General features: G+C 37.6%; 1 protein-coding gene and 1 pseudogene across 1 annotated transcript; one reads left to right on the top strand and one right to left on the bottom strand.

Annotated features, from left to right (window-relative positions):
- The first annotated feature begins 8806 nt into the window (after positions 1-8806).
- On the top strand, positions 8807-10003 carry LOC113923071 (annotated as a pseudogene).
- A 122889-nt stretch (positions 10004-132892) lies between these two features.
- PDZRN4 (PDZ domain containing ring finger 4) lies at positions 132893-487373 on the bottom strand. The gene is given in 11 exon segments (XM_027591611.2): positions 132893-137252; positions 140856-140972; positions 145572-145651; positions 145654-145672; positions 152665-152727; positions 155108-155206; positions 197119-197221; positions 200333-200589; positions 482451-482558; positions 484448-484534; positions 486717-487373. Coding segments are annotated over 11 exon segments (3117 nt in total). The 3' UTR covers positions 132893-135725.
- Between the last annotated feature and the right edge of the window lie 913 nt (positions 487374-488286).

A 488286-nucleotide genomic window follows, 5' to 3' on the forward strand; every position in this document is an offset into this window, starting at 1 on the left:
AGTACACAAACAAAACACCCTCCAAGAAAGAAGGTGAAATAAAGGCATTTTTAGACAAATAAATATGAAGCAATTATTTGACAGTAGATACACACTTCACAAAGTAATAAAAAGTGTTCTTCAGGCAGAATAAAAATAATTTTAGATGGGGGATTGGAGTGGTAGAAGGAATATAAAGCAATGAAAATAGTAAATATGTGAGTCTCTCATTAAATAGTAGAATAGTCAGATGAAAAATTAGCAAGGATTCTAAATATCTGAATAAGATTATGAGAAAAGTTGACCTACATAAAACACTCATCACAAAAAGTGATTTCACATTCTTTTAAAGTAAGTGTATGTAGAACATTTATAAAAATATGCTTATGGCTTGAGCTATAAATCACATTTAAATATACTTAAGGCTTAATATCAAAGAGAATATGTTCTCTGACCATAATGATGTTTTTAAACCCATTTTTTAAAAAAGATTTTATTTATTTATTTGAGAGAATGAGAGAGAGTATGAGAGAGGGGATAGTCAGAGAGAGAGAAGCAGACTCCCCGCTGAGCAGGGAGCCTGATGCAGGACTCCATCCCAGGACTCCATCCCAGGACTCCAGGATCATGACCTGAGCTGAAGGCAGTCACTTAACCAACTGAGCCACCCAGGCACCCCTGACCATAATGATGTTAAACTAGAAACAACCAATAAAAGAAAATGAAAAAAAAAAAATCCCCATTTTTTTGTGAATTAAAAAATACGATTATAAATAACTGAATTAAAGAAGAAATTAGAATGGAAATTTGAAAATATTTTGAACTAAAAAATATACTGCATAATAAAACTTTTTAAAAGAAAACATATAGCCAAAAATGTAGAAAAGAGACTAAAAGTAATGAGATAAGAGTTCAAACAAGAAATTAGGGACAGAATATCCTACTATATCTAAAGAAGGTAGGAGAGATAGAAAAGAAAAGATAAAAGTGGAAATTTTTAGGGGTGCCTGGCTGGCTCAGTTGGAAGAACGTGTGACTCTTGATCTCAAGGTCGTGTGAGTTTGAACCCCATATGGGGTGTAGAAATGACTTAGATAAATAAAACTTAAAAAAGGTAGGAAGTTTTAGAATAGCACATACAACAGAGGAAAAATACAGCTCACAGTTGGCTCTTAAGAAACTAATCAAATTCATAACCCTCTACTACACTGATCAAGTAAAGAACAGCGATGGAATAAATAATCAATAACAGAAATAAAAAATGAAGAGGACATTACTGTAGATACTAAAGAAATTATCAATATTCTAATTAGATATTACAAACAACCTTCTATCAATAAATTAGAAAATTTCAGTAAAATACATTTCTAAAAAATATAACTTAGAAAATTGGTACAAGAAGAAATAGAAGATTAGAAGAGACTTATAATAATTAAAGATTTGATTCTGGCTAGATAGTTTCAATGGCTAATTTTAACAAGCATTAAAGGAGAAATAACACCAACTTTATGCAAACAGTCCCAGAGAATAAAAAGAAGGAACAATCCCCAATCACTTTGTGAGACTAGCATATTCTTGATATCAAAACGCCTCACAAGGACATTATGAGAAAGGAAATTAAAGGCCAATTTTATTCATCAACATAGATGTAAAAATTCTAAGCAACATATAGTCAGATTGAAACTAGATCTACGTAAAAAGTACATCATGACCAAGTTGGGTTTGCTAAAAAAATTCAAGTTCAGTTTAGCATGAAAAAAAATCAATATAATTTACAACATCAGAAAGAATTCAGTATCTAGAAAGAAAGAAGGAAGGAAAGAAACAAATAGAAAGAAAGGACAATTGACAATTTTTCAAGCAGGGAGCCCGATGCAGGGCTCGATCCCAGGACCCTGGGATCACGACCTGAGCCGAAGGCAGCCGCTTAACGACTGAGCCACCCAGGCGCCCCTAGAAAAGTAATTCTTAACATTAGTTTTGCATGTTACAGGACTTAAGAGATAAAAATACAATATGTCCAGGTAAAGTATTCCTTGTTTATCTGAAATTCAAAGTGAACTGGTTATTCTGAATTTTGTCTGGCAAACTAATATGCATTTTAATTACTTTTAATTTGCTTTTAACACAAAGAATATCTTTTGTGTATTAAATTTTTCCAGCCTCTGAACAGTGTCTTTCTTTAAAGAAAAGCCTTGGGGCGCCTGGGTGGCTCACTCGTTAAGCGTCTGCATTCGTCTCAGGTCATGATCCCAGGGTCCTGGGATGGAGCCCTGCATTTGGCTCCCTGCTCTGCCAGAGGCCTGCTTCTCCCTCTCCCACTCCCCCTGCTTGTGTTCCCTCTCTTGCTGTCTCTCTCTCTTTGTCAAATAAATAAATAAAATCTTAAAAAAATAAAGAAAAGCCTTAATGCATCATCGTTCTACCCCCCTCTCTCTCTGCCTTCCCTACCTTACAAATTCCATTTAATTAACGTAGAATCAAAATTCTTGATCCACTAATTTTCTTTATTTATATATTGGTTTTGTGGGAATGATTTTAATTTGAGACTTATTCCAAATAAGAATTCTGACCTTAATATATAGTATTTCCCTATAAGAAGATTGAAATCAGCTATGGTACTAGGACAGTGAGATGTGGTGCAGATTTAATAAAAACACCTGCTACCAAAGAAAACCCATGGAGGAAAGAGGAGGGGAAAACCAAACCTGTCCTCAGGTCTGCCACTTGATATGGAACAGTGTTTCTCAAAATATGATCTCTGGACCACTTTGTTTCAAAATCACATGTGACATTTAGATGGGATTCCTGGGCCTGAATCAGAATCTACATTTTTAACAAACACCCCAATTGAATCTTAATGCACATTAAAAGTTTAAACATCATTAGACTAGAATTTTTCAGTTGTGCAGGTGTCCCCAGTATTGGAAAGTGTTAAATTAAAAAGTAATGGTTTCATTAATTTAATTTAATTTTTATTTTTTTGTATCATTAATTTTAGACTTCATTTGGAAATATGGTTGTTGTTTCTGAAACCATTCTGAATCCATATCCATGAATTACCATTTCTTCTTCATAGCCCATATAAACTCCCCTTTGTACACCATTTATTTTTGTTCATTCATTCATTGATTCATTCAACAAACATTGACAGGTACAAGCCTCTGTGACTACTTTAAATGGAACTGTTATAAATATACACCTTATCATTACCCTCCTGAAGGACAGTGTCTTCACATTTTACATTTCTGTCTTTTTCAACATTGTTGGCAGCCAAAAAAAATACAGCTTTATTTTACTTATTTGTTTTCCTGTCACCTGTGGCAAATATTTAATTTGTTATTAAATGACATTTATGGTCTTGAACTTGCTTGTTTCTGTGTCCTCCACACACACTGGGGTCCCAGTATGCATTGACAATATGTGTGTATGCTTATCAAAGTGCCCTTAGGAAATGAAATAACATGTGAAACCCATTTTTTATTTTCCAGCAAACTTCATAACATTCTCCTTGGTTCTATCCTTTGGATAGATTTCTAGTTTATCTTATATGTGAGAAATGACCTTATAACCTGTGTGTGACAGTTGTTTGGGTTTTATTAAGTGCCCTGCTAGCTGGCGATATAGGGGCATTACTCATAGATATTTGTTTGCTGCCCCAGTAAGCAAAGAAAATTTATTTTTATATATTTAACTACAGTGTCTTTCTTCTCCTGCATGTCATTTAAATGTAGCTCATGGAATAAGGAGAATACTGCCAAGTCTAGCTTTAGAGGTGAGAAGGAGATGGATTGCCGTCATGGGTCCCAGAGGTGAAACTTTGTAACATACACATCTTCTAGGAAAAAGTGAGCTTGATGAAAATTAAATATAAATTCAAACTAAGAGGAGTTTTAATTTTTTTCCTCTATGCAGAGGAACAATCAGCTCACCACCCCTACTTGCACCCCCAAAGCATCAGTGGGAAAGGTCTTGCAGAATGCTTCCATGACGCCATCTGAGGGGCATGCCTACAAGAAAGCAAGCCACTGCTATATAGTGGGGAGGGCTTTTGTTGCTGTTTTTGAAACAATGACATCTTAGTGGCCATTTCAAAGTTCTGTCTAATTTCTGTCATGCATATGTAGTCTATAGGGCCAGGAAATTCATTAGGACTTAAAAAGCAAATTCTTAATTATACACTCTTTTCATATTATGTCCTGAGACTCAAATTAGGTATTTTACTGATGATCTCACACTATCCAATAGGGACAATTTTAATAAAACTGTATTATTTCAACGTAACTCTGCACACTGATCGCAAAGCAAATATGATCTTTATTCATTCTCACTAAAGATTTGTGCATTACACTCCACTTCTCTGGCAGTTAGATATGGGATTTTAGTTAAGCAAATGTGTGGGTGTGTAATGAATGATCTTACGTGTCAGGATGTGACTGGGTAGGAGCAGAGGTTCAGCTGGTTCTGGCTGTAAGTCTCGCCCAGGCCCTCTTTGTGGATCCATTTGGATCCGAGCATGCAAGTGGAGACTTGTTCTTTTTTTATTTGTTCTTGTTCACAAAGATGACTTGGAAACAATAGAGTACGGAAAACGGACAACGAAGGTGGCAATGGGGATGCCTAAGAGGCACTGTACTTAGAAATTGACAGTAAAATTTAGGCTTCAGACCACTCAATAATTTGGGGCAAATGACTCAATTTCTGTGAACCTTGGTTTTATGACCTTAAAGTTGATACAATCATATCCTAGGTGTGTTGTGATATTTGAATTAAAGGCAAAGTGTTTGTAACAACCAAAGATTGGCAACAACACAAATGATATTCACAGAGGTATGAGCACCTAATGGGGCACTCTTAGCCATAACTAAAGCAAGGCTTCAAAGTGAATACAAACTGAAACAAAGGAACCTACTTCTAAGCCAGACTGGAAGCTTAACCACACCCAAAGAAAAGATTGATTTCGAATGACTTTAGAACTCTGCTTACATTTCCTGGTATATATTCTAAGGACAATAAAACCTATAAAAATATTAAAGATCAGTCAGTTTTATTATTAGTATTAATAATATTGGTATTGTTATTTTGAAACTATCTTTGTTGATGTTGTAGGATAAAGCAAGAATAAAATATTAAGGTCAGCAGGAAACAAAATTTTAAGTATAAGTGAAAAGAGGTATATGTAAAGAATCAAAGAAATGAAGTAAAAACTCTGAAATGTTAAATTTGAATGGGAAGGGGCACCTGGGTGGCTCAGTCGTTAAGCGTCTGCCTTCGGCTCAGGTCATGATCCTGGGGTACTGGGATCGAGCCCCGCATTGGGCTCCCAGCTCCGCGGGAAGCCTGCTTCTCCCTCTCCCACTCTCCCTGCTTGTATTACCTCTCTCGCTGTCTCTCTCTGTCAAATAAATAAATAAAATCTTTAAAAAAAATTTGCATGGGAAATACCAATATGAACTCATGATGTTAAAATATATATGTTTTCTAACTCTGTCCACTGAGAAAGCCTGGAATCATCGATAACGCAGGAGTGATGAAACTCTTGGTGTCTTAACAGTGGTTTCTAAACACCTTTTGTACTGAAAAATTCTTGGAAAAATAGCTGTTTCCAGGTTTAAGATATTTTGTGCTGGGAAGTAAGAAAGTAAGCAAAGAAATCATATCAAAAGGATATGGGAACCAATTTGAAAGGACTCCAGCTGATCAAATTTGATCATCGTGAATAATATAATTAACTGAAAGTTATTGAATATATAAAATTTCACGAGTCTATATTGATACTGACAACAACAATAAAACAGAAGACTAAACCCTCACTTGTCCCCATTGGCAAGTATGATTAAATTCACTCCTTACTTTGGAAGTTGGTAATTAAAAGGAAAGTATTAAGCATTTATCTTACCTTTTGGCTACGAACATATTTTAGGATAAACGAATAGCTTCAGGTGAAATTCTCTCAAGAAGTTTACAGTACAATGCCAACTAAAATGGAGACGGAATGATGCAATTTAAAAAAATCATTTTTAATGCCTAATAAAATATTTGATTTGAACAAGCCTTATTACTTGATGCTAAACCACTAGGCAAAAGATTTCATATGATGCCAAAGCATTATACTACAGATAGCTTGCTAATGACAAAGGGAGAAACTTATCTTGGTAATAGATCCAAGTGTCACCACCTTCACCCAGTGATCAAACTTAAAGCACTGCTGGAGAAAAGCAAACATCATGGCCCTTCCAATGTGATGTAGTAGGAAGTACACAGCATCCCTCAGAAAATGCTTTCGTCAAACATAGCTAACTCGAATTCACAACTTACTTACAGAAGATATAGGGGCCAGAGGAACGAATAAATGATATCACAGGAAACACTTGAACATGTATGGACTGTGGGACATTCATCAGACAACTGTCCTGATGTTAACTTTGTGATGGCTAAACAGGTGTGGGGTCAGAGTTTTAGTGACTGGCGTACCACTATGAACACAGTCTCATGTATCTTGGGCATATGTCCTGGGACACATGCATGGTCAGAGAACCTCAAATACTCCAAAATGGACCTAACACTAAGCCTTTCCTTTCTTAAAAATCAGCATATACCGAATCCTACAGCTACATTTTCTTTTTTTTTTTGAATGGTGCTATTTTGGTTAACATAAGGTCAAGAATGCTTAGAGAATAGCAATTATTTTGTCAAAAAATGTTTAAACATAGAAAATATCTGTTGAACTTCTATGCTGGTAAGACATTAGAAATGTAAAACATTTTTTATGTTTTATGTTTCTGATTCTGTGAATGTTGAGTTTTGTTGTCATGATTACAATAGAAGGGGTTTAATAAAGTTAGACTTTGTTTCCAGATTCCTTCTTAAAAATTTACTTTCTTTTATAATAATATGTAATGTAATAAAAGAATATATAATAAGTTTTGTATTTTTTAAAAAGATTTTATTTATTTATTTATTTGAGAGAGTGAGCGAGAGAGAGCGCACAAGCCAGGGAAGAGGCAGAAGGAGAAGCAGACTCCCCGCTGAGCAGGGAGCCTGATGCAGGGCTCGATTCCAGGACCCCGGGACCATGACCTGAGCCGAAGGCAGATGCTTATCGGACTGAGCCACCCAGATGCTCCAAGTTTTGTATTTTTTATCATAAAATTTACACGTGTGCATTATTATCCCCACTATATTTTAGGTCCTACAGCTTCATGCTTTTTCATGTGGGAATATTTCCACTATCCCTTTAAAAACTTAAAATTCAATCTTCTGAGTTGCCCGAGTATCAGTAACCTTTCCTTTGTATGTGTGTGTATGTAAGGCTTATTTTGTTAATTTAAAAATTTGTTCTTGAGGGCAGCAAAATCTCTGAGCACCAAAAATTGAAGTTATAAATAAATTTCTAAGGATGGATGTCTGAACAATCAATGATGGTTTTAAATGAAGCCTAACTAATAGGAACCATTATGATTTCAAATGAGTTGAATATAAAACGAGACAGGACAATAAATGAGATCCCTATTAATAAACATATAGTGATAAGGCTACTATTGCAAACACAAAGTCAACTTCGTTCAGATCAAGCTTGCAGCTAATTTATATTTCATGCCTTTTATTAACTGATATCTAATGAGAATTACTCACATTTTTCAGTCTCACATCAAACTCTCCTAATAAAACTCTGTTCTGTTTTGCGTGTGAGTTGCATCATTTCATAAAATTTTCAGCAGTCTTTGACTTGCTAAATAAAGTTGTCACTCAAACCTCATTTCCCGCCTGAGCACAGGGAAGCTGAATGGACACTGCATTAATCCTGCATATTGTCTCGGCTTGATGAGGTCTCCAAGAGATCTTTGTCCTGTCACCTTTAATGGACTCTGTCTAATGGACTCATTAGTGAATTTCTTATCATTTTTAGGAGAAAGATGCAATCTTACAATGCTGTCCTTCACGCGTTTGGAAATTATTATAATTTATTCCTTAAACACTTATTCAGAAATTAAGAATGAGGAGAATCTACTGTATTTGGGTACCGTAATATTGTAACAATGACATGCTGATTACAATGAGGGGTCTAAGAATACTATTTCATGCTGATTACTCATGTTATATTCAAAACTAGTCGTTAAAGCGGACAACACTCTCCAACTCAGTAGCTTAATATTACACCATACTCAGAAAATTCACAGCTGGGAAATGGAGATTTTCTTGGCTTCATTTATCTATAACTGCAGAAAACTAATAATAAATGACTTCTTGATATCATGCAAATCTCTCTAAGTTCATGCTAGGGGGATTTAAATTTTAATATTATTTTGCATTGCATTCCAATAATGAATACTCATGTTTGTTATCTTACACCAGGCTCTTCCTTCTCCCTCTTTTCCCCTCAGCTTCTCATGTTATTTTGGTTGATAAAATTCATATAGATGGGTGGTGGAGAAGATGGATATTAGGCAAATATTTAATTCTGAATAAAATCAGAGCCATTTCCTATTTTTATTGTGCTTGAGTGTGTTCTTATACCCTCAATTAATTTGTAACAACTTGCCACTCACAAGCCGATCACTTGAGCAAATATGCTAAAGTTTCATTGCCTGGTTTTCTTTGAACTTCAACATCGTAATGGCTATTGCCTTTATATTTAATAAGAAAGAATGTCCAGTGTTAATACTCTTGATAATTCAAACATATTTTCCCTTTGCTTGAAAATATGCTTTGACAGAGGGGCGGGGCGTGCTCGGGACAAAGGGAAACAAGGCCGGAGCTGCGGGCGCTTTTCCTGCCCGCGGTGTGTCAGATTCATTCTTAGGAACTGAGAAGTTAATGTTCCAAAATGTCAAAAAGACCATCTTATGCCCCGCCTCCCACCCCAGCTCCTGCAACACAAATGCCCAGCACACCAGGGTTTGTGGGGTGCAGTCCATACAGTCATCTCACCTACAACAGGCTGGGAGGGAACCCGGGGCGTCCTCTGGTATCACGATTCCCAAACCCGCAAAGCCACCAGATAAGCCGCTGATGTCCTACATGAGGTACAGCAGAAAGGTCTGGGACCAAGTAAAAGCTTCCAACCCTGACCTAAAGTTGTGGGAGATTGGCAAGATTATTGGTGGCATGTGGTGAGATCTCACTGATGAAGAAAAAAACAACAGACTATTTAAACGAATACGAAGCAGAAAAGATAGAGTACAATGAATCTATGAAAGCCTATCATAATTCCCCCGCATACCTTGCTTGCATAAATGCAAAAAGTCGTGCAGAAGCTGCTTTAGAGGAAGAAAGTCGACAGAGACAGTCTCGCATGGAGAAAGGAGAACCGTACATGAGCCTTCAGCCCGCTGAAGATCCAGACGATTATGATGATGGCTTCTCCATGAAGCATACAGCCACCGCCCGTTTCCAGAGAAACCGCCGCCTCATCAGTGAAATCCTTAGCGAGGGTATGCTGCCAGACGTCCGGTCAGTTGTCACAACAGCTAGAATGCAGGTCTTCAAACGACAGGTCCATCCCTTAATGGTTCATCAGCGAAAACTAGAAGCTGAACTTCTTCAAATAGAGGGGCGACACCAGGAAAAGAAGAGGAAATTCCTGGAAAGCACAGAATTCATTGAACAGTGAACTTAAAAAGTTTGTGCGGTTTGAAAGTCGAAGTGGATATGGAAAAAATTGCCGCTGAAATTGCACAGGCAGAGGAACAGGCTCAAAAACGACAGGAGGAAAGAGAGCAAGAAGCAGCAGAGCAAGCTGAACCCATTCCTGAGGAAGAGCAGGCTGCGAGGAAGACGGAGGAGAAGGACGACCAGAGCATCCCGATGGGGACAGAGGAGATGCCTTGAAGACACGACGGGAGGCCAGTAGAATGGTGAAGAAGGCACGTCTACTCCTGAGGACAAGGAGAGCGGGCAGGAGGGGGTGGACAGTATGGCTGAGGAAGGGACCGGTGACAGTAACCCCGGCTCAGAAAGCCGCAGGGCCATGGTGGAGGAGCGGCCCACAGACTCCACGCCGGAAGACGAGAAGAAAGAATAAATGTTGCCTTGTTTTATGTGTTCTAAATACTCTTTTAAATGAAAAAAAAAGTTTTTGAGTATAAAAAAAAATATGCTTTGACTTTTTATTGATAATTGCCCAACTCTGTTCTCTGATGATTGGAGACAGTGGAGGGTCAGAGGGTAGCGGCTACATAACCCCAGGCCAGGTGTGTGTGTGTGTGTGTGTGTGTGTGTGTGTGTGTGTGTGTGTGTGTGTGTGTGTGTGTGTGTCAGGGGTGAAGTGAGGAGAGCATAAAGAACTGGAAGGGATATACCTGAAGTCAAGTTCTGAAGAGAGATCAGCTTCGAGGCCGAGTTACCAGATCAGACAGGTTGTCTACTATACAAAAGGCAGTCTGAAAGAAGGAACTGGTAAATGGCTGGGCTTTCCTGGATCCTGGAACAATTATCTCCACTGGGCAATTAGATCGTGGTTTGGAGAAACTCCAGACACAAAATGCAAATCTTGCAGTATATATATATATATATATTTTAAGATTTTATTTATTTATTTGAGAGAGAGAATGGAAGAGAGAGAGCAAGCACATGAGAGGGGGGAGGGTTAGAGGGAGAAGCAGACTCCCTGCTGAGCAGGGAGCCTGATGCAGGACTCGATCTGGGGACTCCAGGATCATGACCCGAGCCGAAGGCAGTCGCCCAACCAACTGAGCCACCCAGGCGCCCCTTGTTTGTTTGTTTTAATATTTTTAGCACACCATTGACTGAACAAACTTTCTAATAGGGATTTGAGATGACTGTCATTTTTGGGTTAGGTCCTTCACCCACTTTCTCTTATAATCTCTCCACGTGTTACAGAATTTTTGAACTTTTCACTGTTCACAAAAGATACTTAGTCCTTTTTGTTGATTTGTTTTCTGAGTCTTGAATGAAGTGTTTTCTCTGTCTGGAATGTCATTCCCCTTCTTGTTTGTCTGATAAACTCTTATTCTTCCTTCATGATGCAATGCAAGTTATCACCTTTTCCATGGAGCTTTCCTTAAGGAAATCCTACACAACTCCATGCCTAGAGTTACTCACTCGTTAAGTACTCTGTTAAAGTGCTTAACTTCCTTTCTTAAGATGTTATTACTTATTACCCTTGAAGAAGTCATTGGGGTTAACCAAGGCTCAGAATAATCTTATTACATTTCCAACATCCTTGGTTTTTCTACTGATATGAAGGCGAGAGGAGGTCGAGAAAATAAAACATGAAGGAATGTTGCTAACTTTAGCTCTGTTAATTGGTATTTTTATTTTTAATATTTCTTTTATTGCACTGGTACATCTGTGCTGCCTTTCCTAAGTTGAGCTAACTCTGCCATAAATTTTAGAACAATTTTTGAACAGCTGAAATATTTATTGCACTCAGTGTTTATGCAGTGCACAGTGTAGGGAGTGTGAATGCAAAGAAGGAAAGGAACAAACCACCATCTGGTAGGTATAAATGTCTGTGATGAGAGGTTAGTTAGTAGAAGCAGCATCTGAAAATGAGGAGGAATGGAATAGTGTACTTTGGGACTGTTGGGAAGTAGAACTGTGGGTAAATTAATGATTGTGGTTGCTTTCAAGCTGGTAGTAGAAGCAAACATTTCAATTTGGTGAAAATAAGGAAGCCAAGTAGAGAGATCCAAGTAGAAGCCAAATATGCAACTCATATTTCAACTAGATCTCTTTAGTCCTTTGTATAGACACGTCCATTCTTTCCCCAAGATTACTGGAAGTTACTGAAGGAAGAAAAAAGATATTCTCATGATCAATTTGGCCTTGACTATCTGCCTCCATGGAATCCTTGTTTTCTTCTATGCCTTCTGGTTATTTCTTTCTCCCTGTTTTGGTATTATGTCAAATATAGGACTTAGACTTAAATTCATTTCATTAGAAAAACAAACAAAACACTTTACTGAGGGCTGGGAAAACAGCAGATTTACTTTTCATTAATGCAAAGAATTTTAAATATTAGTCATTCTTGACCTTGAAGTCTACTTAAACACTATTATACCCCTAGTTATTCCATCTCTCTTTTTGTCCCCTGTTCTATTCCTTCTCCTTTCAAATCCACCCTGAAATTCCCTGGCCATTTATAACAGAAAGCAGTTTCACTGTTTCTATTATTGTATTGTCTCCTGTTAACTCATGTTGTGAGTCTCATCATTTATCCCCAGTGCTAACAAAGATAGTTTCAACCCTAAGGGGAATATGACCCTGGCATTAACGAATATTCATTTTTGCCCCAGAGCGAATGAAAAGATGATTAGGTAACTGAGCTTTATTCTTTTCTTTTATGATATTTATTTATTTATCTATTTATTTATTTGTTTTTGTGAGTAAAGTGATAGAAGTTTATTAATTGAAGATAGAGAAAAAGCTCTCAAGAGTTAGAGGGGTGCCAACAGGGCTGCCCTTTGATCTTCATTTAAACAAATATTTTAGTCCATATGATTTAGCAATGGTGTTAGGTGATAGAGATACAAAAATGGAAAATGGAAAGGACATATCCCTTGACTTTATGGAACACCCAAAAAAGAGAGAATTCACAATGTCTGGCATCTAATAAAAAGTTATCAAGCTTGTAAAGAAGCAGAAAATAACACATAGTGAGAGGAAAATCAATCAAACTGCTGCAAAAATGAAAGAGATGAGAATCTGTAGATAAGATCATTAAACAGTTCTAACCTCATTTCAACTATTCAGGAAATTAGAGGAAAGTTTGAGCACGAAGATGGAATATGTTCAGTAGAGACATGGGAGATAGAGAACATACTCATGTCAAAATTTTAGAGCTGAAAACAGTATCTGATGTGAAATACATACCAAGTGGGGTGAGTGGCAGATTAGACATTCAAGAAGTAAAGATTAGTGAACTGAGGAAATAGCAATAGAAACTCTCCAAAATGAAACACAAAAAGAGAAAAGAGAAGGAGCAGAATTAACAGAGCATTGGGGCGCCTGGGTGGCTCAGTTGGTTAAGCGAATGCCTTTGGCTCAGGTCATGATCCCAGAATCCTGGGATCGAGTCTTGCATCGTGCTCCCTGCTTGGCAGGGAGTCTGCTTCTCCCTCTGACCCTACCCCCTCTTGTGCTCTCTCTCTCTCTCAAATAAATAAATAACATCTTAAAAAAAAAAGAAAAGAATTAACGGAGCATCAGTGAACAGTGAGAGAACTTCAAGCAGCCACACACCCATGTATTTGGAGAACCCGAAGGATGTGAGTGAGAGGTGTGGACAAAGAGAACATTTGAAGAAATAATGGCCAAAACTTTCCAAATTTGATGAAAAGTATAAACTGACAGATGGAGGAAGCTCACCAAACCTGAAACACAAGAAATATGAAGAAAGCTACACTGACACTTCAGAATCAAAGTGCTTAAAACCAGTGATAGAAAATTGTAGAAGCAGCCTGAGGGGGGAAAAACAAAGACAGAAACAAAGATCAGGATGAGAGCAGATTTTTCATGAGAAAGAAGACAAGCTAGAAGACAGTGGTGCAATATCATTAAATTAATGAAAGCAAAATACCCAACCTGTCAAACTAGAATCTTTACCCGGTAGAAATACCTTTCATAAATTAAGGTAACACTCCTAAGGGAAATAACACATATGTCAACACAAAAACAGGTGCACAAACGCTCATAGAAACATTTTTCATCATCACCCAAAACTGCAAACAACCCAAATGCTCATCAGCTGGTGAATGGAAACGTGAAATGAAGTCGTACATACATATAATGAAATAATACTTAGCAATGAAAAGGCATGACTCCTTATATTTACTACAAATGATGAACCACAAAAACATGCCACATGAAAGTAGGCAGATACAAAAGACTGTATTGTAGCATTCTGTTTATATGAAATATCTAGAAGGGGCAAACTTACAGAAAGCAGATTGGTGGTTGCCTAAGACTGAAGGTTAGAGCAGGGCTTAAAGGGGAGTGATGGAAGTTTTTGGATGATCGAAATGTTCGAAACTGAATTTTAGAACAGTTGTGCAATTTTATAAATGTACTGAATTATAAATTTGTTGAATTGAATACCTATGAGAGGTGAAATTTATGGGATGTAAATTATACTTCAATAATGCTGTTTAAAAAAATGAGTGAAATAAAGACCTCTTCAGACATACAAAAACTGTAAGAATTCCTCGACAGCAGACATGCCTTCAAGAAATGTTAATGGAAGTCCTTTAAACACAAGAAAAATATAACCAGTCAGAAACATGGATCTACACAAAGGAGCTCTTTAAGAGATAGTCTATAGTTTAAAACCCAAATTGCAATAATATACTGTAATATTTATAGCAAGTGTAAAAATAAAATGTATGACAATAATAACACAAAAATCAGGAGATAAAAATGTAAGCATATTGTTTTAGTGTTTTTACACCAAATGTGAAGTAATGTAACATCACCTGATAGTAGACTTTAATAAGTATTGTAAATCCTAAAGCAACCCATTAAAGCAACACAAGAGTTCTAGGTGATAAGTCAATAAAAGAGATAAAATGAAATCATTAAAGTTACTTGATTCAGAAGAAAGGCAAATAAAGAGCAAAAGGAAATGAAGGAAAGATGGGACAAGCAAAAAACAAATATCAAGATGACAGATTTAAACTCAGCTATATCAGTAACAAAATTGAATGTAAATGTGTAAATATTCCAATAAAAAGGCAGAGAATGTTAGGTTGAGTAAAACAGAATCCCCAACTATGTAATGCTTAATAAGAAGTACACTTGAGTACAAAGACACAAGTAGATTAAAGTAAAAGATTGGAAAAAGTTATGCCATGCTAACGTGAAGCAAAAGACAGCCAGTGTGGCCATATTACTATCAGACAAAATGAATTTCAAGACAAAGATATTGTAAGAGATAGAGTCTCTGGAAGATTATAAAAAGACAAGTTCATTGGGGTGCCTGGGTGGCTTGGTCGATTAAGCAGTCAACTCTTGGTTTCAGCTCAGGGCATGGTCTCCAGGTCCTGGAATGGAGCCTTGTGTGGGTTCTGCTCAGTGCGGAGTCGGCTTGAGATTCTCTCTCTCTCTCCCTCTGCCCCACCCCCTACTCTCTCTCAAATAATAAATAAATCTTAAAAAAAAAAGACCAGTTCATTATGAGCATGTAACAATCCTAGATATTATGCAGCTAATAACAGAGCTTCAAAATATATGATGTGAAACCTGCAAGGAGAAATAAGCAAGTTTACATTTATAGTTGGAGATTTCAACACCCAATATCAATAGTTGATCAAACAAGTGGACAGAAAATCAGTAAGAATATTGAAGACTGAAACAACCCTGTCAAGCAACTTGATCTAATTGACATTTAGAGGACACTAAACTTATCAACAATTATTCTGTTATATTCTTTTTAAGCACACTTACAATGTTTACAAGATGGACCAAATTCTGGGCCATAAAACATGTCTCAAAAATTTAGAGGATTCAGATCATAGCGTAAAATTCTCTAGAAACAGGGAATTAAATATAAATCAATAAAATATATTGTATAGTCCACAAATATTTGAAGCATGATTGCATACTTCTAAGTAACCCATGGGTAAAAGAAGACCCCAAGAAGGAAATGAGAAAATATTTAGAATAGAATGAAAACGAAAACACAACATATCAAAATTTGTGAGATGCTACTTGTGTAGATAGCAGCTCCTCAGATGTGTCCGTGTCCTAATGCCCAGAACCTGCAAATATGTTACCACACATGGCAAAAACTTTGTAGATGTGATTAACTTAAAGATCTTGAAGTGAGGAGATTATCTGAGTGAACCCAGATCTTTTCCTGTGTTTCTTTGTCCTCTGTATTTCATCTTTGGCTAAGAGTCTGTTCAAATATTTTGCCTATTTTTTATTGGATTGTATTCTTATTATTGGGTTTTGAAAGTTTTTTTCATATTCTACATGTAAATCCTTCAAATATTAATTTGCAAATATTTTCTATAAGTGGATGTGAAAATATGCCCAGCATCATTAGTCATTAGGAAAATGTGAATAAAACCACAATGATAGGGGCACCTGGGTGGCTCAGTCAGTTAAGCATCCCACCTGTGATTTCAGCTTAGGTCATGATCTCATGAGTCATGAGATCAGGGAGTCTGCTTGAGACTCTTTCCTCCCTCTCCCTCTGCCCTTCCCTCTACTTGTGCATGCTCTTTCTCTTTAAAATAAATAAATAAATCTTAAAAAAAAAACCCTACAATGATAAAACGTTACTCATTTATTGGAATACCTAAAATTGAAAAGATTGATTATACCAAGTGTTGACAAGAATGATGTAACTAGAACTCTAATACCCCATGTGAGAATATGAAATGATGTAGCCATTTTGGAAAACAGTTGAGCAGTTGCTTAAAGAGTTAAACATACACGGACCATATGGCCCAACCATTCCACACCTAGGTATTTACTCCTGCGAAATGAAAGCTTATGTCCATACAAAGTCTTATACATTAATGTTCATAGAAACTTTATTTGTAATAGCTAAAATTGGGGAAAAAAACCCAAATGCTCATCAACAGGTAAGTGGGTGAATTATGGGATCCATGCAATGGAATGCTCTTCAGCAATAAAGAAGATTGAACTGCTGAATGCTCTTCAGCAATAAAGAAAATTTATCTACAATAAAAGATAAATTTCAAAATAATTATGCTGAATGAAATAAGCTAGACAAAAAAAGAGACATTGTATGATTTAATATTTTATATAAAATACTAGAAAATGCAACCAATTCACAGTAACAGAAAGCAGATCAGCATGCTTTTCTGGGCATGTAGTAGGATGGCAATGCAGCAGGGAGGAATTACAAGGAAAGTAAAAACTTGTTAGTGATGGGTGTCTTCATTGTCTTGATTATTTTATGGTTGTATACATATGTCAAAACTTAACTGATTATAAACTTTAAACATGCTCAACTTGTATCTTAATTATATCTCCATAAAGCTACCAATAATACATACACAATGAGATATAACTCTACACCCACTAGCATGACTATAATAAAAAGAATGAAAATACTAAGTGTTGGAGAAAATGTGTAGAAATTGGAGCTCTCATACATTGCTTGTGGTAATGCAAAATGGTTACTTTGGAAAATAGTTTGGCAGTTTCATAAAATGTTAAAAGTATTATTGTCCTATTGTATTAAAAGTATTATTGACCTAGTGATTTCATTCCAGAGAAATAAGAACATATATCCATGAGACTTGTAATGCAACTGTTCATAGGAACTGCATCCCTAAGAGACAAAAAATGAAAACAATTCGATGTTCATCAACTGGCAAAGGGATAAATAAAATGTGCTATATTCATACAAACACTACTCAACAATAAAAACAAAGAAAAACTATTACATGCAAAACCATGGATAAACCTAAAAATCACACTAAGTGAAAAAAAATCCAGACACATAATATGATGTAGTGCGACATTCAATTTAAAATTTCTAGAAAATGCAAAACTGTAAGAATAGAAAGCTGATCGGTGTTTACCTGGGACTAGGAGAGGACATGGAACTGACTACAAATGGACCATGACAGAACTTTTGGGGACGATAGAAATGGTCTAAATCCAGAATACAATCATAGTTGTGTCACTATGTAAATTTACTAAAAATCATTCCATATATTTTAAATGGGCAAATTTTATGATATATCATGTATGCCTCAATAAAACTGTTAAAAATCTCCCCTTAAAAAAGGAGTACCTACCATGTGCCACATACTGGGCAATACAAAGAAAGATAGGGATAATTGAAAAAATAAAAAATTGTGTCAATAGTGAACTAACTCCCTTCCCCTTCTCACTAACTGAAGTCATTGTTAGACATCTGAGGTTTGAAGGCTGTGGTTTTGGCACAAGGCTCCATGCTGTTCCATGTTCTTAGCTCATTCAGGAAATAAGTGTCTTCCTTTTTGTTCTGCCAGAGGTATTTTTTTTTTTCCCTAACTCTAAAAATGATGTGGTGCTGCAGTTATTCCTGACTTGCATTGGCTTTGGATGGATTTAGTAGATGACTGTTGTAAAACACTCAGGTATTCAGAGAAAGGAGCTCGATGCAGTTTAATGACTGGAAAGTTCTGTCTGCTACTTCCCAACTGTTATTCCTTCCCTGTGTTCATTAGCTTTGTCTGCTGTAAATGCAACCAGTCACGTCAATGAGCCGGTGAGTAAACTCACGCATTTCGAGTCTGCCAATTAAACCGATGACAAGTTCAATTTCTTTGGGGAGAAATAATAAAGTTAGCACCACATTCCTGCCTGTTTTTTTTTTTAAATGTAATTAAAGAGGATATGAACATTCTCCCTCCTAAACATACCATTCTCTGAGAAGTTCTGTTTCTTCTAAGCACTTTAAAATGCTTGATTTAGAAAGCTGTGAAACATTCCAAAATTGCGTTTATGCATCATTGTTATATATTGAAAAATACTGGTTTAAAAACTGGTTAATCTTGGGATGACTGGGTGGCTCAGTTGGTTAAGCGTCTGCCTTCAGCTCAGGTCATGATCCCAGGGTCCTAGGATCGAGTCCTGCTTTGGGCTCCTTGCTCAGCGGGGAGGCTGCTTCTCCCTCTCCCTGCTGCTCCCTGTGCTTGTGGGCTCTCTCTCTGACAAATACGTAAATAAATAAATAAAATCTAAAAAAAAACCTGGTTAATCTGATGCATTAGGGTGATTATCAAAATGACTGGAATCATCTCTCTTGGACAAATACCCAGGAAGGGAGTGGCTGAGACATATTGTAGGTGTACATCTAACTTTGTAGGAAACTTCCAAACGGTTTTCCAAAGTGACTCTACCATTTTACATTCCCACCAGCAGTGTATGACAGTTCCGGTTATTACAGCAAATGTCATGAAAGCTCTGAACGGTCAAATGTTGTAACTAGAGGTACACCCCCCCCCCCCCTTATAATAGGGGGAATGACTTAAAATTTCAACTTTTTATATAATGTTATATATTATATACCGGAGTTACTTTAGGCACTGCTGGCTTAGTTAATTGGAGCATGGACTCCAGTGACTAGTTAGGTGACTAGCAGTAACATATGTGGAAGGTAATGAGAATTTGAACTAAGAGAGCTGGGCCAGGAATGATCAAGAAGAAAGAAATAGGAGACTGCATTCATAGCCTGCGGGATGAACTGATTTGATGTGGGGGGTCAAGGAAGGGAAAGAGTGAACAATGATTCTGAGCTTTGGGCTGCAGTACCTAGAAACGGTATTTATAATGCAAGGAGATGTTAAGAGGAGATTATCTGTGGGGAAGAGACATATCACTCAGATATATTATTTTCATAACGATTTCTAGATGGCAGATCTGGAATTCAAAGAAAATGTAGGATGAGAATGCAGATTTAGGGAGCCGCATCTACAGCATTATTCTCGAAGAGGTGGGGAATCGTTGAGAGGGCAGAGGGAAAAAAACATGCATTGCTGAGCTCGAGGACAAAACAGTAAATAGCACTTATATGAATGAAACTGGAGGAAGAGGGATCCCAGCAAGAGTGAAAGAAGATTAGGATTGAGAGAAACCAAATCAGCCTAATGCTGTAGAAACCTGTTTTTAATATGTTTGCTAAGGGATTTGATGGAAAGTCATACAAATCGTGAATTTTATGTTCAGAAAACTTTTTTTTTAGAATTAGATTCAGAGAAACTGATTATCGCAAAGTGATCTGGGAGAAGGGCCACTGGGCTTAGGTGACAAGTTTCTCAGCATTTTGATCTGGAGTTATTTACCAACCAAGGAAGGGTTTCAAATAAACATGGGGTCATGGCTGAGACGGTGTAGCCAGCCTTGGAAAAAACACACACGGAGTGAAGAACAAAGTCTTTTATCAAAGTAAAATAATGATGCCACGAGGTTAAGAGGTGTTTTTTTTTTTTTTTGGTTCCCAGCATTTTGATTAGTAATTATAAATAGAAATAACAATTAAAACCATAGTCTCCAAGGTAGAGGTATCATCTAATGATAAAAATATTTGCTGATTCAGGCCTTACCGCCCCCAGTGTGTGCCAGAGGATTGCCGGCAGCCTACATTTCTCCTCAAGCTGTGTTGTTCTCTCAGAGCAGATACTAATTTAAGATGTTAATGCTTATGTCATCAGATGTTCCTATTTACAGACTGCGACCCTGTTAATTTGCAGTCCGTGATTATAATCATAATTTTTATTGGTTCATTTCATGAACACATAGATTCCTTGCGTTCCTTATTTGCTGGGACCTTCATGAGAGGAATTGACTGGTAGTTTTATCAAAGATTTAGAAAAATCTGTCTTGAAAACAGCTAAAGATGACTGGTGGTAAACATATGGAACATGTCTGAAAATGTTTCCCTTATCAGAAGACTTTTGGATTAAACTTATTTGGATTAAACTTATCCCCTTACCTTATTCACCCCCAAACACTGTTGAACACCACATGCCTGTCATTATGTTCATCAGACATATGCTGATTGCCGGGGGTGTGGGAAGATGAAGAAAGCAGTTTCCAACCTTTGAGATATTCCTAGTGTAGCAGCGTACCAAAGTATCTAATATAATATACATTTCCCCCCAAATTCCACTTGAGGCAGTTGTTCAGAACTGAGAATGTTGTTAGCCATATTAACAGGACCCGAGGCTGTTCATGCAATGAGTCAGCCACAATCCTGTATAACCTGCGACGTCTGCTGTTACTGAATCTAATCCTTATGTGAAATAATATGTATTTAAGGAGAATGCCAAGAAGATCACTTCTCTGCAGTCATAGAAAACTTGCCCTTCTTCCACTCCCTTTATCTTTTGAGAGAGGAAGAGTGAGACCCACAGCTCCAAGAAACTGGTGGGAGTCTGGCTGGGTGAGCACTGGGCTGAGTTAGGGCTCTTGGCAGGAGAATCACAGTAGGGGAGGGCTGTGTACTCCCTGTAGGTCAGTTGTTTAGCTTTTGAAAAGAAAGGGGGTAGTCTGTTTGTTTCTCTTTCCATTGCCTCCAAAAAGAGTCCAATATTTGTATGCCATTCAGCATAGTCCAATTTATACAGTACTTGATCCGTCGAGGAAACGTCCTTTAAGACTGACCCTGCTAAATTTAGACAGAGCCTGTTCTGTTTTCTCAGATTCCAGGAGCTCAAACTACTTATTAAAAACCTCTCAGTTGGAAATAAGACCGTAGATCTGTCGGCCTTTTGCTGAACCATTAAGCCATAGATACTGCTTTTCCTGAGGAGGGTATAACTTCAGTTGTTGAGAAGGAGATTATTTGCAGTGGTACATATCACCATAGTAACTGGATTTTCAAGCAGGGCTGTTGAAATGGAACTTAAAAGTCACACAGAAACAGGTCTACCTTGCACTGGCTTCAAAAGGATCATGTTGGAGAGAGGCAGAGATTCATGGGCTACATGCCGTTTGATCTATGATTACTCAAAGGCACAAAGAAAGAGGTAGGCAATATGCACGTTTGTATCAATATGTTGCAACATTAAGACAAAAACAATATGTATCCCACCACTGACTTGCTGTAAGCAAACAACCCAATGAACAGCCTCTTCTCTCATAACTTTGTGGCTTGAGTTAATGCAGCGTTTGTGAAAACAAAACACAAAACCGACATTAGATTTGATTCTTTCAAAAATTTTAACTAGCATTCTAGAACTAATTCCCCTTAAAACAGCAAATATATATTGTGTCCTACCCCGTACTGTGTAGTCATTGTAGGGGGGGGAGTGTGCTTGATGCTAACCACATAGGAATAGGAATTTAGTGGGAAAATCAGTATCAAATTTTAGAACTAAAAGGAAATGTAGATTATAAAGTTCTTGAGTCATAAATTGAGTGGGGCTTTAAGAGAGATCATTTGCAATATCTCTAATTGTCGAATGAGGAAGCAAAATTCCACAGTGATTGAGCAACTTGATGAAGGTCACAGAGCTTGTTTTGGGTGGAACTGAAGCTAGAAGCCAAATATTATGACTTTCGAGAGAGTATTTTTTTATTTATTATTTTGAGAGAGAGAGAGAGCATGTATGCATGAGCTCATGCAGGAGATGGGGAGGGGCAGAGGGAGGGAAAGAGAGAATCCAAAGCAGACTCTGTGCTGAGCACGGTGTCTTATGTGGGGCTCGATCCCATGACCCTGACATCATGACCTGAACCCAAACCAAGAGTCAGTCGCTTAACTGACTGAGCCAACCAGGCGCCCCAAATATTCTGACTTTTGAATTAGGAGATTAGGAGAAACATGGTAAATTAAAGATTGAGAGATTCTACCCAAGTTACTCACAATTTAAAGAGGAAAACAAAATAAATGTACATGAAACAATAAGAACATAAATATAAGAGTGGCAAGGGTTTAGAATTAAGGGTAAGGATGTTCTCATGGAATTTCTTTTTAAATTCTTATTAATTTTTAAGCACATGGCTTCTAAATATATAGGTTGCAGAAGCGCCTGGGTGGCTCAGTCGGTTAAACATCTGATTCTTGATTTTGGGTCAGGTCATGATCTCAGGGTCATGGGATCGAGTCTCTCATAGGGCTCCATGCTCAGTACAGAGTCTGCTTGTCCCTCTCCCTCTCTCCCCCCCAACTTATGTTCTCTCTCTCTCTCTTTTAAATAAAATCTTTAAAAATAAAACTACTGGTTGCAGTCTGTAATGTTGCAATTTTTAGAAGGATAATACAGAAAAACATATGGAGGGTTATAAAAGACACGCATGGATTTATTAACTGAAACTTGGTAATGTTTTTCATTTTTGCAAGTCTTCTTCCCTCCCTTTTCCCCTTCACCCCCTCTTTCCTTCTACCCCACTCTTTGTTTTGTTCTTTCTAAATAAGAGGAATATTGTATTAGAGATGAAATTGATAACCCTTGTTTCTCCCCATTTAATTTTTCTCCAAGACACAGTCCCAGGTAACCACTACCATGAATTAATTTTTTAATAAGTATCTATTGAGTCCCTGCTGTGTGTCAGGCAGAGTTCTAGATGCTTGAAATACATCAGTTTTTTTAAAAAAAGAAACACTTCTAATCAAGAATATTTTACATTTTAGAGGAAGAATTTGATGTATATCCAATTTTAATTTTTGTGCCTATAAATATGTGTGCACATGAATAACGTTATTTCTACGTGTTTTATTATGTTCAGTTAGCCAGCATATAATACATCATTAGTTTTTGTTGTAGTGTTCAATGATTCATTAGTTGTGTATTTCTGTGTGTATTTATTTATTTATTTATTTATTTATTTATTATTTCATTTATTTATTTTTTAAAGATTTTATTTATTCATTTGAGACAGAGAGATACAGAGAGAGAGAGAGAGCATGAGCAGGGGGAGAGGCAGAGGGAGAGGAGAAGCAGACTCCCCGCTGAGCCAGGAGCTTGATGCAGGATTCGATGTGGGGCTCCATTCCAGGACCTGGAGATCATGACCTGAGCCAAAGGCAGATGCTTAAACATCTGAGCCACCCAGGCGCCCCTTCTGTGTTTTTTTTTTTTAATTTTATTATGTTATGTTAATCACTATATATTACATCATTAGTTTTTAAAAAATTTTTTTTCATTGTTATGTTAATCACCATACATTACATCATTAGTTCTTGATGTAGTGTTCCATGATTCATTGTTTGTGCATAACACCCAGTGCTCCACGCAGAATGTGCCCTCTTTAATACCCATCACCAGGCTAAGCCATCCCCCCACCCTCCTCCCCTCTAGAATCCTCAGTTTGTTTTTCAGAGTCCATCGTCTCTCATGGTTCTTCTCCCCCTCTGACTTACTCCCCTTCATTCTTCCCCTCTTGCTATCTTTTTTCTTTTTTCTTAACATATGTGGCATTATTTGTTTCAGAGGTACAGATCTGTGATTCAACAGTCTTGCACAATTCACAGTGCTCACCATAGCACATACCCTACCCAATGTCTATCACCCAGCCACCCCATCCCTCCCACACCCACCACTCCAGCAACACTGTTTGTTTCCTGAGATTAAGAATTCCTCATATCAGTGAGGTCATATGATACATATCTTTCTCTGATTGACTTATTTCACTCAGCATAACACCCTCCAGTTCCATCCACGTCGTTGCAAATGGCAAGATCTCATTCCTTTTGATGGCTGCATAATATTCCATTGTGTATATATACCACCTCTTCTTTATCCATTCATCTGTCGATGGACTTCTTGGCTCTTTCCACAGTTTGGCTATTGTGGACATTGTTGCTATAAACATTGGGGTGCACGTACCCCTTTGGATCCCTACATTTGTATCTTTGAGGTAAATACCCAGTAGTGCAATGGCTGGATCGTATAGTAGCTCTATTTTCACCTTTTTGAGGAACCTCCATACTGTTTTCCAGAGTGGTTGCACCAGCTTACATTCCCACCAACAGTGAAGGAGGGTTCCCCTTTCTCCGCCTCCCCGCCAACATCTGTCGTTTCCTGACTTGTTCATTTTAGCCATTCTGACTGGTGTGAGGTGGCATCTCATTGAGGTTTTCAATTGGATTTCCCTGATGCCGAGTGATGTTGAGCACCTTTTCATGTGTCTGTTGGCCATTTGGATGTCTTCTTTGGAAAAATGTCTGTTCATGTCTTCTGCCCAGTTCTTGATTGGATTATTTGGTCTTTGGTTGTTGAGTTTGATAAGTTCTTTATAGATTTTGGGTACTAGCCCTTTATCTGATAGGTCATTTGCAAATATTTTCTCCCATTCTGTCAGTTGTCTTTTGGTTTTCTGGACTGTTTCTTTTGCTGTGCAAAAGCTTTTTATCTTGATGAAATCCCATTGGTTCATTTTTGCCCTTGCTTCCCTTGCCTTTGGCTATGTTTCTAGGAAGAAGTTGCTGCGGCTGAGGTCGAAGAGGTTGCTGCCTGTGTTCTCCTTTAGGATTTTGAAGGACTCCTGTCTCACGTTTAGGTCTTTCAACCACTTGGAGTCTATTTTTGTGTGTGGTGTAAGGAAATGGTCCAGTTTCATTCTTCTGCATGTGGCTGTCCAATTTTGCCAACACCATTTGTTGAAGAGACTGTCTTTTTTCCACTGGACATTCCTTCCTGCTTTGTCGAAGATGAGCTGACCATAGAGTTGAGGGTCCATTTCTGGGCTCTCGATTCTGTTCCATTGATCTATGTGTCTGTTTTTGTGCCAGTACCATACTGTCTTGATGATGACAGCTTTGTAATAGAGCTGGAAGTCCGGAATTGTGATGCTGCCAGCTTTGCTTTTCGTTTTCAAGATTCCTCTGGCTATTCGGGGTCTCTTCTGGTTCCATACAAATTTTAGGATTATTTGTTCCATTTCTTTGAAAAAAGTGGGTGGTATTTTGATGGGGATTGCATTGAATGTGTAGATTGCTCTAGGTAGCATTGACATCTTCACAATGTTTGTTCTTCCAATCCATGAGCATGGAATATTTTTCCATTTTTTGTGTCTTCTTCAATTTCTTTCATGAGTATTTTATAGTTTTCTGAGTACAGATCCTTTGCCTCTTTGGTTAAATTTATTCCTAGGTATCTTATGGTTTTGGGTGCAATTGTAAATGGGATCGACTTCTTGATTTGTCTCTCTTCTGTCTTGTTGTTGGTGTATAGAAATGCCACTGATTTTATACCCTGCTACTTGACTGAATTCCTGTATGAGTTCTAGCAATTTTGGGGTGGAGTCTTTTGGGTTTTCCACAACAGTACCATATCATCTGCAAAGAGTGAGAGTTTGACTTCCTCTTTGCCGATTTGGATGCCTTTGATTTCTTTTTGTTGTCTGATTGCTGTGGCTAGGACTTCTAATACTATGTTGAATAGCAGTGGTGATAGTGGACATCCCTGCCGCGTTCCTGACCTTAGGGGGAAAGCTCTCAGCTTTTCCCCATTGAGAATGATATTCGCTGTAGGTTTTTCATAGATGGCTTTTATGATATTGAGGTATGTACCCTCTATCCCTATACTCTGAAGAGTTTTGATCAAGAAAGGATGCTGTACTTTGTCAAATGCTTTTTCTGCATCTATTGAGAGGATCATATGATTCTTGTTCTTTCTTTTGTTAATGTATTGTATCACGTTGATTGATTTGCGGATGTTGAACCAGCCTTGCAGCCCAGGGATAAATCCCAGTTGGTCATGGTGAATAATCCTTTTAATGTACTCTTGGATCCTATTGGCTAGTATTTTGGTGAGAATTTTTGCATCCATGTTCATCAAGGATATTGGTCTGTAATTCTCCTTTTTGATGGGGTCTTTGGTTTTGGGATCAAGGTAATGGTGGCCTCATAAAATGAGTTTGGAAGTTTTCCTTCCATTTCTATTTTTTGGAACAGTTTCAGGAGAATAGGTATTAATTCTTCTTTAAATGTTCGGTAGAATTCCCCTAGGAAGCCATCTGGCCCTGGGCTTTTGTTTGTTGGGAGATTTTTGATGACTGCTTCAATTTCCTTAGTGGCTATAGGTCTGTTCAGGTTTTCTATTTCTTCCTGGTTCAATTTTGGTAGTTGATCCATCTCTAGGAATGCACCCATTTCTTCCAGGTTACCTAATTTGCTGGCATAGAGTTGCTCATAATATGTTCTTATAATTGTTTGTATTTCTTTGGTGTTGGTTGTGATCTCTCCTCTTTCATTCATGATTTTGTTGATTTGGGTCATTTCTCTTTTCTTTTTGAGAAGTCTGGCCGGGGGTTTTTCAATCTTGTTAATTCTTTCAAAGAACCAGCTCCTAGTTTCGTTGATCTGTTCTACTGTTCTTTTGGTTTCTATTTCATTGATTTCTGCTCTGATCTTTATTATTTCTCTTCTCCTGCTGGGTTTAGGCTTTATTTGCTGTTCTTTCTCCAGCTCCTTTAGGGGTAGGTTTAGGTTGTGTATTTGAGACCTTTCTTGTTTCTTGAGAACGGCTTGTATTGCTATATACTTTCCTCTCAGGACTGCCTTTGCTGTATCCCAAAGATTTTGAAGAGTTGTATTTTCATTTTCATTTGTTGCCATGAATTTTTTTAATTCTTTTTAATTTCCTGGTTGAGCCATTTTTCTAGTAGGATGCTCTTTAGCCTCCATGTATTTGAGTTCTTTCCGACTTTCCTCTTGTGACTGAGTTCTAGTTTCAAAGCATTGTGGTCTGAAAATAGGCAGGGAATAATCCCAATCTTTTGGTACCGGTTGAGACCTGATTTGTGACCTAGGATGTGATGTATTCTGGAGAATGTTTCATGGGCACTAGAGAAGAATGTGTATTCCGTTGCTTTGGGATGGAATGTTCTGAAAATGTCTGTGAAGTCCATTTGGTCCAGGGTGTCATTTAAAGTCTTTATTTCCTTGTTGATCTTTTGCTTAGATGATCTGTCCATTTCAGTCAGGGGGGTGTTAAAGTCCCCCAGTATTATTGTATTGTTGTCAATGTGTTTCTTTGCTTTTGTTATTAATTGCCTTATATAATTGGCTGCTCCCATGTTAGGGGCATAGATATTTACAATGGTTAGATCTTGTTGGATAGACCTTTTAAGTATGATATAGTGTCCTCCCTCATCTCTTATTACAGTCTTTGTTTTAAAATCTAATTTGTCTGATATAAGGATTACTACCCCAGCTTTCTTTTGGTGTCCATTAGCATGGTAAATGGTTTTCCACCCCCTCACTTTCAATCTGGGGGTGTCTTTGGATCTAAAATGAGTCTCTTGCAGACAGCATATTGATGGATCTTGTTTTTTAATCCAATCTGATAGCCTGTGTCTTTTGATTGGGGCATTTAACCCATTTACATTCAGGGTAACTATTGAAAGGTATGAATTTAGTGCCATTGTATTGCCTGTAAGGTGACTGTTACTGTATACTGTCTCTGTTCCTTTCTGATCTATGCTGCTTTTAGGCTCTCTCTTTGCTTAGAGGACCCCTTTCAATATTTCTTGGAGTGCTGGTTTTGTGTTTGCAAATTCCTTTAGTTCTTGTTTGTCCTGGAAGCTTTTTATCTCTCCTTCTATTTTCAATGACAGCCTAGCTGGATATAATATTCTTGGCTGCATATTTTTCTCGTTTAGTGCTCTGAAGATATCATGCCAGTCCTTTCTGGCCTGCCAGGTCTCTGTGGATAGGTCTGTTGCCAATGTAATATTTCTACCATTTTAGGTTACATATCTCTTCTACCGAGCTGCTTTCAGGATTTTCTCTTTGTCTCTGAGACTCCTAAGTTTTACTATTATATGTCAGGGTGTTGACCTATTTTTATTGATTTTGAGAGGGGTTCTCTGTGCCTCCTGGATTTTGATGCCTGTTTCCTTCCTCACATTAGGGAAGTTCTCTGCTATTAGTTGCTCCAATGTACCTTCTGCCCCTCTCTCTCTTTCTTCTTCTTCTGGGATCCCAATTATTCTAATGTTGTTTCATCTTATCGTATGGCTTCTCTCTCAAATTCTGCCCTCTTGATCTTGTAGTTGTTTCTCTCTCTTTTTCTCATCCTCTTTATTTTCCATCATTTGGTCTTCTATATTGCTGATTCTCTCTTCTGCCTCATTTATCCTAGCAGTTAGTGCCCCCATTTTTTATTGCACCTCATTAATAGCCTTTATGATTTTGACTTGGTTAGATTTTAGTTCTTTTATTTCTCCAGAAAGGGTTTCTCTAATAACTTCCACACTTTTGTCAAGCCCAGCTAGGATCTTTAAAGTCCTGATTCTGAACTCTAGGTCCGACATTGTACCAAAGTCCGTATTGAGTAGGTCCCTGGTTGATGGTACTATCTCTTGTTCTTTTTGCTGAGGTGATTTTTTTTATCTTGTCCTTTTGTCCAGAGGAGAATAGATGAATAAGAGAACAAAATGCTAACAGGTTAACAATGTCCCCAGCAAATATACTCTATACAAATCAGAAAAGGCCTGAAACCAGGGGAAAAAAAGGGAAAGAAAGAAAAAAGAAAGAGAAAAGAAAGCAAAAAAAAAAAAGAAAAAGAAAAAGATAAAAAAAAAACAGAACAATACAATAAAACCAGAATATGATCAAATATGATCAGGCTAGTGCATAGATCAGTGCCACACATTAGATTTTGGGCGTATTTTGGTCTGTTAGAAAAAAGTGTCTCCTAAAATTTTAAAGGAAGAAAGACTTATATATGTATAAAATAAGGGTTGATACAATGAAGGGATGGAAGATGACTGTAATGATGAAAATTATAAAAGATTTTATAAAAGGAATTGATAAGAAATTTGAAAAAAGAAAGAAGATTTAAAAAAAAAGAAAAAAAAGGGAGACAATGTGATCAGGCAGGAGACTAGAACAAAGCCATACACTAGTGATTTAGGGTATATTTTGATGTGTTTGAAGAAACTGTATCTCAAAATTTTAAAGAGAGAACAACTTATATATATATATATATATATATATATATATATATGCCAAAAATAAGGGTAACTACTATGAAGGGATAAAATATGACTCTAAAAATGAAAAATAAAAAATGTTTTCTTAAAAAAAGGGAGTGATAAGATGTTGGTTGAAAAAGGGAAAAGAAAAATTAAAAAAAGTTAAAAAAATTAACTTTGAAAAACTAATGAATCACGGTAAAAAAAGCCATGAATTCTATACGCAGTACTCCCCTAGTGCTGGAGTTCTCCTGTTCTCCTTGATCGGTAAACTTGGTCTTGGCTTGCTGGCTGTTCGTGCTGATCTTCTGGGGGAGAGTCCTGTTGCCGTGGTTCCCAAATGTCTTTGCCGGAGGTGGAATTGCCCCACCCTTGTGGGTCTTTTCTAAGCAAGCTGCTCGGGTTTGCTCTCAGGAGCTTTTGTTCCCTGCAAGCTCTGGTACAGCTTTGGAGGACCAGGGTGAAAATGGTGGCCTCCCAATCTCCACTCGGAGGAGCTGAGAACTCGGGGCCCTGCTCCTCAGTGCGCCTCCAGAGAAAAGCAGTCACTCCCGTCTCCCTGGTCTCCAGCCGCACTCCGTGCTCACCCGGCCTGTGACCAGGTGTTTCTATCTCTGGCACCCGACCCCGTGTGGAGTCTCCAAACCCAGCAGATCCCTGCGGTGCGCTCCCGTGCCGCTCCTCCCGGGGGAGGAAGGGGAGTCTCCCCGGCTCTGCCGCTTGTTGGGTCCCTGCTGGAGGAGCAGTGTCCCGACTGGGCCGCAAATCACAGTTTATGGCCACCCTGAGCTGAAAGCCCGCGCCTCCGCTCCGTCTCTGCAGCCGGCTTCCCCGCTCTGATACCTGGGAGCTCTGCCGCACTCAGGCACCCCCGGTCTTTCTGTGACCCCAAGGGTCCTGAGACCACACTGTCCCGCGAGGGTTCCATCCCCCGCTTAGCCACTGGAGCGACGTCCCTCAGCAGAGCCGACTTCTAAAAGTTCCGATTTTGTGCTCTGCGGCTCTATCACTTGCCAGAAGCAGCCGACGGAGGCCCCTTCCCCCGCTGTCTATCCTCCCGAATATCGCCTCGGATTCATTTCTCCGCACGTCCTACCTTCCAGTAAGTGGTCGCTTCTCTGTTCAGAGAGTTGTTGCTACTCTCTTCTTCGGTCTCCTGTTGAGTTTGTAGGTGTTCAGAATGGTTTGATCCCTATTCAGCCGAATTTCTGAGACCAGATGAAATTCAGGTCTCCTACTCCTCTGCCATCTTGCTCCGCCCCCACATCATTAGTTTTTGATGTAGTGTTCCATGATTCATTGTTTGTGTATAACACCCAGTGCTCCATTCAGTACGTGCCCTCTTTAATACCCATCACCAGGCTAACCCACCCCCCACCGCCCTCCCCTCTCAAACCCTCAGTTTGTTTCTCAGAGTCCATAGTCTCTCATGTTTGGTCTCCCCCTCTGATCCCCCCCCTTCATTTTACCCTTCCTACTATCTTCTTTTTTTTTAAACATATAATGTACTATTTGTTTCAGAGGTACAGGTCTGTGATTCAACAGTCTTACACACCTTCTGTGTGTTTTTAAACGCATGCAATTTGTATCCCAGTCTGTGTATTAATCTGAAGCTGCATCTTGCTTTCTCCACTAAGCATTATGTTTTTGAAATCTACTAATGTCAGAGAGAGATCAAGTTTATTTTTAACTGCTTTAAAGTATTGATATATTTTATCTATTCATTACTCTATTGAAAGTCATTCAGAATATATCAGGTGTCACCATTGGAATAATGCCACTGTCTTCCTTTTAAGAGTCTCCCATGCACATACGTAAGCCCCTTAAAGGTATTTTACCTCGATATGGTTTTGCTGGGTCTTCAGGTAAACTCATTTTCACTTTTCTAGATGGTTCTGAATTATTTATTCTAGTGGTCATACTATTTGATACTTCCATCGGCAGTGATTTTCATCTATCAATAGTCCATAGTCATTTAATTTCTTTTTTGACATACATCAGAATTACATCTTTGTTTTTTTTTTCTTTTGCAGGGAGGAGAGTATTTGTGTGAAGAGCACTTTGAGAAATGTAAATCTGCAGTTATTGCTGATTTAGTAAGGAATGACCTAAGAGCAACATCCTAGGAAGTGTCTAGGGAAGTAATTTTTATATTTTGGAACAGAAATCTTAACTCCCAGTCTTAATAAGTAGGAAAAACTGGGCTCAGTCCTTCCCTATGTAAGATAGTTGGCTGAAATAAAATAAAGCCAAACCTTTGGAGAAGTAAAAGCATGGGTGATACAAAAATACTAGAAATAAAACAATACCAATGAGGGTGCAAGTTTAATTATGTGAGAAACCTAAAATTGCAAGAAGATTGTCTAAAAATTAGATTCCAGAGAGTATTTTCCAAGCTGTGTTATAAAACTGATTTCTATAATTAAAACCGTCTACCATGAAAAAAAATTTTCTTCTAAATACTGGCAAACAGCTTATGCTGAGAAACAGTTTAAAAACAGACTTCAAAAAGCAATTTTTTAAAAATAAGAATGCACTTCCCCTAATCAAGTAAGCACAATTCATATTTAAGTTGAAATTATTTGTAATTTCAACTTAATTTGTAATTTGAAATTATTTGTAATTTCAACTGAAATTATCAATACAATTGCTGGTTACTAACAGTATCTGAGAGCAAAATTGGTTGAATGCTCAATTATATAAATTATGGTCTTCTATAGTCTTTTTTAAATGATCTAATAAATCCTTGAATCAACTAATGATTTTTGGAATTCTGGTAGAGACAGAAGTTTGACAGAAGACGTTTTTGAGTCTCAATGCCTTTTGTCTTTCCCATCCCCTAATTTTATTGAGGAATAATTAACAAATATAATTTTGTATATTTAAAGTGTACAAAGTGATGATTTGATGTACATATACATTATGCAATGATTACAAGGCCTTTCCTTTTTGATCTCAAAAATCCATGGCCCTGGAGCACTTACGGGCTAAGAATTTTTTCCATAAGCATTGTTTTAAGAGAAGTACATGATGTCAGGCTACATCTCCTACCCTCAAGATGATAGAAATTCTATAGGGAGAAACTATGGGGCAAATTTTGTGCAAGAGGGAGCTTAGATGCTAGTGACTACCTAGGAAGAACTCATTGTTTTCTTAGGTACAAGAAAATGAATCATCCACCTGGATTTGTGCCATGGGAGTCTTGAGTATACAATGAATTTATGGTTATTAGAGAACAGTACCCAGTGCCCTGAGGGCTGATACTTCTCAGTCATCACTCTTAGCCTCCCCACACTAAGGCAGCCTGCTGTGAGCATATTCCTGAACTAGTCTTGGGGGAAGAAGAGTCAATTACCCAGATCTCACAGGGAGTCACATGTAGACTAACCTAAGTCAAAGGGCTAACCCTTCATGTATCTGGTCAAAGAAGGATGGAGATAGCTCAATGTGTTTCTTTTGGACCTGGGTTTTGGAGAGCATCTGAATATTTTCCATGCTACAGAGAGCAATATAGCAGCAGTTAAGAAAGATTTTGTAGACCGAGTAGCATTGCATTTTTTTTAGAATAACGTAGCAGCAAGAATGCCCGCAATTGGTGATTGGAGAGTGAATGAGAAATGAGATGTCCTCCAGATTCCAAAATCTGGAGACTATTCATGTTCAAGGGCAGCTAGAGGAGCTTGCATGAGTAAGACTCAATTGTGTGAGCCTTCTCCAAACTTGTACACCCCCATAGGAGCTGCAAGGGAAAAAAAAGTTGACTGAGAAAAAGTGTAAATTGAGAAAACTGTGAATTATTTTTTTTTAACTCTGAATTGTCTAAAATTAAGTTGCTATCATCGGGTAGAAAGGAGGTTCAATAGAAAGTAAGCGCAACTGTAGAAAATTAAATTGACATTATTTGCACATTTGAGTTCATAACCTGAGAAATCTGTATTCATCTCAGAATTTTAACTCTGAGACCTTAATATTCTTGATAACATATATTTATATGACAGGACTAAGAAAGATAAAAGAGTTGAAAGCACTGGTTAGCTTTAGAAATGGTACTGAACTGAGTCTACCTAAAATTCTAATTTCCTAATTCCTGCAGGTTAAAGGATAACATGAGCTAATACATTATTATATGTTTCTGAAGTCTACTAGCAGAAGACTTTGTAAAAATTCCAAATTGGTTCCAGTGAGTCACATTTTGGAAATGTGAATTTTTTAACGATTTTTGAGAGATTAAAAAAATCTGATTTGCAAACATAAAAAATGCCTTAGTTTAACAGAAATCTCAAAATGCGCAACAACTTGTTTTATAATGAATTTAAAATGGCTATGAGTTCCCTTTTATGCTCATTTATTATTCATTTTCACAATTATAAAACAAGAACAGGAGTATATTTTCTATTAGTTGTATTGTTTTATCAATGTAAGTATAACAAATTGCAATACTTATCTCTTTTTCTGAAACTATGTGTTCTCGATTTTACACAGCTGATAACATATCCATTTGGGAGCCCGGCTTATTATGATCATAATTTGAAAAATGCAATGGAGACTGTCAAAACTTGAAATGCAAAACAATATTTATAGATACCATCAGGAGAAACACTGCTTTTTTTCCCCCCAGTAGTTCTTGTGGTTCAGTTTCTGAGGCAAATACTGTTAGTTGCTTATGCATTTTCATTATTCCCTTCTTTCGTCCTAAGGAACTCCAAGCTTGCATCTCCCGTAAATCCACCAAACACAACACTAAGAAGTGATGTTTTAAGAAAATTTCCCTGAAGACTTGAGGATTCCATAACAGGGTCATGCAACAGAATATGAAAATTCAGAGTTCTATGAGAAAAATCAGCATTCCTAGAGTTCATCTACCCTGGCCCTTCTAATTTTAAGTGTTACTGCAGACCAGCTTCTCAGCCTCAGGCCTGCGGACGTGTGACTGTGGCCTATTTAATTCCTTGGGACCTGGCCTCCTATGGAACACGTCCTCCAATCCTGGACTCCACAGTCCCTTGGCCCCTGGTTCCAGATCTTTTTTCATCATATAGTTGTCATTCATTTTCTTCAAGGGAAACTATCTTGCTCCTTTTACGGGATCTGACCAGTCCTCCAGTCTCACACGAAGTACATCCTTACTGTTTAGGAGTCAGGACATAAAATGTTGTTCTATGAAATGGAAACCAAAATGTTTCTACCTAAATAGATGTGGTATCTTTAAGGTATTTTTAAATATTAGCAGTATTTTCTCCCTAAATAAAAACACATATTTAAAGTATATTCAATTTATATCATTTTTTTAATGTAACCTAAGTTTTAAAATTACGTTATTAGGAAGTTCCGTGCTTGTCAACGTCGGCAAGTAGTTGATAACACTGAGAAAAGAAATTTGAAAAATTAAACTTAGATAGCCTCACTTCAAAGAGGTCTAAGATACTGGGTTCTATAACTTTAAGGAACATTTTTATTAAAACCTTTAGTTTGCAATCTCTCTAGACAAAGAAGATTAACAGTTGAGCTGTTTTATATTTATGTAAATATCATTTTGATATCATAGACTCTTTTTTCAGTGGCTCTAACTAAGCAGCCTTCTGACATGTGATTTGATTTGTGATTTGGTCTTTGAGTGCTTTGTGCAATGATGGGCATCGGTTATCCTTCCACAGAGACCTTCCATTAAAAGTGGTAAACGAGATTTTGGATTTATAAATCAGATTCTCAAGAGTTCAGCTACTGAGAATCCGTTTTCCAGAGTCTGATCACCTCTTGGTCAAGTTATTCAACCTCTTTGAGTTTCAGCACCCTATCTGTGAAATGTCAATTTAAAATACCATCTCTTTTATTTATATCTTGCCTCATTTGAGAAAGAATTGAACAACACTTCTAGAAGAGCATGTATTAAAATAATTAAAAAATATAAATACTGAAAGAAAATATATATTAGGGAATTCAAGAGCACACATAGAAATCAGTTCCTAGGAAAGGAATAATACAGTAGACTCCCCCTTACTGACAGGGGATGCATTCTAAGACCCCCAGTGGATGCCTGAAAGCATGGGTACAGAACCCTATATATATTATGTTTTTCCTATACATACATACCTATGATAAAGTTTAACTTATAAATTAGACACAGTAAAGGTTAATAACAATGACAAATAATAAAATAGAGCAATTACAACAATATGCTATAATAAAAGTTATGTGACTGTGGCCTCTCAAAATATCCTATTGTACTGCACTCACCCTTCTTCTTGTGATGATGGGAGATGATAAAATTCCCCGGTGAGGAGATGAAGTAGGGTGAATGATGTAGGCATTGCAATTCAGTGTTAGGCCACTATTGACCCTCTGATGATTTGTTAGGATGGTTTGCTTCTGGATCATGATTGACCACAGGTAACTGAGACTGCAGAAATTTAAACTATGGATAAGGGGGGGACCACTATAGAGTCAGTCTCTAAGTGTAAAAGGATAAAACTGACTATTGTATCTGTTTAAAGAGGCTAATAACAGTACCTGTTTTGTAGGCTGGATGAGGAAATTGAGGGACATGATCTATGTTGTATCCCTTGCACATGACAGGGTTCATCAAATGTAAATTGCTTTCCTCCTGGGAAATTGAGAAGTGGGTTTGTCACAGAACATTGACCTGTGGTGATGTTAAGACATGGACCTTGGTGGGGGGGGTGGAGAAGGGCAGTTCTGCTACCTCTATAAAGATAAAAGGGAGATAAATTTATAAGAGCACAGTATATAATGTTTGTGTAAACATTTGTTCCATGCATTATCCTGAGAAAGAAAGGAATACAGAACTGAGCAGAACAGACAGTCATTGGGCTGTGTGACCGTAAAAGGGAAGAATGGGCCCAATGAGAAGAAGTTATAAGAGATTTATAAGAGATAAGGAAAACTTCTCTAGCACACAAAGTTCGCCAAATGTGACATATGGTGCTTTAGGTAACAGCGACTATCTCATCCCAGGAAGGTGTTTACATGTAATTCCCATTGGCTGGAATGCTGTTGAAAGAATTTGAGGAGTAGATGGCTGGATGAACTACTTAAAATATCTTACTATCATGGTTCTGTGATTTTTCTGAAGAGGCTCATTGAATAAAGTGAATTTTAAACAAGTTTTAATGTCAGAAATGAACATAGATCAGTAGAGAACGGGAATAGGCATTATTGCTGAACTCTGCGCTAGTCCTAATATTTATCCTAGCCTGTCATTCTTAGCCTGTTAGAAACTCCCTATCCATCCCGTTACTTTAATGTGCAATTTCCCCATTATCTCTGACTCCTTACAATTACAATTACCATTCTCTCCTCAAATGAATCCGGCTGACAAATTCAGATGTTGTTTCTTTATAACATGTCAGAATTGATTTGTAGGATGCTTTTCTGGCTTCTAAGACTCTTTCAGTAATTTTCTCTTTGACACATGCAAAATACAGCTATCCCAATCGAAATTTCACACAGTTTTCCGAAGTGGAGTCTTTACTTTTATCTTTTTTTCTTTCTCAGTTGCTTTCAAGAGTTTCTTTTCCAAATTGTCATAAAAGAAAAAAAAAACAGTTTGCCAAGACGTTTTTCTTAGTCTAGGTTCTATTTTCTGTTCTGTTCTCTAAGCTTCTTGGGTCATCATCTTGCTCCTTTCCCCACTTCATGACATTGAATTCTTTCAATTTTGAAATAAGTAGATTCAATACCTACAAAGCCACCCATTGACTTTTCTTTCAGGTTCCTGCTGAAATCTTATTCTTATGACTATCTTATTTTCTTGAAATTCCCTAAGAAAGAAAGGTCAGTTAAAATAAATACTGGTAGCAAATAGAATAATGAATGAGCTCTCGGGTGAGAGATGTGATGACCATCCTGCTGAAACTGGCTGGTAGCACCTGATATGGTTAGCACTCAAGAGAAGATAGCGTCTCATTAAGTGCCTGGACCACCATTTTCTCTTCACTTGGCAGGCTTTTAAGATGGAGTTGATATTTTATTGTCGATGTCTTATTTATTTATTTATTTATTTTTAAAAAAGATTTTTATTTATTTATTTGTCAGAGAGAGAGAGAGAGAGAGAGAGAGAGCACAAGCACGGGAAGCTGCAGGCAGAGGGAGAAGTACGCTCCCTGCTGAGCTAGGAGCCCCATGTGGGACTCAATCCCAGGACCTGAGCTGAAGGCAGACAGGTAACTGACTGAGCCACCCAGGCATCCCTATTGTTGATGTGTTAGTGTTTGGAAATTATAGAGTTCAGGATTTGGATTTTTAATACCATAAACCTATAGAATATTTTATGTTTTAAACATTTTTCATTTTTTTCTGTTTTTAATGCTTTATAATCTCGTGGTATGTTCACCATGAACCAAGGGAGTGGGTGAAGCCAGTGTTATTATTCCCATTTACCAGATTAGATCACTGATGTTTAAAGAAATGAAGGGGTTTTAATGAAGACTGCAAGACTACATGCTGCCTCCAGAACTCAAATTCAAGTCTCCTGCCCTCTAGCCTAAGGCTCCTTAACATTTCAATATCATTTCATCCCAGTTCAGCAGACCATTTTCCCTGTAATCTTTTAAAATGTGTTCTTAGAAATTATTTCTCTCACCAACAGCTCTGATTAAAAACCCATCATTAATTGTCATTTGTGTAAATCTTAAATGAAAAAAACCTGACCATCTCTAAATCTGGAGACACTTAATTTGATTACAAGCACATTTTTAAGTCACCTGCATCTAGTTGTTTAACTGACTGCCTGCAGCCGACAATCAGTTGATAGAATCTTGGGAGGAGTTCCTTAGGGTGCAGTATTTCACACACACACACTCATGTGCTGAAGTCATTGAGGGAAATGTACATTTTAGCTGACTAGGTATTTAGGAGTGGAAAAGAGTTGCTCCAATCATAATTCTTTTTTCTATTTTAATTTCCACGTGCTGAGGAAGCTTGTCTATTTATCACCTATCTCAGACAAACAACCTTCTACTTAAAGGATGTTTAACTTCTCAGAACCTGATGACTAATAAATCACTGTAAAGTTATTCCAACATGGAAAAGAAACATTCTTTATAACTCTGCAATACTTTTGACTTAACATCAAGGTTCTCCCTTAATGAAATAGCAATTTTTTATAGGAATAAGAGAAGTTGGTAAGCTTGAGTGAAAATCAGAGTTAAAAGTTGACATAGTTTCATGCTGACTATTTGAAATAAAAACTGCAAACACATCTTCACTTTCTTTGTGTGAAATGAATACAGAGCTTTTTTTTTTTTTAAAGAAAACTGAATATTATGGTCCCCATGGAAGAAATAACAGCTTTGCCCTAATATTGTAAGTAAGGAGTTTCTGAAAAATAACAGAATAAAATGGATTAAGAAAAAACACAAAAAGCTTTTACTCCAGGCTATTATAATGAAGAAAAAGTGTTCCAAATGTGAACTAATGAAGTACAAAGTAATGAATATTTAATTTGTATAATTTACCAAAGTGCTTTTAGAAATCAGAGCTACATTCTTCATAAACATAATGTTCATTAGGCCTTAACTGTAGCTCGCACGCAATTACCATATCGCTCCTGTACAACTTCAGCATCATATGGCATTGAGTAAAACCCCTCTGAGACTATCTTGAGCGCAAAGAGAGAAAAACAGCAGGGAAACTGTAGTGGCTGTGAAATTTGAATAGCTTACCTTTGACACGGAAAATTTACAAGATTTTGCATACCTGAAGGGTGGGCAGCCAGCACTTTCTACCTGGGCTCCCTACCCTTCTGGCAAAAGCATTTTCAAGGGTTTACCAAAACACAAAAATAGTTTGATGGCTCAGTAGGACTCATTATCACATTCTTAAAAGTAAGAGGAGTGCTACTTAAAATCTGACTGATAACATTAGTTCAAGCCGAGCAGTTTTCAGTAGAAACAAACCCACGATGTGATATGAATTTTAATGTGACCGCTAATGTAGCTCACATAGACTTTAGAGCCCGCAAACCTGCTCTCCTTGTCTATTATTATAATGGGAGATGACTTGTTTTTCTCTTGAAGCCCATCTAGACTTCCTCTCTATTATTTTATCAATTTCACAATAAAATTGCCCCTGCCATTAAGGGGTGAGGTAAAAATTTTAATTAAAAAATTTTTTTGAAATATCTAAAGAAAATCAGTACAGTGAATGATATTCCAATATTTTTTAAAGTCTGAAAATCACTTGTAATAAAGTAAATTTGACAAAAGAGATTTCATAACTTTGAAACTCTCTTTTCCCACTCCCTTTGCTTTGTAATGTTTCTCTTCGATTATTCTGCCTCTACATAATTCACCGTGCAAGAAATCATTAAAAGTCATTCCATAGTCAGTCTGGTCTATTATTACTAATTTCAGCACAGGCTTTCCAAGGAGAGTCACAGAGCACTTTTAAATGTAACAGAGATATCCTCTTCCTTGGACAATGGTCTACTTATGTGATTTATAATAAAAGAATAATAGCACTACCTTAGAGATGCAGAGAGTTTGGGGATAAAATGGAGGAACCGAGTACTGAATTAATATGGAAATCATTAGTGCATAGGCCTGCCAAGGCTTTCCATTAAAGTGTTTAGAGAAAAATGATTTTGACAAATTATGTATTTTATGAGCAAAAATATGCAACCTGCTGCATTTGGCACTTTGTCCTCCCATTCCTGAAAGAAAGGTAAATTGCCTTTGCTGTGAATCACTGTAATTGGATTCCAATTCCTCCAACAGCACTGTCGATTAGCTGAGATGCCCACCTGGAAACACACACTGACAGTTGGCAGGTATGGCCTTCAGGGAGCTCATGCCTATTGGATTTAGATCCTGTCCGAGTGAAGGGAAAATCTCTCAGGAGAGTATTTTGGCAACTTGAGGTTATCATTTAAGAAATCTATTGGCAAGGAGCTTTCATTTAGCTTGTCATTTAGAGAAGCAGGGAAATTCAAGTTCACTTTAGAGTAGGAATAAGCTCATCATTGAGATGGCCAAAGTGAATGAATTCTGGGACTAAGTCCTGCAGGAAGAATTTCATAGGGTATTCAGCTCTGTGCAGTAGAAGGATTATGGAATTTTTGTGCCAGATATAGAAACAAACAAACCTTTACCTATCTTGACTAGAATAAATGAACTGGAGAGTAAAGACAAACATTTAGATGATTTTATGGACCCACAACATTTTATAGAATTAGAAGGAAACAAAGAATTTGAAGGTGCTAAGTTTAAAGGTTAAGCAAAAAATCTAGTTGAGTACACCCAGTGGTCAAATGACGACATAGGAGGGAGATACAGAAGTGAGACTTGTGTGTTGTTATCTTGTAGGAATGAATGAGATTGCCAGAGAGAGAGGAAAACCCTGAGGGAAGAGAAAAGTAAGAGAGAAGGAGGGGTGATAGACATGGTGGTTGAATTGAGGAGACAATTCATACTGTATGGTCTTTATTTTCTCAAGGAAGAGGCAAGACTCCCATTTGCTGAGAGTGAAGGAGATGCACATGGATTTGGGAACTTGTGAGAGTAGGAAGCCCAGGAAAGTAGTATAAAAAAATTGTATGAAGTTAGAGTCAACTAGACATAAATGATTGCCCAACAGTCTTGATAGGCCAGCAGATGTTGGATAACATGGCTTGGGTTATAATGGCAGCTGGTATGATTGTGTGACTTTTCCTACAATGCTCAGCAGTCAACAGTAAGAGAGGAGTGATCTGATGATTGACATTACTGAAGGCTGGAAATGGCCATGATAGATATTTTCAGGTTTTTTTTTTTAAGATTTTATTTATTTATTTGACACACACACACACACACACACATACACAGAGTGAGAGAGAGAGCACAAGCAGTGGGGAGCAGGAGAGGGAGAAGCAGGCGCCCCGCTGAGCAGGGAGCCCAAGGCAGGACTCGATCCCTGGACCCTGAGATCATGACTTGAGCCAAAGGCAGATGCTTAAATGACTAAGCCACCCAGGTGTCCCAATATTTTCAGGTTTAAAACACCAAATAGCCACCTGGGTGGCTCAGTCTGTTAAACGTCTGCCTTAGGCTCAGGTCATGATCCTGGAGTCCTGGGATCAAGCCCTGCGTATCACATGGGGCTCCCTGCTCAGCAGGGAGTCTCTTTCTCCCTCAGGTCCTCATCCCACTTATGCTCTGTCTCTCAAATAAATAAATAAATAAATAAAATCTTTAAAAAAACAAACAAACAAAAACACCAAATAGCAGGGGTGCCTGGCTGGCTTGGTAGGTGAAGCATGAGACTCTTGATCTTAGGGTTGTGGGTTCGAGCCCCATGTTAGGTATAGAGATTACCTATAAAAAAAAAAAAGAAGAACCCACACCAAATAGCAAGAAATGACATATATGTAGGATGCGCAGGGAAAAATATGCCCTTAGGCAAAATCCAACTGTCCTCATAAGCAGTTCTGACATTCATGTGTCTCATTTCCTTGACTGCACTTGTTTATTTTATGATCTTACACAGTCGAATTACTCTTAACTAATGTTATCTGGGACAGCCATTGGGTGGGTTAGTTGAAAAAAATTCTGTTAAAATGAAGAATCATAAAAAGATTCAAGTATGTAAATAGTTTTTATTGTATCTTAAAACATGTTCATTTATTCTTCAAAATTTTAATGTAGAATACAGATCTTTTTAAAGGAGGTTGTAAATTTAATCATCCTAAAAAATCCTTTATTCTCTCTTTCACATAAGCCACACACGACACATAATGTGTAATTTCCATATCCTGGAATTGAGTTCAGAATTCTTTCAGAATTTTCCAGTTTTTATTTATTTTTTAAAAGATTTTTTAATTTATTTATTCATGAGAGACAGAGGAAGAGAGAGAGAGAGAGAAGCAGAGGGAGAAGCAGGCTCCCGCTGAGCAGGGAGCCCGATGCAGACCTCGATCCTAGGACCCTGGGATCATGACCTGAGCCGAAGGCAGATGCTTAACCATCTGAGCCACCCAGGCGCCCCAGAATTTTCCAGTTTTTAAATAAATGCCATAATGATGCTATAGTGGCTAATTTTATGTGTCAGTTTGACTGGACCATGGAGTATCCAGACATTTGTCCAAATGTTATTGTTGATGCATCTGTGAGGCTTTCTGAGGAGATTAACGTTTGAATTGGTACACTAAGTAAAACAGATTGCCCTTCCTAGTGTGGGTGGGACTCATCCAATTGATTGAAGGCCTAAAAAGAATAAAAAGTGTGAGTAAGAGGGAACTCCATCTGCCTGACTGTTTGAGCTGGAACATTTGGCTTTTGGACCCTAACTGAAACATTCACTCTTCCTGTTTCTTGAGCCTGCTACCTTTCACACTGAAATTTATACCTTTGGCTGTCCAGATTTCTCAGGCCTTTGGATTTGGACTGGAATTAAACATCTGTTCTCTTGGGTCTCCAGCTTGCCAGTTGGAGATCATGGGACTTCTCTTCTTCTGTAATTATGTGAGCCAATTCCTTATAATAACTTTCTCTTTCTATATGTATATATGTATGTGTGTGTGTGTGTGTGTATAAAATTGATTCTGTTTCTCTACTGAACCCTAATACAGATGCCTAATTTGTCAGCAATTATTCTTTATCAATCTGTCTCTCCAAAGCATTCAACTACTCATAAAAGTAATCTATCTTCCCACACTCTCATTACACTAGTGTTCATACATGTTCTTTAATTAAATGATGAAACTTCAGTAGCAACTATACCATCATAATTGATTTGAGAATAAACTCAAGCTGTGGAAACATAAGTGGGTGGAAGATCCAATAGAAGGAGACACTTCTGGATAAAAGTGAAGGGAGGGGGTCTAGTAATTGTGAACCTAATTGTGAACAAGAACACCCACCCCCTCTTGTGTGAGCCTTTGGTCTCATGTCCTGTGATGCATAGGTACACACACATGCTCCATAGTAGCTGCACACTTCACCAGGTATGACCCAGAGGTGCTGACGACAAGAAACCGATACACATTGCCAGTGACCCTCTTCTTCCTGTAAGTTTGGGTTGGAAATGAAGGTAAGGTATTAAACTATGCTCCTGAAGATACTAGATCAAAAGTCTATGGAGTGATGTCTTAGATCCTCCACCTCACCTTTAGAAAACCTGTCTTATTTGTGAAAATGAAGACTGGAGGGCCAGGGCTTTGGGATTTTAATAAAGTCACTGTCTGGCAGTGTAATCTACTGCTAAATATTGATAATCTTCCAGACCAGTTCAATCGTATCCCAATCTCTTATTCCTCTTCAGGGTTTCATTTATTCCTTATTCAGGCTAGCTTACAAGGGCTCAATAGTCTCTCTTTCTCTTCCCCCACCCTCTCTGTCTCTCCTTTCTTAGAGTCTTCAGAAGATATATTTCTTAAGACTGTAGCTTTTTTTTTTTTGAGAGAGAGAGAGAGAGAGAGCATGAGCAAGGGTGGAGGGGCTGAGGGAGAGGGAAAGAGAAAGAACCTCAAGCAGACTCCACGCTGAGTGCGGAGCCCGACGCGGGGTTCAATCTCACAACCCTGGGATCATGACCTGAGCCAAAATCAAGAGTTGGTCGCTTAACTCACTGAACCACCCAAGTCTGTAGCTTTTAAATCTTCTCTTACTGGACACTTTCTCTCCTGGCAAGAGTTTTGTATGTTGTATAGAATGGAGTGTCACCATTCCTGCTGCTACTACCATTAAGACAGCTTGGCCCACAGATTGTCTTAGTCTGTAACCCACATTACACTGCAGTTTTGATGAAAGGAGGGAAAGCATTTGGGGCTGCTACTGAAATTAACCTAGAAAGAAATGTTCATAGGGTCCAAGCTGGGTATTGGGGGTGTATAGTGAACTTAGAGAAAAGGGAAGGGCCAGGGTTTCATAAATAAAAGGAAAAGGTGATGAGAAGTTATGGTCAGAAAAGGATATTTCCCTTTGAGAGAGGAGAATAAGTAATTTTCAGTGATGATGAAGTCTGTAGAAAGGATGCAGAAACAATACTTGGAAAAATATTTGGAACGTATTTGGACATCACAAGGCCAAGGATTTGTGAGGCCAGTGTGTTTAACATTTCCACATGATGAATTGATTGTTGATTAAAAATTTCAGTCACTTTATATGCTAATACTTTCAGTAGCAGAAAATATTTTCATCAAAATGTATCTGAAGGTTTTAAATTTCTGGATAATTACCTCAGATCTCTACTTTATGATGAGTCCATTTAGAAGACAAAACAAAACAAAACAAAACAAACAAACAAACAAAGACAAAAAACCCCAAAAGTGTTAATTCATTGTGAATTGCTAATCTAGGAAGAATATAAAACATGGTGCCTGAATTCACCAGACAGCCCAAGGTTAGAGTACTTAGAAAGACATTCAAGGGAGGACTTTTAAGAGGGAGGAAGAGGAGTTATTTTCCAAGTAGTAATCTTTTAGTTATTCCTACACATCTCCTGTTTGTGAGTCATAAACAAGTGCAATCTATAATGTAAATGTACTAAATGTGGAGTTTGAACCACCTATTGAGGATATCAAGTCCCGAATATCTATTTCCCATTTGTAGAAAATATATTAGTAACTAGTTAATTATGGCTTAGAAATTGTTTTAGATAAGAATGAAGCCATTATTAAAGATTAGTAAATAAAACATCTGCATAATTGCCTTTGGGACCAAGCTTTTTTGTCAGGGGGATCAGTACTAGGAAGGTGGCGGGAAATGTGGGAGGTCAATAGAATCTCCAACCTGGGAATCAGGAGAGCACAGGAGGACCAACCAACCAGTGATTTTAGTTGGTCAAATAGGCTGATTTTGTTTCTGGGACATCAGCACTTTCACCAAGCTAAAAAATGTCCTTCGCAGTCTATTTCACAGGCTTAATATAATGGTCTTTTTGAGAGATACTAAGCCACCAGTACCCATATATGATGTTACTTCCTGAATAAACCTGGTTCTGATAGCTATAGAAAAGTGTAAAATTGCACTCTGATCATAATAAAAATCATTAACTAAAACTGCTGTCCACTTAATTAGCTCTCATCTTGACACTGCAACTCTTAATAGAGTAGACAGTGAGACATGATGAGCTGGAGTCAAAGGTGGTGATAAATAGGTGACACAGGAGAAGCCTAAGGGCACAACATCCTGACTTTGTGGCTTTTAACATCCTGGCTTGAAGCTTCCAAGACCTGCTGGCTGGCAGACCAAGAGCCACAGGTGCAGATCTTGCACTGTCCTCTTTAATCTCTGGCCCAGGGTAACCTAGAGCTTCATTATGATAGATATACCTTGTGGTTTTGACCTTCCCCGCCCCAACCCTCCCCTTAGGGAGGAGTTCTTAGATGATTGGAAACAATCTCAGTCAGAGACCACCCAAGCTATGACCCAAAACCTATGCAAACATAAAAAGAAAAGATACCCTCAACCCTGGTGCAGTTGCCACCTCTGGGCCTGCCTGCTCTCCTACCTTGACAGTGTACTGTTTTTTTTTTTTTTAATGTTATGTTAATCACCATATATTACATCCTTAGTTTTTGATGTAGTGTTCCATGTTTCATTGTTTGTGTGTACCACCCAGTGCTCCATTCAGTACGTGCCCTCTTTAATACCCATCACCAGACTAATCCATCCCTCCACCCCCTTCCCTCAGTCTGTTTCTCAGAGTCCATCGTCTCTCATGGTTCGTGTCCCCTTCCGATTTCCCCCCTTCATTTTTCCCTTCCTGCTATCTTCTTCTTCTTCTTTTTTCAACATATAATGTACTATTTGTTTCAGAGGTACAGATCTGTGATTCAACAGTCTTACATAATTCACAGCTCTCACCATAGCACATACCCTACCCAATGTCTATCACCCAGCCACCCCATCCCTCCCACCCCCCACCACGCCAGCAACACTCAGTTTGTTTCCTGAGATTAAGAATTCCTCATATCAGTGAGGTCATATGATACATGTCTTTCTCTGAATGACTTATTTCACTCAGCATAACACCCTCCAGTTCCATCCACATTGTTGCAAATGGCAAGATCTCATTCCTTTTGATGGCTGCATAATATTCTATTGTATATATATACCACTTCTTCTTTATCCATTCATCTGTCGATGGACATGTTGGCTCTTTCCATAGTTTGGCTATTGTGGACATTGCTGCTATAAACATTGGGGTGCATGTACCCCTTCAGATCCCTACATTTGTATCTTTGGGGTAAATACCCAGTAGTGCAATTGCTGGGTTGTATGGTAGCTCTATTTTCACCTTTTTGAGGAACCTCCATACTGTTTTCCAGAGTGGATGCACCAGCTTGCATTCCCACCAACAGTGTAGGAGGGTTCCCCTTTCTCCGCATCGCCGCCAACATCTGTCGTTTCCTGACTTGTTCATTTTAGCCACTCTGACTGGTGTGAGGTGGTATCTCATCGAGGTTTTGATTTGGATTTCCCTGATGCTGAGCGATGTTGAACACTTTTTCATGTGTCTGTTGGCCATTTGGAAGTCTTCTTTGTAGAAATGTCTGTTTGGGTCTTCTGCCCGTTTCTTGATTGGATCATTTGTTCTTTGGGTGTTGAGTTTGATAAGTTCTTTATAGATTTTGGGTACTAGCCCTTTATCTGTTACGTCATTTGCAAATATCTTCTCCCATTCTGTCGGTTGTCTTTTGGTTTTGTTGACGGTTTCTTTGCTGTGCAAAAGCTTTTTATCTCGATGAAGTCCCAATAGTTCATTTTTGCCCTTGCCTCCCTTGCCTTTGGCGATGTTTCTAGGAAGGAGCTGCTGCAGCTGAGGTCGAAGAGGTTGCTGCCTGTGTTCTCCTCCAGGATTTTGATGGACTCCTGTCTCATATTTAGGTCTTTCAACCATTTTGAGTCTGTTTTTGTGTGTGGTGTAAGGAGATGGTCCAGTTTCATTCCTCTGTATGTGGCTGTCTAATTTTCCCAACACCATTTGTTGAAGAGACTGTCTTTTTTCCATTGGACATTCTTTCCTGCTTTGTCGAAGATTAGTTGACCATAGAGTTGAGGGTCCATTTCTTGGCTCTCTATTCTCTTCCATTGATGTATGTGTCTGCTTTTGTGCCAGTACCATACTGTCTTGATGATGATAGCTTTGTAATGGAGCTGGAATCCGGAATTGTGATGCCACCAGCTTTGCTTTTCTTTTTCAACATTCCTCTGGCTACTTGGGGTCTTTTCTGGTTCCATACAAATTTTAGGATTATTTGCTCCATTTCTTTGAAAAAAATGATGGTATTTTGATAGGGATTGCATTGAATGTGTAGATTTCTCTAGGTAGCATTGACATCTTCACAATATTTGTTCTTCCAATCCATGAGCATGGAATGTTTTTCAATTTCTTTGTGTCTTCCTCAGTTTCTTTCATGAGTATTTTATAATTTTCTGAGTACAGATTCTTTGCCTCTTTGGTTAGATTTATTCCTAGGTATCTTATGGTTTAGGGTACAATTGTAAATGGGATCGACTCCTTGATTTGACTCTCTTCTGTCTTGTTGTTGGTGTATAGGAATGCCACTGATTTCTGTGCATTGATTTTATATCCTGCCACTTGACTGAATTCCTGTATGAGTTCTAGCAGTTTTGGGGTGGAGTCTTTTGGGTTTTCCATATAAAGTATCATATCATCTGCAAAGGGTGAGAGTTTAACTTCTTCTTTGCCGATTTGGATGCCTTTGATTTCTTTTTGTTGTCTGATTGCTGTGGCTAGGACTTCTAATACTATGTTGAATAGCAGTGGTGATAGTGGACATCCCTGCTGCGTTCCTGACCTTAGGGGAAAAGCTCTCAGCCTTTCCCCATTGAGAATGATATTCGCTGTAGGTTTTTCATAGATGGCTTTTATGATATTGAGGTATGTACCCTCTATCCCTATACTCTGAAGAGTTTTGATCAAGAAAGGATGCTGTACTTTGTCAAATGCTTTTTCTGCATCTATTGAGAGGATCATATGGTTCTTGTTCTTTCTTTTATTAATGTATTGTGTCACATTGATTGATTTGCAGATGTTGAACCAACCTGGCAGCCCAGGGATAAATCCCACTTGGTCATGGTGAATAATCCTTTTAATGTACTGTTGGATCCTATTGGCTAGTGTTTTGGTGAGAATTTTTGCATCCATGTTCATCAAGGATATTGGTCTGTAATTCTCTCTTTGTCTGGTTTTGGGATCAAGGTAATGGTGGCCTCATAAAACGAGTTTGGAAGTTTTCCTTCCATTTCTATTTTCTGGAACAGTTTCAGTAAAATAGGTATTAATTCTTCTTCAAATGTTTGGTAGAATTCCCCTGGGAAGCCATCTGGCCCTGGGCTTTTGTTTGTTGGGAGATTTTTGATGACTGCTTCAATTTCCTTAGTGGTTATAAGTCTGTTCAGGTTTTCTATTTCCTCCTGGTTCTGTTTTGGTAGTTGATATGTCTCTAGGAATGCATCCATTTCTTCCAGGTTATCTGCTTTGCTGGCATAGAGTTGCTCATAATATGTTCTTAAAATTGTTTGTATTTCTTTGGTGTTGGTTGTGATCTCTCCTCTTTCATTCATGATTTTGTTGATTTGGGTCATTTCTCTTTTCTTTTTGAGAAGTCTGGCCGGGGGTTTTTCAATCTTGTTAATTCTTTCAAAGAACCAGCTCCTAGTTTCGTTGATCTGTTCTACTGTTCTTTTGGTTTCTAGTTCATTGATTTCTGCTCTGATCTTTATTTCTCTTCTCCTGCTGGGTTTAGGCTTTATTTGCTGTTCTTTCTCCAGCTCCTTTAGGTGTAGGGTTAGGTTGTGTTTTTGAGACCTGTTTTGTTTCTTGAGAAAGGCTTGTATTACTATGTACTTTCCTCTTAGGACCACCTTTGCTACATCCCAAAGATTTTGAAGAGTTGTGTTTTCATTTTCATTTGTTGCCATGAATTTTTTTAATTCTTCTTTAATTTCCTGGTTGACCCATTCATTCTTTAGTAGGATGCTCTTTAGCCTCCTTGTATTTGAGTTCTTTCCAACTTTCCTCTTGTGATTGAGTTCTAGTTTCAAAGCATTGTGGTCTGAAAATAGGCAGGGAATGATCCCAATCTTTTGGCACCGGTTGAGACCTGATTTATCACCTAGGATGTGATCTATTCTGGAGAATGTTCCATGGGCACTAGAGAAGAATGTGTATTCTGTTGCTTTGGGATGGAATGTTCTGAATATATCTGTGAAGTCCATTTGGTCCAGTGTGTCATTTAAAGTCTTTATTTCCTTGTCGATGTTTTGCTTAGATGATCTGTCCATTTCAGTGAGGGGGGTGTTAAATTCCCCTCCTATTATTGTATTGTTGTTTATGTGTTTCTTTGCTTTTGTTATTAATTGGCTTATATAATTGGCTGCTCCCATGTTAGGGGCATAGATATTTATAATTGTTAGATCTTCTTGTTGGATAGACCCTTTAAGTAAGATATAGTGTCCTTCCTCATCTCTTATTATAGTCTTTGGTTTAAAATCTAATTTGTCTGATATAAGGATTGCCACCCCAGCTTTCTTTTGGTGTACCTTAGCATGGTAAATGGACAGCGTATCGATGGGTCCTGTTTTTTAATCCAATCTGATAGCCTGTGTCTTTTGATTGGGGCATTTAGCCATTTACATTCAGGGTAAGTATTGAAAGATATGAATTTAGTGCCATTGTATTGCCTGTAAGGTGACTGTTACTGTATATTGTCTGTGTTCCTTTCTGGTCTATGTTACTTTTAGGCTCTCTCTTTGCTTAGAGGACCCCTTTCAATATTTCTTTTAGGGCTCGTTTTGTGTTTGCAAATTCCTTTAGTTCTTGTTTGTCCTGGAAGCTTTTTATCTCTCCTTCTATTTTCAATGACAGCCTAGCTGGATATAGTATTCTTGGCTGCATATTTTTCTCATTTAGTGCTCTGAATATATCATGCCAGTCCTTTCTGGCCACCCAGGTCTCTGTGGATAGGTCTATTGCCAATCTAATTTTTCTACCTTTATAGTTTACAGATCTCTTCTCCCGAGCTGCTTTCAGGATTTTCTCTTTGTCTCTGAGACTCGTAAGTTTTACTATTAGATGTAATAGGGGTGTTGACCTATTTTTATTGATTTTGAGAGGGGTTCTCTGTGCCTCCTGGATTTTGATGCCTGTTTCCTTCCCCAAATTAGGGAAGTTCTCTGCTATAATTTCCTCCAATACACCTTCTGCCCCTCTCTCTTTCTTCTTCTTCTGGGATCCCAATTATTCTAATGTTGTTTCATCTTATCATATCGCTTATCTCTCGAATTCTGCCCTCGTGATCCAGTAGTTGTTTATCTCTTTTTTTCTCAGCTTCTTGATTTTCTATCATTTGGTCTTCTATATCGCTGATTCTCTCTTCTGCCTCATTTATCCTAGCAGTTACTGTCCCCATTTTTGATTGCATCTCATTAATAGCCTTTTGATTTTGACTTGGTTAGATTTTAGTTCTTTTATTTCTCCAGAAAGGGTGTCTCTAATAACTTCCATGCTTTTGTCAAGCCCAGCTCGGATCTTTAAAATCATGATTATGAACTCTAGGTCCAACATTGCACTAATGTCTGTATTGAGTAGGTCCCTGGCTGACGGTACTACCTCTTGTTCTTTTTGTTGAGGTGATTTTTTTTGTCTTGTCATTTTGTCCAGAGGAGAATAGGTGAATGAGAGAACAAAATGCTAACAGGTTAACAACGTCCCCAGCAAATATACTCTAAACAAATCAAAAAAGACCTGAAACCAGGGGAAAAGAAAGGGAAAGAAAGAAAAAAGAAAGAGGAAAAAAAAAAGAAAAGAAAAAGATAAAAACAAACAAAAACAGAACAAAACAAAAAAAACAGAATATGATCAAATGTGATCAGGCTGGTGCATAGATCAGTGCCACACTCTAGATTTTGGGGGTATTTTGGTCTGTTAGAAGAAAGTGCCTCCCAAAATTTTAAAGAAAGAAAAACTTATATATTTACAAAAATAATGGTAAATACAGTGAAGGAATGGAATATGAATGTAAACATGAAAATTATAAAATATTTTATCCAAGGAATTGAGAAGATAAGAGGTTGGTTGAAAAAAGAAAGAAGAGGATTAAAAAAAAAAAGGGAGAGAATGTGATCAGGCAGGAGACTAGAACGAAGCCATACACTAGAGATTTAGTGTATATTTATGTCTGTTAGAAGAAATTCTATCCCAAAATTTTATAGAGGGAACAACTTATATATATACCAAAAATAGGGTTAACTACTATGAAGTGATAGATTATGAATCTAAAAATGAAAAATAAAAAAGATTTTTTAAAAAAAGGATTGATAAGATGGTTGAAAAAGGGAAAAAGAAAAATTCAAAAAAAAAAAAGAAAAAGAAAGTTAAGAAAATATTAACTTTGAAAGACTAAAGAATTATGGGAAAAAAGCCATGAATTCTATATGCTGTATTCCCCTAGCGCTGGAGTTCTGCTGTTCTCTTGGTCCTGGCTGGCTGTTCTTGCTGATCTTCTGGGGGAAGGGCCTGTTGCCTTGGTTCCCAAATGTCTTTGCCAGAGGCGGAATTGCCCCGCCCTTGCCTGGTCCGGGCTATGTACTCTGCTTGGGTTTGCTCTCAGGAGACAGTGTACTGTTCTTAATAAATTGTTTTGTGCTTGCTACTTTCCTTCTGGCTGTCTCTATTTGTGTGTGGATCCTCATGTAAATCTTTCATGGGGAATCCAATAATAGAGATCTCGTTTCACACAATGCAGGGTCTCCCAGTGGTAATACTCCCACTTGCCTGTTGCCTCTGTTGAGTCTCACATTACACTGTATACCTAAGGTGTATTGAGCATAAGGAGATAATTTGAGGTGCTCTGGCTCCCAAACCAAGGCTTCAATAAAAACAGTGCTCCAAAATACATCCAAAGAAAGAACTTCTTTCTTTTAAAAGACACTTTTGAGAGTCAGGATCTTGCGGCTGGATTTGCCCCAGCTAAATGAAGAGGAAGAAGAAAACCATAAATACACACACTCACAAAGAAACATGTCTGTATAATTGCTTTAAACTCCTACTTTATTGTACCAACATAAATGACAGACCTGGTTTACATTTCCCAATTTATAAAATAGAAGGGATAAAGTATTTATTCCTCTAACTGCTTTAAATCATAGCTAATGATAAGTAATTACATGTAATCTCTCAGGATGAAAAACATCATTTAAGAACATAATTTTTATGACTTAAATTTTTCATTGCTCTAAAGAAGTTGCAAAAATGCACCTTACATCACTGTGGGAAAATCGCCTTCCCTTAAATCTCTCTGGTCAAAATGAATTGTGTCTCAAGCTAGTTTGAGGAAAAATTCCACCATGACTGGAAGCTTTGACTGTCACTGCCTTTGTGTCACTTGGAGAACTGTAGCAGTTGAAGCCCAATAGTACTTGCTCTGTGTCACAAAGGATTCTTGGAACCTTTGTCATTAGTCTACCAACAAAATGAAGCTAGATCATACTTTGGAGAGGTACAATACAGTGGTTAAGAACACAGGCTTTGGAGTCACATAGACTCTACTACCATAAACTACTGCATATTATTCCAAAATACCTGCTCTCTATAGAGTTTTTCCTATGGGCTATCCCTGTGAGGGATATCCAAAACCCATCATCCATGTTACTTTCTTTGTCAATGGGATATGAGCGAAAGTGACAGAGCTTTAAGGTCCATTTTATGGTCAGCTACACATGCTATTTTTCCTCTGCTGTGAGACCAGCAATATAAAGGCTACTCCTTAGCTCAAATCCCTGAATGAAGGGGATGTGGAGCAGCACCACCTCCTCCTGCAGCCAACATTAACAAAGTTGAAATAAACTTAAATAAATTTCAGTAAGTGTAATCCATTGAGATTTTGGGATACACTTACCATCAAACTAGCCTATTCAGAGTGATACAGAAATTGCCCTGAAAGTACAGTTCCCTGCTGTTAAAAACAAAAAACAAAAACAAACCTCTGAAATATGTGAACTGTTTTGGGGGCTGGCCCAAACCTGGGCCACCCAAAGGTGGCAAAGAAACTGTTATTGCAGGCAGGAAGCCATTGAAGGCACTCGTGAAACATTTGGCAATACTGTTGTCCACAGAGCTTGGAAAGCAGGTAAGGTATTTAATTAACTTGTGGCTCTAGGTGAAGCAACTGGAAAATAGAATGTTTATAGCATAAATTGTTCACTGTTAAGTTGTATTTGACAAGTTACTGAGATGAGCTTGGGAAAGAATTGACTGATTTGCAAGAAGATGTAAAAAGGAAGAGAGAGAGTCCAGAAATTCTCGGACCTATCGTGTTAAAATTTTTTAAAAAAATGATAAAACTGAGAAAATCTTTGAGCAACAAAGGCTGATGAAACCCAGATTTCTGGCAAAAACCAATCCAAGGGTATGGCTGCCATGGTCTTTGTTGAAATCTCTGAATCAATTCAGCGGGTGTCCAGGAAATCTTTTCAAATGGAAAACATGGCTCAGGGTAAAGAGACTTCCAGGTTCTCCCACAGGAGCCTGATAGGCTAGAATCATTAGCAATTAAAGAGGGGCATATCTGGAAAAGAACTGGAGGTGTGACTCCTGGCATATGGAACTGGCTGGAATTTGTTTAAAGGGATACAGAGCCAATCTTCTGTGGGCAAGAAGCAGGTTACAATAGCCACGCCACTTCCAAGGAGGGTAGTGCCCAATGTGTATTTTAGATAGAGCCAAGGAGGAAAAGGAAAATACAGGAGACCAGTTAGAATAGAAATAGAAAAGGAAAATACCCTGAGACCAGTTAGAACAGTAGCCTGGGGAGTTACTTCCAGGGCATAGAAGCAGTTAATCAAGGAGCAATCCCCACCTCTGAGGTCGGGGGCTCTTGCAACGACTGCCCAGTGTCATTCCAGAATTCTTATGGGTCCATGACTGCTGTGTGGTTTCCATTTGTCTTCTTTCCAAACAGGAGAATTTATTGCCATTAACCAGCTCCTATGCCACCAACATATGCCAAATGTACAGAAATATGCTGGCAAATGTGTAATAACTCTCTCTCTAGGGAGAAAAAGCCCTGATTTCTAGCATTTGCCCATTTCTGTGGTGTAAATAATTCCAAACTGTGGCCATCTTTAAGCTACTAATGTGACGTTTGCAAAATTCCTGAAAATGTAACAATTGACTCTCCTAAGGAGACACAGGCCAGCCCACACAGCACTGGTCTGTGTGTGAAGCAGACTTACTTAATTTTATGTATGATTGATGGATTGTTCATGGGTCTCGAGCCATACCCAGACCTGATATAGAGACTATCACAAAATCCTAGACTTTCAGTCTGGTCTTATGTTAAGATAAAACTTTGGGATTGACTCCAGTAAAGGAAGAAGCAAATATTTGTAACCCAATTATAGACTTCGGTGAAGTATGATAGTGTCCAAACTATATGCTTCCTCTGTATGGGGAGATGATACATCCCCAATCTACTGATATCAGACTTGCTCAGGTGGCTTGCTGTGAGCTGTGAGTAGAGGCATATGAGTTTCTGAGCAGAACCACTGTCCATTCCAGTCTCTGCCATGAGCCCAGCAATGATTCAGGCAGGGATGCATTGACAGGTTGGATCCTGGAACGAACAGGGTAGGAAGCAGAGCCAGCAAGTAATAAATGCACCCGTGCAGTTAAAAACCACAGAGGGTTTATTGTTTGTTTTTAACCACAGTATTGCCTAGTTACTTAATAACATTGCTAAGATAATTACTTCTTCTGGGGTGCCTGGGTGGCTCAGCCAGTTAAGCGTCTGACTCCTTATTTTGGCTCAGATCATGATCTCAGGTTTGTAAGATGAGCCTTGTGTGGGGCTCCACACTAGGCATCGAGTCTTTCTCCCTCTCCTTCTGCCCCTCCTCTTGCTCATGCTCGTGTGTGCTCCCGCTCTCTCTCTCTCTCTCAAAAAAAAAAAAAATATATATATATATATATATGCATATATATAATTACTTTTCTCAGGCTCTTCTGTAGGAAATGGGATAATGATACTACCTCATTAGGGTTTTTGTGATGACTGAAAAAGTCACTATTTAAAAATGTCTGACACGGAGAAGCCCATCATTGGCACTAATTGGTATTTGTTGTGAGCTGGAGATGAAGGTGATGATGATGTCGTATCGTTAGAATTTCATAGTGTGAGATGTTGTGGCATGAGCAGTTATGTAGGAGAAAGCATTCATCTTCAGGAAATCTCCCAAGAGAGCTTTCTGTTTAATAAAATAATTGTCCATAAAAGCCTTCGGATAATAAACATCTTATCAATATTAAGTATTGATGGAGTCATAAGACCTGAACTGGAGCCAGTTCACAATCCACATAGCCTTGGACAAACAGCTTGACCTTCTTGAGCCTCTGTCTCTTCCATTAAATGAGTGTGATAATATCTGCCCTCACCCAACTCAAGGGATCATTTGCAAAATGCATGAATTTTATCTGAAAGCACTGTATAAACTGTCAAGTGCTATAGTAATGTAAGAGCTTATGAATACTTTATAACTTACTATCTACTTAGTTTTCCCTATTTATGTTCTTTTTTTCTTAAAATACTCCTCTCTGTCTCCTGCTTTCCAAAGGAAAAGACTGAGTCTTTCCTTGACATGCCAGTTTATGCAAAGAAAAATGCAATTTTGCCTCTGTTAGCTGAACATATTACTTTAAATCCCCCAGAACAACTCGGTGGAATATATCATGCCAGATCATTCCCAGGGAGTTGGAGAGTGCATGTCCCCACAGGGAAGAGATGAGGCCAGTTTCCTTGGTGCACATTACATGATTCAGTCCGATTCAGTCCTGGAGTGAATACTCCAACTTTTTGGTGAGAAAATTGCAGCCTTTGAAGCAGGCTAGTCACCAATACTGATGCTTTCCTGCGAGCTTCTAAGAGGCACAGGTTAAGTGGTACAAGTAGGCTGAGGAGTGATAGTGCAACCTCAGGGAAATATTTTCAAATGTGCACAAATGGTGCCAATATATATCTGATGTTTAATTGGTGTGCAGTTTCATTATCAGACGTAATACGATTCTGTATATTTTTTTATTATTATTTAAAAAATTTTTTTTTTCAAAATCAGAGAGGGAGAGAGTGAGCACAAGCAAGGAGAGGGGCGGGCAGAGGGATAGGCAGGCTCTCCTCTGAGAAAGGAGCCCAAAGCCGGACTCCATCCCAGGACCTTAGGGTCATGACCTGAGCTAAAGGCAGCCACTTAACCGGCTGAGCCACCCAGGTATCCCGATTCTGTACATTTTAAGAGGATTTTTTTTATAAAGAAAAAATAGATTTTAAGAAGTGATCTATTTGTATAAAATAAGTCTGGAGTCAGACTGACTTGAGTTTAAATCCTGTCCAGGCCACTTATTAGCTGTGTGATCTTGCGTAAGTTACTTCACTTCTCTGGAACTTCCGCCTCTTCATCTGTAAATTAGGAATAATAATAGGATCTATTTCATTGAATTGTATGAGCATTAATGAGCAAGACAAGTAAAGTATTTAGCACATGGCTGGGCCTACGGTTAGAGTTCAGTACAAATTCTGTTACACCTTACTGAGTTACTTGGTTTTGCTTATGCAAACTCGAGACAAGCATCCCTTTTAGACTTTTAATGCTTATTTGTTTTACTCACTCTTTCTTCAAAAGAGCCATTTTCTTCCTATTTATTATTACTGGTATTCAACACCACTAACTGGTCTAAACTGTTTTGCGAATAGGCAACATTCCAAGCTGTGTCTTTTCTATTCTTAATTGTGTGATGAGACTCAGAAACACACACTACTCACCCACGCCAATGAGAATCTATAGAGAATGCATTAGAAAAATTTTCTTTCATTTTTGTCAATTGCTGCTCCCTGTTTATGTATTCATTTTATAGGTTGATTCATCTTTATTATTAATTAAACCCTTAAATTACCATCCAAATCGGAATTAAAGTAAAATGTCAAAGGCATTTACATTTCAAAACTAGATATTCCACAAGTACAATTAATCTCAGAGCATTAAAAAGAAAGGAAAATCATATTAGTGTTAAAATCCTAGACCCAGCAAGAAAAGTAGCTTGTGAAATAAGCTATTTATGTGGTAGCAAGCATTAGCCTGGGCATGAAGCAAAAAGTTCTACCTATGGAGAGACTGTTGGAGGTCCCCTGCTGAATGAATGGGGCGTGAGAAAATAAATAAGGTTGAAGCAAATAATGAAAATAAAGCATTCCTCCCCACTTCATTTCCAGACCGATTATAAATTGTCTTTAATCATAATCTCAGTATTAGAAATTTCATCAGTTTATTTTTATTATGTGCTAGCATATTCTTGCTCCTTTCTGGGAATGAATGATCTGTTTTGGCCCAAGCCTTTTCGTTTTGCAAAATTACTATTCCTTTTGCATCTCTCCTGCTGCTCCATATGACTACAGAATATTTGTTAAGTACAGGAAAAATTCATGTTTTCCCCGTGCTTGTCAGGTCTAATGTGGAGGAAGGACTAATGAAAACCATTTTTCATGCTTATTCAACAGAAACCATTAAAATGAAATGAATGAAATGCCTTTTGCTTAAATTGAAACCTGCCCAAATGTTTCTGTAGAGAATCTGTTTCTCTCTCTTTCTTAAACTAAATAAGCTGACCTCCTATTTGTTTGGATAACAATTTCTTGCATTTCCCCAGGAGCAAGTTACTCGGGATGGTAAACTCAACATGTTGACAAGGCCTTCACAGCAGTGTTAACCATCTGGACTGTGAAAGAATTGGTCCAATTTGAGGTAAGGAGCACAGACTCCGTGATACAGTCTGGCACCCCATATCACTCACAGTCCAAACTGTCTCTGAACTGGCTTCTGGATGAAGCAGAAAGGCAGATGAGGCTCAGAAAACAGAGGGGTACGTTGGGGTCCTGAAACCCCCAGCTTCTTTCCTCAGTGGGGCTCAGCTCATTCTTATTTTATCAGAGAATAGGTCTCTGTTGTAGAAGTCTTTGCTCAAATCTGTACTCTGAGCTCCCTGAAGGAGAGTATGATCCAGACCTGGGGCTGCAGACAGGGTTTAACATGAGGAGAGTGGCAGAGGCAGAGAAGTGGGAGGCTGGCCTAGAGGCTGCTGAGCTTGCACTTGAGAAAAATTGGACCTATGTCCTTCAGAGGTCAAGTGGAAATATGTCCTTCAGAGGTCAAGTGGAAATAAACAAAGTCTTGGCAAAAGGGATAGGGGCTAAGGAAGAACCTGGTAGAGATAATGGGTTTGGAACCAAAGGAGTGAGAGCAAGTGAATTTAGAGTAGAATGTGGGAGGCAAATATTGAGTGATTCGCAAATCTCAGGAACATCTGTGAGAAAGGTGACAATTAAAATAGTCAAGAATAGTAATGGCAAGATCCTGATCAATGAAAATGTGACTCCTTTAAAACTCAACTTTCTTCCTATTTCACATTTGCCCCTATAGCTCCTCAGCTCATCATGGCATGGGAGAAGCAGTGCAAGTATGTTGACGGGTCTGATTTTAAGCGGTCCCTCAGAGCAGCTTGGAAATCCTATTCGCTCAGCTACAAATCTAGATGAGAAGTCATCACCTTTTCTCTCTTCAAACCTCCTTCATTCTAACTCTAGTTGTTGACTTTGATTCTTATTTCACTGAGAAAGTAGAAGCATTCTGAAGAACGTCCCACATGTTCCCCACCAGCATAACTTCCCGCTGACCTGCATTTGTACCCACACACTTTGACATCTTTCCACTTCCGTAGATGAAACCAATAGGCTCCTGTCAGAGACCAACACCCACCCCAGTGCATCAGACCCTCTTCCTTCTAAGCCGTTTGAGACATTACCCCAGGGATTCCCCCTGCTTCTCCTGTGTATCATCTCATCATCATAAAGCCATGCTGAGTTTCTTCCACAGCCCACTCCAACTACCACCCCATTTTTCTGCTCCTAAAGAACTCCAACTGGAGTCCTTACCATTCCACAAAATGGCTCCTGTCAAAGTTAGTAATGACCTCCATGTTATGTTGCTAAATAAAGGGCCAATTATTAGCCCTTATTTAGCTTGGGCTATTAGTAGGATTTGACAATATTGATAACTTTCTCCTTGCAACACCCTTTTCACATAGTTTCTGGAACATGACACACTACTGATTTTTCTCCTACTCCATAGCTGCTACTTCCCAAGCTCCTTTGTTTGTTGCTCTCATTTACCAAACTTACAATCATTGGAGTGCCCAGAGCTCAGCCCTTGGGCCTTTTCTGTTCTCGATCTATACCCACTCTTTAGGTATCTATCTCTCTTGTGTCAGGTAGCTGTGAATTCTATCACCATGTTGATGATTCCTAAATTTATCTCTCTCCTGAACTACAGACACATAACTGTGTACTCGACATCTCAACTTGGATGTCCCATGAAAAATTTAGTGTTTCAAAACGAAGCTCTTTTCTTTTTCTTCCAAATTTTTATTTCAATTCTAGTCAGTGAACATATAGTGTGATATTGGTTTCAGGAGTAGAATTTCGTGATTCATCACTTGCATGTGACACCCAATGCTCATCATAACAAGTGCCCTACTTAAAACCCATCATCCATGTAGCCCTTCTCCCCATCCACCTCCCTCCACCAACCCTCACTTTGTTCTCAATCATTAAGTCTTTTACAGTTTGTTTCCCTCTCTCATTTTTCTTTCTCTCCCCCTCCCATATGTTCATTTGTTTTGTTTCCTAAATTCCACATATGAGTGAAATCATATAGTATTTGTCTTTCTCTGACTTATTTTGCTTAGCATAATACATTCTAGCTCTATCCACATCGTTGTAAATGGCAAGATTTCATTCCTTTTGATGACTGAGTAATATTCCATTGTGTATGTATACCACATCTTCTTTATCCATTCATCTGTCGATGGACGTCTGGGCTCTTTCCATAGTTTGGTTATTGTTGATAATGCTGCTATTAACATCAGGGTGCATGTACCCCTTTGAATCTGTAGTTTTGTATCCTTTGGGTAAATACTTAGTACTGCAATTGCTGAGTCATAAGGTAGTTCTATTTTTAACTTTTTGAAGAACCTCCATACTCTTTTCCAGAGTAGCTGCATTCCCACCAACAGGGTAAGAGGGTTCCCCTTTCTCTGCATTCTCACCAACATCTGTTGTTTCCTGTGTTGTTAATTTTAGCCATTCTGACTGGTGTGAGGTGGTATCTCATTGTGGTTTTGATTTGTTTTTCCCTGATGATGAGTGATGTTGAACATCTTTTCATGTGTCTCTTAGCCATCTGGATGTCTTCTTTGCAGAAATGTCTATTCATATCTTCTGCCCATTTTTATACTGGGCTATTTGTTTTTTGGGTGTTGAGTTTGATAAATTCTTTATAGATTTTGGATACTAACCTGTTATCAGATATGCAATTTGCAAATATCTTCTCCCATTCTGTAGGCTGCCTTTAAAGTTTTGTTGATTGTTTCCTTCACTGTGCAGAAGCTTTTTATCTCGATGAAGCCCCAATAGTTCACTCTTGCTTTTGTTTCCCTTGACTCCAGAATATGTCTAGTAAGAAGTTGTTATAGCCAAGGTCAAAGAGGTTGCTCCTCTAGGATTTTGATGACTTCCTGTCTCATATTTAGGTCTTTCATCTATTTTTGAATTTATTCTTGTGTATGGTGTAAGAAAGTGGTCTAATTTCATTCTTCTGCATGATGCTGTCCATTTTCCAACACCTTTTGTTGAAGAGACTGTCTTTTTTCCATTCAATATTCTTTCCTGCTTTGTCGAAGATTAATTGACCATACAGTTGTGGGTCCATTTCTGGGTTTTCTATTCTGTTCTGTTGTTCTCTGTTTTTCTGAGAGTACCTACTGTCTTGAGGACTACAGCTTTGTAATATAGCTTGAATCATGGTGACTCCAGCTTTGATTTTTCAGGATTGCTTTGGCTATTTGGAATCTTTTGTGGTTCCACACAAATTTTAGGACTGTTTGCTCTAGTTTTATGAAAAATGCTGGTGGTATTTTGATAGGAATTCCATTAAATGTGTAGTTTGCTTTGGGTATTATAGACATTTTAATAATACTTTTCTTCTAATCCATGAGCATGGGATGTTTTTCCATTTCTTTGTGTCATCTTCAATTCTTTTATCCATGTCTTATAGCTTTCAGAGTACAGATCTTTTACCTCTTTGGTTAGGTTTATTCCTAGGTATCTTATGGGTTTTGGTGCAATTGTAAATGGGATTGATGCCTTGATTTCTCTTTCCACTGCTTCATTATTTGTGTATAGAATTGCAATATATTTCTGTATATTGATTTTCTATCCTGTGACTTTACTGAATTCATGTATTACTTCTAGCAATTTTTTTGGTGGAGTCTTTTGGGTTTTCTATGTAGAGTACCATGTTGTCTGTGAATAGTGAAAGTTTGACTTCTTTCTTGCCAATTTGGATGCCTTTTATTTCTTTTTGTTGTCTGATATGTGAGGCTAGGGCTTCCAGTACTATGTTAAATAACCATGGTGAGAGTGGACATCCCTGTCTTGTTCCCAACTGTAGAGAAAAAGCTCCCAGTTTTTCTCCATTGAGGATGATATTAGCTGTGGGTCTTTTGTGTATAGCCTTTATGATGTTGAGGTATGTTCCCTCCATTCCCTACTTAGTTGAAGGATTTTTTTCTATCAAGAATGGATGCTGTATTTTGTCAAATGCTTTTTCTGCATCTATTGAGAGGATCATATGGTTCTTATCCTTTCTTTTATTAATGTGATTTATCACATTGGTTGATTTGTGAGTATTAAACTACCCCTGCAGCCCAGGAATAAATCCCACTTGATCATAGTGAATAATTCTTTCAACATACTGTTGGATTCAATTTCATATCTTGTTGAGAATTTTTGCATCCGTGTTCATTGAAGATATTGGCCTGTAATTCTCCTTTTTAGTGGGGTGTTTGTTTGGTTTTGGAATCAAAGTAATGCTGGCTTCATAGAATGAATTTGGAAGTGTTCCTTCCATTTCTGTTTTTTGCAACAGTTTGAGAAGAATAGGTATTAACTCTTTAAATGTCTAGTAGAATTTCCTTGGGAAGACATCTGGCCCTGGACTTCTGTTTGTTGGGAGATTTTTGATGACTGCTTCAATTTCCTTAGTGGTTCTAGGTCTGTTCAGGTTTTCTATTTCTTCCTGTCAAAACCAAGCTCTTTCTATTGCCTCTTGAACATGTTACTTCTGAAGTCTTCTTCAACAAGTAAATGGCAACTTCATTCTCCCAATTTACCTCCTCTCTAAAACCCCCCATTCAATCCATCAATATATTTTACTGTTTCTACCTTCAAAATACACCCAGAATCTGACTCCTGCTACCAGCATGGTTCAAGCAGCTGTCATCTCTTTTTCTGGATGTTTGTAATGTTCTCTTACCTGGTTTTTCTGTTTTCACATGTGCCCCCAGTAGTAAACATTACTACTGCTCACTGAAATCTGGTTTCTTTCCCTCCTGGGAGGATTATATTTCCCGGGGCTTCTGACTAGTTCTTGGCAATGGAGTTTGAGTAGAAGCAAAATTCCCCTGTGGACCTTCCAGTTCACTTTCCCCTTGTCAGTGAAGATGTCAGCTGAGTGTTGAAATAATAAAGCCACAAATAGAGGCGGCCTGGATCACTGAATCACCATGCAGAAGACATTTGCCTGGAGCATCACTGGACCTCTATCAAATTTTGAATGAAGGTAAGTCACATCATGTGTTTGTATTTCACTCAGAGTAAAACCAAAAGTCCTTAGAGTAGCCTATAGAGTAGACCCTATATAATTTTCACCATTACCTCTCTGTCTTTAACTCCTATTACTCTTCCCTTTGCTCACTCTACTCCTTCTGGGCTTGCCTTAGGACACCTTGTGCATTTCCGCTTCGGGGTCTTTGTTCTTATCGTTTCCTCTGCCTGTCATGTTCCCGAGTATCTGTGTGGCTACTCCTTCATCTTCCTTGGATCTAGTCAGGAATGATACCACCAACTTATTACCAATTTTAACAGTTTATCCTCCCTTGGAACTCCCCAGCTTTTTCTGTACCTTTGTTTCCTCTTTAGTATGTATCACCATCTGACATATAATATATTTTACTTGTTTATTTATTTATTGTCTGTCTTCCCCAATTAGAATGGATGCCTCATCACAGCAGGGATATTTATCTTTTTTGTTGTTGCTCCCCCACTGCTCTATTGTCAGTGCCTAAAACAATGCCTCGTATGTAGTAGGCAAGCAATAAATGTTTGTGGAATGGTTGAATAAATGAATGAAACCTTCTTTCTCCATTTGCAACACCTGACGATGACAAATGCTTATTAATGTGCTATGAATGGAATGTGTGCCACATAACATCAGAAATTCACATGCTAGCCTACCTAAAAAGGAAAAGTCATGCACAAAGAGTTGCCAGTGGGAATCAGAGCCCTAGATAGCTTAGATCCAAACCAAAGAGTGCAAATTGTAAATTTTTAACTACTTACAATTAAAATAAACAGCAGTAGGCAAGAGCTTGATTTTTTTCCTCTAATTGAATCTATTCATTTTTATAAAATACGTACAGTGAAATCTGGAAAGGATATTACACAGCCCATTAGTATATAATAATCGATGCAGAAAATATATTGTACAATAAATAGAGTAGTGAATGAGGCGGAGATTATGTGTGTGGTGTGTGTGTATGTAAGTGAGAGGTCAATAAGTGATTATGAATGTCCACTTCACGTTAAAGTTGTCACCCACTTGCGGTCGTTTGCTGTTTACATGTAGAGCTATTTTCATATCCACAGTTCAACCAGAAGAGTTCAAGACCTTAATGTAAAAAAAAAAAAAAATCAAAAAAAGAAAAGTTCTCGAGAATACAGCATGCCCCAAATGCAAACTTATATCAAATAGAGATTTTATTAAATAAAAATAAATAAGTGAATAAAATAAAATTTAAGTTGCTATTTTCTTAAAAATACTTAATAAACTTAGAACAATCTGCTAAATGGTTTCTGTGACATATGAACAGGCTGCCATAACTAACCATCGGGAAAGGCTGCTTGAACATTTTTTGGGGTTTTCTTTGGATTCAGAATCTGAGTGGTAAGCATATGCCCTTGAGCTGCATAGAAAATCAAACAGGCAGCATAAGGGTCTTCGGCATAGGAAATGAGACTGGATTTCTGTGGCCCACAACCCCAGAATTTACTTTTGACCAGCACTGCCTTTGTATTCAGAGACCAATTTTCAGCTGAATTTTTTCGGTTGTGTGGACTATGAAATTGAGGTATGCCCTCAGGGCTTTGTAAGTATGAGTTATCTCCCAGTCAAAAAATTAGACAAAAAAAGCCTGTTTTTTAGCGAGTTGGTTATGAGACAGTGTGGTAGCAGTAGGACCCCCAGGTTCTAGAACTCATTCTGCAATAGACAAAAATGACATCACTTTTCTGACACTGTTTCTTTACCAAACAGAATGCAGTGGCTACTCAGAGTAACCCCTGAGGATTTAGTGATCTCCAAATAAAACGAATATCAAGGGCTGTAAACAAATCTCTAGGAAAATCCAAAACCATATTATATGTTATCATATATGGTTGAGGATCTCAGTGATCCAGTTACTTTCCAGAGTAAACTTGCCCTTCCAACCTAGGCAAAGTCTTATCGCATTTACTCCACACATAATATTTTGTTTGATGATTTCAGGATACTGAGAGATTGTTTAAGAACAAAATTAGAATGTAGTATTCATAAGCATCCTTTGAATCAGGACAGATACGATTTCCAAGAACAAATGAAATCTATAACACTTTGTCTATTTATATGAACAAATTTATGATTTGATTTTTTGCCTCATTTCTTGTTGGCTCTAATTATGGCTACTTGCTGAGTAATCATTAAGATCCTTGCTTGGTTGGTCTGATGTGGTCATTCAGATGTGTCTAAATGCCTCAATTGGTTTCATACATGAACATTATCAGGTTTTTACATGTAAAGAAAAGGTAAGATTATAATTAGAAAATAATTGCCCAATGAGGGAGAATATAACCTCCAATATGCCACATAAAAGTATTCAAGAGAAGAGTTGCTGGAGTCTAGAATATATATTATTCCACAGGTTTTGATGTGTAAGGCCAGATAATTAGAGGAAAGTCTCTCTGCAGAGAATTTGCTTCTAGTCTTGGCAATTTATACATTTTCTGAAGTCTTCAGAAGAGGAGTAAATAAAAAATCGCCTCCCTAACAGTAAGAAAGATGATTTAAATTGATCTATCCCCATTTCTCCCATTTGTTCTTTAACCCACCCTAACTCCTCCCTTTACTTTCCACTTTCTTATTTTCTTCCTCGGAAAGCTCTTTGCCTTTTCTAACACACAAAGGCCTGGCTTTTCTGGATTTCTCTCTTTCTCCTCAGATCAATATGACAAAAGTTTCAGAAAGCAGAGTCCGGCTCACACAGCAACATCCTGGATGGTAGGAGAAGTTCCTCCATTCCCTAGACAATGGCCCTTCTGCAATTGGAAGTCTATGAACAAATACAGATTAATTTTTTTATCTCTGTTCTATTTGTAAAAGACACAGAAAACCTGAGGATTTTCACTGTGGCCCTCCCACCTGGCCTATTTACCTGCAACTGTCCTTCATCTGCAAGTTGATCTTGCACATGATCTTAGTCCCTGTTTGTTTCCATCCATCCGGGTAAAGGCCATACTGGGCAAACAATGGCTGCTAATCTGTAGGAGTGATCTTTTCTCTTCGAAGAACCATTTTTGACCAACAATTCCCAAAGCCAAGTGAACTTCAGTCGACCCTTCCTCCGTCAGCCCGATACAAAGTTACACCTTCCTTCCCCAAGTTAGAATATTCCTTTAGAGTCTTTTCAAGCCTGACATTTTTGAATACAGGTTTATGGCAATGGTGCTTTGGTTGATTTCCTTTCATGCATGTACTTATCTAAACACAATGGGAGCCATGAGAAATAATGTACTGTGCCACGATGAGTATGGTAGGCTGAATTATGGCCCCCAGGAACACCGAAGTCCTAATCCCTGGAACCTGTGGATATTACCATACATGGCAAAAGGGAGTTTGCTGATGGATTAGGTTAAGGATCTTGAGATGGGGACTTGGATTATCTGGGTGGATCCAGTGTAATCAGAATTCTTGTAAGAGGGAGAATTTATAGGAAGAGGAGATGGCAACGTGACCCCAGAAGTGGGGCCTGGAGTGATGCAAACAAGACCCAAGGAATGCTGGCAGCCACCGGGAGCTGGTAGAGGCCAGCAACCTGTTCTCCCCTAGAGGGTCCCAAGGGAGTATGGCTCTGTTGACACCTTGAATTTGGCCCAGTAAGACCGATTTTGAACTTCTGACATCCAGAACTGTAAGAGAATAGATGTTGTTGTTTTAAGCCACCAGGTTGGTGGAAATTCATTGCAGCGCCCATAAGAAACTAATTTAGAGAAAACCCTATTAAGTGGCAAACCACAGATTTTGGAGATTGCATATTTATAAAATCAACACAGCTGGGGACATTCTTTAGTATTTAATTACATTGTTCTTTCCTTCCATGTTGGTCCACGTGAAATTGTCATCGAAGAAAATAGCTTTGCATTTCATGTTTTGTAGAACGTAGTCTGAAAAAAATATTCTCACAAATCAAACGGCCAGCTTGTTAGGAAAAGAGAAAGTGGTAGATTGTACTACTAATCTCCAATATCCATCCCCTTGAACTCAGGCAGAGCCATGTGACTTGCTTTGACTAACGAAATGTGATGGGAGGTCCCATTCGTCCTTTCCATGTGGAAGCTTTGAGAGACAATGTGTCCTAAGAGACGCAGTGTGCTTTCCCCTTCTCTTCTGCAGCAGCCAGTTATGAGCAGGGCTGCATGTCCCCAAGGGAGGCTGACGGTGCGGGGCAGAGACCCCTCTGACCACCATGGGCGTTAGTGTGAGAGGGAATAATAAACAACAAGAACGACAAAACAACTTTGATATTTTGAGCATAGGAGACTTGGGGATTTGGTTACTGTAGCACACTTTAGAGGATCTCAACTGATAGGCAGAATAGCCTCCCCAGTTGTTAATTCTAGAATCATCTCAAGCATTCATATATATTAGAAAGCCTGTCCGTGTTTCTTCCACGATAGCTCTCAAAATATCTTTCCCTAGCCATGACCACTGCCGACAGCTGTGCTCAGCAACTTCTCACTGTACTCCTGAGCCACTACGTTTATTCTTGAAGTGTGCCCCTACACCCAGACCCTTCTCTGCCCAGTGTCTCCTGCCAACAGGCACTAGATCACTCTCCAGAAAACGCTGCCCTACGCAAAAACCACAGTGATGCGCTATACTGTTTCCCCCCCTGCCCACCCCTTGCCCAAATTCATATGTTGAAACCCTGCTCCCCCACCCCAACGTGATGATATTAGAAGGTAGAGCCTTTGGAAGGCAACTGTGAGGATGAAGCCCTCATGAATGACACTAGGGCCCCTACAAGAGTCAGGAGAGCGCTTGCCTCCTCTCTCTGCTCTGTGCCGAATGAGGGTACAACAATTAGTTGGCAGTCTGCAATCCACAGGAGGGCTCTCACCAGAATCTAGCCACGCTGGCGTCCTGATCTCAGAGGTCCAGCCTCCAGGACTGTGAGAAATAAATTTCTGTTATTTATAAGCCCCCCGTCTCGGGTACTTCGTTATAGCAGCCCAAACTGACGAAGGCAGCCCCCCACTGTTTATAGATTAGATACTCCATCCTTAGCCCTTCACACTCGGACCACGGCTTTCTGTTGTGATTTTATCAACCTTTTTACCTATCATTTCCTCTCCTCCGCAGCTAGGCAAGTCTCCTCCCTCTCAAGGAAATGTGTTATACATCTTCAGTTTTCAGTTCCATCTTTTGAATAATATTTGTTATCTTGCTGTGTTTCATCCTGGTAATGGCACATCACCTTGCTCTGGTGATACTGTAAAGTTCATTTGGAATATTAGGGAAAGCTTTTCTAGTTAAACAGTTACTGTTGTTGCCTGAATGAGAAAGAGAAGAGAACTGGTCTTCAGAAGCAACCCTTTGTGGACTTGGAGCAATTTATCAGCCTTATGTGTGATGGTCCTCTCATTTCATGTAATCACAGTGCAAATATATATGATTTATCAGAGCTGCCACAAATTATCGCCATGCCTAATCTATTCAGAATCCAGTTATGTATCTAAATGACAAATACTAAACACAGGGAAGGGAAAAAAAATCTGTGTTCGATAAATTGAAACATGATTTGTTATATACCTCATGAAGTTTACTGCCCTTTAGCTAAAGGGTCTATTTTTGATTGAACAAAGGGTTTAATTATTATAACCAACATCATTTCCACATTATCTTCCCTTTGAAATATTGCAGTTAAAATTTTCAGTCCAAGCAAGTACTTATTTGTAAAAAAAAAAAAAATTGGCTACCTTTGAGACTTGAACTAACGATGATAAAATTATCCATCTAAAGCCATTTCAGTTTTATGAAAAAATAAAATGGAGTGCAATGTTTTGGCTTGAGAGCTCAGATGATCTTTAGGGGAAATTAGAGATGTTGCTTAGTGGTGCCAATTTACATGGTAAAGAGGGGAAAACAAGATAAATAATCCTTAAAAATGGAACAATTAAATAAGGATCACTTACGACAAAATCACAAGATAACATTCCCAGACTTTGAAAAGCAATGTCTTTCTTTTTGTTAATTAGAGATAATCTACATGTTGCAACATGTAACTATTTACCAGGCGGCAGTGTGTTTTCTGTTGATATAAAAATGGATGCATTTCCAGATGGACTTCTCTTTAACGGGGAAGGTGGCTAAGGTGATAATTTCTCATTTCTCTAGGTATAACTTTGATAATCTCCAGGCTCTCCATCATTTTCTTCTCCAAAATTAAACTGCGTATATAAACCATGTGTATCAAAACTCAAACTAGTGCAATATGCTTTTTCATTTGGTACAGATATTAAAATACCTGCTTATTTACACATGGAGCTGAGTGTAAATATGAAATGAAAAATGTCACGCGGGGTTCTCTCAGGCAGGTATTCCCCTTTATAATCCTCCTGCCTGCATTTCAAACCTCATGAAATGATATTATACACTGTGAGTTTAACAGATGCTAAATGTGTTGCTGTTACCTCATTTACATACACGGATTAGACTGTTTCGCTTTGTTATGCACTAGCTTGATCTCTTAATTTTGATGATCCCAAACTGTTTTTATTAGGTTTACAAGAAAAAAATAGTCAATTATTTCATAAAGAAATTCATCCACATAATGTGCATCTATTCATACATAGAATAAATTTTAAATGTATATATTACTTTACTCTCTGTCCCATTACAGAGAGTCAGAATGATGATGTTAGAGCTTTCTTGATTCATATTGCTTTAAAATTCATGCAAATGGGCTTTGCACTTTTGTTTAGCATTTTCATGCATATTTATTCCCACATAAGTAAATATTTCTCACTTTCAAATTCCTTTTCTTCTTTCTGAGAAATTAGCAGGCCAGGAAATCAAACTGTAAGCAAAATAAATTTCTCGACTCTGCCACATTGACTTTATTGGGAAATAAAGTACAGCGTTCTGGTACAACCTGCTTTTCCCAGGATGTAACAGCTATGAGAAAAATGATAAAGGCCTCACGCACCACCCTGGGCTCCAGCCGGTCTTGAGTTTGTTCCTAGCACGCCAGCTCTCCTGGAGCCCGCCCCACCCCTGCCCCAGCGATCCCGCCCCACCCCTGCCCCAGCGATCCCTCCCTGGCTGGTCGCATTCGGGGTCTTGAAGATACACACTGTAACTCTCCTCCACTCTTATTCCTCACCGGTAGCCACCAGGTGCTTTGTTTTGCATACACTCCTGAAATCTTGCAAGTAGAAGGAAAATTTTTCTGATTTTACAAGAGCTCTTTCATACATTCTTTGACTGTCTAGCCTTTTCAAAACGCCAGAAGGTACTCTTTCAGCTTTTGACTCTATTTAAAACAATATCTACCAAATCCCCACGAGAAGCAGGCTAAACTGCAGCAAGACTTCATTGTGACACTCTACCCGGCATGAGAGTCTTTGACTTAAAAATCACCAAGGTGTGATTAAGGTGTCTCAACATAAAATTTTCTTCCCTAGAGAGTGCTTCCTGCCCTCTAAGTAGGGGATATTCTTTCCCCTTCTTGGAGGTTCTTTCCTCTACCTTTCTTATTTTGAAAGTCTTCATTCCGGAGAGATCTTTTTCTCTCTTGTACCCCTGGTTGCTGGGAAAATTGTGCTTCTCTCAAAGCTCACATGCACCAGCAGTCTCTTACTACCCTTCACTCCTCAGAATCTTTAGTCACATGCATCTTTAGGTCTCCAAGTTATTTTAGTTTATCATGAAAATCACTGATTGAGTTTCCTCTAGGGAGAAGGCACTGAAGTCAATAATAATCTAAAGGGGAAAGAGGAGATCCATGCTGACAAATACAATAAACAAAGTTAGCATAGTCTATCTTATGTATCAGAGGCTTGATGAAGACAATGTGGCTGCTGTTTAGAGGAAAGAGAGGTCAACAGGGCAGGAATGGTGTTTGATGAGTTCTTAGGAAAGTATGCATTTAACTGCATTTTAAATGATAGGGAACTCTTAACTAGGTTTAGTCAAGGTGGAACATAATTCCAGACCATGAAAATTTTGAGAGAAAATGTGCTGAAGCAGGATGGCACATGTTTGGGAAACAAAGAATAACATGAGTCCTGGAATGGGTGGAGGATTTGTCTGGTAGAAAACAACACTGAAGATATAGATGAGGGGACAGATCATAGAAGACCTCACATTCTAAGCATTTTGACTCTTCAGCCCGACTGTGGCTGTCCATGAGATCTTAAATAATGATCCTCACCAAAAGGTTCTAGAATCAAAAAAGTTTGAAAAGCACTCAATGACTTCTTTGGATAGTCACAGTACAGTTTAGCACAGTAAAAACTACAGCAAAGTGCTGCAGTAAAGAAATCTGTTAAACATTGCTTGACCCAGAATTTCTCCAACTTATTTCCATGGGACCCACTTTTATTTTTTCACAAAATAGTTCTTGCTTTTAGCAAAGCCACCAGCCTAGGGACCAAGGCTGCTTTTGGCACTATACGGATTTTGCAGGAATTGGAGGGAAGAACTATTGCCTTATCCATATGCAGATCAGCAGAGTGGGGTCCCGGCATAATCCTGGGACAATTTGACAGAGCAGCCATTTTTTTTTAAGAAGGATTTTCTTTACAGAAATTCAGAGGCTAAATATTAAGGAATCAAGACATACTTATGAGAAAACTTTTGTGGGCAAAGCAGTGGATCTAAGTGCTATGTGGGATGCACATATAAATAAGAATCTGTCACTACCCATAATATAGTGATTAGCAATCGAGGCGGATAAGACAACTTTGTAAATAATTATTACACAAGGAAGAATATAATGTGGGAGAATAAAGTCAACAAACTGCTATGGGCTGAAGCTGTGGCAGAGGAGATGGACTTTCTCAAGAGAAGCATTTGGAATGAGAATATGACTCAGGGAGGAGCCAGGAGATACACTGGTGGAGAAAGTGTCAGTGAAGAAACAATCTGGTTCTGACCACAAATGTGGCAAACTAGCATCCCAGAACTCACACTCAGAGCTGTTAAGTTTGACCTACACAGTGTTGCCAACATTTAAAAATTCAGAGATTTACAAAAAGTTGGAGTTCTAGCATATATTGCAATTAACAAGACTTGGGAATAATGACCCAGAGCTGGTAGAAACTCCCTCATCAGATAAGGTATGGGGGCTGTTGTTTGCCCCAGTCTCCACCATAATTCAATGTCCTGGGACCTGGGTGTTATTTATCATCTATTTAAGCAGGTGACAGCTGCTTTTCTTACAGTATAGGTAAGAAGATACACACACACACACACACACACACACACACACACACACACACACACACTGGAATATTATGCAGCCATCAAAAGGAATGAGATCTTGCCATTTGCAACGACGTGGATGGAACTGGAGGGTGTTATGCTGAGCGAAATAAGTCAATCAGAGAAAGACATGTATCATATGACCTCACTGATATGAGGAATTCTTAATCTCAGGAAACAAACTGAGGGTTGCTGGAGTGGCGGGGGGTGGGAGGGATGGCGTGGCTGGGTGATAGACATTGGGGAGGGTATGTGCTATGGTGAGCGCTGTGAATTGTGCAAGACTGTTGAATCACAGGTTTGTACCTCTGAAACAAATAATACATTATATATTAAAAAAAAAAAGAAGAAGATAGCAGGAGGGGAAGAATGAAGGGGGGAAATTGGAGGGGGAGACCAACCATGAGAGATGATGGACTCTGAGAAACAAACTGAGGGTTCTGGAGGGGAGGAGGGTGGGGGGATGGGTTAGCCTGGTGATGGGTATTAAGGAGGGCACGTTCTGCGTGGAGCACTGGGTGTTATATGCAAACAATGAATCATGGAACACTACATCCAAAACTAATGATGTAATGTATGGTGATTAACATAACATAATAAAAAAAAAAGAAGAAAATGGAACAAGTCTTATATCCATGTTTCCATCAAAAGTGGGAATACAGAAAAGAGGGCATGTGGGCTACAGGTTTCAAGACCAATGGGCAAGACCATGTTAGTTGTGAAAGACAAGAATATTCTTACATGTTTGATATAGGAACAAAATGTATCTGTGGTGAAGGAATATAACATGAGACCACTAATTTATGTCATGGGCTTGGCCCCTGTAGGCATTTGAGTTTTGACTCATGAGAGAACAAGGAAGTTAAAAAGAGGAGAGGGTTTCTTAGAAAGAAAGAAAGAAAGAAAGAAAGAAAGAAGGAAGAAAGAAAGAAAGAAAGAAAGAAAGAAAGAAAGAAAGAAAGAAAGAAAGAAAGATCACCCAGAAAGAGTGAGTGGATTAAGAACTGAAAAGTGGCCATTGAACTTGAATAGAGGCCATTGGTAAACTTAATGGTAGAAGGTTCAGTGGAATATGAGGGTGGAAGCCAATGATTGAGGAATATGAGAGAGATGGAGGAACTAGACCCCATCTGAATTGCTTAATGTAAGATTGTTTTTGTTTTTATTATTTGTTTTTATTGGTTAATTAATTAATCTTCCTGACATTCCTCTTCCATCTTCCTCCCTGGCATTCCCTGACAAGGGATCTCATGGACAAAAATGTGATCAAATGGTAAAAGAAGTACTGTTTTTTATTAATCTAAGAAAACTTCCCTGCCTTTAATGTTGAGCTCTGATAAAAACTGTATCACAGAATACAATTTAGGTCTAATGCCATATTTGAGCTTGCTACTTATTGCTCCTTGTATCTATGCCTATTGGACATCTCAAACTTGAGGATGAGCTCTTACCATTGCATTGCCAGGAAAAGTGAATGTGAATCTTATCTACTACATCAAGAGTAAAAAAAAAAGAGTGAAAGGGTAAGATAGCAAAAGATTATCAGTTTGCTCTAGCGCCTGGAACTGAGAGGTTCTAGGCTGCTTAGTATATATTTGGTAAATAGCCTGGGCTAGGCTGCTTTTGAGAAATCAAAGAGGAGATAACACATATATTTCCCTTAAAGAAAGAAAACTAGAGTCCTCTTGCCAGTCATTGGAGCTAAAAGTGCACAGAGTAAGCAGGCATAGAATGAGGACCCTCATCTTAAACTTTGGTACTATCACTTCACCTACTAGTAAAACATAGCCCTGTGGATGTTTGGATCTGAGCAGGAGGTTGTCCTCCATAAAAAATGACTCGTAGTTCACATACATGGCATTCCCTGCCCCTCATGACTCTTCAAGAAGATCACCAGTAGGTCCTTATCGAGAGACAATATGCTAAATGAAATAAGCCAGTCACACAAAAACAAACAATGCAGGATCCCCCTTAGAGGAGTTATCTACAATTGTCAAATTCATAGAAGCAAAGAGTAGAATGGTGGTTTCCAGGGGCTGGGAGAACGGAGAAATGGGGAGTCGCTAATCAATAAGCATGAAGTTTCAATTAAGCAAGATAAATAATCTCTAGAGATCTGCTGCACAGCATTGTGCATATAGTCAACAATAATGTACTGCACACTTAAAAATTTGTTAAGAGGGTAGATCTTATGTTAAGTGTTCTTTCCACAATAAAAATAAAATAAAATAAGATAATAAAAGAACGAGACCATGGAAAGACAGAATATTGCAGAGGCATGAGTGAAGCTTCTATAAGCAGCTGATTGCAGTTCTACGCCGCAGGAGCTGTGCAGCTTGGCAAGCTCCATAATGTCTCTGAATCACCTGGCATCTACATTGAAAAACAGTTATGAGGATTAAATTTAACAATATACATAAAGCATTTAATGCAGAGCTTAGCATATAATAGTCAATAAATTACACACATATACATGCATATTTATATATGTTTTTATAAACCTAAAGAGTGGGATTCCCCGAACCCTATTCTATTTAAGCCACTTATGGAAAATGTATCCAAGAAACATTGGGAAAAAGTGTGGGAAAAAGTGTGTTTCACTGGGGGAGGAAACCGACGTTGAGAGAGACTAAACAACTAGATCAAAGCCTGTAATTAATAAATTGCCGTGACGGAATTTGTAATTAGAGCAGGGGTCGGCAAATTACCATCTGCCAGCCAAATCCAGCCAGTGGTCTGTTTTGTAACTTAAGTCTTATCGGAACACACGCCAATTTGTTATTATTGTCTATGGCTGGTTCCATGCTGTAGTGGGATAGTGGAGTAGTTGTTACAGAGACGGTATGGCTTGCAAAGCCTAAAGTATTTACTATCTGATCTTTTAAGGAAAAGTTTGCCTACCTCTAGTCTAGACTAGAGTAGAACAAAGTATAGTGGACATTGGACTGAGCCCTACTGCCACCAATTTTCAGGGAGACTTCGAGTAATTCAACTGTTCTGTATCTCCCCTTCTCATATAAACCAAACAAAAAAACCAAAAACCAAAAAATAAAAAATAAAAAACCCCAACCTTGAGTTTTAACTTGATTAACCACTGTGGTGCATAGTTAGATGCATATGCATATACTCAGTAGGTATCTGAGTATTATGCCCTTAGAAGCAAAACTTTACACCGAATTGGGGTGGTTATAATAATTCATTTTCAGTTACTGCTTTGCTATTCAGTTCTACAAGTATTTTACTGCTGGCTTATATCTTGAAAGTTCTCTTGGGTACCACAATTATGTTGAAGATGCTTCCAAACATTGTCATTCCTCATCCTAAGACCCCTTTAGGACTGAGCCACCAGCCCTCTTTGTTTGTAGCTTTCTCTGAAGACTCCATATCAAGGAGAGCACAGGGTGATCAGAGCGATGCATTATCACAAAGTCAAATCAGATCCGAGGCAAATGAAGAGTGAAAGAGATTAATGGACTCACTACTTAGAGCACATGATAACCCGGTGATTTGCAGTTTCCATTCAAAGGGGAAAAGTCAAGCTTGGAAGACTCCACGTAGCCTTGTGATAATTTTGCTATGGAAAAGATTTACTGTTCTGCATTTTGCCTTTTTTTTCTGGACAAATGGGATTGCGTGTTACATGCTTGACTTAAGACTATTTAAATTTTTCTGAATTTAGGACTATCTACCCTTCCTTCACAATTCCTTATAAATAAATTTGCACAAAATCAAGGGCAGGTGCAAATTGATTTAGATCATTTGTTTCTTTGAAATCAAATACAAATGCTCCTCCCTCCCAGAACTTCAGACAAAAGACACCTGTTTCTGATGGCTTTTGCCCGGCTGCCAAATTAGAAAAGAAAAACTGAGTCCCAGCCCCATCATATGCCAACAATGTGACCTCAGCCGAGTCACTGTGCTTCTCTCGATTTCCTTACAAGCAAGAGGGCGATACAAACAGTAGCTTTCTCGTATGCTTGTTTTAAGTATTAAATGCAACAATGCTTGGGAGACACTTGGCACAATGTCGACCGCAGTGTCGACCACAGAGGAAACACTCAATAACTTTACGCCAAGACGTGCTCTCTCAGTTCTTTAAGATGTGGCATAGTTGAAATGACTGAAGTAATTTTCTTTCCATATGAAATTCAACTGGGAAAAAGTGCTGGACAATATATCCTTGGCTCATACGGGAAGCTTAGGGACTGGAGCATTATTTTTTTTAACCAACAAAATCCAAACTGAAATAACCTTTGTCTTTGCTGCCATTACAGTGATAGATGTTTGTCCTCTCCTTCTTTACTGCAGCAGTACCTGAGAAAGTCCAGGGTACAGTATCAGAAAATTAATTGTTTTGCATAATTTAACAGGAATTTTCAAAATCCTTTACCTCAGAGTTTCTTAACCTGAGCGTCCACAGAATAGCTTTCTGGGGATGCATGAAAGTCCTGGAGTTTCATGTAACATTCTCTGTTTACGTTCATTTTATCGAGAGAAGTTTCACAGCTTTAATAAGATTCTCACTATGGTCTTTGATCTGTAGATCAAAGATAGAATTCTAAGTAGTATCAGAGGGCCAAGAAACCGTTAAGAATTTTGGAATTCTGTGAGTAAAATACCGTATCTAAGAAGGCCACGAGGCTGCCTATGTGTGTGGTAAAGCCAACTATAAATCACGGACACGCCAGCAAAGTGGTGAGGGCTTACAAATCCTGTGGCCTCTCCGTAAGAGCGACAAGGGTTGATTGAGTAGAATATACAATCATTAAAGAATATGAGTCATTGTTTTGTAATATTCGACATTAGCTTCTAAAAGGCTTCTGCTGATTATGTTTTATTACCTGGTTTGTTAAGCATCTATTGTAAAGTGCTGTTAAATTATCATGAATTAGCGTTCGTTCCACAGAAGTGTCACCTGAATGTACTTAGCTGGCTCGTCAACGCCACAAATATGTAATTATTTATTTTATTAAGCAGTTTTGTTGCCTTTTACACATTACAAAGTGCTTTTTCATTAGTTGTACTTGAAAAAAGAAAGTTAAATTATTGTACAATGTGGCGTTCTTAGATACGGTATTTTACTCACAGAATTCCAAAATTCTTAACGGTTTCTTGGCCCTCTGATACTACTTAGAATTTTAAAGTCCATTGTTTTTCAAATGTTTCCAGATCTCAGAAAATAGACCTTTTTGTGACAAAATAAACCGGGGGGTGGGGGGGGGGAAGAAAAAACACTCCTCTATACTATTAGCACAATAATGGTGATATTATTGTTTGGCTAGGGGCAAGGTCAAAGGCATAATCACAGGAATTCTTTCTTCACATAATGAGAAAATAAATAGAAACATGGCAAAATGGACTTGCTTTTTAGGAAAACTAATGAGGCAATCAGCTGCACTGCTTTCCGTTGGGGAGATTGCACTGGAATCCAAGCACCTGCATTTACAGAACTGATACCTTCAACTCCGGTTTGCAGGACACGAGATGGGGCCAAAAGGGAGGAACATCCTCCTGCATGCCACCGCAAAGTTTCCCCAAAAAAGAGGTCAGGTTCACAACTAGGAGACATGAGAGAGGCCAAACAAAGGGACATATGGAATATTCTCCTCTTAGGGGACCTAAGCCGCACACCAACCCCTCCCTTATATGGTTCACAAGGATGAGTAAATTAGATTAGGTTATAACCTCTGTACTCCCCACACACTGTGTTGCTTTCTTGAGGGGGCCAGGGCTTTGTGCCGGTATATGGGAAGTTTGGTGTGGGGGAGACTGCCAGAGAGCAGTTACTCAAAGAGAGGCAGCTGCCCCCCCCACCATCTCTTCAGGACCACTAGACAGTAGACGAGGAGCCAGGAGATCAGTTCCCTGGTTGCCACCCACCCTGGCTTCCCCTCTTCCCCACCCCTCCAGCACCACCCCCCAGGAAGCAGGGAACTTTCTCTAAGGAAATAGTCCATCTGATAAGGATTTCTTTATGAAGACGTACATCACAACAACAATTGTTCTTTTCTATTGAAGAGAAATTGGCGTCCAACAGTAGGTGAGTTAAATAAATTATATGAAGCAATATGATGAAATTTTACAACATACAGTATATTGGTTTGCTAGAGCCACCATAACTAAATACCACAAGCTGGGTGGCTTAACCAACATAAATTTCTCATAGTTTTGGAGGCTGGAAGTCTAAGATCAAGGTGTCAGCAGGTTTGGTTTCTTCTGGGGCCTCTCTCCTTGACTTGTCTATGGTCACCCTCTTGCTGGCTCTTCACATGGTCATCCTTCTGTACATGTGCACCCCTATGTCTCTTTGTGTGTTCAAATGTCTTCTTCTAAAGACACCAATCAGATTGGGTTAGAACCCATTTTATTTGTCTCATTTTAACTGAATTGCTCCCTTAAAGGCCTTACCTCCAAATACAATGACATTTAGAGGTACTGGGGGTTAGAACTTCAGCATATGATTTGGGAGGGGGCACACAATTTAGTCCATGATACACACCATTAAAGGTCATGTTGGGAAGAACACTTAATAGCAGGGAGGAAAGCTTGATGGTATAACATGAAGTGAAAAAAAAAAAACCAAAAGTCATTCATGTAGTACAACTTCAAATATATAAAATGTATATGGAAACAAGCTTACTTTCAGATAACATCTGGGATTCTATCTCAGGATACAGAAACTGTGAAGCTGAATATACAGACCCCTGATGATGATGAAATAAATTAACAGTTGATAGTGACACATATGTTGTCATTTCAAGGAGAGTAAATTTGCTATCCTAAATGATGATAAAGGTGTTACAAAATTAGCACAAAAATGTGTATGTATCATAAGTGTACTGAAAGGGCATGCATCAACTTATTAATGTTAACTATCTCTGATTGGGGGTTTATCATGTGATTTTTATTTTCCTTTTTATGCTTTTTCTGTATTTTCTAAATCTTCGCAGTGACTTTATATTACCTTTATAATCAGAAAAAATAACATTTTAAAAAAAATGAATCATATAACTATAAAGTTCAGGAGAGGCAGATTCAAGTCATGACTATGGCTACCTGCTGATTTTAAAAAATATAATTCAACAATTCAATTTAAGCACTTGTTCAACATGTCCATAAGTTAGGCTATGAGTCACTTTTCCAGAATTTAGAGATAGAGAGATTTTCAAGAGAATATACTCATTCTCTCACACCTCACTATTTAGTTGAAAAAAATTGATGCATAAATTTAAAAAATGTGGGTATGTGGACGCAGGGACAGAGTCAGGAATGACTGATCCTGTCTTGAAGGGCCGTGGAGAGCTAGGTAGACAAGTAGCTGCATGTGGCTTCTCCTCCAAGAATAAGTAGGGGTTTGCTTGATGGAATGAATGAGATTCTGGTGAATGGAGTGATACTGACATTCCAGACAGAGAGACAGCCCCATGAGCAAAGGCACAAGGTGTGTTTGGAGAATGGGAAGGTACCTGGTGCAGCTGCAAAATTTAGTACCTGGAGTGGGGGGTTGTGGTTGGTAAAAGAGAAAGAGAGGCTGGACATTCAGTAGGAAGAGCTGAATCCCGTTCTAAGGAGTTGTACATTATCCAATAGGCATTATACTGTAGGTAGGCAGGTGTGTGGGATATTGTTGAAATAGTGAAATCATGATGTCACGAGCTCTGGGCCTGAGGTACTGAGGGTAGAATGAAAAAGAGGGAACAGAAACCAAGCGGTGTCAGTTTCTGAGGCAAAAGGAGCAGTTGATCCATGGAGTGAGAGGGGAAACAAAAGGGAGGAATCAAGGACGCTTCTGAAACCTTGTCTGGGCAATTGAGTGAATAACTATGCCATAAGCCAAATAGGAAAGGCAGGGAAAAAGTAGAAGTTTGCGTCCCCTGTGAAATTACCTGCCTCTGCTTCTGTCTCTAAATGTGCTGAGGCCCATGGCTCATCTTCAATATATATCTATTGGCCTTGACTCAATGCTGGTCCATGGGCGCCTGGGTGGCTCAGTCGGTTAAACGTCTGCCTTTGGCTCAGGTCATGATCCCGGGGTCCTGGGATCGAGCCCCACGTCGGGCTCCCTGTTCGATGGGAAGCCTGCTTCTCCCTCTCCCACTCCCCCTGCTTGTGTTCCCTCTCTCGCTGTGTCTCTCTCTGTCAAACAAATAAATCTTTAAAAAAAAAAAAAAAGAATGCTGGTCCAGGTCCACTCCACCACTTCCCCGTGAGGCCAGACACACCATATGGTGACATCCACAGCCTGCTTGTCTATTACTTCAATGAACATTTTTTCGGGCATCTTCATCACTCACCTGTACCTACCAGCTTTGTACCATGGAGTCCTAGAATGCTCCGAATGAGCAAGAAGATCAGCCCAATTCAGTGTAATAGAGAAAAACAAAAAACAAAGAGATAGGAGAGATGAACAAAAAATCGGCAGTTATCCTAAACACACGGGGATAAAATCACCACAAAAAGCTAAGACAAACATTTAGTGTAAGCTTAGCATAATCCAATCCAATTAAAACAAACAAGAAACACACTGGCCCTGATTGTGGAAATCTGCTAGTAAAGGCAGGAAACACTTCATAAGGAGAGTTGCAGATAAAGCACCCCAAAATTGAATTTCTTGAGGCCAGATGTCAGCCCATTTTACTGTGTGTAAGTGAGAAGTGACCCATTAGAAAATAGACATAGCAGGATCCCTTCCCCCTGGCCTCCCATAAATACAATTGCACACTAACAGCAACAAAAAACCTACACAAAGTACCTCATGACTTCGACTATCAGGCTATTGCTGCTCTATGAGGTACTAGGCTTTGTCGCAAGACATGATGTCATGTAATCCTCACAGGGATCAAGTGAGCTAAGTGTTGTTAATGTAGCCATTCTAGAGACGGTGGCCGGAAGCTCAAAGCTTAAGCTTTTCCAAAACCACACGCACACCTGTCTACGAGGTCCGTAGCAAGAAGTAGAGACAGTGAGCTCCTCCAGGGGTAGAGACAATGCCTTTCTTTTACTTTTTTTAAGTTTTATTTTATTGTTATGTTAATCACCATGCATTACACCATTAGTTTTGGATATAATGTTCCATGATTCATTGTTTGTGTATAACACCCAGTGCTCCATGCAGAACGTGCCCTCTTTAAAACCCATCACCAGGCTAACCCATTCCCCCACCCCCCTCCCCTCTAGAACCCTCTCTTTGTTTCTCAGAGTCCATAGTCTCTCATGGTTCGTCTCCCCCTCCAATTTCCCCACCTTCATTTTTCCCTTCTTACTAGCTTCTTCTTTTTTTTAACATATGTTGCATTATTTGTTTCAGAAGTACAGATCTGTGATTCAACAGTCTTGCACAATTCACAGCGCTCACCGTAGCACATACCCTCCCCAATGTCTATCACCCAGCCACCCCATCCCTCCCACCCCCCACCACTCCAGCAACCCTCAGTTTGTTTCCTGAGATTAAGAATTCCTCATATCAGTGAGGTCATATGACACATGTCTTTCTCTGATTGACTTATTTCGCTCAGCATAACACCCTCCAGTTCCATCCACGTCGTTGAAATCTTGCCATTTGAGACAATGCCTTTCATCCGCACACTTGGACTCCCGGTACAAAACCTGGGACTCATTCTTGAGAAAAGAACAAGTGGACAAAAGACTTAATTAAGGAAAAAAGAAACTGTCTCCAAATGTGCACATATTCTTACCACATGATGCTACTTCTTAAAAGAGAACGAGATACTTTTAGTCAGGATGCTAAGTTTGGACATTTTATATAGCTGAAAGAAAAAAAAAAGGTTTCTTTTCATCTGTAGATGCCTTCACATTATCCTATCAAGGTCACATTTTCCCTTTCCACATCACTCAGTGCTTTTTTGGTTTTATGTTAGCTTTGTGCTGAAAATTGAAATTGGAATATTAGAACTCAGTCGGGGAGCACACTAATTTAATTAAATATTAAAAGCCAGCTGGTTTTATGTTATGTGGGCAAATTAGAGAATTAATGATTTGGTACACTTTCTTGTTCCTGTCAAGCTACAAGAACATGAAGAATAGCTCATTCTTACCCAGTTACAAAAGGTGAGATTGAAAAATTAGGTCTGCTTTATTAAAGTGTTTCCACCTAGAGTCCTTTGAGAAAAGTGTAACTTACTTATTTATAAAATGCCTCAGAGGGCACGAGCTCTGGGCCAGTGTGAAAGAACCTGACAGACCTTAGTATTAGGCACCTCTAGTAAAGCCTCACCTGGGAAATCTCATCTGCTTGAGAAACTTGAAGTACTATCATTTTGTGCAGTCGGGTTCGGAGTCAACTGGGTGCCTGTTGATGTCAATTGACTCTGTAAGCTGATCCACTCCTGTATGACTTGAAAAGTATTTTCTCAGAAACATGCAGTGTAAAATGAGGTAATGAGAGTAACATGCAGTTGGTGGAAGTGACTTTCGGTCATTAATAGTTATCTACCGTACTACAGATTTCCCAGGTTTCTTAGTCCTATGAGTCTACACACATACACACAGTGTACAACATAATACAACAAGAGCAGAGATTGCTCTGTTTACCCCAAGGCCAGATGCCAGACTACGTGTCAAGTGGGCTTGGTTTTTAAATTAGGATTGCTCACTTATTCCATACTTTTTCCATTTTCTCCTTCCATTCCTTTCCTCTTGTCACTTTTTACACCAGAAAATTGAGAAGAGGGCTTTTTGAGAAGCTACACGTTAAAGGGGAAGATCCTGTAGAACTCAGAACAGGTCACTTACTCTCTTTCTCAGTTTTCTTCCTTGACACAAAAATAATTGGACTAAATAATAATAAAAGTAATTATTATTGGATTAAATAGTAATTATTATTATTGGACATGATGTCATGTGTGCATTCTATGTGTCATAAATTCTATGTCATAAGTTCTATGTCATAAATTCTATGACATATGTCATGTGTGAATTCTCCTCCAAGAATAAGTGGGGGTTTGTTTGATGGAATGAATGAGATTCTGGTGAATGGAGTGATACTGACATTCCAGACAGAGACAGCCCCATGAGCAAAGGCACAAGGTGTGTTTGGAGAATGGGAAGGTACCTGGTACAGCTGCAAAATTTAGTAGCTGGAGTGGGGGGTTGTGGTTGGTAAAAGAGAAAGAGAGGCTGGACATTCAGTAGGAAGAGCCGAATCCCGTTCTAAGGAGTTGTACATTATCCAATAGGCATTATACTGTAGGTAGGCAGGTGTGTAGGATATTGTTGAAATAGTGCAATCATGATGACACAAAGACTGGGCCTTCATCATATATGTGTCATATATATGGCATAAATATGTGCACATTTGGGGACAGTTTCTTTTTTCCCTAAATTAATGATAATTATTATTATTTCTGTTTCTAAAAGGATGACAGTAAGTGCTTCGGTTACATATTGCTGTACAACAAAACTTTGCGGTCTCAAACAACAACCATTTTATCTGCGACAATTCTGCAACCTCTACTGGGCCCAGTTTGGTGGTTCTTCAGATGTTTTTTTCCAATGGTCACTCATGTGGCTGCATTCGGTTGTGGCCCATCTGGGGTTAGGCTTGGCTAGGCTGGTGGAATGGTTGGGATTCTAGTCCCGTAATCTCAGGGACCTTCTCCCCAGGGGCCTCTGCATCATGGTCTCTTCAGTAGAGTAGCTAGACATCTTGTGAGGTGACTCAAGCTTTCAAGATGCAGACACAGGCTGTCAGGTCCAGAACTTACACAGCAACACATTTGCTAAATTCTCTTGGTTAAAGCAAACCATAGTTTCCTTTAAAATTGTAGGGGAGGAGACTATATAAAGGTGTGAACATGGAGGGTGTGGTTCACTGCCAATGTAACTGATTACCTCAGTACATTTAGAAAACATTCTGCTAGTTTAATATCTATACCTTCTACATGTGGTGTTATTTCCAAAATCATGTTTTGAAAAGCTGTATTTTTAAAAAAAATGATCATCACTGACAAATTTAAATTATTGTGCCTAGAGGTTGTGTCATGGTGTTTCCATTCGTGAAGAAAACTCCTTTATAATACTTTCCCACATTACTATAATCGTTTTTGCTTGCTTAAAATGACTGGTAACTTGACTATTTTAGATGGGTAAAGCTTTGGATAATTTTTAATTGACAGCCTTAACTTGATTTAACTGAGGGATAAAGCTCCCTGCATAAGAGCGTGCATTTTGTACATGACTCAGAAAGAACTCCTTGCTAAAGCATAGCCGAACATGACATGATTTCTTGATTTCTCTCAGGAGCCAGTCATCTTTCTAAAATGTACGTCTGATTTTATTACTTCTCGTGGCCCTTTATTTCTTCTGGATAAAGCCTATATCTTTTAAGATGGTTTTTACCATTACCCATGACCTCGCCCATCCTCCCCCATATCCTTCTTTTTTTTTAGAGAGAGAGAGAGGGTGCGTGCACCCCTGTGGAATGGAGCAGGGCGGGGGGGGGGGAGGAGCAGGGGGAGAGAGAGAATCATCAGCAGACTCAAAGATGTGGAACTCGATCTCACAACCCTGAGATCATGACCTGAGCTGAAATCAAGAGTCAGTCGCTTAACTGACTGAGCCACCCAGGAGCCCTGCCCCCAGCCATATCCTTCTTTTTGGCTTGAATATTTCCAAATTACTTGTCAAGTCTTAGCTTATACAATGCTTATCCTAGGAAACTCTCCCTGTCTCAATCATATTACGTTCCTCGCATATGTACCCATAGAATCCTAAACTTCCCCTATACTAGCACTTAACCACACTACACTATAGTTTTCTGTTTATCTTCCGTACCTTTCTCCTCCACTAAACTCTAAGCTCTGTCAGGATAGGTACCATGTTTATTTTGTTCTTGTATTTATAACATTTGATATGAGTATAGGAATACCATAAATACTTGTTGAGTGAGCGATTGAATGAGCACATTTTAGGACTACAGCATCAGTGGCCTGGTGTTTTTAACTCCTCTCACTCAAGTCTGCAATATGGAAATCATATTTGGTTTTCCTGTTGACTTTAACTTCTCACTCTCAAACCTCAAATCTCTTTTCAGTGCCAATGGTGTGAATAGTAATGGATAGAAGCCCTCTGAGGATATTTATTTATTTATTTATTATTTTCTTTTTTTTTTCTTTTTTGAGAGAGAGAGCAGGGGGAGTGGCAGAGGGAGAAGCAGGCTCCCCGCTGAGCAGGGAGCCCAATGCAGGGCTCGATTGCAGGACCCTGGGATCACGACCTGAGCCGAAGGCAGATGCTTAACCAACTGAGCCACCCAGGAGCCCAGGATATTTATTTTTAAAAAGAGAGTGCTTTGAAATCCACACAAATCTCTGATTGGTGGATTTAGACAGTATAATAAAGGATAGTTTAAAAAAAAAATTCAGACAATGCCCAGAGGTTAAGGAGAAAGCAGTTGAAGGGAATCTATTAGGCAGGGAGTCTTCTCACACCATTTAATTTTATCTGGAAGGTGTGTTCTTTATTTGTCTATGTGCTGGTCTGTCCCAAGCTGCATCCTTTTTCTCCTGACATGTACTCTTTGCTATCATGGTATCACTAGGCTGTGGTCACCATGGAAGTCATTTGCATATAGATTCAAGAGATATTTTGTTTCTTGTGGTCTTTCAGATCACTTTCCAGATAGGGAAATCTATGGCATGATAGTGGACATTACTAATGATTGTCCCAGGTGTACTCACGTACTAGGGCTGTTATAACAAAGTCCCACAAACTGAGTTTATTAAACAACAGTAGTCTATTATCTCATTGGCTAGAAGTATCAGATCCAGGTGTCAGCAGGTGTGGTTCCTTCTGAGGACCAGGAGACTGAATTCGTTCCATACCTCTCTCTCCATGCTTTTGGTGGTTTGCTGGCAATCTGTGGTGTTCCTTGGCTTCTAGAAGCATCACCCCAATCTTCACCTTTATCTTCACATGGTGTTCTTGCTGTGTGTGAGATGTCTCCAACTTGTCTCTCTCTCTTTTTTAGATTTTTATTTATTTTTTGACAGATATTTTTTGACAGAGAGAGAGGGAACACAAGCGGGGGGAGTGGGAGAGGGAGAAGCAGGCCTCCCGTGGAGCAAGGAGCCCGATGTGGGGCTCGATCTCAGAACCCTGTGATCACGACCCAAGCCGAAGGCGGACGCCTAACCACTGAGCCACCCAGGCGCCCCGCCCAACCTATCTCTTAATTAGAATACCAATCATTGGGTTAGAGTCCACCCTAATGACCTCATTCTAACTTGATTACCTCTATAAAGACCCTATCTCCAGATACAGTCACAATTTGAGGTGCCGGGGTTTAGGACTCCATCATACAAATTTGGTGGAAATACAGTTCAATCCGTAACACCATGTAGTTTCATTTCACTCTGTCCTAATGATATAGCAATCATATCTACTCCTATGAACTTCTCCCATACAAATCATTAATCTGATTACTCTATAGGCAATCCCATATTCTGAGCCACAGTGGGCTGGAGCCAACCAGAGTTTGGCATTATTTTGGACACAGACTCGTTTAGTTATGACCATGTCGCAAGAGATTTACTGACATTTGTGGGAAAGAAGGTTCCTAGTTCTCAAGATAAGAGCCACAAAAAGAGCCAAAAGGCAAACCTTTTCTACAAAGGGGCAGACAGAAAATATTTCAGGCTTTGTGGGCTATGTATAGTTATTCAACTCTGCTCTTATAGTGCGAAAGCAGTTATAGACAACATGTCAACGAATGAGAGGGTGGTCCAGTATAACTTTCTTTATAAAAGCATGTGACAAACTACATTTGGACTGTGGGTTGTAGTTTGCCACCCCCTGAAAAAGAGTGAGAAGAGGCTCTTCCTTCCCTTCCAAGGTTGAAACTGACACCCAGACGAGGACGGGGATGAAGAAAACAGAGACACTGTGCTCCACTCAAACCAAACCTGATTACAACTCTAACTCTGGACTTTTTCAGTTACTTTAGTCAATAAAGGCCAGTTTGGAATGGATTTTCTTATATTTACAACCCCAAGCATTCTGATAAAGGAATTCAGCAAGTTCAAAATAACATGAAAAATCAAGGGCAAACATGAACACATAAGCTTGTATCCTGGGGCTGCCAGACTCGTCCTAAGAATGAGAATTTTCTGATTGAACCTGAGACAAGCTGAAATATGCACAGAGTCAGATTGTTTCTTGGGGAAAAAAATGTGGCAACACCTGAATCACTGGCATAATCATTTGGGCCCAATTCTTTGAAATAAAGAAAAGAAGTTGGAGTTCCATTTCTTCCACATAATCACAGTGGATAGGCCAGGACCCAAAATAGATTCTCAACGTATACTTGGTGATGATTGATTTCTTTCTTCAAAATCTCTTTTGTTTTTTGAAGTGAGGTTAAAAATATTTTTGCTACATGTGATAAAGAGAGATATTCACTTTTATGTTACTGAATATAAAGAAAGCAAAGCAGACATCCTCACCCAAGGTATATCGTAGGTCAGAGAGAATGTTTTTGCTTTTAAGATTATTGCCAGCATATAGCTGTATTTTAGGAGTTACTGAAAAAGAAACGTGTAAGCAAAATACAAGCTATTTGATGTTTGAAAGACAAAAGAACTTAGAGGAAACATTAAAATACTGTTTTTTAAAAATACATAATTTTAAGGTGCCTCATGGTCTAAAAGCTATGGTGAGGATAATTAGATGAAATCTCCTTAAAATGAAGAGAAATGTAGATGTAAGTCTCCTGGATGAGCATATTCTCAGCACTCAAAATGAAGAAAGCATTTTCTTTAAGATTTTATTTTTATTTATTTATTTGAGAGAGAGAGTGAGCAGGAGCAAGGGGAGGGGCAGAAGGAGAGGGAGAGAGAGAGAATCCTGAGCAGACTGCTCACTGAGTGTGGAGCCTGGACCGGGCTTGATCCCATGACCCCGAGATCATGAGCTGAGCCGAAACCAAGAGTTGGACATGCAACCAACTGAGCCACCCAGCTGCCTCTGAAGAAAGCATTTTAGCTGGAAGTTACTCAAGGCGCACACATCATAAAAAGAGATACCAATCCTGACAACAAAAGAAAGTAGCCCACAAATGAATAAAACCAAATTGTAGCATTTTTACTTTTAGACTTCAGGGTTTATATTGAAGGGTTTAAATAAAATCAGTGCAGAAGGGCTTTGAAAAGTCAGTGATTCTGAAAACAAAACAAAACAAAACAAAACAGAACAAAAACCCACAAACAAACCTGACTTGAGGAAGTGATTGTAATTCAAACAGAAGTTGCCACCGGTTGATGAGTTATTGGTAAAAGCTCCTCTTTCAGGGAGCTGCTTGCCAATCTCAGAGTCTGGCCACCAAGCTAGCCTCAACATCCCCTTTATGTCACGATCTTGGCATGGCTTTTTTCCAAGGGGCTGCCGAGGAACAGCATCCTTTTTTTTTTTTTTTTTTAAGATTTTGCTTATTTATTTGATAGATAGTGAGAGAGGGAACACAAGCAGGGGCAGTGGAAGAGGGAGAAACAGGCTTCCCGCGGACCATGCAGCCTGATGCAGGGCTTGATCCCAGAACTCTGGGATCATGACCTGAGCCGAAGGCAGACACTTAATGACTGAGCCACCCAGGCACCCCGGAATAGCATCCTTTAACCGATGCATTAACAGTAAGTCTTGGAGCAGCTGGTTGTGCACATGCGCATCACAAGACATGGCTTCACAACTGTAGTTTTTAAGACTAAGCAGAATTATTAATCGAAGAAATGAAAGATACTGTAAGATAAAATGTAATTATGCCTGGAGGATTCAGGCTTTAGCTGTAGTGTTTGCTGGAATAAAGCCACTGATGAAAATGTTTGAGTGGCGCACCTGTTGGGCACTGTTTCTCTCCATTTTCTGCTTTCTTGCCAAAAGACAAAACAAAACAAAACAAAAAAACACACAAAAAAACCCAAACTCCCAACAACACCTGAATTCTGCTGTCATTTGGGAAATGCAGGGAAAGTGTCCATGTGCTTAATCGATTTCTATTTTGCACATGTATTAATTGTTGGGCTCTCCGGAGTGTCTGCTCCATTAGAAATCACAGGCGGGGGCGCCTGGGTGGCTCAGTCGTTAAGCATCTGCCTTCAGCTCGGGTCATGATCCCAGGGTCCTGGGATCGAGTCCCACATCGGGCTCCCTGCTCAGTGGGAAGCCTGCTTCTTCCTCTCCCTGCTTGTGTTCCCTCTCTTGCTGTCTCTCTCTCTGTTAAAAAACAAAAAAAACCCCAAAAGTCTAAAAAAGAAGAAATCACAGGTGGAGTTCTACCTTCACATTGTGAAATTGGGCTAGGCTAGCAAATTCTGTAACTAATCTGAAAAAAACTGGGTGCCCATAATGCACTTGTAAAATAACGATTTCTCTCATTATTCTTCCCAGTTCCCCTCCCTTCCCTACTTCCCATTGTTTCACCTTCCTCCCGCTCTCCTTTTCTTCCTAAAACAGCCATGTTACTGAATACTAATGAGGCAATTCTTGGCCTTACCCCATTCATTTATTTTCAGGCAATTAATTCAACTTTCTAACATCTAGCCAGAATGTTATGCAGGTAATTTGTGGGTCTGCTTAATTTCTCAGGACCCTGTGGTTATCAGCCAGTAAAGCTCATTGTGTAGATGAGATAATCCAGCTGGTAGGCAAGTTTGATTTCCACTGGTAATACCATCCCTTCATTAAAGCCACTGAGTCCTTGAGCTTGGCAAGCATCCCTTGTTGCATACTGCACTTTCTGATTACAAATGGTTTGCAGCTTCTGCGTTTGCCTCAAGAGCTCATTTTCTCCCCTGAAGGACACCGGGCCTGATGGCATCATTAGCAGTTTTTCAACATGAAATTTCACAGGGCTGTGATAGTCCTTGCTGGTTCTCAGATGTTGTGTATTTGTGACCAAGGCAAACCAATGCATTCACTCATCCATCCTGAAAGCATATGGAAAGCAGCATAATAGGTTCTTCGGGAGGCTGGGGGAAGGGGAAAAAATAAAAGGGAAAAAAACAATTCCTGCTCTCAAGGAATCTGCTGTGACCTTGAAGCGGTGACCTCTACTGCTCATTGCTAGGCATCTAGGTGCTCATTAAATCTGTGTGATTTTCTCCTATGAATGAATAAGTCAGATTGGGGGGTGGGAGAAAATAAAACATATACATGTGAAATATCTTAGAGAGTAATTATGGAGCAATGTATGATTTGTGGCAAGAGAAAAGATCTTTAAAGCATTTGCTGAGGGCAATTAAATGATGGTGTGGGGCAGTCTTCTTTGGCCTCAGTTTTCTCATTTGTAAAGTGGGTTAAGTCTATGTCACAGGATTGCTGTCATGATGAAGAGACAAGTTAGCACAGTGCCTAAAACATAATAAACAATAAATAATAGCAGGTATTATTTTTATTAGTTTGGAATGAAAGGAGATTTTTAAAACATGAAGATGGAAAAGGAGATGTAGGATAGTTAAAAATTTTGAGGCATTGGGAACAAATGTAATAGAAAAATGGGAAACCACTGAAGATTTTTGATCAGAGGCAAGAAACTGATATTTAAAGACAATATTACAAAAAGACACAAGGCTTACTGTATTTAGGCAGGGAAACTAATTAACAGGATACAGTGATGGGTGAAAAGGAGAAAGCGTGGCAGGTGAATGTGGAAGAAAAACCGGCAGAACTCAGTAATTGATTGCAAATGAGATGGTGATGGTGGAGAATGTAAGAAAAAGATAAGTCAAAGATAGGGAGATAAAGATCATCCAGAATCGGAAGCAAGGTAGTTCCACTGATAGTGATGGATTAATTAGTAAAGAGTTTATTTAGGGGCAAAGTAAGGCAAATTGAAATATAAAATGAAGTATAAGGTAAGGTGAAATTCTTTTATTTTCTTCAGGTTTTCTTTATTTTATTTTATTTTTTACGGTTGTGAAAGTTGTTTTGTCCTTCACACCTTAGATATTGTACATTTCTATGTTTTTATTAATTTTTTTATTGTCATGTTCACTTAGCCAGCATACAGTACATCATTAATTTTTGATGCAGTGTTCAACGATTCAAATAGATGTGTAGTAGTGTCTATTTAATTTTGGTTTTAATTTGTATTTCTCTAATGATGAGTTCTGTTGAGCATCTTTCATGTGCTTAATTATCATCCTTATATCTTAACTGTAACTAAATAGTTGCCTTTGCACACTTGTTAAAAATCAATTGGCCATATTTGTATGGATCCATCTCTAGACTTAATTCTGTTCCATTCATCTATGGGCGTATCCTTTCATCAATACCATGCTACCTTGAATACTGGAGTTTTAAAATAAGTCTTGGGGTGCCTGGGTGGCTCCATTGGTTAAACGTCTGCCTTTGGCTCAGGTCATGATCCTAGAGTCCTGGGATCCAGCCCGCATTGGGCTTCCTGCTCAGCGGGAGTCTGCTTCTCCCTCTGCCCTCCGGCTCCACTCCCCTCCTCCCCTTTGTGCTCTCTCTCTCAAATAAATAAATAAAATCTTTTAAAAAAATAAGTCTTGATATCAGGTGGTGTAAGCCCTCTAACTTTCAAAATAGTTCTGCCTATTTTAAGGTTCTTTGCATTTTGATAAAAATTTTACATTAGTTTATCTGTAATGACAAAACATTCTGATGGAAGTCTGAATGGGATTGCATTGAATTTACAGGATAGTTTTTGAAGAATTGACATCTTAACAATATTAAGTCTTTTAACCCATAAACACAGTACATATAGCTCCCTTTATTTGCTTAATCAACATTTTGTAGTTTTCAGTGGACAAAACCTGAATATATTTTGTTAGATTCGTATCTATGTATTTCATTTTTTGGTGCTATTTTAAAGAATACTATTTTGTAATTTTGGTTTCCAATTCATACCATATACTAGTATATAGAAATACAATTGGTTTTTTATATCCTGCAACCTTGCTATACTCATTAATTCTAGAGGACTTTTTGGAGATTCTTTAGAACTTTCTACATAGACAATCATGCCATCTGCAATTGAGATGGTTTCATTTTTTTCTTTCTCATACCTGTGCTTTTTTATTTCTTTTTATTGCCTTATTGCACTAACTAGCACTTTCAGTACTGTATTGAGTAGAAGTGATAAGAATGGCCATCCTTGCCTTGTCCCAATCTCAGAGGGAAAGCATTTAAGTTTTCACTATCAGATATAATGTTAGATGTAGATTTATATAGAGGCTCTTGATCAGGATGAGGAAGCGTCCTATTATTCTGAGTTTGCTGAGAGCATTTTATTCTTTTGTCATGAATGAATGTTGCATTTTTATCAAATGTTTTTATTGCATATATTGGGATGATCATATGGTTTTTCTTCTTTAAACTGTTAATATCCTGAACTATGTTGATTTCTCAGTGTTGAACTGACTTGCATTCTCAGCATAAAGCCCACTTTGTTGTAATGTATTATCCTTTTTACATATGGTGGACTTAATTTTGATAACATTTTGTTCAAAATTCTTGCCCATTTTCATGAGGAATGTTGATCGGTATTCTTGTAATACATTTGTTTGTCTGACTTTGTGATCAAGGTAATGCTGGCCTCACAAGAAGATTTGGTAAGTATTCCCTCCTCTTCTATTTTCTGGAAAAAATTGTGTATAATTCATATTAACTCTTCTTTAAATGTTCAATAACATTTTCCAGTAAAACATCTGGGCATGGAGTTTTCTTTGTTGGAAGGCTTTTTAACTACAAAATCAATTGGGACCATTCAAGTTACCTATTTCTTCTTGAGTGAGTTTTGATAGTTTGTATCTTTTGAGGGGTTCATCCATTTTATCTAAGTTGTTGAATTACGGGCATAGAGTTATTAATAATATTCCCTTATTATCCTTTTATAGTGTAATATTTGTGAAGATATAGCCTCTTAATTTCTGATATTGGTAATTTATGTATTCACTCTCTTTTTCTTGGCCACTCCAAGCAGAGATTAATAAATTTTACTGCTCTTTTCAAAGGACTACATTTTTGGTTTTATTTCTCTGTTTTCTTGTTTTTAGTTTTCATTTTTTCCCCACTCTTACATTTATTATTTCCTTTCTCCTGCTGGCTTTGGATTTAATTTGTTCTTCTTCTAGTTTGTTAATGTATAAATTTAGGTTATTGATTTGGGAACTTTCTCTCTTTTTTAATATAAGCCTTTCATGCTACATGAAAATACAGCAGAGAATATTTGAGTCATCAGTACTACCCAGTTAAACCTAAGCATATAGATAAATTTAATCCGAATAGAGTCTCCTTCAGTCAAGTGTTTCCCATAGTTTCAATTACACAAAAGCAGCAAAGAATTATGTGAATTCTACCACAAAATTAATTCAAGTGCTTCTTGAATATGAAAATAAGATTATCACTTTGGAAAGAGACAAGAGAAATGAGTCCCAGACACCTCAGTTCTGTCCACTAGACACACAAAAAAAATAGGTTCCTAAGGACATTTTCAGGATCAATGAATCTTGAGGTTAAAAAACTTAAAACTGCAATATATGAAACTTATAAAAAATGATACACTTCATCCAGACTGTAGAATCAACAAGAATTTAATAAAGTTAATCAAATAATTGTAGTTCAATTGCACATAAATTTGAATTGTTTTCCCATTAAAGAGTGCTTGTCTGTAAATTATTGCAGGGAAAGCCATTTTCCAGTTAATGTTTCTACCATTAGAAAATACAAAGGGCATTTTCATTAATTAAACACAGCCCTCTTTCCTCCCAGTTTATCATTACCTTTGCTAGGTGGAATCAGTTTAGTACTCAAATTTATTGACATGTGTGATTCAATGACACTATTTGCTTAGAGTTCATCACATACCTGGTGGAATAAACTCATTAAGAATAAATGAATAGTTATGTAGTCATCATCTAAAATGAGTCAGTGCTGTTCTCCAGAGTCATTATAATGAATGTGAACACAGCTGGAATAAAAGTCTCTGTGAAGGTTACAGGCTTTATTCTGAAATATTTAAGGCTGCTGCTTTCTTCTTATTATTTGAAGGCCCCTTGTTCAGGAAAAAGAACTTGACCTCCCTTTAAAGAGATTATTACATGCATTTACTTGCCATTTTATCAAGGCTACACACATTCTACGTGGTATCTCAGGAAGTATGGGGACATGGAAAAGCTAGGATTAGACTGGCCGTTTTTGTTTGGTCAATTTTCTGTATTCAAGAAAGGATCTGGAGAAGAATGACCTTTGTAGGTTCTGATGGTAACTAAGTAATTGACGTTGTCAGGATGCAAGATTCCTCTGTCTTCCTCTCTCTCCCTGATTTCCCACTGTTCCCTTAAGAAAGAGGAATAGTTCAGTTAGCCAACATACTAAAAAAAAAAAAAAAAAAAGAGGAATGGTGTGCAGCATGAAAGAGTGAATTTCACCTTTTTGTTTTCAAGATTTACAGTCCAGTTTGGAATTTGGTTCTACAATGCTTTTTAGTATCTAAGGGTAGCCGAGGATATGACTGAATACGTAAACAAGGGTGGAGACTATTCTACACTAGTGAATAGAACTAGTGTTCAAAAACTCTGCTTTGGAACTGTGCAAATACAAACACTATTCCAGAACCTTGTTTTTAAACCACCAGTCACCAATATGTTGTTATGACACGCATGCTCCATATCAATTAAAGGAATGTTTAAAATCAGGAAGTAAACTCAATAATAAAAGGAATTGCATTTTATCTGAGCACAAGGCTAATCCACTTTTCCAGAATTTGATAGCAGATTAGCCCATTTCATAGTTAACACCAACGAGGAAAAGTCAGGAGTGAGATAAGGGTTTAACAGCTGATTCAGTATCACTTTGTTATATGTTCTGCAACTTTACCATGGGGGTCAAATCCTGGGTAAGAGAGTGATGAAATGCTGTGTTTTGAAGGATTCCCTGGGATGCAAGATGACTTTTCTTCACCTCCTCCTTCCCCTACCTTTCAAGCCATCTGAAAAATTCACCAGGACATTTTTTAGAATCTAGTGATGATCAGTTTATTAAGTATGATGGAAATAGGGTCAAAGTGTGAAGATTCATTTAAGTAATATTCTTCTTCATGACATTGTATATCAAACAAGTGAATGTTTATGCTTTTTGAACTCCTGTTAATAAACATTAAATATTATTTATTCAAGTGGTAATACTTCATTAGGCATAAAAATTAAACATTGAACCAAATAGAAATTAAATGTAAATAATCACGTCTATTAATGAAAAAATTCAAGGAAAGGACAGAGGTGAGGAATATATTCTGTAACCAATTTTTTTCTTTTATAATAAGATCATGATGCCGTGTTACCTGTATTCACTCTCACTGGTGCCTTTATTCTCTGTGTTCCCTCCTTTCTCCCTCCTTTCTGGTTTTCCCTTCCTCCCAATCCCTGGTGCCTAGTTTCTGTTGTCAAATACAGCTACAGATTAGTGCCTCTCTCCTCTCCTGAGACTTTCCACAATGCTCTTGTCTTCCCTGCAGGGTGAAAACTACACCGATTACCACTCTAAATATTCATGTGTTTGTTAAGTCATGGTTTCAGTGAGCTGAGTACTGAGTCTGTTGCCTAAAAAATCAAACCGAAAATCAAGAGAAGCTTTTCACATTAATAGTCAGGTGGCAATACGCACAGGAGAGAACCATTTATTGTTCCTCATTCATTCATTAACAAGTTCACTCATTCATTCAATAAATGTGTGTGTTGGTGGCACTGTGTGTTTAGCAGATGCAAGGGACTGGGGATATAAAAAGAAATAAGGTTCAATGGAAGATTACAATGAGGTTTATAGCTATTTTTCTTTGAGAAATCAGGAGAAACTTAAGCACAAAACAGATCAAAAATGGAATGAATGAATATCCTGAAGGTAGGTAAGTGTGGTTTTTGAAGTGCAATGTTCATTGTGGTCTCTCCTCTCGAAACAAGACTTATTCAGAAGGTGTGAGGGGAGGAGAGTAGAGCAGGTTAGAGCCCTCAGGCTCCCCAGCCACTGCTGTATCCAAGTCCTGGCTTCCTCAGTTACTGCCCACAAAATGGTAGGATTCCTGCGGGTAGGGAATTTTGTCTGTTTTGGTCACTGATATAGCCTAAGTGCCTGAAACAGTAGGTGCTCAATAAATTTGCAAAGAATATTTGATGAATGAACTGACCTTGTGTTGTAGATTCACTTCTCTTTCTCTGTTTCCTCATCTGTAAAATAAGGCTAATGATAGCAACTACCTAGTAAAGTTTGAGCATTAAACGAGGACGTAAAGCTTAGAAGAGTGTCTGGCACGGGGTCAGAGCTCAACAACTGTGAGCTATATGGCTCTTCAACAACTGTTCGTCATGCACTTGCCAGGCCTTGTGATGGGCAATGAGTACTCATATGAGAGTGACACATGCACAGTCCTTGCCTTCCAGTGGGAGCAAGGGGCACAGACATTAAACAAACACACATGCATAATTATAGTGACAAACTGGGATGAGTGCCAGAAAGGAAAAAAAGAAAAGCACAGGAGATCCTAGCAAGGAGGACTTTACTGGATGATGAGTCAGGGGCGGTGTCGTTAAAGAATGATAACCTGTACTGATACTTGATAGTTGAGAATAAATTAGTTCAGAGTAGGTGGGAGGAGGGCTCCATACACAAAAGGAATAGGGATGCATGGGTGGAGGCCCCCAAGCAATAAAGAGATTGATGCATTCAAGAAGGGGCGCTATGTGCATGGACAACATATCTCCAGATTTTTATATGAGAGAAAGACTCCTTTCTCATTAAGACCAAAGGTAAAAGCAAATTTTGATGTAGAGAAAGTAAATATTGAAATATGTCAATTTAGTATTATGGCATAAACTTCTTAGCTCTTGTAATATATTTGGAGAGAACAAGTTGGCTAAACGTGTTTAATTATTTTTAAAATTTTTGATTCATAACTTATGATTATTTTAAATTTAAATTCAGTTTATTTAAGTATTTGGTATTATGTCATATTTGAGAAAGCTCCCTCACAAGGATCTGTCCATTTAAACTGAAGACTTTCAAGATGGGCTACACTTACTAAAGTGCAATACTCATTATTCAATCCCAGCCAACAGTGAAGGCAACATTTTTGCTTAAAGCTAATTCATAAATTTTCATCTTCCCTTATGTCAATCAGTTGTTTTTTTGGCAAACTAAACAGAAGATGTTGAATTTTTACATTGCTTTAAATTCAATGTAATTCTATTTAGAAGGGGTTTTTTATGTCAGAAATTTGCTTCCAAGCGTTTTAAATATGCAGATATGCAAGTTTTTATAGAAGACAAACTTACATTATTATTGTCAACAAAAACTCAATCTACGGAAACATTTCCAGACATTCATTTTCAACATGCCGGCTTCATAATATAACTCTCTTTTGAAAAGCAGCTATATTTTTCATTTGTTGGCTGCCTTCTTGTCAGATTTGGTGAGCTTGTCATTGTTTTCCCCTTGTAATGTGGCTATGAGCTCTTATCAGATGTTAAGAGAAGGATTAGCTCTGCCATGTTCTTGCTCATCTGGGCTGCATTTTAAATCCTCTATCTGATGTGCATGTGTGTGTGCATGCATGCGTGTGTCCACGTGTATGTGCTCATGAACATACTTGTAGATGTTGCTCAGGAATCACTTAAAACTACTCATCCACTTTGGGAAGATTATTTTAATTAAAATAACATAATCAATGCAGGTGTTTTCTTAAGTAAAGCCTGCCTATATTTCAATATCCAGTGTATGAACACAGCCACTCAAATTGTGGTTTTCCCTGCTACATATCTGAGTTGTAACCTGACAAGCAGACTGAGTGAGAGAGCAGCTGTCTATTTGAGTATTAAATATTAGTAAGTCAAATCCCTTTCTTTTTTTAAACTTTATTATGTTATGTTAGTCACCATTCATTACATCATTAGTTTTTTTTAAATTTTTTTATTATGCTATGTTAATCACCATACATTACATCATTAGTTTTTGATGTCGTGTTCCATGATTCATTGTTTGTGTATAACACCCAGTGCTCCATGCAGTACGTGCCCTCTTTAATACCCATCACCAGGCTAACCCATCCCCCCAGCCCCCTCCCCTCTAGAACCCTCAGTTTGTTTCTCAGAGTCCACAGTCTCTCATGGTTCATCTCCCCTTCCGATCAAATCCCTTTCTTATTTCTAGATAAAAATTAAATGTAAATGAGTTCTAAAGTTTTCTTCCCACATCCAATGGATTGATTGCCTAGCACATCTTTCGAGGTCAAGACACTCTATTTTGGAAACCTTGATTGATTGATTGATTAATAGATCAATTGCTTTTTTAAATATTTTATTTATTTGAGAGAGAGAGAGAGTATGAGTGCGGCAGGGAGGAGCAGAGGGAGAGGGAGAAGCAGACTCCTTGCTGAGCAGGGAGCCCAACATGGGGCTCCATCCCAGGACCCTGGGATCATGACCTGAGCCGAAGGCAGACGCTTAACCGACTGAGCCACCCAGGCGCCCCTGGAAACCCTGATGTATAAGATAAAGTCCTTAGCTTTGAATTTACAGTCTTCCTCAAAGTGCTTCCCACCCATGTCTCTATGTTTATTCTTCATTTCTCTCTTTCACAAACCTCCAGAATTCTTTAATTCATCTTCTTACTCTTACAGGATGCAGTGCCAAATAGCACTGTGCTTCTCCGGGTAATGTGTGCACAAATCACCTGAGAATCTGGTTACAGTGCAGCTGTGGAATCAGTAGATCTGGGGTGGGGCCTGAGGTTGTGAATAAGCTCCTAGGTGATGCTGCTGCTGCTGGTCCATGGATGACTTTGCGTAAAAAGGAAATAGAGGAGAAAACACTGTCAGAAATACATTGTACTCATTCTTTAATTTGGCAAAGCCGCACCTTGTGCCTTAGGTTTTTCATACCTGTTCTACAATGTTCATTCATTCAATAATTCCTTCATTCAGTAATATTTATTGAGCACCTAATATGTACCAGCCATCATGCCAGTTGCTGACAAGTATGGGGTTTCAGGTATCAAGGAGCTCAGCCAAGTGGACTGTGGGTGAATTAAAGGACTTACCATAAATGGGAGTACATGTCAATATATTTGCATGCACATATGCATTTCAGTAGCGTGGATGCACACATACCTGTGTGCATTTTCGTAACACACACACATGTGCATGTGCAGACACACACCTGTGTGCGTGTGTGTGCACACAGGTACTGTCCTATCTGAGGCCTGTGGTTCACATCGTCTCTTCAACCTGCAGTACCCCACAGTAATCTCTCTGCATGTGTAATCCTACTGACTTTTCAGCACCCAGCCCTTCCCTTTCCCTCTACACTGAGCAAATGCTCTTTCTTCTTAGCTTTTATACTTGTTATGACATACATCACTCATCTGGCACACAGACAATACTAAAAAGGCTATTATTTCTTTTTTCAGTAGTAATGTCTGATTCATAATCTCTTTAAGAAGGGAGATCATGTCTCATTCTTTTGAAATATAGTTCATTACATTTAGAAGAAGCTCAGTCAATATTTACCGACAATGCCCATATTTAATGTTACATATTTAAATGTTACATAAAGCGATGTCTAACACTAACTCTTAGGTAGTCTGTGATTTCTTTTATTATTTCTTTTATTATTCACTAGTTTTCAGTTAAGTGATATTTTTGCTCACAAGTTATAGTATGATAAGTTGAATTCATAGAAATGCAAGAGTAGAATGGTGGTTGCCAGGGGCTGGTGGTGGGGAGAGAGGGAGAGGTTGGTAAAAGGGTATAAGCTTTCAGTTATAAGATGAATAAAGTCTGAGGAGCTAATGTAGAACATGGTGACTATGGTTGATGATGGTGTATTGTCCTATTGAAGTTTGCTAAGAGAGTAGGTCTTCAGTGTTCTCGCCAAGGAAAAAACGTAAATATGTGAGGTGATGGATGAGGTGTTTGGTTATTGGATTGTGGGATCCTCTCACAACGTAAATGTACAGCAAGTCATCATGTTAAACACTTTCAATATATTACCACTTTATTTGCCAATTTTACTTCAATAAAACTGAAAAGAAAGCTGAAAAAAACAACTATAGATTACAAACAACAAATATTCTGGAAACTGTAATAAAGAGACTTTAAGGAATTTTTTTAATGGTTATTCATTCAATTCATTGTTCTATCACTGTTCCTTGATGATAAAGACCATATTTTATACTCTGAATAAGTCAGTGTTCATCCTACTCTGCTATGTGGTAATCACACATGCCAATTATTAAAAGGTAAATGTAGAGGCTAACTTTTTAAAATCCATCAAAATAAGGAGTTTTAGGCAATCCACACAGTTGCACCAGTCAGTAAATTAAAATAGTTGAAACTTGTGTTCTTTCTACTTCTTTAATTTGTCGTATGTAAGAATTGTACTGTCACGATGATAGCACGGCCAAAAAAGTCATACAAATTCAATGTGTGCCTCTTCAAAGTGTCTCTCTCCGAATCCTGTGTTTGGCTGAGGTGGGAATGGAAGCCATGGCAGGACTCTTCCCTCATAACACACACCTTTATCACTACAAGATTATCTTCAAGTTCCACATAGAGGCTGGTCTACACCATTTTTCTTCGTTTAGAATCATACCAGATACCTAGTTTTGATCTAGTTGGTTCCTATTTTGAGAATTAGTGACTGCATGGTTCATTTACTCTCTTAAAAATAATGATACTTAAACATTGGTGATACCTGAACTTCATTTAAAAAAGTAGCCTAGAGGGTTCTATAGTAAAATCTTTTTCTCAGTCCATCCTGACCCATACCAACCAAAATTCATACCCCAAGATAATCCTTGATGTTAGTTCTCATATATTCTTCTCTGTCAGCTAGCTATTGGTATATAACAAACCACCCTAAATCCAGTCACTTAAAATAGTAAGTACTTTTGTTTTCTGAGTCAGCTGGGCAGTTTTTCAGTCTTGGCTGGGTTAGTCATCCATCTATTGTTGGGGGTTGGTTAGGCCATGGTTGACTTATGATGATCTGGCTGGGGATGGGTTGGATGCTGAGAACCTCCAACGCAGACTCTCCTCACTCAGCAAGCTAAGCTGGGCTTGTTCTCATGGTGGCCATGGCCAGAGTCTGAGAGAAAGAGAACAGAAGGACTCATGAGGCATGGGTTCTGAACTAGCAAACAGTCACTGCTGCCACCTTCTAATGTTTAACGCCAGCTCAGATTCAAGGGGTGAGGATATAGGTTCCTTGTCCCACTGGAAGGAATGGCAAAATCACCTTGTTAAAGCAGAGATACAGGAAGGGGTGACAGATCCGAGATGATTTTGCTATCAGTCCACTCTACCTTCAAACTCCACATTATGTATATATCAATATACATATTTATGCATGTGGGTATTTTTTCTTTTGTCTTTTTCTCTTTGCTTTAAATATTAACAAGTTAATATTTATTAAGCACACAGTGCCAGGCATTATTTTAGACACTTTTCTTGTCCTAATTCATTTAATCCTTCCCCAAACTCTTGAGATAGGTATTTCATTCTTGTTCCCATTGTACAAGTGAAGATACAGAGATGCTAAGTAACTTGCCAAAGGTCACCCAGCTGGTAGGAGTTGGAGCCAGGATTCATTTAAGCCAACTAACGTGACAACCTGAGTTCTTAGCACTGTGGTTCTCTGCTTTCCGTGAAACCTGGGGCCATTTGATTCCATTTTTTACACATAATTCTGCACCTTGCTCTATTCACTTGGAAATAAATCTTTGAGATTGTTATGTAAAGTTTCCTCATTATTTTCGGTGAGTATACATACTTGGTTGTATTTATGTATATAAATCATGTTAACTAATCCCTTATTTATAGACCTTCACAGTACCTTGGATCTTTTCTATTACAAACTATATCTCACTAAATATCCTAGTAGTGGTTTATTAGATGAGACCAGAGGGTCAGTTTTACTGCTGATGACACAACTACCACGAATACTGAATTCACTCTGAATAACACAGTATTGAAATTTAAAAGCAACAGCTATGGTGATTTTAAGAAAAAGAACAGAAATATGATAACATTAGAAGGTCTTACAGAGTGTTCTTAGTTATTTTCACATAAAATGCTTACAGAATAACTAGGAGGGGCATGGATAATCTGAATGGAAGCTAACTTGTTTAAATTGGTACTCATCAACTTATTCTATACAAACAGCAAATACATTTTATTTCAAGTATCAATACTTGGTCAAATATTAGACAACACTCTGGACTGTATTCTATTAAAACTAAAAATAAATACTGGAAGTATAAACAGAAAAACCTGGGTCATCTGGGAAAACATTATCCTAATAAATTCTTAGGTAAAGGAGGAATTCAAAACTGCTGAAAATACAGAATATCTAGGAAAACAATTATGAGATACAACCAAGGGAGGGAAATTGATGGTATTTAAAGACTAAAAATTAGGAACTGCTATTCAACTCAAGAAATTATAAAAGAAAAATATATCTATGTAGAACAAGTAGAATAATTAGTGAACATAAAAGCAGAAATGAATGAATTAATAAAGAACATGAGCCATGAAAAGCAAATGTAAGAGTTGTCCATCTGAATAATTTTGAAGAACCATAAAAAAGATAAACAAACAAAAAAAACCATAAAGGAGAGGAAACCACGAGTGAAACCAAGCAAGTGAAAACAAGAAAAAGAGACAAAAATAGAATAAAATAAACATTAGAAATTAGAAATAACTGCCGATGTCAGGATTAAATAAATTATATGTTTTTATTATATTTATGGTAATATATTTGGAAAACTAGGATGTAATATCTAAAAAAAATAATAACAAGATTTTAATAATACCATGAAAGAGATTACCAGAGTGATCCCAGAAGATCCTTTTTAAAATGTGCTAGTCCATACATACAGCTCCAAAGTGAAGTTTTTTTAAGTCATGTTCTGTTGGCTCACATATTGAGCTGTTTCAAATTGTATTTCACTTTCTCTTGTCTACTTATCCTGTATTTCTACATTCTTTTTCTGGTTACTCTTTTATTTATTTTTTTATCATGATAAGTGTACTCTTTAATCCCCACCCCCAGTAGTCCCATCCCCCCCCCCCCATCTCTCCTCTGGTAACCATCTGTTTCTTGTTTGTGTGTCTCTCTTTTGTCCTTTGCTCATTTGTTTTCTTTCTTAAAATCTACAGATGAGTGAAATCATACGGGATTTGGTCTTTCTCTGACTGACTTAGTTCTCTTAGCATTTTACTTTCTAGCTCTATCCATGTTGTTGTAAATGGCAAGATTTCATTCTTTTTTATGGCTAAATTATCACTTCTTCTTAGTCCATCCATCAATGGACGCTTGGGCTGCTTCCATAGTTTGGCTATTATAAATAATGCTGCAGTAAACAAAGGGGTGCATGTATTCCTTTGAATTAGTGTTTTTGTATTTTGGGGATAAATACCCAGTAGTGCAATTATTGAGGAACCTTCATACTGTCTTCCACAGTGGCTGTACCAGTTTGCATTCTCACCAACAGTGCAAAAGTGTTCCTTTTTTCTCCCACATCCTCACCAACACTTGTTGTTTCTTGTTTTTTATTTTAGCCATTCTGATAGGTTCTGTCTGAGGTAAGAAGTGATGTCTCATTGTAGGTTGCTTTGCATTCCCTGATGACACAGTGATGTATCCTCTTCTCATGTGTCTGTTGGCCATCTGTATGTCTCCTTTGGAGAAGTGTCTGTTCATGTCTTCTGCCCATTTCTTAATTGGATTATTTTTTTTTTGGTAACTCTTTATCAGATATATCATTTGCAAATATCTTCTCCTGTTCAGTAGGTTGTCTTTTAGTTTTGTTGATGGCTTCTTTTGGTGTGTAGAAGGTTTTTATTTTGATGAGTTCCAATAGTTTATTTTTGCTTTTATTTCTCTTGCCTCAAGAGACATATCTAGAAATATGTTGCTATGGCCAATGTCAGAGAGATTACTGCCTGTGCTCTCTTCAAGGACTTTTATGGTTTCAGGTCTCACATTTAGGTCTTTAATCCATTTTGAGTTTATTTTTGTGTGTGGTGAAGGAAATGGTCCAGTTTTATTCTTTTGCATGTGGCTGTACAGTTTTCCCAACACCATTTGTTGAAGAGACTTTTTCCTATTGTATACTCATTCCTCTTTTGTTGATGATTAGTTGACCATATAATAGTGGGTTTATTTCTGGGTTTTCTGTTTTGTTCCATTGATCTATGCATCTATTTTTATGCTGGTACATTACTGTTTTAATTACTACTGCTTTGTAATATAACTTGAAATCTGGAATTGTGATATCTCCAGTATTGTTTTTCTTTTTCAAGACTGCTTTGGCTATTTGGGGTCTTTTGTGGTTCCATACAAGTTTTAGGATTGTCTGTTCTAGTTCTGTGAAAAATGCTGGTGGTAAAGTGTTGGTGAAATTTTTTTGAACCTCAAGGAACAGATTATTCTTATACTACTGTACATCCTCAACTCTAGGAATCAAGCCTTTCACAGTTCCATAGAACTGAAATCAGGGCACATTGTATAGCATATAATGGCCACGTTTAATGTTGTATTATTTCAATATTTCTATAAAATCATCTGTTAAATTAATAATGCACTGTACAATGAGTAAAATCATAGAAGCTGAATATGCTATTCAAATAGAGATAAATGTCAGCAAATAACCTGCCCCCTTTCCCATCAATATGCACACTTCATATAAACTTACCTGCCCCAAAGAAATTTTAAGAATAGTTGTTTCATAAATGTTTAATTTTTTCCCAGTAGACTGGAAATCTCCTTAGGTGGGTAATTGACCCTTTTGCTCCTATTTTTTACCCACCATAGAACAAAAATAAAATTTGGACAAATACAAGATAATGATACGTACTTTTGAGACAATGAAGGTCAGAGGCAGTATAGCACAGGAATTTTAGTCTAAAACCTCAGTTTGGAATTCTAGTTCTACCACTATATATCTAAGAGTTAGGACAAATTGCTTCATCTCTAAGCCTTAGTTATTCATCTATAAAATGTGTGCAATAATAGTAACTTAGAAGGAAAGTATTTATCGTGATAATTGAAATATGTAATAGGAAAGCATTTGGTACAGTGGTGAGCATACAGTAAGAGCTCAATAAAAGATCATGAAGATGGTGATGGACTTTTTTTTATAATTTCAAGTTTGCATCCCCTTAGATGGAATCTCCATGAGGGCAGGGGAATTTGTCTTGCTTATTGTTTTATCACTTGCACTTAACGTAGTGGTTATCACATGGCAGGGATCAAATACTACCTGTTGAAGAAATTAATAAGTTTCCCATGTTTGCCAAGCATAATTTGCTTAGTGTGTCTTAAAATAACTCAGCAGTGAGTATTTTCATCATTGCAACACTAAATGATTTTATTTCTTCTACTGTTAACAAAGGTTTGGTTTAAGAGGGTTTGATAAGCACACATTTATCTTTTCTATGTGCCATACCTTTAGTTCTTCTGGCAGTTTTTTTTTTCATTTGGTGTCAAAAAGAAAATATGTGTTGGGGAGATTTTTTTTTATCAATATTTTGTAGTAATAAAAGAAGCTGAATGAAATACACTGGAGACTGATAGAAGAAAAAATACAGCCCAGCATCTGGGTAGTATGATTAATATTTTTAACAGAAATTTGTTCATTTTGTGTGTGCCTACATTCATCTTCCATTACTCCATTCTAATAATGAGTTTCAAAGATGAAAATAATTATTTCGCCAAAAATATAATTTAGTGCAGGGGCTATATTAGTTTTAAAAAGGCACGAGCTATCATGTGCTTGAAATTGTCATCAAATTCCTTCAATTTAATGGTCATTTAAAAAACTACCCTCCCTCCATTCGCTCAGGATGGATGTGAATGCGCACATCCAGGGAGAGAACCAATCAATTTAGTAGTTAATGATTATTGTTTCCATTTCAGAGTGTTTACATTTTCCTTCAGCTTCTCCTAATGCGGTATTGTACGATTTATGGGAAAAGGCCCCACTCTCTCAGCACCGTGGCATATGTGAGCATGTCTTTGCTTATTCTTCGTGGAGGCATTTAGTTAGAATTTAACAGAGGAACATCAACAACTGGAAAGATCTTTGCGCACCCCAGTGAACACAAGAAAGTAATCTCAGAGAGTCGGCACTAATGCAGCCCTGTGCACAATGCAAATATGGCATAAAGTTTATCTTTACATTTATTTGCAAATGTGTACAGATATGCTTCATATAAATTAATCCTCCATTTCATTATAAGGAAAGAATTACGTCTGTGGTCAAAAGTGATGGTAGAGGGGGAGAGTTAATCTGATTTAGCGCAGCATGTGAAAAATTAATTGGAAGTCAGAACTCCATAGTGTTTATTATAAAGTAATTTCACACCAGCTCAGGATTAGCATGGTGACGGGTGACAATAGGTCATCACTATGTTAATTGAAAGACAGCATGCTTAGTAAGGAGGGAGGGAGAAAGAGAAGGAGAGAGAAGAGAGACAGAAAGAGAGAGAGACAGATTGATTGATTTAGAGTTTCAGGATGTAATATGAATTGATGGTGGTTTGGGACAAGGGGTATAGAAAGCATGGGACCCCACTGAAAAAGATGACCTTTTGCGAACTCAAGTGGGTAGGCTCAGCAAACATAAGTCTGGTGACATGAAACTCTGACACCCTCTGAGATCCCTGAAGATTGAAATGTTTTCCAGATGCTGCACCTTTTAGACCACTGTCTTGTAACTTAAGACACTGATGTGCTGTCTGGTGCAGATGTGGGAGCCAGCAGAGAAAGGGAAAAGCCAAGGCCCAGGGTCAGGGGCTTTAAATTCTCCTCATCTTTTGTTCTCTGAGGACACAGCCCGGCTCTCAGAGGCCCTGCACTTTCACCTGGAAGGATTAGTGCAGTAGCATTAGTGGTAAAGTGAGGGCATCTTTCATTACCAACTCAGGGTTAATAAAGCTAACACCGGCAGACAAGTAACAGAAAACAACCTGTCGTTTGGACAACATGCTGACTGAGCAGCCACATCAGGCTCGGCCTTCTAGTTGAGTGCAGAATCCACCGAGCATCTACCTGTGCAGTAGTCACCTGTGTACCTCCACACGCTGACCTCCCAACCCTGAGCTGCTGGCTGGAGCGTGCAGCCTGGGCCGGCCACCGGCAATCCAGGGCCTGAAATAGGAAAGTGCTTTTCTTGGGGTATTTGCATACTGGAGGGAGGTGTTAAAGAGGTTTTATAGCTAGCACATCAGGCCACAGGCACAGATCCCAGATGACATCGTGAGTGAGAACTCTGTTATTAACCACAGTCATAGCTAAGGTCTGGGCTAGGGGTTCTCTAAGGTTTTAAATATGCATTTCCATCTACAAAACAAACAAAAATGTAGAACCATGTAACACGTATGTAATTGAGCTAGAAACTAACCCAAGCATATCAAACTCACAGAAATAGAGGGGATAGAAACTAGTGTGGACTGCGCGGGAAGTGGTGTGTATGGAAGTCCTGTGTATGGACAGGAGAGGGTGGTGGCTGAAGCCAGAGGAGTCAGTGACTTTTATGTGTAAAGGGAAGAAATCATCTTTTAGGATTCTGCAAATCTCTGTGGTATGAGCTGATGAGTGTGACCTTTCGGCCTACCCTTTCTTGTGGAAAGTTTGCAACCCAGGCTGACACAAGCTGTTGTAATATGTTAATTTTGACCCAGCTCTGCTACAAATACTAACAGTGATCTCCAAGACATTCTCACTTAAAAATATAGTCCTTTGGACATAACTCTCAATGCTAAGTGTCCCGATGAAGTGCACTAACCTTTCTAATGAAGGTCAAAATTAAAAAAAACAAAAAATAAAACAAGGAAAGAAAAAGTGGTTTAGAGAAATGGGAACTCCACAGAGGTTGTCAACCCTGAGGTTAGTAGTCCAGGCACAATCCTTCATCCCGCATTCTTTTAGGAAGCTTTCTTCCTCGGAAGAGCATGGTGGGAGGTCAGCTGGAAGTTATCTGGAAAAAATTGAGTGGAGATGAATGCAGACAGAATGGTATGAGTCTGGAAACACCTGTCAAGAAGCTAGGTATAATTTTAGAGGCAGAACAGACATGGGCAAGACAGGCTTGCCCAGCAGAGAGTGTTCTGTGACACTGGGTCAACATTCATTTATGCAAGGGCTGACCACAATGCGTCACATGTTCCAGTGCCTACTAAGGCCAGCCCTGTACTAGAAATGCATGAAACAGTGAAGCTGGTGTTTCTGAGGATTGCACCGAACTGGGAAAACACGCAGTGGCTACTCAGCTGCACTGACTGTTGCTACATCAAAGTATGGACCAACTATGTCTTGAATCTTCTGACATAGAAGATTGTCTTCTATGTTTAAGAGGAGACAGATTTTTTTTTTTTTTCGTGAAATTTCCCAATTTCAATGTTTGAAATTACTGTGTGGACCTAACAAGAACTATCTATGAACAAGATATAGCCTTACGCTCATACTCTGCGACTGTAGGTCAGGAGCAAACCCCCTGACCCTCCTATTCTTCTTTGAAAGAAGGTGTTCTTCCTTCAGTGTACGTGCTTGCAAAATTGATGTTTACTATTATTATATATTATTACATTTTAAAATCTAAAGGTTAAGTCAGTTTTCTCCCTCTCTCTGATCAGTGACTCTCAATCGTCAATTCTCTGGTAAAATAAAAGGCAAATATGGAATATTTGTGTTCTGTGACATACATAATTGAAAAGTATTGAATAAGAAAGCACTTAATGAAACTCCAACATTTTATCTTTTTACTCATTCTTAAAGATAAAGAATAAATGTTCTTTGTTCTAGATTCTGAATTCTCTTTTTGTTTTTTTATTTGAAGTATGATTAACATACAATGTTTACTAGTTTGGTATACAACATATTGATTAGATAATTCTATACATTACTCATTGCTAACCAGTGTAAGTGTGGTCACCATCTGTCACCATATAACATTATTATAATATTATTGACTATATTCCCTATGCTGTATTTTCATCTCCTATGACTTACTTATTTTATAACTGGAAGTTTGTACCTCTTAATCCCCTTCATCTATTTTGCCCATTCCTCGCCTCACCTCCCCTCTGGAGCAGGAATTCTTTTTTTTTTTTTTTAAGATTTTATTTATTTGACAGGGAGGGAGAAAGTGAGAGAGGGAACACAAGCAGGGGGAGGAGAGAGGGAGAAGCAGGCTTCCCACAGAGCTGGGACCCCGATGCGGGGCTCGATCCCAGGACCCTGGGATTATGACCTGACCTGAAGGCAGAAGCTTAACGACTGAACTACCCAGGTGCCCTTGGAGCAGGAATTCTGAATACTGGGTTCACTCATGAGCTCCAGCTGGGCGCTAAGCTTTTTAAAATTGTACCCATAATGTTGAATGTAAATATGGGTTGTATACTTCTCTTTTTGGAGGGAGAGTCCATAGCTTTCATTGGTTCCAAAAAAGAGTCCATATCTCCTTCCAAAATATTAGTATCTACTGCTCTAGACCCTATTGATACTCTTCAGCTGCTTACAGTCCAGAAAAAAAAATGTACATTTTTTTCTGTTTCAACTGTATCACTTGGGGTTCCCAGTTAGGAAAATAAAAATGACAAGAAAATCTTCTATCATTCCTTTAGCATAAAATGTAGAGTCACATATTTGATGAATGTGTAAGGTCATCAAGACAATCACTGGTAAGTTATTTCTGAAGAGATCAAATTAGTTTATATACATTTAACTAGACATGTATTTAAGAGTTGGTAGAATGCATACTTTCCTAGACTTTACACTTTTTAGATAATATGCTAGGTGGGCACTTGTCATTCTTTTTAGCTGCCTAGAATCTGAACTGTCTTCAATTTTAAGAATCCATAGAATTAATTAAAGGACTTCATTTAAACTCCTAGTCTATAGAGTGAGAATAAGAAAGGTAAAGGACTCAGCCTTGAATCAGCTAAATCCATAAATATATTAAAGTAATCCTTCCTGGAACTAAGTTTCTTTAAGAAGCTAAAGTAAATGTTCTCTGGAGCCATTATCCAGGACCTCAAGTTCTTTTGTAGTTTTTCACAAAAAATATACAATCCAGAATAAAAAATAAAAAACGTAGAAACTGACTAGAAACCAAGAGAAAAACACACCAACTATAGAAGCAGCTCCACAGAAAATAAAGATTTTTGAGTAATTAGTCTTAAAATGAGTGTGATTAATATAAGTCCCAGAAATTATATAACAAGGTGAAGAATTTCAGAAAAGAGTAGAAATATACCCTCCCCAGAATCAAATGGAAAATACAGAACTGACAAATAAATACTCCCAATTAAGAGATAATGGGTGTGTTTAACTGCAGGTTAGATTCAGCAGGAGAGAGAATTATTCAAGTGAAATACAGGTCAGAAAAAAATATCTTGACTAAAGTGGAGACAGTAGATTGGGAAGTTCAGGAAAGAGCATTAGAAGCATATGGGAGGCCAAGAAAAAGTCTACCATATATGTAATTGAAATAGAAGGAATAGATAGAGAAAATGAGGAAGAGAGAATGAATGGGAGAAAAAAAATTTGAGGGATTAACATGAGAAAATTGTGCAAATGAAAGATATCAAGCAACATATTCAAGAAGTGCCATGATCCCAAAACAGAGTAAATACAAAGAGAGCTATATGGGGACACAGAATAGAGGTGTAAAAAAGAATGAAGAATAACAAAAAGGGTACATGTGTGGATAGATTTAAATGAATAATGATTGATTAAAACTATTAAAAATAAATGAAATAATACATGTGAACCATAACATTAGGATGGAAGATGGGTAAATAGAGTTAAAATGTTCTAAGCTCCTTCCATTGTTTGGGAAGTAATAAGTTATATTATACTCTAATAAGTCAATAATGTGTATTATAACTTCCATTCACTCAGGATGAATGTGAATGCGCACATCCAGGGAGAGCATTAATCAATTTAATAGTTAATGATTATTTTGAGGCCTCAAAATATATGAAACAATAATTGAGCTAAAGATAGAAAAAGTTACAGAGACAATCATAGAGGGAGATTCTAAGACACCTCTCTTTCAGTAATTGATAGAACAAGCAGCAAAATGATTAATGAAAACAAGTGTTAGCAAGAATGTGGACAAAATGTTACTTTTATGCACTGCTGATAGGAATGTAAAATTGTGAAGACACTTTAAAAACAATCTGCCTCCTTCTCCCTCTTCCTCTGCCCCTCCCCCTGCTTGTGCTCTCTTGTTCTCTCTCTCGCTCGCTCTCGCTCACTCTTGCTCTATCTCAAATAAATAAATAAAATCTTAAAAAAAAAATAAAAACAATCTGCAGGGGCTCCTGAGTGGCTCAGTCAGTTAAGTTTTTGAATCTTGGTTTCAGCTCAGGTCACGATCTCATGGGTCATGGGATTGAGCCACAGTGGGGCGCTGCACTCAGCAGGGAGTCTGCTTAAGGGTTCTCTCCATTCACATGCTCGCACTCTCTCTGTGGAATAAATAAATAAATCTTGAAACAACAACAACAGCAATCTGCAGTTCCTCAGAAGTTTATACATAAATTACCATATGTCGCAGCAATTCATTTTTAGGTATATAATCAAGAGACATGAAAATGTAGTCTACAATTGGACTATATGATTGTTCATAGCAGCATTATTCATAATGGTCAAAACTGGAAACTCAAATATCTGTTATCTGATGAATGGTTATATAAAATGTGGTATGCCCATACAATGAGTTGTTATTTGACCATAAAAAGGGATGAAGTTCTAATACATGTTATAACATGGATGAATCTTAAAGAAAATTAAGTGAAAGAAGTCAGACCCCAAAACTGCATATTACATGATTCAATTTATATGAAATGTCCAGAATAGGCAAATCCATAGAGACAGAAAGTAAATTTTTTAAAAAGACAACATAGTTTCCACCTGGTTCTCTTAGGACACTTGCTCTTGGAACCCAACTGTCATGTTGTAAGGAAGCCCAAACCAGCCACAAGGAGAGGCCACATGTAGGTGTGACAGCTAACAGCTGTAGTTGAGGTCCCAAGTGACAGTATGCATCAACTTCCAGACTTGTGACAGCATCACCTTCAAATTTTTTAGCCTCAGCCTTTGAGTCTTCCCAGTGACACTCCAGACTCTGGGTGGCAGAGAAGTCATCCCCGCTGTGCCCTGTCTGAATTCCTGATCCACATAATCAGTGAGCATAATAAAATGGTTCTTGTATGCCACACACAAAGAAAAAAGGAGGGAAAAGAAAACTAATGTATATTGGGATGCCTGGATGGCTCAGTCAGTTAAGCGTCTGCCTTTAGCTGAGGTTATGATCCCAGGGTCGTGGGATCGAGTCCCACACTAGGCTCCTTGCTCAGCTGGAAGTCTGCTTCTCCCTCTGCCTGCTGCTCCCCCTGCTTGTGCTCTCTCTCTCTCTCTCTCTCTCTGACGAATAAATAAATAAATAAATAAATAAACAAATAAAATCTTAAAAAAACCACTAATGTATAATAGAGATGATTAACAATAACAAACTTGGTTTCTCAAAAAGAATAATAAAATTGATAAATTCCTGGCAAGACAGATGAAGAAAAAGATTAAAGAAAGCCCAAATTATCAGTATGAGAAACATGAAAGGGAATATTACAATAGATCTTACAGATATTAAGAAATATAACAAGATGTTTTGATGTTCTTCAAACAAATATATTTGAAAATTTAATTGAGCTAGGCAAATTCCTAGAAAAACAGTTTACACACACTGAAGAAGAAATAATCCTATATTTACTAAATAAATTGAATCTATACATAAAAGCCTTACCACAATGAGAACTCCAAGTCCAAATGTATTCACTGTTGAATTCTAGTAAACATTTTAGAAAGAAATAATGTCAGTTTTAGATAATAATATCCCAGAGAACAGAAAAAAAGTGTCAACACTTCTCAACTCATTTTATGAAGGCAGCATAACTTTCATACCACATCCTGTAAATAATATAAGAAGGGACAATTACAGACTAATCTTTTCAAAGAATATACATGCAAAGCCAGTACAAAGCCAAGTCCAGAGAGGATAATACTCAAGACCATGTTGATATTATTTCAGGAATGCAAGTTTCCTTTGACATTTGAAAGTCACTTGATATAACATGTTAATAAAATGAAAAAAATCATGATTATTTCAATATACGTAGGAAAAGCATTTGATAAAATTAAACATCTATTTATAATTAAAACTATTAGTAAAATAGGAATAGAAAGAATCTTTCCTGTCTGATAAAGATTACCCCAAAAAACAAAAATCTATAGCAAATACATTACTTAATACTGAGATATTTAAAACTTTCCCTGTAGGTTGGGAACAAAGAAAGGATGACCACGGTTATTTCTGTTTAGCATTGTACTGGAGGTTTTATTTGGTGCAAAAAATAAGAAAGGAACAAAGGGTGTAAAAGATAGAAAGTAAGATATAAAACTGGCATTATTTGTAAGCATCATAATTATATACATAGAAAATCCAAAAGAATCTACAATTAAAGTATTATAATTAATAAACAAATTTTGCAAGGTCACTGGATATAAGATCAATACACAAAAATAAATTAGTTTTGCCATTGCAAGCAAAATGCTATCCAAAAAAACATGAAGTTAAAGAATGATACACATGGGGTGCCTGGGTGGCTCAGTCAGTTAAGTGTCTGCCTTCGGCTCAGGTCATGATCCTGGAATCCTGGGATCAAGCCCTGTGTCAGGCTCCCTGCTCAGTGGGGGAGTCTGCTTCTCCCTCTGTCCCTCACCACTCTCTCTCAAATAAATAAATAAAATCTTAAAAAAAAGAATGATACACAAAGGCAGTGAAAATATGAAATACCTAGGATAAGTCCAATTCAAGCTTTTGAAAAAGAACTATAAATACCATGTTCATGAATTGGAAAGTCAGATATTATAAAGAGGTCAAGTCATTACAAAGTGACAGATTCAATACAATCCCAATTAAATCATGACTTTTTTTTTCTTTTGTCAGAAAATAAGCTGAAGGTAACTTTTTTGTGAAAATGCAGATGGACAAGTTAAGCCAAGAGTACCCTGAAGAATGAAAGCCAAGTTATAATACTAGATCTACTAGATATAAACATGTACAAAGCTACATTATCAAGATGGTGTAATCTTGGTACAAGGACAGACAAGTGGGCAGTAGACAGAATAGAGTCCCTCCCCACCCAGTAGAAAGAATAGGGTCCAGAAACTGACCTGCATATAAAGAGTGGTATTTCAGACTAAGAAAAGTATACTCATTTCAACAAATAATGATCAATCTGTCAGATACATTTATGGGAAAAAAAAGAAAAAAACTTGATCCTTACCTCACACTATATAGACAAATAATACCAGGTAGACTGCAGATTTAAATGTAAAAGATAAAAAAAAATAAGATTTTGAAAGATAACATAGAGTATGACTTGATTTCAACAGTACTGGTAAATCACAAAATACAAATAAAAGGATTGATAAATTACATTACATACCACTAGAACTTATGTTTATCAAAAGACACTATGTTTTTGTTGTTGCCTGGCACATTCTAACGAAATGCAAAACAGAGAGGTGTAGATGTACCTGATTTGAAACATTAGACCTGGTCTTGAAATTAAAGTGACCAACCAAGTCACCCAGGCTGAGGGGTTTCTCAGGTGTGGGACTTTAAATGCTGAAACACAAGAAAACATAAGCAAAACTAGTGAACAGGCCCTTCACTAAAGAGGATATTCCAACTGGCTGCTAAACATATAAATAGTGCTCAATTTCATTACTTATTGATAAAATAAAAATTAAATCCATAGTAATACATTTTTATATACCCACCAGAATGGCTAAAATAAAAATAACTGACATTATCAAGTGATATATGGAGTGTTGCCAAAGATATTGACAAGAAGAGTGTATGAAATCCTTATCACTGACAGTGGAAGTGCAAATTGGTTCAACGACTTTGAAAGACTATTTGGCAGTATCCACTAAAGTTGAAGATATGTGTATACTCTATAATAATCTGGTCATTCTACACTTAATTTTTGCAACAGAAATATATATATATATATATATATATATATATATATATATAATATATTTGTGAATCTAAAGATGTGTTCAAGTATGTTCATAGCAACATTATTCTTGATAAACAACATTATTCTTGGATAAACAACCTAAGTGTTCTTCAAGGTAGAATGGATAAATTGTGGCATACTTATATAATAAATATCCCTTAAATATCTAAAAATCCTCCGACTTTTAGGATCTCCTACTCCCTATTCCTGTTTCAAAGTCTTATGTATATTTCTTTGTGTATGAATGGGGTGCCTTTTGGGGGGTAGTCTAAAACTTTCAAGGTGTTCTTTAAAGGCATCCATGCCCCAAATGGGCTAATCTCTTTTTCATGGGATGGTTCAACCAATACTGGCCAATATTTCTCAAAGCGTGCTGATGAGTATTTTAAGATGTTCTATGGAAATAGTTCAATTTGAATATATTTAGGTGACACTGCTAAATATAACAGGTCTTTTGAAGATAAGCATACTTAAGACTTTTATAGCAACTCTGCCGTGAAGAATCATGTGTTATTTTGGTCATTTTAGCATCCACAAACTAGTTTAACAAAGGAATTGAAATCACCTTCCCCCAACTGTTTTTGGTTTTTGTTTGTTTGTTTTTGTTTTTAAAGATATCTGATATACTAAGGGACTGGTCTTTCCTGCAAAGTATTTTAGGAAACATTGATTTATAACAATACTGGGTGAGGAGCCATTAAATGAATGACTATGAAAAATACATAAGAATTGAGAGAATAACTCAATTAAACTACTGAGTGCAAAACCCAGGTATTTGCTGAAATCACCCTGCCTATGTTTACACACAATTGACTCAACACTCTCCTATGTTTTGAAGAAATCCAGTTCCTGCCCTAATATTTCATAAGTTCTGGGTCTGGGCTTCTGCTTCCATTGAATTCTTGATCTTACTCACATTTCACTTCTCTCTGTTGCATATAAAACTAGATGTGGTCCCCTGCTTTAATATCCCCTAGTCAATGTGTGTGATAGACCTTAACTGATGTTGGTTGCAGTTGACTGAGGATCTGAAAGCATAGAAAAGCAAACATCTTAAAACTTGTTGAGATCCTTGTTCTCAAAAGTCCTTCAGCCCTTTGATCACTAAGAATTTTTTCACTGGCTACTTCTCAAAGGTTTCTACTTCCTAGCATAGGGCTCTAATTATTCTCTCCCTCCCTCCCTTCTTGTCAGTACTTCTCTCTCTTCATTCCACATTTCTTGTTTTTATCCCATGGTGAGTGGTTTAGTTATCACCTGTCTGTTTCCATCTATGACCTAGGATCTCACCTTCCACTCTTTAAGGGCTTACTGAGCTCTGCTCTAAACAAATTCCTCCTTTTTGTTTTTATGTTTTCTTTCTACTAGCCAACAAGTACTTATTGAGTGTCTCCCATGTGCCAGGCATATCGGTAACTATGTGACTTTTTATCTGGATAGTAGCTCTCTACAACTGCGACTTTCTCTCATCTCTCCTTCCTATCTCTAATAGCTTTATGTCCACATGCAAAGGCTGTCATTTAAAAATCTTTTTCATAGAACACAACACCTTTTCTTGGAATACAACTAAGAAATGTATCACAAGGTGGAAAAAATATGTCGTCATGACGTTCCCTGTGTACAGTATTAAATCTTTAAGATGCAATAGCTCAAGCATTTCAACTTAACCATTTCATATTTGCTATTGTAGTGATTATTTTCTTGGCCATAAGACTGACGAAAGTGTTTTATATTTATTACTTTATCCGATCTTCAATACCATGTACTCACGTAGAATGAGAAGGAAGACAAATCACTTCTTTCCATCTCTCGTCTTTCTCCTCTCTATACATAAATAATCACCAAGTTATCTTCCTACAACCACTTTCATTTGGTGATGTAGAAATGTGTTCTTCAGAATGTGTGTGATATTCATTCACTGATTTTTTCATTCACTCTTTAACTCACCAAACATACGCTGAGTCCTACCAAGAACTATGCTAGGTAATAGATCATAAAATTAGTCAGTGATGGTTTGTGTTGGGGATTTGTGGCTTCTTCCCTTTCAGGATGGTTCCTTCACTAGTTTGGCTTATCTTTTATCACTGAAACAAATCAAACAATGTATCTAGACATTTGATTGATAATAGCTTTAAGAAAATTTTCACTTAGGGGACTGATGCCTCTACGACCAAAATACTCCTTTCTTCATGACTACCTCTTGTGAGGTTGTTTGTATATTTCAGAATTCTCTAAAAGACCCAACAGAAGTAAAGACCATCATGTTATACTGAGCTTTACTCCATGAGAAGGGAGCATCTCTGAGCTGAATTCTCTCTGCCAGGGTAATGAAATTTCATGTGAGGCATTTGGTGTTCTGGGATTCAAAAAGGTTATCAGCCAAGCATTTATAATAAAAGTCCTCCCTGCTTTTCCCTTGCATGCACTGGGAAGAGGAGAGTGCTATCAGTTTGACATTTCTGTCAGAACTGGTATTTGAACCACTGGATGATTCTGACAAATGCCACTGCTGTCATCGGCTCAGTTTTAATTATACCTGACTGAAGCTTTCAATGGCAGCAGCCGAAAACTTAATTAGTTGGAGTCTAGAGCATGAGCTGACTGGAGGATTCTCGAACAGTATATGGGCTTTCAGTGGAGAAGTGACCGTGTTTAAATCCCCACCCTTGGCAGGGAACAGTCCGGGCCGGACAGTTTTCAAAGCCTCTAAAAATTATTGATCAATTTGAGAACACATGACATTTATATATTTGTTTTTCAAGTAAATCAGTAGTGTATGAGATCAGGGAAAATAAACAAATACAAAAAGGACAAAAAACCCCAGTCTGTTTAGAAAACAATTCTCCGTGAGGACTGGAGGAAAGAGTGTGTGTGTGTGTGTGTGTGGTGTGTGCGCGCGCGCACGTCTATAAGTAAGTGGAGGCTCTGTTCAAGAAGAAACAAAGCAGAATGGGATGAATGCCTCTCTTACATCTTACCTGCTTGATATTTGCTTTTAAGGTATACATGTGATTTCTTACTTTCCATTCCTTTAGAAATGTGTGTTAGTTAGCAAGCCGTGACGTCAAACTGCTAATATGCTGCAATTAGCATAACTCTTGCCGGCTGGTTAGAGAAAGTTTCATTTCATTAGAAGAAGTAGTCTCTCAGAATCATTGTTCTTTTATATGGCATTACTGAGATCCTACTGGAGGCTACTACAACTCACCGAGCAATTCAGGCCCGATTTACTCTACTTTTCATAACAGGTGTGGGTTTGAGACTGCTCGTTTGTCTTCACTCACACAGTCTGAGAGGTGCAGAAGAAATTGTGCTGAATACTGAGTTTTGTCAAACATAAAGGGTGATATTCTGCTTCATTTTATAAATAAAATATGACAATGCTTGACAAGACTGACTGAACTTTTGCCTTGATGACTCAGCCAAGACTCAGGATCTTCCACTCTTGTCAGCTGTCTGGTTTGATTCTGCTGCCACTGTCACTGCTGCCTGTAAATCCAGGGATGCCTCTGGAACAGAACATTATTGGATACTGATTGGCTACTTGGGTAAAATAACAGCCTAAGGGGAATTCTACTTCTGAAGGAAGGCATGGCAGTGTCTGGCTTTGAAATTTTCTCAGAAGGGTTCCTAAGGAATAGCTGTAAATTTCCTACTTTCAGGAATACGAAAATGCTACTACTTGGCCTAAGTCAGTCTTACTGTACACAGGAGTCATTGACCTTCGGACAATATCTGGGCAGTCTTGCCTTGATATTTTTAGCAACTTTGAAGAAAAAAAAATCTTAGGCTTGGTTGTTAAGTCTAGAAACATTCATTTCCAGGGGTAAGATTACTACTGAGTTATGTTTCTTAGTATTTAGCAACATGGGAGCTCATTTTAAGCATCGTGTTTTCTTCATGGGTACATTGGGTTGGAATGCAGCCGTCTTTTTGAAGGCTGATGTAATGAAGTACTTGGTCTTGATCCTTTTATGGAAGTTTTCAAGGAACTAGCTCCTGTACCCCCGCTTTCTGGACTCCGATGAGCCAAAGTGCGATATAAAGCTGATGGTGTCCTTTTTCATCATCCCTTTGAAAATGGAATGGAATTAAAATTGGTACTTAAAGTTAAATGAGGTGAGGTTCCACGTATCAAGTAAATATAAAGTATTTAAAAGAAAATGCTACAGATGACAGAAAAGCACAAAAATTGTTCCTGTCATGAATAATTCACTAATTCTTGGATGGTATAAGTCACCTACTAATGTGCATTACTTGCCATTTAATGGTGGCTGTATCTGAAGAAATATGGAAATTGGAATATTTTAATAACTTTCTATATGAAAGATGAGACTGCCTAAATGATTAAGAGGAAGATATGTTATAATGAACTAAAGCACTCGAGTGTAAGGTAATTTTAATTCAAATCTCCATCTGCTTATGTATAATTAAGACTCATTTAACAAGTTAATGCCTAACAGAGAGAACTGATAAGTTTGGTATTAAAGATCTTAAGAGAAGTAAATTAAACTGTCGGGGTTGAACTGGTCCTTAGTTTTAATTTCTTACACCTGAAACTTGGTATGAATTTCAGGGTCCACTTCTTTATCCTCACTATTCATTTAACCATGGAGTCAAAGACAAAAGGGGAGGGGAAGTGGAATTATCCTTTTTATATTTTAATTTGGGAGATTCCATCCTGTCCAAGTTGTGACAGCATCTTGACTGATATGAATATTTATACACTTCATATTGCTCACTGTATAGCATCTATATGCCATTAAGATGGTGATTTCAAAGCCACAAAAATATTTATGCACAGTTGAGACTGGCAGCAAGGTTAAATAACCTCAGAAAATAAGAGGAATGCTTTTAAAGTGCCAAAAGGGACTGTTTTGATCTCTAGTGAATTTCATGAGCTTGTTGACTGCTCAACTTCCAACTTACATTTTTCCTGCAGTTCCTGCCAAAGAAGGTCCAGCCATCATAAAGACAGTGTCAACCTTTTTGTCTTCCAGCATAAAAATTTAATTCCCAGTGTATGACTCCTCATTTGGGAAGAAGATGAATGGATCTTCTATTTACATGCTTCTTAACATTTTCAGGACTAAATTCAAACGGTAGTCTTGAAGATTCACTCAGCCTTCTTGACAGGATTCTCACTGAGAAGTCAGTTCTCAGCAATGCCTGAGTAATGCTAATGACACGATAGGACCACAGGACTGAACCTCGATCTTCTTGCTGATTGTCAGCCATCACATATGGCTTTTGTCAGGTCACCTAGAAGACAACTTAAGTCGTAAGTTTCATAGATAGCAAATTAAATCATTGGAACTTTTTAAGTCCTCTCAAGAAATTCACAGCTCTAGTCTCCTTTTAATATGCCTGATTCATTTCTTATGACTATATCCTTTGCTTGATTTTTATTTTATTGACCCTTTAAAGGTCAAGTAATTTGCTCAAGTTCACAAAGTTTGCAGAGAGTGGAGTCTAGTATTTTGATTATTAATTCAGTATACTTGCCATCATTTTGCTTTGCCTCTTAGATCTATCAAATGTACACTCTTTCTTTCACACACATATACTATTTATACAAATATTTACTTCTCTTTCTCTGTGTGTCCATGTATATATTTATATATATATAGGTATATATGATATATATTATATATCATCATATATGTATGTATATACTCACATATATATATATATGTGAGTATACATATATACTCACACAATTGAAATATCATTATATTAACAATGCCTTATTTTATCTTCCATTACTTAGAAATATATTTTGGAAGGAAAGTAAACATTTGTTAGAACTTTCAAACTACGTATGAAAGCAAAACCCACATATGAAAGAAACTCTGATTACCCCTCTGGAAGTGTATACTATTTTTGCCAAAAAGTGTGTAGAAAGCAGTGGCTCTAGCAAGTTTTCATCCATCAAATTATTGAAAATTTGGCCAGTCACTTAGCATGTTCATGTTCAATAGACCCATTTGCCTCCAAAGTGCTCCCTCAGTAATAGGCCTCCCTTGGCAAATGTAGTCACTACAACTGGAGATTCTCCTCAGAGATAATGAGATCCTAAGCAAATAATTATTTATTTTCATACAACTGTACACTTTCATGCATTGTTGTAGGGAATGCAATTGTTAATAACTTTCTGGAGGATATTTTAAGAATATAATTCCAAAAGTCTTGTAAGCGACATCATTCTTTAGCAGGCTTACTCCTGGTTATTCATCCAAAGGAAATAATCAAATTAGTATATATAGGTATATGAACAAGTATGTTTATTGAATCATTATTTATTATACCAGCAGCAAACAATAAAAGAAAGGGAAAAAAGGCAACTGTTAAATAAATTATGGTTTATCCATGTAATAGATACTCTAAACACTGAAAATGCTACATATACACACAGATAGATATTTAAAATATATCATTAAATCAATCAGGACATAAACAGTTTGTATCATATGATCTGATTTTATTAAAAAATCATGCATATGCATAGAAAGAGGTTTAGAAGGACATTGTTTTAGGTGGATTCTTCTGGTTGCAGTAAATGGAAACTTTCCTAGGTTGGTATAATAATGGTGATTCATCATGAATCAGTATGAATTCAGTATGAACTGCAATAGTCAAGCATTATGGAGATAGCAACTAGATAGTCACAAGATTTTCCTATTTTGAGAATGCATAAACCCCTACTCTAGTTCCTCACCATTATAAAGACTCTCTTTCTCTATGCATGTCTGTATACATCAGCTAGTAACTGATGATCTCCCCAAAGTTCCAGCTCTAGTTTTTAGCAAATTTGATTGATCCACTTGATCATTATTCTTGTTTGGACAATGCTTATATGCCAAATCAGATCACTTCTTAGTCATATGGCTGGCCTTCAGTTTGGATGCCCTTGGGTTAGATGTCCACCCTCTGGTCCAATTAGCTATGGTTAGGGATATGGGTTTTCACAGTACCAGAAGGTGACCTATGGGGAAAAAATGACTATAATTCAATAGCAAATAACCAAATACTTCAGTTAAAAATAGGCAAATAACTTAAATAGGCATTTTTCCAAAAAAGACATACAGATGGCCAACAAATACATGAAAAAGTGCTCAACATCACTAATAATCAAGGATATGCAAATCAAAACCACAATGAGATACCACTTCACACCTGTTAGAATGGCTACCATCAAAAAGACAAGAGATAAGTATTAGAATGTGGAGAAAAGGGAACGCCTGTGTATTATTACTGGGAATGTGAATTAGTGCACCACTATGGAATAAAGTATGGAGGTTCCACCCCAAACTAAAAATGGAACTGCCACACAATCCAGCAAACCCACTTTGGGGTATACAGTTGATCCTTGAACAACACAGACTTGAAATGCACAGGTTCACTTACATGAGGATTGTTTTCTGATAAAAACAGTACAGTACTGTAAATGTATTTTATCTTTATCATTTTCTTAATACCATTTTCCTTTTTCTAGTTTACTTTATTCTAAGAACACTATGTGTAATACATATAACATACAAAATGTGTATTAATTGACTGTTTATGTTATTGGTAAGGCTTCTGGTCAACAGTAGGCTATTAGTAGTTCAGTTTTGAGGAGTCAAAAGGCTGGTGCCTCTAACCTTCACGTTGTTCAGGGGTCAACTGTATGTGCAAAGACAATGAAATCACTACTATCTTGAAGAGATATTTACACCCTTATGCTCATTGCAGTATTATTCATAACAGCCAAGACCTGGAAACAATGTAAGTATCCACTGATGGATGAATGGATAAAGAAAATGTGGTATATGTACACAATGGAATATTTTTTTAGCCATAAAATGAAGGAAATCCTGCCATTTGTGACAACATGGATAGAACTTGAGGGCATTATGCCAAGTGATATAAGCCAGCCAGAAAAAGACAAATACTGTATGATCTTGCTTATCTGTGGAATTTTAAACAGCCAGACTCTTAGAAATGGAGCAGAATGGTGGTAGCCAGGAGCTCAGGGGTGGGGAAAATGGGGAGATGTTGGTCAAAGTGTACAAACTTCCAGCTGGTAAGATGGATAAGTTCTTCGGATCTAATGTGCAGCATGATGACTATAATTAACAGTACCGTATTGTATACTTGAAAGTTGCAAAAAGAGTAGATTTTAGTGTTCTTACCACAAAAAATGGTAATTATGTGAGGTGTTGGATGTGCTAATTAACCTTATTGTGGTAATCATTTGACAATATATACATGTATCAAATTATCATATTGTATGCCTTAAACTCATACAATGTTGTGTGCCAATTGGCATATTTCAATGAAGCTAAAAATTTTTAAATAGGGAAAGAACAATAAAGGGACATTTTTTAAAAAAATTGTTGGGCACCAAATTGAGTTGTGTACTTACTAAAAATATGTATTTCTTATAATCTTAGGACGCTCTGAACTGGCATGAATAATTAGTACTGTAATGAAATAAATTCTGCCAAAAATTTTTTTAAATATCAAGCATTGGTAATTATGCAGAACATTGAGAATTCTTATACACTGCCAGTGAGAATATAAATTGTTATAATTACTTGTTTCATATCTGTAATGTTGAACACATATATAATCTAAGATCCAGTAATTCAACTTTTAGGTATATACCCAACAGAAATGATTGTGCCATGTATACAAGAATGTTCATAGTATTATTTGTAATATTCAGGAATTGGAAACAACCCAAATGTTCATCAACTATAGAACAGATATATAAAAACTGTGGTAATCTCACAACAGAATATGCACAGTGATGAAAATGAACTACAAATATACCTAACATTATGGATCAACCTCACCAACCAAATGTTGAATAAAAGAAGCCAGACCCAAAGAATATATTACCCTCATTATACAAACTTCAATAATAGGCAAAATTAATCTGTAGTGTTAGAAGCCTAGACAGTGTTTACAGTTGGAAAGGAGGGAGGGGTAATGGATTCTGGAGTACTGGCCATGTTCTATCTGATGATTATACAGGTGGGTCCATTTTGTAATAATTTATAGAGTTTTCTACATGTGTTTTACTTTGGTACAAAAGTTTAAAATATAAGTCATTAGTAAATAATTAAAAAACTACCTGAAAGGGAAATATGGATGCCATAGATATTCTGAAGCTTAGTTTGTTCAGTAAGGGACACGTAAGACTGCCAGTGGTTATTTCTGATGGCCATAGATGGGTCTCTATTAAAAGCAGGCTTTCATTCCAAATATTTTCCCCCTTATAGGTTCCCTAATGCTGTCAAAAGTAGTTACCTTACTCCACATTCTTTGTAATCAACACTCCCTTAGTGGACAAGTGGAGCAACTTAGCAACTATCTGGTTTTTTCAAATAATGATTTGGACAGGTACTTAATCCTAAGCAACTACAGGTGATATACTGCATGACCACATTACTAAGGTCTCATTTTCCATCTTCAAGGAGGGCATGAATATGTTCACATACAAACAGGAAAATAACTTTATTCTAGAATCTTATGTGGGGGCCTGTTTACTGGGACCATTATCTAGTACCAAGAACAACATTGGTTAGAGTCAAAGCAGGAGAATAGCAATTGCTTCAGAAAGGATGAACACCCACCCTTTGCATCTACATGGATGGAACTGGAGGAGATTATGCCAAGTGAAATAAGCCAAGCAGGGAAAGACAATTACCATATGGTTTCACTCATATGTGGAACATAAGGAATAGCGTGGAGGACCACAGGGAAGGGAGGGAAAACTGAACGGGAAGAAATCAGAGAGGGAGACACCATGAGAGACTCTGGACTCCGGGAAACAAACTGAGGGTTACAGAGGGGAGGGGGGTGGGGTGATGGGGTAAGCGGGTGATGGGTATTAAGTAGGGCACGTGTTGTGATGAGCACTGGGTGTTATACACAACTAATGAATCATTGAACACTACATTAAAAACTTACAATGTACTAAAAAATAAAAATAAAATTGAAAAGATAAAAATGTAAGAGAGAGTTTAACACAGGGAAACCATCAAGGGAGATGCAAAAGTCAGGAATGAGATAATCTAGAAATTAGAAATAGTGGGATGCCACAATCATTCCTGGACAGGTGTTATGGGTGTTCACTGGCTGATGTCCCTTGGAATCTAGAGCCGAGTTTGGCTTGTCTGCTGGGAGCTGTAGCCGTGGAAGGTAGAGAGGCAGGAGAGGCCAATGAAGGTTAAGCTTCAGTGTCACTCATCCGTTCTCCAAGACCCTGGGAGAGGCTCAGGGGGTCGGTTCACACGGTCACATGTTTTTGTAAAATTAAGATACGGTAACTGTCGTCAGTTAAGACTACTGCTTTTTATTCACTCAACCTTCTTTCACATTTCCCCTCATTGTCAGGTGATGATAGAAGGGCCGTGGACATTTTGGAGTTCAGACTAAATTGATATTTGAGGCTCAGACCAAAGAGGTGAGTGACATAATTACTTCTGTTATATACGTATTAGGTTATTTCTAGCTGTCCTGGCATAGGAATTGTTTGTAGAAATACCCTCTATTCTAATTCACCATGCGATACTATGCAAAAGAGAAGGGCTAGAGCTCATATTGTGTTGTGAATTTGTCCTACACTTCCTGGCAGGAAAAGTACGGGAGTAATGGAGGAGAAACAAGCTTTAAAATATACAGAGTTAGAAGCAAATCTAGGGTAGAATTTTCAAAGATTTTTAGCTCATGTATGGAAGAAACTTGAAAAAGGATTCCCAAATTTTAGATAATCCTAAAAATTTATTTGACATTACCAATACAGGTTCAAAAGATGAAATGTTTTAAACTATCAGAAATCAAATTTTGATCAACTATGATAAAGAAAAAATTGAATTATCTTTCTATTCTCTCTATACAAATAATCACAAAATAATTGTCATGTAAAGAGGTGATCTAAGGGTAGGTAGCCAAAACACAGAAGGAACAGATATTAAACATATATGTTTGGCAGATAATTAATCAAATCTTAATTTAAAAATTTTGTGATATTTGTAAGCTTTACAAAATTTGTAGTTGCTTGTATTTTCTTTTTACCTTCTAATGAATATTTACTTTTGTGTCTAATTTTGAGCTCATAATTTTTTAAAAGATTTATTTGAGATAGAGCGAGAGAGAGAGAGCACATGCACACGAGCACGAGTCGGGGGAGGGGCAGAAAGAGAGAACTTGATGTAGGGCTCGATCCCATGAAACATGAGATCATGACCTGAGCTGAAACCAAGAATTGGGCATCACTGACTGAGCCACGCAGGTGCCCTTGAACTCATAATTTTAAAATTTATTTTTTAAATTAGAACCTCTGAATGTTGACGCTGCACAAAACCTGGATTTTCCCTGAAGAGGGAAAATGCCATGGCTTTCCCTTCCCTTCCTCCTGTCCTCCTTTCTCCTGTCATTGCTTACATTGACTGAGCCCAGCTGACACAAGAGCTTGGACATACAGTCCAAGGGCATCTGCAGAGTAGGGGAAGGGAAATGCACGGGGAGGCAAACAGACCCAAAACGTCACAGCAGGGAAGGAGGAAAAGTAGGTCCGTTTACATTCTGTTGGTAGGAGTTGAAACTGTACCACTTTTGTGGAGGGTAGTATTTATGATAGTAACCATAAAATCACAAATGTACCTACGCTTTGACCCTGCAACTCCACTTCTAGAAGCTTGTCTGAGATGTACTCACTCGTGCAGGAAATGATATATTTATAAGGTTATTAATTAAGGCATTGATTGCAATAGTTAAAGATTAGAGGCAATCAAAATATACATAAATGGGTGATAAATGAATACATTTATGGTATATCAATACAATGTAATACTCTTCCCTTTAAAAAGGAGGTGAACAAACGAAAGAGGAAATTCTTTATGGATTAATATGGAATTATATTAGTAAAAAGGGTTTGTTCATTTATGCTATCAGTGATGTAAATAAAGATCGTAATCCTTCAAGTGAAAATCTAAAATTCATAAATCTCTGACCACCAAATATTTTTTCCATAAATAATTGGGTTGCAAAATCTGACTTGAAGTTGCTTGGAGTTATTTATAGTTTAAATGGTCATATGTTTCACTGAAGAAATAGTTAAGCATTTGGTTATGGGGTGTTTCCCAGATTCTATTGGGGATGTTTCTAAAATCCATTCTCCAGGCTTGAAAGTGGCTCCAGAGGAGCTGGGAGGACATGTGAGTGGGATGCTCTTGCATTTTACTTTTAATGAATCAGCGATATGACATGTGCAAACCACCCCCCGCTCCCCAGGGCACAGGAGGAAAAAGGCAATGAAAATTTGATATATCTCTCACTTCCTTGACACTTACTAGGTTTCTGTTCATTGCTCCTCTCCTGATAACCAGACCTTTGTGGCCATAGAGGGGTCTAGGTAAAAGAATGAAAACCAGTGGATGGTATGATTGGTGCCCCCAAAACATATTCCTCCAGTCCCTGTCTCCTATTCTAAATTTCATATCTGCTTTTATTTATTTTTAAGAATTTATTTATTTATTTATTTATTTATTTATCTATTTATCAGAGAGAGAGAGAGTGCACAAATTGGGGGGCAGGTAGAGGGAGAAGCAGATTCCTCGCTGAGCAGGGAGCCCCATGTGTGATGGGACTCGATCCCAGGACCCTGAGATCATGACCTGAGCTGAAGGCAGACCCTTAATCGACTGAGCCCCAGGTGTCTCCATATCTGCTTTTTAAATTGCCCATTAGACATTTCTTTTTGGATTGTCTTATTGGCACCTTGAAATCATACCCAAGACTGAATTGTTTACTTTTTCTTCCAGACCATCGTTCTCAGGCTAAGTATGTTCTGCTGAGTGGTACCATCATTCATTCAGTAATATAACCAGAAACCTGGACAATATCCTCAACTTCTTCCTCCCTCTGCTTATCTCCTATTCTATATCCTGTCATTTCCCAAGACCTGGCTATTCTACTTTCCTAATAGGATTGCCAGACAAATTACAGGATGCCTAATTCAATGAAAATTTCAGATGAACTATAATTTTTAATATGTCTCCAATGAATACTTACATTTAAAATATAATTCACCGATTTTCTGAAATTTGAATTTATCTGGGGTTCTGTATTTTACTTGCATCTCTAAACTGCATCTAAATCTACATTTCTAGTTCCCACCATCTGTCAAATCCTCTCATATTGGCCCCTTTTTCAAGCTCTTCTCTCTTCTCTCCCATGTCAGTGGAACAAATAGCCTCCTCACTGGTTGTCCTTCCTCCAAATGTTTCTGCACCCAATACAAGGGCTAAATTGCTAATGGATATTTCTAAAATGTAAATTTGATCACTTTAACTTCTCCCAACTTTTTGCATGAGAAACTCTTCATGACCTGTCTCCTGCCCAATTCTCCCACCCTTCTCGTAACTTAAACTCCAGTCCTCCCACCCTTCTCGTAACTTAAATTCCAGCTATAGCTTGTGTGAGAAACTAGCCAATGTGTCTGCTAGATGACCCGTGGCGGCTTCCCCCCATGTAGCCCCTCTACAAGCTTTCTCATGTCAGCAGGCTGTACCCTCATCTGCAAAGCCAAGATTTATCCAAATGGTACACAAGCCCATCCCCTTCCCATCTTCTCTATAAATATACAAGATTCTTCTGCAGATCTAGGTCTCTCTTTTAAAACGCGACTCCTTGATGTTCTAGAATGTACCACGCATATGTAGTCTTTCAGAGGGCGGCAGCCATCATGAAAATGGCTTAAAAAAATTTTTTTTTGGTGAATAATGGAAGGAGTGTGTAGGCATTATTTTACACCAATGGATTGCTTTTTTATTTTTACTTTTGAAAATGTCCTTATTTGCTTTAGAGGCAGATGATGAAATTTACCTAAGATAGCTCCATAACAAACTGTGGTATGGGTGCAACAAAAGGAAATTTGGAATAAAATATTTTATTATTTATTGCCAATTTTTAGAATGTTAGAATAAATGGGCTTTGGAGATCATTTATTCCAATATTATCATTTCATTGATGAGAAAATGGAGACCCAAAGAAGGAAGATAACTTGCTTAAGATTCATAGAAATGATGAGAACTGTCCCATGGGTGAGTCATCATGCAGGGCTCTGAGGGCAGAGAGGGCTTCCCTAAGGTGATGGGAGCCAAGGAAGAAGCCCCCACTTCTCTTAACCCTCCTGTGTTCCTCACTGGCTCCATGATTCTGTGCTGATTTCTTAATACAGTCAGATTTCAGGTGCTCCTACTTCCTCTCCTCAAGACGAGAAGTTTATTAATGACCCATGTAAAGCACCTAACACACTACACATTGTAGGATCCCAAACACATTTCCTTTCTTTAAGTGTTTTACACCATTTCTATTTTTTGTGTCCTCCATCCAGTTGATTTTCTGATAGTGTCCTCTGTTTCAAAAAAAAGAAGTCAGGCTAAATGAAATGGACACAAATAGCAATCTATGCTATACTCACTGACCCTACCATAATGAGAACATCAGAGTAGGGCCGATGTATGGAAACATTTGAGTAGGCTTTGCTTTCTAGAGTGCCTGACAAATATTCCAAGATATGCTGGGCAGTTGCATCCCATTAAATCTATTCTTATCACCACCACAGAGGTGAAGTGAAATAAATGTCTTGGTTTATTAGATTTCTTATTCAAATGAATTTTAGGTTTGAATAGGTAGAATTGACTATGCTTCCTATTAAAATACCAGGCTGTAAAGACTAGTGACAGTCCCATAAATGGATATCAAGAGGTTCCTTACAACAATGGCACATTTCTGATTGTGGACGTGGCAAGCAGCCCAGTAGAAAGGGGGTGATAATAAATTTGATGCAGAATGTAGTTATATACTGCTTAGCTGAAACAAAACCAAAATTTGCCATCATAATTCCCCACCACAGACAACATGCAATTAAAAAAATAGGCTAACTGGTAAAGTAGAACAAAGAGAAGAAATCACATTTGATGACACAAAGAAAATGGTATCAGGTGTCTGAACTTCCATTTGGAGCAGAACTTATGGAGCTTCATGAACAAGTTGCTATTAACTCTAATGTCCATTCTTATTTAATGGGGAGGCTGGAAACAGTGGAAGGTAGAGAAACTTTGGGGGCAGATTATCATGAGTTTGCGTCCGGAATCTAGGGCTTTGTAGCTGTGGAATTCATGGCATATCAGCCACACGTGATACACATCACCTATAAGTAAAAATAATGGCTACCATCTCTTGAGTGCGCATTCTGTGCCAGTACTTATCTAGCTCCTTTATAGGTATTAACCCATAGAATTCTCAACCTATGAAAAAGGCTATAATGATCTCCACTGTCCAAAGCAGTAGCAAGCTTAACTAACTTGCCTGTGAATATAAACCTAGCAAATGGCAGAGCAGGGAGGCAGAAAGTAAGCAGTGGACATTAATAAGTTAAAAATATGTAGTGGGATACTGAATAGCAAGCAGGGCTCTAGCTTAGAGATGGCCTGTGAACCCAGATGCAACACTTTTTTTGCAATACAACACCATTGACTAGGATGTGTAAAAAAATGCATGGCACCCAAAATCCTGAGCAGCTGCTATTTGGCAAAACAGAAGAAATGCCAGAAGGACATATGTGGCAATGGTGACTAACTGTGCAACACATTATACTCATGACAGACACATTATAGGAAAAAAATTATTTGACATTATTGGGTAGAAAGCCAAGTGAATGTTAAGACTACCAACTATGAGTGTTTAGAAATAAGAGTGGCTGCTTGGCAAGGGTTAGGGCAGGTCTCCTGGAGAGATGGGAAGAGGGAAAAGAAACAGTGCTGGAGGAATGACCGAGGAGAAAAGAGAAGGTTTTGTCTAACACGCAAAACACAACAAGCGAAGAGTGGTGCTGGAAATGAGAATGGTGTGTTTGAGAAACTACAGGGAGGCATGTCTGACTAAAGCAAAAGCATAGTGGGGTGGCCGTGTGAACTGGCTCTGCTTTGGCTGGAAAGGGCCTCCCACTTGAGTGGAAACAGCAAAAAAACAAAAGAACAAAAAAATCTCAAAGTTCTCCTCACTAGGTGACTATCTTGGTCAGTTATTTTTGTCAGCGCCTTCCTGTAGTCAGTACTCACTGAAATTCTGAAACCATATCATGCATATTTATAGGAGGAAATGGTTTGTTCTATCTCAAGTCCAAGTCCTCTAATATACTTCCGAAGACACACATTTTGAAAAAGAACGATAGAAAACTGAAAAAAGAACAAACCTTCCAATAAGTGAGAAATAATTTGTTGGAGGAAACTTTTTTTAACTATTTTTCTTTTTTTAGAAGTGAATTAGTCCATGCCTTCTCGGCCTTTTGGCTAAGATCAAGTGTAGAAGTGAATTAGTCCGTGAACCTGTCGCAGTGTTCTTTATTAATTGAAAATTAATAAAAATTGTTTAATAATAATTATGACGCTATTATTTTAGTTATATTATATCAGTTATATTAATGATTATTAATAGAAATAGAAAATAATGGATATTAAATAAGAGCATAATAAATTAATAGAAAATAAATTTAATTAGAATTTAAAGAATATTAGTTTGAAGGAGCATCAAATTATTCATCTACCCCAGGCATAGGTTTCCTGAAGTCTGAGTTGGAAGTCCCTCCTGGAGAGAAATGGGAGATCAGGTGGAAAACAGGTTGAAGTTAAATTATGGAAGTCCTTAGATAATAGTCTCAGGCACTCAGATTGTATCCCATGCTCAGGAAAAGACTCTGAAGGCACCTAAGCAAGTGAGGAAAGTGACATTTAAGAGGTCAGGTGTTGCCACCATATGTAGGATAGATGGGAAAGGGCGCACAGGGAGACCAGGCAGAGACCTGCGGAAGTTATTAGGCACAAAACAGTGACAGTCCAGCCAAAGGTGCTTTAGGGTACTGAAGATAACTTGACACATTTTAAAGAAAAAATAACACTGCTTTGTGACTGACCAGATATAAGAGAAATTCAAGCAGACTTAGGTGATAAGCATGAAAGAGCAGGTGAACAATGGCACCCATCGCAAAGCAAAGAATTTGAAGCAGAGAGCAGAAGCTCATTGGAGGGATAAAAGGAATGTGTTCAGGTAGAAGATCTTGACACACCAATAAGACATGGATTAAATCAGTAGGTAGTTGCAGAAAGGCTATGTTAGAGGAGTCCTCCCTCAGCCCACGTTATGCCTTCAGAGAAGGATAATCTGCACAAAAGAAGATGGCAACAATAGCCTTCTTCGTGGCATGTAGCAAAGAAATACCCATCAAATATGCATTCCTTTCCACCCCCTTGGTCATTCACATGTGGATCCTAACATCAATTTCTGTCACATCTTGAGTATAAAAAGCAATAAAATATGGAATTTCAAAGGTATGTCCAAGTAAAATATTTTTCTTCTTTACATTCACATATTTCTTCTGAAGTAAAATATCCCACATATAACCAATTATTTTTCTTTTCTGAGCAACAGATTTATTATTCATTTACTAAAAAACCATGTTTAGCACAAAGATAGGTTACGTAGAAAGATAAAAACATAACACTTTCCGATTTTCACTGATTTTTGAAAAACACATTTCTCAACTTGTAGAATGTATAAACACAGACATGAAAAATACCAACATCACAGTTTTTCAAAAAATTGGCAAGAACACTTGGCCTTAATAAAAATAAAATTAAACTGGTAACTTTGGAAACACTGCATTCTGTGAGATGTGTCCATGTTTCTTCCGGAAAAATCTACACGTTGGTTCCAAATCACATTTATCTATAGGAGTAATTTGAATACAGTGAATATTTAAACCCAGTTATGTCAAGAGGATAAATAATAACCACAGGCATTAGGTCAGGAAAGAACTGAGCTTTTAAGTTAGACATTCTTATTTTAAAAACTCCAGGTGCATTCATAGTAGTCTGAGTGATTGTATTAATAATGGCTAAAGTTGGAAGTGATGAAATTTTCAGTTGCCTTAGATTGCTATTACTATCATTTATCCTAAAATTTCTGAGCTTTTCATTGTATGTAATTAAGATTCACTTTTTTTCCATCAATGTGACAGCCTTCAGGAGATAAGAACTTGGAAAGGTAGAAGAGTAAGGAAAACAGTAACAAAAGGACCAAGATGTGGAGGAGAGAGATAAATGAATATAATAATTTAATTCAACTAGCAGTCATTATTATTCAAATGGCATTCTACAGAGGTTTACAGAGACAGAGGGGGGACACAAGGGCCAAACTCCATGAACTCAAAATCCATGCAGGGAGACAATACATTCTATGTGTATGATTCAAATAACAGGATTAAAAAAACGAAGGCAAAACAATACCGCAGGTGCATCACAGTGTATGCCAAAATGCTGAGAAAATCTGGTGTCATCCAAAGAGGCTCCAAAGAGAAAATGTCTATGTGATTACACCCTAAGGGAAGTGTAGAGTTTGGCACAGGAACCCCAGACAGGAGAATAGTATAAGATAACTAGAGTGGAAATGGGAAGCCAGGAATAAACTCAGAGAAGACCTGAAAAGGAGGAGCAGTGGGCAAAGTGGGCAACTGAATGAAGGGCCTGGAATATAAGGCCAAGGCATCAGAGTCTGATTCAAGAGCTAATAAGAAGACACTGTTTTTAAACAGGAAAGTAGCTTCAGAAATATTCAGATGTTGTGTCTCCATTGTGTCTCCAACAATCTCTTGGGTTGAATGAAAATGTGATCAAACTCATGTTTGCACGTACAAGGCCAATTTGGCCTTTACTCTGGAGGCACCGCTATTGACATATATATGGTTTTTATGATGAAAAGCTAGATTTAAAGAATATATCTGATAATCTAGCAATCTCACTTGTTCATAAACTGACATAGAAGGCATTTATAGTTGGCTAGGCTGGAAATTATTAAAAAGAGGATTCCCCCAAATTTATTCCCAAATGATCAACTAAATAAATGCATGTAGTGCTATAGAGTGAATTTGTCACCCTAGAAGTCATATTTTGAACAAGTTCTAACCTCCATTGTCATGGTATTTGGAGATGGGGTCTTTGGGAAATAATTAGGTTTAGATGGAGTCATGAGGGTGGAGCTCTTATGAGGGGTTCAGTGCCCTTATAAGAAGAGACAGCAGACAGCTTCCTTTCTGTATCTGCCATCTGAGGACAGAAGGAGAGGGTGGCCATCTGCAAGACAGGAACAGAGCCCTCACCAATTGCCGAATCTGCCAGCACCTTGATCTTCGACTTCCCAGCCTCCAGAGCCGTAAGAAAGAAATTCCTATTTAGACTACCCAGTCTAGGATATTTTGTTATGGCAGCCCAAGCCAACTAATATACTTAGGGCCATTATAAACATTTTCAGACCCTTCACTGATCCCCTCTCCAGGTCCTTTCCTAAATTTTTCCTGGCTTTACCTTTCATGGGTGGCAGGAAAGGGGAGGCGAACTTATATTTATCGGATGTTTAGGTAACATCTGTTGGATGCTCTACATATATTATCTGATTGAATCCTGGCAAGAATATGTGACACAATGATCTATGGGAAGTATTTCAAGACAATTTTATTGGAAAAAAAGTGATAGAAAATGTACACATTTTATAATCCACAATTAGGAGTCTTCTAAATAGTATACATATATAACTAATTTGAAATCTGGTAACCATAGTGGACAATGAAAATAAAACATTCCTTGATAACTCTTCTTAAGGATAATCAATAATTTATTTTTTATTGTCACAATTACCACAATTATCTAGCTACATGACCAATGTCACTACATACCACAGGGAGATTGTCCACCTACACTTTACTGAGACATAGACAACGGCCATTTAGGTGTTAAATGTACAACGGGATATTAAAAAGAGGTGGTTTTTATGTATAGGACAAGATGTGGCACATGATTTATTAATGGGGTTGACTTAATACTTATTATGCCAAGAAGTAAGCATAGAAATGTTTTGGCATTGAATTGTTTTTAGAGTAGAAAATAAGTAAACTAGAGAAATAAATCCAGATCTTAACTTACAATAGATACATTAAAATAGGAAATTAATTGGCTCCTCAGTATTTTTGTTCAAGTTTTTTGTTTTCTTTCGTTTTGCTTGTTTTTTCAATATATGTAAATGAGTTATATGAATATATCACAAGTTAAAGAAAGATCTCGGCCAAAAAGAAGATACCAGTATATGAAAAACAAATGAAAAATTACCAGGTATTTTTGCTTACAAAAAATTTAAACTATAAAGAGTCACAAAATATATATAAAAACGCCACATTGAACGAGGCAATCATACTCTACCCAAACTGGTAGCACCCTCCTAAAATCAGTTGCATCCCATTCATTCAGTCATACAGTGGTGACTGACAAGAAGGCATTATGAACTCGTGTGCCATCAGGAGACTTGGCCCCGTGGGTCATCAGTTCTTGGATTGTCATCCAGTTGTCCAAAATTTTCTTGTTTCTTTTTTTCATCATCTTTTTGTGACTCAGTTCAATGATGTTGATCTCCTTCTTGCCCTCGCTGCCACTCTGGGGGCTCTCCTTAAGACACTCCAAGCGGCTCCGCATCATAAACTCCCGGCGCCTACGCTGCTCTTTGGCCCGAACCAGGTGCTGCTTTCTCTCCTCTTTGCTCCAGTAGCGGCCCATTTTCATCTCGCTCATGGTGTCATCATCCGTCGTCATGCCACTGCGCTCCTCCTTGATCTTTAAGGCACGTTCCCTCAGAATCCGGTCTCGCACTGGTCTCTTTGTTATGTACCGTGTCCCGTCACTCCTGATTTTCACCTTCCATTCCATCTTGGGTTCTGAACACTTCTGAGACTCCTTGCACATGCTCACTAAACTCACCTGGCTCTGAGCATACTCGACTGCAGATTTCTGTTGAATTAACTGCATGTAGCTTTGATAATGCCGGGCATGCGCTGGGATATTTGCATATCTATATGAGGAGCTGTGGTAAGGAGAGAGGTAAGGGATGTGTTCACTGCTGGTTTTCTCCTGATCAGAAAGCTTGTTGCTTTCTGAAATCTTCTCCTTGCCCTCCACGCTGCAGTCCTGTTCCATGGTTTTGGCTTTGGTGGAGGTTGACTCTTTACTGCTCTGTCCGGAAGAAGACTGATTGGCGGCCATTGTGCTTCTCAGGTTTTTCTTATTGGTGAGGTTGATCACTCTCGGAAGGGAGCTGTCAGGGGAACGGTCCACAGTGAGTGGGGTGCTTCTGCAGCTTTCTGCTGTGTTGTAAGCACTAGAACTGTCCTTGTCCGACTTCTCTGGGTGTTCGATGATGTCATCTAGTTTTCCCCGTGGCATATCCATGCTGGTGTTATAATTCCGGAATCCTCCATCATGCAAAGCCCAGATGTCTCCATACTGGTCTGTCACCTTCTGGAGCCTGTGAGCCTGCATGATATTTTGGCACTCCAGTTCAATGTTTCTTAGTTCTTCATTAAGCAACTGTAGCTCGTGCTCCACACCTTCTTGTTCCCCCTGATGGCATTCTATTGTGCTGCTCGAGTAATACAGGTCATACTCTCCAGGGTTTCGAATCTTGCATTTGAGCTCCAAGAGCTGTCTGAATCTTTCACACTCCTCGTCTGGGTTGCCAATGCAGTCGGAGTCAATGTATTCGCCAGACACGAAGCTCTCATTGCACTGAAGTTCAACGCTTCCTAGAGTGTCTTGGCTCTGCCCCAGCTCTCTCGTGCTCTTCAAAGATGTGCTGTTGGGATCCTCAGCTGCATTCTCCTGCTCTGAGCTCTCATCATTCCGCAAGCTTTCATCCGTGCGCCCCACCCCACTGTCCTTCTCATGGTTGTTGGAGGACGATGTTGCCGTGTCTGTTGTGCCTTCCTCTTCTTCTTGTTTTTTTGGCTGAGAAAATAAATTTGAGAGATCAAAGGAAATCGATTATTTTGGAAAAACACCAGTTGTTGCAAAACTTGCTTGAAAAAAAATGATGCTTCTTGGCAAAGGTGTGGTTCCTAGAAAGCTGCTCGAATTTTAGTATCCTTAACCATTTCAGAAATAAAGGCAATTTGCTCAAGGCAACTTTTCATGAAGTGAAATAAAGAAAACCAAAACTGCTTGGAGACCTGCCTTGGGGATAAATAACACAGGCCTCATTTAAATGAATGATTCTTACCTTAAGGTTCTCTGTTACTTGGGAAACTGGCATGAAGGTGTGTAAATGAGGTGACTTTATGGGTCTCTGAGGTGGTAACACACAACAGGATGAGTGAGACACGTGGTCTAAATGGTCTTCTGCAGTTTGGAGGCCTGGAGTGCTGAAGCCGCATCACCTTATTATGAAGATTTTTTTTTTTCCTGAACTTTAAGTTCAAAAGAAACTTTGCTGATCTAGTAACACACTGGTAATGGTAAGCCAGACAGCACAGGATTTCAGGAATTGGTTAGTACTGGAGCCTCGGTCCTTCTCTCTATTGATGAGGAATTTTAATCCCAGATGGATTCAGCTTATTCATGACCCAGGGGGAGGTAGAAAAGGTCAGTGCCATCCCCCAGAATCAGAATTTCTTCTATGTTCAGGATGCCATAATCCTGTATATGTGTGCCCTGACCTCAGTGCGTCTCCAAATCACGTTGCTCAAAATCAACAAAGTCATCTTAGGACTGCTTTGGGTTACTTAAAAGTATTTTTCTACTCTCGACTGGTCATTTTCTTCAGAGGTGAATTTTATTCCACTCAGAGTAAAGTGACAGTTCTCATGAAAATCGGAGCAGCACTGATTGGGCATAAAATCAAAAAAAATATATTTTTGACGTATTTGTGAACACACACTCATATGTAAACTTTATTCCTTGGTAGTTTATGGCTTTCATGCAGAACAATTAACTGTTGCTGTCCTAAGAGGATGCATATGTTGTTCTTTCTCTGTGAAGAGGGTAATATTATTTTTTCCTCCATCACTTATCGTATACTAGTCTACATGGCAATTTCTACATTGTATTTCCTTTACGTGTAAACTTACTCACCATTTTATGTGTATATTTTCCTCTAGCAGATGTAATTATACAATTAAATATAATTAAGCCTGTTAGTGTTAAATAAGGACAGAATGCATGAGAAAAGGTATTCTAAAACAGGTGTGTAAGAGTCTCTCAAGAAAATGGCTTTATTTTCTTCCACAGAGGCAGAACAAACGTAACATAAACTGCAGAGGAGAGAACATGACAATGTATAACATTATTTAAGGATTCCCAGTCTTTCCCTCAAATAGTTTTCCTCATTTGTTGAAAATATGCTGAGATTTTAAACATCATATTGATAAAAAAATAATGTTCTAAATAAGTAATTGTAACTAACAGTGGAGTGCTTGGTATATCTGTATGTTCCTTGCTATAAGCTGACAACAGGATCCAGTGTGGTGACCTTCACATGTACCATAAACCCCCAGAGGATATTATTGATATTGGACATCTGAGTTGATACACTACATTATTTACATTTATATTTTTCATATCTTTAATGAGCTTAAAAATACAAGAAGACTAGTTGTTTTTTTTTTAATCTTATTTTTACGTGGAGTGCCAAGGACACAGACAAACTATGCTATGGGAGCTGCTCCACAACGTGCCAACAGCAGCCCTAACACCAAGGACAGGGTATGTAAAGTGAAACTTTAATGTGTATATGGATTTTGGTTTTGAAGTACGGATATACGTTTTGTTTTTTTTTTATCGAATTTCCCTTTCTTTAGTCACCAGTTTATGAGCAAGTGTGAAAATAAAAAAGGGTTTTCCATTCCCAAACCTAGAATTCCTAGTGTCTGATGTAATGGCACTCTATCATTTATTATTTCCCTAAGATAATATTATGGTGACAGGCAATGCTTCTACCAAGACATTTCTAATCTAGTATTATTGTTTATAAGGGCAAAGGACTTTTAAAGGTTTCTGTACTTCTTATCATTTTTCAGTCTCATGCTGAAAAAAAATTTCCACACAATGAGAATCTAACCTCAGGGACATCTAGTGTTACCTCAAAAGACCAAGCATTTGTATTACGTCTGATGAGTAGGCAGCATTTGACACCATATCACTTCACCTGGACAGGATTTCTCCCTTCTTTCTTTATTCCAACATCCTCCTGTCAATTCTGTATCAGGTCACATTTTGTATCTAAGAGAGAAAAAGCCTGGAGCAAGGACTTTCTTGCTTGTAACCAGCAGCTGCCACCAAAAAATATCTTTATTTGTGGCCAGCATTGAAGTCGTCCATAAAAATTTCAATCTGTCCCACCTACACTGAAAAGCAATCCCACAGTAGCAGCATCGCTCTTGAGCATGAACTACTATTTGTGAGGTGGCCAGTGAGCATCCGTGCTCAGGACAGAGAATAGCGCACATGGCTTTGACACCGCAGTCTGCAATATAACGATTTATTTAATATATAGGCACGTGCCCATACACACACGCATACGCCTCTGTTATGGAATGCTAGCATGGCAACATATTCCATCATGCAACTTGGTAAAGTGATAGAAGGTTTGTGCTTCATGTCCCTAAGCCTTGCTGTCCAGGATTTTTTTAAAACTATCTTAAAAAAAAAACCCAAAACACCAAAAAAGCTATCTTTTAGAATGTGTTAAGGATTCATGTTGAGACCAGGGTGATAATTAACCAAATCAATAAACTGACAGCAGAAGTGTTCATAAAATTATATCAGGCAGATGACTGACATGAATTCAACATAAAAAAAATCTCGAATATATTGATCTTGTCTTTATCCCACAGGAACAAGAACAATCACAAAAGAATCCCAAGACTCAGTTTGCCACAGGCCCCTGTATAATCTTTCACTAGCAGTGAATTAATTAAGAGCAGAAACTTTTTTCATTTTAATTTGTATGCTCAGGATCAAGTGTGGTACTTGGGATATATGAGGAGCTCAGCATTTTTGGCTGAATGATTATGTGACCCTAAGGCGAGATGATATCAGTGATCTCAAATAAAGTGACTCCTGTTGAAGAGTATATAGGTAGGACCACGATACCAAAAACATAAATAAGATTGATGGCTTACATCATGTCATCATCATCTTATACGTGCCTAAATATTCAAATAGACACATTAATATTTTAAATTATAAAATTAATTTTGGGGAGAGAGGTTATCTCATGAAATATAGTTTGTCTCCAGCTGGTATATTGAAAAGCAATGCACATTTTTGCTGTTAAGTTTCTGAATTAGGTCGAACGGTACCTCGGTCAACATTTGAATCCTACTGTACTCTGGCAACAATGGTCCCAAATCTTTCCAAGCTAGAAAGATCTTAATAGAAAAAAATGTATTTATTCCCTCTGCTTCACTTGAGATGCCCATCTGCTCTAAAAAATTACCATTACAGAGGTGTTTGATCAAACTCTTTTTGTTTTTTCTCCATTTATGGTTATGTATTAAGAAAAAAAAAAACTAGCAACATTTCAAATGATATAGTTCAAATCGTTGGTCCTACCTGCTCCACCTCATTGGCCGTGCACTGCATCGCTTCATTATGCTGTTCTTCCAGCATCTCCAGGTTTAACTCCTCTAAGAATTCATTCCTTTCATCTTCCAACCAGCCTTCATCCAGCTGCAAAAGAATACATTAGTACATTATATTAGGTTAGTGGGAACTCATGCTAAAAGAGGGGAACTTAAATGGCAATGCCTGACCAGTTCCTTTTATCATAATGATTCTCTTCAGAATACCAGCCTCTGATAAGTTCACCTCTCAGAAGGAAGAAAAGGTGATTAAAAAAAAAAAAAAAGGACTAGTATGCCTTTTATCCTTTCCTGAGACAGAGCTACAGATTTTCTCTCATAACCAAGTAGATCTCAAAGCACAGAACATTACCATCTTTCAAAATATATGAAAAGCATATTGCGTAATCCACAGCTGTCATGCTCATTACCTCCAACAGTGCCCGTGTGAAAGCACTGCAATGGTACTAATAGGGCCATGAGACAATTGGGTTTTTTTCCTTAATAACAACCCCCAATGAGACTACATACAAAGTATTCCCCACCCCCAGAACGCACTGATGCTACCCTCATCCTGCTTTTTTATCTTTAGGCAGATGGCTTCCAAGTTAACAAGATGGCTGCTTGCCACAAATACAGACATTTATTTTATCTGGGGGGAAGAAAAGAAAATTCTAAGTTATTCTTCTCAAAAAAAAAAAAAAGGTGATGCTATGCCATGTCTATTTTGATTCATTTTTCAGGTAGGCTGAATTACAAAAAAAATAGATAGATAGATAGATAGATAGATAGATAGATAGATAGATAGATAGATACATCTGTATCTGAAACATTGCATCTAAGGGGAATGGAGCAGTGTGGAGCACGCAGGGTTTTGTTTGTGGGCTCAGGATGCAAGTATTCTGGTGGGATTCTTACCCAAATTAAACTGAATAAATCTTTTTGGCTTCTCAATACAAAGTGAAGTGGGAAACCTTGCTAATATGATGAGTGTTGACAGTCAATACAGATAATTTGCCTCAAAGTGGATTTCTGGAGCTGGATTACATAAATTAGCTGTCTATGCTGATTAAATTACCTGAATTATTGTCCATGCTCTGTTTTACTCTGTGTCAAAAGAAACAGTAGCTTTCTAATGAGCCAAAATTGACAATACAGTTGACCCTTGAACAACAGCGGTTTGAACTGCATGGGTCCACTAACATGCGGATTTTTAAAAAAATAAACACAGTACAGTACTCTAAATCTATTTTCTCTTCCTTATGCTTTTCTTAATAACATTTTCTTTTTTCTAGCTTACTATATTGTATGAATAGTATAGAATTCATGCGACATATAAAATATGTGTTAATAGAGTGTTTATGGTATTAGTAAGGTTTCCAATCAACAGTAGGCTATTAGTAGTTAAATTTGTGGGGAGTCGGAAGTTACACACCAATTTTTGACTGGGTGGGGACTTTGGCTCTCCTAATCCCTGCCTGCATTGCTCAAGGGTCAGCCATAGTTTGAGGTGTTTTCACCACTCAACAATGGCAAAATAAGCTCTTAAAAGTAACCGAAACTGTAAAACTTGAAAACAAAACAAACTCTGAGAGGACATTAAGTTGCGCCAGAAAAGGCATTGGCATATATGCATCATATTCCTTAATAGGAAGGTAGTTGTTAGTTTCTTGATATTTATTAAAGGCTACCTAGAACTTAAGTTATTCAAATTTGACTGAGGCCAAAAGTGTAGACACATTTATTCATCCTCATTTATCTTAATGTAGCCTGAATAACTTGAGCAAGTTCTACCTCATTGACTTTGATATGCAGATGAACTCTGAAAATTAAGCTGACTAAAAATTCAAATTCAATTTATAATTGTCTAAGTTTTACATTCTTTTTTAAAAAAATTTATTTATTTATTTGACAGAGCGAGAGAGAGAGCAAGAATAAGCAGGGGGAGCTGCAGAGTGAGAGGGAGAAGCAGGCTCCCCCTTGAGCAGGGAGCCCAATGCAGGGCTCCATCCCAGGACCCTGGGATTATGACTTGAGCAGAAGGCGGACACTCAACTGACTGAGCCACCCAGGGGCCCCAGTTTTATATTCTTTAATCCCTTGTAAGTGTCATGAAGCTGCAAACTCCAGACTCCAAAAGAAATTACATAGAGATAGAAATGTTTACTTTTTATAAGCACACCAAGGAATTTTTCTTTAACCAGGTCAAAACAAAATATTTGCTTGCACAGATGTAGTGAATGATGGAACAGTCTTCTGAAATTTAAATGAAGGGGTGGGAAGGGTAAGGAAAACAAACAGTAGAAATTAATGATTCCCTATAACTCTTTTCTTATTAGCTAATCCCACAGATCCCTGAGTTGCCATCTGTAGTCAACGTACATCTACTTTGACAAGTCTTTTGGCTGGAGGTGTACACTGCAAGTGAGTAAGGAGAGCTTCCTGCTCACTTCCTTCCCCTGTTGTATTTCCCTTTCCACCTAAACATGCATTCACGGTAGTCTGAGTTTCAGACTCTGCCACAGGCCGACCGTTCCCTGGAGCTGAGCTGCAGGAAAGGAGGACTCTATGAAACTGGGACATGTCTGCACAGCAGTGGAACCTATGTGGCATTTCAGAGAAAGGAACAATCTGCATTGTCTCAGGAGGAGTGTTTACAAGTTCTTATGAGAGCCCTCTCTGCCCCAATGTCCCAAGGGAAAGCAGACAGAATAGCAATATCTTTAATGGTCTGAAGAAGAAAATGGGCAGAAAATGAAAGAAAGTTGACAGGGAATGAAAGAAATGAGTTATTTAAAAATATTGCACTGATGTACAAGACTGCCCCCCAGCAAATCAGTAGATCATTTCCAAGAATGTAGGGAGTATTTGAAATATTAAAAAAAAGGAAAAGTCTAGAAAAAGCACACAAGAAACTTCCACATATTCACTGAATAAAATTCATTTGCAAAAAATGCAATAACAAGATACATTGAAATTGATAGAAAATACAGGTGAAATAAAGGCAAGGTTTTCTTGATCTTTTCTTTTTCTTGCCATTTTATACCACGTACTGCTTAAATTAGATTTTATAATATGGTGTTAAGATTCATTTCCTTTCTTTCTTTTTCTAGAAAGCTGCTTTTCCAAAGGCCGTTAGCTCTCTTCCAGTGTCATGAGGCTTCTTTAGGATTCAAGGGGCTGAAGCAGATCCTGATTTTGACAGGACGGAGAGTATCCTGCAGTCAGACAGCCATCTTTTCTTAACTATGGAAAGGAAGTCTTGTTTGGAAATTCATCCTCCAACACTGATTCTATTAGGTCAGGAGTGTAGTCAGGTATTTGAAAATGCCACCAGTTCTACCAACCATATGTATTCTCTCAACGATTAACAGGATCTAGTCTTATGTCATTAATTTTGATTCTTTCCACAGTCCATTATAGCTGTTTTGTGGCATAGTTTAAGGAAATGCTTTAATTCTAAATTAATGAGGTTCTCTAGCAGTTACATGGAAAGGGCAGGGAAACCACATTACAACATCAAAATATCTTTTCTATGACAGGGACGACCCCTGAGTTCTCTTCAGTTTACCAAGAATTTCACTAACATGTGTTTAGCCCCTTTCTTGTGTTCTTTTTCAAGAAAATGGGGATCAGTGAGACTGACTGGTTTTGCAAAAGTTCCAGCTAATTAGTGAACTTTCATACATATTCTGTATTTTTAAAAATTCACTCCTCAACAGCAGTCCAGCCAGGCATATAGGGCACCCCTCCTCACTCCTGAGACCTCAGGTGTGTAACTTTACTCTGCCTTGGCTATGGCAGGCTTTATGGGAACCATTTAGAGTGGTCAAGGGCATAAAGGGAATATATGCGGAAAGGGTGATCTTTTATAACCACTATATTCAAGTCAGGATTTGGTCTTGACACTGAAAATACACTTACTCAATTTAATTTATAGATAGTATGCAGTTACTGAGTTTGAAAAATATCAGATCAATAACCTGGGAGACAAATGGTGACATAAGCAACTTCACTCAACTATTGACAGATGTATAGAAGATGACAACGTGTTGTCCTTTCTGCATTGTGGTGTGGTGGGGTATGAAAAGAATATAAAAAGGAGGACCAATAGCACTTTTCTTCCACCATTACCTTTCCTTTACTTTCATGACATCTCCCCTCTGTTAAAGATATAAACAACAATTCCTCCAGAAGCTATTCACTTGCTTTTGGACGGATAGATGTTTTTGTCACAACTACACTTAGAAAAAATTCCTTTACTACACATGGAACTGCTCCATGCTACAGAGGCCACTTTATTTGATAACATTCTAAAAAGATTTAAGTTGATAGCTGGATATGCTAAGGTTTCTCTCATTAGAGATTCTTTCAAGATACCTTAATGTGCCAATTAAGTATTTTTAGATAGAAACCTAAAGCAAGGATCCAGACAGAAGTGAGAATCATGTAAAGTCGACCATTTTTCATTTATGAATTCATTCAAATAACTGCAAGTGGAAGGAGAGAATAATGGTTCCGTCCTGTGTGCTTTTTTCCTTCTTTTTTTCAAAAGATAAGGCTTGATAAGGTTGGTAAGTTAGGAAAGATGGCTCTTAATTATGTTTTGCATACTTGGCTTTACCAATAGCCATGGTACTGATTTGGTATAGAATAGCAAATAATGGATGTCAAGTTCAGTCTCAAGATTTCTGATCTCTGCTCTGACCTGAATCTCTGGCCTTGCAACAAGCAGCACGATTCTCTTGCACTCATCACTAGACAGCAACGCCACTGCTTCTTCTCGTTCTGGACATCTTCCCCATTTATCTAGAAAACAAATGAAAGTGGCACATTAGTTTCCATTTCCACAATGCTGCACACAATAAATGGCAAATATCAGCTCATTTATGGTGAATGTATGGACAATGAAGCTCGCACAATGGGGCTCATCTTCAGCCCCTCAGTGGTTAAGTGCCTTCACTCAATTACGCGCTTACTGTAAGAGCCAGATCGATCCCTGAAGGATGGCGGACATCAGAGGAAGCAGTTATGTTCATAAATGTCCAACCTGCACCCTGGCAACATACATCTAGCAACACAATTAACCAGCTCCTGACAGGTGACGTTCATCTTTCTCCGCTCAGAGTAATGGAAGTGTCACTCTGAGATAATAGTGCTGGGGGAAGCAGGACTGGCAATCCCACAACTGAAATCCGTCATCCTGCATGCCTGCTATGAGCCAATTAGAGAGCTACAGTGTTATCTCTCACCAGGCAGTGCTCCCAGGCCACTGCTGATTGCATTTTCATTTAATCATCTCATTTTGTGTGGGTCTGACTCAGTTGCCCTGATCACTCTCGGGATATCTTTCAGTGCTTCACTAATCAAAAGAAAGGACAGTTCCTCAGTAACATCCTTATCAATACTCCAGTTCTTTCTAAGATGTGTCCATTTCCTCAAACAACAAAACTAATGAAGTAATCTTACAGCTCATCTTTTAAAGTGTACTTAATTTAAAAAAATTAACAGGAAAAATGGCTTTTTGCAAGAAACCAAGCTTCAGTAAACTTTTGATTAAAAAGACTCTGGTGGGAATTCAAAATATATCTTTTTTCCTTTTTCTAAATTCTATGGACAGAGCAAATAAGTATTTTAAGCTACATTTTCATGTTCAAATGTATTTAGCTCTGAGTTAACTGAACTTCTTTCTTTGGATATTTTTATTTGTTTTATTTTATTGATTGTTCAAATCCATGGAGACAATGAGGTTTTTGATCATAGTACAGAATCAAAATATGCAGAAAGAAATTTCATTAAAGACATCAAGTAATTATATCTAAAATGAGTATTAATTATTTTGGGGCGCCTGGGTGCTCAGTTGTTAAGCTCTGCCTTCAGCTCAGGTCATGATCCCAGGGTCCTGGGATCGAGCCCCGCATCGGGCTCCCTGCTCCGCAGGAAGCCTGCTTCTTCCTCCCTCCCACTCCCGCTGCTTGTGTTCCCTCTCTCGCTGTCTCTCTGTCAAATAAATAAATAAAATCTTTAAAAAAAATTTAAAAAAATAAATAAGAATTATTTCAATAAATTAAATAGAAAATGTGGCTGTACTGACCAATTTTTCAATAATTAACATCTTTCCCTAAGGATTTCTGCTGAAAAGCATGAAGTGGACTGCTGAGATTTTCTTCCTGTGGATCTTTGGGATTCTGGCTGAGACATGAGGGCCAGATATAAATACTGAAACAAGCCCAGGAATCTCAACTCTGGACCACAATAAATGATCTTTATTCCTAGACTCTTATCACACATATGGAACACAAAGAAAGCAAGACAATGCATAATAGTCAAAGGGAGAAGTCATACAACAATGTGTTGTATTTTCTTACTCTGATCAAACGAATATCACCCTTGTTTTTCACTATATGTGTAGACAGGAAATTCAGCTTTTACAAGTTTTCAAGCGCATTTCTCTTTTGGCAACTCACAATAAAATTCATCAAATTAGAAAACAGAAGCTATGATTCCAAAAACAGGAACTAATGACTGGAAAGGTTATTTTGGTGGTTTTTCATAAATATACATCTGAAAAGCTATTTCTGTGCTGAATCCAAGGCTTTTTTTCTCAAATAAAGATAAATTGGCAGTGGTGGATTCCACTACACCCACCCCCCCCCATCCCCAGTGAAAATAATGACTTGAAAATGTTTACTTTCTGTGAGCTTTGGGGGCTTATGTTCATTTCACAGTAATTCTTAATAGTATACTGCAGTGCATCTATTTGTCTATCCACTATGGACCTAATCGTCCATTCTCCCTCCACTATCAGGCATGCTGAATCCTAGGAAGAGTACGTTGGATGCTCTCAGACGTGATTCACCTTTCTGTGTAAAATCTAATGCTCCCTGCTTTTTTCACTCAAGTATATACATCTAAATTCTTCATCTAAATTTCACTTACCATTAACCTAAATACTCTTCATTCATGTTTATTTAACGTTACTATTATGTTTCCTATATTAAAGTGCAGGTAATAGTGCTTTTCTCAGAGTGTTCGTGTAATGGTTAAAATGAGTTAATAATATGCCTAGGGTTTAAACAAGTGCCTGGTATCCAGGAAGTGCTCTGGGTTGGCACATGGTACTGTTGATATTTTCGTTGTTGTTAGTGTTATTATTACTACTACTACCATCATTATTTATATTTATATTTTAAATCCTCAGTAAAGATTTTTTCTTCTAAATAAAGCAAATATAGTAAAATTCATGCACAATAATTAAATCCATAGTAGCAAACATGGTTTCTACTTTAAAAGACTTCTCTCTCATATGTATTTTTAACTCTTAGAGAAGCATCAAGAAACAACATGGTGTGTTTGATGTGCAGTCCCATTAGATTTGGTATTCGTCTCTCTCCTCTGTGAACTCCACATGACCAGAGCTACGGTCTCCAGTCCCAGCATTAAGTCCTTGTCCTGAAGGACAGATCCCATGTTGTAGAAACACATTTCCATCAGAATCCTATGTGGAAGGAAATGAATTCACCACAGAGGTCTGGTGTTAAAATGTAATTTATTGTTTCTTTTTCAAATAAAGGCCACTTTAGCAAACTGGCTGGTAGATCCTACTGAACTCAAGACATTAGTCTGATACCCAGAGTGATACTGGAGCAAGAAATGCAGCCCTGGGTTTCAGCAAGAGTAAAAGTTTTGAGGAATGGAATCAGATAGAGCTTTCAACCTTCATTTGCTCTTGTTCCTGAAGGATGTCTCGTAGCTACAGGATTGTTTGTGGGAAAAGCAGTTTGCTTGAGCCTGAAAACACCAGGCAGACATAAAGGCGAAGGACCCAGAATCACTCGGAGGAGATAAATGAGTGAGTGCATCACCACGGTTAAATGGAAGACTTTAGTTTTAAGAAAAGAGAAGGAAAGAGAACCAGGAGAAAGGCAACATGTAACTTTTGTCATAAATGAGGGAAAACTGCACTAGAGAATATGTCTTGTCTCATTCTCTGTGCAGGGCTGTATGTAAATATTGATTTCAAAGACAGATACTGCCTTGACTTAGGAGAGATTTGTGGGGTTACAAAGATATATCAGCCAAAATCTCACTTTAGGCCCAACCTCCTGTATGTGCATATGAGTGTGTATGTACGTGTGTATGTGCACATATGCGTGCTGAACCCTAAAAGCCTAGAAATGGTTTAATATAGCTTTTTTTGCATGAATGTGCCAATTTTAGATTTCCTATATTGACGTACCAGAGGTGGGTGGGCAACTGAAATTCTTGGCATCTGACCACCTATGGAGTTTATTTGAAAACCAGGAACCTAAGGCAAAAGAGGCATGATGTATTTTAAGTGTGCTTATATTGTAGTGTGGAAGGAAGGTAAATAATATACAGAGATACAGAGGTGGACAGAACAGAAATGGGAGGAAAACAGTTATCCAAAGGGAAGAAAAGAAAAAGTGTAGGAACAAATGCTGGAGACAAGTTTATGCGTAGGGCGGAGAAAAAGAAAGAAAGCTCAGTAGGAGTCTTGTTGTTCCACTGCTTGAGGTTTTTGCAGGGTTTTGTCAGGGAGGGAGTAATCCTTAGGAACATGACTGACTTTTTTGGCCAACATGAGATTAGGCTGCTGACATGGAATACTGTACGCTTACTATCCCAAGGAGGAAGTGAGAATATAGCCCTCTGATCATGGATGTATGTGGTCTTTAACTTTTCCTCGGGGCCTCAGAAAAGCCCGCCTTCACTCAGCATTGCAATTTTGTGAGAGGACTTCCCCATATGAATTCCTGAGGCACATCTGATACCACAAGCTTGGGGCAATGGCACGGTATATAGAACTGTCAAGCACTTGCAGGGAAAAAAAACACACGAGAATTAGAACGTGTTCTCATGAAATTGGGTCATGGTTTTTCTTCTGTACAGTCTCTACCTTGGGCCAATCTAGTGTGAGTACCTGTGTGCGGGTGGTGTCCCTGGGTGAGGTCACCTAACAGACCCGCGATGTACTACCTTTAGAAAATTTTACCTACACAATTAGGAAAGGACCATAGAAGTACTCTCCTTAGGTCATCATGAACAGGAAATTAAAACCACAATGGCTCTAAAGAGATTCATTTAAATAAAAGCCAGCCAGGAAACTCTAAGGATAAGAAGTAAATCCTCTCTTTCTCCCCTTCTCATCTCCCTGAGACAGGAGTCATTAATTGTTCATTACAGGGTATCCCATAATCTCCTCATCAGCCATATGGGAGCGATTTGTCTATGGGTACGATTTTGTCACAGTTTTATTTAATATAATTTCACCATCACCCTTAAGACTCTTTGTTTCCTATGTGTGCAAATAGACTTGAATTCTAGGCTTTTTAATGTGACATGTATTTGTTCATTAAGTGTGACATATTTGTCACTGAATATAAAGTAATCAGGCAGGACAACAGCATTTTGTCAATCCTGCTGTTGTTTCTTCAATGAACCAGCTCCATTTAGGAATGCCTTATTATCCAGCAAATACTTTATCTGAAAACTTTATCTGCCTCTAATATAGCCAAGAATAAGGAAGTAGCAAAACAGATAGTATGTATATATGAAAATACATATATTTTATTTCTATCTACCTCTACTCGTAGAACTAACAGATGTAATTTTAATGACCGTATTTGTAGATTTAGCTTATGGGAAAGTGGTTAGCTGGAAATTAGGGAGGGAGCCAGTGAGGCTGCAGTAGAAGGTGTCAAATGTAGAGAGGAGATGGTGAGAGAAAGAAGTGACAGCTGGGACACAGCAAGAGAAAATGACAAAAAATACACGCAACACATCGGAAAATGTGGCCAACTAGGGTGATTTCAAATTGGGGCACAGAATCTTCCAGACCTTTTAACCATTTAGTATTTTATTGTATTATAGCATCATGTAATGATTGCTGGGCACAACATGACCTTGAGCATCATAAGAAGGTTACATTCTTTTCAGTTGAGTATATTCAAATGTAGAGGTTAACAGGTGGGCAATACATTTATAATTGTTTCCAAATCAAAATGGTAATAATAATAATAATAATAATAATAATAATAATAATAAAATGTGTTTGAAGCTTTCATTATCTGGATGATACACAAAGATGGTACCCTTGTTTTTTAATGAGGCTAGATCAGTAAAGCTTTATTGCAGATTTTATTCATTTATCCTATCGCTCTCTCCACTGAATACCTCTGTTTCATTCATTCATTTATTCATGTATGATTGAGAAAGGACACTGAAAATATGGTAGCAAACAAGACTATGCCTTGGTTTCCTGATTCACTCTCCTTTCCCCTAATAGAGCCAATGACACAGTCCATTCTGTTTAACTACAGGTCACCACTTAAGGAGCTATAGAAATAGAAGTCATATATTCCTGAAGTTTTCTAAAAATTAGTAGGGCCATGAATGACCACTAATTCAGACTTTTTTATTGTTTCCTAATTGGAGTCTTAGGAGAAGGTCCTTGATGAAAAAGGAGTTCCACAGCATCTAGCTAGAGAAGAGAAGGTATGAAGAAGAGGTGTGAATCAGTGAGTGGAGCCCTGAAGAAAGGCGAGGAGAGCAGAAGGCTGGGCAGGATAACATTGCGGTATGGGCCCAGGCGGTGCTGGCACACCGTGATCATGACAATGCCCCCACTGCCTTGTCATCATCTGCGTGTCCACCTATCTTTCTAATTGCATGGGGAGTGCCCCAAATGCTGGATGGCACCTTGTCTATTTTTGAAGCCCTGGTCCTAGGCAGAGTGTCGAATCTATTCCTGTTGAATGCAAAGCAACATTCGTCAGGCATTCGCATCTAGGAAGGAGAAGTGGGAACTGTGGGTCTGTCACAAAGTCTAAAAGTTATGCAGAATGTTTGAACAGTGGATAACTTCCTCGATTTGTCTTCTGAGTCATCTTCCCAGCTTTGTAGTTGTGCGATCTGCAGTAAACTCAGCCCTGAAGGACCTCGGCTCTTATTTTGGGTTAATCTGGACACACAAGCTGGGGAGCTGTGTGTCTTTCTGCAGCACTCTCTATGGGAAAAGACTCAGAGGAGATAGAAAGGGTCAAGGCAGGTACAGGAGAGAAACTTTGGCATTCAAGGTTAGTCCTCATTTGGCCTGGAATTCTTTCCAGCTCCACATCCCCCTGATGTTCTGCTTATCATCTTGCCCATTAACTTGAAATGTAGTCAGTCTCTACATTTTCACATTTCCATGCGGACAAGAAAGCATTTCCCTGCCCCCCCACCACCTGTCTCCAGCCATTCAACTGTAAATAAATCAAATTTCTTCAGACTTCTAGACTTTCAGGTTGTCATGGAACATAGGAATCCACGTTTACCTAATTTATTCTGGAACAGGCAGCAGTAACATGCTGCTGCCACTGCCAGTACTGCTGGAAGTTAATGTTTGTTACCTACCATGCAGGGTGCTAAGCATATCACACATATAATCACATTTAAGCTCTGCAACAATATGTCTTATTATTGCCATTTTTTAAGATGAGGAAACAGACTTAGGATGAGAGGCAAGTAAGGTGGCCGAATAGGTGGTGGAGCTGAAAGGTGAAGCCGAGTTATCCAAGTCCAGAGATTATGCCTTAATCACTAATCATTAGCCAATAATTCTTGATGAATAATACCATCCTTGCTTAAAAAATTTTTAAACGATAGTTTTTTGTTTTGTGGATGTTATCATCTAGGAAAGACAAATGCTTTCCTCTGACACTTTCTAAAAAACTAAATAAAATTTGAAACTATTGAACAAATGGTAGGAAACTAAAGGAAATGACCATGCCACATACTTGCAAAATCCGATCCCCTTCTCGAATTCGGCCATCTTTGGCAGCGATGCTATTTGGATCTACCTGTAATGGAGAACACATAACATCTTTAACTGGATATGCAATATTCCCCCAGGAACTTAAAAATATGGTTTAAAAAATATTTTTAGTAACCTGGTTCAAAATTCTTTACTGATTTATAGAATGCGTGCCAAGGTTTTCTGTAAAAAAAAGTCACTGATTCAAAAAATATAAGTGGACTATTTTAGAATTAATAATAAAATTAAAGAGAACTAGAGCAGAACTTAACTATTTTTCTCTCTCCTTCTGTCTTTTCTTTCTTTCTTTCTCTTTCTTTCTTTCTTTCTTTCTTTCTTTCTTTCTTTCTTTCTTTCTTTCTTTTTCTTTCTCTCTCTCTCTTTCTTTCTCTTTTCTTCTTCTTCCTTTTTTTTTTTTAACTTCCATTTGCTTTCTACTAGGGTGATCTTTAAATCCTGGTTTAGCTGTTTTAGAAAAGCTGAGAGCTATACTGTAAGTCCATACTTATTAAAGAAATTTCTGTCTCATGAGCACATTAACTTAGAAAGAGATTTATAATCGATGTTGCTTGAAAAATGAAAAAAAAATCCTATCCATGTAGATTATTACTAGGCTCTACATTATAGGGTGAAGTGTATTAACTACAAATTATTTCAGAATAAATAGCTATTTAAGCCTTTATTGGGAGTTTACCAACATTTTAATGGGCCAAACTTGAGTGATGACTTACAGTTCACTGGGGGTAAATCTGTCTATCATATTTTGAATGATGGCTCAAAGCCATTTATTTGAGCTTACTCCATCAAAGCTTTAATTTAAGCAAAGTATTTCAAGTGTAGCATGAGGTTGATCCATCCTCTCCAGATGTTAGGTATTACTTTCTTATTAGGTGGTGCCACCTAATAAGTGAATTTTAAGTGATCAATCAAGAACAAAAGACACTTTAATTATGTGTAAGAAGTATAAGGAAAATATTCCTTTCAAGTACATATGTTCGGTTCCTGTGGCTTATTTATTGTCCCTGGAAAGTTAAGCTCCAAAGCTGGCATATTTAAACGGTAAATAGAGACTTAGTAGAAGGAAGGGAGGTTGATTAATCATTTGTATCCTATTGAGAAGCTGTTCACGATCTAAAAGTTTGCCTACAGAACCGTAATCAAACTAATGCCAAACTTTGACATTTGTACCTCTGTGCCTATTACAAAAGACAATTCTGCGACTATTTCCTCACCATAATTGCAGGGATTACCATAGCTGTCCATTCAAAAGAGGTGTCTAAGTCAAACTTTCTCTGGAGATTTTTCCATTGCAAGATCCAGTCAGTAAAATCTTCGGTAAAGTGATAAAGAATAACGTTTACATTTATAGAGCTGGGTAATTTTTTCTTTTTTTTTTAAATGTAGATCTTTTTTTTTTATGTTATATTAATCACCATATAGAGCTGGGCAATTTTCTAAGTGCATTAATTACATTATTTTTTCCATATTCTAAACACCTCTGTAAAAGCAATGAGATAAACGTTGTTGTACCAAGTTTCTAGTCAAGGAAGCTGAAGCTCAGTGAGTTAGGTAATGATGTTAAAGATCATGGCCAAGAAGAACAGCATGGGACATCAATTAGTATGTAGTTTGTCTAACTTCTTTTCACACATATACATATACATATACATGGTTTCACACACACATATATGTGTGTGTGTAGAGATATATATAGGAGGAGTTAGGCAATAGACATACATCTATGTACATATGTGCTTGCATATATGTATATATACATAATTTTCAGTCATATGTACATATAATTAAAATAAATTATACCTTCCTACTTCTCACAAAATGATTCTTTGGCCAGTCTTAAAAAATCACCTATAATAATAAATTTTGCTTCACATTTTTTTCAAAGTAATTAACACTAAGTAGAGTGTTTCACATTTAGGTACCTAACTTTCTGAGAGTGATTATAGGGGTTGAATAAAACAAACTCATAGATACATTCCTTGGATATTCAAATGTATCAATCCTGCCAGCAGAGTAAAATGTGTAATATTTGTGATATTAGATGTAAAACAATTAGTCAGTGCTCTTGTTAACAGCACTAATAAAAGGAATGGAAGGACAAATGTTTGCTCATCAGAAACTTTGTTTGATTTCTGCATACTTAGGGGAATTTATTCAAATTCAGGCAATGTTCCCATTTTTGCAGTTTTCCTTACTGGGATTCTGTGGTGAAAGCGTCCCCATTAAACAAGCTGATAATAATTACATTACTTGGGCAACATAATTTACTTTCTTAATTGAAAGTGACAAGTACTGGAACATGGCCAATTCTTCACATTCAGGCCTCCCAAGGATTTTCTCCTCTGAGTCATTTGACTCCATTCTTCGCAGTCTCCCTCCCCCTACCTCCCCTCCTTGGCATTTCTTACCTCGCTGACATAAATGCCTGTGTCTTCTTCATCATCCGTTCTGTAACAGACTGTCAGGCCCAGCTTCTCTTGACTACTAACACGACACAGCTCGACCTCCTGAGAGAAAAACACACAGAGAACGACATTTATCTCAGAAAGAAATCCCACAGCAGAACGGAGAACTCACTGATATTCTCGGGGTCGCCCTGGGAGGATTTCATAATTACTGCCCAACATTTGAAATTAACTTACATTACCAAAATCATCCGAATGTACCTTCAATGTATTTCTGTATCCTCAAGCCAATGTTTCCAATTTTCATTGTACAGGTGGAAAAATGCAATTCTTTTGTATCAAAGCATAAACTTAAAGCTTAAAAAATTATACAATAAAGTATAAAATATGCATCAATCAGTAAGATATTTGAGACTGTCAAAGTAAGTAGAAAAATGTTCATAAAAATACTGGGAGTTACTGTGATTTTATTTGTATTTTAATAAAACAAAACAAAGTTCAAATTAAAAAAGACTACACTGGGCCCTGTATCAATCCTTCTTTTGAGTTCTATACAATATGATAATCAGCAAGTGTTTTGTATAGCTCAGGCCAAGCCTTTCTATTATTTTGTAGAAGCTCTCACCCTTGGAATGAAATGGTTCATCCAGGCTGTAGGGAGAGACATCAACAGGCAATGATTCAAAATGAGGCAGTAAATGAACATGGAAACACATTTACTGAAACACATGGCTAAGGGGCTTGAAATGTCAGTCCTTAGATAATGTATATTGAATCTATTTCCTGATTTATGTTCAGTAAAATAATAATAAATTTCAGTGTATTTCATTTTTATATAATGAAATAGACTTGTACTACTCTCAGAAACAGATGACTTAAGGATAAATCGCATAATTCCAAGCGCTAAAAGATAAATTGGTGTTTTCATCATGGAGAGCTTGCTCCGAATGGATGAAGAATATAAGGTCCTTTGGTAAATATCAGATAAGATAAAACAAAGTAAATTTAAATGGGAAGAGAAGTCTGGATTAAGTTTCTGGAACTCGGGCTCTGTAGGAGTTGCAAATTTGTCTGCCTTGCTTAAAGCTCTTTCTCCAGGTCCTAGAACTATAGGCATAGTGCCCACTGGGCACTCAGTAAATCCAGGCTAATGGCTAATTTCAGATCTTTCCTGATGTTCGTAACTTTCTGTAAAAACAATAATTAAGCAGTCTTTCCTCTTTAATGGGAGATAGGTTTTGTGTGTGTGTGTGTGTATGTGTGTGTATGCATGCGTGTATGTGAATGAAAAGAAGATTATAAAGTTTGATTATAATAAGCATCCATTTAATGGTGTATTATCAGAAATAGTTACTGGGACTAAATAAAGAAAAACTCGCTTAACTTCAAACAAGAGGATATTCTCCAGTACACTCTGTTGCATTTGAAGAACGATCCTCCCTTTCAATTTTGTATCTCAGGGCAGGCCTTGTAATTGGAAAATAACCATTTATTTTAACGACATGCTATAAACCATAGGTAAATCCTTAGAAGGGTAGACTATCATAATAAGCTCTAGCAACCAGTAATTTCGTAGCTGATAGCAAATTAAAATTTAGACCCTCTGTCCTGAGATACGTACTTTAAGTTGGTGAACTCCATGAAACTATGAAGAACGACTTTGTAACTGGTTGGCAAAGATACTCTAAATTCCACTACAGTGGTTAAAAAGGGCATGGTGTATGCTAAACAGTAAAGAAAAAAAGGTGGAAAGTCCTTTCACCTTGAGGAAGAATAGGAAACAGTGATGTGATCTGGCACCGGAAGTAAAAAGTACATACCCTGCAAGGGTATTTTCAAAACTAGCAATCATTAATGCCTCCAGAGGGAAAAAAAATACTTGATGGAAGCTGTAACATTAGGAAGAAATTACAGCAACAAAAGAGCTTCAATTACAGCAATGCAGAATACGATTAAGGAGTAGAGAAGCTTGTGATTCCTAAGAGGCCTAAAAGGAAACCTAAACACTCCATAAAGAACTGAGATTGGGACCTTTAAATTAAAACAAATGAGGAGCTGTAGTCAAAGCTGTGCACTGACTTTCAGTGTCCTTCTGATAGCAGGGGAGAAAGTCCCTGTGCTGTGGGAAGACATTTCCAGAGGGAGCCTTGTTTTGTAAGTGTTTTCTCGACATTCTCAAGGCTGCAACATGGTTTTGGTGCTTGTTTAGGAGATGCACACTGAAAATATTCTGCAATAAAATGGAACCAATCTATGAAGATACAGAGGGCATAAAACTTCAATACCACAAATCAAAGCATCAACTCGAGAATCACAACGGAAAGAAGACTAAGATCCTGAGGTCAACATAATTTTTCAATATTGTCATCCTAGCAGACCTAAGCAAAGCGGCAGAATAGGTCTCAAAGTTACCTATAACATCTTTGTTTTTTAATACCCCACGTTTAAGACACTCAACACCCTCCTATTTCCTTCTAACTGTCTGGAGTTGCTAGAGATCTGCCTGTGTAGGCAGCCAGTGGAATTTCAGGTTTGCCATCTTATCTACCTATCCCCTAGAAAAATGGGGCAATTAATGTTACCTTCTACTTTCTCACAAGTAGCTCTTAGTATATAAAGAAAAGTGATAAATATTTCTTAAAGAGATCATCATTAATAATTATTTTTTATTAAGTTTATAATTTTACTTCCAGTATAGTTAACATACAATATTCTATTAGTTTCAGGCGTATAATACAGTGATTCAGTACTTCTATACAGTACTCACTGCTCATGCTGGTAAGTGCCCTCTTAATCCCCATCGCCTATTACACCCATCCCTCCCCCCCCACCTCCCTTTGGGTAGCCATCTGTTCATTCTCTATAGTTAAGAGTATGTTTCTTGGATTAATAATTATTTTAAGTGTTGCCCACTTAGGGTTTGGTTCATATTAATGAAGACTGAAAATACAAAGCCTTAATTCAAAGGACTAAACTTGAGGTGGTAGGATCCCAGGCTCTGAGGGAGACTCAAGTGAGATTTCCTGGATCCCACAAACCATCCAACACCAGTCACAAGTGTGAACTTGCCATTCTTTCTTTGGTTGAGAATGTTTCAGACACTGCATATTTCATATTAGTACACAGAAGCACACATTTTAGAATCAAAGTTCCCTTACTTCTATGATAAAATAACTTCTAAGCATCTACCTGTAGAGCATTTTGTTTGTATGAGGCACAGGTGGCTTTGTAAAGCCTGATTATCTGAAAGAAAGTCTCTAGTACAGGTTTAATTTAGTATTCCTTTCACAAAGCACACAAGCCTCTGACTTCTGAAGAAACAGCCTCCTGGTAATAGAGAATGTTTTCCCTAACAACTTTCATACCTTTCCCTCTGTCACTAGGAAGCTGTTTGATGAAAAACATAAAAGTGAAGTGCTACCTCTGTACATTTTCTCCACAGAGACAATTCACAGGTGTATACGAATCAAAGCCAAGCACGCACGATGGCACTGCTAGCCATCCTTAAGACATTTGTGACTGGAGTGGAAGAATCGCTTCATATACCTGGTAAAACTACATTCGTTTGGCTCAAATGTGCTTTAAGATGCTATGTTCTGGAAACATGTATAAAGTCCCCTTAAAAATAAAATCATAGTGCCTAATCCTGTGAGAAACTAATTGCATGGAGATTGAGGGTGGAGGAGAAGGTTAGTTAGTAAAGCTTGCTGTGAAACATCCTTCCAGTCACAGAAAGAATGGGATCTATACATAAATCAGTTGCCCTACAGTACTGTGAAGTTTTTATATATTTTATGACTGGGTCTAAGGAGGTACAGGGAACTTAAGAAGAAAAGAAAAAACTTTTGCTTTCTAGATAGGACTCTGTTGCTGGAGGAAGAACTGAGGCTTGAAAATGTCTACAATGGCTTTTTAGGGAAATTGTTTCCAAACTCTAGAGAGCTCGGAGGCCCATGCCATGAAAAGAAAATTCAGAGGCAGTCAGTACCACTGGAACAACCCAGGGCCAGACAGGATGGTCACTGATGTCAACTGTCAACTGACAATCATGGGAGATTGGGGGGGGGGGGTCTCTTGTGTCGATATCATCCTTTTCTTTTATTTGTGTTCCTGGTTTATATTTATCAGACAACAAATGTACTACTATACAAGATTAGTATTAATCATATAGCATTGTCTTACATTTTGTAATGTTGATTAGTAACTAGTGGAATGCCATGCTGACATGTTCTAACAAAACATTTATTAAAAAAAAAGAATTAGTGGGAAGTATAAAAATTTTAACTCCCACAGCTAAGGGAAGCTAGAGAGTTTACTATGAAAATATTGCTTCAATATCATTATCTCCTCAATAGTGAAAACCAGGTATAATACTTAGTAAGAAATAAATAACAAAAGCCTGGAATACCCACATCACTAGGACAACATCAGTCTCACACACTCCATTTCCAAACACCCATACGAAGCTGCTGCACCATTTAACTAAATCATGTTTCTGTAGAGACAGTAGGGTAAAAGCGAGAGCAGATGGTCATATCTTTCCACTAACATCCTTAACCTCAGGTCCTTACTCAACTACATTTTCTTTCTCAATGATATTGTTGTGAAATGCAGGCAGCTTTTATTTATTTTTTATTTTTTAAATTTTATTATGTTATGTTAATCACCATACATTACATCATTAGTTTTTGATGTAGTGTTCCATGAATCATTGTTTGCGTGTAACACCCAGTGCTCCATTCAATACGTGCCCTCTTAAATACCCATCACCAGGCTAACCCATTCCCCAACCCCCCTCCCCTCTAGAACCCTCAGTTTATTTCTCAGAGTCCATAGTGTCTCACGGTTCGTCTCCCCCTCCGATTTACCCCTCCTCATTCTTCCCCTTCTGCTATCTTCTTTTTTTTTTTCTTAACATATATTGCATTATTTGTTGCAGAGGTACAGGTCTGTGATTCAACAGTCTTGCACAATTCACAGCGCTCACCATAGCACATACCCTCCCCAATGTCTATCACCCAGCCACCCCCTCCCTCCCACCCCCCAACCACTCCAGCAACCCTCAGTTTGTTTCCTGGGATTAAGAATTCCTTATATCAGCGAGATCATATGATACATGTCTTTCTCTGACTGACTTATTTTGCTCAGCATAATACCCTCTAGGTCCATCCACGTTGTTGCAAATGGCAAGATCTCATTCCTTTTGATGGCTGCATAATATTCCATTGTGTATATACACCACCTCTTCTTTATCCATTCATCTGTCAATGGACATCTTGACTCTTTCCATAGTTTGGCTATTGTGGACATTGCTGCTATAAACATTGGGGTGCATGTACCCCTTCAGATCCCTACATTTGTATCTTTGTGGTAAATACCCAGTAGTGCAACTGCTGGGTTGTATGGTAGCTCTATTTTCAACTTTTTGAGGAAACTCCATACTCTTTTCCAGAGTGGCTGCACCAGCCTGTATTCCCACCAACAGTGTAGGAGGGTTCCCCCTTCTCCACAGCCCCGCCAACATCTGTCGTTTCCTGACTTGTTAATTTTAGCCATTCTGACTGGTGTGAGGTGGTATCTCATTGAGGTTTTGATTTGGATTTCCCTGATGCCGAGCGATGTTGAGCACTTTTTCATGTGTCTGTTGGCCATTTGGATGTCTCTGCAGAAATGTCTGTTCAAGGTCTTCTGCCCATTTCTTGATTGGATCATTTGTTCTTTGGGTGTTGAGTTTGATAAGTTCTTTATAGATTTTGGATACTAGCCCTTTATCTGATATGTCATTTGCAAATATCTTCTCCCACTCTGTCAGTTGTCTTTTGGCTTTGTTGACTGTTTCCTTTGCTGTGCAAAAGCTTTTTATCCCAATGAAGTCCCAATAGTTCATTTTTGCCCTTGTTTCCCTGGCCTTTGGTGCTGTTTCTAGGAAGAAGTTGCTGCGGCTGAGGTCGAAGAGGTTGCTGCCTGTGTTCTCCTTTAGGGTTTTGATGGACTCCTGTCTCACATTTAGGTCTTTCAACCATTTTGAGTCTATTTTTGTGTGTGGTGGAAGGAAATGGTCCAGTTTTATTCTTCTGCATGTGGCTGTCCAATTTTCCCAAAACCATTTGTTGAAGAGACTTTTTTCCATTGGACATTCTTTCCTGCTTTGTCGAAGATTAGTTGACCATAGGGTTGAGGGTCCATTTTTGGGCTCTCCATTCTGTTCCGTTGATCTATGTGTCTGTTTTTGTGCCAGTACCATACTGTCTTGATGATGACAGTTTTATAATAGAGCTTGAAGTCTGGAATTGTGATGCCACCAGCTTTGCTTTCCTTTTTCAACATTCCTTTGGCTATTCAGGGTCTTTTTTGGTTCCATACAAATTTTAGGATTATTTGTTCCATTTCTTTCAAAAAAGTGGATGGTATTTTGATAGGGATTGCATTAAATGTGTAGATTGCTCTAGGTAGCATTGACATCTTCACAGTATTTTTTCTTCAATCCATGAGCATGGAACGTTTTCCATTTCTTTGTGTCTTCCTCAATTTCTTTCATGGGTATTTTATAGTTTTCTGAGTACAGATTCTTTGCCTCTTTGGTTAGATTTATTCCTAGGCATCTATTTATTCCTAGGTTAGATTAAATTCCTAGATTTATTCCTAGGCAATTATAAATGGGATCAACTCCTTAATTTCTCTTTCTTCTGTCTTGTTGTTAGTGTATAGGAATGCCACTGATTTCCGTGCACTGATTTTTTTATCCTGCCACTTTACTGAATCCATGTATGACTTCTAGCAGTTTTGGGGTGGAGTCTTTTCGGTTTTCCACATAAAATATCATATCATCTGCAAAGAGTGAGAGTTTGACTTCTTCTTTGCCGATTTGGATGTGTTTTATCTTTTTGTTGTCTGAATGCTGTGGCTAGGACTTCTAATACTACGTTGAATAGCAGTGGTGATAGTGGACATCCCTGCCGTGTTCCTGACCTTAGGGGGAAAGCTCTCAGTTTTTCCCCATTGAGAATGATATTCGCTGTGGGTTTTTCATAGATGGCTTTTATGATATTGAGGTATGTACCCTCTATCCTATACTCTGAAGAGTTTTGATCAAGAAAGGATGCTGTACTTTGTCAAATGCTTTTTCTGCATCTATTGAGGGGATCATATGGTTCTTGTTCTATCTTTTATGAATGTATTTTATCACATTGATTGATTTGCAGATGTTGAACCAATCTTGCAGGCAGGCACCTTTTAATATCCCGATTTTCTCCTCTTAGGAACTCTCTGGGATTCTTTGGGAAATAAAGAAGTCACATTTTTCTAGGCCCAGGTTGTCTGCTTCTCATTGTGGGCTTTGAGTCATCTTAGGAAGTCATAAATTACTCATTCTGAATGGGTTTTATACCTTAACAAAGAAATATTAATTTTGTGTGTATTGTTAATCAGGGGAGGGTAGATTCATGAAGCCGGTAATTGGTAGTCTATGTCATCAATTCTGGACAACGAATAGAAATGGGAGGCTTAAATTCAAGGTAGATGAGAAGTGATACTCCAACTACATAGTTAGTTCTACCACATCAACTAGAGAATCATGCCAACTGCATGGAAAGCTGTTCTTTGATGGGCTCTCACCCAGTCCTGCTCTGTCTAAAACAAAGACCAATGGCATGTAAAACTAGGGGAAAACTTCCGTTTATATCAGTAATTTTTTTGTTGTATCTTTTGAGAAAACTGCAGTTGCTTTCAGGTATTAGGATCATGTGGTTTACCTTTGTAGAAATCCTGAAATCCAGGATTATTCACAGGTGACTTTTGAGTTTTGAACAGACATGAACATGATCATTTATTAGCTTACTAATGGCATTGCTAAATACCTACCATCATCTTGTGGCTGGATTTTCTGATTTATATGTTAGTTCTTGGTGGGGGGTCTCCCTCAAAATTGTTTAACATGTCATAAACAATGTGTAGAAAAGACTATTCATGAACTGTTATTGCCATAGTTGCTTTTCTTTTAAAATACCATTTTCAGTGCTCTACTGTCTGATCAGCACAGATTACTATTCCTACTCTAGCATGTTTGCTCTTTCACTTTTCACATTCAATAATTCCCTCATGCCCTCCCCTCTCTCCTTGAACAGCTTGGAATCACAGTTACCCATGATAATCTTTAATAAAAATCTACAACTCCCTTGTGGTTCTTTGCTTCCACCGTATCATCCAGCAAAAAGACAATCATGGGTAAAACAAGATATTACTTCCCTATGTTCCCACCTGAGCAGCTGCATGGCCCTGGAGGAAAATGCACAACCATGCTGACCAAACTGACTCTTTCATTGTAAATTCATTACCACAGATGTCAAATGGACCATCAGTGCTGTCCAACAATCACATTATACTTCCCTTGTCAAGTTGCTCCTCTTTATCTCAGATTTCCAATAGGACCTATCCACGTTCATTTGATGACCTTGCCTCAGAGCCCATTGGATGAAGATTATTATCACCTCAACCTTCCACTCTCCCAGACTGGTATTTTATATCTCTTTTCTCCGCAATTCTGCTATAGTGTTTTCTCTCCCTTCACTTTTAGGTAGTATCTTATCTTATGCTTTATGAAGAAAAAAGAAGCCATGAAACAGAAACTGCTGCTTCTTCCTTCTGCTCAGTGTATCAACCTAAATTCACCTGTATCAATCCTGTGGGCTGTCCCTCTATTACAATGAAAGGGAGAGGCCCAACTCTCTCAAAGGCCAATGTCTCCACTCATGCTCTGTAGACCACTCCCCTTTTTAAAAAGGTTTTATTTTTCAAGACCTTTTCTCTTTAAGTTATTCCCTTTCTCTTGTATTACCAGTTTCTCTTTCCTTATTAGATCATTCCCATTGCCATACCACACCCACAAAGCATTACTATCATTTATATGGGGTGAGGCAATTGGAAATCCAATACATATGGTATGGTGGTCTGCTCTAGGTTGGGGCCTGCTGGAAAAAGCTAATAAAAGTGCATTGAAGAGATAATAGAATTGACCCTGGTGTTCACCAAGACCAAATTTCCAAGCTGAGAACACTGACTACACAAGGGTTACAGAGATAGGAAACAGCATGTATGTTACAGGAGTTTTAAATAGTTAATGTGTACGAACCTAAGGGTTTAAGACTAGGGTGGGTGAGGGCTCATGGTGGAAAAAAAAACTGGAGAGGTAGACAAGGGCCATATCATGGAAGGATGGGCACACCATACTAAGTAATGTGGATTTTGCAAAAAGTAAAGAGGAGTCACTGTAAAAGAAGTAACAGTCTGATTTGCAGTGAGGAAAAAATGGCTCTAGCGGTAGCATAATGGGTGAGCTGCAGGGGTTAAGAGTCAGGAAGGCTAGTGGGGAATGTTACCAGTTTTGCAAGAGGAAATGAGAGCTTGGATGAAAGTAGTGTCTTACCAGTCTTTAACACAGTTACTATTATTTTCATTTTACTGATGAAGAAAACGAGGCATAGAGAGGTTAAGTAACTTGCCCAAATTCACACGGCAAGTGAGAGGCAGAGCTGGGATTCAAGTTCTAGCTAAAAGGCCAAGCCTGAATTCTCAACAGCTCCTCCCTCTAGTTCCATGTAAAGTTCTTTCTCCTTTTGAGTTCTCAGCTTAAATGATACTTTCTAGGTGGTATCCCTCCCCATCCCTCTTTCTTATGTAGGGCCCCTAAAATTCTCTATCAGAGAATTTTACTGATGCTTTACTGATGCTTACTAACTTCTTGAAAATTATTATCACTTATTCTTTCTTTTTTTTTTCATTAGGAAATCTGTATTTTACTAAGTTGCTTACTTTTTAAAATTGTCTGGTTTTTTTTTTTCCTATTCTATAAACAGGTCTTTGCTATGTTTATTGTTATATACTACAATCCTTAGGTGTTAAACAAAGAAATACAGCTCTTAAGGATAGTGCCATGCCCTCTTGTTTACATTCCCAGAGCCAGCATAATCCGAAAACTTAAGTGAAGCCCCATATTCACTTGTTGGGTGAATTAACTGCGATAGTGGGTTGGGGTGTAGGCTAAAATTGCCTTTTCTGTATTTGTATGAACTAACTGCTATAATGGGTTGGGATATAGGCTAAAATTCCTTTTTCTATATTTCTATCTGTATTGTATTTGTATTTCTACATTTCTTATATTTGTATGATTGTATTACATTCAGTAGGATACATTCAGAAAGCTGTGAAAACAATAGATGTGACTTAATTTCTTACAGTCTTTGCCAACAAGAGATTGTAACTAACTAGAGTTAACTGAAAATTAGGCAAAATTATCTATAAATTACTCATTCTAAGAATTCCTCTAGCGAATTCAGTTTTTACTTATTTATTTTATTCTCTTGACATTTTCTTAGCACCTGCTATATGCCAAGAACTGTGTTCAGCATTAGAAACTTTTATGTATCGACCATTGTGTTTATGTATCAATGCTATTCATGAGTGTTTTACAAATAATATTTCATTTAATTTTACAAAAATATGAGAGGGTTATACAGTGTATAGGAATTTCTGGCCCACCCAGCATTCACTTTCTGTTTTTGGAAGCATGACCCTAAATTTCTTGTGCAGAATTATATCTTTCTCTTTCCCATTCTATAGGTTTTCAGGCCCAATTCCAGTTCCAGGGGTAGGCATGGAACCTAGATGGTAGCAAATTAGTGTATTTTATTTCTTAACTGTAGGGATTATTGTAGGGATCAGTATTTGATCCAGTTCAAGCCCATCAAAATTAGTCTCAAGACTTGTTGAAACTTTTGGGAAAAGAACACTTGTCTTTCCTGTTGTAATTAAAACGGCAAGAATGTAGATCAAGAGCATCCCAAAGCTTTATCTTACCGCAATATACAGAGCCTGAGGATGGGTTCCAACAAAGAAAAGATAAAAGCCAAAAGATGGAGAAAGACTGAAATTTAGTGGCATCATTTGAGCCCTCAGACCAAGTTATGCCTGAAAGAGCAAACTCTTGGCATTTTCAGTTTGGTATGCCACTCCATCTCCTCTCTTTCTTTAAGCATTTGTTTTGTGTCTTCTGTCTCTTGGATCACAGTTCCAGTTAATTTTAGTAGATATTATAATTTCACTTTATAATAAAGATAAGGAAATTCAGGGCCAGCATTAAGTAATTTACCTAAGGTCACTTAGCAACTATTTTCTAAATCAGAAATTGAACACAGAGTTTGTTTTGTTTTCTTTACTTGAAAGCTTTTTTTTTTTTTAATCAGTAGACTTTTCTAGTACAGTGGTCAGTTAAGAGCTCATTGTCTAGACTGAGGCATAAGCATAAAAGAACTCACGATAGTGTGGTAAGTGCCATGGGTTACAATTTTAAATAGGATGTCAGGGTGAGCTTTATCAAGGAGAAGGTACTGGAACAGAATCAGGAAAGAGATGAGGGATTTAGCCATGCGGTCATGTGGGGTAAGCAACCCAGGCAGAAGGTGCATCCAGTGGAAATGCCAGGAGTGTGCCTGGCAAGTTGGAGGAAGAGTCAGATGGCAACCTCTCTAGAGCTGAGGGAGAGGGGGTTGGGTAGAAGACATGATCACAGAGGTGAAGGGGCTCCACACTACACAGGGCCTGGCAGGCCTTATAAAGACTTTGGCTTTACTCCAAGTGATGTGGGAAGCCTTTGGAAGTGTTTCTGCAGACGAGTGAGTGATCTGGCATCACTATGTATCTTGGCACTCATCAGATGTATGATAACTACTTTTTTCTTAAATTTCGTATATTTTCTGGAACCACACTCCGTTAATTTTTAACCCTGGGAATTACAACAACAATGGCTCACATTTGCTGTGTTGGGTAAATCACCAATCACTGTACATTGATTACCCCCTGCTGACTGTTAACAAGTTTAAGCAGGAGATATTATTGCCTCCTCCACTTTATAAGTAAGGAAACTGAGACAGGGAGGTCAGAATGAAAAATGTGAGGCTTTCTTTCATACATAAACCACACACAGTTATGAAATTAGGACAACTGAGGGAAAGTAAAGACTTGTTTTTCTCATATTCAACTGAGGCAGTAGCATAAATTCCTTCTGCTTAATTTTTAATACTGATTAAATTTTAAGGAAATAATATAATCAATTTATTTCATAGAATTATTTGGAAGGGATTTTAGCCACAGTTTAACTTGCCCTCTGATCCATCAATGTAAATGACTTTCTCATGTTCACAGGGTAATTTGGTGGCAGAGCTGAGTGGAAACCAGGCCTCCTGACTGTCATACAATTGCTTTTTTCCATGATTATCTCCCTGGTTCTTCTATTATTCTTTAAGTCATTGCCTCCCAGGACATGGAGTGGGGGGTGGAGTGTGTAGGGAGGAGAGTGTGTTGAGAGGCCAGAATCATGGCAGGGGATGACAGAGGCTGATTGAAGCTCTGTATGCAGGTGGGATGTGTGTAGGCGGGAACCAGGTTGAGCAGCTGACACGAGCTGCGCCATACACTGACTCAGGGTGATGAATGAAGGACTCTAGGAGAAAAGGGCATGAGTTGAATTTTTTTTAGTATTCTTTCATCCCTTCACGTACAGTAAATTTAAAAAGAGGGAACAGCACACTAACTTTTATAGAAAAGTACTGTGCTTTCCCTGAGAGGCTCAAATATGTGTTCTCATTTAGATAATACAGCTATTCACCCCTGGTCCTGCTGTCCTTCTTGTATCTCCACTCATGGAGTTTGTAAGCTATCTTTTCTCTGAATTACTGAAAAATCAATTTTTCAAAAGAGGGTGTTAACAGCATTTCTTTGATATTAGCCATGTGCTTTCTGCAAAGTAAAGTTTGGAGAAGGACAGGGTGACCCTTTGTGCCTCGGTGGTCCCTCATTCAATGGCTGCACTTCTTGTGATGCTTTTGAGCTGGCCACGTTTTCAGTAAAGGAGATCAGCTAAAGAGATACAATCTACTGTTTAGGATGCTGTTTTAAAGTAAAAAAAAAATCATTTTGAAGAGGCAGACATTTCCTTGAGAAAGGCAAAATGTCTTTTACCTGAATATAAGGGTCTGTACAGATCATTTATAGCTACCTGAAGTGGCAGAGTAAGCACTGGTAAGAAAGAAAAAGCAAAATCTAAACATTCACAAATGATCCTCAGGAGCATCTTCTAGGGAAATTAGTAACCTAGGACTGAAATAGGTTATAAATATCAACTTCAGATGACAAGGTACCGTGGTTATCACTGCTTTATCTTAATGGGAAACAATGTCATTAGCTGTCAACATTTTGGAATATTGTAAGCCCTGTTCAATATTTGGCACAGAGGGTGAGACACTCCCTACCCCTTGAGAGACAGGATACATGGGTAAGGACAAAGTGGTGAAGAAGGCAGAATGAAGAGGTACAGAGCTGTAATCTGACACAAACAATGAATCATGGAACACTACATAAAAAACTAATCACTATGTGATTAACATAACATAAAAAAAAAAGATAAACCCAAGAAGGACCATATTTAGGTTTGGTAGGACTGAAAGCCTCTTCCAAAGGGTGTAGAGTTTAGTAGATATGGTAGATTAACAGTGAACTTGGGCTAAAGGTTAATGAAAGGAAAACATGTAGGACATGATAACAAAAGCTATCTTTTGAACTTGCATGGATTTATCAGCTAATATTCCATTTATCATGTTTCATGTTGTGTCAATATGTTGATATGCAATGACTTTTTTGTGAAAAATAGTGCAAATCCACTGTTTCCTTCGCAGGTGGGGCAGATTAATTGTAAAAGTGGCACAGAAACTACAAAGATCTTATGTGATAAAACATATTATAGAATAAATTTTTCCTGGAAGTGGATGAAAACAAGGACTCTTTTCATATCATCAAATTTTTATACCCAATGTTTAAGATGCCAATTAAAAATATGATCAAATAGTGAATTAAATTTTTTTCTTATTATGAAAATCCAAAATATTGCCTGCCTTACTATGACCACACAAAAATATGGTACTTTAGTCCAGCATTTGATGATCAGTAAGAAATTTGATCCACAAGATCATTTATCAAAAGATGCTTGGAGTTCCACATCTCCAGATTAGTAGCACGTGTGTAATAATATTTTTTTGGTAAATACATACTGATTAATTGTAGGCAACAAATGATCCTGAATTCATGCATTATTTACTATTTGCTAAGTTCTACATTTTGCCGCTGGTCACAACCCCAAAGTGTCCAAAGAACTCATTTGATAGCACCAATTCTAGATTTATCCTTTTCTATCCCTTCTTTTTGGAGCCAGCTCTCCTAAGTTATTTTTTAATGCCAGTCTATTATGATACATGAAATGCACTGGTTGTCTTTATTGTACTGGCAATAGAATTCTAATAAGATGCATTAAAACCAATTAGTAGACCTGAATATCTCCTGATCTGATGAATGAGGAAAGGAGGGTCTACATTTATCTTTTTCAGATATTATACATTGAGTTCCAGACTGGGAGACGCCCGTGTCTATGTTGACACAACAGAAATTTGTCAATCCTTCTCAGAACTTCTTTTTATTTGAAAAGCATTCAGGAACTTTTCCAGTATGTGTTATTAAGGAAACATAAAAGGAAGATTAGCAAAGCAGAAGAAGAATGGGAAATAAATAAACCTGTTGACAAGATGAACTTTATTTCCATCAGCTGGTTACCGAAGCAGGAAATACAGGCTTTTCTAATGAAGCACTGGGCTATTATTGCAAGTCTTTTCTAAGCTATTTTATAGTGGGGCTAGGACCTTTTCCCATGGTCATGATAACAGGAAAAGGTACAAGATTTTTAAACCTGTCAAGATCCCATAAATGTCACAATAATTGTTCCCCAGGTTTTTTTTGTTACTGTTTAGTAAGGTAGCATTTTCTTATAACTAAATGTGTCTACTTATCCCTATAGATACTTCTCACCTAACCAAGGAAATTAAACCCTAAAAATAGATCTATTCCAAAATATAACAAGTCATAAAATGTTGAAGTTAAAGCTTTGTGCTTTTCTCAACATTTTACCTTTTCTCCAAAAAACTCAAGCTATTTGATGAAAAAATTTTTTTAATCAAGAAGCAAGGTATGAATTTTAACACTCATCCTTAGGGACAGAGTTCATTTTGGGGAGGTATGCACATTGTTAAATACTGGAGGAGCGCCCCCAAAACGTATATAACATCATTGAATGGCATAATTTAATATATACATATTTTCGTTTTTGCTTTTTTCTTTCAAATTTTTATTTAAATCCTGTTAGTTAACATACAGTATAATATTGGTTTCAGTAGAATTCAGTGATTCATCACTTACATACAACACCCAGTGCTCATCCTAACAAGTGCCCTCCTTAATCCCCATCTCCCATCTAGCCCATTCCCCACCCACCTCCCTCCAGCAACCCTCAGTTTGTTCTCTTTAGAGTCTCTTATGTTTGCTTCCCTCTCTCCTTTTTTTCTCTTCCCATATGTTCACCTGTTTTGTTTCCCATATATACATGTTTTCTAAATTTATTCACAGTTCCTTATCTGTCCCCATAGGACCTATAATTAATGGTGGATTGTAACAGCACCGATATTATCTTATCATCTATTTTTAAAAATGGAAAATGAATGCTGTTATAGACTTTTGTGAGCTGGTAATTTTCATAAGAATGTATGTATGCTCACACATTTGTATTAGTTTTTATTCTATATTTTCCAAGTGTAATTTTCCAAGTGATGGATGCATAGACATATAATTGTATGTTTGTATAATCAAGATGCCAATTTATATCATTTTAAAGGAATTTGAGAAGTATTTTATGATATTGGATAGACAATCAGGTGAATTTTAAATGTTTTATTTACTTAACATATTTATTAAAATTATTTTATGGTTATTTGCCCAACTGCTTTATGAAACTGCTTTTTCCTTGGGCCTTTGAAGAGTAGGCATATTTCTCTATTTGTTGTTAATGAGATTATTCTGATCATTTTGGCCACTTGAAAATTAACTTCAATCACTGCATCATGTATTCTGCAGTCTGGTTTGGTAACTACATACAAAAACATCATCAAAATTAACCTGAAGTGTATCAGCATCTGTTCACTACTGCATAATTTATAAGAGCAAAATATCATAAATGTTCTCAATGTCCACAATATGGGAGTTCTTAAATAAGGGACCATCTAAACAATGGAATATTGACTCCAAAGAACTATTATAACATGGGAATGATCATGATAAATATTGGCAAGAACAAACTTACATTTACACTTTTCTGGGAGAAACCCAGGCCTCAAAGGGTCCATGGATAAAATTAGAATAAAAATAAGCTTGCAGTCAAATTTCATAAAACACACAAGAAACAAGGCACTAAGAGTGAGGTTCAACAGGAGAAAAAAAAATTAAACAGGTGTCCTATTTAGAAAGACATTGCAAATATGTATAGGGAAATTTAACATGAAAAAATAGAATTGCAAATATGAGTAAAGAATGGGTATAAAAATAACCAATATAAAGCATAAATTATAGAAATAACAACTATAATAACTGAAGTTAAAATTCAATAGATGTGTTTATCAGCAGATTAGACATATCTGAGGAATTACTCAAATTAGAAATTAGTGAGCTAGGAGGTAGACTTGACAAAATTATCTAGAATGCACACACAGAGACAAAGAAATGAAAAACAGGAAATAGAAGAAACACAGAAAAGGCTGAGAATATTCCTGAACTGATGAAAACTGTTAATCCACTGATTAAGGAATCAGTGTCTTTATTGTGAATTGTATCTGTATTGTGTGTGAGTCAAGATACAAAGGGATGGTATCTTTGTTATGCTGAGGCCAAGATCTGCTGTTTTAGAGTTCTATACCCAGGGAAAACATCTCTTTTAGAATAAAAGTAAAATAAAGATATTTTCAGATAAACAAAAACCCAAAATATTTTGCCCAGAGCACACTGTTACTATAGGAAACTTTAAAAGATGTATTTCAAGGTCAGAAGGCAAACTCAGGTGTAAGGTCTGAGATGCAAAAAGAAATGAAAAGAAAAAATAATTTAAACAAATATAAATAAGTTATAGAGTTAAAATAAGGCCAAAAAATTTTAAAATGCTTATAAAGGTAACATATAAATCAGGAGGGACCTGGTTAGAGTTTAAGTGTTCTTGAGTCCCTGTATTCCTATTTAGGAGGAGGGTTAAAATATTGCTTAATTATAAAAATTGATGAATTAAGATTTCTAAGATAAGAACTAAAAGAACAGAAATAGCATATATTCTCATCCAGCAGAAGGGAAAACATGGAATGTGAAAACTAAATGATCAAGCCACATAAAAGATGAAAAGGAAACAGAAGAGAGAAAATAAATGAATTGCAATATAGTAGATAATGGGAGTAAGCCCAAATTTCCAAATAATTATAATAAATATGAATAGACTAAATGATATGGTTAAAAGACATAAAACGACAAAATAGAAACGCAAGCAAAGCACCACCACCACTAGGGCAAAAGGACAACAATCCAGCTATACAAAAATTGTACAAAAAACACTTGTAACAAGAGGTTATAAGAAACACATGTAAAAAATAACAGTTCAGAAAAGCTGAAAGTAAAAGTGGCAAAAGGTATGTCATGAAAGACTAAGAGAAAGCTGATGTAGCTATGTTAGCAATATAATAAAATATATCATAGAACAAAGATCATCAAAGAAGTAGAGTCACTACATAATTTTTTTAAGAAAAGTTAAATTGACCAGGAAGAAATAAATATTCTTTACTTGGATGCACCTCAAATTATGACTTCAAGTTGTAGAAAGCAAAAATGATAGAATTAGAATTTTGACAAATCTACCATTATAATGTTGACTGATAGATAAATTAGGCAATATAAGTTTAAGGATATAGAATATTTGAACAATATGATTACAAGCTTGATCTAATATATAGCTATAGAAAAATATTTCCAATAAATGCAGAGTATATATATTATTTTCAAGTATGAATTCATCACTTATGAAAAGATTCTCCTTAACAGTAATAGCAAACACATTAAATTTAATTTGTGCTTGGCAGTGTTTTAAGCACTTTACAGTATATTTAATTCTCATAATTCTAAAGGTTTGGTATACAAATATCCCCATTTTGCCTATGAGAAAATTGAGACACAAATAGGTTAAGTGATTTTACTCAAGGGAACACAACTAGAAAACAGAAAAACTGGATTAGAGAGTGTGCTCTTATCTACTATGGAACATTGCAGAAAAAAATAGCAATTGTTAGGAATAAAGCTAATGAAAAGATGTGTAGGCACTTTATGGAGAAAATTATAAAATCTATTGGAAGATATTAAAGACCTAGAGAAAAACAGAGCTCATGTTCATGAATTGGCAGAATCAATACCACAAGGAGTTCATTCTTCCCAAATTGATGAACAAATTCAAAATCCCTATAATATCGTTATGGACTTGCACAGCTAATTAAAAAATTTATATGAATTGCAAAAGACAAAGCATAATGAAGACACTTGTGAAGAGTAAGTTCAGAGGATTATCCAGCCAGCTACCAGGACTTCAAATAAATGTGGACTTTCAACTAGTAGTACTAAGAAAACGTGTAATCCATATTGAAAAAAAAAATAAATTTGGGCCCCAAGCTCCAACCATAATAAAAAAGAATCTCTGTGTGCAGGGAGTGGGGGGATGGGTGAAATAGGTGATGGGGATGAAGGAGGGCACTTGTCATGATGAGCACTGGGTGATGTATGGAATTGTTGGATCACTATATTGTATACTGGAAACTAACATAACACTGTATGTTAACTAACTAGAATTAAAAACTTGAAAAGCCAAAAAAAATTAACTTCCCTCCTCTTCATATTTCTCCTCATCCATTCATCTTTTTAAGATTCCTTTATTCATTCATTCATGCCACATCAACAAAAAAAATAACAAAAATATGAAAAAAAATGTCTGTATGAATCAAAGATTAAAGTGAAGAGCAAAATTATTTTTAAAAATTTAGAATACAAAATAAAAGCAGGAAGATTTTTTTAAACTAGATACAAGAAGCATAAACCATAAAGAAGCACATTAACATATTTTATGATATTAAAATTGGGAACTTTTTTTAGCATAAGATACCATGAAAAAGTGAAAAGACAAGTCACAAACTGAGAAATAATATTTATGACACAAATAAAGGATTGATTTCACAATTCATTATATGAAGAATTTTTAAAAAACTGATCAATAAAAAACCAGTATAGAAAGGAGCAAATACCAAAATGGCATTATACAGAAGAAAACTGAACAGGCCAATAAACGTATAAGATGCTCAACCTTATTAATAATCAGGAGAAAGTAGATATTATTTTAATTATTTAGGAGTAAGGAGATTTTAAACAACCACAATATGATACATGGAGAAAACTATCACAATATGATAACTGGAGAAAATTATGTCTGGAGAAAATCATAAGTCTAAAAATGCCAAGTGTTTTTGGGAATGTGGTGCCTAGAAGCACCTTCACACTGTTGGTAGGAGTTAAAATCGGCTCAGGCACTCACTACTTAGTGAATGTGCATATCTTATACCCAGGAATTCCCCTAGAAAGCTCTAATATGCACGAGTCTATACAAGAAAGAATATTCATAGCAACACTGTAATATTATAAAGCTGGAAACAACTGAAATGTCCACCAAGTGAGTATATAAACTATGTCATTTTCATAAATGTTAATCCTATAATAGTAGTGAATATTAGTGAATTACACCTATACATAACAACTTGGATCAACTAGAAACGAGGCTCATAATTCTGAATAAAAATATATAGCTTTAAGAATACATTCAGTATGGCTGCAAAAATGTTTAAAGATGTAAAGTTAAAGAACAGGTTATTTAGAGCTACAAACTTACGTCACAAAATTATACAGATAAGCAAGATAATGAGAAGCATAAAATTCAGGATAGTGCTTACTTCTGAGGGAGAGGGTAAAGAGACAGGATTAGTGTGCACAGGGTTGCAATGTCATGGTAACGTTCTTTTTCTACAGCTGGGTGTTGACTAGACAGGTGTTTATTGCATCTCTGTTTGGAGGCAAGTTCATGTTGTAGCATAGCATTATTGAGACTATTTTTAGATCTGCCATTACAGATTTATGTCATTATCCTAAAAATACAATAGAGAAAGTGAATATAGAAGATATATCTTAGCTCTTTATGACACCAAAAGCATAAAGATAGACAACCATTACTTCTCCTTGAGGTAACTCTTGCAACACAGCTTGGTGTCTATGCAGTGACCTGTGCAACCTGTGTGGGCCAGTCCGAACTGGAGAGAGGGAAAGAGAGTGGGCATCAAGAACATTAGGTCCAGCAGAGGATATGATCATCACAGTTGAAGCCAGAAGGAAAGAAAATGTCAGATTTTATTGGGTAGCAACAAGACAGTTTGAGAGCACACAGAAGACCCATCCTGAGGATTCTCAGAAGCTTCTGGAAGGATTTTGAGAGGTGTCTGGAAGAACCCAAACAACTGGGGGAGAGAGTACAGCCAAAAAAAAAAAAAATACTGTTTTTTTACTGTCCGTGTTTCATCTAAACATAGGCATTCTCTAAGGAAACTGGTAACTATTATCTGTGCACTTAAAGTGAATAATAGATGTTAATTTACTGAGGGCAGAGATTGTATATTTATTTTATATTCATTTCTTTTATATTATCCCATATGATGTAAAAAATAAACATTCCATGAATGAATGCAAAAACCCAGTACCACTCCTATAAAACACTGTTAAGTGTGTCTGATACTAGACATTAGGGATACGGTTTTTACAAACAAATGAAGGCACATGGGCACATCTTACTGTAGCACTAAAGTGCTATTCTGTTAGTCTTTTAATACTACTAGGCATATCCAAATTTACCTCAATATCTAATCTAGGACAAGTAAGTATGTGGGAAAGGGCCTATGCAAGCATGTGTGTCCATGAATTTATTAAGGGGGACAAGAAACATGTGTAATATATAGAGACAGTAATTTAGGTACACATGGAAATTCAGAAATACACAAACACAGTCCTCTGGAGCATACACCAGCCCTAGGGCACTGTCCTTTCAGTGGCAATGCCACTGGTATCTAGCACCCCAGGCAGACACTCCCTCTGTATGTTCTTGGCTAAAATGCAGAAATTCTGCAAATTACTTTTATAATGGGCAATAGAGAGGAAACACTGGATGTAATTCAACATAAGGAAAGCCAATTTGAGTACTATAAAATGTTTTCTAATGACGGAGTCTATTAGGTCTTGGAATAATCTCAGCAGGAGAATGTGAAGACTGTATGATAGGAAGGACTTAAAAAAACTCAATGAAAAATTGAATTTCAACTGTCAATTGGGCAAATATCTGCAACAGAGGAAAGGCAAAATCTTTAAAACACTGCCAGGGTTATAACAATTGTTGAAAACTTGTGTGACAGGGAACACCTTGCAATTCACTGCCGTGTGCTGGAAGGTAAAGATCACTGTAGTTTCAAAGAATCAATTTGTTGCTTTCTAGAGAAAAAAAGATCAGTTTAAGCTTCAAAATACAGTTTCCTAAAGTAAATAACGTGAGGCAGCATGGTCTGGTGATGCGAAGTAGGGGATGCCTGCCATAATTAGAGTTTTCCTAGCTGCTGCAAGCATCTCATTTAAAGAAAATGTCCATGTTAAGAAATTTTGAGTTTCCACCATGAGTGGAAGTTTTGTTAATGAGCATACCATGGGTAGACCAAAGTCCTGCTGTTTCTCTATTCAGATTTCGTCTCTTTCCTTCTTAGATTTTGCAAGCAATGTGTCATGTACATAGAGAACCACAATCCCATCAGTAAAGAGAAAAGAAAGAAAAAGTTTATTGTACAGAACTGTGCTGTGGACTTCTCATCAGCGCGGGGGTGATCCTCTGAGACTCTCATTTCTTTCCTTCACAAAAGCAGATGAGGTTTAAGTGCCTTCCTGGGTATTTAATTTAAAAACACCAGCCACTCTATTGTTCAGACTAAGTCCTTTTAATCAACAAATGGCTCCTTATTCCTTAGATACCTTCCATGCATAAGGTAATGAGAATTTTAGGATTTTAGAAGTACACTGCTCAGTAATCCCTTGGGCTTTTCTATTTCACAGAATTTACTACCTATTTTGCTAAATGCCTACAGAGAATTGGTCAAATTCACGCTTTCCCTTTTAAAGCTATTGAAACTCTTCAGTTGTGAAACAGCCTAATGAAAGTAGCCTCTTTTTCCTCCTCCCACATTTGCAGACCACCCTGGAAGGAATAGCTCACATAGGTAGGCATAGCCTCAACATGTTTGGGGGCTATTTGGGTGGAAATAGAAAAGTCTCGGAGCGAGACAGACCAGTCTAGAGGTAAAAAGGCTGGCTGCGCTGGCTGCTGAGCCCTCACAAATAAGGCAGCCATCCCTGCTGCTGCCTCACTTATCAATTTTGACAGGTGACCGTCTTGACTCCCTGGGACATTTATTAAAGAGGACAGATCGTGCCGGATGTCAAGTTTGCCAGAATGACTCTGGTTAGAGGCTGGCTATAAAGAAAATAGGGCTCCTAACCACTTGTCATGCAGGGGAAAGACAATGGTCCACCTACGTAAGTTTTGCTTATTTAAAAAAGCCAACTATTTATTTAGTGGATTCTATACTCTACCATTGCCACCACCTAAGTTCCAATCTTTTTCATTTCATACCTGGTCCATAGAAATTGACCTCTAATTTGTGTCTCTTCTTTGGGTTTCATTCCTCCAAATTAGTCCTACACACGCCTACAAAGCTGGGTCTATTTGGAACACCAATCTGACTCCATCGATCCTCTCTAACATGAATTGTCTTCCATGGCCTGTAGTATAAAGTCCAAGTTGTTCATTACACTATAAGAGGTGTTTCCAGGCACCTGGGTGGGTCGGTTGGTTAGGTGTCTGACGTTGGCTCAGGTCATGATCTCGGGGTCGGGGATCAAGCCCTGCATTGGGCTCTGCACTCAGAGGGGAGCCTGCTTCTCCCTCTCCCTCTGCCCCTCCCATGGCTTATGCTCTCTCTCTCTCCCTCTGTCTCTCTCTCAAATAAATAAAAAAATAAAATCTTTTTTTAAAAAAAAGGTGTTTCCTTATCTGGCCCTGCCTACTTGTCTAGCCTTATCCTGTATCTTTCTTTACTTCTCAAAACAACTCTCCAGTTGGACTGAACTATTTGCGGTTCCTTGAACCGGCTGTGCTTGTTGATGCCTTCGTGTGTTCGTTCTTGCTCTCCCCTTAAATGTCTGCTTGTTCAAAATTCTTCTCAGGTGCCATTTCCTCTCTGACCACTTCTCAAAGAGTCACTGGCTTCTCTGTACCACTTCTGCATATCATAGTGCGTGTCTCACAGTAGTGTAATTATATATGACTTTCTGTTTCCACATCTGACTGTGAACTCCTTGACGGAAGTCAGTATCTTATTTATTTTTGGCTCTCCAGTGCTCACACAGAATCTGAAATATCATATTGCTCAAAAGTATTTCTGAACTTAACTGGGTCAGTCAGATGAAAGGAAAACATCTTCATTTCACAGTAGAAGTAGAAGTCATTTCAAAATCTTTGCTCTAAAAGCAAAACTGAATGGAATATTAAAAATGAAATGTAAAAATGTAAAAATCCTGCATGTTTAATCATATATTAAGGAGTACCATGATCGGTATTTGCATGCAGAAGGATTGAGAATTTAGAGTGAATTTTATTTTTTTCTTAGCTTTTTTCCAGCTTTATTATCAATCTTTATTATCAATCTCAATAAAGCTGGAAAAAAGCTTACACTTACATATTGTATGTTGATAACATGTATAATAACATACAACATGTACACTTAAAGTGTACATACAATGTGATGATTTGTGTATATTGTGAAATGATTACCACAAAAAGGTTTCTTAACACCTCTGTTCCCTCGCATAATTACCTTCTTTTTTTTTTTGGTAGGGAGAATATTTAAGATCTACTGTTTTAGCAATTTTCAAGTATGTAATACAGTACTGTTAATTATCATCACCGTTAGACCCCCAGAATTTATTCATCTTATGGCTGGAAGTTTGTACCCTTTGACCAACATCTTCTCATCTCCTTCAACCCTCAGTCCCTAGCAGCCGCCATCCTACTCTCTATTTCTTTGAGTTTGGCTCTTTTAGAATCCACATACAAGTGAGCACACACAGTTATTTGTCTTTGACTTATTTCACTGAGCACTAGGTATTTCCCTCTTTTTTTATGACTGAAAATTATTCCATCATATGCATATACCACATTTCCTTTATCCATTTATCTAATGATGGACACTTAGATTGTTTCTAAGATAATCTCTTTGAGACAGTTATTTCATTTCCTTTGGATATATATCCAGAAGTGGGACTGCTGGATCATAGGATAGTTCTAGTTTTAACTTCTTGAGGAACCTCTATATTGTTTTCCAGAGTGGCTGCACCAATGTATACTCTCACCCACCGTTTTTAGGGTACAATTTTAAATCATTGAGTACAACATGCACGAAGTTGTAAAATTAAGGTCTGAAATGAGTTTCTGATGTAAGGTATAGATGAAACTTAAGTTACGATACACTTTTTACTCCACTAGTAAATATTGGCAAACATTTCCTTAATTTGCAGTAATTTATGTTTAATAAGAACATCTAATATTGTTCCAGGCCTTTCCTTAATCCTTCCCATTCCAACAATTATCAAGTCTTCAAACTTGCCTCTGAGATATATGCTTCTGATCTATCCCTGTCTTCCATTTTCTACTGCTGCTACTATTAGTGTTGCCCTTATTCTAGTCTAAAACAAAACTAAGACTTAGTTCATCTTACTTTTTAAAAACAATAACAAAAAAGTCACTCAACAGACAAATACTGAACACATAATTAACATGAGAGACATGCAAAGTTGGAAGAAAGGAGACAAAAGTCGAAAGAGAAACTAGTATACGTAGAAGCTAACATAGACTAATCATTCCCTCTCCTGTTCCCAAACCCAGGAATGTGTAAGAAAAGTATCCATTAAAAAAAATCATGTTTTAAAATAAGAAAAAGAACACTTAGTGGATTGGAAGCTGTGAGAAATCTCTGGAGCAGAAGAGATCACATTAAAGCCTGAAGCTCAAACAAAGAATGAGAACCAAGGAGTTGATTCTAAAGCAACTTGGAACCAGCAAGATTCTGAGCTTGGAGTCTCTGGATACACAAGAGGGTGTTGGTGTCATGCACACGGATGATTCCCCTAGTCCCATTCTCCCCACTAGTTCAGAACACTAATAGCCACAGGTCAGCCTGCTTACCCCTTCTCAGAGCCCTTAGAGATAAGGTTGCAGTAGTCCCAAACTTAGAGATGGGAAACTGAATTAAGTCTGGGGAGAGCTGTCATAGGATTAGAAATTAGAAAGTAAGGCAGGGTGGTATTCTGGAGGCAAAGGAAGAAGAGCATTTCAAAAAGATGCAGATGGCCAATAGCATCAAATGTGGCTGAAAGTTAAGGAAGTAGAAGGTATAGCTAGGTTTGGTCATTCCACTGGTAATTGTCATCCTCAAATTATACATTAATTGTTTGAGAAATTAATGAGATTTTTTAAAAGTGGCAGATGAACTATTTATTTAAGATGTTCAGGAAAAGGAGAAGATAGAAGTCAGAGATCAAAACAGGCTTCATTTGAGTTTTTTTTTTTTTTTTTTTTATAAAGGACACTTGAGTATATTTGGGTCCACTGGGGCACTCAGAGTTTTATTCCTCGTATGTAGCTCACAATTCACCTTTCAAGTGCTCGCCTAGACCCTATCATCCATAAGACATGTCGTTTCTCTTCTGAAGGTTCATTTTCTCCTGTCTCCTTAAATATTCTCCACCCATGGTGAGGAAATTGACACAATGGTTAAATGGTAGAATATCTATCTATTTATATCTATAGTTAATCTCCATCCCAACTGTTGTACTACATGTTTTCATATATTATGTCACTTAATATTAAATACTTATTATGGGGCCACCTGTCTGGCTCAGTTAGTAGAGCATGTGACTCTTGATCTCAGGGTCATGAGTTCAAGCCCCATGCTGGGCGTAGAGCTTACTTAAAACAACAACAACAACAACAACAACATTTTATTAATGTTACCTTCTTTGCACAGGTGAGGAACCTGAGGCTCAGAGAGATCACACAGGTATTGTGCAGTGGAGTCTGACTTGAGCCCACTTCAGGCTGATTCCAAATATACCTAAATATAATTTTCCTCCCAGCAGAGTGATACAACCAGACCTTGATTTGTTGGGAATAAATTTTTTTGAGGGGTTTTCTTGCAAATTAATGGTAGGTTATTTATAGGGGGCAATAAATGAGGTCTTAATGAAAGTAATTTATTTTATGTAGTTGGAATATAAGCAAAATAATTTGGGTACCAGAAAATGTTCTTTTTCAGGTGATTAATCTGATATCCAACAGGTATGGATCAGCCAGCATTATTATATTGCAGAAGCCTACACTTTGTTATATGACTACTATACAGTTATGCATGTGTTCAAGATCATTAAGAAAAATGACAGGAAATGACCCTATAAATAATGTCTCTGTACCTGAGAAAAGCCCTTGAGAGAACGTATGGCTTTCTCTGTTTTTGACACACATAAGGAAAAGAACCAGAATCTGGAATGGCCAGCCTGGTTTTTGAAAAAGGGATATTAGTGCATTTTTTTCCTATGAGAGTCAGATAGTAGAACTAATTGAATATTCACATGTGCTGCCACCTCTATGAATTACTCAAGGTCTTTGAACTTGTTTACCCATCCAACAACAGATTTTATTGCATGAGATTTCATTACTAAAAATATTTAAGGTGGAAAAATTCTAAGTCATAGCATTTGGAAATTTAAACCTTCAAGTCAACACAGAAGAAAGTAAGTAATGGGAACTCTGGGTTATATGAAGGAGAGAAACCAAAGTTTGGAGTCCCTTTCACTTTCATTTTAGAGAAAGAGATTGTATTAATTTCTGTACATAGCAGACAGGAAGCCATTAAATCTTTCCTAACTAGAAACAGTTAGTGATATCTCCAGTCACGGAATCACAGTATTCCTTTAAATTTCCCAACTAAATTGCTCACATGTTCCTAAAGCACATTTAAAACTTTTGTTTAAAAGGATTCCCAACTGTCTTTATTTGGCAGGTATTCATGTATAAGTCAAAGGAAGGAAAAGTTCTTTAAAGATTATGAACTTCCTGGCTGCAAAAAGGCTCAACAGCTGTCCATGGATCCTTCGGTTACTCATAAACATCCTTCGAAAACACGCTATCCTTCCAATGGTTATTTAGGAGTTTTAGACCTCTCTCATAAGATAAATCACAGGTAATCACACTTTATAGCATATGTTAGTTTTAGTTTGTTTATAAAAGAAGGTGAAATATTATATACTCTTGACAATTATATACTCTAGGAAAGAACACACACTCAATTACATGCTGAGAGGGAATTTGAATAAGGAAATAAAATAATGAACATCTATTATTTTTATAGTCATAAAAAGTTTTTTTTCTTTTACAAAAAAGAAGAAATTCTTGTCTAGTATCTGCTACTAACTAGCTATGGTAGGTGAGTCTTTAACTTTCGGTTTCAGTTTTCTTTGTCAAGTAATCAGGTGTGCTTCTAGGTCTTCTTGTGGTTCAAATTCTACCATGTCAAAGTTCTCTTAATCTTAATTCTCTTCTGTCCAAATACCACTTAATTGTTCTTTATCTAAATGTGTTTATCTATTTTTATTTTAAAGTTTTGCCTCTAATATCTTTTATTATGACCTGAATACTAATATCCTTTTACATTTGAAAGGAGAGCTCTTATAATTTTCCTTTTTTAAAGTACACACTTTTTAAAAATAAGCTATTTATAGCAATCCCACTTTTGTTACTGCTTCCTATAGAAGCTTTCACTTCCTACTGGGTGGAATCTGTGACTTTAAAACCTGACCACAGGAAAGTGAAGGAGCAAATGGTTTCAATGTGTTTTACAGAACAAAGAAAAAAATTACATATTTAACTTCCAAGGCTTTGTTACTGAAAAACAAACAGAAATATGAAAAGTGAATATCTACAAGAGGGCAAGGACAATGAAATAAAAACACAGGTAAGAGTATTTGTAGGACTGATCAAATTTTAACTTTGGCTGGTGAATAATTTCTGCTGCAGAACTCCAACTCACAATTAGGCTTGGCTTCTGAAACAGTGGACTCTATAACTTGCATTAACCAAGTACAAACACATATTGCTTTAAATGTCCTGTCCTAAGAGATGAAATCTGGTCATTTAAAATCCAATTATACAGTTAAGTATTATATCTCAGTTCAATCAAAGTCATTACCAACTTTGTGCCAGTCATTTTTGCATTTTTTCAATCTGTTTCATTTATGATGACTATGGGTGTAGATATTTTTTGTTGTATTTAAAAATACTGCCGTCCAGTGCTTCATCTGTAAACATCATTATTATAATGGACATTTTTCTCCTGGTTTAAAACAAGCCAAAAATTTAATTGCTTCATTACCACATTCTAAACACCCTACTAGCCAATGAAGAGACAGCGTGAAAGGCTTTGTGACAATGTGTGTGTGTGTGTGTGTGTGTGAGATATGTTTAGGTATGCTTATTAGAACAGCAAATAATAAGCTCCAATTCTAACTAGAAAAAGCTATATTTTTCTTAATATTTCATTTGAGGAATGAAACAACAATATGAAAAAAGGAGAACATCTAAAGAACCGTAGCTCTAAACCTCCTTAGTCATGTAAGCCTCAGATTTGCTAGCCTGAAAGTATATTTAAAATTTAGTTATTGTTTCAATAAGTCCACTATGTGTTTGGTACTTGGAAGACAAAGATGCATAAGACAAGGTCCTCCACACTGAAGAAGCTCAAAGATTTATGGGGGAGCCCAAAGTGGGAACAAGCAATAATCATACAATAAGGCAAATGGAGGAGGTGCAGAGGCTAGAAACTGAGACCCAGGGCTTATTTATTTCTGTGAATAACTGTAATATCTTATGTTTGTCAAATATTTAACTAAGAAACATTTTTGTCTCTTTGTTCTTATTTTTACCTCCACCACAAAATCAATTCATCAATTCACAAAGGAAGACAGCAAGAAAGGAAGAAGGAATAAGAGAACTATAAAACAGTCAGAATACAATTAATAAAATGACATTACTAAATCCTTACCTATCCATAATTACTCTAAATGTAAATGGATTAAATTTTCCAAACAAAAAGCATAGAGTGGCTGGATAGATTAAAATACAAAAGACCCAACCAAATGCTGCCTATAAGAGACTCACTTCAGCTTTAAGGACACACGTAGGCACAGAGTAAAGGATGGAAAAAGATATTCTATGCAGGTGGAAACTAAAAGAGATCAGGGATAGCTATACTTATATCTCATAAAGTGAACTTTATGTCAAAATCTGTAACAATAGACAAAGAAGGTCATTATATAATAAAGCAGTCAATTCATCAACAGGATATGACAACTGTAAATTTAATATGTACTCAACATTAGAGCATAAATATATTAAGCAAATTCACATCTGAAGGGAGAAACAGACAACAATACAATAATAAGAGAGGACTTCAACACCCCACTTTTGACAATGGGTAGATCATTAATAAGAAACTAGTAAGGAAACACTGAAAATCAGTAAAGAAATATTGAAATTTTGAAAATCAGTAAAGAAACATTGGATTTCAAATGTACTTTAGGGCAAATGGACCTAACACACATACATAGAACATTTGATCCAACAGTAGCAGAATATACTTTCTTCTCAAACATACACAGATCGTTCCCCAGGATAGATTATACGTTAGTTTAAAAACAAGTTTAGCAAACTTAGAAGACTGACATCATATCAAGTATCTTCTTTTTTTTAAGATTTTATTTATTTGACAGAGAGAGAGAGTGAGAGAGCATGGGCAGGGGGAGGGACAAAGGGAGAGGGAGAAGCAGGCTCCCCACCAAGCAGGGAACCCAATGTGGGGCTCGATCCCAGGACCCTGGGATCATGACCCAAGCCGAAGGCAGACGCTTAACCAGCTGAGCCACCCAGATGCCCCTCAGGTATCTTTTCTGACCACAATTGTATGAAACTAAAAATTAATAACAGGAGGAAAGCTGGAAAATTCACACGTATGTGGAAATTTAAACAACACACTGCTGACTAACCAGTGGTCAAAGATGAACTCAAAAGGAAAATAAAAAAAAGTATTGAAAAAAAAAAAAGAAAATGAAGATACAACATGCCAAAACTTATGGGATGCAGCAAAAGGAGTCCTAAGAAGGAAGTTAGGGTGATGTATGCCTACATTAAGAAAAGAAAGAACTCAAATAAACAATCTAATTTTACACCTCAAGGAACTCGAAAAAGAAGAACAAACTAAGACCAAAGTTAGCTTTTTTCTTAGCAGAAATAAAGAGAGATCAGAAAAATAATAGAAATAATAGATGAAAGTAGGAGTTGATTTTTTTAAAAATTTTATTATGTTATGTTAATCACCATACATTACATCATTAGTTTTTGATGTAGTGATCCATGATTCATTGTTTGCGTATAACACCCAGTGCTCCATGCAGTACGTGCCCTCTTTAATACCTATCACCAGGCTAACCCATCCCCCCCACCCCCTCCCCTCTAGAACCCTCAGTTTGTTTCTAAGAGTCCCTAGTCTCTCATGGTTCATCTCCCCTCCTCCCTTTCATTTTTCCCTCCCTACTATCTTCTTCTTTTGTTTAACATAGAATGTATTATTTGTTTCAGAGGTGCAGATCTGTGATTCAACAGTCTTACACAATTCACAGTGCTCACCATAGCACATACCCTCCCCAATGTCTATCACCCAGCCACCCCATCCCTCCCACCCCTGACCACTCCAGCAACCTTCAGTTTGTTTCCTGACATTAAGAATCCCTCATATCAGTGAGATCATATGATACATGTCTTTCTCTGATTGACTTATTTCGCTCAGCATAATACCCTCCAGTTCCATCCATGTCATTGCAAATGGCAAGATTTCATTCCTTTTGATGGCTGCATAATATTCCTGTGTGTGTGTGTGTGTGTGTGTGTGTACACACACACACACACACACACACACATACACCACATCTTCTTTATCCATTCATCTGTCGATGGACATCTTGGCTGCTATAAACATTGGGGTGCACGTACCCCTCTGGATCACTACATTTGTATCTTTGGGGTAAATACCCAGTAGTGTAATTGCTGCATCATATGGTAATAGGAACTGATTTTTTAAGATAAGGAAAATTGATAAACCTTTAACTAGACTAAAAAAAAGATAGAAGACTCAGATAAATAAAATTGCATATGGAAGAGGAAACATAATTGAGAACACAGATATACAAAGGATCATGAGACTGCTATGAACCATTATACACCAACAAAATGGATAACCTAGAAGACACATGAATAATTTCCTAGAAACATATAACCTAACAAGTGTGTTAGTAGGAAGTGGAGAAAAGGAAACCCTAGTGCACTGTTGGTTGGGATGGCAACTGGCACAGCCACTATGAAAAACAGTATGGAGCTTCCTCAAGAAATTTAAGAAAAAGAACTACCATATAATCCAGCAATCCCAGTCTGGGTATATATATCCAAAGGAAATGAATACAAGATATTGAAGAGATATCAGTGCTCCCATGTTCATTGCAGTATTATTCACAATAGCCAAGACACAGAAACAACATAAGCATCCATTGATGGATGAATGGATAAAGAAAATCCATTCAGGTATATACCTGCAATGGAATATTATACAGCCACAAAAAGAAGGAAATCCTAACAAGTGCAACAACATTTGTGGACCTTGAAGACATTATGCTAAGTGAAATAAACCAGAGGAAGAAAGACAAATACTGTGTTCTCATTCATAGGTATAATCTAAAAAAAATTGAACAAAAAAACAGTAGAACCATGGTTGCCAGGGACTAGAGAGTGGGGAAAATGGGGAAATGTTGGTCAAAGGGTAAAAATTTCCAGCTATAAGATGAATAAGTTCTGAGAACCTCACATACAGCATGATGACTTTCTTTCTTTCTTTCTTTCTTTCTTTCTTTCTTTCTTTCTTTCTTTCTTTCTTTCTTTCTTTCTTTCTTTCTTTCTTTCTTTCTTTTCTTTCTTTCTTTCTTTCTTTCTTTCTTTCTTTCTTTCTTTCTTTCTTTCTCTTTCTTTCTTTCTTTCTTTTGTGGAAAACAGTGTATTTTATTTATTTTTCATTAACATATAATGTATTATTTGTTTCAGGGGTATACAGGTCTGTGATTCATCCATCTTACACAATTCACAACGCTCACCATAGCACATAACCTCCTCAATGTCCATCACCCAGCCACCCCATCCTTCCCCCCACCACCCAGCATAATGACTTTAATTAACAACACTGTATTATATGCTTGAAAGTTGCTAAGGGAGTAGATCTTAAATGTTCTCACCATACACACACACAAAAGGTAATTATGTGAGAGTTAGAGGTGTTAACTAATCTTATTGCCATTATAATTTCACAATATATACATATATTAAGTCATCATGTTGTACACCTTAAACTTATACAATGTTATATGTCAACTATATCTCAATAAAGCTAGAAAAAATAAAATGCAGATGAAGTTTCATGCATAACATAGTTCGCTCTAGTTTCCTATAGCTAAGAAACCCTGGGAAAAAAATGTAAGTACCCAACAAAAAGATGAAATTTTAGTTATAGGAAAAACAATGTACACAGATGAGTGAGACACACAAAGTGTTAACTGTGGTTACCTCAAATGGTACAACTGCAGATAATGGTACTTAAAATTTTTATTTTGGACTTCAAATACATGTATTGGATTTATCTTGGCTCATAACACACCAACCATATTGATCATGCAAGAGTCTCTTTTATTTATATTGTTTGATTATTTAATACATAATGAATACCAGTGAACTCACTGTATAATTATGCACCAGAGCATTACTGAGAGCTTAGGCCTGAAAAAGAAAGGGGAGAACTGTCATGCCAATATAAAACACATCCTCTTTAAAGATTCCAAAATTTTTTTTCAAAGACAATTATTTGGTGGAAAAAAAATCTAAACTGGAATTATTTTCTATATTTTTCTAATTAAAAAAATAAATACTGTATTTAAATAAAATAATCTCTAGTGCCTACAGCCTGCATCTGTCATTTCTACTTGGCAAATATTTATGGGTCAGCTTGTTCTAAACACTAAAGCTAAAGTCAGAGATAATATGGAGAGGTGTGCTACTTTCTACCTATTGGTAAAGTATGGTACTAGACATAGACCAATGTGTGGTCTTATGAGTGTGTACGCTCTCTATAGAAACCTGTAAAATGGGGGTTGATAGGACTGAAATGTTAAAATTTTTGTAAAATTTTAAGGATCTGACTATCCATTTGTCTCATTTTGCTCAAGTGAGTTACATGGTAGAACCAGATGAGACAAATCATTCCAACTAATATTGGTATCCCCATGGACCTCACATGTGAGGATGCTATGACTCAGGAGGTAAGTGGTCCCTTTAAGAGACAGAGCTAGAACTGGGACCACATTCCTTGTTTGGGCTTGTTCAACTAGATTATATTGCCTCTGAAATCAACATTGGAATCCTTATCAGGAATTTGCTTTATAGAGAAAAGACAGCTCTCCTTTCTATGCCCCTATGAAAACCATTCTTTGAAAACAGAATAGAAGATATTGGGGAATATGATTTGATAGGCAAATATTCACCTTAAACACAACCTCTAACACCTTTCAGTAATGCAAAGCAATCATCTGAATGTGTATCATGAGTATCTTTGAACAAAAATTGGATGTCAGGATTTTGATAAAATTCATATATATAGTGGAAGGAGTCTTCATTTTATATCTAGATTTCTGGTAAAATAAATGTTCTCTTGGTTACATTGTTTAATAACCAACTCAGAAGGTTAAATTTGCTTTTCATTGTTTTCTTAGGAAATAAAGTTTAGTGTTGTCATAATCAGTGTGGTGAAAGATATGGGCTTCATATTTATTTTATGAAATTACATGAACAAATTAACAATAATACTAATCTCATTTCTTCCAGTAAGAAATCTAAAAGAATTATAACAACTTTAATGGCTATTTCCAACTTTATGACATTTTCTTTCTAGTCACTTCTTAAGGAGAACTTTTTCTTTTTTAAATAGAAAATCACAACTTAGGAAAATTCTTTAATTTCACAAACATGGGTTTTCAAATTAAGAAATTCTGAGTTACCTCTGCTTGGAATATTAGGATTATATAAAATTGATTACAAAGCCTCAGCCTCAACTAAGGTTCAAGTATTGAAACTAGGTCAACCATATAATGTAGTATGTAGCTAGGACATTTTTGAAGATGAAAGAAGGTGCTATTCATAATTAAACTGGAGCCTTAGCCATACATGGGGACAATTTAGGGCACACCAGGATGTATGGTTATCCTAACAGGGGCTGAATTCCAGTCACTCTTTACCTATGTAAATTAGCTGGTCTGTTTAGTAGGGTTCTCCAGCCTCTAAGTGTGAGGTAAACACGCATATCCTTGGGGTGCCTGGATGGCTTAGTCGGTTAAGCGTCTGCCTTCGCTCAGGTCATGATCCCTTGGGGTCCTGGGATTGAGCCCCACGTGGAGCCCCACACTGAGCCCCACATCGGGCTCCCTGCTCAGCAGGAACCTGCTTCTCCCTCTCTCTCTGCCTGCCGCTCCCCCTGCTTGTGCTCTCTTTCTCTCTCTCTGTGTCAAATAAATAAATAATAAAATCTTTTTAAAAAACCATGCATATCCTTGCTAGAATGGCAACAACAACATAAAATCCCAATTTTCTTCTTTTACAATCTGGCACACGTGTATGCTTAAATTCATTTACTCTAATTACTAGACTGTTAATTGAAATATTAAGAGAACATCAAAGACTTTCACACTTTATTTCAAATTTCTATTTTCAATCGGCTCTCTTCTCCCTCCTCCCCACCCTTTCACCTTTTATATTTGTGTTCAGGACACTTACAAAATAACAGTAGCAGCAATGGTCAGTAATTTATTTACTCCTCAAGCAAATGCTGCTGAATGTCCACCATGTGCTAAGGGATGTGCTAGGTAGGCTCTCCTGGTGATATAAAGATAATTAGAAGTGGTCACATCTTTTAAAAAGACAAACAATTTAGAAGAAAAATATAAGTACATAAATAACTATAAGCCAAGGCATAATGCAAAAAAATATTTATAGAATGTGATATAGGAGTTCAGTGGTGGGACAGTATGAGGAAGGCATTGAGGGGCAGAAATTCTCATAAGTAAAGGTGCAGAGGAAGGATTGTCCCAGCTTTCTCTGAGTATTGCTGTGCTGCAGAGTTTGACCACAAGATGCCTGAAAAAGTAGGGGGGTGACAGACGATGAAGGACCTTCAATGCCAGGCAGAGAATATTAGAGTTAATTCAAGGAGTAGAGTCATACAAGATGAAGAATGGGGGAGTGATCCAGTGAGAACTCCATTTGAGAAGGGCTGGTCTGGCAGCGAGTGGTGAATGGATGGGCTGCAGAGGCTAGAGACTGGCTCCAGGAGACCAAGAAAGAGCCTAGAGATAATCTCTTACACAAGGGAGGAGGCAGTGGTGATATGAAGGAGAGAGAGTCTAGAAATACAAGCCCCACTACATGACAACTTCTGGGGTGGCCTCCATGACTAAGATTTTAATTTGCTATAATTTGAGAAAATGGTGGTGTCATGAAAACATACTTCAATGGACCAACTCTGATAGAATACCATCTTATTTTAAATGTTCAAGTAATAAAAATATTTTCACACTTCATTTAGATCAGTTTTCAATTCAATAAATTTCCCACAAGAATGAAACTTATTAAGGTGATATTTTTAAATGGATGATTTTATTGCCCCAGTGGTAAGTGGTATAAAATTATTTCATATATTTCATTAATAATTCTAAAATGTGACTAATGAGTGGAATAAAAGGGACTGGTGAAATATAAAGCAACCAGTGAGTCAAAATAATTCTGAAAAAGCTACACTTTCACACTCTATGCACTATTTTTTCTTTTCCCAAATATCCACCACACATATGGATAATATTATCATCTCTTTATAAATTATATTTCATACCAAACATATTCTTTCCATCACTGGTTTTCAAACTCCTTGACACCTTTCCCAGAGACCATCAGAGTCAGGGCTGGCTACTTGGGGAGGCTCTCAGTTCTGTGTCCATTGTTGTGTTTCACAAATTTGCAGGATGATCCCTTGGTGAGGAAGTTATAAAGGAAGTACTGGGGTGGATTAGAAGTTATATCAAATTCATATCAAGTATGAGATTCTTATAAGATGATAATTAGCAGGGGTGAATTTGCATGGAGACCATTAAAATTCTATTTCATTACTTATCTCTCCTCATTTTCCTGCATTTTGGGCCTTTCTTTAGAAGTGTTGAACTGAAACAAACATGATGATTGGATCAGAACCGCTGACATAAAGAATAAATATCTCTATTTGCAACAGCAAAGATATGGAAACAACTTAAGTGTCTGTCAGTGGATGAATAGCTAAAGCAGACGTGGTTTATATATGTGGGGTGTGTGTGTGTGTGTGTGTGTGTGTGTGCGTGTGTGTGTGTGTGTGTGGCCATGAGAAAGAAGGAAATCCTGCCATTTGCTACAACAGAGATGGATCTTGAGAGCATTATGCTAAGTGAAATAAGTCGGAGAAAGATAAATTTGCACAGTATCATTATATGTGGAATCTAAAAAAAGAAAAAAAAACAAGTCAAACTCACAGAAACAGAGTCAGAGTCAAAAGATGGTTACTAAAGACTGGGGGCGGAGGTGCGGCAAGTAGGGAGACATTGAAGAAAGGTACAAACTTAATAAAAAAGGAACAGATCTATGAGAAAAGGAGAGGATATCTGTTGTAAATACATGGTGGTCCCAAGTGCCTTTCCAATTCCCTTGAACAAAAAGGTACAAAGGACTGCATTGCTCAAAAGTTGGTCCATGCAGATAACAACGGGAATCCTCCTTCGTTCATTCATCAAATATGAGCACCCACTATGAAATGCGTGATGTGATGCAATGATAAACAGGCAGATAAGGTCTCTGCCCTCACAGCCTAGAAAGGAGCCACCAAGTTCTACACATGCACACTAGATTTTTCCGTAAGGTCATTTCACAAGTCATGAAGCTGCTTGAAAAATATGACTGAAATCTAGTTAATGCTTATCTTCTTGTTATTTTTTTGAATGACCATCTCTTTGATTCATAATTCTCTTTTCTTTAACTATGTAAGAGAGATTACTTAGATTGTCACAACATTCTGCACCTATTCAAAGGGATCCAGGTCTGGAAAACAAATTTTGCAAAATGACACTTCTCAGCATAGCACAAGGGTTTACTTATGCTTTGCATAAGAATCGCCAATTAATATGCTAAATGCTCTTTCCTAGTTATAGATAGGGGCCTAGGTTTGGTTTACAGTTGATATATACATAGAACTCTGACATACACTTGTCCTCCTCTCCTTTCTACCTTTAATACCTCTTCAAGCCAACTTCTAAATTCCTTCTCATTTTGATGACCATGTATTCAGAAAGGGAACTCAATGTGCACTTAATTCAGGCTGTTGGGTGTTCAGCCTGAACTCAGGGGGAGGAGTAGAAATGATTTTGAGTTGCATTTATGCTGATGAAAATCACCAGACTTCGAAATGTTTCTTAAATTATTTGTTTCTTAAATTAAATTATTCTTGGCTAACCTAATGTTTTATACTATCAAAATGTTGGACTTTAATATTAGTCCAATATTACTTCTCTGACTCTTCTCTATCACCACTGACTTTTGAGAATTAATGGTAAATGCTGCAGAAAATTCAGCATCTTCCTTGCACTCAGGCAGGGGCAAACATATCTTTATTAGGGGTTGGATGAAAGGGCTCTATATTTCTTGAAGCCTTTCCCTTTAAATTATTTCTGGTAGAGGCTGGATTTGAGATCTGCCTCTGACATGCTAAGGGCTATTTGTGATTTATTTCAACCTTTAGCTGGCTCTGGAAAAAAAAGTGCACAAAGTTGAAAATAAGAGAAGATGCTTAATCCTCAGTGGTATTTCAGCGGTATGGAGCACCCTGACTCTTACGATGGGTGCGTTATTTAAATTTTGATATTTTTATTCCTTCGCTTACAAATAAAATTAAAATCCTTTATCATTTTTAATTAGAGAACAAGTGCCATCATTTTTAAAAGAGAACACATTTAAAGCTGTGAGTCTTTTAATGCAGGCTGGTCCTCTGAGACTTTTCTGAAGCACTGTGAGGAAACGTTAAAGCCAGTCAAATAATTTTCCTAGGCAAAGTGGTGATAGGCCATGGTGAGCTATGGGTGTCATTAAAATTTCATAGAGGTCCCTAACACACCAGAGTCACCATAACATTGACGCGCTGACTACGAATGTCTCCAAAGAAGCATTTGCTGCCTATCATGGCTCTGAAGGGAGCTGTTACAGTCTATCAATGCAATAATCTGCATGTTAAAAAGTCCCTAAATATGTATTTACAAGATAGTCAGATCTGTTTTGGTCTATTGGGTCAATAATCCATGCACTCAAAGTCCCTAAATATGTATGCACAAGATAGACAGATCAGCTTTGGTTCACTGAGTCAATAGCAAGTAGGCCTTTACAAAGGGGCCTCTGCAGATGCAGTTGACATTTTAGCAAGTTCAGAAATGCGGTTCTGTGCACTTCCTGTGTTTTAAAGAGTGGATGCCAGAATCTGTGTTTCCCTTTGGCCTATGATATTTTGCTTTTAAAAAAGTCCAGAAGAAAAACCACCGTAGCCCAAACCAAATTCCAGCTTGGAAGCAAATAATGGAAACATGGGCATTTAGGCAAAGCCCTGTGAGAAGGAGTGGATGCTGTCCTTCCAGACCATGCCTCAGCCCTTTCTGCCTCACCATTCCCGTGCATCCCCCTCTCTGCTCTCCTATGTCGCTGCAGCCTTTGCTTACTGCCCCCTCCCCCACCACCCCGCCCTGTCAGACTCATTCTGGCAGCCAGAGGGATCTTGCTAGGGTTTCAGCTCTTCTACAGCAACTTCCCATCCTCAGGGTAAAAGTAAAAGGTGCCTCAACATAAGCCCCTCCTCCCTTTGGCTTCTCCTCCTACCGCTTTAGTCCTTGTCCAGGCTGCTAGAGCACACTGGCCTCTGCTGGTCCTTACGCATGCCAGGCATGCTTCTGCTCCAGGTCCTTTGTGTCTTCCCTTCCCACATGGTTAGCTCTCTTACTTTCCTTAAGTTTCCTATGAGAGAGGCCTTCCCTGAGCCCCCTGTATAAGAGAGCAGGACCCCGTCCCAAGCCCATGCATTTCCGTTCTCCATTACCCATGCTGTTGCTCTCCGTTAGCACTTCCCATCCCTGAACGTATTGTGTCTTTCCTTATTTGTCTCCCCTACAGGTTAAGCTGCCCCTGCAGGGGCTTCATCAATCACCCACTTAGATAAGAGCCTGGCCTATTTTAAGTACTCATTAAATATTGAAGGTAGAAATGAATGAGAGCAGATGGAAAGGGAATCTTCCTCTACTTCTCCGAATGCCTGCTGATGTGTGTTCGTGTTTAGGTTGAGGAGAAATGAGTATCTTTTTCTGAGATGAAGCCTTCTCATTGGCCAATGGGCCTGCTTCCTGTAATATTCTCTAAGTGGCATGGAAGCAGTTCCTCTGGAAGGGGCCCATCCATTACATCCTCAGAGCTTCTGGAGGAGCTGAGGTCATCTTTGCTGGTCACAGAAGCCCTTGACCAGTGTGCGTCTAAGTTCAATAGTGCAGGAGTGGGACTGTCATTTCGAAATCTCCCCACTTAATGTGGTATCCACAATCAGCTCTGCTGACAGCCATGGACTAGATTTTACCATCTAATCTCACACAGCCATGAGGGATGGTGTGTGCCGCTCTGCCACATACCCGGAACAGACTGAGGAGTACTAGGTAGAGCCATTATTCTCTCCGAAACCTGGTAAATTATCCTTGGGATATTCCCCCATGTCTCCACCCCCCCTGTTTAACCATGTACGATGCTTTCACATGCATCCTTTCTTGCGATTGAAGCCTGTCACCGTAACTTCTTCCTTATTTAAATTTCACAAGAACATTCTTATTTCAATCACTCAGAAAGATGTCTTCGGCAAGAGAATCACAGCTGACAGCAAATTAATGACTATGATGCTGTGATTAGTTGAGATTACAGGCTACAGAGGATCTGTCTGAGCATTTACCACTGTCATCATACTGAGGCTGGCATCTATTAGGGATTTACATTGTTCAAAAAAGAGGATGTGGGTTAGCTACAGTAAGCCCTATAGAAAGGTAAGGAAATCTGTCTGCATTGCAATATTCAACGATATGCTAATTAATTAATATAATTTTTACTGTTAACCTGCTCGCCTAAGCAAGTCTTTCTTCCATGTCCTCCCTCCTAACACAGATTTATTTTAATAAAGCTTGAAGGCACAAACTAAGTAAAAAGCTGAAGTGATCTAGGTAATTCCAGTCCCTAAACCCAAAGTACTCATTAGCTGAAAGAAAAAACATCATTTAATCTTGAATTATTTGGGTAAGTGACTCAATTTTGTAATTTATTTTTCATGAGAAGACAAAACTTAACGGATATTTCAGTGGATACCAGTCACTGAATGGATTTATAAAATAAAACTTTTCAATCCATTTAATGGAGAAGGGATAAAAAATTCGTAGGAACAACAACACTGAAACCATTTACTCAGATGTTAGGTATCATTGCACAGCCTTCCAAATTCTGGGCAAAAATAAATAATGATTTCTGTAATCCCCAGCAATGACTTTTGCGGGGGGAAGATTTCAAATAAACGTCTATTTGCTTTAGGTGAGCTTCACTGAATCGGCCTTATTTGATTTCAGATCCTCCTAAGGGAAGAGATTTCAGAATTTCCTGGTTGTAAAATGGAAAAGAACATTTTGCTGAACTTGTATGACATCATCTAAAGCATTAAAAGGGCAGATAATCATGGGTTCTCTGTTTACCAAAGCTTCTTTACCTCCTGTTTACCAAAGCTTCTTTACCTCCTCAATCTACTTTATTTCCAAATGTCAGAGTGGTTTGAAACATTTCAAAGATTTATAGACTGCAACAGCCGAGGAAATATTAGGATAAATCCTTTAACTTTTGTGAAAGCTTTTAAATAATTAATCAATGGGATTAATTATTGTTAATTGTTATATATCACAGTACAGATACTCTAACATATACTGTGTAAAGGCTAAACAACAAAGGGCATTAGGCCATTTCTTTTTTTTTTTTTTTTAAGATTTTATTTATTTATTTGACAGAGAGAGACACAGTGAGAGAGGGAACACAAGCAGGAGGAGTGGGAGAGGGAGAAGCGAAGCAGGCTTCTCTTTCTAGAAAGTCAGTGAAACTACTTTTGATGGTATATACTTGAGTCACAAAGAGAACACTGAATAAGTGAAAGAAAATATAACTAAACTAAAATAACTTAGTTTATCAATTAAAACCAAAATACTATACGATGAATGAAAATAGTAAGCACAATCTTGGTTTTAAATATAATTTCTTTTTCAAACTCTACTTGGAAATTATTTTATATTACAGAAGGAAGAAAACCTGTGGCTGCCATAATGCTGTTTATAAAAATCAGCAAAAATGCGATCAAATTATTTTCAAGCTTATATTATAAAAATGTTTTCCAATGTATTTAAAATATTAGACACAAACAGCCCAAACAAACAATACTTAAAAGAACTTACCTTTGATATGTAATAGACAAAGTATTTCTCACAGTAATAAATTAATTTTTTCTTTTTATGCAAAACCCCTTGACCATAACTTCATGAAGAAATGTGAAGTGGTGTGAAAATGATCTTACCTCATATTCAAAGTCCTCTGCTCTGTCTGCATCAGCAGGCAAGCTGGAAAGATACTCATTGTCCTCATAAAATTCATGCTCCATCGGATGAAGAGAGTGGCAGCTATGGGGAATGTAGCAAGATGATAGAAATGGATCAAAAGGGTTGTTTTCAAGATTAAAACTGATTTTAGAATTTCACTTGTTTTCTCTGCTTTTCCATAAGACCTGCAATGATCCAGCCTTTGAGTGAACTAGAAGCTCAGAAAGAACAACTGCTTTTCTTTCTCCCCTCCATGAGGTCTGTCAGTTTGATTTTCTGTGAGAATACCAAGAGTAAGGACCCATGACCAGAACTGCACTCCAAAGAGTCTGATGTGAAATCTCTGACAGGCCATGGTGCTTGATACTCCCTGGCCTGCTTCCATTCCACCCAATGTGACTTGCTCCATACATGGGTGTGTGGCCTTTGAGACTGCAGTCTACCCAAAGATGGGGATTTTGTAACAGAGTACTTTCATAGTACTTTGAGTACTTTACATTTCATAATATACAGCCCCAAACTGTTTTTGAAATCTGTTTTCAAAAGCACTTATTTTTCAGATTGTAAAATGTCCTCACCTTGCCCTCATTCCTTAAGACCTCCTTCCTTGTTCTCCCTCATAACCCACATTTTCCCCCTCTTTGATAGAGGGCCGGTGCACAAATATTAATCAGCATTCACAGTGATACCTCACTGGAAATTTCTGTAAGTCATAGGGTTTCATAATCCCTTCCAAAAATTCAGAGAGGATTAAAGGAAATGAGGGGGACCTGGGGTTTGTACATGACTTTTACATGTCTCACTTGGGAAAAATGTTTTAAGTAATTTATAGAAGTGCTTTAAAATTACTATAAGCTATGATATGGATCCTATACATTAGACCATACGAAGGTCAAGTGCAGTTTAACAGCAAAGAGAATGAGGGCATCTCTATTTCTAGACGTCAGTGAAAAAGACTCAGTGCAATTAACCAAGTTAGTGGCAGGTGAGACCTCTAAGCTGTGCCAGTGTGGACATTACTGAGTAACTGGAGTTAGTAGTATAAATTAGTTTCCTTATCTCTAGTCCAAAGGCGTGTGCGAGAGACGCATCCTGGTGTCCTTACACAGTCAGTGTAAATATTCTACTAGTCCCTTCTCACTGCGGTCTATGGCTGTCATCTCCATATAGGGTTAATCGACCTGAACCCTAATAGCAAAGGTAGTACATGCAACATCTTGCTTGTTGGTCTAACACGTAAACTGTCCTTGCTTAAAATTGGACTGGCTCTGAAAACCCATTTGGGTTGGTAAACCATTAAGTTTACTGCTTTGGGCACTTAATGTGTTTCTCTTGTCTCTCAGTTGGTAAGAAGGGAGCCCTGCCATGAGGAACACCTATTCATTCAATAAACATTTATTGTCTACTAGATGCCAGGCCCTCTGCTGAGTGCTGTTAATCTATTGGTGCACCAAATCCAATCAATTTTTGCTCTATTTATTGGGTAGAGCAGTAAAGTGGGAATGTCAATATAATGTGATACTTCAGGGGAAATATTGAATCTGAGAGCAGATAGGGGGATGTCCCTACTGCTGCTCTAGGAAGTTTGCTAGAAGGGGTTACCTGTAAGCTAAGGTCTGCAGGACTTATGGAGAGCGACATAGGATACCTGTTAAGAGAGTGGGTAGTGGGGGTTGGACCTCTTAGGCTCACAAGTCTGGCCCTGTCACTTCCTTGCAATGTGACTTTGGCCAAATAACTTAACATCTTCCCTCATCTGTGATGGTAATAATACAATGCACTCCCTCAAAAGATCACTGTGAGGACTAAATGAGTTAATAAATGTAAAACATTTGTAATATTACCTAAAACATGCCAAATTAGCTCATAAATGTTAGCTATTATTCCTTCAAGAGAGTGTTTATTGGAAGGCTACTCTGTGTCAGGTGGTATTGATAAATATTAAATATTTGTTTGCCTGTATATTCTTCATCTCCTCCTCTAGAAGGTAGGTGGTGACTTTATTTTTGTTCCCAGTTTTATGCCCAGCACCTACTTCCAGTGCCTGATAAAGGGGGCTATTTGATAAGTAACGGTTGCATGGATGGAGTCCGAAGCAAAATAAACAGGGCCCTTGCCTTCCTGGAACGTGAAGTTTCAAGGAGTGGTTTCCAAAACATGGCTGTACCTTAAAATTGCCTAGGGAGATTTCGGAAAAAATTTTGGCACTTGGGCCTCACTCTAAAATCTCTTTTTTAATTGGTCTGAAGTAGGATTCTGGCATTGCATTGATACTGCTTTTCAAAATTCCCAGGTGATTCTAATGTACACATGTGGACCACTGAAATGAACCTAACAAAAGCCACTAAAGGGCAGGGAAGTGATCAGATCTGTGTTTTACAAAGTGCAGAATGGATTGTGGTAGGCAATGAAAATGCAGCCTAAAGAGACTATTGTTTTTATAAATCAAACTCTCCCTAATGTTTGAATATTTGCTTCAAAGCTCACAGAACAAAATGTATGGGGCAAAACATACTTCCTCATGAAACAAGACTGTATAAGTAAGATTATTTGAATAAAATCTCTCGACTTGCCTTTAAATTAGGTAAAAAATTGGGAAGAAATATTCCTTTAATAGATCCTTATTTCACAGCTCTTATACTTACTGACAACCAGAATCTTTTGTTGACATCTCAATATATTGGGTAATTGCTTTCTTTGGAGAATTGCACTCTAATTAAATTAATTTCCTAGCTTTTCCTTTAAAGAAGAGAAAAGCAAGAGTGAAAGAGAGAGAGGCGACCCACAGAGGAGAAAAGAGTGCCAACATGCCACTTCTGTGTCAGTCTTAATAAGGTTTTTGGCAGCTTTGGTGAGAAAAGCTATTTCCCTGACCAGTGCTCATGAGTAGCATGAGGCTTTTGATGGCTGGAAATATAAAGATGAACTAATCAGAGCCAGAATTTTTCATCACTCCTCAGCAAGCATGACTCCTAAAATGAAGCAACTGTGTGGGTCAGGGAAAGTAGCTAGCAGGGCCCCCTGAGAACTAATTGGATATAGACACGGTGGAGACATTTTCCAAAGAGAACCGAGAGCCTGTCTCTGTAACTGTCAGCTTGCTAGTGTGACTGATTCTCTCCAACACCCACTTGAAATGCTGAGTGAAAACAAATAGGGCTTCTGGGAAAATGACAGGAAATAGAACAATACCTGTCTGAGAGCAGGAATGGACAGATGTCTGGCACTGGAGGGGTTGGTGGCCGAAGTTTGGCCAGAGCCATGATGTGTTCGAAGGTGATGTCGGTCTGAGTGCTGGCGTGCATGAGATGCACTGCTGGGGCCGTTCCATAGGCTGGTTTACTGAGCGGTGTTCGTCTTAGCACCTGGACCACAATGGGCTCCTTGGCATTTCGAAAAGCTTCCACGGCCTCTTCATGGGTGGCCTTTGAGAGATCCTTCCCATTGACCTGTGAAGATAAAAGGACATTGCTCACCTCAGAGGAAAGAACAGAGAGGCTGTCATCATAGATTAAGAAAAGGTGGGGAGGGTAAGTTTAAGCCAGCTCTGATATGAAGTTTATAAAGCAATATTTAATCAGACACTGACATTTATTGAACTCTTCACCGATACTCGGAAGTGAAGATTAGGAAAACGCATTGCTTCTTGTTTCATTAGGAAGTACACTGTCGGGATCATTAGTAAAGATTTAAAAATTTAAATCACACATCGGCCTCAGAAAATGTTCACCAAAATCTGCAGATAGGTAGAAATGTTAAGTGTATCTCTTTTTTAAAAAATGTTCTATCCATCTCTTGGTGGGATTTTCAATATTTAATAATTAAAGTCTGGCCTGAAATCTAACTTTGTGGGTATTGTCAAATTTCTTTCATATTCATCGTTTTTAAATCCCAGACCATGTTATCATCATGTACATTTTATTCTAAATCCTGTTGTTCAAAGTGTGGACCAGCAGCATAAGCATGAGCATAAGAGATTATTAGAAACGCAGGATCCCTGGCCCTATCCCAGACCCACTGAATCAGAACTGGCATATTTACAGGATCCCAGCTGATTTATATGCACTTGAAAGGAGCACTGCTCTAAAACATCTCTGAGTATACTATGTTCCTTTGGATCCTCACCTGTTTTAATTTATACCAATTTATGACTCTCCAAAGTAGCCCTGGAGATAACAGAGAGAGAGGGATGTTTGCCTTTGCCCTCCATCACTGCTTCTCAGCAGGGCCAACCACTGGCATTTGGGAGAGAAAAAATCATTCTTTTTGTGAGACTCTCCCATGCCTAATTATCAAAAGCCAGTGCTGTTCCCCAGCCTTTGCGGCACTCCAGACACCCACACACTTTTCTAAACACCCTTTCCATTGGCAGTACAGACTGCTCTCAAATAGCTGTCAATTTATTTCCCTAAAACCGGTCCTGGTAACAGAGTCCCTTCATGGAAGTTGTTTTAATAAAGGCCTACAGCATCCTGAAATATCTTCACAATTCCCACCCTAGATGAATCAATAATGTTGGCTTTTGCAAATAGGAAGAGATACTTGCGGGCACAATACTGTGCTTAAAACCCCTGAAATCATACTATTTCTAGACAACTAAGCCATCTGCCTGTTGGGGAGGCTCTGATAACTGCTACGCGCCAGCAAATCCTTAGAGATCCCTGGGTGCCTCAAGAAGAAGCAAAGGGAGTTGCTGAGTTGCAGTCAGAGAGCGATTGCTGACATCCAAATGAGCACATTCTCTCTCCCTGAGTAGACAAAGAATATGTGTGTGCTCAGAGCAAGTGTGGGGTGTTTGGGGGTAAATGATACAATGCCAGGTAGAAATCGCGATGTCATGTCGAGACAGGCTTAATGACCTGGAGGACCTAATTTACTCAATGGATCCTGAAAGAGTTAATGTGCCTTCAAAAATTGAGCAATTAAGTTTCCTCACCAGCAAAATATGTCCCAGTACAGTTCTTGGATCACTAGTAAAAAACTTTAGTAGAAGATACGAATGGTTATCAACCAGTGTGCACACACTCACAAATCTGTACATTCTCACTCTGATTCTTTTCTCTAGGGACTAAAGTTGAATATTATTGCTGCATTGGTATTGGTACAACCTTGGAACGTCTCGATGACTTTGGGCATATGGGAGTATGTGAACAAGGGACATCAATGGACACAGTCATTCATTCCTTGAGCCATTGGTCTAGGGCACTTTTGGGCTGGGGCCACCACTGTCTCCCCTGAGAATGTGTAATCAGCAGATGGTAAGCAAAGTCCAAGAATGGAGAAACACAACCTAAAATCTAGCCTCTCATGTTGGCTGGTATCATTCTTTATGTTTCACACTGTGGTATTTAAGAACTCCAGGGTTGTAGAAGATGATCCAGCGGCAGACAAGATTGTTCTGCCAGAATCTATATGGCAGGGAGAAATTGCCCTTTGTCTCTAGGCTTCTGCTTTATGGTATCCCTTCAGTGTAGTGAATATCCACTCCTGCAAAGTCTTACATCCTTCTCATTCTGAAAAGAATTCTTGGTCATAATCTATAAGCCTTGCATTTAAAATAACCCTTAACAGTGGTAGCATGAAAGAAGACAGTGCCCTTTTTGAAGGACTTCAAGCAATATCTGAGGGGAAAGGGAAAAATAATTTGTGGGTAGTGTGTCTTCCAGTCACACATTAAATCCTTCTAGTGCATAAATTGTGTGTCATTAAGTAGTGGACAGACTAATGTCATTATCCTATTTCTTCCTCAAGGTGGCTCAGCACCTTGCCTACAATGCAGTCTTGGTATTTCTTTGTTTCTTACTTGTTTTAGTGATTTTCAAAGCAAGAATAATTTTTGAAAAGTGAGTTCTTTACTGATTACTAATTATTTCTGCGAAATCCAGAAAAGTATAACAATTTCTGCAGAAACATAAAAATTACTGAAGAGTATTTTAGGCTGTGAAATAATTAGTTCTTATTATAATGCTCAGTTTATGCAGACAATATTAGCGTTCTTACAGCAAGATCAATAGCTATTGATTTTAAGACCCTGTACATTCATTCATTTACAATTATAGCATTTATATGCAAATTTCATTTTTTGCTTTAAGGACAATCAAATACAATCTTAAAAAAGGACAGTCAATATAATCTCTAGTATCTTGCTTCCCCATTGGGAATGCTCTTTTCTTCCTGTTATCCTGCAGCTGACCTCTATTTTCATAAGCTATTTAATATCTCTCAAAGTAAAGAAGTCTATGACCTTTAAAGGCTCTACTGTCCCACGTGATCCCTTAGAAAATGTAAGCACGGACGATACAAAACACTTTTTTTTTTTTTTACTTCACTTGAAGTTCATCAACATACTGTTAGCCTACCAAAAGGTCACCATTTTATAAATCATGCCTTTCACAACAACAAAAAAGAATAGCTTAATTGGGATTTTGTGGCAGTTGCTTTTGCTCAGTTATCAACGGTTACAGCCAGGAAGAAGAACACTGGGAGAACATCTGCGGTTTTAATCCTATAGAAGAAAGTTTGTAGTAAATGAACGAATAAATTAATAGCCAAACCTCATTTTTCCCAAGTGGCCAGGTCTTAAGCCAACATGGTATCTTGTATTCATGGTGCCTTATCCTTATCATTCCATTTTTTCCCATCGTATTCTCTCCCTCCCTCCTTCCCTTGCTTCCTCTCCTGCCCATCCCTTCTTCCCTCTCTGCCTCAACCTTGCTTTTGTACAAACTACATACAATTTTTATATGTTTTTTGAAATGAGACAGGAGATGGGGAAGCCCTCTGTTATAGGTGTCCCACCTAACGTAGGTAGTCATGGGTGTAGACCCCAAACGTTCTGGGTGCCTAGTAAAAGGAGGGAAGCAAAAATGCCAGAAAAATAACAGGGAAGTTGATTTTCAGGAGGAAAAACTGGATATAAAAAGAGTTGGGAGCAAAACTGATGGGAAGAGAAGTAATTTGAAAATTAAAAGAGATATATGCATTGTGGGGTTTGAGTTTGAAGTTTACGTGCAGAAGAGTTTCAAAAAGGCTGGCGATTTGATTTAAGCACGGCATAGAGAAAGAGACTTTTTAAGGAAGCTGTTGTTGAATGGCACAGGTGAGAGGTTAGAGTGTCATACTGAACAGGAAAATCTACGAGGTAATTCCCTCTATTACTATAACATCTGGCACATTGATAACTGTGTTCAAAACGGATTCGGTTCTGCCACTACTGAGCAACTAGAGTATAGCAACTGGAATATAACTGAAAAGACTCATGCGATCACTGTTTGACGAGGGGCTAGCAGTCCCAGAGTGGGCCGACTGGACTCTCCAAAGGTGATTAAGCCGCCTGATTTGAGATAAATGAGAAACCAGCGCAATTTGTCTCTAAGGAGGTTATCAGAATTGGCCACAGCTCAAGAAAGGAAAAGAAGATGCCAATGATAAAAGTTCTAGGATAAAAAGATCGTCCTTATAACGACGACATTTGGGACGGGAAGCCAGGGGAAGGAGTAGTAGCCGTAATCATGTCAAACTTGAAGCAGCTGTAGGACATTCAGAGGAACCAACAAATGGATGACTGGTGACTAAATGAAAAACCAGTCATGGGAAGCTATCCTCTGGGAAGGTTTCCCTCTTACGCCAGCACTGAAGTTGAAAAATATACAGGTATGAAAAAATAAGCGTCTTGTTCCCAAAAAGTTATTTTCCATTATATTGATAGGGTTAAGGGGACAGGAGAAAAGTAGTGGCTTTTCAGCAAAAGAAGGGTGAATACATTTGTTGTGGCAGATGGGCTAATTAATCCATAAGCAACTTGTGAATGTTAAGTAAAGAATATAGCTTTTCATATGTAAACCACATCACGCCAATGTTTGATGAGGCTTCTGGTTAACGAACAATCTACCCTTTTGGATAAACTGCAAAATCTGGGCTACTTGTCAGCAACCTCCCCAGAGTGATTGGTGGCCTCGGCTTGGATATGAGCTGTGCTACTTTGATTATTTCTCCAAATCCAGCCAATCAAAATTTTCTTGAGTATCAGAAAACAAACGGGCTTTTCTTTTTTTCCCCTTGAAGTGCAAACAAGTGCGTGAATAACCAAGTCACCCTGGTGAGTTGCCATTTCCAGAGTCAGCTGTTTGGGAATGATGAGGGTTTCCAAACCTCTGTTTCCTCTTATGAAAAATAAGGCCTTTTATGCATCTGTGCCTTTCATAGGAGAATACATATAAGAATACTCAATAGAAGAAGTATAGAATACCTAAGATTATGTGCAATTGATATAGCCCAATTTCAAGTTGAGAAATATAAAGCACTTGAATAGTTTGTTTTTGTTTACAAATTTTTTATTCATTCATTCATTCATTCATTCATTTGTCCTTTTGTTAATTTTCAGCTTTATCAAGGTATAGATGACCAGGAAAATTGTAAGTATTTAACGTGTACATTATGTTGATTTGATATATGTACATATCGTTAAAGGATTCCAACCATCTAGTTAATTAACACATCCATCATTTCACATATTGATTAATTAGTTTTTTTGGTGAGAACATTTAAGTTCTACTCTCTTCGCAAATTCCAATTATATAATACAGTGTTATCAACTACTGTCACCGTGGTTTACATTTAGATTCTCAGAGCCGAGCAGTATAATTCTAGCTGGGCATGCCGGTTTGTAAGATCTCCCCCTTCACAAATAAATGTGGAATTAATTTTGACTAAAGTCCCTATGAGAATGCTGATCAAATTCTCTACCTGATAATTAGGGAGGTGTTGTAAAAACATATTCCAGTAACATTTTATAGAAGGAGGAAACAATATTTAAATTACTGCTAAAATGTTTGGTATGGAAGAAATTTAAAATAATCCAAACCCTAGGGTCATTAAAACACTTGTCATATATAATTGTTCAATCTTAATTTTAAGGAATTTAAGCATATATTTTTTTGAAACTTTGGTATGTTTGCTTCTGTGTGGACATCTGTCATATAAAGTAAGCATAGCACAGTATAAAAAATATTTATAGTGAGAACAACACACAGAGTAAGAATTGTCGAAATTATATGAAGAAAACCTAGTAAGAGATGGACTAAAATTAATTTTAACTTTTTTAATGTTATTAATGAACAAAATAATCACTGGTGGGTTTGTGATAATCATGTAATTTTAGAAGATAAGAATACAAGAAATGTTAGATGGCATTATAACAAAAGTCTGCGTAGTACAATGTTCTGCTTTGAAAGTGCTATTACTGGATTTTGGGAAGAGAATAAAGATGTAATTATCGCATCTGATATAATAAGCAGATTTATTCAAAAGTGATCCTGGGGCTCCTTTTGGCTTATTTGGACTGAGGGACCGGTAGCTCCCTTTTCCTGGTGTGCGGGGGTGTTACAGCTTCCCCTGAGCTCCAGAGTCCCCCAGGGCTAGGCAACTGGCTTTCCCAGCCAAATGGAACGAACTAACTTCTAACCCAAACATTCTGAACCTCTTGTAGTCTGTTTCCTTACACAGAAGCAGAGAAAGCCACAGTGGGTGGGGATCCCTGCCCTGGAATACAGACCTAATGCATGTCCAACGGTTTTGGGCCCCACATGACTCCTGTGCTGCTCACTCCTGACTTGTATGCTTTCCCAATAAAGACTGTTGCCTGACCTACATAACTTGTGACATTGTGGGATTTGCCCTTAATTAACCTTTGTGTGAAATGATACACTTTTACAACCTAAGAAATTGAACATATTAAAAATGCTTATATATATAATAGTAATGAATAGCAGACCCCCCAGTAACCCAAGGAGATATCTAAAAAGCCTGTTGTTACCTTTGACTAACTGATTGTAACACTGAGGTCACTACAGTAGGATAGTACGCTACTTCCTGACCCCTTTCACAGCACACTTTGATGGTGAGGTGTTCCTGAATACGAGTGAGACTCATCTTCAACTTTTCTCATTAAGATATTATAGACCCATTCTTTGTGAATTTATCAGAACTATTCTTGGCCAAATTTATAATTTTGTTTATAGGAAATCTTGGGGATGCATCATTCATAATTGCTTTTTCCCTCAATTACCTTTTCTTCGTTTCATTTTTTGTACCCCTTTTTCTGTATTTTCTGTTTCTTTCCTGAGGCTCATTGCCACATTCGTCTCTTCTGAGCTTTCCCATTTGGAAGTGTTTATTTATATAAATTATTCCTGTTATTAAAGAGCAGGTCATGATATGTTTTGATTCTTACTGAAGGAAATAAATTGAAGTCTATACAACATAGGTTTATTTACCTCTTTATAAATACATTTATTTTCCCTCATGTTAATAAAGAAATGGATGTATCTCCTCTTTGGCACATGAGCTGGTGGTTTCTGGTTTGTCCATCAGATGTATAGTCTACTTTTCTCTGTCCAGCTCAATGCTCTTGGACACAGACTACTGTACACTGCATCACTAGGCTCCCTGCTTTATGGTTGTTTGGTTCAGTTAGTGGTAAGAGAGCTAGTACTCTGTGTCTTTACCCAGGCTCTTCTCCACCGGGCTTTCAGGACACCAGATCTTGGTAGTAGGTTCTGTTCACATCCCTTGTTTACTTTCCCCTTTCAGGTCTGTGGGCAGTAAGGACTTCTCTTTCTATTGTAATTCCTTATATTCTTTTTCTTAACTCTGCTCACACCTCCTAGAGGTTGCTCCCTCATTAAACTCACTTCCATTAACTCGAAGGAGTTAATGTGCCTTCTTCCATTTCCTTCTGGGACCCTGCCTGATACAACTAGACATAAACTCATCTGATTTAAACAATAATGAAAACAAAAATAAGGCAAAAGCTAAAACTTACCATCTTGGCAAATTAAGTTCACTATCAAAATTAGTTGCATCAAAAATAGAATTTCTAGTGTCTTGGATTTAGCAGAAGTTGCATTTTTAAGGGAGAACGAAAATACAACTTTCACTGAGATCACAGAGCAAATTTAAAGTATTCACATATTTGATGTGCACAGTTATTTCACAGAATCTCCCTCGGTTGGTCTTTGTGTTTCTACTTGATTAGGTTCAGGTTTTGTATTTTTTGGCAAGAATGCCTAGAAGTGGTATTGTGTCTTTCTGTCTATCCTAGCAGGAAGCAAGTAATATGGATTTGTCTGTTACTGGTGAGGTTAACCTTGAGGACTTCATGAAAGCAAGAGGGTGAGGGGTGGGGGGAAGAGAGAGGATGAATCTAAACCAAATGGAATGTAATGTTAAAATTTAGATGTTAAAATGTTAAAATTTAAAATCTAGATGAATGGTATTTGAGAATTCTTTGTACCATTCTTGTAACCTTTTGATAAGCCTGAAATTATGTTAAAATGAATGTTACAAAATCTTGTTGTATTTGTTATTAGCTAAAAACAGATTCATGTTGTAATCACTTAGAGTTCAAAATAATTATAAGGAATTGTTGGACATAGAGTTTGTTTCTGGATTTGCATATCTTTAGAGAAATAAATTCCCACTCTGCGCTGAATGTCTTTTTTCTTCTTGTGCATGTGCATGTGTACACACACACACACACACACACATACACACACACACATCCCTACAGCAAAAAACACAGATTGGTATCACCAACTTTATCATTGTCATAACAATTCATCTACTGAATATCACCTGAAATCCTGTTCTCCTCCAAGCTGAGCTATTTAAAAAGATAGATGGCTGCCTTCTGGCTAATTGTGGGAGCTCTTTCATTATTATAAAAAGACTTTTTATATCTCAAGTGACTCTATAAGCAGTGAATAATGACTTGAAGTCTTTCGAGGAGAGACCACTGATAAAATGGTAGGATAACAACTACTTACTGACCTTTTACTTCCTAAGATAATACTAAGCTGATGAAGCTGATTATTAATAAACCTATCTATCGAGTTTTGACACATCAGATCCAAGTATGTTAAACTTAATGAGAAATTCTCATGCAGACATAAAATTTTCTGCAATGGGTCTAAGGATGTAAAGACATAAGGCATATATAGGGCAAATGCTTTTAAAATGAACTGAAATTATTTCACTGGGAAAAAAGCTCCATCGTAATTAAATGACCTAGATTTTCTTTTAAGAAATTACTATAGACAGCATCACTAACTGAGGACTTAGAGCAACTCATCTTTTATGTCCACTGAAAAAGAGGAAATGTGCTCTTAGACCCTGGACAAGAGCTCTTGGTCCCATTTTTTGTTATTCAGACATCTATGGATATCAAGAATATAACCTTGGGTCTCAGCCACACTAGCAAGACACCAAAGAAGTGCCAAAAATAACTACCTGTTAAGTGAAAGGAATAAAAGTGTTCCACATAGTTACTAATAAGGGACTAAAGAGGCAGTGAGTTATTTGTAACATGGCATCTGTCATAAGAACATCAAAGATGCCAACAACATCTTCACCAGAGTTTTGCTGTACCCTATCTATAAAAGCAATCCCTACTTAAATGCTTCCATGCAGAAAAACACTGTGAGTGACAACACTTGACGGTTTTGTTCAGTGCTATAGTTTAAAGGCTCCAAAACATGCTCGGCACATATTTGATACTCAATAAACACTTGTTAAATTTTCATATATTTCCCTATCAAAATCCATGTTAAAACAAATGTGATTGTATTTTTCTTTAAAATTATCGGTGTTTACATGCAAACTGCTTTCCTTTTCACTCCCACCTCCATGGTGCAGCCAGTTACCCATATTATTCCATTCACTTAAATATATTGTATAAATTTAGTGGCATACAAAGGCGAGCCCTACCCATAGGCTCTGCTCATAAGCCCCACCCATCCGTCAAAGTTGTAGTACCAAAGAATACGATGCAGGAAGCATTCAGAACTGGGATCTAAACAGTTTACCATATTAGCTGTGTCATTCTGAGTAAGTTATTTAAACTCTTGGAGCCCCAGTTTCTCCATCTGGAAGAGGAGATGCTAATACCTCTCACAGAGTTGTGGATAGGATCAAATAAATACTACAGCTAAGGCAGCTAACAGAGTGCTATGATGTTGAGTCATGCTTCCTTCCTTCCTTCCCTCCTTCCTTCCTGAGTAACGCTTGAGTGACGGAGACTAGGTGCTCTCCGGGAATACAAGTTGATACCTGTGCTTAGAGTCCTGGCAGTGACAACAACAGTAATATCAGTTAGCACTGAGTGAGCATTTGTAACATGCCAGGAACTGGGTAAAGCACTTGGCTCATGTGCTCTCAGTCACACCCAGCAACAGTCGTGTGAGGTAAGTATTATATCCCCATTTGAAAGTTGTGGAAGCTGAGTGTAATAGGCCGAGCGAGGGAAGGCACCCGCCCTTCACAACCTGTTAGGGAAAAACAACATATACATGTACAATTGTAAGCAAACTTGTAAAGAGCTGAAATAAAAGTAACTAACAGTGTTCTGTGAGAGCACAAAGAACTGACTATACCCAGGAGTATAGGAATTTGATATTTGAGTTGGGTCTTAAAAGATGAAGAGTTTCCTAAGTTGCCAAGATGGCAGAAAAGAAAGGAAACCCAGGGTAAAGATGAAAGAGCAAGTCTTCTGGGAACCAAAGAGAGATTTGTTATGACTATGGGGGATTTGGGTAAATGTCTGGCAAAGAAGTGGGAAAGAAGGCTCTGACACAGATCCCAGGGTCCTCAATAGGCCACCGTAAAGTATTTGTTTTATTTATTTTTTATTTTTTTTAACTATTTTATTTATTTGAGAAGGGGAGAGGGAGAGAGTGAGAGCACAGAGGGAGAGTGAGAGGGAGAAGCAGACTCCCCGCTGAGGAGAGAGCCCCCATGCTGAGTGGAGAGCCCCATGCGGGGCTTGATCCCAGGACCCCAAGATCATGACCTGAGCTGAAGGCACATGCTTAACTGGGTGACTGAGCCACCCAGGTGCCCCTAAAATATTTGTTTTAAACAGCTCCTTTCATTGGAAAAGTAGCAAGATCTCATTTAGGTTTTGGGAAGATAACCCTGAAGGCTGTGGTGAGAAGTAGCTGAATGGAAGTAGGGAAACCATTTAGGAAGTTACTGGGACAAATGATCAGTGCCTGGATCAAGACAGGGACAGCATGAATGGTCCAAGTGGAAGAGGGTGGACGGGGGTGTAAAATAGTGCTCCGATCCTTTCAATCATATCTATTCCAATGAGACCTATCAGATTAGCAGATTGTCGAGCACAGCCTAGCCTCGGTTTCTATTTCAATTAATTAAATCCACACTGCAAGGAAATACAAGCTGTAGAAGTTGAATTTTAAGGAGGAAGGCATAAAGGCATTCTAAGTAGATATCGCCTATCCCCTACAGACCTATATTTTCTGATTATCTTAGAGCTCAAAAACTACCTCTTCCAATTTTCTGAAACTCTTTCTGGCTGGATAGTACCCACCCAGCCAAGTAGCCAACTGTCTTACCAAACACAACACACACACACACACACACACACACACACACACACACACACAAACACATATACATACACACACTCACAAACTTATACACAAACACCTTTATACTTTCTAGGGTCTTCTACCTGAACCATTTATAGCTTTGTGTGGAACATAACCTTAGAAAGATATTTTACCCAAGTGCATACATAGAAATTTTGGAAGATAGGGATTAACACAAGAAAGTAGAACTTGCATGATATATAACTGTCTCTTTCAATATCAGCATCTCTAACTTAGTGCCTGGAACATGAAAGGTATTTTATTCCAGTTTGAAAGGACAGGACAAAATCTGAACAAAGCCATCCACCAAGGAGAAGCAGGAGGTTTAAATCATTTTCAGCAATCAATTCTGCCATTTGTATTCATTCTGACACTTGTTGAGCTCAATCAATGACATGAAACTAAGAAAAAAGGCCAAGTCCCCAGGGAAATTTGCAAGCTTCTACATCCGCAAATAAAGCCACCTGAACTTGTGCCCATAACCTTTCTAACACCATACTTCCAACTTCCTCAAATTTATAGGCTTTGAAAAGAAATATTTTGTTCCATATTAGCAACAGAAGAGATTGCTGCCCAAGGCAAAAAATGAAGTAAATGTATTTAAAATAGCAACCAATGCTATTTTATATCAAATAGGTGGAATTTGCATCAGTAATTTCACTGATGCGGTTGTCTCTAAATACACCTTGAAATGAATAATAAGGACCATAGCAGTAATAAAAACTTGTTCAGGGCTTACTGTTTACCACATGTTCTACTCAGGACTATCTGCTACTAGAGGTGGAAAAATATGATCATACTCATCCTATAGATACAGAACCTAAACCTTAATAGGTTAAGCAACTTGCGGAAGATCACGCTAAATACTAAATTAAAAAAAAAAACCAAGATTTTTCTACAAATTCATATTAATTATTTTTAAACATCAATAGGAGTTTTAACACAGAAGCTCTAAATATTGGACAAGAGGATTGGTGGATTGGTGGGAAATTTATTCTTCTGGTTTTTTTTAGTAAATAGTTCGTAAGATTCAAATTAAGTAGTGAATGAACTGTAGGCATTCATGAGTATGGATAATTGTCTTAACTTATGTCCCCTGGACAAGAAAACTCCAGGTGGAAAGTGAAAAAATGTTTCTACAAAATGAATAGGCTAGAAAAGATGCTATCCAACAACCCCCTCTGTTCGAAATCTATAAACAACATGCATAAGCATGAATAAGCACTATTTCTTATATAACCCCTGACATTACTTAAAACTTTGGTAAAAAGAATCCCCCTTCTCCTTTTTTCCTGTAAGTGAATCAGGTAAAGCTCAGACAAGGAGGTGACTCAAGAGCCTGTCAATCTGGTACTGAACTTTTACCTTAAGAAACCGTAAGAGGGGCGCCTTGGTGGCTCAGTCATTAAGCGTCTGCATTCGGCTCAGGTCATGATCCCGGGGTCCTGGGATGGAGCCCCACGACGGGCTCCCTGCTCAGCGGGAAGCCTGCTTCTCCCTCTCCCACTCCCCCTGCTTGTGTTCCCTCTCTCCCTGTCTCTCTCTCTGTCAAATAAATAAATAAAATCTTTAAAAAAAAAAAAAAGAGAGAGAGAAAAAATAAAAAGAAACCATAAGAGACTCTTAACTACAGGGAACAAACTAAGGGTTGCTGGAGGGAAAGTGGGTCGGGGGATGGGGTAACTGGGTGATGGGCATTAAGGGGGGGTACTTGTAATGAGCACTGGGTGTTAGAGGCAAGTGATGAATCACTAAACTCTACTCCTGAAACTAATACTACACTATATGTTAACTAACTTGAATTTAAATAAAATCTTGAAAGAAAACAAATGATCTCCAGTTCAAGGCCCAGCCTTGCTCACTTGCCTATGCCTCACAACAATTCAGCAGCCTCTGAGATGTGATGGATGAGGTCTCCAGGGGGAAAAGACCAACTGGGTTCTCCCAGGATTTTACCTTAGTGGACACAATCACAAGTGATTCAAACAGAAAGAACTTCCGCAAAATAGCAGCTGGGCCTTAGGGAGAGTGGTAACCAGCTCCAGGCTTTGGGGCTGAGTCATGCATGAAAAATCAGCTGATAGTATTTGGGGACACTTTTTGAAAACTGTTTCACATGGCTCTATGTCTCCTTCTGGAAGCAAATAAGACAGAGTAATAGAGTGACTGTAACTATGCAGATAGAGTCATCAAATTTTTAAAATGTAAATTGCCACAAACATTTTTCTACACTAATACTGTTGACTTTATTTCCCTTTGTTTAGAAGAGTGGGGGAGGGGGCAATTTTTTTTTTTTAATTTAGATCCTTCAAACAATTAACATCTGTACGCTTTTGAAAGAATTTTCAGCAAAGAAGACAATCCTGCAGAGTCCCAGTAAAATCTCTCCATTGTTCCATGTCTGCACAAATTACCTTGCATCTCCGGTGATTTTATGTACATTTAATCACTAAAGATTAATTACATGGCATACGGAAATCAGTGAAACACTGAAGAGATAACTTCAGTTTAAGTGCACATGCAGCTAACTTGTGGCTTTTTAAAACAATTTTAATTAAAAGTCCTAGAAGAATCATCGGGCTGAAAATATTAGGAGCTCTGGGATGGATGAGCTTAGCATAGCTAATTAATTGTATATTTAATCAAAGCAGCCTTTGGCTGTAATTAATAATCTATTTTCCTCTGGTAATAAATATTGTAGTTCTGTAAAACAGAATTTATAATTTCCAGAATGCCATATGCACAGAAGAGTGGGACAGAAAACAAGCATTTCCACACCAGCTTTCAAGCCGAGGTTGATTTTGTTTATTTAGAGAGGATGTTGTCTATATCTCTTTCATTTGTTTTAAATGTCATCTCATGGTGGCAGCTTACAAATAGCAATCCCAGAGTGACTTGGACATTTCAAAGGGGTAAAGAATAATTCAAAAAGAGTCTCTAGTAGAATGCTAAGTGAAATTTGATTTTTCTTGCACCACAAAGCTCTCATACTTCAGAGGAACTTAAGGTAGCTCTATCTTAATATGAATGCTAGGATGGCAAGTCTGAAGTCTCTGCTTAAAACAGTTCCTTCCTTCAATTCCTTTTAAATGGCAGAGAATCAGATTTCTACCACCTGCAACCTGGTAATATGCTCAAAACACAGAGTCAAGTTGGAACATCCTCTTTCTTATGATAGTGCCTTATGAGTACCAACACACACGCGCACACACACACACACACACACACACCCCTCTGCTCTTCAAGATTCCAGAGTGTATTTTTGTTCTTATGACACTTTCATTAATTTTTGAGAGAAACTCTCTAACAATAGGTAGTCATCTGCTTTTCATATGATCTAAAATTTCTTTCTTCTTATAAAATTTAAATTTCAAGAGTTTTGCCTATAAAGGGGATATCATAATGAATTAACAGATAACACATTAAATTAACTTAGGTAGGTTTTTCCCATCTTTTAAAGATGTTTGGGTATATGAAAATTAACTATCAGTTTGCCATTGCTGTTTTATATTTTTAAGATTTTTACAGTAGCATGCAGGAGTTATAGGTTGCTGAATATATAAATCTTTAACTCAAAAAACATCTTTAAGATCATGGAGAACACACATTTTTGTATGCATCTGATATAGTCACTTGATGTACTAATCAATTCATAGCATACGTTCCATTTTTCGGGGGGTTATCTGGTCTTCATATGAATATGTATGAAAGAAACATATGCATTAGGTTATTAAAATTATATCAAGTGAAAATATTTCCATTCAGACTATCCTGGGCATTAATAAATGTCTGGGAACCGGATGAAGAAAAGAAAACACAGAGATAAAAATTTGCCACCATTGACATTATATGATCAAAAGTAGTTATTAAATACATAATGACATCTTCAGGGCTTAATCAGTGTATAACATAACATGCAATTTCCAATGAGAACAAAAGTGTTAATGACAATTTTAAAAATATGACAAGATAGTTTTTTTCTTGGGGCGCCTGAGTGGCTCAGTCAGTGAAGCGTCTGCCTTCAGCTCAGGTCATGATCCCAGGGTCCTGGGATCGAGCCCCGCATCGGGCTCCCCCTGTGCTGTGGGGAGCCTGCTTCTTCCTCTCCCTCTGCCCCTCCTCCTGCTCCAGCTCTCTCTCAAATAAATAAAGAAAATCTTTTAAAAAAATAGTTTTTTCTTTTTAGAATTGTGACTAGTTAGTGGCTCCTGACATAGGCCTTTTCAATGTCCTACTAAAATTGTCTCTGAAGGCACAGGGAAGAAAAGTTGTCTCTGAAGGCACAGGACTGTGAATGGCAGCATCCTCAGTTTCCTTACTTGCGCCAGTTTTCACAGAAGTTTTCATTTCCTGCTTGAACCAAACTAACAATTTAGACAACTTTCTCTGATGATGTATATGGTACTTGGATAACATGTGTGTGTGTGTGTGTGTGTGTGTGTGTGTGTGTGTGTATGTGTGTGTCTGAACAGTGACCCACTGGTTTCTCAGAAAAGTAAAATGGCAGACATTGCTGCTCACTCAGTAGGGAAATCTCAAGACCCTGGCAGCACCCATACTCACCCTGAAACATTCTGTGCCACTCACAGTACCAAAGCCCTCTCTGCTCTGTCTTTCTGGGACCCTCAGAAGTTATTCTAATAACTCAGACCCAATGTCCTGTTGGGGCTGAGAAGATGGACGCTGAGAGGTGTGATCCCACCAATAGGTAGGTGGTGGGAATTTCTTGAAACCCGTTGGGGAGATTTGCACAGCAGAAGTTCAAAGTAGAGGATCGTAGAGGTGGGACATTCCTGAAGAAAGGAGTCTGTTGACTCAGGTGAACTTAAGAGATGATGTACCCATGGGACCGGAACACAATAATCATGGAAACACAGAAAGTACTGTTTTGAGAGTCTGGGTTGCTTAAACAGCATATGAAAAGATATTGATTGATGTACTGTTGAAATACACAAAGGCAGAATAAAGTATAAGGGGAAATTATGAATGTTTAGCCCCGGGTCTGGTTGCAAACTCTACCCCTCAGCAGCCGTGTGACTTCAGATTGATCACTTGAGTTTCCTGAACACTGAATTTCTACATCTATACATTGGTGACGATAATGTTCTAAAATAACTCTAAAAGTTGTTACGACAAAGTGATGGGAAAATATATAAAAAGTAATCAGTGTGTGAGATAGAGTAGGAATTCAACAAAAATGTGGAAATTATATATACTTCATTATCTATACAACATTCAAGAAGGTTCTCTACCCAATGTTTATCAGGGAGTGATAATTATGGCATATTTAGACATGTTGAGAAAGCGCACTTGCGAGATTTGGGGATGGAACAAATTTGAAAAAGTAAATCTGTACACAATAAGAGCATTGGATTGGTAAGTTAGAGAACTTAAAAATCCCCACTCTAGACCATTTGTTACCAGTGTAGACTTGGAAAGTCATGTAAGCTCTGGAAACATAGTAAGTTTCAAATACATGTGAAGTCATTACAGATGAGGGGAGTTAATGCTTGATATTCACAGTCTCTTTAGCAATTTATTAATCAATTGCCTCACCAACATTTATCTCACTGCTCACAGGAGATTTAAGTATTACCCGCATCTTAAATAAGAGGTAAATATTGGTTTAATTGATTTTTATGAAGGTCATACAACAAGTGTTAAATCTGGGCTTAGAAGCCTTTACTGGCTCTCAGCATTCTCGTTATGCCACCACGAGGCATCTCTCCTTTGTTTTCATCTTGTTGCCTGGATTAATTAACCACTGTATAGGATATAGAAAATGGTTGTTAATTTAAATCCAAATATTATGCTTTTGGCAAAACTACTTATCAAAGAAGGCAATGATAACAAGATGGAATCTATGATTGATTCTCAAGTTCTGATAAGTATTGTTGAGTTAACTAGAAATGAGAGTATAGTTAGAACTACTGGCTGAACTTGGCCCTTGTGAAATAATCAATTTGGTAATTTTTTTAAAAAGCTGAGGATTACGGGTAGTTGATGTCACTATGAAACGTTCGCTAAAGTCTTAGACTTATCAAATGACAGCTTCGCAAAGTAAGAGTTCTATGTTGAAGAGGAAGAACTTCAGGAAAATACCCCAAATTTACAAAGTCTGAATTTCAAAATAAAATAAAATAAAATAAAATAAAATAAAATAATACATTTAGACAACGGTAAGTTGACTTCCTCTCATTGCTTGAATTAGACACTGTGTGTGACCTAAGATTCCAAACATGGAGGTAAGTTCTAGCCACATCTACTGTTCCCTAACCCCCACAATTAGTGTAATACAAGATGCACACACAGGACCAGCTGCTAGAAATGATCTCCGAAGTGACTGGATGCTGTCTAGCACAGCATCCTTTAGGCTGGGCTTTCTCAACAGTGGCATTACAGGCATTTGGGGCTGGACACCTCTGTTGTGCTGGACCATCCTGTACATTGATGATGCTTAGCAGCATCCCCGGGTTCTACCCACTCGATGCTAGTAACATCCCCACACATACCACCAGCACTTGTGACAACTTAAAATGTCTTCAGACACTGCCATATGGATAGAGGGTGAAGTCACACTCAGTTGAGAACCATCGTTTTAGGGTTCATATCGGTGTTTTTTTTCATTAAGGTTGAAGAATGCGGGGTGTCACAGACACCTGGGTTTATTATGAGAGAGCTGAAACACTGCAGGGCCGTAGAACTTGAAGGATGGAAATTTACCTCTGTTTCATGGATTATTTTTCTCATTTTTAAATTATATATATAGTCATTTTTTTTAGATTTTATTTATTTATTTGAGAGAGAGAGACACAGCGAGAGAGGGAACACAAGCAGGGGGAGTGGGAGAGGGAGAAGCAGGCTTCCCGCCGAGCAGGGAGCCCGAGATGGGGCTCGATTCCAGGACCCTGGGATCATGACCTGAGCCGAAGGCAGACGCTTAACGACTGAGCCACCCAGGCGCCCCTTTCTAGTCATGTTTTAAGAGGAAAAAAATGGACCTGGAATATATCTGAATAAAATAGCAAGCAATATTATTTAACAGGGCTCTAATTACATTTGTTTTTTTCTGCCAGTCAGGAACAGTCAAGTGTGATTGTCGGGGTTCTTCACTGCGGCACTATCCTCATGTGGAGACTCAGACGCAGTCACCTGCCCCTCAGCTACTCTATGTCAGATTTTTTAAGCTGTCATTAAAGTGGTAAAATCATGTTTTCCCAGAGATAGCCATATGACAAGGATAGAGAAGACCAGGATCCCTGGGTTCCAGGAGACCTGCTGCGTGGTTAGTCTAATAAATACCATGGTGGAGTAATTTTTTCTGTAGAGATCTTATTTTCTATTTTTTACGTAATTTATAATTTCTTTAAATCTACTTAAGTTTTCCATATCGTCCTCAAGTAGGGAGGCCTACATAGGGTTAGAATAGGCACCTTAATAAATACTAGCCTAACCACATTGTTGATACGAATTTAAAAATTGTGTGAAATTCCATACTCTCTTTCTGGAGATGCTCTGCTCCATGTTGAATATCTGAACACTTCACTGTATTGCTGACTTGGGGTAGGATTTATAATGCTACAGAAAGGAATGTAGAAGGGAGGGTAAAATATCCTTTTGCAGGACTAAAAGGCTGTGAAACGTCACCAGATTAACAATAATACCTTGTAACATTTGTTTTGGAAAGAGTATTTAACTACTTGGAGCTTTTGACATGACTGCATATGGTTATTTTGGATGCTGACAGAAAAAACATAGCAGACTCATTTCTTATTCATTCACTCATATGTAATATATTTCTACTTTTCAAAAAGATACATACATATGTATTTTCTAAAAGGCTGTAAAAGTCAATTACTATGTTTATCCAACAAGGAACTACTTCCTCAACTTTAGAACTCCCATTTGAGAAAAGGCTCACCTCTTAGCTAGTAGGCATTCTGATCCTACTTCATTAGGGTTGATGAACATGATACAGTAAAGGCTGATGAACTGTGATGAAACCTGTGCTTTGTCTACACCAGTTGCTTCCACTGAGATTTTATTTGCTAGATACCAGGGCTTCAGATATTTCTACCGGATGTCAAGAGATAAGCCTTATAAATTACATTATAGGGTTGGTATATAACCAACTCTGTAAATATATATTTTGTATAATTAGCTAATTTTTGGAAATCAGCACATTTTTAGGGTTCACAACATTAGACATTTTAATACATATGGTTGAGGTTCCCCTGCTTATACTATTTCAAGTTCTAGATCTATTTAGAGTTGGTTACAGTAGAATAGAAAGCAGATGATGTTATTAAAACTCAAAGCTAAAAATTATAATTTAAAATATAATCAGATGTTGAGTTCTTTCTAGTGTGTAATGTTATGCTCCTGTCAAAGCACTGGGAATACTAATTAAAACAAACAAAAAAAGTAGAGAATAGTTTTCCTGAATCTGAGATTAGTTTCCTCTTCCTTTTTTTCCTTCAATTTTCATTTGTGAATTAAAGAAAGAAAAAGAGACAGAGCGAGAGAAGAGAGAGAGAGAAAGAGAGAAAAAGTACTGAGCACCAGGCATATGCCAACAGCTTCAGGCACTGAGGTAATATAAATGAATAAGTCAGACAAAATCCCTGACCTCATGGAGTTTACATTTTAGTGAGGCAAACAGGCAATAAATATAATAAACTCATCGTCTACTGGTTAAGTGCTATAGAAAGATAATTATTTGTTAAGTGTTATGGAGCAAATAGAACAGCATGAGGAGGCCTGAGACTGGGGGAGGGGAGCTGTAATTTTTCCTTTTGTGGTCCGTGTAGGTCTCAATGAGAAGGTGCCAGACATTTGTGGAGAGATTTCATTAAGAGATAAAGAATGCTAATATATCTTTCTGGAGAAATCCAAGGAGAGAAATAGCCATTGCAAAGGCTCACAGGTGAAATGTTCTGTTTACTTGGGGACAGCAGGGGGAGAAGGGACCCAAGGAGTGAGCAGGGGGAGAGTGATGGACAAACTCACAGTAATTGGACACATACTAGGCTACAGTATGGACCGGGCTTTGATCCTGAGGTGTCTTTCCCAGGAAGCTTTCCCCACCTCTCTTACTTTCGTTTCTTTTCCCCATTTTTACTCTCTACTGTCCCATCTTGGTCGGTCTGCCTCCTTCTTTCTCTGCCATCACCCATATTCTCCCAGCTGTTGCCTTTTATGCTATGACCATTTCTCTTGCAATCTCTAGATAGACTGGCCACCCAAATAATAAAGCCTCATTCACTGAGCTCTTACTCCGTGCCGAGCATGATGCATCAGATACAATCTTGTTTAATTCAATTTTTGCAATAACTCTCTTAGGTTGGGGGTTATTACTACAGCCATTTTCCAGATGAGAAAAGAGATAAAGGTTACAAGTTTCTGTTTATGTTGCATAATAAAGTATTTATAAGCAAGGTGATTTGAGCTCCAGGTGGGTTAACTCCAAATCTAAGATATATATCCAACAAGTTATATTTTTCCTGGTTTTTCTATTCCTAACTTAATTCAAGAAGTATTTCAAATAAGTAGATTCAACAGAATAGGAGTCTTATTAAAGTAATTTGCCAGTATTAGAATGGGCCTTGGAAGTCACTCTAACTTCCCCTTAGTATCTGAATCTCCTTTATAGCATCTATGCCAAGTGGTCATCTAGGCTGTACATGAACACTTCCAACAACAAAGAGTTGAAATAATGTGTGTTTTTTTAAATAGCACTATGTTAAAACATAGGTCCATGATATTCCATTATTCTGCCTTACATAAAACTGGAAACTACGGGCCGTGACCTTCTACATAATATTAAAAGTTAGGCTTCTCTTCTCTCTTCTAAATGGCATTTTGTCTTAGTTTATCTCATCAAGTGTTACATTTTAAAAATATTTTAATAACAATCTTTACATATGTTTATTGTTAAGTTTTATTTTTGAGATTAAGGTGTAGCAAAGGCAGATATAGGAATTGTTCAACAGCCTTGCCTTTAATTCTATTTCAAAGCAAACTCACGCAGTAACTTAGGAAACAGGTGGCAGTAAGAATAGTAACACGTCTAGTAAGTCCTGGTGTGCCAGGAATTTCCTGACGTGCCATTTCCGTACCGGAATTACTCCACAGGGTCGGTCAGTCTTTAGCACCTAGTCATCTTGGGACAAGTAAGGGGTACAGGCAGTCTGATGTGGCTTACACCAAATAAAGGATAATTCAGTTTTTCCTGCCCAGAGATAGGCTTCTTCCTGTTCCCTCAATAGCTTTCTCTGCCATGGTACCAGAAACTCCTTCCTTCTCCTGTCCCTATCCCCAACTTCATTAAAAAAACACGTATCTTGGGGCACCTGGGTGGCTCAGTTGTTGGGCGTCTGCCTTCGGCTTGGGTCATGATCTCAGGGTCCCGGGGTCGAGCCCCGCATCGGGCTCCCTGCTAGGCTGGGAGCCTGCTTCTCCCTCTCCCACTCCCATCTGCTTGCGTTCCCTCTCTCACTGTGTCTCTCTCTGTCAAATAAATAAATAAAATCTTTAAAAAAAAAAAACCACATATCTTGTCTGGGAATGGAAACATATTAACATCCACTGCACTTTACTACAGATGAGTTAATCAGGTCAAGTAGTGTCAATGCTAAGACGTTAAGAAATCTGGATCTGGGATAAGTACATTTTTCCAAGGGGAGGCTGGGCTTGGGGAGAAGGGGTCAGATTTGAGGCATGAGGTATGTGCTTAGGGAGTCAGACTTGAGGAACACGGTAGGGACCAGGCTTGGATGGCCAGAGGGAGGTTACCAGTCTGAAAGAACACAAAAGGTCACTGGTGGACTGGGTTGGAGGCACACCTGATCTACCACATTCTTTTCTCTGGTATTTATTGTCTTATGATGATTTCAGAATAAAATGCTAATGTGCCCTCAAAGAATATTTGGACCAAAAACTTCACCTTAGAGTTAAGGAAACAGAATCATAGGGGTTGCAGTGGTCCAAAGTCATACTGTCAAGCTTGTAGCAAATTTGGGTAACAGAAATCTACCGGAACTTTGGACTCCTTGGTTTGGTCAGGGTTATCTTAAGTGAGACAAAAATATGGAAAATAATAATTCTAATAGCTCACACTTATTTAGTACTTACTAGTCAACAAGTGATAAATTTTTCTTACATGCAGTAACCATGTAATCCGTAAAAAAGCTCCTTGTGGTGGGATGATCCTTCTATTACACACTTTTTCGGTAGGTGAGAAAGAGATGCACCAATTTTAAGTGATTTATCTCAAGTCACAGAGCTAGTTCATAATGAATTAGGATTTGAACCAGGACTCCAAATTACTGTATTAAAATGAGGAAAGACCCTGAGGTTGACAATGTCAAGTTACTTGGTTTTAGTGGAAGAAGTTAGCAAATGTAAATGACCGCTTCAATCCTGCAGTGTTGATTAAGGTAGGTTTATGGTCAAAAATTCACATGGATTTGCTTTGATCTCTTAGGATTAAGTATTTCCAAACATCTCTTCTCATTTTCACATTATAGCAGGGCCAAAAAACCTACTTATGAGGAATAACACTTCTTCAGTTTTGCTATAGGACACTGATGAATCCACTATATAATACAGATCATTATTCTCTTTCTTTTAAAAATAAGTTGTTAAACTTTTCTGATGGGTCTAACAGAAAGAGCAGGATCTTACACAGAAACCCTTGAGTGATTTTCATCTATTTAGATACTTTAAAAATGTATTTTTTTTCAGAGTGGGAGACAGAATAAAATTTAACAAAAATAAAAAAATGAACACATGGAAGGTCCCTTGAAAAAAAATGAGCCCCAAAAATTGAAATGAAAAGGAAGTTCAAACGGCAGATAAAGAGGGCTTTATTCAGATAAATGCAATGTGTGTGCTACTGGACTCTGAATTAAGCCACAAAGAATTCCTACTTGATTAGTTGTTTATTTTTTTCTTTTGAGAGGGCATATCAGAGCAAAGATGAGATGTTTTAATAAGCTTCCCAAGAACCTTTGAGAGAGAGAAAAAAGACTAGCAGTTAGATGCCATAGACCATTAATTGTCACTGTGTTGCTACCATTTGAACTCATACATTTGATTTAGTGTGACTTCCTGCAAGATCTGGGAGGATCATTAAAGGAAGCTTGAGGCCAAGCACAGATAATAGTAGTATTTTAATATTTTTGATGCTTTTACAAAGGAACAGCATGTCATACATCAATTCTACACACTTGTCTGAAGCTATCTAGATGGGGGCGTTGGAGGAATCTCAGCCACCCTCTCCTTTCTCCTCCCCAACTGCTTCAAAAAAAAAAAAAAAAGAAAGAGAAAGAGAAAGAGAAAGAAAAAAGAAAGATGTTTAGGATGCTGCTCTTCTATAGAAGTCCTAAGGCACCATAAGAATCCAAAGAAATCTCAAAAGAGACATATATTATTTTTCATTCTTTTTGAGATACTTCTCTTTGAAGTCTCATCTAAGCTTATTGAGAGAACAAAAACAAATTGCTACTTTTTGGATAACCTTAAAAGACAAAATTTAAAAATAAAGAAAAATCATAAACCTTGCTTATAGAGGACATCTACTATCTATACTTTGTCAAAGAGGACAAAATATAAAATGTTTAGAATAGTTAAAAGCTCAGCCAAAATACAGGCTATTTTTCAGATTCTACATAAATTGTATCTCCTGAAAAATTTTATTTTATGGCTGCTTCTCAAATATTTTATATGTATATATAAAATATATATATACACACACATATATAATGTCAAATATATATATTTAATGTCAAAATAAAGTTTTTCAAGGAGTTGTTTTTATGTTTATATAAATAGAAATAATTTTATAATTTTGAAAAGTTTTAAAACCTCTTCAATATTCAATAGAGTTGATCCTTGCCTAAACTCTGATGGATGCCATGATTTCCCCACTCCCTGCTAGGCAGTCTCACTGTCAGAAAGCCAATCCACTTGTACTGTCCCTTGTTCCCCTCTTACTAGATACCAGATGTACTCCCTATCCTATTCTGGTTAGGTTTTTTTCCTTCTTTACCTATCATTAAAAAAATTTTTTTTAAGATTTTATTAATTTGACAGAGAGAGACACAGCAAGAGAGGGAACACAAGCAGGGGGAGTGGGAGAGGGAGAAGCAGGCTTCCCGCTGAATGGGGATCCTGATGTGGGGCTCGATCCCAGGACCCTGGGATCATGACCCGAGCCGAAGGCAAGGTGCCCCTATCATTAAAATTTTTCTGCTTTGAGACTCAGCTGAGGTGCAATGGGAAATGCCCTGCCCTTCGCCTTATAAGATGGACTTAAATCTCATCTCTCCTACTCTCTAACCCCTCTGAGCCTCAGTTTCTTTAACTGTTAATGGAAAATACTGCCAATCTCATAGGATTGCTAGGAGAATTAAATAACATATGGGAAAACAGCTAGTATGGATCCTGGTACTGTAGGTACTGCCCCATTGTTACTTGACTCTGAATCTTACCTGGTGACAGATACTATTTGTTTCCAACACCGAATCCATTCCCTTCTTCTTTTTGTAGAATCCCAGCTCTCATAATAGAGGCTAACCACTTCAGATACTTCTTTTCTAGCTTCCTTGATAGCTAAGAGACTGGCATATAATCCTACACCAGGCTCAAGTATTCCTGGGGGAAATTAAAGTAGTACTTCTAGGTTTTTCATCTTGATAAAAGAGAGAGATGTCAAGGAAAAACACCTTCTCTGTCTTTCCATCTTAGGTTTGGATATATGAGGATGTGATTATTGGTGCTATGGCAGCCATTTGTGACAATGAAGAGAAGGTTAGTACAAAGACAGCGAAGCTAACCTAAGGCCTACACATCATCGATTCACTGATCTAGGCTGGGAAAAACTATTCCTAACATGTTTTGATGTGATCAAAATGATCTTGAATCAACTTTTGGTGGGGTATTTTGTTACTTGCAGTCAAAAAGCATAAAAACTGACAAAACTGAGACACCCTCTATAGATAAAAAACATTATTATAATCAACTCATTCTTCTTAATCTGGTAAATTGATCTTTATAACCCACAAACATCTAGAGAATGGCCAATCAAAGTAGGGCAATGTAAAAGATACTAGACAGGCAAATAGGTATAAAATACGATTTTTGTCCTGGGGAGCCTCTTTATTTACTTGGAGAGATAGGGTATGCCCATGAAAAAGATAAAAATAATGTAATGTAGTGTATTCTAAATACTAATGTAGTAGTGCAAACAATCCGTGCTACAGGAATTTTAAAAACTCAGGATTACTGATGATCAAGGGGAACTTTATGGGTTTGAGCTTATGGGTTTGTTTTTAAGGTGGGTTTAAAGAGAATGTTTTTAAATGGAAAATAAAGGAAAGGCTAGGAAAGATGGCTGGATCAATGACACACATGAAGGAAAACTATACGTCATAAGACCAATTTGCCAGACTCAAGTTTTAATGTAGAGGGAAGAGGGAAAGGTAGTAAGAAGTAAGTTGCAAGGAGTTAAATGCCAAGTTAATGAGTTGGAGTTGGTTGTGTAGGCAATATGGTTTTAAGCAAAGAAGCTTAAGTTGCTTCGTGCTTAAGATTAATTTGGTAGTACTCTATAGGCTATGTTGGAAAGAAGAGAATCTGAAGTTTTGAAATATAAGCTGCTGAACTGAGTGTCTACGTATGGGTAGTTGGGGTGAAAGAGAAAAGAGAGGTCTAGGAGGTGCTCCTCCTTTGATGGGTGACGCTGGTAGAAACAGAGATTATGACTTAGGTCACTGGGGAGCACTGTCATGGTGGAAATAGGAGGCAGTGTGGGAAGTTGTGGAATAGATCTCTTTTGGGGCACATGTGCTTGGAGGCATCCTTTCACCACCACATATGTCTTCACGTGCAGCTCACCTTCATTTACACAGAGGAGAACAAAATGAAGATAAGTTTGAAATACGACCTACTAGAAAAAATGTACCTCTGTAACTTAAGATTTCATTTTGGTTTTTACATTCTCTTGGCTCGACAGAATGAGAATTCTCAATCTACCGAACAAAATAATGATTTAGTCATGTTTTGAAAGCTCTTTTATCTTCTCCATCCTATTCCTTACTGAAATTTTATCTGTTCCCCGTTGTACAAAATAGCAGCATTACCAACCTAGAGCTCCCTTTGAGTTGAGTAGAGTGTCCCTTTCTACTTTTCCTCCCCTATCTTCCTCTGTGTTGACTATCTGGAAAGAATATCTTAATAGGAGAGGACTTAAGAAATTATAATATTTACATGGAAGTTTTCTTTTTTGGGAACGGGACCTCACATTGGGAAACAACTAAATAGTAATGTTTTTGTTAGTTTGTTTTTATTTATTGCCTTCATTAAAGCTATGTTGTATAGAGGTGCAAAGGTATTGGAAACCTTCACACAGAGCATCTGGGATGTGAAATATAACCTACTTACTAACAACTTTATTCCTTCATAGCATGATGTTTTGACATTCAATTAGATTACTCTCAAAAGGATCCAAATCTCAGCAAGATGTTACTCCACTAAAAATCTAAGTTCTTAGTATAATAGGTAGACATAAAACAAAGGGCAGGAGGAAACTTTATCCAAGAATTCCAAACTCAATTCCAACTTAGCTTGACTGTCTATAATATCCCCGCCATCTGGTGACTCAGTAGTCGGCTAATGTCAGACTCATGTCTTGTGAACAGGATCAAAAGTAGAACGGGATTGATAAACTAGCCTCACCTCAGGACACCAAGGCCACTGAGGCAATAAATAGGCCAGCTGCTCTCTCAACAGGTGGCTGGTAAAGGAGATGGCTATTGTGACCGAGAGAGGAATTGCTAACATATCCAAGATCATGCCCTTGAATTTCTAATTGTAATAGTTAATTTAGAGAAGAAAAATCCTATGCTAATGTATCATGAGCATGAAACATACAGACTTAAAACATGCAAAAAATTACATGGTCACAAGAGATGAACTATCTTGATTCATGGAAATTACAGTATGTCATTTGATTTAGTTTTAGAAGGTTATGGATCAGTGATGTTCATTCATGTTTAATAGGAAAGTTAGAGTGGATAGAACAGTCAGGTGGATCCAATGAGTGGTTTTAAGGATGGAAAATGTGTTTTAATGTGTGCAATGTTAATTCCCACATTTCTCACATTTTCTGGACTCTCATTTCTTTTCATATAAAATTGTTATTGACATCTTCAACAAAGGGACATATCTATATTTATATTTCTATAAAGACAACTACACAAATATGTGTTCTGGAATTTCTTTTGTTGAGCTTTCCTGGCACCTAACCACCTTTCCAGAGAGGAAGGGCTTTTCTCTATGTACAGCTGGAACTCATGTGTAGGGAGGTTTTGGACAGATGATGATGTCAGTGATTATGATTCCCATATAACTTAGAGACCGGTGACATCAATTTAAACTATTTCTTCTCACCTGCTCTTCAGTGAAAATGGTGAGCAGCTGGTTAACCTCTTTCATAAAATAATCCCATGCACATGAGAAGTTACTCAATCATTCTCTCAGCCATCGTAGATTCTGAAGTAATAATGGAGCCAAGTAAAAATGGATAGATATATTATCATAATAACTATCATAACTATATTCACTGATCTATTAGACTGTAAAAGAAATGAAAAAATACCGTGTCATCTACTTTAGTTTTCTGACAAATCAGTACTGCCCCAGTCTCAAGAGGAAGTCAGCCTTTCCTTCTGTGCATCAATTGAAAAAATATACCCACATCCAAGTCAGGATATGATCACATTCTTTTTATCTGCCAGTGTCCCCAACTGTATCTCAATAATATGCCATTGGTAAAAGTCATTATTTCTTATTCTGAAATCTTCATGTCAATTGAATGTTGAAGATTTGAATGAATTCTATAACAGGAACAAAAACGTTTTGTTTTTTCACAATTGCTTGCTTTTATTTTGGGAAGCAAGGTCGGGATTGCTTTGGTCCTTATTTTCTTAACTCCTTAGAAATTAAAAACACTATCATTTTCCCTTAGAATTCTGACTTGGAACCTACCAACTGTTAAGTCTGGGCAATGGATGTGTATTTCTGAGGCAATGTGGTAGGAACAAAACATTCATCAAGCTTTAGCATAGGTCCATCAGTTTCACCAGGTGAGCTCTCTGGATATTAGGAACTGTGTGTGTGTGTGTGTGTGTGTGTGTGTGTGTGTGTATGTGTGTGTGTGAGAGAGAGAGAGAGAGAGAGAGAAAGGGACCAAACTCATTGTGATTACATAACATTTTAGCTTTTCTGACCCATTCGTTATTGGTCACTTGTTGTTATCACAGTTGTATTTGTTCCTTCATGTAAGAGGATTTTAAAACTGTGGAGAACATGAAGGGAAGTTTGTGTCTTGTCAGACTTTAGTGTTTGTCTTGGCTCCACGTAAATTATCAACAGGTAAGAATGTTTTTAAAACATATTAACATATAATAGGAACAGCCTCTGGTCTTGAAGTAACTTTTCCATTAAATGTGTACTCTTTTGTATAGAATTTTTGTGAAAACCAGTTTCCCAAATAATTCAGATAAACTAGTATACACACAGGGATCTTTAATTAACATGGTTCATGGTGTAATATCATTCAAAGTACCTATGGGATGAAAGATGTCATTTGGAGGCACAGAGCCGGTGGTCAAGAAAAAAGACTAGAGCAGCAATTAGGACTAAATTTGTAATTGTCCTCTTATTTACAATCATGTAGGTTAATTTGCTCACTGATAAGAGAATAAAATGATGAAATAAATTTAATCTCATCCTCACAATGGATGAACATGTCACAAAGCCAAAGGTTTAAGGAAAAACTTGTCTCTTGCTTGAAAAATGTAAGAGAATTTTTTAGATAAGCATTTCCCAGTCAAAATCATTACCACATATATGGTCAAAGCTCCTGTGGACTTTTCATATGATGTCACATTTACCTCCAATAGTTTTATTTGGCTGTTTTATGCAGAGTTGGTGTGTTTGCCAAATAACCATCATTTATATTTATGTGCATATTCTACATCATACCAATTCTGAACCTATACAAAATAAGCTTACATTTATGTGGTTCTGTAGCACAAGTAACCAATTGCTAACACCCAAAACCTTTTAAGCAATAATAACAAACTTTTTGGAATTAAGCTCCAAAATGTATGCTGCAATCCTTCCCTAACCAAGACCACTTCCATACTTTTCACCATACTTTTAAGCTATTCTTAACAGACATGTACCAACATCTCTTCTAGACAATTTCACCTTCAATACTGCTGAGAATCTGACCACTAATGACCACAATGAAACATGCTTTGTGTGAGAGCCTGTTCATTTATTTTCATTCCCGTGAGTGCCTTCAGAGACCAGAGTTGCAATCACGGCTACTTACTATTTAATTCCCAGCCAAATTTATGGTCAAATTGAAAAATGGAGGCAGGCAGCCTGATGCAGAATGCTTTTGTCTGAAGTGTCCTCATGGAATCATTATACTTGCATTAATCTTTAATCTGCAATTAAACAATCAGTTCTATGTAAAAGATAGCTACAAACAGATCTCCTGCATGTGTCCTAGACGATATATCTTAATGGGAGCTGCGGGGGAAGGGTGCGAATAAGGCGCAATTAGGACTAAATTCGTCACAGATTCTGATTCAGTAGGAGGTTATTTATAGAGCTGAAAGTTCCTCGTGAAAAATAATTTCTGCATATTCAGCTGTTTGCCAAACAACCTCCCTATCATGCAAAATTGGGGGACTGCAGAATCACAAAAACACAAATGCAAAGTGTGAGAGCCAGGGATGGAAGCTTGGCTAGACTGATACATGTCTTGGCAGAAATTGCAACCTGCCTTGCATCTTCAGCTTCCCAATTAAGAGGCCTGCTTTCCAGCTTCCACAGATGCTTAATTGGAGATTGAGGCCGCCAGGCAGGCATGGGCACCACGATCATTAACAGGTAGTTTGAGGACATTAGGTGTTCAGACTTGTCAATTTTCCTTCACTATCAGAGCTGTCAACAAGGTGCCACCTTCCTGTAAGAGTGAAACACCTGGGTAAGAGGAGCTTTTTATAAATAAAGCAAACAAAGCTCTCCGAGTAGACCAAAGGCTTTAACTGTTCCTGGGAGAGGAGGAGTCTGAAGAAGAGGGAGTATAGCCCTTGATGCCTGGCAAAAACAAACATTGGAAGAGGACCAAATGGGTGAAGCATCATTAAGTACAAAGGTCCTCGAAGTGGTCCCCTAATTCAGTATAAGGGATGACACTTAAACACCAGTTCATCCTAGGTCTCATCCAACAACTTACAATGAGATACAAAACTCCTAATTTTAATTTCTAATTATGATTCTACTCCTGGTTTGCTAAGCTGGTTCTTTAGCAATGTGTATATACTATGAAAATGAATCATTTCAGTCAATTTTGCAAAGATCAACACCTATTATAAATTCAAAGTCAACCTAGTAAAGAGAAATAAATATGTATAGAAATTGTGTTGTAACAACAACCCCTGAAAGGACTTTGTTTTTCAACATTTCTTTTTTTTTCTTTTTTTTTTCTTCTTTTTCCACGCAGAACGTGCCCTCTTTAATACTCATCACCAGGCTAACGGTTTTCAACATTTCTACAGATAATTTTCCTTTCAATATCTTGTTTCTTTCTTCATGTACAATGTTAGTACAATCACAATAATCAATGTATAGGGGGCTTTAAAAGACTGGTTTCAAGGGGTTTGGGGCTTGGTTTGGGGTCTCAAAAGGCTGTCAATCATTAATGGCATTTGGTCATGTTCTGTGTGTGTGCAGGTGTGGTAGAGATGCCGGCTGGAGGCACTGGGAAGAATCTTCACAAGTTTGAGACACCGTTTCCTCAAGGAGCTGAAATTCTCTGTGCATGAAAGGACAGCTTAAAATACCAAGTGGCACATATCAAATGAATGGTACAGACAACATAAACCTCTGGAGGCCAAAACATGAAAACAGAGGGAGAAAAGAGCAAAAGGAATGAAGTAGACAAGGCCCTGTAAGCATTCTGTTCCAAGACTCAGGAATTCCAGAATTCTAACATACCTCAAACATGATAAGAATAGAGGAGGAATCATACTTCTCATGACATTATGTATTAAATAAATAACTAAATAAAATTTGAACCACATCAATCTGTTTTTCAGAGTGCTTTAGATTCAGGAGATCACAGGGTCAAAACGCATTGATATTTATAATCAAGGATTAAGAGTCACTTTCTGTACATGAATGTTCTTCTGAGAGTTTCCTACAATACCATTTGGAGCTGCAAAGAATTTGTTTTTCCACACCACTTACAGCCTTGCAATCAAGTGCTCTAGATAAACATAATTAAAGACGCGAAAGTAATAGGCATGTATTGATTCCAACTACTAAACCATTAAGAGAATTCTAAGGTAATATTTTGTTAAACGTCCAGTGATTTATTGTACTCTAAGATATCATAGGTTGCAAGTTTTAGATTCTGTTAAGAAAATATAGAGCTGAGACTACAATCTCCAGAAGAAAGAAACTGGGCATTTGGGCCTCATTTCTCTGCTATTTTTTTTTAAAGACTCAAGGCTGCAGTTATCATTATTATCTATGTAATTCTTATTCATTCTATCATATTTATTGAGCGTCTACTATGTTACCAGGTCCAGTGCTAGGCATTGATGAATCTAAGGGATGAGAGCCTAGAAATCACTTCTAGGGAGGAGAAACAGATCCACAAACACACTATTGAATGTAATATAAGCACATTAAATACAAAATGGACCCTTGGGGTATCTATCTTCTGTGGTTCACTGGATATTTCTACTTGGACTTTCCAGCCTGGGCACAAAATCTGATACAAAATGTTTCTTGCAATTTTTCCTATTTCAGATAGTTGTATCATAATTCTAGCTAGTCAGACGGACATCCTCAGAATCGTAATTCACTCCTTCTCACTTACCTTTCATATCCAATTAGTTCTCACAATTGCTTCTTTCCTTGCAATATTTCTCACATTTTTTTTCTCTTTTTGTCCTCACCAATACTGTCCTAACCTAGCCCTCAATCAACACAGATTAAAATTATAGATATAATCTTCCACCCGATCTCCCATTTAAGTATTTAATAATACGTACATGCCACTTTGGTTGTGTAATTATCCTGCTCACAACCTTTGGTGTCTCTCTACCCCTCAGTTTTACACCTATTAGCAGAACACATAAGAACACAGACCCTGGAACAAGGTTTCCTGAATTTGAATCCTGGCTCCACCATTTATAAACTGTGAGACTTTGAGCAAGTTAGGTAACCCCTAGGTATCTCATCTAACTCTAACAGAAGATGAAAACAATAATAATGCAAGTACTTGCCTCATTAGGTTATTGCATAGTTTAAATGAGTTAATTTTTGTTAAGCACTCAGATCTAAACCTGTTATACAGTAAATGTTTTAAAAGTGACTAACTGAAAATAATTTTAAAATTCAGCTTTTGATAAGACCCTTACCCTCTCTGGATCTTGACTTGTTATCTACATAATTGATAATTCATTTCTCTAATTTGCTACAATTGGAGAGGTCGTAGGTCAAATACCTGGCACTTAGCAGGTGCTCAGAATGTGGTGGCTACAAAGATACAAATGTAGGGACCCGAAGGGGTACGTGCACCCCAATGTTTATAGCAGTAATGTCCACAATAGCCAAACTGTGGAAAGAGCCAAGATGTCCATCGACAGATGAGTGGATAAAGAAGATGTGGTATATACACACAATGGAATATTATGCAGCCATCAAAAGGAATGAGATCTTGCCATTTGCAACGACGTGGATGGAACTGGAGGGTGTTATGCTTAGTGAAATAAGTCAATCAGAGAAAGACATGTATCATATGACCTCACTGATATGAGGAATTCTTAATCTCAGGAAACAAACTGAGTGTTACTGGAGTGGTTGGGGGTGGGAGGGATGGGGTGGCTGGGTGATAGACATTGGGGAGGGTACATGCTACAGTGAGCGCTGTGAATTGTGCAAGACTGTTGAATCACAGATCTGTACTTCTGAAACAAATAACGCAACATATTTTAAGAAAAAAGAAAAAGAAGAAGATAACAGGAGAGGAAGAATGAAGGTGAGTAATTCAGAGGGGGAGACGAACCATGAGAGATGATGGACTCTGGAAAACAAACTGAGGGTTCTAGAGGGGAGGAGGGTAGGGGGATGGGTTAGCCTGGTGATGGGTATTGAGGAGGGCACATTCTGCGTGGAGCACTGGGTGTTATGCACAAACAATGAATCATGGAACACTGCATCAAAAACTAATGATGTAATGTATGGTGATTAACATAACAATAAAAAAATTAAAGAAAAAAAAAGAATGTGGTGGCTAGGAGTAATTGTGACTCGTCCTCAGCCCAACCCTGAGGACTTGACACAAACTGTTTTAAGCCATTTTCCCTTCTATCTCTAACTACGGGAAATCTTTGCTCCAGCTGGAGGATCTCTTACCCCTTCTGCAGGCCATGTACCCCTCTGTCCTGCTCTCTTCACTCCACTCTTTCCACAGCCTGAATATCTTTTCACTTTTTCATCCATCCCATTTCTGCCTACTGGTTGTTCAAAATTGCATTCAAAGCTTACCCATGTCATTGAAGTTTTCTCTAAATACTTTGATTCTCAAAGACCCTCGCTCCTTCAGATTACAACACTAACTGTTTTGGTCACTTTGAAAGATTTTATCATAAAATATTTATAACCTGACCACTTGGTAGGATGAATCCATTCCAGGCATCTGCCTGGCTACTAGGGACAGCTCCAGTGAATACAGGAGAGGGAGACAAGGAGGCACCGAGGTTGGGGATTGGTGCAGGTCACCAGTGCCCCACCAGGACTGGGTAAGTGCATGACTGCAGTTGTTAGCAGCAGTGCAAGCCTGAATCAGGGTTAAAGACTCACAGTGTGTGCAGCTTCCGTGGGGCCTATGGGCAGAGGCTACTGAAATAAGGCAGGTGCACAGAAGTGTTCTTTAGGGGGACAGTGACGTTACAAGGTCCTTTCTGAAAGGGTGGGAGCTTTCTTCCTGCCCTTGTGTCTCTACTGGTTTTATAGGGAAAGCCCTCTAGGCTGCGTAGCTGGACATGATTTCACTCTGTACGACCTCCTGAGTGCTATCATTTCCATTTACAGGTAAGTATGTCTTGTTCCCACATTCACGTTGTAAACCTCATGACTAGGACCACGTATTATTCCTTTTCAATCTTTGCATTTCTTCATCAATATTTCTGACCCACCATTTAATAAATACTTGGGCTATTCAGTTGGCAATGGATGAATCATGTGGAATTGCCAATATGTTACTATTTTTGACCCACTAAAACCACAACTGTATATGGTTCAATTGAACATATTTTTAGTGGTATCTAGGATGCTTTAATAAAAAAAACCTTACTATTTCAATTAACTTATAAGACTGATTAAAATAACACAACTGTCCCCCTTCCCTCAAGTATTAACTGTTCTAAAAGTCTTTTAAAATAAAAAAAAAACATTTTTCAAATCAAGAAAAACAATGGCTACTATCATTTCTGTCTTTTATATGTAGTAATGGGATACATACGCATTCCATGTGATTATTAGTTGCTCAGTAGTACTATGCTTACTTAGCTATGTTGCAAAAATTATTATGTAAAAAATACGTTAAAATCACTTTTTGCTTGTTCTGAATAGAGAGGCAGCTTTAGTGTGGCTCAGAGCAAGTCCTCTGGTGTTTAACTTCCTGGGTTCAAGTTCTACTCTACAAGTTAGAAGACTATGGGCAAGCTATTTAACATTTCCATTCCTTAGTTTCCTCCCTGTTACAATGGAAGTGATATTACTACCATTGCATGTGTCTGTTGGGAAGATCAAATGAGTCAATATGCTTAAAACTCTTAGAGTGACACCTGGTATACTTTGTAAAAACTCTAAATGTTAGCTAATGTTATCTTAACATAAATCATGGTAGAGAGAGAGAAGGGGGGGCAGAGGGAGAGAGAGAGAGGATGATCCTGTAATACTTCCTTTTAAAATAATTTCAAAGAAAGTGAATTAGTTTTTCATATTGCTGAGGACGTGAATTGTGCCCTAGCAAAATAATATCTATCCATGAAAGTCTACCTACCATCTTCTGTCACAGTTGATCAACAAATAGCACTGTGTGACATGAAATACTTCAAATAGAATTGGGTCTTTTTAATAAGGATTACAGAATAATAGTTATTAAATGGATGTACTTTTTATTCCTTGAACTGACTTATTGATGATATAATTTGTCACCTATCAATTGTACTGAAGTTTATTAGAAATACAATTAACTATGCTTAAAGGGATCCTAAGTATTAAAATGTATTCTTAAAAAAGCAAATGGACTTCCATAAAGAAATTTTTATAAAAGCAGCACATTCTATTTTAAATGAAATATATTCTTGGCATGTTTTTATCGATGATTTATGTTTATAATCATCACTCTATAATAATCACAATAATGACTATTATGATGATGATATAGTTCATCATAAGAGCTAAAACAATTTCAGCCTGCATTCATTAATCCATACAACTATCTCTGAGTTTCTGTAAAAATCATCACAATCATCATCATCAGCAGCATCATCAAAAGGCCTATTTAAATTCATCAAATATTTATTAAATACCTTCTATCTAGAAGGCAGTGATTCAAAAAACAAAGCAATAGATAAATCCTCCTCTCTGCTAAAGTAAAGAAAAAATCCTTTCTGAAAGCTAAATTCAGCCACCCTCATATATTTTCAGATGTGGCAACAGAACTAATTCATTTTAGAAAGTGACTTGAGTTTCACATTTCTCCTTGAATCACCTGTTAGGTATAACAATAAATAGCTAAACCAAATAAACATATTTAAATAATTTTAGCAAGAGAAGAAAAAATAGTTTCAAAAATTACTCTTGTTCTTTGGCTATGTGCATATTTTAATAACATCTGAGTTGTTTCATGCAGGTTGCCACATGGGTGCATTTTGTCAGTAAGAGAGTTTCTTTGTCATCACAGCTCTGCACAGGCAGCTTTCTTATTGGGAGGGGGTCACTGCAAACCATCACCACTCCTGGAAACAATACTCAGAGCGCATGATTAATTCAATCAAGAGGGTTGCTAAGTAGGTAATTTGCATGCTGGTAGAGCTAGATGACTTTATTCTATATACATAGTCTTATCTATTTGTGCATCTCTCCCGATTCCTAGGTTGTTTATTACCTGTGGCTAAGATGTCTAGTTCTCCACCAAAAAGTCCCCCTCTCCGGGTGTGGGATTGTGGCTGGGGTGCTGCTGAGCCAGAGACTACACTTCCTGACCCCTCCACTGTGTCCAAGTGTGGTCATGTGGCTTGTTAGCACCAACAGAGTAAGAGAAGAAGAAATCTCTATAGTTTCTGGTCAGGACTTCTAAGAAGTGGGTTGGGTTTTTTTATTCTCCTATTTTTCCTTCTCTACGGGCTGGAAGCTAAGAATATTGAAGTCGCTGGGGGAGGATAGAGATACAAGATGGAAGGAGCCTGGGTCCCCAAATCACATGGAGGAAGGTCTCCTGCCAGTAAAAGTGACTACCCAATCCCAGATTTTTTTTCTTCCATGAGGAGCATCTTTAGCAAAGTAATTTGGACCTCTCATATCACCATTATCACCGATTGGTTAAGAATGAGAGTGGTTTATTTAATTACGGAACTTGGTGAAAGATTGTATGTAGAAATCTCAATTATAGCCAAAAATCCAGAAGGAATTTGGAAAATTCCTGGCAAATTCATAAAAAGCTCCGTAGAGACCCAGAAATAAGTTCGGAAGGACCCTGAAAATAAATGTCAGAAACTCCTTGTGCCAAATGACAAGGACTGATGCAAAGAGGAATCTCTAAGATCTAACTCGGAGCTGATATACTCTTATTTTACAGACCAGTTTAGTAAGATTTCACCTGATTTTCTAGTCTGTGGCGCATAAAAATTAGCAGACACACTAACAGCAGCAAGAGATGAATCTGGACTGATTAATGTGAAACATAAAGGGAAAAAAATCCAAATTTAGGCAGAAATTTTTCAAAAATTATGACAGAGTCTACTTAGTAGGAGGAACACAACAATACAAGTCACTGTGTTTAACTCAACTATTTATTTTTTCACTGATAGGCAAATTAGAAGTTAGAAAATAATTTATGCACATCTGGAATGAGATACACATAGACAAGCCACTAGCAAGAAGATAAGTTGATAGTCTTTGATTTTATACTTTTGGCTAATATCAAGTCATCTAGCTCTTTCACTAATTAAGGTAATTCTTTTGTAATTCCTCAGCTGTTCTCAGCATACTTTTTTTTTCAAAGACCTTAATCTGTAGTTAGGCAAAATGATGTTACTATAATATTTAGAAGGAAAGTCAGTTTACTAAACACCATCCCCAGTTCTTTTTTTTAATTTTATTTATTTAATTTTATTTTTATTATGTTATGTTAATCACCATACATTACATCATTAGTTTCTGACGTAGTGTTCCGTGATTCATTGTTTGCGTATAACACCCCATGCTCCACGCAGATCGTGCCCTCTTTAATACCCGTCACCAGGCTAACCCATCCCCCCACCCCCTCCCCTCTAAAACCCTCAGTTTGTTTCTCAGAGTCCATCGTCTCTCATGGTTTGTCTCCCCCTCCGATTCCCCCCCTTCATGTTTCCCTTTCTACGATCTTCTTCTTTTTTTTTTTTTTAAACATATAATGTATTATTTGTTTCAGTGGTACAGGTCTGTGATTCATCAGTCTTACACAATTCACAGCGCTCACCATAGCACATACCCTCCCCAATGTCTATCACCCAGCCACCCCATCCCTCCCACCCCCCAGTTCTGAAGAGAACTACTCCTTCACTTAGTGTCCCATTGTGAAATTCTGGAAAAGTAGTACCACAATATCCCTAAGGAAAGGACAGCTATGACTCAGCCCCAGGTCCGATGACTAACAAAAATCAAAAGCAAAAAACAAAAGGGAGCAAAAAGAGATTTACTGGGTTGTTTGTGATAGAATTGATCCTGATTATTTCTAATGAGTCACTGTAGATTAGGGAAAGAGATTATGGAATACATTTAGTTTGTATGTTATGCATTTATGCAAAGGTTGCATTATAATAAGTGTATGTTACATTTGTGGGGAGAAAAGACCCAGAAAGTTTAAAAATGCTAATCATAGTTCCTACACCACAAAAGGAAGAAACAGGATAATGATTTATTCTGGAAAGTGTTGTTATTACTTAAGCATAATATATTTGTAGTGGATAAGTGGGAGCAAGCAAAGAAAGTACACTTTTAGCAAAGGAAATGAACATTTGAGTCTTTCTGGTGGTTTTCTTTGTAGTTAAAGTTCAGTCAAGAATACCTGTCTTTAACTGCCTGGGTGGTTCAGTCAGTTAACCATCTGCCTTTGGGTCATGTCATGATCCTGGGGTCCTGAGATTGAGTTACGCTTTGGGCTCCCTGCTCCGTGGGGAGTCTGCTTCTCCCTCTCCCTCTGCCCCTCCTCCCAGCTCATGCTCGCTCTCTTTCTCTCAAATAAATACTCCTAAAAAAAAAAAGAATACCTATCTTTGATGTTCAGTTAGTTCATATTTAACTCAATGTTTTTGGCCTGGTATATAGACAGCAACAATACTTTGGAGTCTTTTACAGGAAAACACTTCCTTATTTCTATAGGTGAAAAAGAATTTCCTTCTAATGTACATCTAAGTCCATGGAAGATTTTCCCAAATATTTTCTGATCCAATCACTTTATCCAAGGGAAAGGTGCTTAAGTTGGGAGGTCTTTCTACATATTCACTGACTCATTTTTAGATTCCGCATTTCTGGGGATCAGCTGCATATTCTCTGAAATTGTCCCTTTCTTCTCTGTGCTCTCATGGTACTTTGCCCATACTTCAATGACAGCATCACTCACCTTACACTGTAATTATTTATATGCTCTTTCTTCCTTCATTAGAAGAGGGATGTCATCTCGATTTTTCCATCAGTGAAATGCAATACGTGGCACTTGGTTGGTGTTCACATATATTTGTTCACTGAATGTTATCATCAGAAATTATAGAAGGTATACACTACTTAAGTCATTTAAAAGGGAAAAGAAACTTGCAGTCAGAATAGCAACTAATTCACCAACAAAAAAGGGAACACATGATGAATTAGAAATGACTTGTGGAATCAGTGATTTCTCACTTGATACTCACTTCTACTTGGCCAGAAAGTGCACAGCTCCCTGGGGCTTTCTGCATTATGACTTAGGAGCTACCCCTTATCACTAGACAGTAGATCAAAACTAGGGGTGAAGCTGCAGCTCCTGACTGGCTGAGGGTCACAGTTTTGTATTTCTGGTTTCTGGTAAGGTGAGAGTGGATTAGTCAACTTGCAAACCACTTCTGTGTTCTGGGCAAATGGCTAAAACCACATCATAGTGATAAATATATCCAACTGTTTCCTCTGAAAGAGTTCAGAACCCCAAAAGTCCCTCACATTCAACCTTGTACACTCAAAAAAACCTCCTTTCATTTTGTCCTCTTGGGTAGGACAGGAATAAAGTGAGGAGAAACAGCATTTCGGTAGCACGGAGGCAAATAGTTCAATTGTGAATCGTCCCTTAACACCTTTATATAAAGGACACATGGGATATTAATCTCAACTCTAATGGTTTTTGAAAGAAGATTTTCTTCAAACCCAGAAAAACTCATTTGTTTTTGAGTCCAACAGCATTAAAAAAAATTCTTTTCTGGGTCAATATCTTCTACACTATTACAATGTAATAAACTAAAACTTCCTGCCCACCAAACTCTCACCCTGTCTACTATTGCCCTTATATGTCATTGAAGGATACAGATAATATTTGTGGTTAGGTATGCCACTCTCCCGTCAGGAGCAAAGCTATTTTTCGCTGTACTGCAAATGACTGCATTCATCAAATGAGCTTTGTTAGTTATTCATTGTATTCCTTATCATTCTTTCCCAAAGCCCAGTGATTCTGCAGCATGCACGGAGGTGCGTCGACAGCAGCATCAGCCACTGTCAAAGGTATCCTTATCAGGAGAAGCAGGGTGCACTGGGGATGACCTGCCAAGTCGCTGCATCGTCTTGTCTTCCTACTCCTTTGTGCATAGTGGGGTTCTTTGTCCTCATTCTAGGATTTGCTTTTCGAGGCATGGGTCATGGCGAGAGACCCACAAACACATCTGGAAAAACACACTGGAAATATAAAGGATTTATGAAAACACTGGGCTCTTCTTTTCTTCTGTGTTTTGTATGAAATGGATTACTTTGTCTAGCCTTCCCACATGGATAAGCTCAGTTGTTTCTCTCTCTCTCTCTCTCTTTTTTTAAGCACAAACATAATCACTTAAAGATGCCATGAGACTCAGAGTAGCCTTGTAGGAGTGGAGAGAAGGAAAGCCCAAAAGGGATATTGACAAGTTGAGAAAGGGTCATCTAACGTCTCCGACAGAGGCAGGCACAGGGGGCTCTTTTTCATTACATCTAACACAGCTTAACTGAGTTCAACATAGCCTTCCCTATCCTCCAGGGGAAGGTTTTCTTTTTGGATGGGCACTAGAGATTAATCCGTCTGTAATTTCTCCTGCTTTTCTAACTGTCAGGGGATTTGTGTTGGAGATAATGGTGGTATTAATGCCTAACCTAGGTGTAGAAATTGCCTTAATATAACAGGGATCATGAGGAGCACACCAATAATTACCCCTGAGTGATAGCCCTTAAAGTAAATGGTAATATAGGAGGGCCCACATCCAGTGGTCTTTAATGAAGTTTGGGGCTTTTCTGATGAGATTCTCTACACAATAGGCAGAGAATCAAGGCTGCCTCATGAGTTTTAACCTCTAGCCTGGATTTAATATGGCCTTATTAAAGATCCTGGCCAGGTTCATTCTGGCATGAAATGTAATAAAACAAGGCACAAAGTGTGCTGTAATTAAAGCAGTTTGGATAGTATTATCAGATGCTTAATAATTAAGGATTTTATCAGACAGTCATGCTGGACAATGAAACAAACAATACCCTGATAATGAACCGATAATGGCATTGAAACCAAGGCTATTTTAAAAGAGAACGCTAAAAGGAGTCATGCATGTATTTAGTGAAAACACTGTGACATTGTAACTTAAGCTATATTTAAGTATCACTGGGCAAGATTCTAAAAATAAACAGTTGGCAGGAAACTGGAGTTGTCTTAAATAAACATTTCTCACATCCTTCTCTTCTTCATCACCAATTCCACAGTGAACTGGAGGCAGGGAGAGAGACTAGTTAGCACTGTAATTGTCCAGACATAGAGCAAGACTATGGCAGTGGGATGAAGACAGGGGAAGGACGCAGTGTTAACAGGAACACTGCTCAAACACAAAAAGATAATGATGTTATTATTATATTAATCTGACCGAAGCAAATGAGCATATTTGCTCTTTTTCAACATAGTCTTCCATTTCTAATTTTGTTCATATAATATCTCTTCCTAGCTTTTCTTTGCTTACCCAATTTTTCAGGAACATGCACATTTTTGTAAATGTCTTGGTTGTAAAAAAGATTTTAGAAAAAAGAGAAAAGTAACTTATCAGATGCATACTAAGGTGGAAGTGAAATCTCTGTGGTTGTTTATTGATGCGTTTGGATGTTGTAATTTAAACATATCATTTCTTCTACACTGACCCCCATATACGGTCCCTCCTCCCCCCACAACATACAGAACCAATGATGTAAGCAGGTACTTAAAGGTTGCTCTCATGCCTTTAGAGAGAAAGAAGTATAATTTGAGAATAAGACATTTGTCCATTCACACTCACTATCTTAGCAGACAAAAAGTAAAAGAGACACTATATAACATTCATTCACGCATTAACAATGAAATGGAACCCAAATGGTTCTAAACAGGGGCCCGTTATCACATATCTTGATTATTCCATGCTGTCTTTACTCTTTGTAAGAGTGATGAGTGAATTCATCAGATGAGTGAATTTAAGAGTTAAAAATATGTAGGTTAGTACTTGGTTGTTTTTACTTACAGATTCGTATAAGCAAACCTTACAGCAACATATGTCTTTAATTCAGAAGAGGAAAAGTAACAATATATAGCAAAAAAGGCTTAAGGAAAAAACCTATGACAACGACGATTTCAGAATGCATAGTAATTGTGCGTATAATGTTCTAAGTATTCTGGGCCCACGTCTAGCGGTGCTTTGCCAGCCACTGTTGAATGAATGACTCCACCGAACCACATCGTATCTGAAATGGTGAGTAGGCACAGGTGGCCCTTCTCTTCACTTGCATTTGAATTTTTCTACTTTATAGAACTGACCAACATATGAGAGCCACATTCTATTTTTTCTGGAAGATAGTGCAGTGAAAGCCCAGAACTGGTCTAATTCTCTTGGCATTCAGCTGGATTTCTGCAGAGAGCAGTTGTGTCATCTGTTGAATGTGTTTTTCTCCTGTTCATTCCAGACTGTGCTGGCATATGAGCACTTGACTATTCTAGTTGAACATGGCTGGTGCTATGAAGTGTGGAGGACAAAGAAACCACTTCTGGAAGTAATTGAATTCTATTCCCATGGTGTCCTTGGAGATGCAAATCCAACCTTCACAATAGATTCACTGTGGAAGTCATGAGAGGCCTGGCTGTCCTCTGTGCCCCAGAGCCGGGGTGCCCTCTCTATGGCAGCAGAGCTCCCAGAATCCCCCTTACATTTGGCCAGATTGGAGCCTACTTTTAGATGGAAATGGCTAATCTATATCTTACTAATGCAGGATCTTTAAATACTAGAAGGAAAGTATATCGTCCTCCAATTTATCAGAGACTGTGTCTGAATCCAGGTGCTTTTTAATGATCACTTCAACAGGAATAGGAAACAAAACCTTGTTTAATGCCAAATGAGTGTGAGTAACCTACCATTTTTGTTTAAATTAAATATATAACAGTGCACCCTACTATCTGATTTATCAAGGGAGTCACATGTTGGAGATAAATGTGGTGATCACCATATAATATTCTCATTCTACAGTTCTATACATCCGCTGTGTATATTGTGCCCTCCGAGATGCTGTGTGTTCTTATTTGTTGACTTAAGGATTATGTGGTTTATATCCACAATGAGTAAGACATTGTAGTAGATATTGTGGAAAGACAAAAATCCAAGACAGGGCTTCTTTCAAAGATATTATAATATGAGGGAGAGCCCCCCACCCCAAATCTGAATACCTCTAATATAAATCAGTGTGTGAATAACTTCATTATACTATACATTATAGTAGTGTGGACTCTGAGAAAGTATAGTTAAGGAACTTAGAAAAGGTTTCAGGGCTGGGGAGGCATACCTCAGGTTGAAAAATGTTTTCGGCAGAGACCACGGAATGGGCAACATGCAAAATAAAGTTGGAAGTCAGTTGTCCGGACTGGCATTTGTATATCGAGGGAATTTGGAAATACGGGTTAAGGAGAAGGTGGGTTTGATCAAAGCAATGAACTCTTAAAGCACTTGCTAATCATAACTGTTTTTGCTATCTTACAGACAAGAAGTATCTAGTAAAGATTTTTGAGTATGGAATGATCGAGTTAGCTATTCTTCAGGAATATGTATTTCGTAGTAGGGTGGCAAGGAATCATGGGTTGTGTCTATTAACTAGAAGTGATGTCGGGGCACATGACCCCATCCTGGCTGCAAGGTAACTGGGATGTGCCCAGGATATGGCAGTAGCTGGACCCCAGTCCTTCTACACTCAGTCAATTGCTCTTGTTAATATCACTGTTGAATTACTGTAATTCTTGTGTTTCCTTATAAGACTATTTTCTTTAAAAATGACAGAATTACTAACACATAATTGTGTTCCTCAATTTTTTATGACATATTCTATCTATTGAAAAAAATTTCATTGATTTTTTTTTACTTGGATTTGGCAAAGTTTGATAATATTTCTGCCTTTTTCTCACAATTTTCGCTAGGAAAAATTGGAATCTAGGCAGGGGTCATTGTATGCATATTCTTAAAAATAGTCTAGGAATTCTTCTGAAGGAATGACTAAGTGATGACCAATTTTTTACCTGGGTAGTTTCATTTGTTTTACTCAGGTAGAGAGATTAGCAGCATCTTGTGACTAATGATCAATGACTTCTAAACCATGTCAATACCTTTTTAGAGTTAAAGCATAATGAAAACTTAATGAAGTCTTCCTGGTACATTAACTTTCTATGAGAAATATACATAAGAAATGCATGCTCAGCAGTTGAGAGGCTCCATGTGAGTTTTATAGGTATTCCTGACTTAACAATTTAGTTCCACAAACACTGAATATCTATTTTGTTAAAACCTCTGTATTAAGCAACTCTGTGGGATATATGAAGTGGATATTTCCCTCAAGGACCTTTTGGTTTAGAAGTTAACTTACTTGTATTTAATCCTGAATAGATCTGAAAATCAAGTTTAGAAGCCTACCTCAACTGCTGGTTAGCAGAAAAAATGTACGTGGCCATAGGTATATGAGACTGAAAGCAATCAGTGCTACTCTCAAAGGCTAACCCTTGGAAGCACAATGTGAAGGTAACGTTGAATGTGAACATGAATGACATTTTACTGAACATCTACTACCTGCAAAGCGCTCTTCTATGTGATTTGGAGTGGGGTGGGCAAGGGAAGCAAACATCAAAGAGACAGGTCCTGCTCTAAAGGACAAAGATGACATGTACTCAATGAAAATACAGAGCACCTGCTAAAAGTCCAATAACAGAGGCCCAGACAATATTATGGATTTTTGGAGGAGAATCCATTTATTCTATTTAAGGCTCTGAGAAGTCATTATGAAGCAGGTGGCATTTAAATTGGGTCTTGAAGTTGAGGCAGGGTTTTATAAAGGTAAGGAAATAAGGGAAGGAGCATTTCAATCTCATTCCTTGTTTTTATATGGGTTAAATCTGGCTAATACATATCTATATTAAATGTTCGGTGCGATAATAATGTGTAGAGGTATGGTTGTCAGGAGCCTCCTCCCTGATCTCTTTAGGGAAGTTGTGCCCATATAGTTCAGTGGTTGCTTCTGTACTACTTGTCTTTGGCTAGCTGGCATAAACTGTCTCCCTGCAGCCTTAGTTAAATGACTGGGGTGTCTCCAAAGGCCAAGGCTCAGGGAAAGTGTCCACTTTATCACACGGGAAATTGCAGAACATTGTCCAGTGTAGAGGAGATGCTACACGGCTGTGGCCTGAGAAGGGACAGCCACAGAAGTGGTAGATTCCCCTGCAGATGAAGGAATCAGGCTGATCAGGTAAATCAGGCAAATCAGGCTCTGAAAGTCCAATGAACCCTCAAGATGCACTCTGTTGTTCCTCAGCCCAGCAACATGGAGGTGTCTACTGGTGACAGACACATCTCCATGAACCCACTCATCGAGGGTTATATGTGCATTTTACAGGGAGGCATAACTCTACTCTTTTCTTTCCCACTCAAGAGAGGATAGCAGAATGCAAGGGAGGAGCAGTGCAGTAATAGGATAACATTTCCCCCTCTCCCTTCCTCTTTCTCCACCCCCACTCTAACACACACACATTTATACAATTACTAGTAACATGTTACTTCAGAATACTACACAATTTCTAAGACACATTTGGATATTTAAGAAATGTATTCAAGTAGGCTTTAAGAAGACTGGTGCAGACAGCTTGCTACAATTTTTTTTCTCAAAATAAAATCCAAGTGAATTCATCTGTGAACAATTCACTTTCTCCAGACTTGCTTTGTTCAAGTTGAACAAGAAAAAAGTTTTGTTTAGGAAATGCCTCTCTATTAAGCTTCACATCTAGCCTGTTAAAATTTATGCATTAGAGAGTTTGAAATCAGTTAAATATAAGTTTATTTTCATTCACTGAACACTTAGAACTGTTAAAGACGGTATGTTTAACATGTAACATTATAAAAATTACCAAGTGTATACTTTTACCTATTCCTAATACCTATTTAAAAGGAGCATATTTATTCAATTGAATAAATTGTCAAAGCTGCAACCAACATATAAATTAAAAGGCAACAGTAAAAACATGTGCTAGGCAGGCTATGTTTATGATAGCCTGGCTGAAAATGTATAAATAGCGAAAATTCACCACTCATTCACCAGAGCTTAATGAAGCAGAACTAAGATCTCACACAAACTATCCGTCAGGTTGGGAAGGTATGCAATTTCTCAATTTCATGCAGAATAGCATTGTTCAAGTCACATCTCTTGGAACAAAGGTCATTTTCCCCCCTTCAGTCAAAACAGTAAAACTGTAATTGTCCCAGAAATTTTCATTTTTCTTAAGCTAATGTTAATTTAATGGCTATTCTTTTTCTATACCCCTGGATGTAGGTAACACTGAGCTGTGCTGTCTACCGAATCAATCTGGTCCATGCATTATGGCATGTGAAGTACACTTAATTGATGTTTATTGCAATGCAAAATGATTTATAGCATCTAATAAGCATTCACAATTTAGAGCCTTGTTGTTCATAAGAGCTTCTGAAATAGCAGAATCTGGGGGAGCATAAGTCTGTTCATAAAGGCTATTAAAAACATTGCATCTCTTTGGCTATGGAATCTGATTCAGCTATCGACAGGGTGAATAATCCAACACCAGCTAAATGTTTCTACACTTAAGTCTGGTAATGGCTAATTGAAAGGTTGCAATGTGCAGGAAGGCTTAGATATGGCCCAGATTTTAGACAAAGGCATGCTTCCAATTTCTGAATGTTCATTTATATTTCCACAAGCTGCATTAGTGTGTTGGCCAAAAGAGGCATATGGAGTTTCAACTACTCTCTAAATTGCACATTTTTAACTTGCCCATGAAAACACATTTTAACATTTGTTACATCAGCCTGGATCATATGCCAGGTGTCAAGCCTCTCCTCTAGTACCTTCCCAAGTTGTTCTGAAATGTTGGTATAAAAGATCAGTCTAACAAAGCTCCAGGATATACTAAAGAAAAAAAAAGTAATAAATACAAACACATCACCTTACTTAAACCTGGACAGTGCTGACACGATTTTGGGTAATCAGATATTTAACACCTTCAGATCAGTGACCTAAGCTGCCAATATCAGTCTGAGTTTTTGACATCCATTATTTTACAAACCCTTGGAACTCAGGTCTCACGCATAAGTCTTCGTTTATTCCTGAATACCTGCTCTTCCATCTCCTGTGTTTCTTTTTCTTTTTCTTTTTTTTTTTTTTTTTTTATCTCCTGTGTTTCTGATCTTAGTGCCACTACCCTCTCCTCAGTCGATCCCATCAGAAACTTCTCTGCCTCCTTTCTCTCCCTACTCTCCATTGGAATCAGTTACTGAATCATGATGCTCTGGCATGGGTCCCTCTTACAGCCACCCTTTCCAAGGCAGTCCTGGCCCCTATAATCAGTTCATTCAGTTTTTCTGTTAACCTCTGGTCTCCTAACCATTCTCACCTGTAGGAGCCTCAGGGTCTACTTTGGGGCATGCTCAGTCCACCCTCCTCAACTTCTCAGACTCAGCCAGGCAACTCTATCTTATGTATTAAAGCTCCTCATTTCATTTGGGGGGGAAATGGTTCTATTCCTAAAAACTAGTGTGAACATCATACCTACCTGGCTAATAGTAACTTTCACTCATTTGAGCTAGCCATACATCTGATCTTGCCACCCCTTTCTCAAAAAACAAAATCACGTGAAAGTTTCTAACTGCACATAGAAGAAAATTCACTCCCTTCAGGCTGCCACAATCTTTCGCAATCTGCTCCTGTATTACTTTTTGGTCACTTACTCCTCTTGCCTTCCCCAAAGTCCCCTATGTTCCACCCACACCAGACTCACACACTTGAGATTCCCTAAATTCTGATCTTTCAGTTTCACTGTCTTTATGGCCAGAATGTCACACCCCCATCTGGCTGCTCAATGTTCAGCTCGAATGGCATGTTCTTTATGAGGTTTTATTTTTGCTTTTGTGTTTGGTGTGGCTCCCTTAGTGACAATTCCCCTCCTTTTCCCGGTCATTGGTTGCATTTTCTCTCACTATAATGACTTACCTTAAGAATGTTTCGCCCCTGGAGGGTTCAGGTCCTGTCTTACTTATTTACCTCTGGAGCCCCGCTATATTAGCAGCCTCACACCTGGAATGCACTCGAAATCTGTGTTGAATTTAATTGGACAGTCACTATCAACCACTGGGTTAATTTACTACTCATATCACTAAAAAGTCACTAATGCATCCAATTATTTATAAGAGCTACATTTGAACAAATACCATGTTTTTGATATTGGTACAATGAAAATAAGCATTAATGGATAAAGTCTTAGTTTCCTAGGGATTGTAGTTATAATCACATGATGAAAATGCATACAATAATCCAGCCATTTTATTTTATTATAGCTTAAAACAGGGCCAGGGGGAGAAAGAGATTACTCATTGTTCTATACCTTGAAAGCTTCTTGTTATAAAGGTAGAGGAAGTTTATTTATTTATATTTTTAAAGATTTTATTTATTTATTTGAGAGAGAGAGAAAGAATGAGTTGAGCCAGGGGGTGGGGAAGGCAGAAGGAGAAGGAGAAGCAGATTCCTTGCTGAGCAAGGCTCTATCCCAGGACCCCAAGATCATGACCTGAGTCCAAGGCAGATGTTTAACCAACTGAGCCACCTGGGTGCCCGAAGATAGAGGAGTTTCAGTGCTTATCTTAGTCTTCCCTAGAACATTAGAAAAAAAAGTCTTTAGAATCCAAGCAATTTTTCCTCTATGAAGAAGTTAGTGCTGCTTAATGCACTTCTATTCTGCTTTTAAAAGCATCAGTAGCAAAATGCATTTTGGAAAAATGCAGCCAGTACCTTTGAGATGAGCTGTTTACTGCAGTTGTACAACTTGTGCCGAAGTTAAACTTTCATGAAGGGTGCAGGATAATTCAATTACACTGTGTTTATGTCATATTCAAATTAATCAATTTCCACACTACTTGGAGGGGCTACCTTTTGCCTGACAGTGGACAAGGCGCCATGGGAACAATAGAGAATTAAAAGATAAAGGAAAACAATATTTCGCCTGTGAATAATTAGACGTGGATCCAACAAAGAGAATGAGACAATATACATTATAATCAGATGCCAAAGGGTTTAGCAGAGATAAAGCTCTTCTGTATTCAAGGGAAACAACTCTTCCTCCGGGCTTCTCTCTTTCTGGAATGGGCACCACCCTCAGCTACGCACCAAGGCTCTGCTTTCTCCTTTGGCCCTCACATGCAAAATTAGTATCGAGAAGTAGGAATTCTCAACTCTTTTCTTTTAAATTTATCTCACTTTCTTCTTTTTATCTTGGGTCCCACTGTCCCAGCGTCCTCCTGTCTGAAGCATGTATATCCTTGCTTATGTATACCTTCCTAATTGTCTTCTCAAATTTGCCTGCACCCTTTGTGCTCATATGATCCAGTGACTGTTCACTGTCTAGTTAATCCGGTTCAAACATGGATCATCATATTCCAAAGAGCCTCAGCAAGGTGTCCTCATTCATTCGTTCTCTCATTCATTCAAACATCATTTATTTATTTTTTACACTTATTCTATGCCAGGCTCTCTTCTAGGCACTAGGAATAGTATTATTTTCTACTGAAACATTTATTTTATTAACATGGAATGAATCCAGAAATTGGGTCACTTACTGGCTGTGTAATCTGGGGTTATTCTCTCATCCCTTCAACCTGAGCTGGTTTCCTTCTTTACAAAACAGGGACACAATTCCCCCTGTCCAACTTAGATCTTACAGAATTTCTGGGAAACTTAAAGATACAGGGTGGGGTGGAGGGGATTTTGAAAATCTTTTGCAATCTCTAAAGTCCTGAATTCAGTGATCTAACATAGGGAGGAGAAACTTGTTCCAGCTGAGGTGACTGTGGAAAGCTTTCAGCATTCAGCGTTCTCTGAGCTAGGTGGTGGACCTTGGCCTGTAGACAGTGGGAGAGGTGTCGCTAGACTCTTCTGAGCAAAAGAGTCAGAAGGACAGTGTACTGGCCGCAGGGTGTAAGATGGTTTGAAGTAGAGAGACCAGAAGCAAGGAGACAGGTCAGGAGCAGCAAGAAAATGTGGGTTCAATAAATCCAGAAGATTGGTAGTAAAGGAAAGGAGGGGTGGAGGTAAAAGAAATATGGCAGAGGAGGAATCCAGGATTTGACAGCTTGGATGTGGTGGCTCGGAGAACAGGATGAGGGGCACAAAGGAATACACGGTGGCTCACAAATTAGGATTTGAAGGGAATGATCAGCTCGTGATCCCTTTCCCAGAGAAAAAGAGCACATTTATATCCGAAGGAAATGGGTTTACTATTGAATGGTGAGTCTGAGTTGCACATATATTGAGATAAATACCACATACCTATAAAATAATAATCACATAATAGAAAGTATTATTAGAACCAAAATGGACTAATAAGGACTTTGAAGAAACAGTACTTCATAAATATTTCTCGGATTAATGTATGTGATTTATGGGCAGAATCCTAAGATTGGGGAAGAGTGTGAAAGGAACTGAGGGGTCTAGATGGGAGGGGGGTGGGGGAATGGGTTAGCCTGGTGATGGGTATTAAAGAGGGCACGTATTGAATGGAGCACAGGGTGTTATATGCAAACAATGAATCATGGAACACTACATCAAAAACTAATGATGTAATGTATGGTGATTAACATAACATAACAAAAAAAAAGTGTGAAAGGAGGTTCAGTACAAAGTGCTTCCCTAATTATATTGTTTTAATATTATTTTATTATTTTATTTATTTTTGCTGTTACAGTTGAAAAGGAACTGTTTTTCTCAGAATGCCCTAACAGATTATAATTTTTTCAGGTCTAGAAACGCAACTCTTTTGTATTTGGATGAAAATGAATTCATTCTTTATTCCCACTGCTACAGGATAATGACCCAGATTTCAGGCTTTCAAGATCTGTAAGTTATAAAATGGCAAAGCTGTTTTTTTCCTGTGAAATTTTAGTGCCAAGAAAATTTACTGAACACTGTTATATAAGGGGGTTCCTTTAGTGTTCCAGTTTCTAAGACTCCACTTTGCAGGTTATTCCATGCAATTTGTATTTTTATGTTTGTTTTCGGAACTTATATTTTATTTCAGTTCTTAAAGAAGCATTTCATATTTAAACAAAATACCTCCCTCAAGAAAAATGCATAAGGGATTTAATAAATGCTAGCATAGAATAAAAAAATGGATATGGTTCTTTCAGAATTTCAATACAGTAGTTGATAGCCACATGTGACTACTGAATTTTAAATTGGGTAAAATTAATAAAATCATAAATTTATTTACTGAGTTACACTAGCCACATTTTAACCAATCAATACCCACTTGTGGCTAGTGGCTACTGCAGTCAACAACACAGACAGAACATTTCCATCAACATAGAAATTTCTATTGGATAGTATCAGTTGAGACCATTGTGTACATAAATGAAAGGCATGATTGCAGTCTGATTAGCTCCGTTTGCTCCACAGTTGGTCCAACTATTTGTACAGCACATGATAATTAATATTGCTGAAAATGGAGATCAGCTAGGCCACATCCAATTTGATAGCTCTTTATAGATAAACTCCTGTGGTCAAAGTCCTGGAATAGCTCCTGCCATTCTTGGGACCAAGTCAATATGGAAGAATGTATTCTTTTACTTTACTGGCTTTAATGGGACCATATTATCCATAGCACCCAAATTATTCCCTAGAGCTGTGGGCAATCAGATTCTCTCAAGGGACTTCCAGCATAATTTATTTCATATTATTTAGTCAAATTTATTTCATTTTTAATTTTATTTAAAAAAATGTGAATCTCTCCTGTCTCTTAAGAGGTAAGTCTACACTGCATTGTTTAACTCAAATATAGGAGAACATGAGGGGGAACGAGGTGTAAGGGCCAAAGCCTGGTAACTGCCAGTGGGCAGGTTTCTCCTTCTCGTCACATTAAATATTGTAATTAAACAAATGTTTTGTGAGCATTGCAGAAATATTTTGCTGTTCTGCAATTTGTTGAACACCAAGATAATGTTCAATAGATCCAAGAGAAACCTAAAAAGATTGGGCCTTCCAAAATCACTATGGTTTTGGCTTCAGTTTACAACAATGGTCAATTTAATTATTGGCTATCACAGAACATAAAATAAGCCATTATGACAGCTTATTAGATGGAAAAAAAAAAAGTCTGACATGGAAGCCATCTGATTTAATTGATCCTAGTACTGGGAATTCACCAAAATAACTCCTGACTACAAACAATGTTATGGCCATTAAATTCATCTTATAAAGATCAAACATTTCAGGAGGTTGAATTTTAAAGCACACTGAATAATGGGCTTTTATAAATAGGAGACTCTGTTTAGTAAACCTAGCTAATTAAAGCACTTAATAAATGGGGGGAAACCCACCACTCTAAATCTCTTGTTGGTACTAGAGCATTCTCATTTGCTCTTTCAGAGAAGTAATCAATTGAAGGGCACATTTTTCTTCTCTTTGTTCTTTTCCATCAATTTTAATGGGTACAGAACATCAGTCACAGAAAATGTAATGGGACAAGAAGATGGATGAGTACATTTGAAACCACCAGTCACAGGACAGAAAACATCCTGATGAGGTGACCGTGGCAGGCAGAGTTCAACAATATGGCCTGGGCAATATTTAGTAAGTGAAACTACGTTGCTACATGATTTGGTATTAGCACTCAGCAAAATCAATCTCCAGACACAATTTATCACATTTCTATAGGTCAGGCTTTCAAAGTCACATTCTCGAAATATGCTTCAATGACACCCTTAATTCCAGAAAATGATTTAATCTAGCGACAAAGTAGGGAAAGAGGAGAAGAACAATCCAACCTTAAGGAACCTGACCTTGTCTTAAAAGTGATTAAAACTCCTTTGAAGAGGGAGTTTTATTATAGCCTAGAAATTATGTCCACATATCACAAGATGAATTGGTGGATGCGGTGGATGCTCGCTCTTGCGATGAAATCCCCCCTTCGGAATTGAGACACTCACTCTCCCAGCCCCTTGGGGACACTGGGTGCTGCAGTCCCACAGCCTTGTCCCGCTCTGGGACCTGTGCTCAGCCAAAGCAAATTGCCTTGCACAAAGCTACTCCCGCTCCCCAGGGGCCACCACATCCAGAGATTCCCCAGGGCAGGAGTTCAAAGCACGGTGGCTTTGCCTCGCTTGAGAACAACTCCCAAGGGCCATCCCGGCTTCCTCCCAACCCCTGTCATCAGCTGAGGTCTCTGTTGAGACGGTACCACAGGCTTCTTTGCCTCTATCTTCACTTTCACACAGGTGTGGTTCCGGAGACAAGTAACCGTCCCAGCATCTCTCATGCAAATGTCTCTCTCAGAGCCTGTTTCCCAGGCCACAAAACCTAAGACAGTATATATAACCAAACAGCCATTTTTCTTCACAGAGAGTTAAGATAATTTAAATGCTGGCTGGATGAAATGGCTATGGATATTGAGGTTCACAATTGGGGTAATATACTATTACTTTGTTAGGACTGACACAAGAAGATGTTTTCTATATAACCTAAGATTTAAAGCATATTACATTTAATGCACTCGGGGGCTAAGGTACCATTTGCTTGGCCCGCCAGTTTCCTTTTTGAGGAATTCCAGGCAACATTAGGCATCATATGACTGCCCACTGGTCCCCACTTATGAATACTATGATATTATTAATAATATGTAAGTAGATATTTCCCTAAAGTCCTGTTAGCCATTTGTCTCATATGCACCTTCTAAAAGCAATAATTTATAACAGGATATTAAAAAAGGAAACTAAACCTATTTGAAAAATATCAACAGAAGATTCGACATCTCAAATTAATAAGTGTTTTTCCCTCTCTCAGGATTTTCTGTGATCTATGAAACAGAGATAATACTGGCCAGAAACCTGTGAATACTTCAAAGCCATCAAAGCAATCTTCAAAATGAGGGGCCAGTTTTAAAATGATTTTCTGGTTGGTGTGCAAGATGAGAACCAGGTATTTATGGTGGGAGGAAGAAGAGGGAAGCACTGGGAAGCCATCATTAACACACCGATAATATTGTTGTTGGGTGCGCTCAGTGACACCAACAGGTCACGTCCATCGGTCACAGACAAAGTGTCAATTAGTCAGAAAATGATAATCCATCAAGAAGATCAATTCATGAATGTGATCTTACATGGAAATTGCTGGGGAGGCTATTTATCTCTACCCATTGCTCTAAATGCTTTTATCACTATTGTTTTTAATCAGTTATGAAACCACAATTTCATTTTCCTGAAATCTAGGACCTAGTTACTTTGCTTTCAAGAGGCTGGAATGACAATATGAAAGATCGGTAAGGCCGCTTCTTTATATTAATATTTAATGTACTGTGAACAACTTTTTAGAATGGCTAACATCCAAATGGATCCCACAAACCTGAAAATGAATTGACAGTCACAGACTCCACTTAAATATATCTGTGAATAATCTACTGTGCATATGAATGTCATAGAAATGAATCTGTAATTTTTATACATTTGCTAAGCTTATGGGTATTTATTGGTGATATTATATTTCAGAAGATGAAAATGGAAAAGACTAAATTAAGCCATCAAGTCTACACCAATTTAGGAGGATATCTTTCTAAGATATTTTGGTCTAAATTTCACATCCTGTGAGATATGAATATATTAAAAGCAATATTGTCACTGTCTCCCTTTCTCTCAATTCTACTTACTGCATTAAATATAATATGGTGAAATTCTGAAAAGCTTTCAAAATTTTTACTTAATTTTCACAAATTCCTGAAGGTTGAATGACTGACCCTCAGGTAGAGACACCACCCTTATATATACTTCTTAAATGGTCATCATAAGCAAGAGAGTAATAATATCCTCCCTTCTTGCCTCCCTCTTCAGATTACCCTAGACTCTGGATAAGACTCTGTTTGACATGGAATGTGCCTGATCATTTCTGTCATGGTTCAGAACTAATGTTTATGGGAATAGAAATTAATCCTGGTTTGAAAAGAACTTTTTCAAATTCAAAAACTTAACTTCTCCCCTCTCTGAGTAGTTTTCTATCTCGAGTTACCTGTGGGTCACTGAGTTAGATAGTTTCTTGAAAAGCTTCACCGATATTGGGTATATGAGAGGGATTATCTTTACTCTCATTATATTTCTCATGGCTCAAAGAATATTCTAACTTTTATAAGTAATAATGAATAATGAGTAAAATAAATATGGTTTTTGAGTTACAGGGAAAATATCTTTAGTATATTACTGAACTGGACTAGGTTTTATTTAGAGCTTAAAGTTTTAAAAATGATTTTTATGTTTTTCTTAGGCTACTCTTTGCTTTATCTGATCTCAATTGGGATATCTGCACTTTGAGAAATTTTCATTTTAGTGCTAAAGTAATTATGAAACCAAAGAAATCATCCTCAAGGAAAATTTAGGCATTTTCCAGTACATTTTACAATCATCACCTTGAATTCTTTTTATACTAAGGAGGAATGTATGTAAAATGAATAGTTTAATAATTTTGCCATACTGTATTATGTCAGTGATGGATATAAATCATGTAAAATAAACAGAAGTATGTATTCAGCCATTTTTACATAAAATAGCTAATTCAATTTTACAACATAGAAGGCAACAAATTTAGAAACATGACAGTTACTAAATCAATAATTGATTCATTTAATCACACACAGAACACTGTTCTGCTTTATACAATGTATATATAACATTCTATTTTAAGTACTTTAGTTTTCATCTATGTTATAGCAAATCATCATTAACATGACATCTCATGATACTTTGTTCTTCTCTCTCAACTAATATTGCACCTTGCACTATAGGTGTATTCTCAGACAGTAAACACCTTGAGGGTAGAGATTCCACCTTATTCGGCTTTTATGTAGCCTTCATCAGATTGGCCTAGACACAGAATTCATTTAGCATTGAGTCATTCATCTTTTATTCAAGAAACGTCCATGTGGGCACTGGGTTAGATTGAAGACAGGGTTTTTGCCCACCAGAGAGATTCAGAGACCAATGAAAATCATAAGCAAGTTAACTAAGAAATAATACCATTTGGTACATGTTATGACAGAGATAAGCACTGGGTACCTTGGGTAGACAAAAGAGGGGGCCCGCTCAAGTTCAGGGACTCTGAGAAGATGGGAAAGGTAATACCTGACCCAAGCTTTCAGGAGGGCTACAACTTAAGTGAGCTGAAGGACAGTGGGGACATTCTAGGAAGCAACAACGGCTAGGTTGATTGGCTGGTTTGACAGTTGAGAAATGAAAATTCTATCATTATCCATCATGACTGGAGACTTTGAGATAAGAACCTGATATGCTGGGTCCACCTGGGTAATAAAATCCTCAGTTTAGAAGGGGTCAAGGAATGGGAGTACAGTCCCTACTGTGCAGGAAGGGCCAATAGTGTTTGTTTGTTTTGAGAAAAGCAATGACCAAATTTCCTCAATTCTAAGACACAAAGTTCTCCCCATATCTTCTTGTTTCTGAATTTGGGATGCAGCTTGCAATCAATATGCATATTAAAGGTGGTAGCTTGTCAACCCTGCATGCCCCCAGCTGTTCTTAAATTTGATGATGAGCCTTACAATTAACAATATCTTAAAATAGATGACATCTTCAAAATCAAGAAAATGCAGAACATGTAGTCTCTTGAATTATCTTGTTTTCAAAGAGAACTCAGTGAATACTGGAGACAATAATAAATTGAGATTTCTTTTGTGAATGCAGTTGTAGCTAAACACCTTCCACCCGCCCACCCCCACTCTTATTCCTTGAGTCGATTGCTTTAAGTACCTGCTCTTTTCCAGGCACAATAGGATATCATAGAATCATGGAGATGGAGAAAAGCTAAATATAAAACCAGAAGCATGTGACTGTATTTCAAATTGTGAAGCACCATTGAATAAAAAGCATTGGGAAGAGTGACTTCCCTTGTCTTGCTTTCCCAGATAGTAAACCCTGACTTGAGTCACAAGGGATTAAGGTTTTTATATGCATGGGGATATGAAAAGCATTCTAGGCAAAAAGGACATTGTGTCAAAAGGCAAAGAGATGGGAAAAACCACATTGTTTTCATGTAAGAAATTATAGTTTGGTTTGGCCAAAATTTGGACTGTTAGGAGAATATGCGGAGAGATAGCAGATTGAAAAAGATTTTTCATGCCAGGCATGGATTTATGGAAACATGGGAAAAGACTTTCAAGCTCTCAAAAGTGGAATGACAAGCCACTTTCCCATACTCATGGGCTCTCATAGGTGAGATAATTTGATTTAAGTGGGAAAGAGGTAGTAGAAGGACCTGTTTCTCTTCCTTATAATAAAAAGGGCATCTCTATAGACCCTTACAAGGAGAACTACAAGTGGCATCTATTATTTCCCTTCCTTTCTTCTTCCTTTCCTCCCTCTCTTCCACTTCTTCCTTTATCAGATATTTATTGAGAGACTACTCTGGGCTAGGTACTCAGTATTGTGGATCAGTCCAGTGGATAAATATGGAAAGCTCAAGGGGAGAGATATTTGGTATTTATAATAAAATGAACATGGACTTTGGCATCAGGCAGGTCCTGATTTGAATTCCAGGTGCTTCACTTGCTGACAATATGAATCTATCACTTGATTACGTCGTGCCTCAATTTTCTCATTTGTAAAATGGGGACAATATTACCTATTTCACAAGGTCACTGTTGGACTGAAATGAGATCATAATCTCAAGAGTTACCATTTATGGCATTCCTGTAATGGGTTATGCCCTTTGAATATATGATCTAATTTAATCAACAACACATTTCAAGGTTGATACTGATCAATTAAACAATTACAAGGAAATTATGTAATTAACTCATAGAGGAAATGAGTGGTGTTTTCTTGCTTGATTCCAAAGCCTGTGTTCTGTCTTCTATGCACAATGTCTCTCCTTTGTACCACATTGTGCTTGGTATTTAGCACACACTCATCAAACGGTAACACCCCATGTGCCAACTGAGTAAAACGTTTTCACTATTTTTCATGTTGTCTTAACACGGAGATTCAGCTGCATAAGCAAAACCAACTTCAAACATGATAAACATGAGTCACGAAGGAAACACAGAGCATACTTAAGGAATGAATGGCAAAATCTATCCACTATGCATCAACTCAACAAGCTATGCTCTTTTTTTCTAATTATATTGATATATATTTATAGAAACATTTAAAACTCATATATGAGCTTTTAAATTAACATATTAAATAACAAGTCTTAAGAATTACTCAAATTTTTAAGCCACACTGAATACAAACAATATTTCTAGATATCTGCAAACAACTGTAATGTTATATAATATATGCAATTCTTTTACTGAGGAATAGTTGACACGCACAATGTTACATTAATTTTAATTGTACAACATAATAATTTCACAGGTCTATACTTTGTGCTATGCAAACATAGCTACCATTAGTCTCCGTGAAACACTATTACAACACCATTGACTACATTCCCTATGCTGTACCTTTTGTCCTCGTGACTTATTCATTCCATGACCAGAAGCCTGTATCTCCCGTTCCCCTTCACTTATTTTGCCAATTCTCCACCCCTCTCCTCTGGCAACCATCAGTTTGTTCTCTGTATTTATGGGTCTGTTTCTCCTTTTTGTTTGTTGTGTTTTTTTGTTTTTGTTTGTTTTTAAAGATTTTATTTTATTTTACTTGAGAGAGAGAATGAGAGAGAGAGAGCACATGAGAGAGGGGAGGGTCAGAGGGAGAAGCAGACTCCCCGCTGAGCTGGGAGCCCTATACGGAACTCAATCCCAGGACTCCAGGATCATGACCTGAGCCGAAGGCAATCGCTTAACCAACTGAGCCGCCCAGGCGCCCTGTTGGGTTTTTTTGAATTGCACACTATAGGTGAAACCATGGCTGTGGTCTTTTAAGGAAAGTGCCAAGCAAACAATACTTACACATATTCTATCATTTAAGTTGACTTCAGACACTTTCTTTGATTGTATCCATAGGGTGTACAATGCCCTGCAGTGAGGATGGCACCACATCCACTCATTTTTGCTTGGAGATCGAGACACTCAACGATCCTCATCCCACATCCTGCTTTAGCCAGGCTGTTCTTCCCACTTTCCCCCAAATATGTCCCACTAGCCATATTCTGTGACTTTGCTTTTACAATACATCCTGGACACCAAACATACTACCTTTGACTGAATGGATATATGATAATTATGCTGAATTAAAAAATGAACTTTGGCTCCTAACCTAGGCCATTTGAAATAAGAACCATTGCTAAGCTGTTTCATGAAGACCCTTAGGTTATCCTTCCCTATACAGAACTGTCCTTTCTCTGCAATGTCCACAGTGCTAGGGTCATAAATTTCCACATTTGTTTTCTAATTGCTTCATGATATTACACCTTGAAGACTGGCCTCTTGTGCTTCTTTTGTCTCCTCTCTTGCTGTATAGCATAGTACTGAACACAGAGCGGGTCCAGAGTAATTACTTGTGGTTATTCAATGAGAAATACTCTTTCCCAAACTTTCCTTTATTTTAAAAAATATTCATATCAGAATTCTACCATGATTCAGTTATAGGAAAAATTACTATCACTGATTACAATAGTGGTCTTTCATCTGTGGATTTATTATTTTTAAAACAACAGTAAGTATTTTAGAAATTCTCTTTGTTCATACATCCTTGAAAGAGTTGGGTTGTTTTAATAAAGGTACCTGAAACAGATGCTTAAGAGGCTTGGAAGTGAGAGGTTAGTTCAGAAAAATCTAATTTCCACTGAGATGAGAGCAAGTTTCTAAAAAAAAATTTCCTATAATATTTCTAAAAAGCTACATAAAGCAGAAGAGAGTGTGTGTGTGTGTGTGGGGGGGGAATGCTTCACTAGGACCCAAACAACCATAAAGCAAGATTTACAGCTTGCTACAGAATGGCACAAATTAGCAATTAGATGTTATATGTGAAAACACAGGAGAATATGGGGCTGCTACCTTTTAAGCTTTTTGTTGAAGGAAACAATGAACTTTTCATAATAACCCTTTTAAAGCTGTTATTCCACATTGAGATTGATAGAAGTAAAAATGAAGAAATGAATACAGCTGGAAGGGAAACGGAGATGGGACAGGTTATAATGATGACTTTGGAAATGTTGCATTTAGATATGAAAATCACAGCTGCACTTGAATTATCTAGACTTCTGGGGCGCCTGGGGCGCTCAGTTGTTAAGTGTCTGCCTTCCGCTCAGGTCGTGATCCCAGGGTCCTGGGATCGAGCCCCACATCAGGCTCCCTGCTCTGTAGGAAGCCTGCTTCTCCCTCTTCCACTCTCCCTGCTTGCGCTCCCTCTCTAGCTGTGTCTCTCTCTGTCAAATAAATAAATAAAATCTTTTTTTTTTTAAAGAATTATCTAGACTTCTGAATCTGAAGACAATATTACTGTCCATGATACCTAAATCCTCATGAGCCACAAGAAGACATTTATTAAGAGTAACACCTAAAATTCTTATAGTGTGTGCCCTAGGATGGATCATAGGAGAAAAGAGAAAAGAGTTTTACAAAAGACTAGGTGTTTGAAGCAGATCCTTTCTTGGCACCTGCTCACCTTTTCTCCACAAATTATAGATGTTTCCGAGACAGGGATCCTTCCCAGAACCACAGTTCAGGGCCTCTTCTTGAGTACCTTGTGATTTAATTTTTGTGCTTTTCTTAGTAATTTAATAAGATTAATTGAATACCTATTAAATGACTTGTGAAAATTCAATATATGAAAATCCACTTCTATAAAATGAATGTACCAGACAGTGATTGGCTATCGTGGAAGGATTTTTCCCTATCAATCTTCAGAAACAGTTTCTCTTGTAAAGTTCAGGAACCCCTGTTTGCTAAAGATACATGGCTCATTTGTTACTATCTAACATGACTGGAAATGAATAACAAATGTGCATATGTTAAGTAATTATGTAAATAAGATCATGTATTTTAGAAATATTTTCAACAAAAATAGAAATTAAAGAATTTGTTAATCAGATTATCCTACTTAACCAGCAAATTGAGTTGAAGAGTCAAATATCTCAGCCTATCTATTAGCTACATTTTCAGCAACATGTGTTCTTGCATATAACGTAGAATCAGTGAAAATGTTTTCCTACAGCATTCCATCTAAATAGAAGGACAATTAGAGATGGTTGACCTTTTCCTGGGTCTAGATCAATTCAATAAGTGGTGAGAGTATGGAGAAATTAAATGTAGACATTTTAATATGTGATATTCTGATCCTTCCAGTAGGGAAAGCTACTTATTAAAATTACCTACCTCAGTTATAATCATTAAAACTATTTACTTTTATAACAGACCTTTCGCACATCAAAAACACTCTAACATTTAAGGTTTTCTTCAAAAGTCTTGGATAAGGGAGATTCTAGCTAACTGGACATGTTTTATTTCTTAATCACTATACTATCATCACTATCTGAATAACATGGCTCAATATGTGAAATCACTTGATCTTACTTTTGAAAGTAAAAGTAAAGATGACTTTAATTTTTAACATTCATAATTTTAAGTAATTTTATATATTTTTTAAAAGGCTAAGAAAATCTATACTCCAATGTTAGCAGCAACTCTATTTTTGATCATCTGCCTTATCTCAAGAGAGACTTTTTGAGAGTACAGCAGAACTCTTCTTTGAAGCCACTGCTTACAGGATTTTGTCCACATTTGTGTCCTGCAATGCTCTGAAATCATCATCACTGACCTCTGTCCAGGTTAGGCTCTCCAGGAAGCCAAATGAGATAGAGTTAGTGCACAAGATGTTTGCTAAGGAGTGTTGCCTTTGTGGAAGGGAAAAGAAGGCAGCAGGAGTGGGCTGGAGAACTGAACTAGGATGCAGGCCCAGTGACAGTTTCAGGGAGCTCTAGAGCTGGAATTGCCACCCACCCCCACCCCCACCCCGGAATGTCCCAATCCAGGCTAAGATGGCCAGGTGTTAGACACTTGCATCAGTCTGTCACTGGAGAGGGCCTCCTGGGAGGGGAATAACCCTGGGTGAGGAACTCTCTGTAGCTAAGATAGTCCCTGAAGGGGCTGACGGTTCAAGTTTTTCATTGACAGCACTCTGAGCAGCTGGGGTAGCACATGATGTGTTTTCAGATTCTAAGAGGCTGAGGTTCTCATGCATTCTAGTGTGTTTGACCACAGTGGCCACTCCTTTCTAAAACTCCTCTTGGCTTCTCCCACAACTTTCTGCTCAGTCTCCTTCTCACTCTGTAACAATTTCACTTTTTCTCCCTTGCTTTTCCCTTTCCTGTTTCTCAATACTGTTTAGTTTTCCTCCTCACTTTTTACATCTTTCTGGGTGATCTCATCTAACACACATATATATGTGCCAAGTTTTTGTTTAGTACATTTGCTGTCTGCCAGACATTGCTTAGGTAGCCCATAAAGGAAGCCAATAGCCTTCTCTTCTCTCCCTTTCCCAGGACTCTCCTCCCTTTCTCTTCTCTAGGTAAATTTCACTGCACCTGCCCAGTCTCACAAGGTACAAACTTACTGAAATTTACTTCCTAATGGGTGTCAGTTCTTTCCTCCCCTTTACATTCTTTCTACCACTAACTCACATCTGCAACAGCCTCTACGTTGGTCTCCCTTGTATTCTTGCTGTAGAACACCATCCTCAACTCAAGCTCAACTGCCCCCGGACACACACCAGAACCAAGTCCACATGCTTCCCTGTTTTCAGAGTTCTCTCTCCTTTCAGAACAAAAACAAACAGAAAATCCAGACATGGGATACTCTCTAGGGTTTGGTCTTGTCCCGGGAGCCTGTCTCCGGCTTTAGGTTTTAGTAACACAGAATATAGTTCTCCTACTCCAAGTCCATTCACACCTATCATCTGTTGGCCACCTTTGTTACCCTTCCGTCTTTTTGGTTTCCTTTCCTTTTTCTCCCCTGCTCCCCAAGCCCCCAGCATGTTGACCACCTCTGCCCTCCTGTAGCAGTCTGGCAACATCTCTGTTGATTCAGTGCTTCACTAATCACATCGTATGAACATTCTCTGCTCATGCGTCTTTGCTGCAGGGTGTGCACTTCTCAAAAGCAAGCACTGTGACATTTGTCTCTGCATTCCATGACAAAGGTCAGGACTTGTCCCATATCAGGCAATCAGGGCTTACTGAAAGTTTATTGAACTGAACTGCGTGTCTAGAGTTTCAGGCATGTGCTAGGTAGTTGACAAAAACAAGACGCTATTGTGATGTGTCTTCATTTGTTCTTCTGATTGTAAGGAATAGACACCTCATTCAAACAAATGAGATGTGGATTTATTATAGGAATGTATTAGAACTGGAAAAATGAGGTTACTCTGAGGACCTATTTATTCTTTATGCTTCTCTCTCTCATGCCCCATGTGCTTTATTTCTTACACGTTCCAATTCTCTTGTAGAGCTGCCTCACAGACCCCCAAGCTCCCCAACCTGCTTACAGTATCCTCTCTCTGCAATCCTCTCAGCCTAATCCCGTTGCTACGGCTTATTTCCCAGCATAAACTTCTGAGACTGAAACAACCTAATGGAACCCTCAACTTTATGCACCAGGGGACTGGCCCTGGTTTCATTAGCTGTTAGGCATGGGGCAGAAAAGAAGGCTGAGTTAGATATCGTCTTTCACCTGAAGCTACGGATGGGGCAGTTTACTCTAAAGAGGCTGTGGGTATGCAAGACAGCGTGGCCGACCCCAGTGAGCATCTGCAGGCAGGTGGGGTCAATGGACAGACAAGCACCCGACCTGCCTTCGAGGAACTCACAACCCAGTCGCAAGGAATTGACTATAATACCAGACACCTGAACAGGAGAAAGGAACCCTAAAAAAGAGTAAAATGTTGCAAGAGTTCCAAGGTGGGAAGATACACACTTAAAAAAATCAATTAATTGCAAAAAAACTCTTGGCCTGAGGAGACATTTGAGCCAAAGGGGGAGGGTATGTACAGCCAGTGATGGAAGAAAAGAGTGGATGTGGGGGCAGTGCCATAGAAGCTAAAGAAAAAGAACTGAGCTATAAGGAGCCAAGCTGGAAAGATGACTTAAAAACAAAAGCTAAAAGACTGGTGTTGGGGTATTATAAATTGCATTCTGGGAAGATCAGTTAGAGAGAAAGATGGAAAGGAACCTAGGGTAGGCTCATGAGGTCTCTGAATATACTGGAATAAGAAGTTGTACTTTATTTTATAGTAACGGGGAGCCACTGGGTACTTTGCAGGAATATTATTCCTGCAACAGCAATCAGGGTGGACCAGCACACTGACAAATTCTAAGTGGGAAAGTTCTTGCTGTGATGTTAGAGAGAGTTAACAGAAGGAACTGTGATTCTGGGAAGGTTGGAAATGATGCTGGGGAATGTGCAAAAGGAAAATCACCAGAAAGTCACCGTGGGGATCAAGAAGACAGAAGTACCATTTTAATTTAGTGTTTTTGTGTTTTATTGATAGCAAGGACAGTGAGACCTTCACTGGTGTTAAGGAATGTGGGGCCAGGATGAAGTTTGGGAAAAGAGGTTATGACCTTATGAGTTGTGTTTACATAGCATGTGACAAAAGACATTTCTGAGGGATACAGGACAGTAACTAGAGAAGACAGATTAAGTGAGATTTAAGAAACTCAGTATAGGGTAAAGGAGACCTTCACATATTTAAAAATTATGGGAAGTGATCCCATAACTCCCTATTGGGTTTTTTGTGAAGATGAAATAAGACAATGCTTAGGAAAAAAGTGCTCACATAGTACTTAGAATATAGTAGGTGCTCACTATCAGCCACTCTCAATATTATCATTGTTGTTACTTTTAGCGCAGGGTCTGTTGCAGTTCATGTTGCTAATTCATGGATGCAGGCTGTGGGAAGACCTTTGAGCTGTGTCAGAACAGTCAACTGAGTCAATCAACTCAGTGTCATGCAACAGTGTCCTCTTAGAAGATGACACAGCCTGGTCAGCTAGCACCATTCTACTTGCGGTTTTCCTGACACTGAAAGCAATTTCTTTTCTCTAATTTGGCAAGTGAGTAAGAAGGGAATCTTACATACCACATTAGAAGATCTTAATGAAATCTTATAAATAGTTATGTGTTAACAGTATGAGCTTTTAAATATTTGCCCACATTTTGAACAGGTTATTCAACACCAATTAACACCCCATCGATCATTTCTATTATTTAGCCACTCAAAAAGTTATATTTGATTTACGTATGAAAAGATCAAACTAAGAAGTCAAAAGATTTAGGTATTATCCTACAATTTCCACTCAGAAATAAATCTGTCACTGGCTCAGAAATGACTGACAAGCTACTGAAGCTCTTTTGGTCTAGGAGGGCTGTTTAATCAGATTGATATGAAACAGGTAATTTGGTTCACGTCCATAGAAGGGCACTGTTCAAATTACTCATTTATTAATTCTTTAGAGATTAATAAATAACCTATTTTGAAAAAAATAAATCATTGCAGATAAAAATTATGTCCCAGGCACATATAAAAGTTAACAGATGCATAAAGATGCATGAAAACTGCTTGGTGTGATTACTGGATCTACTCAAACCCTAGATTCTTCCCATCTGTGTTCATACTGGCACCTGATTGGCCCAACTCCAGCCAAAAATAATTTTCTTGAAACGACATTCCCTCTCTTCTGCCAATTGAAAGTCTTAGCTCCTCTATAGGAGCAAAAAATATCAACAAAATACAAACTTGACCTCATTTCACACCTAAGCACAACATTCTGATCGTTTCTCTAGACTCCTCAGTGAGCACATTTGCTTTTGTTTACTACAGTTATAAACCTAAAACTGTATTCTACATGGCCCATGTTATCAGATTGCTAAATATAGAAAGGAAATGTGAAAAAGTTCAATCTCATACTGATTTCATTATAGAGAAATACATATTTTGCTCTTGGCCATGTGTTTAGGATTCACTGCTAATCTTAAATTTTCACATGTCCTGGTTAAACTTTAATTTGCCTTAGCTTTTAAGAAATAATAACAAAAGAAACAAGAAGGTAGGTGACCTGAGGATTACAAGTCTATAAATAAACAGGATTTGGAGAATCAGGTGTTAATATTTGTGTGAGCTAATTCATTTTAATATACCAGCTAGAAATACTCAGGATTCTAATCTCAATCACTTTTGTAAATAGTATCCTCTCTTATGGGGGCAGCTATGTGCCCTCCTGAACACCTGGTTAAGAACGTGCTCACTTTGATGTGTGCTCCGAGCTGCCTCTCCTCCAAATAAAAATAGAAACTAGTTTGCAGCACCACACGGGGCTCCAATGTATATTATATGAGCCTATCACTGGTTCCCTTTGATATCTTATCTATTCCATTAACTCAATAAAATAGAATGCAAAGCTGGGGACAAACTGTAGGAGGGCTCCCCCTGGAAAACACATGCAAGACCTTTAAGCTGGGGTTTTAACTTATCTAATAAAAGCCAGTTAAATGGAAGCTAATACTTCATTTTTCACCCCCTTTATTAAAGATCATAAGTACTGCAACTCAGTAGTAGAGAGAATAAAATAAATATATGGAGAAGTATAGGTGGAGGCAATAAAGAGTACGGCTTATCTATTTTCTCAAGATTTAGGAAGCACTTAAAGGCAAAACTCACAGACAAGCATTTTAAAAATCCACAACAAAGACTCTTGCTCCTTAACAAATACAGTAGTCCTTCCTGGTTCCCGCAAGCCAGACTGATTTCTTGGTAGAATGTAAACAGCTTAACCTAGGCATAATCAGGAAGGATGTCACCTACTACTTCCTCCATATTATACTTTTATATCAATTTAGTAATTCAGAGGGTAAAAAATAGATTCATTAACCCACTCCCCTGCTCTTCTACTACCCAAAGAAAATCAACACTAGAACTCAAACTCCAACAAACCAAACTAAAGGAAAGTGTTCCACCTAGAGACTGTTTTCATGAGTCAAAGTGGATGAGAGCTTATCTAGGAAATGGATATTATTTTAGCCCATCCTTGCAAGTTTGTAGCAAAAAAAAAAATTAAGCAAAAGGTATTGCCCCTAGTGTAATTAACAATGTTAATCTTCTTTTTCCTCTCTATGCTGATAAAGGAGTCATTTTTATATTTAATTAATGCAGAGGATCATTTTGGAAACTGGCTAATGAGCCTCTGATCACATTACCATGAAAATGTGCATTAACATTGCAACTGAGGAGGCTGTTTCATGTGTAGCAAATCCACTTTGTAATTAGCCCACTGTGAAATGAATCACGTCAGGGGGAAATCTGAGGGAACCAGTAGGCAGTGGGCACTTGGCTACTGCTGTGCCCACAGACCACCAACATCCCAAACATTGTCTTTCATCAGCAATATTGCTAAAAACAAAAGTTGCAGTGTCTCACATCTGGGACAGAGTGGAAAAAGGAAGGAATAAACTTTATTTTGCTAAACAACAAATTTGGACTTGAGCATGCACCCCAGGGAAACCTGCTTAAATAAAATGGTGAATTAATAGAATTCTGTGAAAACTATGAAGACTGGGGATATAGTTTTTCTCATTTTTATTCTGAAAAGCCCTCGGATATACATTAAAAGACAACTGAATTTTCATACTTCTCCCTAAGACATAAGCAGATATTGTAATAAGCTCCTGAAATTAATTTCTAACACCAAAGAGACAAAAAAAAATTTAAAAAGGATCTAAGAACAAGTGATAAGAAAATCCCTTTATCTCTTTTTTAAGCCAAGGCATATATATATATATATATTTTTCTCATATAATACAAATATACCAGGTCTTCCTCTTAACCCAAAGCAAAAATTCCTAATTAATCAAATAATTTTCTGGCTAACAAGATTTGGCAAGAAACTTTTCCTGTCTATTCAAAATAACCGAGATCACAGACCTATTAAATCTCAACATTAATGTAGCAATGATACACTTGATTTTCAAATGTCAACACTATTCCAAAATGAAAGAGGTGTCTCAAAATATTACAGTGTTATTCCTTTTACTTGACTGACATCTTGGCAGCAGATACAAAAAATGTTAAAAAGAATCCCACAGGAAGTCATCTGGAGGGGGAGTGGCAAGGAAGCCGAAAACTGCCGCCCAAAGCCAAAATAAAAAGCCCCCAACCAGCAAGTCTGCCCTCAATTCTGAAATCTACTGAAAGAAAAAATAAAGCTAGCCACAATTCATTTACCATCTCGCAGACAAACACAAAGCCTGGCTGTTGAGTTGCTGGTATCAGACCCTGCACTCACCTGGGAAACTTCATACAGCAGTTTGTAGTGTTCCTCTCTTTTCTGAAAAGTGCACAAATTGCAGCCCATTCTAAGAAGCAGAGAGAGAGAGCAAATCTTCTAATTTCCCCAGAACTGAAAGGCAAGTGAACTGAAAGGGAATCACCCTCCAGACTTGACTACTGTTTTTCATCAGTCACTTCAGTCCAGAAACACAGACAAACCGCTGTTAGCTGGAAGCACAAGCCAGGGTGCTGTGTAGCAGCATGCTCTTCTTCGCTTTCCCTAAGTATCTTGCACTCACGGATACACACGCAGAGTTTCCAGTCAGTTCATGGCAACACTCCCCCTCTCTCTGCATCAGTGCACATGACTACACAGATTCCAGCTCATGAATATTAATAGTGCCTCATTGATTATTTATGACAGAACATGTTAGCAGGGAGGGGTGTCATAGCTGCTGCTGATGACAGATGAATATTCACTAATTAAGAAGCAAATGTAGTGTGGTTAAACAAAATTCACTTGTGTCAATACCATCTCTGTTTATTAAGGATAGAGGGGTTGAGCATAGGGCATTTCAAAAAAGAACATACACTTAATTTCTCTACTGATGTAAGGTTTTAATATGGGAATAAGAAATTCAGAAACAGAAATATACTTAGTTCACGTCTCCATGTTTTGCAACAATTAGAAGGAATATTTGCAGGATTAGTAAGTCTAGGGGAAGAGGAATAGGAGCAGTTATTTAAATTTACAAAATAAACACAGAAGCAAAGGAGAATTTTGGGAGTGATGTGGGAAAGGAACAGAAGATGGGGGCTATCATTCAGTTTTAATTCTGATCCAATAAAAACACCGAATAGTTCATGTGCAAAGACCATTACCTACCAGAGAGGAAATAAAACATATTTTCTTAGTCTAAATAAAGAACATTTAGGCAAGTATGAGGAGGTACTTATACAGATAATAAATATTTTAATTAGATAATAAGGGCATAGCTATTGAATATGAGTTTGCAGCACTACAATGCATGTGGGTCTATATTTAAAAATCAGATAAATACAATGCCTTTTCTGAGAAAAATTTCAAATGCATATAGTACTTATGTTAATTTTATTAAAGTCATATATAATTTTTCAGAAAGCTGACAATGGCAATATTTAAATTCTAATGTAATGCACAATGACTCCATTTATGATTCTATATTTAGAGTTTTAATGTACAAAGGTGAACACAGACTTAAAAACTAAGCTTAGATCTTTAGATAATAGAAGTAATGCATTTAATTTCACACTCTCACAAATACCTATATTGTATTGCAAGCTGGCAATTTTTGTCCTTTATAGGAATACTACAAACAGCTAAAGCAGATAATCAAAGAAAATTCCTTTTGTTCCTATTCTGACTTAAACACAACCTCTGCTAATTAAGAAGTATGTCCTTGTTCCAGCACATCTTTAAACTGGACAGGATAGCAGGTGGGTTCCAAAGCAAAAATAATTACTTGGAAACTGATGACTGTGGTTTGGAATTACCTTGGATCTTGAAGATTTTTAATTGCTCATCACTTATGGAGAGCTACTTTTTGGGGTCCAATTTCCTAAAAGCTCTTTGTCAAATGTTTAGAATCGATAACAGGAAATGATTCTAATGAGTACTAATTGTTAACAAATTGGCTTTGCAACTAGTAACACCTCAACACCAGCAAGTAGCAAGGAGATGAGCAATCATCTGCTGCTTATCAGTGGTTTCCCTTGGGATGTAATAATCCGATTTTCTGGGCCTAATTTCACCTAACAGCCTGGATGAAAGCCAAGCTGAGAGACCTACATGAAAGTGGCATCATAATGGGGAATACCGCACGTGACCAAAGTTCACCAGGACTTCCTGCAAATTCGAAACCACTTGTAGTAGATATTAACTATTTTGATTCCTTTACGGAAAGAATGTTTTCAAGGAGGTATCTGAAAGGACCTTTTATGGGAATCAAGGGTAGTGATGAGCAGAAGCAATCTTCCATAGATGCTTTAAAAAATGTTAATTTTCTCTGAGTCTCTAGCACCACTTCCAAGGAGGTGTTTTTATGCTAGAGTCCACATCCTTAAAGTGAGCATTGCTTATTTCTTTGAAGGATTCTGTATTGCTGAACCATGAAAGAGTTAATGATTTTCAAATGTTTAAATTCTGTACTTTAAAAGGAATTAGAATGCAGTAAGGCAAGGATGGTTCGCCCATCCATCAATGAAAATGTCTGCTTCCTCTACTTATAAAACTTCTTTATGAGACAGGTTTTGAAAGCTAAGTAGGAAACCTAATTATTAAAGCTATTGCTGCTTATTGGAGCTTTCTTCTCAGAATATTTTGTAATCAGCTTTTAAAGAAAAAAAAGAAACAATTATAACTTAAAAAATATTTTCTTAGTTATCAGAAAGTAAAGATTGAGCATTCCAGTGAAGTCAGCAATTTCAAATTGAAGTTATTCATTCAGCAATTTCTCTTGGCTGTTTGCTATATTCATTACTAGTGCCCCTGTTCTTTTGTTTCTATTTCAGGAAGCAAGGGCAGCTTCTCTAATCATTTATCAAATGCTGCCCGTGGCCCATATACTCTGGAAGGATTCCATCTTTGGAATCCTAATGGGCTCATCCCATTGAATTGAAGAGTGTTTAGAAAAAGGGAACACATAATTCCAAAGTTCTCTAAATTTAATTAGAATATGAGGCTTTAGGATTTCCAATGACTAAACTGCAGAATCTTATGTTGGAACATAAAGTCTGAGGTAGATAGGGGCAAATGAGTTAATCCAAACAATGTCTTAAAAATACAAATGGATTAGATACTACCTGTCTTGGGTAGTAATAATATGGGATAATATGGTTTATAAATAAGCAGAGAGGTGCCTGGGTAGGTCAGTTGGTGGATCATCCGACTCTTGATCTTCGGTCTTGATCTCAGGGTCATGAGTTCAAGCCCTATGTTGGGTATGGAGCCTGCTTAAAAAATAAATAATTAATTTAATTAAATGGTAAAAAAATAAATAAAAATAAAAATAAGCAGAGAATAGACAACTATCTTTCCAAGTATCCATACAAAAATACTCTCTGAAGTGCAAAAACATTTGTTGGGTATGTATTTCAAAATATACTTATTTATTTTTATTGCCTTTAATTTGTGTTAGTTTATTCTCCCAAAGTGCAATGGCTTACAAAATTGGACATACAATCATCAAGATCTAGACTGGCATGTAAGAGGGTTAAACCAGAGGTAACTGAAAGGAAGGAATACAGAATTTATCTTGCTTCTCCAAATGAACAGTAACACTAACTAGAGTAGGTGAGAGGGAGTTTCTCTTTATAGAATTATTCCATCGAATAAGTGAAGAAAGAATGATAGAACATGCTCATGCCAGAAATCCTTAATTAATGGATCTAGGTACTGAGAATTAATGGCTGCTAACATCACACACACACACACACACACACACATACACACGCACGCACACACAATCTGACAGAAGAAAATGACACCACTCTTGAAAGAATATTTCCAAAAGTGAGCAAATTAGAGGGAATGCAGAGAACAGAGAAGAATATTAAACTATACCCTGGAGATGCAATCAGCCAAATTCAGACTGAGTAACCTGACATAGACAGATACTATTCCCATTTCTTAGAGGGAGAGGGAGAGAGAAAGGGAAATATGATGGAGAGGAAGTGTACAGATTAAAGGAGACTTTAATGACATTAAAAAGGCATTACTAAACCACATTTTTTGGTATGCACATCGTTTTGGGTGATAAAAATCCTGCATTCATTTTAGGGAATGCTTGGGCACTTTTGAGTAGACATTTAGCTGCCTAACATTTTCTAAGGTTTACTATCTTATATGCAATCACAAAGATGAAGAGCCTGAGGCTCAGAGAGACAGAGACTTACCCAAGATCAAACTGAGTAAAGAGATCTGAACTCAATTCTCCAATAACAAATTCTGTGATTGAATTCAATAGATAAGTTGCTGAGCTATTTCTCTTGCAGAGGAAGTTAGAGCCACATCAATATGCCTTTCCCTGATTCTGATGACTGAGGACATGGAGAGTAGTATTTCAAAGTAGTGAAGAGAGAGAGAGCGAGAATGAGAGATCGACTTTTAAAAAGATAGATCTAGTCTAAAGGGAAGTGATTATTTCTGGTTAAAAAAATCACTCTATTATGTTTTAGATAAATAACTAAACTAAAATTAATCAAAGTATTGGCTTTTTTAATAGGTCACAGCTAAATACCTTCACTTATTAATACACCTTGATAATCAATCAGTGGACACTGTACTAGCGTGCATACTAGGAATGACCAACTCATCCCAGTTTGCCTAGGACTCTTCTGGCTTTAGCTTCCCAAATTCCATATCCCAGAACCCCTCAGTCCTGGGCAAAATGGTCACTTGAGTGCACACTTCTATTTTCAAGCTCCAGCAAAGCTGAACTGCTGTGTACAGGTCCCCGTCTTCCTACCTTTGCTATAGATTGTACCTCACGCTGCATATTCTTCAGAAACTTCACAATCAGTCTGTTGACATTCTGTGGTCCAGTTGAAATGTGCTCTGCTCCCTGGTCTCGTGAAGTTGAAGTCATGATCTCTTCACTACTGAACTAAATGCTCAGTGGATTTTATCCACACCCATCTCAAACTACACATCATTTCTACTTTACATCATTTTTATATACATACTTTACCCCTCTGGTTAGACATTAAGACATGTGAGGGCAGTAGTAACCTAAGTCCCAGGCAAACTGGGATGAAGTGGTCAATTGCCCTTTGACTTCCTCAAAATCCTAGTGTGGTATCTCTCATATTGCAGGTCTTCAATAGAGGCATATTGAACCAATGAATGTGACCGGGAGAGTAAAACAGACCTGATTCTGGCAAAGTGACATAATTTTGCATTTGTGTTTCTATACCCCATTGCTAGGTAAAATTTTTTCCCCAATAGGGCTAATTCAAGAATATTAAGTCAAAGGACTGAAGAACCATAAGCGTAAGATATTTAATTTGGTTTAATCCTAGAAACATCAAATTGAAAGTTTATGAGGTAAAAATTTCTGTAACAGGTATACAAATAAATGAGGTATGATCACATGTGTTTTATCAATTATTTGTGCACTTATGCATATATATTATATACACCTTTAAAGTTCTATTCTGTTCCACATATGAGTCATATATTCATTTATTGAATACACATGATATTTATTGGGCACCAGCCTGGTAGTGTAGGATTTCCAAGTGTCTGGAATGACACATCCTTTTATTTGATTTTCACAATGTCTCTGAGGTAAATATGTCAGATATTATCCTTTCTTTATTAATAAAGAAATCATTAGGTGTTGGAATTGCCAATGCCAGGAGATCTAGAGCCTTTGCCCTTTGATTTCATCCAGTGTTTATTCACAACACTGGGCAATATCAACTACTCTCATGAATTTACAAAAATGCTCCTGCTGATAGTGTCCATGTGTCATCCACTTGCTTGTTTATAGCTCAAAATATCAGTGTATAACCCAGCATCCTTTTCACATTGTACTCACTAGCTGACCATGTTGATTTTGCATCTACAGTTGTGGCTTGCAGAACTAAGGGTACTTTGCCCATTTATGAACTCCTAGGAATTGTCAAGTTAGTAGATGAGACTCCAATAGAGAGAAAAGGTATGGATCACAAGGAAGATGACTAGGGTTTGCATTTGAGACTTGTCACTATTATCTGCATGGCTTTACACTCTGACATAGTACTCACCTTGAAGGCTGATTGTGAAGATGAAATGCAGTAAAATCCATAAAGGATTCATAAACTGTGAAATATCTTGTCCATATTGGTGTGCTGGTTCAGCATGGGTTCTAGGGCCAGTCTGCCCTGAAGTTCCAGTTTCCCCAATTTCTGTCTATGTGATATTGGGCAAGTTATTTTTGCTTATCTTCCCTGTTTCTTAGTTTTTTATCTTTAAAATAAGGATAATAATGGCACCTGCCGAACAATTACAGCAAGGGATATAGTTGTTGTGATGATCTTATGTGTCAGGTACACCTGGCACATAGTACATGCCCAATAACGTATTGGCTACGAGTAATAATACAAGTAGTATGCTAATGGTAATAATGATCACTATTTTAGATTTCCAGGTTATCTCATTATAGTTTTCCAGTCATAATAAATCTCTATTACATTATTTGAAGTTCACTTGGTTGAAATTTTATAGTCATATTCTGTCCACATCATTTGCTAGTGTACACTTATGTTGGTCATTCAAGAGCGCCTCAAAGATTGTTTGTTTCCCCACACTTTATATAAAAGATATCAGCACAGAAGTACCCATTATGTGTATAAATGGGGTACACACATACCCTGTGTAAAGAATGTAATGTAATATATTCAGAGTAATAACCTTGATGTTCTCTTTATTTATTTTAATGGATAATGTATAAATAATGTGGACATAAGTGTGCAATAAGCCAATGATAGCATCTGAAGCAAGATTCATATAATTATGAAGTAAGTAGTCCCATATTATTTCTTTGAGGAATTTTAAGACTACTAATCTATCCCAGAATAATACTAGCTTTCTTGATTTGGTCATCTATAGGCCAACTGGCCATACACTTGCCAAGGTATCATGTTTGGTAATGTCACACTGTTCAGCAACATCATAGGTAATATTTAGGGTTTCCCCAGAACACTACCATCACCATTTTCAGTTCTACAAAATTAGTCTAGAAAACACTCAGTAGGGGTGCCTGGGTGGGTCTGTCAGTTAAGCGTCTGCCTTCCACTCAGGTCATGATCCCAGGGTCCTGGATCGAGTCCCACATGAGGCTCCCTGGAAGGGAGCCTGCTTCTCCCTCTGCCTGCCACTCTCCCTGCCTGTGCTCTCTCTCTCTCACTCTGACAAATAAAAAAAATCTTAAAAAAAAAAAAAAGAAAATGCTCAGTAAATTCTTCTGTTTAGCCAGCATTTATTAAATGGTACTATGAGTAGAGCATGGTAACAATTCCTAAATATTTTTGAAAATAAGAGCTAATACTTATTTAGTATTTTTTCTATACCAAGCATTGTTCTAGCACCATATATTACTGATTTCACTGAGTCTTCAAATCAACCCTCTGAGGTAGGTACTATCAATATCTCCTTTTCACATGGGTTGCAGATGGGTTACATGAGTAGTAAATTGAGGAACCAGGACTTAAACCAAGCAGTCTGGATCCACTGTTTAAACAGTATTTTTTATTGCCTGTCACTCAGAGATAGTCATCATTATGACAAATTCCTAGATGGCTAGAAGAAGGCATTCTGATGATGCCTGTAGCACACTGAGATGTAAGAATTTCCCTGAGGACCAGGAGTGGAGTCTAAAATTAACTCCCAGGTTCCAAGTTGTGTCCTCAAGCGTGGCTGCATAAAATAGATTGAATAAATCTAAGAAATTTCATAACCTTACTCCACTCCACTGGTGATGGGGTATCGCTGCACTGAATATGTACCAATAACTTTTCCTTCTTAATATTTGTTATAGTAGGGAATATATGCATCGAGAGTAGGGCAGTCATATCTCCATACTAAGGAATAATCATCAACAGTTACATAAGACAGGTAAATTTGGAGATTTTGAGAAAGGTGAAGGTATAGATTTGCTGATGACTCCCAAATTTAAAACTCTAGATTTAATTTCTCTCCTAACCTTCAGACCTACTTATTCATCGACTACTACATTAACATTTGGGCTGGCCATAGCACATTAAATGCAACTTACCGAAACCTAAGTCATAATGCTCTTTCACCAAGACTGCTCTACATGTGCTTCCTATCAACGAATGGGCTGACTATCCTCAGGAAGTCTGGTCTACCTTGCCTCTTCCCTTTCATCTAATGACCAAGCACAGTCATTTGGAACTGCTTGATCTCTCCTTTTTCCCTCCCCAGACCACTCTCCTATGTTAGGTTACTGTTTATTCTCAGCTAGACCCTTCATTCACTCATGAACATTTAGAATTTACAATAGTATAAGGAAGCAACTGTTGGGTTCTTGCTTTACTCTGTCTACAAACACATTTATAATCCCACTTTCCTGGCCCCTAACCTATTACCTCTGTCTCTCTGTCTCTCTCCAACACACAGACACAAAGACACACACATAAGCAAAAGAGAACATAAAACAGACTATTCCTACTCTAGGTACAGAGATCACAATTCTTCTAGCACCACTCTTTATGTCTTTTGGTATATTTCTCCCTCCCTACCTCTCTCTCTCTCTCTCTCTTTTAAAGGTTTTATTTTTAAGTAATCTCTACACCCAACATGGTGCTTGAACTCACAACCCCAAGATCAAGAGTCACATGCTCTACTGACTGAGCCAGCCAGGCACCCTTATTTCTTTCTCTCTTGACCTTAACAGTCTCCAGACTCTTATTTTTCTATCTGGTATTATTATACATGATCATTCCTCCCTCATCTTTGGACTTCGCTCACCTATTTAGTCATTATAATGATATTTAAGATATACAAAGTCCCAGAGCTCATGGAGAAAACTTTGGTGAAAGAAAGCAGTAAATAAATAGATCATTATTACATAAACTCTCCAGGCAATAATAGGGGTTATGTAGGGAATTAACACAGGGTGGTATGATAGGGAGTGGTACCCGGCTCATCCTTCTTGGATATTCTAGAGCCTGGATTATCTATTCTTTCCTTGCATGATTATTTATATGCATATATAACCAAGTAAATATAAGGATAAATAAGACAGGTAAGTGGATAGCAAGCAAAGAGATGAGATATTTTAATACCCTGCTCAAGGTCTGAAGTTTTTGCCACCTTTAGGGTCCTAGAAAGTCACTTAACTATTGTGGTCCTGGTGCCTTCACACCTTCCCCATTTCATTGCCACATTTTTCTATCATGGAAATGGTCCTAATATGGTTATCTGAAACACTGGCACTACAAATCAATATGTTAATATCATATCAGTAAGTTTCTGCGAACTAATAATAGAGAATGCCTGACTATATACAAATTCTGGCCCAGGACACTGCAATCATCAGCATGAGCCCCTGAGTTCTTTTAGACTTCGAAGTCACCTAGGAATGTCTTTGAACGTTACTCAAAAAAATTTTTCTGTATGAGCTTGAACAAGTTACACATCCTTTGCGTGCTTCCATTTCCTCACTGTGAAATTGAGATATTCACACTACCTACCACAGAAGGATTTTGAGAACATGTGCTTTACCTGGAGCCTGCTCCATGTAGATGTTCAACAAATATTAGCTATATTATTACAGCTTACAATATAGTGTTGCTGAAGTTTCTAAATTCTGTTGTTGTGAAGATATTATAAAAAGCATGTAGCTATATTACTGTTTTGTCTACATTTCTGCAAATGGCTGGATACTTTGAAACATCGCTTTTTCTCTGGGAAGGGCTGAATTTCTCTAAGATAAACAACAGTTGATATCATAGGGACTGGCAGGCAGAAGGAGAAGAAAGAGGTTTAATGGTTATAAGAGGTAGGAACTGCACCAAGATACAGACTCCCTGAATTCCATCAATGTTTGTTGAGCACCTCCTATTTACCAGGCCCTGTGTCAGCCTCTAGCATGGTACTTAACTAGGGGTATGCATCTGAATCATTCATGAAGCTTGTTTTCAAGTTACACATGCCCAGGCCCTATTCCCAGGGCTTCTGAGCCAGCAAATCGGGGGTGAGGTCTGAGACTATGCATTTTCAAATAATGCACAGAAAGTCTACATAAATGCATCTCTTCATCCCTTTCCCTCCTCCAAATATAGATGTCATATGTTAAACCAGACACTCTTGAATGCCTCTGATCAGTTAAATTTCTGATATGGTTACACATATGATTATGAAGATCACTGGGTCTTTGTTACTAATTTTAAAAGGGAAGTAACATTTACAAAGCACCTACTATATCAAAGGTGCTGTAAGTCTCACAAAATTTTATGAGATCTATGTGGTTTTTTTCACATACATAAAAACTCAGGCTCAGGATACTATGTAATTTGATCAAAGTCACATAGGTAAGTGGAAAGGTTGAGATTTAAATTGAAATGGGCCTAACTCTAAGATTCTGCCTTTTCTGAAAAGATACACTACTTCTCTCAGGAAGTAAGGCAGCAGGACCCCACTTCATATAGTACAGGGTCTTTAGTCCTGTGTCCCATGAATGGAATTTGTGGTAGGCTCAGGCTTGGATCAGAGTCATTGCCTCCTTTTGCAGTTCACCAGACATGTCCTACCTATAGGCTGCACCCATGAACAAATTTTTACTAGACCTGTGGGGAGGCTGATTTTCAGCTTCTGGGATCAGATTTATGACTAAGCATGAAGAATCCACCATCCCTAGTGGGACAGTCAGTGACCTAGGTTCTAGGTATTGGTGCCAGGTAAAGAGAATTAAGTGACTGCTTATTGTATTCTATGTTAATGAGACAACTTTCTATAATGCACCATAATTGATCTAAATAAAAGTGTAAATCCAATTTTCAGTATCTCTAGACACCAAGTTCAACCTCTCTGGAGCTTAACTTTGCCATCTGAAATCTGTTTCACAAGAAGCAGCAAGTAGTTAGGGGAGTTGAGGTCTTAAAGCTTATGGTATCAAAGGAATGGTAATGGAGGGTGAACCTAAGAAACTGTGGTTTCAGGTTGGAATTCTTTTTTTTTTAAGATTTTATTTATTTATTTGAGAGAGAGAGAATGAGAGAGAGAGCATACAAGAGGGGGGAGGGTCAGAGGGAGAAGCAGACTCCCCGCTGAGCAGGGAGCCATATGCGGGACTCGATCCCGGGACTCCAGGATCATGACCTGAGCCAAAGGCAGTCACTTAACCAAGTGAGCCACCCAGGCGCCCCTTAGGTTGGAATTCTTAAAACTGTTTTTCACCCAGCTACATATAAGCCTCCTTCTTCGTTAGGCTGACTAGACCCATAAGTCTGGTGATTAAATCCAACAGGAAAGGATCGTATGTATCCACCACATGCTTGTAAGTAAAAGATACCAATGTAGTAGAATCACATGGGAAAAACAGCCTAGATCCCTGACTCATTACTTTGAGAAAGTTCTTCAGATGAGCTTTTAGACCTGCATCCAACTTTGTATGAAGGAGCAATGCACCTTTACTTCATAAGCCTTTAAGAATTTGAAAACTGTTACCTCAGCATAGCTTAGCATGACTGAGATTCAAAGACGACAATTATGAATTCATGTATTGGAACAAATACAGTTAGCATGAAAGAGCTCAACTCATCATGACTTAACAACAGGTCATGACGGCTTCTAGGGACCTCTTAAGCAATTCTGTGCAAAGAAATATACTGACATTACCTAGCAAAATTAAATGAATATTCAGAAATATCAGTATAAAAATTGTCAAGTTTCCCCTAGAAGCCATTCAGATTTTCATCAGATCGTTTGTTTTAAGCAGTATTTTTGTTGTTGTTGTTTTTGAGTGAAGGGAGAATAAATCCAACATGAGGACAGTTTTACATAAGCAGTCTAAGTATATACGCATGGTATGATCATATAGAGCTAATGATCCCTTGGAGCAAAAACCATGCCCATTTCAGAGAAATTCTGATGCTCAGAGGGGTTTTGCATCTTAATTGGGTGAAGACATCAAATCTGTAGCAAACAAAAACAGCATAAGTAGGTTAAGCTGATTCCTAATCAAGTGATGAATTATTTTTAAATAAAGAAAAGTACAGCCTGAAGGAAACCAGTCACAGGATGGAATAGTTTTAGTGTGGTTTAGAGAATAAGAATTTCTAGAAAGAGCATGAGGAACTTCTTAACACAAAAAAAGTAATGGAACAACATGGACTTCAAAATCAGAAAATCATGGAGTTAAGTAAGTCCCAGCTCTACAATTTGAACTATAAAACCATGCTTAACTTTCTGAGTCTTTGCTTCTCATTTGTGAAATGGAGTGAATAGCTTCTGTCTCATGGCACTGTTGATGGGATTATGTGAAATGACTGTTCCTCATGGAAGACCATGTTTTCCTAGCCCAGCTCCCAAAGACTCTTAGCAGTTTCTGAGTGATTTGACCAGTTCACAATTACTAACTTTCACCAAAGTCTTAACAGCTAAGAATGTTAATAGCAACTTTCTAACTGCTGCAGGGGTGGGAGTCCAATAGCAAGGTAAAGTAGAAACTGATCTGGGGACTTGTGAGTATGGAACTCATACTAGAAGTTGGGCAAATTTTCATGGCAGTATGTCTGTTAAGTATACAATACTATATGCAAAAGTTCAGAGGGACAGGATTACACAGATTCAGCAAAATTTGGGGGAAAATTGTCCTCGTAGAATGAAGCTTAAAGATGTATCTAACTTAAATTACTGCTAAGAAGTGCAAAAGAACAACAAAAAAACATTAAAAAAACAGAGTTGAGCCCATGTTGTCAATTTTTAACCAGCAAAGAGGAGTTGTTGAACAAATGAAATCAGGATATAATAGTTCAGGGAAGCCAGAATAAACATACATGAAAGGGAGTACGATACTGGAAGATAGAAACTTGGCTAATCATATTGTAAATGTCTTAGATAACTGTCACATTGACAAAAGAAATTTCCATTGTATGTAAGATATATGTGTTTCTATTTTGTGTGTGTATATATGTTTATATATATGCATATATTTATAAAATTTTGGACACTAGTAATGATTTCTAATGGAGTTTGTTACTGGAAATTTATTACAATAATGATAATCAGCAAAAGTTCATTAAAGTGCAACAATCTGCTAGGTACCTGTGACATACAGTTCATTTCACTGAGAATGTATTTTATAATTTCTGTCATGTAATGGTAGATACACAATGCTCTCTTCTAATAATAATTAGCAATATGAACGTGAGTTATATTTGTGTTGACTCCTCAGTTTTTGCTTTAATGATAAACCTGTTTATTTTCATAGGTGTAGCATATAAAATGGCACACAAATTAGAGGGGATAAAATTACAAATAAAAACAAAATTGATAATTCTGTCAGGCCCAAGAAATACCAAGGTAATGAGCCAAGAGATCCTAATTAAAAACAATCAGTTAAATTCATCTATTCATTCAACAAGTATTTATTGATACACATGGGTACTCTGCTAACCTTAAATAATTAAATAAATAAATCATTCAAACAGAATCCTCAGTAGGGATATAGTATACTAATCACTGTGGGATATTAGCTAGTTGAGAGATCCACTTTCCAGATCATTTACTTATAGAGATGTGATACATGTATATGTATTTTATTGCCGGTAATTTTTGACTATTTCTCAGAAAAATATCACGAGGTAGGATATCTTTAGCAGGTGGCCATGGAGGAGTTGAAGAAAAATTGTCAGGGGAAGGGAATAGTGAAGAAAAAATGAACACTTAAGAAAGCATAAGGACAATAAGGGAATGGTATATGGTATTTAGTCTGCAGGGTGAAGTGTGGAACCCTCTCAGGAGAAAAGAACTTGACCTTTTTAGGTGAAGCATCTTGAGAGTTGGTATTTGCTTTTTCTGCAATGGGTAATGAAGAGCTAGCGGAGATTTCTATGCAGGGGCATGCCAATATTTAGGTCATTATTTTAATTTTTCAAGAGTTCTGAACTGGAAGAAACAAACAGAAATCTTATAACAGTATTAATAAGAATAATGAAACCCTTTACAATAATGTGTGAGTGGTCTTGGAAAAGAGAAATGGAAAGAAGGGATGTACAGAGGAAATGAGAGAAATGTTTCAGAGATAGGAACAAGCTGCCCTGCTAAGTGATTGGAAAGGGGCAGGAAGAAATCAATAGTGAGTACAGTTGTAAGACTGGAGGTCTGGGCTAAAGGCTGTGTCATTAATGGAAATACGGAAGTCAGGAGGAAGAGACACCACATTAACAGATTGGAGTTGGGTACAACAACTGAGGTACTTCTAAGTACCTTCATGGAGTTGAAGTTTTTACTAGAGAGAACAAAGATACTGATATGGATGTGAAAGTCACTAATAATAGATTTGAAACAGGTAGTGAGCTGGACATTCAAAGAAGATATGGGGGAAAAAAAACAAAACCAAAATCAAAACAAAAACCCTGACACTCTACATATCTCTTGGTAAAGAAATTGGAAGAGGAAGGGTCAGAGAAGAAAGACAGGAGTCAAGGGAGCTGAGAAGCCACAGAAATACCGTTTCAAAAATGGGCTCGTCGGGAGGGTTAAGTGTGGCTGAGGATTCCTGGCAGGGGTGCTGCGTGGGGAATGCTGGACTTGACTGGAATCTATCAGTTGTCTGGAGAGTTGCTTGGAGTAAGGCAGGAAGGCTGCTCAGGGAAAACAAGCGTGGGGCAAGGGATGAAGTGCCGGCAGCATCTGAAGACCATTCTTTCCGGAAGTTATGAGGGAAAGAAGAGGGAGCTAAAATGACACTGTAGGAAGATAGCAGGATCAAGGAAGGGTTTATTTGTTTGCTTGTTTTCAAGTAGGAATGAATCCAAGAAAGAAGAGTTTGAAGATGCTGAAGAGAAGGACGCAAATGTGGAGGAGATAAGAGTGAAGAGGATGAGAGGCACAGAAAGGCAATAGGCATTGAGTGGACGGAGATATTTGTTTTCTCAGGCAGAAGACAAAGATAAGGAAAGATATGGACAACTTAGAAGTGTGGGAAGGAAGAAGAGTTGAATGAGTTCATATCAGATGTCCCTGCATACAGTGATTTAGGAAGTAAGGTTATGGTTTTCTTGAGGTTAAATTTTTAAAAAACAGGTACTCAAAAAATAACAAGGATTTCAAGTATTTCAATGCTGAAGAAAACTAAGTTTCCACAGGGACATGGAAATCGCCTCCTAGAAGTGACAACTTGCTTTGCTTTTGTCATGATAAAACTTAACATCAAGCATCTGCAAAACAATTGAGGTTCCAAGCAATGATCTAGTAACATGATAAATGTAAGAGAAACACCAAATATTACCAAGAAGGACTCCTCTTGTGCTGGATGCATCTGACAGCTGGCTAGTTTGATTTAAAATTACAATTTGAACAGATATAAACTCTTATTTCTTGACAGTCATTAGCCGCGAGCCATAAAAGCGCCATTAATTCTGCAGTAGTCAGCAAAATGCTTTGTAATGATCTAACACTAATGCACCTCACTCCCATAAACCCCCACAGCAGCAAAGGTTTACTCTGTAATACTATTTGGGTCTTCATAAGCTTAAAATCTCTGCCAATGCACCTGCTTTCCAGAAGATCATTAGGTAAAAATCCCACGGCAGCACAATCAACCTGGCTTCGGTTACCTTACCGTCTGCTAGAGAAAATTAATGTTATTCCATGAGTCTCTCTCCCAAGACTGGCTAGTGTATAGTTACTGGGCCAGCTGTCTGAGGGGCCTTAGGTCTGTTCTAAGCTGCTCCGGCTTATTGTGTGCATGGATCCCAGGTCCCAACATAGCACACGAACACACACTGACTGCAGGCTGCACCAGCTGCTCTACTATTGTACAGGTACTTAACAGGATTACAGCAGTTGCAACCACTGGCTTGGCAGCCACCACTTTGTAGTCCAACCACAGCTTTACGGCAACGCTCACAGAAGCCATGCTTTTTAAAAAAAGCATAAAACCAAAACAACAGATATAAACACCAGCATTCAAGACGAGAAGACAAGGAGAACAGGAAGGCTCCTAATACAGGGTTATTGCTAAACCCCATTTAACAAAGGATTTCTCTTTTATTCTCATTTCCTGTGGAAAATAATACAAATTAGCATAGAAAATCCTGCTTTATCTCTGAAAGGAGTTACATAGCCTTACTCTGAAATCTGCTTTTCTTCTGGCTACAAGAAGTCAAGCAGGGCATCCCATCAAATTGCAAGGGGAGATTTGTCACATTTGACTGGTTTTCAGACTGGGGGTCGTCAGCTGGATGCGGATCTGAGACCGAAGTCAGCCCACCACTGACACCTACACCCTACACTGGTCACCCAACTATTCTTCTCCCGCCAAGCCCTGTTCCCTTGCCTGCTGCTGTGTCCACTCGGGGAAGCGGCAATAGATCAACGTTTCCTTCATACATCAGAGCTGTCCTCCAAGGAGGACTGCAGGGAAATTGCTTTGTTTTACATAACAGCCAACTCTGAAATTTCATTGTAGAAAAGTAGCCATAGGCAAAATGCAGTGAATCTCACAGAATCTCTGGTTTAACCATTTAAGGTAGGACAAAGTCATGACTATTTATAGAGAGGCAGCTTGGTTTTGGATTTGCATGAAACATGATCTCACGATTTTTATTGAAAGTCAGGGATTTTTTTACTAGGAATAAAATTCCTTAAGGGCAGTTTTTAAAGTTGGTATCTATATGTAGTAACTACGACTACTTCCTTGTTTTGACGTAAGCTAGAATGCCTCTGTTAGTGTTTGAATTAAATGTATATCACAGCATCTCTCTTCCAGTTACTCTTTCCAGATAATGTACCAGCAGAAATGATACCAATGATTCATTTAGGATGACATTTTACTTTCAATTAATGTTCCATAGAATGAAAACAAAGTTTCCAAGTTTTTCAATTTAGATTTTAAAGCATGTTTCTATTTAAAAAAGAGTGAATACATGCAAGCATCGATGTATTTTTGTTGTTTGTCAATGTCACTTATAAATTCAAATAAATGATAACCCGCTGCAGAAGAACGCTCACAGAAGCAAGAGGAAAAAAACAACAACCCTATTAGAACTGCATAAATTTTACTTTGTCATTCAACATTCAGTTTTTTAAATAAAAATACACGAATCTGTAATTACACTAGTTATACGCTACATATATAAAAGGTAAAGACTGCTTATTATCTGTAGCAAGGATGAGTAATTAAGAAATTAATTGGATTGGGGTTTGTGTTACATGTCTATCAGGGGAGTTAACATGTTGGACTAAGACTGTCATCTTTTATATATATGTGTGTGTGTATGTCAATATAATATATACATGTCATAATATATATATAGTAGAATGAATGTATATAATATTACACACATATGTTAAATTTATAATATTACACACATATGTGTTAATATGATAGTGTTACTAATAAGACCCAAAGTGCTTTACAGCTTCAAACTTCAACTTCCTCTACTCACCCAGCACACACTGCACAGTCTTGCCTTTCTACAACATTCTCATGCACTTGCGCACTTTTAATGCTGTATTCTTTTCATGATGTTATTTCCTCTACTTTGAATATCATTATCCAAGAATTCAAATTTTCCCCTTTCTGTGAGCTTTTCCCTTCTTTCTGAAGCAAAATCCAGTGCTCCCTTTTCTGTACCTCCAGACCCCTTTGTGATTATTGCTATTATAGGACTTCTCATTGCCTGGTGACTGTCACCGCTCGGGGGACAAGCACTTTCTCTGCCTTTCTGGTATCTTGAATCCTGCCTGGCACACAACAGATACTCCAAAAGTACTAATCGATGATTGAATAAAATATGTGAAATTAAAATAGTGGCCAAATTAAGGAAGAACATCATACATAAATCTCTTAAACCATTAGCCTTGTCAATGGATGGGCCAATTGCTCCTCTCTGAAAGTAGCTAATGCTATTTGGCTTGTGTTGCCAATGGCACATACCAAATTTCTTCTGGCCAAACATACATTGCCCATAAAATGACCATAAATTTACTATCAGCTTCTGTGGGGGGAGGAGAAAAGAAAATACTACAACATTAAAGGTGTATATGAATTACAAGGCTTTTTCCTTTCCTTTTCCAAAAACATTAAAATATTTTTTAAAAAATGTATTTCTTTAGAATTGAGGAAATACAGCAATTTCCCTTCCAAGTAAGAATATTTGGAAATCATTCTTGGTCAGACTACAGCACTCAATCTCAATATCCCATCTCTGAAAGTGATAAACAGAGGTTATATCTTTCTTTGTTTTATTAAACACCAGAATCAGGCTTTCATATAGAAAGTCAAATTTTGATCTCTTTCAGAACATATTCTTTAGATGCTGCTGTAGATTCAATGCTTGTGTCCCCTCCATGTTGAAACCAAGCCCAATGTGTTGGAACTTGGTGATGGGGCCTTTTGGGAGGTGATTAGGTCATGAGAGTAGAATTCTCATGAAAGGGATTAGTACCTTTATAAAAGAGACCCCAGAAAGCTCCCTCATCCTTTCTGTCAAGTGAGGAAACAGTGAGAAGACAGCCATCTATGAACCAGGAAGTGGGCCCTCATGAGACACCGCATTTGCCAATGCCTTTATCTTGAACTTCCCAGTCTCCAGAACTGTGAGAAATAAATTCCTGTTGTATACAGACCACCAACTTATAGCTGTTGGAGCAGAAGAAGACAGAGGATTTGATCACTGAGTTTAAACATCAAGGCACATGATGATTTTAAGCAAGGGTATTACGATAGTGTTTTGGGAAAAGTTTACATATATTTGGACTCAACTCAAGCACCTTGCTGCAATATAAAAGAACAGGCCTAATCTGACACCCACTTTCAGATCAACCTACACAAAAGTAGAACATCTTCCCCGGGGGGAAAAACAAACAAACAAACAAACAAACAATTCATTCTATGCTCTGTAGCCATCTCCTGTGGCTAAATCTGTCCAAATTTCCAGCTGTATATAAAAATACATGTTGAGGAAAGGAAAAGCCCAAATGTTTTTAATCAGAAAGAAAGTCCCTCTTTTGCCATTCTTGTTTTTCAGAAATAAGAAAAAAATTCTTTTATGTAAAACAGAAGAAAAATGATATCTCTAAAATAAAAATTTAGTTACCAAACTTTAAACTACTATAGATATATACTTATATGGGGAAAATAGGAACAACTATGAAAATAAATTTAATACATTTGCTCACATTTTAATTCAAATCCTCTTTTCCAATTTATACTATGTTTAAATTCTCAAATTTTAATGGCTCAGTTTAGGAAAAAAATTTGTTTCAATCTCAGAGGAAATATTTGGGTCTCCATCAATCATACAGTTGTAAAGTCATGGAAAAAAAACTGAAATATGGCTTTGCTTCTAGGTCCTATGTGTGCTAGCTAGACTTAGTTGGTTTCAATCTGTTTAAAATTTAAAATGAGTATCAAGTATACACACATTATATTTGCAAGCATGAAAATAGTCAAAACTGAGAATAATTCTATTTTGAGAGTCAAGATCTTGATTATCTAACTAAATAAGCAGATAGTAAAATGTGACATATTCAGCACATTCTTCCCATGATAAATTACCCTCTGTAAAACTGAAAGACATACTGTAACTCAGTGTTAAGGTTGCTATGGTAAAGCATGCCTTCTGGACACAATTCCTTGTTTCCAAATAATTATGTTTTATCTACCATAAGGTAGCCAATTTCTTCCTTTAAATACAGAAGAAAAATGTTTCTGTATTTAACTATGATACTTTCTCAAAGTTGAAATTTCACCAAAAATGTTGGATACCTTACAACAAAGGCTATTGATCATACCATAAGTATGATGGTATCAATATTTTCCTATTTATAGGCTAAGATATTTATTCATTCAACTTTTATTTATATATGGGGAGCATATACTGCTAGACCTTAGGAAGAAAAAGCAAAGTTCTAAACCAGTAACTGAATTTTATAGTCATATACATACGCGCACACACACACACACACACACATATACACACACACATATATGTATATATGAAAGTCCCATTGACTTTTCCTTCTAGGTATCTTTCAGTTCCATTCACATGTCTACATTTTTTACTGCAACCAACCAAGGTGAAATTATCATCTCTTATATGAACTGTACAAAACTGGTCCCTGCCCCCTCTAACACCTCCCACAAATTTTCTATAGTTCATCTAGACTAAAGGTATATTTTCAAATACACACTGAATCATACCATATCCTTGCTTTCAGGCTTCAGTGAATTCCTGGTATCTTAAAGTTAAATATCTAAATCCATAATACTGTTTGCAAGGCCTAGCAGTGATTAGATCTGTGGTTTTCCAGTCTCAGCTCTTGGTGCAATTTCTTCAGTCATTAGCCTCCATTTAGGTCTACAAATGTGCTCTGCCCTGTTCCTGCTACCTCAGGACCTTTGGCTATGCACGTCTTTTTGAATAAAGAACGCTTTTCTTTGTCTCATAAATGCCTACTCACCTTACAAAGCCACCTTTCTTGAAGTTCAAGATGAGATTGTTTGCTAGACATCTTTGTAGAATTCTGCATTTTTCCATCATAGCAGTTATCATAGTTTTAATTACTTTTCTGGAAATTTGATTAATGCTTATCTTCTTAACTAAGTGCCTACGCCGAGATTTTTTAAGTTTTAGATATTAAGTATTGAAATTCTAGAATAGATAATGACAATTTAGCTCTTTACCCCCTTCTGACTTTTTGATATTGTTATAGCACATATCCCATTTTCCAAAGTAAACGAATTCCCAATTTTTAACTTGGTACATGATTACCCAAAGTCCATTTCTGAAGTGTAGTCATGTTTCTGATCAATGGGATGTAAGTAAAATGTCATGCGGCAATTCCCAGGAACCTTCCATAAACCACTGCTGGCTCATGCCCTTCACTCATTTTCTTCATCATGCCTTTCTCCTCTCTGTTGTCTTCCCCGCAGAAATAAAGTGGACATGATGACTGGAGGTGAAGCAGTCATTTGGACAATGAAGTGACATTGGGAATGGAGGCCGTCTATAACCATGTAAGTTTCAAGGGGGTCTGTCATCACTACATTACACATAAAATTGTATTTTTGTGTATCCAGATATGGTGGGAGAAAATCTATAGGAATTATCAGATTTTCAGTGAGGGGACCCTGACCCTAAAGATATGAATTCAAGTTGATTTAGTTCAATCTCCTTATTTTACAGCTAAAGAAAACTGCCCCAGAGAGATAGCTTGTCTTACCTAAGATCATATAGAAACAAATAGGATATATCCAACTAGCCTGACATCTTGGGCTCTTGGCCTCTGTTTTCTAACCTTTCTTAACTTCCTTGTCTCCTGTTAACAAGCAGAATTCTTCTTAGCTATTATAACCTGGGAGAAAAAGCTGCTGATCACATTAAGAACTGAAATTAATAGGGGAAGGAAGAGGAAAGAGAAGTATATCACTGTTCTATTTTGTTTACCTATAGGGCCTTGTAAAGAATTAACTAGCTCTAAATGAAATGTCTTTTGATATCTTTTACTTGAGGTAGCATTCTTGCTTCAATTAAGCAGTGCCCAGTGAAACAATAACCCAGGAGGATACAATGAGCCAGAATCTGCTTCTCCTCCAAGTTCTTTACCATGCTAAAAAGTCAAACCCATGATGCAATGTTTGTGCTTTTGTTGATGAGTGCCCAATAAACAAGGAATCCTGTATCAATTGATTTTTTTTGTCTTCCACTCAGCAAGAGAAGTCAGTCTGATCAATGTTATTTCTGTCACAGGTACAAGTTTTACTGCTCCAACCCATGACTGAAGATAGAGAAACACCAGGGAAGTTTGCGTATCTCCACTGTGGCACTTGGGGACTTCCATCTTCCACTTCCTGTTCACGTTTCCTATCTTCAATGAGAAGATTAAGGGAGTGGTACTAGAAAGAAGAGTGCAGCAAATAGAGTGGCTGTACTTACATCTGCAGGTCACACTGGTTTTGTTTATTCTCACATTCTAGGACATTAGGTTTTACAAGCCTAAGCTCCACTTGTTGCAAATTCCCAACTGGATTTGACCAACACTTTCCCAGGTAGCTCCTACGTGCCCAGCCATGAAAGGCCCTTTCTCATGTTATGTTCATAAGTCCTGACAATAGCCCTTTCATTTTTAAAGATGAGAAATTAAGACCACCCACGACAGACTCAACAGTCAGAACCATTAAGCCAGAACAGGATTCCAAATTAAATCTGTCTTCCTTTACATCTCACTGCAGCATTTTTCTTCCTACATAGGGCAACAGACTATACTTTCTGACATTCTAAATGCTAAAGAAAAGACTACATCATTTAAATTATGAATATGACAATATTTCACTTCAGCCTGGGCCAGGATAGTATCAGAAGGCTCAATAGTAAAATGGTGTAGCGTAGATATGTTAATTACAGAACTGCTCAGGATAAAGAATCCCAAGCAGTGGCTTGTATTTAAAGGCTGAATTATCATGCAAAAATTTCAAATTTCAAAATAGCCATTTTTATCTTTGCAATTGTGTGTATTTCTAGTACATGAGAATATAGAGTGTTTTTAGGAAGTCTTTATGCCTGTAGTTTTAAAACAAAAATACTAAAGAAGGCTGCACATTCCCATGTCCAACAAAAAATGAAAAAAAAAAGAGTGTTAGGACTCCTAGTGTCCTTATAAGAAGACAGAGGTAGAGACTGGAATGATGTTGCCATAAGCTAAGGAACACCTGAGGCTCCCAGAAGCTAGAAGAGGCAAGGAAGTTCCTTCCCGAGAGGCTTCGTGAAAACAAGGCCCAGCTGACACCCTGATTTTGGATTTCTGGCCTTGCAGACTGTAAAGTGATGACAAATTTCTGTTGTTTGAAACCACCTGGATTTGTGGTATTTCATTAAAACAGCCTAAAAATTAATACATATGCCGATACTAGCTGTCTGAGTGTCACTGAGAATACTGAAAAATAATCTTTTTTTAATATCTGATTTTTATTGAGAATACAGAGAAATTTTCCACATGTTGGTATTTCTGCATCTCATTTATAAGGTGGTAAATAACTGAAGTGCCAAAAAATAATTGTCAGAAATGACCTCATCTCAGTAAGTTCTAAAATAAGGGGGAAAATGCATCTAAGAAATGATAGATGAAATACTTCTCCTCAGTGACCCCATAGCACACTGTGAATCCCTCTGTCTACCTATTGTTTTCCCCCACAGCCTGACAAGTACTTGAGGATAGAACTCTGGGCTTTTTGTAACTTCTACACTCAGCAGAGAGCCTGGGGCCCTAATAAGGACTCAATAAATATATGTAGTAAGTGCATGAATAAAGGAATAACAAAATAGTATAATTTTTAACCTTTTAGGATAATAATAGGTATTTTTTTAAAGAGGTATTTAAATTTTGTTTCCTAAAACTAAAGTATGGTAAATCCCTTCACTTAAAGACGACACATGATTTTTAAAAATTTTTATCATTTTCAACTTTTTCAGTTTTTAAATCTCTGTTGTTAAAAATGTAATTAATGCTCTTTTAAAAGTAAAACTATATGGAGCCAAAATTAGTTCCATAATAGAAATAGTTTTGCCTTTGATACCACTTGGATTCCACTTATGCACTCAAGTAGTTTGGAACATCTGCAGAAACTTTTAAAACTAAAAGCTATCAGAAGTTTCCATTTTTCATTCAAGCAAGCATTAATAATAGAAATCAATATCCTTTAGTCCAAAAGGTAATAAGAAGAAAGAAAAGAGATGAAGAGAGAGAAAGGAGAAAGTTCAGAAGAGCAAAAATAAGATGAAAAAGAGAAACAGTAAATTTGCTCAACCAGATCTTTGAAAATTCAACAAGAATACCAAAGTGTTTATGGAAAACAAAATGAGTTTAATTCTGATTTGAAAAGTCTTCTGTTGACCTCAGGTTTTAGACTAAGAGAGGCCATATAATCTTCCCATTTAATAGGCTCACATTCCGCATTGCTTTTTTTTTTTTTTTTAAGATTTTATTTATTTATTTGACAGAGAGAGACACAGCGAGAGAGGGAACACAAGCAGGGGGAGTGGGAGAGGAAGCAGGCTTCCTGCCAAGCAGGAGCCCAACGCGGGGCTCGAGGCGGGGCTCGATCTCAGGACCCTGGGATCATGACCTGAGCTGAAGGCAGAGGCTTAACGACTGAGCCACCCAGGCGCCCCTCAGCATTGCTCTTTAAAGAACTGTTCCTCCTTTGAATAAAATACCATTTTCACTTTAGAAGACTTCATCCCTTATTTTGAAAAAGGTGATGTTTTAACCAGCTCCACCCTTCCACTTTGACAAAACTTGAACTCTGTAAACTCACAGAAATACAACTCCCCTATATGCTAGTACATCACCAGGAGCAGCTTAAAATAAAAACCTGTTGTGTTGAAAGAAAAGCAATTTACAAACATCCTTTTTTTTAATTGAAAACAATAAGCTTTTCATAATGTATGAATCAGTATCTTCTAGATGTTTCCACGAAGGTGAAATATCCCTTTCTTTATAGAATGCAAAATGCTTAATTTTCTCTTCTACTCACTTCATACTCTCAGTTCATCATGCTTTCTTATTTATAATATCCATTTACAGAAATTATTCCTGGCATTTTTTCCAGTTGATAAATACTGTCAAGGTAATTATTAAGTGTATATTTCTCTACTCAGTTAACTTGCCTTTTTATTAAACCTCACACTATAAAAACTAATTGTATGTAAAGTCAACGGGCTGCATGTTTAAGAATTTTAATTACTTTCCCATGATCACTTTATATTCTATACATAACATCCAGGTAACACAGCTTCTACAATGATAAGCAGTTTAATTAGAAAGCGAAGATAAGAAAAATGCCTCTTACGTTACCAAATTTGTACATGCCAGTCACGTGATAACTTGGACTGGTCTTTTCCTGCAGAATTTTAAAATGTGAAATGTTAATATTAGGTGAACCTTACTTCCTAATAGTCTAGCAAATGTTTTATTAATATGCCATTTGGTTCTTTCTCTTTTGTACATGTAAACACTATGGTTGTAATTAGATTGCAGAACTGAACCTGCCTTTAATCTTTGTGCCAGTCCAAACAAGTTCTTTCTCACATTCCTAACCTGGCATGAGAATCACAACACATAGACGCAAATGTAAGCCGTGCGCTGCCAATAGCATGCTTGCCCTTTCCACAAACTGTCTCAGAGGATAGCCATTGATTTCCTAGTTATTATGAACATGAAATTATTGAATGACAGATGATAGAGTGTTAGGTTCTACACGTATTTTCCCAAATGGGTTATCTAGCCAGGGTTGCCATGGTAACTATGCTGTTTGACAGACCTTCCCACAAAGAACACTTTGCTCAGAATTCGGCATCAAATATCTCTCTGCTTACTACAGGCTCGTGTTAAATCACAGAACTTAGAAGCTTTCTTATAAAGAAGAGGGTTTTCAGAGTGAGTCCATTCTGGTACCCAAAGTACTAACCTAAAATGACATTGAGATACAATAGCTCAGTATTTTCCCCAAGTGGATGAGGACTCTGCCAAGGCCTGGTCCCTGTACTATTAACAAAGGCAGTGTTAATTCATAAAAGATAAATTAATAGTTCCGAGAGTGCCGGGTCCATGGGGAATATAAGTTCTGCCTCACAACACACAACTCATTAGGAGGAACGATGCTCACAAATCAGGCATTTCTCGAATGACTAAAGGTTGTAGTATTTGTCAGTGCAATATTCACACTGTGAAGATGGAGTTAGGGTTGCATTTTTCTTTTATATATTTTTTTTTGTTGCCACACATTATCTATCTATCATCTATCTATCTATCCATCTATCATCTATCTATATACATACAGACACCCACACATATATATGATGTTTTCAAATTAAAACTACTTTCTAAATTAAGTATTTTTAAAGGTAATTTTTTTCTAGTTGACAAGTCTCTTCCTAACTTTGGCTTCACACTCAGCAGAGGTTTATAAACTGGTATGGTTAAAATGAGTTGTCCTGGATGAGTGTAGAATAGTAATATCATATCAAAACAAATTGAGAACATCATCATAACCTGGTCAAGATGAAGGGAGCCACCTTGCTGCCTACAAGTAGGCTTTGATTTTTTTCCTTCTTTTCCTTTTTCAACTGCTCCATTTCCTTGTTCTCTTTTTTCTTGATAAATAAAGATTGCTCTTAAAAAAACATTCTGGAAATCAAGAGATTTAGTATTCCTATTAAAGAATACTTTGTATTCTTACTAAGTATTTAGTATTTCATATTCTTGCTAAGAATACTTTGTTAGACTTATCTAATACTGGTATTTTAGTCTTTCTGCAGAATGTATCACCACTCAACGAGAACAGAAGGTGGACTGAATTTTGCATCCATTCAATACTTTATAGAAGAAATCCTACAGGAACAGATACTAAAGATCACATTCTTTACTTGTAGGAGCAACTCATCTTCACGTTTCTATCCAAATTCTCTAGTGACTATTAAAGGCCAGAGATACCCAGCCCTAATTTTATGATATTCTATTATCTTAGGGGAGGGATCCAAAACTGATTTTAATTCATCTTCAGCTAAAAAACCATATACATTCAACATTTCTTGTTATGTAGAGGAGGGAGATATAACAAGTAAACTCTGGCAAATAATGATAGTATGTCATAGTTCCAATCGTTTTGTACTATGTAGTTTTAACTGAATTTAACTATTAGGATTGTTGTGGCAAAGTTTTTGATATTCCAGATTTCAATTAACCTGAATCATGGGAAATTCAATTTTCCCTTTGTACATGCCCATAACAGACAAATCTATACCTCTGCAGATTTCTATGAAAAGCTCCAGACCTATATAGCCAAAGGTCTACTGGATGTTCTTATATTTCTAGTGGGATGGCCAAAAGACCCTTCAAATTTAACATGTTCAATCTTAAACTCATTGAATTCATTGAATTCCTTCTCTGTGCACCTACCATTTCCCTAAGCCAACTACTGTCTTCTATATTAAAAAAATGGTAACACCATTTACCCAACTGCCCATGCTAGAAACTGGAGAGTCATCTATATTATCAATCACCAAGTGCTATTAATCTTATCTAATTAATATCTTTCATATTGCTCCATTTTTCTATCCTAGTCCAAGGCCATCATGATCTTTCCTAGATTACAGTGGAAGACTTTGTCTACTTGCATTCAGTCTCGTCCTATCCAGACTCTATAAGGCAACCAAATTAATCTTTATAAAACATAAATCGGGATAGGTCACCTTCCTGCTTTAAACCTTCTAATGCCTCTTCATTGCCTTCAAGCTACGGTTTAATCATCTTATATAGCATGCAAGCCCCTTCATAATCCAAACTTCACCGTTTATCTTTCTAGTCTTATTCTTGGCCACTTCATTTCCTCAAAACTCTGGCCAGATTGAATTATTTTTTTTAGGTTCCTGATCAGTACATGAATTCTTTTGTTTCTAGGTCTTTTCTTACACTGTTTTCTTTATGGTGCAGGAATTTTAAAATATCAATGTTGAGTTTTTTGTATGCCCCAACCCCTTGTACCTCTTTGTTACCCCCACCTTTTAATTAACATAGGAATCCCCCCTTTTTTTACTGTTAAGAAGGAATGAAACAGTAGATCAGGAAGTTGAAAAAAATTTTTAAAGAGCAAATTCCTGGCATTTGAATTTCAAAAGCTTCACCCTGGGGATGTGGTAGACAGTAAACAGAGGGGGAAAACAATCAGGAACTAGACAATGTATTTTAAGAGAATTCATTGAAGAGCAACAGGGAAGTAAATGAAACAGCTACACCTGAAATGGCCTATTATGTTGAATGAGGATATTCTCAACAATGACTTACCTGAACTGTCATCTGAAAACCAGGTCAGATTGAGGATTGTTCAGTAGGTGACAGGTAGATAGGAGAAGACATGGAAGATCAAACATCCATTTCCATTTCTTTTTTTCAGCTTTATTGAAGTATAATTGACAAATAACATTGTAAGATACTTAAAGTATACAACAAGATGACTTGAAATGTGTACATATTTTGAAAGGATTCTCCCTCCCCAATCAGGTTAATTAACATATCTATCACCTCACATATTCACTTTTAAATTTTTGGGGGGGGGTAAGGACATTTAATTTCTACTCTTTTAACAAATTTCAATTGTATAAAACAGTCTTATCAACTATAGTCACCATGTTATACACTGGATTCTCAGTTCTTATTCATCTTATAGATGAAATTTTATACCCTTTTACCAACCTCTCACCATTTCCCCCACTTTCCAGCCCCTGGCAACCACTTTTCTACTTTCTGTCTCTATGAGTTTGACTTTTGCTTTTAGATTCCACATATAAGTGATATCATGCAGTGTTTGTCTTTGTCTGGTTTATTTCAATTAGTATATCCTCCAGGTTCATCTATGTTGTCACAAATGAGAGGATTTCCTTCATTTTTAAGGCTGAATAATATTCCATTGTGTATATACACCACATTTTCTTGATTCATTCATCCACTGATGGATGCTTAGGCTCTTTCCATACCTTAGCTAATGTAAATAATGCTGTAATGAACATGGAAGTATAGCTAACTCTTTGAGATGATGGTTTTATTTCCATTGGATACACTCATAATTGGATTGCTGGATCATATCGTAGTTCTAGTTTTAATGTTTTGAGGAAACTCCATACTGTTTTCCATATGGCTATGCAAGTTTATATCCCCAGTAACAGTGTACAAGAGTTTCCTTTTTTCCATATCTTCACCAGCATTTGTTAGCATGTATCATTTTGATAATAGCCATTCTAACAGGTGTAAGGTGATATCTCATTGTGGTTTTGATTTGCCTTTCCTGATGATTAGTCATGTTGAGCACCCTTCCATGTACCTGTTGCCCATCTGTCTGCCTTCATTGGGAAAATGTCTACTCAGGTTATCTGTCCATTTTTTTTAAGGGGCTTATTTGGGTTTGTTTGTTCATTTGTTTTTTGCTATTGAGTTGTAAGATTCCTCATTATTTTAGATATTAACCCCTATCAGATATATCGTTTGCAAATATTTTCTCCATCCATAGGTCATCTTTTCATTTTGTTGATGGTTTCCTTTGTTAAGCAGAAGCTTTTTAGTTTGAAATCTTCTTTATGTTTGCTTTTGTTGTCTTTGCTTTCTGTGTCAAATCCAAAAAATCATTACCAAGACTAATAGCAAGGAGTTTACTCTCTTTCTTCTAGGAGTTTTATGGTTTCTGATCCACATTCAAGTCTTTAATCCATTTTGAGTTGATCTTTGTAAATAGTATAAAATAAGGGTTCACTTTCATTCTTTGGCATGTGGCAATTCAGTTTCCCAATATACCATTTATTGAAGAGACTACTGTTTCCCCATTGGATGTTCTTGACTCTGTTGTCAAAAATTAAGTGATCATTTATGAGTGAGTTTATTTCTGGCTTCTTGAATCTGTCCCATTGATTTATGTGTCTGTTTTTATTCCAATACCATATTCTTTTGATTACTATAGCTTTGGAATATAGTTTGCAATCAAGAAGTGTAGTGCCTCTAGCTTTGTTTTTCATTCTCAAGATTTTTTTGGCTATCTGGGATCTTTTATAGTTTCATAGAAATTGTAGGATTTTTTTTTCTATTTGTGCAAGGAAAACGATGGAAATTTTGAAAGAGATTGCACTAAATCTGTAGATAGCTTTGGGTAATGTGGACATTTTAACACCATTAATTTTTCTAATCCATAAGCATGGAAAATTTTTCCATTTTTTTTGGTCTGTCTTCAAGAATTTTTTTCATCAAAGTCTTAATAGTTTTCAGTGTATAGATCTTTCACTTCCTTCAGATACCCATTTCTGATGCCTTATATTAATAGGAGCTCCAACAAAGACCAAAATCTTGAGAAAGTGGTTCAGGGCCCTTAACTAACTGAGATTAAGTTTCCAGCATACAATAAAAAAGGAGTGTGGGGCACCAGGGTGGCTCAGTGGGTTGAGCATCTGACTCTAGTTTCGACTCAGGTCATAGTCTCAGGGTTGTGGGGTCAAGCCCTTGAGATTCTGTCTCTCCCACTCCCTCTGCCTCTCCCCCCTTTCACACACATGCTCTCTCTCTCTAAAATAAATAAAAATATCTTAATTAAAAAAAGGAGTGCTAAACAGAAATTAATTGGACTCAAAGACAATAGACAGTTACCTTAATCCATGAGTTCGTGTACTGATATTTGTACCTGTCAGGTATCTAGACTGTCTTCCCTTTAACCTCCTCTCTGCCTTTTCTCAGTGAGCCCCAAAACTGACAGTACATCTGAGTGACTGGGAGAGTTTTTCTTCTTCTTCTTTTCTAAATCTTAATTATTTTGGAATACTTCAAGTGTGCATAAAAATAAATAAAACAGTCCAATGAGTCCCTATACCTAGTACTCACCTATAGCAATCATCAATTCATACTTTGGGAAACTTAAAAAAAATGATAAATTGAAAAAAGTCAGTAATATCAAAGATGTATGGAACCAGAGTTTCAGGGATGGGGCCCAGGAACCTGACTTGTTTTAAAGCTTCTCAAGTGGTATGGACTGGCAGCCAGAGTTGACAATTATTGGACTAGTCAACTTATACAATTTAACTCCTTATACAGTAAGACAAGGCATCACAGAGATGCCATGCTACCCACATCTCGGAACCCACGATTACTCCCTTCATACCATGCCTGGCTTATTGCAGATTATCTTTCTAGTTGTCTACTTCTGGGTCTATATTTTATTCAGTGTTGCATTTTTTTTGTATGTTTAATTTTTTATTGTTATGTTAATCACCATATATTACATCATTTGTTTTGGTGTAGTGTTCCATGATTCATTGTTTGTTCATAACACCCAGTGCTCCATGCAAAATGTGCCCTCTTTAATACCCATCATCAGGCTAACCAATCCCCCTACCCTCCTCCCCTCTAGAACCCTCAGTTTGTTTTTCAGAGTCCATCATCTCTCCTGGTTCGTCTCCCCCTCTGACTTACTCCCCCTCATCAGTGTTGCATTTTTGGTGACTGTCACTGTGCTTGGCACATAAAAATTAGTTAACAAAAATGTTTGAGTGAATGAATTATATGCCAGTATTAAGTAAAATTTACCTACCATTTCAGAAGACTTTATAGTAAAGACTCTCTCTCTTCTCTCTGAGTTGTTATTAGAAAAACAACCTCATGGTGTTCTGATTGAAATTTTAAGTGAAAGTTTTCATTGACATTTGTCAATATATTTAGTTATTCTCTACCCCTTGTCATCCCACTCACCACCATAACCAACCTCATATTTCTAATTTCTAGTACATTTATCTACTTATCACAACAAGAACTCTTAGAATCCAAAATAATTTTTATCATAAAATTGGGCTATATCTTTTTTTCAATGGCTTTAAACCTTGAAGCTAGGGACATGTGTGATTTTTTTTTAAATTTGTGATTTACATTTTTTCCAAGATAACCAAAGTACTCCCTCTCCTTTTCCACCTGTTCCTGATGGAACTATCTTGTATCTGACAATTATTTAAGGGAACAGAATATGATTCAAAATCTCCTGATTTAATTGTGCTGCTAAAAATAGCATTCCTAGTTCACAACTAATCTTTAAAAATGAAATCATGATACGAGATGATAGAAATAAAAAGAAAATAAGAGCGATGAAAAGCCAACCAAACAAAAAAAGAGCAGGTATTTTCCCAAACATTCATCCTGAGGTTTACCAGCTGCTGCTTCTCAGTATCAAGTATGCTGGGATCATAAGTTCTCATGACATGGCTAGATGGGTATATGCTGCCTGTCCCCAGCAAGCTGGGTTTAGTTCAACTGAATGAGTAAAATGGGGAAGACATGCCATCAATTTAAAAATTTTTAAAACTTCTTATGGCTTCCCTTTTTAGATTTTTTGATACAGGAACAATTATGACTTGAATTATTAAGTAATAAGTATCACTCAACAACAAGACCCAAGTCGACATGGAAGATATCAAGTCCCTGAATCTGATGACATAATAATAACTTTTCTCTTCAATGTAGTTCATGTTATACACAAAACACTACAGGAGGTGCTGTGTGGGCAGAGAGAAATAATACATAGGACACTGACCCTGCCCTCAAAGGGCTTAGTAATTTCTTTTGATGTTTTTCTTATACAAAATAGAAAACAACCTTTCAGTCTCTGGTCATTGTGATCAAAAATCATGGTTGATTCTGATTTTTGAGAGAGTATTATTGCTCAACAAATCAAAACTTGCCCCATGGGTGGGAAAGGTGGGACTGTAGTAAGGGAGGGGTGCACAAACTGGGTACCAAAGTTGTCTGCTTTTACATAGAGAGAAAAGAGGAAGAGGCCCTGTAGATGCAAAGTATAGAATGTGCAAGGGCCCAGAGGAATTTATGGGTTCACAAAATGAAGAGAACTATTTCTGGCTGACAAAGAGTTTGGGAAGAAGTGTAGGAGATTAGATTTTAGAATGAAGATCAGAAATAGATTGTAAAGTCTTTTTGTGATATATCCTGGACTTTCAACTTTGTCTTGCAGATAATAGAGTTGGTATCAAGTGAAGTAGTATGTTTGGGTTTATTCTGGAAAGGAGAAATTCTGGCAATACTGAATAGTGGACTGAATAGCCCATAAAGAGGCCATTATAACAAACTAGACACAGTAGGAAGCAGGAATGGCAAAGAGGGGATGGACTCAAGAAGCTATGGAGAAAGCTGAGACAAAAGAGACAGAAACGGGGGCAGATTCTGAGGTTTCTTTTCTTTTCTTTTTTTTTTTTTTAAAGATTTTTATTTATTTATTTGACAGAGAGAGACACAGTGGCCACGCAGGTGCCCCAGGTTCTGAGGTTTCTGACTAGATCACAAATTCACAGCGAATACACTGGAAGAGAACCTTTTATAAATCACACATTTGTAATAAAACTATTAAATCTAACATACAGCACAATACAAGAACAAGTTAAAAAAAACTGAAACATGTTTGTTATAGATGTTAGAGAAACTGATGTTATTACCATGAGCTACTGGAGAGAAACTTTCAATTTCGAATAGCTTCCCTTCGTTCTCAGTAGACATTCACGAACTGTTTCCTGACTGAGGGAAATGGTATATTTATTTGTTTGGCTATAGTCAGGCACAGTGTTAAGTGGATGACAATTTGTGGCTTCATGAATATTTTAAACTTATCTAGCAAGCAGATCAAAGAAATCAGAAGGAAAACTTTTTACCATTTACACAGAACATTTGAATTGCAAGTGAGGGTTTTTTTTTTATTTGTTTGCTTGATTTTTGTGTGTTTGTTTTTTTGCTACATATGAAGCACATTATGGTTAGCTACCTATTTATAATGCATACACTTTAGTCATTAGGCAGAATTTTTAAAATACTAAGATCCTAAATATATGTGAAAGACAACGTTATTATACAATCCAGAATCACAAGAATACAATAAAAAAGCCTAACAATAGTTAAGTTCAGATCTACCTCAAAAATACAAAGGGTGCTGGTGCTGGTAAAGGGAGGTCTAATTGCCCAACAAGGCTACACTTCTCCAGAACTATTTTAGCTCTTGGACATGTTTATAGAAAGATGGTTTTATATGACTTGAAAAGGCACTTTTATAGGATAGGTCTTAATGAAATTATTTTTCAGTGAGAGTTAGGTTAGATCACACTGTAAGAAAAGGTAGAATAATGCACTGGGGCAGTTTTATGGAGTTGTCTTCCCCTGGCTACACCCCCTCACTCATCCTCTCTTTCTCCTCCTGGCTGAAACCTGTAAACATTTTAGGGCTGACAATCCCAGAACAAAACAGAACATATGTAGTATATTTTCCAACAGAAAGAAAAAAAAATAACCCATGAAGTCCTAATTTCTAAACTATGCCTTCTGCCCAAAATGCACCCTTGATGGTGCCTCAAATGTGTTGCAAATCACTTAACACAGATTATTCAAATTTAGATGAATCTGAAACCCCATCAGAGGAGTATTAGTCGACTTTTTCACATGGAGGCCAATTACATGTTTTCTATATCATTCCCTGACTACCCACTAAAATTTTGCTGATATTAGCCTATCCAAAATGCCTTTCTGGGACTTAAGTACCAGTAGTGACTATTACAAAATTCATCCATGGTTTATGTCAGATTTAAGTTAAATGCACAACAGGGAGAAAAATGCTGCTCAGAAATTGCAGATTCAGTAGATATACAAACAAAGAGAACATATTTGTGTATTGCTCTCTTAGTCTTGCAACCAGAACCTGAGTTATCTGACAACTGCTTCATAACTGAAGGCTGCTCCAGTATCCCTTTAGAAAAGTTGCACTGGAGCCTAAGTTTCAAAGAGAACACCATTTTACATATGAAGGGGCCACAGAGGGCCAGGACATTCCCTTCCTCTGACAGCCTTCTCCTTTTTGCAGTGCCCTTTGCGGGATGCAGGGAGTCTTCATTATTAGGCACAGGGAGTAGGAGCATGTACCCAAGCAGGAGTAATAGTATTTTACTCCAAAATGAAAGGCCCATGAAACCATTAAGAAAAAAATACAAGAGGAAACGATTGCTTTTTTCTTTCTCTTCTGTTGACATCAATATCATATGTCACTATGGGTTGAAATAATTAAAAAACCCATAGTTCTGGGGGCACCTCAGTCAGTTAAGTGTCTGCCTTCAGCTCAGGTCATGATCCCAGGGTCCTGGGATCGAGCCCCGCATCAGGCTCCCTGCTCAGTGGGAAGCCTGCTTCTCCCTCTGTCTCTGCTCCCCCTGCTTGTGCTTGCGCTCTCTCTCAAATAAATAAAACCTTTAAAAACCCATAGTTCTGTAAAAATTGAAGTGTGTTGGATAGAATAAAAACCCAGGAAGACAACTGCTATAGGATGGTAAAACAGGTAAAAGAAATAAGAAACAGGATAAAGGGACCCAATTTGCCGTATGAATTTTAATATTCTTTTAATCTTTTTTATGTGAGCCTACATGGTTATTTATGCATATAACATCTGTTAGTGGTGATTTTTATGAATAACTATAGATAATCTTTTTCTTACTTCTTTTTATATACTTTGGTCATTTGTATTTTTGACAATGTGTCTTATTTGTGTAATTAAAAAATTACTGAATTTTAGTGGATCAAATAAAATATCAGTATTCCTGAATTGCATATGATGGTACATAAAGTAAACACTTCATTTTTAGGCCTTGCTAGTTTTCTAATATTTCCTAAGACCAATGACTCAAATCCTTAATAATAATACAAATAAGTAAAGGTACTGAAAGGTGTTGTCTTTTGTAAGTGCTTGTTTTATATGAGAATATTTTACAAATAAATTTATGTAGATGAGATGAAAATAGTGTCTTTGAATTTAAGCTAGTAAAATTACCTTAGAATTAGTACACAAGGGAAGATGCTCAAATTAATTAAGTCAATTTTCGTGCAAAGAAAGTACTGAGCACCTACTATGTCAGTCACTGTTAGTAATTTTTTTAATAAATACCTTCATAATATAATTTATTTATACTATGTATAGAAGAAATGGGGAGGATAATCTAGATCCTTGAATTTCTACTCCCTGGGAAATTGACTAGACTTCAATTTCAATATAAATTAAAATTGTCTAACATTCAATGTTTGACAAGAGCCTCAAAAGTTTACTAAGTGGAAGGTACACAGTAGTTATAAGGTTGGGCATCTGTAAGTCATTAGTTCTTGATTCAAATTAGAACAGCTAAAGATATCATCATGTATCTTTTGGTTATGACTTGATCTGTTCATTTCAAGGGATGGCCTGTCATTTTCTAAGTAAAGGGACATCACATCAAGGTTCTTCCCTTCCTATTTCTCTCCCTTCACTTCCTTCCCAAATTTGAACTAGTTATTTTTCCCTAATCACTGACTTCATACAACTTTTGTCCCAGGGTCCCATCCTTCAATGACACCTTCTGCAAGCCCCGTCATTTCCCAGTCACCCGTGTTAGTAAAAATTCTAAGGGCACCTGGGTGGCTCAGTCAGATAAGCGTCTGACTCTTGGTTTTGGCTCAGGTAATGATCTCAGGGCTGTGAGATCGAGCCCCACTTTGAGCTCCGCACTTAGCCTGGAATCTGTTTCAGATTCTTTCTCCCTCTCCCTCTGTCCCTCCCACTCATGCTTTCTCTCAATCTCTCTACAATAAATAAGTACAACTTTTAAAAAATCTATATAAGCTAATTTAAAACTAGTTTCATGACTGCTTAACCTATTCACTCCCTCCCTCTCTCTCTTTTTTTTCTCAATGCCAGCTGAATTTGTGACCTGGAGACCTGGATGCAGAGGAGATGGGGTCTGTCAATGTGGCTGTATTTTAAAATGTAGTGTGATATTGAGAACAGAGTAGCAGCAGTAATCACAACCAAGATTTACAGAGCATATCTTATGTACCGGGTATTTTACTAGAAGCATTACATATTTATACCTCCACTCTTCACATCATCTCAGAGACAGACAAGGTTAATAACATGCCCAAGGTTACCCAGCCAGTAGGCACCTGTCAGGATTTGAACTTGAGTACTTATGGCTCTAAAGCCTGCTGTTGTGTGTGTGTGTTTTAACCACATTACCTCTCTTTTTTATAAATGGCAACTTTGTGTACGTTCTACCAAAACATAGAGTCCCAAGGGGCAAAATAACTTACTGTCATGAAATAGAAGAGTAAAAAGAGAACATAAGTGCCATATAAAATACACTACCACTTTCTAATAACAGTCTAAGTTCTATAAGGGCATAGACAGTAATATATAATAGTGCAACTTAAGAATATCCATTGGCTAGAGTTGTTTTGATTTTTAAGAGAGTACAGAAAAACAAAATGTGCATTCTCCAAGTTTCTTGGCAACCTTCTCAAAACAGAATCTATTTTAAAAAATACTAAATTCTAAAGGCAATTAAATATAGCATTTTTTTCTCTAATTTGACTTGTCAATCCTATTAGACCAAACTCTAATTAAGAGTGGAAAAGTGGTTATTTTATCTGCCAAATGAAAATAATTTAGTGCAAGTTAATAAGGGTCGGCTTATCACAGGTTGGCCATTTTGATTCCAGCTTGTTCTAACAGTAGAAATTGCTTTCAAAAGATATATTCACTTCGCCAGTCATTTACAAACATGAGACAAAGAAAGAATCCTTTGTTGAGCCTATTTTTGGACTGAAAAATAGAATGTAGGTATAGTAGAGCACAGAACTGAACATGCCCTTAAATCACAACTCTATCTAAAGTAAAGGAAGAAGGAAGTTAATAAAGTAATTCCAATATTTCATTAGTGTTTTATTTTAACACGAAGTCTTTCAATTAACAAAGTCAAGTATGAGAATGACTTAAAAGTAGAACTTCCAAAAAGAGATACTTTAAAGCACTTAATGCTTAGTAGAATGTATATACCCACCAAACCACACATGCCACTTGAAAACTACATCCCATGAGCAAAAGAATAAAAAGTAGTTATTATAAAAAACTGTATTTGGAAAGTTTTTATTTGTATTACACTGTAATGATTTCTAATTAGTATGTTTCACCATAAAATAACTGCTAGTGAGACTGGCCTTAAAATTTGTTTTCAAATACTTTTCTCACTGTGCACTCATATAATGTTTTGTAATTTTCTTAAAAGATGTTCTAGATCTTCTAGCTAAAAGACAGCATCTAAATAGACAATGGAAAATGCCATGGGCTTAAAGAGCCATCTAGTTTACTTACAAATGTGAGCTGGGAAATGGATCTTCCCCAGGATAGCTCTCTGATGAGACTGTGGCCCACCCCATTACATCAGCATAACCTCGCAACAGACTCTGGGACAGAAGACAGCCCCCTAGGTTGCTTCTTAATTCCTAACCCACAAAGATTGTGAGATAATAAATGTTTGTCATTTTTAACTGCTAAGATTTTGGTTAATTTCTTATACAACAGTAGAAAACTAGTACTTTGATACCTAGGAGTGGAATGTTGCCATAAAATAAAAAAACAGAAAAACAAAACAAACAAAAAACTCTCAAATATGGGAATAGCATTGAAACCAGGCAGTGAGCTGTTTAGGATAGTGGTGGTAAAAGCCTAAAGTACCTTGAAGAAACTGTCTTGTGATCTTTGATAGGACGGTAGTGGAGGACTTGCAGGAAAGTGTGGTAAATGTTATTGAAAACTGGAGGGAAGGAGATCCTTCTCATGGAGTGGCAGTAAAGTTTAGCAACCTGGTTACCTGAGATGACTTGGAAAAAGTGAATTGCCTTATCAACTGGGTGATCCACTTAAGGGCATTTCCAAGTAAAGTGTTAAAAGTTGCCTTTTGGTTTCTTCTTCCTGCTTATGGAAAGAGAATAAAGATGAACTGAAGGAAGGACTGGTAAAGGGGAGGTGAGAATTGATAGTCTTGAAAATTCTTACCATTTCTGTATGGCAGAAATGATACTAAAATCAAGACATGCCTTCTGAGAAAAGATGACATCCAGGGTACTGCCAAGAAAACATGGCCCAAAGATGAAGCGAAGGGTATTACCTGTGAGATGTGCTATAGAGATCTCAGAAAGATCCAAGGGGGTGCCTCAGGATTTTAGCCAAACAGAAGGCCTCTAAGGAGATCAGAAGTGCTCCCAATCTTCAAACTCAACAATTATACCTCTAGAAAGACTAAGGGTGTTTGTTGTTCTTCAGTGTTCACAGTTGAAAGATATTTTTGAGTGTAGCCTTTGCTGAATAGAATAGAGGCCAGTAAGATTCATAGGAGACTCACAGTTTTAAAAGAATTATATTATGTGGACACATTATCAGCTTAGACTGAAAGGGACAGAGATAGCACATAATGAAATGTGGCTTTGGAACGTCCACAGTTCTACCTGCTGGAAGCAGGCAAAGAAAACTATCAGCTACAAGTGCATGTGGACTTTCTTGAAAAATGAAGGATGACTCAGAGCTGAAAAGTCGGGCTGAGAGCTACGAAGAATCATTCTCAGATTTGGAGACTTAATCAAGGGACTTCACCATTACTATATACCAGTCATTCCTTTGTATCTCCCATTTCTCCTATTTTTTTTAAACAGGAATGTCTATATTAGCCATCTGGTACCTGTAATACCATTGTATTTTGGGTGTGTGGGGAGCAGATAATCTGCATCTTTAGTTTCACAGATCTACATATTAGGAGGAACTGTACTCAAGAAGATTTAAGGACCTATCACAGAGGAGACTAATCCACACCTAGATCGGATTTAGATAATGAGATTTTGGATTTAGACCTGATGCTGTAATGGATGAGATTTTTGGAGGTTGTGGAAGAGGTGAGTGTATTTTGCTTGGGGGAGTAATGTGAACATGTTTATGGACAGAAAGTGGACTGTGTTGGTTACAAAATTTCTTTAATATTCTTCCCTTTAAGAGGTGGAACACAGTTCACCTCCCCTTGGCTGTAGGCTGGACTTAACTGATTGCTTCTAATGAATAAAATATGACATAAGTTACACTCTGCCACTCTTAAATTAGATTATAAAAAAACAAAGCTCTGGTTTGGGTGCACATCTCTCTCTCTCTCTCTCTCTCTCTCTCTCTCTTCCCCCCCTTCTCTCCCCCCGCACCCCCTCCCCCATCATTTGCTCTGGGAGAAGCCAGCTGCAATGTTATGAAATTACCCAGGGGACCTATGATGAAGTCCATTTGGTGAGGAACTGAAATCCTTGGTCATCAGTCAGTGAGGAACTAAGGCCTGCTAACAAACGTAAATGACATTGGAAGCAAAGTCTCCCTACCTGAGTCCTGAAGTGAGACTACTACAGCCTTGGCCAATAGATTGACTGCAATCTCAGGAGAAACTCAGAGCCAGGCTCAGCCAGCTAAAATGCTGCCAGATTCCTGACTTACAGAACAATGAGATAATAATATTTGCAGTTTTAAGTTGCTACCTTTTGGAGTACGCAATAATAGAAAGCCAATACACTGTTCTTAGAAGGTGGAAACAGTGTACTCTGGGACTTGTGAGTCAAGAGCATACAAAGTCTTACAGCTTCTGCTTTATCCCTCTGAGACTCACTCGTGGAACACTGTCCTTGGGAATGTCGTGATAAGCTATGTAGGAAATCTGACTACCCTAAAACTGCCATTATGAAGATGCCCCAGGTAGGTGGCTGGTGATCAGCCCTCGAGGAGCCCAACCATCCCTGTCGAGGCAGAGGCACCAGACATGGGAGTGAGGTGGTCTTGGGTCCTTCAGATCAGCCCATCTTCCAGCCAAATACAGAAAGAAGATTTACTCTTCAGGCACTGCCGGCATACTTGCCCCACAAAAATCATGAGATAAGATAAAATGGTTATTGTGTCAAGTCACTAAATTTAGAGAACTTGCTATGCAGTGATAGGTGACCAGAATAATTACCATTTGTATTCTAGGATAAACATTCTGTTACAGCAATATGTAACCAGAAAAGCTACCATTTCCATAGTTATTTGAAGAGTTACAGACTCTCTCCTGAGTTCATAAGACCCATAGAAACCCACTTTTTTGTTTTCATTAGGAGTAGGCATCCTACCCACTCAGTTTTCAAATATGTACTTGCTACAATTAACTGGGTTACACAATAGTTGCAAATAGGAAGGATTACAAAGTAATCCTTTTAAGTAAATCCAATAGGTTCATGCATTTACCCAACAACTAATTACTAGTCTCAGGCCAACTATACAGTGTTGAGGAAAAAAATCATCGTTACAGAACAATTTTTTTGTGGTAGGTACTATATATAACAGTCTAACATGATTTTAAGAGAGGGGAGGGGTGCCTGAGTGGCTCAGTCCATTAAGCATCCAGCTCTTGATTTTGGCTCAAGTCATGATCTCAGGGTCCCGAGATCGAGCCCCCTGCATTGGGCCCAATGTGGAGCCTGCTTAAGATTTTCTCTCTCCCTCTCCCTCTGTCCCCCCAACCCCGCTCACCCACTCTCTCTTTAAAACAAAACCAAAAATAAAGAGGGGAAACTACTACCTCTAAATACCCACTATGTGGGAAATACTATCAATTGGGATGGGCAATTAATTAAGGAACCAAAGAGAGGAGCTGAAGGATTTAGTGGGACAGAATTTTTTCACCGTACAAGTACTGGTGATAGACCACCATCACAGTGTTACCACAGTACGTACATAATGCCTGGGACATTGCAAGCGCACAATAAATCTTTCTGAATGAATGAATGAATGAATGAATGAATGTTCAATGAATGCCTATAGCATATGGTATGAGAATATAGTAACTAAGAGCATTGCTTTGATTTTTGCTTCTAGGCTGACTCTCAACTTAGATAAAGCAATTTTTCTTCACAATCTGGGCTACCTCACCTTGTGGCTTGGTGTGAAAGCCACAGCTAATAACAAAATGTTCTTTTGCAGTTCTGTTGGTCATGTAGCTCCATTAGGAACCTTGTGGATTTTTGCTTCTAGGCTGACTCTAAACTTAGATAAAGCAATTTTTCTTCACAATCTGGGCTACCTCACCTTGTGGCTTGGTGTGAAAGCCACAGCTAATAACAAAATGTTCTTTTGCAGTTCTGTTGGTCATGTAGCTCCATTAGGAACCTTGTGGAAAGAAATAGCTGGTGAAGGATGTTTCCAGGATTCCACAGGTGATAGTTCTCCTTGGACACTTGTAGGATGATTAGGATTTAGGTAAAAGGAGGATATTATGGAAGGAATACCAGCATAAATGTAGGTCCAATGGGAGTAACACACAGCATATTCTGGGAATAAGAGGGCTTTCAGTGCAATGTATTTCAAACAGCTTTTTGTGAACCACTGGTAAGCTGTGTCATCAAATTAGTGTGGTATAATCAGCCTTTAAATGAAATCTTGAGATAGAACAGGAGTAACAAAGTACATCACAGGAAATAAGAGTAGGTCTCCTTTGAATCATATTTAAGTTGTGGTTGTGTGTATCTTTGTGTATACTGAGTCCCAATAAATACTTTTTTTTCTTTCTCTGGGTCATGATCAAAGTAGTTTGAGAACCACTGTCTTAGGGGAACATCAGCAGAAGCCAATGGAGGATCCTGAATTACAGGAACCAAAGCCTTTATTTTATTCTTCCATCAAAGCAAACCTTTTGGGACACATTCGTGATTTAATTCATCCCCAAATGTTGAATTCTGATATCAGTACATTTTATGTGGCCTAATTTTATTAAGAACTACAAAATATAGGTTTCTTTCTTTCAGTGGACAGAACATAAAGCTATACTGTAACTTCCTTGCTTTTTCAATTTTACATATTCTCCCTAAAGCCCTGTGCTACTAAAAAATATATAATATAATTTGAAACAAACATCACTCCAGGGCTTCCTCATCTTCATCACTTGTTGGTTTTTGACCTTGACACTTATTCAATTAGAACCGACTTGCCAATCATGCACTCCTTTGCTAAAGTCAGCCTTCTCACACCAGAGGAAAGGAGATTCAGTTAGTAAAGATTTTTCAATGAACCCAGGGCCAAAAAGAAAAAAAAAAATCCTATAATGTTAGCACACACACTAGTGATGGGGGGAGGGTCCATCGAAAAGACTATCATCTTCCCCAATATTATGACACTTAATGAGTTGGTGTGTCTTAGGAGAGTCTGTACAGAATCTGTTGGCAAACTTCTTCAAAATGCTGGGAGGCTATTTAATTTGTCCCTTGATGTGTGGATGCCTCAGTAAGTGAGATGGCTCAAGTTCTCCCCAGTTCTCACGTTGATATCCTGTCGGTCTCAGAGTGCAGGTGAACAGAAAGCCCACATCAAATGTTGGCCATGCAGGAAGCTTGGGGAGAGCAGGACTTGTTAAGATTGTCAAGTACCATTCACCAATTTATGCCTGTGGAGTTGTTCCCCTTGGAAACGAACCAAATAACTCATGCCTTTTGAAAATTGCTTATGACAGCTTTTCAGTCTGCTTTAGGCTGGCTCTCCGAGGTGATTTGTATTTTCATATACTGCTCATACATTAAAAAATTTACACCTGTCAGGTATTGACAGAGTGCCTCCATCCCTAACCTTTTTGGAGGGGAGAATGCTTTGCTTCCAGACATTATCCCAATAAGTTTCTATCAAGAGTGAGGGTGACATAACAGGTGGAGGCATAAGAAATATGAAGCATAAAGGCATGGAATTTTAATAAGAAACTGAGTCTTTGGACTCTTTTGAAAGGAAGGAAGTTGCAATAGTCCCAAGACATTTGAAATTGCACATCCACTTGGGCTAATAGTGGAGGGAGACCCTAACTGTAGCTACGGCATAGAATTTGCAACATTTGTTTTATTGTTCATGATGGAATCATATTTCCTCGGTGCATCTGCAACTTATGCTTAGAATTAGAAAAAATAAGCCTCTTCGTGCTACCTTCTTTTTTGTTATTTTAAAATAAATGACAATAAATAGTATTGCTAAGCTGTTTGCATTGGTTATTTGGTTTTACTCACTTCTGAAATTGCTTGCACCACAGGGGCTTGTAAAATTTAACCTCCTGAAGACCACTGTTAACATTATTCTTATCAAAGGACTTACTGCAATATAAGAGTATGTCAAATATCGATGTGATAATGATGTGTTACTTAGTCAGATTAGAAGGATATGTATGATCTGAGCCCCATGAATCATCAGTTTGGAAATATCAAAAAACCTTTTCCTTTTCCTGTGCAGAAGTTCTTTCCAATCACCAGGCTACCAAGCAAAAATTCTATTTTGCTTAGAGAGCGTAGGGCACAATTCTTCCAGAAAATACCCTCAGGCTCCTTCTCAACACTTGGGAGGTTTTATGGGTTGTTTGGGGGTTGGGAACAAAGCAAAATAAAACAATGAAAACAAATGAGCAACCAAACAATTTGGAAAATGAAATGGTACAGGGAAAGCATCAGTGCAAATCTTCTAGTCTGTGTTTAATGAAGCAAGAGTTAATATTCATTTGAACATAAAAAGTTAAGTTTTTTATACTCATCGTGGCTATAAATAACACTACAGCAACTCTTCTGGGCAGTAATATTTAATTATCCCTACTCTTCAAGTCTAATAAATGGTGAGATTATCAGGGTTAAAAATCCACAGTTTGGCCACTGTAAATTAATGTCATTAAAAATATCACTGTCTTCAACTATAAAAAGGGTTTTAATCTCAGACACCTAACCAAGATTTACCAACCTTTCTTTACAGCTGACATGAAAGTGTTGAATTATTGGCTTCGAGCCATTTATTTATCTTTTTTGAAGAATAATCTATCATTTTCAACACTACCTAACATTGGAGGTTACTGAAATCCCCACATGTTCAAGACTGGATTATCTGTACTCTGAGTGTAATGGCAAATGTGATGATTACATTCAGCCTTTTTGTAAAAAGTGACAAAACCCAGAAGAATCCAGAAATGGAAATGTCTGATCACACCACTGGAGAAGGCATCTTCTCTTTGACTTCTGTGTGGCCAGCACAAAAGGTGATGTCAAAGGAGGGTGGGGTGGTTGAGAATGTGCTGGTCCCAGTCCATCACTAGAGAACAGTATCTGGAAACCTGTGTCCACGTCATAGCAGAGATATTGAAGTATCTCACTCGGCAATCAAATCACTTTACCTCTAAAATTATGTCTACACGGTTGGGAGATTGCGAGAACTGTGTTTGATAATCTCTAATTTTCCTGAAAATTAAGAAAGACTAATTAAAATCAAAACAAACACAAGGTATAGTAGACCACTGGGCCAGGAACAAGTAAATGCGGGTTTGCATCTCCCTTAGCCATTAATTAGTCATGGGGGCTTGGCCAATTCAGTTTGATTCTTTATCTTAGTATCTCAGATGGAAAAATTAAGAGGTGAAACTAGATGCTTTCCAAATGTCTTTCATTTATAAATGTTGGACTGTCAGAGAGGTATAGGTATACTTGTTTACATTTAAACACTATCTTTTGTTCTAAATTAGGGCTTCATTTAATTTAATTTAAAAGCTTGGAGAAAGTCTTTAAAAGATTTCTGTAATACAACAAGATGTGGTTTTCATCTTTTAAACGTTCATTTAGATTCACTGGTTCTAATTGGATGTTGCTTCACTTAGGAGGGTATTAACTTTCTCATTTATAGTACTATTTATATAAAATCACAGAGCCCTTCGAGTTTACTACATTTTAGACCTGAGTATTTTTAAAGAGAGTCAGAATTCTTTGTACGAACAAACATCTATTTCTCCTCTATTTTTTCATATAATTTTAAGTATCTGCAGAGATATTTAACAATCCAACCATAACCATCTATGGCTACAACATGTGGAATTATCTCAACCATCACACCCAACTTATGATGAGGTTAATCAGTGCTACTGACAGGCCATACACAATCAGTCAATCAGTCATCAAGAGTTGCTGATTACCATACGGAGAGAAAAGTATCATTAATGCACATGAAGAAGAAGTAATATACTATCCTTGCTTTTTACATGGAAAATCCATCTGTTCAGCGGCTCGGGTCAAAACCTTTGTAGATAACCTTGACCTTTCCTGTCTCACGTACAACATCTAATCCATCTGAATTCTGTTGGCTCTCACAAATATCATCTAGCATCTGGATGTTTCCGACCACCACCATTCACTGCCACTTGGTAATTTCTCACCTAGGTTATTGCAATAGTTTCCTAAATGTTCTCCTGCTTCCACTTTTGTTTCCCTAGAATGCATTTCTCAAAAGAGCAGTCAGAGAGATAAAAGGTAGAGCAGATATACAGCAGAATTGTACAAACCTCCAAAGGCTTTTATCTGAATTAAAGTAAAAGCCGAAGTCTTGACAATGGCCTACAAAGCTCCTCACAGTTTGGTCCCTGTGACTTCTCTGACCTCATTTTCTATTGCATTTTCCCTGTTCACTCTGTTCTAAAACATTAACCTCCACATACAACAAGTCTATGCCCACTTCATTTTGCATTGAGTGTTCCCTCTACATGGAATATCCTTCCCCTAGACATCTGCATGGCTGGGTCCCTTACCTCCTTCATTCCCTTACTTCAGTGTCATCTCTTGTTTACCTGATGTCCCTTTTTAAATACATAACCCCTCTCCATAACTCCCTATCTTCTTATGCTTGTTTTGTTTTTCTTCACAGCATTTCTCGTTTTCTACTATAGAATATTATTTTGTTCATGGTCTGTCTCCCCCTGGTAGAATGTACTTTTCATTTTTTAATGCCATAGAATCAGTGTTATAAATCTTGTCTGACATCACATAGGTGGTTTATTGAATGAATGAGTGAATGAAGGATGCATAATGATGTTCTCTAATGCAATCAGGTATCTGTTGCATAACAGGGAGACCTCTATTTCCTGAGCTCCTGCTAGGCACCCGGCAGAAGTTTAGGTACTTAGCATATACCACCTTTATTCTTCTTAAACCCCACTGGAGTTGAGCATTGCTATTTCTTCTAGTATTACTATTTTGCTTTTCCAGATGAGGAAATTGGAGTTTCCCTCACAGTACACAGATGATTAAACAGGAGATGCAAGATTCTAATCCATATTTGACAACTTAAGCAGTCCCTGCCCTCTTTCCCTTAGACTATACAATCTTTAAAGCACAAAGCAAAAGCCTCTCAAGCCAAGACATAAGAGACAGCAGTTATAATAAAACCACAGTAGGTAGGATGTTCACTGCAAGAGCATAGGACATATGGACTCCTCCAAGACCAATTTTATACAGTTAGAAAAGTAACTAATTTAAAATTATTCAGCACTATTGTATTCTCTCTGAAGACAGTATTAATTCCACCTATATTGAGTTAATAAAACAGGAAGTCTCCAAAAGGAAGTTTTTTGGCACTGTTAAATCTCGCCTTATCAATGGGAGAAAAATAGTGTCAGAAGGAGGTTAATAGTGTTGTTTATTCTGGTGTGAATGGCAGGAGAAATGCTCACCATAATTTCTATAGCCTGGAAGAAATACCCTTAAAACTGTCCCTATTCTGAAACCAATATGAGCCACTTCAAATTCTGGTTCCTTCATCACCAAGAAATACTTTGTTCATTAAGGGACTCTTCCAGGAGCTACTGTAATGACTAGACATTGAGTATTCCATTGGATGAAAAAGCTTTTCCACACATCTCCACTACTCTTCAGAAAATGAAATAACATCTTGGTGTATGTATCAATCTTCTCATTTGGGCTAGCATAAATCATCTCAAAGGGTCTCAATATATTCTGGGCAAAATTAACATCTACAAGGAGATATTTATCTATGATGCAATGCAAGAAATATTATTATGCAAACATGTATTATGTATAAAGCAATAACACTGATAAAAGAGTGATTAATCCATGTGAAGAGAGAAAGCTTTACAAAGCGGGGGTTATTTGACCTTACCTTGAAGGAGGAAAAGGAGTTTATCCAGATCCTTTTGGGCTCTAAAGTTCTCTGGAATATGGATCTTTGCTAATAACTTGGTGCTTACAAATGCAATTTGAACAGCCATAAATATTTTATTTAATTTGGTCCCTCAGCCCTAAATATATGAAAGTGTTTATTTCTACCAACTAACTAATTTAAAATGCTCAGTATGTCACAATGCTTTTCAGATTCCATTTTTTTTTTTGGTCTTTTTCCTTCAGAGTTCTTCCACAGAACAGCTTTCCTGGGGTCATGTCCTGGGCAGAAAGGAGGCACATTTCTGGAGCATCTACATGGCAAAAACTGAAGAAATATTGTGCTATGAATTTTTAGATTAGGTACCCAAAGTCCTCCTTTGGTGCTCTAAAGAATAGAAAGGCATCGAAGGTTCTCTTTCATTGGTCTCACACACTTGATGACCTAAAGGCATAATCAGATGCCTGAGTAGTCCTATTTGAGGCTCAATGTAATATACTCAATGCATTACAAAATCACAATATTAAAGTGGAATTCATTTAGGTTGCCCTTAAACGAATATGTTGGGTTCGTTTACTTTCTTTCCGGATGGAAACCCCAATAGGGAGAAATATAAGGAAAAGGTTATAAATCACCTGTTTTGTTTTTTACAAAATGATAACTGACCAAACAAGATGAGCTTCATTCTGTCAGTAGAAATGCTTTTGTTAGCCAACGAACTGAGTACTTTCTTATATATTTATTGTTATTGTTATTTATTGCTAACCTTTTCTTACCATGCTTTTGTCTATAAAGTTACAGAGATATAAATGGTTATAGAAAAACATGACCTGTATAAAAAAAGAACAGTGTATTTACACTAAGCTCCCCCATCTTTTGACTTGGGTTTCTACAAAGATGCCAAAGAGTATAACGGAAAGAGTATACCTTTGAGAAGTGGAGAGACTGCCGATCACTACATTTGTGAGCTTTGTGAACTTCGCCAAGTAATTTAGAGTCCTTCTATCCTCTTCTGTATAAAGGCCAAGCCTACTTTGCAAGGTAGGCCTCTAAGAAGAATCAAGATTGTGGTAAGAATACGAGCTGGTCTTTAATAAATATTTGATAAATGAGTGAATAAAGGCATGAATGAAAGAACCTTTTGTTCCAACAAAACTCAATGAGGTTCTATTCCCTGAATTTGCAATTCCTTACCCTGGCTACACCTTTGCTTGAGCCATTCCTTAGTTCAATGCATAGCAGATAAGACTGTGGGCTTGGGAGCCTCTGCTACTAACTAGCTGTGTGATCGTGATCAAGTTGCTTAACTTCTCTGGGTCTTAACACCTCATTTATAAAAGATGGATAATACTAGCCAGCTCATAGGATTGTTATATTTAATGAGTTAGTACATGTAAGGCATTGAGTATAGTGCTTTGGACATTTGGTTTATGTTGATATTTTTCTTTAAAATGGTATAAAAAAACATGCTGGCTAACTGAACATAATAATAAAAAAATAAAATGGTATAAATAAACAGAGATTCTGACATTAGATTTAAAATAAATAAATAAGAATCCAGTCATATATTGTTTAAAAGATACACACTTAAAAACATAATGACATAAAAAGGTTGACTGAAAAGGAAATGATAAAGGGATCTCAGTCTAATGAAAACTGAAAAAAGAACTGATGTAATAATATTGATGGCAAACAAAACAGACTTTAAAGTAAGATGTTATAAACAAAAAATAGCAATTTTACTTACAAATGAAAGGAACAGTGCAAGAGGAAAAGGTAACCAACCATACTGAGTATATATGCACTTCACCATATCTCCTCACAAGGCATACAGGAAAAATTTAAGAGAATTATAAAGAATTCATGAATCTATAATCATACTGTAAACTTTTATCATACCATTCTAAGAAACTGACAACAGACAAAAAGTACTGTGGGTGTTACAAAGTAGAATTACATAACTAACAAGACTGATCTGCCATATGTGTGTGCGTGTGAGTGTATATAGGAGTGTATATATGTGTGCATATATATTATGAATACATGTATGGTATATATACATACACACATTTATGCTCACATGTACCCAATTGAGACAGAAAAAGAAAGAATTTTATACCCTCAAATTATAGAAATATTTTTTTAAAAACACACTAAAAACCCACAAATGGTTATAGATATATTATATAACTAAGAGACTATCGATAAGTATAGAATAATCAGTACAGCACAGACCATGTTTTTTGACAAAAATACAATAAATTTGAATGGATGAGGGCACAATCCATTAGTCTGAGAAAGAAAAATCTTCTAAAAATTTATGATGAAAGAATGAGTTTTAAAAAACAAATATTTATGTGTCATAGCAATGACAATTCTCCATATTAAAACTTATGGGATGCAGCTAATGCAGTATATGAAAGGAAATGTGTAGTCTTGAAGGCATATATGGAAGTAGAAAAAAAACAAATGATTAACAGGTAAAGTATTTAACTTATGAATTAAGGAAAACATCAACATAGTAAACCAAAAGGAAGCAGAATTAGGGGAAAAATAAAGGTAAGAATAGAAATTATTGAAACAGAAAACAAAGAGCTATTCAATAAAAGCAATATGAAAAAGCTAGCAAAGTGGACAAATTGTTACAATATTGGATTAGATAAGAAAAAAATACAGAATGGTAGAAAGGTGGGTACATTTCTCTATGTAATTGATAAAGTAGGTATTTTACAAATATCAGATCAGCATAGACATTGTAAATACTAGATATATTCTTGATGAAATGAATATAATAATCACACAGATTGCCTTAACAGTAAACAGAAATCTTAACTAAGACTCTAAACATGAATGAAATTGAATCACTAGCAAAAAAACAAAAACCCACTCAAAAATCACCAGCCACCCTTTTACAGGAGCACTTTTTACCAAACTTGATAATTTCTACCTTTAGCAAATTAGTGCAGAAAATAGAAAAAAAATATAGTATAATCTGATGCCAAGAGCAAGACTGGAAATGTATAAAAAATTATAGATTATGAACAAGTAGCATTTATCCTAGGAATGCAAAATTGTTTTATCATTAGAATAAAACCTCATTAGCAAATTAGTATTGTATGCTGATTTCAGTGAATATTAAAAATTCCTTAAAGCCAATGTTTATTTATATTAAAAATCTTTTAAAAAGAGGAAAAAAATTCAGTTCCTCATCTCTGAAAATATATAGCACCTACCATTCTTAGAATTAAATGTTGAAAGGAGAAGCTTTTCTTCATGAAAGAATAAGAGATTTATTGTTTAAAGAATAAGATATATTGTTTAACATGTTAAACAATATATGTATTACATATATTGTATTACAATTACAATATATGTATTGTAATATATATTGTAAACAATATATGTTAAACAATATATGTATATGTGTACACACGTATACACACACAATTGTTTTTCCCGGGAAACAAATAATAGAGATTCTGCCCATAAAACGTGGGCAGCATGTTTAGTCACACTGTAAAGAAGCCCAGCAAATTCTTTCTACCATAAGTTGTCTTTAAGAACACAAGGATTTCGTGTTCTCTCCATCAACTTGCGTCAATCCCTGACATTGACTGTGGCAGAAATCTGAATTCTTAGCCTGCTGAAATATACACAGTCTTTCAGAAAATTCTCTTTAGAACATGGCACTATCTTTAAAATTTGGAGTGCCAGTGGAACTTAGTCATAATCGATTAGACCTTTTAAGATGTTCTGTAGGGTACCATTGTCCTTTATGATGCTCATTCTTTAAATTCCATTAATTAACATATAGTATATTATTAGTTTCAGAGGTAGAGTTCAGTGATTCACCAGTTGCATATAAGACCCAGTGCTCATTATATCATGTGCCCTCCTTAATGCCCATCACCCAGTTACCCCATCCCTCCCCACCTCCCCTCCAGCTGAAAGCTTTTTCTTTAAAATCAAGAATAAGGGGTGCCTGGGTGGCTCAGCTGGTTAAGCGTCTGACTCTTGATTTCAGCTCAGGTCATGATCTCAGGGTCCTGGGATTGAACCCTGTGTCGGGTTCTGTGCTCAGTGGGGAGTCTGCTTGGAGATTCTCTCTCTCTCCCTCTTCCCTCCACCCCTGACACTCTCTCTAAAATAAATAAATAAATCTATAAAACAATAAAAATAAAAATGAAATCAAGGATGAGACAGGAATTTTTGTCATTACTTTTTGTAACTGCAATGTATTTAACACTGCACTAAAAGCCCTAGTCAGGGCCATATATGTATATATATATATATATATATAATATAACTATATAATGCCATATATTTTGTACAGATATAATAAAATACACAAAATAAGAGCTAAAGGACTTGGAAAGGGAGAAACAAAAATCTTATTTGCAGAGAGTATAATTGTATAAGTGAAAAATCTAGGAGAGTCTACAAATTTATAGATTATTTAAAGATTTCAGCAAATTCATTGCATAGGAAATCCAACTCTTAAAATTATTCAATAACCTGTGTTTGAGCTCTAGTTTCTGTATGTGCAAGCCACATGACTTCTGGGCATGTAACACAAGCTCTTTGAACATGGATTCTTAACCTGAAACACCAAGATAACACTACTTTCCTTGAGGGTTGTGCAGATAGAATGAGGTACTGTTTATAGTATCTAGAAACATTATTTTCATGGTCATAATAGAATCATTAGATTATCCCAATACCCTTTTTATATGACAAACTAGTTATAAAGTTTAATTATAAGAAAAGAAAATTATCTTCCCAGAAAATCTTCTCATAACAGGAAGTGAATACAATGCGGACAATACTCTTTAGCAAGAGAAGTTGACACTTAAAGAGAGGCAAACCAAGAAACAGACTCTTAACTAGAGAGAACAAACTGACCAGAGGGGAGGTGGGTGGAGAGGTGCATGAAATAGGTGATGGGGATGAAGGAGTGCACTTGTGATGAGCACCGCGTATTGTATGGAAGTGTTGACTCACTACATTGTACACCAGAAACTAATATCACGCTGTATGTTAAATAACTGGAATTTAAATAAAAACTTGAGAAAAATAAAAAATAAGTAAACAAAAAAGAGAAGTTGATACTTAAAAGTGCTTGGCTGGTTTTCTTTAAAATGAAAATGGAAAGTTACCTTAAAGATCGGTTCTACAATTGAATCTTGAGTAATCTCTCTCAGTTATATAGATATAAAACCAGTAGGCTCTCATGTCCTAGTAAGACACCCAGAGAAAAGTGCAGTTGGGGCTTTACATTCTTGACAAAAGTAGTCTCTTACTCCCACCTGTACTGCTAGTCACTAGCAGGACGATGAGAACATATAGGAGCATCTGGATGGAAAAGATCAAGATCTCAACCTCCCTTGTAAGTACTAAGAGTATGAGAATCTTTCAAATGGATTGAGAGAATACCTACTGAAATCTGCTGACCGGACGCCACAGGCCTCCAAAGGAAACCTTACAGGTAAGGAAAGAGAGAAGGCAGGACTGTGCCCTGTGCTCAGGATCAAAGTGGTTTTATATTAAGTTATTAGAATAGTAATAATAACAACAGCTAACAGCCTCTGTTCAAAGCGTGTGTGTGTATAACTTATTAAACCTCACCAAATACTCATCTTCACACAAGTCAGTGAGAAGGTCCAGTAATCTAGCTCTTTCATATAGCACGAGTCTGAAGCCCCTTCTTACCTAGTCTCCCAGCAGTGTTGATGTCCTTTCAGGGGCGAGGGGGATGGTTGAGACAGAAGCATAAACCCAACTGGAAAATGCTGGAAAAGCTGAATAGAGTGGTACTGTTTTCTCCAGGAAAATCACTGTGTCCTGCACAGGGATCTGGACCAGGAAGAACTTAATCCCATTTGTGGACTCAGAGGCAACAAACTGTACAGGTTGCGTTTTCAACAGCGACACCTTGTGGCCAATGGAAGTAAAGCAGTCAAATGGTGAGGACGGATCTGATTTTTCTCTTCACCTAGATTTTTGAAAACAGGATTGGGTTTTTTGACTTTTTTTATTTTTATTTTTTCAAGAGAAGCGAGAAAAATAAGAGAGCCGTGAATTTTGCTTATTAAGTCTGGAGGTAACTTAGGTGCTTCCAGTGAACATTAGAATATTATTAGAAATAGAGGACACCTTACTTTTTCCCTACTCTGTGGTGCATACAAGTTTCTTCTGTTGTCTTAGCAAGCACAAAACCAGTGCCAATTATGGTAAAACATTTCTCTCAAGATCCTGGTAGTAATCACTCCTTCTGCCTTCTGAATGTTACTCTGGGATTTTCTTTTTTGTTTTTGTTTGTTTTTAATAATTAAATAAGAGATTTCATATTATGACTTTAAGTTGTAGGTTCCTCAAATCCTCTTGAAAATAGGCAGGTATATACTGGAAATAGTAAACTATTGTTATTTTTCCATAGCTATAATCCAAAACGGAACACATATATTACTTCCAAGCTATTTTATGCCAATAACAGCAAGTTCTCATTTCTTTTGTGAAATTCTTCATGGAAGACAAATAGGAAGAAGGAAAATGCACTGATAAGACACTTGGGCATTTATGCAGGTTTGCCAGTAAACACATTTTTTTTTTTTTTAACCAACAAATTAAAGATTTAGATCCTAAGCCATGATAGACTTAATTCTTCCTTATTTGAGACTCATATAAGTACATGTACTCAGGGATATAGGGCAAAAGTGTACACAGAAACACAGAGGTGATTTGTGTGTATGTACACCCTGCCTCCCATAATCTCACTGAGCTGAGCTTTCATGCCCTCTAACCTGAGGAGAGATGGAGCTCAAACAGTTCCCCATAGGTCTAAAACACCTTTTCTAGTGCCATTCAAGCTCCACATCAACCCACCTTGATCTTACAGCATTCTGACCCAGTCAGGCATATTTCAGATAATTCAGACTTGTGCTAGAGCAATTTGCAAAGCACATCCATTTCAAAAGCTATTCGCCATTTTTGAATATCACAAAAAGATATCTATTATTGTAATAATTGCAATAGTAAATATTAAGGTAATTTTCTTATGGTAGTAAGTACTGACAGGACTTACTGTCTTTTTAGAATTTACCTTGCTTTGTCTCTCTTTTCTTCTCTGCCAAAGCCAGTAATACCCATTTTATTGCTAAAAGTCTTACTAAGGAAACACGTTACCTCCAAAAGGAAACATTATGGTATATGCCATTAAACACAGCAAAACTTAAAATTTCACATAAAAATAGGTTATCCAATTACACGGTAAATGTGTCATTTGTTCATTGTCCAGTACACGATATATTTACACGAAAATTACCAGGAACTTCTCAGCTGTATCAGATCTCAACCTTATATTTAGATGCAGTCATATATTACTGCTGATAATGTGATGTCAGTGAATAGATTGGAATTTTTCACTGTCCTTTATCAAGATAAATTGTTCTGTCAATAGCAAATGGCTGGCACGTATTAACACTCTGCACACTATATGACTTTTCATTCCCTGCAAAAATTGTATTTAATGCTTTTGCACAAAATCTATGGCCGTGACTATCCTTATTACCTATTTAACTACCTTTTAAAAGGAGGATTTATTTCTGCAAATTAGGACCTGGGTAACAAGATGGTATCATGCATCATAAACTTTAAGTCAATACAAGGCAGGACACTTGCAGTTTGAATGGGAAAATACCTTGCTCTCATCTCTTGGTCATCCAATAGTATTAGCAATCCGTGGTGGGAGCAGCTGCTCAAAGCAGAACTTTATCTTGGCCTCCTTCCATCTACACTGCCACGGTGTCCCACAGTAGCAATTTGCTCATTGGCCTATTACTTTCAATAGGTATTCCAGTAATTGGCTATTTCACACTTGTAAGGCTTGAACTGGCAGAGAGCAAAGGCCAGGCAACCAGCCTGTCAGGGTCTTGCAAGCTGGTCGTTCATCAATTATAATCAGCTTTTACAAGAGTGAGTGAATCCTGGAAACCTTGTTTGCTCTGATCAGTTTTGCTGCTAGTATAATTCGACCCCAAACTGAGCTGAGTCCTTATCTGAAGAATGTAAAAGTTGTCCTACGGTGACAAGCATGTTTGTTTATTCAGACCCCTAGAGAGACTGCCTTGGGCTCAAAAGGGGGAAGGGCAAAATACACCTTCGGAGGGCATCGGCTTATTTCATAATAATGGATTACTCAAGAGGATCTCACCAAACGAAGAATGGATTCCTCCAAGGTGAGGTTCACTCCGGCTAGAGAGGTTTGGAGTCTTTTGCAATCCCCATAGATTATTTTAGAAATATCTATTTAAGTAAATATGCAATTAAAAAAATACATTGTAATACCAGAAGTAATGTATGTGCTTATGTGAATAGCAAGTTCTCAATGACCTGATTTAACATGATCTAGGATCAGCTGGAAAACCAGTTTGCTAGAAACTTTGGGTCCATAATAGTAAATCAGCATGGGCTTCACGCATATTTACGGATAACAGTTTTTCTCTTGTTAGCCATTCCCCAATATCTTCTATTATTTCTCCTGTCATGGAGCTCTAAAGAGAACAGAACTCTCTGACACAAATCTAAGTTTTCAAGTAAAAAATAGGTGAGACAGAGACACTGTAAAATCCTAATCAAATTTAACCACCCTCGCAATTTTAGGTAGGGCTTAGGTACCTGGGTCATTGCTGATTTATGTACTTTACCCGAGAAATCTAGAAAAACTTTATTTGTATAATTTAGAAATGGGGTCTTATTTTAAAATACTTCCTAACACCCAGGATTTATATTTTTCTCCCTATTGGCATCTCTTTTGCAAAACGGATAGCCAATGTCTATTTGCAATGCATATATACAAGATTTCTAATGGAAACAACTCTTCTTTATTACGACACCTATTATCTGTCATCGACCAGGGCCTGTGATTTCTGTACTACAGTCCTATGCTCTCTCTTCCCAAAGGCCCATTCAGTCTGGTGACCAGCTGGTGACAAGGTGATCTGTCATCCAGCAACTGCCTTGAGCACAAATAAAATATACAACCAAATATTTAACCTGCTTTGTAAAGATTTCCCCAAAATTCCAACTTAAAAAAAACACATAAAGGTAGGTGATTTAGAAAGCTGTTAGAGATGCTCAAAAATCAGTTCTAAATTTTGAAAAGACATGAGTAAAGCTCTTAATAAATCTACCTTCAAAGAGTTATGCACTCCTACTAGTTGAATAAATGAAGTGACACTCACGCATATCTAATTGTAATACATCACAAGATAATCTGTCAGGGCCCAAGTGCTCAGGCCCTGTCACTCCTCTTCATCCATTATTTATGTACAACCTTCATTGCCAGTGAAAGCCCTATGAAGTATGTAGTATGACATCAAAGGCTGTGGTTCTGCCACTTGGCAAAAACTTTCAGAAACCATATAGTGGATAATAATCATCCAGCACTGTGTAAATTATTTCTGGGGGCAAAACCCCCAAACATTCAAAAAGCACCAAAATGATCCCAGACAAAAATGATATATTTCATTCAGCTGGGCAATATACCGAAGGTTCCACACTAACAAAGCTCCCTTGGATGAAACTCTAAGGCCCGAAATGCCTTTTCTTTGTCAGAGAGCAATCAACTCTCCATGGTCTTCCTTGCATCGTGTTAGGGATGGGGAAGATCACACAGAAATGCAATTCTGAACTCAGAACAACATCTACTTTGATAATTGGCAAACACGCTGACAGCCCGATAGAGTCATTTTCTTCTTTCTTCTCTCTTTTCTTTTTTAAATGGCGAAGTTGATGAAAAAGCTGGAAGGATGAGGAGCCGTACACGTCTACTACTTGGCTGATGTGGAAAACCTGCCCCTGGCAGTTTCCGGAAGGTGGTCTGGCTTTTCTGCCCACCTTTCTATGGAGCCCTTGTCCACCTTCCTTCGCTGGGGCAGGGACTGAAGAAAGCTTCCTGAACAAGTACATCCTGGCTTTACAATCAGGATCACATGGTGCTTTGGGTGGGGGGGGGGAGGTTGTTTTTTTTAAGGAATCAGCATCATATTTCATTGTAAGCATTTTTTTTCAAACATGCTCTTAAATAATGAAAAGAAAAATACACATTTGAAACCATTTTAACAGTTCAGCCAGATACTCTGATTTAGTCATGAGGGGGTGATAAGAACAAAAAGCTGCTTCAGGCATTTAGTAGCAGAAAATTAAGGTTCCTGTAAATTAGGTGGCTATATTCCTCTCCCAGTCCAATTACTAGCTTTATTATTTGTCAATAAAATACCAAATAAAAGACTAGTCTCCAGATAAGGCAGCTGTTGCCATTTGGACCCTGCGATACTTTATGTTCTCAAACTGTGGTGTGGAAGTTGCTGATAATGCCTTTACATCACTAACAGGTGCCCTAAGGCCCAAATCTATATACTTTTCTCTGGAAAGAAAAATCATAATAAAAGAACAGAACATACACATCATACACAAGGTAAGATTAGGCAAGTTGCTGTTTTATGGCCCTGAAACATTTGAACTGGAGTTTTGAAACATCCTTTGTGATTCATAAAAGTCACAATTAACGTAGGAAGAATATGAGAGCTAGAAGCAATTCTGGTTAGAGGCGGCAACTAAACCTCTTGCCATAGCCTCACACAATTCCTCCTAACCAGAGCCCAGTGTGTCTTAGAACAGCTGCTTCCCATCACTTCCCTGGACAGAAGGGCAGTGGATTACATGCCTTTGCTATGGAGACCCATGCGTCTCTTTGACAATGTGCGGGAAATCCCACCATGTGGAAAAGACAAGTTTACTTCTTCCCTTTGAAGATGTATGCTAAACTTACAGGATCATTAGCCTACCCTGTGAAAGAATAGATTTTCTTTCTTCCTTTTAAGACTTTACTTCCCCTTAAGAAAAAAAAAACAAACAGGCTCCATCTATGTGGTTTTTAAGAGAAGAGCACTGAGGACATAAATTCAAACTTGCTCATTTGGTATGGGGTTCTTACCCCATATATTGTTGTTGATATTATTATGATTTCTTATTATTAAAATCAGACACAGGCTTCAGTTTTAGAAGTCCAGATTCTCTTCTCTAATATGGATCCAAATAAATTCACCAAAATGGAGATGCCTAAAGGAAGGTGCAGGCAAAATAATTTTAAGTTTATTCTCACTCTGCGGGGGGTGGGGGAGTCTAGATTCTCTTTGATTGTGGCAGTACTAACAATTAATTTAGGATGATGGTGCACATGAAAATAAAACTTCTTTTGATTGAATTTCAAGGACTCTTCTGTTTAACTAGCTTCAAGAGTCCTTTTTTGATCATAATAAAATTATTTGCCATATGGTTCAGATGCTTGTGATCTCCTCTCGATGAGAGGATTATGCATGAAATAGAATGCCCTACTGTAGCTGCAGCCAAGCACACAGCTGGCTCTGAGAATGCCAACAAATGGCTTCATCTATCTCAATGTCATGCAGGAGCTGGGGAGATGCGAGTCAGCCCCGAGGACAATTAAAATCTACATCATCTGTGAGAAAGGTGATGGAGGTTCTGACATCAGAGCTATCCCAGATTCATCCTCTTCCCAGACTAACAGAAGAAACGTGTTGCCCCTTTCACCCCGTTACACTAACGATGCACCCTGCATATCCCTTCCTCTGTGCATTAAAGGCACTAAATCAAGACGCCTCCGATTTAAAAGCATCACCTCTATCTGACATTCAGTAACAAGGTGTCCAGTTTCTAAACTTAAGTTGTGTATGCCTTGCTTCCCCCCCTTTTTTTTTTCTGATGAGATAATGTCATTTGTGTCCACCAGTGAAATATAAATAGAAGAGTTTATGATCCGTATGGCCTCAAATGGTGGCAATATGCAGAAATTTCCTTGTTTTAGTTCCACAATGTTCAACCACACTAATAAAATCAGGTTTGAACATCCATTTGTTCCAGAAAGCCAAATTTTATTGCTAAAATATCCATAACTCATAACAAGCAAGCTCAATACCAACTCTCAGACAAGCCTCTTCTTCTGCATGTTTTGAGGAAAAATCAAAAGTGGAGCTTGTGCAGGGATTTTGCTCTTTTGACATGTGATATTTGAAGGAAACCTTGTGACTCTATTTCATTAGCATGTCCAATGACTTTCCATTACAATCAAATGGAATAGCATCTCATTTTCAAAAGGAGGTTACTGAAAATTAATTTTGTATTAAGTTCATGATTTATATACTTTTGTTATATACTTCCCCCCCTACTGAGTCATTACTCTTAAATGATTATAAACTGTACACCAGCATGCAAATCTGTAAACTCACATGCAAATTTCTCATGCAACTGGAAGAAGAAAGTATCCACACCAAATAAAATTCTTTATGCTTTAGAGTCAAAGAAAAACCTGTATCAGATAAAGTCCTTAATATATACATATGTGTGTGTTTGTATATATTTCATATGTATGTGTAGATATAAATTATATATATCCATATATATTTCACATATATATACACATATATATACGTATATATATATATAACCCTTTGGAACAATAGGGCTTTTTTTTCTGTTTTGTTGTTTTAATTTCCTAATCCTGCAGTTATGTAGAAAACCTTGTGCAACAGGAGGCAGATAATTGTCAATGGACATTAGATGTTTCAGATGTCAAATTTTGCATGCTCTCCCTGTCTCATGGTCTATTATATGCACAAGTATAATTTTTAAAAAGATTTATTTATTTGAGAGAGAGAGAGAGTGTGTGCCCAGCATGGAGCCCAATGCAGTGCTGGATCTCACGACCCTGAGATCATGACCTGAGCTAGAATCAAGAGTCAGACACTTAACCGACTGAGCTACCTAGGCTCCCCAGCACAAGAGTAATTTTAATCAAGCATTTTTCAAGTAGTCTACTAATGTGACAATTATACCTTTAGTCTTTTTAGTTTATGAGAAATGTATAAAAAGCAAGTGCTATTCATTACCTTTTTTTTTAACCAAATAGACCACAGTACTCTACACAATATCTTGTGACAACTTCTAGAGAACTGGTTGTGGTCATCCTAAACTAGTGGTTTTCAACTTTGACCATAAAATAGTATCACTTGTGGTGTTTTTAAAGATTGATTTATTTATTTGAGAGAGAGAGAGAGAGTGCGCAGACGATGAGGGAGAGGGAGAGAATCTCAAGCAGACCCCTGCCGCTGAGTGTGGAACCTGACACAGGGCTTGATTCCACAACCCTGAGATCATGACCTGGGACAAAATCAAGAGTCAGACACTATATAATATTTAAAAAAAATAAAAAATAAAATAGTGAACATGTTTAATTATATATAAAAAAAAGAGTTGGACGCTTAACCAACTGAGCCACCCCTGTGCCCCCAGTTGTGGTGTTTTTAAAAGTAAAGATGTCTACAACTTACTCCCCCTCCCCCCCAATATGCTGGAACTGAATCTCTGAGGGTGAAGCCCAGACTTCCGTACAAGGCTGTGTATAAGTTTCCCCAGATGACAGTCAGTGGTTATGAAGGACAAAGTCCTGTATCTACACGTTGCCTAAAAAGTATTTTAAATGATTTAGCACTTATATGAAATGACTGTATTCTTTACAGATATTTCTTCCTTTAAGTAAAATAAATCAACACTCTGACATATGGTTATGCAATCCTGTAAATATTTATTATAATGTTACAAATGTTCCACTCCATGCTAGGTATTGTGGAGAAATAGGAGTACAAGACACAGCTTCTAAGTTCATGGAGTTAATCATTCTAGTATGAAAAAGACACACACAACAATAAGTATTTACCAAATATTATTATTAGAATTGCCATATTAAATGATGCTTGCAATAAATGCCAAAAGGTAGCAGACTTAGAAAGTACCAGCACACAAGCATATGTTGATTATATACTTCTTTAAGTATTCCTTTGAATAGGAGAACCCACTGCTGCTTCTTAGAAATGATTAAAAAAAGAAAAACAACTGTCACCCAAAACTTCTAGAAGAAACCTACCACGCAAAGCAAGGTACCTTATCCACTGTACTTTAACTGTTCATCTTTTTTTTTTTTTAAAGATTTTTTAAATTTATTTATTTGACAGAGAGATAGAGACAACTAGAGCAGGAACACAAGCAGGGGGAGTGGGAGAGGGAGAAGCAGGCTTCCCACCGAGCAGGGAGCCCAATGTGGGGCTCGATCCCTGGACCCTGGGATCATGACCTGAGTCGAAGGCAGACGCTTAACGACTAAGCCACCCAGGTGCCCCTTAACTGTTCGTCTTAATTTACAGTGGGTCTGACAAGGGTTCAGTTTATTAACCCCAAATGAGAATTGCCTATTTCAGATGGTCTTTGTGAGAGAGAACTAAAAACATTATTAGGGTGAGCAAGTCAGTAAATATATTAATGTAGAAATCCGACTATAGAAGGGTCCTATTTCTAATCTAAAGTAGCTATTTACTAGATTTCTAGTCTTTCAACTTCATTTCAAAATGCAACCATTATAAAATGAACCAGGCCCTTCCTTCAAAGAATTTTTAAAACTATTTTAGAGATTTGGTGATTGAAGAAAGTAGCAGGAACACTATTCTGTATGAAAAAAATGTAAAGCGCAGAGAGATCGAAGAACTTGTGGTAAGTTGCCAAGTTAGCAATAACTATATATTAAGAATTACAGGGTCAGGGGCGCCTGGATGGCTCAATCGTTAAGCGTCTGCCTTGGGCTCAGGTCATGGTCCCAGGGTCCTGGGATCGAGCCCCGCATTGGGCTCCCTGCTTCACGGGAAGCCTGCTTCTCCCTCTCCCACTCCCCCTGCTTGTGTTCCCTCTCTTGCTGTGTCTCTCTCTGTCAAATAAATAAATAAAATCTTAAAAAAAAAAGAATTACAGAGTCAGAAGAGGTCTTAAATAGCACATTAGGTCACCACCATGTAGTTCATTAATCTAACCTTTTTTAGACTGATCAGTTGCAGAGCCTCAATTATTAAATTAAATAATTCAAATAAAAAATTAAAGGCTTCGTTATTTCAGAAATGAGTAAGTAATGAAACCCAAAAGAAAAAAACATTCTCTACCAAGTAACTATCCCTAAAAGACAAAAGTATAACAGCTTTAGCATGGGCTCAAAATCTGTAAATTAACATGTGAATTCTTCAAGCAACTGGGAGATGAAGATATCTGCACAAAATAGGCTAATCTGTGGATCTGTGCTTTAGAATTAAAAAACAACATAAGACACAGTGAAAATCCTTAAATCCATGCAAGGTCTACATATGGATGACCTACAGCAGCTGGAACAGGACAGCCTTCATGTGACTCAGATTAGTTCAAGGTAAGCAACTTTGAAGTCATAGGGACCTAAATTCTGCTGACCTCTGCCCTTTACCAGCTGGGGAACATTGACAAGTTAATCAATTCTTTTAAACTGCACTTTCCTCATCTATACAATGAAGACAATTAAGTGTGAGGATTAAGTGTAAGGGAATTACACAGGACATTATCTGGCACATTGCAAAATCTCAATAAGGTAGAGGTGCCTGGGAGGCTCAGTTGGTTAAGCGTCTGCCTTTGGCTCAGGTCATGATCCCAGGGTCCTGGGATCCAGCCCCTCGTCAGGGCTCCCTGCTCAGCAGGGAGTCTGCTTCTCCCTTTCCCTTTGTCCCTTCCCCCTGCTCATGTGCGTGCTCTCTCTCTAATAAATAAATAAAATCTTAAAAAAAGACAAAATAATAATAACGGCGATATTAATAAGAGGAAGAACTGGGAAAATTTTTGGTTAAACACTGGAATATAAAGTTTAATCAGAATACTCTCTCTCTATGCCAAGGAATTATATATGAGTTCCACCAATCCTGAATATATCCTTTTATTCAGCAAATATAACTAGATGGGAGTGCAGCTGGTATACACAAGTCAGAGTAAAGTATCACCCTTTCTCTTGCGGGGGGCGGTGAAAGATATCAAAACTTTCCTCTTAGGTTTCATGTAGCCTGCTCTTTCACTTAGCAGGAGGAACTAGAGAGGGTATCCCTATGTGGGTGGCTAGGCGGGAGGCAGATTCTTAGAAAACAGGGAAATCCCAAGAACACCTCAGAAGCTGATTGTGTGTCTCATGGCTGGGTCCTGAAACATGCTAATGGTTGTACAGCTTTTACTACTTCCCAAATAGCTGGCCACGGCTTCCATGGCCACCAGAGAAGAATCGACATGCTGCCTCCTTACAGAATTCAAATATTCCCAGCATTATTGCAGGCCTCAGCAGCAGCCCTGAAAATCACATACAGCATACACTTAGGGCAAAAGTCTATGAATGTGCCAACATTGCTCACCGACATATGATCAATTTATAAGGAGAAAACTTATCTACATAGTGTCAACTCCATGAGGAGAGGGACCCTGTCCATTCTGCTGACCTTTATATTCCTAGCTCTTGGGAAAGTCTGAGACCTAGTAGACACCATGTTGTCAAATGAATAAATGAATGAATGAATGAATGAGTGAATATAACACCATACTGGTTAATAGAATGGGCTTTAGAATAAGACACACATTGATTTAACTTCTGGTAATGCTACCTCTAAGCACTATTTATTCAACCTTTTCTGGCTTCAGTTTTCTCTTACGTATGATGCATATAGGAATATCAACCAGATTGTTGGGTTTGGGGATGAATAAATAGTTTAGTCACAGTAAGTGAACTATAGCACATAGAAAGTGCTCTAAACGTCTTGATATTATTTTAGAGTACAGTCTCCATGTTGTGTGTGGGTCAGGGAGGGGGAAGGAGGGAGAGAGGGAGAGAGGGAGAGAGGGAGAATGCAGTTGGGTCAAAGAAAATGAATGTATACCTTTCTAGACCTGGGAATCAGAGCAAAGAATTCTGAATTGAAAACTGCTTGAGAGGGCACCTGGGTGGCTCAGTTGGTTAAGCGACTGCCTTCGGCTCAGGTCATGATCCTGGAGTCCCGGGATCGAGTCCCGCATCGGGCTCCCTGCTCAGCAGCGAGTCTGCTTCTCCCTCTGACCCTCTTCCCTCTCGTGCTCTCTGTCTCTCATTCTCTCTGTCTCAAATAAATAAATAAAATCTTTAAAAAAAAAAAACCTGCTTGAGAGTTTATATCTGATTCTGATTCCCTAAGGTATCCTGTGGCTTTGCAGATTGGTAAACCTAAGTACTTAAAATGAATCTCAAAATTATTCAACAATGAGGTTTCCCAACAGAAGTATTTTTTTCTGGCTAGAATGACACTTGTTACTCATCGTTCCCTTTAGTTGTTCAAAGATAAAACTGACTCAGTGAAGGTGTCAGAGCCAACTCTCCACTAGATGAAATCGGTTCCAAAAGGTCATAATAAAATTAGTAAAGGCAGATGGAAAATGTGCTAATAACAGCTGGTAGCACCCAAAAGTGTGCACATTGGTATAATTACAATATCAGACATTGCTCTTTATCCCTCTTCCTTCTCTGCAAGCATTCTTTAATTTCCAGGGATACAATTATCTTGGTGGTAGAAATTCAATAATATACATTACAGATTGACGGTTGGGAGGACATTAGGTTCTTAGCCAATACAGAATTCTACTTGTCAATATAGGCTATCAATGAGTAAGCATGAATAGAATCCTGGCCTGTTAAAAATAGCTTAGGGCCTTGGGTATAGATTCTAAAGCCTATCACCTCCCAACATTGTCATTAACCTACAAAATCTTTCTTCACCTTCTCCCACCAATGTTAAAGAACAGAAAACACAAATTATATTTTACAAAGGGAGAAAAATAGTTTTAAGTCTTCCTGTTTTCATCAGTTTTTTGCCATTCAACTTCTATAAATTCAAATTTCTAAACATAATCTAAAATACGTTCCTAAAATTCTTCAATTGGATTAAGTTTAATTTGGCCAGCATTTTGTATTTCAAAGACCTTTAATATCTAAATTGTAAGTGTGCTTCATATATGTTGATTCTTCCATGTTGGTCTTATATGCACTGCTGAATCCACAGATATATCAGACAGATATGGCCAGGGCAACTTCAAAGACACTATGTTTTTTTAGTCAATTCAATTCTCAGAATCAAATAAAAACAAAGCAAAAGGGAATATTTGAATTTTCACATGTAATTTTTCTTCTCACATTTATATTTTCGAAAGTCTATGGAGTCAGGAATCCATTTATAAAGACACAGCAGGGTGATTGTTGCTGTATTGAATAATGGGATGCGTGCAATGCAGGCATTCATTTGTCAAGCACCAAGTAACCACTCTCTCCTGGTTAGTTTTTTCTTCCCTCTTGGATAAGTATGAATGAAGCGAAAGTTTAATTCTCTGAACAAGCTCCAGAAAACTTGGAGACACTAATATTTTTTGATCACGGTCTTCCATTTCCATTTTTCATTTTGTGGGACCCAGCTGTCTGCTTCCAAGTCTACAAAGATTTTGTTTAATACGGTATCAATGTTCTTGGTTTACCATTGACAGATTTGAAAAGGTGGCTGAAAACTGAATGAATATATGCAAATGTTTTGTTATTAAATGGAAACATTCCAGGAACTCAAATGATCCATGTGAAATTTTAATTATAACTTAACAGCTGCTTGAGCTAATTGAAGGATATCAGAAAGGTGATTTCCTTCTCATTGTAATTAAAGAGTTAAGCCTAATTTGCTGTTGTCAGAACAAGACTAAATACCAATCTGGTCTGCCTAATTATATTAAAAGGTAAACAGATAACTTCTAGGAAAGGGTAGGGCCCCCCCCCCAGACAAAGACAACAGGTTCTCAATGTGCCACCACCACCCCATTCTTATTGGAATATGAGCAATGACCTTTAAGGAAAGTAGCAACTGTTCTCAACTTCTGCTGTGAAGGCTGCAATTTCATTTTGCCGCATCATCTGTTCATTCCCTCCCACAGCCAATTTTATTTTCCCTAACCGTAGCTTCAATTTCTCAATCCCTTCCCCAAGGGTCCTCAATGATCTCTTCACTTATGAGATAAGGAAACTGAGGCAGAGACAGGGCAAGAAAATATTCAAGGCAAACAAGTTAGTGGCAAAACAAGACTCTTGACTAAGCGGTATGGTGCTTTCCCCCACAACGCTGGGCTTTGCACCTGCTAGCATGAAATTTACCTTGCTTTCAATTGACTACATTACTGTAATGGGAGAATACATCTTGAAATCTTTTTAACAATATGGTATGACTTGCCCTTTGTTTGAGAAGATCCAGAAAGTTGTGCTTTTAAACTTTTTTGTAAGACTGTTATGGAAGAGTGTCCTGTATGAGCAATGCCATCCTTTCATATCCTAACCGAATGTGGATAAAGCTCTTATTTGGTAGTGCAATGATTTTAGATATAAAATACAGGAATCTCTTTATCTAAGCCTGGTAGCTCATGCTATTTACGATACTCTGCCTCAATTTCTGGGTAGACCTTTACATATTAAAATAGAAAGGTAGAATTCAGCTGCCACGAGTTCTGGCAATCTTGACACTTCTTGTAGGAGTCTTGTTCTTCTTCTTTTATGAATTCATTTTCTTTCTCCAGTCCCTAATATAAGTGTAGGCAGTATTTGTTTCTGTCCTCTTTGTTTTTTGTTTTGTTTTGCTTTTTGCTTTCTAAACAAGAGACTCCTGGGTAAACACATTTGGAGTGAGGTAGGGCACTGGAGGGAGGGGGGAGCTTATTTAATAATCTTTGGATCCTTCTCAGTAGACATTTGCTTCCTTCCCCCAGATGCAAATAGATGTTGTAAGTGAAGTAAGGCTGAAAACAGAATCACCGTTGCAATGAACCACTGAGCCTGAGTGTGGTACGTGTGTTTGCACTCAGGCACGGAAGGGCAGATTACACAGAAGCCCAATGCTCTATGAGGAATTATAGAACAATAATCCCTTTGCCTAGAACAGTACACCTCTCATGACATAAACCTTATTATTAAAGTTTTGACTTTCTCTTCTTCAATCTATGCCTAGTCCCACACTGCTATTGCCTAATTATATATTGGTTGCATCTACTCAAACTCAACCAGTCTAACCTCTTCTGCAAATAAGCTCCCTTGTTAATATGACCCATCTCTCCACTATTATCTTTCCAGCTACAGTCCTCAAATCATTCATTCCACATAATACTGACATTGATTTTCATAAAGCATCACTTAGGTAATGTTATCCTATGGCTTTAAACCCTTTGATACGGAGAACTTCTGGTAGATTAAAGTTGAAACTCCTCACGCTGACAATAAAAGCTCTCATCATCTCACCTTAAACTTGTTCACTTGTCACAATTCTAGGTCTCAAGCAGCAGAAGACAATTCTAATCAGTTAAAGCAGAAAGGGCATTTGTTGAAAGAAATTATTGGGTTGCCCACAGAACCCTTGGGGAGGCAAGAGAACCTGGTGCGGAATATAGGCCCGAAAGAAGGGAAGCCAGGAAGGCCAAACCATATCCAAATCATGCTGCTGAACTGTCTGAGGAGGACACTGCTGCCCGCCCCACCCCCGACCACCGCATTCCACAGCCCGCTCCCTGCTGCGTCCAACACCGCTACGTGTCAACACTGACCACACTGCCATGGTCACCACAGTGAATCGGTGTGGCTGCCTCCACTGCCAGAATGGATGTCTCATTACAGAGGCAATTAGCTCCTGATTCCAAGTCTTCGATAAGTTGTCTGCTTGGTCAAACCTGTCTGCCCTATCTTTTGTTGCCAGGGGTGGAGAAGTAAGTATCTAGACTTTCCAACTTCTGTAGAGCAGTAAGGTTTGCCCCCTGCCAATATTCAGACGGGGGGATTCCCCCAACATGGGAAGGGGATTCAGATGCCAGGGAGAACAGAAAATACACACACACACACACACACACACGCCCATATGCATGCACAAGAGAGCATTTTGGCTAACTGATGACCTAACCAAACCATTAGCCCATTAATCTACGGTGCAGTCAGTCATCTGAAGTAAATCCTATTCCTCTTCACCTTCACAAATCATTAAATTAATTGTGATTACGCATATTAAAACACCTAGCATATCACCAAAAAACAGTAGTCTCTAACTCATGAGTAAGTACTATTTCCACTCCAGTTAAAATTTTCTATTTCTAAATCTAAGGATCCATATCTTTATCTCTCTCTTTATCTTCACATCCAACCTGAGGATTTGTTGAATTCCACTGTGCCCAAGGAGTTATCTCTGAACACTCCAACTCAGTGTTAGCCATCTTTTCCAAATTCCTTTGCGTTTAATCTATATCATTCCTTTTGCTGTTTATCATTTATATTGTCACACCATTAGCTATCATTTCATGTAGTTTTATATCCTCAGATTGCAACCTTCATGACAATAAAGACCATGTGCTGTAATTCTCTGTAGCAACTCTAGTACATATCATCCTATCTTTGGGAGAGAAAGCACATAATAAATGGTTACTGATTGTCTGTTCTGCCCCTGAAGCAGGTTTTAAATTAAATTCTTAATCACTCATGTCCACATACTTCTTCATTCATATAAAAGGAAAAGTGTAGAAAATATTGGGATTACTAAGTTAGCTGATTTCCTGTTAATTGAGGCATTATCACAATAATCTTCTAGAATAATTTTGTTCTCAAATAATTTTTTTGTTTTAGCTTAAACCACGTAACAGAAGTGCTGTAAGATGTAAAGTGAAAGAATTGACAACAATAAGTTTATCAGGGCCAGAAATGCCATGATAAATAAAAAGAACTCAAGGTCTCTTATCCTGAGTAGAATAGGAGCTGCCAGTCACCCAAATAAATCACCCACCACCCCTTGCCACTGGCTCTGAGTGTTAGCTTCTGACATGCTTAAGTCTGTCCCATCTAAATCAACAAAAGCACTTTCTTGACAGTTCTGTCCTTTTGCAGGCTGACACTCTCGCTCACTCTCTTTCCTTTCACAGCCATGATTTTTAAAAGTAGAGCCCATGCTCCTTGTCTTTGAATCCTCAAACCTATATACAAGCTAGCACTATTACTCCATTTAGCCTCCCAATATGGAGTTCACCAGGTAGCTTTCATTTGCTAAATCCAGCGCACCTTTTCAGAATTTATCTAAATGGAACCACTAGGTATAATCAGATACAATGGCCACACCGACATTTTTTTTTCTTTCTTAAGATTTATTTATTTATTTTGGGGGGGTAGGAGGAGAGGGAGAGGGAGAGAGAGTCTTAAGTAGACTCCGTGCTGAGCGCAGGGCCCAAAGCACAGCTCCATCTCACCGCTCTGAGATCATGATCTGAGCGGAAACTAAGAATCTGATGCTTAAGCCACTGCGTCATCCAGGTGCCCGGCCACACCTACTTCTTAAAACTAACTCTCCTCCTTAGCTTTCAGATCATTCCTTTCCCAGCTCTCTATCTTCATCTCTATTCCTTTGAAAAAATTTTAAAAGTCTTCCTCTACTTTAATCCACCTGTTTAATATTGGATATTCTCCATACTGTACATTAGAAATTGATAATTTTTATACATGTATCAAATCAATACATTGTATACCTTAAATTTATACAATGTTACTGTCAATTATATTTCAATAATGCCGAAAAAAATAAAATAATTGGATGTTCTCCAAATGATTGACTTGCGCCGTATTCTCCTCTTACTTTTCCATCTATTTATATATTTGAACTCCCCACTCACTTTTAGCTTCTTTACAGGAGAAGCTGCTTTACCTAGGAGAGCTACTGCTACCTAATACAGAATACTCCTCACTTGTTTTATTATAATGAAACTGATAATAATCTTCCTCCAGGATTTCTGATATAAAGTCATGTCTTACAGTGATTATCACCTATAAGGTAATGACTCAAATCTATATTTCCATCCCAGATTCCTCTCTAAGGCCCAAGTCACAAATTCAACTGATTTTTTTGTTGTTGTTAAAAACTGAATATGCTTCTGACAACCAGAATCTTGTCCATGACCCAAAACTCCAGAATAAATGCACCTATTTTACTTCTTTCAGACCAGACTTTTGTCAAATACTGAATCCTGCCTAGAAATCAGAGAAAAGCTCTGACGCTCCGCAATCAAATCACAGTTGTGCTGCAAGGGTCCCTTCCAGGTATGGTGCACGTGAGAGCAGGAAAGTGGCACTGCTGTTTCTACCCTGACAGGAAGCCTACTTCTGGCTCAGATTCAGACATAGTTTGGGGTTGCTTTCAATTCTTCAGTTCCTACTTTCATAAATAAAGTTGCTATAATAACATTCCAAAGGAGATATAATAACAACATATCTAAGATGACTTGGGGGATATAGTCCAAAATGGCATATAAATTTCCAAGCTACTTTTACTATATTTTGAAAAGTTACTACTATTTCCTTCATGTTTTGCAGGAAATTATGTTTTATCTGAACCTCCTTTTGGAGGATAGTTATTAAGCAGAAACCAGACATCCGTACTCAGTTTAAACTAAAATGCGTTGTATTTGTTCCAGAGTCCTCTTATTTTTGTCATTGTGTAGCATTTTTTCTTTTTTTTAAAGATTTTATTTATTTATTTTAGCAAAAGAGAGAGAGCTCAGGTGGGTGAGGGAGGGGCAGAGGGAGAGGGAGAGTGAGAGAGAGAATCCCAAGCCGACTCCACGCTGAGCACAGAGCCTGATGCAGGGCTCGATCCCAGGACCCTGAGATCATGACCTGAGCTGAAATCAAGAATCAGACACTTAATGGACTGAGCCACTCAGGTGCCCTGTGTAGGATTTTTTCCTAATTAAATTTATCAAGTTTGTAAGATGTTATAAGTACTAAGGTTATTTTAAATCCTTGAAAGTATGTTTTTAAATCTATCTTGAGTACTATAAGGACTTTTTATTTAGTTTGCCTATAAACATCCTTCAAAATGAATTATGAGGAATTCTTATGTCCTGTGCTGTCTTGTCTAGGCACTAGATTCAGAACAGTTACAGGTTTATTGACACAATGACTACTCACACAATTTGGTGGTGCTGTCTTCATTTATGTTAATGCACAGTGGTTTTACCCACCATTGCTTCTGCATAACCAGCACAATGTCAATACAATGAAAAAGGCAAATCATGTCTGAATATTATTAGGAAAATTGTCTTGACCTAGCAGACCACCTGTAGCCCTCTCAGGGACTTTCAGTGCTCTGCCAACAGCATTTGTAGAACTGCTTCTCTCTGGCACAAAACCCTGAAAGCCAGCCATCCTGACCACTCCAGAAACTACAATGCAAGTGCAACTAATCAGTGATGACTGCGATCTTTAGCAAAGCAGAGAGAGTCTGACAAAACTTTACTGTGATTTTTTATTTAGAGATTCAAATCAAGCATGAATAAGATCACTTCCCACAACTACAGGTAATCTTTCTTTCTGAATTCCCAAGACACATATCCCATTCCTTTCATGTCGCACTTTCTCTTATGTGTTAGTTACTTGTGTTATGTCTGTTACTTCCTATTAGGCCAAGTTCCTTCAGTGCAGACTTAGGTTCTAGGAAAGCATCTTCACTACGTATCCTGAACAGTCACTCACAACTAACTCTTGTGAATGTTTTTCAATTGACTTGTATAATTGGCAAAACTAAAAAGAATTAGGTCTATACCACAATTAGTCCTTTATAGGATGTTTCAAATACAATTTAACAATGTACATAAAAGCTAAAACTACTTGGAAGAAAACATAGGAATATGTCTTTGTGACCCTGAGTTAGGTAATCATTTCCTAGATAAAACTGAAAGCACAAGCAGCAAAAGATAATGGCTACATCCAAATTAAGACTTTCTTGTGCAGCAAACCATACCATCAAGAAAATGAATCCATAGAATGAGAGAAATATTTGTGAAGCATATATCTGATAAGGCACTTATATGTCTAAAATATGTAGAGAACTCTTACATCTCAGCAAGAAAAAGACAAATAACCTAATTTAAAAATATGCTAAGAATTTGAATAGACATTTCTCCAAGGAAGAAATGGCAATGAAACACATGAAAAAAATGTTCAATGTCATTAGGAAAATGAAAATCAAGCCTACAATGAGATACCACTTCACACCCACTAGGATGCCTATAATAAAACACACAGACAATAACAAGTGTTGGTAAAGATGTGGAGAAATTGGAACCCTCATACTATTAGCATGAATGTAAAATGGTGAAGTTGCTATGGAAAACAAGTTCATGGTTGCTCAAAAGGTTAAATATACAGTCACCATATGACCCAGAAATTCCATTCCTAGGTATATACTGAAGAGAAATGAAATCAAATGTCCACACAAAAACTTGTGCACAGATATTCACTGTAGCACAATTTATAATAGCCAAAAGTAGAAACAATCCAACTTATAAATGGATAAACAACATATGATATATCCATACAATGGAATATTATTCAGCAATTTAAAAAATGAAGTACTAAGATGTGCAAGAAAATGAATGAGCCTTGAAAGCATTAGGATAAGTGAAGGAAATTACATGCAATCATTCATATGATTTCACTGATTCATATCATTTCATATGATCATTGTATGAGTTTGGTGGTTCCATTTATAGGAAATGCCCAGAATAAGCCAACCTGTGGAGGTAAAAGTAGGTTAGGCAGAGGATATTGAAGGGAAATGGGGAGGGATTGCAAATGGTGTGGGTCTGCTTTTATAGGAACAAAAATGTCCTATAATTACACTGCAGTGTTTATTGTACAATCTTATTAAAATACAAAAAAAAATACCCATTGAACTGTAAACTTAAAAATATTATTCAGTGCTCATCAAGCTTTTGGTTAGATGGACTATATCAATAATTATCACATAAATATAACAATATTTATATCTATCAGTATTTACTGTATTAGAAACTAAAATTTAGAACATCAAAAAATACATAAAGGAATCTTCAGGAATAGCGAACATCATAGAACTAAAAAACAAGTAAAATTTCATTCATTTTCTTTTATAAACCAAATATATAGGTTCAAGAGGCAGGTTCAAGATCTACTTTGACTATGTAACACTGGGCAAGTTAGTTAACCTTCCTGTGCTTCAGCGTCTTCATATGTACAACAGGAAGTTTGTCGTTCTCAAGATTTAATATGAAAACAGTAAGGTTTAGCACAGAATATTTTCTTCCAGAAATATACATGTGATGATATATTTTGACAACTCTAAACCTTTGGTGATCACGGGCCTATCTTTCACAATCAGACAAAAGTATATGACACATAATCCAACTGGAAACTACTGATCATGCTCAAAACCCACTTTTGCATTTTAATATCTGCACTGCCTTTTCTTAAATTCTAGGAAGAATTCCAATATAAACATTTTGGGCAAGAGGAAGAGACATATATCCACTCCCATACTTCCTAGCTTCATGGTAAGGAAATTATTCTAAATACAAATTTTTTATGACTCATTTCTCCCCATCCTGACAAAAGTAAGTTTAAAGGAATTGAGACGATAAATGGTCCCTCACATAAAGTGAGGGAGGCGGAAACTAGTTTGGGACAACAAAACATTCATTTTGTCATTACTACATTGGGGTATCCTGGAAAATGACCAGAATCTCATTCTATATTCTGCCTAAAAAGACCACTGCCTGTTTTCTGCCCCTTCCTTTGTCAAACCCCTCCTCCTAATGCCTTGGGGTTCATTTTCACTGAAGATTATTAGCAATATTAAATCTCCATGGTAGTCAAGTCAGGTGCCCAGCAGAAGGCACGGGGGCAGGTAGGGAGCTGAGAGAGGGAGGAGAAAGACACCCAAACTAGGAGGGGGAGGGTGGGTCATGAATTTGTAAGAGCTAATTTGTCTAATATTCGCTAACAAAAGGAATGCTTCTGTGTCGTGCATTAATGCAGCATCAATCACTGAGTAACTGCTCGACACACATAATGAGAATATTCTCTGGTCAGCTCCATGGTCTGTACAGACAGCTGGGGAGATAATAACCCAAATGGAATTTTTATTTTAATGCAACTCCCATCCTTTAAACACAAAAATGAAACAGATTAAAGTTGGTAAAAATGTAACAGCCTTTCATAAAAGCTTAGTGTGATAACGTATTTATTCCAGCAGTAATGTCTAAAGAGCCTGAAACATCTCCACTTGATTGTTGGGATTCTCCAGTTTAATGGCCCTTTTCTTTTAATTCATTACGAGTTGCTTTAGTTTTTCCCATGGTTGTGTCTAATAACATTGGCTCATCTGATTATATTTCAGTCAGTTTTTCTTCTCCCCTTTTAAATTTTTCTCTCTTTTTTTAAAGGATGCTTGGAAAGCTTTACTTGATTCAAAATAACTTACCTTATTTTCAAATCAAAATTAGACCCACATTGATACTTTGTGAAATATTAAAGTATATATTTACATCTACATTGTATATACAATCATTGAAAAATAAATTACTACAAAATTTACAGAGGCAGGTGTTATATTTAAAAGCAGATCAGCTTCATTGCAACAGAAATTTAGGTCATGCATTAGAGAAAAAAATTTCCCCATTTTACTATTTATTTTCTCCACTCTGAAAAACAAAATCTAGGCAAAAAAGTGGGATTTTTTTCATTTATTCGACTATAGCCACTCCTCTCCCAAAGATAGTTTAAAAACAAATTTGAAAATAAACAGGAAAATAGCTTTTGATACTTAATGATTTTCTAAAAGATAATCAGTAACTAGGAAATCTACCTGCATTTTTCTAAATGTAGGTCATGAGGCACAATGAAATCAGTGTATTAGGGCATTCAATGTGTTGTCACTATCAGAAATAATGAACTCTCCATGCCAGAGTTATTTCTAAAGGACAATTTTAAAATGGTACAGAGGCCGAGAGGAAATATGAAATATAGTGAGCCTAACAATGACAAACAGAAGGAAAAAAATTTAATGAGGTCAAGTTGAAAATATAATTTAAGATAAAAAGCCTCATTGAACTCTGCCTACTGTTCTACTACAACAGAATGATATGATCAGCTTCCTTGATATCTGGTACAGATTTCAACTCAAGGAAGCTGCTTTAGCATGAAGAAACTAAATACAAAATGCCTGTGGTAATAACAAGTAGAAGTATATTATTTTAAAATATTTGCTGCATTGTTTTAAGACTGAAATAAATTCTATAATAATATATTGTTCATTTTTAGATCTGTTTACCATAAGGCTGCCAGAAATCCTTAATATCTTTACATGAATTGATACAGATATTTTGGCTAATTTTTTTTTCTTAAACCTGAAACAAATCCCTGTTAATCAAAGAACTATAAAACACATGGGTTGATTTCACTGAGGTTAACTGGAGTAATTGCTAATGGGTCTAATAATTGGTCTATATTTTCATGACAGGTTTCTAATTTTGTTTTAAAGTAGTTCCAGTATTAAAAATATCATGCACCTTACAACAAAATATGCCCCAATGCACACACCAAAATTGTGAGTCTACTTTTCCCTTAAATAATCACCGATATGCATGTACGTGTATCCCCACAAGCAAAGAGACATGGTTAAATTTAGTTTTCTGTAGCCTGTGTTCAAAAAACAGTGTGTTTTCTTACATCAAAATATAAAAAAAAAATAAAATTCACTATAATATAGAACATGCTTCTCTAACTCTATACCTCTTCATCCTCTTTTGAAAATCACTGCTTTAAAGAGAGATACTCGGTCAGACTTCTCCAAAAAACAGCTGGGAATTGAGTCAGAAACTTTTGATCCCAGACTGCAATATGACCCCCAAGGATCCCTGCCTCTTGGCATTTGTGCCCCTGCGTAATCCTTCCCCACACTGGACCAGGGTGTCTGTGTTAATAATAGAATATGGCAGAAGTGATAGTATATTATTTCTGAGATAAGTTTATGAAGACATTGTAGCTTTGTCTTAGTTCACTTGCTTTCTCTCTTAGACCATTTACTCTGGGAGAAGTCAGCTTCCATGTGGTGAGAGCAGCCTTATGGAGAGGCCCATGTGATAAGAAATTAAGGCCTCCAACCAACAGTCAGTGAGAAACTAAAACCTCCTGCCAAGAGCCATGTGAATGAGGTAGAAAGTATATTCTCTAGCCCCACTCAAGCTTTCAGATGACTGCAGCCTTACACTACATCTTGACTACAACCTCACAGAGACACTGGACATGAATTACCCAGCTAAGCTGCCCCCAGATTCCTCACCCCAGGAAACTGGGTGAGATAATGTGTTTGCTATTTTAATTTGCTAAGATATGCAGTGATTGGTCACTAACACAGTTCTTGCTAGCATCCTGTAACCAAGAAGACTCGGTATAGTACTAAAGAGAGTGCCACATTTCCATTGTCAGTAGACATGTTATTTGTCTTGGGGACTGGAACTGGTCCAGTCTCGTTAATTTAGCCATTATCTAATCATGAGTATGGATGATTTTTTTCCCCTTTTTCAATGCAGGGCTGTGCCTACATAGGCTGTATAATCAAAACCAAACCAAACAAAAATGACTGATCTATTGTGACCCATGCATTTCTACTGCATAGACTTTATAAAGAATCATTTGACTACTATGCAAAATGGAAAACCAAGGCCATAAGAGTTTTGCATTAACCTTTACATTCTGTTTAAGTTCATAATGCTAATCTTCATACATTGCTTGGAGACTTGACTGATTTTGAGATTCATGAGAATTGGAATAGTTGGCAATGGATAAATACTAGATAAATGAACAAATTAAGGAATTCACTGAACTACCAGGTTATATTTTACTATTGAAGTGAGATATTTAAACAAAAGATCAGAACAAATATCAATCAATCCTTTCGAAATAACCAAATTACACACACACACACACACACACACACACACACACTATAACCACATATCTAGATGTGATATATTTTCCAAGAGAACAAGGTTATAGAAAATCTTCTCTCCATTTATTTTCTAATTATACACACTCATCTATGTCACATTAGCAAGAAACTATAAAGACCAAGCATAGGAAGAGAATGAATCTTGAAGCCTCTATGAAGTCATCTATGTTGGTAGCTTAGCATCCTTCATAGTCTTGGTATGGTTCACTCCAGGACAGGACTGGGTCAAAGATGGGTTTAACTCCTTTGGATTCCAAGGAATGACTTCATTCTCATCCTGGACGTTAACTAAGGAAACTGAATTCTGGGATCACAGTCATCTGGTAAGACTTCATGAGAACAAAGGCATGGCTCAGACAAAGAAGAACAGAGACTGTAAAAACTGAGATGAGATGATAATTATTATATGACAACTGGACTGGCTATGAAGCTGTTCTGAGGTTCCTCTGAAGAACCCACATACTTATAAAATCAAAACCCAGAGGCAAGGCTCCTTTGTTCCTCCAGCTTGCTCATTCTTGGAGTTCTGAACGCTATATGCCATCCCTAAATCCACAAGTTCCTTTTGAGAGCTGAGACAGGACAAAGTTGGAGGACCCATACTGTTTGGCATTAGGTAGTCCAGCAACCTTACATATTTTTTTGTGATATTGCCTTTCTTCTTTGAGGGACACAGATCTAACCTGGACAGCCTCTACTTTGGGTACTGTTTAAGAAGCTGGAAAGAATGAGCACAAACTTACAAATTCTTAAATACTCCCAGAGTCAGATTTGCATATATAAGAAGAGATGATGTTCTGGACACATCAGTCACATCACTATCATGTTCAATTCTCCTTTGGCCATGAGCTCCCTGTACATTGTGTCCTGTTTTCTGCAAAAGAGTCCCAGGCTGGTCTTTGCACCAAGATAGCCACGGATTGGACTTGACTGGGGTGCAGGAGATAGCATCTCATTCAAGAGTAACCAATTCCTGAGCTGGCTGGTGACCTATAATGGTCACTACAAGAGCAGTGCATTATTTTTCTTTCCCAAAGCTTCAATTTATCAACTCTTCTTTCTTTCTCCTTTCTGTGTCTCCCATGTCAAGATGAACCAACCCTTAGTTGACATACACATTATTCAAGGGGATACTCTGTAGAATTTGGCATATTATTGACCACATTTGTTGAATTTAAGGGCAATGGATTGTATCTTTGCACAGACATGGTATAAATACTTCTAAATGAGAATTACTAAATTAGGAGGACTACCTCCTTGCTCCTTAATTTGCATAGGATATATAAACCTTACAAATAGCTATGATTTTTTTTAAAGACTACATCCTCTATGCCTTATCCTAAAAGTTGTTGTTATGTAGACCAAGATGCTATCTCTGAAAGGAACTCTTTGATTTCTTTTTTAAAGGTTTATTTATTTATTGCGGGGGGCACGAATGGGGGGAAGGGGCATGGGGAGAGGGAGTTCCAAGCAGACTCTGTGCTAAATGCAGAGCCTGGCACGGGGCTCAGTCTCACAACCCTGAGATCATGACCTGAGCTGAAACCAAGAGTCGGATGCTTAACCAAATGCACCACCCAGGCACCCCGAAATTCTTTTATTTCAATTAACATTTTAATAGACCATCGCTGTCTTAACTAAAATTCTCTGCATAAATGAATATAAGAGTAAAAATATAAAAATATGACCAGAAATTTGATACCTAGGTAAAGCTACCACAATGATTTGGTTAGATCAAGAATCATGTTCATAATTTATTTCTCTAGGAAAATAAATAAGCAAACATACTGGACATATTAGCTCCATGTGTTTTGCTGAATATTGTGACTTTCCCACCATTGAGCAAAGAGAGATACATAAAGTAATATTAGCCTCTTTATTCACAGTGGTGAAACCCAGTAAAAAAACTAATATCCTCAGCAAACATTATAAATATGTTTTATTGTATACTAAGGAGAGTTTGCATATCTTAAAATCTTCAATACCTTCCTTCAGCAGCAAAACAAATCAGGTCGGACATCGGTAATTAGCTTTTCAAAAACTCAAAAATTAACCTAAGAATTATTGCTCCTTTTATCAGATTATTTTAATATATTATATGGAGTACAACATTCGTGACATACAATAACATAAAATGGTGGTGAACAGGCACAGTTATTATTATGATGGTTCTGTCTCTAACACCTCTTTGTCAATATACAAAGCTGCTTTAGATGTGTAAATGAATCCTCTGTTGTCACAATTCAGAGCAGACTTTCACACAAAATACCTTTATATTTAATACCTTCATATTTTCATTTTTACCTAACCATTTTTTTTTTCAAGAATGCTCTATCAAGATCATTAATGCTCATTTTTATTTTAAAATGTTAGGATAAAAATTCCAAAGCACATCAAAACCACACTGTTGTTTTTCAAAGAAAAGACTGTCACCCAGACACAGGATCGAAAGAGTCACATATATGGACTTATAAATATATGTAGTTTGAAAAAAAAATCTTATTAAAATGGTGGTTTCTCTTAGGGATGCTGACAAATTTAACTGATCTAGAACACGAGGTTACAGTTTCAGTGACAGGTGAATTAAAGGAAAATCAGATAGTCTATAATCAATGATTTATCTTTTTTCCTCTTCTTTAACCAAAGAATTAAATCCAGTGCCAGTTAGTCTAGTTATCTATGATGTGCAAGGCAGACATGATCCATTGTGTACCCACTGTGAGTGACAGCATGAATGACAGCCTTTGCCAGTCAAAGCCGTGATAAGGACTGGGCTCCGAGAGAAGCTCCTACTTGAGAGCCATCTGCATTGTCCCAGCCATCACTTCTGGCAGGAAGGCTGATTCTGAGATAAGAAGGTGATGGTGCTGAGCTTATTTCACAGAAGGATCTCGGCAAACTAATCAGTGCCATCTGCATTTAGAACAACAGTCATTAATTTGGCTTCTTTCTTTCTTCCTCTCTCTCTTTTTTAAAACTTTTCACCGAATGCTTCCCAAGCTTCATTACGTTTAGTGTGCTACCAAAGACAGACTCTTGGTATTCAAAAGCAAACAAAGCCACAGACAAAAACACCAAAAAGATCTGAGAATAATGAAAAGACGCAGCATGAGAGCCTGTGAAAGATTCTATTCTGACTGATTCCAACTGGTGAGATGCTAGCAAAGGCCCTGTTGTAGGCTCACAGAGATTCAAATGTGAATCAGGAGGCAAAGGTTTGATAGAGTCTTCCACAGAAAAGGATGGCCTTTGCCCAGGAGGTGTGCATAAGTGAAAACCAAAACAAAAAAACTACCAATAGAGTGCTAGATACACAGCTGGTATTGTGGATCTTTGTCAGCAACGTGAAAGCCCAGCGGAATTAGAAAGATAGGGAAATTTCACTTTGAACAAGGGTTGTGGAATGATAGTTGTCCAAATTCTCAGTCTGTTTGTGCCTGACACAAAGATAACTAGGTATGAAAAGTGCATCCTGGTGAAGTCAACCGAGATTCTTTGGGAACCTTGATACTTAGATCAAAGCAAAGCAAAATATGATAAACCAAACAAATATGCTTTCTTTATCATATCTCTTCATAAATATGGACTCTTTAATAGGACTTGGAAACAGTGAATGCTCAACTGTTAATGAAAACTACAGAGAGCAGAATTCTCCCCGGTCACAAAACAGCAGTGTGCTCCATCATCTGGCAAAGCAGAGGTCCAGATGGGGTCCTCCCCAGGTTCAGAGTGGGGGGCAGTAGCGAGGGGCAGCGAGAAGCTGCCGTGCCAGTGCCCGTGGCTGTCAAGAAAGAAGGGTTTACAGGAAGACCTGTATTGCCTCTCCAAGCCTGCAGCATAAATCCCTGAGACCCATGCTTTCCTATCGTAGAGCTTAGCTCACTGATACGAAATGGTTCCAGAGCAATCTGAAATCCAGTGAACACAACCTTCTACAGAAGTGTTGATTCTCTCAATTTCGGGTTAAGGACAAAGGCAGCCATGTGGTAGTTTAGAGGCACAGACTTTGAAATCCATTTGTCAGGATTTGAACTCTAGCAGCACCACTTTCTAGCTATGTGACTTTGGCAAAGTAACTTTACATTATTGTTGCCTCAGTTTACTAAAATGGGGATATTGTTAATAGCACTTACTTCTGAAAGGGTTACTGTAATGATTAAATGGGTGAATCAATGTAAAGCATTTGAGACAGTAACTTGGCTCACAGTAAGTTCTCAATAGCTATTTCACTATTGTGGTAGTGATGGTTTTATTATTATTATTACTATTACTATTATTTCATGTGTTTCAGATCAAGAAGTTAGAGAAACTGTCCTTCTTCGTTCTCCCCCACCCCAACTTCCACTTCCAGACCACTTCTTTATCTGCTTCTTGCAAAACTTGCTGTTGTTCCCTACCTCTTCAGAGCTATTGTTCCTCATTTCTTGGTCATTTCCCTTGATTCACAAATGATTTAACTCTAGACCCTGTCCTCCTCATTGTACAAAGTCTAGCCTGTCTTGACAACTTCATCGTCAGTTGGGATAATCCTTCCAATCCTTCCAAAACCAATCCTCTGGTTTTTGACCTCCTTATCTCAGACAGTCCTGTCCTTCTCAACACCTCATGGACCCTCTCTCCTGATCACAGACAGGACTTCATCATCATCAGAATCTGCACCATCTCCAAATCTGAAATGCAAACATTCCACCCTGGGACCTCAGTTTCCTATCCTTCTCTCTTATTCAAACAGTACTCTTCTCAGAACATCAGATACTCAGGGCATTGGGCCTGCTGAGTTTTCATCTTCCCTCACTTTCTCCTGTCTTCACTTCTTCTGCAACTTACAAGCAAAAGTCCATTATTATAACCACAGCCTCACCTACGTTCTTTCTCTTCCCCTCCATTGTACTCTTCTTGTGAAACTCAAATTCCAGATGAGCACAACCATCTGGTTTCTGACTGTGCAGGCCTGAGTAGTTGAACATAGCTGGAGAAAATTATACAACCAGACATACTGTTTTTATTTCAACTTAATCACCTTACATCTCGAATGGGCTCTTAACACAACTCAACAATTATTCCATGTTTCTCCATTAAGCTTAGTTCCCAATATCTGAGATGACTGTTTCATATATTATCTTTTCCTGTCCTACCCAAACTCTTTGACTCACTTAGAGCTAGTAGTCCCACCTCATATTTTACTGTGAAAACAGACATCACGAGATGTTGAGTTCCTTATAACCTGATCTACAAAGTTAACATATATAACCACAGGTCTTCTCTTTTTCCCTTTTTATATTTAAGAAATGTAAATATCAATAACTTCACAAGTGCTTAGATTCCATTCCGGCTTGTCTTTCAAGCTCTTTACTCCCATTTCTAATTTAGATCCAATAGTTTTAGCCCTTCGAGTCCACAAACATTTGAGGGGGTATGATTGTTTTTGGGTTTAAGTGGTCATTGACATATTTGTATATAGGCATGTTCATTTGTAAATGGCCTGATCATGCTTCTGTAGAGGAAATGATTGAGAACATTGAACACTTCTAAAACCATGAGACAGGACTTTCTAAAGCAAAATAAATGAAATAGGGCGCAAACATACCTGCTGCTTCTCTGCTTTTCACATCATCTAAGTTCAAGTTCTCAAAAGTTTAAATATCCCCTATACCTCACTCTGATTGGTTCACTGAACTGATTATATTTCTCAAAGCAGTTGGGGTAATTTGTAATTTATGATGTTACCTGGTCTTTCCCAAACCCTGTTTTTCAGATGTGTTGAGCTTAAATTCACCTTAGTAATGGTGTTTTTGTTTCGTCTCAAGTGGGATGGAAGCAAATACCTACATTAAAACTGCACAAAATATGATTTAAAGCTAGATACTGAAAAACTTTTGATGATATAAGCAAAATGCAGTAACAAAAATATTTGGGGGGCTGATTTCTTGAAAGATTCTTACAATGAATACATACCAAGTCATGTGGATGCATAACAAAACAAAACATTTCCTTTTCAGAAATACAAATAAGACTTTAATTATTCTGACTTTGAGAAATGTCTAAGAAAAGATTTTATTATAAATTACTTTGGGCTGCTGGATGGTGCTACCTTGAATATATTTCTTTCATTCCCAGAATGATCAAATAGTTCTTGGCTTTTATTATTCTTTTTTTTAAGATTTTATTTATTTATTTATTTGAGAGAGAGAATGAGAGATAGAGAGCACGAGAGGGAAGAGGGTCAGAGGGAGAAGCAGACTCCCTGCTGAGCAGGGAGCCCGATGTGGGACTCGATCCCGGGACTCCAGGATCATGACCTGAGCCAAAGGCAGTCGCTTAACCAACTGAGCCACCCAGGCACCTGGCTTTTATTATTCTAATAATGAGAATACTAACTAAAATTTATGAAAACTCACTCCAGCACATTTAGCATTGTGCTAAGAGTTTACATGCATTAGCTCTTTTTTTTTTTTTTTTAAGATTTTATTTATTTATTTATTTGACAGAGAGAGACACAGTGAGAGAGGGAACACAAGCAGGGGGAGTGGGAGAGGGAGAAGCAGGCTTCCTGCAGAGCAGGGAGCCCGAGGTGGGACTCCATCCCAGGACCTAGGATCATGACCTATGCCAAAGGTAGACGCTTAACAACTGAGCCACCCAGGCACCCCTATATAGTCATGTTTTAAGAGGAAAAAAATGGACCTGGAATATATTTGAATAAAATTCTAAGGTACAGAAAGGTAAAGTTGATTACACAAGGTCATACCCAGTTTTGTATGGTTCAAGAACTGAAAAATTTAAAGCCCAGTAACACTTGAAATGTCAAGATAACTTTCTTTCTTATAATGGGTAAGTTTGATCAATGATAACTCTTGGGTTCTGCAACATTGGGTTATCAATGGTTCAATTCATTCAGATTTTATCAGATAATTCTCTGTACTTTGTCATCCTGAGTAACACTCATTATGTTAACTTAGAAGCATGGAGGGAAAATTGTTCCTTAAACAATACACAATAATCCTAAATTATTCATTGTTAGTGAAAATCACATAACAAAGGATTTTTAAATGGTTTAGCTTATCTCCTGAGAAAACGTGAAAAATCAAATTCTATCTCTGTATACCATAATTCTGAGATTAATCAAAATTCTGGCTTCCAGGCAAAGACTGGCCCATTGCTATCAGGAGAAAAATCAGGTATAAGAGATTACCGGGGAGGATTTGGGGTTCATCTTCAGGAGTCAGGTCTGAGCAACTCGAGTAAAAACACTGTTTGATTTGAGTGATAATTTAGTCTACTAAAGTATTTTCTTTGCACAATGGTTTTATATGTTTTATTTTCTCATAAGTTTAATGGGGTTGGATTTGTATAAGCAATGCCAGATGAAACATCATTTACTTAGAGAAACAAAAAGGAATTTAATCAGCAATTAAGAATCTCATTTTGCCTGTTCTTAATGTCATTATTTTAGTATTATTCTATGGTTATTTTAAAGGAAAAAAGTGCACATTAACACTACATTACTATACACACACCAAAAATGACAATAGATATATTTATTGTTGTGAACAGCATGCTGAACTGATTTTTAAAAACACGATTAGAGGGTTGATTAAAAGTGACTAAGATGGCTGAATTAACTAAGCAGAAGAAAAATTCACTAACTACCACTAGATTTGTAAATACATGCTCTGACAAATATATGCTCTTTGATGAACTTTCCTTTTTAAAAGCATTATGTGGAGAAACTTCTTAGTGTATCAGCATATGTTAAATATTAGCATAGAATGTATAGGTATTAAATTTGGCTTTAGCCATGGAAGAACACATCAAAACCACATTCCTCTATTAAATACAGTCCCAATTACTTTAAGAGAGTGAGTATGTAGGCAGACTATAGGCAAACTAGGATTTCTCTAAGGGAGGTTCTCATCTCTGATGCCTCCCTAATAAATGAACATCAACCCAAACTACCAAATACCTAGCAGAGGATGCTATCAAGAATATGAATATGCAAGTAAAAGAAATTTACTTAGAGAAGTAGGACTTTGAAGCTGAAATGGAGGTAAGGAGCAAGTCTGATATCAAAAAGGAAAAAATAATCATCTCAATTTCATCAAGTCAGTTCCATTCTGTTTTACTCAGTCCAAATTTGCTCAAATTATAAAACCTGTTAGCAGACTCTGTGAAAGTGGCTCCCTAGGGAATTGTTGATAATACTGTAAGTCTTCGGGGCGCCTGGGTGGCTCAGTCGTTAAGCCTCTGCCTTCAGCTTAGGTCATGATCCCCGGGTTCTGGGATCAAGCCCCACATTGGGCTCTCTGCTCACCCTCTCCCTCTAACTACTGCTCTGCCTACTTGTGCTCTCTATGTCAAATAAATAAAACTTAAAAAAATATTGTAAGTCTTCACTTTCTGGCAAAATGAGGTAACAAATCAGAAAAGCCTCACTTTTGGTCACAAAATAAAATCCACTTGGCTCTGTCTACATGTTCTCCATGATGGTTTCCTGTCTTGCTGGGTCTCATAAGACCCATCAGATTTGTCTTCTTTGAGTCCTCGGATACATTTTACCCTACCTAAAAAGAATACTCTTACATGGAAATAGTTAAGTCTGTCAGCGAAAGCAGCACCATTCTCTATGCTGGTAAACTCTCAGGAGCAACTTGGGCACACATTTTAGAGAAGATCAAGGCAGGTATAAGCAGAATTTTGACAACTCACGTTTTAAACAAAGTTGAACTTTTTTATAACGAACTCCCCCAACTGCAGCAAATATCAAGGAACACAAAACAATCTTACTGTGCATTTTGTACAACATTAATGGTTCTGATAAAATATTTGAAACAACCATATTTATCACTGGAATTAGATTTTACTTTTAGATTTATTTTCCACTGCTCTTTTTAAATGCATAGCTAATACAGTTGGATAAACCTTCTTCCTGTCCTCTGCATCATATTAAATGCAATTGAATTCATAATCATATTTGCCAGATTCTTTTCATATTTGACTCATTTAGTATAGTTTTGTTAATATCAACCATGCCCTAGCATAGACAGAAAATAAACATGATTTCAGTAAACTTAAATACATCTGAATACAAAACTATGTATGACATGGATATGTAAGGTATCCCATATATGTATATTCATACTGTATATTCTCTCTCTCTCTCTCTCACACACACACACACCCCAACATAGAGAAGTGTAACATTCTTTTATACCCTAGCTACATACCATATGATTTTCATTTTCAAAGATGATACCATTGAGAGGTAGTAGTTGCTGAAGTGATTCTGAGCTCTGTACCCACAGGGAGCTAAAAGAAATAGTAGCCATTTCAACTTTAAGTCCCTAGCCTTATCCACTGGTTCAGGATGTGCTGAGAACTCATAGGCTTTTCACTGTTTAGCCCTCTCCTTCACAAACTGCACAAAGGTTTTATTCAAATTGAAGAGGCCTCTCAGTTTGATTGATGTCCACAGCTACAACCACTTTCCCAAAATTAAAGCCAAAGAAATGAAGGAGCACACTGTAACAGTGATAAGAGCTGCCCTTTAAATTTCAACAAATGTGCCACAGTTCAGGTGTCTCAGGTACAAAGGGAAAAGATTTAGCAAAGATGAAACATGAAAAGTAGGGGCCTGTGCTTTAGTATCATGGATTCAAAGCAAAAGGACTCTCCCTTAAGGAACAAGCCTGCAGGAGGTTATGTGCAAGCTTTCTTCCAATCACTACTATCTGAAGAAAAGAAAGGGATGCTAGGAATAGAAATCTGAAAATGGCCTGCATGATGCAAGAGCAATGCTGTACCTACCACTCCAATTTAGCAAAGTGGAATATGTACTAAAATTGGAAAGAAGTAAAAAGCCTTTTCCTTCATGGGAGAAAAACAGGGAAAATACAAGTAAAGGGGTTGTACCTTCAAGAGAAACAGAAATTGCAAATGACCATATTCCCTTGGAGAGGAAACGATTGAAAGGACAGGGAAAGAAATAATTCAATTCAGAACTCAGGACCAAATAATACATCATTCATTCTTGACTGTTTTCATTTTCCTGATTATATTCAGAATTTAATTAAAGCTATTTGTCCATGTACTTTACTAGTATCTGAATATCCTAAATTGTATGGTATATAATGCCATTCATTTTAGCAAATGATTATTTGACTATCTTCCTTTAAAAATTTCAAGTAGAGTCTACTTTTGTGAGGAGGGATTCTTTGCCATAGTCATTTTACAACTCTAAACAGGGAAGTATGTTGCTCTGTCGGCTGCATCTGGTTAGGGCTGTTTTGGTTTCATCCAGGCAAATGTACTGAGTAGAAGATAAGTACATCACAATTACACTTGGCCCTAATCACAGGTACTTGGTGCTCAGGGAGCCTTCTGATCCCCTGGCCCTCGATGTCCATAGGATGCGTTGATTCCAAACCTTTTACTTGCTTTTGATCCTTTGTTGTTCAAATCTTCAAGCTTGACCTGGTAATGCCTATTGCCTGGCATCTACATAGAACAGTCGTTTTTTCCAAGTTGAGAGATGGTTTTTGTTTTGTTTTGTTTTGTTTTAAAAAGACTGGCTGAAGGGAAATCTCATCAACATTACCATGCAAAATCACTCCTCTCAGATACTTGTGTTGTATTCTTATGATAGGAATTTAAATCAAGATTCAACAGACCAAAATGAAAAAAAAAATCTATGTAGACACAGGCATTCAAACAGCAAACTAAAAGACTGACATGAAGCACACAGCCCATGTCCAGGTGAAGGAAACCTAGAATAGCACTCCAGAATTACACACGGAATGCCATTTCACCAAAAGTACAACAAAAGAGGTCCACTTTTTTCCCAGAATATGACCCTGAGTCAGCTCACCAACTGACAGCTGGGAATTCTGAGGCATGTGTGAGCATGTGCTCTGTGTGCACATACATTAGAATAACACTTGCTGATAAATCTGCTAAAATCTGAATTCTATACTCACTGGTCATTTTTCTTAACATTACTCAAACTCTTCCAGTGTTCATGAAATCACTGGAGGAACAATCCACATGTGACTGACTGATACACAAAGTGGAGAGTTGTGGGGCAGGGGACCCTCATTTTTGCCCATAAAATGAGGGTCATAATCTACATAGAACAGTATATTTTTTTCAGGTTGAAGGATGTTTTAAATTAATGGTTGTGAGTTGTGGTTGTAAGGGAAATTCAGTGGATCATCACCAGAACATGAAACTGAGTAGACTAGAGAAAATATTAAAGTCCATCAGCTGTGGTAATGGTAAATATGGTTAGGTAAACTGTGTGTGTATGTGTCGTGATGCAAATGTATTACTGCCGGTCAGAGTCAAAAATCTTTGAAAATCACTACCCATAGAACACTTATCCATGAAACTAAAAAGTCAAAAACATACAAAATGGAATTAACCTAGAAAGCTTTTTAAATGTATTTGATAATATATTTACCATACTTAATTTCTCCAAGGCACATACACTTTAAACCTGCTCATTTCTTATCATAGTCTATGTCCCATATTAGGAATAATAACATTGGCTAAAATGTTTTTTTTTTTGGATCACTTTGACTTTTTGTATTCACAATATCTAAATAAAAATAACATGAACTGAGACGATCAATGATTAGACTCTCTTGCAAATGGTCTTTGGCAGAAACTATAACAGTCTTGAATACTGCTCAACAATTAAGTTTAGCTGATTTCTCTACAAGAAGCCTGTATCTTCTCTGGCTTGGCCTGGCAGTCAACCTCCTCTCTGGTGACAGGAGTTTGTCAAGCTATTACCAACTCCTGGTCGCCTCCTCCCTACAACCTACCTCATCTTATTTCTTCAGAAACTTATTGTTATGTGTTTTTAAAATCAATTATTATAGTGTTTCTAAGAATTCAGTTAAAGAAAATAATATGCATGGAGATACTGTAATTGTAATCATTGATGCACACAAACCAACTTTGGTTTATTCTATTTTCAGAAAAATCTTCGAACTATATCATGCTAAACACATTGGTACAAACAACTCATACAGAAATGTTAATTTCTAACAAGGTTTTCTAATTTTTTTAAAATAAAGATTCAAATGCCACTGAATTATCACATAATGATATGGCATATAAATAAAGCCCCAAGCACAGGAATATTTATTTTTAAGATTACTATATAGTAGAGAAATACAAGTAATGATCATGCTAAAATATTTGAAATATTATTTTGCAAATATTAACAAAGTACATTTAAATATTTCCACAGCTGGTCTTCACTTCAAAGACAGATTTGCTCTACTATGTTAATTATAAAATAGATATACTGAAGGTGAGTATCTAGACCAGTGTTGCTCCACAAAAATAATATGAGCACACATGAGAGCCACATATGTAATTTCAAATGTTAAATATTTGAGTTTCCACATTGAAAAAGGTAAAGAGAAACAAGTGGAGCTATTTCTAATAAATATTTAACCCCAAATATTCTCATATCAACATGTAATGAATATAAAAATAAGGTATTTTTATACTACATCTTTGAGATCTAGCAAATCTCAAATCAAATTTGTACTATTTTAATTGGTCAAATGGCCATATGTAGCTAGTGGCTACTCTTGGAAAGCAGAGATCAGGAAGGTAACTATTTGGATTTATAGGAATATTTACCATAAAGTTCCTTTAAGCCAGTTGAGAGGTGCATCTATGAAAACTGGTAAATGTGTTATAGTAATCCATGTCTACAATGGAAAAATCGTAGTATCTTTCCAGGGTCACAAGACAAAAAATGTAGTTAATGGATGAAATGTTTTCCTATTAAAATGTGTTCTTCATATATTTGTAAAATTTCTACTCTTTTCATAATGCTTCACAAAAAACATTGGAATATCCAGTTATTTCAAGAGTCAATAAGCTGTAACTACTGATTAAAATAGCAGTGTCTTTCCTGAATTTAAGGTATGGCCTAATTTTCGAAAAATTGTTTTGCATATAAATTTGCACAGATTTAATAAAGTGAGATATAAATAATATAATAATTAAAGAAATATTTAAGAACTTACTGATACGACCAAAGTACCATGCAGAGGAATGAAAGAAGGAAAAATTAGATCATTTTTATTTAGACACTTTTATTCAAACAATCTTTCTATGTTATGGTGTATTGTGACGTCATATTAACAACATTAGCTATAATAAAAAAATCTTTTTCTCATATGTTACTGAAGGTGTAGTCTTATAAATAAATGCTTCCTGAAAGTTCAATTACAAGGATATGAATGTCCAAAATAGCTAAATACACAGAATTCAAAAGAAATAAACTTTAGCTTTTTTTTTTTTAAGGAATTATATAGCTAAATTTTTGGACAATGTCTTTATAACATACTTTCTGTTTGAGATTAGTGTTATAATACACTAACCTAGGTTAACTTGTCACTTCATGTATTACCCTTAAAATTTTAGAAAATTAATATAAATCACATCTCTATGAGACATTTTTGTAGCCAGATTTATTAATAAAATGATACCAATTCGTATCACTATAAAAATGTGAAGATAATGTTTAGATATTTTATGATGCATTATTAGAAAAGAGAAATTTAAATGTTTAAACTATAGCATTTGTTACTGTATTAGTGACATACTTTTTGGATAATAAATAATTTTATGACTGATTTAAACATATATTATCATTTCAATTTGTATGAAAATTTATCTTACTTTCCTTATTCTAGAGCATGGCTCTGATTATTTCTTGCTTTTATTTGCCTGAACAATACAGAAAGGAAACCTATCTCTTCATCTGGCAAAAAATATTACTTTTTCATCTTCTGTTTACCTTAGGAGCATTCAATTTCAATAGCTTCATTACTTTTAGACTTTATTCTATTTTTTGTTCCTTTATCACATGCATTTAAAAATGCCTATCAAACTCAACTAAAGGTCTTATATAAATTTCAAGAATGGGCTCAATGTTTTCATATACTACTAAAAAGCTAAAATATTTTTATTTTTAAAATTGACTTTGATCTTTCATCCAATAACAATGAGGAATTATTTTATTTAGATGTTTCCTTTAAGTCATACTCTATCCATAGAAGATTGTTCCAACACAGTCCTCCTGTCAATTTAAAGCTACAACTGAGATATAAACCTTGGGGGTAGAGTACTTTATCCTTCTGGGCTTTAAAGAAATGCAGTATTTTAATAAGACTCGAAAGTCTGAAACAAAAGCAATGCAACCACTAATCTAGCCACGTTCATTACCAGTCAGATGGAGTAGAATGGGGAAACACATTTCTTTACCAGATTGGCCTTATTTGCCCTCTGCAATGTTTTTCAGTATGCTAGCAAAGCAGTAGAGAACTATTTTCAAGATTCACAAAAATATAAAAAGAAAATGACAAGACTTGGGATTCCTTTATTTTTTTTTTAATTTTATTTATTTGAGAGAATGAGAGAGAGAGAGAGAGCATGAGAGGGGGCTGGGTCAGAGGGAGATGCAGACTCCCTGCCAAGCAGGGAGCCTGATGCGGGACTCGATCCCGGGACTCCAGGATCATGACCTGAGCCGAAGGCAGTCGCTTAACCAACTGAGCCACCCAGGCGCCCTTTATTTATTTTTTTAAAGATTTTATTTATTTATTTGACAGAGAGAGAGAGAGAGAGAGCACAAGCAGGGGGAGTGGCAGGCAGAGGCAGAGGGAGAAGCAGGCTCCCTGTAGAGCAAGGGGAGCCTGATGTGGGACTCGATCCTAGGACCCTGGGATCATGACCTGAGCTGAAGGTAGTTGCTTAACCAACTGAGCCACCCAGGCGCCCTGGGATTCCTTTAAATAAAGATGTTTCTAATGATTTAATAGAGTCAAAATTTCCAAAATTAATTTTTAGGCAACATTTCACAAATGCATTTATTGTATAGAATGAGCTTCAGCTATACATTTTGGAGTATATTGCTAGTATGAGTCTAAAAGAGCCCAATAGGCAATCCTCAATGTCCAGGTACAAAAAGTTTTGGTAAGTGACAGCACTGGTGGACTAGCTGCTGAGGTGTGCTATGAAGAACTAGCTTCAAATATATAAATTCAGACATTCTTGCAGGATGAAGAGGCGTTACAACCATATTCACAAACAAGAAGGTAGAAGCATAAGCTTCCCAACCAGCAATCCCAATATACTTACTCAAATTAGGGAATTATAAAAATGCTAAAATATTCTCGGTGATAGGATAATTTTTGTTAAATTGAAGATTAATGTCTCATTTATACATGTGATCACTGTCTTGTTATATATCTATCGTCTAAGAAAATATGAGTCTATTTATTTAAATTACAGTGATCAAAACAGATCAGATTTCATTCAAAGAATCAAAACTAAAACCAGCAAATGGGCAAAGAAAGCAGAGGAGTAGGTACTATTAGTTAGGTAAATATACAGATTACTGAGCGAGCAGTGAATCGGACTTGAATTTCTAGGAATTAAAGCATAGGAGGTTTGGATTAGGCAGCTTTCATTTTGCCATAAGAAAGTACACAAAAATCTGTCTATGGAAACTGTTTCCTGGAAATAATTCTCAAATGAGACTTTTTATGTAAGTCTGTGTGTAAAGAACAATGAGTCTGGGCAATATTTTAAATTATGGTATTAACACTGGACCCAGAGATACTGTTATAATGATTCTATGGTTAGAATCAGAAAATACACCATTAAATCATAACTCAGTGAAGGCATTTCAGTGCTCCTGAGGTGAGGTGGTCCAGGCACATGGCTTTCTGATGATTGACCTAATTTAGTAAGAGAGCAGATGGAAAATTGAAACACTGGAGGGCAATTTATTGTTTATCTGCATAGTCCAGCACTTGTGACATAAACAGCAAACACTTAATTTTTTAAAAATGCATATGAGGGTTTTTCATCTGTTGTGTTTAGCTCATATTGGGATTTTCTAGTATGTAAAAAAAAAATTTAGAAACGCACACTGAAAAGTGAAGGAAATTTTTTTATACTTAATGTGTTTTGGGGATATGATTATTGAAACTTGCAAAAGTTCTACTATGTATTTATTTTTTATTATAGAAGTAATATATATTTATTGTAGAAGTGCTAGAAAATGCAAACAAAAAGAAAATTAAAAATTACATATAACTGCATCACCTAGAGATAATCACTGTTAATTTTTTATATGAGATCTTGACACTTCTGTAGTTATACGATTATTTATTCTAATGAACTTTACTCACATAGTCTAATGAATTTGTATTCACAGATTGTCATTCAAAGGGAGAGATGAAATTCCTCCTTTGTGTTTTCACTTCCTACTTAATGAAATTTTCATGTTTAATCTCTAAAAACTATACCAAGTCAACGATCTCACTGTTGACATCTGCTTGTCTCTGATTGCAGGCCAGCCTGAGGTCTGCTGGAAATACACATCGCTCCCTTCTGACCACGTTCCCAGTTACCGGTCACTATCAGGAAAGCAACAGGTGACCAGGAGACACCCAAGGTAACGCAAATGGTGTTTTTGCCTAACTGGTACACTCCATCCCACAACAAACTGGAGAACAGAGCTTTTCCTTAATATTGAAGATAAAAAAAACTGATAACCATACCTGAGTTGTCAGCAACAAGAAATCCAAACATTTATAGACAGATGGACTGAGAAAGCAGACTCTAGTTAGTACATACATCATGGGAGAGAAAATGACAGCATAGTGTCAGCACTGTATCTGATTTTGCTCCATTAACACAGCTGAGGAGACTGGTAGCAGGGCCCAGGTATGGGGGTCCTGCGGCCTCTGAATTCCTTTGAGCCACAGGCAGCGTGAGGGGGTGTGGCAAGACCACTGGTGAGTGCCTGGCGCTCAGCCAAGGCCCTGGTGCTAAAAAGATGTTCTCTCTACCACAGCCTTCAGGTGGGACGGTGCTGAAGATGGCTAAAGCAGGCATCCGGGACCGCAGCTGCATAACAAGTGAGAGCGGCGGCTGCGAACCCGGGAGGCAGACGAAATGCCTCAGGATGTGCGGCAGCACGGTCTAAAGCCATGCTGCACAGCTGCGGGCTGCTGGGAAACAACAGGAGGGGTCGACCCAAGACAAGCATTTAGATATGGAGAGGCCCTTTTATGCAGAAAAAGAGCATGGAAACCATAAGATTAAAAAGCAGGGCACAGACTTATCTACTTCTGCAAATGCACTGCAGGGTTGCAGGTGAGCTGAATGAGTTGTTTCTACTATTATGCATATTTAATAATGAAGGTCAGCCTCAGTTTCTGTCTCTGAATGAACAAAAGTGTCCTGAGAAACAAGAGCAGAAATGTAAACTCTAGATTTTTGAACACCTACGAACTCAACAGGAGATCGAAGAGAAGAATAGCAAAAACTCTCTGAACAGAAAAGCGACCACTTACTGGAAGGTAGGACATGCAGAGAAATGAATCCGAGGCCATAGTCGGGAGGATAGACGGTGGGGGAGGCGGTCTCCGTCCGCCACTTCTGGCAAGTGATAGAGCCGCAGATCACAAAATCGGAACTTTTAGAAGTCGGCTCTGCTGAGGGACGTTGCTCCAGTGGCTAAGCTGAGGGTGAAACCCTCGCGGGACAGTGTGGTCTCAGGACCCTCGGGGTCACAGAAAGACCGGGGGTGCCTAAGTGCGGCAGAGCTCCCAGGTATTGGAGCAGGGAAGCCGGCTGCAGAGATGGAGCCAGGCGCTGGCTCTCAGCTCGGGGTTGCCATAAACTGTGATCCGCGGCCCAGTTGGGCCACTGCTCCTCCAGCAGGGACCCAACAAGCAGCAGAGCCGGGGAGACTCCCCTTCCTCCCCCGAGAGGAGAGGTGCGGGAGCGCACCACAGGGATCTGCTGGGTTTGGAGACTCCACACGGGGTCGGGTGCCAGAGATAGAAACGCTCGGTCACAGGCCGGGTGAGCGTGGAGTGCGGCCGGAGACCAGGGACACGGGAGTGACTGCTTTTCTCTGGGGGTGCACTGAGGAGCAGGGCCCCGAGTTCTCAGCTCCTCCAGGCGGAGATTGGGAGGCCACCATTTTCACTCTAGTCCTCCAAAGCTATGCCCAGAGCTTGCAGGGAACGAAACCTCCTGAGAGCAAACCCAAGCAGCTTGCTAAGCCCTGACAAACAAGGGCGGGGCAATTCTGCCTCCGGCAAAGACATTTGGGAACCACGGCAACAGGCCCCTCCCCCAGAATATCAGCATGAACAGCCAGCAAGCCAAGACCAAGTTTACCGATCAAGGAGAACGGGAGAACTCCAGCGCTAGGGGAATACTGCACATAGAATTCATGGCTTTTTTACCATGATTCATTCGTTTTTCAAAGTTAATATTTTTTTTAGCTGTTTTTTTTTGAATTTTTCTTTTTCCCTTTTTCAACCAACATCTTATCAATCCCTTTTTTAAAAAATATTTTTTATTTTTCATTTTTAGAGTCATACTTTATCCCTTCTTAGTAGTTACCCTTATTTTTGGCATATATATATAAGTTGTTCTCTCTTTAAAATTCTGAGATACAGTTTCTTCTAACGGATCTAAATATACCCTAAATCACTAGTGTATGGCTTTGTTCTAGTCTCCTCCTGATCACATTCTCTCCCTTTTTTTTTTTATTCTTTTTTTAAAATCTTCTTTCTTTTTACAAACAACTTCTTATCTTATCAATTCCTTTTATAAAATCTTTTATAATTTTCATCTATACAGTCATCTTCCATCCCTTCATTGTATCAACTCTTATTTTGTACATATATAAGTCTTTTTCCTTTAAAATTTTAGGAGGCACTTTCTTCTAACAGACCAAAATACACCCAAAATCTAGTGTGTGGCACTGATCTATGCACTAACCTGATCACATTTGATCATATTGTTTTTTTGGTTTTCTTCTGTTTTTGTTTGTTTTTAATTTTTCTTTTCCTTTTTTTTCTTTCTCTTTCTTTTTTCTTTCTTTCTCTTTCTATCCCCCTGGTTTCAGGTCTTCTCTGATTTGTATAGAGTATATTTGCTGGGGACGTTGTTAACCTGTTAGCATTTTGTTCTCTCATTCATCTATTCTGCTCTGGACAAAATGACAAGATGAAAAAAATCACCTCAGCAAAAAGAACAAGAGGTGGTACCGTCTGCCAGGGACCTACTCAATATGGACATTAGTACGATGTTGGACCTAGAGTTCAGAATCATGACTTTAAGGATACTAGCTGGGCTTGAAAAAAGCATGGAAGTTATTAGAGAAACGCTTTCTGGAGAAATAAAAGAACTAAAATCTAACCAAGTCGAAATCAAAAAGGCTATTAATAAGGTGCAATAAAAAATGGGGGCACTAACTGCTAGGATAAATGAGGCAGAAGAGAGAATCAGCGATATAGAAGACCAAATGATGGAAAACAAAGAGGCTGAGAAAAAGAGAGAGAAACAACTACAGGATCACGAGGGCAGAATTCGAGAGATAAGCGATACGATAAGACGAAACAACATTAGAATAATTGGGATCCCAGAAGAAGAAGAAAGAGAGAGAGGGGCAGAAGGTATATTGGAGCAAATTATAGCAGAGAATTTCTCTAATGTGGGGAAGGAAACAGGCATCAAAATCCAGGAGGCACAGAGAACCCCTCTCAAAATCAATAAAAACAGGTCAACAGCCCGACATCTAGTAGTAAAACTTACGAGTCTCAGAGACAAAGAGAAAATCCTGAAAGCAGCTCAGGAGAAGAGATATGTAACCTACAATGGTAGAAACATTAGATTGGCAACAGACCTATCCACAGAGACCTGGCAGGCCAGAAAGGACTGGCATACTGGCATGATATCTTCAGAGCACTAAACGAGAAAAATATGCAGCCAAGAATACTATATCCAGCAAGGCTGTCATTGAAAATAGAAGGGGAGATAAAAAGCTTCCAGAACAAACAAAAACTAAAGGAATTTGCAAACATGAAACCAGCCCTCCAAGAAATATTGAAAGGAGTCCTCTAAGCAAAGAGAGAGCCTAAAAGCAGCAAGATCAGAAAGGAACACAGACAATATACAGTAACAGTCACCTTACAGGCAATACAATGGCACTAATTTCATATCTTTCAATAGTTACCCTGAATGTAAATGGGGTAAATGCCCCAATCAAAAGACACAGGCTATCAAATTGGATTAAAAAACAAGATCCATCAATATGCTGTCTGCAAGAGACTCATTTTAGACCCAAAGACACCCCCAGATTGAAAGTGAGGGGGTGGAAAACCATTTACCATGCTAATGGACACCAAAAGAAAGCTGGGTGGCAATCCTTATATCAGACAAATTAGATTTTAAAACAAAGACTGTAAAAGAGATGAAGAAGGACACTATATCCTACTTAAAGGGTCTATCCAACAAGAAGATCTAACCATTGTAAATATTTATGCCCCTGACATGGGAACAGCCAATTATATAAGGCAATCAATAACAAAAGTGAAGAAAAACATTGACAACAATACAATAATAGTGGGGGACTTTAACACCCCCCTGACTGAAATGGACAGATCATCTAAGCAAAAGATCAACAAGGAAATAAAGACTTTAAATAACACACTGGACCAAATGGACTTTACAGACATATTCAGAACATTCCATCCCAAAGCAACGGAATACACATTCTTCTCTAGTGCCCATGGAACATTCTCCAGAATTGATCACATACTAGGTCACAAATCAGGTCTCAACTGGTACCAAAAGATTGGGATTATTCCCTGCCTATTTTCAGACCACAATGCTTTGAAACTAGAACTCAATCACAAGAGGAAAGTTGGAAAGAACTCAAATACATGGAGGCTAAAGAGCATCCTACTAAAAAGAATGAATGGGTCAACCAGGAAATTAAAGAAGAATTAAAAAAATTCATGGAAACCAATGAAAATGAAAACACAACTGTTCAAAATCTTTGGGATACAACAAAGGCAGTCCTGAGAGGAAAGTATATAGCAATACAAGCCTTTCTCAAGAAACAAGAAAGGTCTCAAATACACAACCTAACCCTACACCTAAAGGAGCTGGAGAAAGAACAGCAAATAAAGCCTAAACCCAGCAGGAGAAGAGAAATACAAAAGATCAGAGCAGAAATCAATGAAATAGAAACCAAAAGAACAGTAGAACAGAAAATGAAACTAGGAGCTGGTTCTTTGAAAGAATTAACAAGATCGATAAACCCCTGGCCAGACTTATCAAAAGAAATGACCCAAATCAACAAAATCATGAATGAAAGAGGAGAGATCACAACCAACACCAAAGAAATACAAACAATTAAAGAACATATTATGAGCAACTCTATGCCAGCAAATTAGATAACCTGGAAGAAATGGGTGCATTCCTAGAGATGGATCAACTACCAAAATTGAACCAGGAAGAAATAGAAAACCTGAACAGACCTATAGCCACTAAGGAAATTGAAGCAGTCATCAAAAATCTCCCAAGAAACAAAAGCCCAGGGCCAGATGGCTTCCCTGGGGAATTCTACCAAACATTTAAAGAAGAATTAATACCTATTCTCCTGAAACTGTTCCAAAAAATAGAAATGGAAGGAAAACTTCCAAACTCATTTTATGAGGCCACCATTACCTTGATCCCAAAACCAGACAAAGACCCCATTAAAAAGGAGAATTACAGACCGATATCCTTGATGAACATGGATGCAAAAATTCTCACCAAAACACTAGCCAATAGGGTCCAAGAGTACATTAAAAGGATTATTCACCATGACCAAGTGGGATTTATCCCTGGGCTGCAAGGTTGGTTCAACATCCGCAAATCAATCAACGTGATACAGTACATTAACAAAAGAAAGAACAAGAATCATATGATCCTCTGAATAGATGCAGAAAAAGCATTTGACAAAGTACAGCATCCTTTCTTGATCAAAACTCTTCAGAGTATAGGGATAGAGGGTACATACCTCAATATCATAAAAGCCATCTACGAAAAACCCACAGCGAATATCCTTCTCAATGGGGAAAAGCTGAGAGCTTTCCCCCTAAGGTGAGGAACGCGGCAGGGATGTCCACTCTCACCACTGCTATTCAACATAGTATTAGAAGTCCTAGCCACAGCAATCAGACAACAAAAAGAAATCAAAGGCATCCAAATCGGCAAGGAGGAAGTCAAACTCTCACTCTTTGCAGATGATATGATACTGTATGTGGAAAATCCAAAAGACTCCACCCCAGAATTGCTAGAACTCATACAGGAATTCAGTAAAGTGGCAGGATATAAAACCAATGCACAGAAATCAGTGGCATTCCTATACACCAACAACAAGACAGAAGAGAGACAAATCAAGGAGTCAATCCCATTTACAATTGCACCCAAAACCATAAGATACCTAGGAATAAATTTAACCAAAGAGGCAAAAGATCTGTACTCAGAAAACTATAAAATACTCAGGAAAGAAATTGAAGAAGACACAAAGAAATGGAAAAACGTTCCATGCTCATGGATTGGGAGAACATTGTGAAGATGTCAATGCTACCTAGAGCAATCTACACATTCAATGCAATCCCCATCAAAATACCATCCACTTTTTTCAAAGAAATGGAACAAATAATCCTAAAATTTGTATGGAACCAGAGGAGACCCTGAATAGCCAGAGGAATCTTGAAAACGAAAAGCAAAGCTGGCGGCATCACAATTCCGGACTTCCAGCTCTATTACAAAGCTGTCATCATCAAGACAGTATGGTACTGGCACAAAAACAGACACATAGATCAATGGAACAGAATTGAGAGCCCAGAAATGGACCCTGAACTCTATGGTCAACTCATCTTTGACAAAGCAGGATAGAATGTCCAATGGAGAAAAGACAGTCTCTTCCACAAATGGTGTTGAGAAAATTGGACAGCCACATGCAGAAGAATGAAACTGGACCATTTCCTTACACCACACACAAAAATAGACTCCAAATGGTTGAAAGACCTAAACGTGAGACAGGAGTCCATCCAAATCCTAAAGGAGAACACAGGTAGCAACCTCTTCGACCTCAGCCACAGCAACTTCTTCCTAGAAACATCACCAAAGGCAAGGATAGCAAGGGCAAAAATGAACTATTGGGATTTCATCAAGATAAAAAGCTTTTGCACAGCAAAAGAAACAGTCCACAAAACCAAAAGACAACTGACAGAATGGGAGAAAATATTTGCAAATGACATATCAGATAAAGGGCTAGTATCCAAAATCTATAAAGAACTTATCAAACTCAACACCCAAAGAACAAATAATCCAATCAAGAAATGGGCAGAAGACATGAACAGACATTTCTCCAAAGAAGACATCCAAATGGCCAACAGACACATAAAAAGTGCTCAACATCGCTCGGCATCAGGGAAATCCAAATCAAAACCTCAATGAGATACCACCTCACACCAGTCAGAATGGCGAAAATTAACAAGTCAGGAAACGACAGATGTTGGCAGGGATGCGGAGAAAGGGGAACCCTCCTACACTGTTGGTGGGAATGTAAGCTGGTGCAACCCCTCTGGAAAACAGTATGGAGGTTCCTGAAACAGTTGAAAATAGAGCTTCCATACCATCCAGCAATTGCACTACTGGGTATTTACCACAAAGATACAAATGTAAGGACCCGAAGGGGTACGTGCACCCCGATGTTTATAGCAGTAATGTCCACAATAGCCAAACTGTAGAAAGAGCCAAGATGTCTATCGACAGATGAATGGATAAAGAAAAGGTGGTATATATACACAATGGAATATTATGCAGTCATCAAAAGGAATGAGATCTTATCATTTGCAACGACGTGGATGGAACTGGAGGGTGTTATGCTGAGTGAAATAAGTCAATCAGAGAAAGACATGTATCATATGACCTCACTGATACGAGGAATTCTTAATCTCAGGAAACAAACTGAGTGTTGCTGGAGTGGTGGGGGGTGGGAGGAATGGGGTGGCTGGGTGATAGACATTGGGGAGGGTATGTGCTATGGTGAGCGCTGTGAATTGTGCAAGACTGTTGAATCACAGATCTGTACTTCTGAAACAAATAATGTTAAGAAAAAAAAAGAAGAAGAAGATAGCAGGAGGGGAAGAATGAAGGGGAATAAGTCGGAGGGGGAGACGAACCATGAGAGACGATGGACTCTGAAAAACAAACTGAGGGTTCTAGAGGGGAGGGGGGTGGGGGGCTGGGTTAGCCTGGTGTTGGGTATTAAAGAGGGTACATTCTACGTAGAGCACTGGGTGTTATGCACAAACAATGAATCATGGAACACTACATGAAAAACTAATAATGTAATATATGGTGATTAACATAACAATAAAAAATAAAAAAAAAAAAGAAATGTAAACTCTAGGTGACTGTGGAACTGATGGGCTGGTTATTTGGGGGGCAGCAGTGGGGGGTGATCAGTATGCTCGTGGGCTTTTGCCTCTGGGTCGAAGAAGGAGGAAAGAGATTTGTGCTATAGCATTGGGGAAAGATGGCAGATGTGGGCATTGAGGAGGAGCACCGGCTGGTTTTGACTGGCTCTAGAGCAAGCAGTTTGTGCAGAATGAGGGAGAGGGGCTGTATTCACGTGGGGCTGTGAGACTGTGGCCATAGACACTAAGAACCCAGGCCTGGGTGACCTAGGTCCTCGCTGAGTGAGAGCAGATCACAGGCTCTCCTTCTCTCCCTCCACTCTGCAAAAGCCAATTTGCCCATCAGTGGGAGCACGTGGGTGTTCATTATTATAGTCTCCATGGAGGGGTACATAGGTTTCCACAGAAGGCATCAAAGACTTCTGCAGAACCCGAGTAAAACTTCCCACATCCCTCCGCAGACCTGTAGAAGAACCAGGACAATTTTGAAGGGCAGATGAGGTCCTCTGTGAACGGCCACTGCTGAAAGAAGGTATTAATATGACTGCAGTCGCATCTGCAGTCATAGAATGGTAAAGCCTGGGGCATTCAAATTACACATAAAAATCCATATGCTTATTCTTGGTCATAGTCGTTCTCAGAAATTAACCACATAACATAAATGATAGGGTCCAAACCAGGTCCTGGCATGAAGAAGCTACTTTATATTTTCCCAGGAACACTGTGCAAAGAACTTTACGTGCATTTTCTATGTCAATCCTCACAAGCCATTTTGTAAATTGTTAAATAATGTTAAATAATAACTGTTAAATAATGACTGAGGTTTATACCTCAGGGAAGTAATCACCTACCCAGCATTGCAAAGTTTTAAGTGGTACAGTCGGCCACTTAAAACCTCCCAATCAGAGGTTTCCCTATTTTTCTGATGTTCCCCTCCCAATACTTGTAATCCTCAAATGGAAGCAAGAGGGGAGGTGATGCAAGGAATCATCAGAATCTGGGTGTGCACAGTTTGAGAAAGCATAAGCAACACCTCTGCTGTTTTTGTTATACAAAGTACAGAAAGTAAAGCTTGATACCAATCTCCTGGCTGGTGGGGAGAAGGAGAGATTGAGAACACGGAGGGGTTATGTGGTTACTGAGTCCCTGTGTCACATCACCCAGACTTACTATGGGACCTGGCACATACAGCAGCTCAATGAGCACATCAAATGTTAATACTGATTTCTCTTTGAGTGTTGGGATCATGGGTGATTTTTATTTTCTTCATCATCCCCCCCCCCTTTTTTTAAAGTAGGCATCATGCCCAGCCTGGAGCCCAATGTGGGGCTTGATCTCAAGACCCTGAGATCATGGCCTGAGCTGAAACCAAGAGTCAGTGGCTTAACTGACTGAATCACCCAGGTACCCCTCCCATTTTTTCATAATTAGCTTGTGTCCTTCCTAATCATGAAAATAACTGTTAAATGTTGATTTGATTTTTAAATTTAATGTTTATTATAACTTGAAAATGACTTTTGATTGAATAATCATGGTGAAAGCATACCAAATAGAAGTACATATGGGTTATCGCATAAACAAGTCTATAGGAAAAACAAAGAAGGGGCACCTGGCTGGCTCAGTCAGTTAAAAAACCGACTTGATTTCTGCTCAGGTCATGACCTCCTGGTTGGGACAGAGCCTGTGTCAGACTCTGCACTCAGTGGGGAGTCTACTTGATTATTCTCTCTCCCTCTCTCTCTCTGCCCCTACACTGTGTGTGCTTGCTCTCTCTCTCAAATAAATAAATCTTTTTTATAGAAGGAAAAACAATGAAGAAGAATACACTAAACTCCAGCTTATTTTGATTGTCCTTTGAAAACTAAACCCAGTACCCAAATCTAGATAATAATAAGCCACCTAAGCAATAGTTTTCCTGCAGTTATATTAACTTTTTTGATTGTTTAATGTTTTATCCAATAAATATTTATTTGGTAAGCAATTTCATGAAAAATGCATATGTGAATATACCACTTATTGTTTTAAGGGACAGGGCATAGAGAAGTGTAAAGGGTAAAAGGTTACCTGGTTCCTCGGGGAACATCAACATTACCTGGAGAGTTTTTCAGCCCACAAACCTATAGGAACATCTTATACTCATCTGCTACTATCTTTTTCCAGATTTAGATAAATGAGTGGTAGTGGTTGAAAATGGTGAACATGGTTGAAAATCTGATAGTGAGCCACTATTCCTAATGTTAATGTGTTTGATTCTCTCAGTGTGTGGAATCAAAGAGTGGAGAAGCATTAGCCCAGACCCTATAGATAGCTATTTAAAAGGATCACACTGAAAACACTAAAGCAACATTTTGCTGGCCAACTAGGGACAATAGGATAAATCTTGCAGGTTTTTAATTTGTTCTGATTCGCTTTGCTTTTGCTTCTCAAAGGAAAATCTCCACTCTCCTTACTCCCGCCTTCCAGTCCCAATAAAAAATGAAGAAACGATATTGGGTATTAGATGATTAAAATTTTCCACCATAGTAAGATGGTCACTGCTTCTGCTTTGGCTCTTATATGTTGGAGAAGGATAGCACACAGTTAAGAAATACTGAGGAGAGTTAGTGAGATGGAACCCAGTGCTTCCAGCAAATGAATGACACTTCATGAATAACCGAGGGTACAAGAATTTAAAATGACACTACCAAACCTGGATCCCTGAGTGCCATGAGGAATAAGATTTCAATCTCTTTTACAGGAACCAACCAGATTAAATTGTTTAAAAGTACTAACAACTTAAATAAAGGTAGAGTATTAGAGATCTTATGAGCCATACAAATACAGGTGCTCTTCTGACTGAATCACTTTTATTGATGTCCTATAGTTGGAATACTCTTGAAATTGACATTTGAATTGCTTTCATAAGTTAAAATGAATATTATTTACATATAGTCTCTCCCTCTAGGGAATTTACTGTCCTGGACTACAGTTTCTATTTTTTACCTTTTTCCTCCAGTAATCACACCAGGCTTCAGAACTTTTTTTTTTTAAGATTTTTATTTATTTATTGAGAGAGAGAGAGAATGGTAGAGAGCATGAGAGGGAAGAAGGTCAGAGAGAGAAGCAGACCCCCTGCCAAGCAGGGAGCCCGATGCGGGACTCGATCCCGGGACTCCAGGATCATGACCTGAGCCGAAGGCATTCGCTCAACCAACTGAGCCACCCAGGCGCCTGGCTTCAGAACTTCTTATTAGAAATGTTCCCTAGATTATTCCCTCATGGTGACTACTACTGTATACAATTAAAGCACCATTCAGACTATTAAGAAGGAAGAGGCAGACTCTCTTACCTGTTGCTACCTCCTTTTAATTTTAATGCACACTTCAGTCTTACCTCAAATTACTTATTTATCTTGACTTGTCTTCTAAACCAGAGGGGTCAATAAATGAAAAGCAGAAACAACATAATAATGGGTTACAAACACTAGGCATAAATACTGGAAGAAAGAGAAAGCATCCATACCTGAGTAAACAGCTTATGAAAAAGGAAATAGGTTAGAGCTCTACCTATTTTAGGGCTCCAAGAAAGAAAATACATTATTTTGAGACTCATTTCTGAAGGATTTGCCTCTTTCCCTAGACACCTCACCCTACCTCACTTCATAAGTCACATGCTGTCTAGACCAGATTCAAGGTTCACTGTGAAAAGATTACATTCACAGGGTCACTGGGAGTGAAGGTGGGGGCAGGAGCTTTCAGACTGGAGAATGGAGCTTTGATTTATGTTGGGTTGCAAATTTAAGTTCTGACTAGGACTTTTCTACCTTTCCAATCCAAAAAGCAAGAAGGACAACAAAAGAAAAACAACTTGCAATGCAATACAAATGAGTACAATAACTTAGTATGAGGGTGAGCTACCTAAATAGTACTTTATATGGTTCCAGAATAATCACTGTTTTACAACTCTTATGCAGTACTGCAATAAATCCTATCACCAGATGATCCCTAATTTTCCCAGTGCTACAAACTTATTCACATCAAAACTTCATTTACAATTTATTAAATGAAGAATAACACAAGAATTACAGTTCTTTATTAAGATTAAATATCAAATGATAATGACAGATGATACTGAAATCTTTATGTTTAGGTCACTGTTTATATTTTACTTCAAACAAAGGGGTTATAATATTCATTTGCTCTCATACCTTTCATATACATCTTCATTTAATTCGAAGGTCAGATGCCAGTGGTGTGGATCAAATATAATAAACAAGAGTAGAAAAAAAATCAAATGTCATTTGGCTTTTTCACTATCATGACAGTGACAGCAGAAAGAATAAACTAAACTGAATTTTATATAGTGGTTGGCAGAAGAGGTTTTCATTGTTATGAAGTAGGCGTGCATGCAAACAAGGACACGTAGAGTTCATAAAATGTCACTTCACAATGAAATATATGTTCACTTGTTTCCTGTAGGTTTGGTTTCATATGATTTCAGATTGGAACTATGGATAATAGAGTGGAGCTCAGAAAGGAGGGAAAAACTCTGTGCAGATGAATTCTCCTCAGGAGTCTCGCCTTGGTTTGGTCTATACCACTGTACACCAAGCCTATGAGATCTTCAAGAGTCACAATTTCTCCCACATGACCTCTGCCTGCATGAGCCACCATTCTTAATGACTTAAGTTAGTTTTCAATTTTTTTTCATGTAATATCTAAACTCTAAAATCTCCCAAGAAGTACTTTATTCCTTTCCAGAAGACTTAGGCTGGGCCAGTGCCACAGGAAACTTAGATAAAATGTGAAACACACACACACACACACACACACACACACACACACACACACACTCTCAATGAAGAGTCTGGATGTCTCAATATTGGGAAAATCTCAATGGAGAAAATATAAACAAAAATAATCTTACCCAGGAAAAAGAAAAGTCACTAAAATAAGAATAAACTAACAAGACCTTTACGAAACACAGCTTCACAGCCACACAAACTTTCCAGTCTTCCCCAAATGTTCCACATTCTTTTGGAAGTTGAAATCTTTGTTCACGTATGGAATGTCTTCTTCCTTCTTTCTACTTGGAATATTCCCATTCAACATTCAAGACTTAGTTAAAATGTCACTTCTCGGGTGAAAGGAAGCCCCTCACTACTCAGTAAATAATCACTTCCTTGACTATGTTACCACAGCAATTTCTACACCCTTAAATTGTACTATTTATGCTGTCTGGTGATTTGTATCATGATTTTCCTGATTCTAAGACCTCTAAATTACGGGAAAACAGATGGTCATTTCTGGGAAGAAGTAACAAGTGGCCTCAAAGCATTTTTTTCTAATAAATAAGGACAAACAGAGAGAATAAAACAAAAGGAGCCTTTTCAGCATAAGGAATAAATGAGCAAAGGTCCAGGCAGAGTCAAAAACCCACACAGCTCTTGCCAATAGTAAAAATTCCCTGGAGATAAGACGGACTTATGAGCAAGATCGACTCAGGAGTTGGAACGCTGCCTCAGGTAGCAAGGACTCTTTAAGCAAGGCAATCACCAAAGCATAGTTGCATTTTATAATGATCATTCTTGGGGTCACAGGGGTGGAACACTGGAGTTGGGAAGGAGAATTTTGAATCTTTTGTAAAAGATGAAGGCTGCTGATGGGGTGAATTGATATAGGGGCACAGTGGGAATGATGAAGAAAGGACACACTTAAGAAAGGTTCAGGAGTCAGTATTGAATAGGAAATAAGAGACACAACAGGCATTTAAGGATTGGGATCTTTAACCAATAGGATGATTTTCATATTTCTGATTTGGAGGTGAGTGTGAATGTTCTGGTCTACCTAAATGGATAACACAAGAGGAAGGAAAAGTCCAGAATGTAAGTTTTATCTTCAATACCCTGAATTTATTTTGCCTATGGAACATCCACTCAGAGATGCCGAATGGGCAGCTAGGATTTCTGAGTTTAACACTAAAGAAAGCAGTGTGGTATGGCGATAATGGACACTGGAGTCACCAGTCTCTAGAGGCTGTAGGAGTAAAATTGTCCAAGAATAGAATATAGAGAAGAAGAAAAGAAGAAGGCCGCATGCTTGGCCTGAAGGCATAGAGTATGCACAGGCAGGCAACATATTTAGAGGCAGGCAGATGAAGATACTACAAGACCCGGATTTGTTAAAAGAATAAACCCAACCTTTGCCAAGTTCAGTGGAATGATTTTGGAAGTTCTTTTTTTTGCTACAGAGAAATGTATAATGTGCATGTTCTTTTCGATAAAAGCATTTGGCATAAGGGGAACACTGCCTATAGATATGAAACTACTCAGAAAAAGTTTAAAAAAGCAAATGAAATAACATATTCATGAAGACACTTTGAACAAATGAAGTGCCCTGTACAAATGTATGTAAATTAATCCTATTTACATTTTTAGTATCTGGACATGGTAGAAAAAGAACCCTAACACTGATCCAGGGAAATCTGATTTCAGCATCAAGAACAACCCACTCTTTTCTTCCCACTTAGCTGACTGGTGGCCATAAAAACATGATGTCAGATCAGTGGCAGTGAACGTTTTCTTTAAATAAAAACTGCCTTTTTTTTTCTAGATAAAGTATTTCTGTATCTACTATGTTTAAAATAAATTGCAATATTTTTTTATAAAGCTAAATATTCCTCTGTAATGAACATAATCATTTTCTAATAGATTGCTAATAGATTTTCTTTTAAATTCCACTCCTTTTCCTTTTGTCTTTGTCAAGTGAGCAGACTTGTATGCTTAGTACAAATTTGCTTCTATAGATATTAATATACCATATAACAAGTAAAACAAATTAGGGAATGATTCAAACATATTCTTATATCTGAAAGCTGGTTGTACACAATTCCAGAGGAACACTGAATTCTGACATTTTATGAGGATACCTTGTTTTCTAGAAGATGAGGCAGTAAATTGGAAAGTCAACCCCTGAAGTACTAAAGGCTTAATGTATCATTCTAATATAGTGATACCTAATATTTCAGTCTTCATATGCTTGAAGGAAGTAGTTCTCAACCCAAGGTACACATCAGAATCACCTTGTGGACCTTTAAAATTACAGGCCCACCTGGCCTTACTAAAGACAGACAGGTTTTCTTATACCTGAAAATTCCAGCACACAATACTGCCCTGCCCTCTATGCTGAACAAGCATAATGTCCCGAGTATTGCTAATTACCTTTTGTAGGCAAGAATATAATTTCCCCACATGACAAGGGTCTTGCCTTTTTTCATTGTTTTTTAAATACCTCCTTGCCTGTAGCATAGTACATCAGACTTAGTATACGTATTTGTTGACTGGTGTGATTTTTCATAGATTCACTGAAACCAAATTAAGTTACATAATGATGGGGTACTGGAGTGTTAGTTTTTAAGTAAAATCATGTAACATCTGAAATTGTTGGTAAGGATATTCAGACTGTTCAATGCTTTCATCTATTTTTGATGATTCAGTGCAATAAGAAATTGTGCAAATTTATGAAAAAGATTTTTTAATAGTTGTTATATGTGCTGAAGTAAATATATTATTAGCAGGAGGCCTACTTTACATTCCAGATCAGAGGAAGTTGGTAGCAGAACAGTCATATGCTCATGAGATTCAACTTTAGATCTGTATATTTCCCTTAATCCTTTATGAATTTTATGAACATGCAAAAAACTCTTTTATGTTTGTTAGAATCTTTTGCCCTAAATGAAAATGGTTTCCAAGGTAAAGTTGCTAAAGAAAGTGACAGAATACTTGTAAGAATTTGTCTCATGAATAAAATATTAAAACATGGTAGTGTTTTAGAAATAAGATACAGTGGGAAAAAGGTAGCCTCTGCTTTTTCATAAAGCTTTACTTTTATCTTAAGAAATATTTTGTTCTTCATCCTCAAGAGCATCAATTGACACTGATTACTTAGCAACCGTATAAAGCCTGGCATGGTCAAGCTGTGATAATGGAACCATCAATGCAGTTATAATGTACTTAGGTCCTGAGGATGGTGGTTGCAAATGTAACTATGATCCAAGCTAAATCCTCTCTGCAAGTTCGGAAGGGTTAAGAGTGACTGAATAGAGCTCTTTAATACAGCAAGTCACAAGGTGAGGAAAAGGAAGATGAGGTTAAGAGCATGACATGATCTTTAAAAAATTCTAGATACTGTTAACATGGAAAGCCCATCACTTTATTATTTTTAATCCATAGGTAGACATTTATGATAGTCAAGTTTTAATAATATATCCAGTACACACACACATACATTTATACGAAAATTCTTCATAGTCTCTCGAATAGTAAAAAGAGCTTACTTTTTCTTTCCATCTTCAACAATGTTGAGTATTGTCATTCTTTTTCATTTTTGTCAGCTTGATAGCTAATAATTTGCATTTACTTGATCATTAGTACAAGATATTTTTTAAAAATATGTTTACCATTATTCACCATTACCTGATCTAGCCTTGGTTCATTTTTCAATGGGATTGTTTAACTTTTCATTATTTATTTGTATCAGCTCTTTGCATTTTAGGGACATTAACCTTATATGTTACTCATGATGCAAATATTTCCTTTCAATTACATATATATATATATATATACACACACACACATATATATATTATTTTCTTTTTCCTTTCAATTATATTTTTAACTTTAATTTTGCTTACAGTTATTTTTTTTCAAGTTTTAAATTGGGTTTCTTGTGGTGCTTAAGGAAGACTTCTCTACTCAAAGACATAAAACATCATATCCTATATTTTCTTCCAGTACTTGGATAGTATTGTTATTAGAAGAGTGTCTCATTTAAATTTAGATGTTTAATCTATCTGGAATTTTTTTTATGTACAGTTTTAAACAAAAAAGGTTTTTTTTTCCAAATTGAAAAGTGAACATAAAATACCTTGAAATACTTCATTATAAACCTACCCACTCCTCAGTGTGATATCACATTCTGTATAATAGCATTTTTAGGAAGAAAATAATGAATAGTGTCCTTTATCCCCAGGATATTGTGTGAAGTATAAAAAGGAAGAGAATATGAATCTAATTTCACTAGGTAAACTCTCTTTGAAAATAATTTCTAGAGTACTTTTCACTTAAATATTTAAATATAAGCACATGCTCTTCTCAGAACAACAACATTGGCTTTTAAAATCACATATGAATCTGATCTATTCTTGTATCATTTGTGATTTGACATTGTCTAAGCCTCTGCTTTCCCCCATTTATAAAGACAAATTGACAATATGGGATTCATTTCTTGTTCTTGAGTTGGATTTTAAGATTGCCTCAGGATTTCATCTTTGATATTGCTTCCTGAGATTTCTTGTTTCTGATATTATAATCTAATTCACAAATGATTCATTGTTTTGAACTGTTATTGCTAAATGTAAGCATTTTTCCCTTCCACATATAAATACTATGATACACAATAAATGAGAATTACAAATCTTCAAATCTCAGGTGTCTCATCTGACACTTGATATCCTAAAGCTGAGACTGAAATAAAAGTTCATGGGAAAGGGCCCAGCATACATAGGGTTTGGCACATAGCAGTCAGACAATAAATATTAATGTCTTACTGTTTCCATTCTCTGAAAACACATACATTACACACAGGTCAGATATATTAAATTCTAGCTTAAAGAAAGGTAAATGAAATCATGATTTTAGTATTAAAAAGAATTTGGGAATATGGTCAATTTTTAAGTAGAAAATTCCTATTAAGAACTGCTATAGTCTCAGTGTTTTTGTGCCCTCAATATTCATAAGCTGAAATCCTAACTCCCAATGTGACTACAAGTAAGGCCTTTTGGAAGTAATTAGGTCATGATTATTATTTTATTTTTATTTTATTAGTGTAACTACAAATTAACCAATGATATTGTCATATGTAACTAGGAGAAGCTCTGTAAGATATTATAAAAAGTCTGTTGTGGAAGAAATGTGACATAAAGAACAATACATGTGAGTTCCCAGACTGTGTGGGGCTGCTATGGTACAATACCATTGTTTTTTTTAAGATTTTATTTATTTTAGAGAGAGAGCATGGGGGGGGGCAAAGGAAGAGGGAGAGAGAGATCTCAAGCGGACTCCCTACCAAACACAGAGCCCAACACGGGGCTCAATCTCACAATCTTGAGATCATGACCTGTGCTGAAATCAAGAGTTGGATGCTTAACCTTCTGAGCCACCCAGGTGCCCACAATATCGTTGTTTTTTAATCTGCCCCCACCCCGCCCAAGTTCCTGCCTCAGGTAAGAATCTCATCATGTTTTGCTTTGACTATGGCTTCTTAGCTGTTCCCATGAAATAATAGCTAACGACAGTGCTTCTTGTATGTCAGGACCTGTTCTAGTGCTTTAATTTATTTATGTTTCCAAATTTTCCAAAATTTCCTTATTGTTTCTGGTTTATTAATGGCATCTTTCCAGATTTCCAATGATGCAGTGAGTTTTTGGGTGTGCCTGTAATTTCAATAAGATTTTGGCAGGAGGGAGAAGAGAAAAACTTGCTGGCTTTCAAACTCAGCCACCTTGAACAGGAAGTAAAACACCCAAGTGATCTTTTTAAGACACAAAACTCATCATGTCACCCCTCCACTGATTCCACAACAAAGTTTAGGCTCCCAGTTTATAATATGGTCCCAACACATCTCAAGCCCTCCCCTCTTTTTTGCAGACCCTAAAACTGGCCATGTGGTTTCACTGCCATTTTGTCTTTCAGTATATGGTTCTTGCTGGTCTGCAATGTCCTTCTCCATTTTTCCACCTGTGGTCACATTCTCATACTGCCAGGCTTAACTGTGAAGGGAGTTCATGAAGCCTCTTCTACCTGCTCCCACCCAAACCTGAAGACAGCCTCTTTTGTGCTGTCACTGGGCCTTGGACATTCTTTTGTTTTGCTCACTATTCTCTACTGAGATGATCTGTTTGCTTGTACCTCCTACCCATTAGTCATTGAGGTGACTCAGAGAAAGGACCACATCCTATTCATTTTTCTGTCTTGAGCATTTAGCGCACTATCCCAGTAGGGGGGATAGCACCTCCAAGGTGGCAAAACTTGGTTCTTGGGAAGGGATGAAAAAAATCTTAGCTATTGCAATGGTTTGTGCCCCTCCAAAGAGCCACAGTACAAAAGAGAAATACAGAATATCTGAGGTATCAGAATTTCCTAGGGAGAGGGCAATTAGTTAAAAGAAAAAGTCTAAAAAGGATCCTTAGGTGGAGTGATTTTTTTTTTTTTTTTATTTGAGAGAGAGAGCATGAGCAGGTGGAGAAGCAGATGGAAAGGGAGAAGCAGAGTCCCTGCTGAGCAGGGAGCCCGATGCAGGGCTCGATCCCAGGACCCTGGGATCATGACCTGAGCTGAAGGCAGACACTTAACTGACTGAGCCACCCAAGTGCCCCTTTAGGTGGAGTGATTATTAAAAAAAGTTTGAAAAACACTGCTTTGAAGTAAGCACCTGTTTTCTTCTTCTTTTTTTAATATCTAATGAATGTTTTGAGCAAAAGAAGGAATGAATTAATTCAAATTCCAGTTCTGACACTTATTATTTAGGTGACTCTGCAGAAGTCATTTAACTTCTCTTGATAGAATACTTGTCATGCAAGGCTCGTGAGATATTAAAGCATAAAATGTACTGGAAAACATTTTGTAAACTCAAAAATAAGGTAAATAGCAGACTCTCCCATGCTTCAGGACTATGCCATCAGAATTCTTTTCCCCATCTTCTTGACTCAGCAAGTCCTTAAGACAGAACTTTGCCCTTTTGGTGAAGCATGTTCTGATCCTTTAAAGGAAAATTGCTCTTTTGTAAATATCTTTACTCTCATATCTTTATATGTCTGTGGTCCTTACCCAGAGCATAAGAATTTTGAGTGCCGAGTTTGAGTCCCATCCATAACAGGTGCCAAAATGAGAGAATGTGAAAGTGGGCACTTTCATGTAGGTGGTAATATAGCCTCCCAAGTCCTCTGTCACTTCTACATAGAGTGACAATAAAGAATCTGCCACCTAACTTATCCAGAACTCCGAGTTTCCTATGAGCTAATCTGGAAAAGCAAAAGCACATCCTCCAACAAAGCCTGCTTTTGGTGTATGTGCAGGGCCCTACATGCATGTCACATCTCCAAAATAATCTTTTATTTTTTAATTTTTTAAATTTATTTTTTATTATAAATCAAATGTCCAAATGTTGTCAGGATTAGCATTATTATCAAGTAAGCAGGATGATGACAAATTACACCTGGTTCCTCTAACACTTAAATAAATAATATATTGAGTGATTAGCCAGATCAAATCTTACTGAAAACGTAATTGAATGTGAGACTTCCAGAGGAAACAGGTGGGTTCTTCACTATTTTTATATATAAGTGGCATTTTTATAATTGTATGTATGTGCCCATTGCCTTATATAAAGCTATAAATTTTCAAAATACAGTCCACAGATAAGGGAAGCCTAGAGGCAGGAGATGCACGTATGGCCAGGATCAAATCATAGGCCAGCAGAAAACCTCCCTTTGGCACTTAGCACAAAGGACTCTGGGGAGTGTTCTCTAAAACTCTCCTTTGTAATTATGCCATCTCATATTTTGCCAAGGGCATGGTCTGACTGGTGGTTTTACTGATTTACTGGCCAACACTGACAACATTATGAAAATAGAAGTCTTGGAGCAATAATTGTACCTGCCATGGAGGTCTCCCTGAAGACCATCTTTATCCTGCCATGAGTTCATGTGCTTCCAGTGGGTAATTCCTCAGATCATATGTATCATGGCTCACTGACTTTCAGTACTAAGGCCAATTTCATGGACTAAATGCTTGCAGCTTTCATATTTTCAACAAACAATATTATCTACATATTGTACTAATCCACATAAGTAAGCCAAGACCTATAATTAAATCAGCTCAGACCTAAAATGGCATCCTCTTGAGAGGAAAATTTATAAGATATTCTAAGCATGTGACTTACCCTTTGGGTTACACATGAAGGTTCACTTGGATCAGCTGCACCTGATCCCATCCATTATGGATAGAGGTAGGGGGCTAAAATGAACAACTAATAAACTAAGAGTTATACAAAATTGTAGACAGAAAATATTTCTGCAAGGCGGCATTATCTCACTGAATAAACAACTTTTAACTTCATAAAAGAACTTTTCCCAAAAGTCATTGTGCAAAAGTCAGCAGGAGTGAAACAGATTTAACTTCCTTTTGGGATTATAAATCTGATACTATAAAAACTCACTACATACAGGATAATTTTAGTATCTATAAGAGGTGTGTAGAGATCACGTAGTTCTCAATAACATCCTCACACCTTTAATTCTTAACCTCTTTTTTTTTAAGATTTTATTTATTTATTTGACAGAGAGATAGAGAGCACAAGCAGGGGGAGCACAGAGGGAGAGGGAGAAGCATGCTCCCTGCTGAACAGGGAGCCTGATGCGGGGCTCCATCCCAGGACCCTGGGATTACAACCTGAGCCGAAGGCAGACGCTTAACGACTGAGCCACCCAGGCGCCCCTCTTACAACTACTTTTTTAAAAAAAAACTGCATACAAATCATCCTCAAAATATCATTAATGTCATACTTTGAAAGCCGGGGTATATATCCTTTCCCTTGAGTGTACATTGGTGAACAAAAGGCACAAGAAACCACAAAATAAATATTGAGTATCTTTTGGAGTAAATGATTTTACTTTAAAATGTGGTGAGTGTAAAGGTCTTATTTTAACAGTATCTTTCTCATCATTTCCACCTCTCTTTTTTTCCCCTCTTTGAAAGCAAACACACAGCCAAACATCCCCAATAACCTCCTGGGTGTACAAGTTTGGGAGTTATTTTCCCACAATCATCTATAAGCTAATAACTGTCAAAGGACAGAGATGATATCAAAAATAAGGTTAACATTTAGAATTGGAAATAAAAATAATCTATACTGATAAGAAATTCCTCTTACAGATAATTCAATACTTTAAAAATAACAACAACCCCTTTCACCTTGGCAGCTTTCTTGCAGATAAACAGAAGCTATAACACAGAACTCGTGTTTTGATAACCTTGATCTCTTGAGTCCACTGTCATTTCAAGTTCTGGGTCTAGAAAGACATATTTATTTTCCCTGAAGCTTTCAATAAAGCACAAGGAAGTCTTAGAAGATATAATAGCTCTGAAGGATCACAAAGTTATACTGCAAAACTATGTGAAGTTTTCATAATGATCTCTGGGCACAGCTGACCAGTATAGGAAAGGCCCTAGGGAAGTTTGACAAATATCTAATGGATATAAGAGGGAAGGGAGAACTCTTGAGGTTTTTATTTCCTTAATGTACACATATCCTGGGGCCAAATGAATATCTTTATTAGAGGCTATTTCTCAAAGAAGAGATAATGACCACAAGGGAAAAAAAAAAACCTACATATTATGAAATATTTCTAATATATGTTTGATTTTAATTGGGGGCATTTCTGGGTATGCCAGGCAGCTTACTGAACCATTTCACATAAAAATATCATAGAGATACACACATACACACAGACACACGTGCACACATACACATATCTTCAAATGGAATTGTTAGAGTTATTTTAATCCTTACTTTTGACTATCTGCACTTGAAACATCATTGAATTGTGATTCAGGAAAACTGTATGTTAATTCTAGCACTGAATTTATCAGGCTTTGTGACTTTGGCATATCATTTATGGCTTTCGTATCTCAGTTTTTTTTAAAACAATTGTACATGATTATAAATCTTATTTCAAAAGGTTTTAAGAAGATAAAAGAAAATATATATCAAAACAGTAGTTAAAAGAGCCATGTAAAAGCAATGTAGCATTGCTTTTATTGTTAATAGTATTTGCCTTTTTAAAATATAGTTATTCGTAATGTATAAAGATATAATAACACATAATACATAAAACATGATACAAGTAAATGAACATATAAATTAGTAAATAATATATGCTTTCTCTTGGAATACTACTGGCAGAGGTTACTCAGAGGTCAAAATAGATAAAACAATTAAATAACAACATATATATATAGGTCCATTTTTAATGGGGTATGGTGACATGCACCTATTTTTGAAAGATACTTTTGCTCTTGAAAACATCATAAAATAGTATTATCAAATATAATTCTTGCTTTATAGACATGAAAAATATAAATTGTGCAAGATCTCAATTTCATACCACCTTTTAGGACAGCCAGAACTAGTTTACTGTCCGCCCCAAATTTTAATGGTGTGAGAACTAGTTGAAAATAAGCTTCAGAACACAGGCTTTAGTAGTTTGTACATTACCTGGGAAAACGTCACAACAATCAAAGCATCATTATGGACCTCACAACAGTGAAGCTGGAGTGAAGGGCAAGGCCACAGCCAGAACAGGGTCACTGGGATATGTTGTCTCCTGGGTTAAGGATTTTATTTTTCCATTCTGATTTTTTTTCTTATACTTAAAGGTTATTATGTCTGTGCTATTTAAAATTCAAATATTCTAACATTATAACATTTGTTTCTCTTATATTTCAACTGTTCAAAAGCATGTTTATATATATATACACACACATATATATATACACACATATATATAGCCTTAATATATGTATATGTGTATATATATATGTATATGTGTAGTCTTTATATATATATATATATTTTTTTTTAAAGCCATGCTTTTGTTATAGAGTTTTAGGTTTTGTTTTGTTTTTGAGGGGTGTAGGGGTCACACATCTCTGTTTATGTATTCTTTTGCTTTCTCCAGCTTTCCTAAGGGACTTTTTTGTTGTTGTTGTTGAGGAAAAAAAACGTATGTCTCCACCACGGTTAACAGCTTCTAGCTTGTTAGTCATTTTATCTTTGAATTGAATCAATTTCTACTTTGTCCTCCTCTGTTCTATGCTTTCTGTTTGGCTTGAGGGCTATTTTTGGCTTATGGATGACAATATGGGAATTTTTGTAACTGATCTCAACAGACTGGTTCCAATGTTTCTTATATCTCAAATTTCACTCCTTGGTTTTCATGACAGCTTGGCTGGAGTACACCTTGGAGTAACTTCCTCAGGAAGGATGAGTGGAAGATAAGTTTTTGAGTTCTTGTATTTCTGCAATTACCTCACGGTTTACCAAAAGTTTGGGTGTAGAATTTTTCTTTGAAAGTCATTACCCTTCAAAATAGAAAGGATGGCTCCACTGACCTTGCAACGCTACTTCTGAGAAGTCAGACACTACTGTGATTCTTACACAGTTTGGTGGCCACTTTTTCCTTTCTGAAAAACTATGAGTCTGAAGAAGAGTCATGTCTCTATATTGAAGTAGGGAATTTTCTTCCATCACTTCTTTGATAATTTGATAATAGATTTGAAAAAAAATTCGATAGATCTTACAGGAGGCTTAAAAATTGTTTTTGTTATCCTGTTTTTGACATACAGGGCTCTGTCTCAACTTCTGAGTTTTTCTCTTCTAGAAGTGTGATTCCTTGAGTTTAGCTTTAAAAGGAGATAATATTTCAGTTAATCAAGTTTGGAATATTTCTATTTTAATAAAGAAATTTAGTTAACTAAAATAATTTTAAAAATATTTATTTATTTTAGAGAGAGAGAGAGAGCACAAGTGGGGGAAAGAACAGAGGGAGAGGGACAAAAATGACTCCGCACTGAGCACGGAGCCTGACACGGGGTCCAATTTCAAGACCCTGAGGATCATGACATGAGCTGAAATCAAGTCAGACACTTAACCAACTAAGCCACTAGGCACCCCTAAATAAAATAATTTTAAATGTTAAATATTTACCATGAATTAATTCCTTCATATCATTTAGCAATCTTCATAAATAATTCTCACACTGTTCTTACTTATATTTTTATCCTTTGAAATCAATCTTGTTTTTTTTAAAGATTTTATTTATTTATTTGTCAGAGAGAGAGAGGGAGAGGAGAGAGAGCACGCACACAAGCAGGGGGAGTGGCAGGCAGAGGGAAAAGCAGGCTCCCCACTGAAAAAGGAACCTGATGTGGGACTCGATCCCAGGACACTGGGATCATGATCTGAGCCAAAGGCAGACCCTTAACCAACTGAGCCACCCAGGCATCCCAGAAATCAATCTTGTTATTTATAATTCAAGTAAAATTATTAGTAGAAATTAATCATTTTTTTAAGAGAGAAGCTCTTAAAAAATTCAGCATGCTAAATTAAGGTTCTGTGTGATATCGTTCAGTTTAATGTACACAAAAACTTTGTGAGGTATATTTTACAAATAAGAAGCTGTCTGAATAAGCAGTCTGAACATCAGATGTGATAAACCCAGGACTCGCACTGAGGTTTGTCTGATTCCAGAAGCTCATGCCTCTCCCATAGCACTACACTGCAAAGAGATGTTAGAAGTTTCAATGGCATGAAAGATTAAGGTGAATACTTTGCCTGGGAAACACATATTCTTGTAATACAAACAAACCGTAGTGGGAAAGAGAACTATAAAACTCAGCATATTTATGCAAACATCTTCAAATTAATCCAAGCAACACCATTGTTTATTGCATGGCACGTCTTTGTAGAATACTTATGAAAAGGGAAGACAGGTCCTTGCTTATTTGTAATGGTCATATTTTCCGGCTTCGATATTTAGCATTAGAAACTTGTTTTATTGGCTTTATTTTGCAGTACTGTATCATTCTCCATGACATCCAGAATGAATAATTAAACAGGTAACTGTGAAACACTACAGAAATTAATTTTAAGAGGACAAATGGGATCAGGGAACACAGCATACACTGCATTTTACTGAAAACACCTTCAGCCATTACACTAAATAATCCATGTCACATCCTCTGGTAATTTCCAGGGTGATTTCCTTTTGCCAGAATGAGTTATTTCTGCCACTATTTGGAGTACGGCATACAAGGGATATGCATTAATGGTGAGTTTACTTTTTCAAACAGGAGGGGAACAGTTAAGATTTTAAGGAAATCCCCCAAAAGGATGGCACCTTGCCATGACGTTTATTCTAAATGGCCGAGAGAGGGGGAATAGCCCCTGGCTTTATAGACATCTAGGGTGACAGCTCCTGACTTCCTTAAAGCAGAAGCACAGATGGAAGGGGAGAAGTTGTAGATGGGAATGGGGAAAGAACAATAGTCCAGTTGGTTAAGCTTTACAGAGACTGTGGCAGATACAGTAATGCGTGTGCCCCAACCAAATTGTTTTCTTTGACAGTGCCAAGAAGAATACATTTCCCACAATCGTTTGCATCCAGGTGGGACCTCATTACTAACTTCTGGCTGATAGAAGTGCATGAAGGTCATGAATGCTTTTTTCAGGCCTGGCCATAAAATGGAGTGAACTTCCATTCTTTGCTGCCTCTCCCGTCTCCCACTCACCTCCTATCCACTCCAGCTGAGCAGCTGGAAGCAAGGGACTTCAAGATGGCAGTGGAGCCACAAAACGCAAGGACCTCAGAGTTCTGATCCATATCTCAGAAAAGAGACAAGCAGGAGAGCTGCCTGACCAGGATCATTCCCGTAGGACTTTTCATGAATAAGAAATACACATTTACTGGGGTAAGTCCCAGAGAAATGGAGGTTGTTTATTTCAACCCTTAGCCGATCTTGTCAAATACAGAGCCTAAAACATTTCTCACAATGGCCTAATGTACAACTCTGGGATGTATTTTCCATGATTGCCGAACCCTGATAAAATGCACACTTAATGTGCCACACTCTTCTCCAAAGTCCTTTCCCTTGCCTCAGGAGATGTGTCTAGTAAGAAGTTGCTATGGCCAATGTCAAAGAGGGTGCTGCCTGTGTTTTCTCACCTCTAGGATTTTGATGGATTCCTGTCTCGCATTTAGGTCTTTCATTCATTTTGAATTTATTTTTGTGTATGGTGTGAAGTCATCCTATTTCATTCTTCTGCACGTTGCTGTCCAGTTTTCCCAACACCTTTTGTTGAAGAGACTGTTTTTTTCATTGGATATTCTTTCCTGCTTTGTCAAAGATTATTTGACCATACAGTTGTGGGTCCATTTCTGGGCTCTCTATTCTGTTCCATTGATCTATGTGTCTGTTTTTGTGCCTGTACCATACTGTCTTGATGATTATAGCTTTGTAATAGAGCTGAAGTCTGGAATTGTGATGCCTTCAGCTTTGGTTTTCTTTTTCAACATTCCTTTGGCTATTTGGGGTCTTCTGTGGTTCCATGAATTTTACGATTGTTTGTTCTAGCTCTGTGAAAAACACTGATGGTAGGGATTGCATTCAATGTATAGATTGCTTTGGGTATTATGAACATTTTAACAATATTGTTCTTCCAATCCATGAGCATGGAATGTTTTTCCATTTCTTTGTGTCACCCTCAATTTCTTTTATCAGTGTTTTATAGTTTTCAGAGTACAGATCTTTTACCTCTTTGGTTAGGTTTATTCCTAGGTATCTTATGGGTTTTGGTGCAATTGTAAATGGGATTGATTCCTTGATTTCTCTTTCTGCTGCTTCATTATGGTTGTATAGAAATGCAACAGATTTCTGTATGTTGATTTTGTGTGCTGTGACTTTACTGAATTCACGTATCAGTTCTAGCAATTTTTTTGGTGGAGTCTTTCAGGTTTCCTACATAGAGTATCATGTTGTCTGCGAATACTGAAAGTTTGACTTCTTTCTTGCCAATTTGGATGCCTTTTATTTCTTTTTGTCGTCTGATTGCTGAGGCTAAGACTTCCAGTACTATCTTAAATAACAATGGTGAGAGTGAACATCCCTGTCTTTTTCTCCAGTTTTTCTGGAGAAAGCTCCCAGTTTTTCTCCATTGAAGATGGTATTAGCTGTGGGTCTTCCATGTATGGCCTTTATGATGTTGAGGTATGTTCCCTCCATCCCTACTTCGTTGAAGGTTTTTTTAAGAATAGATGCTATACTTTGTCAAATGCTTTTTCTGCATCTATTGAGAGGATCACATGGTTCTTATCCTTTCTTTTACTAATGTGGTGTATCATGTTGATTGATTTGCAAATACTGAACCACCCTTGAAGCCCAGGAATAAATCCCATTTGATCTTGGTGAATGATTCTTTTAATGTACTGTTGGATTAGATTTGCTAGTATTTTGTTGAGAATTTTTGCATCCATGTTCATTGGGGATATTGGCCTATAATTCTCCTTTTCAGTGGGGTCTTTGTCCTGTTTTGGAATTGAGGTAAGGCTAACCTCATAGAATGGGATTGGAAGTTTTTCTTCCATTTTATTTTTTGGAACAGTTTGAAAAGAATAGATATTCTTTTTTTTTCTTGTTTTACAATTTTTATTTTTTTATTCAGATTTCTTTTCTTATTAACATGTAATGTATTATTTATTTCAGGGGTACAGCTCTGTGATTCATCAGCCTTACACAATTCAGTGCTCACCATAGTACATACCCTCTCCAATGTCCATCACCCAGCCACCCCATCCCTCCCACCCCCCTCCACTCCAGCAACCCTCAGTTTGTTTCCTGAGATTAAGAGTCACTTATGGTTTGTCTCCCTCTCTGGTTTTGTCTTATTTCATTTTTCCCTCCTTTCCCCTATGATCCTCTATCCTGTTTCTCAAATTCCTCATATCAGTGAGATCATATAATACTTGTCCTTCTCTGATTGACTTATTTCATTTAGCATAATACCCTCTAGTTCCATCCACATCATTGCAAATGGCAAGATTTCATTTTTTGATGACTGCATAATATTCTATTACACACACACACACACACACACACACACCACATCTTCTTTATCCATTCATCTGTTAATGGACATCTAGGCTCTTTCCATAGTTTGGCTATTGTGGACATTGCTGCTATAAACATTGGGGTACATGTGTCCAGGGATATTAAGTCTTCTTTAAATGTTTGGAAGAAATCCCCTGGGAAACCATCTGGCCCTGGACTTTTGTTTGTTGGGAGATTTTTGATTACTGATTTGATTTCTTTGGTTATAGGTCTGTTCAAATTTTCTATTTCTTCCTGTTTCAGTTCTAGTGGTATATATGCTCCTAGGAGTTTATCCATTTCTTCCAGATTGCCCAATTTGTTGGCATCTAATGTTTCACAATATTTCTTATAATTGTATTTCTGTGGTGTTGGTTGTGATCTCTCCTCTCTCATTTATGATTTTATCTATTTGGGTCCTTTCTTTTTTCTTTTTGATAAGTCTGTTTAAGGGTTTATCAAGTTTATTAATTCCTTCAAAGTATCAGCTCCATAAGCTCCTAGTTTCATTGATCTGTTTTTGTTGTTGTTGTTGTTTCTATATCATTTATTTCTGCTCTAATCTTTATTATTTCCATTCTTCTGTGGGCTGTAGGCCTCATCTGTTGTTCTTTTTTTAGCTCCTTTAGGTGTAAGGTTAGGTTGCATATTTGAGATTTTTCTTGCTTCTTAAGGTAGGTTTGTTTTGCTATATACTTCCTTCTTAGGACTGCTTTTGCTGCATCCCAAACATTTTGGACTGTCATGTTTTCATTTTCATTTGTTTCCATCTATTTTTTTAAAATTTTTTCTTTAGGGCGTCTGGGTGGTTCAGTCATTAAGCATCTGACTTTGGTTCAGGTCATGATCCCACGATCCTGGGATCGAGTCCCACATCAGGCTCCCTGCTTGGTGGGAAGCCTACTTCTCCCTCTCCCACTCCCCCTGCTTGTGTTCCTGCTCTATCTCTCTTTCTGTCAAATAAATAAAAAAAAATAATCTAAAATTTTTTCTTTAATTTCTTGGTTAACCCATTCATTCTTTAGTAGGATGTTCTTTTTTTTTAAAGATTTTATTTATTTATTTGACAGAGAGAGACAGTGAGAGAGGGAACACAAGCAGGGGGCATGGGAGAGGGAGAAGGAGGCTTCTCGGGGAGCGGGGAGCCTGACGTGGGACTTGATCCCAGCACCCTGGGATCATGACCTAAGCTGAAGGCAGATGCTTAATGACTGAGCCATCCAGGTGCCCCAGTAGGATGTTCTTTAACCTCCATGTATTTGTGGTCTTTTCAAACTTTTTCTTGTGGTTGACTTCAAGTTTCATAGCATTGTGGTCAGAAAATATGCATGGTATGATCTCAATCATTTTGTATTTGTTGAGGTCTGATTTGTGACCTAGTATATGATCTATTCTGGAGAATGTTACATGTGCACTTGAAAAGAATGTGTATTCTGCTGTTTTAGGATGAAATGTTCTGCATATATCTGTTAAGTCCATCTGGTCCAGTGTGTCATTAAGAGCCGTTGTTTCCTTGTTGATTTTCTGCTTAGATGATCTGTCCATTGCTGTGAGTGGAGTGTTAAAGTTCTACTAATATTGTATTGTTATCAATGAGTTTTTTAATGTTTATTAATTGTTTTATATACTTGGGTGCTCCCAAGTTGGGGGCACAAATATTTACAACTCCTAGACCTTCTTGTTGGATAGACCACTTTATTATGATGTAGTGCCCTTCTTCATCTCTTATTACAGTCTTTGGTTTAAAATCTAGTTTGTAAGATATAGGTATGGTTATTCCACCTTTCTTTTCCTGTCCATTAGCATGATAAATTGTTCTCCATCTCCTCACTTTGAATATGCAGGTGTTTTTCGGGTCTAAAATGAGTCTCTTCTAAGCAGCATATAGATGGGTCTTATTTTTTTATCCATTCTGACACCCTATGTCTTTTGATTGGAGCATTTAGTCCGTTTACATTCAGAGTGATTATTGATAGATGTGAATTTAGTGCCATTGTATTACCTGTAAAGTCATTGTTTCTGGAAATTTCCTCTGTTCCTTTCTAGTGTTTGTCACTTTTGGCCTTTCTTTCCCAAAGAGTCCTCTTTAATATTTCTTGCAAGGCTGGTTTAGTAGTCATGAACTCCTTTAGTTTTTGTTTGTTTTGGGAACTCTATCTCTCCTATTCTGAATGACAGCCTTGCTGGATAAAGTATTTTTGGCTGCATATATTTCCCATTCAACACATTGAATATATCATACCACCTTCCTCTGGCCTGTCAAATTTCTGTGCATAGATCTGGGGCTAACCTTATATGTCTTCTCTTGTAAGTTAGGGATTTCTTTTCTGTTGCTGCATTTAGGATTTTTTCCTTCTCTCTGTATTTTGCAAATTTTACTATACATCTTGGTGTTAGCCTGCTTTTGTTGATTTTGATGGGAGTTCTCTGTGCCTCCTGGATTTAGATGTCTGTTTCCTTCCCCAGATTAGGGAAGTTTTCAGCTATAATTTGCTCAAATAAACCTTCTCTTCCTTTTCCCCTCTCTTCTTCTTCTGGAACTCCTATGAAAAGAATGTTATTATGCTTTATGGGGTAGCTGAGTTCCCTGAGTCTACCTTCGTGATCCAATATTTTTCCTTCCCTCTCATTTTCAGCTTCATTCTTTTCCATAATTTTATCTTCTATATCACTTATTTGTTCCTCTGCTTCTTCCATCCTTGTGGTCATTACATCTAGTTGGTTTCACATCTCAGTTCTAGCATCTTTTATTTTGGCCTGACTAGTTTTTAGGTCTTTTATCTCTGTAGTAAGAGACTCCCTGGTGTCTTCTATGCTTTTCTCAAGCCCAGCTAGTATACTTAAGATTGTTGTTTTAAATTCTGGGTCAGGCATATTAATTATATCTGTTTTAAATAGATCCCTGGCTGTGACCTTTCTTTTTCTTTCTTTTAGGATGCATTCCTCTGTCTTGGCATTTTGTCTAAGTCTCTGTCTTCTTCTCTGTGTTAGGAAAGCCTGTTATGTTTCCTGCTCCTGAGAGTAATGGTTTTATTAAGAAGAGGTCTTATACCATCCAGTGCCTGAAGCTTTAGGAAGTGTTTCTGGTGTATGTTTTATGTACTCTGCTGCTGTGTTTTGGCTGCTCTTTTCCTCAGGTCAGTCCTCTGCAAAGTTTCTCCATGCCTACAGGGGGGGAGTGTTTGGACTTTGTCCAAAGTGTGGCGTTTAACTAGGTGTGCTCTGGTCTGCTTGTTAAGAGAGACCTGATGCTATTTACATTAGAGCTGAAGCTTTGCAGCACTCTATGGTCAGCAGACTTGGTGTGTGTGGGGAGTTTGCACCGGTCTTCTGGAGGAGGCACCCACTGCTGCTCTGACTCTCAGGCACACCTGCCATAGTAAAGAAGCACCTTCAGAACACAGGGGGGTGGGGCTTGGTGTATGCAGCTCAGGCCTCCGCTGTGGGTGTAGTGCTGCTCAATGAAGTCCGTCTGCACTGATGGATGGTGCAGAAAAATGGTGCCAGCTCTCTCCCTCATCCCTGGAGAGGGGAGTTTGTGCCAACTGCTGTCCAGGAAGCCCTCACAGAAGAGCAAACTATCTATCCTCATGTGTCCCAGGTGTCCCTCAGATCCCTGACTTCAGCCTGTGTCTGGGCCATTTGCCTACCCAGCAGCACAGTATACCTGTGTTCTATCTCAGCACACCCACTGAGTTTCAAAACTCCAAATTTTAGGGACCTGGCACTACATGGACCCCTGCTGGTCCTCTGGGGGTGGGTTTCACCATACTGGGGTTGTTGCCTGTTTGGTCCAAAAGGGCAGTCACACCAATGCACAGGAGTTGGAGTTTAGAGTAAAGCACAACAAAAAGCTGGTGTTCAGGTTAGCCGCCCTCATCACGTGTCTCTGCCCCTATGCTACAGAATGGGGCAGAGCAATAATGCCCACTGGCTCTTTTGTCCCCTAAGAGGCAATGCCTCCTCTCCCAGATGCACTCCAAGAAGGGGGAAACGTCTCTCCTAGTGCATCCCAGGGGATCCTCAGATTACACTGTCTGTTCCTGGGCCTCTGCCCTCCTTATCTACAGCAGCACTGCTGTGCTTACTGGGCTCAACACCAGCCATGGCACAGACTTCTAAAACTTCAGTCTTTGAGCTCTGTTGGTTATAAAAACTCATGATAATCAGCCCCTCTCGTATTCCCAGTCAATGGTTTTGGGGAAGTGTTTTCCTTTGGTGATCTCCTGTGCACTGTTCTCTCTCTCTCTCCCCCTCCCTTTTTCCCTCCCTCTCTGCCTCTGTCTCTCTCTCCTCTCTCTGTGATCAGGGCTTCCTTCCCTCAGCTGCACCTGCGATTCTTTTCTCCCCTAAATCACGTCTCCATACCACCTACCTTCTATGATGTGGCCTCTTCTCTCCCTCTAGTTGTGCAGTTTGTTCTCTCCATCCTCAGACTGACTTGCTGAGTGTTCAGAACAATTTGATATTTATCTAGCCGGTTCGAGGGATGAGGCGAGCCTAGGGTCCTCCTCCTCCTCCACCATCTTAACTCTCCTTGTATATCTTGGAAATATTTTATAAATTCTATCTCAGAATTTACATTACTCAATGTTAAGTAAATAAGAGCAACGTTGGAAACAAGCACAATCTACCCCATTTCTTAAAAAAGCCTTTTATCCTGTCATTTAAATTTGTGCTTTATTCAATTTAGAGAGAAATAAAGAATTTGAAAAATACTTAAGTGAATCAAATTATTCAGAATTAGACAATTATAAATTTTTAGAATTGAAGGAGGAAAGTCTGAAAGCATAAGCAGAAATATGCTTGCTAGACCGAGGAAAAGGAATTCCTGATAAGACTGTGAGAAATGACAGGTTATTCTATATTTGAAAGATTCTGAATGCCTATTTTTCTGGGATTGGGGTAAATATATTAAATTACCCCTCATAGACTTAGTCCTGATCCATTTCAGAATGATTATTCTACGAAAGTTCGCTAAGTAATACCAATACTGGATTTTGCATTTTTCTAGATCTTTCCCCAGGTTAAAGTGCTTGCATATAAAGCCAAAATGTATGTACACTCTAGAACACATGTGTATGAAATATATGCTTTTTTCCTAAGGATGATTTTTTCATATATATGTGAAGTAACTTTCTGTTTCTTTTACATTTTCCTAAGTAAGATGGCAAAAAAGGAATTTCATAGAAAAATGTGCTAAATCAGTGACCTTTTTACTTTTAAAGTATCGTGAAATAGAACCGGCTTCGGAATTTCTATTTTCCAAACAAAAGATGTCTTTGAATAAAAGCATTTCAAGAAAAGCCTCCCTCCAATGATGTATCACATTCCCTATTAAGGCATATTTGATATTTTTCTTTGAAATTTTATTTAAAAAAAAAATCTCTCATAAGTAGAAGCAATGCATGCTAGTCAACCACAGCACTGAAATCATCTTTCCTCTGAGCTTAAGGTAGGGATGCTAAGAGGATTTTATTCCAAAGCACAGTGGATCTCAAACATCAAATAAATCTCCAGCTACATATGAATCCAAAGGAAAGGTCCATCATCAGCATTTACTATGCATCACAGTGGCTTTTCACAACTAAGTAGATACTCTTAGGCTTACTATTTGAAGGCATGCCCTCTTGGGCATCAAAATTTCCAAATATTTTATAACAATCACGGGAAACCCAGCTTCCATAATGCAGTCAGAATTCCTCTTCTCTAGGGTACACTCACAAGCAAAGGGAAGGGGTAAGTTCATGGAAACAACTTGCACAGCTATTTTCTTCACTATCTCCAATCTGGTTATAGATAGAAGACATCTGTCTTCAAAATTGCTGTCACCACAGTGTTCCATGCTTTCCTAATCCCTATATTGGACTGCAGCAATCTTCTGTGGGAGCCAGCTTTGGGGACCCGCTGGTGCAGAACGGAGGCCACACAAGCCATTTGAAATGCGAAAGAGCCATGCCGTGCTTCGTGAGCTGTACCAGTTACATATTTGCTTCCAAATGAAGTTGAGTTGATATGTTCTAAAAGGCCTTGTATTACATAAATTCTGGTTTTCTTAAGAAATTGGCCATTTTTATGCAGTTTGGCTGGTGTGCAGTTGCTAAAAGTCTCTGCATTTATATTTCAGGGACCTGAAGGAGCAGTGGACCTGAACTGTTATTTCCCACCTGTTTCAATCCAAATATTCTTCAGGACTCGTTCAGTATCTTTTGTATGAAAAGTATGCCCCCCCAACAATGGGTAATATACCAGTGGATTAAAACACACTACTATTATTGTTTCATGACTCTAATTAGTTTGAATGTTCAAAATGGGCCTAAGTTATCAACCATGCTATTACCCTGCAGGAAATGGTATGTACTGTGTGGATGCTTCAGATCCCTGTTTTCTTAACTGTTCATGGATCAGCATGAACTCAATGTATGGATATTTAAATCAAGACAGCAGAGGCTTGGTAAGCAATCTTACACATCAAAAAGAGCTAATGTACTTTTCAGAATTAGTTTACACAGTTAGAACATCAGAAAATAATGGCAAAATGCTATGTATGGTTCCCCTCCTTCAGAAGAGCTGTTGATATCCATCCAGTGTTTCTTATGAATTTTTCTCAGATTTTTGTTACCATATGAGAAAACTGTGACATGGTTAAAAAAAGGCAGGTATTCTAAGCCAAAAGAGTGATTTTAAATTATACCTTTTCTACATATACAACAACCATTACCCCAACTGCTACTCTACTCTAGGAAAAATTAACACACACACAGAGCTTGAGATGCTAACAAAGTTTATATAAAGATGATGCTTTCAATCATATACAATCAGTTGAGGTCTGCTACCAACGAGGCTGTGCTGCTATCTTTCAAAACATACAAAGTAATGATGAACTAACTAATGGCCATCGCAGCTCTAAGAAAAACAGTTCCTATAAGGGTGGCTATACATAAGAGAATAAATAAGAACAGAAAGAACTTATTGATTTCTTATCCATGAAAAGATAACAGAGAGGCAGGATGGCATCACCTAGAGCAGGTGCATTGTATTACAGAGCAACTTGTATATTTTTTAAAGAAACACAGCACCATATTGCAAATAGAGACACAAAGAAGAACTACAGTTCCAATTAGGACGAAATCAGCCACTCTAGGCAATAAAACAACAGGAGGCATCATAGTATCGATACCTGAGAAATACTGCCACTTGTTATCTACCCATATCGCTCACTCAAAACATGACCCAGGAGACTCAGGGCCAGTCTAAACACTTCAGAAACCATCCAGAGCCGTATGGCACACTATTCTTTCAGACCTCAGGAGTAAAAGTTAGCCAGAGCCTACTGACATACTAAAATGATTTATTATCACAGGGCTGAAGTAATGCATTCTGCTTTACAACTCTCCTGGCAGTCCAGGGGAGAGGCTTCGTTTATTACCTACAGTACATAATGCCCACTGAAGAGCTCTGTATTATTCATAAGACTGCCTTTTTTGTGCCATCATAATGCTGATAAATTATGAAAAAAATGCATATTTTATTTCAATTTATAACATATTGTTGTATACATATCAATATATCACATTGCAGCAGGTGGAGCAAGTATTATTGCTGACAGCTGTCGACACGCTTCCATAAAAACCAAACAAAGGGGCTTCTCCAATAATCCTAAGTCACAACTAGCATTCCAAATAAAAAACCACTTCTTTCTCTCATAATGTTTAGAAGGGATTTGCAGAAATGTCAGTGCTACATAAGGGAGAAACTTTGGGGAAAACCTCGTGATATTTGTAATTTTCTACCCAGGGTTCACTGAGCGGGAGCGGGGGTGGGGGAGGTGCTTTCTATGCTAAATAGTAAGGCTTCTGGAAGAAATGTATGTCCTCAAGTAAAGAACAGGAAGTCTAGTGTATGAAGGAGATTTCCTGTTAGAGTTTGCTATTATTTTATTTGGTTTCTTTCTCTTTCTTTTCTTGCCTTAGATGGTGAGGTGCTTAATTCTAAAACATTCTGAAAGGAAGGTCCTTGAAGACGACTAGCGATTTTCCATTAACTCAAACTTCCTTGGCGGTTTTCAATTCTTCAACTTATTTTCACATTAGTCAGGCTGCATAACAGCCAACTGGTGCTTGGATCTTTGCAAAGTAAATTTAGTAATTTCCTTTTTTTATTCCATGTATGAAGGAACAGTTTAAATGTCATAAATAAAAGCTAATTGGGAGTAATTGATACTATTAATAAGGGCAAGTTTTAAACATCAAGAATCCAACTGATACGATTTTGAGCTGAAAATGATCTTAGAGCTCATCAGTTTAACTACTTCTTTTTACAAAGCAGAAATCTGAGCTCTTAAATCAAGTGACTGCTCTAGGTCATGCCTCTAGCAGAGCCATGGTTAGAATGCAGGTTTATCTAATTTAGTCTATTATTCCTAGTGGCTTTTCTGGAGTTTAAAATACTATTTTACACATATAAAATGATTGAAATGATGTTTGAATAGAATGATCTACTTCTACCTATCACAGCATCAAAAGATGCTGCAGAGGCTAGCCAGCATGGGAAGGCCACAACATCTACCTGGGATGTGTTTTTATGTCTAAGTAAGGAAAATTTACTCATCAGAAAAAAAAATACAATACTTCCAAACCTAAATAACATAAAGACTACAAAAATAACATAAAGACTAAAATATCAAATGATTAATACAGAACAACATGCCATATGTTTAAAAACGTAAATGGCCATCATTTTGTGTATATGGGGTATCTCCTCACATGTCCACTGGCTCATCTGCCACAGTGATCTCAGCTCCCCACAGTGCTCCCTCACTGCCCTGTGGGTCTTCTGCCAACAGTGACATCTGAAACAGAGACTTCCAGTGAGCACCCAAGTATTTATTCTTCCTGGTGGTGACACATCCATGTACACATCCAGCCACATGTGCCTCCCGGGGCAGTGAGAGAACCAGAAACTTTGTTTATTTTTTTTAAAGATTTTATTTATTTATTCATGAGAGAGAGAGAGAGAGAGGCAGAGGGAGAAGCAGGCTCCCAAGGAGCAGGGAGCCCGACACGGGACTCGATCCCAGGACCCCGGGATCATGACCTGAGCCGAAGGCAGACACTCAACCATCTGAGCCACCCAGGCACCCCAGAAACTTTGTTTAAACAGAACCCACTTTCATTTAATGAAATGGGATTCTCGAACAGCCACGTGCATTCACTATTTCACAGATCTTTGATTTGTGCCCCATTTTATCATGCAGACCTGGGCAGAGATAAGCTGGGGAAGTTTCAGGGGCTGGGTGCAGGGGAGAGAAAGAGAGCATCTATCTCTGAAGGGGTTGGAGTGGGGAGAGGCAAGTCTCTCATGGCTGCTGAAGTTTGCGGGGAGTTCCCACCAAAGAAAAAAGTACCTATAAAGGAGAAAGGGAACCTTCTGAGTCTCTGAGAGTGATGAAGGAAGTCTTTAAAGAAAAAGAAACAAAAACTCTGGATGTGTCTTGCAGGTGCCCTTTTATTAACCATCATAGTTTTAATCACTATAGTCTCTTTATACTCTATCCTGAATACTGTTATAATTATCTTCAACTCTATTTCTTTGTCTCAACAAATCTCATTTTCCTCCATTAAAAGCATCAGTGTTCACATGTCAAACGGTAACGTGTTTGATTTCCACATTTTCAGTTTTAAAAATTCACACTTCACACAGACTGGACCCAGGTTCAGTTAATATTCTCACCTGAGGACATAGAGACTTAAATAAAAAAATAGCAGCTTTCCCTAGAGAAACCCAAATAGAAATTAATGAACTCAAGAATAGTTGCTCCTACCTATTACTGGGAATTAGCTTTTATCTTTAGCCACCACAGCCGTCATTTTTTATACAATGAAGATTAGCTACTTCTCATTTAGGTGCATAAATTGTGCGAAGGTGTTTTAGCTTTTTAGGTTTCAATAACTGGCTTCTTCATTTGCATACAATCAAAACTAAGATAACTAGGCATAATATTTCACCAATTTTATTTTATTTTTTATTGTTTGATTTGTCATTCTTAAATATTTGGGAGCTGCAGGGAACCCTAAGAGTCTCCCCAGCTCATCCTTCTTCTTTTATAAGATGACATATGTCAAAATGTTTGACTTGCTTAAAGAGTGACAAGAGAAGTGGTTCTCAAACTTAATCAGCCCAAACACTTGAGAAACAGTGTGTCCCCAAGCCCTGCCTATGACTCTGACTTCCCACTCGCCTTCGAGATTCACTAAACAAGAAGCTTAGAATGTTGCTATTTTCACATTACATGGTCTTATTTTTAAGGTCTTAGAAATCCTCCAGAGTTACTAATATGACAGGATATTGAAACAGGACTTGTTTTCTTTTCCTCCATTTCTGGCTGAAGGCCCAAAGGCTGAGATAAGTGTCTTTACCCTCACAACCTGAGTGATCGCTAGATCACCAGGCAGGACTTGCAAAGATGATGTTCAAAACCAAATACTGAGCCCCTCCCCCACCGCTTTTTTAAGATTTTATTTATTTATTTGAGAGAGAGAGAGAGAGAGAGAGAGAGAGCATGAGCAGGGGGCAGGGGCAGAGGGAGAGGGAGAAGCAGGCTTCCTGTTGAGCAGGGAGCCCAATGTAGGACTCTATCCGAGGACTCTGGGATCATGACCTGAGCTGAAGGCAGAGGTTTAACCAACTGAGCCACCCAGGTGTCCCAAATACTGAGACCCTAAATTCAATCTGTACTTTGAAGATCTTCCGAAATCAGAGGAGCCAGGGAATGGGAGGGTTTGGGACAGAATCTCTTCAGTGTGAGCTGTTGCACGCTCCTGTCTTCCCACCATCCCCTCCCTTCCAGCTGAGGAAGAGCGGCTGTAAGGGAACTACTGGAGAAGGGTTAACTGAGTGAAGGGGGAATTTTGACTATTAAGAGCTGTTTTGTCATCAGAAGTGACTGAAGCTACGAGACTGCTTTGACATTTCATCAGAGGCATGGATGTAAGCAGCCCAACACAGGGTTTTAGGGGCAGCAGAAGGGAAAATACTGCTTTATTCTGCACTCTATTGAGTTCTGCTCTTTCAATGTAATCGTTACACAAAGTAACCTTTTGTAAAGTCAATAAACCTGTTCATTTAACAGACTGCTGAGATTAACTAATGCCTGTACATTAACCCATCTCAACGATTAACCTTCTGCACAAAAGAAATTAAAAAGTCCTCTTGCATTTGGTGAAAAAACATCATCCTGGATAATAACTTTTCTTCTCAATGCATCTTGTGTCTGTTTTTCCTTCTATGGCTTGTGAATGTACCATAAGACTCAGCTTGGAGAACATATCCAATCATAGCCTTATAAAAAGCCTCCACTGCATTCAGTCCTGTTACCTTCCAGGTCATGCATATATCAAAGGGTAAAAATGATTTTAACTTTTAGTACAGCCAGGGAATGGGAAGAAAAGAATCACCCAAGTGTCCATGCAAACATATTGAGTGCCAAAGGTCCGTGCTGACTTATGGCCACAGCTTTTACATCTAAGAGAGCCATTAGCATAATTGGCTTTTGGATCAGATGGAGGCCATTAGCCTTAAATTCTTCGTTGAGGACTAAAATGTCTAACTATCCCTTTTATTCTACATTACCTTTCGTTTGCTCACATAAATTAGCTTCCTTTCTCCCAGACATAAGGGAAAAAAAAATCATCTTTCTCCATATGGAACCTCTGTGTGAATTCTATCCATGGCTGCTAATCTACCAAAGAGAAATCGATTTCCTCAAGAAAACACTGCTGCTGCTCCACACCAAAGGGCAGTCTCCTCGGTCATTGCAACCAGAGCCATTCCCCAACCTTATTTCAGTTGGAGTTTACACCTTCCTTCCAGCAGTAACTCTAGATGAGTGTTGGCACAGCTGGAGATCACTGATTAGTCCCGCGACCCTAGTCTAAGGAGTCGATTTCCCACCCACCTGTACCAGGTGAGAAATCGCCATTGTGAGCATAAGGTGAGGAAGAGATTGGGACAAGAAGGCTCGCCATCTGTTTGTGGACACCATACCTGGACTGTGAATGAGCACCTGAGTTCACAGCACTCAGAATCAAAGCCGCCTCTTGCCTCAACAGGGATTGACCACCGCAGTGTATCCAAGCTAAAGTACCCGCCCCACACTCTTGCCCATTCTATTTTCAGCACTAGCCCTGTATCTAGAGGTGAAAGGATTTTGTATTTTTAGCATTATAAATTAGCTCAAACTCCACGAAAAACGAAAAAGCTTCATTTGATGGGAAGCGGAGTTTTAGGCCCAAATTCAGACGCTTGGGTACTCTGCCATCTGCTGGCTTATGTATGGAATGTTTAAAATCCCTGTGCTCTTACTGGTTTTTTTTTTTTTTTTTTTTGACATTTTCATTGTTCAGCAGGATTTATGAAGTTGATTTTTTTTTAATTACAAGTTAAAAGAACATACTCAATTCATTGCTAGGAATTAATATTTTTAAAAATAAGTTTTGTTTTAGAACAGATTTAGAAACAAATTGTGAACCGAGTACAAAGAGTTCCCATACACCTACAGCCGGTTTTCCCCATCGTTCACATCCTACATGAGTGTGGTACATTTGTCACACTAGCAATAGTGAGGCATTGTTATTAACTAAAGTAGAAATGGGTCCTTGAAAATGACAAATCCTGCTGCCTCTGGTTATCCAAGCAAATGCAGGGTACGAACCACAAGTGAGTCATTCAGAATAGCTAACCTTCTTGCCTGGCATCGTGCTCACTGCTTTGCATACATGAGCCCACGTAATTCTCACATCAGCCCACTAAATAGGTATTACTATCTTGTTATCCCCATTCTCCTAATTAGGAAAATAGAGCTCATAGCGATGCTGGCCCTAACACCATAGCATTTGACCTTGGGCAAATGTTATTCAAAGAACCTCTCATAAATTTATGGCAAGGCTTTAATCGATGAATACACAGGAAGCATTTAGAAGTGTCTATGGCACACAGTGAGCATAAAATAAGCTCCAGATCTATCTAAGGACAGAGTCTACTCCTTAAGCCACTATAATATACTCATGGGAGTTCTTAAGACACTGTAGAACAGCCAGTTGGCTTTTCCTTTGTATAAATTATTTTCTCTTATGGCTTCTACTCTCTTACTCTCTTGAATTGCCTGTGTTTCTTTTTTTTTTCCATTAAAATCCCCCCTTTGCACTTCCCCATGAAATTTGAGCACCACAGATACACTGCATGTCTGTTTATATACCGTGGTCCTTTGGAGGGCCATGAACTGTTGTAATATCTGGGAAGCAAGGGGGGTTGCCTTCCAAGAACCAATTTTTGCCCCTTTGGGGCTGATCATCATCCCCACTGAGAACACTCTAGGCTTATCAAACCATTCACCCTTCCTCTTAATAACATGAAATTGCTGCTAGTTAACCACATCGACAAAGATAGAAATATATAAATCTGGAGCCTCCTCCGTGCCTGTGACTTTTACCCAACTCCGAAGCTCACAAGCATTCTCATATCTTCACTATTCTCCCATTTCTCTGAATCACCTTCATTCTTCATATCAAGCCTTACCTTTTCCCTGAATGATTTTCTTAGGATCAACTGTGCTTCATTTTTCTTTCAACAAACCCCCTTTACACATTCACTGTGACCCTTACAGTCAGATATCATAAAGCTCTCCTCCAGTCTTGTGGCCAGCCATATCTGAGTTTGAGTCCTATTTCCTTCACTTACTACATATCTATTGCCTTATATATGATACAATAATCCCTCAGATTCTGTTCTCTTTAAATGTCTACAGCACACTCTCATAAAGTTTTAGAGATAAATAACACCAACCACCTAGCATAGACCCCAGCACGTAATGGGTAAGGATGGGTATCAGAGGGACTCTAGCTCCTGCCATCCCACCATGTCACTCCATGAGCTTGCTTTTTCTAAGTTTATTGTTCAATCTACTGCAAAGCTCATGTCAATGACTTGGCCATTCAACCACTTAATGGGAAAGAGCTGAATGTTTGAATTTTTGGCAATTTAAACTTAAAAAAAAAAGTTGGGGCTTACATTCTAGTGGAGGGATCTTTCCATTAAAGATAAATAGATAACATACCAAGTGATGATAAGTATTATGGAGAAAATAAAGGAGGAAGACACTGATGATGGGGGAGAATGCTAATTTGTGTAAAGTGATTAGAAAGACCTTATCTGAAATATGGACTTTTTATCAGACTTAAATGAGAACATGAGCCATGCAGTTCTCTGGTATAAGTGTCCTTAAGCATATCCACCCTCCCTCTCAGAGCTGCCACTAAAGTCAATTTAATCCTACGTCGATCAAGGTACTCAGCTCAGTCACGGATTCAAATGTTGAGCATCTTAGTCTAAAGACAGATCGATAGAGCATGCAAGCTATGTGGATACTTCAACTCTCCAGGCTGACACCAGCCACCCATTAATTAATCTCTAGTTAGGAATTTACAGCCAACACTTTCCTGCCTACGATGATTCAGTGAAAGACTTCGCTCATTATTTGGCTGAATTCAGACTTTTTTTGTCTACCACATTTCTCTGGTTGCCAGTCAGTCTAGTGATCTGGTAAAAAGCGAAAGAAACTCATCTTTAGCTGTCTGCAGATATTTAAAGGGCGCATACTATATGGCCCCAGGAGGCCGAACTCTGGCAGAGAATCCTGGTTATAGGCAGACAGATCTAGAGTAATATAAGGAAGAATTTTCTAATCGAAAAAGCCATCTGAAGAAGATGCAGTCATTGAGTATTGCACTCCATCACTGACTTAGATGCTTCAGTGAGGTCTAGGGAGCCCACAGGCAGAGATGACACAGAGACTTGGGGTGCTGTTTAGAGGATGACCTCTAATATCCCCGAGAGTCTATGGTATTATATTTGCTTCAAAAGTATAGTCATCCCCTCTTAGCCATGGTTTCACTTTCCATGGGTTCAGTTACCCGCTGTCAACCATGGTCTAGACATAATATCAGAAGGTCAACAGTGGCCTAACACTACGTCAAAATTCCTATGCCATGTCACCCCAATTCATCTCAACATACGGGCATTTTATCATTTCACATTATCACAAAAAGAGTGCAGTACAATATGTTGAGAGAGAGACCACATTCACATAACTTTTATTATAGTATATTGTCATAATTGTTCTATTTTATTAGCAGTATTATTGTTTAATCTCTTACTGTATCTAACTTATGAACTAAATTTTATCATAGATATGTATGCATAGGAAAAAACAGCAAATTATATAGGATTCGGTACTAACTCAGTTTCAGGCATCCACTGGGGGTCTTGGAGTATATCCCCTTAAATAAGGGGAGACTGCTGTATTCTCTAATACAGACCTTTTACTAACTCAGGGTACTCTTTCTTTCTATTGTCAACTAGAAAGTATTCACTAACAGAGAAACAAGGTTAAGAGCTAGCACTTAAAATGTTTTCCATTCATAGATATCAAATCTACATATTTCAATTTAAATTGTACCTTGATGTCAAGTTAATTTTTAAAGGATTGATTATTTTAAATAATGTTTGGCACTGAAGAAGTTATAAAGTCAATAATTTTAACTATGCAATACACAGAGCAGTTATTAATAAAATATATTACTGTTCTGTGAAAAAATAAACCCAGTATTTCCTGAAGGAAAATACCAGCTTTACCCACACTCATTAGGATGACCTACTTTTTGACATGTGGTTACAATTTATTCTACCACTTACTGGTGATGTAGTTATTCTACTTCAAAATGAAAAAAAAATAATGTACTCATTTAAAAGGTTATATGAACTTAACTTAAATGTCACATCCCATGTATAAGAAGGCAAGACCCCTTTTATAACAAAAGGAAGGAAAGCAAAATGAACCCCATATTTCTATGGCTGCTGACCAAGCTTGCCTTCATGGACTTACACGTTAGGTCTTGATGCATTACAAAAAATGATAAATGATAATGGGATGACATTAAGGCATAATTGCTGAACTAGTTCTTTGGCATCTGCTGCAGTGAAGGTAAATTTAATGATAAATTGCATTCATTTGGTGGTTTTCTCCTACAACAAGAGATGTCTTAAAATCAACCATACATTTTTTGCTGATGGAACTGACAAAATATTTTATCAAAAATACGTTTTATATTGCCTTTTTGTTCGTATCCCCAAAATTCTAAAATTACTACTTCTTATTAAATACACTTTTCTTCGGAAAAATACCTCATCTATCTGTTTCTGCATCACTTTTAGAATACTATCTAAACTCTCAAGCTCCTTACTAACTTCATGCCTTGTCATTTCCTCCATCTGTTTTATGTCTTAGATTTCATATGCACTTAGGACTACTTGCCATTCTCTATCATGCCACAATGCTTCATTCTTGCTTAGTTCTGAATTCAATATTTCTTTTCTCTCCCAAGACCCCTTCCTTCTCTATATGTCAGGGGAACTGTATTTTCAGGGTTTAGTTATGTCTTTAATGACACCTTCCTACCAGGTTTGATCCTTCTTTCTCTTTTTAGCACTCTGTCTTACGCATATTTCCATTGTTACACTTACCAACTGGATTATAACTCATTTTCGTGATATGAATATTTCTCCTCTAGATTAAGAATACTTGGAAAGCAAAAACTCAGGCTCTTTGATATTTCTATTTGCAGTACCTAACACATTGCCTCATAAAATACTTATTTTTACATGAACAAAATTAATCCAGTGGGCACTCAGCACTTTGTTAATTTTCCATGCTCATTATTATAAATTTAACATGAAAAGACTACTAAATGGGGCCCAGACGAGTCTAAGCAAGATGCCAAGAAAGGGAGGTTCTCAGGAACTCCCAAGACAATAATGCTCATTTGTTGCAGAAGTTAATTTCCTCCTACATGTTTTGAATAGAAGGAATTTAACTTTAATGTAACTTCTGGAAATTCAGATTAATACTCAACAGTACCTTATTTTGCTGTTCTCTCACATGTATACAATTTAACCAAGTCTTCCCGTGTCCATTCCAGATGCCTTCAAGGGACAATTTGGCTGCCACAAAGGAGAATGAAAACAAAGTATTTCCTAAGTAAATATGTTAAGATAGAAACCTAATCCAAGTATGGCAAATACTTTAATAACTTTCCAAATGGTGACGAATTTGTAAAAATTTCTCTGGTACTACTGGTTACATGTGCTTTAAACAGACCCCCCCCCTTTTTTTTTAACTAGAAGTGTAGGTTATACTTACTGAATATTGTAGAACTTCTGCCTTTTGCAGAGATGGGGATAACTGCTGGTGTAGGTATATATTTTGTGAGGTGATTAAGTCTATGACCCTTTAGAAACAGTTTTAAGTAGTTGTAAAGATTTAATACTCATTTAATACAATGAATGGACCATTATAATTATGATGCTTTAAAATTAATGTGTCAAGAGATCACTCTTGGAATCAATACATATGGTCTGTGAATCATACTTTATACGTAAGCCACTTAGGAATATTTTATGTGAGGATCCAGATATGCAAGTTCCTATTAGGTCAAAATTTTCATAGCCAAAGAAAACAAACTACTTTCACCAGATAATTTCAAATTTATTCATCGTGTATCATTGGCATTTTGGCTTTAAAAAGGGTTATTTATTTTGAATTTTGTGTTCTTAAAATTTATCTTGGCAGAGAAAAAAAGAAGCAAATAATTCATTGAATGAACATTTAATAATCCTTGATTTTTATTGCTCATGTGAATTAAGAAAAACAAATTTATATGTCTCTTTGACACTTTTTCATAGCAAAATAATTACATACTCATTATTTGGTAGAGAAAGAAGCTGGCTCTTTGAGACTTTCTGTATAATAGAGGTTTATGTGGACTTTGAAATGATGTTTCAAGATCATTTGTGCTTATGCTGTATTGAAATATAAAGATCTTTTACTAGATCAAAATAATGAAAACAGGCCTGGGCAGCATGTATTTCATTTCTATATTTCAGATATTCCCTGATGATAACCACAAAAGTTCTCTGAGGGGCATGCATTTGTTTTCAATGCAATTGTAATTGAATGAAGGGAAGCTTTAGCTTACTAACACACTGCATTTCTAATAATTCTTTCCATCCATTTGCAAATGTGAATTGTCATCCCTGATTTACGTTCATTAATCAAAATGGCAAATGCATGTGGAGTGCAGAATCAGGGTCCAGGCTGTTGTCTGAAAATGTGATCCATCATCACTGATTGGCATTTTGGGTTAAACTATACAAGAATGTGGAAAAACAGATGCTTGCTGGGAACAAGGGAAAGGAAGTCAGGGCCAAGAGGCTAGCATTTTAATTGGCAAGCGGCAAAATGTTTAAAACAGAATAGGCTAAAAAATCTGAATTTTGGAAGAAAACAATTATGAAGAATATAAGGAAGAGTGTTTTGTTTTTTTTTTTTTTTAAACCCACATTTATGTGTAAGATATCTTTAAACCAATGCCATGGATAGTTAAAGATGCTACCTGTAGTTGTGATTTAATAAGGCCATGAAAATAGGACTTGACCCACATTTTTTGTACCTAACAGAAAGAAGCTAAGTATAATGAGAATCAGCTATTCATAAAGGAATAAACTGGAAGATATTTGATGTATCCTGTCTCTACCTTCTGCTTGTTGTGGGGGGTGGGGGAAGGTGGAATTTATTTAATCTGTTATACATAAAACACAAGAAGAAAAAATGGTATAAAAACAAATTCTGTAAGTCAATGAGAGTTATTTTGTAATCTTGAAAAACATGTGATGCTATAAAACTTTATATCTCAGATTTCTAAAATAATAATTTTAACCTATAATGAACAAGGTTTTGACCTTTTAATGATCAATTTTGCTATACTGTCTTATTTTTAAATACCAAGTTGTCACTAAATCTAAAGATAGATATGAGACACACTTTAGGAAAGAGTCTTTCCCATTCAAAATCTTACTTCCCCACTGCATATATTGAGTTTTTATACTCTTAGTAAGGTATTTTCAGATTTCTGACTCACTGAACAGATGAATGAAAGAGTTAAATGGGCTTTGCATGGAATCTGTATCACTTCTTCCAATTAGATATATCTCTGTTCTATCCTATTAGGGTATAAAATGTCAAGAAATAGCTACTCCAAGAGTGAATAAATTCATTATGAGGTTGATCAATTAGTTTGGAATGACGAATTCTTAAACTGCAATGATAATAAGATGGGAGCAAATGAAAAGATTCTAATCTTGTATGTTCATTAAAAACACACAGCAATTTTGAGAAAATGAAAAATTCCAGGGTACGATTCCTTTTAAAAAATTAAAGAAACAAACCTTTAATTAAGCATGTCATTTACCTGCTTTTGTGATTTATTTCTCCTTAAAATTAGAGAATTAGATTATCTCTAACAACTCCTTCCAGCTGCAAGATTTACGGAGTCTAAGTTTTATAAATTTCTTGAATTATGGCCAGGTTATATGCATTGAAAACCTAATTCTCAAGAAACACATGCTAGCACAAACAATAGTTACAATCCAAATATTAACCTGGATAATAGCAAAGTTAACTGAGCACTAAGCACTGTTATATCGATGAACTCATTTAATTTATAACAATCTTGGGGATAGGTATTTGCCATTACCCATTATCGCTACTTTAGAGATGAATAGCTGACTCACCCATAGCTACTAAATGGGTAAAACTTGAAACCTGAATTCATATCCAGGTCTGTGTGATACCTGTTTCCATTCTACAATAGTGCCCCATCAGAAGTTACTCCAAACACCAGAATGAGAATTGGGGTGGCGGGAGAGGGAGGAGGAAAAAATGCCTCTTTAGGACATTTAATTAACGTTCTAGAAATTTTATAGCAATGTAGTGTGTGTGTGTGTGTGTGTGTGTGTGTGTGTGTGTGTGTGTGTTTATGTGTGTATCAGAACCCTTACTATAGTTCAAAACCTAATGTTGATTGATGTCTTCCTTAAGGACAACCTGTCGGTTTATGCATAACAATCCTTTACCATTATACACTTAATCTTTCTACCTTGTGCTTTAATAAGGTTTGACTTTGCACCTTTCTTTGGAATCCTCTGGAAGCAATAGTCCTGATGCAGAGGACACTGGCTGGGGAGAAAATGAGGCCTTGAACTCTGGTACACTGTGATACCACGCAGAGGAACTGGCGCTAGCCTGACATTATTTGCTTGACAATATTAAGGCTCTTGAATTGTTTAAAGAAAAACACATTTTTTAGAAAAAGCCTATTTTGAATAATTTAATTTAGATCAGAGGTATCTTCTATCTTCTTTTTGTTTTCTTCTCTTGTAAAAAAGATTCTCATAAAACCCATCAGTCCTCCATGACTGGAAACGCATCAGAAGCCGTGTATGCACACTCCGGTAATAAAAGTTCTGCTGGAATCAAGAAACTATCTGCTTCATGTAGGATGCATAACATCCAGCTTAAGTAGTATCAACATTAGTAAGCAGCTCTTAAGTTTCTATACAGCTTTCTCTGGGGAGAGTTTGTTACTGTCAGTCAGCTGTCAAACGCTTATAGTATGATTAATGAATCACATTTAGATGATTGACAATGAAAGTCTACTTTATAGAACATGTCAATCATTTTTATAGTTGCTTTCCATTTTCATGGACACCAGCAATACTGTTCTTAGCTTAAGAACCATTATAACCCAACTCTGCTGAAGGCCAATAACTACACAGAGATCTGGAGAAGATTTTATTCCATTTCTTTTTAGGTTGCTGTAGGCTAATCCCCAATATCCTTGTTTGCACTCCCCAAGCTCAAGGCAAGCAGCTAGGTGAAGCAGACAATACATTTTAAGTGAAAAATTAATGATTGAGGGTGACCATACAGAATCGTATTATCCAGTTGATAATTTATAAGGCAGGGTGCAAAGTGGAATGTCTAGGTTTGAATCAAGCAGGTTTCCGTGTTTTTATCCTTCATTGATTCATTTATAATGTTCTTCCTCCAACTCAATTTGAATTTCTAAAAATACTGCAACCTCTTCAAAGGAAGGGTGGCTCCATTAATATTATTAAAGTATTAAAATATTTTAATATTAATGATTAATATTAACATTTTAACACTGTATTTCAACAACTATTATTAACATTTTAACACTGTTAAAAATTTCAAACCTGGAGGCGCCTGGGTGGCTCAGATGGTTAAGTGTCTGCCTTCAGCTCAGGTCATGATCCCAGGGTCCTGGGATCGAGACCCACATCGGGCTCCTGGCTCAACAGGGAGCCTGCCTCTCCCCCTGCTCATGTTCTCTCTCCCTCTCTATGTATCTCTGTGTCTCAAATGAATAAAGTCTTTAAAAAATTTTTCAAATCTGGAAATAATTAAAGACTATAAGTAATGAGACCGGAACAGTCAGTCAAGCACAGGTAACTGATCTTTTGTTTTCCTTTACCTTTTAGCCTTTGGAAGCTTGTATGGTATGGCGAGGAAATGATGTGTATGAACAGGAGGCAAGACCATGCTATCTCTGCTCTTTCGCTGTTTCAGTGAATCCAGAGATACGTAAAAACACAAGTACAATGATCTCATTGGCCATGTGAGGCAACACAATGTGAAAAGAATTTTTGGGCAAGATCTGGCCTCACTTGGTAACTGTTTGACTTTTGGCAGCTGGTTTAATGTCTTTCAAGTCTCCTATCTGTAAAGTTGACAGGGCATTGCTTTGGCCCAGGGGTGTTAAATAAAATAACCAATGTTAATGACTTGGCATGGTGCCTTGCCCATCAATAGGAACTACATTTTTAAAAAACTTCGCCTTTGAATCTACCATAGAACCTCGAATAGTAGGAACCTATTGTGTAGTAAGCATAATTATCACTTAACAAATATCTGTTGAAATTAACATAATAAAGTCGATCAAGATTGGAGGTTTTCAGCTTCCCCCAGGTCACCAGGGTAGCAAGGGCAGCCGTGGAAATTGGCTTAATCTGTGTAGGATTCTTTCTCTATGGTGAAAGGGATTATCAGAATTAACTTTCTCATTCATTCCTTTTCCTTCCCTTTGTTTCAACTCCAATTTTTATCACCAGCACATAGAAAGAACTTTTCTAACTTCCGATTCACTGGGAAACCCTGATTCTCCTGTTTCTTCTGTTCCATATCCTTGTTTTTGCCTTTTTTTTTTTTTCTCTCCCTCCAAATATAGGAATAGCATGGAGGTCTCAAGCAACACATGCCTGCTCTAACTGGTTGGTAATGGCTATCTAGAGATGGATTCTGATCAGGTTCAATAGGAATATCAATTAGCAATGTCTGCTGTAGGCACAGGAGGGGGCAAATAAGTTATGTGTGCCAAGTACTTGCCATCCCTATCCAAATCCCACTACAGCTATATTTCTGCTTCATTATATGCTGAAAGTCATAAGCAGTTTTTACCTTACCTACATAAAATGACAGGGAAAGGCTGGATAGCTATGTTTCAGAGATTTCATAGACCAGCACTGAATTATTTTTAATTAACAGCTTGTCTGGCACCTAAGCTGAAGAGCTCCATGAGCATACAATGCTGTGATGCACAGAAATGTCTTAACTATATGGATGGACAGACTAATAAAATTCTGGAAAAAGTTAACACAAAACTTGTGAATAAATTGCAAAGAAAACTTGGCTTTGTGGCATTATATTAAAAACTCTTAAACTACTAACTGATGTTATTATGAAAATATAGCACCACTTATTAATGATACAAAATTTGGATACATTCCCAAAAAGCATTTTACTGTTTTTGAACCAGATGCTTCTCTTTTCCAGCAAATAAACAAACAGATGTCTGGATATGTACCCAGGTGATGCTGATGAAAAGCTGAGTGGCCTAAGGTTGTGAGTGGCCCGGATGCCGAAAGCGGGGATGTCACGGGGACCACAGAGCCCTGACACTGCCCTTCCAGCACCGGACTCTGCACTCTTTCCGTCTGACTCACAACTTTCCAACACTCCCCATGGTCTCTGGTTCTGTTTTCGCCAAATTTGAACATGCATGCCAGTAAAATACCTTCAGATGATACAAGGATGAATATTTGTCCTGCTGAGATTGCAAAGCAGGCTGGAGGGGACATTTCCCTCCTTGGATCTTAGGCTAGCAGCCTTAGCTTTGGTGGATTCACAGACAGAAGGTGATGGGAGCATGCAGATTTTTGGGATTTGTTGTGTACTGGACGATGCAGAGAACAAAGGAGTTCTAGGTTAGCCCCAGGCACTTCCCCATTCGGGGGGGGGGGGGGCTTTTCCACTTTGAGCACAGAATGAGTATAGGCAATAGGGAGAAATAAAGGGAAGCTGTATAATTTCAGAGACTTCTCAAAATATCTTTTCCTGAGGTGGGCATTTCACCTAGGTCAAACAGTAGCCTGAGATCTAGTTTCCCGCTTCATATCTGCTTCCTCCTGCTCAAAGAACCTCTCACCGTCTATAATTAAAAATGTAAATTGCAAACTGGCTCATAATATCTAACAAGGTGCATATGTGAAATGGGATTCTTGCTTCCAGTAAATATCAACACACACACAAAATGGAATTACCTTACTGATTTAAAAATCTCATCTTCCATCACAAACTAAGTAGCCCTGGGCCCAAACAAATCCCTTTATTATGGACTAATAATAAATCTATGCATTGAATAATTTATTTTCAGCTATGCATTTCTGTATAGATATTGGATCCCTTGTGATTTATTTTTATCGTTTAATTTCATTTTTTAAATTTAATGCATTTTCCTTTATTTCTATTGTTCCCTGATATTTATGGCTTATCATCTCAATTTATGGTAATTTATGATACACTGATTTAAGTTTAAAAAGTGACCCAAAGAAGTAAATAACAGTATAAGCAGTACATGGATATGACTAAGAGTTTGAGGGGCACGCGTCTAGTCCATGTTCCAAAGAGAGTCAGTCTAATTGACTAGTTAATTCCCATCCTCCACCCAAGTTCAGGCCCTCACCAGCCTTTTTGTGAAACGTCTCCCTGTGTCATTCTGAAGCTTATCCTTGATCCAGGCGGCAACTACCCCTGTGCTGAGGAACAATCTAGAACTGACTCAAAGTTTCAGCAGAAAACGGAAATCCTAATACAGTTCTTTAATGCTCGGTTTTTTTTCTTTAAATTTTGTTGTTGCAATCTACTTTAATCCATGAGATTTAAGACAGGATTTGAAAGAAAAAAAAAAAAAAAAAGACAGGATTTGAGCTCCAGTGCCCTGGTATCACACAGAAGAGTACTTTAAAGTAAAATCATATTCATGACACAGTCATTCTTAATATTTTTCAATTAAGTAAAACTAAAAGATAAATTATGGAGACTAGCATGTTACGTACGTGAAGACTGTATCTCAAACTTACAAATGTAACTTGGGTTGATGACTGGGTACAACACTTAACTTTATAAGCCATATATGTAAAATACATGTCCTTTAACATAAACAATCAAGGTTCTTTAAAAAGAAGCACAGAATTTCATATATCTAGAGAGAGATATACGGGGATATATATTCACTGAATTTATAAACTCCAAACAAGTTTTCTACTCATTTTTAAGGAACTTTTTCTATTATATTGTAAGAATACCTTTTAAAACTTGAGGACATTTACTGTATTACCTATTTGTATCTATCAAATCAAAAACACACATGCAGATAGAAATCCAAATTTAGAATATTCTCTTTCTAACTCTAAATTCTTTTTAAAAAGCTTAAAATTCAGTTGAAGTTTGTGTTTCAGAAAAATTAAACACTAACAAAGGAAGACTAAAACTAAAATTATTTACTTTGTTATTTAGAAGCCCATTTTCAAAACGCACACACAGAGAGGCAGGGTTGTTCTGTATATCCTTTCGCTAGGACATTTTCTCAGCTCCAGAGCAATATTATATTGCCCTCTAATGGATCTTCTGAACTACTACAAACCACTACATAGATAAGAAAATGGCAAAAAGAATATATTTCAGTGGCAATACGTAAATTTTCAAGACCTATGACTAATATAATGTTGGTCTCAATTCCTGTTGGTATAATACTTTATTCATGATACTTATAAAGCCAATTAATAGAATCATCTTGTATACTGTATACACTCACTTTGAGGTTGACTTTCGTAAAAGCCATGGCCACTTGATCTTTGCCATTAAATATCACTATTAGTCTTGCCAATAAAATCCTTTCATTATTTTATTATCATATAAAAAACTTACTGTGTTCATTGTACCTGCAGCCTTGAGTAGTTATACAGCAGAAAAATGATAGAATTTAAATAAGACTTTTTTCCCTTCTTCTAAATGGGGGTATTTGTAAGTATGCACATATTCTTAACTATAATTCTCTGTTTTTAAATAGTTCTGATAATTCAAAGGATTAGGATACTAGGTCAAAGGTATAGGATGTATAGGGGTTGTTAGATTCTTTGGCCACAGCTTAATTTGGCATCAGGGGTAGTCCCTGATCACACATGTGACAGGATGCTTATGGATTGATTCAACCTATTACCAATACAGGGGGAAGCTAGGAGTCTCCTTCAAGTATATTAAAGATCTGGATTTACATATGGTAAATATTTTGTTGCACAATTTGAAGAGTTTTTATTTTTTTATGTTTTGAGTTTTCAAATTTAATATAAGCATAAAAACGTATGATTGCTAATTCTTCCCCATCAGCGTTTTGCTTTTGCCTAGTTGATGCACTCTGTTTTCATTTTCTTTAAATGAATACAAGATATAATTCAATAAAGATGACTATATCAGTACATTCCAAAAAACCAAAAAACGAGTGACATGACTGCAAAACTCACTTTACATATCTCACTGATATACATACTGTTTAAACACACACACACATACACAAACATGCACATATTCCTTTTGCTTTTTGGAGTCACTATAGGAATCAGTAATAATTTTGAGGAGTATTTAAAGTGAATGAATTAGCCCCTTCCATGATTTTCTTTACCCAATATACACAAAGAACCATGGTCCCTTGTAATTTATCATTGTAGCCTGAGTTAATCTTCTAATACTGTGCATATTTCACCTAAATAGCATACACTGTATGGCTAGGAATTTTAATATATACATTGTGCTTTTAATCCCTGCTTCAAAAATCAGGCTAAAAATAGCAACTCAGTTGATTTCATTTATTAATCTTTAAGATTTGTCTTATTTAATTCTAAAAACCCAGACAGCTTAGCTTACCTTACTTTAGTGATCTACATTTACCTTCTACCAGTTTCACTTAGGATCAATCTAAAATGAGCTTTGACTACTAAAATAATCTAGCACATGCTGGGGAAAGCGACACAGTTTGGCTTTGTGCACATATAGGTGACTGTTTATCTCCAGGCTCTGCCACAGGATGGAGTGGGGAAACAGTCCTTCAGCAAAAAAAAAAAAAAAAAAAAAAACTGTAATAATTGTTACATCTTCCAGTTTTATGGCATCAGTGCCACTGGGAATTAGAAAAAGTGACACACGTCCTGATGTCGGAGAAGACATTAATTTAGGGAACCAGATGCTTGAAGGAGTGCAAATGGAATCACGGGATGAGACAATGGGCGGATGAAGGTGGAAGAAGAAACTGCAATCACAGGATTTCTATCCAGGTTTCAATGAGGAGCCCTTAGGTCCGCTTCAGTACTGACGTCTGCCCCTTCCTTACCATTCTGCCCCATTACCCTTGCTCGCCACCATAAGTATTGCTCTCTCCATTCTCATGTTTTCTGCTGTGGATCTGCTAATGCAAGAGTGTGTTTCTCTTTCTCGTATTATAGTTCCCTGTAAATTGTTGAGTTCGGTCAAATTGAGAAGATTCCAAAACAATACAAAAGGAAATAGAATTACTTTGACTGCTTTTGTAGAAGAATAAGATCTGATTCCTTTAATTCCCAAATCTTGATTAAGCCTGTGACTTCTGATGTGGCATAATTCGTTTGTCACAAGTTATTAGGTTTCCAACAAACCATATGGAATGAGATTAGGTGTTTTCTAAAGAAAGCTGTAACTGCCTCACTAAGTCTTGTGTTTTTACATTCCTCTCAAGTACCCCACACTCATTTTTTTCAAAAATCTAACAAAAGTTAATGATTAAAATCTACATAAATTCATATGAGGAATTCTAAGGAATTCCTGACCCCCTACACGTTTGTTACATCTCTAATGAGTCTACAGGATAGAGAATTCTTTATCTTTTCAAACTGGGATATGCCTTGGAATTCATGAAGCAACAAAATAAAGTTTAACTTTCTGGATCATCAGTTTTACTTAATAAAAACATGTTGCTTTTGTAATTAAAAAGGAAAGATATATCATGATGGAGTTTAATAAAAAAAAAAAAACAAACCCACAAGTTTTAAAAAAAAATACCCCTGATTGCATTGCAGGGGTTACTTTGTAGTAAATTGGCAGAACCCTGGGGTTAGAAGCTCATTATTTTTTGTCATTAGAAGTATTTCCAGTGGAAAAGTGTGAGAAATACTAATGTTTCACTGTGGGCAAAACAAAAGAAATGCAGACTATAGGAGACCAAGTTATGACAATTGTACGTAAGTTCATGTAAGATTATTTGTGCTTACTTTTTAAAAAATATAATGGCATCACCTTGCCTAGCTTCATAGTGGATATAACAGGCTCTCAATTAAATTTTGATGGGACTAATATGCTGACTATTCCTTTCTATTTGTTGATAATGTAGTGGGATAGTGATTTTTAATTGTCAAGGAATGTGTTCATCACTAGTAATTACATAACACTGGCTACATAATGCTGTTATACAATAAAAGAAACACAATCTTACATGAACTTGTGTATAATTGGAGTCATAACTTGGATCTGTTACATTCTGAATTTAAGGCTTGAGTTTATCTTATTTTCAAAATAAAATAAACTATAACACTTGAACTCAATAGCACTAGCTTGTTTAATCAGAGACCACCCAGAATATGGCACATCTTATAGCCTTTGTTTAAAGGGAATCAAGACTAAAGTTTTCATATAAATTGTACCAAAATGAACACACACTCCTTGTCTCTGCTGTCATGCTGGAAATTATACCAAATTTCTACTAGAAAATGTGGTATGTTTAATACTATTGTTCCTCCTCTAAAATATAAGCCAAAACAAAACAAAGAAAAAAAAAAAAAAGGCTGCCTGAAAGATCTCACTTTCAAAATGCAAATTTAATTGCTCTCATTTTTTTTTGTTAGAAAATGCATTCAATTCTTTTTCATTAATCAAATATAGAAAAATTTCAAAGATTCTCTTCAGATATTCTGAACAAACCAGTTCACTGGCAGTATTCTGAAATAAAGTAGAAAGTGACCTAATACAAGTCTAAGCTGTTCCTTCAAGGTCAGTTTTCTCTGAATCTCATCAGAAATATAGATGAAAAAGACATATATAACTGACACTTTGATTTCTGTAGATTTGCTTGCAAAATAAAGACTTTATAATCCTAGTAAGTGAAATAGTTACTGATAAAGCTATCAAAAGAGAGAGCTAAGACTAAGCTGATTAGCTCAAAACAGTACGTCTAGACTAAGTTCATTTGTGAAATAATTAAACAGTTAAAAGAATCAGTTTGGCCAACATATTCCTTTTTTAAGGTTTAATTTTTAATTCTTAATATACTTTCAAGAGTTGGGGTGGGGAGATGGGGTGGCTGGGTGATGGACACTGGGGAAGGTATGGGCTGTGGTGAGCCCCTGGGTGCTATGTAAGACTGATGAATCACAGAACTGTACCCCTGAAACAAATAATACATTATGTTAATAAAAAATATAGAAAATTTAAAAATTAAAAATTTTTTAAAAAGATGAAAAGACAAAATAAAAAGCTGTCTCTGTGATGTCTTGAAGATTTTGTCTACATATATAATTAGTGTCTGCCAAAAAGACCAACAGAGAACCAAAGCAGGAGTCTGGCCCAGGTTTAACTTCCTGTTTTAATTCTATTATCAGAGCCAACCCTCAGAATAATTTCATCCAACACAAATAATTTGCCAGTACCAATATTTCTATGTTTGTCCTGTTAAGAGGCAGAATTATAATCTTCAGTGGCTGTATGTTAAAGGCTATAACATGGAGAACTGTGTGGGCAGACTTGCAGGCATGTCTCTCCCCCTCTCTGCATCTTTTTCTTAATATGAAGATTATTTCTGTGTATTTAAATTTTATGTCTATTTTTAACTGTGTCCCTTCTCTCCCTTTATTTTCTTCTTTCTTTCACTTTCTACCCTGTCTTTTCTCTAAATAGGCATACTACAGCAATGTTTAAATGTTATTCTTATTATAGAATTATACACTGTTGAGCTATTTTTAAATGCTTAAAATATAAAGCTGAAAATAAAAACCAGCCAGTGATGGCCACTGTTACCATTTTGGTGTTTGCTTCCAGTCTCTTGTATGTGTGTATTTAACTGTGGGTTAATTTTTGAATGTATACAATTATTTTAAAAGTTGATGCTTCAACCTGCAGTAAATGAGAGAGCTCACTGCAGTACTCCTTCCATATATCACTTGTTAATGTCTTTGCCAACATGGGAGCCAAAAAATAAACTAAGTCTGTATTCTTATACCACTGTCATGGCCTTCATATGATAACAGTAACTGGACAGCATCTCCACTGTTTCCTTTCCTCCTTATCCTGTTTTCTTATAATGGCATATATCAGCACCTGATGTACTACATCCCTGTTTGCTTATTTATTGCCCATCTTTCTCATTAGAATGTAAGATCCACAAGAGCAGGAAACTTGCTACATCCCTAGTACTAGAAAAGTGACCAAGCAAATAGTATGCACTCAATAAATGTTTGTGGAATGAATAAATGAGTTTCATATTTCGTTATTAATTGTAATAGTACTTATATATTTTTCAAATATTTTGTGTTTTAAAAATTACATTTATTACAGAATTTGTTTTTCCCCACCTTAGGTTATGATCTTCTGATTGTGGAAAAGGAATCTTTTCTCTTCCTTATCTATACAAAGAGGATTTCTATTGCCAGGACCCTTACTCTGAATTATATGTAAAATAAGGCATTTCATTTCTAGAATATGGTTTCCCTACTCCCCCTACCCTACCTTTTTCTTTTCCTTGTTTTTCTCTCTCCTTCCTTCACTCTATTCACCAGAATAAAACATTGAGGCTATAGATACTATTAATCCAAAAGGTCCAAAATTAAACAGGATATAGATGTTTCCCATTGGATACCAGAAGAAGGAATAGCAAGACAGCAGGTATAATTTACAACACAATACAAACAACTTGGGTTTTAAGAAAATACCAGCTGTCTGGTATAATCTCTGCCAGCTTCACATTAGGACACATGATGATGGAGTAACTCTCAGTTAGCAATTATTGTATAGGGAGTAGCTCACTGTGCCAGAATCCAGGCTCTGTCCCTTGCTGTAGGGTCGTGCCCAAGTTATTCAAGTTCTCTGTTACTCTGTTCATTTATAAAAAGGATAATAATACCACCTATCCCATAGTTTGTTGAAAGGATTAAATAACAATGCATTTCATCACTAAATTCTACCTCTGAAACTAATAATACAGTGTATGTTAATTAAATTGAATGTAAGTATAAAAATTTAAAAAATAATAATGCATTTCAAGCACTTACCATGGGCACATAATAAGCACTGAATAAATGTTAGCTTCTAAAATAACTGTTAAATTTATAAACCTAGGCAGTTTCTAAGCTACTTACAGTTTTTCTACTAGCTGGGTCCCACTCACAGAAACACGAAATGAGTACATAGAAAGGGGCAAATGAATCACAATGGCTTTCCATTTGAGAATACTGTCTCCAACTGCAGTTATAGTGAAATTTCAAAATAAACATACATGCAGTACAACTGAAAAACTCAATCTCCTGGCATAGGACTTGCTAAATTATGTATTACCATACTTCCCTGGTTTTATTCCTTCTTCTCTGGCCATCTCTTCTTTGTCTCCAAAGGCTCTTTCTCCTTCATCTGGTCATTAAATAATAAGTTTCCTGAGGACTCTTTTTTCTCCCTCTTAAGTCTATTCCAAGGAATTCTTAGCTCTAATCTCTCATAGGTCATTCACACCCAAAGCTTTAGTTACCTCCTCTTTGCATCTGACTTATACATTTATATGGCCAGACCATCATTGTCTCCAGACTTTCATTATCAACAACCTACTTGATTATTCCCTTGGATGTCTCAAGGCCTTTCTGACAATTCATAACAATCTTCTGAAGTTTTCTACCAACTCGGTTATCTGCCTCAGTCAGATTAATAGCATGACCAATTCTTCTCTCTCCCCTTTCCTATTCTATCTACCACTATATTTCATTGCTTTTGCCTCCTAAATATTTCTGGAATCCACTCACTCATTTTCACAACCTTCAACCCAGCCTAGGCTACTCACTTGGCCTGTGCCTCTTAAATGATCTACTTATATTCACTTCTTCCCCCAATCCCAACCAATGTGTTCTCCAAATTGCAGCCAAAGTGATGTTTTTCAAAAGTAGATATAAATACTTTAACATTTTTTTATTATGTTATGTTAATCACCATACATCATTAGTTTTTGATATAGTGTTCCATGATTCATTGTTTGCATATAACACCCAGTGCTCCATACAGAATGTGCCCTCTTTAATACCTATCACCAGGCTAACCCATCCCCCCACCCCCCTCCCCTCTAGAACATTCAGTTTCTTTCTCAGAGTCCATAGTCTCTCATGGTTCGTCTCCCCCTCCGATTTCCCCCCTTCATTCTTCCCTTCCTGCTATCTTCTTCTTCTTCTTTTTTAACATATAATGTATTATTTGTTTCAGAGGTACAGGTCTGTGATTCATCAGTCTTACACAATTCACAGCGCTCACCATAGCACATGCCCTCCCCAATGTCTATCACCCAGCCACCCCCTCCCTCCCACCCCCACCACTCCAGCAACCCTCAGTTTGTTTCCTGAGATTAAGAATTCCTCATATCAGTGAGGAATTCTCACTGATCATATGAATGATACATGTCTTTCTCTGACTGACTTATTTAGCTCAGCATAAGAAGATGTGGTGTATGTATATACAATGGAATATTATGCAGCCATCAAAAGGAATGAAATCTTGCCATTTGTGATGATGTGAATGGAACTGGAGGGTATTATAAATACGCTTCTAAAAACCCCAGAGTGACTTCTCTTTGCTCCTAGGATAAAAGCATAACAACAGCATTGCCAGCAAAGCTCTATGAGATTCAGCTCTTATTTGCCTTGTGTGTAGGGAGATCAGTATGTTATTATAGGTTCTCTTAACACATTTCAGGCATTGCATATCTATTTGTTGAATATTCAAATGAATGAAGACAAGGTATAAAGAGTATTAAAGTATTTTACCCTTCTCTTACAAATCTTTTAAATCAAGAAACAATCTTAAATATTTTCCTTTATATTATACAACATTATCAAAATTTGACCCTGGGATAGCAGGGCCTTAGAAATTGCTGAAGAAATAAATCTTTATCCAGTTTAAAATGTTGTTTTGGAAAAAACTATTTTCTCTTATTTTTCAGGCACTTTTATTTAGAATATTTGCTAAAAATCACTTTTACATGATTGGGAAAGAAAATAAATGATAAATAACTTTATTTTTCAAATTATCTTTATACTTTTGGCTGTTATAAGTTTTAAAAATCCTCAGTTTTTTTTTTCCTTAACTATTTCTTGAGGGACCATAATTTCCATTGAGAATACAAAGATTCAAAAGGCATCAAATATACACTTGAGGAAGTTAAAATGTACTAAAGCTCCCTTCAACCCCTCCCCAAAGCATACTGATAGACATGATGCAAGGTCAAAGTTAGTCATTTTACTTCTCTACTTAAAACCCTCCAATTATGCCTACTTTCCCTAAAAACCCCAAATTTCCTTTCAAGGCTTGTGGAATAACCAGCTGGTCATGGCCAGCCCCAATTTAGACCCATTGTGTTGGCATAATGATAAATGGTGCTCCTTTCTCTCTCCTGTATTCTGGCTTGGATGACAATTATGCATGCTCTCCTGGCAGGTTCTATGTGATCCAGCCCCTGCCCACTCCTTCAACCTTCTCTCTCACATTTCCTCCCTCTGCACCCCAGCCCCACTAAGCCTTACTGAACTTTTCTCTCCTCTAGCCTCTCCCATAAATCTCTTCTGGGGCACTACTCAACCCCTCTTCCCACACCCGGAGAGCAAACTCATGAATCCATCAGCTCTCACGCAGAAATCACCACTTCCAACAGGGTGATTGCCTATGCAATGTGGTCTTGGAGCACTGTGATTCCCTTCTTGCACTGTATTTCAGCTTCGTTGTTTTACTACCTACATCTATAAACTCACAAGGGCAGGTGATCTGTCATATTCCCAGAAGGTAACACAATTTCGGGCACATAGTAGATAGTCAAATATTTATTGACGAATGTGCATGGTACAATGGTTTACTCTCTAGGCTGTAATATGTCTTTATGTATCTTATTTGAACAATCCTAAATAACAGTATTTCCATAATAGTGTAAGAAATTATGATTCAGGAAGACTTAGTTGAGCATGACTGGTAAGCACTGATATTTTTCAGTCAATCTGATTCAAATCCTAGCACTGAAACTCATTGGCCATTGACTTTCAGTACTGTACTTAGTCTCTCTAAGCTTTTTTTTTTTTTTTTTACAACTTACCTCATGGAGGTTTAGAGAGGAGCAAATAATATTAGGCTTATCATGTGCTTAGTATAATGTCTATACTGTGCTAAATAATAAAGTTTTGCTGTTTCTGATCTTTCTGGCAGTACAGAAGAAAATATTGACTGCTACAATTTTTATCTCAGTTCAATAATATTTTCATTCAAAACAATTTCAAGTCTCGCTCCTCTGGGGGTGTTACTTCCTACCACTGAATACTGCAGCATGACTTTTATCACGCATTCCTTTGTACTACACATTCAATATTCTATTCTTTCAAAATCAACTTTACTGAGATAAAATTTACAACACACCCATTGTAAGTATATAGTTTGACAAGTCTGTCAAGTGTATATACTCCTGTACCCACCCCATTATCAAGATCTAAAACATTTCCAGTACCCCAAAAAGTCCTCTTATACTCCTTTGCAGTAAATCCTTCCTACCCCTTACCCAGCCCCAGGCAATCACCGATCTGCTTTCTGTTACTGTAAATTTGTTTTGTTCATTTAAGTGTTTCGTACAAACAAAACTTGTGTGTCTGTCTTCTTTCACTCCTGTCTGTTTCAGTGATTCTCTTTTATTGTTGAGTAGTATTTTGTTGTTTGGACATACCAATATTTGTTTATGCATTCACTTACTGGTGGGCAATTTGGGTTAATTCAAGATTTCTGCTATTATTAAAAGAACTCCCATCTTTGTTTTCATTTCTTTCTAGTAAATACCTCAGGGTGGAATTACTGGTCATACTGTAAAGTATGTATAACTTTGTAAGACATTGCCAAAGTTTCCAAAGTGGTTGAACTGCAATGCTTATTTTAAATATAACATATTTATAATTTCTTTGTTTCCTAAACTTTATAGTTTGGGTTAAGGATTTGTTGATCTATATTGTAATTTGACCAGACAAGATAGGTATGAATAGCTCAGGTAAGGGAGAGATGGGGCCCCAAATGATTTATCACAGGACATTTATATAAAAAGAAATTGAGATAATAGAATAGTCAAGAAATAAATAATAGAATAATCAAGAAGTTTCTTATGTATTCTAAGCACATATTTCAAATAGAGACTCCTGGTTTTCCCAAAAAAGTTTTCTGGAGGCGAGCAAATGACCAAGGCTATACAAGTAACAACTGTCTTTCCTAACCCCTACTAAAAACCAGTTGTTCATCTTTGCTGAATGAGCCAGATGTAGAGAATAGTTGCCAAAAAAAAAAAACCCAAAAAACAAAACAAAACAACAAAAAACAATTCTTTGAGGGTCTGGAACGGCTAGAGGGTGTTTTGTAATGCATCTATAATAATCTGTCTGAACACCTAAGTCAAAATCAAGTAAGTAAAGTACACAAATCACCCTACCCATTTTCTCCATCGTCATCTATATCACCTAGATTAATTTTATAAGAAATCAGTCTAAATAAAATTCTCCTTCAGTGAAGTTCAGGTCGCATAACTCTGCTTGCTGGGGTAAACTGTGGGGAGATTTGATTGATGACTCATTAAACTTGGTAAGAAAATTTAAACACACGTGCACATATGTGGTCACACACACACACACACACACACATTTTCTTATAAGAAAGAAAAGGCTTCAGTTACCAAAATCAAGCACTGTACCTATGAGTGATCTCTGCTTTGTCTTTACCTCCCTACTATCTTGTACTATTTCTACCTTTGTGCAAAGTCAACAGAACATGTCAAAAAGTGAGACATCTTTAAAAGCCAAGGAAGACTGCATAGTACTTTGGGCAAGTGCAAAGCACTCTTGGATGGTGGTGAGTCCATTGCTATGCTTCCTAAATAATTAAGGCTGAAAGCAACCTGGATTGGCAAGGATGTGTTCAGAGCATCATAATTATTTTCCTTCATCCTACTACCGACTTCTCTCCAGCCTCAAAGCTATTCACTCAGCTCCCTACTTAACCCAAATCCCCATAATTCAGTAATAATACTGCCATACTGCTAAGGGCATTCCATGGGTCTGAAAGTTCCCAGGTACAAATTTATTTTCCCCTAAACGACTTATTTTGACATGTTATACACAATCTTTACAAGTTGTCCTCAACACAGAAATGTTTTCTTACTGGGTAACAAAACATTTCCTCATGAAGCCTGTCTAGTATCCACCATACTAACTACGTAATTATACTTTTTGTGATACAACATGTTCCACAGCACATCTTTTCATACTTATCTGCATGTCCAGGCACTGAATCTTATAAAATATTTACCCTTTTATGGATTTGATTCTCTGGGGGTGTGTTTGTGTACATGCATGTATAACCTAGATTATATAGTCATTTTTATTGGATAATAACCAAGACGTTTTTACTTGAAAGCAATTTAAAACAAATATTGGGGAATTGGTAATGCCCACAAATTTGCCTAATTTGCCTTCATATCTTAACCATGGCATCTAAATGTTTTCTGAATATTACCAAACAAATATTGTTATGCAATCTGTGTTTTGGTTACTGTTGACATTATATACATTGCTCTGGGGCAATTATCTTAGACTGGGCAAATTATCTATGTTTCAGTTTATTTATAAAATGCTGTTTTATAATGCAACTGTTTATTCCAAGGAATCTTCCAATGGGGTGTGTGTGTGTGTGTGTGTGTGTGTGTGTGTATTTAAATTTATAGCACTTCTTCCAAGATTTCAGGCAGACTACTTTCCAGATGTTTGCATTTTTGGTTAATTGTTATATGTGAAATATGTTAGGGCTCAAAAATTGCATACTACAATCATTAACATAAATGACCTTAGCTCTTTTTTTGACAGTTAACCATAATGATTAATCACTGCCATTCTAAACTCACAATTTTACACTGGATTTCTGAACAGGAACATAAAATCTCAGCTATTACTGTCTATTATATACTAACTTACTGGATTTAGCTATTGAATGTTAAGTAAACTTTTTTCTTTCTAAGCAATTAAAATGTTACTTTTCTTGTCATTTGCATTGTCTCTATTTTCAGCATATCACATGCAATTCTAAAAACCTGGGATGCATCTGCATGATGCCATAATCTAAGTTATCCAAAAATTTCTGATTCCCTTAGAGAAAACCTTGATAATGCATAATTTAGGCTTGTAGATTTTATCTAGCACTTTGGGTTTTCTCAGCTGACTCTAAAAGTACTCAGAAAAATGCCTCCCGAACCATATACATAATTTTCACAAACTATTAATTGCTGAAGCAAAACAAACAAAAACCAATACCTTGCTAACCCTCTGGGCAATATCATTTTAAAAGTATCATAACGAGTTAGTGAAGTAAACCTACAAGAACTAGCATCATTTCAATTCATTGCAGCCTGCTGTGTGCAGGTCATTTCCTGTTTCACCCTGACTGCCAAAAACAACAGCCCAGTAAATTTCACATCTATAAACTCTCCCAGCACATGGCCTAATGCCAGTGTTTTCCGTAGTTGAAATGCCTGATGACTGTGCAAATGTCCTCATCATTTTAATATAAACCTGAATCTTCTAAAGTCTTAGTTTGAGGCTAGATCTTTTAAAAAATGAATACTTTATATATATTTTATTATTTGTACATAAAATATTTTTAAAAGGATAAATGAGTTGACACTTTTTAGAAAAAATTCTATTACATCAATTTACTTCCTTTTATCCAAGCCTATGATGCCAAGAAACGTAATAATCGATATGTTAGAGATTTATCATATTTTCCAAGCTAGTCATAATCAAAGCCAAGCTGAAGGCAGTAGTGAAGCACAAGGCAGTGCTCAGTGAATTCGGTGCAGGAAAGAAATCTGCTCATTATACAAAACATATGAAAGGATTTCACGCCCCTTCCCCCCCAAAATCAACAATCAATCTACTTATATTGAGTAACTGCAATGTACTAGCATGCGTAAAAATCAGCTTGTTAAAACAGATTGAGAGGCTGCACTTCCAAAGACTGTGATTGATTTCAGTGCATCTGGTTGGGGCCTGAGATTTTGCACATCTAGCAAGTTCTCACAGAAGGCTGATTCTGCCAGTCCATGTATTACACTTGGAAGATAAGATACTAGGAAATATGATTAGCATCTTCTTGCTACAGCTCTCAACCAGACATGATACATCATTTCTCTATAATCCCAAAACATCATTACTTATCATATTTTACCTCAGTAGAATTATTTGGGTACATGTTAACCCCTTTATTAAATTTTAAATTCTCTGAGGCTAGGGTTTTGCCACCATCATATTCCTCATAGCACTTTACATAGAACATTAGATTAATTCCAGCTTAGCTTAGCTAAGCAGTGAGGGTTATCAAATCTAAAGAGTGGCTGAGACTATCATCAACTCAGGATGGTCCCAGTAAGTGCTCAGTGACCATAATAAAAGACTGAAGGCTAATAAACACTATTTTCATTTGCCTCAAGAAACATAAAGTCGTATCACCAATGGTTAATAGGGGAAGAGTAGAAAAAAAAAATACCTGGAACCTCTATTATAATATGCCCTGAACTATACTAAATGTTTTATTATTATTATATCATTTAATCCTCACAACACTGCAATGTGGTTGTTATTGTCCTCATTTTACAGTTGAAGAAACTGAGACTTGGAGAAGATAAGTAATTTGCCCATAACTACTGGACTACTATATGGTAGAATCAAGAGTTCATTCAAGCCAATCTGCTAACAAAAGCCCATTCTCTTTCCATCGAGCATTGATTTGAATATTTTTTAGGAGCAGCTTGTTTAATCCCTTTAAATAAATCCAAAATCTAAAAGCACAATAATAGCAACATGTGGCATAATAAGAAACTTATATTTCGTCCTTGTTCCATGTTCCTAACAGGGTTTCTAAACTCTTGGAATTTCCTGATAAGAGTAACAGGAGCATATTTTGTTATTCATAACAAGCTCCTCTCAACCATCTGAGTTTATGCTAATAAGGTGACTCTTGGTAGGGATAGTTATAGAGTAGGAGTTGGTTGCCAGAGGAATTTTCAGTCCCACCCCCAAGGATCCCTGGGGAGGAGAAATGGGCAAGAGATTGGGTTAGTCACCAATGGCCAATGATTTAATCAACTGCGCCTACATAATGAAACTATAAAACACCTAAAATGATGGGCAACATCAAAGTTGATAAACACATCAAGGCGCTGGGAGGGTGTCACACCCAGAAAAGGCATGGGAACTCTGCTCTTGCTCCCCAACGCCACACCTTGCCAAATACATCTCTTCTATTTGGCCGTTCCTGAGTTGTAGCTCATATAATAAACCAGTAATGGTAAATAGAGCCCTTCCCTCAGTTTTGTGAGCCATTCTAGTAAATTACTGAATCTGGGGAGGGGATTGTGGGAATCCCCCAAGACTTTATGGTTGGTCAAAATACTGGTGGCCTGGCCTTGCAGCTGGCATTTGAAATGGATGCCGTGTTGTGGGACTGAGCCTTTAATCTGTGAGGTCTGGGCTAACTCCAGGCAGTTAGTGTCAGAACCGTTTTGAATTGTAGGACACCCAGGTGGTGTCCAGAGAGTTGGAGAATTGGTTGGTGTGAGAAAAAAACCTACACATTTGGTGTCAGACGTGCTGTGAATAAAAACAGATCATAATGACGAGGAAGAGTATATGACAGCTCCAAATCTCTATCCTTGATATCATCTCTGTAATATAAAAGAAAGTGAGAATGGTGAGACAGAGTATGGTATAGATGCTGAATTTCATCCATTTTATGACTGCATAATCTATACAGAGTTAGTAGATCAGCAAACAGTTTGTTGACTTGGCAGCCAGTTTGAGTCATTTTGTTGGTATTTTCACTGTCTTTATTATAAATACATCCACCTGGCAGCCTAAGCAAATACAATCAACATGTGAATTAGTTGGTTCTGCAGCTACTTCCAGTTAATGCCTCTCAAAATTTAGATTTTAGCTTTTTACTTTTTGGTGTGGTACTGATCAACTACAGTTATTATATCCCTTACATCCTGAGACCAGACCTGTGTGGACCTTGAATGCACACTTGAGAACTGCATCTCGATTATGTTGTTGACGGGAAAAACAGGAAACAAATATTTAGGAATGATCCCCCACAAAAATATTTCTGGCAACCATAAGCTAGGAATTTGTCAGATGCTTACAATTAATTTGAATACAACTACAAGAGCAATACTTACAAAGTCAAATTTTCAAAGCAAAGACATAATGTGAAATGAGTAATACCATTTGCCACATTTTCAGCAATATAATATGCTGTGGCCTTCCAGCTCTGATGTAGTCCCTCTTGCCCAAGTGTGCAGTATGTGCCTTTTCCCAAATATACACATTAGTGTTCCTTAAAAGGAAAAAATGATTCCCATAATGGATGTATTGGGGTTTAAAACACTGTTGGACATCTTTTCCTCTGGAAACTGTTAAGCTCAGCCTTCTTTACGGTTTTTAAGGTTCTTTTAAAAAATGTCTTCACAGTCTACAAAATCCTAATTATATAACTTTTCTTTTCACTTCTCTAGCTCCTTCAAAACACCTGCTGCCCAATGAATCAGCAGAAAATATAAAGCTGTAAGAGAAGCTAATATGGCTTTCCAAAACTTCAAAAAAAAAAATCAAAATTCTTGAAATGGCTTATTCAGTATTTCTCTTGTCACTTTCTGACCCCAGTAGCATGTGGCACCTTTTACCTAGAGAGGTGTTCGATTAAATTTTGGTGCATGCATTGAATATAGTAGATAAAGGAAGCATCTAATTTCTCTATTACACTATTTCAAAACTGAGAAAGGGAACAGGTGACAGTTTTGTGTCCTGAAGCATTAAATTAAATTAGCACATGTTAGAAAGGAACATATACTAGTAATAACATTATGAAACATTTTAGTTGGGGCATTTATTTGAACATCTATAGCAATTAATAGGGTCAAATGAGAATATGATCCATAAAGATATCTGCTCTATGATGTCTATCTTCAGTGATCTTAATTTGACCAGACGTTTCATACTTCCATTTCATAAGGAAAAAAACAGGAAATAGATTTTTTTGAGGGTATTATGAATAATTCTTTCATCAGCCATCTCTGGATTGTACACTTTGTTCATTTGAAAGGTCTTGATTTCCATTTTCCTAAGTGCCTACAAGGGGACACCATCACCAAGAAGGTATGATATTTATAAGATGATGTTGTCTGTTTTCATTTTCATGTTTCTTCTTTCCAACAATGCAAGTTTGTTTGGGAATTCTAATGCTCCTCATCTCTGCGTTTGTAACCTGTGTTCTCATTTATTGTAACTTTTACCTGTGTATGCATCTGAAATCATATCAGCCCTCTACCTTTAGAGCATATAATAGAAACAGAACATTTTCTATCTTTTCTGTCCCTTTCCTCAATCAATCCCATTTATAAAATAAAATAAACCCAGAAACTGAAAATAGAAATTGTTTTTGACTCTGTAGGAAAATCTAAATACCCATTGTCTTCTCATTTCTCCTTTATTATGCTGGTTATGCTGAAATTCAGAGAGAATGATGCACTGATAGAGAATACAAAAACCAAGATCTAGGTCAAATTATTTCACTCACAGTGTTGGCAAGAAAGAAAAATACTTTCCCTGGACTGTCATCTAGTGTGAACCCCAATCCATCGTCTCTCACTCCCTGCTGCCCCCACAGCTCAAGCTTCATTTTCTGTTGTCCACACTATTGAAATCACCTCCTAACTGATCTCTTTGCTTTTGGTCATTTTTCCTTCATCTCTAGTCCATGTTTTACTATGCCTCAGCATTTGCTTGTAAAAAGAGACCGTATCTATTAAAAATCCTTTCATCGATCTTTTCTATCTACATGATAAAATCCTCAAACATGCCATTACAATGCCCAAGGCTCTCTCTAATCCTGTTCCAGCTCAGCCTGCCACCTCACCTCCACACTGGTCCCTCTGTGCTCCTGCCATGCCAGACCATGTACCATACTCAGCCGAGGATTGGGATACCATCTCCCACCTCCCCAATTCTGCAATGTCTCACTCCCTCTCTCAGATACATCTGAAATGCCACTTCCTTAGGATGCCTCGATCTTTGATCTCTGCGAAGAATCCATCTTCCCTTCCTTTGTACTGTGAAGGCACAAAGGAAATCATTTTTTTCTCTTATGACATTTGTACATTGCTTTTATCTGCCTTATTTTAAAGCTTGTCTATCTCATCTACTGGATTGCAAACAACTGTGGTTTGGAACCGTGTTTTAATCACCTCTTCAGTGTCTTTTAATGTGGAGACAATAAATGTGGGTGAATCGGATTGTGAAAAAATATTTCAAATTAATTTACAGTTTATTTTCATTAAGATGAATATTGATTCCTGAAATTTGGCTAAGTTAATAACTTACATAGCTGAATATATCTAATGTAGTTTACTTTGATTTTTAAAAGTTCAATAATGAAACAAAATGAGTGTTCTGCATCTGAAAATGAGATCCTGAAACTCTGATGCCTGGCTATATTCAGATTGGTTAAACAAATATTTTTTGGAGTGCCTACTATACACAAAGCTTTAAGTTTGTGCTTATTTATACATTTGATCAGAACTTTCAAACTGGTGTCCTGAAGGCCAAGTAGCCCTTGAAACTATGTATAGATGTAGTTTGGCCCATAGAGGGTTTTTAAAAATTTTGAACCAACACTTAAAAATTGATATGTTTTACCTACAAATTTAGATATCTCTGTTTCTTGAAAAAACAATACTCTACCATTTCTGGGCCCACAGATTTCTAGAATGTGGAAATTAAAAAAGAGAAACCTCATTAAAGTGGAATTAGGGGGTTATACGGAGGAGCATATCACTCAACAACAATTACAGAAAGAACTGTCAGTTACAGACCCCGACAGAAGAGTCACCAGGAGGAAAGAATGGTCAATTACAGTGAAAAGATGTGAGTTGTATCTCTTACAAAAAATTAACTATCCCTGCAACTCAGCCAATGAGAAACCGTCATCACCAGGAGCTCTCGCTTTTTCTCCAGCGGACTTTCAGTCAAAACAACCCCTCCCAACTTCTTCCTCCTTCTCCATAAAATAATGTTCCTTTCCTTTGTTTGTGGGACTTGCCTATGGCTTTGCCGTAGCTTGCATGTCCTGAATTACAATTCTGTTATTTCCAAATAAACTCATTTTTGCTGGTAAAATAATTGAGTTTTACTTTTAACAAAAGGACCACATGTGTCTCCCACAATCCTCACCATTCATATGCACAGTGTGTGCAAATGAGTTTACCCCGGTGTGGAATCTTTCTAGCCCTTCTTCTTTTTTTTTTGAAGATTTTATTTATTTATTTGACAGAGAAAGAGAGAGAAGAGAGTTCACAAGCAGGGGGAGAGGCAGAGGAAGAGGGAGAAGCAGGCTCCCAGCTGAGCAGGGAGCCCGATGCTGGGCTCGATCCCAGGACCCCGGGATCATGACCTGAGCTGAAGGCAGCCGCTTAACCGACTGAGCCACCCAGGCACCCCTCTTTCTGGCCCTTCTAAGCAGTTTGAATTTGTGGCTCTGGTTAACACAATTGTTTCTCTTCTTTGTTGATCTAATATTTTTATGAAATGCTATAATTTATAAAGCTGGACTTTGAACCCACATTGTTTTCTATTTCATTTCATTATTTGTCCTTTACTTATTTTCCCAGGAGGTGAATATTGCTGCAAAAGGAACAAAATGTCATACTAATACTTCAGGTGAGAAGGTGGTAGGGCTTGAAAATATCACCATTGCTGTCAAGTCAAAGTGTTACTATTTGGTTGTACTACACTTAAAGTTTATATCTGAACAATATAAAGTTATCATGATCATCTAAAAAAGCAGTTTTCCTAAATTCTTACTTTATAATTGATAAGACAGACCAGACATATTTAGGGATACTAATACCTAAAGGTGTTTCTAATAGAGTTATAAAGGACTGTGTGTTTAGGTAACCTTCCAACCCTTTCTGGTGTAGGTTAGTGGGGTCACTTACACAGACTGGTGGCTGGCTTCAAAGCTGGGGTCTGAGGAGTGCCAGGAATGTATCCTTCCTCAATCTCTCTGTCGGTTCACTTCAATTAGTCTCATATTTACTCACTTGTGCTCATTCACATTTCATCTTTGAAGGCTGAGACAGGCTGTCTCCATCTGTCATAGGGTTAAATAACCATCTCCAATTTCAGGAGATTCAGTGAGCTAGAAAACACAGCTCTGATCCAATCAGCTTGTAAAGGGCACATTTATATAACAACTAAAGAGCAACCCAAAAGAAAACTTGAGACATGAATACACATACAGGTGAACCTCGAAGGCTTCCTATGTATATTCTTCATCCCAGAAATCCAGAAACCACCAGTAAACTCTCTTTCTAATAAGATGCCTACATTTTTCAGATAAAGAGGAAATTTAATACTTCCCACAACAGTTCTTCCACATTGTGGTTACAAAGGTCCTTCTTCATAAATGGTACCCACCCATACCCTATGCCTAGGACCTGGAATTCTCCATCTTGAAGAATACTTAAACTTTCCTAAGATGGTTTTTCTGACCAAAGGTTTTGAATTTTGTCTTAATCCTGGCTTCTCATATTCATAATTTACATGAGACTATCAATTATATACATTCAGAGAAATTACTCTATATAAGATCTAAATCTTTTGAAAGCAAAGATTACAGGTCTCAATACTCGCCAAAATAATTTTGGAAAATAAGGTGACAGTATTAGCCACCCTAATTATATATTTACTACATCAATATACCTATTACATGTTAATATAATTACACAAATGTTTTAAATACTTTAAAATATTTGTTTTATAACGAAATTATAGACAGCCATATAATGAGTTTCAAAAGGAAAATATCAAGATATATTATCAAGCAAATGCTTTCCTAGGGTGCTCAATATTTGGCTTCTTGAGGATTCTATTAATCAAGAAGCAACATTTCTCAATAATGGAGTCCAGTCAGAGAAGGGGTCTTTGCTAGATCTTGATATACACTTCTTTGCTATGCATCTCCCCCATGTGCCAAACATGTAGGATAGGAGTACCTTCATCTAGAAGCTAAAGACTGTGAAATGACTTGTTAAATTCTAGGACTTGATAATACAGCTAATGAACACCCCCTTACATATTCAAAAATGGCATATAGGAAAATAACAAAGGGGTCTTTTTCATACTTTACATTCAGGGCAGAGTGAATCAAAGAGCATATAGTAATGTACTCTCCCTCTTTATGATCCTATGCAAAGGGACAGGTAAGACTACCTGGGCATCAATTTATATCTGCTTTATTATGAAAGTAAGTATTCAGCAATAGTGTATGAAGACAGCACTTCATTAAACTTAGGAATGTAATTTGAACACATGTTTCTTAATTTGAACACAGTTCTCTGGGCGTCTGGGTGGCTCAGTCGGGTAAGTGTCTGCCTTTGGCTCAGGTCATGATCTTGGGGTCCTAGGATCAAGGACCCCCCCCCCCCCCCCCCCGCAACCTGCATCGGGCTTCCTGCTCAGCAGGGAGTCTTCTCCCTCTGCCCCTCCCCCCATTCATGTTCCTTCTCGCTAGCTCTGCTCTCTCTCTAATAAATAAAAAAATACTTTAAAAACAGAACAAAACATGATGTTCCCTGATCAATCTGTAATCTATAGCAGGTTTGCTGCTGCAGATGGCATTCTGTAACACACCTCTATATTTTTCTAAAAACAGCCTTTTAGAAATGGTCAGAATGTTTATGTCTGTGTTAAGAAACAAAGAAATAATATAAACACATTCCCTTGCTAAAACAATCATAATTCATTGATTTTTAAATTTAATAAACTTCTTTAACTTCATTATAAGCAATATTTTAGAAATGTTCCTTTATTCTGCCCTTCTCAGCATAACTTAAATGCTAAGAGTTTTCAGTTTGCTTTCCATGGAATCATAAATTTTTGCTACTAGAACTGACCCTAATTCAAGATCTAGTCTAGCAACTAGATTTTGTCAAATGACAAACAAGGAAATCACACCTCCATAAGTATGAGAATTGATCACTGTCATATAGCAAACTAGGGATGGGGTCCATGCAATCATAGCTTCAGGCTTTTCTCTCCTATATTATTCAGGAACAAAAAAGAAATAAACCAAAAAACCTAAATTAATACGATTTTTGAACAGCCAAAGTCATTAAGTAAATTCTCATAAAGTCTAAAAAAAAGATACCCTACGTGATCAGGAAAAACCATCACTCTGGAATAATTATACCTCCAGGGAAACCTATTTGCATGCTACCATCACTCTGACACCAGGGGAGTCAAATTAAATAGACCAACAAGTTACCTATCTTATCTTGCAGGGATTTTTTTGCTGTTACATTTAGGTCAGAACAGAGCAAGTCCAATCCTTTCTGCAACAAATGGTGTCATTGGCAAATCAGGCAATGTAAACGCCAACAAATGAGTTTTTAAAGCTGACAACACAAAGGCAATTTCAACATCCATATATTTTTCCCTAGTAAAAACCCTGAAAAAAGCAACTGAGAAATTTACAAAACCCATTAATGATAATAGAGCAGTCTGCTTTCTCAAAGGCTTATCAAGTCCAAATCAGCTCCTAACTCTCTGTATCTGCTCAGCCCTAATCAGTGTTTTTCATTTAAGATGAATGTACAACTAAAGGAAGCAATGTGAGCTCATGAGTGGATTTCTGTTCTATGTCTCCTCAATATTTCTTTTTAAAAACACATACATATGATACACAAGCACCTACACACTCCATTAAACTGCAAGGGAGGTGAGAGGAATTACTTTAAATTAATCTTACACTGGAGGAATTAGACAGCTCAAAGACAAAATAAAGAGTGGCTGAAATACAAATTTTCCTGTCTCCTGGGTAAAAGACTAGCTATGTGTTAAAATAACAGAACTACCATATCTGACTATGATGAATAAAACCAGGTACAAAAGTTGGAAATGAAAGACAAAAATCTACTTTTCTGAAAATGTGTAAAATAAGAACAATTTAAATACAAATAACTTTGAAAAAGATAAAGAGTTTTCAAGTCTACTGATAGAAATGAAATACACTTTACTCGAATCTACCATTTCCAAGGATGGCAGGATAGGACATTGTTTGTTCCACTCTATTATAACAACGCGCCATCCTTATTTTAAAAAGCTGCCTGCATTTATAACTTATCAGCAATGATAAAGTTTTTTTAGCGATATGCCAATGGAAGAAAAAAGAAGTAAAAATAATCCAGGAAAGTGATAACTTAAACATCACAAATAACCCCTTGGGAATACATTTGATGGTTTCAATTTTTGATTTTATAGGGAAGATATACTTCCCTAATATGTGTTCTTCAGGCTAATATTCATTACAGCTCTGTTGCCTGGGCACAATCCAATGATGAGGAGAGGTTCCGACATGGCAGGCAGGGATAAAAAAAATTGCAATTGATAAAATCATGATATATGTGTCCTCTAATGCAGAGTGGCCTAAAGCTCCCTACCTGTACGTGGGATGTGCCCTATCCCTCAGCCAGAACTGGAAGAGCATATGTACTCTAGCTGGTCAACCTAAGCCACACGGGTTCTCACTTTGAGCTGGGCTGACACAGTGCTCCCCTCAGCAGCAATCTCTACTCTTAAAAAATATGATTGGATTTGTGATTTCTGGCCTTCGGGAGATACAGGGATGATTTTGAAAATCAATTATTGTTGAGTTGTAGTAGTTGTAGTAATTTGATTGCTGACAGAGCAATAAAAACCAGGTCACGAACTGTTTCTGCCAAAAAACCACTTGTGGAAACTTGCTTACAACCATGAAGTGCACCAATTTTATGCATAACCAAAATTATCATGCCTTTAAAAAATGTAAAGTTGGATCATGCCTGAGCTTCCAGCCTGAAAAAAAGAGGCTTTCCTCCTAGTGAGAAATGCAGAGAATATCACTGGCCTCACCTAGGACCCTGAGGAAAAGTTGTTAAAATGGGAGGTCTGTCAGGTCTCAAGCTCTGGGAATGACCCAAGGCTTCTGACGCCCAGCAGGAGAGGGTTACAAATGAAAATCCCAAGACAATGGTCCTAGTGGGCATGGGTTCTTAAAGCATAATGTGAAACTCGATGGAAGTAGATAGCAGAACTGCATCTATTCCTGCACCCTGAAATAGCAGATAGGGAATAAGACACGGAAAAGGTCACAGTCTAAGTGCAGCCTAGTTCTGGCAATTTCAAGGTGGTGTATAATTATAACCGGCTCCTCACACTTCCTTGAAAAGAATATCTGCTCTAAAATAAGAAAGCAGATATAATAGACCATAAAAAGCACAAGGAATTCTGGTCCTGATCTTGAATCTGACATTTGTGGTTATGTAACTTTTATCCAACTCAGTTTATCAGGGTAGACATTACGGGAGATCATGTGGGGGAAATCAGAAAGCACTGCATGAGGTGGGATTTGGCTGAGGTAATAGGTTTACTTCTAATTCAGGGGAGAAATTTATATTACTGGAAAAGAGAAGAATGTCATCTGAATTGTTCAGAATTCTTTAAGGTTTGGAGTATTAGGCCCCGCCTGGCTGATACTCCAGCAAAATGCTCCTTCTGTCTAATTTTTAAACTCTGTGAAATCATCTCCATGGAAAAAATTCATTTGCTCCACATGTAAACACAAAAATATTAAGAAAATCACTTCATTTTATTTGATATATTAGCTTTCATAGAAATCATTCAATGAAGTGTTAAGGGACATCAGTTCCTGAAGGTACTCAAAAGAAGCTCAACCAACTTTGTTTTCTTTTTAAGAAAATTCATGCTTACACTTGTCAATGAAATTACAGTTGCCTGATTCATAAAAAATCAGACCGTCATAGCCCCTTGAGTGTATAGATCCTGAACAAAAGTAGGTTTTTTTTATTTAGGAAGACAAAATTCTCCTGGGATTTTCCCCCCAATTAACACTCTAACCCACTGCACATTCTCTTTTTCTGGCAAAGAGCCTTTCAAAATCCAAGACTAGAGTCACATTTTTGTTTTGGGTTCTTTTTTTTTTTTTTTTTTGACCTATTATATCCAACTTAAACAGACTATTCATACAACACTAACGCTGTTATGAACTTTCTTGAATGCTCACAAATTCTCAGAGCAGTACAAAAATTACTCTGTAGTCAGAAAGTCTGACTTATGCCCTGATACTTAATTAAAATTAACCTTCAGCCTAAAGAAACCCTTATGCATTTTCCTTCTGTGCCTTAAGATAATTATGATGACATAATAGTGATATACTGATAAATGGCTACCCCTGTTCATCTGATTAGAAAAACACTTGAAAACATCTTCATTAGTCTCTGGTAGATTCTGAAGAGGGCTGTTCATAACTTTTGTTAATAAGTGGATATAGAGTTCAGTCTTTTTGGCTCCAAATTAGTTCAATTTAGATGACTGTTTTTCCCTCATATTATTTTATTTGTATCATGGATAATATCAGAGATCTTTTCTTTTATAGTTTAATCTGTTATTAAAATAGTACTAGTAAATATCTTTTCTGAAAGCTACTTTTAGTATATAATACATAGAATCAACTCTTAACAATGTACACATGATGTAGTATGCTGTATGTATATGTATGTGTGTATAGGTTTTTGTTTGTTTAAGACAATTTTTGTTTAAGACATGTCTTTTGCTTTTCCTTTCTATCTCTACTTCTGGCATATATATATTTATATATATATTTTTATATATTTATATATACACACACATACACACACATACACACACACATACACTATAATCCTGATGACTTTGATATCCCAGTTTGCAGCTGGATAGGTCATTTGCAAATTACTTATTGGCCCTGGCAAAACAAGAAGAAGTGGGGCGCCTGGGTGGTTCAGTCGTTAACCGTCCGCCTTTGGCTCAGGTCATGATCCCCGGGTCCTGGGATCAAGTCCTGCATCGGGCTCCCTGCTTGGCAGGAAGCCTGCTTCTCCCTCTCCCACTCCCCCTGCTTGTGTTCCCTCTCTCGCTGTCAAATAAAAATTAAAAACAAACAAACCAAACAAACAAACAAAAACAAGAAGAAGCAATGGAGTTATTCAAAATCACTTGGGATCTGAGCACTTTGATCTGAGATACTCAGAATAAACCTCAGACCAAATCAGAATTACTTCTGACTACCACTTGACTGAACAAAATTCTCTTTTTGGAATACAATGAAAATCATGTGTCCCCATAATTCATTGTTACTTCAACTAAATTTATCAAACAGCTACTAGGTATCAGTCCCTATTCCAAGCTCTGGAGTTCTTAGCAGTGGATGAAAAACAAAAAGAAACAAACAAAAAACATACACTCAAGGAACTTTTGATTCAGTAGGGCATAGACAGGAAATAAATAGGTAGGAACACTGTGCAGTGAATTAGGAGGTACTAGAGCTATGGAGAGAAATAGTAGGTAATAGAGGGCAGGGAGTATCTGCAGTAGAGAGATGCAATTAAAGAGGTGGTCAGGCACACGCTCACCAAGGAACTTGAGAACAGCCATGAGGTTGGTGAGTGAGTGGGTTATAGAAAAGTCTGTTATAATGCATATATAATAGCATATGACATACAGCATTGTTCAAAAAAATTTCAAAGTCTTCATGTTAAGAACCATAATGTCAAATGATCAGCTCAAATGTTAAGGCAGCATTTAACCAGGTCCTAAGAGAAAGAGACCCAGAACGGGTAAACTGAGGACCAACAGGAATGCCCAGAGAAATAAAAGTAGGAAAAGCAGCCAAGTGGAGGCAGGAGTGTGTTGTTGACAGGGGTTACCTGCCCCATGGGTGCCTGGCTCTGCAACAGCCCAGAAAGGCAGGAGAAAGCAGGAGGCAAATGAAATTCTGATATCCCAAATCCTAAAACACCTTAATAGCTCTTACACTTAATATCCATAAGAAGCTGAGAAGATGGATACATAAAAATCAATTAGAGGAATGTCAAGGGTTTGTACTGATTCCCAACTGGGAGGTAAGGGGTGAAGTTTCTGGGTCCCTTGTCCCCACACTCAGTTGTCTGTCAACACGTTACAGCAATGAATCATCCATGTCGATCCAGAAAGAAGAGACAGGGAAATTAGTTTAGTTTTGTTTTTATTTGTGGTTCTTTTAGCTAAATTGCAAAAGTACTGCAAAAGCATCTGAATATACTTAATTGTAATATAACTTTCCATGGTTAAAAGTATTTTATTTAAAAGTAATGTAGGGGTTCCTGGGTGACACAGTCAATTGAGCATCTGACTCTTGGCTTTGGGTCAGGTCATGATCTCAGGGTCATGGGATTGAGCCCTGAGTTGGGCTCTGACCTCAGTGAGAAGTCTGCTTGAGATTCTCTCTTCCTCTCCCTCTGTCCCTCCCTGCACACTCTCTCTCTCTCAAATAAATGAATCTTTAAAAAAATAAAAATAAAGGTAATGTATATGGTGTCAGAAAAATAATCACAATATAAAATGAATCATAGCCCCAAATCTGAACCCCCAAATTCTTTGCACATCATTGCTTTCAGAGCTTTTGTTTTTAGCTTTCTTCCTCTCAATTTATTGCACAACGACCTAGAGCTTAAAACATTAAGATGTTATTCTTCCTGTTTACAGACTGAAATCACAACTGTCTTTATTTAGCTTTAAAAGTTAAAATGGTAAATACCTCTGCAAATTGTGGTAGTAAAAATTCATCAGATTGACAGTATAAGTTCAAAGATTAATGTACTATTTCTTGATAAAAAAAGGAATACATGTAGTTTATATTATTTTCCCTCAAAATAATAGCCCAACTTTTTTACACACTGGAAAAGGGAGCAATGAATAGTCACAATGATTGCATAAACAAGATTTGTCCTTATTTTCTTCCTTAATATGGTGCTATTTTTCAAACCAAGCGTCCTGAATAATGCCTAAGAAAAACACGGTCTCCATTATTCTGATATTATAGGAGAGGTATTAAGGCATTATTGTATAGTGGCTGAAATCATGAAAGTTGGAGTTGGTTGGCCCAGGGTCAAAATCTGATCAAGTTTCTGGTCTCTGAGTGTCTGTTTCCTCTTCTCATCTGTGAACTGGAATAACAGCATAGCCACTGCTGTTGTATTTGTTCTACAGTAACACGTGAACTGAACTAAAACTCAGGAATTCTGATTTCTCGTTCCGTCTCTACTATCAGTTGGTGTATTACGCTAAGAAACAAACTTAAGTTTTCTTCACCCATAGTATAAAATTGGGATGATCACCAAGACCATAAAGGATTGATGATTCTGGGCTTCTGGGAACAGAAATTCTCTTGACTTCACCTTCCCTTTGTTCTTTAACCCACTAGAAGCATGGCGTCTTGTCATTTCCTCACTAAAACCATTTAACTTGTAATTTTATCAAGTGTCCATGCACAGGAAGAGTTCACCCATCACCACACTCCAACACAGACCAATAAAGTTCTGTTTTTCAACCTTTTAGAGATGTTGATATATGTTCTGCCTCCCAAATGGGGGGCAATATTTTGCCCCTGAATAATAAGAATGACCATCTCTCAGCCTCGGTTGTCAGCTTCCTTACTATGTCCCCTGACCACTAAGTTGATGCAATATATTTGTTATTGTAGAACATCATTTCAAAGTACCAATTTCTGTATTAGAATGAGTAAATGCTTTGACAAACAACCTTCAAATTCCAGCAGCTTAATATTATAAAATGTTTGTTTCTTGATCATATAAAGTCTGAAGTGATGCTCCCTGTCCAAAATTCCTCCTGGGAAGCTTTTCTCCAAGCAGTGACTCTGGAATCTGAGCTTCTAGTATGTGGTTCACCATTTTGTTATTCTTTGCTTTCTGGCATATACGCAGGTGAGAAAAGAGAGAGAGACAGTGAGCATGCACACAGGGACAACTGCCTGGATGTTTTATGGCCAGGTCTATAAGTAGTAGTATTTCCATTTGTATTCCCTTGACAGAATGCAGTCATATAGTCCACATATATGCCAGGGCAATGGAGAAGTGTGGTCTTCTAGAGTACCCACAAGGAAAACAACATGCAGATGCACAACATCGCCTCAGCTATAATTAGATTCCAGGCAGAGTATGTAGGAAGATGGACCCTCTGGGTTAGCAGATGCTTTTATCTACAGCATTTTGTTTCCTTCCAGTTATGGTTTGAGTAGTCGAAAATACTCACATTTAACTAGTATCAAGGCTGAAATATCTACTGTGAATAGACCTTCTTGACTTGTGCCCAAATTCTTTCTGAACTGCCTAGTCTCTTCTACTACCTTTTCCTCATTCCATTCTCTTATGTCTGGGGACTACAGAACTGAATGCCTATGTAGCATGCACTCCCTTGCCATAGTTGTACATACGATCCAAGTCAGCTTCTGACATCAGCTTCTCTTTGTTTATTCTTTCAAACACGTACTCATCTACTGAGTGCTGTCCTATGTCCTATTGCTCTAAGCATTGAGGACTCTTTATTGGCTGAATGTGTCCCCATCAAATTCATATGTTGGAGCCCTGGGTGACAGCATCTCAGAATATGGACGCATTTGAAAATAGGGACTTTAAAGAGATAAATTATGTTATTGGGTGGGCCCTTAGTCAATATGACTGGTGTCCCTCTAAGAAGAGATCAGGATACAAACACACACAGAAGAAAGACCACATGAAGACACAGAAAGATGGTGGCCATTCAAAGCTAAGAGGAGAGACCCTCAGAAAAAACCAACCCTGCCCATACCTTGATACTAGACTTTAGCCTCCAGAACCTGAGAAAATAAAATCTGTTGTTTAAGCCACCCAGTCTGGGGGGCGGAGCAAGATGGCAGAGGAGTAGGAGATCTAGATTTGTCTGGTCTAAGGAATTCAGCTGAATAGGGATCAAACCATTCTGAACATCTACGAACTCAACAGGAGATCCAAGAGGAGAGTAGCAACAACTCCCTGAACAGAGAAACGACCACTTACTGGAAGTCGGGCCACTGCTCCTCCAGCAGGGACCCAACAAGCGGCGGAGCTGGGGAGAATCCCCTTTCTCCCCTGGGAGGAGCGGCGCGGGAGCGCACCGCAGGGATCTCCTGGATTTGGAGACTCCACACGGGGTCGGGTGCCAGAGATAGAAACACTCGGTCACAGGCCGGGTGAGCACGGAGTGCGCCGGAGACGAGGGAGACGGGAGTGACTGCTTTTCTCTGGGGGCGTACTGAGGAGCGGGGCGCGAGTTCTCAGCTCCTTCGGGTGGAGATTGGGAGGCCACCATTTTTGCCTTGGTCCTCCAAAGCTGTACTGAGAACTTGCAGGGAACAAAAGCTCCTGAGAGCAAACCCCAGCAGCTTGCTTAGCCCGGACCTACAAAGGCGGGGCAATTCAGCCTCCGGCAAAGACATTTGGGAACCACGGCAACAGGCCCCTCCCCCAGAAGATCACCATGAACAGCAAGCAAGCCAAGACCAAGTTTACCGATCAAGGAGAACAGGAGAACTCCAGCGCTAGGGGAATATTGCACATAGAATTCATGGCTTTTTTTTTTTAACCATGATTCATTAGTTCATCAAAGTTAATTTTTAACTTTTTCTGTTTTTTTTTTAATTTTTCTTTTTCCCTTTTTCAACCAACATCTTATCAATCCCCTTTTTAAAAAAAAAAATTTTTATTTTTCATTTTTAGAGTCATATTTTATCCCTTCATAGTAGTTACCCTTATTTTTGGCATATATATATAAGTTGTTCTCTCTTTAAAATTTTGAGATACAGTTTCTTCTAACAGATCAAAATATACCCTAAATCACTAGTGTATGGCTTTGTTCTAGTCTCCTGCCTGATCACATTCTCTCCCTTTTTCTTTTTTTAAATCTTCTTCTTTCTTTTTTCAATCAACTTATCAATTCCTTTTACAAAATCTTTTATAATTTTCATCTTTACAGTCATCTTCCTTCCCTTCATTGTATCAACCCTTATTTTGTACATATATGTCTTTCTTCCTTTAAAATTTTAGGAGGCACTTTTTTCTAACAGACCAAAATACATCCAAAATCCAGTGTGTGGCACTGATCTATGCACTAATCTGATCATATTTGATCATATTCTCCTTTTTTCGTTTTGTTCTGTTTTTGTTTTTATCTTTTTTTTTTTTTTTTTTCCTCTTTCTTTTTTCTTTCTTTCCCTTTCTTTTCCCCTGGTTTCAGGTCTTTTCTGATTTATATACAGAAAATTTGCTGGGGACGTTGTTAACCTGTTAGCATTTTATTCTCTCATTCATCTATTCTCCTCTGGACAAAATGACATGACGAAAAAAATCACCTCAGCAAAAAGAACAAGAGGTAGTACCGTCAGCCAGGGACCTACTCAATATGGACATTAGTACGATGTCGGACCTAGAGTTCAGAATCATGACTTTAAAGATACTAGCTGGGCTTGAGAAAAGCATGGAAGTTATTAGAGAAACCCTTTCTGGAGAAATAAAAGAACTAAAATCTAACCAAGTCGAAATCAAAAAGGCTATTGATGAGGTGCAATAAAAAATGGGGGCACTAACTGCTAGGATAAATGAGGCAGAAGAGAGAATCAGTGATATAGAAGACCAAATGATGGAAAGAGGCTGAGAAAAAGAGAGAGAAACAACTACAGGATCACGAGGGCAGAATTCGAGAGATAAGTGATACGATAAGACGAAACAACATTAGAATAATTGGGATCCCAGAAGAAGAAGAAAGAGAGAGAGGGGCAGAAGGTATGATGGAGCAAATAATAGCAGAGAACTTCCCTAATGTGAGGAAGGAAACAGGCATCAAAATCCAGGAGGCACAGAGAACCCCTCTCAAAATCAATAATAATAGGTCAACACCCCGACATCTAATAGTAAAACTTACGAGTCTCAGAGACAAAGAGAAAATCCTGAGGGCAGCTCGGGAGAAGAGATATGTAACCTATAATGGTAGAAATATTAGATTGGCAACAGACCTATCCACAGAGACCTGAAAGGCCAGAAAGGACTGGCATGATATCTTCAGAGCACTGAACGAGAAAAATATGCAGCCAAGAATACTATATCCAGCTAGGCTGTCATTGAAAACAGAAGGAGAGATCAAAAGCTTCCAGAACAAACAAAAACTAAAGGAATTTGAAAACACGAAACCAGCCCTCCAAGAAATATTGAAAGGGGTCCTCTAAGCAAAGAAAAAGCCTAAAAGCAGCATAGATCAGAAAGGAACACAGACAATATACAGTAATAGTCACCTTACAGGCAATACAATGGCACTAAATTCATATCTTTCAATAGTTACCCTGAATGTAAATGGGCTAAATGCCCCGATCAAAAGACACAGGCTATCAGACTGGATTAAAAAACAAGACCCATAAATATGCTGTCTGCAAGAGACTCATTTTAGACCCAAAGACACCCCCAGATTGAAAGTGAGGGGGTGGAAAACCATTTACCATGCTAATGGACACCAAAAGAAAGCTGGGGTGGCAATCCTTATATCAGACAAATTAGATTTTAAAACAAAGACTGTAATAAGAGGTGAGGAAGGACACTATATCCTACCTAAGGGGTCTATCCAACAAGAAGATCTAACCATTGTAAATACCTATGCCCCTAACATGGGAGCAGCCAATTATATAAGGCAATTAATAACAAAAGCGAAGAAACACATTGACAACAATACAATAATAGTGGGGGACTTTAACACCCCCCTGACTGAAATGGACAGATCATCTAAGCAAAAGATCAAGAAGGAAATAAAGACTTTAAATGACACACTGGACCAAATGGACTTCACAGACATATTCGGAACATTCCATCCCAAAGCAATGGAATACACATTCTTCTCCAGTGCCCATGGAACATTCTCCAGAATTGATCACATCCTAGGTCACAAATCAGGTCTCAACCGGTACCAAAAGATTGGGATTATTCCGTGCCTATCTTCAGACCACAATGATTTGAAACTAGAACTCAATCACAAGAGGAAAGTCAGAAAGAACTCAAATACATGGAGGCTAAAGAGCATCCTACTAAAGAATGAATGGGTCAACCAGGAAATTAAAGAAGAATTAAAAAAATTCATGGAAACCAATGAAAATGAAAACACAACTGTTCAAAATTTTGGGATACAACAAAGGCAGTCCTGAGAGGAAAGTATATAAGCAATACAAGCCTTTCTCAAGAAACAAGAAAGGTCTCAAATACACAATCTAACCCTACACCTAAAGGAGCTAGAGAAAAAACAGCAAAGAAAGCCTAAACCCCCAAGAGAAGAGAAATAATAAAGATCAGAGCAGAAATCAATGAACTAGAAACGAAAAGAACAGTTGAACAGATCAACGAAACTAGGAGCTGGTTCTTTGAAAGAATTAACAAGATTGATAAACCCCTGGCCAGACTTATCAAAAAGAGAAAGGACCCAAATCTACAAAATCATGAATGAAAGAGAAGAGATCACAACCAACACCAAAGAAATACAAACAATTATAAGACCATATTATAAGCAACTCTATGCCAGAAAATTAGATAACCTGGAAGAAATGGGTGCATTCCTAGAGATGTATCAACTACCAAAATTGAACCAGGAAGAAATAGAAAACCTGAACAGACCTATAGCCACTAAGGAAATTGAAGCAGTCATCAAAAATCTCCCAAAAAACAAAAGCCCAGGGCCAGATAGCTTCCCAGGGGAATTCTATCAGACATTTAAAGAAGAATTAATACCTATTCTCCTGAAACTGTTCCAAAAAATAGAAATGGAAGGAAAACTTCCAAACTCATTTTATGAGGCCAGCATTACCCTGATCCCAAAACCAGACAAAGACCCCATCAAAAAGGAGAATTACAGACCGATATCCTTGATGAACATGGATGCAGAAATTCTCACCAAAATACTAGCCAATAGGATTCAACAGTACATTAAAAGAATTATTCACCATGACCAAGTGGGATTTATCCCTGGCCTGCAAGGCTGGTTCAACATCCGCAAATCAATCAACGTGATACAATACATTAACAAAAGAAAGAACAAGAATCATATGATCCTCTCAATAGATGCAGAAAAAGCATTTGACAAAGTACAGCATCCTTTCTTGATCAAAACTCTTCAGCGTATAGGGATAGAGGGTACATACCTCAATATCATAAAAGCCATCTATGAAAAACCTACAGCGAATATCATTCTCAATGGGGAAAAGCTGAGAGCTTTTCCCCTAAGGTCAGGAATGCGGCAGGGATGTCCACTATCACCACTGCTATTCAACATAGTATTAGAAGTCCTAGCCACAGCAATCAGACAACAAAAAGAAATGAAAGGCATCCAAATCGGCAAGGAGGAAGTCAAACTCTCACTCTTTGCAGATGATATGATACTGTATGTGCAAAACCCAAAAGACTCCACCCCAAAACTGCTAGAACTCATACAGGAATTCAGTCAAGTGGCAGGATATAAAATCAATGCACAGAAATCAGTGGCATTCCTATACACCAACAACAAGACAGAAGAGAGACAAATCAAGAGTCGATCCCATTTACAATTGCACCCAAAACCGTAAGATACCTAGGAATAAATCTAACCAAAGAGGCAAAGGATCTGTACTCAGAAAACTATAAAATACTCATGAAAGAAATTGAAGAAGACACAAAGAAATGGAAAAACGTTCCATGCTCATGGATTGGGAGAACCAATATTGTGAAGATGTCAATGCTACCTAGAGCAATCTACACATTCAATGCAATCCCCATCAAAATACCATCCACTTTTTTCAAAGAAATGGTACAAATAATCCTAAAATTTGTATGGCACCAGAAGAGACCCGGATTAGCCAGAGGAATTTTGAAAAAGAAAAGCAAAGCTGGCGGCATCACAATTCCGGACTTCCAGCTCTATTACAAAGCTGTCATCATCAAGACAGTATGGTACTGGCACAAAAACAGACACATAGATCAGTGGAACAGAATAGAGAGCCCAGAAATGGACCCTCAACTCTATGGTCAACTTATCTTTGACAAAGCAGGAAAGAATGTCCAATGGCAAAAAGACAGTCTCTTCAACAAATGGTGTTGGGAAAATTGGACAGCCACATGCAGAAGAATGAAACTGGACCATTTCCTTCCACCACACACAAAAATAGACTCCAAATGGTTGATAGACCTAAACGTGAGACAGGAGTCCAACAAAATCCTAAAGGAGAACACAGGTAGCAACTTCTTCAACCTCAGCTGCAGCAACTTCTTCCTAGCAACATCGCCAAAGGCAAGGGAAGCAAGGGCAAAAATGAACTATTGGGATTTTCATCAAGATAAAAAGCTTTTGCACAGCAAAAGAAACAGTCCACAAAACCAAAAGACAACCAACAGAATGGGAGAAAGTATTTGCAAATGACATATCAGATAAAGGGCTAGTATCCAAAATCTATAAAGAACTTATCAAACTCAACACCCAAGGAACAAATGATCCAATCAAGAAATGGGCAGAAGACATGAACAGACATTACTCCAAAGAAGACATCCAAATGGCCAACAGACACATGAAAAAGTGCTCAACATCGCTCAGCATCAGGGAAATCCAAATCAAAACCTCAATGAGATACCACCTCACACCAGTCAGAATGGCTAAAATTAACAAGTCAGGAAACGACAGATGTTGGCGGGGATGTGGAGAAAGGGGAACCCTCCTACACTGTTGGTGGGAATGCAAGCTGGTGCAGCCACTCTGGAAAACAGTATGGAGGTTCCTCAAATAGTTGAAAATAGAGCTACCCTATGATCCAGCAATTGCACTACTGGGTATTTACCACAAAGATACAAATGTAGGGACCCGAAGGGGTACATGCACCCCAATGTTTATAGCAGCAATGTCCACAATAGCTAAACTATGGAAAGAGCCAAGATGTCCATCGGCAGAGGAATGGATAAAGAAGAGGTGGTATATATACACAATGGAATATTATGCAGCCATCAAAAGGAATGAGATCTTGCCATTTGCAACGACATGGATGGAACTGGAGGGTGTTATGCTGAGTGAAATAAGTCAATCAGAGAAAGACATGTATCATATGACCTCACTGATATGAGGAATTCTTAATCTCAGGAAACAAACTGAGTGTTGCTGGAGTGGTGAGGGGTGGGAGGGATGGGGTGGCTGGGTGATAGACATTGGGTAGGGTATGTGCTATGGTGAGCGCTGTGAATTGTGCAAGACTGTTGAATCACAGATCTGTACCTCTGAAACAAATAATGTAACATATGTTAAGAAAAAAGAAAAAGAAGATAGCAGGAGGGGAAGAATGAAGGGGAGTAAGTCAGAGGGGGAGAGGAACCATGAGAGACGATGGACTCTGAAAAACAAACTGAGGGTTCTAGAGGGGAGGAGGGTAGGGGGATGGGTTAGCCTGGTGATGGGTATTAAAGAGGGCACATTCTGCATGGAGCACTGGGTGTTATACACAAACAATGAATCATGGAACACTACATCAAAAACTAATGATGTAATATATGGTGATTAACGTAACAATAAAAAAAATTAAAAAAATAAGCCACCCAGTCTGTGGCACTTTGTTATGGAAGCTGGAGCAAACTAATGCAGATTTCACATAAGAAAACAAAACAAAATCAAAAACCAGATAAAAATCCTTGTGCACTCTTGGAATTTGACTTCTAGGCTCTCCTTTTCTACTACTCCTCCACTGATCCCTAGGAGTCTACTGTGTATTTGTAGCATTTACAGAAAGCACTTGTACTGGTTTATCCTCCCTTTGAGAACAAATTCAGGCATGTCTCTAAAGCCAAACTGACACAGAAGAATCTCTGAATTTTCCCAACCAATGTTGTAGGTTATATTACCAGCAAGCCACTGTATCTAAAAATGTGCTGGAATATATAGAATTTCTCATACAATTTTTGGAAGGCATGATATAGCTCTAAAATATTTAAAGAAAAAGATTCCATTTTCTACAAAAGCAGCAAACACCCACAGCTAATTTCTTATCATGTCAAGGTCACTTCTTGACTAGTACACTCATGAAACATGACTGTATGTCTTATCAACAGGAAACTTTGTTTCTCCTCAAGGCAAGTTCAGGTTTGTTAGTAAGCAGCTTTCATACCCCACCTAACATATAATCCAATTTCCTTTAAGCATTTGCACCATTTAAAATTCAGCTTACCAAGGACATTGCCAAAGCTACAATCGATTAGCAAAGCAGTTATGCTTACTCCCACTGCTAAGAATGCCAGCTTTCAACTTCTAGAGCTTATCACCAGATTATTTCTTCTCCTTGATCTCTACTTTAATAGTAAAATATCTACAAAAAGATAATATTTGGAGGAAATTTGATCTACCTAGTTTTCTCCTCCTTGCCACTCCCCATCTCTGTTCTTGACCAAACTCCTACTCAGTCATCAAAAATATAAGTCAGAGGTCACATCCTTCAAGGACTCTCCTCAGTCTTCTCCTGGCTTCTTTCCGCCATCTCCAGCTAGAACTAGGGCTTGCTTACATCCTCTCTCGGGTCCCAGCACAGCATTAAGACCCAGTGGGGGAGTCCCCGAAAGACAGTGGCTGTGTCTCTGCACACACACGGAGCAGCCTCTTCTATGCATGCTGAGTGAGGCAGCACTTACCTCTACCCATGAGAACATGATTATTCCTAGATACCTGCTTAAGGTTTTTGAAAGGTATCTACAGTTAATTTAAGGTTTATCTGCTTTTAGCCAAATATTTGAACTTGCCATAGAGGAATAAAAATTCAATTAAAATGTGGAAGGAGCAGTGGATGAAAAATATTTGAACACCATTCAATCTTTACAAGTGATACATATTTGCTGGAAATGAGCAGTGGTTCACGATAAAAGTAAATGTATTTTATCCTGTTTTATTGCAGCAGATTTAACCAAATTATTTGAGAGTCTTCCTTGAGGAGTCACTTCCTGCTTCCAACAACCATTACTGGAAGAACATAACACTCCAAACTGACAACCAGATTTTTATATTGTAAGCAGTTTTCTAGCCCTTTACAAATATGCTGAAACAAATGTGCCTGAATACAAGACATATATCAGAAGTGGGCATCACACATGTAACTATGCAGATTTATAGTACAGAACAGACTTTCCACCCTCACCATTTCCAACATCAGTGATCAGGTCTGCTCTGAAATAGTACTCCTGTTCTCCAACCTTTGACATGTCTTCGTTTTAGAACAGATTCCCCTATGGGACGCACCTACTTTATCCTACCCTCCCCGGCTAAGGGGACAGGTGTTCGTTGAAATGCAAATCCAATGAAGCAATGAACAAGGAAAGTAGCACACACTCCTACAACACACAAAAAGGAAAGAGGCTTTTACTTTATCCCTACAATTCAGACACAAGAAAGACTGCTTTTCTAAAACTGACTTAATCTTTTCATTAGGTTCATTAGAAGGACAGAGAGACAAACTGACATGTGGGAAGATATGGCAGTTTCTAAAAACCACCTCTACCGATAGTTTCGATCTGGGGAAGGAATTCATTTTCACAGTGTTTCAGCTCTTTGCTACCTGACTTGTCCAAGTCCTTTTCCATCTGGTCTGGGAACCTGATGCTCTGTGGGCAGTTTTTATGAGTAACTTGGTGTCTCCCTTCATTATTTCTTCATTGAAGTTATGGGTGGGATTTAGAAGGGTCCTGAAGGCACAGAGAGGAGCTCATCGAGCTGAGTTCACACAGCACTATCTCCCTGGCAGCACACGTGAAGAATGCCTAGGATGGGGGTGCCTGTGTGTGTCACTGAAGAGAAGCAAGCAAACAGAACAAGAGGGACCTTGGAGTCAGTATGAGCAAATGGTCCTTGTTTTATACAGAGAATAGTTTTCCTTCAGGCTGCCAGAAGTCCTTGCTGAACTGATTTTTTAAAACCAAACCTACCTGGATCTTCCTTGACTATTTCAAACAAACTTTTCTTTGAATTACAATGTTCTAGGGAAAATCTGGTGTTCCAACTTATTGGTACTCCACAAATCTGCTAATGTTTTCCTCACATGAAGGGGCGCCTGGGTGGCTCTGTCAGTTAAGCATCTGACTCTTGATTTTTCTTTTTTTTAAATCTTTAAATTTTTTATTGTTATGTTAATCACCATACATTACATCATTAGTTTTTGATGTAGTGTTCCATGATTCATTGTTTGTGCATAACACCCAGTGCTCCATGCAGAATGTGCCCTCTTTAATACCCATCACCAGGCTAACCCAACCCCCCACCCCCCTCCCCTCTAGAACCCTCAGGTTGTTTTTCAGAGTCCATTGTCTCTCATGGTTCGTCTCCTCCTCCGATTTACTCCCCTTCATTCTTCCCCTCCTGCTATCTTCTTCTTTTTTTTTTTCTTAACATGACTCTTGGTTTCTGCTCAGGTCCTGATCTCAGGGCTGTGAGACAGAACACTGCGTCGGGCTCCACGCTCAGCGTGGAGTCTGCTAGAGATTCTCTCTTTCCCTCTCCCTCCACCTCTCCCCCTGCAATTACTTGCTCTCTCCTTAAATAAATAAATAAATAAATAAAATCAATCTTTTAAAAAAACAACAACACTTGCTTGGTACTTTCCTCCTGTTTTGAGATGCCACCCAATAAAGGTCATAGAGCAGGACTAGCTACATAATCTGCTGGACCCACAACATGACAGGGGTGGAGGGGAACCCTATGTTCCTTGTTCAAAAATTAAGTATCTCAAGATGGTGATGGCAGAACACTGAAAGAAGTGATGGGCCCTCTAAGTCCAGGGCCTGTGTGACTGCACAGGTGCACGCCCATGAAGCCGGCCCTACCTGAGAGGCTTTTGGACCTCTGTATGGACTTTAAATAAAGATGAAATCGGACTAAGTCAACTGTTTTGATTTGGGTCCGTGACCTCTACTCCAGGAGCCACTTGAGCCTAAACCGAAAGTCGAGACACAGTAACACTTTTGCCTCATCTGCTATTTAAACTAACTTCAGAACTACAAGTTTTCCTTAGATAAATGAGAAAGGAAAATGAATCATCCATAGCACAGGGAAGAAACTGAAATTACCCTATTTGCTTTGGGAAGGATATGATGTTTGGGAGTTGATTTTCTCATGAGACAAATATAGATTTCTATACGAACAGGTCTCTTCTATGCAAAGCACCCAAAATGAATGTTAGTAAGGTAGGTGACTCACTTTTAAAAATAAAAGTGCATTAATTTAAACTTAACATGTTGACTCAGTGCTGTTTTTAAAAATTTAATGTTTGAAGATGCCATATTTCCTAAAGAAAAGAACACATGACAGATACCTTGTTCTGTGCTCTGAGATAAATTATCAGTAGAGTGGATGAGATCAACAGGCCCAGAATAATTACTCAGTTATTGCCCACTATAGAAAAATCCAATGGAAGATAAAACACAAATATAATATTCTGAATATGTAGGCTTTCTGATCGAGTGACATGTATTTTTTTTAATAAAAAATGACAAATGAGAAATATACTCAAAAATTTTCCTGGTTTCAAATCTCAACATTTTGCAGCTAAAATATACTTAAGAAATGATTTCTACCTTGTATTCAAGTCAAACTCTTTCTGAGACAAGTTTCTGAAATCCCAGTCATCTTTCAAGGTCCTTACAGAGTCATCTGTGAGTCCTTTAAACTGCATCTTTTACTTTTTCCCATAAAAACTCCCACCCTCAGCACTTTTTATATCAATACTGGCATGGATTATATACTAACTTGCATTAGAGTTGTTTGTATTTCTTCTTGTTTCCTTTTAGAAAATCTCTACAACAATTTCAAGAACTACATTTTAATTTCTCATTGCTTCTCCTATAATAGGAGAACATTGCATATACTAGATGATTAAAAATTATCAGTTGTACTGGGGCCCCTAGGTGCCTCAGTCATTTAAGTGATTGATTTCAGCTCAGGTCATGATCTCAGGGTCGTGAGACTGAGCCCAATGTGGGGCTCTGCTCTGGGCGTGGAACCTGCTTAGAGTCTCTCTGCCCCTCCCTACACCTCCTATGTATGCATACAGGCTCTCTGTAAAAAAAAAAAAAAAATTATTACTTGTACCTAATTAAGCCAAATTCAGCCCATGAAAATGGGTCTTACTGATTAGTATCAGAGATGAAATTTTATTTAAAATAATTGAATTTGTTATGCCAAGTTTGACAACCTAGAAGACATGGATAAATTCCTAGAAACATACAAACTTCCAAGACTGAATCATGAAGAAAGAGAATATGAACAGATTTATTACTTGTAAGAAAACTTCATCAGTAATCAAAACCTCCTAACAAACAAAATGATGGTTTCACTGGTGAATTCTACCAAACACACAAAGAAGCATTAATATCAAATCCTTTTCAAACTTTTCCAAAAATAAAAAAAAAAGAAGAGGGAACACTTCCAAACTCATTTCATGAGGCCAGAATCACCTTGATACTTTTGTTATGATTGTAACATATCTAGTATGATTGAGACCACAGTTCTGAGAAAGAAATGATGGAAGGAATGACGGCAACAGGAAACTGAGTAACAGGAATTTTCAGATCTTTAACCAGTAACAGTAGTTGACTTTTGTATAATACAGTTCACAGAATGTTTTCATGTAAATGATCTAATTAAATCCTCACAGCCACATGAGATTTAGGAGAGCAGGATGTTAAATTCAGTGAGGAATTTTTTTTAAAAGGGAGGCTGTTTATGAAGCTTGTTCAAAATCAAGGTTTGCTCAAAGGGGGTAAGTTGCAGACTCTTAAGTATTCTAATAGGGGAGAACGACGGGAGAATGGTGGGAAAAAATGAAATTAGGCTAAGAGGTATAATGGTAACTCTAGGTAGTCTTTGCCTCAGGTGAAAATTGTGTAAGTTATACTTAAATGGATATATCAGGTATCTGTGAAAACAATTCCCTAACCTATCTGTATTATCATCATGGCAGACAAATTAGTTGAGACCTTAAAGACTATCAGCCACACAGTCTTTGAACTATCAGCCAGAAAACAAATTAAACTGAAATGATTTCACCTGCTTTAATATTCTAAGAGTAGAAATGGGACTGCATAGTTTTGGTTTATTACAAACTTTCTAAATACCACTGGTGATAATAAATGTGATACTCGGCATTCAAATAGCACCATCAATAAGGCAATGGTCAGCCTTTGTACCCTCAAAGGCACCATTTCACTCATTTCCATGAATTAACCACTGACATGAGTGGTTCTCAAATTTTGGCATACGGAAGTCTAACTTGAGGAGTTTATGACACAGATCTAAGGCTTCTAAAGATAGCTAAAAAAAGAAAAATAAAAGATTTGAGGATTCTATAGCTCAGAGATGATTTCAGTGGATCTGGGGTTGGGCTCTGGAGTCTGTATTTTTTAAAAGTTCCTTAAGAATCCAACATAGTGATTTCTATGCTATAATTTTAGAAACTCTTCCTAGAAATCCTTAGGTGATACAGTCTTAGATTCAGATGCCCCAGTAAACAATTTTTATTTTACTAAGAAGTTACTTAACAAAAAGAAATCCTCAAGATTTGAAATGCATCATTAATGGTGGAAATTCAAGCCATGTAACCAGTAAGAAGGGAAACATTTTGGTCAGGGAAGCAGGGCCATCATTCTCCATATCACAAAAGAGAAACAGTCTACTATGTTTCCAGCTAGCTGTATTTGAAGGCTGTTTCCATCCTGGAAGAGCATATACATCTCCCATGAGTCTCTTTAATTTCACAAATATATCTCACAGCTTTTTAAAGTACTGAAAACCATCTAGAGAATGACAGTATTAGATTTTACTAGCTATAAAATTCTGCCTTTAACATTGAAAGCTTTTCAGACATTTTTTTCTCTCAAAAGCCAAGTAATTTAATTTTTCTAAGCCCTAATTTCTACATCTCTACCACAAAAGAATGGGTTTTTTAAAAGCCATCTATAATAGCTTTCCACTCTAACATTCTGTAAATATAGATCTAATTTTAGGCTGAGATGGAAAACCCATACTCTAAATAGGCTGAAGAAATTAAGCCTACAGACATTTTTCTTTCAAAAATGTAACCCTTTCTTTAATCTTATTCCATCCAGGATTCTAGTCAAGTTCAGACCTAGATAATCATTTATTATTTATATTTAAGGGACTTATTAGTTATAAACAGAAAATATACATAGCCAGGCTATATAAGCTATTTAGACCAAAAATTATCCCACTAACGCTCTGATCAAACTGCACTATAAAGCATACAGCAATCCATTTTTAATTATTTAGCAAAATTGCATAAAACAAGGATTACTATGAACCTAGAAATTCTTCAAGCTTTTTCTAAATATTAGCTCATTTAATCTTGATAACAACTCTATGAAGTGGGCACTGTCTTTATGCTCGTATTAAGAAATGAGGATCCATGGGCTCCTGGGTGGCTCAGTTGGTTAAGCGACTGCCTCGGCTCAGGTCATGATCCTGGAGTCCTGGGATCGAGTCCTGCATCAGGCTCCCTGCTTAGCAGGGAGTCTGCTTCTCCCTCTGACCCTCTTCCCTCTCGTGCTCTCTATCTCTCTTTCTCTCTCTCTCAAAAAATAAATCTTAAAAAAGAAAAAAGAAAGAAAGAAACGAGGATCCAGAGACAGTCAGTGACTCTTCCGTACTATTACCAGCAGATGGCAGAATTAAAATTCCAACCCAGGCCCTCTGACTCCAGAGCCTTGGCTCCAAACCAACCAAGGCCCTATACTATTTTCCTAGGTCAACTATTGACAGCAGCGCTTTCCAAAAGCTTGCTACAGGTTAATCAGGAGACAGCATGCCAATTAAAGAGAGCCCCTTACATGTCCTCAAGAAGTAAGTTAAAATATAATTTCGGTGTGGGCATTGCATGCCTTTATGAATTTCTACTGAAATGAAGAAAGGTAGCGCTATGGTTAGACCTGTTGTTTATGGGCCTCCTGATTTGCCCTTGAAATACATGTTGAGTCCACCAATTTTCTTCATCTCCACTGCTAAACCCCTGATCCAAACCATTGGCATCTGGCATCTGACCTACCGCACTGCTGACTACCTGGTCTCCCGTCTCCATCTTGGTTCTTCAACTCTGCCCCACAACTTCACAGCCAGAAGAATTTTCTTAAAATGCTAATTTGATCCTGTCATTTCACCGCTTAAATACTCTGACAGGTTCCAATTTGCTTAGAATAAAAAAAAACAAAAACCTAATTTATAGGTAGGCTAACTATATAATTGAACATCAAATTGAGGTGCTTTTGATAGTAGGGGCATTAGGAGTCATTTTGTCAGATCAACAAGGCTTCCCACGGCAACCCAGATGTATGGTCACCTTGCTTGTGAGATACTGCATGAATCAGCTCCTTCAAAATGTTCCAACCCTCACTGAGAACAATTCTTCTACCCAGCTTTCCTTCAGTTCCTATAATGCACTGAGTCTCTTCCACCTCAGAGCTCTTGCACATACCCATCTGTCTATTTAAAAAACTATCCCCAAATCTCTGCCTGACTAATGACTATTCATATTTCAAGTTATGCTATAAATAACATTCTTCAAAGACGACTTCCCTGATCTTCCAAATAAAAACCACCTTCACCATTATTTCCTCAAACACCTACAACTTTTCTTTTCTATGTTTGCTACAATTTGTAATTTTCTATCTGCTTAATTTTTGTCTCTATCATTTTACCATAATTACAGATCCTTAGGTGGTAGTATAACTAGCACTCACCACAGTAGCTGGCTTATAGAAGAAGCTAGGTAAATGTTGACTGAATAAATGAGGAAATGAGTATTTTATTTTTTAAAAAGAGGCTTAGAGAATAAGTACATTGTTGCAGAAAGTAGTGCTTTGATTTCAGACTATTCTTATACAAAACACATCAAAAAATAACACGAGAATGTCAATCTATCTATAAAGATACTAGACTTAGAATGACATAAAATAAATAAGAATACTAGGAAAAAATCCACCCACCCAGACAAGAACTTTCTTGTATAATTAATTACTAGTTCACAGAAAGAAAAAAAAAAAGCAAAACCACTAAAAACATGTGGAAGAAAAATACTGAATTGATATCAAAATGTCTTTATGATAACAGTATTTTAGTCTACGCAAAACAAATGCTTAAAAATCTATATGGGAGTTTATGTTCCCATAACAACTATATAATCTAGTTATGGCCCACAAAGGTACTGGGACATGTACTAGTATAAAGCAAGACTGAATTAATACCAGATTGGGCTTCTGTCATTTTTAGGCTGGCTGTCACAATGCCCAGTTAAAAGTTTATTCTAGTCTAGAGTACAGTAATATGCAAGAAAATAGAAAAAATGCAAGTCAAGTTTCCTTTAAGTTAGATTTAAGACATATCTACCTATTTTAGGAGTCAGATAGAAAGGAACCTAGTATATAAAAGGACTAATAAAAAGGCCCCAAGGGAAAAACATCTAGCGGTGAATAAACAATGTCATTGTTATGGGTTTCTCATCTTGTTAAAAACCATACCCCTGAATCTAGGGTTTTATTTTGATTTCGGCTGAAATCAGTGGCTTTTACTCTGCCTAAACTGATCTTCAGAGGGCTCTTCGAATTCAACTGCATTTTCCCACATCCAGGCTTGTGTGTCCGCTGCCTGAACCACCCAATTATCCAATCAGCAGAGAGTATCCACAGGTGGCTTTCTTCCTGCATCTTTTTTAATTTTGTTAGGGCTGCAGTTTCCAGATAATACTTTTCTGATAAAGATTATATCTTCCTGTTTAAGTGATTAGCACTTCTCATGCTAATGGTATTACATTAGCACCTCTGAGAAAAGGTTCTGCAACAATGTAGGCAAGATTAGAGAAAACGGAGCTATCCAAAAGGCTTTGAAAAAAAAAAAAAAGGAAACAGGAAATAGTCCATAACAAAAGAGATAAGCACCTTCCCTTATATTCTACAGCAGATTTTCTCCTAAAACAATAGAATCTGAAATAGTCTACTGAGAAAAATCCCACTAGTGGGTTGGCTTCTGAGAATTAAATCCTAATCTGGAATCCAGGAATCTTTCTACACTCTATGATTCCCCACCCCCCCACTCTCAGAGACATTAGGAATACTGACAATTCCTTCAATAAGTGACTATTTGTAAAGTATCCTAGTATGATAACTCTGGAAGCTGGGACTATTGACAATGACATAACATCTCCAATTATATGTATTTGCTGAGGGAATAAAATGCTACATCATTTTTTTTAATGTATGAATTATTTGTATTTGTTGACATTACCAATGTATAGACATAATTTATCTATAAAACTAACAATGTTTTAGAGATTGTATTTGAATAATGCCTGACACAGAAAGAAGAGATAAAAATAAACAGAAATAGATTTTAACATTTTGGCATGAAAATGAGTTAACTATTTTCAGACTTTAGTTTCTTTTGAAAAAAGCATTAGAAGTCTTAGAAATCACTTGAGCAATGCTGGGACCTTAAACCTTCAGCAAAATCCCTATGTATCAATCAATACCAGGAACTACACAAAGAACAAGGTAAGCCAGGGCTTACATTGTGAGCGCCGTGGAAGTTCACCTTTATACTGGCTTTCAGAATTTCCAAGAATACTCCCTCAAAAGAAAAAGGAATTTTATTTTTTTAAGATTTTATTTATTTATTTGACAGAGAGAGAGAGAAACAGGGGGAGGGAGAAGCGGGCTCCATCCCAGGACCCTGGAAAGGCAGACACTTAACCGTCTGAGCCACCCAGGCTCCCTGAAAAAGGAATTTTAAATGACATTTTTACATAATAGCTTTCCTGTCAACAACAGTACAAATAACTTAAAACATTTCTTACATTTTTATATTTTAAAAATGTGCACCAGTTGCTGAAAATGAGCAATAGATACGAAATATGATGCTTTCATTGCATTTTTTAAAGAATGTTGTAAGGTTGTAAGTATATTTTAACACTTTCCCTCCAAAAGATACCAATAATGTGAAGGAATTAACACTCATATTGTTTCCAAATACTTCCAAAAGAGAATTTGCTAGTAATATTGTGCTTGTTGATAAAGAAGGTGATGTATAATTTAAAGATGTCTTCATCTGTGTCTAAATGACCCTTTAGAAGCCTAACAAAGTAAATGTTGATTTTTATTTTTTAGCTCATTTCCACTCCAAAAAAACCACTCCTTATGGTTCATAAACTCCAGCCACTCATTTGTATCCCAGGAGCTCTTTCCAAAATAAGGATAAGAAAGGATCCTTATATCAAAGTGCTGACACATTACTTCTAGACTTGGCAGAGAGAGGAAATGCGCACACTCACACACACACATATGCACAAATACACATACTTACAGAAATTCACAAGATTTATGCACTTCCTTAGCCTCCTATAACTTAACCTGCACACTCCTAAAAACTCCTAGAACATGAAAAAATGAAGGTGAAAAATTCATTATCTTGTACATATAAACCTTCTGTAAAATCTCCCCCCACCAATATTCTTAAAAAAAAAAAACAAAACCTCGGGCGCCTGGGTGGCTCAGATGGTTAAGCGTCTGCCTTCGGCTCAGGTCATGATCCCAGGGTCCTGGGATGGGGTCCCGCGTCAGGCTCCCTGCTCCTCAGGAGCCTGCTTCTCCCTCTGCCAATCTCTCTCTCTCTCTCTCTCTCTCTGTCTCTCATGAATAAATAAATAAAATCTTTAAAAAAAAAAAAAAACCTCCACAAAGAACAAGAAAAAAATATTTGTAAAAATTAACATCTTCACTTTCTTTCCTATATGGTTTTTTCTCCAGAGAATAAACAATAAGCATATTGCTATCAAATTCTTTTCAAGGTGGTAAAAGGACTACAGAACATGTTTCCTACAGATCTGAGGTTCAGACTTTTATTAGTAAAACAAAATATTTCATATATCCTTTTTAGTTTTCTATATTACACAGCCACCCCCACATCAAGAATTAATCTGAATATGGTAAAGATGATAAGCGAGTGCATTAAGTTGTGATATTCCTAAGAGATGAAGTTTCATCAACTGCTTCTGGTTAAGTGACAAAAACCCAAAGCGAAATCCCTAAAATGACACAAATATAACTGACAAGTATAGTATAAATCTCTTAGAAAAAAATGTGGTCAGGACTATATAAATTGGGATGGAGATTTCTTTAGTGAAAAAGTTACATATGGAAAAATATCATGAATAATTAAAATTTTGGTAATCATACTCTCAAAGCAGAAAATTCTCTTCTTCAAGTTCTACCCGGAATGAGATTTAAAAATTTCCCTTGAACGGGGGCTCCTGGGTGGCTCAGTCATTAAGCGTCTGCCTTCGGCTCAGGTCATGATCCCAGGGTCCTGGGATTGAGCCCTGCATCGGGCTCCCTGCTCGGTGCGAAGCCTGCTTCTCCCTCTCCCACTCCCCCTGCTTCTGTTCCCTCTCTCGCTGTGTCTCCTCTGTCAAATAAATAAATAAAATCTTAAAAAAAAATAATTTCCCTTGAACCAATAGTCAAGTCTATCATAAAACTTACACTTAAAAACCTCTATTTTAGCAGGCTAGACATTTCCAGGACATTATGAATCCTAGGATTTACCAGTTACACCCTGAAAATAAAGGAGAAAGTACACACCAGGTTAATAGTGTGTCAAGCTTAAAACAGACAAAGGACAGGAAATTCAGAACTAAGGATACAACTACCTGAAACCTGCTCCACTAAGCATTTCAGGATCTCTTTTAAAAATTTGTTTAAATTCAATTTAATTAACATATAGTGTATTATTAGTTTCAGAGGTAGAGTTTAGTGATTCATCAGTTGCATGTAACACCCAATGCTCACTCCATCAAGTGCCCTCCTTAATGCCTGTCACCCAGCTACCCCATCCCCCCTCCCCTCCAGCAACCTTCAGTTCATTTCCTAGAGTTAAAAGTCTCTTATGATTTGTCTCCCTCTTTGTTTTTGTCTTATTTTATTTCTCCTTCCCTTCCTCCATGTTCATCTGCTTTCTTAAATTCCACATGAGTGAAATCGTATGGTATTGTCTTTCTCTGACTGACTTATTTCTCTTAGCATAACACCCTCAAGTTCCATTCATGTTGTTGCAAATGGCAAGATTTCATTCTTTTTTTATATTCTATTTTTTGTGTATATACATATATATATGTACACACACACACACACACACACACACACATCACATCTTTGTCCATTCATCTGTCGATGGACATCTGGGCTCCTTCCATATTTTGGCTATTGTGTACATTGCTGTTAAAAACATTGGGGTGCATGTACCCCTTCACATTTTGGGATCTTTTAACAGTGAAAGCTATTATAAACTCTAAATGCTACAAGAAAAGACATAATGATCACTGTATTCCCTTGATTCTTTTGTTAAGCAGTAAACTTGATTAATACTGTAACTAATTTGAACTTTAATTGCGGGTTTAAAGAGTTGTTAGAACCTTAACTACACAGGCCTCCACTATATGTTAGTTCACAGTTGCTATTCCTTCAAATAAACTGACCTACATTTTCTCACAGCACATAATGAAGTTGATTATGATGAAATTGAACCTTATCAAGTTTAAGTTGTTTTTATTCACTGACATCCTTTAACAGCAGTAATATATTTATTATATACAACTCTCAACAGAATGTTCAGCACACAGTAAAGACTCCATAAATATTAGAGCTGTTATTAGCCTTTATAATCATTGTTGTCCTCATTATTATGATGAATATAAACAGTCATTTGGTACATGATTTCTATATATGTTAAAATATGTTTTATGAATTCTCTCTGTACTGAACATATATGTATTAGTTATAGTCCGATAATTTGGTAGCTCATCGTTCCACATTATATTTAATTATTATGTGAAATACTACTAGAGTATTCAGCATTTTTTACTTTTATATGAAAATCATTTTTAAGTGTTTCCTTGCATAACAATTTTCAGCCAACCAATTCTTTTGGCTCTAAGATTCTATTTTATCACGTGTATGCCTGGGAATCTTTTATCTCAGGGTTGCCTTAGTATGCCTCAGTGACCTAATTCTGAATCAGGAGGATCTGACATTACTAGAGCTCTAATTTGGATCCAAAAAAAATTATTTCTAAGAGGAGATAATGCATTATAAAGTTCTGGGTTATAAAAAGAAATTTCTAAGTGAAATTTTAGGTAAGAAGAAAAACAGACTTTTTCTTTGATCATTCTTATCTGTTGGAAAGAATTATGCCTCTGAAAAAAAATAATACCCCCACATTCAGTAAGGTGAAAGTCTTTGTGACTTTGTGTATCTAGGCCACCAGTATTTATTTAGGAATCATATTCATCTCTGTGACACTATAACAAAGAACTGTGAAGGGATATATACACATAAGACTGGCCTTACAAAAAGAGTAACATTAAAAATTGAGCATGCCAATATGATCAAGGGTGATAATGTCAAAAGAAACACAAAATCACTTTTTCTTCAAGAGAAAACTGGGTAAGACAGGAAGAGTATAATTGCTTTGTGAAAAATATATGTTTAAAGGAAACTTAGGAAAGCTATTTACATCTACTTAGTACGTATTTATTACATACTTCATCTATGTCAAACATAGGGTTTTATCATGATGCTCAATTTGCTTTATTATCCTTATGGTCTTGTATGTATTAATTCATTCATCAAACAACAGAGTACCCACTCCGTGTCAGGCAGTGTGCCAGATATTGAAGGTACAGAGAAAGGTAGGATTTTTGCATTCATCATGGAGTGAACAGAAAAAGATACTGAAATGGACAATAAACATATAAACTTGTTTAACTTCATTGGACATCAAGGAATTGTGCATATACCACTTCACTGGATGGCTTAAATTTAAAAAGACACACAATAGCAAGTCTTTGCAGGTATGTGGAGTAATTGGAACCATGACATTGTTGGTAAGCATGTAAATTGCTACAACCATTTTAACAAATCTGTTTGGCAGTAATTACTAAAGTTGAGCATGTACATATCCTAGGATTCTGCAATGTACAAAATGTACTCCTGGTGTGTGTGTGTGTGTGTATCAGAAATGCATGCATGTATCCACCAAGAGATACATGTAAGAATGTGCAGACTATTACTGTAATAACCCAGAATTCGCAGTTCCACTGGTAGTAAAAGCGACAACTAAATTGGGTATAGTCATATAGTGAAATATTACACAACTATGAGAATGAACAAACTACAGTTAGATGCAACGATATCAGTGAATTATTCCAAAATATGTTAAATAAAAGAAGCCATACTCTAAAGAATACCTATGGCATGATTATATATATACAAAATTCAAAAATAGGCCATCTTGGAGGAAAGCAATGATGGAACAGGGTAATACTGGAGACTCCTGGGGTGCTTACAATGATCTGTCTCTTGATATGGATGGTGGCTACATGATGGCTTCACTCTGATCATTCATTACACTAGACACTTGTGACCTGTAACTCTCCTGTAAAAATTTACTTAAAAATAAGCACTGAGCACCATTCTTGAATTAAGATGAACATGCTGTAGGAAAGTGAAGACAAAGGGAGTCAGCAGAAGGCTGAAAAAAGAAGTCTGTCACTACCTTCTGATAGTTTTCTATTTTATTTGCTATAGTCCCTCATTATCTGCTATCTGGACACCCACTAGTCTCCTCGTCTCAAGTACCTTCACTCTTTGCTTTATTTATACATTCCAGTGAAATCTATTTTTTATTAATTTTTTAATCATTGTTTTACCCATGTCATTCCCTTGCTCAGATATGATCACTGACTCCTCCCTGCCTATACTCTAAAAACTAAACTCCTTAGCCAAACATAACAATGCCTTCCATGAATATGATCAAAATCTCACTTCAACTGACTTATACATTGTCTACCTTGAACCATCCATATAACTCATAATAAGATGTAGTATCAGGAGATGGTTGAGGGCACAGACCCAAGAATTCTTATTCTGTGACCCTGGCAAATTACTAGATATCCCTGTGCCTCAGTTTTCTAATCAGTAAAATGGGGATACTATTAGTAGCTATAATACCAACCTCAGAGAGTTTTGTGGGGATGAGATGAGTTAATACCTGTCAGAATGTGTGATTGTACTGCTAGGTACTGGCTATTATTTTTTCACTATGTTAATCAGCAAAAATGGCTGCCAAGCGAGACACACTCAGTACTGCCTCGTCACTTGGTTCCAGGCATTCTTCCTAAATATGGAAGGCCCTTATTCCATCTTATTTGTTATGTTAGTGAAAACACTTAAGTTCTACTCAACAAATTTCAATTATTGAACATGTCATCAACTATAGTTATGTTTTAGATTATATCCTCATACCTTAGGATTCTTATAGATGAAAGTTTATATCCTTTCATGAACCTCTCCCAATTTCCACCATGCCAAATCAATATACAAATATCAGTTGCATTTCTATACCCAGTGAACTATCACAATGTATATATATGTTTCATGTCTGTAAAAAAAAACCCAGAATCTACTAGGAATACAACAGCATGTATTCTATGAAAGCACAACCTTTTATTTTATTTTTTTTAAAGAGTTTATTTATTTATTTGACAGAGAGAGACACAGTGAGAGAGGGAACACAAACAGGGGGAGTGGGAGAGGGAGAAACAGGCTTCCTGCTGAGCAGGGAGCCCGATGTGGGGCTTGATCCAGGACCCTGGGACCATGACCTGAGCTGAAGGCAGACGCTTAACGACTGACCACCCAGGCATCCCGAAAACACAACCTTTTAAAACTTGCCTCAAAAAGTTCCAAGCACAAGCTTAGTGAGTTGTTCCTTAAGCTTCCACAGAACGTTTCACAGCTGGGGCTACTGTTAATTATTCCAAGCAGCTCTCACCATGAAAACTTCAAAGAGCCCCAGCCACTCTCCAGGGCTCTAGGAAGCTTCTATCTTTTCACCAAACCATCTACAAGGCTTGGAAACATGGAAAACATCTTTCATCTTTCAGTTCCTCTGTGGTTAATCATGTTTTTGTTCAATTCCATGTTCACTCCAGTGCCATTTTCTGCAAATCTGCTTTGCAGGCAGGCATGTGAATACAGTCAGCGTTACTGTGTTCTTCAAGTTCAATAATGAAAAATCTGTGTTAGGGTGAAGGCAAACACACATCTACAGATCCAATTCAAGCATTTATATAAACCGAATTTGAAACATTGTGCTGTAGACTTGGGTTCCCTCTTATTTACAGGATAGAAGAGAGAGTCTAGAGAAATTCAATTGTTCCAGTCCATTATCACTAGTTCTTAGAGATTTTGAAACTTAAGAAGCAGTGAGTCTTTCAACTTCTGATTGACCTTGTGATAAAGATGCAAAGAGAAGGAATAGGAAGTAACAGAAATAGCCTTCAGGGACGGCCCAACTGGCACCCGAAAAACCCTTGCATCTAGCCTATAATGCCTGAAATTTTGAGCTTAAGGCCTATCTGTTTATTTATGCCATCATTCAAAGAAAATTAACAGAATGCCTGCAGTGCTAGTCATAATGCTGAAAGCAGGAAGGGTGCTGGAAGTATTAAGTTCAAGAAAATCCTAAACCACTTTTTTAAGAAACCCATACATTTGTGAGAGGAGAAGAACAGGAGAGAATAAATACATAGCAGAACATATGAAAAATGTTATGAAAGTGAGAGGTATAGAAATGTACTGACCACAGAGATAAATCCACAGATGGATGGATTGTGAAGGGCTTTAGGAAGTGGAGGATTTTTGAAGATAAGAGAAACTTGCCAGCTATAGAAGAGATATGGGGTGGAGTGAGAACACCAGGTTAAAAGAAAAGAAGGAATAAGAAAGCGGGGGGAGTTTCATGTGACTAAAGTAGAGGATCTAAAAGCAAAAACTAAACAAACAAAAAAACTAAAAGAAAAGGTTTTGAAGGTCCATTTTTGCCTAACAAATTTGGATTTTATCCTACTGCCAATAGCAGGCTAATGAAGGACCTTAAACAAAGGAGAAAATAATGACAATCCTGACAGTAGCACACAAGCTGAGCTGCAAATGGTAGAGACTGGGTGAAGGGCAAGTTCACTCAAGAAGCTACTGTGCTCAAGATGAAAATGGCAAAAGCTTGAGAATCATTAAGGCTTTACCTCCAGGTAAAGTTCAGATACCCCGCCGAGTGGGGCGAACTTTTATCATTCAAATATCTATTGGTATAAGTAAATTTAAAGATAGTCTTTCCAAAAGACAAATACTGCAAAGAAATAAGACAATGAGAAAAAAGGTGCCATATGACCAGGATGACTGAGGGGAAAAGGAGGGCAAAAGACAGTGACGTATTGAGGATTTCGAAATTTTACTTAAAATCAAATCTGGATCTCATTTATTTTTAAAGATTTTATTTATTTATTTGACAGAGAGAGACACAGCGAGAGAGGGAACACAAGCAGGGGGAGTGGGAGAGGGGAGAAGCAGGCTTCCCGCGGAGCAGGGAGCCCGATGTGGGGCTCGATCCCAGGACCCTGGGATCATGACCTGAGCCGAAGGCAGATGCTTAATGACTGAGCCACCCAGGCGCCCCTGGATCTCATTTTAAAATAAATCTTAATAATGTTGTAGGGAATTCTGGTTCAGGATAGCAATGTAGAAAGATCCTAAACCCACCTCTTCCCATGACCACACTGGAACTACAGATATATATGGACTAGTTTCCTTTGAAAAAAACTAAAATTGACAGTGACCCCATCACATTGGGTAAAGGAGAACAAAAGGACACAGAAGCAGATAGGAAGTGCTGAAAAACAATCTCACCGTAATCCCTACCTCCCATTCCAGTGTACTGACCTGTAATCAGGAGGGAACTCAAAACCCAAAGCTTCTCCCTGAGGAGTGAGGAGTTTGTACTCTACACCGGATACCCCAACTTTTAAGACTGGCACCTGAGAGACAAACCCCCCAAACATCTGGCTTTGAAGACCAATGGGGCTTACACCCATGAGACCTGCAAAGCTATGGCAAACTGAGAAATGAATCTCAAAGGGGTCATGTGCAGACTCACACTCCAGGACCCTGTGCAGAAGCAGCCTTTTGGAAAGTGCCCAGGCTTCATGTGAAAGAGACTTTGCTAATTTTAATGTGTTGGTCTGAGGGGAGGGAGTGGATTGGGTACTCCCTATGATAGATGCTGATGGATCCTATCTTCCTGCTCCCGCTCTGCCTCACTAAAGTCAGCAGGCACCACATTTTTCTTGGGCGGGGGGGGGGGGTGGGGTGGGGGGTGGGGTGCAGGGGTGGGGCGAAATTTTTATGCTCTAACAGGCAGGTAACATCTTCCACCCTGGCCCTCTGCCTTGCTGAAGCTGGCAGGTGCCATATTTCTCTCTCTCTTTTTTTCTTATTTCTTCTCTCTTTTTTTCTTCTTTATTCTCTTTTTCTTTTCTCTTTTTTTCAGAGGATGACAGCTTTGCACTCTCCCTCTGGGAGCTTCCTAAAGGGAGGCTTCCACATACACCAGGTGCCCTGGTTTTTATGCCTTGTGACTCAGTTTCTGTGGCTGCCACCTCCTGATTGCCTGCTCTGGAGATCAGAGCTGCTTACATTCATGGGTCCCTTGGGACTATAACAATTGGAGAGGCAGTTCTTGGCAGATTACCACTCCCACTTCCAGGGCACTGCACAAAGAACTGACTGAAACACACCCACAGTCTTTCTAAGAAAGGCTTTCTTGTCCTGGAGCTTTGGCCTTAGGAACAGGTTTAGATTTGGTGCACATCTAGAAGTTATGGAGGTGCTCTCAGGGAATATAGGCCAGGGGATGCCATATTTGCACTCTCCATTTGGCTCCCTACTCTCACCAGTATCCCCCAGAAAAGAATTTATACACTCATCTGGAGCCCTGATTTTTGCAACTGCCAGCAGAGAACACCCCTAGATCACCTATTCCAGTGGCCAGCAAGATTTACACTTGTGGTGCCAGGGGATGATATATATTTGCATACTTAAAAAGCTGCTGCCTGTGGGCCTGGCTTCCAATCAGCCTGAATCTAAGTGTTGAGATCCTTCCCTTTGGGACACTGATGGGTATTGGCACACACTCAACTACTGAGAGCTATTAAAAATAAAACAGGCTACTTGGACAATCACAAAGGTTCAAGAGACAACCAAGAGCTAGGGCAAAGTTGAACAGTAAGTTCATCTCCAACACAACTCTTCAAGAAAGGGAGAGGCATTTATTTCAACTAACATATAAACCAACATATAGAATCAAGGAAAATGAAACAGAGAAATATGTTCCAAATAAGGGATAAGATAAAACCTCAGGGGGAAAAAAACAGAGATAATTTATCTAATTAAGAGTTCAAAGTAATGGTCATAAAGATGCTCACCAAACTTGGGAAAAGAATCAATGAACACAGAGTGCCTGTGTGGCTCAGTCATTAAGCGTCTGCCTTCAGCTCAGGTCATGATCCCAGGGTCCCAGGATTGAGCCTGCATCAGGCTCCCTGCTTGGCAGGAAGCCTGCTTCTCCCTCCCCCACTCCCCCCTACTTGTGTTCCTTCTCTCGTTCTGTCTCTCTGTGTCAAATAAATAAATAAAATCTTAAAAAAAAAAATCAATGAACACAAGGAAAACTTCAACAAAGAGAAAGAAAATGTAAAAAAAAAAAAAGTACCATACAAAAGTCACAACATGGAAGAATACCATTAACTGAACTGAAAAATCATCAGAGGTGTTCAACAGTAGAGCAGATGAAGAAGAAGGGATCAGTGAAGAGGCCTGGAACTCACCTAATCAAAATGGCAAAAAGAAAAAAAAGACAGAAAAAAAAAAGTGAACATAGCTTACTAGGTTTATAGGACAATATCAAGTGGACCAACATTCATACTATAGGGGTCCCAGAAAGAGAAGAGAGAAAGGGACAGAAAATGTATTTGAAGAAATAATAGCTGAAAACATCTCTAACCTAGAGAAAGAACAGACTTCCAGACCCAGGAAGTCCAGAGAGACCAAAAGAGACCTACACCAAGGCATATTATAATTATAGTGTCAAAAGTTAAAGATAGAGAATCTTGGGGCACCCGGGTGACTCAGTCAGTTAAGTGTCCGACCCTTGATCTCAGCTCAGGTCTTGACCTCAGGGTTGTGAGTTCAAGCCCCATGTTGGGTTCCACACTGGGCATAGAGCCTACTTAAAAAAAATAAAGATAAAAAGAGAATCTTAAAAGCAGTGAGAGGAAAAAAAAATATGTATAAGGAAACCCCCATCAAACGAGCAGATTTTTCAGCAAAAACATTGCAGGCCAGATAAGCAGTGGAACAATATATTTAAAAGAGAAGAAAAATCCTCCAACCGAGAATACTCTACCCAGCAAAATTACTCTTCAGAATTGAAGGAAAGATGAGTTTTATAGATAAGCAAAAACTAAAGGAGTTCATCACCACTAAACTGGCCTAACAAATGTTAAGGGACTTCTTTAAGCTGAGAAGAAAGGACGCTAATTGGCAAAAAGAAAACACATAAAAATACAAATCTCACCGGTACAGGTAAATATACAGTAAAGGTAGTGGATTAATCACTCATATAGCTAGTATAAAGGTTAAAAGACAAAAGAAGTAAAAATAGCTGTAACTACAATAATTATTTAAGAAATACACAGATAACAAGATGAAGAATGGGGGGGGGTTAAATGGAGAGCTTTATAATGCATTTAAACTTAAGCTATTATCAACTTGAAATAGACTGTTACAAATATAAGTTGTTATATAAAGCTTCATGGTAACAACAAAGCAAAAGCCTATAGAAGATACACAAAAGATAAGAAGCATACCACTAAAGAAAGTCATCAAACAACAGAAGAAAAGCAAGAAAGGAAGAAAGGAACAGAGGAACTACAAAAACAGCCAGAAAACAATGAACAAAATGGCAATAAATATATACCTATCTATAATTACTTTAAATGTAAACAAATTCTCCAATCAAAAGACAAAGAGTGGCTGAATTGATTAAACAAACAAACAAAAAACAAGACCTATCTATATGCTGCCTATAAGAGAGTCACTCCAGATGTAAGGACACACACGACTGAAAGTGAAGGAATAGAAAAGATATTCCATGCAAACGGAAACCAAACCAAGACTAAAAAGCTGATGTAGCTATACTCAGACAAAATGGACTTTAAAACAGACTGAGATAAGAAAGGTTTTACATAATGATAATGAGGTTAATCCAAAAAGAACATATAACATTTATAAATGTTTATGCACCCAACAAAGGGGCATCTTAATATTTAGTACGTAAAGCAAATATTAACAGACCTAAAAAGAGAAATAGACCGTCATACAATAATAATAGGGGACTGTAATACCCCACTAACAGCAATGGATACATCATTCAGACAGCAAATCAGTAAGAAAACATTGGCCTATCTCTGATTGACTTGTTTCGCTCAGCATAATACCTTCCAGTTCCATCCATGTCATTGCAAATGGCAAGATTTCATTCCTTTGATGGCTGCATAATACATAATAAAAAAAAGAAAAAAAAAGAAAACATTGGCCTAAAATGACATACTAGGCAAGACGGACTTAACAGATACATATAGAACGTTCCATCCAAAAGCAATGGAATACAGATTCTTCTCAAGGGCACATGAAACATTCTCCAGGATAGATCATATATTAGGTCACAAAACAAGCCTTAAAAAATTAGTAAGATTGAATTCATCAAGCATCTTTCTGACGAAAATTGTATGAAACTAGAAATCAGTTATAAGAAAAAAACTGGAAAATTGAAAAATATGTAAAGATTAAATAACTTGCTATTGGACAACCAGAGGCTCAGTGGAGAAATAAAAAAATACATTGAGATAAATGAAAAAGTAAATACAACATAACAAAACTTATCAAATGCAGCAAAAGCAGTTCTAAGACGAAAGTTCATAGGCTAAAAGTCTACTTCAAGAAACAAGAAAAATCTCAAATAAACAACTTTACATCTCAAAGAACTAAGAAAAGAAGAACAAAGTCTGAAGTTAGTAGAAGGAAGGAAATAACCAAGATCCGAGCAGAAATAGATGAAATAGAAATCAAAAAAAGACAATAGAAAAGATCGATGAAACCAAGAACTGATTCTTTGAAAAGATAAACAAAATTGACAAACCTTTAGCTAGACTCACCACGAAATAAAGAGGGAAGACTCAAATAAATAAAATCAGAAATGAAAGAGGAGACATTACAAAAGACACAAAAGATATACAAAAGATTATGAGACTACTATGACCAATTATATGCCAACAAATTGGATAGCCTAAGAGAAATGGGTAAATTCCTAAAAACATACAAGCTTCCAAGACTGAATCATGAAAAAAGGAATAAGTGAACAAACCAATTACTAGTAAGGAGATTGAATCAGTAATCAAAAGCCTGCCAACAAACAAAAGCCCAGGACCACACACTCTCACTGGTAAATTCTACCAAACATTCAGATAAGAATACCAATCCTTCTCAAACTCTTCCAAAAAACAGAAGACTAGGAAGCACTTTCAAACTCATTTTACATAGCCAGCATTACCCTGATACCAAAACCAAACAAGGACACCACACACACAGAAAAAGTTACAGGCCAATATTTCTGATGAAAATAGATGCAAAAAATCCTTAACAAAATATTATTAAATCAAATACAATAATACATTAAAAGAATCACACACCATAATAAAATGGGATTTATTCTAGGAATGCAAAGATAGTTCAATATCCACAAATCGAACAATGTGATATACCACATTTATAAAATGAAGGTTAAATATCATGATCATCTCAATAGATGAAGAAAAAGCATTTGATAAAATTCAACACCCATTTATGATAAAAACCCAATAAAGTGGGTACAGAGAAAGCATACCTCAACAAATGAAGGTCATATATGACAACCCACAGCTTATATCACACTCAGTGGTGAAAGCTGAAAGCTTTTCCTCTAAGTACAGGAACAAGACAGAATACCCATTTTTGCCACTTTATTCAACTTTTATTTTAGCATTGGAAGTCCTAGCCAGAGCAATTAGGCAAGAAACAGAATTAAAGTCATCCAAATTAGAAAGAAATACAACTGTCACTATTTGCAGATGGCATATTATATATAGAAAACCCTTAAGTCTCCACCAAAAAACTGTTAGAATGAATGAATGAATGCAATAAAGTTGCAGGATACTAAATCAATATAGAGAAATCTGCTGCGTTTCTATATACTAATAACAAACTGTCAGGAAAAGAAATTAAGCAAATAATCCTACTTACAATTGCATCAAAAAGAATAAAATACCTAGGAATAAACTTAACCAAGGAAGCAAAAGATCCATACACTGAAAACTATAAAACATTAATAAAAAATTGAAGATACAAATAAATGGAAAGATATTCTGTGTCAATGAATTGGAGGAATATTGTTAAAGTGTCCACACTATACAAAGCAATCCACAGATCAATGCAATCTTTATCAAAATTCCAATGGCATTTTTCACAGAAATACAAAAATCACTCCTAAAATTTGTATGGAATGACAAAAGACCCTGAACAGCCAAAGCAACCTTGAGAAGAGGAACAAAGCTGGAGGCATCACATTCCCTGATTTCAAAATATATTACAAAGCTATAGTAATCAAAACAGCATGGTACTGATGTAAAAACAGACAAATAGATCAATGGAACAGAATAGAGAGCCCAGAAATAAACCCATGCATATATGGTCAATTAATTTAAGAGAAAAGATTCAAGAATACCTAATGGGAATAAAAAGTCTCTTCAATAAATGGTGTTGGGAAAACTGGACAGCCATATGCAAAAGAATGAAATTGGACTTTTTTTTTATACCATACACAAAAATTAACTGAGAGTGGATTAAAAGCTTGAACATAAGACCTGAAACCATAATACTCCTAGAAGAAAACATATATGGTGATTTCCATGACTTTGGTCTTGACAATAATTTTTTTGGATTTGATAGCAAAAGCAATGGCAACAAAAGCAAAAATAAGCAAGTGGAACTACAGCAAACCAACAAGCTTCCGCACAGCAGAGGAAACCATCAACAAAATGAAAAGGCAACCTATGGAATGGGAGAAAATATTGGCAAATCATATATCTGTAAGGGGTTAATATCCAAAATATATAAAGAACACATACAATTCAATAACAACAACAACAACAAAAAAACAATTGGGTTAAAAATGGGCAGGAGATCAGAATATGCCTTTTGGATTTTCCAAAGACGACAAATTACCAATAGGTACATGAAAAGATGCTCACTAATCACCAGGGAAATGCAAATCCAAACTACAAGGAGATCTCATCCTACACTTGTTAGAATGGCTATTATCAAAAAGATAAGAGATAAAACAGGCTGCTGAGATTGTGGAGAAAGGGGAACCCTTGTGCACTGCTGATGGGAATGTAAATTGGTGTTACAGCTACTACGGAAAACCATATGGAGGTTCCTCAAAAAATTAAAAACAGAACTACTATATGATACAGCAATTCCATTTCTGGGTATTCATCTGAAGAAACCAAAAATACTAACTCAAAACATATGTGCACCCCCACCTTCATTGCAGTATTATTTACAACAGCCAAGATATGAAAACAACCTAAGTCTCCATCAATGGATGAATGCATAAAGAAATTGTAATACTCATGTATATAATGCATACACACACACACAGAGGAATATTATTCAGCCACGAAAAAAAAAGAAATCTTGCCATTTGCAACAACATGGGTGGACCCTGAGAGCACTGTGCTAAGTGAAATGAGTGAGACAGAGCAAGACATATACTATATAAATCTCAAAAACAAACAAGCTCATAGATACTGAGAACAGATTGGTGGTGGCCAGACTTTGGGTAGAATGGTTGAAGGGAGTCAAAAGGTACAAACTTCTAGTTATAAATTAAATAAGTCATAGGGATGTAATGAACTGCATGGTAACTATAGTTAATAATATTGTATTGCATATTTGAAAGATGCTAAGAGACCAGATCTCAAAAGTTCTCATCATAAGAGAAGAAAATTCTGTAGCTATGTATGGTGATGATGTCAACTAGATTTATTGTGGTGATCATTTTGCAATATACACAAATATTGAGTCATTATGTTGTACACCTGAAACTAATACAACATTGTATATGTACATGATTTACCTTAACAAAAAAATAATGTTATAGGTTCTCTGATGAGTTTTTCTGTAGTACAGACTGATGAGGAGAATGGGAACCACGGCCAGACTTTCTGACATGGATCCCACATGCAGTGTGCAAACTGCCGTCATGTGTGGTAGTCCGGTTTCCTTACTCAGAAGCTTAGCACTCCAAAAAAAAAAAAAAAAAAAAAATCAAACTCAACTTCATACCTTATAAATTTAAAATAGATAAAATAGTGCCCAACACATTAAAGCTTGATGGTATAAAGACCTTTCCATCCTTTTAAGTTAAAATAAAACTATACTTATTAATAATGGAAATTCAGTAGAATGGCAAAATGCTATGATCATCTAGATTGAAGATCTGAGGGACCAGTTATTTTTACTCTCATAGTTACAGGAAAGAAACTGAAAATAAGAAAGTTTGAAAAATATTTGTAAGATAACCCAGTATCAATTCAAGGCCAAGACCCCAGTTCAAAGCCCACGCCCCTTCCTGAGACCACAATGCTGACTTACATTCAGATTCTATTCCTTTACTAACCCAACATCATGATTTCTAGAAAAGAATTGAACTACTCGTGGGAGAACAGGAAAACGAGGATAAACCTACAGTGTCATGCCACTAAGATATGCTGGTGACGTCCATTTAAGTTTGTAACAACTGAAGGAACAGCTTCCCATGAAAGCCTGCTTTGCCTGTACAGGAAGAAAAATGGGACCTGTACACCACAAGCTACTTGCAGGCAGAGAATGGTTCTTATTGCTCTTTATTTCCGTAATACAGAGATGCTGCCTGGCACATATAGGCAATTAATATTTGTTGAATGATTTAAGTCATTAAGTGCATAGTTACAAAGTCTTCCCAACAGCCCTTCTTGCATCTGAGTGTCCTTATGAATATATGAAAATATGAGTTCAAACTTCCTACATTTACTCATCTAAATGCTGGTATCTATAGAAATGGGAATGACTAAAATTTGGGGAGAGCGACCTATATTCTCCAAGAAAGGAAAACAGCCCTTCCCCCATTGTCTCTGTGTTCTGAAGAACAAACTACCTGCATAAACTGAGAGATACATCAGGCTCATAATAGTGGGTTCTAAGAACCTGCCTTGTGTCAGACACTTTGCATACACAGTAAACATGAATGGCATAGAAACTGAGGTACAACTGGCTTGCTCAAAGTCACATATGTTTAAAGAGGCAGGACAGGAATTCCAGCCAGATTTCCTTGATTCCAGGATTCATGTTCTTCCCACTGCACCACCATACTTTCCAAGATACATTAAAATATACAATTATATAATGATGACTATGTCATGTTAAAACTGCAGTCAATTAATCATGATTACAAATGCTTTATTTGCACTAACATGATTGCGTTACAATTACAATTCTTTATTGGCACTAACATGATTGTTTTCAGTTCTTTCCCAATTCTTTCACACAATCAATCAATGTTATCTGGACAGTTAAAAAACACTTTAAAAATGTGGGGTGATAATAATGTTATTGAAGAGTTCAGTGACGTCTTCAAATTATACAGCAATTTATCAAAAACCTAATTGCCCACCAGATTTACAAGTGGCCTGCAAAACTTTTAAATGCTTCCTAAGCATACACAAATTAGCCCGGCTGCTTTATGAGGTAGTAAGGCACGCTGTGCCATCAAGCACACACAGGGGTAGCACACTGTAGATCCAATTCAACAGCATTCCTAAATGTTTAGTTCTGATCTGCATTTACATTTCCTGCGTTAACACCTATAAATGAACTGTGCAAAGACTTAACGCAAATAAACATGGTAACCATCAAAGATTTTTACTTTAGCAGTACAATGATGAAGAATGCAAAAGATACACCATTAGAGAACTAAAAGATCACGTGGCTGGCAGGTGGGAATAGTTAAGTTCCTGTTGAGACACTGCATTTGTAAAGTTCCTTCTGCTAGTACTACACTCAGCACTTTGCAGAAAGTGCTACATTGACATCGTTTGATGTGGGAACTATTTCTAAGGTAAATGAAAATGCCTTATATGCTGCATGTCATTATGAATTTCAAGTTAAATAAATAGAAGAGACTTTCATATATACACTACAGAAAACTCTGCTTTCTGCTCCAAGCTGTTCCTCCCAAAGACTTCACAGCCGTCCACCCCTACCCTCTGGTCTCCAGAAGCTAGAAGAAGGGTGGACTTCCCTGTCACCCAGCACTGGCTAGGAGCTGGGAGGAAGGGTAGGGAGAAGAAAGTGGGAACAAAGAGCCATGAATGACTCTCCACCCTTCTATTCACTTTCCCACTCTGGGGTTAAGGTTGTACTGTCTGCGATCAGCATCACAGGGATAGCAACAGAGGAATAACTGCTGACAGCAGCAGTGAGCTTTGATTCTCAACTCCCACATACCCCACAGGCATCCTGACATGATGATACTCACAGTAATGCTCTTACAGAACTATGCCCAAGCCTCTGATGGTATCAGGACTCTTCTGTGGTTCCTTTGAGTCTTGAAAGGGTGTAAAACAGCACGCAAAAGATGCTTTTATTTGGATGTATACTCTGGTGAATTCCTGGTCTACGTTAACTTTTGCCATGTTTCAAAATGCCTTTAACAATGTCTTTCTGCCTTTTTGGTCTCCAGTAATACCCTGACACCTAATACTGTAACTCCAATAACACAACGGATTTCTTTTCTGAATGTACACCAAAAATATTTTAACAAATATGGATGTGTAAACATCTAGAAACTACTAAACGTAATTTTGCTCAAGCAGACTGACTCCAAAAATGAATTTTCTTTGTATTATGTGAAAACTAGCACATGGATTTACACAACTATGATTTTTTTCTTTTAGGATTCTTGAATTTGATCAGCTTCAGTGGAATGCAGACTATTTTAAAAATAATACTTTTAGAGTTGTTGGCTTTTGTTAAACTTTGGCAAATAAATCCAATTTTTTATTAGAATTTGTAAAATCTCTTTGATTATTAATAGAACCAGACCTGTAACATATCTACCTTCTCCTCCAAATGAATGATTTGAGAAAATTTTTGTTATTTTATAAGAACAATTCATAAACCTATTGTAATGTATGCTTTAAGCGATTAACTGGACAAAATATTTTTAGCATATCTTGACTATAAGTGAAAAAAAAAAGAACTAACAGTTTCTCTTGTTTATTCCAGTCACAGATCACAGAACTCAAAGTATTTAGTAATGTGTCAGACTGTGGCAATTAGCTCATATGGATAGTTTCATAATATATGAACTACTGTGTACTTTATACTGCTAACAAATTTATTTGTTGCACCATGTATAAACCAGCATAGCCATTTCAAATTCAAAAATTGAAAAAACCATCACATCAAATTAGTTCAATAAACAAATCACCAAGCAAAAAAAATGGAAAATAAATTACTCCATTTTAAAATCTATTTTGTCTCTGCACATTTTAAATTAATAATATATTTCATATTAGTTTCCTACTACTAAAAATTGTATAAAGTTGACTGATATCATGACGGATAAATTAAAATAATTGACAGGAATCAAATATTTCTAAATTAATTGTTGCACATAGGATCTTTTACACATGTGTATGCACAAGAACAAGCAACCTTGTATGTGTATTTATATATATATAAGGTCACACAAATATCTATTCACTTTAAAAGCTGATGGCATTACTGAACAACTGAATATGAGAGATTTCTAATAATATTCCTTTTTAAATATCTCATGCTATTTAACAGATAACATTCCAAAAATATGTATATCTAACTCATTTTCAACTGCAAATGTGTTCACATGAATCCATTAGAGAAGTATAACAAAAATATGCCTATTACAATGTACCTTGGCATAAAAGATACACTGATAAATTTCTATCATTGGGGCAAATTTCAAGCTCATCATTAACTGATAATATATGCATGTCAAGGTAAAATAATAATACTGCTAGTTATAAATTATAATTTAGTTTTATATGGTTTTACATTCACTCTCTGTGATTTAAATAAGGTTATTTTGACATAATTAGTAACAGTATTAGCTAGATGTCTAGATGCACTTGATTTATCAACCACAGTTTTTATCAAATTATCTCTTCACATTAAAAAATGCAGTTTTAACAAAAGTGCTATATCACAATATAAAAAACAAATCCTCCTTCCTCCTTTTTAATGCAACATTAATGAAGCATACATAACATTATTACCTAGCTAGAACAAATTGTTTTTTAAATCCCAATTACAGGTTTCTATGTGTGTATATATGTGTGTGCTAACTGAATATATGTATTCAGTTCCATTTGCCTTTCTAAGAGTATCAAATGTAGGCATTCATTTTCCATTTAACTGGAAAGATCAAAATGCTTTAGAGATAAGGCAGAAAGTAATGAGGATAAATTTTTGTTGTTCAAATTATGTTGCCCTTTAAATCATATTGCACAAACACAAGTAGAAATAGAAAATTTCTAACTATACAAACTGCAGCACGTAAATATTTCCACTGGGCAAACTGTCAGGACAAACTGGAGAGCATCAGTGAAAGCAGGTCTGTACTTTCTTGGCTATACAACTGGAAGGAGAAAAATCTTAATGCAAGAGACCTCTTCAGATAAAACCCAGTTTTTCAGCCAAAGGGCATCTTCTCTCCCTTCCCCAAAGTCCTTAGTCAGCTAATTTCTAGATGTTATGAGTTTTTCTTTTGAAGCAAAAACACTATTGGCTCTTCTGTATCTTTTATTCTTATCCAAGGTCAAATTATTCAAAATTCAACTTTTTTAATGCACAGAAGATGAATGAATATCTAAAACTTTACTCAAAGTTTAATAGGAAAAACAATCTCCATTCAGTGATTTTATATAGATAGTCAGAAACACAGCACTAGTGATTATATAATCTAGAATAAACAGAATATTTTCAAAAGAGTGGAGTCCAGTAAACCTTCCAAACGCCTATTTATGCCTTTACTAATACATTGGAAACAATTCCGCTGATAAAAGTAATCTAATCATTTTCAGTAACACCAAATAATACTATCTCAACCAGTTAAAATTTCAAAAGCACTTTGGTGGTAAATGGCAGTGACCTAAAATTCCATTATCACAGCCCAAATTTCATTAACTTACATATATTTACTTTGTCAACCCCCAGACAACAATGTAACTACAATGCACAATAGAGAAAATGAAGGGTTCACACCAACAGGAAAAAAAAAATCTGCTTTTTTTCCCCCATGGAAAAATACATGAACATGATAACCATATTAAACTAAGAAATGGCAAAATTTATACAGTACCTGTATAAATAATTCCAAACTCTCCATGTAACATACTAATCCCAAGTTCAAAGACAGTAATATTTCCTCATCAAAAAATGTTCTTTAGGAGAGATTTATCATCTTTTGAAATGTAATACAAAATTAATCCCTTAATAATCACACAACTATCTTCACAGTTTATGGGAAGAGTACTTTATTAAAACAGATAGTCATTAACACATTTGGAAACTTCAGGTGATGTATTCTTTTATCTCAAGATCTAATCTAATCTAATAATTGATATAGATTAGATATATGCTCTAGATAGATACATATTCTAGTTAAATACAGACTCTAAGAAGTACCACACCAAGGTAAAACAGTAAGTTTGGAAATTTCAAATGTCCAGTATTTCTTCCATGGCTCATACTGGTGTTTTATTATTGTCTTACCTCAATGATTTTGTCATGAATCTCCAGGCCATCTGCTCTGTCGGCAGGTCCATTTTCCAAAATTTTTGAAACATAAATTCCTTCCGCTGATTTTTCTTCCTTATTATTCTACAAAAAATATAACCACTAGCAGTAAGAAAGATGTAAACAAAATTTTAGTTGGATAAAAGACAATTTAGTAAATGTAACATTGCCAATCTTCCCTAAACATGCAACTCTCTCTCTGAGCTGGGGATTTGGCACTGAATTTTAACTTACTTAATACCAAATAGTCATTAATCAAGATGGCAGCTTTAATGAATGAGTTCAACATCTCTGACAAGATTATCCATTTACTTCACGTTTTTGAGTGTACATAAAAAGCTGTGAGGAAAGGGTATGTACAAGGTGATAGACTGGCTTCAAAGTATTATTTATAAAACATCTTACTTCTCAAGAGAGGTAGCAGTTAAAAAGGGCTACAAGAAAACAAAAAGCATATCCAGCCTTCCAGCCTCACTATATATTTGGTTTGAGATGTGGCCAGAGTTTTGAAAATATAATTTAGCCTCATGATGCAACAGATTTGGAAATATAGCTCTGACTGTATCCACAGGAGAGACTAGGAGGTTGCTCAAGTGTAAAATCCTAAAAGATCAACTCTAACTGCAAGAGAACCCTTTCAAGGCTAATCATTACACATTTCCAGGTGTAATGAGCCTAATGATTAGTTAAACCTCAACCATATAACCGATATAATATAAATAGGACACTTTAGCAGTCATGGGGAAAATAATTATGTTGCAAAACTTATCTAGGTAAAATGCCCAACATATTATAATAATAATTTTAAATATCATTTTACTTCATGACAGTTTAGATAAAATTATTTCTCCTTAATTAGGCTTCCTTAACATGAATTTGAAGAGCCTCTTAAAAATGTCCAGTGTCATCTAAATGTCAAACACCTAAGTGGCATTTTATAAAAATATTCCTTAGGGGAAAAGAAAACAAAAAAGATATGATGAAAAGACTTCTATCTTTTCATAATAAATGGGGACTGTTCTAGAAACAGAAGCACAGCAGTCATTAGTTGCTAGGTTTCCAAAATACTAAACAGTAAGGGGGAAATATGTCATTGCCATCCTGACCTAAACATAGCATATGGCCAACAACTCTAAGACAGTTTCCTTGGGCAACATCTGCAATGCAGGATGCAAAAATTTCATGGCAGTTTATTAAGAAAATTAAAGAACATGCTTTTTTCTTTAAACTTTACCACATTTTCTAGTTATGGTGAAAATTAAGTTGATGTAGTAGTATTCGAAGGATATAAAAGAACTTTGCAACTACAGTATCTGGTTTAAGTTTATAACTCTGGTTTAAGTTTATAACTTTGTATTTTGAAAACAATTGGCATCAATGTAGAAAATATATTTATTCAATTAAATAAAAGATTTGATTTGGGAGCCAACAATATTTCAAATCAACTGTCTTTCTTTAACATGGCATTTCTTATATAACTGTGAAAACAATGATCCCTTATTTTAACTGTTCATTCCATCAATCAACATGCATTATAAACTGCCTGGTCTTTGTTAGCCTCTGAAAACTGACAAGTTTGACTTAATAAGTAGAAGGTATAATCAGTCAATCCAGTTACCTAATATTGCCTATACACATTATTGTGAAATAGGTTTAAGAAGTTTACCAATGGGGGGAGAAAAAGAAGTTTACCAATGGGGCTATCCAATGTAAGTAAAATATTAAACATACTCTCCTTTCTTTCTAAGTAGCAAAGAGGAACAAGTCTGTTAGTTGTAGGGTTTTTTGTTTTGTTTTCTCAAAAAAAAATGTAGTTATGTCCTGGAATATTTGCATTAAGGAATCTGATATTTGATCATAAGCATGATTTTAAAGATTAAACCACTTGTTTTCCTTATTCAAAATCTACAAATGAAAGCCGTCTTCTATTATTTTATAAGCAAAGAGAGTTATGCATGAACAAGGTAGGTTACCTGATTTGGTCGACCTCCTATAATATTGAATCCCAACGTGTCATTTTCTCTTTCTAACACGATGGTGAGTGGCTTATGTTCTCCATCCTAGAAGAAAAGGGATAAAATAACTAGGTAAGGTAAGGAAAGGAAAAGAAAAAGAAAAAAAAGGAAAGAAAAGGAAAAGAAAAAGAAAAGAAAAGAAATGCTATCACAAACCTATTTTTTTAAAAAATTTAAAACAGATTTCTGGTAATCCTACAGGTATCCTTATTTTTTTTTTACAGTAGAGCAAACTAAAGAATCTCAGAATTTTTTTTATATAAAAATTTCACTTTGGAAAGTCTTTAGGGATTGAAGTAATAGTGAGCTATTGATAAAATTATTTCAGCAGTAATATTTGGATTGTTACTGTAATGCAGCATCTAAGTTACAGTAATCCTAATTTTCAATAGTATTCTTATTTGGTTTTGCATAATTCCCACAGAATTTTAAAAAGAGAGGATTTGTGTTAAGTAAAATAGTGTGTATTTCTTCTCCTGGCAGCCAGATAATAGTAAAACAACCAGTAATTATATTTACAACCTGTTTATTAATAAAGACCAATTTAAATACAAAATGAAAGAGTGCCAGACTAGGTAAGGTTTATTCATGGCTATGGGTATTATTAACTGCCCTAGGAAATTACATTTGGCAATTCATGGTAAAATTCCATGAGCACCATCACCACCTCTTCCCAGGAGCTTTTCCCAAGCAGTGCACACAGCAGCCCCTACTGGTACTGGGAAAACATTTCTGAGGAGCATAGAGAAGCCTTCTGACAGTCCACAAAACATGGGCAGTTTTTCCTCACTTCTCAGAATCATAGCTTGACTTGTTGCATGGACTTCTCTGTCATATAATTCCAGTTGCTGCTCCTTTCCATCAACCACGGCTTCCCTACAACCTTGAAACATGACCTGGTAATACAGAGCACGTTTCTGCGCTTCTCTCTGGGTCTTCACATTTTGTAAATTTACCTGGCTCTAAATAGGATACAGAAAGAATCAGGGATAGTATCTAGTCTTTTAATAAGCATTGTGCCTCCCTTTATCAAAGTAGAAACATTTTAGCCCCTCACACTTCAGTTGTCTTTTTTTAGGTTCAAGGACAGAAGCTTCTAAATTCGATGCCTGGGTTGGAGGCAGTGCAAAGCAGTCCCAAAGGGGAATCATCCTGTGTTGCTCCTCCCCAGGACGCTGAAGAATGAAAACAGCTCCTTGAATGGAGTGCAAGTTCTGTTAAATCCCTGCTCACCATGGCAGCGACCAACAATGTCAAACACTGTGCAGAAGTCCTCCAGAAGAGAAGTAACAGCTTTATAAACAAGCCTCTTCACACGGGGTGCTGCAAAGAGCTTGTTTATTCAGTCTGAAAGCGGGCAGTCCACCAGCACAGTTCGGGGCCAGAAGCTTCGACAAAGAAGGGAAACAGCCGCTGCCCAGGGGCTCAAAGGGCGAGTCTGACTGCAGATGGATGTGGCTGCTCTCAGATTTGGTTCCCCAAGCCACCACCACCACCCCCAAAACACACACGCACGCACGCACACACACACACACACACACTCCACCTATGATGAAATCCCAAGGCAGCGAAGGATTCTTTAGGAAAGGTCAGGGTAATGAAAACTCTGCAGGTCTAAGAAATTCCATCTGTTAATCTCTCAACTCAACGTTTTCCCTGTTTCTCACACCGCTGATAGTCCCTGCACTGAGTAGAAGGTAGCCGATATGGGTAGTCTGGCAGGAAAACTAAGTCATTCAGAGCTAAAGGTGTGTGACTGACAAGGCTGCAGGGATGCTGGGGCAGAAGCAGAGGGGAGGCAATGTCGGGGAAGTCCTCACTTCCTGGCTTTCCTTTTCTGATTGGCTTTAGGCACAGGCCAAAGGTACAAAACAAACAAACAAAAACAACTGGAGAGACGGTAGGGCAGGAGAGCGAAAGATGGGGAACAAGGGTCGGGGTTGGAAAATGAGTATTCCTAATTCTTCTTTCTCCATCGAAAAGTTGGAATTGAATTTGTTTAATTCGTTCCAATCCTAATATAAGTGGAAAGGGGAAAACCCTTTTCAAAGGCAATACTAATCCATCCGAAAGGTACTAATAATGTACGTCCTATGGTCAGGGCGGGTGGATGCCTCCCACCTCACGGTAAGGGAAGTCACCTCTAAAGGAATCCCGAAGTACCAGAAAGAAGCGGTCCTCTTTCCACCCCAATCGTTCCCCAGGTGCCCGGTCCCTCTGCGCTTACCGGGCCGCGGCCGCCGCCCAGGTCTCTGGCGAAGTTGCGGACGTGAGCCATGTACTGGGCGAACTTCTCTTGGTACCTGCGGGCCGTGAGCTGCACCTCGCCCTGCAGCGCCCAGAGCTGCGCCAGCAGCGCCTTCTCGCGCCGACTCCAGGCGAGGACTAGCGGTCCGGGCCCCCGCCCGCTCCCGCCGTGGACGCCCGGCGGTCCCCCGCGCGCGCCCCCGCCCCCGCCCCGGCCGGGCCCCGGCGCCGTTCCGCAGCCCCCCCGCGCGGGTACGTCCACGCCGCCGCGGCCGCCGGGCCCCGAGACGCAGTCCCGCCGGCGGCGGCGGGCAGGACCGAAGGCGCAGCGCTCGACGTGCGCCGCCAGCTCGTGGAGCCGGACCGAGCGGCCGCAGCCGCGGGCGCGGTAGTCGCACTGGATGCGCAGCTTCTGGATGAGGCTGCGCAGAGGCAGCACCCGGTACAGCTTGCCCGGCGCCAGGGGCTGGCACTGCAGCGGGCACCGGCGCCGCCGCGCCACCCAGGGCAGCAGGCAGCTGGCGCAGAAGACGTGCCCGCACGGCGTGCACAGGGGCTCCTCCAGCACCTGGTCGCACAGCTTGCACTTGAAATCCGGGTCCACCGCTTCGGCGAAGCGCTCCAGGGCAAAGCCCATAGTCGGGAGGGGGAGCAGGGGGAGCGAATCCAAGTCCACTTTATCCAAGTCTCCCCCGGGCTACCCCTGGGACGGCTTTCCTGCGGCAGTGACCGTGGCTGGCGGAGGGGAGGAGAAAGGTGGGGGGTTGCGGTCCCAGAGTTTGTTTGGCTTGAAGTTTTCAGGCTCTGGCTGGGTCCCCTGACTCCGCCGTGTTGACAAGCTAATATGCCACCTCAAGTGACCCCCCCAACACTCACCCCCACCCACGCCTCATTCGCGGCTCTGCAATTTATATTTTTTGAAATTTTGTCCGCGGAGAGCCGAGGCCAGCTTACAATGGCCCAGTCTTCAGGCAGAGCTGATAACGGGCACAGCGCAGATGTTGAGAAACAACTTTTAATTCCACCAGAATGTAAACTCACAGAGAGCAAGAATTTTGTCCGTCGGTTTTCCGCTGAATTCTCATCGCCCCGCATCCAGGGGATCTTCAATAAATGTGTTTGAAATGCACTTCTTTTCTCTCAAATCAGCTAACTACAAAATCACCAGCTAAGTGGCTGCGACCTTAGGAAATCACTATGAAGTATCTACAGAGCCAGGCTTCTCAAATCACAATCCAGATATCAGGTGAGTGTAGCGAGGCGGGATGAAGACTGACAGGGAAGATGGGGAAAAGACCAGGTGCTCGCCTTAGGACACCTCCCTCTTAGAACTTGAACCGCCATTCAAGGCCTCCTACCGTGTGAGGACGCCAGGATTCTGTTACTCGGCAGGCTGACTCCAGGTTCAATCACCACGCCATCCATCTTCTAATTGCACAGGTATTTTACCACTGGGAATGGGCATGTGATCATTTGGGCACCTGGAAAGGAGAATTAAAGGAAAAGATTATGAAGGAAAGCAGCAAAATAATATCTTATTTGCCGTGAAT

Source organism: Zalophus californianus, chromosome 9, assembly GCF_009762305.2.
Source record: "Zalophus californianus isolate mZalCal1 chromosome 9, mZalCal1.pri.v2, whole genome shotgun sequence".
In the NCBI taxonomy this organism is placed as follows: Eukaryota; Metazoa; Chordata; class Mammalia; order Carnivora; family Otariidae; genus Zalophus; species Zalophus californianus.